The 517813-nt window shown below is 45.4% G+C and overlaps 2 protein-coding genes and 1 long non-coding RNA gene across 9 annotated transcripts; all 3 read left to right on the top strand.

Moving 5' to 3' along the window:
* Positions 1-27781: 27781 nt before the first annotated feature.
* AACS (acetoacetyl-CoA synthetase) lies at positions 27782-82757 on the top strand. Of its 3 annotated transcripts, none has more exons than XM_070769366.1 (18): positions 27782-28086; positions 35982-36085; positions 37410-37530; positions 39045-39158; positions 44181-44278; positions 53376-53490; positions 53701-53782; positions 57633-57780; positions 62085-62165; positions 63286-63410; positions 67961-68025; positions 68150-68272; positions 69933-70046; positions 70725-70850; positions 73531-73600; positions 74157-74215; positions 75015-75217; positions 82439-82757. In XM_070769366.1, exons 1-18 carry the CDS (start codon positions 27954-27956, stop codon positions 82520-82522), a joined length of 1965 nt encoding a protein of 654 aa, XP_070625467.1. In that variant the 5' UTR covers positions 27782-27953; the 3' UTR covers positions 82523-82757. The 3 variants fall into 3 exon arrangements, with proteins under 3 accessions (XP_070625467.1, XP_070625468.1, XP_019833497.2); XM_019977938.2 differs by lacking the exon at positions 82439-82757 and adding an exon at positions 79713-80949 and having other exon boundaries at positions 27784-28086; XM_070769367.1 differs by lacking the exons at positions 75015-75217; positions 82439-82757 and adding an exon at positions 79713-80949.
* A 31246-nt stretch (positions 82758-114003) lies between these two features.
* Positions 114004-495146, top strand: TMEM132B (transmembrane protein 132B). 5 transcript variants are annotated; one of them, XM_070769361.1, is made up of 9 exons: positions 114004-114315; positions 270019-270910; positions 324915-325061; positions 415387-415573; positions 455747-455890; positions 482573-482778; positions 485003-485273; positions 487932-488123; positions 489481-495146. In XM_070769361.1, the coding sequence occupies exons 1-9, from the start codon at positions 114249-114251 to the stop codon at positions 490627-490629; spliced, it is 3255 nt and encodes a 1084-aa protein (XP_070625462.1). In that variant the 5' UTR covers positions 114004-114248; the 3' UTR covers positions 490630-495146. The 5 variants fall into 5 exon arrangements, with proteins under 5 accessions (XP_070625462.1, XP_070625465.1, XP_070625463.1 ...); XM_070769364.1 differs by lacking the exon at positions 114004-114315 and adding an exon at positions 134408-134696; XM_070769362.1 differs by lacking the exon at positions 114004-114315 and adding an exon at positions 261839-261938.
* Positions 134691-163830, top strand: LOC139176722 (uncharacterized). Its single transcript, XR_011561140.1, has 2 exons — positions 134691-141951; positions 163659-163830. It is a non-coding gene; the product is annotated as an uncharacterized lncRNA (long non-coding RNA).
* Positions 495147-517813: the final 22667 nt, after the last annotated feature.

Raw genomic sequence — 517813 nt, 5'->3', positions numbered from 1 at the left:
AAACCAAAAAGTTTGAGACCTGCTGGCAAAGGTAAGTAATCAGGGACTTCCCTGGTGATGCAGTGGCTAACTCTTCTTGCTCTCAAAGCAGGGGGCCTGGGTTCCATCTCTGGTTAGGGAACTAGATCCCACGTGCTACAACTGAAGATCCCAAATGCCGAAACTAAGACCTGGTGTGCCCAAATAAATAAATAAAAATTTAAAATAATAATAAAATAAAAAATTTTTTAAAGATAAGTAATCACATAGTACACAGTTCAGAGGAACAGAAGGGGGTTGGGTGAACAATATCTAGTGGTCTTGCTCCCATGACCATCACATTCTCCTGCCCAAGGCAAACCTCTTCATCAGTTTCTCGTGACTCAGGCAAGGGAGAGCCAAGGACTACAGGAACATGTATGTGTGTACCATTATCTAACTAACAATAGCACATTATGTACACTTTCTGAACCTTTTGTTTTTTTGTACATATATCTCAGAGTTCTGTACCATTCTTTGGTGTATTTTTATGGATATACCACAGTGTATTTAACCATTCCTTTATTGATGGACATGAAGAATGTCAGTAAATTTGTTCTGATCAACAGAAGCTGCCCTTGTTTACTTGTTCACAACAATTAACTTATTGACCTTCAGTCCCCATACTAGGGACTTCCCTGGTGGTCCAGTGGCTAAGACTCCGAGATCCCAATGCAGGGGCCCTGGGTTCAATCCCTGATCAGGGAACTAGATCCCACATGCTATATCTAAAAGATCATGCATGCTGCAACTGACTTGATGCAGCCAAATAAATAAATATTTTTAAAAAGTCCCCATTCTGGCTAACTTCACTCTGTATAATAGGCTCCAGTTTCATCCACCTCATTAGAAATGATTCAAATGTATTCTTTTTAATGGCTGAGTAATACTCCATTGTGTATATGTACCACTGCTTTCTTATCCATTCATCTGCTGATGGACATCTAGGTTGCTTCCATGTCCTGGCTATTATAAACAGTGCTTCGATGAACATTGGGGTACACGTGTCTCTTTCCCTTCTGGTTTCCTCAGTGTGTATGCCCAGCAGTGGGATTGCTGGATCATAAGGCAGTTCTATTTCCAGTTTTTTAAGGAATCTCCACACTGTTCTCCATAGTGGCTGTACTAGTTTGCATTCCCACCAACAGTGTAAGAGGGTTCCCTTTTCTCCACACCCTCTCCAGCATTTATTATTTGTAGACTTTTGGATCGCAGCCATTCTGACTGGCGTGAAATGGTACCTCATAGTGGTTTTGATTTGCATTTCTCTGATAATGAGTGATGTTGAGCATCTTTTCATGTGTTTGTTAGCCATCTGTATGTCTTCTTTGGAGAACTGTCTATTTAGTTCTTTGGCCCATTTTTTGATTGGGTCATTTATTTTTCTGTATACACATACAGTATACTAACGCACATATATGGAATTTAGAAAGATGGTAACAATAACCCTGTGTATGAGACAGCAAAAGAGACAGTGATGTATAGAACAGTCTTATGGACTCTGTGGGAGAGGGAGAGGGTGGGAAGATTTGAGAGAATGGCATTGAAACATGTAAAATATCATGTATGAAACGAGATGCCAGTCCAGGTTCAATGCACGATACTGGATGTTTGGGGCTAGTGCACTGGGATGACCCAGAGGGATGGTATGGGGAGGGAGGAGGGAGGAGGGTTCAGGATGGGGAACACATGTATACCTGTGGTGGATTCATTTTGATATTTGGCAAAACTAATACAATTATGTAAAGTTTAAAAATTAAATAAAATTTAAAAAAAAAGAAAAAAAAAAGTCCCCATTGTGTTTCTATGACTTTTATGCAAGTGGTTGCACTTAGTGCAACTATACCACTTTGTAACATTAATATATAACACAACAAAATATTATTATATAATAGAATAGAATAGAAGGTCATTAAGTATTTGGTTCTGCCTATAGTCTTCTAGGAACCAGGCTGTTAATTTCATTTTACCCATCTTTCCCTTGCTGCAGAAAATTTGAAACCGATCTATGGAGATTGAATGAAAAGGTGCATTTACATCATTAGTCTAATGGATAAACTTGCTTCCCATTCCCCCCGTCCCCCCACACTTTATTTGTCCTACCTATGCCCATTGTGAGAAGGCAATGGCACCCCACTCCAGTACTCTTGCTTGGAAAATCCCATGGATGGAGGAGCCTGGTAGGCTGCAGTCCATGGGGTCACGAAGAGTCGTACACGACTGCTCGACTTCATTTCCACTTTTCACTTTCATGCATTGGAGAAGGAAATGGCAACCCACTCCAGTGTTCTTGCCTGGAGAATCCCAGGGACGGGGGAGCCTGGTGGGTTGCCGTCTATGGGGTCGCACAGAGTCGGACACGACTGAAGCGACTTAGCAGCAGTAGCAGCAGCATGCCCATTGTAATGCAATGAGGATAGCATTAGTAGCCAGAGTGAAATAAGAGCAGTAGTGTTTAATTCCAGGGATCCCTAAGGTGGGCCAAGTTCATTTGGGGCCCAGGTTACTGTTCAGTGGTGTAGGTGGAGTAGGATGTTATTTGTTGTGTGGCAGAGGTACGCATGCCCATATCCTGTCTCTGGTTGAGTGTTTGAACTGGATGTTGATTAAATCATAAAACGTCAGCAATGGAAAATGTAAATCATAGACCATGCAATAAAAAATGAACAGAATTAGCAAAAGAAACTGCTACAAGAAGCTATCTCATAAGAGAGCATGAAATCAGCATTTGTGTCAACCAACTGGAGTAAGAAAAGGGATCTAAAGAAAGGATGAAATGATCAAACCTGTTCAGGCCTAGATAAGGCCCCAGTCCTTTAGAAGACTGGCCTGAATCTTCAGAAAGGCCCCAGTCAGTCGGAAAAAGACTGTCCCCAACTCTATTTTGTGTTCAATCAGATTTCTGGGTAAAAATGCATCTGTGAATAAATAAATATTGAGTGTCTACAATTTGCCTGCATTATGACAATGGATTCTCTCCTCTCTTACATTTTGTTTCACAGTGTCAAAATTCTTCCGGGAGTGTTTTATCTCAATGATTGCAAGTCTCTGTTTATAAGACTGATTATAAAATAATACCATCATTAAAAAGGGCAGATTTTAGGACTTCTCTGGTAGTCCAGTGGTTAAGAATCCACCTGCCAATGCCAGGGTGTGTGTGTTCTCAGTTGCTCAGTCATGTCTGACTCTGTGACCCCATGGACTGTAGCACTGCCCGGCTCCTCTGTCCATGGGATTTCCCAGGCAAGAATACTGGAGTGGGTTGCCATTTCCTATTCCAGGGGATCTTCCCCACAAGGGACTGAACTCCCGTCTCTTATGTCTCTTGCATTGGCAGGTGGATTCTTTACCACTGTGCCAATTCTTTACCACAGGGAAGCCAATGCAGGGGACAGGAGTTCAATCCCTGGTCCTGAAAGATCCCACATGCCCTGGGACAACTAAGCCGGTGCCCCATTACTGCTAATCCTGCGCTCTAGAGCTTCTGCTCTGCAGCAAGAGAAGCTACAGCAAAAAGAAGCCTGAAACCAGAGGAAGTGCTCGTGTGGTAACGAAGACCTAGGGCCAAAATAAAGCCAAAAATAAAGAAATAATAAATTTTTTTTAAAGTGTTGATTTTAGTAATTGGAGAATTCAAATATAAGCTCTATGCAAATATTCTATAATCTATGTTTAGAAAATGTTTAAAAGAACAGAACTGGAGAAAGTAACAGAAAAGGAAACATCATTATGTAACCCCTACCAGAATTAGAACTATGAACTTAGGTTAGATTATCTTTTTATTTCTGGAGTTATATGATTGGAGTGTCATTTTCCTCCTTCTTCTACTTTAGTATTTTCAGTCATATTTATATATTTATTATAATTTGGCTCTGGCTCCCATCTTCACAAAATCCTAGAAGTAGCCTGTGTATTTATCTCTAAGAGTGATTATTTCTACAGTCACAGATTCACAAGGTTTTCTGTTTAAAGTTGCATTTTTATCATGCAACTTAATATACTCTCTTACAAGTACATATCGAATCAAAATCTTTAATCCCGAAAGTTTCCTCTAACACAAAACATTGCTCTGTGTACATATTCTAACATTGTCTGAGGACTTCTTTGGCAGTCGGTGGTTGGGACTTTGAGTTTTCCCTGCCAAGGGTGTGGATTCACTTGACTGTGGAACTAGGATCCCACACACCCTTCGGCACGCCAAAAAAAAAAAAAAAAAACCAAAATGAACAAAAATAATAACATTGTCTGAATTAAAATAATTAACATTAATTAAAAGCATTATCTTATTAAATATAAACATTTACATCATAACCCAATTTGAGAATTTCTTCACTTTTTTTCCTATACTAAAAAAAAAAAGTAAGTGGCTTGGTCCTTTTTCAGCTTCTGAGTTTGGGTTCAGTTCAGTTCACTCACTCAGTCGTGTCTGACTCTTTGCAACGCCATGAACCGCAGCACGCCAGGCCTCCATATCCATCACCAACTACCAGAGTCCACCCAAACCCATGTCTGAGTTGGTGATGCCATCCAACCATCTCATCTTCTGTTGTCCCCTTCTCCTCCTGCCCTCAATCCCTCCCAGCATCAGGGTCTTTTCAAATGAGTCAGCGCTTCACATCAGGTGGCCAAAGTGCTGGAGTTTCAGCTTCAACATCAATCCTTCCAATGAACACCCAGGACTGATCTCCTTTAGGATGGACTGGTTGGATCTCCTTGCAGTCCAAGGGACTCTCAAGAGTCTCCAACAGCACAGTTCAAAAGCATCAATTCTTCAGCACTCAGCTTTGTTGATAGTCCAACTCTCACATCCACACATGACCACTGGAAAAACCATAACCTTGACTAGATGGACCTTTGTTGGCAAAGTAATGTCTCTGCTTTTTATTTTTTTATTTTTATTTATTTATTTATTTTTGTCTCTGCTTTTTAATATGCTCTCTAGGTTGGTCAAAACTTTCCTTCCAAGGAGTAAGTGTTTTTTAATTTCATGGCTGCAATCACCATCTGCTGTGATTTTGGAGCCCAGAAAATAAAGTCAGCCACTGTTTCCACTGTTTCCCCATCTATTTACCATGAAGTGATGGGACCGGATGCCATGATCTTCGTTTTCTGAATGTTGAGCTTTAAGCTAACTTTTTTACTCTCTTCTTTCACTTTCATCAAGAGGCTCTTTAGTTCTTCTTCACTTTCTGCCATAAGAGTGGTGTCATCTGCATTTCTGAGGTTATTGATATTTCTCCTGGTAATCTTGATTCCAGCTTGTGCTTCCTCCAGCCCAGAGTTTCTCATGATGTACTCTGCATAGAAGTTAAATAAGCAGGGTGACAATATATAGTCTTGACATACTCCTTTTCTTATTTGGAACCAGTCTGTTGTTCCATGTCCAGTTCTAACTGTTGCTTCCTAACCTGCATACAGGTTTCTCAAGAGGCAGGTCAGGTGGTCTGGTATTCCCATCTCTTTCAAAATTTTCCACACTTTTGTGATCCACACAGTCAAAGGCTCTGGCATAGTCAATAAAGCAGAAATAGATGTTTTTCTGGAACTCTCTTGCTTCTTCAATGATCCAGCGGATGTTTGCAATTTGATCTCTGGTTCCTCTGCCTTTTCTAAAACCAGCTTAAACATCTGGAAGTTCATGGTTCATGTTTTGCCTGGCTTGGAGAATTTTAAGCATTACTTTACTAGCATGTGAGATGAGTGCAATTGTGCAGTAGTTTGAACATTCTTTGGCATTGCCTTTCTTTGGGATTGGAATGAAAACTGACCTTTTCCAGTCCTGTGGCCACTGCTGAGTTTTCCAAGTTTGCTGGCATATTGAGTGCAGCACTTTCACAGCATCATCTTTCAGGATTTGAAATAGCTCAACTGGAATTCCATCACCTCCACTAGCTTTGTTCGTAGTGATGCTTCCTAAGGCCCAATTGACTTCACATTCTAGGATATCTGGCTTTAGGTGAGTGATCACACTATCGTGATTTTCTGGGTCGTGAAGATCTTTTTTGTACAGTCTGTGTATTCTTGCCACCTCTTTTTAATACCCTCTGCTTCTGTTAGGTCCCTACCTTTTCTGTCCTTTATCGAGCCCATCTTTGCATGAAATGTTCCCTTGGTATCTCTAATTTTCCTGAAGAGATTTCTAGTCTTTCCCATTCTGTTATTTTCCTCTATTTCTTTGCATTGATCTCTGAGGAAGGCTTTCTTATCTCTCCTTGCTATTCTTTGGAACTCTGCATTCAGATGTTTATATCTTTCCTTTCCTCCTTTACTTTTCACTTCCCTTCTTTTCACAGCTATTTGTAAGGCCTCCCCAGACAGCCTTTTTTTTTTTTTTGCATTTCTTTTTCTTGGGGATGGTCTTGATTCCTGTCTCCTGTACAATGTCACGAACCTCCGTCCATAGTTCATCAGGCATTCTGTCTATCAGATCTAGTCCCTTAAATCTATTTCTCACTTCCATTGTATAATTATAAGGGATTTGATTTAAGTCATACTGAATGGTCTAGTGGTTTTCTCCACTTTCTTCAATTTCAGTCTGAATTTGGCAATAAGGAGTTCATGATCTGAGCCACAGTCAGCTCCCAGTCTTGTTTTTGCTGACTGTATAGAGCTTCTCCATCTTTGGCTGCAAAGAATATAATCAATGTGATTTCAGTGTCGACCATCTGGTGATGTCCATGTGTAGAGTCTTCTCTTGTGTTGTTGGAAGAGGGCGTTTGCTATGACCAGTGCATTCTCTTGGCAAAATTCTATTAGCCTTTGCCCTGCTTCATTCTGTACTCCAAGGCCAAATTTGCTTGTTACTCCAGGTGTTTCTTGACTTCCTACTTTTGCATTCCAGTCCCCTATAATGAAAAGGAAATCTTTTTTGGGTGTTAGTTCTAGAAGGTCTTGTAGGTCTTCATAGAACTGTTCAGCTTCTTCAGAATTACTGGTCGGGACATAGACTTGGATTACCGTGATATTGAATGTATTACTGAGTGTATTACTAAAGAAGAAATGCTCCATAAATGTTGAAATAATGAATTCCTGTAAGGTGAAGCAGGAATTCAATCATTTTTTTAAGGCGTTGTCCTGGGGGCTTTGTGGCATTCTGCAGTGAAGGTATGAAGTCTCCAACAAGACACAGCATTGGTTTGAATTGTTGTGTTTTGGGATCTGACCACAATCACCTTCGCAAGATCTCACAGATCCTCAGACCTCACCACAAGGCAGCACAACTTAAGAAATGGACTGGCCACACACATATCCTGGTCCTGCTCTGAAGAAACAAATTGATAGCTTCTCATAACCAAGTCTTCAGGAAGGGTAATGAGTCTGGTGGGACCAACTGAGGCAGTTGTTGTTCAGTCTCTCAATTGTGTCCGACTCTTTGTGACCCCATGGACTGCAGCATGCCAGGTTTCCCTGTCCTTCATCATCTCCCAGAGCTTGCTCAAACTCATGGCCATTGAGTCGGCCATGCCATCCAACCATCTCATCCTCTGTCATCACCTCCTTCTGCCCTCAATCCTTCCCAACATCAGGATCTTTTCTAATGAGTCGGCTCTTCACATCAGGTGGCCAGAGTATTGGAGCTTGAGCTTGAGCTTCAGCATCAGTCCTTCCAATGAATATTCAGGATTGATTTCCTTTAGGATTGACTGGTTTGATCTCCTTGCAGTCCAAGGGACTCTCAAGAGTCTTCAACACAACAGTTCAAAAGGATCAATTCTTCGGCGCTCAGCCTTCTTTATGGTCCAACTCTCACATCTAAACATTCAGTTCAGTTCAGTTCAGTTGAGTCGCTCAGTCGTGTCTGACTCTTTGCGACCCCATGAATCGCAGCACGCCAGGCCTCCCTGTCCATCACCAACTCCCGGAGTTCACTCAGACTCATGTCCATCAAGTCAGTGATGCCATCCAGCCATCTCATCCTCTGTTGTCCCCTTCTCCTCCTGCCCCCAATCCCTCCCAGCATCAGAGTCTTTTCCAATGAGTCAACTCTTCACATGAGGTGGCCAAAGTACTGGAGTTTCATCCATATATTACTATTGGTAAAACCATAGCCTTGACTAGACGGACCTTTGTCGGCAAAGTAATGTCTCTACTTTTTAATACGCTGAGTCAAGGAGACGTGAAATCTCCTTGTAGGCACCTGTGTTTGTGGAATCCAGCCTTCAGGTCCCATACCTGTGCTTGCCCCATAGCCAAGTAGAGGGGATGGTTGAAAAGGTGCCTCCTGGTAAAGATCACAAAGCTCCAATACTTTGGCCACCTGATGCGAAGAACTGACTCACTGGGAAAGACCCTGATACTGGGAAAGATTGAGGACAGGAGAAGATGACAGAGGATGAGATGTTTGGATGGCATCACTGACTGAAAGAAAATGAATTTGAGCAAGCTCCGGGAGATAGTGAAGGACAAAGAAGCCAGGGGAGCTGCAGTCCATGGGGTCGCAGAGTCAGACACGACTGAGCAATTGAACAACAAGGATCACAACTATAATTCTAAAGTATCCAAATGTTAACTCAGGCCATGTCCGCATCAAAAGTAGCCCCCTCCTCACCTCCGCCCTCAGCCACTCTCTGTTCTGTGACTTTATTATATTTGGACATTTCTCACTAACTTGAGTTACCTGATGAATTTGTTCACTTTCTTCCCTCCCGACCTGGTCGGGTTCCCTCTGATTCCCCAAGTGCATTGAGTCTCGCAAATATTAGGAGCCCTCTATAAGCATCTGCACGTCTCGTGAAAGAATAAGCGTGTCCCAGACAGTTTAGAAGCAAATCCTTCCTTTACTCGAGGCTGTGACTCAGTGAGGTTAACGTTGAATATTTCGGGACTGGGGGAGACAAACAGTTGGTGCAGGGTGACCGGCCTGAGACAGGTTGTCAAGGTGACAGCACTCCGCCTTAGCGGTCAAGATGACCCCGCCCCCCTGCCCAGCGCCAATTGGGCACGCCTTTTTCTGAATCCCTTTTACAATTGGCTGAGAGGCGTGGCCTCGATGCAACGGAACGCCTTGCGATTGGTTGGAGCTCAAGGCCCGCCTTTCTAAGTGAGGCCGACTGAGCTGATGTGAGACCAGCTCCCAGACAGCCAATCAGTGTGGGAGTTAAGTGTGGTTCGTACTTGCAGCTTGGATCCTTCCGCCGCCGCCTGGCGCGGGCTCCTGGAAGGGCGGGTCCTGCTGGCCCAGGGTTAGTGGAGGGTCACGGGGCGTTGAGGAGCATCTGGCGAGGTTATCCTGGAAGAAGCCTACACGAACGCAGTCGTGCCAAACGGAAAAAAAAGAGCAGAGCCGGACAGCTTTATCCGGAGTGTCCTTTCCCTCCTTCTAAGGAACCCCTCCATCAAACTCTTTCCTGGCATCCTAAAAAATTTAAAATCAAAACCAAAACAATCTTGACTACATAAGTAAAAAGATCGCTAATAAAAATAAATGAAAGATTTAGGTTGTCCGATATTGCCAAAAGAAATGCCCAATAAAGACATAATATAGACAGACAAATTCTGAACCCTCAATTCTGAATCTCTCCGTAAGTGTTTATTGAGCCGCTTCTTTCTTCCCAGAACCGATGGGCAAGAACCAAGTACTGCTCTGGAGCTTGCTGAAGGCACACCAAGGACTTCCTTTCACAATGTGATTAGCGCTGTGAGTGGGGAAAAAAACGGCCATGGGGTGGAGAATCTGGGCAGTATTTTGAATTGTAACCACCAACAAGGACATGGGGTAATGTGATGGGGGAAGGTTTTCAAGCAAAGGGCAGCCTCCTGGAGGCCTTTTACTGTGCTCACAGGAGACTGTATAAAAAAGGGAAGGGAAATCTGCGTGTGTGAAAATAAGATTGCTCTGCAAAAATAAAAAAAAATTTTAATATAAAAATAAATTTTAGAAGATTTCTCTCCATCTTTCACACCATCTAGCCCACTCCTTCAACATGTGCGGTGTTGAATACACTAGAGACTGTTTTTCATGAAATTTGGTCCTTTTCCTTGGAAGCCTGGTTTCTGAAGAATGAACTTTGCAAATACATAAGGAGCCAAATCAAGCCAGAAGGTGGAAAGTCACCTCATCTGGTCACCATTTCTTGCCCTGTTAAAAACAGTCTAGAAGGGAAACCATAGGAAATCTTGGATGACTTGTAGGGCTGGTCTAAATCTTGGGTTAAATGAGGCTTCTTGTCAGAATACCTCTTTCACCAGAAGCACTCAGCTAATAAGGATTAAGACTGTCTTAAAACCCTTGTAGACAGTGAATCTCCACATTGTGGATGGTGTTGAGTGACTGAATGTCGTACAGAAAGCACAAGAAAGTGGCCTGTGTCCTCTGTTTGCCGTGAGCCTACAGTGGTAGAGATCATTGAGCTGTAAGGGACATTTGTGTTCATGTGACACATTTCCTGAGTGCCTGCCATGTGCCAACACAAGGAGAAGACTCCCTGCTTTCAAGGAACCTCGTGGAAATGGGGGAAGACAGAAGATAAAAAAGTAAAAAAATTAATAATCAGAATAAGGGACTTCCCTGGTGGTCCAGTGGTTAAGAATCCACCTTGGATGGAATCCACCATCCATACAAGGGATGCAGTTTTATTCTTGATCAGGGAACTAAGATCCCACAGGCCTCAGAGCAACTAAGCCCCTGAGCCACAACTAGAGAGTCCATAACAAAAGATCCCTTATGATGCAACGAAGACCCATGTGCCACAACTGAGACCCAACACAGCCAAATAAATAAAGAAATACTTAAAAAATAAATCAGAATGGTTTTTTCTTAGACTATGAAGAAAGCAGAGTAAAATAATCTGTAGCTGGGCAAAGAGTGGGAGGAAGGTTTATTGAATTGTTGGCTGCCTGGGGAAGGCCTTTTGCAGGGAATGACATGTGAACTAATAACAAATGTCTATGTCAAGTGATCCCAGAAATGGTCTGATTCATCCAAAACCAATTTGCCAAAAACCAGTGTGCCAAATAAGCAGTTTATTGGATTTGCAGAAATGGGTATATGCACCAATTTATCAGAAAATTGGTGACTTTATGAAAAAGTCACTGATAAAATTTCATCCCATTCTCCTATTCACAATTTTTCTAACCAAATAAGCCTTGTATCTTCCTAGGCTTCAGTGCATGCCTCTTGGAAATTCCCTGGCGGTCCAGTGGTTGAGACTCCATGCTTCCAGTGCAGAGGGCACAGGTTTGATCCCTGGTCAGGAGAACTAGGATCCCACTAGCTGCATAGCGTGGCGTGGCAAAAAATAAAAACTTATCATCTTTGTTTACCCATCCATGATCTGGCTCCCCTTGAGAATGTCAGCTCCACAAGGTCACATCACAACAAATATCCACCCACCTTTCATTTCTTTTATATGTATTTGCCTTTCTTCGAGTCAGCTCAGTTTAGTTGCTCAGTCGTGTCCGACTCTTTGTGACCCCATGGACTGCTGCATGCCAGGCCTCCCTGTCCTTCACCAACTCCCGGAGCTTGCTCAAACTCATGTCCATTGAGACAGTGATGCCATCCAACCATCTCATCCTCTGTCGTCCCCTTCTCCTCCTGCCTTCAATCTTTCCCAGGATCAGGGTCTTCTCCACTGAGTCAGTTCTTCACATCAGGTGGCCAAAGTATAGGAGTTTCAGCTTCAGCATCAGCCTTTCCAATGAATATTCAAGACTGATTTCTTTTAGGATGGACTGGTTGGATCTCCTTGTAGTAGAAGGGACTCTCAAGAGTCTTTTCCAACACCACAGTTCAAAAGCATCAATTCTTCGCTGCTAAACTTTCTTTATAGTCCAAGTCTCACATCCATACATGCTGCTGCTGCTGCTGCTGCTAAGTCACTTCAGTCGTGTCGGACTCTGTGCGACCCCATAGACAGCAGCCCGCCAGGCTCCCCCGTCCTTGGGATTCTCCAGGCAAGAATACTGGAGTGGGTTGCCATTTCCTTCTCCAATGCATGAAAGTGAGAAGTGAAAGTGAAGTCGCTCAGTCGTGTCCGACTCTTAGCGACCCCATGGGCTGCAGCCCACCAGGCCCCTCCATCCATGGGATTTTCCAGGCAAGAGAACTGGAGTGGGGTGCCATTGCCTTCTCCGATCCATACATGACTACTGGAAAAACCATAGCCTTGACTAGATGGACCTTTGTTAGCAAAGTAATGTCTCTGCTTTTTAACATGCTGTCTAAGTTGGTCATAGCTTTTCTTCCAAAGAGCAAGCATCTTTTAATTTCATGGCTGCAGTCACCATCTGCAGTGATTTTGGAGCCCCCCAAAATAAAGTCTGACACTGTTTCCACTGTTTCCCCATCTATTTGCCATGAAGTGATGGGACCTGATGCCATGATCTTCGTTTTCTGAATGTTGAGTTTTAAGCCAGCTTTTTCACTCTCTTCTTTCACTTTCATCAAGAGGCTCTTTACTCTGTTTTCTGTCATAAGGGTGGTGTCATCTGCATATATGAGGTTATTGATATTTCTGAATCTTGATTCCAGCTTGTGCTTCATCCAGCCCAACATTTCACATGATGCACTCTGTGTATAAGTTAAATAGTTAGGGTGACAATATACAGCCTTGACATACTCCTTTCCCGATTCTGAACCAGTCTGTTGTTCCTTGTCCAGTTCTAACTGTTGCTTCTTGACCTGCATACAGATTTCTCAGGAGGCAGGTAAGGTGGTCTGGTATTCCCATCTCTTTCAGAATTTTCCACAGTTTGTTGTGATCCACACAGTAAAGGCTTTGGCGTAGTCAAAGCAGAAGTAGATGTTTTTCTGGAACTCCCTTGCTTTCTTGATAATCCAACAGATGTTGGCAATTTGATCTTTAGTTCCTCTGCTTTTTCTAAATCCAGCTTGAACATCTGAAAGTTCATGGTTCACATACTGTTGAAGCCTGGCTTGTAGAATTTTGGGCATTACTTTGCTAATGTGTGAGATGAATGCAATTGTGCAGTAGTTTGAGCATTCTTTGGCATTGCTTTTCTTTGGGATTGGAATGAAAACTGACCTTTTCCAGTCCTGTGGCCACTGCTGAGTTTTCCAAATTTGCTGGCATATTGAGTGCAGCACTTTCACAGCGTTATCTTTCAGGATTTGAAATAGCTCAACTGGAATTTCATCATCTCCAATAGCGTTGCTTGTAGTGATGCTTCCTAAGGCCCACTTGACTTTGCATTCCAGGATGCTCTAGGTGGGTGATCACACCATCGTGGTTATCTGGGTCACGAAGATATTTTTTTGTATAAGTTCTTCTGTGTATTCTTGCCACCTCTTTTTAATACCCTCTGCTTCTGTTAGGTCCGTACCATTTCTGTCCTTTATTGTGCCCATCTTCACATGAAATGTTCCTTTAGTATCTTGAATTTTCTTGAAGAGATCTCTAGTCTTTCCCATTCTATTGTTTTCTTCTATTTCTTTTCAAAATGTATGTCAAATTCAACGTCTCCATGAAAGCTTTCAGTTCTGAAGGAAATCATGAAAAAAGTGCTTACCTGGCAATTTTACATGAGGAAAATACTGCGAAATAATATTACCAATTTCTTAAAAATGTGTCCTTCATCTGATATTATTCACAGTTTCTGTGGTCACTTTCAGAATAGTGATTTAATCCAACCACAATGCAGTTTAATAAAAATATTTAGGAAAAAAATTTTTTTTAATTTAGGAATAGTTATGTAAGTTCCTAATAAATAGCAATGTATTATGTTTAAAATCAGTAATCATAGCAAATAATCATTCTTTGCATGCAGATTTAATTTTCTGCTAATGGAAAATTGCCATGAAAATTTGTAACCAATAAAAAGTAATCAAGATCTTAAAAAATCAAACAAACAGATTTTATGGCTTCATCTTCCTTTCCTAAAAAATACTTATTTATTTGGCTGCACTGGGCCTTAGTTGCAGCATGCAGGATCTTTAGTTGTGGCACATGGGATCTAGTATCCTGAGCAGGGATTGAATCTGGGTCCCCAGCACTGGGAGTGAGGAGTCTTAGCCACTGGACCACCAGGGAAGTCCTAGTCTTCATCTTCTTAAATTAGCTTCAGTGAGTAATATAGTCTTCTGATTTTTCCTTGAATATAGAAAATATGCTTCATAACATATTTTCATTCAGTCTATTGAGGAATATCCAGCCAGAGAAACTTGAGTGTTAGCCTTGAGGTTCCTCATCTAATTCTAGCCCCTGACTCTTGTGTCGGGGGGGCAGGGGTATGCTGTGATTGCCCTGTTCAGTCTCTTCGCTCCTGGCCCATCCCATTCTAGGCTTTTGTGTGGGTCAAAACCAGTTTGTAGAAGACCTAATTCCATGTCCAATTGTGCCAGTGGAAATCTTCCTTTCTAGGCTGTGGGAAAGAGAAGGCTTGAACTGGAGGGTTCTGCACATGGATGGACATTTGGAATGGACATTTACATACACTATGATCCTTCATGTATTTATTCTGTATATCTTTATGGAGCATCCTCAGGGTGCCAGGTTATGATACTGAATAAATCTGACAAAGACCCTGACCTTGTGGAGCGAAGATTCTCAAGGGGAGCCAGATCATGGATGGGTAAACAAAGATGGTAAGGCTTTGTTTCTTTTTTCTTTTTTTTTTTTTTTTGCCACATCACGCAGCATGTGGAATCCTAGTTCCCTGACCAGGGATCAAACACGTACCCCCTGCACTGAAAGTATGGAGTCTCAATCACCGGACTTCCAGGGAATTTCCAAAGATGATACATTTTAACACTGCAAGCAATAACTGAATACATTCTCCCTATTAAAAGAGGAATACAGGAAACAAGATTACAGCATCTTTCAACATCTCTTCTGTGGATCCCATCAGGTGACTTTCTCACTATTTACTTAGTCCTTTTCATGGTGAGAATCTTGGACTGTGGCCACATCTTCTTCTCTCCTCTCTCCTGGGTGCTGGAGAGGAGGTAGAGACGTTGAACTTTGGATGATCACTTAAGGCACATCTGGGTACCATTCACCTGATTTCCACAGACCCATGGGTGGGTGGGGATGGTTGAGGCAATCACGCCATGGAGGCCTGAACAAGAACTCCCTTGGCCTGGTAAACTCAGCAAACTTGGCTGAGTCCCCGTTTGGAATCACGCTTTCACCTCTTTTCTGGAGCAGCCTGAAGGACCTGCTTTGCAGTAGTCGCTGGAAATGGAAATGTGCCAGCCTCTCAGGCCAGAAGGTATTCTTTCTTCTTCTTTGAGTCTTACTTCATGACTCCTTTGGTTAGGACTTGGGGAAAATCAGTTTCCTGTTAGACAGCTTGTTTTCATTTTCTCTGGGCTCCAAGGACTGTGTTAAATTTTTTTTTTTAATCGGAATTAAAGCTCTTAATGAGACATATGGACCATCTTCTTTTATTTATTTATAGCCACTCCACACAGCATTTGGGATCTTAGTTCCCCAGCCAGGGATCGAACCTGCACCCCCTTGCATTGGAAGCACAGACTCTTAATCACTGGACCTGCAGGGAAGTTCCTAATCCAGCAACACATCCCCTTGGTTCTTCCAAAATAGCTCTATGCATATAGACATTTCAGTTCAGTTCAGTCACTCAGTTGTATTTGACTCTTTGTGACCCCAAGGACTGCAGCACGCCAGACCTCCCTGTCCATCATCAACTCCCAGAGTTTACTCAAACTCATGTCCTTTGAGTCTGTGATGCCATCCAACCATCTCATCCTCTGTCATCCCCTTCTCCTCCTGCCTTCAGTCTTTCCCAGCATCAGGGTCTTTTCAAATGAGTCAGTTCTTTGCATCAGGTGGCCAAAGTATTGGAGTTTCAGCTTCAGCATCAGTCTTTCCAATGAATATTCAAGACTGATTTCCTTTAGGATGGACCTGTTTGATCTCCTTGCTGTCCAAGGGATTCTCAAGAGTCTTCTCCAACACCACAGTTCAAAAGCATCAATTCTTTGGTGCTCAGCTTCCTTTATAGTCCAACCATCACATCCATACATGACTGCTGGAAAAACCATAGATTTGACTAGACGGATCTTTGTTGGCAAAGTAATGTCTCTGCTTTTTAATATTCTGTCTAGGTTAGTCATAACTTTTTTCCAAGGAGCAAGCATCTTTTAATTTCATGGCTGCAGTCACCATCTGCAGTGATTTTGGAGCCCCCAAAAAATAAAGTCTGACACTGTTTCCACTGTTTCCCCATCTTTTTGCCATGAAGTGATGGGACCAGATGCCATGATCTTAGTTTTCTGAATGTTGAGCTTTAAGCCAACTTTTTCACTCTCTTCTTCCACTTTCATCAAGAGGCTCTTTAGCTCTTCTTCTTTTTCTGCCATAAAGGTGGTATCATCTGCATATTGGAGGTTATTGATATTTCTCCAGACAGTCTTGATGCCAACTTGTGCTTCATCCAGCCCAGTATTTCTCATGATGTACTCTTCATAGAAGTTAAATAAACAGGGTGACAATAGACAGCCTTGCTGTACTCCTTTCCCTATTTGGAACCAGTCTGTTCTTTGTCCAGTTCTAACTGTTGCTTCCTGACCAGGATACAGATTTCTCAACTGGCAGGTCAGGTGGTCTGGTATTCACATCTCTTTAAGAATATAGACATGTAGGTGGTGCAGAATTCTCTCAGCTTTTGCTTGTCTGAAAAGCTTTTGATTTCTCCTTCATACTTGAATGAGATCCTTGCTGGGTACAATAATCTGGGCTGTAGGTTATTTTCTTTCATCATTTTAAGTATGTCTTACCATTCCCTCCTGGCTTGAAGAGTTTCTATTGAAAGATCAGCTGTTATCCTTATGGGAATTCCCTTGTGTGTTATTTGTTGTTTTTCCCTTGCTGCTTTTAATATTTGTTCTTTGTGTTTGATCTTTGTTAATTTGATTAATATGTATCTTGGGGTGTTTCTCCTTGGGTTTATCCTGTTTGGGACTCTCTGGGTTTCTTGGACTTGGGTGATTATTTCCTTCCCCATTTTAGGGAAGTTTTCCACTATTATCTCCTCAAGTATTTTCTCATGGTCTTTCTTTTTGTCTTCTTCTTCTGGAACCCCTATTATTCGAATGTTGTAGCGTTTAATATTGTCCTGGAGGTCTCTGAGATTGTCCTCATTTCTTTTAATTCGTTTTTCTTTTATCCTCTCTGATTCATTTATTTCTACCATTCTATCTTCTAATTCACTAATCCTATCTTCTGCCTCTGTTATTCTACTATTTGTTGCCTCCAGAGTGTTTTTAATTTCATTTATTGCATTATTCATTATATATTGACTCTTTTTTATTTCTTCTAGGTCCTTGTTAAACCTTTCTTGCATCTTCTCAATCCTTGTCTCCAGGCTATTTATCTGTGATTCCATTTTAGTTTCAAGATTTTGGATCAATTTCACTATAATTATTCGGAATTCTTTATCAGGTAGATTCCCTATGTCTTCCTCTTTTGTTTGGTTTGGTGGGCATTTATCCTGTTCCTTTATCTGCTGAGTATTCCTCTGTCTCTTCATCTTGTTTAAATTGCTGAGTTTGGGGTGTCCTTTCTGTATTCTGGCAGTTTGTGGAGTTCTCTTTATTGTGGCGTTTCCTCGCTGTGTGTGGGTTTGTACAGGTGGCTTGTCAAGGTTTCCTGGTTAGGGAAGCTTGTGTCGGTGTTCTGGTGGGTGGAGCTGTATTTCTTCTCTCTGGAGTGCAATGAAATGTCCAGTAGTGAGTTATGAGATGTCTATAGTTTTGGGGTGACTTTGGGCAGCCTGTATCTTGAAGCTCAGGGCTGTGTTCCTTTGTTGCTGGAGAATTTGCTTGGTATGTCTTGCCCTGGAACTTATTGGCCCTTGTGTGGTGCTCGGTTTCAGTGTCGGTATGGAGGCATTTGATGAGCTCCTGTCAATTAATGTTCCTTGGAGTCAGGAGTTCCCTGGAGTCAGGGTTTGGACTTAAGTCTCCTGCTTCCGGTTATCGGTCTTATTTTTACAGTAGTTTCAAAACTTCTCCTTCTATACAGCACCATTGATAAAACATCTACATTAAAGATGAAAAGTTTCTCTACGATGAGGGTCACTCAGAGAGGTTCACAGGGTTACATGGAGAAGAGAAGAGGGAGGAGGGAGTTAGAGGTGACCCAAATGGGATGAGGTGAATCAATAATGGAGAGAGTGGGGTAGCCAGTAGTCACTTCCTTATGTGCACTCCACAACTGGACCACTCAGAGATGTTCACGGAGTTATACAGAGAAGAAAAGAAGGAGGAAGGTGACAGAGGTGGCCAGAAGGATAAAAGGGGGGAATGAAAAGGAGGGAGACAGATCCAGCCAGTAATCAGTTCCCTAAGTGTTCTCCACCATCTGGAACACACAGAAATTCACGGAGTTGGGTAGAGTAGAGGGGTTAGGGAGGAGACACAGGCGACCTGGTGGAGAAAAAGGAGAGTCTAAAGGGAGACAGAGCAGTCAAGCCAGTATTCTTGCTCCCTAGTGAAAAATGGGTCCTGAAGATTGGGTTCTTAAAGGTACAAAATTGGTAACAAATACATAAAATCAGTGGAATAAAATAGAAAGCCCAGAGATAAATCCACGCACATATGGACACCTTATCTTTGACAAAGGAGGCAAGAATATACAATGGATTAAAGACAATCTCTTTAACAAGTGGTGCTGGGAAATCTGGTCAACCACGTGTAAAAGAATGAAACTAGACCACTTTCTAACACCATACACAAAAATAAACTCAAAATGGATTAAAGATCTAAACGTAAGACCAGAAACTATAAAACTCCTAGAGGAGAACATAGGCAAAACACTCTCTGACATACATCACAGCAGGATCCTCTATGACCCACCTCCCAGAATATTGGAAATAAAAGCAAAAATAAACAAATGGGACCTAATTAACCTTAAAAGCTTCTGCACATCAAAGGAAACTATTAGCAAGGTGAAAAGACAGCCTTCAGAATGGGAGAAAATAATAGCAAATGAAGCAACTGACAAACAACTAATCTCAAAAATATACAAGCAACTCCTACAGCTCAACTCCAGAAAAATAAATGACCCAATCAAAAAATGGGCCAAAGAACTAAATAGACAGTTCTCCAAAGAAGACATACAGATGGCTAACAAACACATGAAAAAGATGCTCAACATCACTCATTATCAGAGAAATGCAAATCAAAACCACTATGAGGTACCATTTCACACCAGTCAGAATGGCTTCGATCCAAAAGTCTACAAATAATAAATGCTGGAGAGGGTGTGGAGAAAAGGGAACCCTCTTACACTGTTGGTGGGAATGCAAACTAGTACAGCCACTATGGAGAACAGTGTGGAGATTCCTTAAAAAACTGGAAATAGAACTGCCTTATGATCCAGCAATCCCACTGCTGGGCATACACACTGAGGAAACCAGAAGGGAAAGAGACACGTGTACCCCAATGTTCATCGCAGCACTGTTTATAATAGCCAGGACATGGAAGCAACCTAGATGTCCATCAGCAGATGAATGGATAAGAAAGCAGTGGTACATACACACAATGGAGTATTACTCAGCCATTAAAAAGAATACATTTGAATCAGTTCTAATGAGGTGGATGAAACTGGAGCCTATTATACAGAGTGAAGTAAGCCAGAAGGAAAAACACCAATACAGTACACTAACACATATATATGGAATTTAGAAAGATGGTAACAATAACCTGGTGTACGAGACAGCAAAAGAGACACTGATGTATAGAACAGTCTTATGGACTCTGTGGGAGAGGGAGAGGGTGGGAAGATTTGGGAGAGTGACATTGAAACATGTAGAATATCATGTAAGAAACGAGTTGCCAGTCCAGGTTCGATGCGAGATACTGGATGCTTGGGGCTGGTGCACTGGGACGACCCAGAGGGATGGTGTGGGGAGGGAGGAGGGAGAAGGGTTCAGGATGGGGAACACATGTATGCCTGTGGCGGATTCATTTTGATATTTGGCAAAACTAATACAATTATGTAAAGTTTAAAAATAAAATAAAATTAAAAAAAAAGAATATAGACATGTAGGACACTTATTGAGTGACTTCACTTTCACTTTTCACTTTCATGCATTGGAGAAGGAAATGGCAACCCACTCCAGTATTCTTGCCTGGAGAATCCCAGGGACAGCGGAGCCCGGTGGGCTGCCGTCTGTGGGGACACACAGAGTTAGACACGACTGAAGTGACTTAGCAGCAGCAGCAGAGATGTATAGACATTTAGAGATGTATATCTACAGATTCTGATATTTATATAGAAGTATATAGACCTCCGGGACTTCCCTGGTGGCTCAGATGGTAAAGAATCTACCTGCAATGCGGGAGACTTGGGTTTAATCCCTGGGTTGGGAAGATCCCCTGGAGAAGGGAAAGGCATCCCACTCCATATATATATGGGCTTCCCAAGTGGCACTAGCGGTAATGGCACCATCTGCCAATGTAGAACACATAAGAGATCCAGGTTGTGGGTTCAATCCATGGGTCAGGAAAATCCCCTGGAGGAGGGCATGGCAACCCCCTCCAGTATTCTTGCCTGGAGAATCCCATGGACAGAAGAGCCTGGTAGACTATAGTCCATGGGGTCACGTAGAGTTGGGCATGACTGAAGTGAGTTATCAGGCATGCAGCACATACACACATATATATATGAATAGAGACAAGTAAATGACGAGATAGTCATCCAGTGGAATCCATGGAGGAGATGTCAAAAGATGCTGTAATCTTGTCTGCTGTGTTCCTATCCATGATATGTATATACAATCTCCCCTTTTTTCAGCAGCTCCATGTTTCCACCAATATCCGCCTAACAGGTTTCTCTGCTTGCACTCCATCCTGCCCTCCCAAACCCAACCCTATTCACGCTGTGACCACAGAACAGCTAGAATAATCCTTTGGAAATGTAGATCCCTATCCTACTCAGCACTTTCCAAGTGGCTTCTGATTGCACTTTGAATGAAATCTGAAGTCCTTACCCTAGAGCTTCCCAAGGCCCTATACGTATGGTCACTACCTTTTGACTGTGCCAAGCATGCCTCAGGCCTTTGCACTTGTTAAGCCCTCTGTCTGGGAGGTTCTTCCCGAACATCATCAGGTGAAGAATCTTCAGTTCTCGTCCTCTTTGTCCTTGTGGAATCCTGAGACACAGGAGCTGTGACAGAGGGTGTCCTGACTTGGGGATCTGACTTTCCTTAGTTATTGCTGATGGCTTCATATGGTCTAGACTAGGGGGCCCCCAACTTCTGGTGATCTGAGGTAGAACTTATGTAATAATAGAAATAAAGTACATAATATATGCAATGCGGTTGAATCATCCTATAGCCACTCCCCCGGCATTTCACCATCCATGGAAAAATGGTCTTCCATGAAACCGGTCCCTGGTGCCAAAAAGGTTGGGGTCCCCTGGTCTAGACTATCGCACATGGGTGATGGAAGTTCCAAAATGAACAGAAACCTTTCAGAGTGAAAAGTGAAAGTGTTAAGAGAAACATGAAATTCATGTTTCAAAAACATATGCACTTTCCTCTGATAATCTTGGCTCCTATGTCAAGTGTGGATGCCACTTCTCTTCCAGATCATCGGGGTTTTTGCAAATGCTCATGCCTTTCACATGAAACTGCTTTCAACATATTCCAGAGGACTCAACATAACTTATTCTATCGGTTAAAGGTCAAGCATTTAATAGTGAGAACTTTGAAACATGGAAAATCTACTTGAACACATTCCACAGTGGGAAAAATAAAAATGAACACAGGTGAAGTTAGGGAGAGACATAGGGAAAATTCCAAAGCAGTGACTGGAAGGTCAGCCTCTGATAATAAGATAAGTGCATTTCGTCTGGCAAATGTCTATATTCTTTCACTTTTTGTTTTTTTTTTTTGTTTGTTTGTTTTTGTTTTTGGAAGCAGCTAGACTAGTCTGGAGAAGCACAGGTCAGGACAGTGGTGTGTAAATAGTATCCATCTGAATCCTTAAATCAAACATAAGCAACTGATGGGACTTCCCTGGTGGTCCAGTGGTTAAGAACCCACCTGCCAATGCAGAGGACACGGGTTGGATTCCTGGCCCAGAAAACTAAGATTCTACATGCCACTGGGTAACTAAACCCACGTGCCACAACTACTGAGCCTGAGACCTAGAGTCTGTGTTCTGCAACAAGAGAAGCCACCGCAATGAGACGTCCTCGCACCACAACTGGAGAGAAGGCCCTGCTCACCCGAACTCGAGAGAGTCCGCACTTAGCAACCATGAGCCAGTGCAGCCAAAAAAGAAAAAAGAAAGCAACTGGTAAGATGGGGAAGATGGGAATTTCAGAGACCTAAGAGGGGTTACCCACAGAAAGTTTAAGATTCTTGGTAAAGGAAAGTCCTTCCAGCTCTGTTCCCATTTTATTTTTTAACTTAATTTTTATTTTACATTGAAGTATAGCTGGACTTACGATGTTGTGATTCAGCTAGTGGTTCAGTTACACATACATGCACATTCCTTCTTTTTCAGATTCTTTTCCCATATAGGTTGTTACAAATATTGAGCAGAGTTCCCTGGGCTCTATAGTAGGTCCTTGCTGATTTTCTATTTTCTATATAGTAGTGTGTATACGTTAATCCCAAATGCCTAATTTATCCCTCTCCTTGCTGTTCCCATTTTCGATGGGAAGAACTTTCTTGAATCTCTTCATTTCCCCCACTCCCTCCTAAGCTTGTTAAGAAGCTTCCCTGGCGGTTCAGTGGTTAAGACCCTGTGCTTCCAATGCAGGGGAGCAGGGTCGATCCCTGGTAGGTGAACTAATCCCACATACTACATGGTGTGGCCAAAAAATAAAAATATAAATAAATAAATTTTTAAAATTCAAAAAAGAAGACTATGAGGCAGCAAGGAGGGGCCTGAAAAGGCACAACCAAGGTGTGTCTGGGAGACAGTCAAGGGGTGAGGACAAATAGCCAGTTATTTTGACTGTAGCTTACTTCTCCCTTGGCTTCCCCTACAGGTCCTGTGCCTCTATGGGGGTGGGGGTGGGGGGCTCTGAGCTGAAAGAAATAAGAATGAACCAAGTAGCTGTCAGGTGTATCAAGCCAGCACCTCCTCTGGCTTCATGACAAATGGTCAACCTATGTGTTCAGTTCAGTTTAGTCGCTCAGTCGTGTCTGACTCTTTGCGACTCCATGAATCGCAGCACACCAGGCCTCCCTGTCCATCACCAACTCCCGGAGTTCACTCAGACTCACGTCCATTGAGTTGGTGATGCCATCCAGCCATCTCATCCTCTGTCGTCCCCTTCTCCTCCTGCCCCCAATCCCTCCCAGCATCAGAGTCTTTTCCAATGAGTCAACTCTTCGCATGAGGTGGCCAAAGTACTGGAGTTTTATCTTTAGCATCATTCCTTCCAAAGAAATCCCAGGGCTGATCTCCTTCAGAATGGACTGGTTGGATCTCCTTGCAGTCCAAGGGACTCTCAAGAGTCTTCTCCAACACCACAGTTCAAAAGCATCAATTCTTTGGCGCTCAGCTTTCTTCACAGTCCAACTCTCACATTCATACATGACCACAGGAAAAACCATAGCCTTGACTAGACGGACCTTTGTTGGCAAAATAATGTCTCTGCTTTTCAATATGCTAACTAGGTGGTCATAACTTTTCTTCCAAGGAGTAAGCATTGTTTAATTTCATGGCTGCAATCCATCTGCAGTGATTTTGGAGCCCCAAAAAATAAAGTCTGACACTGTTTCCACTGTTTCCCCATCTATTTGCCATGAAGTGATGGGACCTGATGCCATGATCTTAGTTTTCTGAATGTTGAGCTTTAAGCCAACTTTTTCACTCTCCTCTTTCACTTTCATCAGGAGGCTTTTTAGTTCCTCTTCACTTTCTGCCATAAGGGTGGTGTCATCTGCATATCTGAGGTTATTGATATTTCTCCTGGCAATCTTGATTCCAGCTTGTGCTTCTTCCAGCCCAGCGGTTTTCATGATGTACTCTGCATATAAGTTAAATAAGCAGGGAGACAATATACAGCCTTGACGTATTCCTTTTCCTATTTGGAACCAGTCTGTTGTTCCATGTCCAGTTCTAACTGTTGCTTCCTGACCTGAATATTGGTTTCTCAAGAGGCAGGTCAGGTGGTCTGGTGTTTCCATCTCTTTCAGAATTTTCCACAGTTTATTGTGATCCACACAGTCAAAGGATTTGGCATAGTCAATAAAGCCGAAATAAATGTTTTTCTGGAATTCTCTTGCTTTTTCCATGATCCAGTGGATGTTGGCAATTTGATCTCTGGTTCCTCTGCCTTTTCTAAAACCAGCTTGAACATCAGGAAGTTCACGGTTCATGTATTGCTGAAGCCTGGCTTGGAGAATTTTGAGCATTACTTTACTAGTGTGTGCTGCTGCTGCTGCTGCTGCTAAGTCGCTTCAGTCGTGTCTGACTCTGTTTGACCCTATAGACGGCAGCCCACCAGGCTCCCCCATCCCTGGGATTCTCCAGGCAAGGGCAAGAACACTGGAGTCGGTTGCCATTTCCTTCTCCAATGCACGAAAGTAAAAAAATAAAGTGAAGTTGCTCAGTCATGTCTGACTCCTAAGACCCCATGGACTGCAGCCCACCAGGCCCCTCTGTCCATGGGATTTTCCAGGCAAGAGTACCGGCGTGGGGTGCCATTGCCTTCTCCGTACTAGCATGTGAGATGAGTGCAATTGTGCGGTAGTTTGAGCATTCTTTGGCATTGCCTTTCTTTGGGATTGGAATGAAAACTGAACTTTTCCAGTCCTGTGGCCACTGCTGAGTTTTCCAAATTTGCTGGCATATTGAGTGCAGCACTTTCACAGCATCATCTTTCAGGATTTGAAATAGCTCAACTGGAATTCCATCACCTCCACTAGCTTTGTTCGTAGAGATGCTTTCTAAGGCCCACTTGACTTCACATTCCAGGATGTCTGGCTCTAGATGAGTGACCATACATCGTGATTATCTGGGTTGTGAAGATCTTTTTTGTACAGTTCTTCTGTGTATTCTTGTCACCTCTTCTTAATATCTTCTGCTTCTGTTAGATCCATATCATTTCTGTCCTTTATCGAGCCCATCTTTGCATGAAATGTTCCCTTGGTATCTCTAATTTTCTTGAAGAGATTTCTAGTCTTTCCCATTCTGTTGTTTTCCTCTATTTCTTTGCATTGATTGCTGAGGAAGGCTTTCTTATCTCTCCTTGCTATTCTTTGGAACTCTACATTCAGGTGTCTCTATCTTTCCTTTTCTCCTTTGCTTTTCGCTTCAACCTATGTGTAAAGCTCTGGAATTCCACTCCCCTAGAGGGCTGTGTGCATGCTAGATGGCTTCAGTCTTGTCTGACTCATTGTGATCCTATGGACTGTAGCCCACCAGGCTCCTTTGTCCACGGGATTCTCCAGGCAAGAATACTGGAGTGGGTAGCCATCTCCTACTCTAGGGGATCTTCCCAACCCAGGGATTGAACCTGCATCTCTCATGTCTCCTTCATTGTCGGGCAGATTCTTTACCACTAACACCATCTGGGAAACTCCCATAAGGGCTGCTGCTGCTGCTGCTAAGTCGAGTCAGTTGTGTCCAACTCTGTGTGACCCCATATACGGCAGCCCACCAGGCTCCTCCATCCTTGGGATTCTCCAGGCAAGAATACTGGAGTGGGTTGCCATTGCCTTCTCCACCCATAAGGGCTAGGTCTATGCTTTACACAGTGACCCCCAACCCTCTCCCTTGCTAGCCAACACCAGTTACTTGATGGACATTTCTGAATGAATGAATGAACATTTCTTAAGCTCCTACTATGGCTCAGGCTCTGGGGACCCTGTGGAGACCAGTTAGACAAGGAGTTTGCTCCCGTGGGATCTGCAGTCCAGTGTTAAAGAGATGAACATATAAACAAGAGTCCCTCCAAGATGAGCCTTCTGAGTTGAGATGGACTCCTACCCTTCTCTGGGCTTCCCTGGTAGCTCAGACGGTAAAGAATCCACCTGCAATATGGGAGACCTGGGTTCGATCCCTGGGTTGGGAAGATCCCCTGGAAAAGGGAATGGCAACCCACTCTAGTATTCTCACCTGGGAAATCCCCAGATAGAGGATCCTGGTGGGCTACAGTCTATAGGGTCACAAAGAGTTGGACATGACTCAGGTGACTTAGCACGGATGCAGCTGCTTTCACAAAGGAGGTGACTTGTGGACAGAGCTAGAATTGGCCCCAGAACTTGGAGGTCAGGGGAAGGGGAAATTCTGGAAGTTGTGTTAACATAGTAAGCACTCTGTTCTAAGCTAGCACCTCTGTTTATTTGTTGTGACTGGGAGATGGGAGCTATTTAAGATTAAGTGGTGGAGGGAAGGGGTTGCTTCCTAAAATGCCAGCACTGCAAAAAACTGTTACTTGGGAGAAGCTGACTGGGTTGCTGTCAGAATAAATAATGAGGAATATGGGAAGGTCCCCAGAACAGTGCCAAGGTGCAGTAAGAGTACAGCAAGTGAGACTTCAAAATAATTCCCATTGCAGGTTTCCCTGGTAGTCCAGTGGTTGAGGGCCTGCCTTGCAATGCAGGGGACATGAGTTCCAAAGCAGGTGGTGGTGGGAGGGCAGGATCCCATTGCAGGGCAAGTAGGCCTGCGCACCACAACTACTGAAGCCCACATGCCCTGCAGCCTGTGCTCCACAAGAGAAACCACTGAAATGAGAAGATGGCATGCTAGAGAGAGCCCACGGGCAGCAACAAAGGCCCAGTGCAGTAAAAAAAAAAAAAAAAGATCCTATGGCAGTTTCCTCTCCATCTCTATAGCAGTCATCATCTCTGGAAACATCACCTTAATCAGTCCTCCAGCTTATTCCCTTGCTTCCTGAAGACTATTCGCAATGCTGCAGCCAGAGTGACTCCTATGACAGTTATAGTCAGAGTATGTCCCTCAGCTGACAACCTTGCAGTGGTCTCGTGTCACGCAAGGTAAAAGCCAAAATCTTCACTGGTCTCCAGGAACCCACCTGAGCTTCCCCCTCTTCCTTCATTGACCTTGTCTTCTACTCTAGGTCTCAAGTGAAAAGATACTGGCCTCTCAGCTAGCTCAGTAACCACATCCAACACTCTCCTGCCTCAGGACCTTAGCACCTGCTGTTCCCTCTGCCTGGAAACTTTCCTCCAGGTTACTAAGTAGCTCACTCCTACCTCAAGTTATTGATATAATTACCTTTTTAATGGGACCTTCCCTGACAACCTTTTTCAAATAGAAACACTCCTCCCATGTTTTCTACCCTTCCCTGATTTTTCATAGCACCTATTACCTTTTATTACATGAATAATATTATATTACTCTTTTTTATGTATGATACTCATTGGTATACTGTTTTTTATTGTACGTATTATACTATGTATGACATTTATATAATGTATTTGTTGATTGACCCCGCTCCTCCCCACACCTGTCCCCTACCCCTTATCTCCTGTTGACTGAGGGCAGGAATTAACGCTTTGCTCGGTGATGTATCTGCAAAGCCTACACGGTGCCCGGTACCCAGGAGGTGCTCAGTAAATACGGGTAGGACCAAAACAAAAAAAAAAAAAGAAAAAAAAAATCAATCGTGAACGAAAGAATACATGAACGAGCCTGCGGTCTCTACCTCGACTCCCGGCCCTGGTTTAACCCCTTCGCGCTGCAGGTGAGGCTGGGGAGCCGAGCCCAACGCGCCTGCGCAGCACCACCGGGTGGGCGTGCGCAGGGTAGTCCCGGAGCAGCGGCAGCACTCCTTTTCGAGGCGCGGCGCCCGCGGAGGGTTACATTCGGGAGAGGCGGGGCCTTCGCAGGTCGGGGGATTTGGGGGGCGGGGCTCTCTGGGAGTTCGGGCGGGGCGGCTGCTCCGCGTGCAGTTGCTCCACGTCTGCCTCGCCGCTCGCCCGGGGTCCCGCTCCCGGCCTCTGCTGCCGCCCCCGGCTCGGTCCCCGGCCTGCTCCCGGTCCTCCGCGCAGCCCCGGCCTTCTCCGCCGCAGCCATGTCCAAGGAGCCACGGGCCGGGCGGGAGGAGATCCTGGAGTGCCAGGTGATGTGGGAGCCTGACAGCAAGAAGAACACGCAGATGGACCGCTTCCGGGCAGCAGTGGGCGCCGCCTGCGGCCTGGCACTGGGTGAGTGCGGGGTGAGCGTCCCGGGGGGCTCCCCGGCCACCTCTTGGCTGGACCAGGGGCTTTCAGAAATCGGGCTCCTCCCTTGGCCATCCGAGGGACATTATTCCTGGAGTCCCGGGAGCCCCTTTTTCCTGGACGTTGGCGTCAGGGCCCATCTTAGTTGTTGGAATGGTCTCCTGATTTTCATCTTCCCGCCTCTGGGGGTTGGAGGAGCCACTGGACAGGGGGGGGCCCGCCCTAGGGGGTGGGACATCTTCTGACTGTGGGGTTTTGCCCGCGTGTCTGTGCGGGGTGTCACTTCCTCTCTTTTCGGGGAGCCAGTCTCCTCTTCTCTGCAGTATCCATCTCTCTGGTAGGGTAGCCCCTCTGGTCTTGGCACCCCTGTGGACCGAGAGATCCCTTGTTAGCCATTCCTACCTGTGAGGAGTTCTCCCTGGAGTCTTGCCCTCACATCCCGGGGGCTTCTGTCTCTCTGACCCAGGTCTTCTTTGACCCTTAGCTCTTCCCTTCTATTGAGGGGTGGGTCACTTGGCAGCCACATTACCTGGTGCTGACCCCTCACTGCACCCCCCTCTCTCCCCCCGCCCCCCCGCAGGCTGACCCTGGTAGAGGCCAGCCTAGATTCTGGGCATCCAGGAGATGGATGATGCTCAGGCAGGAGGCTGTCTCTGGGATTGGGGTGGAATTCCTCCCCTTATGTGTTTACACTCCCAGCCCCAAACAGAACCTAGGCCAGTACCCCGCTTCCAGCTCCCTCCCTGTCCTCAGGAGCCACCTGGGTGCGATGGCCCTTTTCTGAGTGAGAAGCTTTCCCCCAGCTCTATCTGGCTGTCCACCTACTTCCTGCATCCTCCCTTCAGCGATTTTTCATCTCATTGTGACCCTTTCCCCCTCGTCTCGCCCCTCTGCCGGCTACAGGGACTCCTGTGGTTCTGTTGGTGGCATCACTGTCCTCAGGGAGCCCCACAGGAATGGAGACGGGTCGTCTGCCTTCCAGCATGGTCCCCGTTCCACCCCAGTGCCCGCATCTCCCAGGGGGCCCTGGTTTCCTCTTCCCTGAACACTGGCTGGTTTTCCTCCTTCCTGCTTCTCTTCTCTTTAGTACCTGCTGCCTGCGGGCTTTGCCTGAGCAGCCTTGAAGCGAAGGTCTGGTTGGTCACACCTGGGCTCTGAGACTCACAATGGCTCCTTGTTGACCGTGGATTTGCACATCCTGCCACCTGGCAGCTTGCATGTCCTCCACAGCACAGTGGGCATCATAGCTTCCACAGGTAGCCCCTTCCCTTGCTCACCCAGCTCCCTCCCTCTCCCGGCTGCCTGCTCCCTGGTGACAGGTGTGGCTTATTACTCCCTAGGCCTTTTTTTTAGGTAATAGTTGGTAAGTTAATGTGTGTTAGATTGGGGGACAGAGTTATTTCTTTTTGGTTACACCGCACGGCTTCTGGGATCTTAGTTCCCCCACCAGGGATTGAACCTGGGCCCTCGGCAGTGAGAGCACAGAGTTCCAACCACTGGACCACCAGGAAACTCCCTGGGGCACAGACTTGATTCCCACCAAGAGCCAGGAGTGGAACCACATCCTTCTTTTGTGTTTCCGTGCCTTGATTCCATGTCTCTTTTTCTTCTGCCAGCTGTTCTCCCTGACTCTTTACAAAATGATTTCACAGAAGGGCAGTCCTGCGAGACGCGTGAGGCTGAGCTATCACCTAACTGCCGGGATTCTGAACTGGCTCTGCCACTTACTAGCTGTGTGGTCAGAGGGAAGTCACTGGATCTCCCGAGCCTTGGTTTCCCTCATCTGTAAAATGGACATAATGAGAGGACTGACATCATTGGCTGGGCGTGAAGGCCATCAGGCTGAGCGCTCTGCCACACCTGGCCGGGGGTGGCTGAGCAGACACTGGCAGGCACCAGTAGCCCCCAGACTGTCTGTCCAACTTCTGTCTGCCCTTCAAGGCTGGGACTGGTGGCCTGCTGGCCAGGGTGAAGCTGCAGAATTAGTTTGGGCTTCTCACACTGAGTTGCAGTCTCCTTGAGAGACTGCATAGGAAAAGCAAGATTTCCAGCTTCTTTGGCAAACCCACCGGCCTGTGATGATGGGTTCATGTCCCCACAGGTGGCATCAGCTGAGCTGAGTATGGCTCCTCTCTTGGTCTGGGAGTGCTTTAGACCTTTTTTTTTTTTTTTCCTCTTCCTCCTCTTCTACTCCTGCTTCTCTTCTTTCCACAGGCCTGGCCCTGGACATCTTGGGCTTTGCTTTAGGAGCCAACTCAAATGCTGTCCTCTCTGATTATTCTCTTTACCGCTTTCTTTTCCTCTCTCTCCAATTGCATATAATTTGGACTTTTAACCTGTCTTGCCTTTTCGGTTAGTCGTGAGCATGTTTTTTTTATTGGCCTGTGAGGCATGTGGGATCTTTGTTTCCTGACTAGGGATTGAACCTGTGCCCCCTGCAGTGGAAGCATGGAGTCCTACCTACTGGACCATCAGGGAATCCCCTATTTAGCCTTCTTATTTGCTTAAACACAGCACTCTTGAACTTGTCTGTGCCATCAGCAATGGCTGGTGTGTGGCTGGTAGGCAGCACTGAGCAATGCTCTTGTCTGGATGTAGGGAGAGAGCAAGGGATGCGTCCTCACAGACTGGCTCAGCCCTACTGCAACCCTGAGATGGGACGAGTCGGGGGGCATTCTCCAGCCCCACCAAGACCACTGCCAGTGGGAGGATTCTATCCTTGTGTTTTGGAGGGGCAGGGCCTCCCTGGAACTATGCAGTCTCTTCCAGGACCAGAACCGTAGGTTGGTTGGCTTTTGTCATGGCTTCCAGCAGAGTTCGTCTGGGAATCCACAGCATGCCCATCTAGACCTTGGGGTCCTCTGGGTGCAGACCTTGGGGGCAGCCTGCAGCCCTGTGACACTTGGCCTTGTTTTCAAGGCCCCAGGGGGCATACTACATGCACCAGCTCTCGGTCATTAGGGGAGGCCACCAGCTTTATGGTACACGTTACTTTTTGCTTTTTATACACAGCCATTAAAAAGAATATATATATATATATATATATATATATATATATATATGACTGTGCTAGGTCTTTTAGCTGTAGTACATGGGGTCTTTGATCTGTGTTGCAGCATGTGGGATTTAGTTCCCTGACTAGGGGTCGAACCCTGCCCCCTTGCATTGGGAGCCCCGAGCCTTAGCCACTGGACCACCAGGGAAGTCCCAGTACATGCTGTTCTGGAGGACTGGGCCAAGTGTCTTTACATCACAAACTGCAACTCATCTCTGCATACCAGCATCTGGGGGAAAACTGGCCAACACAAAGAAGGCCTGGTCTCCATTCTCAAACAGCTCAAGTGTCCTTGTGGGGAGAAGGCTCTCACAAAGGTAGCAGCACTGAGCAGTGTGTGTAGGGGCGTGTGTTGCACACCTTCTGAGCTCCAAGGCTATTAGGATGCTGGTAAAGGGGGCTGACAGGACCTTGAGCTGAGATGTGAAAGGTGTAGGTGGGTCAGAATTCTCACAGGTGGGGAGGAAGAAGCCAGTGAAGCTGCAGGCGGGGCTTATAAACTCAGAGGCCTGCAGGGACCAGGCAGGTGATGAGATATTAATAACAGTGAATGTTTATTGAGCCCTTGCTACACGCCAGGCCTCATTTGGGAACTTTGCATGGATTAACTAACTTAATTCTTAGTAACCTGGCCAAATAGTTGGGGCTCTCATCAAGTTTCCCAGCTGAGAAACTGGAGGCTCAGAGTCTTGGCTAAGGTCTCATAGCTGTGACCAGTAGGGCTGGAGTCAGTGCCCTGAGCTGCGGTATCAGGTTGCCTCTGGCATGTGTGTGAAGGGCCAGGTGGGGCGGCTGTTACCTGCTTTAGCTGTTTGTCATCATGTGTGACTGCTGCCTGTTGCTTCATTGCGAATCACCCCAGGACTTAGTGACAGTAAACGACAGTAGACGTTTAGTATCTCTCAGTTTCCATGGGCCAGGCTTCTTGGGGGGCTTAGCTGGACAGTTCTAGCTTTGGGTCTCCCAAGGCTGCGTCTATCTGTTCTCATCTGAAGGCTGGACCGGGGCTGGCAGCCACACTATTCAGGGGCTGGCTCGCATGGCAGTGAGTCATTGCTGGTTGTGGGCAGGGGGCCTCCGCTACTTGCCACCTAGGACTGCTTGAGTGTCCTCCCAATGTGGTCACTGGCTTCTCGCAGAGCAGGTGATCATGACAGCAAGAACTGCAGTGCCCTTATGACCTTCTGACCCAGCCTCACAAGGCACTCAAGTTGTTTCTGTAACAGCTGGTTGGTTGGTTGGATCAGACTGGCTCAGCTGGGGGCAGGGAGGGGACACCTGTTGGCCAGCTCCCACAATCAAGACACCTGTCTTCTTGGGAGAAGCCAGAAATTCTGAATTTCATTCAGAAACCCAAATTTAGTATCAGCTGCTTCTGTTTCTTTCTGAGCATTGTGCAGACTGAATGAGACATGCCTGTGGTTGGTCACCCAGGTGTCCGGATCGTAGCCTCTGAGCCCAGGTTGGGGTGTATGTGTGTGAACAGAAGCCCTGGAGTCCCTGCTTGACTGGAGAGTTGTGGACGGTGGGAGAGTTTGGGCACAAACTCCACCCACTTCTCCATGGGTCATTGGGAAGTTGAGATGGCGTTGTGACCTCCACCTCTTGGGTCGGCAGGCTGGTTACATTCCTCCACCCTGCTAGATGCTGTTGGGGATGCAGTTTGTGATGGGCTATCAAGGTCTTCAGGGGAGGCCTGCATTTCAAGCTCCGGCTCCATCTCTTGTGTCAGCCTGGGCGGGGTTGGAGGGGTGGGTGGGTGGTTTGGTGCCAGAGCTCTTTGCAATTTGTGAGGATCAAGATGATTAAAAAAAAAAAAAAGCCTGGGAGAGGGAGGACCTGCAGGGCCTGTTTTTCTAGTGTGGTCTCCCCCAGGCTTCCCGGAGGCTCTGCTGCTGGAGAAGCGCCCTGGGCCTTTCACTGCCTCCCTTGACGGGGAACATGGCGGCAGGCTCCTGCTAACACGTGCTTTTTCATCCCTGTCTCCTTGTCTGAGCTCGTGTGGTGCGGCCAGGAGGCCTGTCGTGTGTCACGAGTGATGCTCAGGGTAACACTCTTGGTTGGGCCCTCCTCTCTGACAAGCACTGTTCTTAGTGCTTTCTGTGATTTGACTCACGCAGTCCTTGCAGTGACCCCACGATAAGTACCATTATCTTACTTGGAAGAGACGGAGGCCCAGAGAAGATTAATGACTTGGGTGACATCAGCCAGTTTAGAGAGTGGCAGGACTTGCACCCGGATGGTCGGCCCTGAAGCCAGTGTCTGAGCAGCGTGCTCTCTGCAGTTGTCCCCGTGTCACAGGTGAGGATGCTGAGGCTCAGAGAGGTGAAGCAGCCAGCCCAAGGTCCCTGTCTAGTAAGTGACAAGAGCTGAGGCTCAATGCCAGTCATCCAGCCTGGCCCTGGGGGACAGGTTAACCCTGCACTTTTATGGGAGGACCCGGGGCTGTCTCCAGCCAGTTTCCAGATGATACTCTAGAGAAACAGTCCCAGAGAGACAGCGTGGCCCACCTAAGGTCCCCAAGCACTGTGTCGAGAGTCAGGGCTGGCTCCAGGCTCCCAGATGCAACCATCCCCGGTGTCTTTCCCTGTGAGCTTGGTTGACCTGGGCTGTGGCCCCTGGCTTGAGTAGATATAGGGCAGGGCTTGGGGGAGGTTCTCTTGCAGGGTTTGGAGGACGGGCAGGCATCGTTGCTGGGACACCAGCTTTCTTTCTTGAACTCAGAGCCCTAAGGCCTCCCCTTCCCCTCATCACGGCTGTGCTGACTCTTCCTACTTTGCCCCGATCTGTGCTGTCATAGATGCCCCATGGCCTGGGCTCTTGGCCTCCTCCCTGGTCCTAGTCTCTTGCCCCTGCCGCCCTGGCTCTCAGCAATTGCTCTCTTCCTCCACCTCCCATGTCCGGCATGACTGAGAACAAATCCTGGATGCTGGAACTTCCCTGGTGGTCCTGTGGCTAGGACTGAGCTTCCAATGCAGGGGTCTCAAGTTCGATCCCTGGTCAGGGTACTAGATCCCACATGCCATAACTAAGATCCGGTGCAGCCAAAAAAAAAAAAAACTTAAAAAAAAAATTTACTGGATGCCACATGGAGGAGGGACACTGCTAAGGGCAGGGATCACTATGTCTCATTCTCTGGATACACCCCTGATGAGGACAATGAAAACTGTAGTTGAGTGATGCAATGAGAGAACATGACCTGTTGGTCAGCTTCCTGCTGAACTGTTATCATCCCTAGGGGCACCAGTGGATGAATTTTAAGTCCTGTTGAAAACATACTGAGATTAAAAAGGCCCAAAGAGGGGACAGGACTTGCCCGTGGTCCCAGGATTAGAACCTGCTGAGAAGAACATGCCTCCATTTGTGTAAAAGTGGGAGGCAGACGAATGTATTTGCTGACACATAAAATCTGCAAGGTCACACACAAAAAAATCTCTTTCACTGGTTACTTCTGGACCAGAAAAGTTAGAGGGTTGTGGGGGTAAGAGAGAAAGAGGCTTTTTTTTTCTTTAACCATGTAATCTTTTATTTACTTTGTAATTTTGAATCCTGTGAATGTAAGTAAGTAAGTAAGTGAAGTTGCTCAGTTGTGTCCGACTCTTTGTGACCCCATGGACTGTAGCCCACCAGGCTCCTCCATCCATGGAATTTTCTAGGCAAGAGTACTGGAGTGGGTTGCCATTTCCTTCTCCAGGGGATTGAACCTGGGTCTTCCGCATTGAGGGCAGACGCTTTACCATCTGAGCCACCAGGGAATCGCTATAGACACTGTAGAATAAGTTTGAATGTAGCCCTTACTCAAAAATCAAAATAAGTAAATAATACAAAAAAATCCCCATAGCATTGTCCTGGCATGAAGAGTCATTGGCAAGCTTCCAGTTTTGGACTGAATTTGCAAACCTATTTACATTTTCTGAGTTTATAGGGTCTAATAATGTGTTAAGTCACTTTGCTGCTGCTAAGTTGCTTCAGTCGTGTCCGACTCTGTGCGACCCCATAGATGGCAGCCCACCAGGCTCCCCCGTCCCTGGGATTCTCCAGGCAAGAATACTGGAGTGGGTTGTCATTTCCTTCTCCAATGCATGAAAGTGAAAAGTGAAAGTGAAGTCGCTGTGTCCGACTCTTATCGACCCCATGGACTGTAGCCCACCCGGCTCCTCCATCCATGGGATTTTCCAGGCGAGAGTACTAGAGTGGGGTGCCATTGTCTTCTCCTAAGTCACTTTAGTCCTGTCCAATTCTTTGTGACTCTACGGACTGTAGGCTGCCAGCTTCCTCTGTCCATGGGATTCTCCAGGCAGGAATACTGGAGTGTGTTGCCATGCCCTCCTCCAGGAAATCTTTCCGACCCAGGGATTGAATGTGCATCTCCAGCATTGGCAGATGGATTCTTTACCTCTGGGAAGCCCCTAAGTATTTTATACCTGGACTCATTGAAATCCTCATATTTGCCCTGTGAAGCAGGTTGTTATTAATCATTTCCATTTCACAGATGGGGAAACAGAAACATAGCACTTACAGAGCTTGCCTGAAGCCTCACAGCTAACAAATGGCCAAGCCAGGATTTGAACCCAGGCCTTCTGGGTCCAGAGTCCATGGTCTCAGGCATGCTGGTTAAGATAAAAAATCAGCTGTCTCATTGCTTTGGTTCTTTTTGGGGACTAGGAGTGGTGGGTTTGCTTCAACAAAGATTAAGGTGCCCTGCTCTCCCAAGATCCTTTCTCATCAGATGCCTTTGAAGCCTTCAGACACATGTGACTCCATCTTGTCATTGAACTAAGTTTCCTTCTAAGATTTATCTGAGCTATATGTCTTTTTTTTCCAGAAAATTATGATGACCTGTATCATTGGTCAGTTGAGTCGTATTCAGACTTCTGGGCAGAATTCTGGAAATTCAGTGGAATTGTCTTCTCACGCATGTATGATGAGGTAAATAGAGATTTCACTTACACATTCTTTTCTACGTAGCAAAATCATTAATTTGGGGGGATCGTGGTTATGATTCAAGACGAAGTGTTAATTTGGGGGAAGACTAAATCCCATCTTATTTTAAATCCTCACAACAGTGGGAAAAAGTCATTGCCTCAGAGAATTGTTGGGGGATTGTTTTGGGGTCAAGGACCTCATGGGTACTCTGCAGTCTTGGAGCCCCCCAGTGAGCATGGATCCCAGGCCCTGTCTTGCCATAAGAGTAGGGCATCACTTTGTTTTTATTTTAATAAAAATTGTTAGAGTTGTGGTAAAATACACATAACACAAAATTTACCATTTTATCCGCTTTAAAGTATACATCCAGTGATGCTACATGCATTCACATAATTGTTTTTAAAACTATCAGTTTTGTTGTTAACTTGGATTTTATTTTTGGCGGTGCAGCATGTGGGATCTTAGTTCCCTGACCAGGGATCAAACTCATGCCCCCTGCAGTAGAAGCTCAGTCTTAACCACTGGACCACCAGGGAAGTTCCTAACCTGGATTTCAGAGGAAAAATCCCAGCTCTTTATGCTCAATAAATATCCAGGGACTGGGAACTCTGTTATTCAAAGAATCCTTTGTTGTGTTGTTGGTTTCATTGTGAGATGAGCCATTCTGAAAGGTTCATCTGCAGGCACTTGGGGAAGAAAACCAAGGTTCCAGCCCCTGAGGACACAGGCAGGGATCCTGCTTTCTGAAAACTCTGGTGGGAGGGTCAGGTAGGCCCTGCACTTTGACCCCCTGGTTTCCATGCTCCTGGGCACACCTGGAACACTGGGCGGCTGCCATGTCTGTCTTATTTACTTTCTCTCATTAGCATCTTTCATAAAGTAGGGGCTTAATAGTTGTTGACAGAGTAAATTAACGGGGATGGTATTTTCCATTGGCATTAATTTTTTTTTTAACATTAGCGAGGAATAATCGCTATGTATAATTATGTATTTCAAGTGTACATGTGATGACTTAATATATATATACATATCTTGTGGAATGCTTACCAAGCTAATTGACACAGCCATCACCTCACACAGGTACCTTTTTTTCCCCCTTGGTTAGAATGCTTAAGATCTCTCAGCAGCTGTAAGGTACACAGTACCAGATTTGTTTCTATTTTCAGTTTCCAGACTTCTGGCCAGGTCAGCATTTAGTCCATAAAACGATCTAGTGTGGCTTTGGGCTGGTTGGTCAGTTGGCTTCCTGGGACGCGGAGCCACTTGTGCGCATCCTTGGTGTTACCCTCTCGTGCATGTGTGTCTTGGTTTGCTGTTGTCCCTCTAGGTCGTGGACACATCCAAAGGGATCGCCGACGTGCCTGAGTGGTTCAAAGGCAGTTGCCTCAACTACGCAGAAAACCTCCTGCAACACAAAGAAAACGACCGAGTGGCCCTTTATGTCGCACGTGAGTCCCAGCAACTGCTCGGGTTTTCCTCTCTTAGTGTGTATTTTTTGTTTTAATTTTTTGGCTGCACTAGGTGGCGTTCGAGATCTTAGTTCCTGGACCAGGGGTCGAACCCTGGCCCTCTGCCCTGGAAGTGTGGAGTTCTAACCACTGGACTGGCAGGGAAGTCCCGATTCTGAAGCATTCAGAATCTGATATCTTATTTCCAAACAATATCTTGGGACCTTTGGGTTTTGTGTGTGTGTGTGTGTGTGTGTGTGTGTGTACACGTGTGTGATGAGAACATAAAATAGTAACTTCACCATCTTAACCATTTTTTGAGTGTCCAATTCAGTGGTGTTAAGTATATTCACATTGCCATGCAGTAGATCTCTGGAACTTTCTCACTGAGACTCTGTACCCACTCAACATTGATTTCTCCTTTTCCTCCCCCAGCCCTTGGAAAGTTATATATATTTAAAAAATCACAACCAAATCAAAGAATTCTTCACTTTATAAAAGCATTGCCAATGGTAAAAAGAGAAAATTTTTAACGGCAGATTCTGAGTGTGTCTCAGAGGTGCCCTTTCCCATGGCTTTTCTTTTCCGTAACGTTGGGTAAATCTGTATCTTGCTTTGCATTCTCTGTATCTGTGTAACGTCTCCCAGGCATGTTTTCTAACCTGTATTTGTACAGGTGTGAGCTTCATCCATGTCTGTGACTCAGAATCTCTCTCTCTTTTTTGAAAAATTTACTTTGTTTTTTGGTTGTGTGGAGTGTGGGATCTTAGTTCCCTAACCAGGGATCAGCCCCAATCCCCCTGCAGTGGAAGCGTGGAGCCCTAACCAGTGGACCACCAGGGAATTCCCTAGAATCTTTTTTTTTTTTTTTTAAACTAAAAAAAAATTTTTTTTACCATGTCATGTTGGTTTCTGCAATACGACAACACAAATCAGCCATGATTCTACATGCATCCCCTTCCTCCCTCCCCTCCCCCCATCTCAGCCCTCCAGGTCATCACAGTGCAGACTGGCCTCCTGTGCTACACAGCCACTTCTCACCAGCTGTCTTACGCCTGATAGTGTATATGTGTTGATGTCTCCTTCTCCAATCGCCTCACGCTCTCGCTTCCCCAGTGTCTGCAAGTCCATTCTCTGCATCTGCATCTCCTTTCCTTCCTTGCCAATAGGTTCATCAATATCATTTTCCTAGATTCCATATATAGGTATTAATATAGTATATATTGTTTTCTTTTTCTGACTTATTTCACAATGTATAACAGGCTCTAGGTTCATCCACCTCACTGGAACTGACTCAAATTTGTTCTTTTTTATGGCAGAGTAATATTTCATTGTGTATACGTACCACGTCTTCTTTATACATTCACGAGTCGATGGACATCCAGCTTGCTTCCATGTCCTGGCTATTGTAAATGGGGCTGCTATGCACACTGGGGTGCGTGTGTCTTTTTCGAAGATCAGAGCCTCTCTTTATAGGACAGTCCGTGGATGACCTATCCCTTTGCTCTTCCCAGGGGAAGGCAAGGAGGAGATCGTGAAGGTGACTTTTGAAGAGTTGCGGCAACAGGTGGCTTTGTTTGCAGCAGCAATGAGGAAGATGGGCGTGAGGAGAGGAGACCGGGTCGTTGGTGGGTATTTCTGGCTCCTGTCACTGTGGGAAAAGGGGAGTGGCTGGGAAGAAACGTGGTGGAGTTGGGTCAGGTTGCCCACGGCCTTGTGTATACGTGTACCGCGCAAACTAGACCAGGAAGGACGATCCCTGAAAGTATGGCCTGGCGGGAGTGAGCTGGGCTGTGAGGGTCCTCGGCTCCCCGCCCCAGCGTGAGCGTGTCTTCATGCTGAGTGGGAGCCAGTGTTCACAGCTGTGTATTTTTTTTTTTAATGAAACATGGTCCTTTTTAAAAAAAAATTTTTTTTTAATTTATTTATGGGACTGTGCCCACTCTTAGTTGCGATGTGTAGGATCTTTAGTTGTGGCATATAAACTCTTACTTATGGCATTTGGAATCTAGTTCCCTAACCAGGGATTGAACCTGGGCCCCCTGCTTTGGGAGCACTGACTCTTAGCCACTGGACTGCCAGGGAGATTCCAAAATGTAGTCCTTAAATGAAACACAAGCCAGAGAGTTCATCAGTTGCATGCATGCTCAGTCATGTCTGACTCTCTGCAACCCCATGGACTGTAGCCCACCAGGCTCCTCTGTCCATGGGATTCTCCAGGCAAAAATTTTGGAGTAGGTTGCCATTTCCTCCTCCAGGGGAACTTCATGACTCAGGGATCGAACCTGAGTCTCATGTGTCTCCTTCGTTGGCAGTTGGGTTCTTTACCACTGACTCTCCCAAGGCCGGGAAAAGCTGGCTGCTGCATTTTCTGCGTCTGCCCACCTCCAATGCAATGGTTTCTGGAGGAATTTCAGAGGGTAGTTTCCATGCTGTGATTTCTGCTGCTTGTGTTGACATGGCTGTAGACTGATCCCAAAAACCCAGCAGAGGGAGTTTTATCAGTGGAAACTCACCTGACCGATTTCCTCCACCGCACAGCTGTCAGGGGTGGTGCCGCCAACCTGCTTGTTTCCCAGATGAAAAACCGAGGTCCAGGGGAGAAAATTCACCAATTCATTTTTTTTAAATGTGGAAAGAATTTCATTATAAAACACTGGGTGTTGATTTAAATGAGAGGGCTTCCCAGGTGGTGCTAGTGGTAAAGAACTCATCTGCCATTGTAGGAGATGCAAGAGACTCGGGTTTAATCCCTGGGAGAAGGAAACGGCAACCCACTCCAGTATTCTTGCCTGGAGAATCCCATGTACAGAGGGGCCTGGAGGGCTATATAGTCCATTAGGGTTGCAAAGAGTTGGACACAACTGAAGTGACTTAGCATGCATGCATGCAGACAGCTTCAGTTCACAAGGTTGTTAACATAAAGTATGTGAAAATACTTGGCCTCTGGAGATTATTTTAAATAAGGAGTTAACTTGTTATTTTTTTATTTTTGGGCCATGCTGCTTGTGGGTTCTTAGATCCCTGACCAGGGCTTGAACTTGGGCCCTCAGCAGCAAAAGAGTGGAGTCCTAACTGCTAGACCGCCATGGAAATCCTCAAGTTACTTAATAATGAGGCATGAAATTTCATGGCCAGGACACCTCATCACAGATCTGTTAAACAATCGATTGTAACTGTTTGGTGCTACAGTATAGGAGCAGGACCCCTGGGCTCTAGCTTCCCCATGCCAGGCTGGTGGCCACACTGTCCCTGGGGATCCCCACCAGGGTTTTCTCACTCAGTGTGGCTTCTCCCATGTAGTCCTTCCTGGTGAGAATTTGTTTAGCAGCTTCGAAGGTACCAGGCTCCCTGGAGTCAGGTGGCCTTCTTTCTGTACTTGGTGCTGCCTGTGGGCCTGTGGGTTTGAATGAGAACATCCTCCTCCCCTGGGCCTCGAGTTTTTTCATCTTTAAACAGGGTGGTAGAGAGCCTGACCTGACTGGTTGTACAGAGTGCCTCGTGGGTAGAGAAGTCAGGTGTGCCTTCTCAGTCCTGCCCATCCTCCAGCATCCCAGGCAGGGCCAGTAACGAGGAGGCGTCCAGGGACAATTTCCAGTCCACAGCCAGCTGGGGTTCTGTGTGCTTTTTGCTGTGACGCTGGGGTCAGCGTTTAAGTTGTTCCTTCCAGGATCAGACATCAGATCTCGTTCTTAAACCAGAAGAGAGAGCTTCTCTGTCCTCTGGCGACACGGCTTCGCTCGAGGCACCAACCCCTGTGGCATTGAAGGTGTCTGTCCCCTGCTCAGAAGCTCACTAGCTCCTGCTGCCCCCCAGGGGCAGGTCTGCACAGGCCTTGCATTCTTGCTTCCTTCCCCTGCCTCCTTACACCCTCACCTTTCCTCAGTCCTCCCCTGAATGCTGTCCTCCAAAGTGTCCAGCAGATCCTTTGTGGGGAGCCGGCCTCCTCCCACTGGCCTGTAACTTTACCCGCAAATAGTGTCACTCAGGGAAGCCCCTGGTTGCCCCCATTGGATCCTCTGTGGGCATCTCATCCTCTGTTTCAGAGAATCTGTCATTGGTATTGGGTTGGCCAAGCAGCGTACAGAAAAACGCGAACGAACTTTTTGGCCAACCCAAGTAATTTTCTGTTCGGTTTTTGTGATTATTTGATCATCGATCTCCTCTGTTTGGCTCTAAAGTCCATGAGGCCTGGGGGGTCCAGCTGTGAGGCTGCCCTCCCTTGCCCCCAGGGGTCATGGGACCAGGACCACAGGCCAGGGTGTCAGCAGGAGAAGCCACGGGCATGTTGGTATAACTGTTACCCATCTCCCCTCTCCCGGGGGTCTCACTGAAAGTTGGCGCTCGGTGTATGTTTGCAGAGAGGGTGGCCTTATCCTGGGGTAAGCCGTGTGACAGGGCTGGACCCTGACACTCCTCCTCAGATGATGGAGCCGGGTGTGCAGTGAGCACTCACTAAGTGTTAGCTGACTGGAAAGGAATCCGTAGGAAGGGCCATGACTGCCATGTTGCTGCCTGTCTCAGCCCTGGATGGCATGTTCCCCTGTAGATCCAAGGGTTCGCCCTGGTTCACTGAGGTCTCTGCTCAGAGGCCGGCCCTGCCATCCTGCGCAGAAATCCATTGCCACTCTCTCTGCACCTCATTTACATTTGTCGCCTTACTGGCTTCCTGAAATCACAGGATTATTTGTATGTGTGTGTGCACATGTCTGTCTGTCTGTCCTCCAGGACTAGAGGATGGGGCTTTGTCTTCCGTTCATGGCCCCACCTCAGTCCACGGGGGCCTGGCACACAGTAGGTGTAGAATGAGTATTTATTGGATGACTGCGTGAGAGTACTGGGTCAGAGCAGGCATTTTGTGGTTGAAACCACAATGTCTTGGGCTTTTCTTGGTCTAGTTTAATCTGCCTAGAAAAGGAACTCAAGAGGCTCTTCTACCCTCCAGTGATTTTTCTTCCCTCCTATTTTTATTAAAAAAAAAAAACAAAAAAAAAAACCTCCCTTTGAGGCAAACACTTCTGAGAAGGAGAACCAGAAAACAGGGTATATGGGGGCGCCTCTTGGCCATGCTTTTTTGGGGGATGCCTACTCCCGTGTTCTTGGCTCCTCAGCATCAGGCTGGTCCTGGGTGGCACCCCACCCCCCCAGCCACCTTGCTTCTTGAGTGTCGGAGTAGAGTATTGATTTGACCTGATGACAGTTACCAGGACTGGGGACTGTGCTTCCCAGAAGCGAGTGTGAGGAAGCCTCAGTGCAGAGGGGCTTGAATGGGGAAATGCTTGGAGAGCTTTGCGGATGAAGTTAGAGCTGCTCATGACTCTTCCTCATCTGTGGATTGGGTATCTCCTGGCCATGTGTCAGAGCCAGCAGGGTCACACAACCTCCCTGGGTGGTGAGTCTCGCCCTGCCTCAGGCAATGGCCTGGTGGAGACACTTCAGTTACATTCACAGCTAACTCTTTCCTCAGCAACAGATGTCTGTCAATGGGCCTACCATGTGCCAGGGCTGGGTGGAGCCTGGGTGCTGAGTGAGCGATGTAGGGCTCCTGTGTCCGGGACACCCAGCCTGGGAGATGAGGTGAACACATAGAAACGGAAGTTCCCACCACTGTTGTCAAATAGGCAGTTCAGAGCTGCGGGAGGAGGAGCAGGAGGAGAACTGTCCAGGGCGCCTGGGTTGCTGAAGCAGAGAGGGTTTTTGTGTAACCAGGGAGCCGTGCTCGGGGGAGGCCCTGGCCCTTCTACTCCTGGCTGCCTTGTGCACAGATCCTTTCCTCTGGAGCATTTAAGACAATCTGTTTAATCGATCATAGTCTCTTTGGCTATAAGGGTTCTCCGCCTTTATCACTGTAGAAGCCCAGCCTCCAGCTTGAAGACGGGCCTGAGCCCCTTTCAGGCTTGTATATGTCTCTGCTCTGTCTTCATTCCCATACAGCCTCTCCTCTCCTCTCCTCCCCTCCCTCCATCCAAACATCCACCCACCAGAGGGCCTTGATCTGCAGGGTGTGACAGAAGGCATTTGGTAAAGCAGAGAACAAGACAGTCAAAGTCCCAGCCCTCTCAAGAGAACCAGTTATAAGTTGCCAGTTATGATTTTCCTTAGGTGAATATTATGGTAAATCTGGTGAGGGAGAAATATGGCATGCTTTGTGGGTGACTGGCCAAGGCACCTGAGTTCATGGAGTGCCCTTGGAAAAGGCTTCCCTGACGGAGTTTCGTTTGCATTCAGCGCTGAAGGATGAGTGTGTGCCCAGTAGGGAAGGCTGGTGTGGGTGGGAGTGTCCAGACAGCTCATGCAGCCTGTGCAAAGGCCCTGAGGCAGCAGGAGCTTCAAACAACTGAAGAACTGAAGGCAGGCTATTGTGACTGAGCCCAGAGTCAGTGCCAGAGCAGAGGGAGAAGAGGCCAGACTGGATCTAGGTGGGGGCCACTGATCAGAGTGGGTTGGAGGGGGTGATGACAGGAAGCGGTCAGGCTGGCAGCAGGTGATTGCAGCATCTGAGCAGGAGCTGTCCAGGTGGGCCTGGCCCTACTCTGTGAACCTTTCACAGCCAGCCCCTCTCCCCACTCCCGCCCTGGCTCTGGGAGGTGCTTTTGAAAGTCTGCATCCTCGCACCTTGACCAAGCGTTCTCCCTGTGTCCTCTCCACAGGCTACTTGCCCAACAGCGCGCATGCTGTGGAGGCCATGCTGGCGGCTGCGAGCATTGGGGCCATCTGGAGTTCCACGTCCCCAGACTTTGGCGTGAATGTGAGTCGGGGTCCCCTCAAGTGCCCTGGGTGTGCTACCCCTGCAGGGAATCATTCCCTGTGATTTCTGCCTGATATATTGGGTCAAGGTGTGGGCAGCTGCAGGGTGGGACCAGCAAGATGGGAAGGAAAATGGCTTCACTATGACCTCCCGTCTCCCCAGCCAGTGACTTGTGATCCGTGGGAGAGAAGGAGCCAGAAGGAGCTTAATGTTTTTTTAAATTAATTAATTAACTTACTGGGTTAACCCGCACTGGGTCTTCATTGCTGCCCTTGAGCTTTCTCTAGCTGTGGCAAGCAGGGGCTGCTCCTCTATTGGCAGTGCCCAGGTTTCTCATTGCAATAGCTTCTCTTGTTGCAGAGTAAGGGCTCTAGGGTGTGTGGGCTCGATAGCTGAGGTGCATGAGCTAAGTTGCTCCGCAGCATGATGGATCTTCCTGGACCAGGGATTGAACCCGTGACCCCTGCATTAGCAGGAGAGTCCAGAGCCGAATCTTCTCTTAAGCCTACAAGTAAATGATTCTTCCTTCCTTTCTTTAATATTCCTCACGTCCAGCCATGTGTAATGGCTACATTAGTGTGTGTTACATGTGATGGGCAGTGTTCTGAGCATCCAGTAAGAAGTGCCTGACCGCTGCTCTGGTTACTTCATGCCCACATGAAGTTTTCTGATGTTTATCCTCTGCAGACTGTTTTCCAGATTTGCTCACAGAAGTTCCCCCAAGGCCTCCAACATTGCCATTTCTGATCTCTTTTTAAAAAGAATTTTAAAAATTATTTATTTGTGTTTGACTGCGCTGGGTCTTCATTGCTACGTGAGGGCTTTCTCTAGTTGCAGCGATTGGAGGCTCCTTTGTGGCTCTGAGCAGGCTTCTCATTTCGGTGGCTCCTCTTGTAGAGCATGGGCTCTAGGTGTGCAGGCTCAATAGTTGTGGCTCATGGGCTTTGTTGGTCTGTGGTGTGGGGGATTTTCCAGACCAGGGAGCAAATCGGTGTCCCCTGCGTTACGAGGCGGATTCTTAACCACTGGGCCACCAGGGAAGCCCTCATCTCTTACTTTGAGTCTGAGCTTTGCACCCTATGTGGGAGCGGGTTGAGCCTTTTTATTCCCTTAAACATGGAGGGTACCAGGGACCAAGGTGCACCAGCTGTAGAGTGACCCAGGCAGGGGCAGGAAGCTGAGCCCCACATGGGGAAGGAAGAAACAGTAAGCAGGACTTCTGGGACTCTCCACTTCCCAATCAGGGACCTCTCCTGGTTGCAGAGCCTTGGGGCTGAGGGACCCTCAGGAGCCATGAGCACAGTCCCCTGTTAGAGGACACAGTGGGTATCTTCCCAGACTGTTCTTCTTTTGCCCTGGGCGTGGCCCCCGCTCTGGGCATCCGTCAGAGCAGCCCAGGAGCTAAGGGCTGGCCTGGCTTTGCTGCCTGTGCATCTCTGGGTGAGTTGTTTATCCTCATGTGTGAGGCAGGGGCAGTGGAAAGAGAGTATCTCATGAAACAAGTGTAGACCGTGGGGGCCTGTGATCGGCGTGGAGGGTTGATGCACTTGGACTATAGATGCGGTGATGGCGCTTTTCCAGCCTCGCTCTGTGACCCATGTGCTGGTCCCTGGGCCAGGCATTTTGGGTGTGAGCTTGACACCGATGTCTGTCCTGAGGCTCGCTCTTCTGGAAAAGATTTCACAGTATTTCTTGTTTTCCCCTGCACCACGCAGAGGAGGGATAGACGTGGCTCTGTAACATGGAGGCCTGGAGCAGTGAAGTGATTGGCCGAGGCCAGTCCTGGCCCCATGGGGTGAGGACTGAGCCCTGCTGAGTTCAGGGAGAGGGTGGTCATCTCGGCCCTCATCACTGGTGGCCGTGATTGTGCCTCCTGGGGCTTTGCTGGGCCTCTGCCAGATTGCCTCCCGCCAGGACTGATTTGAGACTGAAGCTCCGGGGTGACTTCTTGATCCCCAAGGCCCGCTGTGAGGCCATGTGAGCTTGGGACCGGGCCATCCTTGTGGGCGCCAGTCCCTGGGCACTGTTGTCCTTGGATCCCTTAGCAGCCCTTGAGCTGTGTTGCCCGGAAGTGGTGAAGGTGCCTCGGGGTTGGAGAAGGCATGTGGCATGGAGGTTACTGGCAGACAGGCTCCTGCCTGGGTTTGAATCGGGCTCTGCTGCTTCTGGGTTCCCATTCCTGGGGGCACACTGCAGGAGGCTTGTGAGGACAGCAGCAGTGGTGCCCATCTAGGGTTGGGACAGTGCTGGACCCACGCCCGAGCTTAGTAAATGTCAGACATTCCTGATGTGGGATCTGGTTCCTTGACCAGGAATTGAACCCAGGCCCCCTGCATTGTGAGCACAGGGTCCTAGGCACCGGACCTTCAGGGAAGTCCAGAGGGGTGGGTCTTTTTGAGTGAATTGGAACCTGTAAGCAGTTGTAAAGATGTTGGCAGAGCTCTGTGTGGCAGGACGATGTGGCTGTGGCCTTCTAGAGCCTGACTGAAGCTTGTGCCTGAGGGGGTCACAAGCTTCAGAGAGTGGAGGTCCTGAGTTGGCCTCTGGTGGCAGGTCTCAGCCACCAGGTGCAGGGCGGGGTGGCATTAGGGGACAGGTTGCCTCCCACTTGTTTGTAGCGTCAGCAGCTGGCCCTGACCCTATGCCTGTTCTCATGAGTCTGTCCTGTGCGGAATGTCACCATCACAGGCCACTCTGGCCGACTCTGGTCCGAGGTCCTGTAGTGTAGAGGACGCAGCCCATGGGTGCTGCTGGAGGGCGTCCCAGGCATTCCTTCCCTGGGTTGAGGCTGGTTTGGGTCTTCTGATGTGGTGGCTGTCGTCAGACGCACGTGCGCACTAGATGGCAGCCTGGCTCTGCTCTGACCTCGACTTTCAGCACATTTGATTCAGGGAAATCTTCGCCGTGCAACGGCCTGAATCTGGGGAGAGCCCTCTGTTCCATCAGAAAATGACAGGGCCAAATATCTTTCTACTGAGATGCTTCACTTTGCCCTGAGTTCTGGGAGGTGGTCCTCATTTTGCTGAGCTCCTGGTGTAGAGCCAGAGGCAGATGGTCATGCGCACAGTCTTCAGGAGTGAGTGTTGAGCAGCTGACAGTTCATGTATCAGCCTGGTGACTTCAGGGTCCCCCGGCTGTTGGTACCACCTGTCAGCTCCCAAGGTTGACCCCTGTGTCCGGGAAGCCCTGGTCGAGTAACCTGGACCATAGCACTTGCTCATGTGGGCATTGATACCCATGGGCTTCCCTGATGGCTCAGATGGTAAAGAATCCGCCTGTAATGTGGGAGACCTGGGTTCGATCCCTGGATGGGTTAGGATGATCCCCTGGAGGAGGGCGTGGAGACCCACTCCAGTATTCTTGCCTGGAGAATCCCCATGGACAGAGGAGCCTGGTGGGTTACAGTCCATGGGATTGCACAGAGTCAGACAGGACTGAGCAACTAAACACAGCAAGGACCTGGTAGAAAGCAGTGACCCCAGAGCCTTAGGTATCTTCTCTGTCCTCTTCCACTAGCTAAACCTACAGGAAAGCACTGAGTCAAAGATGAGATGGGGCCTGGGGCGAGAAAGGGGAGTCCCATGGGCCTGCGACGGCCCTCTTCAGCAGTGTGCAAATATCTACTTAAAAAAGAGGCTCCTGGGGACTTCTCTGGTGGTCCAGTGGCTAAGACTGTGCTCCCAGGGCAGAGGGCCCGGGTTTGATCCCTGGGCAGGGAACTAGACCCCACATGCTGTAACTAAAGATCCTGCGTGTCTTAACTAAGACCCGGTGCAGCCAAATAAATAAAAAAGAGGCTGCTGCTGCTAAGTTGCCTCAGTCGTGTCCGACTCTGTGCAGCCCCATAGACGGCAGCCCACCAGGCTCCCCCATCCCTGGGATTCTCCAGGCAAGAACACTGGAGTGGGTTGCCATTTCCTCCTCCAATGCATGAAAGTGAAAAGTGAAAGTGAAGTTGCTCAGTCGTGTCCGACTGTTCACGACCCCATGGACTGCAGCCTACCAGGCTCCTCCATCCATGGGATTTGCCAGGCAAGAGTACTGGAGTGGGGTGCCATCGCCTTCTCCTAAAAAAGAGGCTACTGTTATCAATTTCTGGCATTGCCACATTTAGATGGTCCTCCCAGTGTCAGTAAAGGGTCCGTTTCTGAAATTTGCAGTGAAGTACAAATGTCTTTCCTTCTTTGATTCATTTTCTGTCGCAGATCACTGAAAATCCCTATAATAAAGGGAAAATTGCCACTCTCTTGCAAATGCTGATTTTAACTTTTTATTTTTGTGACGAAGTTACATTGTGAGTGACTGTGCAGTAGGTTCTAGTCCTGTGGCACAGGCATGGGGGATAGTTACTGGGCAGTTTACAGGTATGGGGGCAGGGTCTGCATACATGTGGACTCACCTGTCCACAGATGAATCCTCCTCGCCTAGCCAGGCTGGTGATGACAGGACCCCCTCTGTTGCCAAGCTGTGTGCCTGTCTGCGTGAGCTGTTCTGGGGCAGGGTGGGGATGCCGCTTTTGCTCAGGGATGCTGGGGGCCATTTCTCACTTCCCTTGACACCCTTTGGCTCTGGTCTGCCCTCCCCCTGCCCTTCACCTCACCTTTCCTCCCATCCTTTCCACTTCTCCCACCCTCTGTGCTTGGATACCCCCCACAGTGGGCTCAGGGACATCTCCAGGTGGGTGGGGTGCTTGTTCTTCAGGTCCGCAACCTTCCAGCCTCACCAAGACCTCCAGGTCCTGTGTGTGTTGACATTTGGTTTTTCCTTTGTGTCACTGTTTACCTTTGAATGGGTGGCTTTTTCAGAGACGCTGGGGTAGTCCAACCTTTGATATCCACGCATCCAAGAGCCAGGCCAGTAGCTTGTAGCCCTCCGTCTTACAGAATGCTTTTCAGGCTGCTGCGTGTGTGTATGTGTGTACCTGTGCACACACATACGTGCGTGAACATAAATAGGAGAGCTGTTCTCACTCTGGGTGGCTGTCCATGTGATCCAGCACTGGCCCGGCTGTTGGTTACAGCACTGGGTTGGTTGCTAAGCGCCCTATCAGGTCAGCTGCACGATCACAGGTGTGTTCGTTTCATTGTGATATGAGAGCAGTCACGACTGAGCAGCCCTCTTCTGGACTGGAATAGGCCAACAGCCAGTTTCTGATTCTCAGAGATCCCAGCTCGACCCACCAGGAACCTCACCACCATGTCATGGGGTCTCTGAGTCTGTCCATGGTGCCCTGTTCTGAGCCCTGGTTCTGAAACACTTGTTGTCTTTGCTATTTGCTCTCTCTCCCTGTGACCAAGGGTCACTTCCGTGATGTCTGAGCCCAAGATCACTGCTCTCTGGTCCTTCTACCTGTGTGGGCTAGTCCACCAGAAGGATGCTAGGTGTCATGGAGAAATTTCTGCCTCCTTCCAGGGCTCCTGTCTGGCCCCATCCTGCTCCTTCCTGGCCCCAGACTTTCTAGAAGTTCTTTCCCTTCCCTGGGCTGGCTCCCCATGCCTTGGGCCAGCTCCCCCCGCCCTGGGCTGGCTCCCCCTGCTCTGGGCTCTTCTCGTGGCACCCTCAGCTCAGAATGGCCGCTCCCCTTCCACCTGAATGCGAAGCCTGCTCCCCTGATGCCCCTGAGCGGAGGTGCTCTCTGGAGGCATCCTGGGATGCTCTGGCTGTGGTTCTTGCTTCCTCCCCCTATTCAGTCTGTGGGGACCCCAGCCCTGGCTCTCTGCTGCTGCCCAGTGGCTTTCCTGTCCTGAGGGTCAGTCTTTCCTTAGTAGGGGCAGTGCCGTGGTTAAGAGCACCAGCCCCCGTGGCAGATGGAGCAGGCTGCAACCCCAACTCTGCCGCTGGCAGGTTGTGAAGCTTTGGGCAAATGATGCTGGTCCTGCCTCAGCAAGGATGTGGAGCTGATCACAGCCCCAGCCCGCTGCTGGGGATGGGAAGTCAGATGCGTGAGTGCCTGCCACCAGCTGGAAAGGTGGATGTTGAATGCTCAGTGCATGGAGATGTTTTCATTGGCAAAAATTTTCTTCCCAGCTTAAGTGAGGACTCTCCGCCCCTCTTAAAATCCTGGGGTCCAGGAATACTGTTTATTTTGCTGTGTGGAGCTTACTGTTGTTTTCTCTCTCTGTTTTTTTTTTTTCCCATGCCTTGCTTGGCATGTGGAATCTTAGTTCCCGACCAGGGATTGAATCCCGTGCAGTAGAAGTGCAGGGTCTTAACCACTGGACCACCAGGGAGGTGCTGCTCTGTGGAGTTTGTACATGGCCACCTTGCCTAACCCAGTTCTGTTGGTTCGCCTGGTGGTTCTCACTGGCCTGTTTCAACATAGCCATTTCTGTCGTCTGCTGCTCGGCTCCTTTCTGCCAGCTCCTGGCTCCTAGCTTGGCTGGAACTCCAGGACACCGTGGCAGTCTGGGCACGGAAGCTGGTTTCTGCTTTTTGCCAGGATGCTTTTTTTTTTTTTTTGGCCACGCTGCGGCATTCTGGATCTTAGTTCCCAACCAGGGATTGACCCTGGGCCCCCTACAGTGGAAGTGCGGAGTCCTAAACTGGACAGCCTGGGATGTCCTACCGGGACTCTCCTCCATCAAGAGCAATGTATTTGCCATAGATTTCTGTGAGACACTGTTTGTCAGTGAGGAAGTGTCCAGTTTAGTAAAGCTTTTTGTGAGGAAAGCAAAAGCTTTTAAGATATTCACAAGCTTTCCTCCCTTTTAATCTGTTAGTGTAGTAAATTACATTGGTCTGTAGTCTCTTTCTGTCTGCTTGTTCTCTGTCATTTTCTGTCTTCTGAATGGTTTGTATAAAGGGAATGTTCTAGTGCCCGAGGCTGTGGCGACACGTGCCTGCAGTTCTGTCCCTCCCTGGTGTCTGGGTTAAGAGGTAGACCTTTGACTGCTTTTTCTCCCGTGGTTATTGGCTCTTCGGGTGTTCTACTGCTTCTTGGATCATTTTTGATAAATTTATGTCTTCTTGGGGAATCATCCACTTCATCTGGCTTTTGGCAATTTGTTAACAACACTGAACGTAGTGCTCTGTCATTGATTAATCTTTCTGTAGTAAAGTGTGATTTCTGACTTTGGGTGATTGTAGGCCTCAGTGTATCCATCTGTAATGTGGGGATAATAATACTGTGTCAGAGCACTGAATGAGTGAATATTAGTGAAGTGCCCAGGACAGTGTCTGATACGTGGTAAGTACCGTGTAAGTGTGAGCTAGAAATATTATCTGTCTTCTTGATCACATTTGTCAAGAGGCTTATTTTATTGATCTTCTTGGAAGAAAGATTTTGGTTTTATTGATCAAATCCATCACTAATTTTTCCTTATGTCTTTATTCCTTCCTTTCTTCTCTCTCTTTGTTTTCCTGGCTACCTAAAGGATGAGCTTAGTTCACTGAAAGCAATTGGAAATTAGAAACAGTAACATTTAATTGCTTCGCTACTTCTCCCCCAGTTAGATTGTATGTTCTAAGGACAAGGAGCTCTGCTTGCCTGGCACTGTGTCTTGAAAATGGATGACATTGAAAGTAGCATCTCAGTTCTTCACTCTGTAGTCCAGAGAGTCACAAATTTCATCATGCGTTAGAATCGTCTGAGGGGCTTGTGAAAGCCCAGATTGCCAGGCCACTTCCACACTGTTGTCACCAAGACCATTCCTAGGGGCCCTGGTTTCCCCTTGTCTTAAGCATGTGCTTTGCTGACTCCTGGGGAACTCTGAGAAGCAGCGCCTGGCCCACCCCAGGCCAGTTAATTAGTTATCTGGTGAGTTTAATCGTCCTGCCACAGGTGGCCTGTGTCCTGCAGCCAGGGTGGAGACCCTGTCCATCAGATCCTCACACAGAGGTTCTGACATCCCTGGAGTAGCCCCAGGCATTGACCTTGAGCTGCTACATTGGGCTTACATGCAAGGGACCAGGAATGCTGGTTCAGGAGTCCGGAGTCCGGTGATGCCTTCCCAAATGCTGTTTTTGTGAATGAAGGTGGCTCTGCCATAGTCTGAATTTGGCAGGCTGGAAGGGGAGCCGGAGGGGAGACTGTGAGAGCTTGTACCTGTCACCCTCAGGGCTGCATGCAGGTTGTCTCAGTGTGTCTCGAGGCTACACCTGTCAGTTTTGTGTGTGCACAAGAGGTGTGCCTTCTCTCAGTGAGAAGGATGTGCTTGAGGGGGATGGTGATTCATGTGTGGTATAAACACTGCTGGGTGTGGAGAGCCTGCTTTTTCAAATGGGCTGGTTTACGAGTGTACATGTTTATGGGTTTATCCATTTGCTTGGCAAAAAGTGTCATTTGGAGGACTCAGGTACCTCTGTCATTGAAGATCAAGGAGAACTGAACTTTGGGACTGCTTTGCATACAGAGCTTCCTTTTGGGGAGGTGAGCCTTCCCTTACATACGCCAGAAGAGCCGTGTTGGAAGGTTCTGTCTGTAAATGGGGGACCATTGTGGTCGTGCAAACACCATGCTGTTTTCCCATTTGATAGACTCAGTGTGTGTCTGTGAGTCCATCGGGTGTTTCTTTGCACTGATGCTTTCTGTGAAGTGATGATCCTGTCTCATGTGCGTGTCTGGTTTGCTTGGCCGTCTTTCTTGGCCTCCAGGTGACGGGAATGCAGGGACATGGCTGGTGTGGTGGTCATGCTCCGTTTTCTTTCCCTGAAGATATAGCGGTCCCATGGGCTACTGGGAGATTTTGCCTTTTGGATGAGCAACAACGATGTTTCCTTGAGCAATAATGATGTTTCTTTTTGCAGGGGTAGGGTGGGGTAGGGGTTGTGCTACGCAGACTCAGAAGTTGGAAGCGGGTGGTCTTAGCTGCCCTGAGGCAAGTGGGATCTTAGGTCATTAGTTCAGTTCAGTTCAGTCACTCAGTTGTGTCCGACTCTTTGTTACCCCATGGACTGCAGCACGCCAGGCCTCCCTGTCTATCACCAACTCCCGGAGTTCACTCAAACTCGTGTCCATTGAGTTGGTGATGCCATGCAACCGTCTCATCCTCTGTCGTCCTCTTCTCATAACCAGGAACCATATTCGCCTCTCCTGCATTGGAGGGTGGATTCTGAACCCCTGGACCTCTGTAACAATGGCTCTCTCCTTCTCCCCCAGGGCGTTCTGGACCGGTTTTCTCAGATCCAGCCGAAGCTCATCTTCTCTGTGGAGGCTGTTGTGTACAATGGCAAAGAGCACAGCCATATGGACAAGCTGCAGCGGGTCGTTAAGGGTGCGTGGGCTGGCGTGGAGGGGTGGCGGGGGGGGTGCGCAGGGGCAAGAGTCCCGCCCCCGGGCTCCCAAGAGCCCCTGGTAGCCGTGAGCTACAAAAACGGAGCAGTCCCAGCCCTGGGTTGTTTTACATTTCATAAAAAAGAGAAAGATCAGTGACTAAGTTTGTTGGGGTCTGTAAGCTTGTGTGTTCTTCTCCCCCTGCTTTTAGGACTACCAGACCTAAAAAAAGTGGTACTGATTCCTTACATCTCCTCCAGAGAGAAGATAGACATCTCCAAGATTCCAAATAGGTGAGCCAGCCACACGCTGATCACTAATTGCATATGGAACACAGTCAAGGACCCACCGGGCAGCAGGTTCTGTGACTCTTTCCAGTGGGAGTGGGAGCATCTTGGAGGCGCAGGGTATCTTTGTTAAATGTCGTTCCATAGGGACTTCTCTGGGGTCCAGGGGTTAAGAATCCACCCCGCAGTGCTGGGGACTTGGGGTCAGTCCCTGATCTGGAAACTAAGATCCCATATGCTGCAAAGCAACTAAGCCCACGAGCCAGAACTAGCGAGTCCGTGCACCACAAGGGAAGATCCCCAGTGCTGCAGCTGAGACCTGATGGAGCCAAAAAGTATCCTCATTCTGTAGATGGGCACCGGAGGGCCCAGAGCGAGTCCCTTGGGGCCACATGGTGACTTAGTGGCAGAACTGAATCTGTCCCAGGCATCCTCACCCTTCCTGTCTGTTGTCCCTCGGAAATGGTGGTGGGCTTGGATGGGGCCAGGCCATTTGGCCACAGCAGTTGTGAATAGTGTCTAAAGTGTATGCACATGTGCATACGTGTATGTATGTGTGTATGTGTTTACACACACGTGTGCACTTTTGTGTATATGTATATGGTGTCTGTGTATGTATATGTGTATGCACGTGTACATATATGCATACGCATATGTACAAAGCAATGGTGGTGTTGGTGTTAGTCGCTCAGTTGTGTCTGATTCTTTGGGACCCCATGGACCCCACCAGGCTCCTCTGTGCATGGGATTCTCAGGCAAGAATGCTGGAGTGAAAAAAAAAAAAAAGAATGCTGGAGTGGGTTGCCATTCGCATGCTTAATGTATTTTTTTCCATTTTAGAACCTGTTTTTTGTCCCCCTTGTTAATGGCATCTTCCTTTCCTCTTCTGACATTCATAAACTAATAGACTTCAGGCCTTGAGCACTGAATAAAATGGTGAGCACCTTAATTCTGACTAGGCATCAATAAAATGGATTATGATTTGCTCCAAGTAGAGGTTCTTCCTGGAGGTCTTATTGTCCACCTTTCATCTCTCTTAAAGAGATCACTGAAGAGAGGTAGGTTTTTTTGGGACACGCTTCTTGGCTTGTGGGATCTTAGTGCCAGGTCAGGGATCTAACCCTTCCCCTCTGCAGTAGAGGTGCAGAGTCCTAACCTTTGGGCTGCCAGGAAAGTCCTAAGGGGAGACTTCTGAGATCAGACGTGTTTACCTGCACAGGTAAACCTATCCATTTAGCCTTGTGTCTAGGTTGTGGGCAAGAATCTCTGAGCAGCCTCAGAGCCACAGGTGGGGTTCCTGTGTGTGCTATGTGCAGGGAGCGAGGGGATGTGGAGGCCTTGCTCTTGGGTGGACATGGCTGAGTGGTTCTATCCAGGCACCTCCTGGGGCACTGAGCAGGATAAAGCTCACGTGTTGTCCCCACGTTTACAGTCCAGCTCGGGGGTAAGGCACACCTGCAGGAAGGGTGAGCTGTGACCACGGATCCCAGTAGACACAGCCATGCTTGCTTAGTCGGGACAGGCAGGGCCCAGCAAGTGAGACATGAGCACGGTTGCTTCTTTGTGGGAGGGGGAGGCGACACCTGAAGTGACCTTGAGAGGTGGCCCAGAGCGGGGGACAGCTGCAGGTACCAGGATTCTAGAGGCTGGAAGGAGCTGCAGCAAAGTGACTATTCCCTGAAGGCTGTGGCTTCCAGCCAGACTGCTCTGGGTCGTATGTCAGCTGTGCGGCCCTGGGCTAGCGATCAACCTTGCTGTGCCTGGGTTTCCCCATCTGTAAAATGGGAATAATAGTACTTTCTTCTCAGGCTTGGCAGTGTGCACAAAGTGAGCTGTCAGTAATGTCTGTCATTAAGAGCAGGTGACAGCCCAGTCAGGAGTGAGCTGTGTCCTCTGGAGCACCCGGGTCAGGACGTATAGGTCCTTAACAGGCCAGCGCCGGGGCATGGGCTTGTCCCTAAGACTGTGGGAACCCTGCAGACCTTGATAAATTACACCCAGCCTTAGCTCCCTTTTAAACAAATTTATTTATTTTTAACTGAAGGATAATTGCTTTATGATATTGTGTTGGTTTCTGTTATACATCAACACGAGTCAGCCATAGATATGTGCCCTCCCTCTGAACCTCCCTCCCCTCCTTGGTTTTACTGATGGGGCCATAACGCACAGAGGCCAGGAGGAACACAGGATGGTTTGCTGGTCCCACAGTGGCCCGGCTTTTATTTTTCTGTATGTGTTTATTGGTGATTGATGTAAAATGAGAGCATCCAGGAGAATTAACATCCACCACTTCATTTGGCTCCAGTGTGGAGAGTCCCGCCTCCCCGCAGGTCCACCCTGGAACCGGGCCCTGTTGCTGTCCAGCTTTCAACTGCTGGGCGCCATGGATAAACTGAGAGCATGTCTGCGCCTGTGTGCAGACACCTGTAACAGGACCGCCCTTTTGGCTTCCATCTTTAGAAGAAACAACAAAAGTCATCACTATTTACTGTGATTTACAGACTAGTGGAAAGAAGAGGTTTTTCTCTGTGTGAAGCATCTGATTAGATTGGGCTTTTTATATAAATAGGGTTTGGATGGGAGGTGGGGGCTTTCATTGGCTGGAGGGTTCCACAGTGAATAGTTTTCCTGACACTCTGAAGAGGAGGACTCTGCTTATTTACTGCTCAGAATTGAGTTATTTGGGGTGCCCTTTTCAAATGGCCACGCCTCCGCCGGGAAACAGGCTCATCTTTAAGGACGCCTGCCCATGTGAGCCAGCACACTTCTTCACTCTAGTGTGCATGCTTGTAAATATTTCAGAGTAGTCATCGTTGGCAGTTTGTTGCCAGCCAAGTTGAACTGAGTTCTCCCATTTTCTTGAAAGCAAGTTCCATTTGTCAAATCGGTAGCTTTGTTTGTTTTCTTCTCTCTCTCCCTTCTAAACCAGTGGAGCAACAGGTCTGGGGTTCAGGGATTGATTTTTTCCTACTGATCTCAAAAGAGAGAAATCACCTGTCTCCCAACGTGGCTTTGTGGCTTCTGCTGTCCTGTTTCTGCTCAGGAAACAGCCCCTTCGGTGGCCCTTAATCACATGCAGTGAGGCTTTGACTCAGCTTTGGGGGCACAGTTGAGGACAGGCTGTTTAGGCCAGAGCCGACAGCTGGGCTGAATCTTCTTGTTCCTGGTCAGGTATTTGTATCTGGCCATTGTAAACCTCAGAATATAGGCAATCAGTGAGAACAGGATCATTGTCTGGCAGGATTTCTGTCATAGAAACTCTCGTGGGACCTTGATCCCACTTTCTTGCTGTGACCTTCACGAGTCAGAAGAGATCTCTAAACCTGTCGCCTCCTCCCCTCCCTTCTCCTGGGGGCTGGGGAGATGGGGGTGGGGGGACAGAAGGATTCAGGCCCACTTGGCTCTCACTTCCCCTTGGGGGCCCTGGGGAACAAGGCATTTGCTAATCAGATGGTGAGTAGTGAATGGGAGGCACCTGGGTTCTGAGGACTCCAGCATCAGTTCAGACCCCCTCCTCTGCAGAATTTGCACATAAACAGTGGGGTGTTAATTGCAAGCGATCCCCCTCCCCTGTGTTTAATATTAAAGCGCTTAGACTCTCAGGAGAAAAGCCCTCAGTCCCTGTCAGTGGCACTAATAAAGCAAAAATTTTACTGAGTTTTCTTCATTTCGCGTAGTCTGTGAGCCCTGACTCTCCCTTCCCTCACAAATCTTTCACACAAGGTGGGTCCCGGAGTCCAGGCTGTCATCTAGGTAGACATGGAGGGGAACGAATGGGAGGACTCGGCAGATTGCCCCCCACCCCCCAATGTTCTAGAACCTTCACCGTTGTTCTCCTGTGCCTTTCTGCCCACAGCGTGTTCCTGGAGGATTTCCTGGCCACCGGGCAAGGCGACCAAGCCCCCCAGCTGGAGTTCGAGCAGCTGCCCTTCAGCCACCCACTCTTCATTATGTTTTCGTCAGGCACGACAGGAGCACCCAAGTGCATGGTGCACTCGGCCGGGGTAGGTCTGCTCGGGGACTCCCTGGTGGTGAAGATGGCACTCCATCCCCGCTTTCCTGGTGGGGTGCCACACGGAGATCCATCCTCAAGTGAGACGAGGGAGGCATGCTGGCCTTGCTGCTGTGACCCCATCATGGGGTCAGGGGTTCTGCAGCGCCGCCCTGGTCCCTCTGCACACAGTGATCCCTGAGAGGACCATGAACCCAAGGGATGGGTCTTGCCACATTTTAGACAGAAGGAAACAGGATAGATGAGAACAGGAAATATCAGCACATCACAGGTCTTAGGAGGGGTTGGTGTGGTTTCTCCAAACTGTCATGTAAGTGCAGGTATGGATGGGCAGGTGCAGGGCAGCATCGTAAAACTTCTGTCTGACAGTGGGTTGGGGTCAAAAAGTTTGAAAGTCATGGGGTTGTTATCAAATCCGAGCTCGATCTGCTCACTGCATAACAATCCAGTAATCAGGAGACGAGACGATGAAGCAAGGAATAGCGACTTCATTCAGAGAGCCAGGCGTCCGAGCAGGCTAGGGCCCTAGAGCACCATGTTATCAGGATCTGGATGCCAGTTTCTTTTATAGAACAGAAGTGGGAGGAGATGAGGAAGTAAAGTAAAAATTAGGCTGAAAATCTTGCAAAATATTTCCTGGCTTAGCCAGCCCTGGGGAAGGGATGTGTTAATTTTTTCTTTCCTTTAGCCATTCCCAGGTAGACTAGGTCAGAATGTCATCCTGTGAGCTCAACAAATGCTCTTTGGTTTAACATTCAGGCAGAGGGGGCAGGTTCCCCAAGGCAGGCCATTATGTATGCTCACAGCTATAGACAGCATCTTTTTAGTGATTATAGTAACAAGCAATGGAGAGCAAACTTAAGTAAGAGAAACAGATCCATCATGGAGTTAGATTTTATTCTTCCCTGTTAACATGTTACATTACAAAGTACAACTAATTGAAGGATTTCCCAAGCTGCATTAGTCAAAAGTCCGTGCTAGCAAAATAGCATGGACCTGAGGGGCTTAAATGACAAAGATTTATTTCCTCCGTGTTCTGGAGGCTAGAACGTTCAAGATCGGGGTGTGGGCAGGGTGGCTTCCTTCTGAGCCTCTCTCCTTGGTTCACAGGTGGCCGCCTTCTCTCTGTGTCCTCACAGTGTCTTTCCTCTGTGCATATACATCCCTGATGGGTCTCTTTTAAAAATATTTATCATTTATTTATATGGCTGCAACAAGCCTTAGTTGTGGCATGTGGGATTGAAGCTGGGTCCCCTGCACTGGGGGCACAGCATCAGAGCAACTGTATCACGGGGGAAGTTGTTCCCCTGCCATCCCCAGTGTCTCTTGGGTGTCTGCATTTCCTCTTTCTGTAAAACATGAGTCACAGTGGATGATGGTCCACACTAACGGTCTAACTTCCTCCCCTCCTGGAGGCCCGAGGATTATCTGAGTGGAGAGACCTCACATTCTCAAACAGCTTTCTAGTTTTGCTTGGTCAGATGGTGGTATTTGAAGAGGAAATATAAAATTTCTCTTATCCTAGCTCATTTAGCTTTTACAGATGTTCTCTGCACCTAAAAGCTGTTTGAATCCCTGCCTTAGGAAGGAAACATTTACACTGGAATCACATTAACACCTTATACAGTTCTTTACACAGTGTTTTCATTAGAACATGGAAAGGAGTTAACACATAACACAGCTTTGTTATTACCTGGATTTGGATCCACGGACGGTCTGATGGCAGGTTATGCATTATAACCACCAGATGCACACAGCCTGTTCATATACAGCGAGCAACTTCCCAGAAGCCCTGGGGTGGGAGGGAGGGGATATCAGGGGCCAAAGGCTTGATTTCTGGAAGCAACACTGGCCAAGCCGAGTGGCCTCTAGGAGCGAGTTCTTCCTGTTGCTCAAACCATCCTGTTTCATCACACGGAGTCTGGAGTGCCCACTCTAAGGTGTGGCTGCTGGCATTGTGCTTCCCCTGGAGGGGGCGCCCCAGTCCACCTGGTCAGAAGCCTAATACCCAGCCAAAGAGATGAGGGTTTTTAGAAACCTTGCAGGCGAGGGCGGGGTGTATGTGGCAAAACAACACATCTTAGGAGAAACTGAAATGTCCAACTGTACTTTTATTTTTAGTGCTACTTGCCTAGTGAATGTCACTTTTTTAGGAGTGGAACATAAAAATATATTAGATCTAATGTAGTTGGCTCATAAAATCATCGTGCCTGGTATATTTAGAGTGTGGAAAAGTCAGGAAAAGTTATCTTAATTCTGGCTTCGCTGAGCTCTTGCACGTCCAGAGAAGTGACTAAGCATCCTGCCTGTTTTCAAGAGTGATCTGGAGAGGAAACTTGAAAACAGCAAGATGGGACTGCCAGCACTGACTGCCCCTGGGGTGTTAGGGGTGTGGCCCTGGTTTGCTGGTTTGTGTTTTCTAAGCCCATGAAAGAGCCAGAAAACAGCTTCCTTCTCTTCCCTTTTTAAAATGAGTCTTCTTGCCTGAGTTCCGGGAAACCATGTTGCTTGTATTTCCTGACCCTCAGGGAAAGTGTTCAGACTTGCCATAAATATTTAAAAATTAAGAGAAGAACTATTAATTTGACTCCTTAAGATTCATACTTTGGTCACCTAAGGCAAGGAGCTGACTCATTGGAAAACACCCTCATGCTGGGAAAGATTGAAGGCAGGAGAAGGGGATGAGATGGTTGGATGGCATCACTGACTCAATGGACATGAGTTTGAGCAAACTCTAGGAGATAGTGAAGGACAAGAAAACTGGCGTGCTGCATTCCACGGGGTTGCAAAGGGTCAGACCCAACTTAGTGACTGAAAAACAACAACAGCAAAACGTTCACACAGAGAGAAGCTAAGGACAGTTTTGTGCTGTCAACACGGCGAGGGTATGGGACTTCCCTGGAGAGCCAGCGGGTAAGAGTCCAAACTTCCACTGAAGGGGGCACAGGTTCAATTCCTGGTCAGGAAGCTAAGATACTACAAGCTGCATGGCACGGCCAAATACAAACAAAAAAAAATGGGGGTACTGAGCAAATGAACAACATGTGATGTGTTATGGATAGGCTGGGCTTATAAAGGCAGACCTTCCAGGCAGAGATAAAGCTTAGATGCTGATTTAAGTACAAAGGGAAATGGGAAGGGGATTTGCCTCAGGTTTGTCTGATCTGGGAGCTCTGAGTCCTTTCTGAGAATTTGCCGTGTGAACACTTGGCGTTCATCAGAAGAGTTCCCAAAATGTGTACTCACCCACTCTGAGTGAGAACAACGTGTACTGTGGGACTTTGCAAAGAAGCCTCTGACTGTCCTGGGTTGGGGCCCCTGAGCCCACGATGCACGTGCGGTACAGCTGAGGGATCTCAGCTCTTGTAGACCAAGGGTGGCCTTGAGGAACCCTCCCAGCAACCTTTCTACCGCCATCTACCCAACCCCCGTGGGGCCCATCCCTAGGCAGGTTGCCTTCACTGCGGGCCTGGTGACAGGGTGCTGTCCAGGACAGACTCTGGAATAGGGGCTCTGGCCTTGAGTTAGAGAATTTGCTGGGCAGGATTGTTTTTTTAAGTGAATTAATTTGTCTGCGTCAGGTCTTAGTTGTCACTGCAGGATCTCCGTCCTTCACGTGGGATCTTTTTGATGTGGTGCACGGACTCTAGTTGTGGCACGCAGATTCAGGAGTCACAGCACATGGGCTAGTTGCTCCAAGGCACGTGTGATCTTAGATCCCTGACCAGGAGTTGAACCCACGTCCCCTGCGTTGCAAAGCAGATGCTTTACCACTGGGCCACAAGGGAAGTCCCTTGTGGGTAGGATTGTTTGTGTTGTGCCTTCAAAGGGGTCATTTCCTAATGGCTTGTTTTTTTATTTGTCTTGGGTCCAATGAGGGTTGCAAGGCTCATTTTAATATGTGAGTCCCAAAGGTTCCTAAACATCCAGGACTATCATTGTTGTCAGCCAGCAGATGCTGTCTGTGGCCAGACTGAGTGCAGTGGTCCAGCCTTTTCAGGGGTTTTGGAGGGGCTGCGTCCCTGGTCTAGCTTTAGGATCTTGTGTGAGATCCCTGGGTGCCTGGTCACCTGGTGCTCAGAGCCTGCAGGTCAGCAGGAGAGGGTCAGGGTTTCCTCTCGTGTCCTCTGGGAGTCTCAGGGGTCACGTGGCAGAGCGGTGGGAGATTGCTCGTCACGGGAAGGCTGTCAGAGCTCTGCCTCTTCCTTGACCTCTCCTGCTCCGGGGCCCAGTGTCTATTCCACGCGTGCCTTTGTGCCCCGGAGGAAGCTGCTTGGCTCACTCGCTTCTCCCCAGGGGACGCTCATCCAGCACCTGAAGGAACACATTCTTCATGGCAACATGACCAGCAGTGACATCATCTTGTATTACACCACGGTGAGTGCCCTCCCAGGGCGGGCTCTGGTTTACTCAGGTAGGGGTCGTTTATCATTACTCTTCTTTTCACTTCTCCCCCATCGCATGTGTCAGTAGGCAGAAGTACAGCTCCAGCTGCAGGCTGCGTGCATGAGACCCCAGGCTGTGTGCAGCTGACCCCTGACTGTGTGCACAAGACCCCAGGCTGTGTGCAGCTGATCACAGACTGTGCACGAGACCCCAGGCTGTGTGCAGCTGACCACAGACTGTGCACAAGACCCCAGGCTGTGTGCAGTTGATCCCAGGGTGTGTGCAGCTGACTCCAGGCTGTGTCAGCTGACTCCAGGCTGCGTGCATCTGAGCCCAGGCTGTGTGCATGGACCCCAGGCTGTGTGCACAGACCCCAGGCTGCATGCAGAAGTGGCCTTTGCTGTGGGATCCTTCCCTGTCGATCTCCGTCTCTCCCTCTGCCACTGTCTTCTCCCCCCAGGTGGCTGCCTCCTTGAATTGGCACCAGGGTCCCTCCTTACCTTGGCCCGTCCTCCTGTGTTGACCTTGGTTGCCACTGGGGAATTCCAGAGAAACAAAGGAGACTGACTGTTAGTTCTTGAGCCTATAGAGGTGGGGAGGAGAGTCACGTGACTGAAATCTGTGGCTCAACCGCGGGCAGGGGGCAGGAACTTAGCAGAGACCGGCCATGAGGCTGGTCAGTCCTTAGCTCTGTGGAACATAGAGGGACTCTGACTCATTCAAACTGAAAAGGAACTTATTGGAGGTTGTAGGGTGCTGCAGGTGCCAGACACTGTTCCCCATGTCCGATGTGGATGGGCCACTCCAGCACCCAGTTCTTGGCTTGTGTGCACCATGTGACCACTCTCATCTCTGTGACCTTCAGTCCCTCTTGTCACCAGCGAGGCTGCAGATGTTTTCTGACATGTCTTCATGTACACGTGTATGTTGATCCATGCTGTCAACTCTTGATGGGCAGTTGCCGGTTCAGGACATCCCATTTGGACAGGCAGTTCTTGGCAACTTTGGCTCAGCATCGGATGGTTTCTAGGGATGTGAGAGGCTGAGTGACAGGGCCGAGAGGAGCCCGTCCAGCACTCAGTTGACACGTGTTCCTTTCTGTCCTCCCCAGGTTGGCTGGATGATGTGGAACTGGGTGGTGTCTGCTCTTGCCACGGGGGCCGCTGTGGTCCTGTATGACGGCTCCCCGCTGATTCCGACACCCAACGTGCTCTGGGATCTGGTCGACAGGATCGGGTAAGTACCCAGGATGTTCAGATGCGGGGTGGCTGCTGTGAGGGTCTGCTGCCATCTCTGGAATGCTTGACAACCCCCTCCCCAGATCTCACCCCTGTCTGTCCACGTTCCCCTCTTGGTGGGGGGCTGTGTGAGGACGTGTAGGTGCTGAGGGCAGGTGAAATCGTCAAGGAGGTGGGAAGGGGTGGGCACCCCAACAGGGACCGACCAGTCAGATCTGTGTAGTGAGGAGGGGGCTTCCGCCTCCCCGTAGTCCTGTTAACAGAGTGACAGGCAGACATCCTGACGACAGGGGCAGAGCCAGCTAAAGTGGAACATCAGGGGAAGGGCAAAGTGGCCCCATTTATCCCCCAACCCCCTCCCCATCTAGAAATTGTCAGAAGACCCTGTTTCATTAGCACTTTGTTGGCTGATGAATTAATTATCACCAGCTGATGCATTCTCGCCGCTGTGGTTGGTGGTCACTGTTGGCCTAATGGTCATGTTTCCAGGAATGAGAACACAGCAGCTGGCAGAGTTCCCGGGGCCCGGAAGTCAGCCACACTCTGAAACGGTCTAATTACGTTACATTTGAGTCTGCTTGCGCTGGGGAAACAGAATGAGCCACAAATGTTCTTAAATCCTTGGCCATTAATATTTTAAATATAACTTTGGCCTGGGTAATATTTAAATTCTGACATTTGGCTCACGATATGAGCAAGGAAGGTTATTTCCTAATGAGATTGTTTCCAGTAAAAGGTTAATCAAATCCCTGGAAACTTAGGCGACTTGAAGATTTTCGCCGTTAATATCTATAAGCCGGGTGCAGGTGGAGGCATTTCTGAAGTGTGTGTGTGGGTTACAGGAAGAGATTGGAGGGACAAATGTACCTCCACAGGGCTTAGAGCTGATGAAGTTGAAGGCTGAAGGACCCCGGGAGACCCAGCTTTGAGTGTGAGTAAGTGTATGGATGTGAAAGTTGGACTGTGAAGAAGGCTGAGTGCCGAAGAATTGATGCCTTTGAACTGTGGTGTTGGAGAAGACTCTTGAGAGTCCCTTGGACTGCAAGGAGATCCAACCAGTCCATTCTGAAGGAGATCAGCCCTGGGATTTCTTTGGAAGGAATGATGCTAAAGCTGAAACTCCAGTACTTTGGCCACCTCATGCGAAGAGTTGACTCATTGGAAAGGACTCTGATGCTGGGAGGGATTGGGGGCAGGAGGAGAAGGGGACGACAGAGGATGAGATGGCTGGATGGCATCACTGACTTGATGGACATGAGTCTGAGTGAACTCCGGGAGTTGGTGATGGACAGGGAGGCCTGGCGTGCTGCGATTCATGGGGTCGCAAAGAGTTGGACACGACTGAGCGACTGAACTGAACTGAACTGAACTGAAGTGTATGTTTGTGTGCACATGTGGATGAGGGAATGTGTATATGTGCAGAAGTGTGAGCATGTATGTGTTTAAGTATATGCAATTGTGTGTATATCTGTACAAGTGTTAGCATATATGTACTCGAGTGTAAAAGTATGTATATGCGCACAAGTGTGAGTCTCATGAGCTTGAGTGTGAAACTGTGTATATGTGCACAAGTGTGAACATATATGCACTTGAGTGTGACAGTGTGTGAGCATGCATGTCCGTGAATGAGTGAATGTGTGCATCTGATTTTGTGCAGGTATGCATGTGCGTGCCTGTGTATATGCATGTATGTGTACACATGTGCCTAGGTAAGTGGGAGTGGGAGAGCACACACATCTGTGAGCGAGTGTATATGTGCTGGCATGTGATCGTGTGCAGGTGTGCACACGCGAGTGTGCATGTGTTCATAGCCCCGTGGACTGTTAGTAAGCACATGCCGGGCCTCTGCCTTCCATCCTGGTTTGATATGTGCCCCGGACACTGGCTGAACTGTGGCCTCGGTGGTCCTCCGGGCCCCTCTGACCTGGCCTTTCTCCTGGCTGGGAGGGCTGACTTGCTGTGTTCAGCAAGGCAGGTGCCACCCGGCAACCTGTGAGGGGTGCGTGAAGGACACCCCAGTGCTCCGGCCGCCTACATGGGCGAGAGGGGAAGAAATAATGTCCGTACATTTAGAGACAAAATCTTGGTTGATTATCATCATGGCAGCTCACAGGCTTACTAACACGTTTCATAACTGAGCAATCATGTTGTAGATGTGAACAAGACTCTTAAAGGACGGATTGTCCTCTTTGGGGTGTTTCTAGGCTCCCTGAATCTAGCCCAAGGAACATTCTGATGGGGGTTAGGGTAGAATTCTGAAGTCTTTGTCCAAGTTTTTAACTGAGCAGGCAGTTCATGTTTAGGACTGGGAGACCCATGTTCCAGGCTGAGGGAACAGCAAGTGCCGAGACCCCGAGGCCAGAAAGAAGGGACCAAGATGGGGATGTTGGGGAGGCTGGAAGGAGGCCCTTGTGGTCCGGATATGGGAGGCAGGGCGGGAGGTGATGCACCGTGATGAGGGGTGATGAGAGGTGATGAGAGATGAGGGCGGGAGTCTGAGCCCCCAGGGCTTTCTGGGCTGTACCTGCAGGGTGGGTTTTTTCTGAGTGAAACGAGACACCACTGGGCACTTGAGTTGAGGGAGCTACATGATCTCCCCAAAAACCATGGAGTTGAGGGCACCTGAGAGGAGACAGGGCTCAGGCTGGTGGCACCTTGTCTGCGTATGGCTCCTTGCAGGGCTCTGGGGCTTGGATCCTGACCCTGCGAGCTGGGAGCTGCCTTGTTTTCTCGTGGGGTGATTTCCCAGCTTCACTAGCTAAAAATACAGTGTTGAGCACCCACGTAAGGGTGCCTGCGCTTTGTGAACTCTGTTTTTTAAGCTGTCTTATACAAGCCCTGGAGACAGATGGGGAGGCCTCACTGTTTCTTCAGACAAGCAGGCCTGTGGGCCGGCCCCGGGGACGCTGGGGACGCTGTCTCAGTCTCTATACATAACCAGGGTCGTGGTTTGCAGGGACTCCTGTGAATTAAACACCCTTCAGGACCACAGAGAGCCCTCAGTTTCTGGGCAGGGGGCAGATGGGGGATGAGCTGAAATCTATGTGTGGTTGGTGGTTGGAGATCTCTGTGCGTGTGGCTGGAGGTGGTCCCTGGTCTTCTGTTAAAATACAGATATTCCTGAAGTGGCTGAGACCTTAATCTTCAGAGGTGATCTGGAATTAGTCACACTATCTGAGTTTATGAAATTAGCTGGGGTGGGGGGCTGTGGAGGGGCTTGAGTATGTTTCCTGCGCCCCACAACCTCACAGCTTTCAAATTAGCCATCCTTAGGGTGCAGCGACCCAGGAGGCATCTGAGGTTTTAGTGGTGGCAGGGTGTCCCCGAGAAATGAAGAGAATAAGGGAGAGGAGGCATGAAAGACAGTAGCTCTGAGACCCTTCTCACCTCCTCCCGCCCCCGTGGATTCTGCACCTCCCAGCCCAGTGAGTCCTGAATCACCCAGCATTCTGTGTGTCTCTACCTCTGAACGTGAAACAGAGCATGGCTGTCTCCTTGGGATGAATCTTGCCAGCCAGGTGTAAAGGGATAGGTTTTACTGCCCAGAGAGGAGAGGTGAGACCTGGAGGTTTTTTTTTTTTGGCCACACCACATGGCATGTAGCATCTTAGTTCCCCTACCAGGGATCGAACCCTTGCCCCCTGTACTGGAAGCTGTGGAGTGTTAACCATTGGACTGTCAGGGAAGTCCTGGGACCTGGATTCTATGGCCTCCTTTGGCCCCCAGGAGAAAACATCCTTTACCTAGGAAGCTAGAGCTTTCATGTTGAGGGCTGCCTCGCTGGAAGGAAGCAGAACATTAAATAACAGTCTCTCCTAGAAAACACAATACTTAAACTCACACAATGTGTCATTCTCAGGGAAGAATAAAGGACTGTAGAATTGAAATGTTCAAAAAGAAGGGGAGCAGTTTTGTAAGTTTCATACGAACATGAGCTGATTTAAGGGAAGAAGATGGGTCAGCAATTCCAAGCATGGCACCTCTTCTAACGAAAGCTCCTGCAGCCCTCTCCATTTCCCTGGAAGATGATCTTGTGAGCTCAGAATTTGAGGGGTTTTGATTCTGTGACCTCCTTTGATCTCTGAAAGAGATCACCCTATGGTTAGGAAGATTGGGATTTTTTTTTCAGAGTCTTACAGCACCTAGGCTTCTCTTGTTGTGTAGTGCAGGCTTAGTTGCCCTGCAGCATGTGGGGTCTTAGTTCCCTGACCAGGGATTGAACTCTTGTCCCCTGCACTGGAAGGCAGATTCGTAACCACTAGACCACCAGGAAAGTGTCCCCAAAGATAGTGGGTTTATGTGCAAACAGTTGTTTTAGGTAGAGCCAGAGGTTAATGAGAGCCCGAGTGCTCTGTCACTGCTGGCCCCAGAGTAACACAGGTATTGTGACTTGCTTTCAACTAAATATTAAGTATAAGTTTAGTCCAGAAAAATGATGTGTCTTGGATTTTGCAGCCTTGTTCTAAAAGGGTCACTAATAGGAGAAAACTTTGGTTACCTGCAATATGAAAGAGCCTTGACGGGTTTCTGGTGTTTTCTTTCCGTCAGCATCACCATCCTTGGAACGGGTGCTAAGTGGCTCTCTGTGCTTGAAGAGAAAGACATGAGGCCAGGTAAGCATGCCTCCCTGCGCGTCTGTCCCTGGAAATGAAATCAGATCTGCTGTGTTACCCGTTTCCTGCAAGCCAGCACAGGGCATCGGATTTGGCTCTAATCTCTCGATGCTTCTGGCTCTAGTGGAAACCCACAGTCTCCAGACACTGCACACGATCCTGTCCACTGGCTCCCCACTGAAAGCCCAGAGCTACGACTACGTCTACAGGTGCATCAAGAGCAGCGTCCTGCTGGGCTCCATCTCAGGTACGAGTCCATCATGCACCTGTGCCATAGAGAGGGTTCTGGAAGGATCAGGGGACTTGGGGACCAGGCTTGGCCGCTCGGTGTGCTTACCCTCTGACCCAGCAAGCCCACCAGCTTGAATCTGTTGGGATAAACAGTCAGCAGGGTGTGCTCAGTTGATGTTGCTGATTCTCGATAGTTATGTTCCAGGGAGAAGCTGCAGACATGGAATTAGCAGTTCCTGAACCTTTGCCAGGGTGGGAAATATACACACGCACCTCACATCGGTTGTAACCTTAGATCCTAAACGACTGGTTCTGGTGGAGCCTATTTTCTTTACAAAAGAGAAAACGAAGTTCGGGCATGCTAAGTGACTGACCCAGGACCACCTGCTAGCAAGGGTACAGAGTAGGATTTTAAAAAAAGCGAAATGTATTAGTTTGGCTGTGCTGGGTGTTAGTTGCAGCGTATGCAGGATCTAGTTCCCTGGCCTGGATCGAACCTGGAGCCCCTGCACTGGGAGCACAATCTTAGCCACTGAACCACAGGGAAGTCCCAGTGTGGGATTCAGACCTGGTTCTGTTGTTCCAGAGCCAGAGTTTCCCCACCATCCCCATCTCATCCCCTGGTCCTCCCCAGATCCTGCCTGGTGGGCAGGGGTGTGGTGGTCGTGTGGGCACAGGGTCGTCTTCCCAGGCCAGCCCAGCCCATCTCAGGGCAGCACGCCTGTTAGGATCTCAGTTGGTCCTCCCACCCCTGTCCAGTGAACCCAGCTCTGATCCTGAAGCAGAGGAAGCAACACTTCTGCTCACGCCCTTGTGCCTCCTTGGGGCCCCGGGGGCTGGTCCAACCTTGCTGGTCACTGCAGTGAACACAATTTTCTGTTTTTGTGAGAAGCATCAGCCAGTGTCTGGATCGTCGAGTCTAGGAAGGGACAGAGTCATGGGCTCCTTGGGTGACCCCCTCTCACACCCTCCCCACTTTGCTCCCTGGGCTGCCATCTGCCTCCACTGTGCACCTGTGTGGGCCCCTTGCACGTCTCTGCCCTCAGGACATCCCGCCCTGCAGTCACGTGGGGCCCTGCCCTCCCCGGGTGCCCGCCCTAGGGGACAGTTGTCAAGGGGGTGGTTGTCCAGGTCTGGGGGTTAATGCCATTCCCTCCTGATGGCACCCGGAGTCTGACTCCTTTTCAAGCTCCTTTCTGAAATCAGAGTGTTTCCCATCCGGCACGTTGCCTCTCACGTGAGAGGCAATGCCCTCCTGGGACCGCAGGCTTTCTGCTTCTCGGGTGATTAAGTGAATGTGAGCTACAGCAAAGAGCCTTTGCACATGACCCATCTCCCGCGGCAGTGCCTGCGGGCGGATCTAACAGGCCACACTTCAATCTTCCAAGAACCTCAGTCTCAGATTTCAGTGTGACCACAGGAGGTCATTCACTGGTTTCTCCTCCAGCAGGAAGTCCAGGTCAAAAATAAATAAATAAATAAACCACCCAGACCCAGGAGGTTTGTGCCAGTTTCTGAATAACCTCCCTGTTCTTTCCCTGAAAAGAAGCTCAACTGTCTGGAGACAGAGTCGGAGAGGTTGTTCTGCAGGCTCTTTGCTCCTGGAGGGTTCACCAATGAAAAACGTGAGCAGTTGGTCTCGGTCTTGTAAATCCTGGACCTCCTTTTGCTGGCAGGTGGCACCGACATCGTCTCCTGCTTCATGGGCCAGAATCCATCCATTCCTGTGTACAAAGGGGAGATTCAGGCTCGGAACCTGGGCATGGCTGTGGAGGCATGGAATGAGCAAGGTGATGGCCCAAACCCTTTCTGTCTTTGTGACGAGGCGTGAGTGGTCACCCGGTGCACTTGGATGTATAGCTTTGCTGGGGGACAGTTCTCCAAAACTGCCCCCTCTGAGGGGCTGCCCCTCCCCACCAACACTTCCAGACTGCTGGCCTCCGAGCCTGGTTTAACCCCCACCGGCTCCCTATCTGCCTTCAGCCTGAAGCAGAGGAATAGGTGTTGGTTTGGAGCATAGACGGAGGACCAGGTGCTCGGCACGCAAGGTGGGCATCTGAGTTTTGGAAACACTGCTGAGGCTGCCCCACCATTGGCCTCACGTCCTGACCTTGATGAGGACACAGGGTCAGATGCAGGCGCAAGGGGCAGCGTGCCGCCATCCTTGCAGAGTTTGGAAACACACAAAATGACGTTATTCAGATGCACGTGGATGTAGTAAAAGTATTAATACACACAAGGGAATAATACAGTGTTCCAGAGAGAGAGATTTGGGAGAGTTGTGTGGGGCGGGATTAGCATGGCTTTCGGTGATGTCGGAGGGATGGGCAGGGGGTGGGACCAGCTCCGTAGCTTTGTGTGTGTCGGAAATACTGCGTAATAGCTTATAGTTTTAAAAAAGGAGAGAAAGAGCGCCGAGGTGTGGCCGTGGTGTGTGCTCAGTGTACCTGTCGCCCCTCCCCGACCAGGAAAGGCTGTGTGGGGCGAGAGTGGTGAGCTGGTGTGCACCAAGCCACTCCCCTGCCAGCCCACGCACTTCTGGAATGACGAGAATGGCAGCAAGTACCGGAAGGCGTACTTCTCCAAGTTCCCAGGTGGGTCGAGGATGCAGGCGGAGCTGCCCAGATTCCCGCCCGGGCTGGGCCTTCAGGGTCTAATTCTGGATGCACCCTCCCCCTGCCAGCCCTCTCCCTGCTGAAACCTGGTGAGGCCGCTCCTGGCTCCTTCCGCCAGAGGGGTGATGATGAATTTTTGATAAGTGTCTTGTCACTTTCATCTTGAAGCCATCATACGAAACTCTGATCTGGGTTTAGTGTACTCTTAACATCCTCCGTGCCCACAGCCACTTGGCCCTGAGCCCGGCACCTGGGAGCTGGCATGAGCCTCTTGTTTGCTTGTGTAGGGACAGGGCTGGGGGTGGGGGCAGTGATCGCTGCTCGCTTACCCAGACTTGTGTGCCTATTCAGGGAGAGATGCCTGTGCAATAGGTGTCTGGCTGGGGTCTCCATTGTCTCACACCCCATCATCCAGTCCTTATGGAGGATAATTAATTTCAGGCCCGTCACTCACTCAGGCTGCCCTCTTCGCTCATCTTTGGAGCGGCACCCTGCCCCTGAGCTGGGAAGTCTCTTTATTTAAAGCTCTGATCCCTGCCTCCTCCTCATCTTATTTCATAAGCAACCTTGAGTTATTGCTGCTATATAATTCATAATTTAGCAAGCTTTCTGCTCCAGAGTTATTTATACCAAGTACGTGCTCTCTTCAGTGTCTAGAAAGGTGATTCGATTTTGTATAAACCACATGTGGAGAATCAGAAAGTGGCAGGTGACTGTCAGGGATAGAATGTGCCACTGATCCCCCTTATTTCTGTGCTCAGCCTTGTGTGTCCCCATGTAACATCCCATCTGAAAGCTATTGTACCCAGCATAGCACCTCCCATGTGAATTAGCAGGAACATCCCCCACCCATGTGGCCTGGTCCTTACTGGATGCCTGCTGCATTTAAGCCCCACCTTGGATCCTACCAAGGTGTAGCTGTTGTGACATACTAAGGCAGAATAGAGAGGGAGGGGGAGGGAGAGAATGTTCCTTATGATCCTGAAGAGTCAAAGGCTCCTGTCTAAGGGAAGGAGTAGAACCTTAGCTTGAAGGCTCATCTAAGAAATGACATTTCTTCATCTTCTGCTCAGTACACTGCTCCCTGAAAACTGTCTTCACTGTCACTTTTTGTTACGTATACAAGGGTTTACATGATAGATGTCTCTTCAGGATTAATTTCATAAAAAGCCTTTTTTTTGTTTTTCTTTTGGCCATGCCACATGGTTTGTGGGATCTTAGTTCCCCAACCAGGGATGGAACCTGTTCCCCTTCCAGTGGAAGCACAGAGTTTTAACCACTGGGCAGCCAGGAAAGTCCCAGAAAAATCTTTATTTTTGAAGCACTGATATTCCTTCTTGGAGAAAATGAAGACCCTGTGACTTGTGATATTTCCATTTTTGCCTTGGCTGCCAGGAAGCTCAGAGCTGCCATCATTGCTTTGTTGGAGCCGTCCTCTCACCCCTGTGCAGTTTCGAATTCTTTCAATCATCCCATCATACAGTTGGTTTGATAGGTAGCTTCCTCAAATACTTTCTGGAAATAGGCGGGATATATGAATAAATATGAAGAAACAAGGGCAGATAAGATAATGAGATCTGAAGCTACAGGTCACGGTCAGGATGGACATAGGTTGAGCTTAAGTCATTTCATTCCAGTCTCGGGCTGATTGGGTTAGCGCTTAAGAGTCAAAAACTGTGCTAAGAATTGGGAGGGATGAGATGGTGTCCGTGAAGGCCCTGAGCCAGTTTTATCTGCTGTTTTCTCTTTGTGGATCACAGGAACTCTGGGGCTTATTTCAGGAGGCCAGGCTGCTGCTTGCAAGCTGTGCAGAGCCAGTGGGGCCATGCTCTCAGATACTCACACCTGGAGCGCCTCCTCTACTTGTGGGGCCGACCCTGGGCTGGCTGTGTTAGTCCAAGGAGGGAGGCCTCTTCCTGGCAGTTCCCACATGAGGCTTGGCTTCTCTTTGACCAGCCCCCTTGGGTCTGTTCTTTTGCTCTGCCCAGGACGAGGGCCTCTCCTTGAACATCACCAGCCCAGGGCCCAGGTGTACGCTGCCGGCCACACGGGGCGGCTCAGGGCACATGGTGTCAGTGTCCCCGATTCCTCCTCTTCCGCCCTCCGTGCACCCTGGGTTTTCCTGCAGGTTAAGTCTCTGTCCACGTGGCTGGTGCCTTGCTTCAGGCTTCCATTACTGGGACTGGAATAGTAGCCTCCCGCCCAGTCCTGCTGCTTCTCTTTATTCTGTTCCGAGATGGACCCTGACTCCTCCAGACCTGCTCCGTCAGCCGCCCCAGGCTACCCTCTCTTCCTACGCTGGGGCTTGTGCTTTCCCACCCTCTTCTCAGAGGCCCCCCTTGAAGCTTCACTGACCTGCTCAGTGTCCCCTTCACATTCTCACTGCTGGCGTTGGTCTCAGCCCGTCAGTTCCTCGCTGGTGCCTGCAGGAGGGGTGTTTCTCACGCACCGCTGCATCTCAGAACTGGGTGTAGGGTGGACCCCACTAGGAGGCGTGCCTTTGGGGGTGAGAACTGTTAGTTCAGTTCTGCCCCCAGCCCCACATCACACCTGTTTCTGGGCCTTGGCTCTGTCGGTAAGAGTTACATTTCTGTCATACGTACTTCAGACGTCTGTCCATGCCTCCCTCAGGGTGACCACCCCCTCTGCCTCCCCACAGGTGTCTGGGCACACGGTGACTACTGCAGGATAAATCCCAAGACCGGGGGAATCGTCATGCTGGGCCGAAGGTGAGGGGTCTGCAGACCTGGCTTCTGTCCCCTGCAGACCACCTAGGGAGTAGGGGGTGCTTCCTGCATCCTGGGCTCCACTGGCTCAGTCTGGGAGTGGGCTGACTGTACCCCATCTGGGCCCTTCCTGTGTCAGCTTCCAGAGGGCGGGTCTGGCCTGACCCGCATTTCTGAGCCCCAAAATGGTGGATTGGGGGGCTTTGCAGGGTGGGGGCGAGGGCTTTGGCAGATGAAAAGCTTGCATCTGTCTACAGTAGCTATGGCCCTTCCCAGAGTGGGAGTGTGGGGGTGCTGGGGCGTCCGCACCTGGGAGAGGGGTACTTGTACAGGTGTGAAGGGCAGGAGGTGGCGGATGCTCCCACACAAGGGGACCCCTTGATGTCTAGCTTTGAGTTTAGAGGGAGAAAGGTTGGTCAGGATCAGAAGCTGGGGAGGCAGCCGGCAAGGACGGGGTGGACATGGTGGTGTTGTGGGAAGGGGCCGACTGTCCGCCAGCCCCCACAACTGGCCTCACTCAGGAGCCACCGTGTGTTCATGACCTCGTCTTTCTTTGCAGTGATGGCACGCTCAACCCCAATGGAGTGCGATTCGGCAGCTCGGAAATCTATAACATTGGTGAGCATTTTCTTTTCTCCTGGAATAATTCTCAGGTCATCCAGGAGGGAAGGAAGGAGGGTCCTAGCAGGGAGCCTGCTCTCCAAAGATGGCACCTTTTGGCATAACTGGCCCATTTGCCTCTGGTTGTGAGAGTAGACATGTATGAGCTTGTCCTTCTTCCTAGAACATGCCTCATCCCACACTGCCTGTAGCTTGTAAAACCTCAAGATGGGCTTCTTAAGGTCCCATGGCCCGGCCCCATTCCATTATGTCTCAGCCTCATGGTGAGCTCTGTGGGGTTGGTCATTTGTGTCTACCCTTTATGGCTGAAGAAAGATGCACAGAGAGGTTGTTTGATTGTTGAAGGTCACACAGTACTATTCAGCACCAGATAAAGGCAGTGCACAATAGAGTTACCCATGGGCCTTCAAAATGCCCCCACCAAAGCCACGGAGTCAGCCTCCCAGGGAGGTGGCCTCATAGGGATGTCAGAGCCCCAAGGTCACTTCAGGGCTGTGCAGCCAGGATGGAATCTCGATCCCTGTGATTCCAGCCTTTCTTCCAGTGCTGGAGTCCCCACCAAGGTGCTTCCTTCCTTTTCTTTTTAAATTTGTAATTGAGGAAGTAAGCGTGCACGGCTCCCTGTAACACGTTAACCCTTCCAGCATGAGCTGCGGCTCTCTGCTGGTGATGGGTGTCCTTCCACCTGTTCCCCAAAAGCTCTTCCCCAGGGTGGGGGCTGGAGGAAGCGACGGCGGTCCCTGTCAAGGTGGGATGGTGTGAGAGCAAGGCCCCGTCCCTCGCCCTGTCTCCACAGTGGAAGCCTTCGAGGAGGTGCTGGACAGCCTCTGTGTCCCCCAGTACAACAAGGACGGGGAGGAGAGGGTGATCCTCTTCCTGAAGATGGCTTCCGGCCACACCTTCCGGCCTGACCTGGTGAAGCGGATCCGTGAGGCCATCCGCCTCGGCCTGTCTGCCCGGCACGTGCCCAGCCTCATTCTGGAGACGCAGGGCATCCCGGTAGGGCCCCCTAAGAGCTCCCCTGCTTCTGGAGCACTCAGCTAGACGCTTGCTCATGTTTTATATATAGTTGTTCCATGTTGCCTGGCAACCCCGTCCCCATCCTTTTTTCTTTTCTGCCATCCCTCTCTCTTTTTTTTAACCCCTCATAAATTGCACGTAAGGCAACTTCTGCTAAACACTGGTTTTCAGAGGGTAAGCAGGCCCAGCCCAGCCGGACCAGCTGGTTTTTCCCCAGTGTGGTTTTAGTGTGTTCTCAAATTATTAATGCGAAAATTAATTTTAACTTTTTAAAGAGCCGCTGGGGTGCTGTTGCTCTTGCCTTTTAATTTTTAGTTCTGGCCTGCAGAAATAAGATTTGAATCTATTTAGAGGCACATCTCCAGAAAGCGGCCCTCCTCCCTTGCCTTGTACTCTGTTTAGGCTCTCAGTGGGGGAGGAAATCAGATCACAGCTTTAACTTGCCTTGCTTACAAAACCAATGCCTCTGTCAGCACAGAGAGGAGACTGTCCTGTGTGTGTGCACACACCTGTGTGCGTGGGTACACACACAGTACATCAAGTGTACAGGTGAGCCAAGCTTGTAGTGTTCATGGGTGTTCATGGGTGTGGGCTGTGGGAGCAGGTTAACTGGGTCCCCAGGGGATGGAGAGTCTTCACGTTAGGAGTGGGGATGTGCTTGCCTGCTTGTGGGTGCTCAGTTGTGTCCAACCTTGTGAGACAACATGGATTATAGCCTGCCAGGCTCCTCTGTCCATGGGATTGTCCTGGCAAGAATACTGGAGTGGGTTGCCATTTCCTCCTCTAGGGGATCTTCCCACGTCTCCTGCATTGTAGGTGAATGGTTTACCCACTGAGCCATCCAGTGGGGATGTGAGGTACAGTTAGAACCAGGGCTTTTTATACCATCCACACATTTATTCTCCACTTTGGTTATGTGTAGAAAGGGCCCTATGACCTGGAAGTTCTCTGTTTCTCTCAGTGGGGTGACTCTTCTCTCCTTAATATTTATTTTTATTATTTATTTATTTGGCTGTACCAGGTCTTAGTTGCAGCATGTAAGATCTAATTCCTTGACCAGAGATCAGACCCAGGCCCCCTGCATTGGAAGCATGGAGCCTTAGCCACCGGACCACCAGGAAAGTCCCTCAGTGGGTGACTCTTGGTGACACAGTGGGGACAGTGGTTCTCAGGGAGAGAAGAGACTTCTTTTTTCTTGTCTTTGGTTGCACCTTACAGCATGTGGGATCTTAGTTCTCTGACTAGGGATCAAATCCTCACCCACTGCAACCTTGTACTGGAAGCACAGAGTCCTAACCACTGGACCGGTCAGGAAATGAGAAGGGACTTCTTGAGTCAGTGTCACTTACTGACTTTCCCTGGTGAGGGTCTCAGGTATCCCTTCAGTGGATCAGGTTCTGTCTGCATCCGAAACACTTTGGGGAACTAGACTATGATCGTCCCCTTGGCCTTTATTTTGTTGAGAATGAATAAAAGCTGTCAGAATGGTGAATTTGCTGTCACCATTGCTGTCAGAATGTTGACAGCTGTCAGAATGGTGAATTCCCATTCTGTATTTGCTCATGCAGCCTTTAACTGTGTGGATCACAACAAACTGGAAAATTCTTAAAGATACGGGAATACCAGACCACCTGACATGCCCCCTGAGAAATCTGTATACAGGTCAAGAAGCAACAGAACTGGACATGGAACAGACTGGTTCCAAATTGGGAAAAGAGTACGTCAAGGCTCCTTGATGTATATTGTCACCCTGCTTATTTAACTTATATGCAGAATACATCATGTGAAATGCCAGGCTGGATGAAGCACAAGCTGGAATCAAGATGGTAGGGAGAAATATTAATAACCTCAGATATGCAGATGACACCACCCTTATGGCAGAAAGCGGAGAACTAAAGAGCCTCTTGATGAAAGTGAAAGAGGAGAGTGGAAAAGTTGGCTTAAAACTCAACATTCAGAAAACTAAGATCATGGCATCTGGCCCCATCCCTTCATGGCAAATAGATGGAGACACAATGAAAACAGTGAGAGACTTTATTTTTGGGGGGCTCCAAAATCACTGCAGATGGTGACTGCAGCCACGAAATTAAAAGACACTTGCTCCTTGCAAGAAAAACTATGAGCAACCTAGACAGCATATTAAAAAATAGAGACATTATTACTTTGCCAACAAAGGTCTGTCTAGTCAAAGCTATGGTTTTTCTAGTAGTCATGTATGGATGTGAGAGTTGGACTATAAAGAAAGCTGAGAGCTGAAGAATTGATACTTTTGAACTGTGGTGTTGGAGAAGATCTTGAGAGTCCCTTGGACTGCAAGGAGATCCAACCAGTCCATCCTAAAGGAAGTCAGTCCTGAATATTCATTGAAAGGACTGATGCTGAAGCTGAAACTCCAATACTTTGGCCACCTGATGCTTAAAACTGACTAATTTGAAAAGACCCTGATGCTGGGAAAGATTGAAGACAGGAGGAGAAGGGGACGACAGAGGATGAGATGGTTGGATGGCATCACTGACTTGATGGACATGAGTTTGAGTAAACTCCAGGAGTTGACGATGGACAGGGAGGCCTGGCGTGCTGCAGTCCATGGGGTTGCAAAGAGTCGGACACAACTGAGCAATTGAACTGAACTGAACTGATCTGCTCATGAGACTAGGGGAGCGATTTATTGAAAATGGAGGAAGACCCCAGCCTATTTTTCCGTCCTCAGCCAGGCTCTTGTCCGCTTACTCTCAGGCACCCAGCTCAGCTCTCTCCTGTTCTGTCTTCCTGTGGGGTCATGACTCCTGGCCCATGAGGTCATGTCTTGGGTCCCTGGAGATTTTACAGGCACCCTCATATTCTCAGATCCCTGCGGTCCAAACTACTGAAGCACTTAGGAGAAGATTCACCCTGTGTCTCCGGGCTGGCATAGAGGATCTTGCTGGGCCATGGCGCTTGGGGCTGGCCATGGCCAAGGTCCAAGCTGGGGATCTGGTCGCACCTAGGGGAATGTAAATGGGCATCTGAAGCCCTGTCTGGCTGGAAGGCCCGGTGGCCACAACTGCCCTGGTCCCAGCAGGTCTTCATCCCTGGTCACGGCTGACGTACTGGCCCATCCTGACTGGAGGCTCTGACTTACCTCCTGGGTCGGGGAGAGGAGGGGTTCCAGCAGGAGCTGGGGGAACTTCTGCTTCCCCCCTGCCCTTCTCACCAGGAAGCAGGAGCGGAATTTCTTCTAAAACAACACCTTGTTTATTTTGTCAGCCGATGGAAGATGTAAGTCGTTAGCTCCCATGAGCCATTGTTGGGGCTTTAGTGCTTAGAAGCACAGAAAGCGCACGAGACGCTTGCATTTCTGGGTGAGAGGGATTGACGGCACCCCAGTGACAGGCAGTCCCTCGTAAGCCTGCACTCAGATCCGTAATTAGTTCACACGTTGACAGAGGTTTTCAGTGAATAAATTTTAATTACATCTCAGGTTAAAAAGAAGGAAAAGTGCCAGTGCAGGGAGAGATCAGAGCAGTGGCAGCTTTATTAAAGAACTGTATTTGTTCCAGAATATTCTTGGCCCCTAAACACGCCAGCATGGCTGCCAAATGCCCATTGGAGTTAAAGATGAAACACACATGCTATGAATTTCGGAGGGAGCTTTGAACATTTGGAGAGAGTCCGATTATAGGAAAAGCAGTGTCCCATTCATTCAGATGACGGTTCTGGGGGAAGATGGAAGTTTCTAGAGGCTCTTGGATGACGCTCACTTTTTAGCGATTAGGGATGGAATCACAGGAAGCCAGTCCAGTCCTGGAATAAGCTAGCCTTTCTATTATAATACAGTATAAGAAAGTAAATATAAATAATGAAAATGCAGTGTAATAGTCACACCCAAGAGCCGTGTGCGTGTTAACTCACAGACTTGGGCTGGGTGCTGTGGTCCCATTTTACATTTGAGGAGATAAACCTGGGTTAAGGAACTTGCCCAGTCACCCACTGAGAAAGACTTGCTCTCAGAGTCTCGGGTCATGGTTTTTTTGGCTTGGATGTACCCAGATATCAGAGCTAAGGAATTTTTTTTCCCTTTTGGGTTTTCTTTGTTTTTCCTTTGAGATTTTTGATGTGGAGCGTTTTTGAAGTCTTTATTGAATTTGTTACAATATTGCTTCTATTTGATATTTTGCTCTTTTGGGGGCCTGAGGCATGTGGGATCCTAGCTCCATGACTAGGGATTGAACCCACACACCTTGCATTGGAAGGTGAAGTCTTAACCAAGGATGTTCTGGGTTTTTTTTTTAATATTTATTTTTAATGATTGATTTATTCAGCTGTGTTGGGTCTTAGTTACGGTATGTGGGATCTAGTTCCCTGACCAGGGATCGAACCTGGGTCCCCTGCACTGGAAGTGCGGAGTCTTAGCCGCTGGACTGCCAAGGAAGTCCCTCCTCTTTGGGTCTAAACAGTCTTTCTGTTTGCTCCCCTGCCTACTCCCCACCGGCAGTACACCCTCAACGGCAAGAAGGTGGAAGTGGCTGTGAAGCAGATCATCGCTGGGAAGACGGTGGAGCACCGAGGGGCCTTCTCGAATCCCGAGACCCTGGATTTGTACCGGGACATCCCTCAGCTGCAGGACTTTTGAGCCGAGCTGGCTAGCATGTCCCTCAGCCACATGCGCCTGTACCGTCATTTTTGTACATTCAAGAAATTCCTTAGAAACCTACGGCTCTTTGGAAAGGGGTTCAAGCCAAGTCCGTAGGCCCAGGGAAGAACCATTCTCTGTCCTGCAGGTTCATTTTGTGGGTTCCCGAGTCTTCCCCCACCGTTGAGGGATCCTGACCTTCAGTGATCCTGGAGGGTGTGTGTTTTTGCATACTTGCAGGGATGACCTGGGGTCACCTGCGTGTGTGCCATTACGGCTGATGCCTGGTCCCCTGTCCAGGGCCGGTGGGCATCCTGTGTCAGCTCAGCTCTGGGGATCAACCAGCTTGCAGCCTTATGCTGTGGTCCATTTTGATCTCTTTCTCCCCTTGATCTTCTCCCAGCTCTGGCTGCCATCCTTCAGGGCCCGTCTGGCTACTGTGGTGTGTTGCCCATCAGGGGACCCATCCCAGGGTGACTTTACAGCATCTCACAGCAGATCGTCAGCACCTGGGCCAACCGCTGTCCCATCTGTGTGTCACAGATGGAATCCGGGCAGCTCCTGGGGCAGCCGTGTGTTACCCCAGCCCTGGCACCCCTCGGCAGACAAAGAGCTCCAGTTGCCTTTAGAGAATGACTGGGTTTCATGTTTTAATAGGATCTCTTTATTTCATGGATTTTTGAGTGGTTTAAATGTTTTTAATGTTAATTAAGTGTGTGGTATGTGGGCGTTTGAAGGTGTGGGTAATGTCCACCCCATGAGGGGTGTCACTCAGGAATGTGGGCAAGCTCCAGGTGGTGGGTCCTTGCCCACAGGACCCTGCCGAGGCAGAGCTGCTGGGCTTCGGGGGACATGGCTTTACTGCACAGCCCTGCCCAAGGGCCCAGGACCCGCACACCAGCAGCCAGATGTACTTTTGAATGTACTTGTCAGTTCGGCCTCTTAACACTTTCCTGTCATCATAATGTTCATTTTTGTATTTTTTAAAACTGAGCACAGTGGAAAACTTTCTTGAACCCTTTTTCTCTTGTGGATTATAAAAACAGGGCAGATTGCTACGAGGCATTTAATGCAATAAACATATATGTATATACGCACACACAGGCATGCTCGTGTGTTCTCTGCAGTGGGTGCTGGATCTGAGGGTGTCAAGCTGGTGTTGATGGGCCAGCAAGATGTTTGGTCCAGATGGTGGGAGCGTGTCCTGGGCCCCTGGTATGTAGCGGACCTGCCTGGTGATCAAATGGCCCCAGAGCCCTTCGCAACATGAGGTCACACCCCAGAAGGGAAGACATGCTCACCCTGGACTCTGCTGGAGCTCAGAGCCGCCGGGGTTCTGGTTGGCACTCCTTCACCTTTTCAAGACCACACGTGTGTCCCTTGGATGGTGTCTGGCTCTGTGTCATAGCATCCAGGCCGGGCCCAGCAGGGCTTATTTTTCTCACGTCATGGGAGGTTGAAAGCAGGCTGTTCTTGAGTGGGTGTAGGGGCTGAAGGGGCCCAGCTCCTCCATCTCCTGGGCTCCACCGTCCTCCCATGGGGCTGCCCACCTCCAGCCTCCCATCTGTGTCCCAGGCAAGATGAGGACTGAGTGAGAGGCAAAAAGCCTGTCCCTTTTCAGCTTTTATCATCAAAACAATGGTTTTTCTGGAAACCCCACCCAGTGCACATCTGCTTACGCCTCAGGGGCCAGAACTGGCTACAGGCTACTGCTTGCTGTGGGAGAGGCAGGTGTTGCACTGGGGAGGTGGGGTAGAGTCTGGAGAGCTGGTAGAGTTTTTAAGTGAGGCCTATTACATTTGTGTACAGACCTCTTTTTTTTTCAAGTTTTTTTTTTTTTTTTTTGAGATGGACCATTTTTAAACTATTAAACTTGTTACAATTTTGCTTCTGTTTTATGTTTTGTTTTTTTTTTTGGCCACAAGGCATGTGGGATCTTAGCTCCCTGTCGAACCCACACCCCCTGCATGGGAGGCGAAGTCCCAACCATTGGATCACCAGGGAAATCCCTGTAGACCTCCTTTTATTGTAAGCTGTTTTATTGTGCTTCGAAGATACTGTGTTTTTTTGTGTTTTTTTTTTTTTTTTTTTTTTTTTTAACAGATTGAAGGTTTGTGACAACCCTGCGCTGAGCAAATCTGTTGGTCCTGTTTGCTCACTTCGTGTCTCTGTGTCACGTTTTGGTAATTCTTCCAGGACTTCAGACCCTCCACCAGCAAAAGAGATGACAACTTGCTAAAGGCTCAGACAGTTAGCATTTTTTAGCCATAAGTATTTTTTAGTTAAGGTACATGGATTATTATTTAGACATAATGCTATCACACAGTTTAACAGACTACGATATAGTGAAAACAACCTTTGTTCGAGGGCTTCCCTGATGGTTCAGCCAGTAAAGAATCTGCCTGCGATGCAGGAGACACGGTTTGATCCCTGGGTCAGGAAGATCCCCTGGAGGAGGAAATGGCAACCCATTCCAGTATTCTTGCCTGGGCGGGCTACAGTCCATGGGATCACAAAGAGACACGACTGAGCATGAATCTTTATTCACGCTGGAAAATCAAAAGCTCATGTGACTCACTTTATTGCAGGGGTCTGGACAGAACTGGCCACATCTCCGAAGAATGCCTATTTTAGTTTGCTGTCGCTGTTGGAACAGATTACCACACACTTAAAATAGCACGAATTTATAGTTCTGGGGATCCAAGGCAGGTCTCACTGGGCTGAAATCAGTGTCAGCAGGCACTGTTCCTTCTGGAGGCATTAGGAGGCGCCCTTGCCTTCCAGCTTCTGGAGGTGCCTGCCTCCTGGGTCGGGGGCTCCTCATCCTCAAAGCCTGCAGTGTAGGACACCCCTGCCGCCCTCTTCCACTTCTGTGATGACACTGGGCTCACTTGAATAATCCATGATGCTCCCCCTATTTTAACATCTACTGATTGTTGTTTAGTCGCTAAGTCGTGTCCGACTCTTTTTCAACCCTATGGACTGTAGCCTGCCAGGCTCCTCTGTCCATGGGATTTCCCAGGCAAGAAAATCGGAGCTGGTTTTCATTTCCTTCTCTAGGGAATCTTTTCAACCCAGGGATTGAACCTGCCTCTCCTGCGTTGGCAGGCAGATTCTTTACTACTGAGCCACCTGGGAACCCCAACATCTACTGATTAGCAAGCTTAATTCCAGCTGAAGCCTTCAACGCCTGCTGGCCATGTAACTAATGTTTTCACAGGTTCTGGAGATTGGGATGTAGGCACCCTTTGCTGGGGGTAGGGGCCGGGGGAGGCAATTATTCTGCCTACCTGGCTTTGCAAACTCAGGGAGGGTGCTGTGGGGGAGGAAGGAGGGCGAGTGGTCATCAGGAAGGAAAACTATGGGCCCTGAGTTGGGAGAGTGAGCAGTCGGGACCCCTGGTTGCTGACCACCCCCATATGACCGGTCTGCCGGCCTGCCAGCCTCCCTCCCAGGGCTCAGGTAAGGCCTGGGACCCCTCAGCCCTCTCCTATGGCCCACTGCTTGGAACCCACTTCACACTGACTGTGTCTGAGGAGTTGTTAAAGCTTAATCACCACTCCCTTTAGTTCTAGCAAGACGTCCCAGGCTGGCTGAGCCCACGCGTCCTTATTAATAAGCCATGCCGGACAACTTCATTAACGAGAGACAGATGGTCTGGAACAACAGTCACTCCATCCCCTGCCGTGCCGGCTCTCCTGTGGAGAGCCTTGGCCCGAGCATCGCTCTTCAAAACCCCAGCTCCTGCCGGCCAGCTGCACTGAGCCGTCCTCCCGGCTCCTGTCCTTCCAGCTCCCAGCACACGTGTCCTGGCAGCAGCTCCAAGGGAGCGTTAGGACCTGCAGGGCAGCCTGGCAGGGCTGCCATGTTCTGTGCCCCTGGTCGTCTCCCACAAGTGACAGAAGAGAGGAGGGAAGGAGAAAATTGGCAAGCTGATTTCTGGAAAAGTCTTCCCTCCACCCAGCAACCTATCCCTACCACCCCTGCCAGGCGAGCCAAAGGAACTGCCCTCCCCCCGCCCCCCGCACCACCTTGTCACCCCAAGCATCACTCGTGCACAGATCACAAGAATGCTTTGGTTCATGAAGCAAATAGATGTTGAACACACAGCCAGGGTGATGGGGAGCCTGTCGGATTCAGCCAGGAAGCCTGAACTGCGTTGACGAGCCGAGGTTCTCTCTGAGCCACAACTGCCACGGACATCAGCATAAACTCGTTCTAAATGCCTGCTGCCATCTTGTCCCCAGACCTTGAAGGCTGTCACAAGCGGAAAAGCAAAAGCCCGTTTAGACGTTATTTAAAACACATTATGAGCTAAGCACTGGCTCCTTGTCACAGCTGATCATCTTGGAGCGCGCTCTTGGCCATCACAGCGGTAAGTGGATGGTCTCATAATTTCATTAGATGACTTCCAGGGGAGAAGCAGTTGTTAGTCAATTCATTATGCCCTGGAACAATTTCCAGACTTCTTCATCTCAGGACGCCCTCCCTGTGCTTCCTCCTACTCTCTCTTTCCTTAACTTGAACTGTAAATCACGAGTCAGGCTGGGTTTGGAGAGAGGCAAAGGCACAGCTTGGACCCAGTTTTTCATTTTTTGGGTTTTAAGCTTGCTGGTCTCATCATTCGTACTCACCACTTACCTGCTTAGTGCGGTCTCATTCTTTTTGGCATCCACTTGCTTTTTCAATCACAACTCAGGATTTTCCTGGCTACAAGTAACAGAAACTCCAGTTGAAACTGGCTGAAGTGCAAAAAGGGTATTATTGGCTCACAGTTCTGAAACCTCAAGTGCTGGGACTAGCTTCAGGTATGGCTGGATCCAGGGGCTCCATGATGTCATCAGTGTCCTCTGCCCGCATATCAGCCCTACCTTCCTCTGTATTGACCACATTCTCAGGTGGCTTCTCCTTTCACGGGGACAGATGAATACTTACAACTCCAGGCTTATGTCCTCACAGGGCTGAGAGAGGAGAAACATTTTTCCCCCCTGTAGTAGTTTGAAGGTGAATTCTTGTGTTGAAACTCATTGGACTATTTGGGTCACATGCCCAAACCTGAGCCAATCACTGTGGCCAGAAGGAGAAAATATGCTGATTGGTTAAGCCTGGGTCACATGACTAGCCAGCAGGTGTGGAACTAACTGCTCCCAGTTACTGGGACTGAGCGTGAGAGAGATGGGTCCTGAAGGAGCATGTGGCTTTCCTTTAAGAAGCAGAAGCAGCAGCAACCAGCCCTTCCGTTTCTTTTCATCTTTCCTCAGGGGCCAGTCCTTCCCTTTCTTCCCTGCTTCCTTCTTTCTCTAGGAGAGTCTCTCTAACCTCCCGTGTCTCTTTCCCTGTTCGTGGAGTCCTCCTCTGCACCACAGAATTTCAGGTTGCTCAGAAAACAAGTTGGGTCCTGGTGACATAGGTTTCCAGATTAAGAAAATGGGAGTGTGGTGGGCAGACATGTACTCTTTTTCCATAACATAAATTCTGCAAAGTAAAGCTCTGAAATCTAATGTTTGTTCTGGGAGATGCTGGATTGACATTTAGATGCTGCCACTCTGAGCCCTCTGCAGCCTGGGGGAGGCTGCAGCTATGTGGGAGGTGGGCTCAGCCCTCCTGGGGGGCTGGCACACTGCCACTCTTCCTCCAGCCCTCACCTGGGGCCCCTGCTCCCCTTCCCTCCCCTCCCGTCCTCTCTCTCCCATTCACCTCTTCCTCCTTCTCTCCTCACCCCCTCTGACCCCTTGACGTCACACCAGTCACTTCCCTGTTCTGCGCCTCAGTTTCCTCACCCAAGATGTGGGATGAAGAGAAGCAACCACCTGCCGTGGCTGGGGGAGGCAGGAGTGAGGCTGGAGACAGAAATCACGAAAGCGCCAGTGAACAAAGGCGCTAGAAGTGCTCAGGTCAAACCCTGTCTCCCTCCCTGAAGTTCTTCACTCCCCAAATGCCCACACCCCCTCTCCTTGGAAGCCTGTCCTGCTGTGCCAATCTGGACCCCCATCTGTAGTATACACGCCCTACAGTGACCCCGTAATTCAGCTGGGTCATGTGACCGCCCCTGCAGCTGGAGTGTGGAGCCAGCCCAACGGGGACCACCTGGGCTGAGAGTGGGGAAGGCGAGGTCCCTCCTGGGAGAATCAGGGTGCTGATGGTAGAGGGGACAGTGAGTATGGGTTCCTGATGATGCTAACGCCGCCACTCAGTGCAGTTACGGGGCATCTGTGAAGTGGCAGGATTCATGGTCAGAGAGAAGAGCTGTTGCTGGATTTCAAGCTTAGGGTCCTGCCTCATTCTCAGCTGAACGAGCCATGCCCGTGGCGATCATCTCACAGATGAAGGTGGGTGGACATGAAGGCATTGTTGTAGGAGGGCTAGAGAATTAAAGAATTACCTGGATCTTGGCTGGAAGAGTTCCCAAATAGACTTTCAATGAAAAAAAATTTGTTTCTCTGGTTCTGAATGTTTGTGTGTAATGAACACAAATGAGACTTATTTGTGCAGACGGCAAACACCAGAATTGGGTTTTGAGCATCAGCCAGATTTGAAGCGAGGCAGGTCACCTTTTGGGAGAGGCAACTCTGTCTGGGATAAATCCATCTTACGAAATTGCAGTATTCTTGGAGCCAGCATTTCCTTTAGGAAGAGAGGGGTCTCAGGAGTCGTGGTAGTTCAAGAAAAATGGCAGAATATTTTTTGACACTTCTCCCATGATGGTGGAGAAATCTGATGACCTCAAGGTCATCACGCCAGGGAAGCCATATGGAGGCGCTCTGGCCAAAAATTCCAGCAGAGTCCAGTGTTACTGCCATCCCTGCCAAGGCACCGGGCACATGAGTGGTGCCAGCCTTGACCTCTGGACCAGCCCTCTGCCACACGAATGTCATCAAGTGACCTCAGTTGACACCACATGAAACAGAAGAATCACCCAGTGAAGCCCTGCCTGAATTCCTGACCCGTGGAATCCATGATACATAGCAAAATTCGTTTTGTTCTACACTACTAAATTTTGGGTAATTATATAGCAGTAGTAATCAGAACTTGTTTATTTTTTTTAAATTTTTTTATTTATTTATTTGGCCACTCCAAGTCCTAGTTGTGGCATGTGAAATCCAGTTCCTTGACCAGGATGGAACATGGGCCCCTGCATTGGGAGCACAGAGTCTCAGCCACTGGAGCACCAGAGAAGTCCCCAGAGCTCCTTTGAAATAGGGTCAAAGCTGGTGATGGGAATGCAAGAAGAGGGTCGGATGTAGCCCGAGGGAAGCTGGGGACAGCAGGAGGCTGCTCTGTCTTATGGTGACAGCCATTAGTAGGAAGCACAGGCATAAAAGGACTGGCTCTGGAGCCAACTGTCTGTGTTCGAGTCCTGGCTGGGCCAGCTGGGTCATACTGGGAAAGCTTCTTGACCATCCTGGGCCTCAGCTTTTCCATCTGTAACATGAGACTATCGTTCTAAACTTGGCAATAAGGAACAGACATCTCCAGCCAATGGCCAAGGGCTCAGATCTAGGCTACAGATATGTCTTGTTTGACTCCCATGTTTTGTTTGGTTTTTTAATTAAAAAAAAAAATTGGCTGTGCTGGGTCTTCGCTGCTGTGTGTGGGCTTCTCTAGTTGCATCAAGGGGCCTTCTCTAGTTGCAGTGCATGGGTTTCTCATTGCAGTGGTTTCTCTTGTTACAGAGCATGGGCTCTGGGGCACATGGGCTCAGTAGTTGTGGTACATGGGCTTAGTCGCCCCACAGCATGTGGGATCTTCCTGGACCAGGGATCAAACCTGTGTCCCCTGCATTGGCAGGTATTCTTAACCACTGGATCACCAGGGAAGTCCCCATGTTTTATTCTTTATCTAATTTAGAAATTGGGAGATTTCCCAGCTTCTCTGGAAATCAAGTGGTCATACTGCTCACACAGATGAACCATCTAGCATGGACGGGTGGGACAGCATTCTAAGTGTTTGACATCCATTCATTTGACCCCAAGCAGCCCTCCAAGGTCTGTATCATCACCATCCCAGGCTCTACCAGAGGTGATCCAGGGAGCAAGGGAGCCACTTCAGCGTGTACCATGGTGGCAGGAGATGCTGCTGAGAAAATGTTCCCCTCTTCCCTTCCTGGGGCCAGACACACTCCTGCCCAGAGTTATGCATGACCCTGGAGAGAGAGGAGAACCCCCACATGTGACTGAGATTAACTTGATGTCCTTAGGGGTGTGGGGGTTCATGAAAGCAATTCATTTAGTTTATTGAGAACTAAACTAGATTTCTACAAACTCCAGCATGTACGCTGAACACTAAAAAAAAACACAAAAAACAAACAAATAAAAAAAGCACTCATACAACAAACCTTCTTTGCGTGCTTAGGTGATCAAAGTATCAGCTCCTTCAATCCGCACAACTACCCCATGAAGAAGATGTTTTTATGACCCCTGTTTCCTCAGGATGGAGAGTAAAGTACCAAGGTTAACTTGCCTGAGGTCATTAAGCTAATAGGGGATAGAATTGGGGTTTGACTCTAGGCAACTTGGCTGTAGCCTCCCTGAACAGTGTGCATCCAGAGCCCCTTTCCTGGCAATAGAAATATTGTCCCAGGAGAGCTGGGACAATGCCCTCTGTGACCCAGTCAGTGGTCCCCATGTAGGGCCTCAGCATGTAGTGATGCTTATGGGTCACTGGCGGTAACGGGGAACTGAGAAAAGGCATGCAGGAGGAGGTGGCTGGTGTTCATTTCCCACGCAGGCTGGGCTGGAAGGGGCTGATGAATGTCACACCGCATCAAGCAGACGGTGCGCCTGCAGCTTTGATAATGACCGCCCGGGGCCCCTCTGTGTACGGACGGCTGAACCAGGTACCAGTTGCCAAAGGCAATGAGCTTGTTTCTTATCAGTCTGGGCTGTCCTGGTGGCCAAGGGCTGTGACTCCTGCTGGGCGATCTGTCCCGCTGTCCTTCTACAATGGACAGGACTCAGGACCATGGCTTCAGGGGCTGGAGCCATTTGTCTGAGCCTTAGGCTGGCTGATGCTAATAACAGCCAGCATTGCTATGGTTCTTAGAATGTGCTGGGCATTGTTCCAAGGGCATGATCCTGACTATGAGCCTGGAAGGTCAACAGCATCATTATCCCCATTTTGCAGATGGGGAATAAAGCACCAAGTTCAAGGAACTTGCCCAAGGTCGCACAGGCAGACTGGCTTCCGATGCTGGTCCCTACCTTACGGCTGAGCCTTTTGGAAAGGACTCCCCAAAGAATAGGGAGAATCCCTCTTTTGATAAACAAAACCTCATTATGTGGTCCTTTTCTTGGGTAGTTCTTTTTTAGGGAGGGGTGGTTCCTGACTGTCTAGATTGATTGAAAAAAAAAAATCACACTCCAGTGAAAAAGATCAATTGCCATGTACAGTTCCAAGTCACTTTGACGCCATCACAAACCCTCTCATATGCTTGAGCCTCTAATTAGATTTGGAGGAGAATCAATTCATGTGTCATGAAATTTTAAAAGACAATGTTCTGTGAATGGTCCTTCCCATTATTCCAGCTTGATTGAAATTGTGGGTTTTTCAGAGGATGCTATATTTATACTCTTAAGACAATGGAGCTTTCAAAAGAATTCCGACTCTTAGGTCTTCATATGTGATTTCTGGAGAAGTGGAAATTTTCAAATTTTCTTAATGAATGTGTTTTTATGGCTTTTTTCCTGTTACTTCTTTCTTTAAAACAAACAAACAAAAAAACCCCAAAACTCTGACTCCACAGTGTCTCTCTCCCTCTGATGGGGACTTCTGGTTCTTGCCAAAGTATGTATCACATAATTGCTTTCATGTTCAGACCCGGCAAGAGCACGTTGTAAATGACTGCGACGCAGATGTGACAATTCTATTAGGCCTGGGTTCTTGCATGGTTGACCTTGCAAATTGAATTCGAGGAGGTCAGCCCTTATGCCTGGCTGCTAGATTTCACGTTTGCAGTTTGGGCAGAGAGGTCTGGGGAGGTGCGGGTGGCAATTTCCGTGCTGGGGCACGGACAGTCGGGCATCCGTTCCATCGTGTCCTGAATCCGATCTGTATTCCCCTTTGCGTCCCAGAGTCTTCCTCAGCTTCCCAGCGGAAGGCAGCAGCCCATGATCGATGGGCTTCTGCCTGCCATGGCGTTATTAGCCACTCTGTCAAGGTGACAGTGTCATTTTTAATATTCCATCTTCAGACCTGAGGTTTATTTTTAGGTTGGGAATCAGTCAGCCTTCCCAGAGAGCGAGTTTCGAGGACTTGAGGATATGGTTGTCAGCCCTGGCTACTGCAGAGCTTTTTACCAATACGCATGCCCACAAGGGTGGCCTCTGGGGCGCAGCAAATGTTCTGTGTCTTGATTTGTGTGGTTTTTACTTGAGTTTATCTATGTGTGTACAAAAATTGAGCTTTGGTGAGGATGTGGAAAAATCAGAACCCCATGCGTTGCTGTGGGAATATAAAATGGCCCTTGGAAAACTGTTTGGCATTTCCTTAAAAAGTTAAATAGAGTTACCATGTGAAAGTAAAAATATTGGTCACTCAGTCATGTCTGACTCTGCCACCCCATGGACTGTAGCCCACCAGGCTCCTCTGTCCATAGAATTCTCCAGGCAAGAATACTAGAGTGGGTTGCCATGCCCTTCTCCAAAGAATCTTCCTGACCCAGGGATCGAACCAGGGTCTCCTGAGTGACAGGCAGATTCTTTACCGTTTGAGCCACCTGGGAAGCCATAGAGTTACTGTATGACCCAGAAATTCTGCTCCTAGATATGTTCCCCAAAGAATTGAATGCAAAGACTCAAATGGGTATTTGTACACCAATGTTCATAGGAATATTTTTTTTAAGGAAGGATTTCTTTTTCCTTTTTAAAAAATTTATTTATTTTTGTTTATTTGGCTGCACTGGGTCTTAGCTGTGGCATGCAGGATCTAGTTCCCTGACCAGGGATTGAACCCAGGCCCGCTCGCTCATTGGGAGCACAGAGTCTTAGCCGCTGGACCACCAGGGAAGACCTGTTCATAGCAACGTTACTCCCAACAGCCAAAAGGTAGAAACGATCCAAATGTCCATCAGCAGATGACTGCAGGGAGTCCTCTGGTGGCCTAGTGGTTAGAATTCCCAGCTTTTGCTGCTGTGGCCTAGGTTCAACCCCTGATTAGGGAACTGAGATCCTGCAAGTGGAATGCTATAGCCAAAAAAACAAAAAAACCCACAGATGAATGGATAAACAAAATGTGGCCTATCCATGCAGTGGAATATTATTTAGCTATAAAAGGGAATACAATTCCGATACTTGCTACAACATGGATAAACAATGACATTGTTATACTGAGTGATCCCTTAGCTGAAGTGGGGGTCTGCCAGGGTTCTTCACTATTGAGTTCCCCACGAGGCCCCATAAGACACAGACGGTAGGAAAAAGAAGAATGAAATCACGCCATTGGCAGTGACATGGATGGACCTGGAGATGATCACACTAAGCCGAGTAAGTCAGACAGAGAACCGAAAATATATGATACCACTTGGATGTGGAATCTAGAATCTGGTACAAATGAAGTACTTTACAAAACAGAAACAGACTCACAGACTTAGAAAACAAACATCTGATTACCAAAGGGGAGAGGTGTGGGGAAGAGGGGTAAATGAGGAGGTCGGGATTGACATAGACATACTACTGTCTATAAAATAATCAACAAGGACCTACTATAAAGCCTAGGGTACTCTACTCAACATGCTGTCATAACCTATATGGGTGAAGAACCGGAGAAGAATAGATACATGTCTGTGTGTAACAGAATCATGTTGCTGTACACCTAAAACAAACAGAACATTGTAAATCAACTATACTCCAGAATAAAATAAAAATTGGGAAAAAAAACCCCATAGACAGCAAGAGATGACACTGTTTACCCTTCACTGACCTTCCTGCTAGAAGGATAGAAGGAACGAATATTTCTCATACACTTATTATGTGTCAAGCCTTGGGCTAGGCACTCATATCCACTATCTCATTTAAATTAGCCTCTCAATGTCAGACAATGATTTGGGGGCACTTTCTTCATTACAAACCAGAGAAAGCATCCATAGCTTTCTCCGATTTCTGAATCTGCCTCACCTCACTTGAGTACTGTTTTTTTTTTTTCTTAAGCATCTGAAATATTTTCCATATCAAGTGTTTCAAGGACCTAATTATGAACTTCATTATAATTGTTCATTAGTTATATTTTGTTCAATTACTTTAACAAGTTGCCAAATAGAACACAAAGCCGGCAAATAGCATTATGTAATTGTAATGAGATGCTCAAATTGGGTTAGAGAGCTTTGTCTTTGCTTGCATATTTTTTCCTCACAGGAAGACAAACAGAAGGTGGTGGTGGCCCCTTGGTCTGCTCACCGGCTCCCTCCAAGCCGTTGAGGGGTGGGGACCAGTCTTTGTTTCTGTACCAAGGTCTAATCTGGGAAAACGGAAACATTCAAGGGTGATGTTAAAAACATTTTAGAGGATGATGTTTATATGTAGCACTCATTACATGGCAGTCACTATCCTAGGCACGTTTACAGGCCGTAACTCTAACTTCCTGCCAGGTCCCTGGGGTGGATGCTATCATGTCCCCCATTTTACAGATGAAGAAATACAGGCACAAAGTCTAGGTGACTTGCCCAAGGTCATGCAGCCAGAAAGTGCTGGAGCTGAGCTCAAACCCAGCAGGGTGGTGCCTATGGCCCCTACTCTTGGCCACTACTTTCAATCGATTTATTGAATCTCAAAGAAAAATGTATACATATATATATATTTAAAAATCTATTGTTGGCTGTGCTGGGTTTTCGTTGCTGCGTGGGCTTCACTCTAGTTGTGGAGAGCACGGACTGCTCTCTACGCGTGATGCGAGGGCTTCTCATCGCAGTGGCTTCTCTTGTTGCAGAGCACAGGCTTTAGGGCCCGTGTGCTTCCAGTCCTTGCGCCTCCCAGGCTCCAGAGCACAGGCTCAATAGTTGTGGCACACGGGCTTAGTTGCTCCGTGGCATGTGGGATCTTCCTGATTCAGGGACTGAACCCGTGTCTCCTGCACTGGCAGGTGGATTCTTCACCACTGAGCCACTAGGGAAGCCCCAAACTGTACACTTTGAAAAATGTAATTATCCACTTCCTAATAAGAGACCATCAGTGAGGAAAAAAAAATTGGCATTGCATTTTAACCACTTGATTGTTAATTTCTGAAAATGTTTTGGAGATAGGAATGTGAATGCAATTTCCTAAAATTTGTAGAGCTCAATCATAACAGCCTCTGTGGCGATCCTTGACCCAATCACTAGGGCTGAGGGGATGGAACATGTTGACCCAACAGCTATGGTCTCCAGCTCAGACAGTTTGATCTGTGAAGATGTTTCAGTGGGATTCTGTTAACTAAGATATTCACTTGTTGAACTTAAAGAAGCTGACTTGACTAAGAATGTTAGTCTTGGAGTGCAAGGGACAGAACTCTGGCATATCTGAAAAGGGAAGACTTTATTGTTTACTGCAACTGAAAAGCCCAAGGATGGATTTCAAGTATGGCTGGATCCAGGAACTCAAACAATATTCTCAATGCTCTCCCTGCATCTCACCTAGGGTCTGCTTTCCTCTGCACTGGAGTCACTGTTGGGCAAGTCCACCCGCAGTTTCATGTGTCCCCACCAGGAGGCGTGCTATAGGTCTCCTTTCCAGGAGGAGTCTGCCATCAGCACCAGGAGTGCAGTTAGCTGACAGCCCCTAGACGTGGCTCCCTCAAGGTCTGCCCGAGTTTTTGAGGCCAGGCCTTGCCGATCCCAGGTGGTCCCAGCCAGTGGTGGTAAGGTTAGGGCTTAGTCATTTCTTCCCAGTGCTCATGCTGTTGCACTGTGTGGTCAGATCTCCACGATGGTCTGAAAGCTTCTTTCCACTCCTGCTTCCCATCACATCTGTCTTTCACAGGGGTCACTGCCAAGAAATCTCTTTCTCTCCTAACCTCATCTGAGCGTCTGCTTCCCAAACTACACAGCTAATACACCAGGGTTATTTTTTAACAGGTTGGACTTCCCAGGGGCAAGGAATACAACATTCCCAAAAGTTCCAGCAAAATTCCCAAGTCGGACTCCCATTGGTTGAAACTTCATGCTTATCCTGGAATCTTCCCTGTGAATCTGATTGGCCAGACTTGGGTCATGTGGCTACTTGTGGGCGGGGTGATCCATGTCTAAATATCTTGACCCAAAGAAGAGAGCTATAGTTTCCCAAAAGAAAATCTGGGTTCTCCTCTCAGAAGAGAAAGGGCATCATTACTGATCATGCATGCATGAGGAGGTCTACCTCAGAAGGCTATGAGATCAGAAGGCCTGGCCTTAAGCCAGCTTGTCACATCGCCCCTTTCATATCACCTCTTCTGGGACTCAGTGTCCACCTCTATGAAATGGGCAAATGGCAAGTGGATCCCACTTTGTTTCTCTTCCTCACCCTCTGTCTCTGTCTGTCACTTTGCTTCTCTTTCTCACTCTGTCGTTCCCTCCCTCTCAGCTGATCTCTGCTCACAACTCTCCTAACAAATCCATCTGGGCCCCATGCTGTTTGCAGAAGCCCCTTCCAGATGGTGGGATGGATTTGAGTCAATAGCTTGGTGTGCTAATGACAGAGCTAATTTTTAATAATGATGAAATGTTATTAAAAAAAAAAAAAAAACAACCTCATCTGGATCAGCTCAAGATACTGAGTCCAAACCATACTATCGTCTGCAGTCCTGGCCGCTGTCCCCAGAACAGGTGTGGTTATTCCATAGCCAGAGTTTACCTTGCAGCCTCGGTCTCTTCCTGGAATGGCCTCAGAGTTTGGAAAGCCAGGGCCATCTGAATCTGCAATGGGTGAGTCACAAAGACCAGAAATCTCCTTCAAAGAAGCTCAAGTCTGGAGGGAGCTTACTGTAAGTGTAGCAACCACAGAGCACAGGTGTGCATCAAACAAAGCCTTGCCAGTCAGGGTACCCGGATGTGAGCTGCAGAGACAGAGTCTAGCTGCTTCAGGCTGAAAAGGAATTTACTGAAACAATGCCAACGATGCTCACAGAGTTGTTGAGAAGCTGAAAAAATATACTCCCCAAATGAGTGAGGATGTTCAGACAGAGAGGAGTGTGCTGCAACATCAGCCTGATGAGGTCAGCACTGCTGGACTTTGGTGCTCTGGACACTGGCTGCTGCTGCCACCACCAGGAGAGCTTCTTCCTGTCTCTGCTTCTTCAGGTCCGGAGTTCTCAACTCAAAGTCTAGTTGGTCAAGGGACTTCCCTGGTGGTCCAGTGGTTAAGACCTTGCCTTCCAATGCAGGGGTTGTGGGTTCAGTCCCTGGTTGGGGAGCTAAGATCCCACAGGCCTTGCATGCCAAAAGCCAAAACATAAATCAGAAGCAATATCAAAACAAAACAAATTCAATAAAAACTTTAAAAGTGGTCCACATTAAAAAACAAAACAAAAAAACCTCACAAAGCCTAGTTGGTCAAGCTCTGTCACACTCTCACACCCTTGCTGGAAGGTAGGCAAGGCATTAAGCACAAAGGCTCTGGAGCCAGACTTGTTCAGTCACTCAGTTGTGTCCAACTCTTTGCCACCCCATGGACTGCAGCATACCAGGCTTCCCTGTCCTTCAACATTTCCCAGAGCTTGCTTAAATTCATGTCCATTGAGTCAGTGATGCCATCCAACCATCTCGTCCTCTATCATCCCCTTCTCCTCCTGACTTCTGTCTTTCCCAGCATCAGGGTCTTTTCCAATGAGTCCACTCTTCGCATCAGGTGGGCAATGTATTGGAGCTTCAGCTTCAGTCTTTCCAATGAATATTCAGGGTTGATTTACTTTAGGATTGATTGGTTTGATCTCCATGCTGTCCAAGGGACTCTCAAGAGTTTTCTCCAGCACCACACTTCGAAGGCATCAATTCTTTGGCTCTCAGTTTAAGTGGGTCCAAATCCAGGCTCTGTCACTTGTGATCTGTGCACTCCTGGGCACCATGTGTGCCTCAGTTCGCTCATCTGTAAAATGGGGATGATAATTGTGCCTGCTCCCCTAGAGGTGTGTGAATTAAATCACAGAATATATGTGTGTGTTGAAGAAATAACAAGCATTCAGAGTTTTAGTTTTAATTCTTTGAAAATTATCAATTGGCATTGATGAGGTGAGGTAGCTGCTGTTTCTTATGAAGACTCAGATTGTGGGAATTCCCCAAATGCAGAACGGAAGATCCAGGTGACAGGCATCTCCCACAGTAATTCCCTTTCTTTTCTCTACTGCTCAAATTTATTTCTATTTTGAGCCTTGATTCCCTTATGCTTTTCTGAAGTCTCAGTCAATCTGGGGACACACCTACCTGTTCCCCAGGATTGCTCCTTAACAATGAAATCTAGGGAGTTCCCTGGTAGTCCAATGGTTATGAATCCACCTGTCAATGCAGGGGACACAGGTTCAATCCCTGGCCTGGGAAGATCCCACATGCTGCTGGATAACTAAGCTATTCTATGAAGAGTAGCCCCTGCTTGCTGCAACTAGAGAAAGCCTGTGTGCAGCAACAGGGAGTCGCAAAGAATCAGACATGACTTACTGACTGAACAACAAAATGTGCAGCAACGAAGACTCAGAAAGCCAAAAATAAATAAATAATAAAATTAAAAAAACAATGAAACCTGAATGCCATTAAGCAAATCGTGACTCCTTCAGTTTACCACAGTCCCTACCACTCCCTACTGGCCTGCACCTGCCCTGTTTAACTCATTTATTTTACTTAGCTTGGTTCATGTGGGCATTTGAGTTTATGATCCTAGAACCAAAGAACTGGGAGTTTGGGAAGACAAAAAGATAAAACCTAAAGGCTTTTGTGTCTACTTTCATGGGAATCACATCCCTACCTGAAATAATGTCTGGATCTGTGATCTGCTTGCGAGGGGGAAAGGATAAAACAAGTACACAGCCCTAAATGTGTATATGGGCTTCTCTGGTCGCTCTGGTAAAGAATCCACCTGCCAGTTCAGGAGATGTGGGTTCAATCTCTGGGTCAGGAAGATCCCCTGGAGGAGGAAATGGCAACTCACTCCAGTATTCTTGCCTGGGAAATCCCATGGACAGAGGAGCCTGGCAGGCTACAGTCCATGGGTTCACAAAAGTCAGATTTGACTTCAGTTCAGTCGCTCAGTCGTGTCTGACTCTTTGTGACCCCATGAACCGCAGCATGCCAGGCCTCCCTGTCCATCACCAACTCCCGGAGTCCACCCAAACCCATGTCCATTGAGTCGGTGATGCCATCCAACCATCTCATCCTCTGTCGTCCCCTTCTCCTCCTGCCCCCAATCCCTTCCAGCATCAGAGTCTTTTCAAATGAGTCAGCTCTTCGCATCAGGTGGCCAAAGTACTGGAGTTTCAGACTTGACTTAGAGACTAAATAACAATATGGGTGTATATATTACACATTGCCAACATGTCCTGCAGTGCCCTCAACCCCAAGGACACGACCAACATAATCTCAGAAACCCATATTTCAGGGTCTGTGTCCTGGAATCATTCCCACAGCTAGTTCTATATCGACGTCCAACCAGAAAACAGAAATGTCATCAATAATTTGAACTGGGAATGTTGACTACAAAGAATCATTAACCAGGAAGAGGGGATTAACGAACTAAAGGGATAGAAGAAGGGACTTCCCTGGCAGTCCAGTGGTTAGGACTCTGCTTTCCCTACTAAGGATGTAAGTTCAATCCCTGGTTAGGGAACTAAGATCCTGCAAGCTGCGAGGTGTGGCCAAATTGAAAAAAAAAAAAAAAAAAAAAGAGGGGAAGTGATAATAGAAGACTCTAGGGGGTCCAGAAGTAGCAGGTACAAAGGAACAGAAGACGGAAAGGGGATAATGAAGGGATTACAGTTCCTGCCTCCTCCCAGGGGCTGATATTCTTAAAAGAGGGTCTGGCGCCCACAAGAACAGAGTCTGCTGGACTGAAGAGGTGTCAGAGGTGAAGGCTGTGGCTGGTCCATGTGTACAATCCCCCACTGCTGGAGGGTGTGAACTGCTCTCTGTAAATGACCCTCTGGGTGGGGAGAGTGTGGCCTGAGGGTGCGCACCCTTCAAGGCTGCCAGGCAAGGAGGACAGGACCCAGAGCACTGCTGACGCTGGTGTGAGAGCAGCTGGGCTTCTGCTCTGAATGAAAGAGTGGGACTGCCAACCTTCTGCCCTCTATGGACAGAGCCTAACGTCCTACCAGCTGTCAGAGGAGAATACTCATGGAGGGACTTCACCAACGGTCTAATGGTTAAGACTTCACCTTCCAATGCAGGGGGTGCAGGTTCAATCCTTGGTGGGGGAACTAAGATCCCTCGGGCTTCAGGGTGCAGCCAAAAGGTTAAAAAAAAAAAAGAAAGAAAGAAAAGAAATGTTCCTGGGGCCAGCTCCAGTGTCCTGAAGCAGGGCAGAGAAGGATGGATTTGGGGCTGAGAGATAATAAAGTAACAACTGGCTCAGGGAGAAAGACCTGGGAGTTTGGGAGAGGGTTCAGGAGAGTCTGAAGGAAGGAGAGGATGTGTGAAGGCGGAGGAACGTGGATCAGGAGGAAAAGAGAATTTTAAGAAATATTTTTGTGAACCATCCTTTATGGTAAAAGTAAATAAGGACCTTGGGACTTCCCTGATTAGTCCAGGGGTTAAGACTCCCCACTTCCACTGTAGGGGCATGGGTTCAGTCGCTAGTTGGGGAACTAAGATCCTGCATGTCGCATGGCATAGCACCCCCCTTCTTCTCACCTAAAAAAAGAGAGAGAGAGACCGGGAGGTTGTTATTAAAAAATAAATAAGGACCTTGAGTTATTTAGGAATTTCTTTATGATTGATGGACAGTGTTACTCTGACCACAATATAGTATCTGAGGGAAATTGGTTCCTGGAGCCGCTGCAGATACCAAAATCCTTGGATGCTCAAGTCTTGTATCTAAAATGACCTAGTAGAGTGAGTGAATACAGTCTGCCCTCAAATTCACGGGTTTTGCCTCCGTGGATTCATGATTGGTTGAATCTGGAGAGGAAAAACCTATGGATGTGGAGGGCTGACTGTAGTCTTCTGAGATTGGACCACTTGGGTCCTGGATTTCTAATTGGCTTATGACAGCTTTCTGTTGGTCTAAAGCCATCAAACAGAGATTTACAATGAATGTTTTCTTTTAAGGGATCCTTTTTTATATCGTAGGTTCTTGTCTTTCCATGTGTTGAACTAGGAATTTGGAAGTCCAAGTTGTAGTTCTGAGTCTCAAGTTTCAACACATAGCTGTGTGATGCTTGGCAAGTCACTTCACCCCTTTGAATCTCAGAGTTTTTATCTACCAGATGGGGAAATTAGAGTCTGCTCATCCAAACTCTAAGGAATGTTGTGATGATAAAATCAGAGCCTGGATATGAAACTGCTTAGACAAAAGACACAATTTTGTTCACTCACATGGATCTGTCTGTAACCACACAGCTGGTAAAATGGTAGGAAATGATTTTTGCTTGGAGCTAACAGAAAACCTCACTATTGTGGCTTAATAAGGGTTTACTTTTCTCATTTTTCAAGAATTCTAGAGGTACTCATCTTTGGATGATGATAAAGCTGCTCACTAATGTAAAGGTTAATCTCTGATTCTCTGGGCCTTCTCCTCATGGTCACAAGATGGCTGCTACAACTCCAGCCATCATGGTGACATTTAAAGCAGGAAGAAGGGCTACGGCCTGATCAGTAACCTCTGTTCCTATTTCTGGGAGGTGAAGGCATTCCCTGATTATCTTTAGATTTCTTCCATTTCATCTCACTAGACAGAAGTAGGTCTTCAAGACAGTCTGGGAAAATGACTATTTGACTTTCCCATCTTAGAGTGAGGAGGTCAGGGAGAAAGAAGTTGGGGCTGGGTGCTGGATTAGATAGCCAACAGTGTTTGGAATAGCTGGCAAGTTCTAGATGGCAAAAACTAAAATTGTTCTGTGATGGGGGGGAGTCAGCCACAGAAGGATTTTGATTTCCATCCTTGTGATTCCTGTTTGTTTGACTCCTTTCATGGGGCCTGGCTTCATTTGAATAGCTAACATTTTACTTTGGAGGTGGAATTATATTAAAAATCAGATGCTTGTCATTATGCAAATGACTGTCTCGCTATAGCTTAGGATTTTCATTTTTCCATGAATTATTCCTTTTTCAGTCCTTTCCCCACACCTCTTGGAAGGAATAAAAACAACCACTGACTAATCAGAGGAATTTTCCGATCTTTCAGTCAACGGGTATTTATTGAGTGTCTTCCATGCTCCAAGAGCTGTTCTAAACTCTTTGAGATAGAGGAAGACGTGGTTTCTGCAGCATTGGAGCTTAGAGTCCAGTGGAAAAGATAAGCAGCAAGTAAATGAGTAAATCAAATAAAATATGAGAATAATACATGCTATGAAGAGATTTTTAAAAAGGCAGATAAATAGATTTGTAGGGGGAGAAGCCTTTTAAAAATTTTTTCATTTGGCTGTACCTAGTCCTCATTGCAGCATGCAGGATTTTTTGATCTTTGTTGCAGCATGCAGGGTCTTTTTTTTTTTTTTTAATTGTGGCATGCGAGATCTTCTCATTGCAGCTTGGGCAATCTGGTGTCCTGACCAGGGATCGAACCCAGGCCCTCTGCAATGGGAGCTTGGAGTCCTAGCCACTGGACTACCAGGGAAGTCCCTGGTGAGGGCTTTTTTAGATGGGGTGGTTGGCAAAGGTATCAGAAAGGTGATATTTCAGGAGAAACTGGAAAGATGTGAAGAGACCAGGCATGTGAGGATCTGGGCCTGAGGAAACAGCAAGTGCAAAGGCCCTGAGGTGAGAAGCTTGGTGTGTTTGAGGATGAGAAGGAAAGCCAGGTGGCTACCACACAGAGAGAGAGGAAGAGAATGGCAGGGGATGAGGTTGGAGACTTCAAAGCCCATGAAGAACCTTTCTCACTTCAAATATCTGCCTTCAGGAAGAAGGCAGTTGCTCTTAACGGGTCACCTAAGATAATCTCCCTTTTTTTGGTTGTTGTTTTGGTCTCACTGTTTGGCATGGGGGAATCTTAATTCCCCAACTAGGGATTGAACCTAGGCCCCCTGCACTGGGAGTGAGGAGTCTTAACCACTGGACCACCAGGGAAGTCTCAAGCTCCCTTTCTTAAAATCAACTGTACCATATAACATAACCTAATCATAGGAATAGTCCAGGAGTCAAAGCCATCATATTCACAGTCCTGGAGACTATACAGGGCTGGAATCTTAGAATTCTGCTTACCCCCAAAATGCATGAATGAATCAACTCCCCCCACTCTCCATCTCTCATTCTTCCTCCCCTTCAGAAGTCATTTCCTAGTCCCTGCCAACCCAACCACATTAGCTTTTGTTTTCAGGTTGCTGGGAGTGATCATCTTCTGTCCATTGTGTCTGCAATGCTCCCAGTCTGGACTATGGGTCTCTATTTGCGCCTTTTTAATAGCAACACCATTCAACCCCAGGGCCTTTGCACTTCCAGTTCCCACTGACTGAAAGGCTCAGCCCTCAGCACTTATGTGGCTCAGTTTCTCACTCTTTTAAATATTTGCTCAAATGTCATCTTTGCAAGGAAGCTTTTTCTGACTCCCTTCCCTCCCACTCTAAAAATATTTTCTCTACTTGTTTTATTTCTCTTCTTTGTACTTATTTTCATCCGACCTGCTATATATTTTGCCAATCTATTTGGTTTATAGTCTCTCTCCCCACACTAGAATGTCAGCTTTCCCCACGCAGGGAATTTGGTCTGAATCTCTGTCACATCCCCAGCACCCACAACAGCACCTAGTGCAAAGTAGGGGCTCAATAAATATTTACGCAAAGAATGATTAAGGAGGACAGTTTTAACTTTCTTCATTTGTTTTTACTTTTTCTTTCTTTTCTTTTTGTTGCAAAATCTGAACAGGCACCAGGCTTCCTTCCCCAGGCAGCCTCGTTATATAATCAGAACCTTCGTTCAGCAAGAAGCTGTCAGCACTGCTTCAAGCGGTTATACTTAGCGTTTCCAGCCTCTCATTTCAGCTGCATGAGCTCTCCCGAGGAGCTCTGGAAATTAGGCCTCGCTTCTACAGGGAGAGAGGACTTCTGGCACCAGGCAAGGTGGCCCTGGAGGCTGATGGGGCACTTGTGGGTGGAGGTGGACTGGCAGCCCTGACCTCAAGATCAGCCCATGGCCGATGTCACGCTCAGAGCATCCACCTCTAGGGATGGAAGGCGAGTTCTGTCCTGTAAATCACACAGACATGAGAAACTCAGGGTGGGAGTAGAAAAGAGATTGATGGAGGTCAGATCTAAGCTCTGCCACTTGTTAGCGGTGTGTTCTTGAGTGCCCCCAAATATCCCAATGACAAACACAACATCTTCAACTCAAAACTCACTTGTGTTTCTGAAACCTGCAGCCAACATCAGCAAAAGCCAGGACACCAAACAGTGCTCATGGACCCGGCAGGAGCACCCACACCCTGCCTGGGGACCTGCCCAATAACAGTGGGAAAGCATCAGCCTCTCGAAGAGCTCTCTCAGCCACTGGCTCCATCCTCAAATCCCTAAGAGTCTAGGATTACCCTGGTGGTCCAGTGGCTAAGACTCCTTGCTCCCAAAGCAGGAGGCCTAGGTTTGATCCCTGGTCAGGGAACTAGATCCCACATGCCGCAACTAAAGATCCTGTGTGCCACAACTAAGATCTGGTGCAGCCAAATAAATGATATTAATTTAAAAAGCTAAGAAAATAGGATTTCCTCAAAATTACAAACTTAAAATCTCAAGAAGTCCTGTGCGTGAACGTTCCTTCCGTGGCCAGTTTATTTGAGGGTTACAAACTCAATCTGGTTTGTTTTATGTATTCATTTTTAATATATACTCTCTGTTTTATGCAATTAATAAAAGATTTCCACTTCAGGTTAGCTCATTATACATTATGAATTTGTAAATGTCAAGGAGATGATTGCCATGAGATTTAGATGGTGTGGTTCGAAAGATGTTGTACCCAGGGGGGACTTTCACTGCTGCATTTAATAAACTCGATCGCATCCCCTGCCCCCAAACAGGTGCTGGTTCTGCCCGGGGGCTGCCGTGGAGCTCAGCTCCATGGCATCTCTAAGGCATGTGAATTTTCTTGCCAGGTCCCTATTTTCCCAGCCAATCAGTTTTTGTAAAGTTCTGTCATCAGTCCTAATAGCTCAGGTTGCTATTTCCTGTTCAAGTTCAACGTGGTGGAAAAGTTAAGCAGCTCTCAATAGTTAACTGTATGACCATCCTATTGAGGCAGCTTTTTTTTTTTAAATCATCTTGGCCCCACCATTAGGCATGCAGGGATCTTAGTTCCCCTCCCAGGGATGGAACCCGCACACATTGCAGAGTCTTAAATGTTTCCTCCAGGGAAGTCCCCAGCTCTACATATTTTTTTTTAAAAATCGATTATTTACTGGGCTGCCTCTGGTCTTCGTTGCTGTGCGAGGGAATCTTTATTGTGTCACGTGGAACCTTTCATTATGGCCCATGGACTCTAGTTGTGGCGCACAGGCTCAGTAGCCCCACAGCATGAACCTGTATCCTCTGCATTGCAAGGCGAATTTTTAACCACTGGACCACGAGGGAAGTCCCCCCAGCTCTGCATCATGATACTCAGTTCAGTTCAGTCGCTCAGTTGTGTCCGACTCTTTGCAACCCCATGAATTGTAGCACGCCAGGCCTCCCTGTCCATCACCAACTCCCAGAGTTCACTCAAACTCACGTCCATCGAGTCAGTGATGCCATCCAGCCATCTCATCCTCTGGCGTACCCTTCTCCTCCTGCCTCCAATCCCTCCCAGCATCAGAGTCTTTTCCAATGAGTCAACTCTTCGCATGAGGTGGCCAAAGTACTGCAGTTTCAGCTTTAGCATCATTCGTTCCAATGAACACCCAGGGCTAATCTCCTTCAGAATGGACTGGTTGGATCTCCTTGCAGTCCAAGGGACTCTCAAGAGTCTTCTCCAACACCACAGTTCAAAAGTATCAGTTCTCCAGTGCTCAGCTTTCTTCACAGTCTAAGGAATAGCTTTCTGAGGAGACGGACTAAGAGCACTGTGGTGCCTAAGATAGGGCTTTGGGGACAGCTCTGCTTCTTGAATCGCCTGGAGCAAATTGATTAAATTTTGCAGACTCAATTTCCTTATCTGTAAATGGAGGTAAAAACCCCTCTCCGACTTACTGGGACAGTTAAATGGTTTGTTACATTGGAAGGTCTCAATAAACAGCAAGACAAAAACGATCATATTCAGCTTCTCAGATATTAAGGGGCACCCATATCTGGGCACCTGAGCTAATAGGGGCAGGTTTCCTCCTCTGGGGCAGGGAAGCCTAATGACGGGAACCGAACATGCTGATTCATTAATGATGCTCTGACTTGAGCTTTTCTCTACTTGTATGTTTAACCGAGACCTCCTGCCTTACTGCTAGCAGGTGTTGCTGTGAAAAACTGAGGTACTCCAGTTCTAGGGTTCAAAGCACAGGACTTACTCAACACAAATATTCTTAAGGAAATGCAACTATATTTAAAATTCCTTTTTTTTTTTTACACACTTAAAAACACGAGCATTGCCTTCACCTCTGTCTTTTGCCTGCTGAATGAATGGGTGTTTGGGAACTGTAAGAGTGAGACGGAAGCTCCCTCATCAACAGAGAAGTGTCCTTTTCACACAGAGGCTACTTGCAGTGCGCATCAGTCGTGTGATCTGCTATGTATCCGTCTTCTGAAAATAGCACTATGTATCTCCCAAGGAAACACACCTCTCCCCACCCACAGGGGGCGTGGTTTGGGCGGAGCTGATGTCCCTCCCAGCTCTTGGATTGGACTCAGGTCTGGTCAATTAGCATATCCAATCCCCTTGGGCACAGTGATTCGTCCAGCAATAGGCATGTGACCTCACTGTGGCAAATAATATTCCTTCCTTGTCATTCTGCTGATACAGAATGTTGAGAACGTTGGGCCCCTGGAACCAGACAGAATTGCCTGGATTCATGGACACTTTGATTATGTGAGCCAATAAATAACTTTGACTTAAGTTTTTGTCTTTAGAAAATGTAATCTGAATCCTATGGTACTAGACAACAAGAAATCTCTTGGCCCTATGCAGCCTAAATGTAGTGATTTGACAAGCCAAGAAATTTAAACTTGAGTTCTCCAAGACAGGAATGTATAGGACTACATCCATTAAGCACGTGTCTCCTTTTTTCCATCAACGCTTCCACAGTTGCACCCATCCCGTCCTGTGTTGAAGGACACAATTCCATCCTGTGTTGAGTCATTTCCTGTACCTCTGTGGAGCTTCCATGCTTTGAAAAATCCAGAGAAGATAATTAGCATTAATCCTGGCGTGGTTAAAAGCTCTCTAATTTTTCACGGGAAGCTCCCCTAAACAAAGACTAAAATATAAATATAATTAATTTGTGAGGGGAACAAAAAATATTTTAAAATGCACATGGGCTTAAGTGGTCAGGAGAAAGAACTACACAGACGGGACAAACCCAGATATTTTCCGGACACGGCACTATATCATCCTTCGCACTCAGATTTTATCACGGGGAGTGTTCTACAAATTATGATAATGAGTGATGATAACATTACAGTTAAGTTCAGTTCAGTTGCTCAGTTGTGTCTGACTGTGTGACCCCATGGACTGCAGCACGCCAGGTTTCCCTATCACCAACTCCTGGAGCTTACTCAAACTCATGTCCATGGAGTTGGTGATGCCATTCAACCATCTCATCTTCTGTTGTCCCCTTCTCCTCCCGCCTTCAATCTTTCCCTTCAATCTTCAGGGTCTTTTCCAGTGAGTCAGATCTTCACATCAGGTGGCCAAAGTATTGGAGTTTCAGCTTCAGCATCAGTCCTGCCGATGAATACTCAGGACTGATTTCCTTTAGGATCGACTGGTTGGATCTCCTTGCAGTCCAAGGGACTCTCAAGAGTCTTCTCCAACACCACAGTTCAAACACATCAATTCTTCGGCACTCAGCTTTCTTTATAGTCCAACTCTCGCATCCATACATGACTACTGGAAAAACCATAGGTTTGACTGGATGGACCTTTGTTGGCAAAGTAATGTCTCTACTTTTTAATATGCTGTCTAGGTTGGTCATAACTTTTCTTGCAAGGAACAAGTGTCTTTTAATTTCATGGCTGCAGTCATCATCTGCAGTGATTTTGAAACTCCCCAAAATAAAGTCTCTCACTGTTTCCATTGTTTTCCCATCTATTTGCCATGAAGTGATGGGGCCAGATGCCATGATCTTAGTTTTCTGAATGTGGAGTTTTAAGCCAACTTTTCCACTCTCACTTTCATCAAGAGACTCTTTAGTTCTTCTTTGTTTTCTGCCATAATGGTGGTGTCATCTGCATATCTGAGGTTATTGATATTTCTCCCGGCAATCTTGATTCCAGCTTGTGCTTCATCCAGCCCGGCATTTCACATGATGTACTCTGCATATAAGTTAAATAAGCAGGGGGACAATATACAGCCTTGATGTACTCCTTTCCCAATTTGGAGTGAGAATTTCACTAAATTTCTAAATTTCATAGTGACCATCTCCTGGATATTGACAAATTCATAATACACAAAAATCTAATCTGAAGGGAAAATCTGTCATTAATTGCATGAATCAGAGAATGTATATTAAAAAGAATTAAATAGGGACTTCCCTGATGGCCCAGTGGTTAAGAATCTACCTTCCAATGCAGGAGACGTGAGTTTATCCCTAGGTGGGGAACTAAGATCCCACACACCATGGGGGCACCTAAGCCCTCATACCACGATGAGAGAGCCCGTGCACCACAATGAAGACCCAATGTGTCCAAAGGAATAAAAAAAAATAAACAAGGTTGAATTTATAGACCTCAAATCCAGATTTGAGCAAAAGGACACTGCCATGCACTCACAGAAATTTAAACGGGTGCAACTTTCCCCAGAGGCATTTGATATGAAAATCCTCAACGGCACAGGTTTTCATTTGACAATTTGTTTTTTAGGATTACACCCTGTAGAGGTAATTAAGAGCCTGTATAAACGTGCAGGAATGAGACTGTTGCTTCTGAACACTGAAAAATTGTAAATGACAAATGAACATTTGTTCAGCCACATGAAAACTGGTTAAACAAAAGGTGGCATTTCCAATGATAAGATGGCACACATTAAAACTATCATACAGAAAAATGCTTAGATGGTGTGGAGAGATGTTCCTAATGTATAATTAAGTGCAAAGAGCAAGTTAGAACAATACATGCCATCTGAGTCCATTTTAAATAAGTCAGTGGGAAAAGCATTAAGATATTAGGAGTGGTTATCTCTGGTGGATGGGAGTTATGTTCTTTCAATATTTGTATCTTTGAGTTTCTGCCAGGAATACATAATTTGAAAAATAATTTAACCCTCACAAATTCAGCATAAAGGAAATACAATTTTCTGTATTTTTTTTCCTACCATTTGACTTGTTTTGTGAGTGGTTTGAGCTTTTCTTGCCTGTATCGATTAGACTGCTTTTGGCTGCAAGTAATGGATGTCCAAAAGGCAGTTTTTAATTGTTTTCATCTCAATGAACAGGAAGTTTGGAGGCACTACTTTTGGGGCTGACACCATGGCTCAAGGGTTGTCAGAAGCTCTCTGTCTTCCTGCTCTGCCATTGTAGTTGTGGGCATTGTGGTGCCTCAAGGTCAAAAGAGGCTGCCACAGTCCTTCTATCACACCTTCACTCTATAAAACGCCAAGAAGAAAGAGGGAAGAACAGAGCGAAAAGGGCCCTTTGCCTCTTTCATCTGATCAAGGAGAGCTATCTCCCCACAACTCTCCTTTACATCTTATTGGTCAACACTGGGTCATACGCCTCAATAAGAACAATCCCTGGTATGAGGTTTTGTGGTTGGTTTGGATGTGTGAGGATTCATCCCCCTGCTCCCAGGGCAGGACACACTGCCACTCAAACCAGTTGGGAATGTGTTGAGAAGAAAGATGGGGCTGCATCAAGTTTTTTGGGGGCCTGGGTGTGCAGAGGCAACAGTAGGTGGAGGAAGCAAAATCCATCCTTGGTGGCTAATGGATCCTGGAGTGAGACTGCCTGGGGTCAAATCTGATTCTGCCACTCTCTGCTGGCAGTGTGCCACTGCTGCTAAGTCGCTTCAGTCGTGTCTGACCTTGTGCGACCCCGTAGACGGCAGCCCACCAGGTTCCCCCATCCCTGGGATTCTCCAGGCAAGAACACTGGAGCGGGTTGCCATTTCCTTTTCCGGGGCATGAAAGTGAAAAGTGAAAGTGAAGTCGCTCAGTCATGTCCAACTCTTCGCGACCCCATGGACTGCAGCCTACCAGGCTCCTCCATCCATGGGATTTTCCAGGCAAAAGCACTGCAGTGGGGTGCCATTGCCTTCTCCGTGCAGTGTGACCATAGGCAAATCATTTAATCTCACTGTGCCTCGGTTTCTTCAGTCAGAAAACAGATGATTGTGAATTAAAACATATCAGCCCTAAAGAATGGACAATAAGCTGCAACAAAATCTTGGACACAAGTGTTTATACCAGCACTATTCATAACTGCCAAAAGGTGGAAACAACCCAAGTGTCCAATAACAACTGAATGGATAAACAAAGGTGTTGTATCCATACAATAGAATATTATTCAGCTAGAAAAATGAATGAAGTACTGGTCTATACTACAGTGGGGATGGACCTTGAAAACATTAAGTACCAGAAGCCAGACACAAAAGATCACATATTGTATGACACCACTTATATGAGATGTCTAGAATTGGTGAATCCATAGAGACACAGAGCAGGTGGTTGCCCCTGGTGCTGGGAAAGATGGAGGGCAGGAGGTGAAGCAGACAACAGAGGATGAGATGGTTGGATGGCACCACGGACTCGATGGACATGAGTTTGAGCAAACTCTGGGAGATGGTGAAGGACAGGGAAGCTTGGTGTGCTGCAGTCCATGGGGCCGGAAAGAGGCAGGCAGAACTGAGTGACTGAATAACAAAAGAGACTGGGGGTGCGGGGGACAGTAGTTAGGTACAGGGATTTTGTTCTGGGTGATAAAAAGTTCTGAAACTGGATATAAATGATGACTGCACAGCTTCGTGAATGTACTAAATACCACCAAATTGGACACTTTAAAAATGGTTAAAACGGGGACTTCCCTGGTGGTCCAGTGGTTAAGACTCCGGGCCCCTAATGAAGGGGGCCCAGGCTCAATCCCTGGTCAGGGAACTAGATCCCACGTGCTGCAGCTAAGAGTTAGCATGCTTGCAACTGAAAGATCCCAAATACTGCAATTAAAAAAAAAAGATCCCACGTGCTGTAGACCTGTATGCCTGTAGACCAGGCATAGCCAAATAAATAATTATTTAAAAAATCTTCTCAACTCTCCCATTAAAAAAATGGTTAAAATGGTATGTTATGTGCATTCTACCATAATTTAAAAAATCAAACCATAGAAAGCACTTGGAGCAGTGCCTGCCCAGCCTGTGTTAAATACCATCCCCTTGCTTCCAAAGATGAGTCATCGTTCAGCTCTACACCTTTAAACTTGCTCAAAAATCCCACCGCTCTGGTGTCTTTCTTCTAGGCTGCTTTCTCACACCCCCTCCCAGCACTTTGCCTGGGAATCCACGGAACTTTCTATTGCTTCCAGGCCACGCTGGAAGTTTCAGGAGGGCTGTTTCATGTGCTTTCTGCTTAAACACTCCAGGACCATGCTTCCCTGGGGTCTCTTCACCTTCTGGGGTGCTACCTGAAAGCAACTCAGGTTCCCTTCTATTCTTCATCTTCACAAGCTCATCAGGGCTTCTGCTGCCTAGGAAGGCTGTTGTTGTTTTTTAGTCCCTCAGTCATATCTGACTCTTTATGACCCCAGGGACTGTAGCTCGCCAGGCTCCCGGCTCAATCCTTAAGCTCTTGTCTTTTCATTCACTCATTCATTTGACCACTATTTATTAGAAATTTCCCTTGCCTTCAGAACTATTCTTGACACCAGCTGTTTGGTGAACAAGACAGATGCAATGGAAGAGACCAGAAGTCAAGAAGTTTCTTCCTTGAAGGAACATATGATGCTGGCAGTAACCGTTATACAGAAAAGTGGAGAAAGAGGACAGAGAGAGAGAGACGGGGTACTTGAGGTCCTAGGGCCCCAGAAAGTTTGTCAGAAACGGGCCCCCTTCCTTCCATCACTGGTCCATGTATCCTGGAACTGTATTATTCTTGTTTTCCTATATAAGTGAGTTCCACCGCTTTTTTGAGAGACTCCCCTTCCCCACCATTAACTGGGTGGCGCAGACCTGATTGAGTCGATTCTGTTCCCTGGAGAGAATGCCAGCGATGGTTCAGGTAACCTTGAGCATTTATTTGCATTGGAAAACGAAGACAATCCCTCTTGCAAAGAACATTTCAACGAGTGATTCCGGTGGGGGTCGCCGCCAGAGTGTCGGAAGCGTTGGCTGTGCAGAGGACACAGCGGTCTCTTCAAGCCTCTGTGAGTTGGGGGAGGTGGGGAAATCTCTCTGCCTGGTGCCCCCGCCTTTCCCCCTCCCCCGCGTCCTGTCCTCTCCGTGGTTTTTCTTCTGTTGCTCAGGCCAGACCCGCAGAGCCAAGAACAGCCACGAGATGGCAGTGTCGCTCTACGCTTGTAGCCGGACGGGCGCGTGGGTTGAGCAGAACTAGGGGCGGGGAAAGGCGCCAGGGGACCCGCGTAGGGGGTGGCTGCCAGGTGGGTGAGGGCTGGCGGGGCCTGGGGGTAGCCTAACCCGAAGGAGAGGGCTTCCGACTGGTAGTTCCACACTTGCAGAACGTGGGGAAGGGCTGTTCCTGGCCTCAGTTTCCCCATCTGCACAGAGAGAGAGTCTGGACTGTCATTCTTTTGATCCTGCCCCAAGCTCTGAGGCCAGCAGACTGGGCGTAAGATTCTGGGATTTGCTGGGTGGCGGGGAGATGCGGTGGGAGACCTGTGGTCTCCTAGATCATTGTTGCCAGTCCTTCCCGCCTTCCCTGAGGATCTTCAGAATTCAGGTAGACCATTTTTCCTGCTCAGAATAACCCTTGAAAATACCCCGTTAGGTAGAGACTCAGGGGCCTGGTTAATATGCAGAAGTTCTTATCCAGCTGCATCTTTGCTTACGTAAGAGCTCAGAGAGGGTTAGGTGCTGGTCCAAAATCACACAAAAGCCACCATCAGAGCCAGAGCCTTCTTCACAGCCTCTGGTTCCACCAGCAGCAGCATCGATCACGGCTTGGGGGAACCGTGTCTACTTTAGCTCCTGAATAGCAGCACTCAGAACAATACGTGAGGGGAGGGGGGCTACAGAGGGAGTGAGCTGTGTGGGGGTCTTTTTTTGATGGTGTGGTCTGGGAAGGCCTGTCTGAGGAGCTGAAATCTTAAGGGAGAGATCTTCCCGCTGCGGGAAGACCGGGGAAAGAAGTGCCCACAGGAGGAGTTCGCTCGAGTAAAGGCGCGGAGGTTGGAACAAGGGCGTGCCCAGGGACACCTGGAGGCCTGCGCGGCTAGGATGGGCTGGGTGGGAGTGGGGTTAGGGGTGGGACTGGGGTCGTAGAGGTGGGCAAAGGGAGGTGTCTGTGCCCCCAGCCTAGGCTCCGCCCTGGAGAAGCGGGGTGGCTCTGTGGGGTCCGCAGGGATGGTTCAGAGCTGGGGGAGGCAGGCAATCACTGTCTGCCATCATGGACCTCTGGGTCTGACAGCATACAGACCCTTGGCCTGGGGACTCGCTGGACCGGTTTATCCCCTTCCCCTGCACCCCTGCCAGAAAACAGCCTCTTATCTTTGGTCACAGCCCTCCAGCTCTGCTGCCTGGTCAAGATGCCTGGGGCATTTTAGCATAGACAACCCGGGTCACTCCTGTTTTGCGCTCCCTGCGGGGACTTCCCTCTGAGTCCCTTGAGTTTGGGTTGTCCCCTCTTCTGAGCTGGAGAACTCCCCACTGCCATCAACCCACACAGGTCTGGCACACAGTAGGTGCTCAGCTTAGCAAATACTTCTGAATTTGCTGGGGAAAGAGAAGCGGTAGCTGTGCACAGCCCGGCATGGAGGATCCCAATAAAGCCCTGGCAGCTTCTCGGGGATCATCCTCCTGCTCTGGGGAGACAGTCACAGACAGAGGGCTGATGGGCCCTGTGCAAGGCCATCCCAGACCCACAGCGACTGCCCATTGTCCAGCCTGTCGTGTGGCTCTCCTTGCATCCCAGGCTTCCAGCCCAAAGAGATCTCAGCGGGGGCAGGAGTTCCCTGCAAAAGGAGTCTATTAGCTGCATCGGAAGATCCCTTTATGTCTCGCAGTCAACCTGGGCCTGAGACTGGCCACCTGCCCCTGGCTCTTTCCTTCTTTTATCCAAGAAGAGCTGAGTGCTGCCGCTGCTAATGAGCTTGTCTGTACTAATGAAGCAGGTGCCCTGTCCCCCGACATCCCTCCTCGCCAGCTGGGAGGGGCGGAGGATTGTTCTGCTGCTGTGAGCTCTGGGCCCACAGAGGCAAATCAGATACGTAATGATAATGACCATCATGATGGGAATGATAATGTGCATAGCGGATCCCTTTAAATGAGCTCTTACTTCATAGGTCGGGGGCTTTATATACGTTGTCTGGGACACCAGGAGGACGCGGCAGTGGCTTCCATTTCTCAGATGGGAGAGATGGAGGCTGCGGAGGTTGAATGACTCCCTCCAGGGCCGCACAGCTAGAGTGGCAGAGCCAGGATTCTCTGCTTGGTCTCAAGGCCTCTTAAGTCTTCCCCAAATTTGTCTTTGCATCACCCCACCGCCGCCTTATTGACCGTTTCCGAGGAGTTTGACCCACTTTTTCAGGGAAGACCGAGATACTAGAGCCAGGGGCTGGTATGATGGGGGCTGGGGCAAAGACTCCAACGCAGGTGGATTTCCCCCTCGCCCCCTCCCGGCCCCACCCTTTACACTTCCGGCTCTGAAGCAACTTTCAGGGCATCTGAGGACCGCGGGCGGTACCCCCACATGCACCCAGCATGATTCATCCATTTCGTTTCGCCCCCCCTCCACCCCGCAACCCTCACGTCCCAGCCTAGCCTTGTTGCAGTTCCCAAGGAGGGGGCGGAAATCTAGGACTTCCGGAAAATGGGTACTGTGACCCCAGCGGAGGCCCTGCCCCGAGGCTGGAAGAATCCGACCACTCGATCCTCATCCCTGCCTCCGCTACACCCCCGCGCGGTCGCTGTCTGACCCTGCGCGGGGAACTCTTTCCGGGGACCTCTCTGGCCCGCGCCCCCTCCCTCCGCGCGCTCTTAGGGCCTGCGAGAAACGGGCAGGCGAGTCCTCTAGCTCGGGTAAAGAAGGGTCCCCCAAGGGTCCGCGCTTCTCACTAAGCGTGGGTAGCCATCCCTAAGACGCCTTCGATCTCTCTCAGGACCCCTGACCGCACCCAGCCAGCGCGTCCACGCCCCGATACTAGTGCGCTGAAGAAACTCCTCAGGTAGCCCCCGACTCCCGGAGGCCTCCCCTGCCTTCCCCTCCCCCACAGGCACCCCCCCCACCCCACCCCCCCACAAGCTGTGCCAGACCTATCCCAGGACCTCTGGTCTGCGCAGTCCCGCAGTCCCCGTCCCCCGCAGACACCTCCCTCCAGACTCGCTGCCCCGTTCCTAGGACCCTCCCCATCTCTCTGGTCCCGCGACCTTGGGAACTCTCGCCACTACGCCCCGAATGCGCCCGGATCTGTCCGCACTTCGCCCAGTAGGTCATCCCTCCGGCGGTCCCTGTCCCCGCCAACGCCTTGACCACCCCCGCGGGGCTTCCCAGGCCTTCTGCGGCCAGGCGCCCTCCCCCGGAGACGCCGGGGAGTGGCACGTCCCGCCGCCTATCGCCGGGCGGCCGCCTGGTGCCCGGTCTCCCGGCGGCGGGCCCCTCCCCCGGCCTCCCCGGCCCCTCCCTCCTCCCGCCTCGCCTCCCTCCTCCCTGGCTCTCGCGCGCTCGCTCACTCTCTCGCTGGCTCGAGGGGCGGCCGGCAGCTGGCGCGGGCAGAGGCGGCGGTGGTGGCAGCGGCGGCGGCGCGACCGGAATGGGACGGGCGCCGGGGCGCGGGAGTCGCGGCGGCGGCGGGGGCTGCGCAACTCGGGCCAAGTGCGGGGCGGCGGGCCAGGGCGCCGGGCGCTGAGCCCCCGCGGCCCCCTGCTCCCCGGCCGCGCACAGACGAACCCGGGAGAGCGCACTGAGGCGCAGCCAGGGAAGCGCCGCCAGCGTCGGCCGCCTGCGTCTGGGGAAGAGCGGCGCCCTGGGAGCTAGCCATGCCCGGCGCCCCAGCGTAGCCGCGGGGGCCGCTCCCGGGAGCCGCGGGCCGGGCCCACCGCGCGCCGAGGACCATGCCGCCCCCGGTCCGGGCGCCGCCGCTCGGGCTTCTGCTGGCGTTGATGGCCCTCCGGTGCCCAGGTAACGCGTTCCCAGTCCCCATCCCCGACCCCGGCCGCAGCGCACAAAGTTGGCTCCCGCACGGGGCAGCCACCTCTTTCTCAAGTCCCCGGCAGCTTGCGTCTCCCGAACTTGGACAGATCTAAGGAGACTCTGGGAACCCAGGGGTCCCCAGCACGTACCCCTTTGCCCAGCGCGAGAGCTTGCCCGCCTTCCTCCCCAAACCCCCAGCTTTCCTGCGTATCCTTTCAGCGCGCAAGAGGCAACTGACCGGGTGCGCTCAGCCTCACAAGGCGGGTGGGGGCGCGCCTCCAGGAATCGAATCGCCTCTTTGCCTTGCCTTGGGGCAATATCCCCTCCAGGACCCAGTTCCCGTGACGATTTTGCTGTGGCAGAGTCGGTGGGCCCCTTCTCTCCATTTCCTGATGCCCGCGGACGCACCGCCGGCTCCCCCAGGACACCTGCGGGGCCCCACCTTGAGGTCGCCTCGGTCGGAGCTGTCTGGCTGGTGCGCAGTCCCTCCCCAAGCCCCGCGGTACCCTCCTGCTTTTACATCCCCGCCGAAGGTGCCCCTTCCCCAGGTGATCTTCCCTTGGCTACGGCGCAGCCCGCTGTTAGCCCCCTGGAAACGCGGGCTGCCCCAGCGCCCTGACCCCAAGGCGGACAGGCAGTTCCGGGCGCGCAGAGGCGCCTGGAACGTGGTGATGCCTAGAGCCATTGCTTGGGTACCATGGAGCCGGGCTCCCCGCTGGCTTCGGCGCAGCTGTTGCCAAAACCTAGCGTGTGGGGAAAGGCAGTATAGTCAGGTATTTTGGGTCACCGCTGGAGTTTGAAAAGCTTTCTACCACCTTGGTGTGGTTACACGTTGGTTCCCGAGGACGCTTATCCTAAAATGCCAGTTCCTCCCCTCCTCCCACCCCAGGCAGCGAAGAATATCGTAAAGGCTTGAGGAACGGGGAACAGTCACCAACAGCATTCATATACATTTGGAGAGCTCGGTTCTCCAAACCTTTTAACATCAGGATCCGTGATTTGGGAGCAGGTAGCTTTTGCTTGAGACAATTTCTTCTCATCTTGTTGATAAACAAACCACACAGCCATCCAGAACGCAGCAGAAAAATACAAGTGTAACTTTTCAGCTTCAACTGTCTTGGAGGGTTGCAGTCAGGAGCCAACGTTGTTTGCCAACTTAATGTGTGATGTATTTGCATGGAAAAAGTAAATATTGTCTTGCTTTGAGATGCCTTTAAGTGACCGAAAATGTTAAATAAAACCTTCCACTCGGAGAAAGCCTTCTGTCAGAGATGTCCATCGGAGTTCAGCTTTGGCTCGATTTAGAGAGCGGTGTTGGGCTTAACTGTGGATGAATCTTCAATCTGCTTGGCTAATAAGCAGCTCTGATCTGTGTTCAGCTCTCCGTGGTCCTCTGTGGTACCAAAGAGAGGCTGTTTGCGGGGCTGAGGCTGTTTCCTCTTAGCCGAAGCCCTGGAGCCTGTTCTCCAAAGTGCACAGTCCCCTTGGACTTGAAAATTGCAGTTTTTGTCTCGATTTTGTTTCTGAACAGGGTGGAGGGGTGGGGGTGGTCAGAGTTTGCCTGGATGTGCTGCTAAGTGAAGATGAGAAATCTCCCAGAGAGGCTGCCTGCCTAATGCTTTGGAAGGGAACATGGTGAACCCTGGCTTCCCCCTCCACTAGCAACAGAAGAGCTGGTGCCTGTCTCTGGGGGGCCCCGTCCTGGCTGGGAAGGTATACCATCCCTGAAACCTGGTGCTGGCCCGGGTTCCGAGTCTGCCCCCAGGTCTCAGCTGGGCAGCTCATTCTGACAGGTGCTGCTACGGCAGAAACCCCACTGCTGCCACCAGGTCCTTGCAAGCACATATAAGCCTTTCTCTGATCCCCACCAGGGACATAAAGAGACAACAGTTGATAACTCTACATTTAGCACCAGTTAGGAGAGCTGGAAGGAAAAATAAAAAAAAAGAAACAAGGCTGAAATTCCTGAAAGATACTTAGCTGCCTATCGTTGGTTGAAAGGTTCGGAGGAATTAGCTAGAGCATCCTTCAGGGCTGATTGGATTTTCTGGTTAATTTCTGGCGTGGTTTCCCAACCCATTTGACTGAGGCTCCAGGAGAGGGGCTGGAAGAGTTCAGAGGCGAGGAAGGACACACTCTCTTCCCCCATCACAAACGGGCTGTCTGCTTTATGCCCCCCTCCCCCCTCCTGCGTGGGTCGCTGCCATGGTAAAGAGTGTGGTGGGTGTACTTCTTTGAGCCTTGCAAGCGCTTAAACATATGGGACTGTACTTGGTAAGAGTCAGCACAAGTCCCCCGGCTTAGCGACTAGGGGGCCCCCATTATTCAAGCCACTTTTGTGCACGCTATGGCTTTGCAAATTAGCGGCGCTGTTCCAGTGCCTGCTGGGGAAAATGGACGTGCCTTGCTCCATTGACCCATTGTGCTTGGGGTCTAATAAAATCAGGGTGGGTGGGGAACCCCCGACAGAGGGTCCTTGTGAGTGGCAGAGCCTGCTAGTCTGATGGGAGGGTGGGTGGGGGAGACTTTGGCTTCAAGGCAGAGATGCTCTTAGCCGTGCCTGGCACCTTGGCGTGGCATGTGGTATATTTCTTTCTCTTTACAATAGTGATTTTTGGGGGGGGGTTGCCTGTGTGTGGTGTTGCTCTTTGGAGAGGTGGCCTTGGGGATGACGGCGAGTGGTATGCCAGTGCTGTCGCGCCCCCCACCCCCTCCAGTGATTTAATGGCTGTACCGTGGAGGTTCCCAGAGTAAATCATTTCATTCTGCCTTCCTTACCCCCGCCTGCCACCGGATGCAGGGAACTTGGGAGGCATGAGGCTTCTGCATGAGCTGCGATGCTTGAAGCCAACAATGAGGGAAGTGGTTGCCATGGTCCAAAGGAGCACAAGAAACCCCTCGTTTGTTGACGTGAAATCTGAGAGGGTGGTCTCTGGGCCTGTAGAGCTCTTGCAGGGGCCTTGTGCCTGGATGTAAGCGCACTCTCCCCCACCCCCCATTGTGTGTGGCTGTGCACCTCCTTTTTTTTCTCCTGGCTCTAAAATTGAATGGGGATGGAGAGAGTGCATTTCCCTTTGAAGCTATGGGATTCAGCAGATGAATCACCTCCCATCACCATAGGGAGATGGAAGCACCCTGGCACCTGAGGCAGCAACATGGGGTGGTAGTGGTCCCACCAAGTCTTTCCAGAGTAAATGGTTGGACTTGGAGAGCAAGAAGTGTTCTGGAGCATCTCCTCCAACAACCCTCTCTGCAAATGGCAAAGGAGACTCAGGCATTGAAAGTGACTTGCTCAGGGTCACACAGTGAATTGGTGACAGATCGGGGCTCATGCCTCCTGTAATTTCTCTCTCTCTTTTTTTTAAACTCCTCGCCCAGGACTTTTCCACCCTACACAGAGGAGCCTTTCTGGTCAAGGAGTTCTACTTTCTGGTCCTTCAGAGGACTGTGACTCCATTTAAGGAGCCCAAGGTCATGAAAATGACAGCTGCTGGGGGTGGCCAAAATAGCAAATGTCAACTCAAAAGGCAGGTAGCAAATCATCACAGTGACAATGGTGATGGTGGTGGTGGTGGTGGTGATGTTGGTGATGATGATGGTAATGGTGGTGGGATGATGGGATGATGGTGATGGGATCATGATGACGGTGATGGTGATAATGGTGATGGGATGATGATGGTGGTGGTGATGGTGATGTTGGTGATGATGGTGATGATGACAGTGATGGTGATGATGGTGATGGGATGATGATGGTGGTGGTGATGGTGATGTTGGTGATGATAGTGATGGTGATGATGGTGATGGGATGATGGTGGTAGTGATGATGGTGATGGGATGATGATGGTGGTGGTGATGGTGATGTTGGTGATGATAGTGATGGTGATGATGGTGATGGGATGATGGTGATGATGTTGGTGATGATGGTGGTAATGGTGGTGGGATGATGGGATGATGACGGTGATGATAATGATGGTGATGGGATGATAATGATGGTGATGATGACTGTGATGGTGATGATGTTGGTGGTGATGTGATAATGGTGATGGTGATTGGTGATGATGGTAATGGTAATGATGATGGTGATGGTGATGGTAATGATGATGATGGTGATGGAATGATGTTGGTGATGATGACAGTGATGGCAATGATGGTGATGGGATGATAATGATGGTAGTGATGATGGTGATGATGGTGATGGGACGGTGATGGTGGTGATGGAGATGATGACGTTGGTGATGATGGTGATGATGACAGTGATGGCGATGGTGATGGGATGATAATGATGGTAATGATGATGGTGATGGTGATGATGGTGATGGCATGGTGATGGTGGTGATGGAGATGATGACATTGGTGATGATGGTGATGATGACAGTGATGGCGATGGTGATGGGATGATAATGATGGTAATGATGATGGTGATGGTGATGATGGTGATGGCATGGTGATGGTGGTGATGGAGATGATGACGTTGGTGATGATGGTGATGATGACAGTGATGGCAATGATGGTGATGGGATGATAATGATGGTAGTGATGATGGTGATGATGGTGATGGGATGGTGATGGTGGTGATGGAGATGATGACGTTGGTGATGATGGTGATGATGACAGTGATGGCGATGGTGATGGGATGATAATGATGGTAATGATGATGGTGATGGTGATGATGGTGATGGCATGGTGATGGTGGTGATGGAGATGATGACATTGGTAATGATGGTGATGATGACGTTGGTGATGATGGTGATGATGACAGTGATGGTGATGATGGTGATGGGATGATAATGATGGTAATGATGATGGTCATGGTGATGATGGGATGGTGATGGTGGTGATGGAGACGATGACATTGGTGATGATGGTGATGATGACAGTGATGGTGATGATGGTGATGGGATGATAATGATGGTGATGATGACGGTGATGGTGCTGATGTTGGTGATGACGGTGATGATGGTGATGGGATGGTAATGATGGTAATGATGGTCATGGTGATGATGGTGATGGCATGGTGATGGTGGTTATGGAGATGATGACATTGGTGATGATGGTGATGATGACCGTGATGGTGATGATGGTGATGGGATGAAAATGATGGTAATGGTGATGGTCATGGTGATGATGGTGATGGCATAGTGATGGTGGTGATGGAGATGATGACATTGGTGATGATGGTGATGATGACAGTGATGGCGATGATGGTGATGGGATGAAAATGATGGTAATGGTGATGGTCATGGTGATGATGGTGATGGCATGGTGATGGTGGTGATGGAGATGATGACATTGGTGATGATGGTGATGATGACAGTGATGGTGATGATGGTGATGGGATGATAATGATGGTGATGATGATGGTGATGGTGATGATGTTGGTGATAACGGTGATGGTGATTGGTGATGATGGTAATAGTAATGATGGTGGTGATGGAATGATGGGGTGATGATGGATTCACATGCTTCTGAAGTTGCTCCCTGTGTTGCAGGGACCATCTCAGACTTTTCCATATCTAAACAGGGTGAAGTACTGTAATACAGGGTAAATGAACACCCTCATTATTCATAGTTTACAGATGAGGATATATTGAGGTCCAGAGATGCCAAGTAACTTGCCTGAGGTCACACAGGGTCAGGATTCCAGCCCAGGCACTGGTTTGTGCTTTATCCACCTCCTCACACAGCCGGATTTGCCTCCACAACCTTGCACGGAACTGTATGGACAAACTCGACCCACATTCCAAGGTGGTGGGTGGTTATTTCACTTTTTTTCTGCTCTATCTCTGCAACAAATACACCTATTAATTCAAGCTAAGGTTTCCAGCCATAGAAATCAAACAGATTGGCATCAGCTCTGCAGGCAACTAGGAATCCTTTGAGTTCTGTGCCCTCAAGGGATTAGACAGTTACATTAAAGGGTGAGACTTTGGCAGACAGACACCCCCCACCTCTCCATTTTGTCTCCTGCCCTGGTTCTTCTAGTTCAGTGTAGCTGAGAATCAGAAACACTGCAACTAGCCCCGATCTACACTTACCGTGCATCCTAAGCCCTCTGCTGATTTTACTTCATCGAGTCCTCAGTGGCCCCCACGGGCTCAGGACTTGTGCTTGCCCACTTTACAGATGAGGAAATGAGGCCCAGAGAGGTGCCTTGACCTGTCAAGGTCACACAGCCACAAAAGGATGGGCCAAGGATGTGAAAGCTCAGTGTATCTGCCTCAGAGTCAGCGCTCTTAGCCACTACCTTCTCTGTGTTTGCAAACACTGAGTTTTGTGGGCAACTTATTGGATTTTGAGACTAATTTGGGCCCAGGGGATTCAGGGATGTGTTTTGAGTTGGAAACAGAGCTCAGTCTTTTTTGAGAAACCCATTTTTGGGGAATTCTGGTGCCTTTAAAGACAGCTCCCTTGCTTAGGAGCCGAGAGGGGTACATTGGCAAGGCAGGGTGTGGCACTTTTTTTCAGTCCCAAATACTGTTTTGAAAATACTTGATATTTTCTAGCATTTCTAGAATGTTTATTTTAAAACTGTTGTTGTTCAGTTGCTCAGTTGTGTCCAACTCTTTGTGACCCCGTGAACAGTAGCCCTCTGGGTTTCCCTGTCCTTCATCATCTCCCAGAGCTTGCCCAAACTCATGTCCATTGAGTCGGTGATGCTATCCACACATCTCATCCTCTGTCATTCCCTTCTCCTTCTAAACTCCTTTTTAAAGTAGTTTTGCACCTTATAATTTAACAGTACTTATTTTATTAAAACTAAAAATATTTTACTGAGGTATAGTTGATTTACAGTGCTGTGTTTTAGGCGTACAGCACAGTGATTTAGTTATACATATATATTCTTTTTCAGATTCTTCCCCTTATAGGTTATTAAAAAAATATTGTTCCCTGTGCTATACAAGAACCTGTAGGTCCTTGTTGGTTATCTATTTTATATATAGTAGTATGCATATATTAATTTCATACTCTTAATTTATCCTTCATCCCTTCCCCTTTGGTAACCATAAAGTTTGTTTTCTAAGTCTATAGGTCTATTTCTGTTTTGTAAATTAGTTCATTTCCATCATCTTTTTAGATTCCACAAGTAAGCTATATTATGTGATTTCTGTGTTTCTCTATCCGGATTACTCCACTTAGTATGACCATCTCTAGGTGCATCCAGGACTTGGTGTTTTGGTAAATTGAGCCCGTGTGGAAGGCTTCAGGCTGCCTTTGGGCCATGTCTGGCCTGTGGGCATCTCTTCTTAGTTGCCAACATAAAAAGTGGGAGATGTCAGTATCTCCATCCAGGTTTCTGGCTTCTTTCAAGAAATTGGGAGATCTGAATGTAGCCCCTTCTAGCCCCCTGACCTCTCCAAGACTCAGTTTCCCCATCTGTAGAATAAGCCCTGTCTTGGTCCATCCTGGCTGTGATAACAAAGTACCACTCCCTGGGTGGGTTATAAACAACAGATATTTATTTATAATTCTTGACAGTTCTGGAGGTTGGGAAGTCCAAGGTTATGACACCAGCATAATTACAGTCTGATGAGCACCCTCTTCCTGGTTCATAGATGCCCGTCTTCTCACTGTATCTTCACTTGGTAGAAGGGGCGAGGGAGCTCTCTGAGGTCTCTCTCTTTTAAAAATATATGATTTTTTTTTTTTTTTTTTTTTGCTGCATTGGGTCTTAGTTGCAGTACATGGGCTCTTTGTTGCCGTGTGCAGGGTTCTCCTGTTGTGGAGCATGGGCTCCACAGTCCATGAACTCAGTAGTCGTGGCATGCTGGCTTTCCAATTGTGGCGCTAAGACTTGGTTGCCCCATGGCATATGGGATCTTAGTTCCCCAACCAGGGATCGAACCCCTATCCCCTGCATTGTAATGTGGATTCTTAACCCCTGGACCACTAGGAAAGTCCCTGGGGTCTCTTGTAAAGGCACTAATCCCATCATGAGACTCCATCCTCATGACCTCATTCACCAAAGGCTCCCTTCCTACCGCTAGGAAAGTCCCTGGGGTCTCTTGTAAAGGCACTAATCCCATCATGAGACTCCATCCTCATGACCTCATTCACCAAAGGCTCCCTTCCTACCGTCATCACATTGGGGGTTGCATTTCCACATATGAAGTCTGGAGGGACACAAGCGTTCAGACTACAGCGGGCCTTGAACTCTCCTGCTGATCTTGGTACAAGGTTGGGAGACACTAACAGGGAGACTGATGGAGGGGTGTCCTTCAGGGGTGGGGGGAAGAGAGGCAGGAAGGGAGGGACTGATGGGCTCTTTGCTGCAACAGTCAAACCTGCGAAGAGAAAGGCTGCCTACCAAGTGGTTTCTCACTCCATGATTTCTCTGGATTCTTGGGCCTCCCTCCAGGGTTCAGGTGTATTCCCGGATGGGGAAGGGGCACCGAGACTCAGAGGAACTCAGAGACTCACTGAGGACCCCACAGCCTGTGAGTGGCAGGGTGGGGTCTCCTCCCCAAAGTGCCTGACTCCTGTCTCCCCTCTCCGTAAGGTACCTCCATGGCTTGGAGTTTTGCCTCAGTTTCCCCACCTTCAGGCTTAGGTGCCTGTGACCTCGGGGGCTTACATTCTAGGGCAGGTGTGGTGTGACTGAGCAAGGGACAAGAAGCCAGCAAATCCATAACCAGGAACGTCTCGGACGGTAATTTATGCTCCTTGTATTCAGTACAAAGCAATGCAATGTGGAGAGTATGGGTGGTCCAGGAAGACTTCTTGGAGAAGGTGGCATTTTTCTTATCTGAGACATAACGGACCGGAATGAGCCAACCTGGAGAATGGTGACAGAGGCAGGAGGAATTCGACTCTCTGAAAGGTTCTTTGTGCGGTGCCTGGCCCGCATCAAGTGACCAAGAAGGTCATTGACCACTTGAGCTCAATCATTCATTCAACAGACATTAATCGGTGCTCAGCACTGGGGACACAGCAGGGAGCAGAAAAGACACCCCCAGCCCCACTCTGAGAAGCCATCATTCAGGCAGAGTAAGACGATAATAAACAATGGACAGATACATAATTTAATGTCAGGTGGTGATAGCCCCACTGAGAGAAATAAAGCAGGGCCTCTCGTCACTTTTATTCTCCATCCAGGTGTGTGTTTGGCATCTTCCCGGCAACTCAGGGCAGGAGGGACCCCTGATGCTCACTCTCTGCCAAGGGAAAATGGGAAAGAAGCCCAGGTTCTTTGGAGTTGAATTCTGTCATCTTCTCTTGCTCAGCCTGCCTTGGGGCCACAGTTGGGTTGCACTGAACTCCCCTCCCTCACACCTGACTCCTGAACTGATCAATTCCCTCTCCTTATGTTTCGGCCCCAAAATAGTTACATTAAAAAAAAAAATCAATAGAGTCCAAGTGGATTGCTGTATTTTATTACTGAAGGTGATGGAGACTCTAGAATTGCCCAGCGCTTCTGAGCCCTGGCTGTTTTGCGGTGTTAACCTAAATTAATCTGTTGGGGGACCTCACTCATCATGGCTGTGCTTCAGAGCCCAGGATTCAGTGCCTAGGAAGGGTGACTCAGAAAATACCGCATCTCTAATGTCTGCCTGTGCTTGGAATGCCTCCCACCAGGGCTCTTAATGCACTGGAGCAAATGGACACATAAAAATACTGCTGTGGCTGCAGCCTTAAGCTTGCGGGGCTCACTCTGTGTGGCTGGCGGAGGGTCCTGGCTTTCTTTCTAGAACTCTGGAGTGGTGGAGGGGCCCTGCCTGTTCTCCAGGCTCTCGGAACCCGTGGCTCCCTTTGCCTGTTTCTCTCTGTGCTGTGCACTGTGGATGGATTTATATCTTTGGTTTGCTATGTTTCTCTCTGTAACTGTGCCATCTGCCTCTGCAAGCTCTCCTGGGTGAGCTGAGGGGGCCAGGTGAGCGGGGATGGGGGCACCTGGGCAGAGTGGTGAGGATGCTTTGGCAAAGGGGTGGAAGGGGTGGCCAGGTGGGAGGGGACTCTGCTCTCCCTGAGTCTGTTCCAAAGACCGTGCAGGAGGGAGCGGAAGGGGAGGGGCATGGTGTAGATGAAAAATGTTGTTTTCCCAAAAAAAGTTGTTTTTAGGGTGACATTGCAGTGGAACTTTTCCAGGCCAGTGGAGAGCCACTGGCTGCCTCTGGGCCGTATCTGGTCTGCAGGCTTCTCTTGTTCGTTACTGGCATTTAAAAAGTGGAAGATGTCAATATCCAGGTTTCTGGCTTCTCTCAAGAAATTGGAAGATCTGGGAGCACTGGTCTGGCTCCTTGACCTCTCTGAGTCTCAGTTTCCCTATCTGTAAAATGGACCTGTGTCCCCTGTGCTGATCTTCAAAACCTCACCCCAGTTCTCTTCCTTCCTCCATTCTGCCTTTGTTCATTGACACATGTTTTCCTGTGCACCTGCGCTGTGATAGGCCTTATACTTGGAGCTGGTGATATGGCAGGTACAAGGCAGGCAAAGGTCCCTATCCTCGTGGGGCTAGCATTAAGGCACAGGGAAATAGACACTGAAATAGCTAAATAACTACGATATGCTGTTTGTTAAATGGTTGTTAATGGTTTTGGAGAAACATGAAGTGAGGAAGTGGAGAGGGAGCGCTGGGGAGAGATGTTTTGTAATTTTAAATAGCAGGATTAGGAAGGTGACTTTGAGTAAAGACCTAAGGAGGTGAGGCACCCAAGTGTTCCAGGCAGAGGGAACAGCTGGTGCAAAGGCCCTGAGGTGGGAAGGTGCCTGGCAGGTTCAAGGACAGAAAGGAGGCCACTGAGGCTGGGCTGAGTAGTAGATGAGATTATAGGGACCAGAACCTGGTAAGGACTGTGGCTTTTGCCTTGAATGAGTGAGTCTGGAATTACTGGCAGGTTTGAGCAGAGGAGATGGTGCTCTGAGTCACAGGAACCAGAAGCAGGGAGAGCCCCGAGGGGCTGTTGTAATAGTCCAGAGATGTTGGTGGCTTGGATCAAAGTGGTAGCTAGAGAGGAGGTGAGAAGTGGTGAGATTTGGGGTGTAGTTTGAAACTTGCCCTATGGGATATGCTGATTGATAGACTCATTTATTGGGAGCCAATTATATACCTACCGCTGTACTTAGAATAGGGGCCAAATCAATATATATAATTTATTTGTGGCTGCACTGGATCTTTGTTGTGTGCATGGGCTTTCTCTAGTTGTGGTGTGCAGGCTTCTCCTTTTGGTGGCGTCTCTTGTGGAGCACAGGCTCCAGGGCACGATGACTTCCGTAGTTGTGGCACGTGGGCTTAGTTGCTCCATGGCCTGTGTGATCTTCCTGGACCAGGGATCGAACCGGTGCCCCCTGCATTGGCAGGTGGATTCTTAACCACTAGGCCACCAGAGAAGTCCCTCAAATCAATGTATGCTAACGGTGGACTTAACAAACCGAACTTAACATCTATCTGTAAGTTGGGTTTTTGTCTTTTATGCGTTCTTCCCAGCGGCCCTGGGGAGAAGGTTGGGATGGATGAGCCTGTGTTTCCGCATCTGTCAGAGAGACATAAAGACACATCATTAACAAGGATAAAGTTAAGAAGATCCTATGAGACGATAGATGAAAATGCTTCTTAGCAAGTGCCCAGCACATGCTAAGTGCTCAATAGCTAGGGGCAGTTATTAATAATGTTGGTAGGACAGTTGAGGAAACCAGTATTCAGATGTACTATTTGCCCCTGGAAATTGGAGGTGGAGGTCAGATTTGAGCTGTGAACCTCTCAGCTTTAGTGTGGGGTTCATTTTTCTTGCTGGAACCACTGATACTCTAAGAAAAAAGTCTCTCCTGTGTCCCTGATGTGATCGGCACAGTTTATTATTGTTCGTGTGCCACTGCAGGTGTGCTTGCTTTATTTAGTAGGTGTGTGGCTGAAAAGTTGTGTGTCAATCAAATTTTATTTTCTTCATCCAATTTCACAACAGTTGAGAGATGTGTAAATTCCATCTGACCCTGTGCTGGCCTTGGCTCCTATCTCATTGCTTGTGATTTTCTGTACCCATTAAACAAGGCATCACCAGGCTAGGATCCATAGACCAAATCTGGCCCTCAACCTGTTTATTGTGTAAATAAAGTTTTATTGCACCAAGCCTGTTTGTTTACTTACTATCTATGGTTGCTTTCTCACAACAAGGGCAGGGTTGAGTAGTTGTGACAGAGATCATATGGCTTGCAGAGCCTAAATAAATTGCCTATCTGGCCCTTTTAAAGACAAAGTTTGCCTTAAATGTTCAAGCAGGGAATGCTCTGTAAATGTGTGTTTATAGCACCCTATGGTCAAAACAAGTATCCCCTTTTAATATCTAAAAGATTATCCAGCTTGTTTGAAGAAGAAGAATTGTGGGTTTGGTATCTCTTGGTTAAAAAAGAAAAACATAATGATCGAAAGTTGCCATCAATTCAGTAATGCTTTTGAACGACTAGGTTTTGGTAATTACAGTAGCATTTATGTAACATTTTAAAAATAGTAGCACATGTGTGTGGGAGATATTTTTTACTCTGCAGGCAAAGCTTGATGGCTCATGGCTCAGAAGACCCCTTGTAGGGATGCTGCTGGAGGGAGCTAGTATTAAAGGAACCTGCTGCTGCTGCTAAGTCGCTTCAGTCGTGTCCGACTCTGTGCGACCCTATAGACGGCAGCCCACCAGGCTCCCCCGTCCCTGGAATTCTCCAGGCAAGAACACTGGAGTGGGTTGCCATTGCCTTCTCCAATGCATGAAAGTGAAAAGTGAAAGGGAAGTCACTCAGTCGTGTCCGACTCTTAGCGACCCCATGGACTGCAGCCCACCAGGCTCCTCCATCCATGGGATTTTCCAGGCAAGAGTACTGGAGTGGGGTGCCATTGCCTTCTCCGTAAAGGAACCTACTGGTTAGTTATTTTATACTCAGAATGACTCCGATCAATGGATCTCTTTTATGACCTTGTGTTTTTTCATATTTGGTTGTTTTAAAGATTAACATAGCCTTTTCTTTTTTATCTGTGACACCGAGGTCTGTGATATTTTAAGTTTTGAAATTTAAGATTTTAGGTGCACTCATGGAGATGATGTGTCAAATGCAGGAGTATGCCACTGTATTAAATCTGGATTATCATAGTTGCAAAGTCCAAAATTGGGAATTTTTATACTAGTCCCTGAAAGGAGGAAACAGCTTCAGGCATGGCTAGATCCAGGGGCTTAACACTCTGCTAATGAGAGCTTATGCTCTCCCTCTGTCTCTTGCTTCTCTCTTTCCCTGTGTTCATCTAATTCTTTGATGGCAAAGCTGACTATCGGCTTTCCTCCAACCAGCAAAAGTCAAATGTCTCTTTCTTAATTGTCCCAGCAAGAATCTCAGGACTGACTTTTACTGAACTAACATGGGTTGTGTGCTGACCTCTCAACCAGGAACTGTGGCTGTGGGGATGGAATCCTTCATCTGATGAGCCACCCTTAAGTCAGAAGCTTATCTCGGGAGCCAGAATTGGAAGGAACTTGCCAGAGACGTAGGCAGGGAATTGTTTCCCAAAAGAAAATCTGGGTGCTTTCACCAGAAGGAAGAAAATTTACTCTGACAGGCTACCAAGTGAGGTGGGGACATTCCCTCCCCACCCCCGGCCCGCATCCACCGCCCCGCCCTCCCCGCCCCGCCCCAGGTCGGGAGAGCGCTCTTGTTTGGATTGATACCTCTGGTGCTCTTCCCTCAAGGAGCCAGCACTTCCCCCTCCCGCCCTTTGTGGGCTCTCTTCTGGCTGCTCCTGAATCTCCTGGGGCTTCTGTTTTGTGCATGTGACCTCTGAAACCCCTGTCCAGTGATCTCACACATATCTTAGTTGCTTTGGTTGAAAACACAGACTATTTGGAATGTAACCTGCTAATATATATGAAAAGAGAACTTAATCTTTGACCCAGCAATCTCACTGCTGGGAAACCTATGCTTTCTAGAAATAAAAGCACTCCTGGTAAGATTGTATGCTCATGGATATTTATAGCAACATTGTCTGTAATGGTGAAATAGAGGAAAAAAAAAAACCTTGATTGTTCATCAATAAAGTAATTCTGGACTAAATAGTGGTATTTATGTGCTTGGACCACTATGTAGCTATTAAAAAGAATGGATTGGACCTCCCTTGTCCTGGAGGGATGACCAGGGCTTATTGTCAAGGAGAAAAGTGAACAGCAGGGTAACTTAGCCTGTGCATGCCATTTTAATAAAAACAACTGACCCAAAGCTTCCTGTGTGTATAAAATAGCTATATTTAGATGGTGCTTTCTATATGGCAGTCATAGTTCTAATATGTCTACATGTATCAACTCATATTCTCAACAAGCCGGGGAGATGTGTGGATATTATTATTATATACATTAAAAAATTATTTTTAATTGAAAGATAATTGCTTTACAATATTGTGTTGCTTTCTGCCATACATCAATATGAATATGCCATAGATATACATATGTCCCCTCCCTCTTGAACCTCCCTCTGACTTTCTACCCCATCCCACCCCTCTAGGCTGTCACATAGCCCCTGTTTGAGTCCCTTGAATCATATAGCAAATTCCCACTGGCTGTTTTACGTATGGTGGTATATATATATTTAATGCTACTCTCTCAGTTGGTCCCACCCTCTCCTGTCCCTGCTGTATCCGTAAGTCTGTTCTCTCATCTGAGTCTCTATTTGTTGTTGTTGTTGAGTCGCTAAGTCATGTCTGACTCTTGTGACCCCATGGACTGTAGCCTGTCAGCCTCTTCTGCCCATGGGATTTCCCAGGCAAGGGTACTGGAGTGGGTTGCCATTTCCTTCTCTAGTGGATCTTCCCGACCCAGGGATCAAACCCACATCTCCTGCATTGCAGGTGAATTCTTTACTGAGAAACCACTGGGGAAGCCCCCTCTCTATTCCTGCTCTGCAAATAGGTTCATCAGCACCATTTTGCTAGATTCCATGTATATGTGTTAGTGTATGATATTTGTTTTTCTCTAACTTACTTCGCTCTATAAAACAGGCTCTGGATTCATCCACCTCACTAGAAGACTCAAATTTGTTCCTTTTTATGGCTGAGTAATATTCGATTGTATATATATATACCACAACTTTTCCATTCATCTGTCAGTAGACATCTAGGTTGCTTCCATGTAAATAGCAGCCTGGCTCTTTTCTCTTAGGGGTTTCTGGGTCCCCACTGGGGCTGGTGAGATTGCCTTGTTTGGGACTTCCTGAAGTTGCTGCTCTGCTTTGCTGGTGCTGGGGGCTAAGTTGCATGGGACTCAGGCGACCCAGGAGGGATGCTGCTTGGTGTTTCACTGAGGAAATAAAGCTGGGCTGTGGCGTGATGGGTGCATTTATTGAAAATGGGCTCATCAGTGAGAGACAGAGAATTAAAATAGTGTGACATGAGAATTACCTGGCAGTCAGTGGTTAGGACTTGGTGTTTTCACTGCCAGGTCCCAGGTTTGCTCCCTGGTAGGGTAACTAAGAGCCCATAAGCTGTGTGGCTTGGTTAAAAAAAAAACAAGTGTTGGCTTAAAAAGTAAGAGTTTATTTCCCAAGTCAGATTCTGGAGCTTGGTAGCCCAGGACTGTAGGTTGGCTCTGTTCTGTGAAAGCCTTATGGACCCTTTCTCCTTCTACCATTTCAAGGTTGAGGTCTTTTCCCTCATGGCCCAAAATGGCAGCTACAGGTACAGCCATCTCATCTTCATTCCAGGCACCAGGATGGGGGTGCAGATAAAGAAAGGGTAAGGATTTGTATCAATTGTCTTTTACAGAAGAGTCCTAGAAGCAGCCCCAAGATGCTTCTACTTATATCCTGTTGGTTATGATGAGATTACATGGCCACATGTAGTTGTGAAGGAACCTAGGGAATGCAGTCTTCCTTTGAAGTTGCTGAAAATAAAGGTTCTGATACTCTGGCAAAGGAAAAGAATGGATATTGGGGGGATAATTAGTAGCTGGGGATGACTACTTCAGCAGGAATAGCAAAGCATTTGGAGAGAAGGTATAAACAATCAGGATCTTTTATAATTGCACTGCGTGTGTGTGTCTGTGTGCAGGTTTGTGTTTGAGATTTTATTCTTCCTCCTAGGATGGGAACCTGGGAGACAGTTTTTCTGGGTGAAAACAGTTTGGCGATTGCACAACACTGTCTCTGTCAAAGCTGTGAAAATGGTTTTAAAAAATGTGACAGATAGGCCCCAAGTCCCCTTTGTGTAATTTCCTTCCCAAAGGTAACTGCTCTGTTTATCAGTTTGTTGTATATTTTTCCCTGTAGGAATATATATAATTTCTTCCCCAGTATCCATGTATGTATAGAACTATTATTTTTTTTTCAATCGCTGCCTGCTATTTTATTTCATGTCAGGAAAATATCAAGGTATGTTTAGTGATTTTCTTCTGCCTCAGGGCTCCCCTGGTAGCTCAGATGGTAAAGAATCTGCCTGCAACGAGGGAGATCTGGGTTCGGAAGTTCTCCTGGAGGAGGGCATAGCAACCCACTCCAGTATTCTTGCCTGGAGAATTCCATGAATAGAGGAGACTGGCAGACTACAATCCATGGGATCACAAAGAGCTGGACACAACTGAGTGACTAAGCACACAGAAAATGGAGGATTCCCCAAACATCCAAAGGAGGTTTAGAAAGATATGCAGATGTCCATCCTATCCAGCAGAAACACTATGCAGAAATCAGCACCCAACCCGAATCTCCAGACATTTGAGGAAAGCCAGGCAGGGTGTGACTGAGTGATAGTTACTGAAAGAACTGACACCTGAAGAAGTGGAGTTAACAGAAAACCAGGAATGGTCAGGGGCTGGTTCTTAGAACCCAGGCCTCTTGCCAAGAGGTGCTTGCTTTTTGATGACAAGGACCTGACAGTGCTTCCCAAGGCTCCATTCCCAGTGGTTCCAGCGATGGATGGTCCCCGAAGGACTTAGAAATGCTAGTCCCTCTACTCGTGGCATTTCTCTAGATTCTGGGAGCTTCAATCTTAGAAGAGAGCCATCTTCTGTTCCCCAGCCTGTGCCTCCATAGCACTTAACCAGACACGTTCCTTTCTAATGCAACAAGTTCTCTAGAAAGCACCATGAATTTATGATGAATTTTTAATTTCCCTATGATATTTTTTTCTCCTTCCACCCACTCCCCCACCCCACGCCCAGCCCAGTTAAAGTGTTTTTCTCTTAAATTTATGGGCTGAGCTGTTAAAAAGGTCTGTATATTTCAGGAGAAAAAGTGCTGGAGAAGAGGGGGTCGGCCTCACCGGCTTGTACCAGCTTTGTACCAGCTTCACTTAAACAGGCTCCAGAGTGGCCTCCTCTTCCTACTTGATCAATTTGCCTGTCATCTCAGATTATTTTCTAAGGGCAACTAAATTCTGCTTCTCTTCATTACAGCATTGAGAACGATACGAGGGAGGAAGCTGCTGGAATTCCTTTTTCAAGCTTTGCCATCCTGTACGGTTTCCTACCTCTTATTCTCTTTCTTTGTGAAAGTTTTTAATAAGTGTTTGAATGAGAGGATGAACTTCTTTGGCACCTCCTGTCAGCTTTCTATCTCTTACTGCTTGATTATATAGTTTGTTCCTCCTTCGGCTGCTCTTACAAACTGTTTTCAAACAGATGACTGAAATTAAGATCATGAATTGAGGTGTCAGACTGCTTGGGTTTAAATCCCAATTCTGCCACTTGCTTGTTCTGTGACTTTGGGTGAATTACTTAACCTCTCTGTGTCACAGCATGTTCGTCTGTGAAAGGGGGAAAGTAGGAGCTCCTACTCTTAGGGATGTCAGGATTAAGGGAGATCTTGTGTAAGAATTCAACGTAGTGCTTGAATTCACATGGGTCTGTAATAAATGTTCAGTCGCTCAGTCGTGTCCGACTCTTTGTGACCCCATGAATCGTAGCACACCAGGCCTCCCTGTCCATCACCAACTCCCAGAGTTCACTCAAACTCACATCCATCGAGTCGGTGAGGCCATCCAGCCATCTCATCCTCTGTCATCCCCTTCTCCTCCTGCCCCCAATCCCTCCCAGCATCAGAGTCTTTTCCAATGAGTCAACTCTTCGCATGAGGTGGCCAAAGTACTGCAGTTTCAGCTTTAGCATCATTCCTTCCAAAGAACACCCAGGACTGATCTCCTTTAGAATGGATTGGTTGGATCTTCTTGCAGTCCAAGGGACTCTCAAGAGTCTTCTCCAACACCACAGTTCAAAATCATCAATTCTTCGGTGCTCAGCTTTCTTTACAGTCCAACTCTCACATCTATACATGACCACTGGAAAAACCATAGCCTTGACTAGACGTACCTTTGTTGGCAAAGTAATGTCTCTGCTTTTGAATATGCTATCTAGGTTGGTCATAACTTTCCTTCCAAGGAGTAGGTGTCTTTTAATTTCATGGCTGCAGTCATCATCTGCAGTGATTTTGGAGCCCCTAAAAATAAAGTCTGACACTGTTTCCAATGTTTCCCCATCTATTTGCCATGAAGTGATGGGACCAGATGCCAAGATCTTAGTTTTCTGAATGTTGAGCTTTAAGCCAACTTTTTCACTCTCCTCTTTCACTTTCATCAAGAGGCTTTTTAGTTCCTCTTCACTTTCTGCTATAAGGGTGATGTCATCTGCATATCTGAGGTTATTGATATTTCTCCCGGCAATCTTGATTCCAGCTTGTGCTTCTTCCAGCCCCAGCGTTTCTCATGATGTACTCTGCATATAAGTTAAATAAGCAGGATGACAGTATACAGCCTTGATGTACTCCTTTTCCTATTTGGAACCAGTCTGTTGTTCCATGTCCAGTTGTAACTGTTGCTTCCTGACCTGCGTATTATAGGTTTCTCAAGAGTAGCCCTGGTTTAATCTTCTTCTTCAGCCATTGAGTTTTTAATTGAACACTTGCTATGTGCCTGGGTGCTCGTTTTTGTGCTTTTTTTCCCTTATCTTTTCTTCCACATTACTTCATACTTCATTACTTATTGTATGATGGTGGTTGACTGCTATTTTGCCTTCCTCTGAGAGTAACACCCTGATTTTATTTTGGGAAGTCACTGCTTCCCAGCTTTGAGGTGAGGTTTGGTTATTGGTAACTTTCTCCTCCTACTCCTCCATGGGCGTGCTAATGACTCGTGCCTGACCAATCAGAACATCTCATCTCCTAGGCTTCATGGATTGGCTCGGGCTTGGGCACATGACCCAAGCTTGGCCAATGAGATCCAGATCTGGGATGTTTGTTGAAAGCACTGGGAGAGGGAAGCTTCCTTTTCAGTTGCAGTTGCTAAGCTGGGAGGGTGAGAGCCTAAATATATCCTGTTGCTATGTAACAAGTTTAAGGCACAAACTGATGGCTTAAAACAATCTGCATGTATCACTTCATGGTTTCTGTGGGTCAGGAATCCAGTGCAGGTTAGCTTCTGTTTCCAAATCTCTCACACGGCTGCCATTATGCTGTACGCCAGGGCTGAGCTCTCATCGGAAGGCTTGACCATGGAAGAGTCTGCTTCTGTGCTTACATGGTTGTTGGCAGGATTCAGTTTTTGTGGGTTCTTAGACTGAGAGCCTCAGGTTTTTGACACGTGGTCCTCTCCATATAGAAGAGAGTGGCTTCACCACAGTGACTAAGTGACAGTTTCTCTGAGCTAGTCACAGAAGTGATCTCCCTTCTACACTGAGGTATGACAGTGATCAGAAGAAATTTACTCAAGGGGAGGGGACCACACAAAAACCATAAATGCCATCAGGTGATGAATATTAGAGATCATCTTAGAAGCTACCTACCATTCTGGAACTGCCTGAAAAGGAAGCACCATGTGCAATAAAACACAGTTGAGTGCAGCTCTTAGCATGCAGGCTGTTGCTGTGGACAGTTACTTCCCCACCCTGTTACTAGACAATGGTTACCGCTGGATCGTTATTGGTCCTGCTCAGGCATTGGTCAGCACTGTAGTTGGCCTCACCCACAACTGACCAACTGTCAAGGAGTGAGTTAGTGGTCCTGCTTGGTCATTGGTCAGTGCCACAGTGGGCCCCTCCCCCAAGCAACCAACTCTCAAGGAGTGACAGTTAGAGATCTTGCTCAGCCATTGGTCAGTGCTGTAGTGGGCTCCACCCATAAGTGACCAACTGTCAAGGAATGACAGTTAATGGTCTTGCTCAGCCATTGGTCAGTACTATATTGGGCTCCACCCACAAGTGACCAACTGTCAAGGAGTGACTGTTAGTGGTCCTGTTCCGTCATTGGTCGGTGCCATAGTGGGGCCCTCCCCCAAGCAACCAACTGTCAAGGAGTGACCGTTAGTGGTCTTGCTCAGCCATTGATTGGGACCTCAGTAGGCCCAGCCCACAAGCAACCAACTGTCAAGGAGTGATCCTGAGTGAGGCAATTTGGTCTATGGTTGGAGTGGTAGTTGTCAGGTGGAAAGTGAGGTAAGAGGCAGAATCCTGGGCTCCTCCGGCTTACCCAGCCTCAGGCCAGTAGGTGAGCAGGGGAAGGAGGGGGACCCAGGGAACAGGCTGGGGGCTGTGTCCTGCAGAGCTCCAGAGCCCTCGTAAGGCCTCGCACAGCTTGGGTCCAGACCTTGAGGCAGAGGTGAGCTTCTCCCTCATCCCTGCAACCTAATGGCAGTGGCTGTCTGCATAGGATGAAGTTTGCGGGACCCGGCTCCCACCGTATGGGTGGCCTGAGGGCTGGCTTGGTCCTGGGTGCCCGCTTCCTCAGCGATGACAGCTGGACAGGGTCTGGGGACTTGGCCCTGAGGGAGCCGCCAACTGAGTTCTGCCTCCTCTTAGCCCGGCCTGGACCTCAGAGGGTGAAAGTTGTGCCTTGGGACCTTACCCTTTCTTGTCAAGACAGAGAATAACATTTGTTTGATGGAAGTTTACAGTGACATCCTTACCTGACCATGGCCTGACCTCAAGAACTGATCTGAAAGGATCTGACGCCAAGATGTTGGCAACAACAACCGTGTCCCTCCCTCCTCCTTCCTAGAAAAGGGCTTTGCTGAGAGCTTTTGGGGAGCTTGGGGCTTTTTCTAAAAGATAACTTAATTGATTGGAGAAGGCAATGGCACCCCACTCCAGTACTCTTGCCTGGAAAATCCCATGGACGGAGAAGCCTGGTAGGCTGCAGTCCGTGGGGTCGCTAAGAGTTGGACACGACTGAGCGACTTCACTTTCACTTTTCATGCATTGGAGAAGGAAATGGCAACCCACTCCAGTGTTCTTCCCTGGAGAATCCCAGGGACGGGGGAGCCTGGTGGGCTGCCGTTTATGGGGTCGCACAGAGTCAGACACGACTGAAGTGACTTAGCAGCAGCAGCAGCAACTTAATTGATTTGTTTTGTTTCAGCTGTGCTGGGTGTCTAGTTGCAGCAAGTGGGGGCAATTCTGTAGTTGTGGCGCTCGGACTTCTCACTGTGGTGGCTTCTCTTGCTGTGGAGCACGGGCTCTGGGGTGCATGGGCTTCAGTAGTTGCAGTACGTGGGCTCAGTAGTTGTGGCTCCCAGGCTCTAGAGCACAGGCTTGGTAGTTGTGGCTTAGTTGCTCTGCGGCATGTGGGATCTTCCTGGACCAGGGATTGAAACCTGCACACAAGGAAGCAAGTTTGAGAGTTTTAAGGCATGAGCCACCCAGCTCCTTTCAGGGTCCTGCAGTAAACCTTTCTCTGCTCCAAGCTCCCATGTTTTGGTATTTGGTCTCACTGTGCATCGAGCACACAGATTTGCATTTCAGGAACTCATGGGGGAAAACAAAGCCAAGAGATGGAGAGGGGAAGAGTTTTCTTGTGACCCTTTTGGAATCTCCAAAAGTAGCTGCTTCTGCCAACTTGATCTAGAACTTCCCCAGTTCAGGAACCAATACATTTTTCCTTAAGATACTTTGAGTTGGGTTTCTATCACTTTCAAGAGTCTTGATGACGTTTTGTTAAATTCTCAGATGCCCTTGCCTGGCAATGACTGCTCCTCCTTGGAAAGCCTTTACATTCTGTGTGCTTGACAAAATCTAGAAAGTGTCACATGCCTTACCTCTCCTTGAGTCTGAGCTCATGGAGGGCAGAATTGTGTGAATTTTTTTTTTAACCCCCTTTCTTGCTCTACTGCAGTGGATAGAATGCTGTCAGACACAGCAGATGCCATCTGTCAGTAATTACCAGTATGTGAGGCTCTTCCTTGTCCCCCCTCCTCCCCCTGCCAGTCGAAAGTGTCTCAGAAATGATCTCAATCTCCCTGCACCTGCCTTCGGGTTGGGACATTGGATGTCAAAGGCAAAAACATCTCTGATGCTACCCTCCAGAGGCAGTGCACATCTGCCCACAGAAATCGCAGTGAGACTGTGAATTTCATAGTGGGTGGGTTAACCTAACAGAAAGAACAAGTCACAAACAGTAGTGCTAATCAGAGGTAGTGCTTGGCCAATTCCTTAACATTTTAGGTTTTAACTGATGACTTTTATGATGACACTGTGCAAACATTTACTGATACCAACATTATTTTTTTTAATGAAAAACATTGAAAAATTGAAGTATTGTTGATTTACAATGTTTTGCCAATCTCTGCTGTGTGGCAAAGTGACTCAGTTTTATACATATAATACGTACATGCTTTACTCTTAATATTCTTTTCCATTATGGTTTATCCCAGGAGATTGGATATAGTTCCCTGTGCTGTACAGTAGGATCTTGTTGTTCATCCATCCTAGATGTAATAGTTTGCATCTGCTAACCGCCAAGTCCCAGGCCATCCCTCTCCCTCACCCCCTGCTCCTTGGCAACCACAAGTCTGATGTCTGTGTCTGTGAGTCTGTTACTCTTTTGCAGATTGGTTCCTTTGTGCCATATCTTAGATTCCACATACGAGTGATATCATATGGTATCTGTCTTCTCTTTCTGGCTTACTTCATTAGGATGATAATCTTTAGGTCCATCCATGTTGTGGCAAATGTCATTTCATTTTTTTTATGACTGAGTAACATTCCGTTGTATATGTATACCTGATCTGCTTTATCCATTCATCCGTTGATGGACATTTAGGTTGCTTCCATGTTTTGGCTATCGTGAGTAATGCTGTTACCAACATTTTTTGTGTATGTGTGTGTGTGATAGGATTTAAAAGTTTTTTTTCTAGGATCAGTAGAATTTTCTTGCATGTCAAGAAAGTATGATCTCCTCTCTGATACCAGTGTATTAAAAAAACATGCTTTTTCCACAGATGCATGTTAATATGCTTTTCATGAGTGAAGTCAGTCCATTGCAATGACCCGGCCTTGGAGGTCACTCAGGGTCACATCCAAATGCATTTTACTCACTGGAGGCCAGCCCATAATCAAGGGAAGGGGAAGCTGACTCCCTCTCATGATCAGAAGAGTGTCAAAGAATTTGCAGGCATATTTTAAAGCCATCACAAGTGCCTTGGAGAAAAATGGCTATAGGTAGAGGGGCCTCAGTAAGGATTAATCAGTGAATTGTCTAAGGGTCATGAACCTGCAGGATCTACATGCCAAATGACCTGAAGTGGAGCTGATGTAATAATGATAGAAATAAAGTACATAATAAATGTAACATCATTGAATCATCCTGAAACCATCTCCTACCCCAGTCCTTGGAAAAATAATCTTTCTCGAAACCAGTTCCTGGTGCCAAAAAGGTTGGGGACCGCTGGAAAGGACCTGTGGCCAATGACGGATGGCCAGAGGCCTTGGTCAGTGATGAGTCTGACCAGTGACGGAGTGATGGAGGGATCCAGGAAGCTTGTGCTCTGAGGGATGGGATGGAGGATGGAACTGTCCGAATCCCCAGCTGAAGGGCAGTGGACCTGGTCCCCTTTCCTCTTAGTTTTCTTGCTGTGATAATGTCCTGCCGGCCTTCCTCAGAGGTAGCAGATGTGCTGAGCCCTTTTCTGGTGATGTGCCTTGGGAGCCTATGATTTAAACGAGGCCCCTTACAGTCTCTGGACTTGTGTGTGGTCAGCAGGCTTGGTGAGGGGGCCAGCACCACAGGGCCACCAGTCACAGCCTTCTGTCTTATCCTGGCGTGGCTTTGGTTCCTAGATATGCTTCTCCACCTGCCCCCCTCTCCCTCTTTATTAATTTGCTCCTTCACTCCTTTCTAAGGGATTCATTGCGAGTTCTTTAGCATTCCAGGATGGTGCTGGTGGCTACCTTTCTCTGTGTGAGAGGCTTGAATTGGAATGTTAATTTCACCTGGGGCCCCCACATATTGTTTCTGTGCTGAGCACACATTTAAAAGGGGAAAAATGTAATTGGCTCTTTCTTCCTGGGCTTCTTCCAGGAACCCCTGGGGGAACGAATGGGGGGTTTTAGAGTTTCTGTGACCTGCTGATTTCTCCATGCAGCGTTCTGGAACTTCAGGTCCTGAGGCACACATGAAAGGAATCTTTGCTACCTCCTGATCCAGTGGTTATAAGCCAGCATCTCAGGGCCACAGACAGCCAAGGGGCCAATCTATTTGGCCAGCCTAGTGCTTTAATAATTTTTGAGCCAATATTCAAGAGCTGAAAGCTTTAGTATTAAAATGTGGGTTTTTGGCTTCTTTTTGGAGAGCAGCAGTACCGGCTGCACTGCGTCCACATTCCCAGAGAGTGACATGTGACTGCAGTGACATTCACCAATTCATCTGCCAGTCCAGTCACCACATGTTTAGCTGGGCATTTGGTGTGCCAGGCACTATGGTAGGTGCTGGCGATGTAGCCCCTACTGTCAAGGAGCTTCCATTCCATCCAGAAGGCACGGCTCTTGTATGTCACCTGTCTGAGCCCTCCAGACCAGCACTGTCTAATAGAATTTTCTATTAGATGGAAATGTTCTATATCTGTGCTGTCCAATATGGTAGCCACGAGCCACATGTCTCTGTGGAATACTTGAAATGTGGCCAACTAAGGAACTGAACTTATGATTCTGTTTCATTGGAATTCCTATATACTTAAATTTAAACAGTATTTGGCTACTGGCTGAAGTATTGGACAGTGTGGCTCTAGGGAATTAAATTTGCATCTCCCACTCATCAACTAACCCAACTCCTTCATTTAATAGTTGGGGAAACTGAGGTGCATGGGCTGTGCAAAGCCAGGATGGGAACTCAGATCTCCTTGATGGCTCACCTATGATGTCTGCTGCTGCTGCTGCTGCTAAGTCGCTTCAGTCGTGTCTGACTCTGTGTGACCCCATAGACGGCAGCCCACCAGGCTTCTCCGTCCCTGGGATTCTCCAGGCAAGAACACTGGAGTGGGTTGCCAAGTGTAACTGATACCGGTTAAGCAGTGAATGGGGGTGACATTAGATATAGTTGGAGAGGCAGATGGGGCAGAGGTTGTGCAGGACCCTGTAGACTAAGGGGAAGAATTTGGATTTTTAAAAAAATAATTTAATTTGATCACATACAAATTATTTTAACGTGTGCAGTTTAGCAACATTTTGTCCATTTACAGTGTTGGGTGACCATCACCTCTGTCTAGTTCCAAAACATTTTTATGACCTCAACAGAAAACCCATACCCTTTATTTTTATTTTTTGGCCTCACTTAGCAGCATGTGGGATCTTTGTTCCCCAATAAGGGGTTGAACCTGCACCCTTGGCAGTGAAAACACAGAGTCCTAACCACTGGACCTCCAGGGAATTCCCAGAAACCCCATACCCTTTAAGCAGCCACACCTCCTTCCGCCATCCCCCAGCACTGGCAGTCTACTTTCGGTCTCTATGAATCTACCTATTCTGGACATTTCAGAGATGCAGTCCTCAATGTGTGATCTTCTGTGTCTGGCTTCTCTCACTTAGCATGTTTTCAAGGTTCATCCATGCTGTAGCAGGTATCAATGCTTTGCTCCTTTTTGGCTTGAATCATAATCCACTGAGTGCAAATGAAATTTGTCTGAGAGTAGTGGGCAGCCACTCAGGGTCTCTGGCAGGGGGCTTCTTTCTAAGCATTGCTGGAAGGAAGTTCCATTCTGCAGCCTAGTGCTAGACTTGCTTTCCTTTCCTGGGTTTGCTGAAGCCAGTTTTCAGCTTTGCGTCTGGGGTCCGAGGTGCAGGGCTGTCCCAGCTGTCACTCCTGATCCTCACATGCCCCTCACCCTGTCACCACGAGAACCCTCCTAGGACCCCCTTCTGAATTAATTTGAGCTTTCGGGGGGCAGTCCCTTTCCACATGCTTCCTGCCACTTGGATGCCCACCAAGGCTCAGGTCAGTGATTTACCCGAGACAAATTATGTTTGGAAAATCGATTTGATTTGGGAAGGGAGCTTCCACACGGAGGAGAAGGGCTTGTGCTCCAAGTGGCCTTGCCTGGGAATCGGGGACCACGGACAAGAGGCTTGGGGGTTATTGTATTCTCATCAGTCTCTCCCTTTATGTCTGTTAGTATTTGTTTTCTGTATCTGGGTACTCCTATGTTGGGTATGTTGATGAGGGTAATAGACTATCCTTGTATTGATCCTTTTATCACTACATGGTGTCCCTCTTTTTCTCTCTTTATAGCCTTTGTTTTAAAGGCTATTTTGTCTGATAGGAGTATTGCAATTCCCTTTTTCCTGTCATTTTCATTTGCATGAAATATCTTTTCCCATCGCCTCACTTGCAATGTGTGTGAGACTTTGAGATTAAAGAGAGGAAAAAAAGGAAAATGAGACCCTCCGTCCAGTTCAGCCTGAACAAGCATGCGGGGCATCTTGTCTCTATAATTGAGCACTGGGCTGGGAAACAAACATACAGAACCTGGCCAGCCCAGCACAGCTAGCCAGCTCCAGGTGGGGCCCAGGCTCGTGGACCCACTCTTCCCGTAGGTGACCCAGTGGCCAGCTGGGTTTCCTTGTCCTGGACCTGGACAGCAAGCATTGGTGTGGCAGAGGAATGAGTATCCTAGCCACAGGGACAGTGCTCTCCTGGGGGCACGGGGCTGCCAGATTTCCAGTTTCCTTTGCTCCAGACCCCGACAGCAGGGCTAGGCGCAAGGACCCTTTTCTTCCCTTGGTGCCCTCTCCTCCTGCCCACCAAGGTGCTGGTCATGCCTCGAGTGCAGACACTTGTCTCCTGCTTGTCGAACACTGCCTGTCACCGGGCTGAGCCGCATGGTAGAGTTCACCGTCTCAGTGCCTCCTGTATTTTGTGGTGGTTCTTTTTTCCAGTAGTTTTCTCTTTGACACTATGCAATGCAATGACTATTGATTTTATTTAAAAACATAATGATAGCAAGTTGTATGTGTAAATTTTCTCCTAGTAGAAAATGAAAATGTTCCCCAATCCTGAAGGCACTCTTCCTTCCCTGGAGGTGGACTGCTCTTACAATTGCTTGTCTTTCCAGATGCTTTTCTGTGTCTCACCTATATCTTTTCATTTGTTTGGTTGCTGATTCTTTAGTTCAGCACGTAGTAATTTATTGAGTATTTACTCTCTGTGTCAAGCAGTGTTCTAGACTCTGCAGATGTAACAATGAGCAAGGCAGACAAAAATCTCAGCTCTGGTGTGGAGATTCTAGTGGGGGAAGTGAGTGCTATGGAGAAAAAGGAGGGAGTGGTTGGGGAGTCCTGGGTGGAGGGACCAGCTGGCCGTTGAGAGGGCAGTCAGGATCGGAGGAGAGCTGGCTGAGAAGATAATACTTGAGCAGAGGTCTCAACTCCATAACTGGGGGAAGGTTGCTCTTGCTGTGAGAGCAGCAAGTGCAAAGGCCCTGAGGTAGGAGATGCTGGGTGTGTTCTTGAAACAGTAAGGAGATGGGTGTGACCAGAGGGTCCATAGAGCAGAGACCAGTTTAGTGATGAGGCCGGATCACAAAGGGCTTAGCAGGCCCTTGCAGGACATTTGACTTTTACCCTGAATAGAATGGGACCCACTGGAGAGTTCAGGCAGCAGAGTGACCTGGACCAACTCCCACTGTAAAAAGCTCCCTCCGCTGTGGTGCAGGAACCAAACTGATGTGGGCTGGGCTTGGGTGGGGTGTCAGGCGGGAGACCCGGGGGGGAGGCTGCAGCAGGGCTGGGGGCTTGGACCAGGGGTAGCAGCGGAAGTAGGGAGCGGGGAGGGTCAGGGATGTCCCCAAGGTTCTGGCCTGAGCTCCTAGAAGAACTGATTTGAACCAAATTATCTGGTGGCAGTGGTTCTAGGCAGTGGTTGATTGGAGATGCCTGGTCCAAGCAGAGGTGTCAGGTGTACTGCCGGATTTGTGGGTCTGGTTTAAGATGTTTAACTGCCTCCCGCCCCAAATATTTGTCCCCCAACCAGTTCTGCCTTCCTCTCCCCTGCCCCTGCCTGGGGTCAGTCTCCAACTCTGCAGAGCACCTTGAGCACTGCCTCCCTTCCCCAACAGGAGCAGGGAGCAGGGGCCGCTCCCTGCAGACCTCCTCCCTCTGGCCAGAGGTGTGTCTAGGGCAGGGCAGATGGGAAACCAGGGCATCCAAACAAATAAATTAAAAAAAACTTCAGCCCATTTTGGGAGCCCTCACGTGGCTTTACCCTTCCTTCCCAACCACCCCATCCCTTCTTTGCACTCATTCTGGCTTTCTCTGTCACCAACAAGAACAGAAGTCTTGATTTCCTGACTCCTTGTTGGCAGGGGTGAGTGAGGAATGCCCTCTCTCTTTGCTGCTCTGTCGGCCACCCCCGATCCCCCATTTAACCGTTTCCTCCAGGGAATCTGAGCAAGCTGAGCTCCTGCCCACAAAGCCGAGTCCGGGGGCAAGGTGAGGAACAAGGTGGGGTGTAAACACCATTGTGAGATGCTCCCAGCTTCATTCACGGATGGGCTGTAATGAAGACATAAAAGAACCTGCAATGCCCTTGTTTGTTTCAACTGGGAACAGAATTTGTGATTTTGGTTATCTTTCTCTCTAACTCTTTAAGAACCCTGAGCTAACCGCTTCCATCTCCCCTGAAGGTTATTCAATCCTCCCTTCTCCATTCTAGGAGCTGACTGTTCTTGCTTTGGTCCTGATGTTTTTGGTAGGCTTCGTTTTGTTCTGGATGGCCAGGCTGCTTCCTAACTCAGAGCTGCGCTATTCTGCTGCCTTTAGAAATCTCAGCGGGGAGGGAGGGAGGGGGTTGCTTCCACTTACATGGCCCGGCACCTGCTGAATCTCTTTGAATGTGGCCTGGTTTAATGCTTTAATATTTGTGTGTGTGTGTGAGTGAACTAAAGTATCAATATCAATATAAAATTAAGGTTTAGGGAACTTACTGGCAACAGGTTATAAGTAGCTGGCTCCACTATTTTTCTCCATATTGAGGTGAAATTTACTTAACATAAAACTGTTTTAAAGTGTGTAACCAATTCAGTGGTTTTTAGTACATCCACAGTGTTGTGCAAGCACTGAATCAATCTGGTTTCAGACCGTTTTCATCACCCCCAAAAGGAAGCCCTGTACCCCTGAGCACCCACTCCCCATCCCAGACAGCCACCCATCTGCTTGCCGTCTCTGTGGAGTTACCTATTTTTGGTATTTCATGTAAATAGAATCATACACTGTGTGGCCTTTTTATGTCTGGCTCCTTTCACAAAGCATCTTGTTTTTTGAGGTCCAGCCGTTTTGTAGCCTGTATCACTGCTTCATTGCTTTTTAAGGGCTGAATTGTGTTCCGTTGTGGGGATGGACCACATTTTGTTCGTTCGTCTGTTGGTAGACATTCAGAGTGTTTCCAACTATTTTTTTCCCCTCTTTTTTCTCTTGTTTGGCTACACTGTGTGGCATGTGGGACCTCAGTTCTCCAACCAGGGATCAGACCCACACTCCCTGCAGTGGAAGCCTGGGTTCTTAACCAGTGGACTGCCAGGGATGTCCCTACCTGGGTTACTTTTTAAAAGCTCTGTTTATGATTTTAATGGGCAATCCATGTGAGAACCATTGGAACGACCTTTGGCCCCTGCCTTGGAGGGTGGGTGGGGGTAGGCCAGCATGGGGGTGGGGAGCTAGAATTGTGAGCCTGCCAAAAGACGCTTTTATTGTTAGACAAATGGCTTCTCAGTGGCCACTCTGTGGTTTCTTGTCCAGTGGTGCCTTCTCCAGCCCTGGCTGTCTCTTGTAAATAACCACCCTGTTTGATTTTTCTGCTTAGCACTTATCACCATCTGAATGAATCTCCCTTTGTTGCCTGGATGGATGGTTTACTTGTATACAATCTCAATTCTTTTGCTCTAGATGAGAGTGTGGTCTCCATGGGAATAGAGACCCACCTTGTTCACCCCTGTCTTCCCAGCACCTAAAGGGGTTCTTGGCGAACAATGTCAGGTTAGAATCTACTTTATCTATTTTCTGAAAATGTCGGAGGCTGGGCTGCTGCCAAACCTGCCTTTAGAATAACTCATGCAAAAAAAGAGAAAAAGAATAATTCATGCATTCATCAACCCATTCATCCGTCCGTTTAGTCATTTGACAAATATTTATTAATGCTCTCTCTGTGCCTGGCAGTGTATTTCAGTGCTGACAATGCCCCTTCTACCAACGAGCTCTCAGACTATTTGCAAGACAGACAGGTAAACAATCCCAATGTAGTTCAGGGAGTTAACACTGTGGAGGTGTGAAGTGCCAGTAGGAACCATTAAGGTTAGCTTTAGGAAGAGGTGTGTCAGGATTATCCTGGTTGCAAGTAACAGAAACCCAATTCAAGGTGATGTAACTAAAAGATAATTTTAAAAACTTATGTAACTGGAATGTCCTGTACAGGCTTCAGGTATGGCTTGATCAAGGGCCTCAACTGATGTCATCAGGACTCATTCTCTCTCTGTCTCTCAGCACTTATTTTTTCTCTGGTGGCTTTATTCTTAGGCAGGGTCTTTTCAAAGATGGACACTAAAATAGGGCTCTCATCCTACCAGCTTAGCAACCACACTGAGAAAATGACCATCTCTTTCCAATGGTTCTAGCAAAACCCCCAGATCTGATTTTTATTGACTGCAACTAGGTCGTGTGACAATCCTTGAGCCAATTGCTGTGACTTTATTAGCCTGACTTGGGTCATGGGCCTTCTCCTGGAGCCAGGGAGGGGGTAGAATTACTTCACCTGTACCATTTGGGCAGAGAGTGGAAGTAGAGGGATCCTGCAAAGAAAACTGGGGCATGGGCCAGAACCACAGATGCCTGCTCTGAAAGTCTGGCTTAAAAGAGCTAAGAAGAGGAAATTCCCTGGCAGTCCAGTGGTTAGGACTCCCCATTTTCACTGCCGAGGGTCGAGGGTTCGGTCACTGGTCGGGGAACTAAGATCCTACAAGCTGTGTGTGTGTGCCATGCGGCAAAAAAAAAAAAAAAAAAAAAAGGAGAGAGAGCGAGAGAGTTAAGAAGAGCTTATTGCACTCAGAAAGGATGTTCTGGACATTTGGTTCCCTCCACTCATATCTGTCCTGCACCCTCTTTGCCTTTCCCTGTGCCTGGGAAGCTGGCCCTCAGGGCTGCATCATCTGGCCCTCTTTGTCCTTCAGCTTCCAGTTGGATGTGGCCAGTGAGAGACCAGGCTGGAGCTCCCAGGCTGGGGCAGGAGAGAGTGGAGGCGGCTGTCCCGGGCTCCTCTTGCTTCACGGTGTCTCTGCCAGAGCTTCACCTCCTCCTGTTCCAGCAAGGAAGCCTCGCCTCCCAGATGTGGCTGTCACTGGTGTCAACCACGATGTGCTCCTTCCTGGTCCCTTAAAGCCTCGGGGAAGCAACAGTTTCCCGGTCCTGTCAACATCTCCATTTCTCACCGCCATCGCTACCTGCCAGTTGCTATCTGCTCGTGTCCTCTGACTGAAATCTCCCCATTCGACCCATCCTGGAGGTGAATTCTTCTTCCTGCCAGGGCCCTTCTGGACATGGAGACATTTGCCAGTGTGTTTGTTTCCTATTGCTGATGCTAGTTAGCACAAGCATAGTGGCTTAGAAGGACCCGAGTTTATTATCCTACAGTTTATTGTCAATCTTTTGGAGGTTGGAAGTCCAAGATGGGTCTTGCTGGGCTAAGATCAAGGTGTGAGCAGTGCTATTTTCCTTCCAGGGGCTCTAGGAAGATTCTTCAGGGGCGCTCTCCTGCTTCCTTGCCCTTCGTTTTTTGATTAAAAAAATAATTTTTTTTTAAATAAAAAAATTTTTTTTGGTGGGGGGGCAAGCCATGCGACTTGTGGTCTTAGTGCCCCCGACCAGGATGGAATCTGAGCCCCCTGTGTTGGAAGTGCAGAGTCCCAGTCACTGGACTGCCAGGAATCCCCAAACTCAGTTTTTAATACCTCCCCTCCCTAAGCTTCTTTCTCTAACTCTCAGCCTTGAAGGCTCTCTTTGTGTCTCTGTTGAGAAAAGAGCCAAGATCCCTTTTCAGTCTTGCCTCACCCTTGAAATTACTCTATTATCGCGGCCGGATTCTCTCTGCTCTGTGAGTGTGGGCAAATTGACAGGATGTTAAAGGATGTTTCAGAAAAGGTCACTGATAACAGGCCTTTGATTAGTTCCTGAGAAAAGGAGTCGGTGATTCCTTTCCTGGGCTGGAACAGGGGTGGGGGGTGGGGTCAGGTGGGGTGGGGGTGCAGCCCATGGCTGCACAGATGTCTGATCAGAAAGGGCCTGGCTGGGTCAGCCGCAGGCCGTGAGCTTGCGGGACGCATCACGCCTCATCCATCACTGGGGCCCTCCCCACGTGGAGGATGCCCGTGGCTGCTGGCTGTGATTCTGGTGTTTTGCAAGCTGGAGCCGTCGGGCCCCTGAGCCGCTAAGCTGCACAGATGCCTTCCCTGTACGCTCTGGTTTGTAATTAAAACACGACTTGCCACTCTGATTAGATTGAGCGGTTAAGTTCATCTGGAAGAGTTTTTCATCCGCATTGTGTAATTAGCAACATATGATGCTTGTATTAGCTCAATTAAAAGTTATGGTGATTAATATGGGTATCAGAGCAGAACCATAAATCAACAGATTCGGGGCACTTGGAGTCAGGGGCTGGAAGGCAGAGAGCCAACCACTGCCCAGCCCCCGGGGAAAGTAACTTAGGCGCAGCCTGGCTGTGCTCCTGGGTGGTGAATAAACAGAGGCTGGAGTCTGGTACCCAGCTGGGTTACTTCTGACATCGCTGAACCTCAGCTTCCCCATCTGGAAAATGGAGGTACCAACACTTGCCCCTCGAATTGTCCTGCAATGTGTTTTGCAAATGATCCTTTTTTTCCTGTCTTCACCCTTGATTCAAAAATGGGCTGACAGGCATTATCTGTCAGCATTAAAAACCATTTCTCCCTTCGAAACAGCCATCCCACGCTGAGATATTTATCATTCAGATACATTTCCGTGTGTGCAAAAATGTGGAAATTGTGCTAATAGTGATGGAAGTGATTGTTTGTCCTAGGAGAGATTTGGGAAGATCCTAAACTGATTAAAGAAATTATGATATATCCAAGCAAGGAAATACTTTGTAGATGTTATTAATTAAAAAAAGAATATAGCAGGTCCATTTATAGTGATACAGAACTGACTCTAAGATGTGCTGTGAGGGACTTCCCTAGTGGTCCAATGGGTAAGACTCGGTGCTTCTGATGCAGGGGGCCCCGGGTTCAGTTCCTGGTTGGGAACTAGAGCCTGCATGCTGCAGCTAAAGAGCCTGCATACTGCAAGGAAGATGGAAGATTCTGTGTGTTACAGCTAACACCTGGCACAGCCAAATAAATAGTTTTTAAAAAATGAAAACAAAATAAGATGTGCTGTTAGTGGATAAAGCAAGATGGAGAATGAGGGGGTAGAGTACGGCCTGCCGTGTGTGTGTGTGTGTGTGTGTGTGTGTGTGTGTGTGTGTGTGTGTAGTGTGTGTGTGTGTGTGTACAAAAGAATACATATGCAACTGTTTGCAAATATTCATTCCCTTGAAATTAGCAGCTCCTGGGAGGGGAAAGGGTTGTTTAGGGGATAGGGTAGGAGGTGACTTAATTCTTGTTGGTGTATCTTTTCAATTTTGTGCCATTATATATTTATTATTTACTATTTAATTAATTAAATTTAAAAATATTTTAGAAGAAAAATAAAAGAGGCAACCACTCAACCCACCTTCCCCCCAAAAACTGAGAAAAAAGGGCCCAGTCTAGTACTTCACATAGATTTTCTCGTTTAGTCCCTGTGACAGCTTACTGAGTGATTTTTCTTTGGTGTGGAATTTTGTATCTGGCTTCTAGATTTTTTAGTACAGAAATGAAATATAAAAATCTTAGACACCCACGCCATGACATTCTGGAGTGGGAGAGAAGAAACCTTTGCCTTGACCAGAGTCCTCCTTTTGCTTTGACCTAGATTTGGGCGTGGACCAAGGTTGTGACTATAGACACGTCACCATGAGCTGTTCCCATCAGCCCCTCCTGCTGGGCTGCCCAGGACCCCTTAATGAAGCTTGATGGCCCCATATGTTCCCTAATCTATGAGATGCTTAGGTTGGGTAGCAGAAAAGGGAAGCATATAATTCTTGTTGAAGCTTTTTTTTTTTTTAAAAAGAAAATCACCCAGCAATGCCACTTGTAGGTTATACCCCCCAAAATTGAAACCAGATCCTCAAACAAAATACTGTTCATACATGTTCACAGCAGCACTGTTTACAATGGCCAAAGGTGGACAAAATCCAAGTGTCCATCAACAGATGGGTGGACAAAGAAAACATGCAATAGTATTATTTAGCTATTTAATAAAGTACTGGTCCTTGTTATACCGTGGATGAACCTTGAAAATTCTGAGTTTTAAGAACTCAGACACAAAAGACCATATACTGCATGGTTCCGTTTATATGAAGTGTCCAGAACAGGCAAATCTTTAGAGAGAGAAAGCAGGTTGGTGGTTGCAGGGCGCTCAGGGGAGGAAGGAATGGAAAGTGACTGTTCAGTGGGTACCAGTTCACTTTGGTGGTGATGAGCATGTCCTGGAATTAGAGATGGTGATAATACAACGTGGTGAATGTACTAAATGCCACTGAATTGTTCATTTTAAAATGATTAATTTCATCTTACGTGAATTTCACCTCAATTAAAAAAAATTAGAGCCATCTGGAAGGGGAGAGGTCCTGACCCTCTGATTATTCCATCATTGCTCAAGAGATCAATATCTGGAATGTTGTGATAATTTGGACTTAAAAAAAACCTAGTCTGTTTAGTGAGGTTTCCAGCAGCACCTTAGGGACTTGTGATGGAGACGGAGGAATGCGTTACCAGAGTTTGGACCAATATTCTGGATGATGCTGACAGCGCATTATAGTTTTTGCTTTCCGTCGTATTACATAGCGGTGCTTGTTTTTTGTGTATCCTTTTGGAGTTTCTTTGTGTGCATCCAAGCAATTACTAATATACATTTTAATTTTTTTCTACTTTTCTCATAGGAAAAATAGCATCCTTTTGCATTGCTCTGTGGCATGCTTAGCAATACATCTTGATAAATGGAGGTTGTTTTGCATCAGGGGCTGGGGAAGGGACTCCTTCCTTTCTCCAATCACCATTTTTCAGAACTGAGGCCGTTCTTGCCCTAACCTGAGTCTGTGTGAAGAATCCTGGGGCCACCCAGCCTTGCTGCCTGGAGATCTGTAAGGATGGCTATGGGATCTTGTTCGGCTGCAAACCTTTAACAAGCCTACAAGATGATGCCATTTCATGGAGGCCCAGCCAGTCCTTAAACAAGTGCAGATTAAATCCCTGTGTATTCAGTATTGATTTGATCTGGGCGTCCTGCCAGTCTCGGAGGAAGCCAAGATGGTGATGCAGGCCCTTCTCTCTCGGCATCTCCAAGAGGCCCTTCTCTCTCGGCATCTCCAAGAGGTCTGGGATGACGACGCGGACTGGGCTCATGTTTTCTGGCAGCAGGTGGGGCCACCAGGCTCCTGGCTTTGATGTTTTCTTGGTTGAGCAGGCAATCAGCAGGTCCTGGAGGCTGCATAGCCGCCTAATGGGTCTCCCTGCTTATTTTCTTGTCTGTCTGTATCTGTTTTTCAGAATGTAACCAGAGTGAGCCTTTTAAGATGTTCAATCAGTTTGTGTCCCTCCTTTGCTCCAAGTCCCCTCCATGGCTCCCAGCTCACTCAGTGTAAAAATCCACAGTTCTGAGCAGGGCCCACAAGTCCCTGCACACTTCCTTGTTCTTCACCAGCCAGTGGCCTCATGAGAGATCCTGAGAAGCCAAGCACACTCCTACCTCAGGGCCTTTGCATGCACTGTTCCATCCGTCTGGAATGATCTTCCCTGACATTTGCATGGACCACGTGCTCAGTGCAACATAATTCTAGTCATATGTCATCATATCAAAGGGGCATTTTTTTTTTTTTTACCATCCTGCCTCCAATGTCACCCAAGCCTCTTGTTCTTATTTCTTGCTTTGTTTTCCCTCAGCGTTTATAGTCATTTGACATAGAATATAATGATCAGTTTATCTGTGTTTTGCATTAGAATGTAGCTTCATGAAAGCAGTGACCTCCTTTGTCTAGTTCACTAATGTACCCCTAGGACCTAGAATAGTGCCTGGCACATAGTAGGTGCTCATTGAATACTAATTGGAGGCATGTTCAATGAGCATTTTGTCATGTACTTGACACATGAGGGTTTAGTGAGAATAAGACATACTCCTTCTCTTTAAGAAGTTTAATGTCTAGTTGGAGAGGTGAATGTTATTGTTTTGTTCATTGGGTTCTATAGGCACAGTGCCTTGGGCTCACAAGTATATCTGGGATTAAACCTCAGTAAAGCTGGAAAAAAATATACAAAGCAGTTATAACAATCAAGTATGTATTTAAATCTTAAGCTTGTTATACATACCTTTTGTAATCTGCCCACATTAATTTTAATGAATCAGTGGACATTAGCTTGTTTCTAACATTTTGTTATTCTTCACACAGAGCTAGAAATAATTGTTTGGAAATAGAAGAAGAAACAGAAAATTTGAGACCTGAAAAAGTCATTGGTTCCAAAATATAGAAAGAAAATGGTATACAAAAAATAGTGTTCAGATAGCCAAAAAACATAAAGTTGACTGATCAATCGCAGTTTGCCTTGACTCATAAAATAATTTTATATAATCTGGGTTGCAGGAGAATTTCAATACATTTAGTCCAATGGAAGCCTTGAAAAGGAAGAAGCCTGGAAAAGTCCTAAAAATGCCTTGAAGATAAGTGGCCTGCCTGAAATAAAGTGATTAAACAGTGTGATTAAACCCTTGCAGGAACAGTAGAAATTTAGAGAAGGGAGAGTCAGGGGCCGTTCTGGGAAGGCTTCCTGGAGGAGGTGTGACTTGAGTTGAAAGTCTGGTAGAATTTGGATAACTTGTGGTGGAAGAGGAGACTGGAAAGAGGAGTAGGTTTCCCGACTACTTGGTGCCTGGGCCAAGCCAGTGAGCTCAACACAATGGCGCCCCCTCGTGGAGTGGTCTCCCTGCCAAGGACTGCCGCTCAGACTTGTGTGGCCAGGCAGTCTGTCTTTTGAGGTGAGAGCAACTGTCTTGACAGTTACCTCTGAACATCTGCATAAGGAAAAATTGGATTGCCTTCTGGGCCTCACGCTATTATTCTATAACTGCTGCTAAGTCGCTTCGGTCGTGTCCGACTCAGTGCGATCCCATAGACGGCAGCCCACCAGGCTCCCCTGTCCCTGGGATTCTCCAGGCAAGAACACTGGAGTGGGTTGCCATTTCCTTCTCCAATGCATGAAAGTGAAAAGTGAAAGTGAAGTCGCTCAGTCGTGTCCGACTCTAGCGACCCCATGGACTGCAGCCTACCAGGCTCCTCCATCCATGGGATTTTCCAGGCAAGAGTACTGGAGTGGGGTACCATTGCCTTCTCCGATTCTATAACTAGGCACATGCTATTTCAGAAGAGGGAGAAGAAACAACCCCACCCAGCCTTCACTGGAATGGGGGTAAAAGGAGCAATGGGTGTTTTGTGATTCAGAGAGAGGTATGTTTCTCTGCCCCCTTGACTTCATAGGGTGAGCTGCATGGTGTTTTTTTTTCCAAAAACTTTTTATTTTATATTGGAGTACAGCCAATTAACAATGTTGTGATAGTTTCAGGCCGACAGCAAAGGGCTTCAGCCATACATATACATGTATCTATTCTCCCCCAGACTGCTCTCCCATCCAGGCTGCCATGTAACATTGAGCTAAGTTCCCTGTGCTGTACAGTAGGACTCTGCTGGTTACCCATTCTAAACACAGCAGTGTATACATATTGATCCCAAACTCTCCAACCATCCCTTCCCCCATCCTCCCCCATCTCACCCCGGCATCCATAAGTTTGTTCTCTAAGTCTTGAGCTGCACGTTTTGTTCTTGCTTATTTATCACTACTTTCCTCCCTCATTGACTCAAGGCGGTGTACAGAAACGCATCAGTGTAATAAGATTAAAACACCGGGGGACTTCCTTGATGGTCCAGTGGTTAAGACTTTGTTCTTCCAATGCAGGGGGCACAGGTTTGATCCCTGGTTGGGGAACTAAGATCCCGTATGCTGTGTGGTGTGGCCGAAAAAAAGTAATGTTTATTCCCACCCATCCCACTAATCAATATCTTTGTTGAAGGATTGGGCAGGAACTGTAGATTCAATAAATTATAATGAACTGTAAATACAGTGCAGGTCATAAAGTGAAATCACAAGTCTTGCAAGAAATGTAGGATTTCAGGAAGTCAATGAAAGTGATGTTGGCAAATTGCCAGACCCACAGCAGAATCCGTAGGCTAATGAGGAACTCTCAGGACTGGAGCCGTGAGGGTTGGAGAATGTGAAGAAGAGGAAATCGACCGAACTGTTAATTTAACAGATGCTTCAAAATAGAATGATTTGAGTACCAAAGCAATAAGAGATGACCTTGGGGAAGTTGATGATGTCCTGAAATATTTTTGCAAAAACACGCATCTTTATGGTCATGTTAACGAAAGTCAAATGAGAAGAGAAGGACACTGCATCCTGCTCTTAACGATTTTGTTGGATAAATCAGATGATTACTCTCAACTATTTTACTCATGCCTTAGTCTAAGGATTGGCCAATGGTTGCATTTGTAATTTACATTTTGTAAACATAAAAAAGCAGTCTTATTTGCAAAAGTTTTATTTCATTTTTTTCTAAAGTGCTAGTCATACCTTTTTTTTTGGTAGTAAAGTTCACATAATATAAAATTCACCATTTAAGCCATTTTAAAGTGTACAATTAGGGAATTCCCTGGCAATCCAGTGGTTAAGACTCCAAACCTACTAAGGGTACAGGTTCCATCCCTGGTCAAGGAACTAAGATCCTGCAAGCTGCATGGTCAAAAAAAAAAAAAAAAAAGAAGTCTATATTACAGTGTGGCATTTAGTATATTTACAATGTTGTTAAAACCATCACTGCTATCTAGTTCCAGAACATTTTCATCACCTGAAAATAAAACCATATCCATTAACAGTCCTTCCCCATTTCTCCTTCCCTCCAGCCCCTGGCGACTACTGATCTACTTTCTGTCTTTATGAATTTGTGTTTTCTGGACATTTCATACAGTTGAAGTGATATAATATGTGGTCTTCTGTGTTGGGCTTCTCTCATTCAGCATAATGTCTTTAAGGTTTATCCGTGCTGAACTGCATGCGCCAGAGCTCCCTTTCTTTCATGAGTGAGTGATGTTCCGCTGAACGGATTTACCACACCATGTTTGTCATTCCTCCGTTGATGGACACTGGGGTTGTTTCCACCTTTGGGCTACTGTAATTAATGCTGTTGTGAAGATTCGTGTGCAAGGTTTTGTTTGAACATCTATTTTCATTTCTCTTGGGTGTATATCTAGGAGTGGAATTGCTGGGAGTTCCCCTGGTGGCTCAGATGGTAAACAATCTGCTGCAATGCGGGAGACCTGGGTTCAATCCCTGGGTTGGGAAGATTCCCCTGGAGAAGGGAATGGCAACCCACTCCAGTATTCTTGTGTGGGGAATTCCATGGGCTGAGGAGCCTGGTGGGCTACAGTCCATGGGGTTGCAAAGAGTCAGACACAACTGAGTGACTAACACTTTGAACATTTGATTGTTCTAAATGTCTTTTGAACATGGTAATTTGATGTTAATTATGTTCTATGCTAATCCTGTTAATTATGATACAGTAAGTCTGTGGTAATTCTGTCGTGCTTTTTTTAATGGTAAAGTTTCTGCTCTTAGCTTGCTATCAGTCCAAAAATCCCATTTTACCATGTGATGGATACTGGGGCTCTTTCCAGTCTTTGCTTTCTTTGAAAAAAATGTAACAGGCATCTCCTTCTATGTACATCTTTGTGTGCAAGTTCAAGTATACCTGTTTGGTTTTCCTTTTAATGCAGCAGGAACAATTCCCCATTCCATTTAGTAGCTTGCTCCCAGATATGGGTGTCAGAGTTGCATATCCCACAGAAATGTGTCAGACCAAATTAAGGGGCCCAAGCCTGGGAGTTAGCACCCTGGCTTCCAGAGTCAGTTCTACCACACACCAGGTACTTGACCTCTTTGACTTTAATGGGATTAATAATAATATTAACTGACATTTCTTGAGTACTTGCTATGTGCCAGGCACCCTTTTAAGCTCTTTACTTATACTGATATATTAAATCCTCACAACAACCTTCTGAGAAAGGTGTTGGTGTCTCCCATTTTGCAGATAAGGAAACTGAGGCACAGAAGATCAGCGAATTGCCTAAGATTGCATAGTTAATAAATGTGCTCCCTAACTAGTAGAGTGTTTGGGGAGAGGTTAATAAAAAGGTAATGGTAGAGAATGGAATCAGGTGTGTCCTTCCCTCAGTTTTCTCATCTGTAAAGTGGGAATAGGATTTACCTAGCAGGATTTATTGGATTGGTCATTCCTCCATTGATTCTTTTAGCCAGGATAAATGAAGCCCACCATAGAAGGTGATGGAAAGTTGTTACAAGGTCCCAGCTCCCATGGAGCCCTCCATCTAGAGGGAAGGTTCTTTAGCATTAAAGCAAAAGCATATTTAGTTAGTGACTGAACCCAGTACTTTGTAAACTCTTGGGAACTGGTAGTTATAATAATGGATAATCACGTGTGTCATAAACTGTTAAGTGCTGTGCCAGCGTCAGGTAGAAATGGTATTGAAAATTCTATTGTCTGTTAGAATTTGCATGGAGTGGTGATGAGAAAGATATGAGGGAGACCCACGTTCCTTGCTACTTAATATGCTTTACATTTGTTGAGGGCTGACTTTGTATCAGATCTGTAAGTGCTTTACATGTATTAACTCATATAATCCTCATAAAAACCCCACGGGGTTGGGGGGAGGGAACTTCCCTGGTGATCCAGTGGTTAAGAATCCACCTTCCAATTCAGGGGACATAGGTTCAATACCTAGTCAGGAAATTAAGATCCCATATGCCTCGGGGTAACTGAACTCGTGTGCCACGACTACTGAACCCTCATGCCACAACTAGAGAGAAGCCTGCGCACCATAATGAAGAGCTGGCATGCCACAACTAAGACTCCACACAGCCAAAAGTAAATATTAGGAAAAAAACCCCAAAGGGAAGGTACTATCATCCCCATTTTACAGATCAAGAAATTGAGGCACAGGTTGATGGAGTAATTCACTCAAGACCACCAGCTTGGCAGAGGTGGGGTTCAGATCCAGGCGGTCTGGCTCTAGAGTCTGAGATGGGAATCACTTTGCTCTGTGGGGCTGTTTTGATGGGTCTGGAGTACTGGGGTAGGGAGGAGGGGCCAGCCATGCCACAAGGGCAGACTCCTTCCAGGCCAAGAGAGGCGGCTTTGAGGACTGTAGGGATCCACCTGAGACGGCTTCCTCTTGATCCCAGGGGAGCCTTTCTCGCAGGATCATGCAGAATCAGCAGCTCAGAGACCAAGGCAAATTTGGCAAGCCAAGAAGAAACCGTGGTCCCTGGCCTCACCCCTTGCCACTACCATGCTGGTTCAGCATCCCACCACTGACACCCGTGGGTTTCCTCTGGCCATCAGAACCACTCTGCTTGTCAGATGTTCCAGGAAGTAATGAGTTCCAGAAGTCCAGTTCCTTGCTATAGGATAATGCTGAGTTTTTCCTGTACTTTCTCTTACAGCTGCCTGGCAGGATGGAGTCAATTGGTCACAGTGTTCATGCTGTAACCAGAGTGTTATAGCTTGTTAACTCTCTTTATTGACCTCTTCCCATCTCTGTTTCACTTCTGACTCTCTGCCTGATGTTTCCTGGGGTCACCCCTATCTGCATTCTAATTCTTATCTCAGATCTGCTTCAGGCGTTCCCCAGAGTTGCTGGGATCAGGCCCATCATCCTCTGGAGCCGCTGGCCTGAAGCCCACCTCCCGTTGCCCTTGGTTTCTGAGCCTTATAGCACAGACTCTGAAGCTTCATTGAGGTTGGACCGGCTGGAACTTGCATGGCCTCTCGTTCCCTGGCCAGCTGCCTTCATTAGCACCTCAGAGGCTCCTGAGACCTGAACACATGCGTGTGAACAACTGCAGATGGCGTGTGAGGAGGGATTTGGCCGTCTGGATCTTGATTAATGGAGAACTGTGGAGGTTGGCACCTTTGGACTGGGAAGGCAGCAACAACTCTCTTGGCTGCTGACCCTGAAAAGATTTTGGGGAAAAGTCAATTTGGGTCTTGATGCTCTCTGGATCTCAGCATTTCTGAAAACGCTGCTGTGTCCACCATGATTCCCTGGAAACCACCGAGAGCAGGCAACTCAGATGCTTTTGCAACAGGCCAAGTGGTCAGAGCTGAACTTTTTCAAGCTTGGAAGGCTCTCTTCTGTGGTTGTAAACCACATGTGTGCTTTGGAGGGGCTGGTGGTGTGCAGGGGGATTGCTAGAATATTCTCTACGGTAGACAACCCTGCAGGCCCATTGAATAGCCCTGTCGCTTCTCCTTTGCTGCTAGAATAATATTCATTCTAGAGACAATGGGTCTTTGTGAATCCTGATTGGTCTTAGCTATGTGTCAATCAGCTCCGTCTTTGCAGTGATTGGGCTAAAGCTGGCCATGTGACTAGGTTGTAGCCAATGAGATAGGCAAGCAGGTGTGCAGAAGGCTCTTTGAAAAATGCTCTCACTTGGAGACGGAGTATGCGGAGCGTTGGGGTTGGGGAAGTCCTACTTTACTGCCCACCTCCTTTCTGCTCGGGATGCAGTCCCATGAGGACGTGCTGACTAGCGTAGCCACCGTGCGGTGGCGGTGGTGAGGGGAGAGCTGGCCAGCATGCTGAGGAAGGCAGAGCAAAAAACTGGAAGCATGCCTGGGTCCCTAATGACGCCACTGAGCCTCTGAAGCAGTCCTGCAGCCGCCTACCTCTGAATTTCTCTGCTAAGTAAATAACACGTCCTTATGGCTTAAGCCACTTTTAGTTGGGGTTTCTGTTATTTCAGCCAAATGCATCGTGACGGGTTAAGGTCACCGTTTTCAAGAAGTCTTTTGGGGGATTCTTTAATATTTCATCACTTGATCCAGGATTTGTTTGTGAACTCTCAGCTCTTTACTGAATCAGGACTTACATATTTGCGCTGCAATGCAAGTGCACTGAATTCCAGCCCAAAAGGGTCACTGATGTCACTTGGTTCATTCCTTCTCAGGTTCTCAAGTCCCCACATCCTAGAAGACTGTATCGACATCTCTATTAGGAATCTTGGGGGTTGCTATGAAGAGAAACTCAACTCAAACTGTCTAAATAAATAATCTGTTTATCTATCTTTCCATCCGTTGAAAGAATTTATTGGCTCTGCAATGAAAATAAGACACAGAGTGTCTACTGTTTCAGCTTCAGGTATAGCTGTATCCAGGGGCTCAAATAGTGTCATCGGGAACTTTTTTTCCTGCTTCTGGCTTTTTTTTCTTTGTTGACTATGTTCCTGGGCAGATTTCCCTCATGAGGTGTCAGGATAGCTGCTGATACTTTCAGATTTGTATGCTCCCATCCTCCCAGTTCTGCAATCCCAGTGGAAAGAGAAACAGTCTTCCACAATAGTTTTATCATTTCTCCTAGAATTTCATCAAAGGGACCCAGCTAGGGCCCATCCTGGAACCAATCATTCTGCTTAGGAGGATGAAAGAGTGAAAATGAAAGCTGCTCAGTCCAACTCTTTGCGACCCCATGGATATACAGTCCATGGAATTCTCCAGGCCAGAATACTGGAGTGGGTAGCCTTTCCCTTCTCCAGAGGATCTTCCCAACCCTGGGATCAAACTCAGGTCTCCTGCATTGCAGGCAGATTCTTTACCAGCTGAGCCACCAGGGAAGCCGAAGAATACCGGAGTGGGTGGCCTATCCCTTCTGCAGAGGATCTTTCTGACCCAGGAATTGAACCAGGGTCTCCTGCATTGCTTCACCAACTGAGCTATCAGGAGGATAGAGAATGCCATTTGGCCTGGGTCACACGCTGGCTGGTATCAGTCTCCCTGAACCCCATGGGCTTGAAGTGGGGGAGGAGGGCTCCTGAAAGAAAGCTGGGAGGGATGAACAGAGGAAGGGGACTGGAGCTCAGGCAGGCAAAAACAACAGATGTCTCCTGTGCAGTCTAAGGTATTTTGGGAGGAGAGGAGACACTGCAGATTTCCTGTAGTTTCTTTTTTTAATTGCTAGTTGTAGAACCTTTTGTTTTTTTCAAAAATCTTACACGTGAGGCCAACATGTAAAGGAGAAGGATGTGGTACTTTTCAACCTGCAGCTTCAGGGAGGGGGTGGGGCAAGTTCTCATCTGTTTGAATCGGTAGCTCTGTGCTTCTTAAAGTGTGGTCCCTGGGCTGGCAACTTTAGCACCTGGAAACCCATTAGACATGCAGATTCATGGGCTTCTGCTCTGGACCCAGGCAACCAGAAGCTCTGTAGGTAGGGCCCACAGATCTGTGGGTTTCTGCCCCCCAACTTAAAAAAACTATTTTGACTGCACTGGGTCTTCATTGTGGTGTGCCGTCTTCTCCAACTGCTGCACGTGGCATGCACGATCTTAGTTCTGTGACTAGGGATGGACCCTGACTCCCCTGCGTTGGAAGGTGGATTCTCTTTTTAAAATCTTTTATACTGATATATTTTACTTCATATATTTTTAATTGGAGGATAATTGCTTTACAGTGTTCTATTGGTTTCTGCTGTCCAACGTCAATCAGCTATAAGTATACATGTGTCTTCTCCCTCTGGAGCCTCCCTCTCACCACCCAAGGTGAATCCTTAACCACTGGACCACCAGGGAAGTCCAGGAATCTGTGTTTTAACAAACGCTCCTGGTGAATCAGAATACGCTAAATCTTGAGAACTACTTAATATAGAGTACAGAGGTGGAGCCTCTTTTGGCTTGGTTGCTGGTTTGTGGCCTGGCCACGCTGCTGCTACCCTCTCTCTTCCTTTCGTGAGTTATGTTAGTTTCCTAGGTTAGGCCACGCTCCGTCCAAAGGCTCTGGTCCTTCCCGGTCTCTTGCAGCTTCTGGTGGTTGCCGGCATTCTTTAGCTTATAGACACATCATGCTAATCTCTACCTCTGTTGTCACCTGACCTCCTCCCGGTGTGTGTCTCTACCTTCTATTTTCTTAACACTTTTTGCTTTTATTTGTTTGGCTGCATTGGATCTTAGTTGTTTGTTGTGGCATGGGAACTCTTAGTTGTTGCACGTGGAATCTAGCTTCATGACCGGGGATCGAAGCTGGGCCCCCTGCATTGGGATCATGGAGTCTTGGCCACTGGACCACCAGGGATGTCCCTCTTCGTCTTATAAAAACACCACTTATTGGATTCAGAACCCACTCTAATCCAGTTATGACTGCATCTTACCTAATTACATCTGCCAAAACCGTATATCCAAATAAGGTCACATTCTGAGGTTCCAGGTGGGCAAGAATTTTGGGTGGGGCACAGTTCAACTGCATGAATTACTCAGTGAGCTCAAAAAAATGTGAAGTTTTATACCACATCCATCCCTGAGAATGGAGTAAACAGAGCCTTACTTTAAATCTAAGCAGGAAAATTGGGCATATTTTTCTCAATAAAAACAATATAAATAACCTTGCACATTTATATTGCCCTTGTCCGCATGGTTTTTGAAATGTATTTTTTAGTGGTGGAACTCTTTTATCCCTGCAAAAAATATTGTGCAGGAACGTAGGCTGTAAGACACAGCGGTTCTGACTCCAGCCAAGTTAGGAGCTCGGCACACTCTTTGCCCAAAAGTATTTTTTAAATTCTAGGATTCCAGAGAACAGAATTTGAAAGCAATTGCATATGCATTTTTTCTCAGAAAAAAGTAAAAAGACAAAAGTTTTGTAACTCTCATACCGATCCCCGTTAATACTTAAAAATATGCATATACAGGTTAAAACAGTTCAAATAGTACATAGTATATAAAGTTATAAAATGAAACTTCTTTTGTGTTCCTCTTCCCCCAAATTTAGTCTTTAAAGACACCATCTATGTGTCATTCCAGAAAAATCTTACATGCACGTGCAGTCTCTGTGTGTGTTCTGTATGCTTTTTTATCTATATGAAAGTAAGCAAAGTGTACATAGTTTTTTTTGGCTGCACCGCGTGGCTTACAGGATCTTAGTTCCCTGACCAGGGATCGAACCTGTGTCCCGTGCAGTGGAAGCCTGGAGTCCCAACCACTGGACCACTACTGTACTTTGATTTAAAAAATTCACTTATATTCTAGAGCTTTCCCCCCAAATGCACATGGTAGATCTAGCTTAACCCTTGTAATAGCTGTGTAATATTTCCACTGTCTGCATATATTATAATTTATTTAAAAAACCTCCCTGCTGATGGGTATCTACATTGTTTCCAATTTTTTTCCACATTGTACACAATGCTGGTGTGAACGTCTTGGTCTTCTCATGCATCTGCACTCTCTCACAGTTCCTCTGCTAAAATCCTGCCTTAATTCTTTTTAGAGCTTCTCCCCAAGAGTGTTTCCAACTTGAAGGAGATGGAAATTTGAAAGTGAGGCGGTCGCCTTACATTGCAGGCACTTGATTACTTAAATTTCCTCTCCCAAGAATTTCTTCTTAAAAGAAAAAAAATCAGCCTCCCACTTCTCTAACTTTAACCTACTTCTCTTTTCTAGACAAATGCATGCAATAGACAACCCTTGATCGTGGAATTTTCCTGATGAATTCCCAGCCAATAAACAAACATCTCCCGATTAGTTGAATTGTAAATTGGCTTTAGGAGAAAGTTTTAGGCACAAATATAGAATTGACACCTGCTTGCCAAGACAGACAGGGATGTTCTGTAAATATTGGGACAGGGTTAAATGTACAAAGTCATATTATGCATTTTTTCCCTCTCATAAATATATAAATAGCTCCCATGTTGTTCCTAAGGACCCAAGCTTGACTTCTTTGGGCAATTAATTAATTGAGGCGTTCAGGCAAGTTGTTTTGTTGTTCTTTTCTGTTTTTAGATTTGGCAAAAGTATTATTATGGACTCCTCTAGTGAATGAGTGGATCTTTTTGATGAGAGTTACTTTAGTATAAGGAGTCCCCAGCTTGGAGAAGTTGGGAAAATCTTTTTTTCTTCAGAAGGTCTCAGTTTCTTCATCTGTCAAATGGGTTGGTTATATCAGAGCTGACACAAGTTTTCCAGTTTGGCTGTTCCATAGGTCTTTGAGGGTCATACCGGCTTGTATGTAATGTCATTGTTGGCTGTGATGTTATTGTCTTTGGATGTTTTTGACTTAGGTGGATCAGTGTGTTAACCTTGGGAAAGGAGACTTATCCAGACCAGGAATAGGGTTATTAACTAAACCAAATGTCTGGTAAAAGTAGTTAGTAGGCCTTTAGTCATTTAGGACTAGCTTTGGCTGTCTAGAGCAGAGGAAATCAAAATAATAAGGACTTAAACATGGGAGAAATTAATTTTCATCTCTTCCCACTGGTGTAGTGACTCCATGTATCAAAAAGTCATGGATTCCTTCTACCCTTGGCTTTGTCATTCTCGGCCTGTGACTTTTATTCTCACGGTCACCTTGTGGTCCCAGGGGGCTCCGGCTATCACTTCCACCTTCTGGCCAGTGGCTGGAGGAGGCGGGTGTCCCTGCTAGCTGTTTCAGCTCTCTTTGAGCATACAGTCATCTCAGAAGTCCCACACTGAACTGATGAAGTTTTTTTGCTTAGGACTCTATTCATGGAAACATAAGCCTGTGTCTCCAAGTCAGGGGACCCACCTCACACAGCTACCTCCCTAAGAATCTGGTACAGTTTTGGACAATAGCAGCCATTTAGTAAGTACTTGTGGCTTGATAATTGGATTTTCTGCTAATTTAATAGTGCATTGGAATTTCTTTTACTGACATTATTATAGAATGATGTATAAGGGTCTCTCTCTCCCACAAGAGACCAATGGATCTTTGTAGTTGGGGATGCGGACACTTTCCCTGGCAGTCCCTTAGCACGGTTTCTGGTACATGGTAGTCCTTTGTACATGTTTATTGGGCATGGTCATCAGGCTGTTTTTTAAAACTTTTTATTTTATATTGGAGTATAGTTGATTAACTATGTTGTGTTAGTTTCAGGTGTATGGCAAAGTGATTCAGTTATATTTATGTATAGGCATTCTTTACAAATTCTTTTCTCATTTAGGTTATTACAGAATATTGAACAGAATTCCCTGTGCTGTATAGTAGGTCCTTGTTGATTATCTATTTTAAATATAGCAGTGTGCACAACCAATCCCTAACTTCCAGTCTATCCTTCTCGCCCGCTTCTCCCAGTAACCATAAGTTCATTCTTCAGATTTGTGGATAAAAAAGTTCATTTGTATTATTTTTTAAAGAGATTTTACATGTAAGTGATATCATATATTTCTCTTTTTCTGTCTGACTTCACTCAGTTTGACAGTCTCTAGGTCCCTCCATGTTGCTGCAAATGGTGTTATTTCATCTCTTTTAATGGATGGATATTATTCCATGTATATTCCCGTTGTAGCACCTCTTCTTTAATCCATTCCTCTGTCGGTGGGCATCTAGGTTGCTTCCATGTCTTAGCTGTTGTAAACAGTGCTGCAATGCACACTGGGGCTGTTTCTTAAACTAGCGCTGATCCTGTAGACTCCAGGATAAGAACATTTGTTGTTCTGTGACATCTATGATCAGGTGAGAACATTTCTTTCCTTTTGGCTTCAAGTTGGAATTATTTTCATGTTTCTCATACTGAATATGTAGATGGATGTGATGTTGGTCTTGCCTTATCTGCTGGTGCCGGATGTTGGGGCGGACCTCTTATCTGCTGTGGTTCTCAAGCTTTGCTGTGTAGCATCATCTCTTAAAAAATGTTAGTTGCTCAGTCGTGTTCAACTCTTTGTGACCCTGTGGACGGTAGCCCACCAGGCTTCTCTGTCCATGGAATTCTTCAGGCCAGAACACTGGAGTGGGTAGTTATTTCCTTCTCTAGGGGATCTTCCTGACCCAGGGATCAATCCCTGGTCCAGGAAGATTCCACTTGCCATGGGGCAACTCAACCCATGCTCTACAACTACTGATCCTGTGCTGCAGAGCCCACAAGTCACAACTACTGAAGCCCGTGTGCCCTAGAGCCTGTACGTCACAACCAGAGAAGCCAGTGCAATGAGAAGCCTGTGTACCACAAGGAAGAGTAGCCCCCACTCGCTGCAACTAGAGCTGAAGACCCAGTGCAACTGAAAATAAATAAATAATACAAAAAAAACCACACCACCTTATGCCTTCTGTCTGCTCCTGCCGTGTCCGCCTGGCCTTTCTGTTCTTTGGAAAGGCCAGCTGAGCTCTCTGCCTTTGGGACTTTCAGATAGACTTTTCCCCTGTCTGTAATTTTTTCATGGGTGCCTGAGTTTGGTCCCGAGACAAAGATTAGGATGCAGGTAGATCACTGGAGGGGTGATCACAGGCAGTGAGGGTGGAGACAGGGAAGAGAGCACAGGTAATCACAGGCGTGCCGATGGCCAGATCACAGGGCACCTGGGGCTCACTGCCCCTGGGTGACTGGCTATAACACACCTCCAAGCAGCCCCACGCAGCTGCAAAGGAACGGAGTTTTATCACCACCTCTCCACCCTTCCTGGCTGGCACTGCCCATATCAGGCTGAACATGCTCCAGGGGCCAGGAGAGCCTAGCCAGAGAGGTAGGTGTTCGAGGTTTAGTTCAGTTCAGTCCAGTCGCTCAGTCGTGTCCGACTCTTTGTGACCCCATGAATTGTAGCACACCAGGCCTCCCTGTCCATCACCCACTCCCGGAGTTCACTCAAACTCACGTCCATCCAGTTGGTGATGCCATCCAGCCATCTCATCCTCTGTCGTCCCCTTCTCCTCCTGCCCCCGATCCCTCCCAGCATCAGAGTCTTTTCCAATGAGTCAACTCTTTGCATGAGGTGGCCAAAGTACTGGTGTTTCAGCTTTAGCATCATTCCTTCCAAAGAACACCCAGGACTGATCTCCTTTAGAATATATATATATATATGTTCGAGGTATAAGTCACCAATGTCTGGGAGCTGCCCGTCAATGCCTCAGGTGACCTCCAGGGGGCGCCCTGGGAATGCGCCTTTGGTTTGATAATCCCCACTTCTAACAGGCTTTCTTGGGACCTCAGGTTACGTTCTTTATCCTGGGTATCCTGTTCAGTGTCTTTGTAGAACGTGATCTCAACTTATTAGTATAAGTAGGCGTGCTTACTTAAGTCAAGTTCGCCTCCTGGTTGGGGGCAGCTCTCTCCATTGCTGGTTGCGGTATTCTTTCTGCTTGGCGACAGTCTTGACACACAGCGTGGAAGCTTGGTGTATGTGGTCCGGTGAATCAGTCAGTGGTTCTAATGTCCGTTGATTTCCCCCCGAGTTGATCAGAAGGGCCATGGCTCCAGAAGCAGGTTTCCATGTGCCAACGGCCTAATCTTTTCACCTAAGAATGAACAAAAACCTGAGATGCCGGAAACACAGAGCAACTGCTCATATTTGTTTTTCAAAACCAGACTTGATTGTATTTGGATTTTATGCTCCTTGTTCTTTTCTTTTTCCTGAAAGGATTGGCTTCTTAGAGTAAAGACATTGGGGAATTTCTTGGAGGTTATTACATATTTTCTCTCACGTGGCTGCTCTGTTTGTCAAAACAATCTCAAATTCGAGCTTTGCTTTCTCTGCTTTATGCAGTTTGGTTTCTTCTCCTTGTTCCTTCTCCTTCAAGCTTCGGGCTGTTCTGCTGAAGTTAATTCCCAGGAGCGTGAAGTGTTGATTTTGTATTTGTTCATTTCTTCCAGTGCATTCAAAGAGTGATTTTTGTTAAGTCCAGTGGTTCTGTTTTCTGGGTTTGATTTTTGACAAAGATTTTGTTTGGAAAGTTTTAAAACTCAGAGAAATGTATGGAAGAAAAAGATGTGAAACGATGATTGAGATGGCTAAGATAAATGGAGGGTTGAGGTCACAGGAGAATTTTATAGTTTTGCAGATCACTGTTGATGTGTTTCCTCTGAAAACACTGGTTATCTATTTGTATTTAAAAGTGTTGAGAATAATTAGAAGGAAGAGAATCTGAGAGTTGATAAGAAAAGGGGGAGATAAGGCAAATAAATGGTAGACCTGAAGGAGATGAGTTCATTTCTTTGTTAAGAAAATATCAGTTGAACCCCATCCCATCCCAGTCTCTTATTTAGTGCTGGGAATAGAACATGAAAGATGCAGACCTTCATTCTCAAGAGAGTTTCATTCCCTAAAGGGAGACCAAGTTTCTGTCCAACGTGGAATTATGGTAGCACATGTCCAGAGAGAGGGTGGGAGGGCAGAACTGAGATGCCAGGCTTGGGAGGGTCAAGGAAGGCTTCCTGGAGGAGAGATGAATGGGCAATTCAGTCTTGTCCATTCAGGAGAGAGATAGGGGAGGGGGAGATGAGTTGAAGTCTCAGGCTTAAGAGTTGGAAGGGAGGAGGAGTGTAAGATTTGTAAGTGTGGATGATTCAGTCAGGCCAGGGGGTCCTGATGCGCTCTGGTGGTGGTGTTCCAGATGGCGCTAGTGGCAAAGAACCCACCTGCCAATGCAGGAGACCTAAGAGACGTGGGTGCAGTTCCTGGGTTGGGAAGATCCCCTGGAGGCATCTTCCAGTACCCTTCCAATATCCTTGCCTGGAGAAGCCCAGGGACAGAGGAGCCTGGTGGGCTACCGTCCATGGGGTCACAGAGAGTTGGACATGACTGAAGTGACTTAGCATGCATGCACTGATCTGTGTCCCCAAGGATAGACCTAAGGCTCTCTTGCTTGGGGGTTGAACTAGAGTCGCAGTCAGGATTCTTTTGGTTATAGAAAACAAAAACTCAAGTCAAACTGCTTAAGGAAAAAAAAAGTTAAAAAAAAAAAGTTTGAGTTCTGGCTTCAGGCATGGTTGGATCCAGGAACTGAGGCTGTTCCACTGGAGCTTGGTCTCTTTCTTTTAGTCTCTGGGCTATACTTTTTTCTGTGTTCATCTTACAGTGGCAGGGCAGCTGTGAGTAGCTGCAGCCCACATCCTTGCCTTTCTGTAGGCCCATTAGAACATCATACCTTTTCCTCAATGATGCTAACGTCCTGGAATTGAGTGTGAGTTGGCCCAGGTGCACACACCTGAGATTCGGAGGTGGAGGCGTGGGAGAGCTACCGTCCTTCTGTTTCTCTACGCAAGTGTCCTAGTGGAGGTGCCTGACTTTTCTGCGGGCAGTGTCAGCAAAACCAGTGACTGCTCCTGAAGGGGTGCAGAGGCAGGCGTGGGGACCAGTTTGGATGGGGTGGATTATAGTAGGCGTGGTGCCACAGCTGCAGCCTGTAAACTGTGACTTCTTTTGGACAGTAGTGGCTTCCTCGTGGTACTGGCTTCTGGATAGTGGCAGAGCTGGCGTGATTCTGGAGGTGGCAACTATGATGGTGACTTCCCAGTTCAGCTGGTGGCTTCTACATCATCCAGGGGACAGTAATTCTTCATGTCCTGGATCCTCCAGGTGGCTCGGAGGGTCCTTTCTGAGATATTAATCTATAGAGCCTACTTCTTCAACCTTCCCAATGATCCCTAAGCCCTTTGCTTCCCTCTAAGGAATCTCTCTGCTTCAGTTAATGGGAGTGGTTCTGTCATCTGCAACAGAACACTGACCAACATGTTTAGTGGCTGCAGCCGTCAGACTGGAGCTGAGGGAATGCGCTCCAAGTTGGTTTGGGAATAAGTCTCTGTCACTTCCTTGGCGTCAGTGTAGAATCAGCTTCCCAGAATTGCTATTATGACTAGTGGCACGTTTCTCTGCTGTCAGCTCCCTTTGACAGGACGTTATTTGAGCTGACATCTTCCCAAGGCTCACCTGCATATCTCCTGGGCCCTGCTGAACTATCTTGCAGGCACCCTCATTCCCAGACCTTAAGAAACCTTCACTTAAATGAAACGTCTGGCCCTGGATGGTCGAGGGTCAGAGAGTAGGCATGAGTCCTTGATACCTTCACTTGAGGTCCAGGGGGCCATTTTTTGGAGGTGGTTGCCTCACAGCTTTCGGGATTTTAGTTCCTCAATCAGGGATTGAACCTGGAACCCCAGCCCCAGCAGTGCAAGCACTGAGTCCAGTGGACCACCAGGGAATTCCCCAGGAGACCATTTTAAAAAGTACATGCACCCTAGCTCTATAAACACACTTTCCTGGGAAATTGAAAGCCCATCTTTTCTGTTCAGAGTCCACTTCCTGGGCCACTCAGCCCTCTTCCAGACCAGGTTAAGTTTCCACCTTGCATCTCCTTGACCCCTCTGTTCTTTGCTTTCATGCGCTCAGCTCATCGTACTTTGTGATTAGGGATTGTGTGGTGTGCTTACTTGGGAGACATCTGCTCCTCCCACTGGGCTGGAAGCTCTGAATGGCCAGGACCTTGACACTGACTTAATCTGGAGTATGGCCTGAGACACCTTTGCTGAATGAGTGATCCCGTGAGCAAGTGGAGGGGTATAACCATCTCCAGAGCTCCCAAAGTAGCCAACTGGTAGTGGGCTGGGATGGAGCAGTTTCCTTAAAAGCTGGGATTCTTGACCTATTTTGTACCTTGGGCCCCTTTGGTAGATAGGCAAAGCTGTCTCAGGAAAATGTTTTTAAATGCAAGGAGATCAAACCAGTCAATCAATCCTAAAGGAAATCAACCCTGAATATTCATTGGTAGGACTGATGCTAAAGCTGAAGCTCCAATACTTTGGCCACCTCATGTGAAGAACTGACTCATTGGAAAAGACCCTGATGCTGGGAAAGATTGAAGGCAGGAGGAGAAGGGGACGACAGAGGATGAGGTGGTTGGATGGCATCATTGATTCAATGGACATAAGTTTGAGCAAGCTCTGAAAGTTGGTGATGGATAAAGAAGCCTGGCGTGCTGCAGTCCATGGGGTTGCAAAGAGTCAGACTTGACCTAGCACCTGAACAACAGCAAGAAAAATTGAATCACAAAGGAAACCAATTTTATTGGAATCTAGATATCGAAATATGAGAAAAAAGCAATTTGGTACACTTACAATCTTGTGTAATCATTACTGCTGTCTGGTTCCAGAATTTTTCATCACCCTAAAGGAAACCCATATCCCTTAAGCTCTTCTTCCTCATCCCTCCCCTGTCCCCTTAGCAACCACTCATTTACCTTCCTTTTCTATGGACTTGCTTGTTTTGGACATTTCATATAAATGGGATCATACAACGTCTGGCTTCTTTCACTTAGCATCATGTTTTCCAGATTCATCTATGCTATAGTATGTGTCAGTACGCCATTCCTTTTTCCCTTCTTATAACAACAACCATATACCATTAGCAATAATGGAAAACCAGTGTCCCTTGAAATACTTCGAAGGCAACAACTAAAGTACTTTTGTTGGCTACTTTTGTTTTATTGGTTTTCATTTTTCCTTCCATTTTCATAGTTTCTTTTCAGAATCCTACTATAGAAGAGCCATGTTGAAAACCAAGACCCTGGAAAGAGGGTGTGAACCTTTCCTTGTTTCTGGGAGCTGAGCTGAGCCACGGCGCACTTATGGGGGAGGGTGGAGGGCTTGGTACTCTTGCCTCCACCCTGCCTGTCAGGGAAAGAACCCCACTGAGCAACCCTAGCCCTCCCCTTATCCCCCTGCACGTTGATCCGATCTTGGTCCCAGGAACCTATGGTAGACACTAGCATCCTTTGGGTTCTGACTCTTGAAGGCATGGCCAGGGCACAGTTGGCGGAGAGAGCTCATTGCCCTCCAGCTGGGGCCCCTAGTATCTTGTGGCCAGTGGGCTAGTTGCCAGGATGAGGGCCTTAGTGGGAACTGGTGCAGGTCATTACAGCCAGCCTTGGAGGGACAGCAGCCACTCCTTGAACCAAGAACCAACGTCAGATTGGAGCTGTTAGGTACTTAATGAATGCAAGCATCCTGGCTCCTTGCTTACCCAGAGTGTGTTGGGGACACGGCACTGGGCACAGGCCTCAATGTTGTGGGTTCTGCCAGTGTGCAGAGAGCCCAGGAGGTGGGTGTGGGGACAGGTGAGCAGGTGCTACAGACTCTCTCAGCCTCTGGCTTGCTCTGCATCGTGGCTTAGCAGGAGCCACACACCCATCCCACTGCCCTGCTCCCCAGCTGCTCCTCAAGATCCATGAACTCAGGATCTGCCTACTTTGGGGTGCTCGAGTCGACTGGCCCAGATGGTCTGATGCATGGGGGAGTCAGGAAAATGACTATCAAGGTGAGATATAAGCTAGGATGTTTGTGTGCTGCTCGCACATGGCAGGGCAGGCAGAGGCAGGCCACTGACCACAACAAGTAAGTGCATTCTGACTGCGGGCACTCTGGCCCTGGCAGTGACCAGTGGCAGCTCTCCTGTGATCTAATTGGCTTTCTGCTTGGTGACAAGTGATAGCTCAGTATCCAGTGGAAGTTGCTCTGCGCTGAATGGAATGTCAATCCTCTGAGATCATAAAACCCCCATCGCCCCCCATCGCTGTCAGTGTGAGCTTGGGGAATGCCCCTCCTCTCTCCCACCTTCCCCACCAACCGCTGAATGAGAGCTTATTTGGGGTTAGGGAGCAAGCCGATCAGTGTAAATAATGCATAGGATTATGAATATGAATGGAGCCCTCGTTAAATCCATGAGGAAGTCAGCTTCCTGGGCTGCATCTCTTGCCCTGTTTATTAACATGCCATCCCAACTCTGATGCCGTGTTTCGAAACAGCGTGCCAGTGTTATGATTGTGATTACTATTATTATTTGTGCGGCAGCATTTGGAAGCCCTTATTAAGTGATTCCCATTTGCTTTGGCATGAATGCACAGTATGCAAGACTTCAGGACAATTTCAGTGTCTTTAGCACACACACTGCCGTTTAAGGAGGAAGCTCTGGATACCAGGGATTGGCCTCTGTGTACAAACACTGATTTTTCCATTTCGGGCTCTTTTGTGAAATGTTAAAGTGCTTTGATTCTGTTAGAGCAGAGCGGAGCCGGCTCTCAGGCGCGTTTCCTCTCTCTTTGTTCCCCTGGATGGAAGTGATGGATTTTGCGGTCTGGAGGAATCCGTCATTTTGGCTCCATCTGCTTGTTAGGCATCTCCAGTTCTCTGCTGTGATGCTGTTTGGGGTTTTAGAATTTCATCATATCTTACACTGGGAGAGACTAGGTGAATGGAGGGGGCAGGGGACAGTATTTTGTACTTGTTTTAAGTTAATTACCATTCCCACCACAGGATGGATATTTTTAGGAGGCATTAAGTCAAGTGAAGGGAATCTGAGAGGTTCATTGCCCCTATGCAAGGACATGCCTTCAAATGCTGCTTAATTGCTGCCAATGACAAGATGCTCATTCCATCAAAGCTCAGATCTGATTGTCAAGCTTGTTGTTCTTCTTTCTGTGTGCCCGTAATCATCCACCCCTTTGAGCATCTATAGAGTAGCTCTGAAAAAGTCTAAGCATGCTTACCTATTTGACATTCTCTTCCTGCTGGTTTTAGGAAACAGCGTACCTGAAACGGTTTGATACAAAAGGCTCTATCTAGTCCAGAACCTCTCAGGAGATAGATTCTGGGGTATCCTTGGGGTTTCCCCAAGAGTCTGCTTGTTCACAGAAGATGAGATCTGAGCAAATCTATGCCTCAGCCAGCCCCCTCCTGTCTGCATTCTGCTGAAAGACGTTCCGTGAAGATTTTGCAATGTGACTGATTCCCCGCCCTCGTACTCTGCCCCCATCCTTGATTATCAATTTTGGTTCTGGGGCCGCGAATGTACCTTTAATCCCATGTGACCAATCAGAGATCACATTCTGGCCAATCAGAGTGGAGCCTCCTCCCGGCTAATCAGAGCAGAGCCTACCCCCAGCCACTGTCATTGGCTCTGGGATGGACCTGACCTGCTGGAGGAAATCTCAGAAGTTTTTCTGGGACAATGCAGGAATGTGGTACTATGGTTTCCCCCTCTGCCCTGCAGCACCCTTTCCCGCCCCCTCACAGAGGGCATGAAGTAGGACCTCCCTGTTGCTTTTTCATTTCCTTCAGCCAATAAACTCCCTTTTCCTCTTAAGCCAGCTTGAGTTGGTTTTCTGTGATTTTGCAGCTCAGAAATGTCCTGAGGCACTTAAGTGCTTCCGGGCACATCCTTCAGCGTTACTTTGGATTTGCACATTGATTCTGTGCAGCGGAAGACTTTAAAGAAAATCCCTACCAATATAATTTTTATTCCCAGAAGCAAATCTTAGAGATGGTGGTCAGGAAGGAGAGTCAGAAATACCACGCACAGGCTTGTTGATACGTATTGCTAGTAGTTTAAGCAAAGGTTCTGCAGTTCTGGGGCCCTTGTTTTGTCTTCCTTCAGGGGGAAAATTAGGAGCTGGTGGGAGACACATCTAAGAAAACAGAATCTCAGAAACACCCGAAGAAGCAGCTTTATGAGGGTAAACCAGATTAATTCCATCTTAATTCCATCTAACTGTATTTAAATATCTTAAAGCTTAAAATGGCTTTATCTCAGAGGAAAAAAAAAGAATGAAATCTCCGACTGGAGACTTCAGTTATTGCAATATTTTAGGTAGGTTATCAAGGGCCATCAATTATTAGTTGCCACTGGTCCTTTACTACACTAACTTTATTACCTTTATCTGGATTTATATAGGGTTTGATAGAGTTTATATGGCTAGATGCATAACAAATAGAATTTCAGTATGCTTATGGCTTTGTGTCTGAGTGTGCCCCGTGGAAGGGCTAATAAATTATAAATCAATGTATCTATTCCACTTAAAGGTATAAACCCAGTTGATTCAGGCTGTTTTATTTATGTTTTGGGTTGTACTTCAAGCTGGTGTCTTTTTGTGGGAAGGAGCCTCACGGGGGAAGGGACAGCGAAAGTGGGGGAGTGTCTGCCCAGAAGTTGTTAATCATCAGCTTGTACCAGGATTCTCCTTCTCCCTCTGTCCACTCCTGCTCCCTTTTCTTCCTTCCACAGGTGCTGTCCCAGGGATGCATGCCAATAACCACCCTTTACTCTTCCCTCCATCTTAGTCTTCTTCCTGGAGAACCTAACCTGTGACATCTCCCTTCTTCTAACCAGCTACCTGGCCCCCAGACTTCCTCCCTTGCCCCTCACCCTGAGGTTATGTAGCTCACAAAGGACTTAGTGACACGTAAGTCTCACCTTTGCCCTAATCAGTGGTTACCAGTCTGGGGGCCAGGCAGGCATTTAATCAGGAGGTGTCTTAGTCCGTTTGGGCTGTTGTAACAGGATACCATCGACTGGGCCGCTTAAACAAGATTTATTCCTTGCAGATCAAGAGGCTGGATGTCTGAGATCAGGGTGCTACTGTGGTTCTGGGTGTCCACTTCCTGGCTTACAGACAGCCCCTTCCTGTTGTATTCTCATATAATGGAGAGCAGAGCAACTTCTTAGAAGGGTACTAATCCTATTCATGGGGCTCTACCCTTGTGATCTGATAACACCCCAAGGCCCCATCTCTTAATATTATCAGACTAGGGGCTAGGACTTCAGCATATGAATTTCCGGGGGGACACAAACATTCAGTTATAATAGGAGGTATTGCAAGTTGGGCTCCCAGAGGTTAGAGTGCAGGGTGTCTAATGGGGAGTGTCCCCATTGGGCTGAGATGGTTGAACTTTCACAGCCCTGGCCTCCCTCTGTCACTAGCCGTAGGTCACCCTGGGAATGGGTGTGACCTTGGACTCTGTGACCTCAGGCCATGTGCAGCCCACACTCACAGCAGCTGGGGCCACAAGACCCTGGTGACAGTGGGATCTGAGCAGCATGTCCCTGTGCCCATCACAGGACGTGAGGCAGGATTGAGAGCCACGGATGAAGTCCCTGATAAACTAGTCCTGATATTTCAGGAGCCTGCAGAGAACTGGCTCATTTACCTGCAATAAATCCCTGTTGCATAAAGGGAATGTCAAGTTGTTTTGCTTTTGGCAGAAATAGTTACCTCGATGTTTTGTGTTGTGCTTGTCAGACCTTCTCTGGCTCCTTGGATGCCCTGGGCCTGGGCCTGCTGACCTCACACTCTTCTCGTGTCCCCTTCAGTTCTCCCCCGCCCCCCCGGTCTGGGGAACTCACTCAGTCTCTAGGCAGGAAGCTTCACTCTTGCTCATTACATATTCTATCAAATCTTTTGTCTAAACACAGGAGTACTGAGTGCGCCCCATGAGGCACCGGGTTTTGAAACTCAAAAGCTGAACATCCATTTTTCTTTTCTCAGCTCTCTTTGGGTCCCTCCTTCCCTGAGGCAGTGAACACAGAAGGCCCAAAAGACTGGATGGGAAAGGGGGGGCGGAGAGCAAGGGAGATGCACTGGGCCCAGCAAACAGTGATTTATATTTCAAAAATACAATCCCAACTTGTCCTAAGAATGTAGGTGTTGAGCCTGGTGGCGTGAAACTGGTGGGGCCACAGAAAGAAATGAGAATGATGCTTAGAAGGAAGAAGTTGATTATACTCACAGAGCATAGAGAGAGGGGGTCCCACATGCCAGGTAGGGCCATGGGGGAAGCACCAGGGGAGTCAGGAGGCAGAGAGGAGCAGGGAGAAAGCTGAGCGCCTTTACTGAGGTTTCTACGGGAAAGGCCAGGCAGGGCAGCGTAAACAGCTTGGTGTGGAGTAGTTGAAAGAGTTCCCATGGAACTGCAGGGCTGGTCTCTAGTGGCCTGCCACCTGGTTCTGGGTTAATTTAGGGCAGGGGAAATATTGGCTTGGTGTGAGAGTTACAAAAAGAGGTCATTGGGGTTGTGGACTTGGGATTGGTTGATGCTGGGTGAAAAGTGCGTTCATGGCAAGCTGTTACTATCTCTAAGAATCAGCTGGCCCTGGATGAGCAGACACTCTCTGGGTCTTTGAGGCTCCCAAATGTCAGAACATCAAAAATACAGAAAATAAGAAAATATAGTTAGTATAATTGGCTGTGTAATGCATGGGTGCCAAATAGAGAAATACAGACTCTAAGAAAACACAGTTAAACACAGCCACACTTGAGATCCTGAAGGGCGCCTCCCAAGGTCTGCTGGGGATAAGAAAACACAGGTAAACACAGCCACACTTGAGATCCTGAAGGGCGCCTCCCAAGGTCTGCTGGGGAAACCACCACAGCCGTCCTTGCCCTTTACTTCCTGGAAATCTGGGTTTCCATCTATTCACCTAAGAACCCCAGAACGACGTGCCAATAGCTCCCAAGGTGACGTTTCAGCATTTCCTGCTTTAATGCTTCCATCTCCTTATTTGATTTTGTAGTAGCATTTAATGAGGTTTCTTTGTCTACAAAGACAAGATCATTTCCAACAATTGCTAATTTAGCACTAAGTGCAATGCTCTGGAGCGATTGGGGTCTTCTTTAATTTCTTTATTTTCAAACTGCCAGTTTCAACAGCTTTCAGTAGGGCACAGGTATCTTCCTGGGGCTGGCCTGGGAGTTTGAGAATTGAGTGGCATGGAGGAGTGTCTTGCTGCTTAAGACATAGTGCGTTTGACTCAGAAAGTGAGACTGGTTTTTAGAATGTAAAAAGTATCTTAAATTTGGGCTGAATCCAGCTAGCTTTCTTAAAAAAATTATTTACTTATTTATTTGTTTGTGCCAAGTCTTAGCTGTTTCAGGCATGATTGTCAGTTGTGGCATATGAACTCTTAGTTGTGGTATGTGGGACCTAGTTCCCTACATAGGGATCCATCCCAGGCCCCCTGCATTGGGAGCACGGAGTCCCAGCCACTAGACCACCAGGGAAGTCCCGGAATCCAACTAGCTTTTAAATTCAGTATTAAATAATATGAAAAAGCATTTTAGCAAAGAAGAACTCTTTGGGAATGTAGTTTGTGAAGAGATTTTTCATTGAGGATGGGCTTTCATATATTGTTGTTCCTGGGTCCCTTGCTGAAAGCAGCTGTATGAGCCTTTAAACCAAGGGTTGCAAACTCAGAGATCTGCAGGGCTCAGGCAGGCATATAAGGGAGTGAATCAGGATGGGTGGAAGAGAGTTGCTGCTCTCCGCCTACATTTTGATTCTTCTTTGGATAGAGACTTGGGTGCAGAGGAATATTTCTCTACTCTAACAATACCGTAAGCTTGATGAAGCAACTGAAAACCCAGACTCTTGGTTGGTGGGACGTTAGGGAAGGGGGAGGATTGTGGACAAACTGGAGACCACGTGCTCCAGATGGTGGCAGCTCAGCTCTAGCTAATCGGCTCCACTTAGGAGCATGGGCCCAATGTTGTTAGAGCTGTTTTTTCCCCCAAAGACCACACACTTGGAGTTTTATGTGAAACCTTCCAATTTTGTAATAGTAACAATCAATTATGGGGACTTCCCTGGTGGCCCAGTGGTTAGGACTCTGTGCTCTTAACACAGGTTCAATCCCTGGTAAGGGAACTAGATCCTACAAGCTGAGACCAAGAGTTCACATGCTGTAACTACAAGGTCATGAGTGCCACAACTAAGACCTGACATAGCCAAATAAATAAATATTACAGAAATCACCCCAAACCCCCAATCAATTATGATAAACAATAGCGGATGGGCAAAAGCCAAACCAAAAGATAGCAGATCGGAATACACCTCTGTGCCACATCTGATCTATGACCTCAAGCTTCCTAGAATTTGCTGGAAGGATTTCTCCAGCAAATCCTTGGACTAAATTCCATCTCCTACTTAATTTAGGAGAGTTTTATGTTCTGCCTTCTTATGGACAGGCATATTCCTCTAGGATGCTGGTGTGCTCACTACCTAACAAGGTAGAATTCCCACTGTTAAGTGGCCAGAGTTGTAAGAAACTTTTTTGGTGCTATAGAACAGAAACCAAAGCAAGACAAAGCGGAGTCTTGTCAAGCCTCATGGCAGAATGCTGCGAGCGGGGCCTCAAGACGCTGGAGTCAGGAAATGGGAAGCCACCAGAACCCGCTGTCGCTTCGCCCTCCTCTCTGCACCTTGCTTTCCTTCTCTTCCCTCTCCAGGCCTGCTCTTCTCCTGTTTGCTCATCCCCATGGTGCAGTGAGGTTGCTCCACAGCTTCTTCCTTTAGGCTTCTGTTCCAGCCTCCCACTGGGTCCCATACTCCCTGTCTCTGGGTCTCAAGTTCACATGCCTGAGAAGGAGAATCTGATTGACTCCCCTAGAGTCAGGTGTCCAGATCCGGTCCAATCAACTACGGCCACAGGGGGCAAGGTCACGCAGGAGAAAGATGGCACCTCCACACAGAAGGCCAGCTGCTAGGGTGGATTGTTCTTGTGATGCCTGGAATGGCCAGAATGCCTTCAAGGCTCATTTAACTGCTTTGCAGAAAGGCTGGAAGCCCAGAGGGCATCTGTTCAATTCTTTTGAGCTAAACTTTGTTTCAGGGTGATCATCTTAGGGCCTCCTCCCAAAGAAGCACACGACACCCCTGTCTACCACTGGGGCCTCCTCTCCCTGAAACGTTTGCCTCCTGGCTTGATATTTGTAGTCCTTCTACGTGGTTTGAGAACAATGAGTCCCAAGGTCCTCTTCTGCCCTGGGTGCTCCCTCAGGAAAAGCTTTCATTGGTCAGCTTTTTCTTAAAATGTGCCGTCCTGATCCCATCTCAGCCTTCTGGGATAGTTACAAAAATACTGACATTCATAAGAACTCAGAAGGCTCACCAGATGATGAAACCAGCTTAGAAAAATCCGCTTGCTCTGGGTGTGGAGTCCTGTGGAGCTAGGTGAGAGCAGCCTGCCTCCCCTGTGAGATGCTGAGGTGGGGTTGTGAGCTGTCCAATTCTGAAATATCCATCTGTCATTGCTAAGGAGCTTGGCAGAGGAAATGACCCCCTGGGGGAGGCCGCCTCTGACCATCTCCTCCCTAGGTAGAATGAAACACTCTAGCCTTGTGTTTCTTTAGCACTGTGTCCATCTTCTCAGGATGTCTGTGTCCCTGTAGTAGCCTGGCCGTTCGTGGTGAAAATAATAAGAGTTCATGTTTATGGAGCTTTCACTATGTGTCTGGCACACAGTTAGGCCCCTCACAAGCTGTAGTTGATTACTTGTCCAACATGTGCTAAAATAATAATAATAATAGTAATAATGACCATTCATTGAGCAAGGCTTTAAGCACATAGCACATATCACTTCATTTTTGATCTTCATAATAATCTGTCCTGAGGGTCTACAATTACTACCTCCGTTCTAGAACCATAGAAAGATAATATAACACATTCAAGGTCATCCAGCCAAGAAGTGGTGGGACCAGGATTTGAACCTGGGTCTGACATTGGCGTTTGCGCTTGGCGTGGTTCTCTCCTACTCCTTGGTATTCATCCGTGTTTCTGTGGGTCTTAGCCCACACGGGGAGCTTGAAAGAAATAAGTGACAGGGAAGGAGCAAGAAACCAAAAATAACTTTGGGGAGAAGGGGAATGTTGAAACCTTGCAGGGTATCCCAAGGGACAGCTTGTTTTTGAAAATTCTGAGGTGAACTTGGACCAGGTTCTGTCCACTCTGCTCAATCAGGTTAGACCCAGAAGTAGCAGAAGACATTTGTAAGTAGTTAGTTTTGCCTGCCAGTTAAATGAGCTGATGCCTCTGCCAGGGGCATCTCCATACCTGTCATCCCCAAAGGACCTGGGGAGATTGTCCTTCATCTCTTCAGCGGCACCAGGATCAGAGATGGAATTATGGTTTTGGTTAACTGCATTTCCCTCTCCCCTGGGGCCTGGGAGTGTGCTTCCATGTCTCTTCCTACTTTTAAAAGGTGGCAGCTGTGACCAGGAAATGACAGGGAGCCCTCATCCTCTTTGATTAGAAGGAAGAACTGGAAGAAATTCGGGGAGCAGCCTGGAGCATGGGTTTGCATTTCAAGGGAAGTAGCTGAGTTCCATGACTCATCCCCCCATCCCTAGTTCGGAAACAAAATAGGGGCCGGGGAGGGGAGGGGTAGCAGCTCGCAGAGCAAGCTGTGTGTGAGAGTGTGTGTGTGTGTGTGCGCATGAGTGTGTGAGTGTGTATATGAGTGTGTGTGTTGGGGAGAGGGGTGTGCCCCCATGGGGGCGGCATGGCTGTGCTGTATGCTTTAGGCAATTATTAGTTCTCTCTCTAATTCTGTTCAAGGTGACTGTCAAAAATCCACAGAAGACTCTCCTAATGAAATGGAAAAGTGTGCAAATTTATCCTCCTGCATGCAGATGCCTTTTCTTTTTATCTCCTAATAATTGCTCCCTTGGGTTCAGCTTCATGGTATGAAAGGGTCTTTTCTTGTTCAACAGTTAGTCGAAATGGTCCACCCAGCATGCCTTCTGGAGTCTGGACCTTGGAGGATGAGATGCAGGGAGCCAGGGCCTGGGAGTGAGGTCTCTGCCCTTTCTCTTTCTTTCCCTTTTTACTTTTTAATTTCTATCTTACAGGCGTGGTTTGCATATGGGTGGAGTGAGATGTTCTTGAGAGTGGATATGTCTGAGGGAAAAATAACATCCTTCAACAAGTCAAGATGAAAAGGTGGCCCCAGAAGGACAGATTCTAGTTGAAGTTGTCACAGCGACTGATTGTGGGTTTGATGAAACTCGTGTCTAATGCGGGGGAACAATTAGCAGATTCACCTGGGTCCTGTTTTAGGCTGCCATTGTCAACCTTCATCACTGAGTTTTAAGTCGTCTGGTTGCGTGTGTTTTTCTTTAAACCTGGATGTTGCAGAAGCGATGCTGGGTCAGTTGATTCGTTCATGTCCTGGCCCCTGTCATCCAGCCCTGAAGATCTTGTGGAAGCCGAGGAGTGATTAGCTTCTCCTGCAAGGCTAGCTTCAGGAATCTGCTGCTCTGTTCTCTCTGACAGCCACGCCAGAAAACAGGAAGGTAGTTTGGAAATCACAAGAGCCTCTCCTTAAAAGAGGGAGTGTGTCAGTCCACGGGATTCATGTATTTTTAATACAGCCTTGCTGAAGGAGATGCAGAAGCATCAGCTGTGCTTTAAGGAAGGTCAGGCGTGTGGGAGGAGCTGCCAAGCTTGTTTTGAAGGTTTGATTGTCCATGAGGTTGGAAGGCAAAGGCTTGGACTTGGGGCTGAGGTTGGCAAACTGTGAACCTGTGAGCCTAATCCCGCTCCAGCCTGTTTTTGTAAATAAAGTTTTATGAGAACACAACCACACCCATTCATGTGCATGTTATTCACAGTTGCCTTTGGAGCTGCCAAGGCAGATGAGTCCCCCCTCCCCACCCCCCAGCTATTGCCCTGATACCCTTCCCAAAAGCAAGGATGAAATTCAAGGCAACTAGGGACTTCCCTGGTGATCCAGTGGCTGACTCTTCGCTCTCAACGCAGGGGGCCTGGGTTCCATCCCAGGGGACTAGATCTCACATGCCATAGGGAATTAGATCCTGCATGCTGCAAGATCCCAAATGCCACAACTAAAACCCTGTACAGCCAAATAAATAAATATTTTAAAAAAGAAATTCAAGGCAGCTAGACTGTGCAACTGGTTCATGGCTATTGAGGGCTGTTTATTTACCTTTATTTCACCTTTTTGGGGCAACCTTCTTGGGGGGGATTTCTGCATCTTGGCAGCAGTTCTGACAAGTGGGCTTTGGGGGCAGAAGTTAGAGATCTTTGTCCTCCTCAGGCCTGGGATTCATTAGGAACTGCAGTTTTTGTAGGTAGAAAAATGGTTAAATAGCAGGAATTTCACATGCTTCAATCTTGTGCTGGTGCACTTTATACACGGAAGCTCCCCATTTTTGTCCAAAGGTCAGTGGACGGAGAATAAATAGCCGAGCTGGCTTTTCTTTAATCTCTGCTCCTGCTTTTCTAAACATAAAGAGGTTCTGAATTTTCTGGGTTTGGCATCTGCCACAGGCGTAGTGCTGGCAGAACCCTGTGGGTGGAAACTGTGCGTGTGGGGGATGCTCCAGGGGGCCTGCTGTGTTGCCAGGAGCTGGATCTGCTTTCCTGGATGGTGTGCAAGGCTGAGCAATGCCCCCTCCCTTCGAAGATGATCCTAATTCCTGGAACCTGTGAATGTGACATTATATGCAGAAGAAGTTACAGATGTGATTATGTTGAAGCTCTTGAGATGGGAAGGTTGTCCTAGATTACCTGGGAGGGCCCCAAATGCTGTCTCAAATATCCTTAAATAGCGAGAGAGGCAGAGATTTGACAGAGAGAAGAGAAGGCCATGTGACCTCAGAGGCAGAGACTGGAGTGATGTGGCCGCAAGCCAAGGAAAGTCTTGCCCACCTGAAGTCAGAAGAAGCAGGGAACAGATTTTCCCCAAGGGTCCTGGGAGGAAGTGTGGCCCTGCTGACACTTTGATTTTGGCACAATGATGCTAATTTGGGCTTTGGCCTCCAGCATTATTTTAAGTGTTATTTTAAGCCGCCATTTGTTACAGCAGCCATAGGACACTAATACTGCAGTTTTCAAACTGTGCATGTTTTTGCCATTATTTCCCTTTTTAGTTGTTCAAGAAATACTTACTGAGAGCCTCTTGTATGCCAGGTAGTGTTCAAGGGGCTACAAAACAGGCATGGTTCCTGCGTAATGGAATGTTATGCTTCGTGGGTGAAGTGGAAATCAACAAGTAAAGAAGATGCTTTCATTTAGTGGTAAATGCTATGTTCCAGATGCTCTTGCTGCATAAGAAATTACCCCCAAACTTAATGCCTTACAACAACCATTTTATTATAGTCCTGGATTCTGCGGGTTGGAAATTTGACCAGAGCACGGTGGGGATAACTATTTCCGTACGCAGTGCCTGGAGCCTCAGCTGGGAAGTCTCGAAGGTTGGGGGTGGCTTGATGGCTGGGGGCGGGAATCACTCCCAGCTCCCTCACTCACACGTTTCCCCCCTCACCACCTCCCCCCACCCGTCATTCTGACTCTCCCGGCTGGAATGACGTGAAAATTAAGACTGCTGGTTTGAGTATCTGTATGCATGTAGCCCCTGCATACGATGGGGTTTCCTTACAACATGGTGGCCTCTGGGCTCCAAGTTTAAGGCAACCTGCATGGCCTTGGAGGACATTGCTTCCAAAGTCATACAGTATCATTTGTGCTGCACTTCACTGGCCAAAGCAGTCACAGCCCACCCAGACCGAAGAGGAGGGGACTTCCCATCTCTTGGTGGAAGGAATGACAAGATTACATTGTGGAAGGAGCGTGCCAGGTGGGAGATGTGTTGCCACCATCTTTGAGAGATACTGTGAAGATGATGAAACAGAATATTGGGAAAGAGAGTGACTGGGACGCAGGGGCTACCTTATATGCTCAGTCAAGGCCTTCCAGACAGGTGACACTGAACCTGAATTCTGAATGGGAAGAAGGAGTCAGCCTTGGCAAAATCCAAGGGGGAAGATTCATCCAGGCCAGAGGAGATATGTGCATCTTTTTTGAAAAAAATGTTTATTTTATTTTGGCAGCACCAGGTCTTGGTTGCTACACTCAGGATCTTCATTGAGGCTTGCAGAATCTTTTTAGTTGTGGCATGCAAACTGCTTACTTGCGACATGCACCTGAGATCTAGTTCCCTGAGCAGAGATGGCACCCAGGCCTCCTGCATTGGGAGCATGGAGTCTTATTCACTGGATCACCAGGGAAGTCCTGAGATATTTGTATCTTTACAAACATATGGTAGAGCATCGGGCAATCATCAAGAACACTGAGGCCATTTGGAACGGATTCCAAGGACAAGAATGAGTGTGCCTGTGATGTCTCAGCAGAGAGAAGACCCAGGGCAAAGTCCCTGGGATGGGGGTGAGCTTAGCTTCCCCATCCTTCTGTTTTAAGGGCTTCCCTGGTGGCTCAGACAGTAAATAATCTGCCTGCAAAGCAGGAGACTGGGGTTCGATCCCTGGGTCAGGAAGATCCCCTGGAGAAGGGAATGGCAACCCCCTCTAGTATTCTTGCCTGGAGAATCCCATGGACAGAGGAGCCTGGCAGGCTACAGTCCATGCGGTCATAAAGCCCCGTCATCCTACTGCACTTAGCTGTTTTCTGAAAGAATCTTACTTGTCCACTTGTTGATGCTTTATCTCACGCTCTATACTAGAGTGAGGATCTTGTCTGACTTGGAAACCTTCATTCTCTGTGTATCAGAGCCCCCAGCATACAATAAGTGTGTTGTAAAAATTGGTTAAGGGAACGATTGATTTCAGAGTGGGCCCATCTCCTGGCCACAGGACTGCCTAGCATAGAGTTTCTCCTTAATTTTGATCTGTGATGCTTTCAGTAATGGTCACCAGATTAAGTAATTAAAAGCAGAAAAATATTGTCAACTTCCCGGACACTGAAAATCTGTCACTGGGTCAAGCTGTAACCCAGGAATGATGCTATTCACATGGGCCATTGGTCTTTTAAATGAAATTCTCTTTCCTTGGTTTGAAAAATATGCTGAGAATGGGGAAGGAGAGGAGCCTAAGGAACCCCTCATCCATGGTTTCTGTAATGAATCCCCCGGGACTTGTCAGCAGAGGCATAGCACCCATTACTTACACACAGAAATAAAGATAAATGTGCCTGGATAATAGCCTTGGGAAGGTATAAATCTTGCTTGTTTATGGGGGAATGCAGCACACGAAGACTTGTCACTTTGATTCAGGTTCGTTTCGATTTATGAGGACACCCTTACCAGTAGGAGCTGAGATTTAGACGCAAAAGGTTACGAGAGAGGATGGGTGGGTCCAGGCAGGCATCCTTGTGGCTTCGGATCAAGCTCCCTGCGGCATCTTCCGGTCAGTTCTTGATGAATCCCTGTCGACCCAGGGGAGACCATCTCTTCACTCGGTTTTGCACCCATCAGCTGCTGTCCTGGAGAGGGCTTCTCCTAACCACAGAAATTACATTTTCCTTTTGAATGAACTGTGTTTACAGGCTATCTCGGCGGAAGCCACTGATAATCACAGAAGACATTGTGTCAACCAGGTTGGAGCTAGGACAGAGAGTCCAGAGTGGGTGTTGGTGTCCTGAGATGCGTTTCATTTGGTCACTTTACTCTCATGTTTTTACACGTTTTGTCAGTACTTTTTGAGCTCCAGTTGTGTGCAAGCCTTACGCTAGATTCTGCAGTTTCTTGGTCCCTGGAGTGTATCATGACTTGAATTAGTTCCAGCATTTCACAAGCTGCTGTTAACTTCCTAATGATCTTGTCACTATATACTAATGCTATTCTGACTTCTTCATATTTATCTTGAAATTGACCTACTTGTTTTCAAACTTAAGCATGAGGCTTAGCTCTGTCCCAAGTCGTAAATCTTAACCGCTTTGTTCATCCTGGTTTGTTGTGCTAGTTATATTTCTTTCTCACTCATATGAAAAGAAATATATGTGTTAAAAATTTCCCTTGTCCACCACTTAAAATAATGCCGTGTTCCACTCAGTCACCTACCCTACCATTGTGGTTTGCATACCTCATTTCAAGAAATAAAATGTTTGCTTTGGCTGAATGTCTTGTTTACTTTGGCAACTCTGTGAGGCTTTCAACTTCTACCCGTTGGCTCCTATGATGGCTAATTTCATGCGTCAGCTTAAATGGGGCTAAGGGATGCCCAGAGATAGTAAAATGTGATTTCTGGGTATGTTTCTGAGGGTGTTTCTGGAAGAGATTAACACTTGAATTGGTGAACAGAGTAAGGAAAATTGCCATCACCAGTGATGGTGGGCAGCACCACAGCTATTAATGGCCTGCATAGGACAAAGACAGAGGAAGGGTGATTGTGCTCTCTCGGCTTGAGTTGGAACGTCAGTCTCTTCCTGCCCTCAGACATTAGACGCTTGTGGTTCTTAGGACTGGAACTACACCATTAACTTTCCTGGGCCTCTAGCGTGCAGATGGCAGATTGTGATCTCCACAATCATGTGAGCCAATCCCTTAGAATAAATCTTTCTGGATATCTATTAATATATATCTTCTCTTGGTTCTGCTTCTCTGAAGAACCCTGACTAATACATCTGCTCTGCGAGAGGGTTCTGGCCTAATTGTTTTAGGGGGAACGGTAGATCCTATCTTAAATTCTGTGACAGTTTTGATTGCACAGTTTTTTCTTACTTTTCCTGCAAAATGATGTTGAAGAATGTTCTTAGATCACTATTGACTGACTTCCAAAAAAATCAGAATGTGACTCCTCAGAGTGACAGATCCTTTTTCATGGACCTGAAATGCACTATTGTATTCCTCTTGCTTCTGTTCTAGTGCCTAGAATGGGACTGTGTACCATTAGCTGCTCTAATATCATCTGACTTAAAGGTCTGGTCCATTAAATAGACTTCAGTGGTCAAATGAAGGATAGAGAGAAATGCTGCTTATTTCATTGGTTGGGAGACAAACTCATATATACTGTGACCATATTTACTTGACCCCAAAACTGGAAGTCTGAATTTTCTGAATTGATTAATATGCAATGCCTTACAAGTGTAGGGAAATAAAGTTTTTATTAGCTATGTGGTTAACCAATGACTTTCATTGAAAGAATGACATTGCATGAACATGCAATGATTTCAGAAGGTCTGGGTTGTACAGAAGCTGAATGTAAGCTTACTCAAACCAGACGAAGGCCAGGAAGGAGGGTTGTATGTTCTCCCAGACACTAGAATTTGCTTCTGTAATCCATGGCCCTTATTTCTCCTAAGCCAAAGATGCAAAATTATGCCTCTTTAGGCTGAATCTAGCCAACAGATATAGTTTGTTTTGCTTATGGAGTGTTTGAAAAAAGACTATCACCAACATAAAATAAGTAGATTATTGCTCATAAATATCTGAAGCTTTGGTCTGTCTTGAAACAGAGGAAGCTCTGAAAACACTGGCCTTGCAGTCCCCCTTGGATCCAGACCCCTGGAGTGGAGCTGAGTAGTCCACACCCCTTTGGACAAGGCATAGACTCACTACTTTGCCGCAGTCACCACCAGCCCCTCTTGTCTCTTGCACTGAGGTTGTAAGTTACCATTGATAATCCTCCTTGAACCATCGTTTGTCTTAAAGGATCCTTTTTTAAAATCATTTATCTGTTTCTCAGACTCTGTCAGAAACGAGAGGTAGTTCCAGAGAGCTGTGTGTTTCGAGAACAATAGGAGAGAACATTTTAGTAGAAGTGAAGATCATTCCTACGTACTTAATATGCAAGCAAGTGCATTGGCTGGTTCTGTTCATTCTCTGTCGCTGTCTGGTCCCTGCAGGCATTTGACTTTCTGACCCTTGGATTCAGCTAAGAGGTGAGGGAGGAACTCTACCACACAGATGGTTGGTTGGAAAGCCCCTTGCAGAGCCTGGTGCCCCCAGATGCAATAAACTGGCCTCCTGGGCCCCTTAGGGATGGAGTGGATTGGCGTCTGTTTCATCCTTAATGAATGAATTGAATAGCTCACAGCAGGGGAAGCTTTTACCCAGCAGTTTCCCACTTACAACTACCCTCTGCTTCTTTCTGCAACTAAACAACCGAGTTTGCTTTTGTGTTATTATTTTGTGGAATTGGGAGGTGGCGATTTTACATCTGTGCGGACACTGATCTCCTCCAGTTTGAGGTCAGATTTCCCTTATATCTTGTCTCTGTACCCTCCAGACATGGAAGGCAGCCCAGAGTGGAGTGAAAACTTGGTGTGAGTGGGTCTTTTCCTGCTGGATGGTGTGAAGTATGTCTGTCTCTTTGCGACCTCACGGACTATACAGTTCATGGGATTCTCCAGGCCAGAATACTAAAGTGGGTAGCCTTTCCCTTCTCCAGTGGCTCTTCCCAACCCAGGAATTGAACCAGGGTCTCCTGTTTTGCAGGTAGATTCTTTACCAGCTGAGCTACCAGGGAATCCAGGGAGGTGGATAAAAGTAAACTGCTTGTGACATGGTGCAAAGCCGTTTAACCTTTCTGGGCCTCAGTTTCCACATTTGTACAATAGGTCTAATAACAGCAACACTTATTCTCCTAAGTTGCTGTGATCAGTGACAAGCTCTTACTCATAAAGTACTTAGTGCCTGCCACGGAGTGAGGACCTTCTGTGTTTGTTCAGGGCCATATATTCCCAACACCCAAGAGTACTTCTGTTCCATGGTGTAACTTCAGCACCTACAACTGCTCCTGACCCTCAGTTGTTGGCCAATAAACAGATATTGCAAGAAAGAATGAATGGATGGTTTCAGGATGACTTGCAGTTGGTGTGTGCATCTGAGATATGGGTACAAAGACACAGTCTCCAAACCAGAAGCCAGACATGTGGTGTGACCAAGAATTTGGTGTCCCTTCCAGCTGCAGGGGGTGATCTGGGACATGTAATCTGGGTGTTAAATTTGGGTATTTGTAAATGTGTTAATGGTTTATGGTGAGATGGGACCAGACATGGAAAAGTCACAACCATCTCAGGGAGTTGTGGCCTAGGTTCCCCTGCTTGGCCCTGCGTGCTACTGTTGGGCTTGTGTTTTGGTTTCCTATAGGTGCTGTAACAAATTACTGCAAACTTAATGGACTAACATAACACAGATTCATTATCTTCTAGTCTGGAGGTCTCTTCTCCTTTTACCTTCACTCTTTCCCAGCATCAGGATCTTTTAAAGACAAAAGGAAAAGGAGGCAGCAGAAGATGAGATGGTTAGATACTATCACCGACCCAATGGACATGAACTTGGAGCAAACTCCGGGAAGTGGTGAAGGACAGGGAAGCCTGGAGCGCTGCAGTCCATGGGATCACAAAGAGTCGGACATGACTGAGTGACTGAACGACAACAGTCTGGAGGTCAGAAGTCTGAAATGGTCTGAAGGGTTGGAGTCAGCGCGTTGGCAGGACAGTGTTACTCCTGGAGGCTCCTGGGGAGAATCTGTTTCCTTGCCTCTTCCAGCTTCTAGAGGTACCCACGTTTTCTTTGGCTGTGATGCATTCCTTCACATCTTCCAAGTGTATCCCTCTGTCTTCTGCTTCTATTGTCGCATCTCCTCTACCTCTGACCCTCCTGCCTCTCTCTTCTTAGGACCCTTGAGATTGCATGGGGCCACATGGATAACTCAGGATGCTCTCTCTGTCTCAAAATCATGAACTTTACCACCTATGAAAGGTCACTTATGTCGTGTAAAGTGACATATTTACAGGTTCTGGGGATTGTGCCATGGGCTAAGTCACTTCACTCAGGTCTGACTCTCTGCAACCCCATGGACTGTAGCCCACGAGGCTCCTCTGTCCATGGGATTCTCCAGGCAGGAATACTGGAGTGGGTTGCCATGCCCTCCTCCAGGGGATCTTCCTGACCCAGGGATTGAACCTGCGTCTCTTACGTCTTCTGCATTGGCAGGCGGGTTCTCTACCACTAGTGCCACCTGGGGATTAGGACCAGGATGTTTTTTTGGGGGGGTCATTATTCTGTCTGCTTTAGCTAGGTAGGGCCCTGGGGTGTCAGAGAGGGTAGGATGCTCTGGGTGAAACTGCAGCCAGGAGCAGCCAGGCAAAGCGAAGGTGACAGCTGTGGCTCCAGGCCTGGGATCTGTGTCTGCCTTTACAGATGCTGGTGGCGGGTGTCATTTATTCCTGGTTCATTCTTTTTTTAAAAAATACTTTTATTTGTTTGTTTATTTTGTTTGCACCGCGTTTTCATTGCTGCATGGGCTCTTTTCTAGTCCTGGTGAGTGGGGCTACTCTCTAGTCGCGGTGCCTGGGTTTCTCACTGCCGTAGCTCCTCTTGTTGTGGAGCTCGGGCTCTAGGGCACTTGGGGCTTCAGCAGTCGAAGGCTCAGCAGTTGTGGTTTAGCTGCTCTGCGGCATGTGGGATCTTCCCCCGTCAGGGATTGAACCCATGTCTCCTGCATTTGCAGGCGGATTCTTTACCACTGAGCCGCCAGGGAAGCCCCGTGTCTGGTTCATTCATGATGCTCTAGAACAAAGGTTGTCAAGCTATGACCTGAAGGTTTTTCTGTTTTGACATAGATGGGGCTGAAGGTCAGGGTTGGGGTGTGGGCTTGAGCTGGGGCTAGGCCTTTTCATGTCCACAACTGTAGAAAAAAAGTCACTCAGGTTTTCTTCTGGTGCTTCTGTGATTTCTTTTTATTTGATATCTGGAATTTATTTTAGCATTAGGGTGAATTAGGGCTCTGTAGCCAAATCCCAATAGCTTATCAGTTGTCTCAACATAAATTATCAAATAATTCTGTCTTTTCTAAATGTTTTGAAGCTAAGTTGAAGTTGAATATGTTACATGGTACTTTGGGCTCCCCAGTGAGACACACACTGATAGAGAAATAAGGTACTTGACCTAGGGATGGGTGACCCCCAAACTCAGGGGTCTAGGGACCAGGCAGGCAATGTACATGGTGAAGCAGGTCAGGTATGTTCATGCTCAACATTTGGGAATATTCTTATTCACAGAGAAACATGCTTTCTTTCCATCTTGGATCAAGGAGAGGGGCTGAATCATGGAGATCCCAAATTCCGGTGACTCAAATGAAAGAGACATTTAAAAGTATTTATTTATTTGCTGTGCTGGGTCTTAGTTGCAGGAGGTTTAGTTGTGGCATGCAGGATCTAGTTCCCTAACCAGGGATTGAACCGGGCCCCCTTCATTTGGAGCATGAAGTCTTAGCCACTGGACTACTACCAGGCAATCCCAAGGTAGACCTTTTTTTTTTTTTTTTTTTTCTCATTTCACCATCCTGATATGGGCAGGAGGTCCCAGGTGGAAATTTGCCATGATTTCCGACATCATCCTGGGATCCAGGGGTTTTCTTTCTCTTTGTCCTGGCCCCACCTAGTGTGGTATCTCATGGTGGAGGTTGCCTTATCCCCATGGATCATCCCATGTTGGGAAGGGAAAAGAGATAGGAAGTGGATGGTGGGGCATTTCCTTTTCAAAGGATGTGACCTGCGAATTGGACGCATCACTTCAACTCAGTCCCAGAGCCTGGACCTAAGTCATGTGGGTACAGTTCGCTGCCACGGGGCATGGGGAAGGCAATATCTAGCTTTGGGCACAGCTCAAGCTTGGGGGATTCTATTACCAGGAGGAGAAAGGTGAGAAAGGACACTGGAATTAGCCATTTTCTGCCACAACAGCTGTCTTTTTTGCCCTTACTTTTGATATGCACATGGTTATAGAGAGCTGTTTCCCCACGGTAAGGAAAGTAACAATGCAGATGATAATCAGCTGTAACTGAAACTCATACTTATGGTTGGGAAGACAATAGGAAGTGACAGAGCTTGGGGATGCATCGTCAGCTTCATCAGTGGGGAAGTTGACACTTGACCTTATTTTTTGCCCACGTGCGGCACGTGAGATCTTTGTTCCCCGACCAGGGATTGAACCTGTGCCCCTGCATTGGGAGCACAGAGTCATAAACACTGGACCACCAGGGAAGTCCTGAGACTCAACTTTTATCTGCTGATGATGGCAATGCTGGTCCACTTCCTCTGGAGGGCAGTTTTGACATTGTCTATCAAAATTACAAATGCACACACTTTTTGACTCAGCCATTCCATTTCAGGGAACATATTCGGAGAGACTGAACACGTGCAAATTAACCTATACATGAGGTTGTTCACCGCAGCCCTGTAGTAGCCAAAGGCTGGAAGTAACCTAAATGTCCATCAAGAGTTGTTCTTGTCGTTGTTCAGACTGACTCTTTGCAACACTGTGGACTGCAGCAGGCCAGGCTCCCTTGTCCATTAAGAGGACCTGGTTAAATACATTTTGGTGCCCTCATACAATGGGGCAATATGCAGCCATAAAAAAAAAAAAAAGAATGAAAACACTCTAATGTTGGCCATAGTAACCTGAAGATACTGCTAAGTGAAAAAACAAAACAGGATGCAGAACACGGCATATAGTATGTAATTATTTATGTTAGAAAAAGGAAAAAGAATCGTGGTATATGGGTGTGTGTGTTTGGGGGGTGTGCATACGTGTGCTTTTGTATACATAAAATATTTCTGGAAGGTTCATAAGAAACTGATAACATGGGTTGCTTCTGAAGATTTGAATGGCTATAAAATGTTAGCAGAAGGGAGGTATTTACTTGAGAATCTTGTACCTTTTGAAGTTGAACCATGTAAATCATTTTCCAATAAACTACAGTTATAAAACAGGAAGGATCTGTGACGCTCAGAGAGGGCGAGCAGGTCCTGAGCATCACACAGCAGTTTGGAGCCTGTGACGCTCAGAGAGGGCGAGCAGTCCCTGAGTGTCACACAGCAGTTTGGGGCCAGAACCAGCATCCATTTCTGTACCTCCCGGCATCTCATTTTGTTTTCCTGGCAATCATCCCACGCTGCTGCTTTTTGCCTTTAGAGATGGTTCGGAAGAACCTCTCTACCTTATTAACTAGCAAGTTGGAATACATTTCACCAGCTGATATAATTAATTTGGTGCTTTGCCAGAGCTGTTGTTTTCCTCTGTCTTAATAATAACAGCCCTTAAGCAAGACCTCTTCTGCAGGATCTTGGGCTGTAAGATCGACCTCTGATTATATCTACAGTTACTTTGCAGTTCTCTGAGCACACCTGGGCCAGTTCCCCGGCATCGGCTTCATCACCTGAGCATTGGTAATCTTGGAAGCTGATGCAGGGGCCAGGGGACCTTATAGTAACTTGGAGGATCCTTGCTGCTTCACCTCTCTCCAGTGGCACCAGGGAAAATAATGATTTCTTGGCTGCAGAAGGAAGGGTGACAAATGTGGGACGTGTGTGGAGTGAGGCAGGCAGCCTTTCTGGTTCCCTGGCAGGGACGCCGTTTAAATGACATTTTTCTTGAAGATGAGAGAGATGTTCGGAGCCTCGTTGGGCCTGGAGTCTGGTAATTAGCTCTTTACCTGTGTCCTGAGGATTTCCAGCACAGTCACTTGTCAGGGGAGCTTGGAAGAGGATACACTGTGTTCTGACCCAAAGATGAATTAGAACTTTCTCCTTGTTGAAATAAAATGAGAAATCTGAGTGTCCGGAGTTCGTGCTCTCACTTTAAATCTCCTGTAGGATGTGGCATGGGATGTGACTGATCACTTAGATTGTGTGTGTTACGTATAGTATAGGTTCGCTGCTGATAAGTGAGGCCTTAAATAATAGCTTAAGGAAGATAGAGGTGTGTTTCTCTATCATCATCTAAAAAGGCATAAATAACCATCCAGATCTTGTACAGCAGCTCCACTGCCAAACCCTCAGGGTTCAACCTCCTTCCGGCTCACTGCCATTCCTAAGGGGTGGGTCCCTCTTCCTGGTGTAAGATGGAGCCCCAGCCATCCCTTCCAGGGTCCCGACAGCAGGAAGTGGCCAAGGGCAAAAAAGTACACGTCCTTGCTTCTTAAGTTGCTTTTTAAAAAAGGCACTTTATTTATGTACTTACGACTGCCCTAGGTCTTCCTTGCTTGGCTTGGGCTTTCTCTAGTTGTAGTGAGCGTGGGCTTCTCTTCATTGCAGAGCACGTGTTCTAGGCGTGTGGACTCCGTAGTTGTGGCACACGGGCTCAGTTGCTCCGCAGCATGTGGAATCTTCCTGGACCAGGGATTGAACCCGTGTCCCCTGCATCAGCAGGCAGATTCTTATCCACTGTACCACCAGGGAAGTCCCTTCAATTGACTTTTAAAGAAGCCGCCTGCAGGACTTCCCTGGTGTCAAGTGGCTAAGACTCCGAGCTCCCAATGCAGGGGGCCTGGGTTCAATATCTGTCAGGGAACTAGATCCCACATGCTGCAACTGAGAGTTCGCATGTCATAACTAAAGAAACTGCATGCCACAACTAAAGATCCCGCTTGCCGCAACCAAGACCCAGCACAGCCAAATAAATAAAGTAAATGTTGAAAAAAAGAAGTTGCTTGCAAAGCCTCCCTAATGTCCTACTTCCAGACTTCTCTCACCTACTTCTCTCACCCTGTCCTGCCCGCAGAACCTGATAAGCGCTTGTGTTCATTGTGTTACATTGACTAGGCTCTCCCACCACAGGGTCTCATGGCAAATAGTCTATCATTATTTTGTGACTGGATCCAAAGGAAGTGGCAATGGGCTAACGGGAGAGGAAGCAGGGAAGGAGAGAAAACCAACTCAAGGCTGCGTATTGAGCTGGTTACTGCCGTGGGCAACTGGGGTTCAGTCCAGGAGCACTGGGAAGGACACCTTGTGGTGCCCAAGATGGGGTAGAGGGAAGTATTTACCTACAGGCTGCAGTACCCCACAGTCGTGGTGGGGTGCTCTCCACTTGTTCATTTCCTTGTATTTGAATTATTTACACAAGCAGAATGGCTGGGAAGTATCTCTGCAGAGACTATGGTGTGCAGATCCTGTGGGTGCAATGATGGCCAGAACCAAAAGGATGGGTGGAAAGGATGTGAGAGGGAGCATTAGTTATATGACTTCACTCAGCTGCAAAGACATCTGGGAAATGTAGTTTTTATTGATGGTGGCCATGAGCCCTGCAAAAACAAACAAAACCCCAGGGTTTTGGGTTTGTTTTTTTTTTTTTTTTTTTGGTTATTGTTGAAAGGCTATTAGAACACAGCTGGTAGAATTCCGGCACACCAGAATTTTAATCGTCCCAAAATAAGGGATTTTGTCAGTGTCAGTGATCTGGAACTCAACTGAGGATATATATAAAAAGGCCTTGGAATGGCCAAGATAGCCATCAAAGTCCGTGCACTGAAGTATGTATTTAAGATCTCATCTGAGGCCTACTGACTCTTGCTTTGGATGACAATTCTAACAAGCAGAGTGATCTGTCTTCCCCACAGAAGCAGATGAACATGCAGGCATTGCTAAGGGTCTGTCTACAGATGGAAACCTAACTCTTTCTCCCAACTCCAGCCTGTCCTTTATAGACTTTCAGAGTGGCTCATACAAATGCAGAGGTCACCTCTTCCTTAGAAGTTTCTCAGTGCCCTTGGGAGCTTGTCCTTGCCTGTCCACCTGGGAACCACACTCCATGTACACTTTCACTCTTCCAATACCCTCTGTACATCATCCTTCGTCTTGTCTAGAGTCTCCCCCACCTTGTCCCTGGTCTGGCCACTCCTGGTCATCCTTCAGTTTTCTGCTGAACGTTACATTGACTAGGCTCTCCCACCACAGGGTCTGATGGCAAATAGTCTATCATTATTTCTTGTTCAGTGGTCTTTCCACTGTGTGACTGTGCTCTTGGTGGAGGTGGGATGGAGCTATGTCCATCTTGTTCATTGCTATGGTTTTAGGACCTGGCACCCAGTTGGTGCCAGTAAGTCTTTGTGGAATGGATAGGGATGGATGGATGGGAACACTCTTTCTCTGATCCCAGGTAGCGTCTTTCTAGCATGTACCCTTGGTTCTTGGGTGAGAAAGGTTATAGAGTTTTTGCCCAGCTTCTTCCACTGCTGGGGTGCAGTTTCAAGCTCAGGCCTTTTTGGAGTGGGGGTGGTGAAAGATCAGCAGGGTGGCTCTACTTCAGAACTACTCCTAATTGCTGCTACTTAAGGGTCATCAGACAGATCTCCAAGATAGCTCCTTGAATGAGTCAGTCATCCAGCAAGTCAGCCCTACTCAAAGTGGAACACTGCCTCCTGCTGGAATTTGAATGTATTTGAGGCTGAGGCACGTTGGCATTGGCAAATGCTGGGTATCTTTTCAATTCCTACTGCCACCCCTTTACTTTCTTTTTTTGGCATAAGAATATGCATTTTTAAACTTTTTAAAAAAGTAATTAATTTATTTTAGTTAGAGGATAATTACAATATTGTGATGGTTTTTGCCTTACATCAACATGAATCAGCCACAGGTATACATGTGTCCCCTGAACCCCCCTTCCACCTCCCTCCCCATCCTATCCCTCTGGGTTGTGCCAGAGCACTGGTTTTAGATGCCCTGCTTCATGCATCAAACTTGCACTGGTCATCTATTTTACATATGGTAATATATATGTTTCAGTGCTATTCTCGCAAATCATCCCACCCTCGCCTTCTCCCACACAGACTAAAAGTCTGTTCTTTACATCTGTGTCTCCTTTGCTGCCCTGAATGTAGGATCATCAGTACCATCTTTATAAATTCCGTATATATGCATTAATATATACAGTATTTATCTTTCTTTTTCTGACTTACTTCATTCTGTATAATAGGCTCTAGGTTCATCCACCTCATTAGAACTAACTCAAATGCGTTCCTTTTTATGGCTGAGTAATATTCCATTGTGTCTATGTACTGCAACTTCCTTATCCATTTATCTGCTGATGGACATCTAGGTTATTTCCATGTCCTAGCTATTGTAAATAGTGATGCAACGAACATTGGGGTACATGTGTCTCTTTCAGTTCTGGTTTCCTCAGGGTGTATGCTCAGCAGTGGGATTTCTGGGTTGTATGACTGCCACCCCTTTACTTTCAATTAAAAATATTCACAAATTTAAGTGCCTTCCTCAATATAAACCAAACTCAGTGGATATAAAACTATTAGTTCTCCTTAAAATGCTTAGAAAGAAGTCTTCCTCCCAACCTTGATTTTCAAACTAATATTGAAAATTTAGAGACTACAAAACAACATAAAGAATTAAAAACCATCTGGGAAAAGTTAGCAGTAATTTACTTTCTTCCAGTCTTTTTATGGTATATATTAACATGTTTGTAAACACATACACACACACACACACACATACCCCTGAAATCATTATCTTAAATGTAAATGTTTATAACTTGATTTTTTTCATTTTATATGAGCTTTTGAGCATGTTTCTAGGTCTTTAAATATTCTTCAGGGATTAATTTTGAAAATGGCATACCACTTCTATGCAAGGGCATACCTTTAAAATATTATCAACTCCTTATATTTTTGAGCAGTTAGATTGTTATGATTTTTCACTGCCACAGCTTTATTGCAAAAAATTGATTTTTCTTGTACTTCTGATTATTTTTCTTTTTTTGGAATTATTTCTTATAGAATCTTAGGAATACAATTCCTGGGTTAAGGGTGTGATTAGTTTTCAGTCTTTCAATTCATGTTGCCAAATTAATTTTTAGATAGATTATCTGTCGACATGCCACCAACAGTATCTGAGGGTTTTCTTTTTTTTTTTTTGGTTGATGATTTTTATTTTACTGAATCTTGAGCAATAATAATTATGATAATTTTAAAAAAGCCAATTTATTAGTTTCCAAATTACCTTCTAAACTTGCAGGATTGGATGGGTCATTGTGTAGCTCTGGCTGATGTGTGAATAAGGCAGTTTTCTTTCCTTATTTGGGTGTTTCTGTGTTCCCTGTTTCCAAAACAGGATGTGTGGTAGCCACAGGAAAAATAAAAAAATACAGCGTAATACTTAAAAACAACTTTCCTCACTTCACATTTTATTAAAACATTTTCATGTGTTAGAAATATTTGCGTACATCTTGCTGTTACGGGTGAGAATGCCACAGTTGATTGGTGATGTCTGCCACAGGTGTGTCTGTGGCGAGGCGGAAGATGTGCTGTTGAGAGCCTACTCTTCCTGACCATAGGGGGCTTGCAGCCACTTACAGATCAGCTTTGAACAAAAGAAGTTTACAAATTTGGTCAGAATAGAATGGTAAGAGGTTGCCCTGTAATTGGCACTCAGCTTATTCCAACCCCTGCTTTCTGCTGTCTCTGGTCCCCCTTTATGTTTTCAGTAGACTTGAACTGCAAACCTACTATGTGCACATCCAGCCCCTGAACAGGTAGAAAGGAGCAGAGAGTACTCCAAGGAGGCTGCATTCCCCAAACTTTAGTTTTAATGCATTCCCTTCACAGTTTTTTTTGAGGCCACCTCTGGTATATTCCTGTGCTATTTTCAATGTAATGTGTAATTTTAAAATCGATTCATTGGCTTTATCTAAATATGTTTATTTTAAAAGCAATCTCTATCACTCTTACAAACAAAAGCCAGCATCACTTGCCATAAATAGACAAAACCCTTCAAAATGAAGACAATAAAAACAAAACAATGGTCTTAAATTCCAGCTTGGAGACTGTTGCTTGCCAAAGGCTCTCAGACGGAGACCTGCTGTCTCTCTGTTAACAAGGTGATCAGCCAAGTGTTAGAGGCTCATTAGCACCAGAAGGAGGCTTTCTCTCTTTAGGAGGTTTGCAGGAAAATTAAGAAGAGACTAACTTTCCAATTGTGGAATTTCATCTTCCTGAAAACATTTGGTAAACGGCCCTTCACACTGGTGCAGGGACCCAGGCGAGGGCAGACTTAGGCAGGCATTGAATGCGAGGCAAAAGAGAATGGTGTCTTGGCAGAGTTCTTGTATGCTTTGGGGGATTATTCGAGGACACAGGAGTAGTTTGTTTCAATAGCAGAATTATTAATGAATGGGACTCCCCAGGTGGCTCAGTGGTGAAGAACCTACCTGATCATTGCATGAAACGCAAGAGACATGGATTTGATCCCTGGGTTATGAAGATCCCCTGGAGGAGGTCATGGCAACCCACCCCAGTATTCTTGCCTGGAGAATCCCATTGACAGAGGAGCCTGGTGGGCTGCAGTCCATGGGGTTGCAAAGAGTCGGACACGACTGAACGACTGAGCACACGTGCATGGCCCCCAAAGGGAGATTCCTATTTAGGTAAACAACCCCCCAGCCCCACTTTGTGCGGTTGTTAAGAGGCAACCTAGGACCTGATGGACCCACTTCTGTCTTCAAACAGTCACCAAAAAGCATCTCTTCCTCTGGAGGTGTCCTGTGTTGCTTGAGCTCCCGTGAGTTCTGGGCATGAAAAAAATAAAATCGAGTTGGCAGCACATCCAAGTGGCATGTGGCGCAGGCGTGTGCCGTTGGATTATTTTTATTTATGATAGCTGATTCACAATCGTCTCCATGGCGATGGGGGAGCTGAAGGCGGAGGAAAGAAGTGAGTTGTCGCGTTATTAAATGACCCAATGAGAGAAAAAAAGCTCTTAGACACATTAAGGATTAATTTAGTGTCATGGCCTTGCCTGGTGGGTCATTACCCATCTCTGCCACAGATGTTGGTATTTCCATTTCCAGAGTGTTCTGAATAGTGTGGCTCATCTGTTTGCATTTGAATGTCATTCTCAGCTCAGATGCAGCCAGATGCTGAGGGTCAGGAGGGCTGCTGGCAAACTCAAGGGGAGATGCTCCCTACCACAGAATGTTTGGGATATGCCATTTTGAATGCCAGTTTATACATAAATATACTTTTGGGTTTTTTTTATAAACTTGAATAAATGCAAAATCATCTATAAATTAAATGTAAGAAATCCAAGCATACAATGAACACCCAGGTACCTACCACATATGGTCAAAATGTGACAGGTAGAGGCTGGCAATGTGTCTTGATTTCCCAGCTTTGTCCTGTTGTTTTGGCAAAACCTTTAATAACATCCCTTTTCACTCTCAGAATAGGTTCGGGTTTGGGTAATAAATTTTGTCGACTCTGCTTTTAAGCCTTCTTTAAGTTCCCCACCCCAATCTTGCTCCCTCTTCCCTCACACAGAAACTCTTCTCTAAATTTTAGGTTTTCACTCCTTTGCTGTTCGATGTTCGCCTCCCGAAATGGTCTATTATTCTTTTATTATTTGGCCACACAGTAAGTGGGATCTTAATTTCCTAACCAGGGATCGAACCTTTGGGAACACAGAGTCTTAACCACTGGACTGTCAGGGAAGTCCCCAATGGTCTATTATTTTGGTTCGTCTCTTTGTGAACACTTGAGTTCACAAACTCTGCTCTGAGTTTTCTTTTATGTCATTTCTCTTCCAGCGAACGCTGTATTTCAGAGGTGCATCCTTGTTGCTAGAGGTAACAGTAATTCATCCTTCTCTACCTTTGTGTACTATTCCATGGTAAGAATGTGTCACAGTGTATCCATTTTACTGTAGGCAGACATTTAGGTGGTTTTCTGGTTTTCACTGTAATGAACAAAGGCTGATAGGAACATATTTCCGTGTGTATCTTTATGGAAGCTGCAGTGAACTCTCCAGGCTCTAGGTCTAGAATTGTTGGGTCATGTGTTAATTGCATTTCCAACTTCACCAGATGGTGCTGCACTGTTTTCCAAAGTGGTGGTACAGTTTTTTTGTTGTTGTTTGCTTTTTTTTCCCCCTTCTTTTGGCCATGCCATACAGCTCTCAAGACCTTAGTTTCCTGACCAGGGCTTGAACCTGGGCCCTTGGCAGTGAAAGTGTGGAGTCCTAACCACTGAACTGCCAGGGAATTCCCTGGTGGTACAGTTTTAAGGCCTTACTAGTAATGTGGAAGTGTTTTGGTTGCTCTGTGTCCTTGTTGTCACTTGCTGCCAGACTGTTCAATTGTTACAGGTCTGATAGGATCAGAATGGTATCTCATCATACCTTTATATCTCTAGGGCTGCCTGGGATTGTTGTGTAGCCAGTCTGCACAGCTCTGGGGCTCAGTATGAGGAGCCCAGCTTCCTGTAAATAGGCTCTATTCTCCAATATTAATTTTATAGTAATAAAGTTGATACTTGGCTGTATAGCAGCCTTTTTTTGTTTGTTTGTTTTAATTGGTTGAGAACTTAGATGGGAAACAGGGATGTCCCTTAAGGGTGTTGCAAAGGAAAAACTCTGTGTATCTTTGCTCTCACACTCTTCCCCCCAGAGCACTTCCACTCCAGTTGTAGGGAGTGGGGCATGCTTTCCCCCACACCACCCAGCTGTTCTCTGCAACACCAGCTGAGTGTCCTACAATTGACCTCACTTTGGACACTGTCTACCTGGAGACAGTATTAGATCCTTCAGGTCAAGGGCTCAGTTTCCCAATATCGCTCCCAACTTCAGATGCCAAGGGCAAGTCCAGGTTGTCACCTGTCCTCCTGACCGACAGGCTGTAAACTGGGGCTTCCCACAATTCCCTTTTCAGTTTCAACCATTTGCTAACATGACTCACAGGACTCAGGAAAACAGTGGGCTTACTAGATTACTAGTTATTATAAAAGGATACAACTTAGGAGCAGCCAGATGGAGGGATTCACAGGGCAAGTTTTGAAGGAGAGGACCGCGGAGCTTCCACGTCCTCTCTGGGTGCGTGACTCTCCCAGCACCTCTGCGCGTTCAAACCCAGAAACTCTCAGAACCTCCTTCTTTTGGGTTTATATGGAGGCTTCGTCACGTCAGAATGATAGATTAAATCAGGTCAGCCATTGGTGATCGATGCAACAACCTTCAGCCTCTCTTGCCTCCCTGGGGGTCAGGAGGTGAGGCTGAAAGTTCCAACCCTCTAGTCACATGGTGAGTTCCCTGGAAACCGTCCCCCCCGCAGCTGTCTTGGGGCTTTGCAAAAATCACCTCATTAATATAAACTGTGATGTGGTTGAAAGGGGCTTGTTATGGATAACAAAACACTCTCACCTTTTTTTTAAATAAAAAAGTTTTAAATTTATTTGGCTGTGCCAGATGTTAGTTGCAGCATGTGGGACCTTTAGTTCCCTGACCAGTGATAGAACCTGGACCCCCTGCATTAGGAGCTCGGAGTCTTAGCCGCTGGATCACCAGGGAAGTCCGACACTCTCACTTTTTGGCTCCATCACTTATGAAATTTCAAGAGTTTTTGAAACTCTGTGCCAGGAATAGGGATGAAGAACAAATATGTGTTTCTCATGACAAGTTGCCGCGTCACAGCTGTCCTGCAGAGCATCACACACACAGTCAGCAGTGCTGTCTCTTAGAACTTACATTTTCACGTGCCTCTCATTCACCTGTCCCAGGCCTTGCTAACCTGGCGCTTTCACCCCTCTCATGGAGCACCAGCTCAGGCTGGCTCACACAGCTAACTTGGCTCTCTGCATTCATAGGATTTGTTTGTGGATTTAGCCTTTTTCCTATTTAATCATACTCTGCTAACCTTTTTGTGGATGTAAGTCTTGCTTCCTTCATCTGAGATCTTCTGAAATTTTCCTCATCTTTATATGTCCCTCGGGGACTAATGTTGTCTAGGCTCATCCTTCCAGGAAATGTTTGGCAGATCTCATTATGTGCTAAGCCTGATGATAATGGCTAAGGTAGTCAAAGATAAAGAAACTGAATTACTTGCTCTTCTCAGGGACATGCTTTCCAGACAAAATGAAAGAAATAAATAAGAGTGACGTGATAAGACTTTGGATTGGAGGAATACCTTGATTATTAAAGAGACTTTCTTTGCCTGGAGAAGTTGGGTAAAGATTCCCAGATGAAAGGTAACCGTGAAGTGGATTTTAAAGGATGAGTAGGAGTTGTCAGTTCAGTTCAGTCGCTCAGTCCTGTCCGACTCTTTGCGACCCCATGAACTGCAGCATGCCAGGCCTCCCTGTCCATCACCAAGTCCCGGAGTCTACCCAAACCTATGTCCATTGAGTCGGTGATGCCATCCAGTCATCTCATCCTCTGTCGTCCCCTTCTCCTCCTGCCCTCAGTCTTTCCAGTTCCAGCATCAGGGTCTTTTCCAGTGAGTCAGCTCTTCGCATCAGGTGGCCAAAGTATTGGAGTTTCAGCTTCAACATCAGTCCTTCCAATGAACACCCAGGACTGATCTCCTTTAGGATGGACTGGTTGGATCTCCTTGCAGTCCAAGGGACTCTCAAGAGTCTTCTCCAACACTACAATTCAAAAGCATCAATTCTTCTGTGCTCAGCTTTCTTTATAGTCCAACTCTCACATCCATACAGGACCACTGGAAAAACCATAGCCTTGACTAGACGGACCTTTGTTGACAAAGTGATGTCTCTGCTTTTTAATATGCTGTCTAGGTTGGTCATAACTTTCTTTCCAAGGAGTAAGCGTCTTTTAATTTCATGGCTGCAGTCACCATCTGCAGTGATTTTGGAGCCCAGAAAAATAAAGTCAGCCACTGTTTCCCCATCTATTTCCCATGAAATGATGGGACCAGATGCCATGATCGTCGTTTTCTGAATATTGAGGTTTAAGCCAACTTTTTCACTCTCCTCTTTCACTTTCATCAAAAGGCTCTTTAGTTCTTCACTTTCTGCCATAAGGATGGTGTCATCTGCATATCTGAGGTGATTGATATTTCTCCCGGCAATCTTGATTCCAGCTTGTGTTTCTTCCAGTCCAGCGTTTCTCATGATGTACTCTGCATAGAAGTTAAATAAGCAGGGTGACAATATACAGCCTTGACGTACTCCTTTTCCTATTTGGAACCAGTCTGTTGTTCCATGTCCAGTTCTAACTGTTGCTTCCTGACCTGCATACAGGTTTCTCAAGAGGCAGGTCAGGTGGTTTAGTATTCCCATCTCTTTAAGAATTTTCCACAGTTTATTGTGATCCACACAGTCAAAGGCTTTGGCATAGTCAATAAAGCAGAATGTTCTTCTGGAACTCTCTTGCTTTTTCGATGATCTGGCGGATGTTGGTAATTTGATCTCTGGTTCCTCTGCCTTTTCTAAAACTAGCTTGAACATCTGGAAGTTCACTGGCCAAATAGCTATTATAAATCTGATTGGTAAATTAACTATGTCTTGTCTTCCTAGCTTTGGGGATTTATTGTAGCTTTGTTTTTTCCATCCTCAGAAACTTTTGGCTCCTTAATCTTCGTTCGTGTGTGTGTGTTGAGTCACTCAGTCACACCCAACTCTTTGCAACTCCTTGAACTGTAGCCTGCTAGGCTCCTCTGTCCAGGAGATTTTTCAGGCAAGAATGCTGTACTGGGTGCCATTTCCTTCTCCAAGGGATCTTCCCCACCTAAGGATCGAACCCGTCTCCTGCACTGGCAGGAGGATTCTTTACCTGCTGAGCTATTGGAGAAGCCCAAAGTCAATCTTTAAAAGGTAAATACTAATGAAAGATAGCCTTTCAGTGTCCACGGGATCTTGACTCTGGTCATTAATGTGTTAGAAATGAGGTAAGAAGTCCACGCCAGGGTGACTTTTATTCATTTATTCTTTTATTTGAATACATAGTTTGCATCTGTTGGATGTTTGAATAAAAGATAAAGGAAAATAGAATAAACTGCGTTCTTAGAACTGTGACTACCCTGGCTTCTCTTTCGACCTTGCTGGGGTCAGCCGACTCCAGCTGGTGGCAGCAGCTGTCACCACCGAGGTGTGTTCTCTGAGCATTTTTCAGCTGTTTGGCTCAGACTGTGGATCTGATCACAGTGGCCAGAATGACACAGAGTCATTGTGGGCATTTGGTTAATTACAATAAAGCCATCAGGTGAAATGAACTATCTATCGCTGACTGCATTCTAACCATCATTAGATGGATCTCTGATGAGCTGGCCCTGGGCTGTGCTTGATTCCGGGCATCTCAAGGCTGTTTGGAGTGTTAGTCAAGGCTGAATGGCTGGGCAGGGGTTGGGAATGAGATGCTTTTCTCAGTGGGGAAACCTTGAGAGACTGTTTGTATGGGTGTGAGGCCCTCATGCCTTTGGGGGCTGCCTGTCTGTTAAGCAATGCTTGCTTTGCCCTTGGCTTTGACCTGACCCCAGTGTAGCTGTCAGTCAAATAAACAGAAGCACTGGCATCTCCCCTGACAGCTGGTGTGGTGACGACTGTCAGGGTGCGGGGAAGTTGGCTTGCTTTCCAGAAGGTGCGTGTGTGATGTTTTAATCTGGAAAGGGGACTGGCCAAAGGGTTGGACTGGTGAAAGGCAGGCAGAGGAGTTCAGCCTCTCCTGAAAATCCCATTTGGGCAGGGTTTTGGGTTCTAATAAAGTTGTCTCTCATCACATCTGCTTAATGCATTAGATTTATTTTTTTTGGCCATGCTGTGTAGCATGTAGGATATGACTTCCCTGTCCAGGGATGGTATCCATGTGCCCTGCAGTGGAAGCGGAGTCCTAACCACTGGACTCTCAGGGAAGTCCCACTGCATTAGATTTTAAGGTAGAGGTTGCACACTGGAACACCTTGAGCTGGATGTGTGGGTGCCATGCGTTGAATTGTGTCCCCCCAAAAAGATGGATCCAAGTACTTGCTAATGTGACCTTATTTTGCAGATAGTCCTATGATCCTTAGGGCACTAATACAGTATGATTGATGTCCTTATAAGAAAAGGAGAAGGGCTCAGGAAGAAACTCACGTGAGGACTTTCCCCTGTACTTCTAGGGAAATTCATAGAGGCTGTGATTTAAAAACAGAGATTTCATAATAAAAACGGGGATTTCTGCATCTCTAGAAGCATCAGATTTGTCCACATAGGGCCAGCATTCTCTGATGGGAGTCATCTGGACCTCTTCACTTCACCCCAGTCATGGGGTCATGCTCCTTATGATCTGCTTCTCCCAGCTGCATTTCCCATCCAGCCCCCCAGGAATGCGAGACTGTGGCCCTTGCTCTTACAATAGGTCTGGGATGGAAGATTTGAGAAGGGGCCGGTCTCTGGCTTCTAGAGTGGGAGATGGCAAAGCACAGCATGTGGGTCAAACCCAGCCTGCTGCCCGTGTTGATAGATAAGGTTTTATTGGGACAGAGCCACGCCTACTTGTTTATCTGTTGTCTTCAGTTGCTTTCACACTGCCACTCTGCAGTGACAGACTTGAGTAACTGCAGCAGAGACCATCGGGCCTGTAAATCCTAAAATATTTCCTATCTGGCCTTTTATAGAGTTTGCCGACCCCCTTGTAGAGAATCAAGAAATCCAGATTTTTACATGGATTCTCTTTGTTTTTAAATGAGGGCAGGTAATTCATATTGGTTTTTAATGTCAGAAAACCTGTCAGTCAAAGACATCTTTCCATGACAATAAATGTGAATTTCATCATTAAAAAAAGATGTGGAGTACTATGACTTAACCATTCTTTTATTAATGGGTATGTAGGCAGTTATGTTTTAACTTTATATGTACTAGTCAGGACTGGCTAATGAACGCCACATTTGAGCATTGAATTTTTTTTTTTGGCAAGTCTTTTTTTTGGGGGACTGTATCATGCGGCTTATAGGATCTTAGTTCCCCGACCAGGCATTGAACCCGAGCCCTCAGCAGTGAAAGCATGGAGCCCTAATCACTGAACTACCAGGGAAGTCCTGAGATTCTTTTTTTAGGATGGGGAGGCCATGTGTGATTGGGTTATTTAATTCAGACTGTAGAGAGCCAGTAGACTATGTTATCACTCTTGTCAAATGTTCACATTTCATTTTTTAGGGCAAGATATTAAACACTGATTCTTGCTGTTCACAGAGGACTACATGAGAGAGAATGGAATTAACAGAGGAAAGAATTATTTTGGGTCTAGGGAGGAAGATTTTGTTACTCAAGGTGGTAAATCTTGGAAAGTATAGCAGAAGTCTCTGCAGATCTCGTAGGAAGCGACAGCTCTGCCCTGGTTGGATGTCACCCAGGCCTGGATGATCAGGTGACCCACTTCTGCACAGCCGACCTCTGCATCCTGTCTTGCTCACCAAGAAGGAGTGCCACATTGGGTAGAGCTGGGGCTCGTTGGTGCTGGGACTATTCATCGGGCAGCCATTCCTCCGCCATCCCTGGATTGGAGGGCACAGGCTGGCCTAGCTGATCCCGCGCCCTGCTCACCTCCAGTGTTTTTGTCTATGACCGTATGGTTCCATCCCTCTGTTCAAAGCCAGTTAGGTCCCCTCAAGGTGGTGTGGCTGCTTGGAGGGTATGGATGTGTGCAGGAAAGGGCTAACATAATGCGAGGCTGGTATCCTTAGAAAGGTCTACTTGACGGTTGGCTGGCCAACAGTCTGGGAACTTGGCACTTGAACTGTTCTCTAAGTGTGGTTCACTGTTCCCAGACTATACGAACCTTGTGGTTTACGATGAACACCTGCTTTCCTCCTGAGAGTCTGGAAGGTGGACACATGCTAAGCAGAGGGTGCCTACATCACCAGCTCCCAGTATAAACTGTGGGCACTGAGACTCGAATGGACTTCCCTGGGCAGAACGGCACATGCGTGTTGCTGTGTGTTTTAGAGAAGAGTGAGGTCTGTGTGACCGTGTGGGGAGGGAGTCAGTATAAGATAGCCTGTGCCTAACATTTCTATACACTCAGCCTGTGACTTTTCCTTTTGCTGATCAGGTTATGCAACAAACCTTAGCCATAAGGACAACTGAATACTGAGTTCCACGAGTGCGTCTAGTGAATCACTAAATGTATGGGTGGTCTTGGGAAACCCCAAAGCAGAATGATTTATTATAAATTAAAATCCAGCATTAAAGGAGATTCAGAGAGTGCATGCCTTGATGATAATGAGAAAAGTACCAGTGATTATATTAATAACTAATTTTTATTAATTTGGCAGTTGCTAATCTAATCTTCATAGATTAACTAATTTAACCATCCTCTTAGTGGTAGGTATTACTTTCATCCCATTTTACAGATGCAAAAACTGAGGCATGGAGCGGTTAAGTGACCTGCCCTTTATCAGTTAGCTCATAGTGACAGAGCTGAGAATGAAGTTCCCAGAAGCTTAAGATCCTCCTAAAACACAGGACTGTGTTCAGAATGATGACTGGGGCCAGTGCCTTCCGGGAAACTAGCTTTCAGTCTAAAGAGGCTAAACATTGTCTTTATCTTTTCAGATGGAGAGCAAATCAGCTGAAGTCAGCTCAAAATTTCAGTGGCCTAAAATAACCTTTATTCCTTGCCCAATCTGTGTGTTTATCCCAGGTTGGCTGGAGGCTTGGCTCTGTGTCATCCTCACTCAGGGACCCAGCCCTTAAGGGCTCCCAGATGCCCTGGCAGAAGGAGAGTCTTGCATCTGCACTTGGATGCTGCAGCCAGCAGGAACTTCCCTGATCTCATTGGTCGGAAATGTCCCATGACCCCTCCCACACACAAGGGAGTCAGGAAATGAGTGGCGTCTCTGACCCAGAAGGCAGAGAGTAGACTTCTCCCCTACCCTGCCTGCTGTGCTGTTCCTTCGCTGTTGTGTGGGCTTTTCTCTTGTTGCGGAGAGCTAGGGGTTGGGGTTGGGGGTGAGGTTTCTGGAGGGGATCTACTCTGTAGTTGTGTGCGGGCTTCTCATTGCCGTGACTTCTCTCGTTGAGGGGCATGGGCTCTAGGCATGAGGGCTCAGTAGCTGCAGCTCCCAGGCTCTGGAGCACAGGCTCAATAGCCATGGTGCACGGTCTTAGTTGCTCCGCTGTATGTGGGATCTTCCTGCACTGGGGATTGAACCATGTCTCCTTCCCTTGCAGGTGAATTCTTACCACTGAGCCACCAGGGAATTCCTGAGAGTAAACTCTTCAGTGAACAGTGCGTGGAGTACTACAGCAAGGATTGGAAAAGCAAGCACAAAACTTATTTTCCCTGACTCCAGATTTGGAGTAAGACTGCTCAAGGAAGGAAGAGCAGGCAGTTGAGAGCAGAGGGGTGGGAGGGAGCTGGTTATTGTCAAAGGCAGGAGTGAGAAATCAGGGGGGCCCCGGATAGTTCAGTCCTTTCAGAGCAAATGAAAGTGATTTCCATGACAACAATTCAATTAGCGAACGACGTGAAGTTCTCCTCTGTAAGGGAACACCAGGGAATGATTGCCAAAAGGAACCCGAGGTGAATTGGCCTTGGGGGTGGAGAGGGAGAGAGAAAGTGCCCCAGCGGGGTGCCCCCAGCAGTTCCAGGATGCGGACACACCCCTCTAATTGGGAGGCTCACCCCAGCACCTTGGAGGCCAGTGTCGAGGGAAAAAGGAGGTGTTTGAAGTGAGTGGGAGTGAGGCTAGGAATTTGGAGTGGGTAGGAAGGGGGAGGCACCTTTGTTTTGCTTTGGAGGTGTGGGGGCTTGGGATACAGGTTGACTGCTAGAATAGGTGTTGAAATGTTTCCACACAGACATAAAATTCTGACTTGGAGGAAAAGAGAATGAGGTCCCACGGTGTGGGGAAAGAAACTAGGCTTTGAAATAACACTCTGTGGCTTCAAATCAGTTTCTTTTTTGTTTTGTCTTCTGTGTTTGAACTTAAGATCCCTGAACCTTAATATATACATATATATGTACATATATAGTATATGTATATATACATATATATTTGCTTTAAATTTTTTATTTACTTATTTTTATTGGAGTATAATTGCTTTACAATGTTGCATTAGTTTCTGCTGTATAACAAAGTGAATCAGCTATATGTATACATATAGCTGCCATGGACTTCCCTTCCACCTCCCTATCCTACCTAGCTAGGTCATCACAGAGCACCAAGCTGAGCTCCCTGTGCTGTACAGCAGCCTCCCAGTAGCTATCAGGAATAGAGAGGCAGACTAGAGGATGGGCTTTGGCCACATGTGGGGGAGAAAGGGGAAGAGTGGGATGAATTGGGAGATGAGCCTTAATGTTCTTAACTAGGTATGCTATTAGCAGGATGATGGTGAGTAATAATACAGCCTTGTATTTGGCAGCACAGTAGGTCCTGTTTGTAAGGTGCCTGTATTTTCCTCTCTTTTCATACTGTTCACAGGGATCTCAAGGCAAGAAGACTGAAATGGCTTGCCATTCCCTTCCTCGGTGGATCACGTTTTGTCAGAACTCTCCGCCGTGATCCATCTGTCTTGGGTGGCATGGTTCATAGTTTCATTGAGTTAGACAAGCCTGTGATCCATGTGATCAGTTTGGTTAGTTTTCTGTGATGGTGGTTTTCATTCTGTGTGCCTTTTGATGGATAAGGATAAGAGGCTTGTGGAAGTATCCTAATGGTAGGGACTGGCTGTGGGGGAATCTGGGTCTTGTTCTGATGGGTGGGTACATTTTTAATGTGCTCAGTAAATTTTTAATCCAATTTTCTGTTGATGGGTGGGGCTGTATTCCCTCCCTGTAGTTTGGCATGAGGCCAAACTATGGTAGGGGTAATGGTGGTAACGGCGACCTCTTTCCTTATGCCAGCATGCTGCGGCTCCGAGGACTGCTGTATTCAGTGCAGAGATGTTACTTTGTCGACAAAGGTCTGTCTAGTCAAAGCTATGTAGTCACATATGGATGTGAGAGTTTGACCATAGAGAAAACTGAGCACGGAAGAATTGATGCTTTCAAACTGTGGTGTTGGAGAAGACTCTTGAGAGTCCCTTGGACTGCAAGGAGATCAAACCAGTCAATCCTAAAGGAAATCAGTCCTAAATATTCATTGGACGGACTGATGCTGAAGCTGAAGCTCCAATACTTTGGCTACCTGTTGCGAAGAACTGGCTCATTGGAAAAGACTCTGATGCTGGGAAAGATGGAAGGCAGGAGGAGAAGGGGATGACAGAGGATGAGATGGTTGTATGATATCACCAACTCAATGGACATGTGTTTGAGCATGCTCCAGGAGTTGCTGATGGACAAGGAAGGCTGGTGTGCTGCAGTCCATGGGGTCACAAAGAGTCGGACATGACTGAGCAACTGAACTCAACTGATTTTCCTCTCTTTAATTAGGGGATAATGGCAAAGAGACTCCATCTCAAACTGTTCAGAGTAATGGCTCCCTGGAGCCTATGTTAAGAAGGATTCTGAAACTCAGTGAGAGAGAACGGTGCAGTTGCTACTGATGTCTGTCCTGGACATGGGAGGTGCTGTATGTGTGCTACATATTTGCCGTCCTTGGTTTAACCTCTTTGCCTCTGAGCCTTTTTAAAAAGGCTTCTTGTTATTTTATTATTATTTAAAACAAATATTTATTTGGCTGCCCTGGGTCTTAGTTGCCACACACAGTATCTTTGATCTTCATTGCAGCCTGTGGGGTCTTTTAGTTGAGGCATGCAAACTCTTAGTTGCTGTGTGTGGGATCTCGTTCCCTGACCAAGGATTGAACTTGGGCCCCTCTGCATTGGTATCACAGAGTCTTAGCCACTAGATCATTGGGGAGGTCCCCACTTGAGCCTTATTTCTTACCACCCCTTGCTGCATCCTTCCTTCCACTTAAACTGATCAGGGGTCAGCTCATTGCCCCTCCCTGAGCATTCTCTGTGCCGTCTGCCTTCTCTCTGTCTCTCACTCCCAGCCCATCTAGATCTGTCCTGTCCTTCGTGGTTAGGAAGCTCTACTCACATGACCCCTGCCCTGGTCTTTTCAAGACCAAAGATGTTGTCATCTCTTTCTGAATTCCCGTAACACCTGCCACCTCTTGCATAGCTGTGACACACAGCCTCTAACAGCCTCTCATGTAGGCACTGGCGTCCTTTCCTTGCGCACACCGGCTGGCCTCTCTGGGCTGTCAGCTCCCCAAAGTACCCGTGTTGTCTGCTACCCCCGTTACCCCATACCCACTGACCTCAACCTTGACAGCCCTCTCCCTATGCAGGGAATGCGATTTGGGCGATTCGGTTTGCAGAGTATGGAAGTGCATTGTTTAGGGGTCCACCGGCGGCGATCAGAGGTTGTGGAACTGCTGTTTCAGGGTGGTGTGACCTTAACTAAGTCTCTTGACTTCTCTGAACCCTGTGCCCTATTCTTAGATGACCACCGCACTGTGGCTTTTTGCTAGGCTGGTCCTACAAGTATTGATTGTGTGGTAGTGGGCACTGAGCTGGTATAGTCTGAGTGTCTCAGAGTGCTGGGTGCAGGAGAAAAAAGATATCTATTCACTCATGGAAAAACCCCAAGTCCAGGGGAGCCCCCGGCACTATTAATAGTTCCTGCTTTAGGCAGCAACTATGTTCTCAAACAACTGTGTGCAATTCCAATTTGATTAGCTTCACCATGAGCTCCCCCTTTTAGAAGTCCCAGGGAACTTGCCAATTAGAGACCTTTTTGACAAATGCTTTTGTAAAATGCGGAGTCACCAAATTGTTCTGCTTTGTGATTTTGGATTCATATATATTAGGTTTTCTTAACATAGGTGCTATTCCAACAGCAAAACCTCCTTATAATATTCCAGCCAAGTTTTTGAGCTTTGGCAGTCAAAATTGGTATTTATTTCAACCTGTTGAATATGCATTATATTCCAGAACAGTATCTCCAACTCATGAAAATTAAGTGAGAAAACTAGAGTTACCTCGGTTGGTCTTTTGTACCCATTATGTGCTGGCTCTTGCTGGAGCATCACTAGCAGATGCTCTGTTGTCCTTGATAAAGGACCAGGAATGAAAAAAAACCAGGAAGATGCCACGAATGACTAATCTGGTCAAGGAAACACGTAATTACCACGAGTGTCAGTCTCCATAATGAAGCATCGATAGGGCCAAATCCAGAGCATAAATAACCAGAGAAGGAGGCGAGGTAATATGTCGAGTAAAATAATTTAGCCTCTGAGTAGCTCCCGGCAGCTGTCCTGTGATGCCCCGATTCAGGCCGAGACAAATGCTCCCACGTGGAAACCCAGTGCATGCCACCTCCCAGGGAGATGCGTGCTAATGGCTCCAGGGAGGGTGCCCAGGCTGCTGCTGCTCTGTCTGCCATGCTTTCCTGGGGGGATGCTAGATTTTCAGGACCGAGCTTGAGATCACTGCCCAACTCTCCCATTTAACAGGTGAGGAAACTGAGACCCAGCAAGGGCGGTGGGATTCCCAGAGTCTCCCAGTGACTCAGTAGCCATCGTTGGTCCCTGAACAGCCGTCTCATGACTTTGATTTGGCTTTCCTGCCCCCGCACCCCATCCAAGAATGCAGAGCAGAGACCAAGCATGGTTAACAACCCCATTTCCTAGGGGAGGTGGATTTCCAGAGAGAGACAAGAGATTTTTCCTTCTACGAATAGATGACATTTTGTCTTGTTATTTATTAACTTTTTAGAACAGATGTGCATGTACATGCTTCAAAATTCAAAAGGTTTAAGTTGAAAATGAAGTTTCCTTCCCTCCCATCCGTCCCCCTAGCCTTTCCGATCTCCTTCCCAGAGGCAACTGGTATCATCAGATATTTTGTGTATACTTTCTGAGACTTTCCCATACATATAGGAGCAGAATCTTGTTTGTTCATTCATTCATTCAGCAAGTTATAGAGAACATCCCGTGTGCTGGGCTCTGTTGTAGGTGCAGAGCTAAGCAGCAAGACAAGGATTGTTGCCATGGAGCTGACTTTAGACCTCACAATCCACTCCCCTTTCTCCTCACCTTTCTCTACAGTTGCTTACACGTAGTTCTGTGCTTGTATTAAACCTTAAACTTATATCTTTCAGACTCTTCCTACAAGTTCATAGGGAATTGCCTCTTTCTTTATAACTATTGTGTGGCATTTCATTGTGTGGATTAACCATAATTTATTTAGGTAGACCATATTTATTTACCTCATTGATAGATATTTAGGTGGATTTTTTTGGTGTTTTTTCCTTTTGCTATTATAAATGATGCTGCAAGGTCCTTGTACAAATGTCTCTATAGGCATACATGGGAGTCGATCTGGCCGTTTATTTAGCAATGTGTCTAAAATGTCCAGAGTTAGGTTTTCATCTCAAACCTATCCCTTGGAACTGATCTCTCAGTCCCAAGATGGCTTCATTCTCAGAATAAGAAGACTTATTCAGTCTTTATTCAGTATTATTAATTGCACTGGCAGTTGCATACCTGCAATGGGCTGGATGTTCTAGGTGCTGAGCACATATTGGAGAAGAAAACACACCCAAATCCTGGCCCTCCTGGAGCTGATATTCCCAAGATTCTGTATGCCTACCCAGTCAAAGGTTTATATTCTCCCAGGTTGGAGGAAAAAGAAACCTTCCTCCCAATAGTTACAAGTCTCCAGATTGAATCTTATTGGATCAGTTTGGTCATGTGACAGTCCCTGAACCAATCACTTTCGCTGGAGGCAGGAGTGCTTTAAGCTGGTTGGCCAGCCTGGGCCTGGGGCTAGCGGGTGGAGTTAATGTCATCAGAAACCACAAGGACTGAGGGTAGGTGAAGGGTTCCTGAAAGTAAAAGGGTTCTCTAGTGGGAGGGACGATAGTACATTGCTGGGCAGATACTGAGGATCACAGGCAAAGGACTCCAGGAAAGTGTGAGAAGAGGGAAGGGAGAGAGTGCCTGGGGCTGAGGAACAGCCTTTAATGGTAGCCTCAGGGAGGTGGCAGAGGCTGGGGATGGGCGTTATAAAGACTAGGGAAGATAAACATCCTTAAAAGGGAGTTTTGGGGGTGCATACTGCTCCTGAAAACCCTGTGCCTATAGTAAGAGCATTCCCCTCAACGCCTGTTTACTGAGTACCTGTCATGGGAAAAAAACATCATGCCAAACTCTACGTTAACCTGAGATTAATGATACCGAGGATATTCACTTGTTTTGAAGTCATTCTAGTGCCAGGTGCTTAACACAAATGAATTGATTTTATTAGTACAATGGCCTTCTGAAGTCAATATTGGTATGATCCTCACTTGGGGATGAGATAATAGAGGCACAGAGAGGTTAATTAACTTAATCAAGATCACACAGCCAGTAAGAGGCCAAGCCAGCATTTGAATCCGGCAGTCTGGCTGCAGAATCTGCTCTGCATACAGCCTTCTTTTGTCTGTGCCAGCGTATGTATCAGGAGGCGGAATGGAAGAGCAGGCCTGAGTACAAGTGCTGACTGTGACCCCAAGTAGCTGCCTGATCACTGGTGACAGTCATTTCTTAATTCTGTGCCTCGGTTCCCACGTATACAGTGTGGAGTACTGGCCGAGCCCAGAGTTCATTACGGATCAAATAAAGTATTTAGCAAAAAAAGAAAAGAAAAAACACCTTTTGTGGGAAAATAATATAAATGCTTTGGCACACTTATTAGTTTCTATTGCTACCGTAACAAATGATCTCAAAAGTCGTGGCTTCAAACAACACAAGTATAAAATGCAAACAAAACAAATAATTAAACCCCCCACAAGTGTTTTATTTTACAGTTCTGGAGTCAGAAGCTGGAAATCAGTCTCACAGGGATAAAATCAATGCCTCAGCGGGGCTGTGTTCCTTTTGGAGGCTCTGGGGAGAACTCATTTTCTTGCCTTTTCCAGGATCTGGAGGTTGCCTGCACTGCTTGGCCCATGGGCCCTTCCTCACTCTTCGAGACCAGCAGCGCAGCATCTTCATATCTGGCTTTCTCACTCCCCCTCTATCTCCCTCCTTTCCCTCCATCCTCTCTCCTCTTCCGTCATTACATCTCCTTCTCTGACTCTGACTCCCCTGCCTCCCTCTTACAGGGACCCTTGTGATTACATTGAACCCATGGGATAATCCCAGATAATCTTCTCATTTCAAAAATCCTTAATTGAGGACTTCCCTAGTGGCTCAGGTGGTAAAGCATCTGCCTACAACGCGGGAGACCCAGGTTCGATCCCTGGGTTAGAAAGATCCTCTGGAGAAGGAAATGGCAACCCACTCCAGGACTCTTGCCTGGAAAATCCCATGGACAGAGGAGCGTGTAGGCTACAGTCCATGGGGTTGCAGAGAGTCGGACACGACTGAGTGACTTCACTTTATTTTCACTAGTGGTCCAGTGGTTAAGACTCTGTGCTTTCAGTGCAAGGGGGCATGGGTTTGACTCTGAGTCAGAAAACTAAGACCCCACATGCTGTGCAGTGTTGCCAAAAAAAAAAAAAAAAAATTCTTAATTTAACACATCTGCAAAATTCCCTTTGCCATGTAAGGTTGCTTATTCTCAGGTTCTGGGGATTAGGATGTGGACATCTTTGGGGGAAGCATTTAATTTTTTCTACAGCGGCCCGCTTAAGATCATTTCACCTTATTTCATTACCTAGCACCTATGTAATTGTTTTTTCTAATGTACCATTGTTAGCCTTGTAAGACACGTGTAGATCGATACTTACAAGAAAACAAAAAAGGGCCTTAAGCTCCATGTCTGGATAACCCCAAGGGATAATTTTTCCTGTTTTGACATTTAAACAGAAAATGCAATATTAGTAGAAGGATATAGAGTGCAAAGTTACAGAGTGATACAAGATGGAAAATTAGAGCTGTCCTCTTCTCCCAGCATCTTTTCTCCTCCAAGGTAACCACTTTACAGTTTTAGAAGATTCCTTCCAGAAAAAAAGAAACCTGATGCGTAAAACAGAATAAATGCATCTATTTATACCTTCTCTTCTAAAAAATATGAGAGATCGTCTTCACACCATTATGCATCTTGCTTCTCCCCCCCCCCCCACATTATTCTCTATCTTGTAGATCTTTTGGTCCCAGTAGGTAGACATCACTTTTTCTTTTAAAAAGCTCCCAGCATTTCACTGGATTGCTGATGCTTCATTTATTATTGGGGCTTCCCTGGGTGGCTCAGACGGAAGAGTCTGCCTGCAACGCAGGAGATGCGAGTTCGATCCCTGGGTCGGAAAGATCCCCTGGAGAAGGACATGACAGCACTCTCCAGTATACTTGCCTGGAAGATCCAGGGGACCTTCCAGCAGGTTACAGTCTATGGGGTCACAAAACGTCAGACACGACTGAGCAACTTCACTTTCTTTCTTCATTTATTTTTGTAACTAGTCCCCTGTTGTTGGTTACTTTGGTGGTTCCCAGCTAGTGAATACAGAGAGAGCTACATGGGCATTGTCATATCAAAGACAATGACCGTGATTGTATTTTTAGCACTTTGGGCTTCTTAAGATTGGGGGCAGGATGATTCTCTGTTGCAGGGGCCATCCTGTTGTAGGATGTTGAGCTGCATCCTGGTCTCCACTCATGAGATGCCAATAGCATCCACTCCCTGAGTTGTGACAACCAAAAATGTCTCCTGACATCGCTCAATGTCCCGAGAGGAAATTACCCGCTTTGAGAGTCTCTGTTTCAGGGCCATCCTTACAGTGGAAAGGTGGAGTGGGGGTTCACTTGATGAACCTGCCCCAGGTGGCTGTTGGCGGGTGGCCAGGGCTATATAGGTACCGCATAGCTGTTCACACGTTCAGTCCTCAGAGCCGCCCTGTGAAGGGGGTCCTTTCATCACCCACACGTTGTGGACAGAGACCCAAGGCACAGAGAGATCCAGGAACTTGATTGAGGTCACACAGCTGAAGTGGCCAAGTGTGGACCCAATCCAAGAATTTCCAGGGTTCAGGGGTGCAGCCATCTGGCCACACTGCCTCTGGACACCTGAAACCAGGATTTCTAAGCCATGGTGGCCTCAGCCATTGTCACCTTGGGAATATCCCCCAGGCTTTTGGAGAATTTTTTATCCCCCTAGTTATCCTGGTGACATATCTGGACATTCTTCGACTCCCCAGTGATAGTCTATCATGCTTTACATCCCCCTTAAATCAAAGCCATATTCTCTTTGTAAGAGGAAGCCTGGAGATGCAATGTGTGTTTTTCTAGCTGGTGATTGTTTCCTCATTAGAAGCCATTGGTATGTTTATTGGTATGTTTTCAAATCCAAAACTGAAAATGAAAGCAGTTCGTGATTCTTAGCTGGTATTGGCCTGTAATTCATTCAAGTAGCTCATTATACATCAGAATTACCCACCTGCTGAAACTTCTCAACAGCAGGCAATTCTAGAGTTTCAGTTTCAACTTTCTCTTATTGATTTATGAAAGCTTACTACCTGGAAAATTATGAAATATTCCAGGCATCCAAGGAGATATAGAGAACATTTTCATGAACACCAAGGACCTACCATCCAACCAAAGAAATAAAACATGACGGTTACAATGATGCTTCTGTTTACTCCTTCCAGATATCGTTTCCCTTTCTCTTTCCCCAGAGGAATTCACTATTTGAATTTAGCACTTTTAAACTTGCTATTCTTGTAGGGAATCACGAACTGCATAAAGGTGTGTTTATAAACTATGTAAGTAGAATATTATTACACACATCCTCCTACAACTTGTTTCCCTAGCTGTGTTTGTTGGACTCGTTTTGCTGAGACACATGGCTGTAATTCATTTGCATTGCTTTATAGTATTCTATTGCAGGGCTATCTCACAGTAGATTCATCCATTCTCCTGTTGATGGGCATTTAGGCTGCTTGCTATTTCCCCACATGTTGTGTTTATCATATAATAAAAATCATATTTTTATTAGATGATAAGCAATGTTGCAGTGAGTGTTCTTGTACATCTCCTGTGTAAAAGCGCAAGAATTTCTCTGGAAAATATAGGTAAGATTGGAATTGCTGGGTTTTAGGGCATGCCTGGTAGACAAAATTGAAGATGTTTTCCGATGTTTCAGACTCCCTAATGTAGATGTTCTTGATGGTTCCTGGGACTGTAAATAGGAGGTATATCACTCTGGAGATTGGGGTACATGTTATGGTGCACTGTTTTTAAGAAAGGGAGATTATCCAAGTGGACCAGATCTAATCAGTCGACCCTTTACGGCAAGGTCTATGGGTTAGAGACCAAGAAGTTGAGAGACGTGAGGTGTTATGCAGATTTTTCATAAGGAAGAGTCACCATTGCTAGCTTTGAAGATGGAAGGGGCATGTGGTAAGGAACACAGCTGGCCTCTAAAAGCTGAGAGCAGGTCCCTTCCCACAGTCAGCAAGGAAACCTTAGTCCTATAACCACAAGGAACTTGACTCTGCCAACAAGCTGAGTGAGCTTGGGAAAGACTCTGGGCTTCAGGTAAGGACACAGCCTGTTGACATCCCTGTGAGAGTTTGAGCAGAGAACCTAGACACAGTATGTCCAGATTTCTGACCTATGCAAACTGTGGATTAAATTTGCACTGAAAAAAATTTTTTTTGGCCATGTTGCATGACATGTGGGATCCTAGGTCTGCAACCAGGAATTAAATCCAACCCTCCCTTCCCCAACTCTGTAGTGGAAATGTGGTGTCCAAAATACTGGGTTTGCATTTTTTACTGTGGTAAAATTAACCATTCTTTAGATGTACAGTTCAGTTGCATTAAGTACATTCACATGGCTATACAACCATCATCACAATTCATCTCCAGAACTTTTTCATCTTCCCCAAATGAAATGCTGTCCCCACTAAAACTAGCATTGTTTGAAGTTGCTGCATTTGTGGTAAATTATAAACAAAAAAAATATAAATAAAAAAAGCTGTAACTTTTTTACAGAAATTATTTCATCAGAATAATGTCATTCATTTGCCTATGCTGAGTATCACCATTCAAGTCTTTCCAGGGTGCCTTTATTACCAACTTATCAGAGAAGAATTAAAATAGCTCAACCTTTGTTTCATTCTCCTGTGGAGGTTTCACGCAGGTAGCAACTTCAGAAAGAAATGGAAATAGTTTCTAACTAGATTAAACCTGCTAATTCTCCTCCCCCTCCCCCATTACATATATAATTTGTTGCTTAGAAACACTTTTATTTTATTTTTTAAATTGCTGTGACAGAACACACGGGAGAGAGATGTTAGGTGTTAGCTTGAAAGGTTTTATGAACTGGAACAAATGTGAAATGTTTCTGTTTTTCCTGTTTCAGCAGTTTGCAGGTAAGGAAGATTTTGTTTTATTTTATTTTTTGGGTGAATGATGGGTATAAGAGCAAGGTCAAGGAAATGATGATGATGATGATGATGATGATGTAGTAGCTAGACATCTTGTTTACATGTGGCAGAAATTTGACACAAAACAGGCTTAAGGAAAGGAGAAGATTGGCTCACTAAACTGTCATGTCGGAGGAATAGCTTCAGGCATGGCTATATCCAGGACTTGGTCCCTCTTCCTGCCTTGGCTACTGGTCTCTTTCTCAGGCTGCCACTTCAAGGAGTAGCCTGTGGCAATCTTGGGTCATACCATCGTTATAGCTAGTGATGGAAAAGAGCTTCTCTTTCCTGGTTGTTTTAGCAGAAGTGACAAGATTGACTCTCACCAGATTTTCCTGCCTCTGAACTCATTACTGTTGCCAGAGGTTTGGACAGTACTGATTGGTCAGGTCTGGGTCACCTGCCAGACCAAACCAAATAAAAATTGAGATGTTGGAATGACCACGTTGGGGAATGGTTGCTTGGTGTGCGAAGACAATGGATATTTCATTCAGCCAGGAGTTTTTAAGCCGATGTCATCTGTTTGATTGGTTTGCAAGCTGGGCTGCTCTGTTCTGTGGCCTCCAGCTGGACCCCTGCTCAGGACTATGGAGAGAAAGTCGTGATGGTGGGAGGTTCAATCCAACCTTTCTCTCATTGTTGGCAAAATCTGCCAGACTCTGGTCACTTGTGACTGCTCATTATAGATAAGAGGTTGTGTTTTTGTTGCATTACTTTATCAAGCCAATTCATAGTAAAAGATATTGCAGCAATTTAAAAACCAGTCATACATTTTTTATATTCCTCCCAAGGAGCGATATGGGGTCTATGTCCCCTCCTCTTGAATCTAGGCTGACTTGTGACAGTGATGGTGAAAGTGATGCTGTGTGACTTCTGAGTCTAGGTCCTTAAAGGCCATGCAGCTTGGTTCTCCTGGAACTTCCCCTCTTGTGATAATTTGATCTCAGAGCCCAATCGCCATGCTGAGAGGAAGCCTAAGCCACACGCAGAGGCCATGGATAGGCCTCTGGTTGACAGCTGAGCCCAGCCTTCCAGCCGTCCAAGCTCATGCTCTGATGTATAAGTGCAAGAGCCTTCAGATGAACCAAGTCCAAGTCTTAGAGTCAACCCAGCCATTCAGGCCTCCCCAGCTGAGCCTGCCTCCTTTTTGAAATGGACATCCCATCTCCTCTGTGCTTGGTCTGACTTCCTAAACCTCAGATTTTGTGAGCTATAATAAAATGGTGTTGGTCTATACCATTAAATGTGGGATGGTTTTTTTATGCAGTAAACAATGGAACAGGCATGCTCGCATTGCTGGCAGTATCTGTTGGACAAAGCCAGAACTGGCAGAGATTTCAGTATTACCCGTACACTATTTGGTCAAGTATTTCTACTGCTGGAAATCTATCAAAAGGAAATAATCTCAAATGTGAAAAATGAATCAAGCATTACACACAGAAATGCTCTTTACAGTGCTATTCATAATAGTAAAACAACTTAGTTTTCCAATAAGGGGAGTATGATTCCTTGATCAAATAATTTGGCTGCCATTGAGTGCTTGGTGTGTGCCAGGCACTGTGGAAGGGCTGCCTGTATATCACTTTTTAATCCTTCCAACAACCTTTCAGGTAGGAATTACGATCCCAATTCACCCAGTCTAAGAATGTGGAAATTGAGGCTTAGAAAGCTTATCACTTGCTCAACGTTATAAGTATCTACCCTGCTGACTCCAAAGTCAGGCTATTCAAAATATTCATGATACTGATTTAAGGCAGGAGAATGATTTAGAAAATCTATGGTAAAACCATTCAGTGGCGTTATTAGGTATTCTTTATAAATGATGTGTATTAGGGATTTTTAATAATAGGAGAAAGTGTTTATGCTCAGTTAAGTAGGTGGAAAAATGCAGAATGAAAGCTGTATATTCAATAAGATACCAACTTGATTAAAACTATGCAGAGAAAAAGAGCAAGAAGTGTAGGATTGTGAGCAGAAGAGCCTCCCTAAGCCTTTCTGCATCTTAACTCTTCTACTATAAGCAAATGCTGCAGAAGACAAAAGCACAAAGAGGGTGTGATTGAAAGGTAACAATAGTCAAGCCTGATTAAACAGTGAAATGACAAAAGAGAGATACAGTTGCTTGTTAGTTTAAAATAAGCCCATTACTATGACAGTTGTGTTTTGCCTCTATTCTGTAAGTTGCATGGGGGAAATCTTTGTGTCTGGGCCAGGGTAGGAGGACCCCAGAGCCTTGGGTAGGGTTATTACCTCCAGTCATGGTTGCGGAAAGTAAGGTCTACCAGCAACTCCTGCAGGGACTGAGGGGGTGAGATCCAGCCCGCTGGGGCAGGAGCTGCAAGGGAACATGGGAGGGAAAGGATGGGAGAAAAACATGCATCACGGGCTGGAGAAGAGATTCTGGGAAGGTGCCGGTCACATGGGCTTTCTCGCCTTGAGCTTTGTGTGTGAGCTTCATGAATGCACATTTGTTCACATGTGTATGTTAGAAAGATGCAGACAGACTTGGGTGTCTGGGGCAGGCTGCTGTGCTGGGACCATGTCTGTGTCTGCTTAGACTTCTCTCTTGAATTAATTTCTAAAAGTGTGCACTAATTACAGAGGTGGCCCACAGCGTGCCATGCTTAAGGCTCTGATTTGAATTGGAGACTTGGTTCCACCTTGAATTAGTGCCTTGGCCTTGGGCAAGATAGGATAGAGCCTTAGTTTTGCCTTCTTTGAGATGGGAACAAGGCTGCTACCTTATTCACAGATTCATTTCCAGGATGAAATAAAGATGATGTATCAAGCAAATGAGAAGCACTGTTGCTTGTTGCAGATAGTAGCATGGAATGTAACCACATTATCTACGGTTGATGTCGGCTGCAGAGTCCACCCAGAGCTGACCTGTCCAACAGAAATACAATGTGAACCTCATGTGTCATTTAATGTTTTCCAATAGTCACATTTACAAAGTAAAAAGGAACAGGTGGGATTTTAATAATGTATTTTGTTTAACACAATCTATCCAAAATGTTATTTTTTGACATGTAATCCATATGAACAGACCATTAATGAGATATTTACATTCCTTTTTTATACTCAGTCTTTAAACTCTGCTGAGGATTTTATATTTATATCACCTCTCAATTTGGATGCCAACTTTTCACCAGAAATGCTTGAGCTCTGTTGAGGTTGCATAAAATGCATAGTTGAAAAAGCAGATTCATACTCAAGTTCTTCTAGTAACCAAATTGAATGTCGTTTTGTAGATTAAGTTCAGTTGCTTTACTCTTTGCAAATCTATGGGCTGCAGCATGCCAGGCTTCGCTGTCCATCACCAACTCCCAGAGGTTGCTGAAACATGTCCATCAAGTCAGTGATGTCATCCATCTCATCCTCTGTCGTCCCCTTCTCCTGCCTTCAATCTTTCCCAGCATCAGGGTCTTTTCCAGTGAGTCAGTTCTTTGCATCAGGTGGCCAAAGTATTGGAGCTTCAGCTTCAGCATCAGTCCTTCCAATGAATATTTAGGACTGATTTCCTTTAGGATTAACTGGTTTGACCTCCTTGCAGTCCAAGGGACTCTCAAGAGTCTTCTCCAACACCACAGTTCAAAAGCATCAATTCTTCGGTGCTCAGCTTTCTTTATAGTCCAACTCTCATATTCATACATGACTACTGGAAAAACTATAGCCTTGACTAGATGGACCTTTGTTGGCAAAGTAATGTCTCTGCTTTTTAATATGCTCTCTGGGTTGGTCATAGCTTCTCTTCCAAGGAGCAAGCATCTTTTAATTTCATGGCTGTAGTCACCATCTTCATTTATTTTGGAGCCCAAGAAAATAAAGTCTCTCACTGTTTCCACTGTTTCCCCATCTTTTTGCCATGAAGTAATGGGAGATGATCCCTGTGGACTCAAAATCTGGTCTGTCTTTAGTCAGTTCAGTCGCTCAGTCGTGTCCATCTCTTGTGACCCCATGGACTGCAGCACGCCATCCAGTCTTTACCATTTTCCAGCTCTGTGACCTTGGGTGAGTAACTTAACCTCTCTGAGCCTCTGTGTCTTATCTGCAAAATGGGGATAGTAATAGTAACATCCATTCCTAGAATTGTGAGAATGAATATGAAGCTCTAAGAATGGTACCAGATACACGTAAATGCTGCCTATTAGTTGTACAGCTCCAGTGCTTTGCAAAATATGTGTCAAACTGATTTTTAGCTTTGGTTTAGTTAAGTAGCCAAATGAGCCAATGCTAATAGAGCTATTGACAACAGCCACATCTAGAAGGCAGTGTAATATAGTGGCCAAGAGCACAGACCCTAGATCTAGCCTTCCAGTGTTCCAGGCTCTATTTTACTACATAGTAGCAGTGTGATCCAGGGAAGGTTATCTCTTTGCCTTGATTTTCTTCATTAGTAAAATGAGGTTAATTGGTTGTGCAAGATTTAAGCGATTGTATGTACCAGAACCTGGTACCCAGTAGGTGTTGCATATTGTACCATTACTTAAAATTTTTTTAAATCTTATATTAGTATATGGTTGATTAACAATGTTGTGTTAATTTCAGGTGTATAGTAAAGTGATTTGGTTATAAATACACATGGATCTATTCTTTTACATATTCTTTTCCCATTTCGGTTATTACAAAGTTCCCTCTGCTATATAGTAGGTCTTTGTTGGTTATCTGTTTTAATTAATAGCTGTGTGTACATCTCCCAAACTCCCAATCTATCCCTCTCTCTCCACCCTTCTCCCTTGGTAACTCTAAGTTTATTCTCTAAGTCTGTGAGTCTTTCTGTTTTGTAAATAAGTTTGTTATCTTTTTTTAGATTCTGCATATAAGTGATGTCATATGATATTTGTCATTCTCTGTCTGACTTAGTATGACAATCTCTAGGTCTATTTGTGTTGCTGCAAATGACATTATTTTGTTCTTTTTTAATGGCTGAGTAAAATTCCATTGTGTTTATGTACCACACCTTCTTTATCCATTTCCCTATTGATGGACATTTAGGTTGCTTCTGTGGCTTGACTATTATAAACAGCACTGCAATGAGCATTGGGGTGCATGTGTTGTTTTGAACCGTAGTTTTATCCAGAACCATTGCTTTACTTTTAATACTATTTGTTGATGTACTATTATAAAAAGTCATCTTTCAGTTCATTAATATTTGCTGATTCAGAGGTAAACCCCTTTCAGTTCAGTTCAGTTCAGTTCATTTCAGTCGCTCAGTCATGTTCGACTCTTTGTGACCCCATGAATCGCAGCATGCCAGGCCTCCCTGTCCATCACCAACTCCCGGAGTTCACTCAGACTCATGTCTATTGAGTCGGTGATGCCATACAGCCATCTCATTCTCTGTCGTCCCCTTCTCCTCCTGCCCCCAATCCTTCCCAGCATCAGAGTCTTTTCCAATGAGTCAACTCTTTGTATAAGGTGACCAAAGTATTGGAGCTTTAGCCTCAGCATCAGTCCTTCCAATGAACACCCAGGACTGATCTCCTTTAGGATGGACTGGTTGGATCTCCTTGCAGTCCAAGGGATTCTCAAGAGTCTTCTCCAACACCACAGTTCAAAAGCATCAATTCTTCGGCATTCAGCTTTCTTCACAGTCCAACTCTCACATCCATACATGACCACTGGAAAAACCATAGCCTTGACTAGACGGACCTTTGTTGGCAAAGTAATGTCTCTGCTTTTGAATATGCTATCTAGGTTGGTCATAACTTTCCTTCCAAGGAGTGTCTTTTAATTTCATGGCTGCAGTCACCATCTGCAGTGATTTTGGAGCCCCCCAAAATAAAGTCTGACACTGTTTCCATTGTTTCCCCATCTATTTCCCATGAAGTGATGGGACCAGATGCCATGATCTTAGTTTTCTGAATGTTGAGCTTTAAGCCAATTTTTTCACTCTCCTCTTTCACTTTCATCAAACCCCTTTAGAGCCATAAAAATTTTAGGAACCTTTAGAACAGAAGGTATAATGGGTAGGAGTGTGCCTAATCCTGCCTATGGATGTGTTTTGTTTGGCTTGCTTAATGTCTGGCCCACAGAGAATAAAAAAAGGAAGTTAGTTGCCAAACTTTAAAAATAGAGAGGATTCAAATAAAAATCCAGATTTCCACTTTTCTTGAAAAATCATAAGACTGAGCCATCCTGGACCAGTCTTCTCTGCTGGCTGTTCATCACTCTGATGAACAGTGTTAGTCCCTCAGCTGTGTTGGACTGTTTGTGATTCCGTGGACTGTAGCCCACCACCAGGCTCCTCTGTGCATGGAATTCTCCAGGCAAGAATACTGGAATGGGTTGCCATTCCCTACTCCAGCTGATCTTCCAGACTCAGGGATTGAACCTGGGTCTCTTGTATTGCAGGCAGATTCTTTACAATCTGAGCCACTAGAGAAACACTTGGCAATGGTGGGCTAGAGCTACAGAGCTGCCTTGAGATGGAGTGTGTTCTGTAGTTAACCACAGTCCTCATCACTCCCTTTTGCCTCTCCCCTGGTCTGCTTCATTCATTTACCTCCTCTGCCTGGCCACAGGCAGCATCTGGGCTGGAGGTCCTGGCGTCTATGTATAGATCTGAAGGTACATACAAAGGCCAATGTAAACTTCAATGTAAACGTGGTTGTCTGTTCACACTTGGCTTTTGCAAGGGGAACTTCGGGGCTTTAGAGTTGAAGCTGTGTGCCTGGGTCTGTGATGAAACCCGTGCCTGGGTCTGTGGTGAAACCTGTAGTTTTCTTCGTGACAGCACAGACTTCTTGGCCCACAGTCCTTCCCAGACATTCTCATCCCACTTGGTGCCAAATCTATCCTCCAAAACCCTGGAGTCATCCTCGGCTTTTCTTGATCTTTCATCCCACATCCTCTTGGCTGTACCTTCAAAATATGTCCAGAATCAGTTTATTTCTCTCCCCACCCTGACTGCCTCCTGTCTCTCTGCTTCCTCTCTTGCTTCTAGTCTATTCCCAACACAGTAGCCAGAGGGATCCTTTTTTTAATTAACAGACTATTTTTTTTAAGAGCAGTTTTATGTTTACAGAAAAATGAGCAGCAAGTACAAAGAGTTCTCATATACTCCCATGTACCCCAGTCTCCCCTATTATTAACATCTTGTATTAGCATGGAACATTTGTTAAAATTGATTAGCCAGTGGTGTGATACATCATTACTGACTGAAGACCATGGTTCACATTAGGGTTTGCTCTCTGTGCTGTGCATTCTGTGGCTTTTGACTGATGCAAAATGTCACGTGTCCACCATTACAATGTTATCCAGAAGAGTTGCACTGCTCTAAAAATCCTCTACCCTCCACCTGTTCACCTCTCCTTCTCACTGAAATGCTGGCAACCAATGATCTTACTGTCTCGGTAGTTCTGCATTTTCCAGAACGCTACAGTATGCAGCCTTTCTGGACTGGCTTATCTCACTTAGCAGTATGCATTTAATGTACCTCCCTGTCTTTTCATGACTTGATAGCTCACTTTTATTGATGAATAATTTCCCATTGTATGGCCATACCAGTTACTCTACCCATTCATTTATTGATGGACATCTTGGTTGTTTCCAAGTTTTGGTAATATCTACTGAATTTTTACTGTTTTCTACTTGTTGCCCTCATTCTTTCTTTGTTTTGGGTTCCATTTATTTTCTGCTTCTCTGGTTCTCATTGAACATTTTATATGACTCCAGTTTTTCTTCTCTCATATCAATTATACTTCTTTTTAAAAAACTTTATTTAGTGGTTGCCTTTGAGTTTGTAGTGTAATTCACAACTACTCCAAGACAGAGTGAGCTTTTAAAAGCCTAAGTTAGATCATGTCCTTCCTCTGCTCAGAACCTACAAAGACTCCATCTCACTCAAACAAAAGCCACATCCTCAAGGTGGTCTGACGTGATCTGACCTGGGGTGTTTCTGAGCCCACGTCCTCCTTGCCTTCTTGCTCCAGGCACACTGGCCTCCTTGCTTTTCTTCAAACCTGTGTGTACCTCCCGCCCCTAAGCCTTTGCTCCCTACCCCAAGAGTGCCCTTCCTGGATACCTGTTTGGCCACTTCCCTCACCTCCTTCCACTTTGCTCAGATTCCACCACCCATCATGGCTTTAGTGACCCCTTTCTTCATGCTGTCATACTACCTGACCCCCAAGCACACCAATCCTTCCTGGTCCTGCCCTGTGTTTCCATTGCTCGTGTCCCCTCTTCAGTCTATGTCATTCACCTGTTATGGGTGTAGTTCGTTGTTTGTTTCCTCCTGAGAGACTGTCCACCCTGTGAGGCAGGGGCCACGTGGGTCCTGAGTGCCTTGCCATGTCCCCTTAGCAAGTGCTCACAACTGTTTGTCCAATGAATGGGTGCGCACGTGAATGTTGGTTGCAAAGTGTCTTTTTAGACAAACTCTTTAGCATGGTACCAAGAATCACAGAATAAGGACCAGGTTGTTTGGAGGGCACTAAAGCTCATCAGGCTCCTTACACTTAAGTCTGGAATCAGAGTGAGAGGAGCCAAGGAAAGCTGTTAAGCCTGCAGCCTTGGCTGGATAATCTCTTAAAGGCGCTCAGTTGGTCTTGTAGATTTCCAGCTGCTGCTATGGAGGATGTGCATTTGTCCCTAATTGGTCTTTGAGAGCAGCCTGACTATTAATGAGCTTGTCTGGGGGTGGGGAGCAGTGCTCTAGGCCCATAGGAGAGTATCAAAGAGAGGGGGGCCGGGGCTATAAGTCACTGCGCTGGACACAGATCAGAACATTCTCGGTCTGCTCCCCGGTCCTGCCTGGGTCACTGCTGGCTTTTCCCACTTGGTGAAGTGAGCATCCTTACACCACCAGGGTGGATGGAAGGAGGAGGGACCCGCCACCCCTTGGAAGGGGATTGGCTCCTGTCCCCAGACAGGTGCATGAGCGGCACTGTCATTTCAGCCTTCCTGCCGCAGGTGAAGACCTGACGTGTGCCAAGCGGGTGAGCGGGTCCCTCCTCTGAGTACCTGCCTTGGCTCACTGTCACCAGATAGCCTCTTCGGGCAATCCTCTGCATGTAGAACCCGGGCAGGGGTTGGGGTGTGGGGATGGCCAGCCTTCTGGCTTAGTGCTGCCCCAACGCTGTCCATCCTTGACATTTTAGGAAACCAAATAGGACCCTTCGGCAGCTGCCCATGCTGGCCATTCATCTCATCAACGTTTATTAAACACCTACTGCGCATCTTACATTGTGCTCTATGCTGGGTTTACTAGATGGAGCAGTTGTAGCTTCTGTCCTCACTTAACTGCAACCAAGTAAATGGAATAAAGAATTGAGATGCTCAGTGAGGGGAGGGGTGTCCAAAATGTCAACCAGTTCAGCACCAGCGCTAGCCCATCACAGTGATGGTTCTCTAACCCACCAGTGTGATTTCCGGAACACGCGCCCTGGAAGGGATGGAGACAAGATCTTCCAGGGATGGGTGGACAAATCAAAGAGTGAGAAATCTGGCAAGGCTTAAACGTGTTGATCCCCATCTCCTCCCACCTACCTGATGACTCTCTTCATTAGCTCTTTCTCCTGTATTATAGGCCCCTGCTGTCTTCTGGCGGAGAAGGCAATGGCACCCCACTCCAGTACTCTTGCCTGGAAAATCCCATGGACGGAGGAGCCTGGTAGGCTGCAGTCCATGGGGTCGCTAAGGGTCGGACACGACTGAGCGACTTCAGTTTTACTTTTTATTTTCATGCACTGGAGAAGGAAATGGCAACCCAGTCCAGTGTTCTTGCCTGGAGAATCCCAGGGACAAAGGAGCCTGGTAGGCTGCCGTAGGTAGGGTAGGTAGGTAGAGTCGGACACGACTGAAGCGACTTAGCAGCAGCAGCAGCAGCTCTCTTCTGGACCATTCCCAACAGCAAACATGCTCCATCTTAGAGAAATACCCTTGACACCCCTCCTCCATCCTTCCCCACCAGCTACTACTTCCCTCATTTCTCTACCTAAAATAGGGATTGCCCCCTCCTCTTAGCCTGCTCTGTTTTATTTATATTCCTTGTCACAGTCTGCCATAGCCAGGAGCTGTGGGGAAGCTGAGTCAGCCCTCAGCTGGCATCAGCCAGCATCTCGACCCCCAAGTGTGGTCCAAAAGAAGTCATCCATCAGTGACATTAGCCCTCCCTCTCTACACCTTATGTGATGCAGAGACTCTGTCCAAAAAAGGGAAAAAAATCTCCATAATAATAACAACAACAACAACAACATCCACAGTAACTCCCATTTATGGAGTGACCGGTGGATACTAGGACCTGGTCCAAACACTTCGGGAGAATTAACTTGTTTTATCCTCACAGCAATTCTGTGAGATAGGAGGAGATAAAAATTAGCCTGTATTATGGACAGGACACGAAGACAGAGAGGTATATAACTTGCTCAAGTCAACTGGCAAGAGACTGCCTCAGCTTCTTTGTTCTTTGTGGAGAGAATGCCCCAGCTCCATGGAGTGTGTGGATATGCTCCCGAAGCCTTACAGAGACCACCCACCTGCTTTCCAGTCTGTCCTCCAACTTCCTCCAGGAGTTGCCATCAGTGTTCAGACATGGGTGGGAGTTTAGTTGGGTAGTTTCACTTCAGCTCTCAGAGGCTTGGGGGAGTGAATACCGCTAACATCTTTGAACTGCACACCTTCACGTGCTTTTGCGAGGCTGGGATTTGTCTTAGCCTTGCTGCATCAGCTGGAGCCCACACTTGAAGTTCTGACAGGAAGCAGGGGTCCAATTTTAATGACTTATCAGTGCTGCATGTGATGGCAGCCACATGTCCCAAAGCTGGGGGAAGCCTGTCTGTTAAAAGTTAATGATCTAAGAAGTCCTCACATAAAGTATAAAACCTTGAGTGAAATTCCATGGTGTTGCAGACAGTTAATTCTTTATTAGGTTTTCCTAAGACTGGGCTAAAAAGCATTTAATCTTTTTTAAGGTGTGCGTTAACACGTCATTGCATTTTATCGATGGATTGATCTTCATTTGGCTGATTTGGGGTGGGGAGTGGAAATTTTCTGTGCTGTGGTGTGGCAGACAACTAACTTCGTTACACATTACCGACCTGTAATTTTTGTTTTGGTGGGGATCTCGAGTTTGAAAGAGGAGGCAAATGAGAACCAGATGGGGCTGTTTGTGTTCATTCATGGCTGGCTGGTATTGAATCTCTTTCTCTGTTGCCGTGTGTGTTTAACAACTTCATACTCCACTGAAGTTAGAGATCATGTTAGTTTGTTTTGTCTGAGAGAGCCTCATAATGTGCTTTTTTGGAGGGAGGAGAAAAAGTTGAAAGTTCCGGGCTTCACTAGTTTTGTTGCTATAGCAGTTGTCAAAGTGGAGGTTCATTGTTTTTGGAGTCTGGTGCCAGGAACAGAAACTCAGACACCCCAGGGGCCAGGCAGGTGAGGTGATGGGTTGGTGTGGCCAGTTGGGGGCCACCATTGGCTGCCTGGTTTAATGAGAGCAGACGCTGCTCGTCTCCAGGCAGGAAGAGGGGTCCAGGGTTGCCAGATCTTCCAATTTTTCAAACCATGACTGGAAATCTGGACTTTTATGAGAAATGGGGGAAATAAATCTAAATTAAAAACAGTATTCAGGCTTCATAAAACACACCTGCCGCCCAATGTAGCTCTTGGAACCTAAGGTTTTAGCAGATGGTGCATGAGGCTTATTCGTCTTGTCTCCAACCAACTCCTTCCCTTGAGCCCTAGACTTCTCTGTCTGGTCTATGTGACATCTCTCCCTGGAGGTCTCAGGGTATCTTCTCCTTACCTGGTCTTTGCTCTGAACCCATTTCTCCTGCAGCCTTCTGTATTTCTGTTGATGACAACTCCATCCTTCTAGCTGCTCAGGTTGAAATGCCTGGAATCATCTTTGATTTCTCTTCTCTGTATCATATCCAAGACATTAGCAATTCTTGAGACTCTACCTTCTAATAAATATATCCAGAATCTGACCCTTTCTCCCTTCCCCCACCCCACTGCCTGGCCCTGCTCCCAGCCGCCATCATTGTTTGCCTGGACTGTTGCAGTAGTCTCATGCCTGGTCTCCCAGCTCCCTGGTCTCACTTCACCCCAATCCTTTCTCCTTCAGCAACTAGAGAAGCTCTGCTGCATGTTAATTGGACCACATCCCTCTTCTGCTCACAATGTTTCAAGGGCACTAGTCTCACTCCAAATAAAAGCCATTATCCTTAAAATGGACCAGAATATCCTAAGTGATCAGGCTTCTCCACTTGGTCTTCAGTTCTTACCTGTGTACTTGACCCGTGTGGGCACAGCAGCACCCTACTGTCTCTGGCATTTCCCAGGCATGTTCCTACCTCTGTCATCCTAGAGCCTCATTCATTCTCTTGCCCTTGCTTTCTCAGACCTTTCTGCCGGTGGCCCTTGCTAAGAGAAGGTTCTTGGCCATCCCATCTAGCACTGTGACCATCCTTCTCCCTTCTGTCAACATTCTTTATCCCCTTCTTGTCTTTATTTTTCTTCATGGCCCTTGAAATTGCTAATGTGCTATACATTTCATTTTTTAATATATTTTTATTTATTTGGTTGTGCTGGATCTTAGTTGCAGCATATGAACTCACATTGAGATGTGGGAGTTTAGTTTCCCAGCAAGGGTTTGAACCCAGGCTGTGTGCATTGGAATGCAGAGTCTTAGCCGCTGGACCATCAGGGAAGTCCTTAATTTTTTTTTTTTTTATTCTGTGGATGGTCTTTTCCCCACCAAAACGTCTGCCCCACAAGGTCTGGGATTTTTGTCTGGCACACGGAGAGGGCTCATTTTCAAACTAGTGAATGAATGGTGTAGATTCAGAAAGGTTTTGAGCATTATTAATACAAACCCATGGATTTATATGTAGTTATTATGTTTCAATCTGTCACAGTTGTTACTCTCTATGATTTGGGTAAGCTTCTTTGTGTTTTTTGGCTGCAATGCACAGCTTATTTGAATCTTGGTTCTCCAACTAGGGATTGAATCCTGGGCCACGGTAGTGAAATCACTGGACGACCAGGGAACTCCCAGGTCACCTTCTCAATCTCCCTGTGCCCTGGGATCCTTCACCCAACCTCACAGGGCTGTGCTTAGATCAAACGGATGAACGTATGTCAAGCAGTTAGAACAGCATCTGGCAAATAGGAAGCATCATCTTTGGGTTTGCATTATTATTATTACTGCTACTGTTATTTACCCATGTGAATATCAAAATGGTATGAATAAGCCTCACACTTATCATGATCAACATCACAAACCCCACTTCTCTATCCCCACTATCTCTTCAGAGGTAACCACAGTCATTATAGCTTTTTTTAAAAATTTCAGACTTTTTCTGTGCAGTTAAATATAAACATATATAGCTGTGGAAAAATACGGTACTTAAATGGGGACTTCCCTTATGGCACAGTGGTTAAGAATCTGCCTCGCAGTGCAAGGGACATGGCGGGTTTGATCCCTGGTTGGAGAACCAAGATCCCACGTGCCTCAGAGCAACTAAGCCCATGTGCCACAACTAGAGTCTGTGCACCACAATCAAAGATCCTACAGGATGGGACGAAGACCCTGCAGGACCCCACAGCTAAGACCCAGTGAAGCCAAATAAATATTTTCAAAAACAACAAACAAACGCTATACTTCACGTAAGTGTTTTTGCATCTTGCTTTCTTTCTCTTGACATTGGGGAGATGATTTCACACCAGTTCATAGATGTCTGTGTCACTCTTTGTCACTTCTAGATATTGTTCTAGAATATGGGACTGCTCCAGATTCTGTGGCTCTTTCCCACTGCTGGACATGTAAGCTGTTTCTAAGTTTCTGTTGCTACAAACAGTACTTAGCGTCCTGGCATCTGCCTGTGAGTGCTCATGCCTTTCTCCAAGGTCAACACTGAGGCATGAGATTGCCGTGTCCAAAGGTTGATGCATTTGCCATTATAATAAATTGCCCTCTAAAATGGTCTTGCCACTCACAGTCTCCCAGCAGAGTGTGAAAAGCCTTTACTTTATTATTTTTTTAAAACATAATTTTTATTTTGAGAAAGAAAATAATATGAAAAGTACAAAGAGTAACGTAACCAACATCAGTGTACTTAGCACCTAGAAATGTCAGCTGTTAATAGTTTGTCACATTTGCAACAAGTCTTTGATTATTTTATTAAAAAAAAACAACAACCTCGAATGTTACTGGGGAAGTTGATATTCTCTTCTGCACAATTTCATCACCCACCCCAGAAACAATCACAGCTATAAACTGATCATGCATCCTTGAAACCATTTTTATATTTTACTTACATGTAGAACCATGAACAATATATTATTCTTGTGCATTTAAACTTTTTATCTCAGTGTTGTATTGGCCATGGTATTCTGCAACTTGCTTTTCTTCAGTCAACAATGTATCTTGGAGACCTGTTCACATTAGCACATTTCGACTTCCCTCATGCTTTTTACCTGCTGTGTAATATTCCTTTGCACCATGGTTTATTTACTCTTTTCCAAATGATGGGCATTTAGGCTAACTCTAGTGATTCACTATTACAACCAGTCCTGAGATGAACATCCTAGTCAGGAAACATTCAGATTCTTTTTCTTTAAAAAAATACTTGCTAATATTTGGCTGTGCTGGGTGTTAGTTGCAGCATGTGTGGTCTTCTGTCTTCGTTGTGGCATGCGGGATCTTTAGTTGCAGCATGTAAACTCTGAGTTGTGGCGTGTGGGATCTAGTTTCCTGACCAGGGGTGGAACCCAGGCCCCCTACATTGGGAGCATAGAGCCTTAGTCACTGAAGCCCCAGAGAAGTCCCCAGATTCTTCATTGTGTATTTTTTTATGCTTTGTTTTTATGTACTATACAGAATAAGGCATCCTTTTTCTTTTCATAGACATAGAAACAGCTTTGAAAAGAAAAATAGCACTTCAGGTGTCTTCTTTTACCTGCCAGATGCTGATTCTTTCCATGCTAACCAGAACTGTATATTTCCAGCTTGCTTTTATTAATTTGGTTATTGTCATTACCAGTCCATTCTAAAGGAGATCAGTCCTGGGTGTTTTTTGGAAGGAATGATGCTAAAGCTGAAACTCCAGTACTTTGGCCACCTCATGCGAAGAGTTGACTCATTGGAAAAGACTCTGATGCTGGGAGGGATTGGGGGCAAGAGGAGAAGGGGATGACAGAGGATAACATGGTTGGATGGCATCACCGACTTGATGGACATGAGTTTGGGTGAACTCCGGGAGTTGGTGATGGACAGGGAGGCCTGGCGTGCTGCGATTCATGGGGTCGCAAAGAGTCGGACACGACTGAGTGACTGGACTGAACTGAACTGAATGGACATCAAGATGGAATGTTCCACACTCTAGGATCTTAATTATTTGAATCTTTTTATGTTGGATGTTCTCATTCATTCTGCCAGTATTCACTGAACACCTACTATGTGCCAGACTCTGTCCTAGGCAGGGAACTCTCAGATATAAATCCTTGTCATGGATTTCCATTCTTGGTGGAAATGGACAATGTAACAGGCATCAATCAGCACCTGCTCTTCCCCTTCTGGAATTCATTACTAAAGGGCTAATGGTGTTTCCTTGGCCAGGTCTATCCCCTGGTTGAACCCTCAGGAGATTTACGGATGGTGATCAGTTTGAGCTGTGTTCAAAATTAAAATTTCCAGAAGCTGTGTTCTGATCACATAATAAACCAACCCAAAACATAGTAGCTTAAAACAATGATGGCATTTGTTTTGCTTTCTAATTGATGATTTTGGCAGGGACAGCTGTCTCTGTAACATTTGCTATCCTCTGGGGCGCCTGGAAGGAATCATCTGAAGACTTGCTCACTCACGTGTCTGGTAGTTGATACTGAATTTCTGTGGGATCTCAGCTGTGCTGTGACTGGACCACGTCCACGAGGGCTTCCCCTGTGGCTGCCTGACTTCCTCACAGTACGGCGGCCGGTTACAGGGCTCAGCATCCCAGGAGGATCAGGAAGAGATGTATTGCCTTGTCACACAGAGTCACTTCTGTTGCAGCCATAGGCTAACCCCTACTCAAAAGGAGGGGACACTGGCCCATGAAGGTGTGTCCATATCAGTTGTAAGAAGAGCACGTGACATGGATGTACTGCTGCAGCCATGTCAGGAAAACACCACCCACCATAAGTAGGGCAAAGCCTTTCTTAGTCCTGTGTAGGTGTTGAACCAGATCTTCCAGGTGGCAGTGGCATGGCTTGTGGGAGACCAGGGTGGAGAGACCGTGTGGATGGTGGCTGGGATGATAGCAGAATCACTGAGCACTACCCACCACGTTGAGAACTTGTATTAACTCTTCACAATCCCCGTTGTCTCTCCCATTTTACAGATGAAGAAACTGAGGTTTAGAGCCCTTGTGTAAGCTCCACAGTCCACAGTTAATAAGCAGGGACGCTTGGGTCAGAACCCAGGCATACAAGTTAGATTCCTTTCCTCAAGTCAACATAACCACCCCCATCCTCCAGGGAGGCAGGACTTCTCCGTTCGCTCTCAGATCTTTCAGCCATGGGACTCCATGGGGCTGCCTCTCTGTGGCTACTAGGTCTGCTAGGCCTCTGGTTACCATGGCGACAGTGGCCAGCCACACAGAGAGTCACTTATGACCTTTCTCCCCTCTCCCTACTCAGTGGTTCTTCCTCTTACTGAGCAGAGAGAGGTTTCAGAAGGGCACCTCCTATCCATCTGCTAATAGGCTTGTTGATTTGAGAAATGGTCTTAGGTGTCTCCTTGACTCAAGGCAGGGACTGAGCAGTTATACAAATGAAATACGACGTCATGTCAGGCAGCCCATCACCGAGTTCTGGTGCCTGAGACTGTTCAATTATACACACCTGTTTCCAGGCTTCCAAACTCTTCTGTGAGAGACCTTTCAGGGTGGAATTTTTCCTGCTCGTTCCTCTGGGCTATTTTGGGAAGATGTTCACATATTCTTAGACATAATTGAGCATAACGAAAGGGGGATATGTGTCGGTGTTTGCTGAAGAATTCTGTAACCCGTGCCCTATCAAAGGGAAGTTCTCACTTAAGGATGTTCGCAGCTCTTTAGTGCTCACCCTGAGTGGCATCTCTGTTAGTCACAGGGGATCCGGGCCTAACTGTTACAAAAGCGAGACCATTTCAATCCTGGGTCAGGAGGGGAGGCAGCTGCCACTTCCAAATGGTGTTTTAAAATCAAAGTTAATTGGGATTTAAATGAATTGAAATAGACATGAACGTTTTACACACATGGCAGTTGATGGCACTTTGTCCTTTCTGGTTGGCTCAGGTGCGCAAGTCATATCATCCCCAGTGTCAAATATATTCAGGGTCTGACCTCATCTTTCTCCTCCTCCTGCTCCAAACCCCATTTCATCCTGCCTGGAATCTGCCACGACCCCTACCACATCTTCCTGCTTTCATGGTGGTCTCCTTACAGTCTGTTCTCATCAAGGAGCCAGAATAAACCTTTGTAAAATGTAAATCATATCATGGTGCCCCTCTGCTCAAAATCCCATACCAACAGGGCGGAGAGTGGGCAGTTCAAAGGGCAGCTGGTGAGGGCAGGAGGCGTGGATGAGGGATATATGATCCATCTTTTTTTCAGTATCTTGATATTGCCCTCCTGACTGCGTGAGATGCAGCCTACAGAAGCTGAAGTAGTATCTCCTTTGGCTGGTCAGGCCAGACCTGACTTTCAGTGATGAGGGATGTGTCTGATTGGAAGGACATTTCAGATCAAGGTGACAGGCTTGTGATATAAAGGAGTGAAGCAGGTGCTCCTATGGAAACCAAAGAGCTGTGGGGGTTCTATCTCCAGGTCAGGTAATAGGGAGTGGTGAGGACTGTGGCAAAGTAGAGACCACTTTGTGCTCAGCTTGTCAAGAGACTCCCCAGCCCTGGCCAGCTGTAGTCATATGGGAAAGTGGGTCTGATGCTGCCAGGTCTTCCAGCTTTTCAAGGGAAGCCAGACATCCAGCCTTGTGGATCCGCCGTGTTTTGGTTTTTGACAGTCATTGTGAGCTCAGGGATTTGAACATGCTCCATGTGTTTCAGCCACGGAGTTGCTCTTTGTTTGGATGCTCTAAATCGATCCAGCTTTTGCTGGCAAGTACTCCTTTCAGGCTGGCTCACGTGTCCTCTTGACACGTCCCCATCGCTTTTGGAACACTCACCCATTTCCTGGCCCAAGCTGTTTTAGGTTCATCTGGTATGTTTCCGGCTCCAGAATCAACCATTTCTTCAAGAAGTCTGGAGTTGAGCTCTTTTTTGAAAGGTTGACAGTAAACCTATGTTCAGAACGAAAGCTTGGCTGCAGGCAGATCTGCTCCTGGGGTGGCCCCTGGGGTCCCTGGGTAGATGCATCTGCACCGTTTAGAGAGCCCCAGGCCAAGTGCCACCATCTTCCAGGAGACCGGCCTCTGTTCCTGGGGCCTGTGGAGCTGATGAATGACACAGCTAACGCGTCTGGACAGCTGCATTCCACTGGGGCAGCCACCCAAGAAACATCTGATAGGCACGTTCCCCGAGAGCTGCTCCTAGAGGGTTCATCTCACAGACGTTTGTCGGGATTCAGGTGTGGATTTGGAAGTGATGAAGCATGCTCTATAGACCGTGTCAATGTCCCCAGCTCATTGTCTTGTCTGTCACTGTGGAGTTATGGGGGGACCTGTGATGGCGGCAGTGTCTGGAATGGGCCATCCCTAATGCAGACTGTAAACCCATGGAGAGGTCTCTCTCAACACCTTCTGCCTCTGCTGGCAGCCACTGCCCATGCCTCTGCCACGTAGGCCACCGGGTGCTGCCTGTGTCATTTAAAAGCCTGTTGGTGCTGAGGACACGGACTCTGTAATTTCTCTGTAACACCTCCAGTGTGAGCTTGGGCTCAGATCACCAGGGGTTGAATCCTGGCTTAGCTACAGACTGGATTTGGAACCTTGGGCAAACTACTTAATCAAGCTGTGCCTGAAACAGGCTCACAGACATAGAGAACTGACTTGTGGTTGCCAAGAGGGAGGGGAGGGCGAGGGACGCACTGGGAGTTTGGGGTTGGTAGATGCAAACTATTACATTTAGAATTGGATAGACAACAAGGTCCCAATGTATAGCACAGGGAGCTATATTCAATATCATGATAAACCATAATGGAAAGGAATATAAAAAAGAATGTCTGTATGTATGTAGCCGAAGCACTTTGTTGTACAGCAGAGATTGGCACAACATTGTAAATCAGTTATACTTCAATTAAAAATAAATAAATAGAATCAAAAGGGGAAAAAAGCACAAACTTGCCACTATAAAATATGTGTCGTGAGGTTGCAATGGAAAAAAGTAGAGACAGTAAAAACCTACCTCAGAGAATTGTTGTGACTAGTAAATGAGTTAATACATGTAAATCCCTTAGGACAGTGGCCAAAACACAGCAAGGCTCAACAAACATTGACATTTATGATTCTGTCAATCTCGGAGTCCAGGCAGGCATCAGCAATTCTGGGTTGTGAGTTGCATGGTCCAGTGTATTTCCTTTTTTTGTCTTTTCCTTTTTTCTTTGCTTTCCTCTCTCTCTCTCTCTCTTTTTTTTAAAGTTAACTTTATTGAAGTATCATTTTCATACAGTATAATATATCCATTTTAAGTGGATAGTATTTTGGTGAATGTTGACAATTTATATACGCATTTAATCTTTACCATAATTTAGCTCTGAACATTTTTATCACCTCTAAAATACTTTGTACCATTTCCCATACAGTACATCCCCTACTCCATTTAACCCTCTCCAGCCCCAGGTAACTTAACTGTTGTTATCTTTCTGCCACTCGGATTGGATTTGTCTTTTCTGGAGTTAAATATACATTTCCCTCTCTTTCTTGATTTCCCCTGACCTCTTTCTCTCTCTCCTTCCTTCCCTCCATTGATTTAAACTATTTTTCTGCCACATGCATCCTCAACTAGCTTTGTGGACATGTGACCTGTGCAGTTACACAGGGCACCACCCTTAGGAGGGTTCTATACTTTGTTTAATGCTTTGTTGTTGCCAGCTTGAGTTTTTTTTTTTTTTTGGCTGGGCTGTATCTTCATTGCGGCACCCAGGCTTCTGGGCTTAATTGCCCTGAGGCATGTGGGATCTTAGTTCCCTGACCCCGGATCGAACCCACGTCCCGTGCCTTGGAAGGCAGATTCTTAACCACTGGATCACCAGGGAAATTGCTGAAATTCTTAAAAAAAAATGTTAAACAAGGGCTCCTGCATCTTAGCTTTGCATGAAATCAAAGTTGGTGCCAGGCATCACCAAGCCATGGGGCATGTGTAGGGACATCTCTGTTTCTCTGTCTCCTGACCCACGAGGGGCTTTCAGTGTATGTACCAACTGAATGGAATTCCTGTCAGTGGGGCTAGGAATTCTTCTCTTCCCTCCATCCAGCATCTGCCTGGGCAGTGTGCGAGCTCGTATATAACTGTGTGCAGAACCCTTTGGCTCAGTGTGAGGAGGGAATTCCATGATGCTCTCTTTCTCTGAAAATCTCCATCCAATTTGTGGTCCAGCAGCCGGCTCAGCATTTGTCCTCTGGGAACCAGCGTCGATGTACCTTGTGGGCATCTGAGAATGTTTACAAGGTCTTGCCTTCTGCAGCAATGGCCCCTCCTTAGTAGTTGGAGGTTTCGGGGAAATTTGGCATCGACTTGACAGCAGGGGGCAGGCTCTCCCCTCTATCCTTCTCAGAACAGGTTCTCAAGAAGACACTGCCTTCTGCCATAGGTGGGGTGAGAGGATTAGGAGACAGGTGACAACCGGGCTCCCATGGGCTTCTTGCTTCTTGTTGAGTAGGCGCCTCCGCATTTGGGCTCACAAGAGGCTCAGCAGCTTCTTCCAGCACGAGACTGAGCCAGCGAGGGCCTGAACCCAGCAAATCCTCTTAAGCTGGGAACAGCTCAAGGTCACGAACCCTTGCGAGGGAGGCACAAAGATCTTTTCTTCCAGCGCAAATTAGCAACATTTCCGGGGCTGTTGTCATTTTCCGGCTGAGTCTCAGGGGTTAGAAGTGGAGATGGATTTGCCTTTGTTTGGCGCTCTTGACCCAGGCCGCCTGGTTGTTCTGTCATAGATCAGAATCAAGCTGAACTGAGACATGTCTTCTTTGTGCAAAGCACTGCCCTTGGCTGCCTGGGAGGCTGGGAGGCTGTGAACCTGGGTGGCTGGGCGAGGTGCTTGCAGGTGGAGTCGGGGCTGTTCTTGGGTTCCCTGGCCTGGCTTCTGCTGTTTTCCTCACTGAAGAGAGCATCCTTCTGGGCTTATCAACTTGATCAGTCCTGGAGACCAGGCAGGCATGCACCCAGAGGAGGTAGATTCAGGCTAGAAAAGGCAGAGAACAATTGCAAATCACAACCGGTCGATAATTTGTCTCGGTGAAGGTGCGATGTCTCCTACAGAGGCTACGCCGTGGGGCTCCTCCCAAGCCTCTCTCCATTTTCTTCTGCTTGCTCACTTCACTCTGGCACTACCTTTCTGGCCCAGCTTGTGCTTGTGTTTGTGGTGCCTGCCTTCTCGTTATTCTTGGTGTTTTCTTAAGGATGAGTTCCATAGGTGGCATTCAACCAGTAGGGGCTTCGAGTGGGCAACCTGCCACTACCCGGGTTCAGATTCTGCCTCCACCCCTGCTAGCTGTGTGACTGTGAGCAAGTGACTTCACCTCTCTGTGCTTTTGTTTCATCCCATGAAGGAGCGGACCATGGTACCTCTGCTTGTAGAGAAAGTAGAAATGGATTACTGCATGTCAAGTGCTTGGGATGGTCCCATCACACAGAGTGAGTGCTGTATAAATGTTAAATACTGTTATTTAAATTCCCTGAGAGCTTTTAAAAAATTTGTGTGTGTGTGTATATATATATATATATATATTTATATTTATTTATTTATGGCTATGATGGCAACCCACTCCAGCGTTCTTGCCTGGAGAATCCCAGGGACAGCGGAGCCTGGTGGGCTGCTGTCTGTGGGGTTGCACAGAGTCGGACATGACTGAAGTGACTTAGCAGTAGTAGTCGTAGTAGTAGTAGTAGTAGTAGTAGTATGCTGGGTCTTCACTGATGTGCAGACTTCCTCTAGTTTTGATGAGCAGGGGCTACTCTCTAGTTGTGGTGTGCGGGCTTCTCACTGTGGTGGCCTTTTTTGTCGTGGAGCACAGGCCCTAGGACATGTGGGCCTCAATGCTGTGGTGCACGGGCTTAGTTCCTCTGCGGCATGTGATCACCAGGGAAGTCCCAGTGAGAGCTTTTTGTGGCCTCATAGGCATCTGCATAGAAAGAGGCTCTCCTCCCCCCATAAGCAGTCCAAGTGCAGAAGCACCAGGACACTTGCATCCCTGGCTTGCCAGCCGGGCAGCACTGAGAAAGAGGTGATCTTCTCTCTCAGTCCCTGTCTTTGGCTTTTCTTGGGCCAGGAACAGGACGCTGGCTTTCGGTTCTAGTCCTTCCGTTTCCATGATGGGTGGCTGTTGGCAAATCACCCCGTCTGCTGTGCTTCTGCTCTGAGCCTTCACCTTTTGGGGATGCTCAGAGGGTGGGGTAGGCTTAACGGGAGGGACTCCAGAACTGCCTCTGCTACATCCAGAAAGCTGTTAGTGCTCATCTTTATCAGCTTCCCCATAAGAAAGTTGTGCTTTCCTGAAACAACTTGGAAACTCCACTGTAAATGGAAATGCAAATAAATGTAAACAAGGAGACACGTATGAGAATTGTTTCTTAAAACATTATATCTCATCACAGAAACTTGGAACCCCCCTCAATATCCAGCAAGAGAATGGATCCATATGGTATTTCCACACAATGGGATGTAATACAGTAGCGGAATGAGTGGGTGACAGCAATGTGTATCAATAGATGTGAATTTCACAAATACAATGTGTAGTGGAAAATGCAAATTGCAAAGGAATAGAGTATACTCCTATTTATACAATGTTTAAAACTCCAGAAACAATACAGTATATCATGGTGTAAGTAGACATCATATACTGTAGTCAAGGTAAAAGAAAATGCTATCATGAGGAACCCCAAGTTCAGAAAAGGGGTTCCTTTGGGGTCAGGAGGGGAATGTGATGGGGACTGAGCCCAGGGCCATCAGCTGATTTGTGATGGTTTATTTCTTCAGTGGTATGTGTGCATTTATTGTTTCAAACACTCTTTTGCAAATCTTAAATATCATATCATACATTTAAAAATAGTTTGAGCACCCCAATGTACAATAGCCAATACAACAGCCAATTGGAATGGAAGCTTTTCTAATACAATGGAAGCTAAATGTCCATCAACAGAGGAATGGATGAAGAAGATGTGGTATGTATATACAGTGGAATATTACTCAGCCATAAAAAGGAATGAAATAAAGTCATTTGTAGAGATGTGGATGGACCTAGAGATTGTCATACAGAATGGAGTAAGTCAGAAAGAGAAAAACAGATATTGTATAATATCTATTATCTGTGGAATCTAGAAGAATGGTACAGATGAACTTATATGCAAAGCAAAAATAGAAGCACAGGTATAGAGAACAAGTAAATGAATATCAAGGGGTTAAGTGGGGAGGGATAAATTGGAAGATTGGGATTGATATACATACACTCTTAGGCATAAAATAGATAACTAATGAGATCTTACTGTATAGCACAGGGAACTCTACTCAGTGCTTTGTGGTGACCTAAATGGGAAGGAAATCCAAAAAAGAGGGGATATATATGTGCATATGTGTATATATATATAACTATATAATTATATATAGTTATATATATATGTGTATATATATAAACTATATAATTAGTTTCTGTACAGCAGAAACTAATACAACATTGTAAAGCAACTATACTCCAATACAATTGATTAAAAAATAGTCTTAGCAAAAATATGTAGAGCTAAAAAAGAAAAGCCTGAAAGGCAATGGCCTGAAGGTCTTTGGCTTCCTCCCTGGCACTGACTGAGTGTTCCTAGAGGTCATCAGTGAGACCCTGGTTTCCCAGGTGAGTAGGGCAGAGAAGTGGTAAGAGAATCAGAAGAAGTGGCTGGACTGTCCCCTTGACCTTGGATTAGAGCTGAGTCTTCTCTGAGTGTCAGTTTCCTCACCTGTAGAGAGGGTAGAATTCAGCCCCTGTGACTGTACTCACAGAGTTGGTGCAGGAACTTCCTGCGGTGATGGAGCCCGTAGGGCATTTCACTCAGAGCTGGTGCCACGAGTGTGCGGGACGTAGTAGATGCTGCTAGTGATGACAGTGAACTCAAGGGTTACAGGTGGGACATGAGGGCAATCTGGTAGTGACATCTGTCACCCCACTAATCCCCAGGGTGGATTCGACTGATCTGGCTGGCTAAGCGGGTGTCCCCTTCCTCCTTCACCACTCCACGTCCATCCCTCCTGGAGCTGCATACTTTGTTGAAGAGGACCACCTTCCCTGGTAGAGGAGGACCACTCCCCTGCTAGAACCTCCGAACAAGCTCTTAAGAGTGACAGGTGGAGGGAAAGAGGGAAAGTGATGAGGACATGCACCACACCCCCCACCCCCCACCCCAGGAGAGGCCCTCTGCTCTTTCAGCTCCAAATGCTCCCCTGTCAATGGGCTCTACTGTCTCAAGTTCAAAGCCCCATGAGGACCAGTTGGTTTTGACTCATGCTGCTGCCCAGCCTTCTGTTCTGATTGCACACACTGCTTCTTTTCTCTTGGCCGCAGGCTGACCCTGACCCTGACCCTTCAAAGATCCCACGGCTAGTGGTGACCTCAGATTAACCTCCCCATGCCACTGGGGGGGGCACTAACTATGTGCTTCCCCTCGGGTATGGGCTGTCCTCCTTCTCGCTGACCCTGGGTGATGGGGGCAGCCTGTCCATCCTCTGCTTGTGGGTGGGCCTTTCTCTCTGACCCCCAGAGGACAGGGGTCTTCTCTGTTCAAATAGAGAGAGAGCAGAGAGGGGCTTGCTCTTCAGGGGATCAGTCAGATGCCCTAGGGCAAAGTCTGGCCAAGACAACAGCTCCTCTTTGTCACGAAAGCTGGATCCGTCTAGCTGGCCGCCTGTTGGGCACCAGGGTATAGGATGCATTCCACAAGGTCACAGGGATAGAGTTTATTGAGGATAGAGGAAACCTGCAAGCTAGAGAGGAGGAAGGGGAAGAAAAACCAAACCCCACCTTCCCATTGGCCCTTTGGAGGGATCTTTGAGGTCCTTGCCAGTCTGTTGGACTCATAGTGCAGGGTTTGCATTGCATGGAGGGACACTGCCCAGGCTCACCTACTTTTTGTTGGAAGTAGGCAGAAAGCAGCCTTGTTAGTGTGGGAATTTTCAGGGCTGTTTGATACCAGGCAGTGTGGGTGGATTCAAAGTGCCAGCTGTTTATCAAAATCATCTGGAAATGCCAACAGCACACACTTGGGAAACTCAGACCTGTCCCTCCTGGTGGAGATGAGAACTCTTGACCCTTCAGGAAACTGAGCTTGTCGTTCAGCTTGTTGAGCATACTTCCAAGTCCTAACTGGACGGCCGTGCTCCTGTAGCATCCCATGACGGTCCTGTTTGCCTGGGACCTAGATCTGAGCCATTATGTCTTTGTGGGTGAAATCCTGTCTTCTTTAGTCCTCTGAGGAATCAGACACCCTGTTTATTATCACAGAGGGCCTAGTTTAGTAATGGGCTCATTTTTCTATGAAATGCCAAGAAACAGTTATGCCTGTGAGGGCACGTTTGGTTTCAAGAGACAGAAAACATTAGACAAGGAAAAAAAGGAATGTATTGGCTCATAGAGTTTAAAAGCTTCAGGTATGGCTTGATCCAGCAGTTAAAATATTGTTATCAAGACCTAATATCTCTCCTCATCTTGGATTTCCCTTGAGGATTGGCTTATTCTATGCATCCGTATGGGGATAAGATGACCTCTCAGTAAAAGCCAGAGGGAATAAAGAGTTCTTGCCAAATATTTCAAATAGAAGTCCTGTGCCTCATTGTCACTGACCTGTGCTGAGTCTCTGACTGGCCAGACTTGGGTCAAGTACCCATTCCTGGAGATGAGAGTGGAATTGCAGCTACCTAAGATACCAAGAAGGGGAGGAGATTGTTCCCAAAGGAAAACTGGAATGCAGCTACCAGAAGGGGGTAAATAGTCATGCAGAGTGGTTAGCTAACCACACCATCCACAGGCATCCAGAAGGAGCTACCTGTTTCAGGCAGCACAGCTCATTGTTTCTGACAAAGACATGGCCTTCCTTTGCAATGTCTCCAAGTCCTGAACTAAGCCTGCAGCCTTTGTTTGGAGTGTTGGCTTGAATCCTGGCATTCCTCCCAGAGCCCCTTGTTGGAACCATATCAACAATGGCCCAGCCGGTGAGGTAGTCTAACCCAGCAGCCTCATTCATATGGGAACCAGAGAGGAAACAGGAGTGGAGAGAAATTGCTGGCCTGCATTAAATTTAGATTTATTTTGCTGGGGCTAATTGTAATCTTTATTTGGTCCCAAGTGATTCATTCTTATCGTTCGTATTATAGTGGAGAAAATTAATTTTTATTCTGCTGTAAAGGTGGCTGTAATAATCTGGGTTCAGAGAGGGGGATTATTTTAATAAGATTTGCCAGTAGGTTTTAAAACAGTCAGCTTTTGTGAGCGTGGAGCAGGCCTGTTGGTGGAGAGGATGCGAGGAGGGTCCAGGTGGGAAATCCTGGGTAAACCCAGCTAGGAGAAGGAACAGGTTTGTTTCCTTTGTAGAGAGTGCAGGCGTCCTTTCATTCTTTAAGTACAGGGGAGGTTCCGAGGGGGTGGGAATCTAAGCAGATCTCAGGGTCTTTGACTGACTTAAATGGGAGCAAATGCATGTACCCCAGTCCTGAGCCTGCTCACATGACAAAGGAAAATGCCCTCAGAAAATGTCCTGGTCCTCTATTTGGGGATCGCCAGCATTTGAAAGCACGCACCCTCCTGGTGCAGACTGCAGATGGTGACTGCAGCCATGAAATTAAAAGACGCTTGCTCCTCTGAAGAAAAGCTATGACCAATCTAGACAGCATATTAAAAAGCAGAGACATTGCTTTGCTAACAAAGGTCCATCTAGTCAAGGCTATGGTTTTTCCAGTAGTCATGTATGAATGTGAGAGTTGGACTATAAAGAAAGCTTAGCGCCGAAGAATTGATGCTTTTGAACTGTGGTGTTGGAGAAGACTCTTGAGAGTCCCTTGGACTGCAAGGAGATCCAACCAGTCCATCCTAAAGGAGATCAGCCCTGGGTGTTCATTGGAAGGACTGATGCTGAAGCTGAAACTCCAATACTTTGGCCACCTGATGTGAAGAGCTGACTCATTGGAAAAGATCCTGATGCTGGGAAAGATTGAGGGCAGGAGGAGAAGGGAACGACAGAGGATGAGATGGTTGGATGGCATCACTGACTCGATGGACATGAGTTTGAGTGAACTCTGGGAGTTGGTGATGGACAGGGAGGCCTGGCGTGCTGCGGTTCATGGGGTCACAAAGAGTTGGATATGACTGAGCGACTGAACTAAACTGAACTGACTGACCCTCCTGGTGCAAGGGAGCAGGTGTTACAGGGTCATCATCTTTCATGTGAAATTCCAAATCCTCAAAGCTCTGAAAACGGAAATGCTTTGGGTAAATTTTTAGCAGAGTCATTCGGTGGCAAAACCTCACCTGAGCTCATTTATGACTTATACCATGAGAATGAATGCCCCTATCTTTGACTTTGGAACCATTGTTGGTTTTCTTATTTTAAAAAATTTATTTGGCTGTGCCAGGTCCTAGTTGTGGGATGCGGGATCTAGTTCCCTGACCAGGGATTGAAGTCGGGCATTGGGAGCTCAGAGTCTTAACCACTGGACCATCAGGGAAGTCTGGGAACCATTGTTGGTTTGATGAAAGGATGCTGCTCCAGATCCCACTAAAGATATTACTATTATAATATGCAGTATATGCAATGGATTGCTTCCCTATGTCAGAAAAGTTAGAAAGCAAGATCTCTGGAAGAGAGGTGTTGGGTCTCCATGAATGTCAGATTTGCAGATTTTAGGGAGAGAAATCAGAGTTCCTGATTTTTATGTGAAATTCCTCAGTTTCTATAGAGTAGTTTCAGATTCAGGTTTTAAAATATGTTTTGAAGACAGAAAAAGATATTTGACGCTGTTAGTCATTAGGGAAATGTAGATTAAACTTGGAATGAGAGGGGCTTCCCTGGTGGTGCATGGTTGACTTTGCCTTCCAGTGCAGAGGGTGTGGATCTGATCCCTGGTGGAGGAGCTAAGATTCCACATATTTTGGGGCCAAAAAACCAAAACATAAAACAGAAGCAATACTGCAATAAATTCAGTAGAGACTTTAAAAATTGTCCACATCAAAAAATCTTTAAATCTATAATGAGAACAACAGGATGGCCAAAATACAAAAGGCTGATGATACCAAGTGTCGACAAGAATGTAGAGAAACTGGACTCCTGTTGATGGAAATGTAAAATGGTGTGGTTGCTTTGGGAAGTGGTTTGGCTGCTTCTTGGAAAGTGAAACGAAATGGACACCTATCCTATGACTCAGCAATGCCACCCTTAGGTATCTAACCTAATAGAAATGAAAGACTTGTTTTTCAGTGTTCCTAACAGCTTTATTCATCATTGCCTCAGCTGGAAATGGCTCAGATGTCCATCAACTAGTGAATGCATGAACACGCTGTGGCATATTCATACAACAGAGTAAAAAGGAATCACCCACTGATTCACGAAACAATGTGGGTGACTTTCAAATAATCATGCTGAGTAAAAGGACCCAGACCCACAAGTATGCATCTGGTATGACTACATACGCATGTGAATTTCTAGTAAAGGCAAAACTATAGAGTCAGACAGTAGATAAGTAGTTGCCTGGGGCCGTGGGTGGGGATGGGGGTCACCTACATACTAGCATGGGGAACTTTTCGGGGCAGTGGCTTGGTTTTAAAACTGGATCGTGGTGATGATTACACACCTGTACAGATTCACATTGAACTGTACATTTAAAATGGGCACATCTTATGGTATGTAAAGTGTACTTCAATAGGACTACTAAAATCTGTGAAGACAAAATAGATTCATATGCCTGAAGTTTCAAAAAGTATACAAATGATGATAATGAAAAAAAGTGACGATACTGTAATGAAAAAATTTTGACTGCCCAACAGCGATCCAGTTTTCTTTTGCACAGGCAACCAGGGTTATTCACTTCTCTGCAGTGTGTTCAGAGAGCTTCATGCGTGGAAAAGCACATAACTATATCTTTCCATATGTATATATAGTTTGTTTTCCCCTCTTGAATACTAGCAAACCACAAACACTGTTTTGCACCTAGCTGTTTTCACTTAACATGCAGTATGTCTTGGAGATCTTTCTCTAACATAAAAAGCTGCTTTTTTTCACGTCCTGTGATTTCACTTCATGGTATGGCTGTCACAGCACTGATGCAGCCACTCTTTTATCAATGAACACCTGACTGATTTCCAGGCTTTGGCCCCTTACAAAAATGCTTGGCCAAATTGCTTCACCTCATGGTGTCCCTCAGCTTCCTCATCTCTCATTGGAGCTCCTAGTCTCACCTGCTTACCTCCCAGAAGCGTGACGAGGAAATGAACTCATCTTTAGAAAGTGCTTAAACAGTACCTGGCCCACAGAAACTCGAGGTAAAGCGTTATAAAGATTGTTTCCAAGAGGGACCTTGCACGCCTGTCATTTCACCTGTGTGCAGGTGTATGAGGATAAATTCTGGGAAGGCCAGTTACTCAAAGGATATGTGCAGATGAATTTTGGATGAATTTTGTCAAATCAATTTTACACCTTCGAGTGATGAATGAGATTGTGTCCGCAGAGACTCACCAAACCACAGTAGATCTGATCTTTTGAATTTTTGTCAGCTGGAGATAAGAGGTGGCATCTCCCAGTTTGGGAAGGAAAAGACCCCAACATCAATGGGGTTTGATCAAAATTCCTCTGGCCCACTGGCATAGACAGTTATCTACTGTAAATACAAAACAAGAGAGCCCTTCCGGGAGTCTTTCCACTGACATAGTTAGGAAACGGGAGGACATCATAGCCTGTGACATCAACTCCATCACGTTTACGATTTTTGCACATTGAATAAGGAATGCAGATGACTTTTCAGGACACAGCTGCCATGTCCTGGGAAACACAAACACATCAAACTCAGAGAAAAGCGCAATATCCCAGCCGACAAGAAAGCATCTGAATTCTCATCAAAACATGACCGTTCTGAGGCACCGTAAAATGCGTGGCTATGTGAGAGGCATTCACAGTCCAGGCAGGAGGAGAATAACGTAGAACGCACACACTTTTTGGAGACTGGCGCAATTTTCCGGTTCAGACTGGCTTGTGTTGGCTCTGTTTGGAAGAAGTTGCCACATTGGAGAAATGACTGGAAAGTAATCTGTTGGTCAATGTATTTATTCATTAAACATTCAAAGAATGATTATTTGAATCTATGGATTATTGGCATTGGAAAGTCATTGATCAGAGATGTGACATTTTTGCCAAGAATTCCAGAAACACGGGGCCTCAGATATCTCATCGGAAGCTGGCTCATTTTTATGGTGCAAGGAGATGCTCACTTCCTGTGTGTTGTTTTTAAAAGGACTTTTTGTTTTCCGTTTCCAACTTTTTAGTTGGAACTTTCTAGCTGCCTGTCTCTGGTGGCAGTTTCTCCTCTTCCTACACAAGTCATGGAACCTCACAGGATGCCACAGATTCAAGATGTGTGTGCGTGCAAGGATTCCTCCAATGTGAGACAGAGACGTGACCCAGCAGCTCAGGGTCTCTAAGGACCAAGTTTCTGGCTGATTTTACCTGGAGCTCTGAGCTCCCTGCTCAGTGCAGAAACATCCGTCTGCAGCCCTGGGGCTCTTATCCTCACACCACACTGTTCCTGGGAACAGGGGAGGTCTCTCTGGGGAGCCTCTGCACAGGTCCAGAGAACTTGTATCTCTGCAGTTTATATCCCAATGGTCTGGTTTGGGTTACATGCCCATTGATGACCAAATCGCCAAAGTGTTTCCTCAAAGGGAGAGAAGAGAAACAGGTAGACTCCCAAGAGTCCAGCAGTTGGCTAGTCCCCCTACCTTTGGACTTCAGGAGACTCGATTTGGGATCTGGTCACTGCTTTGGGGAGAATGACTCTTTCTTTGAGTGATTGGTCTTGGGCTCAACAATCTTTATTTCAGTACTTGAGATTCTGCTGAAAAAGCTACCCACCCTCTTCATTGACCTGTTTTCAATAAAGAAGGCATGAGCTCAGGATGGAGCACACGCTGACATTCCGTTGTCATAGCAACCAGGGTGGTAAAGATCAGCTTACTGCTATTTAAAGTGGGGAGTGGTGATGGTAGGAATTAGGAACTGGGGGGCATTTGAGTAAAGCTGGAGATTTGGTACCCTAGTCCCAGCTCCAGATTCTACAGGAGATATTCAGGGGGATGTCTGGGCAGACAGCACTTCTGCATGTCTGACATCCAAAGGGCATGATGGGTTAGAGCTACCAGAAGATGCTTTCGGACCAGACTCAAGGGGAGGGACCTCTAACTCCTAGTCTGATCCTCCTTTTTCTGGCCACATTTCTCAAAAGAGTTGTCTGTTTTCAGTGCTTCCCTTCCTCGTGTTCTGCCTGCTCCTCACCTCCATCATTCTGCTTCTTGCCACTGCATCTCCACTGAAACTCTGCTGAGTTCATCCAAGCTGTTGTCAAATGCTCAGGTTCTTCTCAGGGAAGGATCCCTCCTTCTCAGAAGTCTTCCTAGCACTCCAATAGCTGTTCTTTTAAAAAATATTTATTTATATTTATTTATTTGGCTATGCTGGGTCTTATTTATGGCATGCAGGATCTAGTTCCCCCATCAGGGATTGAGCCCAGGCTTCCTGCATTGGGAGCTCAGAATCTTAGCCACTGGACCCCAGGGAAATACCCCAATGATGGCTTTTCTGATAACAAAAAACATCCATTTCTCTAGAAATCCATCTCTCCTCCGCCCCACATTGTGAGTGCCCCTTGGAGCCTTCTCTTCAAGGCTTCTTGCCACCTGCCAAAGCCCCCCACATTAGGGTGTCACTTCCCACTCTGTGGGTGTCTCTTTGGGCTGCTTCCCCAAGTGACTGCACTTGCCACCTCCTTTCTGGCAGCATCCACATCCTTCCCTCACTCAGAGTCCTTCTGAGCTGTGGCTGCAGTGTCTAATGCATGACTTCATGGGCATTTCTACTGGGTGGGCCCACTCATCTCTCAGACTCACTATGCCCCACATAGAGTGCATCCTCCTCCCCCAGGGATGCTCTCCCTGGTCTCCGTGACTGTCCCACCCTTTTGCCCGAGCCTCAGCCCAGCACAACTCTTAATTCTTTCTTTCCTCTCTAGCTCCCTTTCCCCTCCCACCATAGCTAGGTAATCCCCCAGTCCTCTCAAAATCTCTTGAACCTTTTCTCCATCCTACTGGCTCTTTCTGCAGTAGAGAGCATGGTGACTTTGAGGAAATTGGAGCTGATAAACCAAAAGGTATGACCATGAGATGACTGGAACCACGAGAGAGGCATCACTTTCCCTGGGGAGATGGGCAATAGCCAGGGGTAAGGAGGTGGGGCTCACGTGTCCAGAGCTCAGTGGGAGGTCAGGGAGCTCCAAAGGGCCATAACACCTAGGGATCTTTTATTGTCCAGGGTTCTTCTTATGGAAGGTAGCAGATGTTGAGTGCCTGGGATATGCAAAACAAGCAGAATCTAAATGGCTATAAAACCATGGTTATTTGGGCTACATTTAAAGCAATTGCATATGTAAAAAATTGAGTTTGGCATCAGCAGTCTTTGGGCTAATGGTCCTAGCTGAGTTCTCAAGAAATAAACAGCGTGGGGGTTGGTTAGCAGACAGGAGCCTTCTTTGGTCCATTTGTATAACGAGGTCACTACCCTTTAATGACTTGGACCTTTGTGTCTGTCTCTGTCTCGGTCATTCCTGCTTCCAGTCCATTCTCCATCATCCCAGGGCGATGGCTTACCAACCGCATGGTGTGGTGCCATGTTCCCGTGACGCCAGCCGCTGTAGAGGCTTCCCGTTACGCCTGGGATGAAGTCCAGGCACTATCAAGGGGCCCCCGCCTGGCGCTGCGTGACCTGGAGCTCCCCTCGCCCCCAGTCTGCCTGCTTCTCCCTCCTCCCCACACCTACTGCAGCAGTGCTCTGTGTCCCCATCTTTGGCCCTTCGCCTGTGCTGCTCTCCTCCTCCCAGACCCTCTTTCAACCCCTTGACCTGGTTCATTCCATTATTCTCTGTCCCCATCTTCATCCACATGGCTTCTCTGTGCGTGGAAATCCCGCTTCTTTCCCCTATAAACATACCACCCACTGGCTTTTATTCAGTATGCCCTAATCACATCTGCAAAGACCTTATTTTCAATGAAAGTCACTTTTAAAAGAAATATTTATTTGTATTTGGCTGTGTTGGGTCTTAGTTGTGCATGCAGGATCCTCACTGCATGATATGGGATCTTTTGCTGTGGCACATGGATTCTCTAGTTGTGTTGCTCAGGCTCCAGCAGACTTCAGTAGTTGCTCCGCGGCATGTGGGATCTTAGTTTTCCGATCAGGGATGGAACCCACATCTCCTGCACTGCAAGACGAATTCATAATCACTGGACCACCAGGGAAGTCTCTTAGTTCACATTTTGAGGTTCCAAGTGGACATGAGGTTTTGGTGGATACTGTTGAATCCACTGCAGGTCCCATCTGCATTGGTTCCATCAAGATTGCATTAGGGGACTTCCCTGGTGGTCCAGTGGTTAAGGCTTTACGTTTCAACGCAGGGAGTGTGAGTTCTATCCTTGCTTGGTGAGCTATGATCCCACATGCCTCGGGGCCCAAAAGCCAAGACATGAAACAGAAACAATATTGTAATAAATTCAATAAAGACTTTAAAAATAGTCTGCTCAAAAAAATCTTAAAACAATATTGCATTAGAAGCCCCTCTTCTGTCATGACTCTTGTTTTTCATTATGGGAATGACTTTTTTATGTTCATACCCCCAGACTAGACAAAGTTTCATGGGGCAGGGCTGCACTGGTTCATTGTCCCCCCTACCTTCAGTGCTTGGCACAGGACTGGCCCATGATAAGCACTGAGTGAATGCGTGATGGATGGGTGGTCATATGGACTGAATGTGATCGTATCAGGAGGTGAACTGTGGGCAGGTGATCAGTTTTAGCCGAGGTCACGAGGGTGAAGCCCCCGTGGTGGGATAAGTGCTCTTGAAAAGAGAGGAACGGAATTCCCTGGCAGTCTGGTTACTGGGACTCCATGCTGTCACTGCTAAGGGCTTTAGCTCAATCCCTGGTTGGAGAACTAAGATTCCACAGGCTGTGTGGCATGGCTGAAAAAAAAAATAAAAGAGAGGAAGAGACACCCACACTCCCTCTCTCTGCCATGTGGGGATACAGGGAGAGGCTAGCCATCTATAAGCAAGGGAGCAGGCTCTCACCAGAGATCAAATTGGCCAACACCTTGATTTTGGACCCCCCAGCTCCAGAACTCTGAGAAAATAAATGTCTCTGGTTTAAGCCACCCTATGGCATTTCATGATAGCAACACTGAGGTAGTGGGTATGCCTCATCCATCCCATCTGATGCCCACAAACTCCTACGATCATCCTCTTGTCTCCTTTTCTCCCATGTTCCTCCTGGGGGCTGGGGTGCTCACCACAGTGACCAGATGGTTGAAAAATGCACTGATTTTCCAGCCAAGGTCACTTGCTCTGGAGCCCAGGTTCCTTCCCTAGTCCTTGGCTTTGGTGGGGGGGAGCTTCAAGGAAGGCAGGAACGTGAGCAGGACCTGAGTGACCTCTGGTTGGATGTACAGCAGGTGATAGGCTGTGTTTTTTCCATGGGGACAGGTGGTCCTGTCCCCATGTCACCACGCAGGCTGAATTCATCAATGTTGTTTTCACATCTTCCCCTGCTCGGGTCTCTCAGCACTCAGGTGGTCACTGAGAGGGAAGAACATGGATAGTTTTTGAGTCAGAGGCTGGAGAGATTTCCTCCTGGAGCAAGTAGAACTGAGAAGGAGGGAAGAAAAGCCCTTTCATAAAACTGCCAGAATTTCCCTGGAAAGATGTGAATGATTCAGACAAAAATCATTTCTTTTCCTCTCTGTGATTTCTCAGGGTGAAACTAGTGGACAAAGACAGGGGAGAGAAAAGATCATGGGGTCAGCCTGGAGCTCTGCTCGGCTCGCTGTCTTTGTAGATCGCTGGTCTTGGGAGCCAGTTTGTGGCGGGGAAGCCGGCAGTGTCTCTGGGGGTCTGTGGTGCCTCCTCCCTCCTGGGTGTACTTCCGGGTCCTTCCAGAGCAAGGGACCCTAGCTGTGCTGGATGCTGCTCCCCTCCTGGGTGTACTTCCGGGTCCTTCCAGAGCAAGGGACCCTAGCTGTGCTGGATGCTGCTCCCCTCCTCTTAGCACTTTGCTGCCTGTGGTCCCCATTGTCCCAGGCTGAGGTCTGGGGCAGCGGCGACCCCCTTTCTCACTTAAGCCCAACAGAGTTGGGGTTTCTGTTGCCTGCCAACAAAGAATCTGGTCCCAGAGAGTCATCGTGCTTTGTCTAATAGTTTTCTACCAGAAAGCAGCAATGAGTCTTGTTTAAAGTCTCCAATCAAACCATATTGCCCATTTCAGCTATGGAAATGGGGAACCAACCACTTGCTTCTTGCAGCGTGGAACAGCCTCGGCCACTAGGTGGCAGTGTTGCAGCGCACGAGGCCCCTGTTGCTGCAGAGGCGACCTGTGGCAAGAGAGAGGAGCCCTGGGTCAGGGGCGGCCGGTGCGGGGCGGGGAACCCAGTGCCAGAACGGGGGTGTCCTGGATTGAGCGCAGGGAGCTACCTCCTCCTTCAGAAATGCTGTCTGTCCTCTGTGTTTCTTCATTTCCAGGATGACTGCCCAACACAGAATAAACTCAGAATTAAATTTGAGAAAAAAAGGATTGAGGGTTTTTTGGTTCTGTTTTTCCCAAGACTCCACAGGGTTGTTTTGGTTTTACCTATGACAGGGGTTCATGGCACAACCCCTGGGGCCAGTGTGGGGAGGAAGTTTCTTTCTTACTTTTTTAAAATGAAGACTTTATTTTTAAGAGCAGTATAGGTTCACAGTGAAGTTAAGAGGTATAGAGATTTCCCATACACTCCCCGTGGACCCCTCACCCCCGACCCCCGTTCCCCCCACCCTCACCGCCCCCCCCCCCCCCCCCCAACGCAGAGTCCCTCTGCACTCACTCCACTCACCACTCACCAGAGGAAGTTTCTATTTCTTTGTGTTCTTTGTGGGTTTTATCCTGGGTCATAGGATCAGTCAGAAGCAATAATGGAGCCCTTCTTTGCTTTGGTGAAGGGAGGTGACTGAGTCTGGGCATCAGCTGTCATGGGATCAAACAGAGGAGAAATGTTTTGGGAGCCAGTGGAGAATAGCAGTCAGAGCCTGGACTCTGGAGCCCAATCCTGGCTCCACCCCTCAAATGCCGTGTGACCTTAGGCATGTTTCTTGACCTCTCTGTGCCTTCATTTTTTCAATCAATAAAATGGACATAATACTATTACTTACATAATTATATAATAATAATGATAGCAATCAAAATAATATCCTATCTCATAGGATCAGGTAAAGAAATGATATAAATAAAGCAGAATGGCGACTGGCACATAGCAGGCACTTCCTAGTTCCTAGTTATCACTACTATTTTAAGAAGTATTTTATTTGTTTATTTATTTGACTGTGTTGTGTCTTGGTTGCTGATTGCAGGCTTCTCTTTAGATGTGGCCAGAGGGCTTAGTTGCCCCACAGCATCAAAGTCACGTCCCCTGAACTGGAAAGCACCAGGGAAGACCCTATAACTACTATTTTGTTCACTGGGTCCTACTGATGATAAGCTTGTGATAATTCCCAATAAATATTGATGTCTTCTTTCTCAAAGTTGGCGGCACACATAACTCATATCAGGCAAGTTAACAATACAGCTTTTACCTTCTTTTATTATCAGCTTTTCAAGTCTAGATATCTTCTCTTTTCAGTTATAATTTTTAGTTCCCCCAAAGCAGGCTGTGTCCTCTGCTTGTCTATTTTGGTCACAACTCTGCACTTCCTGCATCTTAGGGTACCTTGACTTACCTGATTAACTGGAGAAATTAATTCAGACAGAAAATACTCTTACTTTTTTATCCTTTTGGCTGTGCTGCGAAGCATGTGGGATCTTTATTAATAGTTTCCTGACCAGGCCCCTGTAGAGGGAGCACAGAGTCTTAACCACTGGACTGCCAGGGAAGTCCTGCTCTTACTTATTTTTGTGGTAGGCAAAAATAAATTTTCAAGCAGTTGAATAGCCTAAAGAATTGTAGCAGGGATGTTGAAGGCATCTGAGCTCATGCTGTTTAAACTCCTAAGCCTTAAACAACAGTCTTAAAGATTTCCTAAAGTAGATTTTCTAGGCAAGACTACAAAGACTACAGTAGTTGCCCAACTACAACCGAGCAATCTGTGTTTCCCTTCCTGTAGTTACTTCATGTGTTTCTTTTGGCATATAGCATTATGAGTTTTTGACAAATATATAGAGTCATGTAACCAATGCAACCGGAGAAGGCAATGGCACCCCGCTCCAGTACTCTTGCCTGGAGAATCCCATGGACGGAGGAGCCTGGTAGGCTGCAGTCCATGGGGTCGCGAAGAGTTGGACATGACTGAGTGACTTCACTTTCACTTTTCACTTTCCTGCATTGGAGAAGGAAATGGCAACCCACTCCAGTGTTCTTGCCTGGAGAATCCCAGGGATGGCGGAACCTGGTGGGCTGCCTTCTATGGGGTCACACAGAGTTGGACACGACTGAAGTGACTTAGCAGCAGCAGCAGCAACCAACGCAACAATCAGGATACAGAACGGTTCCATCACCCCATCCCTAATTCTTTGTTTTGAGTTTTTGTGGTGAAATAGTTAAAGCTCAGCCTCTGATCCCTGGCAATCACTGCTCTGTCCCTCATGCCTCCAGTTCTGATTTTACTAGACTGTCACACATATGGAATCATATGGTAGGTAGCTTTTTGAGGCTGCCTTCTTTTTGGCAGCAAAATGCATTTGAGATTTATTCATATTGTGTGAATATCCATCGTTTGCTTTATTGGATAGATGGAAACAACTATCCATCAAGTTGTTTCCCCTTCAATGGCTGCACCACCAGATATATATTTATCCCTTCACCAACTGAAGGATATTTGTGAAGTTGCATGTGGATGACATTGTTTAAATGCCGATTCCAGCCAGACCTGAAGGTAGCCTCTCTCTCCAACCACGACTGCCATTAAATGCCCATTTTATTCAGACTTGCGTGGTGTGGGTTTTCTCTGAATTGAAAGAATCACTTTTGTTATCAACAATGGCCAGAAGATGAGAAAGGCTAGTCTGAACTAGTGAGAAGTGCAAAGCAAGGACACTCCACATGTGACATTCTTAGTAATGCAGTCACACAATAACAAATCACGTTATTGGGTTCCCTCGAGGTGTGTCCCTGATGGGCAGCAGGAAGTGACACCTTCTTTGTAAAATGAATCTTGGGGGATGAAGTGACTTGTCTTGGTGCATAAATTGAGCTGATGGCAGACGTGGGACTCCTGCCCTGGTGTCTTCTGCCTTTTGTAAGCCTCAGCTGCCTCCCCTATCAGAGAGTGGCAGAGCTGTCAGGGTTACTTAGTGAATTTCCCTCTCTTATTTAAACAATCTCCAAGGTGTCCAATTTAGAATAAATATAAATGGAAATAAGAACAAGGTCATCAACATTTCCTACTGTTTTAACAGCTGACGGTGCCTATAGGAGGTCAAAATTACTGTCACTAAGATCTATATAATCCGTTTAATAACACTCTTTCTACATCTGGTGCCCCGTGGAAACCTCTCACGTTGGCTTAACAGCTCTTCGCTTTGTTTCTCTGACTGCCTGTATTTCCTCGCTAATGAAAGCACAGTTTACCTTAAGGAAGAAATGTGAAACTTTGTTCCAACTTTTGCCTATGGACAGGATCACAGCTGTCCAGGTTGTTAGCCTATACAGCGTCATATTAGTTAGATGTCACTAGCTGCTGTAATAAGTAAAACCCTAGCAGTGGTTTAACACATTGTAAGATTTGTTCTTGGTCCCATCCAATGTGGGCGCCATATTTGGCACGTGGCTCTCCTCCAGCTGGAGACTCAGGGGTCCAGGGTCCCTTCTAGCTTCTGGCTGCTCTGCCGTGACCTAGAGTCTCAGGATCCCCTGGTTCTCACTGGTTGAAGATAAAAGATACCAATTTTGTCTTCAAAGCAGGACAGGCTCTTATTTCATTGGTCAGAACTAGTCACATGGCCATGCCAGGGGGACAGGAGAGGCTGGGAAGTCCCTGACTGAGCAGCCATATGCAATACAATGGATAGAAAGTTTCTGCTGTTTTGTTTGTTTGATTGGCGTGAAGAATGGTAAATCCCTCCTTTATTTTAGGGCACACAGGATGGAACAAGTGCAGGGCACAGGGATGTGCTGCCTGGCAGTTGCCAGTGGCCTCGGACAGTTGTTTCTCGTGTTGTTTTTTGACGGGTAGCCATCCGTCTCTCCCACAGACGTGATGACTTATTGTCAACATTAAGGCCACTCTTCCTTTACCCCACACGCAAATGTCCGACATCTGTTCAATGCTGTCCTCCCCTGCTTGGCTAGTTTTGGCTTCTTGTAGACAAAGCCTACAGTCATGCATGCATTTGGGGAAAACAGAATGGCTCAGGATAACTTTCAAAGACCGGCAATCATTTTCCATCCCTCTGTATCTTTGATCTCTCTGTCTCTCTCTAAAGTCAGCCAGGTCCAGCCATTTCCGCTTGTAGTTCTGTTAGTTGTGCTTATTTCTGTCATTCTATTGGATTGGCCAACGTGTTTGAGTTTTTCTGTTAAACCCAAATGAACTTGGCCAACCCAATATGTACCCCATGCCTCTACTCCTTGAGTTAATCAAATTTCAACAGCAGCGGCTCACTCTATAAAAGATGAGAATTCAGCTGACACTCCTTACTTTCCTTTCTTACCAGTTAACATTGTATTTTGCTGAAAGTCACAGAAACCCCTGGTCTCCATAGCTTGTCAATGACCATCTTCCTTCTGTGTCTTCACGTGGTTGTCCCTCTGTGTGTTGTTGTTTAGTCACTACTAAGTTGTGTCTGACTCTTATGTGACTCCATGGACTGTAGCCCTCCAGGCTCCTCTGTCCATGGGATTTCCCAGGTGAGAATACTGGAGTGGGTTGCCATGCCCACCTCCAGCGGATCTTCCCGACTCAGGGATCGATCCTGGGTCTCCTGCATTGTGGGCAGACTCTACCATCTGAGCCACCAGGGAAGCTATACTTTTCCTATAATATTCTGTAGTGGAGTTTCTGTAGAGATGTGAAGAAATGAGTGTGCTTGGTCTGTCACTTAAAATCAAATTCCATATCTTTCTTTTCAAAGGGAAAAAAAATGTCAGTATTTCTCTTAGATTAAATAAGCAAGAAGATATGTTCATCCTAGAAAACTTGAAAACACATAAAAAAATGTGACAGAGTCTGGGTTTTGGGGCAATTGGACGCAATGAATCTAAAGTGAATCTAAAGATGAAAAATAGGTAAGACAAGCTGATAGAATTTTGATAAAGAAGAGTAATCTCTTGATATTAGTTTGCTTGATATTAGTATAACAAAGTACTACAGATTGCGTGACTTAAACAACTGAAGTTTATTCTCACGGGGCTAGAGGCGGGAGGGCCAAGATTCAGGTGCGGGTAGGGTTGCTGTCCCGAGGCCTCGCTCCTTGGTGTGTAGATGGCCATCTTCTCCCTATGTCCTCACGTGGTTGTCCCTCTGCGTGGGTCTGTGTCCTAATCTCTTCTTCTAAGAACCAGTCATAATAGATGAGGGCCCACCTTGACGACCTCATTTTAACTTAATTACCCCTTTAAAACCTCTATCCCTAAATGCAGTCATGTTATTTTTTCAACTAAAGAACCCCTAAACTGTGATTCAAATAAAATCCTTCTGGCTGATTCAGCATATGTTTGTTTCCAACTATGATCAGATCCTCATTTTACATTGGACCCCAAAAGAAACTTCAGACGGATTCAAGAATTCAATCTAATACTTAAAATTAGTAAGAGGGTAGATCTTAAATTTCCTCACCAACAAAAATATCAAGTGGATTCACATATGTCTGTGGGTCTGAGGCAATGGATATGGGCATTAGCTAGATTGTGGTGACTAGTTCACAGTGTAAGGCATCAAATTCTACACCTTGAATATATAAAACTTTCAACTGTCAAAAATACCTCATTAAAGAAAGAATTAAATGTGGGAGTTCCCTGGCAGTCCAGTGGTTAAGACTTTGCCTTCCAGTGTAAGGGGTTAGAGCTCCTGGTCAGAGAGCTAAGATCCCACATGACTCATGGCCAAAAAATCAAAACACAAAACAGAAGCAGAGTTGTAACAAATTCAATAAAGACCAAAATACTAAAAAAGAAAAAAAAATCTCATTATTAAAAAAAAAAAGCTTTTCAAAGAAGAATTAAATGTAAAAATGTAGACACATACATGTATCTACATGTACCCATCCATGGAAACAGTTGAAAGTACAGGTGAATATATGTTTGATACTGGGGTGCTGGGGAGGAATTTTTTTTTTTTTCTTCTGTCATAAAAGCAGTGGTGGGCATCATGAAAAAAAGATCCATATTCTTCATTATGTTTTAAAAAAATTATTTATTTTGGCTGCACTGAATCTTCACTGTTGCTCATGGGCTTTCTCTAGTTGTGGCGACAGGGGCTACTCTCTAGCTGTGGTGCTCGGGCTTCTCATTGAGGTGGCTTCTCTTATTGCAGAGCACTGGCTCTAGGGTGCACAGACTAGGGGTTGTGGCGCTCAGGCTTAGTTGCCCCGCGGCAGGCATGTGAGATCTTAGTTCCCGGGCCAGGGATCAAACCTGTGTCCTCTGCATTAGCAGGTGAATTCTTAACCACTGTACCCCCAGGGAAGTCCTTCATTATGTTTTAAGTCTTATACACTGGGCTTTGATGGTCTACGTAGAATATTTGAGCCCCCCGATCTTGCTAGAGAATATAGTCTTGAGACTTCTGCTATCCCTTGGCTGGTTTGGTAAGAAAGTAATTTCATGGAGGAGAGTTTGAAGGACAGTGTTCTCTAGGATCTCACTCTGGATTTTATTCTTCCTGTCAAGCTGGACCTTCTGAGAGGTATCAGCTGTCTTGGCTCACACTCCGTTGTCTTCTGAAGAATTGCCTTTGCCTGATGGCCCTTTGCTCTTACACCGCACCTCGTGTGCCCAGCACCAAAGGGAGCCTGCTAATAAGCTCACTGTTTGTAGGGATGCTGCTGTGTCCCTTGGGGTATTACCACTGGAGGGATTTCTCTCAGAGCCAGGAAAAGCTTTGCTTCTTGCTTTCATCTTATGAATGGTATCCAACTAGTGACTTCATCTTGTGTTTTGAAAGCTGGGCAATTCAGAGGCACATTTGCAGTCTCTTTAGTTATTGCCGAAGCTCTTACAATGTAGAGTTTGCTCGCTAAGCTTTCAGCTGGCAGCAGAACACAGTGGCTAAAGGCACAAACCCGACTCTCTGCCTGGAGCTTGAACAGCTTGGATCCAGTAACCCTCTCTGCCTCTTACTAGCTCTGGGATCTTAGGCAAGTCTCTTAACCTCCCCAAGCCTCAGTTTTCCCAACAGCAACTGAACTGCTGTTCAGTTGCTCAGTCGTGTTCGACTCTTTGCGACCCCGTGGACTGCAGCATGCCAGGCTTCCCTGTCCTTTACAGTCTCTTGGAGTTTGCTGAAATTCATGCCCATTGAGTCAGTGATGCTGTCCAACCATCTCATCCTCTGTTGTTCCCTTCTCCTCCTGCCTTCAATCTTTCCCAGCATCAGGGTCTTTCCTAATGAGTCAGCTCTTCTCATTGGCTGGCCAAAGTATTGGAGGAGCTTCAGCATCAGTCCTTCCAATGAATATTCAGGGTTGATTTCCTGTAGTATTGACTGGGTTGATTTCCTTGCTGTCCAAGAGACTCTCAAGAGTCTTCTCCAGCACCACAGTTTGAAGACATCAGTTCTTCAGCACTCAGCTTTTTTTTTATTGTTCAGCTCTCATATACATACATGACCACTGGAAAAATCATAGCTTTGACTATACGAATCTTTGTAGGCAAAGTAATGCTTTATAGGCAAAGTAATGTTTCCATCCATGAGTGGGACTAATAATAAAATCCTCATAATCAAAAGATTGTGAAGATGAAAAGTGTTAATATCCCTGAAATGCTTAGACTAGTGCTTGGTATATCATAAGGATTATACATAAATGTTGACTGTGATAATGGGTCTATTCTCATTACCCTTATTTCTCTATATTTTATTTTTTTATCATCACTGTAATATATGGTTATGCTGTGCTGTGCTGTGCTGTGCTCAGTTTCTCAGTTGTGTCTGACTCTGCAATCCCATGGACTGTAGCCCACCAGGCTCCTCTGTCCATGGAATTTTCCAGGCAAGAATACTGGAGCGAGTTGCCATTTCCTACTCTACGGGATCTTCCCGACCTAGGGATCAGACCCGTTTCTTGCACCTCCTGAATTGGTGGGCGGATTCTTGACCACTGTGCCACCCGGGAAGCCATATCTAATCCTTAATGGATTTGCTGGTGTATGACCCAAGACTTATATGACCCTCAAGGTGATGAATGACTATTCATTTTTGAGTACCAACACCCCTCTACTTTTTAAAAGTTCACTTTATGCCACTTCACTTTTATGAAAGACCTACATTAATATCATTTTTCACTGATCTGAAAGAAATCTAAAGAGGATTTTCCCTTTTACAAAAAAAGATGAAAAGAGTGATTATAGTGTTCAGTGTTGGTTTTGCAGGGAGGAAGGGTGGAGGGTGGCACACAGCCAGGTTCCTTCCCCGGAAACTACGCTCAGCAGCCAGGTTCCTTCCCCGGAAACTACGCTCAGCAGCCAGGTTCCTTCCCCGGAAACTACGCTCAGCAGCCAGGTTCCTTCCCCGGAAACTACGCTCAGCAGCCAGGTTCCTTCCCCGGAAACTACGCTCAGCAGCCAGGTTCCTTCCCTGGAAACTACGCTCAGCAGCCAGGTTCCTTCCCCGGAAACTACGCTCAGCAGCCAGGTTCCTTCTCCGGAAACTACACTCAGCATTTCGGCGTCAAGTAGGTCTCTGGTCTGTAATTCTGGGGCTGGAATCAGAAAACCATATTTCTCTTAGCCAGTTGTCTCCTGTTAGTCTCTGCTAATGCTGGCAGGGGAAGAGGTGTGGGGAGGCAGATTAGAGAAGACTTCAAGACTAGAGCTGGGAGAAGGGACCAACTCCTCCTGTCCACTTCCTGTCTACTTCATGTCTGCTTCCTGTTTCTCCTCTGCTTCTAGTCTGCTTTTTTTTTTTTAATGAAGGTTATTTATTTATTTTTGTTTTAGTTTTGGTTGTGTTGGGTCTTTTTGATGCAGTGCACAGGTTCTTCATTGCTGGGCATGGGCTTTCTCTAGTTCAGTGAGTGAGGGCTACTCTAGTGGCACCGTGCCTGCTTCTCTATGTGGTGGTTCCTACTGTTGTGGGGCATGGGCTCTAGAGTGCAGGTCCAATGGTTGTGGCCCACAGGCGTAGTTGCCCTGCGGCATGTGGGACCTTAGTTCCCCAACCAGGGCTTGAGCCTGTGTACCCTGCATTAGCAGGTAGGTTCTTAACCACTGGACCACCAGGCAAGTCCCTCTGGTCTGTTTTTTATCAGTGTCTTGCGCTTATGAATGACTCATGTTGGCCATTCAGGGCTCCCCAGCTTGAGATTTGAGAAGAATCTTGGGACGAAGGCAAGCATCCCTCCCTCCTGCCTGATGACCTGGTGTCCTCATACCTTTCTGTCTATATGGTCTCTCCTTCTCTTTCAGCCGTGTGAATTTTATCTGCTTGAGAGAGACAAACTCAAGTTTCCCCATCTTACTTTTATATGGGTGACTTTTGAATTGGATAGTTAAGTTTTTGCTACCTTTTCTGAGTTATGTGGACTGTGGCTCATGTTTCAGATGCAGAGGTGGGAAAGCATGTGGTCCCTGGGGTACAACCAGGGGATACAGTTGGCGGTGGCAGCAGACTGAGTGGGATGTATAATAAATTCCACCATGGCTGGGTGTTAATGACGAAATAAGCACATGCAATTCTGCTCCTTAATCTGAGAGCATTTGGTCTGACTTGCTGCATTGGCTCTTCCTCCTGAGGCTTCAGGTCATGTGACGTGGTTTACAGGTAGCAAGGCTCTGCCATATTTTTTGCTGCTGCTGCTAAGTCACTTCAGTCGTGTCCGACACTGTGCGACCCCATAGACATCAGCCCACCAGGCTCCCCCATCCCTGGGATTCTCCAGGCAAGAACACTGGAGTGGGTTGCCATTTCCTTCTCCAATGCATGAAAGTGAAGAGTGAAAGTGAAGTCGCTCAGTCGTGTCCGACTCTTAGCGACCCCATGGACCGAAGTCTACCAGGCTCCTCCGTCCATGGGATTTTCCAGGCAAGAGTACTGGAGTGGGATGCCATTGCCTTATTGCTACCATACCTTAAAGGTATGGATCACTGGGTGCTTTGCCAGCAGCTGCATTGTGATGCTCTGGGCGAACTGTATCTATATTCCTGCTCTACCTGGGAATCCAGGCTGATACCTGGGGTGGGAGACAATCACCTGTGACTGCAGAGTGATGAAAACCTCACTAAATCTGCAAAGATTTTGTTCATTAACTTGGCCCTGTGAGCCTTGAGCTCCAGCTCCTTCGCTGACCTTCCCATGGCTAACTCCTTGGCTTCATTGTAGAACCACCAGACCAGTTGGCCCTGGGGCAGTACAGAGAAGTGGAAAGTCTCTGAAATTGGACAGAACTGGTTTGAACCTTAACTTCGACCATGTTCAAACTGCTTAATTTCTGTGTGCCTCAGTTCCACCATTTTCCAAAAAGGACAAAGACTATTCATCTCACAACCATTGTGATAATCAATGGATGTAGCAGTTGTATATGCCCAGGTTAGCACATCGCCAGTGTTCTGTAAATGCTATTTCTCCTTTAAGTGATATTTTTTTCCCTCCATATGAAAATTGCAGCTCTTGACTTGGCAAACCTAGCAACCAGCTTAGTGACCACAGGGATGTGATATTTGAGAGGAAATGAATGGAATGATAATGTGATGGGCCAATGATTTGTTAATATTAATGGTATCTATTGACAACCCTGTGAGGAAGCCAAAGAAAGGCTCAGAAGAACACAGAGAGATTTAGTCTCTTAAGCATTAAGCCAAGGCACTCTTAATTGATGGACATGCTCTCAGCACATATTTGTTTAGTTTCTTCTGCTAGATCCTGGATATGCAGCCATAAATTGGGTGGCAAAGTCTCTATTCTCATAAGCTTGAATTTTAATAGAGAGACTTGATAGAAAATAAGTCAACAAGTAAAAACACAAAGGCTAATTTCAGATGGTGAGAGTGGCCTTGAAGAAATTTAACAGGATGGAGTGAATAGTGACTGAATATATTTGTCAGACTCAGGCTTCTGAGAAAACAGAAGCCACACTAGTTATTTCCACAGAGGGAATTTAATCAAGGGAATCAGTTAGTCATGTGATGAAAGATCTGTGAAATGAAGTCGGGCGTGGTAAATACCTTCTGGGAATGGTAAAGTAATCCAGAAATTAATTATAGCAGGAAGCTGTTACCAATTGGACTGAAGGGACAAAGTGGAGAAATTGGATTATCAGAACCCAGAAGCTGGAACCATCTAGTAAGTATTAGAACTACTGCCTAAGAGAGGTATATTCACGGTGGGAGCTCTGATGGGGCTGGACAGTCTCTGCCTGTAAATGCTGGGAGATAAGGGGGAGAAATACCTCCCATGCTCCATCTTCTACCAGAGCATCACATTGGCTGATCGCATCCAGAAGCCAGGGAGCAAAGGAGCTTGGGAAATGTAGTTCCCTATGATGCAGAGAAGAGCAGAGATAGGGCTGGAGTGCCTGCTCAGAGAAACCTTTCCTGAGCTGAGAAATCCTAGTGGGAAGGAGCCTGCTGTACTCATAGGTGGGTGATGGACTTCCCCAGCAGGTGCAGAAGTTCACGGAGAAAGACACACAAACATCATGGAGATAGAACGGAAGGCATGAGTATAAAAGATCTCCTATTTCTTTCCTCTGCCTCAGAAACAATATCCACTGCACTGTTCTGAACTGACATGAATGCTCCCAAAGGCTTCCTTGTAGCTCCTGGTCTCCATGACCATGGGGGCGGGGTACCCGGATGGTGGCAGTAAATTACCACCTATTCGTCAGGACTACCCTTCGACAGATCAGTGAGCAGTTTCACTTGCTGATGGTTTTCAAAGATGTGGCCCATCTGGTCCACTGCAAAGAGAACCTTTTATTTCTGGCTGTCCATGTTTTTTTGTGGGAATTAGAAGAGACTCAGCTACAGAAATGCCACAGGCCTTGACCCTCAGGTGGGTTATCAGGAACCACAGGACTGTTAATAAGCTTCCATGCAGGACTGGTGATGGTAGCGAAAAGGTTTGTGAGTCTGTGGGCTGCATTATCTTATGGCTATAGGTCCCTCCAGTCCTGACCAAGACACATGCCCAGGAGTATTTTTTGTGTGCCAAGCACAGCGGTGATGTCCAGCCACGCACTTTGGGTCACAGAGTCCCTACTGGGATTCCTAATATTGTGGGAGTTGCTTCATTCTGGATGTTGTTTCCACCCGAAGTTCTTTTTGGGACTTCCCCGGAGCCATCTGTGATTCAGAACATCCTTTAATCACAGAGTGTTTGTCTGGAGCACCTCGTGCTCTTGATGAACCTGGACTTGATTCTCTTTTTGGCTCTTAAGGAGGGCAGTGATGGAAAGTGCTTTGAAGTTGGGCCAAACCAAGACTTCCTCATTTTCTGCTCTCAGCACCCACCTCATTCAGTCGGGTGGTGAAAAGCCCTCTAGGAAATCAGCAGACTGAATAGGGTCTCATTTCACATCCAGACCTCCGGCCACATGGTCTGCCTGCCAATGGGAAGAAGAATGGGGCCACTATATGATGTTAGGGGACCGAACGGATGCATGTTAGCTTCTCAGATCCTGGATGTTTTTCTAAGGACACAGTCTCATGGCTCCATAAAATGCTCCTAAATTTGCATATCATATTTTGTTGCAATCTAGTTTGAGAACAAAAATGAGAATCTGGCAGCCAGTGTTTATGGTTTTCCATAGATGCCTTCAGACAAAATTTGTATTGCATTTTGCTTGAGTTATGGTGGGACAGGATTGTAAACTCACACTGCTATTTTGGATGAAATACAAGCTTTGGCCATAATAAAGAAGAGAGAAAGCACAGTTTTAAATTTCTTATAAATTGATTTTTGAGAGACAGGAAGTATCGATATAAATGATAATGAAAAAAACTAATCCACAATGGAAACAGATCATATTAAAATTTACATTTATTTTAATTTCCTTTTCCCTATCTATAAATAAGCCAGAATTTAAACCTTGCCTTAGGCTTCCCATAGATTTTATGGGAAGGTAAAATTGGAGTCTCTTTCCAAATCTGGTCAGCTGTGTGCCCACCCATATCTACTGAAGGATATTGTCAGGCTATGGAAGACAGATTTCCCTCATTGCCAGCTGATTTATGGGCAGATTCACCAAGAATTTAACTTCCTGGTTTGGAGTGGGGAAATAAACCAACCAAAAAATAATTTAAATTTCATCTGGGATGGTCTTTCTGCATTGCTTGTCATTGTCAAAATGCAAATTGCCCCTTGGTGGCGGCAACAGCTAAAACTTTCCTTTGGTTGAAGCTCATTCTTCAGAGTCATCTCTTCCTCCTCCATCTTTGATCCAAATCCCACCCAATTTATAGGATGCGTTCTGGAGGAAATCCAGGTCTGGGCAAATGCATCATATACATATTTATGCATGTCTATATGTTGTGTACATATAATATTTACTACTTAAAATATATTTTAACACAGATTTGGGATCATGTAAAACAAAATTTGATGACTGCTTTTTCACTGAAGATGTAACCATTTTCTCACGACACCGCATATTTGTTGAGACCGTGGTTTTGGTGATCTCTTAACATTTCATGTAGAGTCAGACTTTCATCATTTATATGATCACCACCCTCATGATGAGTTGTTAGGTTGTTTCCTGTGTGTTGCGGCTATAAATCATACTTGGGATGACGCTTGCACATGAATCTCCTTCTTGATCTCTTATTTCCTTCACATGAATTCCTAGGTAGAGAATTACTGGGATGGTCATTTTAAAGGGTCTGAATGTTCACTTATTTTTGGGGGCCATTCCACGAATTCTGTGGGATCTTAGTCCCCCGACTAGGGATTAAACTTGCGCACCTTGCATTGGAAGCATGGAGTCTTAGCCACTGGATCAGCAGCGAAGTCCTATTCACTTTTATAATTGCTTTGTGTAGGTTAGCCATGCTTTTCTCCAAAATCTGACCACTCCTTGGGGCAGAAACCGCATCTGTCTTGCTCCTGTGACTTCCATATAAGGGCTGGGAACATAGTAAGTGAGTAATAAATATATTTAGATAGGTAATTGGAGAAATGAATAAAAAATAACTCTTCTCCTCTAGTAATTAATCTGACCCAAGACTGGCCATATTGATGACACTTGAGAACTTACTTTCTTCTTTCTTTGTTCTTCTTTTATCCCCCCACAACTTTACTGAGATATCATTGAACTATACAAAGTATATTTAAGGTGTACAATTTGATGTTTTGATATATGTAAACATTGTGAAGTGATCACCATAATCAAACTAATTAACATATCTATTACCTCTACCTGATTATCATTCTCAGTGTGTTTTTGTGTGTATGGAAAAGATTTAATCTAAGATCCATTCTCATAGCAAATTACAATGTACAATACAGGATTGTTAACTATATCACATTGCTAACGCACATTAGCTCTCTAGAAGGCATTCATCCTGTTTAACTGAAACTTTGTACCCTTTAACCCCCATCCTGCCTCATTGCTCTCTCTCCCCAGCCTCTGGCAACCACCATCCTACTCTCTGCTTCTACAAATCAGACTATTTTAGATTCTGCATGTAAGTGAGATGGTGCAGAGAACTTGCCTTCTGAACACCTTCTTGGTGAAAGGATGCGTCAGCTCTGAAATGATTGTGTCTGCTTCACAATCTCCTAATTACAATTTTGTCATTCTCTTGGAAAGGAGAGCTCACCAAGGACAGCCCTGAAAAGGCCGCAAATTATTTCAGTCAATAGAAAGCTGTATTTTGTAGAATTTGTAACGGCTGCAGAAAAAAATGTTACCAGGAGTTGGAGTCAATGGAGTATTTATTTGCTTTTTATCCTCTGATGATGCTGCATTTTAAACACTGCTGCTTGCTTTATTTCTTCTTGCTCTGGTTGGAAGCTGGGCTCCAGGGGCAGAGGTTTGTTTCAGGACAAGGAAGAATCCCTGTCTGTTTGTGGCTTGATTTGCTGACCCTGGTTCCTGGTGGGCTGTCTTCACTTTGAAAAATCTTCTTGGGTCTTTGCTTTCTGTGTTTCACCATTTGAAAGAAACACACACACATATACATATATGCATGCACATGTATACATGTTTATGTATATTTATATGTATTTTAATTAACAAAGTAACACATGGTTATTGTGATAAATTTTAAGAAAAGAGAAACATTAGTGATAAAATTAAAAAATCCTTTTCAGATTCTATAGATACCATACATAAATATATGTACATTTACATATGTACCTGAAAATTACCCAAATAGAATCCTAAAAAGTTATCCAAATAGGATTATATGAGTTACGATTATAGCTGTTTATGTTTAATGACATATTGTGACTGTTTTTCAAATATACTGATATAGTTGTGCTCATTTTTCTTTTTTTAAATTTAACTTTATTATTATTAATTTTTTTTTTTACCACATGTGGGACCAGGGATCAAAACTGTGCCCCCTGCATTGGAAGCATGGAATATAAAACTGCTGGGCCGCCAGGGAAGTCCCACTGGGTTTCATTTTTCTTACAGCTGCCTGTTATCCCACTGTAAAAGTGTATAGTTTATCCAATGTCCTCTTAATAAACCTTTGGAATGGTTTAAACGGATAAATAATAATAATGGTAGCTGGTAAAGGTTGAGCATGTTTGTGAGTCAGCACTGTTCTAAGCTCTTCATATTTATTAACTCATTAATCCTTATTATAGTTTATATTTATATTCTACTTTATTTGAAGACATTTGAGGCACAGAGAGGTTAAGTAATTTGCCCCAAATTGCACAGTGAAGAAGTGACAGAGTTGGGATTTAGATCCAGCCTGCTTACCCCAGCTCATATGTTCTTTTTTTTTTTTTAAGTAGTTTTTTAAAAAATATATTTTTATTTATTTATTTGGCTGTGCTGGGTCTTCGTTGCTGCACACCAGATCTTCAGTCTTCATCGTAGCACGTCGAATCTTTAGTTGCTGCATGTGAACTCTTAGTTGCAGCGCATGGGATCTGGTTCCCTGATCAGGGATCGAACCTGGGCCCCTGCATTGGGAACACGAAATAACCACTGGACCACCAAGGAAGTCCCTCATATATTAACACATTCTTTAGTTTGTCTGCAATTCAAAAGGATGCTGTAGGGGACATCCTTGTAGATAAATAGATCTTCACGCAGTCTCATTCGTGTTTCAGAAGGAGAGATTTCTAGAAGCAGGAATGCTGAGCCATAGCTTCACCCTCATTTTGAAAAGAATTAGGAGATGTCTCAATGTACCTGCACACATCCCATCTAGGAGTGACAGGAAGAAGTGTAAATATCAAATAAAAGCATCAACACCTCATATACAGCAGTCCGATGCCTGGTCGTGTGGTGGGCTGGGTAGGCAGCCTACTCTCTGTAGGGTGATTACAACAGAGTCGACCATGATCCTCTGAGTTTGGAGATTTGCAAGAACAAGAGAGTGTGATGTTTTCCCTCTGGTGGTGTAATTCAGCCACAGGGCGATTGGGTCAGTCGTACCTGGGGCCTCCTTCCCACTCTGCCTTGGTTATTTTGGAAGATCCTTAGAACACACTTTATGTAATGCAAGGAATTCCACAGTTAGGAGACCTAGGGGACGTGGCCAGTGGGCAGTGTGCTGGGGGTGGGTGGGTGGAGCTTGCACTGCGTTAATTAAATCCGGACTCCGTTCTCAATCTTCCTTTCCTTTCTTGTGCAGTGATGGAGAGCCGAGCCATCGTGGACAGCCTGCAGAGGTTCTCCTCGCTCCCTGCTTACCTTCCCACAAGCTTCCACATCTCTAACGCAGAAGAGTCCTTCTTTCTTAAAGAGGCCAACCAGGACATCACACGGAACTCCAGTCTGCAGACCCGGGTGGAGTCATTCTTTATCTACCGAGCCAGGAGATCCCCAGTTGTCAATGCCAGCTATGGTCCATTTTCAGTGGAGAAGATGGTCCCCCGGGAGCTCATGCTGACTTCTACACCCTTTGGGCATGTGGGCCAGTTTCCCTTTAATTGGAAGGTGAAAGCCCACATCCTCGATAGCTCCATTTACTCCAACAGACCCAAAGTGCAGACCTTGTTTTACATCACGGGGATGGGCTGGGCTGATGATGACCCTGCAGAACAGCTACCCTGTGTCAAGATGTTTGCTTTCCCCGAGGCCAGGGAAGTGGCGGCCAGCTGTCGGCTGCAAGGGACCCCGGGGCTGTGTGTGGCCGAGCTGGAGCTGCTGCCCGAGTGGTTCAGCTCTGGGCTGGACCTCGAGCCTGAGGAGGAGATCCCGGCCCTGCTTGGTGGCACGGCCATGGAGCTCTTCTTTGCACTCTACCCGGCTGGTCCGGCCGGTCAGTGTCCCCTGGAAGAGGATGGCAAGTGGGAGAATAACATCCACTCGGGCCAGGACAGCCCCCCGCCGGCACCCCCAGCCCGGGAGAGGATCGGGAGTGTCATGGTCTACCCAACCCAAGATGATCTGCGGTGGTCCCTGCTGAACCTGGATGAGAACGTCGTCCTCTCTGTGCCGCTGAACCTCATCCGGGAAGGGGACACAGCCACCTTTTTGGTCTCCCTGACTAGTGGCTCTGTGGCAGACCACTTCACTCTTAGGTAAGAGGCTTTGCAGGGTTGGATGGGCTGGAAATCCACTCTTGATCGTCAGTGAATTGTTATTCTATCAAGTGGTTGTTGATTATAAGTTTCCTCCACCACAGTGAGGAAACTTACAATCATAAGACCAATGCAAGCCAGCAGACTAGACAGCCTCAAGGAGAGTATTTGGGGATGGGCTCTGGGCATCTCTGTTTTCCAAGCTCTCCCTAACTAATTCTGTTGTGAGGCCAGGATTAAAATATCTGCTTGGAAAGCAGTGATTCAGGCTGTGAGGTCCAAGTGCGTCCCTTTTAGGCTCTCACCTGACATTCTGAACCTCTCACTGCCCCCTTTGATGTGCCAGGTAGAATCCCAGAATGAATGCCCAGAAGTGGACACCTTGTAAATGAATTTCTAAATCCATAAAGGAGTTTTCTGAGACAGTGTCTCCTACCTCTCAGTTTTTTTTTTTTTTTAATTATTTATTTGGCTGTGCTGGGTCTTAGTTGCGACATGCAAACCCTTAGTTGCAGTGTGTGGAATCTAGTTCCCTGACCAGGGATCGAACCTGGGCCTCCTGCATTGGGAGCATGGAGTCTTAGTCATTGAACCACCGGGGAAGTCCCAGCCTTCCTCTTAGTTTTTAATCAGTAAGGAATCCTTTGTCAAAGCAAAGCAGCTGTCTATATATGATGAAGACTTGATTTTAGGATTGCAGAAAGTGGGGAACTTCTCTGTGCTAAAGGTACAAATCTATCTTTAGCTTATTTTGCTCACAAAGGTCCCTGGGTAGCAATAGAATGTATGGCTCTGCTACGCACCGGCTGTGTGCCCTGGGGCAAGTCACCCAACCTCTCTGGGCTTCAGCTTCCTCATGGGTGAGATGGGCATAATGACGGGATCTATTTCCTGGGGGTTGTTGTGAGGATTACACAAGTTAATCAAGTTCTTACAACAGTGCCTGGTGCATGGAGAGTCTTCACTGAATGTTAGGCTGTGGCTGTTTCCTCGTCCTCAGATGCTGAGCTGGTAGACCTCTAAACTGCAGTGCAGGTGGGGCTTTGAACTAATCTTGAGTCCAGTGTGGTCCTTCTGATTCTGACAGAGGCTGACGTCCCAGATCACACCTGTCTGGAGGTGTCCTTGTTCAGAACCCGCCAAGAGGATCCGAATACTCTGGTAGATCCCAAATGGGTTTAGTAGCCTGCAGGAAATAGGGTTCTTATTTGAAGCCCCTTGAGTTAGTCTTGGTGGTAAAATTGATTCAGAACTGGGTGTGGACCCAGCCCTGTGCTAGTCACTTCTGTGATAGGGCTGGTCTGGTCTAAAACTTAGCTCTTGCTCTGCAGAGATTCTTTCAATGCCAGGCAGTGCCAGCTGCTCACTATAGACCAAGAATGGCATAGGGGTGGCTTCTGCTCTCCTGCCACTCACTCTCCCGAGGCAGACATAATCAATCAACTGCAGCACCTGGTACTCCCTCTGCCATGGCAGACATTACTAATATACTGCCACATTGAGCCCAGGACTCCAGGCTGCTGCTGCTGCTGCTAAGTTGCTTCAGTTGTGTCCGACTCTGTGCGACCCTATAGACGGCAGCCCACCAGGGTCCTCCGTCCATGGGATTTTCCAGGCAAGAGTACTGGAGTGGGTTGCCATTGTCTTCTGCAGGCAGCCCCTACCAATTCATGTGAGGGAAGAGGGTATGACATTTCAGATTAAGCTTATTTGCCATCTCGGGTGTAGAGAGAATGTTTTTGAGTGAGAATTTCAAGGAAAGGGAGAGCAGTTGCCCTGGTGGTTGGGAAAGTCCAGGAACCTGGCTGAGAAACGCATTTCAGGCCAGCAGAATTGCGCACACAGTACTAGATAGCTTTCACTGAGAACTTAGAACGCTCCGGACCACATTCTAAGTGCTTTACATTCCTTCACTCACTGAATTTGACAACAAACAACTCGAGTAGGCACGTATCATCATCCCCATTTTTCTGAGGCACAGAGAAGTTAAGTAACTTGCCCAAGCTCATACAGCTAGGGAGTGGTGGGTGTGAACCTACTGGTGGGCAAGCTCTAGAGCCAGTGCCCTTCACCCCCACAGTCAACCGCCTTTCAAAGATAGGAGGAGGCAGCTGCCGCACCTCCTGACGGTGCGTGGCTCAGTCATGCCAGAGCTGAGGGTCAATTTAGGGAGAGAGAAGCTGCTGAGATTGGAGGAAGATCCAGAATGTAGAGGCTCCTGAAGTGGCATCTTGGTGCTAAGTAGAAACCCCTTAAGTTTTTTGTTGCACACAGAAGTTAATTTTAGAGCTGAAATGAACTCTTAATGTGCTGACTTTGCCCTGAAAGGTCAAATCATGAACTGTCAGCCTTCAGGAAATATTAATACTATCCAGGGGCCTTTAATTGTGGGGCCTTGAGACTGTTCCCAAAGGGGAAGCACTTAGTTTAAAGTTTGCAAACTGATGATCATAGCAAGTCTAACCCAGAGATGTGTGCTGTTTTTTTTTTTTTTTTTAATCTCATATGGCATTCCTTAAAATATTTAAAAGAGTTGACAACCTCTGACAATAGGGAGATCTCACATATCATTTTCTTGGAAGGTTTTGAAGATTTGGTAACTTGGCCTCAGTTGGCTGTAACTAAGAAGTGGCTTCCCGCTTTAGATGGATCACGCATTGCCTGGCTACTCAGTCTCCACCATGCCCGGCCCATTGCACTCACTTATCTGGTTATTGTGAGCATTTTGAAACTCCTGATAGAGTAAGGGGAAAGAAAAAGGGGAAAAGGGGAAAGCAGTGCTTAAAAGAGGGGCTAAATTCTAACCTCTGAAGGCAGACATCACCGACTCATTCACTGTGTGTGTCAGGGAGACAGAAGTGGTCATAGAGTGCATCATAGGAAATGAAACATCAGGGACTTCCCTGGTGGTCTGGTGGTTAAGACTCCGCGCTCCCAGTGCAGAGGGCCCAGGTTCCATCCCTGGTCAGGGAACCAGGTCCCGCATTCCGCAACTGAGGGTCCCTCATGCTGAAACTAAGACCTGGCACAGCCAACTAAATAAATGTTTTAAAAAAGGAAGTGAAACATTCCTCCATCATCACTGGTATTATTTAGTGAATTTAGTTGCTTCATGTAAAACAATTAGAAGAGTGCCTGGCACCCTGTAGGTGTTCAGTACGTGTTAATAGATACAATTATTTACATACTATAATTGATGCTATTATGATTAATTGATGCTTTTAAATAATTATGTGTACTGTGCCAGGCTCCAGTTGTGTCTCTCATATGATCACAGGCAGCATACAAAGTATTCATGTCCATCTTATGAATGTGGAAACTGAGACTCAGAGAGATTAGGTGTTACCTGTCTGAAGCCGTGCAATGGGAAAGTGGTGGGGTTGGCGTGTGGGTCTGCATGCAGGAGTTGAAAACACTCTTTTGGATGGTTCTACTTGTCCAGATGGAGACTGAGCTTTACCTTTCAGATCTTTCTGGGTCACCATCTAGAGTTTCTTGTCTTCATGCTTTCCTAGATATGACTATTGTTTCTGTTTGTTTGCTCACAGAAGCTTTATTCACATGTAAATTATATAGTGAACTTGATTTTAAAAACCAGTCTATCAATATCAATTGCATTCCTATATAGGGATAAAATTCTAATTTCTTTATTGAAGTATAGTTAATTTACAATGTTTTGTTAGTTTCAGGTGTACAGCAAAATGATTCAGTTATACATACATACCTAAATACATACACGGGGCTTCCCAGGTGGCACCAGGGGTAAAGAACCTGCCTGCCAGTTCAGGAGTCTTAAGAGTTGTGGGTTCAATCCCTGCATTGGGAAGATCCCCTGGAGAAGGGAATGGCAACCTGCTCCAGTATTCTTGCCTGGAGAATCCCATGGACAGAGGAGCCTGGCGGGCTATAGTCCATGGGGTTGCAAAGAGTCGGACAGGACTAAAGTGACTTAGCACACGTGCACGCACATACATACATATGTATGTACATGTTCTTTCTCAGCTTTTTCCATTATATGTTATTACAGGGTATTGAATGCACATGACTTATTTCTTTAAAAAAAAAAAACATTTATTTATGGCTGCACTGGATCTTCCTTGCTTCAGATGGGCTTTCTCTAGTCACGGCGAATGGGGGCTACTCTTTCTTCATTGTGGTGTGCATGGCAGTGGCGTCTCTTGTTGCAGAGTACAGGCTCTAGGCCTGGGAGCTCTGTAGCTGTGGCTTGCAGGCTCCAGAGTGTGGGCTCAGTGGTTTTTGGCACAGAGGCTTAGTTGTTCTGAAGCACATGGAATCCTTCCAGACCGGGGATTGAACCTGCATGCCCTGCATTGGTAGGTGGATTTTCTTCCACCGTACCACCAGGGAAGTCCGACTATTATTTCTTATGCTGAACTTTATGGCCAGAGAAGAGTGAAAGTGAAAGTCACTCAGTAGTGTCCGACTCTGTGACTGTGTAGTCCATGGAATTCTCCAGGCTAGAATACTGGAGTGGGTAGCCATTCCCTTCTCCAGGGGATCTTCTTAACCCAGGGATCGAACCCAGGTCTCCCGCACTGCAGGCAGATTCTTTACCAGCTGAGCCTCCAGGGAAGCCCCAGAGAAGAATGCACTAAAATTGTGGAAATAAATGAAGATTACCTAGATGAGAACACAGGTTATTTATTCAGAGCTTGATTTGGCAAGGGAGTCAGTCACCATCACTGACGTTTGGCAGAGACCCAAGGGCAGACAAGGAAGTGGGAAAGTTCTGCTCCGATTGTCAGTATGGGGAAGCTGCGGGGAGGGGGCTCCCAAGCAGTGAGCATCTTATGTGACTGGTCTGGGAAGCATATTTGGCTTTTTCTGGCTGACCTTGAATTGGAAGCAGAGGCTGTCAAAAGGGAAGCTGGCAGTCGTGGATCAACTTCAGACCTTTCTGGGCTGACTGTTGCTGAGGCTGTGGTTTGGCATTTTGGCTTGGTTGCTGCAAGGTTGTGGGTCAGACTTTTCTTATCATAGATGGTCTGGCTATTGTCTTTTTGTATATTCAGGCTCTTAAAAATAAAACACTGTTTTCAGGCTGTAGGGGATGTGTTATTTCCCCACATAACTGATTGTCTGTTTTAATCATGTCTTTTATGAATGAAATGTGACATATTTCATTCTGGCTCAGATGAAACCCCAGATCAAAGTGTGAATGTGCACAAGATTCACTGAGATAATTTCAGAATTGAAGACGTATGGACAGGGGACAGGTGTGTGCAATTTTCACGTGTTGCATTGCTGTTTCTGACTGCATATTGTATTGTGGCCAGTCTGAACAAAAGTTGAATTGGTTGTTCTCTAACACAGATAGACTCTGTTAAACGCCAATATCTAAAACTAACCGTATATTGAAAAGCCTTTTATTTATTTGTTATTTCAAATTTAAAGTTGCAGAGTTTTCTTTCTTTTTAAAAATATTAATTTATTTGGCTGCATTGTGTCTTAGTTGGGGCACACTGGCTCTTCGTTGCAGTGCCCGGGGGGCTCAGTGGTTGCCGTACATGGGCTTAGTTGCCCCACGGCATGTGGGATCTTAGTACCTTGACCAGAAATCGAACTGGTGTCCCCTGCATTGGAAGGTGGATTCTCAACCACAAGGGAAGTCCTTTTAGCAAAGGGTTAAAAAGTGGGGTTTGGAGGGTTTGGGGGCTGCTAAGCTGGATCCAGGGTAAGTCTTTCAAACCAAGAAAGGCTGACGTATTATGAAAGTTTTCCCACTCCATCTGTAATGTCTCCAAAGCCGAGAGTGATCCTGAGAAGCTTTATCCCTGATTTATGAAAATAGCTCTTTCTTGGCTTACACAGAGAACCTCCCAGGCTGACCTCTCATCCTGTGAGGCAGTGGAGCCCAGTGGTGAAGACTGTAGACTCCGGGCCCAGACAGCCTAGGTACCGAGTGCCAGCTGGGTGACCTTAGGCAGGTTACTTAACCTCTCTGTGTCACAATTTCCCCATTTGTAAACGGGGGCTGTTTATGCTTTAAGTGGCTGTTTACGAAGTGTCAGCTTTTGCTCAGCCAGATTCTTCCCTTTCATTTGTTGCCAGCACATCCTTCTGGTTGCTCAGGCCAAGTGTCTAATTACCAGATTGACTTTTGCCATTCTCTGATACATACCCCTCCATTTGAGCTGTCAGCAAATCCTGAGTTTTCTCTAGAAGTGATGAGCTCCCAATCATTAGAGGCATTCAACAAGAGAGGCTATCTACTGGGAGGGGCACTTCTGGGCAGGTTGACAGGCTCTTCCGCAATTCTTCTGGGTCATCCACACTTACATGTCTGGTAGGATTTTCCTATATAGTATCCAGAATTGAACTCCCTCCGTGTCAAGCCAGGATCCTCTCTTGGCCTCCTGACAGGTCTCCCAACCTCCACCTTTGCCTCTTGCTGTCTTGAGCAAAAACCAAAGTTCTCCTGTGGGCCCACAGGCCTGACATGATCTGACCTCCTCCTGTGGCCCCCTGCCCTGCTCTGATTTTTTGGACATACTTTATCATTTATATTAATGACATAATATATCATTATTTATGGCTCACCTCTTCCTGCTGAAATGTGAGGTCTCTGAGGGCGGGGACTTTTGCCTACTTTGTTCTTTGATGTGCACTAAGGACCCAGGGTACTGTCTGGCACAGACTAAGTGCTCAAGAAATATGTTTTGGGTGAATGAATGAGTGAATTTGGAAATGTTGTGAAGCATTGTTCCTGGATGAAGGGTGTGAATTGTCGAGACTGTATGAATTCATGGAATAAATAAATAGGAATTTCATAAATACTGAAGGTTGGGACACTTAGAGATCTACTTCTGGCAGTTTTGTCTTGGCTACAGTGTGAGAATGGATTAATCATTTTTTCTTTAAAAAATGTTTATATTTATTTATTTGGCTGTGCTGGGTCTTAGTTGCGGTACCTGGAGTCTTTAGTTGTGGCACGTGGGACTTCCCTGGTGGTCAAGAGTGGTCAAGACTCTGAGCTTCCAATGCAGGGGGTCCAGGTTCGATCCCTGGTCAGGTAACTAGATCCCACATGCCACAACTAAAAAATCTTCATGATGCAACTAAGGATTCATCATTTCTAATCAAACTGTAGGCAGTGCCAGTGTAGTCTGAACGTTGGTAATTCACACATCCCCTTTAGGATTTTTTTTTTTTTTTTTGTCATGTCAGATGCTGCCACATCCTACCATTGTAAGTTAAGTCATATCCACGTGCCTTCTTTGTGCAATTTTTATTTGCTCTTTTTCTTTAAATGAAATCACTTAAAACTTATATAAACACGTTTTAAAGGATACCTTACATCAGCCACCATAAATAGAAATCAGTATTACGTGTTTACATGCAAGAGTATTATAAAGATAAATTACAATAATAACAACAGGAAAGAACACAACACTGCTAAGTGCTAAGTACCTGTGGAAGCAACCTGAGGTTGGATTTCTGCTTGAAAGGAGGTTTAGCACATGCTGCAGAGAGGTGATGGCCACGGAAACTTTCTCCCGTACATCGTCACAGATCCTGGAGGGGGTGACTGTCTCCCTCTATGACTTCTTGCGGTTTGAGCCATGTCTGTGCGACACCAGGGCCACCTGCAGACCCAGGACCAGGCTTTGGGAAAACTGGCTGCTGAAGACTTTCTCATCCATGGGATCAAGGAGACACCAGGAAGCATCACCTCCTGGTCAGCCTCTGCTCCGCCATGGAGGTCCTTTCTCTCTCCCATGGACATCACTTCCTGTCCACACCACTTCCTCGGGGACTTCTTTTGTACCTGGTATTGCTAATATATGTTCCAGGTTGAGAATGTCAATTACCTCAAATCTTTCTAGATTCCCTGACTGCAGAGACCATCTTCCTTCATTTCAGCACTGGGCAGAAGGGAGATCAGAAGTGTCGGAGGTAGAAAATGTAGTTGGTGACTATGGGATGGGTGAGCCTGCAGGCTGAAATCTAGCTGTCACTGATGGAGCAAATGTTTTGTGATCACCTATTAGTTTGTCCACCTTTGGTTTGCTTTTCTTTTTTCCTTTTGAAAAAAACCACACATGCTCCCACCTCTCAAGCTCATATTTTCCAAGGAGGAAGGCAGTAACCAAGCAAATAAACTAAATTATACACAATTAAAACCCAAGCTAAGGGCCACGAAGGAAACAAACAAAATGCAGTATATTCAAACTTCATTTCATTTATTTTAATTTTTTAAAAGCTTTTTGTCTTGGGAGGATTTTAGATTTATAGGAAAGTTGCAGAAAACGCAGATTATCCCTAATGCAAACATTTTTTACATAGCCACAGTGTGAATATCACAATCAGGCAATTAGCATGGCTGTAATATTGTTAACTAACCTACAGACATTATGAAAAAGTGCCTGCTGTTCCCGTAACATCCTTTTTTGGTTCCAGGATCCCACATTGCCTAGAGTTGTTATAGCTCCTTAGTCTGATGAATTCTGATCTGTGGTCTGTGTTTTATTTTTGCATTTTCTCTCTTTCATGACCTTCATGTTTTTGATGAATACTGACCAGTTATTTATTTATTTTTTTGACCAGTTATTTTTGACAATGTTCCTCAATTTGGGTTTTTCTGGTATCTTCTCATGATTAAATTGAGGATGTGTGTATTTGGTAGGAATCTCAATGAAGTGCTTGTCCTTCTCCCTGTTGTATGGGAGGCATGTGATGTTGACATGTCTTATTACCACTGATATTTACCTAGGTTACCTTCTTAAAGTGATATCTTTTCAGTTCCTCTACTACAAGTATGATTTTCCCTTTTGTAATTAGTAATAATAATATCTGGGAAGATAACTTGTGACTATCAACATCTTTCATGTACTTTTTGCCCATGAATTTTAGCATCTGGTGATGATTCTTGCCTCAGTTCAGTTCAGTTCAGTTCAGTTGCTCAGTTGTGTCCGACTCTTTGTGACCCCATGAACCGCAGCACACCAGGCCTCCCTGTCCATCACCAACTCCCGGAGTCTACCCAAACCCATGTTCATCGAGTCAGTGATGCCATCCAACCATCTCATCCTCTGTTGTCCCCTTCTCCTCCTGCCCTCGATCTTTCCCAGATCATGGTCTTTTCAAATGAGTCAGCTCTTCGCAGTAATTTTTAAATAAATGAATCAGAAGTGACTATTCCAGGAGAATCTTGGCTCTTCTTGATCACTGCTTATTTGTATATTAAGAAGTGAGCCAGAAGCAATTAGTCGTTATAGAGGCCACTACACCTTTTCTGCTGAAATGAAAGAAGATGCTCTATGCACTTAGGTGGTCCAGAAGGTTTTAAGATGACTGCCATTCACGCTTCCCACTGCTGGGGGCCCAGGTTCAGTCCCTGGTTGGGGAACTAAGATCTCATTAGACGTGTGGCATGGCCAAAAAAAAGAAAGAAAAAGAAAAGTAAAAAAAAAAATTAATCTCAGTGCTCACTTTCACACTTAAAACAATAGCAACCTGAGAAGATTTCCCTGGTAGTCCAGTGGTTAAGACTCCACTTTCCACTGCAGGGAATGTGGATTCAATCCCTGATCAGGGAATTAAGATCCCACATGCCTCGCAGCCAAAAAACCAAAACATAAAGCAGAAACAATATTGTAACAAAAATTCAATAAAGACTTTAAAAAAGGTCCACGTTAAAAAAATCTTAAACCTTAAAAAAAGCCCAGTAGCTACCTGTTTGGTGAAATTACCTCATGTGGTGCCCCAAATTCAGGCTTTATTAATTTTTTTCCCCAAAGGAAACTCCGATTTCCCTTGAGGAAACTCTGCACAGATACAGATGCTCTGCATCCGGCAATGTCAAAGCACAGATTGAGCCTAGATTTCAGCAGAACTTAGAAAGAAGGTAGGCAATTATTTCCCAAATAAACCATAAGCTGCCCAGTGTTTAACTAGTTCCAAAAATCATCAGCTGAATTCAGTGAGTGTATTTCCATTGGTGCTCAGCCCCATCTCTACCTTGCTTTCCATCCCAAGTTCACTGGAGTCTGGGAGCTCCTATGGAGGCTGGTAGGGAGCAAGTATAAATGTCACAGGCTTGAGAAGTCTAGCTACAGAGGGGATTTTTTTTTTAATTGAAAGAAATATTCTTTAAATTCTATTCAGTTCAGTTCAGTCGCTCAGTCGTGTCTGACTCTTTGCGACCCCATGAACCACAGCATGCCAGGCCTCCCTGTCCATCACCAACTCCCGGAGTTCACTCAGACTCACGTCCATCGAGTCAGTAATGCCATCCAGCCATCTCATCCTCTGTCGTCCCCTTCTCCTCCTGCCCTCAATCTTTCCCAGCATCAGGGTCTTTTCCAGTGAGTCAGCTCTTCGCATGAGGTGGCCAAAGTATTGGAGTTTCAGCTTCAACATCAGTCCTTCCAGTGAACATCCAGGACTGGTCTCCTTTAGGATGGACTGGTTGGATCTCCTTGCAGTCCAAGGGACTCTCCCGAGTCTTCTCCAACACCACAGTTCAAAAACATCAATTCTTTGGTGCTCAGCTTTCTTTATAGTCCAACTCTCACATCCATACATGACTACTGGAAAAACCATAGCCTTGACTAGATGGACCTTTGTTGACAAAGTAATGTCTCTGCTTTTTAATGTGCTGTCTAGGTTGGTCATAACTTTCCTTCCAAGAAGTAAGTGTCTTTTAATTTCATGGCTGCAATCACCATCTGCAGTGACTTTGGAGCCCAAAAAAGTTAAGTCAGCCACTGTTTCCCCATCTATTTGCCATGAAGTGATGGGACTGGATGCCATGATCTTAGTTTTCTGGATGTTGAGCTTACAATTTTTAAAAGTTTCACACATCGGATTTCATGTAATAACCCTTTTCCCCTCTAAATGGCCCCTCCCCCATCCCTCTCCCCACTGGTAACCGCTAGCTTGTTCTCTGTATCTGTGAGTCTGCAGCCTTTTTTTGTTGTATATTCATTAGTTTGTTGTATGTTTTAGATTCCACATATAAGCGATATCATACAGTATGTGTCTTTCTCTTTTTGACTCATTTCACTTAGCATAGTGCCCTGTGAATCCATCCATGTTGCTGCAAATGGCAAAGCTTCGTTCTTTTTTATGGCTGAGTAGTATTCCACTGTGGATCTGCACCACGTTTTCTTTATCCAGTCATCTGTGGATGGACACTTAGCTTGCTCCCATACTTTGGCAATCATAAATAATGCTGTTATGAACACTAGGGTGCGTGTGTCTTTTCAAATTAGTGTTTTTGTTTTTTTCAGGTATGTATCCAGAAGTGGAATTGTTGGGTCACATTTTTAGTTTTATTTTTAGTTTTTTGAGAAACCTCCATACTGTTTTCATGGTGGCTGCATCAATTTACTTTCCCAACAACAGTGTGTGAAGGTTCAAAAGGGGATTTTTTTTAAATTTATTTTTTTCTGCTCACCACCAAAAACTTAGCTTCCATCCATACTTAAATAGATGGTCCTCTCTACCCATGTCCCCGTCCCTGCCCTCCTCCCCTCTGGTAACCACTACTCTGTTCTCTGTATCTATGTGTTTTCACTCATATGTGGAATATAAAAACAAACAACAAATGAAAAAAGCAAACAAAACAAAAACCAACAAAAGGAGATTTTGGCCTGTGTGGATTGCTTTATCTTAAGTTTGGAAAAACTGGAGTGTACCTAGATTAGGGTGGTGGCCGAAAAGTCGGTGTACACTTAGCTTGCGCCAAGCTACACTTAGAAGTTTTGTTGCTTTAACCTTGGCAGTCATGTTAGGAGGTTGAGGTGGTTATTTTCAAAGCTGCCTTATAGACTAGGAAACCCAGACTGCCCTCTCCTCTCTGGAACATACTCCTGCCTGTGGGCATAAGGAGGGTGGCAAGTGCCCCCAGTATCAGCCACTGCTCCCCTGCGCCAGGTATTTGTGGTGGGGCTGCTTGTCTGCAGGTGGCTGGTGCATGACCTTGAATGACCTCGGCATCCAGCCTCAAGACCTTCTTCTTGCTCAGGGTTGCCCTATTTCTGGGAATTGTCTTGCCGATCAAAATACTCACAGGGTGTAGCTCCATCACATCCAGGAATGTATTGTGCATATCATTCCCAGTTTGGCAGCTGAAACTTCACTGGTTAATAGTTTCTGTATGTGTGTGCATGCATATATGTCTCCATCATCTGGTTTGGTCTGCCCAATGGCAGGCCTTGAGCAGAATCTGGACAGCAAAAGAGAGAGATGGGGCAAGATATCTAGTCCCCCTCTTTGCCCTCTGGCCAGACTGTGGTTTGCTTACACCCCTTCATCTGTTGCTATAGTAACTGTTGGCAGTTCATCTCCTGTCATTCTGGATTTTATAAAGTAATCACTCTCTGCTTTCATCCCTTTAGACTAGGGGTAATAACGGTAGATACACAGATCTACCTTGTTCCAAACATAGAATTTCTGACAATTGAGTATCAGTTTTCAAATTTAAATTCATTAAAGTAAAATAAATTTAAGAATTCAATCTCAACTGAACAAGGGTCCCCACTGTTGCCAGCACTGCGGTAGTCCACCATCCCTAGGCATCCCCCTCTGCCCTGCCCACATGTCTGTGAATAGTCCCCTCCTGGGACTTGCTGGGCCTGTGCTGGGCACAGTGGAGAGTCAGCTGGTGGGGTCGTGATGAAGGAAGATCTCTGGATGCTCCTTAACTACCTTTGAAGGTTTGCCTGATGTGCTACCCTCAGTGAGAGTGAGGATCTGGTTGCCATGCTGTGAGGGTCACTCTCCTCTTCAGACATTTAACCCTGTGAGGAGAGCTAGGAGTTTTCATGCCTGATGGTGTTGATGGGGCCTGAGCCAAATGGGGTTGGCCATCACCCGGGGGCTGTCCCATTTTATGTTTCTGATTCTGAGTATCAGTACCTGTGTGTGTCAGGCAGACATTGTGCTAAGTGCGTCCCATTCATCCATCTTATTTTTTCTTCCTTTCCTCACTAAGGACCACCCCCACTTGTCACATGAAGAAGCTGAAGCTCAGGAAGTTACGTGACTTCCTCAAGGGACAGGAAGCCATGAAGTCAGGACTTGAACCCAGGTCATGCCATTCTGAGAATATGAGCCCCTTGCTGCTATGCTCAGAGAGGCCACATCTTGAGATGACATGGCAGAAACATCTATCAGAGGAGAATGGATAAATAATGGATAAATAAATAGCTAAATATTTATATAGAGAAATACTCTGCAAGTATGGAAATTAATTTATGTTATAATTGTTGAATAAATGTTTAAAATCTAAGGCTAAGGGGAAACGTTTTGCCAACTTAGACTTACAGTGGGATACAGTTTTAAAAACATGCAACGTGTTTCTGTTTGTTGTATATAAATACATTCATATGTAGTCTATGAATAAAATGTGTGTGTGTGTGTGTGCGTTAGTTGCTCAGTCGTGTCTGACTCTTTGCAACTCCGTGAACTGTAGCCTGCCAGGCTCCTTTGTCCATGGAGTTCTCCAGGCAAGAATACTGGAGTGGATTGCCGTTTCCTTCTCCAGGGGTACATAAAATAAACATGAACATAATAAGCACCAGCATCAAGAGAGGTGGGTTGAAGGCAGGCAGGGAACTTCGGCTTTATCTGTTTTATTTGTCAATATGGTTGGTGGGAGTTACGGGTGTTTTGTGTTCATTTTTTCTTTGTGGGCTTCCCTGGTGGCTCAGATGGTAAATAATCTGCCTGCAATGCAGGAGACTTGGGTTCGATCCCTGAGTTGCGAAAATCCCCTGGAGAAGAGAATGGCAACCCACTCCAGTATTCTTGCCTGGAGAATCCCATGGTCAGAGGAGCCTGGCGGGCTACAGTCCACGGGGTCACAAAGAGTCGGACACGACTGAAGGACTAACATTAACTTATTATTCTTCATACTCTTTTAGGTGTTGGAAATATTCCATAATTATGTTTTTGCTAATATTTTATATAAAAATTCAGACATATAACATAGTTGAAGGAAATTTAGAGAAAGAATCCACATGCCAACCACTTAGATTCTGCCATTACTGTTTTACTGTTTTTGCTTTGTCAGGTATTGGTCCATCTGTCAATCCCTCTGTCCATCCATGAATCCATCTTATTATTTGATGTATTGAAATGCAAACTGCAGGTATTTATTCACATCCCTCTAAATAGTTCAGTGTGTGCATCATTGGCTAGAGTTCAGTATTCATGTGATTTTGACTGGGATTGCGTTGCATCTATAGGTTGATTTATGGAGAACTGCCCTCTTAACAATATTGAACCTTTTGATACTTGACCATGATATATTCCCCCATTTGTTTACCGTCTTTAATTTTCTTCAGAAATACTTTATAATTTTTAGTGTACAGGTGTTATACATCTTTGGTAGCTTTATTCTTTAATATTTTATTTTTAATGGTATTATAAATGGAGTTGTTGACTTTATTTTCATTTTGACATTTTTTTTATTGCTAGTCTGTACAGATACAATTAACTTTAATGTATTGAACTCGTATTCTGCAACATTTGTGTTTTTATCCTTAAAATGTGTCTCCTGTGGACAGCATATAATTGTGTCTTGTATTTTTATTTATTTTGATGATCTCAGCCTTTTAAATACAGAGGCTGTTCTGTTAATATTTAATGTGATAACTGATGTGGTTAGATTTGAGGACCACCATTTTATTATTTCGGAGAAGGCAATGGCACCCCACTCTAGTACTTTTGCCTAGAAAATCCCATGGACGGAGGAGCCTGGTAGGCTGCAGTCCATGGGGTCGCTAGAGTCAGACACGACTAAGTGACTTCACTTTCACTTTTCACTTTCATGCACTGGAGAAGGCAATGGCAACCCACTCCAGTGTTCTTGCCTGGAGAATCCCAGGGACGGGGAAGCCTGGTGGGCTGCTGTCTATGGGGTCGCACAGAGTTGGACACGACTGAAGTGACTTAGCAGTAGCAGCATTTTATTATTTGTTTCTATTTGCTTCTCTTATTGTTCCTCTTTTTTTCTTTTTCTGTCTTTTTGGGGGATATTTGAATATTTTAATGAATTCTAGTTTGACTTTTCTATAGGGTAAACTCACTTGCATTATACTTTTAGTGATAACTTCAGGGATTGCGACATATACATAACTTTTCACAGTCTACTTTAAGTTCATGTATCATTTCCCATAAAATATAAGGGCTTCCCTGGTGGCTCAGTAAAGAATCTGCCTGTCTTGCTGGAGGTCTGGGTTCAGTAACTGTCCAGGAAGATCCTCTGGAGAAGAAAATGGCTACCCCTTCCAACATTCTTGCCTAGACAATTCCATGGACAGAGGAATCTGGCAGGCTATAGTTCATGGAATCGCAAAGAGTTGGACATGACTGAGTGACTAACACACCACACACACACACACACACACACACACACACACACCATTTCCCATAAAATATAGATAGATGATAGGTTCATTTAACCACCTGTGCCCTTAAAAGCTAGAGTTATTTTGAATAATTACATACAAATATGTTAAAAACTCTAGAAGACAGTATTATAATTTTTGCCCTAAATAATTTTGTGTATTATAAAAAATTGAGGAAAAAGCAAAATAGCTTTTGCACTTATCCAGATGTTTACTCTTTCTTATGCTCTTCATTCCCTTCTGGGGGTGTAAGTCTTTACTGGTGCCATTTCTATTCAGTATACAGGACTGCTCTTGGAAGTTTCTAGTAGTGCAAACCTTCCAGCAATGAATTCCTTTTATCTGAAAATGTCTGTATCTCATCCTCATTCTCAGAGTATTTTTTGCTATTTATAGAATTCTGGGTTAGCAGATTTATTTTTTTCCTTCAGCGCTTTAACAGTGTTTCACTCTTTTTTTGTCCTCCTTAGGTGGGGGTGGGAAGACAGCGTGCATGGCATTGTTTGGCTGTAGGGCGTGTGTTTTCCTTTTGCTGTTGTGTCTGCCTTTGAACTGACACCGTATGTTGGAGCTCAGCTGACAGTATGTTGAAGCATGACCTTCTCATGCTTGCCTTGCCTTGGGTTTGTTGTGTTCTTGAGTTTGTGCATTCGTGTCTTGCATCCACATTGAGAACTTTTCAGCTTTATTTAGTGAAATGACTTTTTCTTTCTCATTTTCTTACTCCTCTGCACATCAATTATGGGCTATAATTTAGATCATTTACTATTGTCTAAACAGTTGCTTGAGGCTCTATTAATTTTTTTTTTCTGTCTTTACTGTCTTTATTCTTGTTCTTTTCACATTGAGTAATGTCCCTTGACCTGTCTTCAAGTTCACTGAATGTTTCCTTTGTCATTTCTATTTGGCTATTAAATTTATCTAGTGAAATGTTATTTTCAGATATTGTAATTGGATGTTTGGATGGAGAGGTGGAAAGGGCAGTTAGAAATGTGAGTCTGAAAATCAAAATAGATGCCTCTACTGGAGATGGAAATTTAAGTCTCTGGGCAGTCAGATCATAATAATTGAAGCCTGGGGAAAATGAGATTTTCTCAGTAAAAATGATGAGAAGAAAAGAGGGCTGTGACTGAGTCCTGAAAGACTCCAACATTTGATAAATAACAGGAGAATCTTCAGAAGAGCAGCCAGAGAAACAGCAGAAAAATGTTAGAATGTGACATCACACAAGCCAAGAGAAGAGACAGAAAACAAGAGTCAATAGAGGTGAGTGCTGCTGAGAAATCAGACAAGGAAATGAAAATTACCCTTTGCATTTTATATCTGGAAGTTATTGGTGACTTTAATAAGATGATTATTGGACTCCTAGGGATAAAAGCTAGATTGAAGGGGCTTGGGGGTGTGATGCATATTAGTTAGAGATTCAAAAGGTATGTACATGTAGCAGAAACCTCAAAGAACACTGACCTCACCAAGACAGGAATAGATTCAGGGAAAGGCAAGAAATTCCATAGGTAGGTATCCATCTGGTGAATCAAGGATATCAGAGCATCAAGGATTGTATGATTCCCTTGGCCTTTCCCTCACCATCCCAGGATGATTGCTGCAGTGCTAGCCATCACATCTGCATTCCATGCAGAAGGAAGGAAGGGGAGAGAGAGGGGCAAAAAATCATGTGCACCTGTGTCTACCCCGCTTTAGGGACCTCTCCCAGAAGCATCAATCAATGCCTTTTGATTAATGTTCAATGGTCAAACTGTTCTCATGCTGAAATCCATCCATAGTGAGTAGGGAATTGTAGGTGTTTAACTGGGCATACTGCCGGTCTCCTCACCTCAAATCAGAGTTTTCTTCAAGAGGAAGAAATGGAAGATAGATACTGGGTAAGCAATTAGCAGCATCTGCCACCTGTGATTTGATGAATATAGGGGGACCTAGGGTATCAGGAGAATTCTTTTCCCTAAAGCTAAGGGAGCCTGTGTATGTCTAAATGCTGAAACAAAGCTCAAAGTCCTGGTGGTTTGATTTCCCAGGGCCTGAAAGAACTTCCTGTGTATCTTGTAGATTTCTGAGACACAATTGGGTGCCCTTCTTACCTTTACCACTCACTTTATTTGAATTTTTGTTTTGTTTCTAAAAATATTTTTTTATTTATTTGGCTGTGCTGGGTCTTAGTTGTACCATGCAGGATCTTTAGCTGTGGCATGTGGGATCTAGTTCCCCTACCAGGGATCAAACTTGGGGCCCTATCTCCTCCCACTCCACCCCACACTGGGAGCGCAGAGTCTCAGCCACTAGACCACCAGGGAAGTCTCCCACCACTCCCTTTAGGGTGGCTCAGAATTTTATTTAAAAAAATAAGTAATTGTGGGCACAGTTCATCTGACCCATGTGATTCGTTAATGTGAAGCTGGTTCAGTTTGCTCTTTCATCGTTTTGTAGTTGCCCTCCAATGACTTGGACAGTAAATAATTATAGAGAGATTGAAACGGGAGGTACTAAAGAGAGATGCAAACTGCACTGTATAATCCTTTCATGCTGTTTGGTGGAGTATTGTTTGGTGCCAACTTCATCGGATTCCCAATAAAAGTGAAGTGTGCTGTTCATCTCTCTGTTGCTTCAGTAAAAAATTAAAAGATAGTCTCTACTTCCATTATGGTAAGACTGACTACCATTCACTGTCATTTAGATACCTTTCATAAAGCCAGGATGGAGAAAGATAATGAATTATGTAATGGTATGACCTATAATCCACAATTTTAAGGTTAAATGGATGTTTAATTGCATTTCTTCCTATCTGAGCGGTCTAAATCCACAAAACGTTTTGCAGAAAGTTCACCAGACACTCCTCCAAGTTCTTGGAGTATTTTATTCACACTTCTGATCGAGACTTTATCCCAGAACATCGCAATTAACTGAATTTGTGTCAGTGTCTATGCTTATGCACTTCTGCGGTCAGGGACTGCTGATTTGGCAGTCTGTGTCTCTGGCAAGGAACGGCAGCCTGTTAGAGCTCATGAAATCTCCCTTGAGTCGAATTAAATTTGAAATTCAGAATAAGAAAACTTGCCACTTACCTCCAGGGTCCCAAGTAATGATTTTTCTTCACTGACGACAATGCAGTTGCACCTGCTACTTCATAAATCCATGGGCAGTTTCCCTATAAACGGGAAATCAAACATCTTTCCCAGGATGCTTACCCTGGTGGGTTTAGCTGAAGAAGCTTTCTGCATGCCCTTGAGGCTGGGATGTCAGGATCAATGTTCAGCGATGTTATTTCAGAAGGAAAAAATAGAAATAAAGATGCCCTTTTTGCATCAGTGAGGATCACAGTTGTAGATACTTTATCCACAGTACTTGAAATCCTGATTGGGTTAAATGGCAGGTGAAAAGTGAAATGGTACCTGTCCTGTTACAGATTTGCATTGATCTTGACTGTGACCCCCGGAAGCAGGAAAGAATATGAGGAGAGTGGACTGAGTGTTGATAAAGACCTGGTCCTCTTCTGTCTGCTCATCTCCCACCACGTTTCAACTGCCTGTACCTTCTCTTGGTTCCAGAAACCAGCATGTCTACTTCCAGTTCAGAGAATTTTAAAAAATAAAGTTAACCATTTTAATTTTTTAATATCTCTTTTTATTTATTTATTTATTCTGGCAGTGACATGTGGGATCTTAGTTCCCTAAACAGGGATTGAATCCCAGCCCCCTGCATTGGGAGCACGAAATCTTTTTTTTTTTTTTTTTTAGTTTAATTTTATTTTTTTAACTTTACAATATTGTATTGGTTTTGCCATATATCAAAATGAATCTGCCACAGGTATACATGTGTTCCCCATCCTGAACCCTCCTCCCTCCTCGCTCCCTGTACCATCCCTCTGGGTGGTCCCAGTGCACCAGCCCCAAGCATCCAGTATCGGGGAACATGAAATCTTAACCATTGGGCCACTAGGGAAGTCCCAGGGCATTTTCTTTGTTCACTATGCCTGGAATGTTTCCCCGTGGTGAACAGGACTGGCCCCTCCCCACCATCTTACTTCGAATATCCCTTTAAAAAATTTGTTTATTTTTTGGCCTCACCTCTTGACTTGCGGAATCTTAGTTCCCTGAGCAGGGTTGGAATCCATGCCCCTGCAGTGGAATCCTGGATTCTTAATCACTGGACCACAAGGGAAGTCCCAACGGTGCTCTGTTTTCCAGCCTCTTTTCTTCCTGGTGCTTATCATGTCGTGAAATAAGCCAAACTTATTTGTTCACTCATTTCTTGTCTGTTTCTCCCACACTGACATGTTGGCTTCATGTAGGACATGGGCCTGGCTTGTAGCTGGGGCTCAGTAAATGGGGAACAAACACACCTTGACATCCCAGATACAGCAGGTAGCTTATGAGGGTGGATACCTGTTACAGACCTGATTGTGTCCCCACCAAACTCACATGTCTTAGCCCCATCTGATTGTATTTAGAGACAGAGTCTTTCAATAGGTGAGGTGAGGTCATTAGCACAGACCCTAATCTGATATGACTGGTGTCTTTATGAGAGGAGGAGGTGAGGACACCAGACATACATAGAAGAAAAAGCCATGTGAGGACACAGAGAGAAGCTGGCCACTGACAGGATGAGAGGTCTCCAAAGAAATCATCCCAGGTGGCATCTAGATCTTGGACTTTGAAAGACCTAGATTTTCCAGAACTCTGAAAAATAAATTTCTGTTGTTTAACCCCCTAGTCTGACACTTTATTATGGCACCCCTAGAAAACGGGTTCAGTGCTCTGCAATGTGTGTGCTCAGTTGCTCATTTGTGTCTGACTCTTTGCGACCCTATGGGCTGTAGACCGCCAGGCTCATCTGTCCATGGAATTCTCCAGGCAAGAACACTGGAGAGGGTTGCCATTTTCTACTCCAGGGATCTGGAGAGGGTTCCATTTTCTACTCCAGGGATCTCCCCTTGCACTCCTGCTTCGGCAAGCAGATTCTTTACCACTGCACCACTTGGGAAGCCCCCGTGCTCTACAATGGAAAACAAATAACTTTTAATACAATTAGCTGGAGATTTAGAAGTTTCTCACATTCTCTGATTCTCATCCTCTCCTTCATGACTCTTGTGTTTTCCATTCTGTTTCATGATCATTTTGAGATCTCCAAGATCACAAATTTTTATCTTCGGGTTGGATTGATTTATTGAGGCTACTGCTTGATCCACCAGGATCTTGCTCTGAACTGTGGGTGTGAAGAACATTGTTAGGGCAAAAGAAAAGGTCTTAGCGAGACCTTCTTACTCCCCAAAGTCCTCTCCTTGGAGCCTCATCTTTCTTAGATCAGAGATGATGTTTCCATTTAAATTCTCCTGGGACACAGGAAATTCTTCAGGATTCTACAGGATTCTCATGAGAATTTGCAGAGAGGTGAAGCTCTCAGCCCACTCATAAACACATTTCTTTCCTTGTGTAGACGTAGAAGGTGGCTGGTTTTAACCAGTAAATTAGTCCCTTGAGTCCTAGATGTTTCCTGCCAGGGTTCAACTTGAAATAGGGAAACACGTGGAAGGAGACCTCCTTTGGGGTTTCTCTGGGGTTTCAGCCAAGCCTTTCTAATGCCTCTTCCATTCCGGAACCCCCCTCCCTTCCCCCCTGCTTCTCTTTCCTTCTGGCATGTCAGGGTGTCTTTACTCCTGCTTGGCAGTTGTGTGTGTTGGTCCATGTGTCTCCCTTTGCGCTCATTGGCTAATTGCAATTCCGTGCTGTTCAAGAAAATGGAGAGCAAAGAAGAGACCATTTGTGGCTCAAGTGAGAAATGAGAAAGAGTGGCTACTTCCAACTGCCTACAGGAAAAAAAAAAAAAAAAACAAACCCTTCAGTTTTGGTGGTTTCGTGTTGCATGTCGAGAGTTAAATTTCATTTTGTAGCAGGACTGGATTGCACAGCTGAACTCCATAAGATCAGATATAACATTTCCATCGCTGAGCAGGTTAATAAAGTCCCTAATAGGATTTGCTGACCATAAGAACGGCAGACCAAGTGGCAGAAAGGGTTTATTTATTTGCCATCTGTATGTAAATTTTGCTATTATGGAAATTGTGTCAGAAATTGGACTGCAACTGGATAGCACACAACGTACTGTAATATTTGAGCTAAGATACACAGAAAAGGCCACCTCTGTGTGGGTATGCACGCATGAATAATCCAGCTCATTGTTGCTTTCTCTAAGAAACTCAGTCTCAGACTCTGAATCTAATCTGTGATCACTGTGGACGTGCTTATTTAAATATGCAACAGTCACTCAAAGACTAGGAGATGGGGTGAGTTTTCACAGGAGAAGGAGTGCCCGTGCCTTGCCTTATTATTCAATCTCAGAATCCAGTGCCAATCCTTCTTTTTGTGACTCCCCAGGTGACTATAAAGAGACCATTTCACTGCTAGAGGACGAATATTTTTGGAGTTAATTATAGCTAGTCAAGGAAGAGAGGAACACTCTTTGCTTTTATCCTGAAAGAAACTCAACTGACATAAAGAAATTAAATTGGGACTCAGAAATGTGGATGTCAGCTATGTTACATAATTAGCGACCTGGGGCGGGGGGTGAGCAGGCAGTGGCTGCCTTTAAGGAGCATACATCACATTCTGTCACACCTGGTTTGAAAGTCTGACTGGCCAGTGCCTCTTGTTCCCATAGTAACGTTGGAGTCCAGAGAAAGTGGTTAGATTGGTTAGACTCACACATAAATTCACTCACCGTCCATGGTCCCATGAGTTCTTAATTTTGTTGTTTCACTTTCTCCAAAGTGACCAGATTTTAGAATGACTTTTCCCTATAAATTCATCTTAGATACCACCTAAAATCAGTCTGCATCTTATACTTTGGGAACCACAAATGCAGGGGAAAAATTATTTCAGGCTACTCGCTGAGATGAGTGTAGATTTTCGAGTACCAAACATAGGTGTTTGGTAACATTAAGTTTGGGCTTTCCTGGTGACTCAGTGATAAAGAATCTGCCTTCCAATGCAGGATATGCAAGAGACGTGGGTTCTATTCCTTGGTCAGGAAGATCCCCTGAAGGAGGAAATGGCAACCCACTCCAGTATTCTTGCCTGGAAAATCCTATGGACAAAGGAGCCTTATGGGCTACAGTCCATAGGGTCGCAAAGAATCAGACATGACTGAGTGAGCACAACGTTGAGTTTACCTGGTGAGAGTGGATTCCTTCTGCATCTTCTTTCTATCATGATTCAGTCAAGGAGAGAGTCTCTGTTTGATGCCCCAGAGTCCCTTGCATCCCTAACCACTTGCTCATCTCCTTGTTGGTTGACTTTGATTTTGTTTTGAACAGTGCGAGCCCACAGCCCAGGTTGGGAGTCTTCAGCAGGCACGCAGTGGCTGGCTAGAGTTCAATAATGTTGTTTTAATTGTATTTATTTTAGAGATTTCTTCTCTTTATGGAAAGTGATACTGTTTTTTTTTTTCAATTTAAGTGCTGATACCTTGCTTCTTTCCCAGATAAATTTGTGTAAAGGCAGTGAGAAGATTTAAAAAAAAATATTAAGTAAGAATTAATACAGATGGTACTTTAGCAAGAGAGTGTGGCATACTGTGGGGATGCCTGCAGACTGGGGAAGTTGGTTGATAACTTGTTTCTTTGTGAGTAACTGGGATGTAGCTGAGTTTTAACCAATAAATTAGTCTCTTGGGTCCTAGGTGTTTCCTGCTCGGGTTCAGTTTGAATAGGGAAACACGTGGAAGGAGATCTCCTCTGGGGCTTCTTGGGGGGTTTCAGCCAAGCCTTTCTAATGCCTTTCCCATTTCAGAAGCCCCTGGCTTCAGAAGTTGGCTCTGAGGTGGACATTTACATTCCCTTCACTTGGCAACTCTTCACCAGTGGCCAGCTGACTGGAATAGGGGCTATTTACACTCTTCCTATCCCAGCTCTCTCCCTTCTAAAATGGCAGGATGATACCACTTCTTATAGGCCGTGTGATGAGTCTGGAGGGAGTCACCTGCAGGGGAAAATTGCCCAGGGTGAGGGAGGTGTTCTAAGAGGGTAAATGTATCCCCTGCCCTTTCTGAGGGCTGAGACTGATCTGGAATGTCCATCACAGAGCAGGGAAGCTGAGTGGTCCACACAGAGAAATTAGGATCACTTGGCACAGGCCCTAGGGAGCTGAACCGATGCCTGCAATCACACCTATGCTTAAAATGTAGGTGTCAAAATCATCTGAAAGCAGAATTTATGTCAATAAGTGCCTTTCTGCTGTGGGGGAGGGGAGAATGAGACTGAGTGACCAGCTTTTTAAGTCATCAGAAAACCTCTCTCTTGAAATTTCTCCCAGTGTGCTCTGGGGCCCACTGGCAACAGAATGCCTTGGAGGAGGCTGCTAAAATGCAAGCCCTGGGCCACATGCAGACCCCCTGTGTGAGGATTATTACCAGTGGTGAAAGTGCTGCTGCCCACAAAATCTGACCTGCTCTCTGTGTGCCTCAGCTGGGAAGCTCCGGTGCAGGTGTGTAGGGGGGATGTGATGGTTGTCCTTCTGGAGGGCATGTGGACTTCAGACTGATGGGAGCACCCCTGACGGTACAGAATGAAAAGAGTTCTCAGAGGTGGGCTGACTCAGGAGGTGGCTTATCCTGGAGATCACGAGGCAACTGAAGCAAAGGGAGAGCCTCAGAGGAAGCCCAGCTCATAGGTCAAGAGAATTTAGGAGGTAGATTTGAGTTTGGGAGAAAGCAGAGGTAACATAGAGTTTGGGTAGGGAGATCACACTAAGAAGGCCCTGAGAACCAAGCAGGGAGTGAGGTCACTCCTCAGGTATACCCATGCCGTAGTTTCTCCTTCTATAAACTGAGGATAACACCTCCTTCACAAGACTACTGTGAGGAATAAATTAATATACAAAAATAGCTTGGAACAGGGTCTGACACATAGCTCTAATGATTATTTTTTCCTTGTTATAATTTTTTTCCACTTACATAGGCCCTAGTATATCTCAGGGGACATCATGAACATGCTTAAAGGATCCTCATTGACTTGGATAGACCCCTTAGGGATGTAGAAGGAATACTTTTCTCTAATGAGCATCTCTTCTGCACATGCCTGCAGTTCTAGCTCCTTGCTTTGGGTTCTGACTAACAACCATTCAGCAAGCACTTTCTAAGCTGGTGTTTTAGAAGTTACCAAGAGATCCTTGATGGGGTTCTCACCCACAAAGATCTCAAAATTCTTTGGGGGGTGAAATGCACACCTACAAACTGACAAAGCTGGATGTGACGGGTGTTTCAGGAATGTTTTGAAACATAGATGGTTAGGGAGTCTGGAAAAGGAGGTGTCACTTGATCTTGGCTGTTACAGTTTGGATAAGTGAGAGTACGAGGAGAGGAGGGGGAACAGTATTCTTGATCCAGTACAGATGACAACACTGAGTATGGAGTGGTGGGTAGCCCAGTTGGGAGCGATGTTGCTGTTGTGATCAGGAGACTGATGAGATTTATACTGATTAAGCAGTGGATATGAAGGTGAATGGACTGCAAGGAGAGATCAGTCCAACCTAGAGGAAATCAACCCCAAATATTCATTGGAAGGACTGATACTAAAGCTGAAGCTCCAATCCTTTGGCCACCTGATGTGAAGAGCTGATTCACTGGAAAAGACCCTGATGCTGGGAAAGACTGAAGACAGGAAGAGAAGGGGGCAACAGAGGATGAGATAGTTATATAGTATTGCCGACTCAATGGACATGAATTTGAGCAAACTCTGGGAGCTAGTGGATGACAGAGGAGCCTGGCATGCTGCAGTCCATGGGGTCACAGAGAGTTGGACACAACTTAGGGACTGAACAACATCAGAACATAAGGGTAGCTCCCTTCTTTCAGCTTTCACTCATTTCAGGAAGCCATGTGGTATCGTGGAGAAAGTGTGGACTAATAAGCAAGGAAGACTGGTTCAAATCCCTGTTTAGAAGAAATGCAGCCCTTGATCTTAGCTCATTTTGGGTTTTTGACTTCCAACATGATGAGATTTGTGTTGTTTCAAGCTACTAACTTTATGGCAATTTATTACAGCAGCAACTGGAAACTATTACAGTGCCTTAACCAATTAGTTAGGAAAGAGGTGGCAGGGACTTCTCTGATGGTCCAGTGGTTAAGACTGTGTTTCCAATGCAGGGTACCCGGGTTCCATCCCTGGTTGGGGAACTAGATCCCAAATGCTGCAACTTAAGATCCTGTGTGCCACAACTAAGACCTGGTGTAGCCAAATAAATTTAAAGAAAAAAGCAGGAGATGGCACATGGCTTTGTGAGTGAGCAGAGCCCATTATGAAAAGGGGGACGAATTGAGATTGAAGGATTGGTCACCATGTGAAGGAAAGACTCAACAGATGACTTTCCATTGTGAATGAAGCAAACGCACTCCCTAGGTGAAGCCATACTGAGAGAAACACGGGTAAGTTGGGGTTTTGAGTGATGAGGGTTTTCCAGGTCACAATATCATATAAAAGATAGAGGTTCTGCATGCCTGTTTTGTTCCTTATTTATTTATTTCCTGATTGAGGATTTACCTTCCACTTGTAAAGAAGCAATTGCCAGGGAACAGAAAAAAATGAAGCTGAAGATAGGTGGATGGGTGTATTTGTTGCCTAGGGCCGCCACAACCAAATCACTGCAAACTTGGTGGCTTAAACTAGTAGCAGGAATGTCTTCTCTCTCAGTTCTCAGGGCCGGAAGGCTGAAGTCAAGGTGCAGGCAGGGGTGCTTCCTTCTGGATGCTCGGGGGCGAGTCTGTTTCACACTTCTGGCTTTTGGTGGTGGCAGGCGATGCTAGGCGCTCCTTGGCTCGTGGCTACATGGGTTCAGTCTCTGCTTCTTCCCTTCTGTGGTCTTCCCTTCTGCAGCCTCTCTGGGTCTTCTCCTTCTCTGTCTCTGATAAGAACACGTGTCTTTGGGTTTAGGGCCCGACCTCATCCAGGATGATGTCGTCTCGAGATCCTCACCAAATTACCTTATCCAGATAAGATCACGTGCATAGCTTCTGTGGGTACTCATCTTTGGGGAGCCAGCCCTCCACTCACGACAGTGGGCGGGGAACTCAGCCTGCCCTTCCAGGTACCAGAGGGATCTGTGGGTTGATCCCCCAGCACAGTGATTGGAGGGCAGTTCCTGGCTCTTGCCCTCAGATCCAGTCTTGGATCTTCCTTTTCTCTGCCTGTATCACAGAAGGCTGACCCTGCGGGTCCCAGCTTCCCTTCAGCTGCCTGCAGCCAGCTGGGGGGCACTGGCTGAAGACTGGAGGGCTGAGGGAAAGGAGTAGCTGGGGTGTTCCACCCCCGTCCTCTCTGCTCTGGGCAGCTGTGGTATCTTTGGCAGCAGCTGCACTTCTGATTGATGAGCCCTCTGTGGTTCTATCATCTTCAAGTGACTCCTCTTGGCTTTGGGGCCTTGGTTTCTTCCTTCCGTCCTTCTAGCCTAGGGGACTATCAACTTCCTATTGCATTAATCTTTTTTTTTTTTTCATTTTTCATTTTATATTGGAGTAGCAATCACTTAAGTCTCTTAGTCATGTCCAACTCTTTGCGACTCCATGGACTGCAGCATGCCAGGCTTCCCTGTCCATCACCAACTCCCAAAGCTTGCTCAAACTCATGCCCATTGAGTCAGTGATGCCATCCAACCGTCTCATCCTCTGTTGTCCCCTTCTCCTTCTGCCTTCAATCTTTACCAGCATCAGGGTCTTTTCCAATGAGAAGATTCTTCACACCAGGTGGACTAAGTATTGGAGCTTCAGCTTTAGCATCAGTCCTTCCAATGAATATTTAGGACTGATTTCCTTTAGGATTGACTGGTTTGATCCCCTTGCAGTCCAAGGGACTCTCAAGAGTCTTCTCCAACACCACAGTTCAAAAGCATCAATTCTTTGGTGCTCAGCTTTGTTTATAGTCCAACTCTCACATCCATACTTGACTACTGGAAAAGCCATAGCTTTTAACTAGATGGACTTTTGTCAGCAAAGTAATGTCTCTGCTTTTTAATATGCTCTCTAGGTTGGTCATAGCTTTGCTTCCAAGGAGCAAGCGTCTTTTAATTTCATGGCTGCAATCACCATCTGCAGTGACTTTGGAGCCCAAGGAAATAAAGTCTCTCACTGTTTCCATTGTTTCCCCATCTATTTGCCGTGAAGTGATGGGACCAGATGCCATGATGTTAGTTTTTCGAATGTTGAGTTTTAAGCTAACTTTTTCAGTCTCCTCTTTCACTTTTATCAAGAGGCTCTGATTAACAATGTTGTGTCAGTTTCAAGTATATAGGAAAGTGTTTCGGTTACACATATACATGTATTTTTTTCAAATTCTTTTACCCATTTAGGTTATTACAAAGAATTGAGTAGAGTTTCCTGTTCTATACAGTAGATGCTTGTTGGTTATCTATTTTATTTATTTAAAAAAAGTTTTATTGGAGTATAGGTGATTTACCATGTCATGTTAATTTAAGGTGTACAGCAGAGTGAATAGGTTACACATATCCACATACCCACTCTTTTTACTTTTAGGCCATTACGGAGTACTCAGTGGAGTTCTCTGTGCTACACAGTAGGTACTTATTAGTTATCTATTTTATATATAGTGGTGTGTATATGGGCTTCCCTGGTGGCTCATTGGTAAAAGAATCTGCCTGGAATTGCAGGAGACATGGATTCGATCCCTGGGTCAAGAAGATCCTCTGGAGAAGGAAATGGCAACCCACTCCAGTATTCCTGCCTGGGAAATCCCATGGACGAGGAGCTGGAGGGGTATAGTCCATGGGGTTGCAAGAGTCAGACACGACTTAGTGACTCAACCACCACCAGCACCAGGGTGTATAGAGCGGTGTGTACATGCCAATCCCAAACTGTGCTGATCTTGATTGAACTTCTCAGATACATGTAAGGGAGTCACACCTTCCCTGAATTAAACTTCCGCTGTTTTTATGTATGGATGTGTGTCATATGTATGTAAGTCTTTGTTTCACTTGTTTAGTCTCCTATTCTTGCTTATGTGGCATTAAAGAAACATTTCCCCTTCCAGAAAAGAACTGTTACATAGAAAGCCATTTATAGCTAAGGTCCTGATTCTAGAGGCTAAAGAGATACAGTAGTTCACCCTTCCGTTGGTTCTATCTCAAAACTATAGTCTGAAATTGTCCACTTCTTTCCACCTCAAATTCCACTGCCCCCATGCATACCACTATGCCCTCTGATGTGGAGAGTATTGCAATACCCTGTCCTAACCAGCCTCCCAGTCTCCTCTCTTGCCCCACACATCTGTTTTCCCCATAGCAACCAGAGTGGCCTTCAACACGTGCCAGTCGTCTGCATCTTCTGCTTTGATGGCTTTGCACTGCACTGAGAATAAGCAAGCGGACCTGCAGGGCCTCATGTGATATGATGTGGCTGGTGTCCAGATGGCTGTGTCCACTGCTCCCTCCCACCTACATTTCCTCTGTTTTAAATGCTCTGGTCTCCTGACAAGATTCTTATTGGCTCAAGAGATATGGAGAGAGGGACTTCCCTGGTGGTCCAGTGGTTAAGACTTTGTCTTCCAATACAGGAAGTGTGGGTTTGATCCCTGGTTGGGAGCTAATATCCCTCATGCTCTGCAGCCAAAAAACCAAAACATACAACGGAAATAATATTGTAAAACAAATTCAATAAAGACTTTAAAAAAGTGGTCCACATAAAAACTTTTAAGAGAGAGAATCGGAGAGAGAAAGGGAGGTGCTGATTTTATGTGGCAGCCTGGCTGCTAAGCACAGGGTGTGTCCCAGACCAAAGTCGGCCTCAACTCTGTCCCAGCTCAGGGCAATCAGAGGTGGATCTGATAGGACAATAGGGGTTTATATTCCAACAACTTCCAACCTACTGCAAGTCCAAGGCCTACCCTCCTTCCATGAAGAACATTGCATGGTGCGTAAGTGAGCATGTAGGTCCTGAGCAGATCCTGAGATGAGGAATTGGAGCCCAGGTGGTTCACTTCTGGGAGGTGATGGCAGACACTGGAAATGTGAGGTGGTGATACTGGAGCAGTGAAGGAGGAAGGGGTGATAAAGATGCACTGAGGGGCCCCTAGGGACTTCATCCATCCTTGGAACTGTGCAGAAGTTGCCTCAGAATTGTCCCCCTGGAAGATGGGGTGGCTGGAGCACTTATCTGCTGGCTTCCATCCCAGCTGGTTAAATATTCCCCGGGGAGGTAACTGGGAGAAGACATCAAGAACAAGCTGGTGAAGGTTGTTCATGGGCAGGAGCACATGGAGCTGTCCACCACGGCTGTGCTGAAATTGGGCAGGCTGAGGGACAGGGTTGAGGAGGGGCGCTTCACACGTGTCTGCTCTGTTTGCATGTGCATATGTGAATATGTGTGCATGTACATGTGTGTGTGCATGTGCATGTGTGAGCGTTGGGTTGGGCACAGTGGTGGGTTCCTCCTGCTGGCTGGTCCACAGCTGGTGTGCGGGGATCTCCTGTGGAGGGAGATTCTCTCCGGACACCCATGGGAAGCGCAGTTACTACAGATCATGGGTTCCTGTTGGATGTTTGGTGCCAGCGGAAGTGGATGCTTGGGGTGGGGTCTGGTAATTCTGGTCAAATGGTCTCTGTAGTAGTCCTGCCAGCTCTTTGCCCTGGATCTGGGCCCATTTCTGGATTTGGACCTCCAGCCTTCTCCTTCATTCTATGAGATGCCCAGTCTTGCTCCTATAAATCTCTTTCTCATAAGCTGGCCAGATGGGGTTTCTGTTGCATGCAAACCAAGAACTCTACTTGCTCCCTTCCTTGAGTATTTGACTTTTTAGGTTAGTGTTTTATAGCAAACATAAATAATTTTCATTGTACCCCCAGTATCTTTAGATTCTTAAAACAGACAAAAGTAGGATAGGTTTAATCTGTTCTTCAAAAGCAAATGTAGTTTCTCAGTGCAGTTTAGTATCTTTATTTTTCTAGTTAATATCATCCATGCGTTCTCAGTTGCTCAGTTGTGTCTGGCTCTTTGCAACCCCATGGACTGTAGCCTGCAAGGCTCCTCTGTCCATGGGATTTTTCAGGCAAGAATACTGGAGTGGGTTGCCATTTCCTACTCTTGCATTTCCTGCATTGGCATGTGGGTTCTTTTACCACTGCACCACCAGGGAAGCCTCTAGTTGGGGTACATCTCAGTTGTTCTAATGACTTGATGGTTAAGAAACTGAAAGTCAGAAAAGTGAAGTGATCTGAGTAAGGACCTAAGAGCCAGGAACAGAACTCAGATGTCCAACTGCTATGTATCTTTTCTCTCAGCCATCTACTGTCATAGTTTATTGTTAATGAGAAGGTGGCAAGAATGCACCTTCTTCATCCTCTTACACCAAATGTCCTGTTAAGAATTATCATTCAATATCTTGGGATCATCTCTCAGAATGAAAAAGATAAAACCAAGTGATCTCAGGTAGGTTTTATCTTTTTCATTCCAAGAGATGGTCCCAGGATATTGGATAATAATTCTTAACAGGACATTTGGTGCAAGAGAATGAATAAGGTGCATTCTTGCTGCCTTCTTAATGACCCATGACATTGAATGGCAGAGAAAAAAGACGGCCAGCAGTTGGGTATCTGAGTTCTGGTCCTGGCTCTTCAGGTCCTTACTTAGATTACTTCACTTCTCCGACCCTCAGTTTCTTAATCATGAAGCCATTAGAGTGGCTTAGATGTTGTTCCCCTACATGGGTGGTAAGATGGCTGTAAATGGATGCCCAGAAATTCCATTAAGCCCAGTTTGATAATATTGTTTTTGAAATGTGTTTCAGATTTTTCTAGCTCAGTCTAAATTTGTGAAAGCTGTGGGTGTTTTGCTCTTGAAAAATCTGTTTTCTTTGCCTTGTCTTTGCTTGAAAATCCTTTCTGTTTGTGGCTTCCATTCTCAGCTGTTCGCTAGTGGTAGAGACAAGAGGAGACGTAGACAGGTGAAGGCAGGAGGCTGTGTGCTCCCCAGCGGAGTGCTTTGACAACTGAAGATAAACTCAGCTCCTTGTGAGCAGCTTGATTCCTCCTCCGGATATATTTCCTTCTTTCATCTGAGCTGTTGAGCAAACCCACCCTGGAGTGAAATTCTCAGATTCCTCTGCTCTCATCTTAGCTGAATTGAGCCAGACAGGGAGACCGCCTCTTGCGGTGGAAAATGGCTCTTTGATCTGCAGCTCGGAGACCCCTGGGTGCAGCTGCAGCATGGCCATGCAGGGTGTGAGGCTGCCTGTGAGAGCTGGTCCATGTCATCCCTGGAACTGGTGTTTCCCAGGATTCAGTTTTCCCATACTTACCCACCACCCCAAACTCTTTTTCCCTTAACGATTGTCATTTCAATTAATACCTATTGGGGGGAGGAAATAAATTTATCTGTAAAGAAAGTGTTATTTTGCTTCCTTAAGGCAGAAGGTCAATCTCTTGAGTTTCTGGCTTTATTCTGTTTTTCTAGTTCACATTAGACTAGACAGGTAGCTATGGCAGGAATGGGTTTATCACATAAACCCATCACCTCGGGAATCCTGACCAAAGAGACTGGGCAGTTGCATTGTCTTTTCCCCATCTGATGTCATTATTTCTTTCACTGTGTGTGTGTGTGGTGCTCAGTTGCCCAATTGTCTCTGACTCTTTTCGACCCCATGGACTGTAGCCCACCAGGCTCCTCTGTCCATGGGGTTTTTCAGGCAAGAATACTGCAGTGGGTTGCCATTTCCTACTCTAGGGGATCTTCTCTACCCAGGGATCTAACCCAAGTCTCTCGCATCACCCCCTTTGGCAGGTGAATTCTTTATCACTGTGCCTGCCTCCTGTGAAACCCTGTATAACAGCAGTACTGATGTTCAGTTCTTTAAATCAGCTCATGTTTTTACTAAATTGACCTAAAACAGAAGCTTTATATCTCTTCTATAAATGGAAAAACCAGTCTCTTTTGCTATAAATGGAAGACAACTATAATAATAATTATGCATGAAAGCCAGTGTTGTAACATTCAAGCTAGAAGGTGGCAGGCTCTAAAATGCCTTGATTTGGGGGGTCATTAGTTTTCTTTATTTAAAGGGAGAGATTTGCAAGTGTCAGAAAAGGTTAAAGACATTAAAACACTCAACTGGAACTTTCCACCGATTTAATCAAAATGGTTGATAAAGATTAGAAACTCTTTTTTTTCAACTTAATATCAAGTCCTTGTCCTATAACCTAAAATATTCTTATGTGTCCTCTCATGTAGAGGTGTTTGCCCCACATCCTAAAAGCATTGTTAAAAATAAACATTATTTTAATATTTAATTTCAGCCATTAAAACTGTATGAGGTATAAGAACTCTGTAATAAAATTTGGTGACATGAAAGCTTGGTCTTTATCTCTGTTCTTTCCTGACAACATTTGATGGGATAAAAACCTGTGTGTGGGCTTCCCTCGTGGCTCAGTGGTAAAGAATCCGCCTGCCAATGCAGGAGACACAGGTTCGATCCCCGATCCTGGAAGATCCCTCATGCCGCAGAGCAAGTAAGCCGTGAGCCACGACTACTGCGCCTGTGCTCTGGAGCCCAGGAACTGCAGCTACTGAAGGCCTCGCCCCAGAGCGTGTGCTCCATGAGGAGAGGAGCCCCCACAACCTGAAGTCTGCTCACGGCAGCCAGACAGCAGCCGCCGCTGCTGCAGTTAGAGAAAAGCTCCCGCAGCAGTAAAGACTCTGCACAGTCAGAAATAAAATAGTAAATAAATAAAATTAAAAAAAAGAAATTGAGTTTGAAGCCACCAATTAAGCTCTCCCCTTCGTCACTTAAAAAAAAATAAAACAAAACAAAATTGTCTGTGGCCTCTCGAGAGCTGAAAGACCAAGGGTAGTGGGGACCTGGTCCCCAGCTCTTTGCTTCCCTTCTCTGGACTCTCAAGAGAGGCCACCCTCCCCTGCCTGCCCCGAGCCCCTTGTTTCCCATCCTGCCAAGGGGCTTGGCAGCTGGAGGCTGCCTGGTGTATCCTTAAGGTGGTGGTAGTCAATGCCCCTTGCACTTTCTGTCCAGAAGGAGCCTTTTTACTAATGGGACAGAATGTTCCAGGGCACATGAGAGCAGATGCGGTTAAAATTTGTGTTCAACACAGACCTGATGTAACTCTCAGGCTACAGTTTCCCAGGGAAAAATGCTTTTATTATTGTGACTTTCCTGTACTTTAGAGTAGGTTTGGCAACTAAAGGAAATATGAGCAATTTATTTATTTATATTTTACCTCACCTTTATGAGCAATTTATTTAAACAAGGTTCCAACGAATCCCAACATCTTTTTAAAAAACTTTTTATTTTGTATTGGAATATAGCTGATTAACAATGCTGTGATGTTTCAGGTGGACAGCAAAGGGACTCAGCCATACATATACATGTATGAATGCCAAGGTCTTAATAATATATTTTTCATTTAACCCATGGGAGGCAAATCAGTGTCATATATTATTTCTCTTGTGTGAAATTCATTCGTTCATTATTTTTAAAATTATATTTATTTGGCTGCTCTGGGTCTTAGTTGCAGCATGCAGGATTTAGTTCCCTGACCAGTGGTCAAACCCAGGACCCCTGCATTGGGAGCTCGGAGTCTTAGCCAGTGGACAACAAGGGAAATCCCTCATTCATTTATTAATTCAACAGGTATTTGAGTGCTTTCCGTTTGCCCGGTACTGATATTGCAGTGACTCTATAGTAGGGGAGGATGTAGTTCTCTGACCTTGTGAAGCTGTATCCTCACAGGGGTGGCCCAGAGAAATTCTTGGTTTCTGGTGTTTATGGTGCTCCTATTTTCTGAGCCAACCCAAGTACTGGAGTACTTGAGGATTTTGAATGGAGCCAAGTTCAGATGGACCCATGGGGGAAGGGAGGGAAGGTCAGCTGACTGGTGAGGAGAAAGAATGTCTGGCCAAGAATAGTCTGGACATGGCTCAGCACTGGGGCTCTTGATATCTTCTGAATCGGGGAGTAGTGTATTAAAAGTGATTTTGCAGCACTGCTGGCTAATGAAAAAATGCCCATCACAAGAGCAAATGAGTAGATTCTGCTTGCTTTTGCCTGTTTGTTCCTAGTGCTTTGTTGCCTTTTGTTCTCTACTTAATGACCTGTTTGTTGCTGTTTGAAATGCCTGTGGACACTCGACAAGGTACATCAGTAAATGAAGAGGCTGAATTGAGTGAGACAGCGAGACATAAAGAGCCCCGGGAGAGTTGAGAGGGCACAGGCAGTGAGTGCCAGGCTCCAAGTTGGGAATAATCTTGGCTTTTAAGAGGACCAGAAAAGGGGAGAGTTTTCCCAGATCCAGTGCTATCTGATTGAGTTTTTGGTTTCGCAGAGATGAGAACAATTCCCCAGATGAACGTACCTTGGAAATGCAGTTTTGGTGTCATACCAAGCAGTGTCATGATTTAGCTAGTATCACATGGAGAACTGCTATCCAAGTTTGAGATAAATCTCCAGCTGTGACCTGGGACTTCTTCTCTTATATGCCTCTGGATCAGTAGTATTTTTTAAATTATAGTTGGTTTATAATGTGTTAGTTTCAGGTGTACAGCAAAGCAATTCATATATATGCATGTATATATACATATTATATTATTTTTCAGATTCCTTTCCATTATAGATTATTACAAAATATTGAGTTCCATTCCTTGTGCTATATAGTAAGTCTTGTTGGTTATCTATTTTTTATATAGTAGTGTGTATATTTTAATCCCAAATTCCTAATTTATCCCTCCTCCCATTCCTTTTTGGTAACCATAAGTTTGTTTTCAATGTCTGTTAGTTTATTTCTATTCTGTAAATAAGTTCATCTGTATCATGTTTTATTTTTTTTTATCAATTTATTTTATTCAAATATTATTTAACGATTAAAATATTATAGTGGATCTATAATACTAAATTCCCTGACCAGATAGATTTCCTACTATCACTCAGAAAGAAAAGAACTAACCCTTTCCCTTCCATCACTAGCATAGAAATGCATAAATCAATTGTCTTTCTGTTTCTGTCTTTCTGTCTTTCTCTACCATCTTTCTGTAATCAATGTAAATACTTTCTAGAAATTTCAGGCAGTCATGGTATTACAATAAAGTGTACAACGAATTGTGAAGGTACTTGACACCAATATCTTATCATCTTTCATTTCAAGTATCATGTTTTAGAATCCACATAGAAGTGACATATGACATTTGTGTTTCTTTGTTTGACTTCCTTCACTTAGTATGATAATCTCTAGGTCTATTCTATGGCAAAAATTTCATTCTTTTCTATGGCTGAGTAATACTCCATGTATAGGTGCACCATGTCTTCTTTATCCATTCCTCTGTTGATGGACACTTAGGCTGCTTCCATGTCCTGGCTGTTGTACATAGTGCTGCTGTGAACACTGGGGTGCATGTAACTTTTTGAATTAGAGCTTTCTCTGGATGTATGCCCAGGAGTGGGATTGCTGGATTATATGGTGGTTCTATTTTTAGTTTTTTAAGGAATGTCTATACTGTTCTCCATAGGGGTTGTGCCAATTTACGTTCCCACCAACAGTGTAGGAAGGTCCCCTTTTCTATACACCCTGGATGTGTCATATTTATAATCCATCTCTGAAGGATATTTCTGAAGAGATGGCAGAGTTAAGGAGCCTGTGGGATAGGGAAGACTTTGCCTAAGACAGTTCTGAACATCCTCGGCTATGTTATCCATGATTTTGAAAACCCCAGACAGAAATCTGATCTCTACAGCACTTGCTTTTCCCCATCAGGGTACATTCATGGGCCATGGCACAGAAAGTTTCATTTTCGAAAGGAAGATTAAGAAATATGGTTGCTTCTCACTTTTCTGTAACATTGTATCTTCTTTTACAAACACAGCTAGAAATACAGGAGCCTAGAAGACAGGGACCCAGCTGGGTTCTCTGTTGGTTCACTAAGGAGCAGATGTGCCTCTGGTCTGTGTGTAGAGGACAGAATTGTCCCTGGCAGGACGCCAAGCAAAACAGTGTCACCTGGAGTTTTGTCTCCCTGGTCTTTGATGCTCACGTAGTTACTGCTGAAGGTAACTGATGTGTTACCCTGCTTCCTTTGCATCTGTAGGATCTGAACTACTGGATCACTTTTTGTCACAGCAGGATTAAAACAAGGACTTGACTGCACAATAGTGTATGTGTGGGTGTATGTGTCTGACACCATGTCAGTGTGGTCTTGGTCTTGGGAGACTGTGTTCCTGAACTGAGTAAATGGAGAAACATTGTCCTGGGGTGGAGAGAAAGCAAAAACTCCTCTGGAAATGCTTCCCACAAAGCAGCCTCCAGGCTACAGATCCATTGCATTTCAATGGATACCAAGTTGTTACATATTGGGCACAATTGCCTGGATGGAAGGTCTTGTTCCTGGAGGTCGCCTTTGCAGAGCTGAAGACAGAGGTTCCTTATCAGTATCCCCTTAGGTTGGGGCAAGTGAGTTAGTCACCTGTTCACTGTAGCATCTACCTGCCCAGCTACTCACCTTCAAACCTGTCTGGTTCCTGGGGGCAATTGAGTTTACAACCATGGGTCAGAGTAGCTGGGACATGGGCAGCCTTCTGGAAGATTCCTAGGCCCAAGGCTGGCAGAGAAGTAGCTGAGCCACCCCTCTACCCCCCCACCTCTGACCCAAGGAGCGATGGGCGCCACCGTGTTGGATATCTCAGGGACAACAGGCAAAGGACAGAGGTTCTCATAGCCCTCTGCTCCCTCCCATCTTTGTCCATACACAGAATCCCATTCCTCCTCCATCCCTGGAGGGGAGGAGAAAATCTCAGGCAAGACTGCTTTCAGTGATTTTTTAAATTAATTAATTTTTTATTGATTTGGACACACTGGGTCTTAGTTGCGACATGTGGTAGGACCTAGTTCCCTGACCAGGGATCAGACCTGAGCACCTTGCATTGGAAATGTGGAATCTTAGCCACTGGACCACCAGGGAAGTCCCTCAGTTTTTATATTTTAAATCAGCCTGGCTACACAGAGAATCACAGTTAATTTGAGTCTTAGAAAGTAAAGAAAATAATGACTTTGTAGACTGATGTTCACACCCATTATGGGTCTTCCCTTCCATCCACGGACTGGGGGGGAGTGGAATGAAGTGGAATAAGATGTCCACCTTACCCTGAGGCTCACGGTTATCTTATGGGGACAGTCAAGCTGTTGATGGTTAGAAGGTACACAGAATGAGTGATTCATACTTGTTTGCTATAAGCCAGGTCAGGCATCTTACTGTGGATGTAAATGCACTCATGCAATTAGTACTCAAGGCTGCCCTCCAAGTGGACACTTTATCCCCGTTTTACAGACAGGAAACGGGTCTGAAGAGACTAAAATAATTAGCGTTAAGTTACATAGGTAGGAAGTGTCAACACTTGACTTTGGACCGGGGCACTGGGGTCTGGAGGTGTGCTCTCAACTCCACTGTGGTACTGGTCTTCCCATCAGTTTCCATCTGGATTAAAGAGGCCTGGGGAGGGGTTTGGAACACTTCACCTGACAAACAGCGCTGAGGATGCGGAGCCAGAAGGGGCGTCTGGCTGGCGTCCTTGCCGGAGGAGCTGTGTGGGCTGGGACCCGTGACCACAGGGGGCGGCCCCAGTTCTGTGTCCGCCCACTTGTGTGATTGTGGGTGTGTGATTCGTTCTCTGTAGCAGTTTCGCAGATTTTCATGAGGAACAAACAGGATAACGTGTGAAAGCCCTCAGCAGGCGTTTGGGGAGGGTAACCGAAAATGAGGCACCGTTTCAGCTGCTACTGTAAGTGCCAGGCGAGAGTGGGGTCACCCCTAGTCTCGAGGCCTTTAAATCCATGCCAGCTTCCCTACCCCTCAGCCAGCCTTGGTGGCCAAAGTTGCCACAGAGGCACCAGCATGAAGTTTGAGTAGAGAAGTTTCATAATCAGTAACCATCTTAGCATCTTGGCTTCCCTGGTGGCTCAGACAGTAGAGAATCTGCTTACAACGCAGGAGACCTGGGTTCGAGTCCTGTGTTGGGAAGATCCCCCGGAGAAGGGAATGGCAACCCACTCCAGTATGCTTGCCTGGAGAATCCCATGGACAGAGGAGCCTGGTGGGCTACAGTTCATGGGGTTGCAAAGTGTTGGACACGACTAACACTTTCACTTAGCAGCAGAGAGATTGCGGGCATAGGTCTCTTTTGGGCGCGTCTGCCTTAGGTTTAGAAGCAAAAGTGGCTTGGGCTGGACATCACTGCTTCGTTTCTTCCTGGGTGTAATGAAGCCCATCATTCCAATTGCAGGGACGGGCTACACTTCATTGTGTGATTGGTTAATTCGACAAGTGCACACTGAGTACCTAACGTGCGTGCAAAGCAGCTTAGGAAGTGGGGGATGTGATCACAACAAGCCTGATGTAGTCTCTGCTGGGGTGAGTCTTTGAGTCTGAAGACCATAATGTATATAGAAATGTACAGATAATTATTTAATATTAGCTGTGATAGGTGCTAGGAAGGGAAAAATCAAGGTGCAATAAAAGAAAAAAGGAATCCAGTCCTGTGTACCTGTGAAGGCTTCCCAGAGGAGGTGTCCGTTGAGAATTGAAGGATGGAAAGGAATGAACTGGATTGTTGGAGGTTGGCGATGGTGTGAGGAAAAAATTCAGCCATAACGAAGAGCTTTACAAAGGCCTGAAGCATTTGGCATCAGATGAGAAAGAGCTGGTAACCCAAAGGGAATTTCATGGGGGCTTTGACTAAGTGGGGATAGGGCCAAGGCAGTAACTGGCCCAAGAGGAGGGAAGGAATTGCAAGAACCCAGTGAGAGTGGAGGTTGTGGGACAGGGCTGGACCACAGGAGCCATGCTCACAGGGCAGGAAGCTCAGCCACCATCACCAGCAGGAAGAAGCCAGGGTATCAGTACCCCAACTTCTCTCCTCTCATCATCTAATCTGCTGTGCCTTCTATTGGTGGAACCCAGCTGGAAGCCAGAGGGAGGACAAGAGGGCCTCTAGAGATGCTGTGCCCAGCCATCGGCCTCTATCTGTACTGGATAAGAAGAGAAGGCTAGCAAAAGGGTCTGTGGGAGAAACAGAGACCAGTGAGTATAGCCATATGTGGGGAAAGTCTATGTCTTCCGAGGACAGAGCAGAATCCTAAAAAGAGAAAATTATACCTGCTAAGTGCTTAAAATTCAATCCTCCCATGACATGTATGAGATGGTTACTATGTTCCCATTTTACAGATGAGAAAACTGAGGCTCAGTCAGCTTAGTTGTTCACAGAGTAGATAAATGGTAGAGCCAGGATTTGAATCCAGGCAATTTGGTTCTGGGGTCTGTGCCTTTAGCCACAAAGCTATTAGCCTATCCACTGCCTCCTTTGGGCAGTTTGATGATCTCTCAATCATGGTTGAGATCATGCAGGGTCTTGGACTTTTTATAACAATGGTGGTAGCCAGTGCAGAGTTTTAGGCTTGGCATTTTGATGGCTTGGGATTTGGAGAGATCATCCTGCTTGCTCTGTGACTTCTAGCAGTGGTTGTAGAGTGGTGAGGACGATGGCAGGGGACTTGCTAATGGACCGGACATGAGAGCCCGTTATAGAAAGAAGGGTGTCAAGGTTGATCCCTGGGTTTCTGATTTGAGCAATTTGATGTATGCTGGTTGCTATGAGCTGAATTTTCACGTCCCCCTGCCTCCCCACTCTGCATGGATATGTGGGATTCCCAATGCCCAGTGTGATGGTATTTGGAGATAGGACCTTTGGGAGGTATTTAGTTCATGAGGGTGGAGTGGAGCTCGCAGATGAGATTAGTGCCCTTACAAGAGGAGACACGAGAGAGCTTTCTTCACCTCTCTGTTCCCTACCACATGAGGACACAGCAAGAAGGCAGCCATCTGCAAACCAGGAAGAGGGCTCTCAGGAGCTGAATCTGCCAGCACCTTGATCTTGGACTTTCTAGACTCCCAAAGTGTGAGAAATAAATTTCTGTTGTTTAAGCCACCCAGGATGTGGTATCTTGTTATAGCATCCTGCACTAAGAGAGTGGTCTTCTCTCAAAGTGGGCAAGAGGAATGAGGCGGCTTTTACTTTTATTTTTGGCTGAGTTGATTGTGAGTTCAGTTTTGGATGCACTGAGTTTGATTTCTTTTGAGACTTCTAAGAGGTGATTTCAGGTGTTCGCTTGGAACTTGGAAAGTTCTGTTTGTAAACAATTACTTTGTGGATCGTTATACTCTAGATGGTAGATGAAGTTGGGAAATGGATGTGTATGTATATATATGTGTGTGTATTTATTTCTCAGGAGCTGTAAATACCAAGTTACTGAAAATTAATGACAAGTCTTCATGGAGATGAAATATTCAATGTACCAGGTTGATCCCTTGATTGTGTCCAGGTTGGAGACAAAAAATTCATAGTGGCTCACAAAATGCTTTAAATTATTACAATGAAATGATTCTTTACTAGGCATTTGAAGATTTTTATCATCAAACATTCTAAAAAAGTAGCAGGCTTGACAGAAAGTGAGTTTAATTTCATAAAAGGTCAGGTTATTTTTGAGTTATGAACTGATTTTTATACCTTAGGTTTGTTTATTAATATTTATTCTGAAGTGATGGATATCACAAAGGGAGAGGATATCTGATTGTTTCTGTAGGTTCCCTTTGTTTAATATTTGCTTTCTGTGCTTACAATGATGGTTGAAATATTGAACATCCTTCCTCCATCTGTGGTGGTAACTTTGTGTATCATCTGTGAACTTTGGGAGGATTTTATTTGGTCCTCTGAGTGGTAGAAATGTCAGGTCCTGGCTGTTTTTGTCAGTGCACTTGCAAATGCAAATATTAATAGAAGAAATCCAACTCAAAGTGGCTTGAAGGGAATTTACTGACTCATGTAACTGAAAGACAGCCTCAGGTCTGACTGGATCCAGAAGCCATCTCTCTCCACCTATTGCCTTTGTTTTCCCCTGTTGGTTTTATTCTCAGGAAGGTGGTGGGCTCTTGGAACACTTATTGCTTAGTGAAAAGAGAGCTGGACTCAACACTCCCTGAAAATTTATGGTTGACATGTCCATTTGTGGGCCAATCAATTATGGCCAGGGGGATGAGACATCCTGATTTTTTGGGTTGAGTCACATGCTTCCGCCTTGGACCAATCACTGTCCAGGAGGACACAACGCTTTGATTGGCTACAGCATACCACCCCTTGAAGCCGAGGGTGGGATCAGCCTAGCCTGAGGCACCTGGACTGAGCTTAAGTGGATCCCAAGAGAAGTCTAGGTAGGTGCACTGCACCAGGAGAGGCAGTGAATGCTGGGTAGATTCTACTTGTATGCCTTCTGGTGTTCTGTGGATCAGATGGCCAGTATTGGGAGCTTGTTGGACAATTCTCACAACAGTTTTTCTACATTTCTCAGACTGTTTCTGAAGCATTTTACCACCAAGGGGATGATTCTTGGAAATGTCAGCATTTAGAGCTGAGTTGGCTTATGAAAGGGCCAACATCTGAATGTTCTTGTCACTACCACCAGCACCGTGAAGTCTGCATAGTCCTTATATGCCAAACTCTGTTCTAAGAATTTTGTATACACTGTCTCCATTTAATCCTTTCAAGGACCCTGTGAGGTATAGTAGTAATAATAGTCCCATTTTACAGATGAGGAAACTGAGGCACAAAGAGGTTAAATGACTTTCCCAAGGTCACAGAGCTGAAGTCCATTCCACACCCCCCCCAATATTTTTAGGATGTGTGTGTTATCTTAAGTGTCCTTTTTCTTTCTTGGAGTCAAAATTTTAAGTCAGAAAGTAGTCTTAACTTCATATTCCATCTGTCTGTTTCGTAGAACGGTGTATTTCTCCTGCACATAGTAGGTGGTTAATGCCTGACATGTAATAGATAAACAGTGTGTAGATTGTAAATTAAATCAAATACCTCCTGGCCACATTTGAATTCCAAAGCCCTGAGTCTGACTTATCTGCTTTCCCAGTTCCTTCATTGCAAAAGCATTTCTGGTTCTTAATTGCTGTACATTGACTAATCCTAGATTCCCATAAAACAATATTACTTTGCTAATTGGATCATGAGAAGCCGTTTGTTGAGCTCTGAGAAAATAATAACCTCCTTGCCCCCGCCACGTGCTGCTCATGGTGTGTGTGTGTGCACACACGTGTGTGTGTGTGTGTGTGTTTGTCTATTGTGTTTTGAACAGTTCTACTTCAGAGAGGCACACACTGTCTTTAACTTCACTCCATGGGACATGATCTGAGACAATGGTTGGGAATCTGAGGATAAAGCCTTCTGTGTTTCATCTTGTCAGATGTTTAAATGTGATCTGAAGGGGGACTGGTTTTCATGGTGGGAGCCAACAGTGGGGCTTTACAAAGAAGTGAAGTGGATGAACACACTATATTCCTCATGCTGCTGCTGCTAAGTCGCTTCAGTCGTGTCCCACTCTGTGGGACCCCATAGACGGCAGCCCACCAGGCTGCCCCGTCCCTGGGATTCTCCAGGCAAGAACACTGGAGTGGGGTGCCATTGCCTTCTCCGATATTCCTCACAGTGGGACAAAAATGGACTTGAAATTGTGGCAGGTACTGGCTTCACGGCTGTGACACAGCACATCCAGAGTTTGCAAGGGAGCTGCTTCCCCTTCTGTCCACTGATGCTGAAAAATAAGCATGTGCTTCACATGGGACCAAGGGCAGAGTAGTGAGGGAGTGTCTGGAGCTCAGCCTGGGGTCCAGTTTGCCAGGGAAAGATAATCCCAGGCATGTGTGCAGGTGGTGGTGGGCATATTATCTCTAGGAGGCTGAATATCAGGTGCCCACAGTGTTTTTTAGTGGGAGAACTATTGGATCTGGAGTGGGGCAGGGCTATTCTGTTCACGGCAGGGCATTTGGCATCCCTGGCCATACTCCTTGGAATCAGTGGTCCCCCACCTTTCTGGCACCAGGGACCAGTTTCGTGAAAAACAGTTTTTCCACAGACCAATGTGGTGGGGAGGATGGTTTCAGGATGATTCAAGCGCTCCAGTGACAATAAAGAATCTGCCTGCAGTGCAATGGCACCCCACTCCAGTACTCTTGCCTGGAAAATCCCATGAACGGAGCAGCCTGGTGGGCTGCAGTCCATGGGGTCGCTAAGAGTCCGGCACGACTGAGCGACTTCACTTTCACTCTTCACTTTCATGCATTGGAGATGGAAATGGCAACCCACTCCAGTGTTCTTGTCTGGAGAATCCCAGGGATGAGGGAGCCTGGTAGGCTTCTGTCTATGGGGTCACACAGAGTCGGACACGACTGAAGTGACTTAGCAGCTGCAGGGCAAGAGATGCGGCTTTGATCCCTGGGTCTGGAAGATCCCCTGGAGGAGGAAATGGCTACCCACTCCAGTATTCTTGCCTGGGAAATCCTGTGGACAAAGAAGCCTGGTCGGCTACAGTCCATGAGGTGGCAAAAGAGTTGGACACAACTGAGTGACTAAACAACAACCAGAATCTAATGCCACTGCTGATCTGGCAGGAGGTGGAGCTCAGGTGGTAATGAGAGCAGTGGGAAGTGGCTGTAAATACAGATGAGAGTCCCTGGATTGCTAGCTGTCTGCCACTCACCTCCTGCTGTGTGGCCCAGTTCCTAATTAATCCTAGGCTCCCATAGAACAAAACTGCCTAATGGCCTGATACTGGCCTGTGGCCTGGGAGTTGGGGATCCCAGCGTTAAACGCGAGCATTCTCATCTGAGGTTCAGCTGGGGAAGACTCTTCTTCCATACTCACTGGTGTGTCGGCAGAGTTTCTTTCCTTGCTGTTGTAGGACTTTGGGCCCCGGATGTTTACTGACTGTTGGGCCTCAGTTGCTAGAGACTCCCCAAGCTCCTTGCCACGTGGGTCTCCCAACATGGCTGCTTACTCCTTCGAAGACACCTGGGAGAGAGATTCTGCAGAGTCCACTAGCAGGATGGAGTCCTATAAAATGTAATGGAACCACGGAATGACATTTCATCACGTCTGTCATACTATTCTGATTAGTAGGAAGCACAGGCCCTCCCACACTCAAGGGGAAAGGATTCTAAAAGATGTGATCCCCTGGAGTCCCGGTTCATAGTGGACCACTCCATCATCTGTTGTACCTGGTATGGACCAGAAGTAAATAAGTAAGTGGCTAAGGAAGACATGCCCTAGGCTGGAGGCAGTCATTTTTGGCTGGTTTTGGGTGTCTGGGGGCCAAGGCAGAGTTTTGGATATACTTTTCTCAATGCCATAGGAAGGGTAAAAGAAGGGAGCAATTCGTCAAATTTCCGATTTGTCAAAAGCTATATATATAGTTTGATGAATTTTTAGCTTTCTTAGGTGAAAGGTTAAACAGTGAGATAAGAGGCGGGAGATAGCTCCTCAGGAATCAGCACGTGTTGCTTTGGGGAAGTTCTCACTGGAATTAAAACCCCACTTTGCGCGTGCCTGTCCTCAGAGCTGAAATCCATGCCTTCGAGGACTCTGCTCTGAAGGGTTTCCAGTACGGGTTGTTTGTTTGTCCTTCAAGTTGACTCCTGCTCTCTTTAGGACTGAGACCAAAAGTATCTATCCTTAGGGTCCAGGTTCAGCCACCTGGACAGGAGGGAGCCCCACCTGCTCTGCAGTCATGGGCATGGCAGGCTCCTTGCATTGACTCTTTCCCCTGTCCTGTAATCTCTCCCAGGTTTAAATCATGGTTTGCAACGAGCTCTCAGCAGAGCCTGCCTTTGCCAGTCTTCAGGTGCCTAGTGGGAGATTCATGCCTCTCTCTGTGGTTAATTTATCACAGAGAAAGTGGTTTGCTGGGAGGATCCAAATTAAAAGTATCTTTACAGTTTTGCCGAAGCTCATCCTGAAAGTGCTCCAGCGCCCAGGGCTGGGCTTATCTCAGAAAGCGAGTTGAACACCAGATGTTCCTTGGTGTTACTCTCCTTGACAGAATGTGATTGTCTGAAATATGTCCCAAGCACTGTTATCCAAGGATTGTTCTGGGGACCACCTGCATCAGAATGGCAGCCTGTTTAAAAACATAGCACTGCTGGGTTCCGGCCTAGACCTAGTGAGTCGCAGTCTTTGGAGGTGGAGTCCAGATAGCTGTAACTTGGCGATTCTGATGGCCTGAAAGTCTAAGAACCTCTGGTCCAGAATTCTCATGCCTGAACTCTGTCCCCTGCTCTTGATAGTTTTTATCTCTTACTGGGCATTTTTAGCCCTGAAGGTCTGATATTTATGGAGCACCCAGAGATAGATGGTTAGATAGAGACCTTTCATTCTACCAACAGTTATTAAGCACCTCCAATTTCCCTGGCGTGGCTCTCAGAACAATGGATAAAGCAGGAAACACAATATTAAAAAAAAAAATTCTACCCAGTCTCCTGGTGCTTCCATCCAGCGGGAGAGACAGAGAATAAACAACAGAAGCAAAGTCTGTGGGTACTAGATAGGGCTTTATTTTAGATTGGGTGGTTTGAGAAAGGCTCAAAGAGATATTTGCCGGAACCTGAAGGAGATGAGGGAGTGAGTCCTGTGGGTGTCAAGGGAGATCTTTTCAGGCGAGGGGAACAACATGAGCAAAGGTTTAAAGGCAGGAAGTCATGTGCTGTTTTAGGAGCTATGAGGAAGCCAGTTCCCCGCCAATAGAGAATGTTAGTATATTTCACATACGTAAAATATGCACTTTTAAGAGCATTGACATTTAAAACTACAAGTGTGTTATGGAAAGTTTTTCTTTAATTTGAGTATATCTGGCCAATGGAAACGAATCCACTGAAAATGGGAACATAAAATCATATAGAAAGTCATGAGAAAAACGAAACCTGATTGGGATTTTTCTTCTTCTTTGAGAAATGAAATAAAGATAAACAAGTAAACAAAATCCAGTAATTCCCTTTCGGTGCTGCTCAGAATGAAGAATGCATTCATTGCCTCTTGACAGTGTTTTGTTGTTATTTCCCTTCAATTTTATAGAACTGCACGGTGTTGCATTTTTCATTTCACACTTGATGTTGTCAGTAGGATCTCAAAAAGGGCCAGCTTAGAGGAAGTATTTCAAGGCTTCCCCAATTTCCCCAAGAGCTTCACTCTGCTTTGCTATGCAAGCCGCTCCTTTTGAAGCACTTATCTCTTTTCCCGTTGATTTCCCCTTCTTCACTTGTGAACCGTCAGTAAGTATCTCTTGAAAGGGGGTGGATCCTTTGCTGGATCCTTTTTCTCAGTAGCTTGGTTGGCATTTGTCAATCCTCCATATTCCAAGGTTGGCATTTACACTTTGCAATAGATTTGCATCGCACTGGCATTGTATTTATAGCTGACAATCAGCAGGGTCCGAGCCCACTTCCCAAAAGACAGAAGATGCTCAGTTGGTGCCACTGTCATTCAAACGCAAAGTGAGGGTGGGGATTGGTTTCCTGAAGGCTCTGTTCATCTAACAGTTTCTTAGCTTGCCGTGTTATTTTTGTCTATGTAATCACGTAACTTGGAGAACACAGATAACAAATAGTTATATGATGAAGACCCTATGGAAATATAATTATAAGTTTCTTTTGGTGAATGTCAGGAAATAGTTGTATACATGAACCAGAGGTGATCCCTGTAGGTTGGTCCTTGTCTTGTTTATTTCTTCACAGTAGACTAGGACCTGTTAGCTTAAAGAGTCAAACTCAATTTTTTACACATCTAGTTGTTTTAAATATACTGGAAATAAGCATGTTATATTAGACATTTGGAGCTCTCTTGCTTTGCATGCCCTGCAGAACGGTTCCCAACGTCTGTTAGCGATAGACCTTGTAGCTTTAAGACTCCAAGCTGCAGTGGTGCTTGGAGCTGTTTGACCTGGAGGTTTCCCACCGTTCGGCTCAGTGACATGGAAGTTCCCTCTCTGATTCTCCTCTCCCTGGGGCTCCCTGCCCTCCTTCCCTTCTGGCTAGTGGCCCCCATATAGTTTGGAGGATCTTAGGCTGTGAGGGAGAAGGAAATGGCAACCCACTCCAGCGTTCTTGCCTGGAGAATTCCAGGGACAGGGGAGCCTGGTGGGCTGCCGTCTATGGGGTCGCACAGAGTCGGACACGACTGAAGCAACTTAGCAGCAGCCATAGCAGTAGGCTGTGAGGGACTCCTACAGTAACACGCAAACCTATCGAATCTGTGCCCAGGTAAGGCTTTTGCGCGCCACTGCCACCTTGTGGTCGTATCTTTCCCTTGATCAGCCCCCAAATCCCTCAGACTCATCACAGTGCTGAGACCATTAATCGTTGTCACAAGGCTTAGATTATTGTAGTTTTTAAATAACAAGAGTCAAGAATATCACTAAGCCTAAAAATATTTCTCTAAAACAAACTTAATGAATATTCAAGGCATGGATTTTTCTGGGCTTAGATTGTTGTAACAAATAGGATCTAAAATTGGGAAAGGTTTGGACTGAGAACTAGGATTTAGGGACAATTTTATAACTTCCATGTAGGAGAGAGGCAGAACCTCAATAATTTAGCTTCAGGTTTGTGTTTTTGATTCCCACCGTCCATTTTTTTCTGTTGTAGCTCGAATTTCCTTTTGGCAGCCACTCCCCGCTAACCCCTCCCTGTGGTTCAGATGGGGTTAATTTTGCCTAGTGCAGGATGGTCACTGATGGGCCACACCACTGAGCATTGTGCTTTCCCCCACCTCGGCCTCAGTTATAGGTCCAAGGTTGAATACTCAGTCAAGTTCAACCATTGAAAACCTGGCTCCAGGATTTTGTTCTGGAGTCAAGAACAAAATCTTGAGAGAGTCTTACCTTTCCTTGGTTGATGAGGATGCGAGATCTGGAGCTATTGCACCCACACTGTGACCAATAGAGGAGAGCCTGTCACTGCACAAAACCCACACATGTGAGAGCTGAGCAGAGTCAAGTGCTAGGGAACTGGGGGCATCATGTAAACCTGGCCCTACTTCTAGACATTTAAGTAAATATGAACCAGAAGTGGATTATTTCTTTGGTCAACTACAATCACAGGAAATTTCAGAGAATTTGTCAGGTGTGCACTGATGTTCTTGTAACCCAAAGTATCAAAGGTTGAATGTTCTTTACAGTAACCTTTATATATATATATATATATATATATATATATATATATATATATAAGAATTTTCTGTGGCAAATGGAGAGTTTGCCCCATCTTGGGATATGAGAGGAATTTCCTGCCAAAGAAAAAGACTAAGATGAGAGAAATCATATTTGGAGAGGAGGTGGTTGGGGTCCTGCATGAAGACTTAGAGCAGTTTCACAGGACATCTCATAGGGAGGGGACCTGATGCCTAAGTGTATGATCTCTGGAGAGTATGCAGTAGTTCATGGTGAGAAAAATCCTAATGGTAACACTGATCCGTTTCTTTGTCCCAGGTGTTTTTCTGAGCACTTTATATTCAGTGATTCACTTAACCTTCATAATAACAACATTATAGGTAGACATTCTTATCACACACATTTTGTAGATGAGGAAACCAACTCACAGATGTTCAGTGATTTATCCAAACTCTTAAAACTGGTTTGTTGCCATCATCACTAACTCCATCATCTCCCTGACCTTTGTCTCTGGGAGCATCCAGCTTTCCTAGGCAGGCAGGAATGCCTGGTATTTCACAACCATCCAAAGCAAAGATAATTAGACTATATTTCTCTTGGGGAAGGATTTCCCTGGTGGCTCAGATGGTAAAGCCTCTGCCTACAATGCGGGAGACCCGGGTTCAATCCCTGGGTCGGGAAGATCCCCTGGAGAAGGAAATGGCACCCCACTCCAGTACTCTTGCCTGGAGAATCCCATGGACGGAGGAGCCTGGCAGGCTACAGTCCATGGGGTCGCACAGAGTTGGACATGACTGATTGACTTCATTTTCACTTCTCTTGGGGAAGAGTCAGGGGAAAGGAAAATTAGGGATTTTGGGATTAACATATACACATTGCTGTATTTAAAATGGATATCCAACAAGGACCTACTGTATAGCACAGGGAGCTCTGCTCCATATTATGTAACAACCTAAATTGGAAAATAATTGGAAAAGGCATACATACATGTATATGTATAAGTGAATCTCCTTGCTGTATGCCTGAAACTAACACAGCACTGTTAACCAACTATATTCCAATATAAAATAAAAAAAATTAAAAAGAATATACTGCTCTTTATTTTGTAAGTTTGTTTTATTAATGTGTCAGCGTCTGTTTACCCAGGCAACTGAGTTTCTTAATTTCCTCCTTTACTCACAGAAAGTAATATAATGTAATATATCCATGTATGTAGCACTTCCTCTATGCCAGCACTTTATATTGTATTATCTCTCTGCCTGTGTATCAGTGTTATGACATGGTCACTGTATTCATTTCCTAGGGCTGCCCCAACAAGCTGGGGGGCTTGAAACAATGCATGTATGCTATCTCACAGCTTAGGAGGCTGGAGGTCCGCAATCAAGGTGTCAGGAGTGTTGGTTCCCTCTGGAGGCTCTTAAGGAGAATCCATTCCCTGCCTCTCTCCTGGCTTCTGGTGGGTTGCCCACCATTCCTGGTTTTGTTGGCTTGTGGACAGATCACTCCAATCTCTCCCCTTGTCTTCAGATTGCCTTCTTTCCTGTATCTCTGTCTTCTCCTTTTTTTTCTCTTATAAAGACACCACTCATTGGTTCAGGCCCATCCTAAATCCAGGAGGGTGTCTTCTTGAGATCCTTTAACTAATTATATCAGTGAAGATGCTATTTTCAGATCAGGTCACATTTTGAGGTTCTGGGTGGACCTGAACGTTTGAGGGACCCTATTCAACCCACAACACCCATCCTTACTTTTTCCTCTCTTGAGAGAGGAGGAGCCTCAGCATGGCAGACAAAGTGAACAGCGGGGCTAGGACCCAACCTGGATTGCCTGGAGTGAACACTGGCTCTCGTGTCTCAGGTGTAGCTGCCAGAGGGGCAGACTGGATCCTGCTTCCATGATGGAATCGGCTTTCGATGTCAGTCCTTTTCTGTAGTCTTTCGGTGTCACAGATTTTCATTTGTGAACCTGAAATAACAATCCGCGTTCATAGTGCTCCTAGGAGATGAAACGTTCAGACAGGTGAAGCACAAGACACTTTAGGTAAAGCTCCTGGAAAAGGGTCTGACCCATGGGCGTGGCCTCAGGAAATCCTAGTTATTACAATTCAACAAAATTTCTGAGCAGTGTCAGGGTGCGTGCAGCTCCTAGTATTGTGCCTCCATCGGTATTTGGAGAGGAGGACAGTTTAAACAGGAAGACAGTATTGTCCGTAGACCATTTTGACTTCAAAGTTGCAGCCATTCATGCTTTTGAATGATCATTGGTTCAGTTTCCTCGTAAGCACTTTACTTGTTGTGAGTTGTTTGGTTAACTCTAACATTAGTAAGTGTGCTTTTCTAAATATTTTGGCTGGTGAGTTTCCAGTAACCAGAATGTATGCATCTTTTGTTGTCCAAATATTAATCTTCTTTATCTCCTAGGGCTAAGGCAGAATATGGCATTTCTCTATGCTGCCCACACCCACATAAATTTGCCTGTCTTGTGACAGCTCAAGTTCCTTGAATGGGAGAGTAAGTCCTACCCTCACACGTGGTATAGGAATTACATGCATTAATGATGAAAGGTATCAGACAGCTCAGCATATGGAAGGTGCCCAAGATATTTTGACATTTGTTAGTAAGTCTTTTTCTACAGTATGATGGGTCAGGTGGTAGATGAGCCGTTCCCTGGTCTGTACCAAAACCATTGAATACTCACTGGTCTGGACTAAGCTTTGTCCATCTTTGTATTTCCTGGTGCTTCATATATAGCAACAGGATCTCAAGACAGTCTCCTCAATATTAGAGGACTAGGTGGATAATCTGTGGTAGAAAATTGTTTCATGGCATTGATGATCTCAGAGTTCTCATTGCATGCCTTCCCAAGCAGACAGAGAGATTTGACTTACCCACAACCACAACTAGAGACACTCACTGAGGCTTTGATGTGCAGAGCTTGGTCATGCAGACATGGTTGAATGCCTAGTTGGTTGACCTTAGTCTCTAATCCCTCCAGAGGTTCAAGTTGATACCATACGACCCAGGGCTCCCAGGTAAACAAAGATACTCTAATCAGGTAGAACACCACAAGGGCTTAATGGTCACCTCCTAAGAGTTGAGGGTAAAGACTCATCTTTGGGCAAAGTTCATCTTTACTACACATCCACTGTGTGGACAACCAAACCATTAAAGTGGATGGCTTAAATACAAGACAGAAACACTTAGATGTGCTCACCGGGCAAGTTTTCTTCTGCCCTACAAGGTGGCAGATGCTGTGTGCTGGAGAGACCTAGAAGAATGAGATGGGGAGGCTGTGGGTCTCTGCCCTCTCTTGTCTCTGCTGGGTGGAGTCTGGCCTGCAGTCCAGGTGTCTTTCTTGCTTGTCCATAGCTGCTGGATTGTCACCTGTCATTGGTCCAACAGGGAGGAATGCTCATCTGGACTCCGAGGCTCTTCCCCATCATAGACAAGGTCAAAGTCTCAGGTTACACTGTGTCCTGGACACCTCGAGGGGTGGTGGAGGTTTGGGGGAAAAGCCCCTAGGTGTGTCCAGGGTGGCAATGTTCTAACTCATCTTGGGAACTCCCATTGAGCTTGGACAGTGGAGAAGTCACATCCAAGGGTGAAAGTTTTCCATAGCCTTGACTTGCATTCCTGTGACCAACATGAAGTCTGCTTGGTTTGTTTGGAACTTTATACTGAATGATTGAAAGTGAAAGTGTTAGTCACTCAGTCGTGTCCAACTCTTTGCGACCCCATGGACTGTAGCTCGCCAGGCTCCTCTGTCCATGGAATTCTCCAGGCAGGAATACTGGAGTGGGGTTGTCATTCTCTTCTCCGGGGGATCTTGCTGACCCAGGGATTGAACCTGGGTCTTCTGCATTGCAGGCAGATTCTTTACCAAATGAATGATTATGAGTGTACGTAAGAGTCCACATGGAACAAACAGAAAACTACATATGCGTGAGCACAGCTGGGTGCATTCTTACAACCTGTAGTGCAGTCAGCACCCAAAGAAGAGACAAACATTGTAGGTGCTCCAGAAGCCCCCCGGGGGAGCCCGTCCAGCTGTTGGCTCCAAAGGGTAACAGATGCTAACTTCAGCCTCACAGATGAGTTTAACTGTTTCAAAATTTCTATAAATGGGATTATACAGTGTGTGCTTTTTGACACCTGGCATCTGCCACTCAACCTCCAAATATAGGAGGTTCATCCATGTAGTTTTTAAAAAATTGATTTAAATTTGTTTTAATAAATATTAAATTGATATCTGTTTGGAGATGTCAGTTAGTATACACAGATTTATTCCTAAATTGTTCTCTCCACTGTTTTATTTTTACTTTTGATTGGGGTATAGTTGGTTTGTGGAATCTAAAAAAAAGGCTACAAATGAATGTATCTACAAAACAGAAATACAGATGTCAAAAATAAACTTATGGTTACAAGGGAGTAAAAGGTGGGGGAGATAAATTGGAAGACATACACATGTGTGCTAAGTCCCTTCAGTTGTGTCTGACTCCTTGCGACCCTATGAACTGTTGCCCTCCAGACCCCTCTGCCCATGGGATTCTCCAGGCCAGAATACTGGAGTGGGTTGCCATACCTTCCTCCAGGGGATCTTCCTGACCCAGGGATCAAACCCATGTCTCTTACGTTCCCTGCATTGGCAGGCAGGTTCTTTACCACTAGCGCCACCTAAGAAGCCCTAGCACATACTCACTACTGTATATAAAATAGATAACTAATAAGGACCTACAGTATGGCACAGGGAGCTGTACTCAGTACTCTGTAATGACATATATTGGAAAAGAATCTGATAAAAGGGGGGATATATGTATAACTGATTCACTTTGCTGTACATTTGAAACTAACTCAGCATCCAGTTTCGTGTGGTACTACACTGTTTATTCTTGGTATTTCTGTCTTATTCCATTGGGTGACTGTACATTTTATTAGTTCTGCTTTTGATGGACAATGCAGGCCGTTTCCCTACTGGGTTTCATATGACAGTGCTGCCGTGACCTTCCTTGTGCAGGTCTTTTGGGGAAACAAACGCCTGCATTTCTGTTGCTCATATGCCTACGAGTGAACATGCTGGGCTGTAGGGTCTACAGAAAGTCCTGGAGCACATAAGGAGGTGCCCTTGACAGTGGTGGGTGAGAAATGCCCAGTGAGACTCTGGCATTCTTTCCCACAGAACCTCTGCAGCTGGCACAGCCCCTGCAGCCTCTCAGACCCTTCTACTTCATGAGAACCCTTCCTCATCCACCCCCAGGGAAGAACCGGCCCCCAGATCCTATCCATGCCTGGCACACACGTCTGTTTTGTCTCCATCCTGCAGGGCCCCCGAAGAAGAAGGTGATCTGGTTCCTAACACACCGATCAAACAGAAAATTAACACATGTGGCAGAACGCTGCAGCTCCTACTTCGGGGCACTTGTAAAGATAACAAGACGCTTAGTTTTTGAAGGAAAGCCATTTACTGGCACTCTTTCTTGCATCTCCCAGAGGAAAGGGGAGATCGGTTCTAGCTCCCTGTTTTTACTCTCTGTTTTGAACTAAGATGGTCATATATATTTTTTTTTCTACCTGACAGAATTAAGGCAGCAGCTGGTGTGAAAATAACTGCAGTGAGAGTCAGCAGCGAGGACCAGTGGGCAGTCCAGGAAGAGATAGATAACGACAGCGTTCAGACCACAGCCACCCTCACGTGCGTGGGCCATCACCCGGATACACAGAGCAGGTAAGCCCTGGGATCCTCAAGGTACCTCGGCAGCCGTTTGTTGGGGATGGCTGCGGACGCTGATAGCAAAATAATGTGTGTATAAATAAAGCAATGCCTCTGCATTTAATGGGCGATGTGTTCTTTTGAGCTCATCAGCGCAGCTCCGTCCTGCAGCTTCTGAATGGCTCCATTATGGGATGTGATGCTGGCTGAAGGCTTTATCCTTTATGCTCTTTCTACATCAATGACCTGATTAGGTTGGCAATCTCAAAAATTACCTGCACTCACATCTGTCATGGTGCAGGGTTTGATAACCATTATTTTTAAATTTTATTATTGTTATTGTTGGCAGCGAAGAACTGAAGAATGAAATGGGTAAAATAGAAATGATTTAAGAGGCAAGGGGGAAAAGTACTTTTTTAATGAGCAAATGTAGGGTGGCTCTAAGCTGTCTAGTAATTGTTTCTTAGTGCTTAAATGTGGTTGTTTTGCAGATATCACACCTGGGTGTTGGCATATGGGCTAAGAATGTGAAGTTAGGTCAACTTCACATCGTTGGTGGATCTTCTCCAGCTCGGATACCACCCTTGGGTTTTATGGTGCTGAGCTCACCTGGGAGACAGAGGGAGGTCATTGCTAATAATATTGCATCCAGGCTCCCAACAGGCAGAATGAGCTCAGGCCTGTTGCAATAGCCTTTTTTATGATCTCTTTGCCTGTCTTCTCTTCCCTTTTGACTGACCAATGCTGGCTATGCCATACTCCCGTTTTTGTTTTTTTTTTAAATATTTATCTATTTTTGGCTGGATTATTTTGGCTTAGTTGCAGCCTGAGGGCTTCTCTCTAATTGTGGTGCACAGACTCAGTAGTTGCGATGTGCAGACTTAGTTGCCCTGCAGCATGTGGGATCTTAGTTCTCTGACCAGGTATTGAACCTGAGTCCCCTCCATTGCAAGGTGGATTCTGAACCACTGGACCACCAGGGAAGTCTTCCTACCGGTTTTAAAGCCATTAATAGGTCCGCCTTCAGCCAGGATGAGACTCAACTTCTCAGGTTGGCAATGAGCCCCTTTCTGATCTCTTACTTACCACCTTCTAGCATCATAACCTGTTTTCTTTATGTTCTTGTTTTTGGCTTTTTGGCTATACCGTGGGGCATGTGGGATCTTAGTTTCCTAACCAGGGATTGAACCCACGTGCCTTGCAGTGGAAGTGCAGAGTCTTAACCACAGGAGTGCCAGAGAAGTCTCTCTTTTCTTGTTTTTAAATGCTATGAGGTCCATGATATTGGGCACTGAAGGAGCACTTGGTGAATAAATGAGGGGGTTAGTGGTGGGAGCATGAGAAATGGAGAGATTGGGTGGAATTTGCCTTTTCCAATGGATCTCTAGGCTGAGTGCTGTCTCATCTTGGGTGACCTCAGCCAACATCAGCTAGAACTCTGTTCTGACTGCTTTTGAAGATTTCTTTCAAAAGGAAAGAGAAACTCAGGTTGAGTGACCAAAAAGCCTTCTATTAGGGGTATTGATCAGGGAATCTGGGTGCCTCTCACTCCCAAATCAACATTCTGGATATTGTCCTTTACATCCCTTGACAGAACTTCAGTCTGAGACCTCAGTTAACCCGTGATTTCCCTGGAAATCTCTACTTGCTATCTGAACACCCCCGAATCCTGCGCTGATACATGAAGAGAGCTTATGATTTACATATTTGGGCTCAGTTGCAAGTGCTAGAATTGCCACCTAAAATGGCTGCTATGGTAGGATTTTGTGATCTCATGTGACGAGATATTTGGAGGTGGCTGTTTCCGTGGTTGGTTCATCTGGCAGCACGGTTGTGCCACCGGGTGTGCGCTCTGTCTTTCCACTCTATCGTGCCCAGTTTGTTGGCTGTCCTTCTCCAGCTGGTTTTCTCATGGCTGCAAGATGGCTGCAGCAGTTCCAGACATCACAGACTTATCTAGTTGTATACAAAGACTGGAAGGGAGGGGGGCTTCTCCTCCTGTATCTTTTTTTTTTTTTTTTTGCCGGGAGAGAAGACCTTTCCAACTGGAAAGACAACTTTCCCTTCAAGTCTTCCTTTTAGATATCATCAGTAAGCAGTGGGTTCCATGCCCTTGCTCAAGAATTAGCACAGTCTGGGAAAGTGAATATTTGCTGTTATTTTCAGGCTTTGTACTGGGAGAAGGTCTTTGCTATCAGGGAAGAAGCGTGGTCAACTAGCAGTGTTTGGCACACTCTTTAAAAGTGGGACCTGTCAAGGATTGTGGTTTGATTTCTGCTTTGACTCTACTGGATTCCTCTTTATTGCTTCTTCTTTATTGCTGAGGTGTTTATCAGGTAGGCTTTGACTGATGCCCTTAGCTACTGCATGAATGAAGTCCAAGCAAAAAGGGCTCCTAGGAGCACGTGGAAAAGTTCAAGACGGGGACCGGCACCAAGAGTGTCTGGATGCAGTATCCCTAACAACCTTTCTCCTTGTCTTTCCTCTGGGTTGCTATCATCTCCAGCAGGCTCTCCCTCCTGGTGGCAAGTTGACCATCAGCAGCTCCCAACATCCATCCTGCTGGCTTGGTCTCTTCAGGGAGAACATGCTCTGTCCCATGGTGTCCAGCAAGTCTTGGGGCTGCTCATCACTGGCTCTGCTTGGAGTAACGTGGATCTTGTACTCACCCTGAACCAATCTCTGCAGCCAATTGTAAAAGTAGGGGATGGCTGGGCCCACCCAAATGACTTGGACTTCAAGTATGAGAGAGGGTTCTTGGGGCAAAACAGGAGGGTAGAAACAAGAAGTAGACCCTCCTGCTGTGCTGGAGCAGCCCCAGTGGGCTGCCTGGACGTGCACCCTCAGAAATTACTGTGTGGGTCTCAAATGGCCTTCTCCATGGTTTACACACATGGAATTGATTTGGTTGAAACACTGGACTGATCAAGAGCTGAGGTTTTAAATTGAAGGACAAGCACAGGCTGTGGTTATCACTTTTGGTTTTGAGAGAATCAATTCTGCACTCTCTTTAGAAGAGATTTATAAAGTTACAAGAGAAAAAAAGCCCTTACATAACCAGAGTTACATAATTATCAGGCATTCTGGCGTCCTCTTCTTCTCTTTCTTCACTTTCTGTTTTTGACCTCCCCGGGGATGTTAGAAGGACAAGGACTGTTGCTTTGGCATGACAATTTATGCTTATTTAATATCCTTCTAAAATCCATTCCATAATCTAAATAAATAATTGCTTCTTTTTATCCTTTTTTTTTTTTGTTGAATTGTGAGATCAAATGAGGTGTGAAATACAAGCTCATGGACCGTGTTTGCCGGGCTAGCAAAGTGAGTCTATGAATATATCCCTAAACGAAACATCCCACTGAAAGCTGCAATCTCTGAATTGTGACAACCTTGGGCGGAATAGGGTTTTTAACAGAATATAATGCACATACTGCCTGAAGTTCTGTGATAAGAATTAAAAATGTGTCATATGGGAAGATTCGATGGGCTCGATGAGGAAGACAGTAAAGGTCTTCATTTAAAATGTTTTAATGAATACTCATTGTGAGGAAATGTGAATAATAAAGATGAAAACCACAAGATAAACAGTTGCATTGCCCAAAGAGGAGAAAAGAGGTTAGAAAAATAAGCAAATTTGAAAGTGTTCAAACAGATGAAGCAAACCCAAGGGAAAGAAAAGCTGGATGAAGTGGACTCGAATGGAGACAATGTGCAACCAGCTAGGTTGAGGTGAGATTGTTCCTTCAATGGTTTCCATCAGACTGTTGGGACCCAAACATTGGAGAAAATAGGCTGCCACTTTTTGTATGGTCAGAAACCACATTGCAGAACTCATCTCCTCTGAAAGTTGGGACAGAGACAAGTTCTTGGGAGTGCACCATGGAAACAGGAGTCTCCGTAGGAAAGAAAAGCCAAACCCTAAAATAGATTTCTTGAAAGAAATAGACACACCTCACATGACTATAACCCAGTTGAAAGAGAAATCGACCTCAAAGGTAAATGTTTACCATGAAGTGTTACCATGTTTTAACATCTGGATCCAATATTTCAGGAGTTTTTCTTGACCTGCTCTAATCCAGAAATGATTATAACCAGTTGAGCAGAAGAAAGGATTATCCTTTTTACTAACTCAACTAACTCGTTGCTTTCATTGCTTGTTGTGAAACTGAACAGTGGAAACCTTAAGGAACAAACAGTGGTAAGAGGAAAAGTTATCTCTTATCACGTAAATGTCATGTGTCATTTTATGGCTCCATGGAACATGAACTGGGTTAAATCTTTTATTGTGCTTCAGTTCAGTTCAGTTCAGTTCAGTTGCTCAGTCCTGTCCAACTCTTTGCGACCCCATGAATCGCAGCACACCAGGCCTCCCTGTCCATCACCAACTCCTGGAGTTCACTCAGACTCACGTCCATCGAGTCAGTGATGCCATCCAGCCATCTCACCCTCTGTCGTCCCCTTCTCCTCCTGCCCCCAATCCCTCCCACCATCAGAGTCTTTTCCAATGAGTCAACTCTTCGCATGAGGTGGCCAAGTACTGGAGTTTCAGCTTTAGCATCATTCCTTCCAAAGAAATCCCAGGGCTGATCTCCTTCAGAATGGACTGGTTGGATCTCCTTGCAGTCTGTTATTCAAGTTGGAGAAGAAGGAGGAGGAGGAGGAGAAAGAGAGAAGGAGGGGAGGGGGGAATAGGAAGGAGAGGAAGAGGAAGAATGAAGAGGAGGAGGAAGAAGGGGAGGGGGAGGAGGGAAAAAGAGTACAGTGATGGTCACAGTTGCCTCGGTTTCTGAGTAGATTTTCCCACCAGATTTAGTTCATGTTGGTTACTTTCCTTCTGTAAAATATTTTACTGAAACGTAAACAACAGAACACATGGAACATTTTAAGTGTCTCTGAGGATAATTGTGTGTAGTTTTGTTGTCTGTTCTTTATTCATTTGAAAAAGTTCTTGAAAAACTACGTCATTCTCATTAGGTGCCCAGCACCACTGTAAGTCTTTGAGGGAACACACATGTTTAAAAATCAGAAATATTAGAGCCTTGGGAAGCTAAAAACTATTAAATTGAGATATAGTTTAAACGATTTCCCTAGGTCTCAGAACCAGTGAGTAGCCAATGCAGTTCGCACTTTGGGTCCCCACTCTTGTCCACGACCCTGGGCACTTCACAAGGCCTGGGGACGTACCCAGGCTGCACACACTCCTTCAGCTCTCTTGTCCCAAATGGACTGAAAACTCAGTAGAAAGCAGCACCCACAGCACTAGCAAGCCACCTGCAATGTGGAAGTATACACCATAGTGCATCGGAGGGTGGTCCCTCAATAGATGTTTCTACATCTGAATGCCCGGAACTTGTGAACTTGACCTTATTTGGAAAAAGGGTCTTTACAGAGGTAATTAAGGAATCTGAGATGAGGTCGTCATCTTGGAGTATCTGGGCAGGCCTTCAATCCAACGATGTGTCCTTCTAAGATCGACACACAGAGGAAAAGCTCATGTGAAGATGGAGGCAGATGTGAGAGGGATGTGGCCTCAAGTCAAGGAAGCCTGGGGCCACCAGGGGCTGGAGAAAGCAATGCATGGGTCCTCCCCCAGAGGCCCTGATGACAGCTTGGTTTTGGAGTTCTATCTTACAGAACTGTGATAGTTCCATTGCTTTGCTGCTGCTGCTGCTGCTGAGTCGCTACAGTCGTGTCCGACTCTGTGCGACCCCATAGACGGCAGCCCACCAGGCTCCGCTGTCCCTGGGATTCTCCAGGCAAGAACACTGGAGTGGGTTGCCATTTCCTTCTCCAATGCATGAAAGTGAAAAGTGAAAGTGAAGTCGCTCAGTCATGTCTGACTCTTCGCGACCCCATGGACTGCAGCCCACCGGGCTCCTCTGTCCATGGGATTTTCCAGGCAAGAGTACTGGAGTGGGGTGCCATTGCCTTCTCTATTGCTTTAGGCCATTACATTTGTGGTAATTTGTTGAAGCAGCCCTAGGAAACAAATACAGGGGTCTTAACGACTACTTGATGAATGAATCAATCAAGACGTGTCAGTCCTGGATGTGTATCTGAATAGCCTTGGAGTCTCTAAAAACACATGTTCTTAAACCTTAGCCCTAACTGGGTCACAGGCATTACTATTAAAACAAAAACAAAAACAAAAAGGCATGTGAACTCTTAGTTGCAGCGCGTGGAATCTAGCTCCCTGGCCAGAGATTGAACCCAGGTCCCCTGCATTGGAAGCATGGAGTGTTAGCCACCGGACCACTAGGGGAGTCCCAGAACCTGTAATTTTTAATGTAATATCTAAAAGCGGTATGGTATTCTATTGATATTATAGAAGTGTATTCTATTCATTTACCAAGTTTCATTTCTTTCCTCTTTAAAGCATTGCTGCTGGCCATTTTTGTTTTATTTTTCCCCCTTTTAAACATTCATTTTTTAAAAACACGAAGTTGTATATTCCTATAGGTAAGTCTTTGGGAGAGAAAGCTAGAAGTGAATGGGTAGGTTCAAAAGACATAACAGTGTTTCAAGTTTCTGAAGCTTTTGTGAAATTTTCCTGCCTGATCTATGTAAGTACGCCCAGCTCTCAATTCTTTTGCCAATGTTGGGCATTGCCTTAAAAAGAGAATTTGATAGTTGAAATATGGCTGTCTTCTTGTAGGCTTAATTTGCATTGACTGTTTCTGGTGAAATTTAACAATTTTTCTCATGTTTAACTGCACATGTTTTTCCCCACTTGTCGTCTTGAGTTTTTTAATTTTAGTTATTATGTTATGACTTTAGCAGCAATGTTGTTGGGTTTTGTGTTGTCGAATCTAGTCACCATTTTCTTTCAAGTCAAGTGCTCCCACTGGGAGGAGGGATGGTGTGGGGGTGAGCAGAACACTTAAAAGGCTTTGTTAAAGCCCACCCGTCAGCCTGGCTTCTGAAGTGTCAGAGAGAACCAGAACCGACTTTCCTCTGGTTAAAGAAAGAGACTGGTTGGAGAAAGACTTTATTCAGAAACATTTTCAGCAAGGGAAGAGAGACCCCAGGGTGGAATTGGGCTCCATTCCCAACGCAGTAAAGACAGCTGGGGATTTACAGCCAAGAAACAGTGGGCGTGGGGTCAGTAGATGGCAAACTGCTAGGAGACATTGACAGTAAGGGATTCTTAAGAGACTGACCAAACCAGGTTCTTGCTGAGGGCAGACCAGAGCGATCAAATGTCTAGCGTGGGCATGAGGAATTTGATTGGAGATGGAGGGTGATCAGATATCAAGGATAGGGTGGGATATTTCTAAACTGACTTAGGATTCTTGCTGTAATTAGGCTACACGGGTCGGGCAAGGATAAGTCCATGGTCCAGAGAAGGGAGGCTCAGAGATGCTGACTCAGGTTTAGTTAGGGAGAGTCTTTGTCAGTGATAGCAAGCAGAAGTGCCCCCTGCTGGCCTGTCAAAGACAGGTAGCATGAGTGGTAATTAAACCTTGGTTCTCTTAAGACATACCCGAGTTCAGTCCCTTGGTCAGAAAGATCTCCTGGAGAAGGATATGGCAACCCACTCCAGTACTCTTGCCTGGAAAATCCCATGGACGGAGGAGCCTGGTAGGCTACAGTCCATGGGGTCACAAAGAGTCGGACATGACTGAGCAACTTCACTTTCTCTTAAACCATAGAGAGTTTTTTTTTTTAATTGAAGTATAGTTGAATTGCAATATTGTATTAGTGTTAGATGTATAGCAAAGTGATTCATATATGTGTATGTGTATATATATTAAGATTGTTTACTATTATAGGTTATTACATGATATTGAATATAGTTCATCCTGCTATACAGTAAATCCTTATTGCTTTTCTATTTTACAGATATTAGTTTGTATTTGTTAATCTCAAACTCCTAGTTTATCCCTCTCTGCCCACGTTTCCCCTTTGGTCTGTTTTCTATGTCTGTGAATCTGTTTCTGTTTTGTGAATAAGTTCATCCCTGGCATATTTTAGATGCCATATATATGCTATGTCATATGACATTTTTCTTTCTCTGTCTCACTTCACTTAGCATGATAAACATGCATTCTTATTAACTAAGGTCCACAATATACATTAGGGTTCACTCTTCATATTGTAAGGGGACTTCCCAGATGGCACTAGTGGTAAAGAACCCGCCTGCCAATGCAGGAGACTTAAGAGACATGGGTTCAGTCCCTGGGTTGGGAAGATCCCCTGGAGGAGGGCACGGCAACCCACTCCAGTACTCTTGCCTGGAGAATCCCATGGACAGAGGAGCCTGGCGGGCTACAGTCCATAGCATCACAAAGAGTAGGACACGACTGAAGAGACAGCCCGCACTGTGTATTGTACATTCTCTGGATTTGGATAAATGAACAATGACAAGTATCCATCATTCTAGTATCACACAGAATAGTTTCATTACCAGAAAACGCCTTTGTGCTCTACCTATTCATCCTTCCCTTCCTCCCCCCAAACCCTGATAGCCACTGATTTTGCTCTTATCCTTCTAGTTTTTCCTTTTCCAGAATGTCATAAAGTTGAATAGCACAGAATGTAGACTTCTCAGGTTGACTTCTTTCACTGAGGAATATGCTTTTCAGGTTCCTCTATGTCTTTCTGTGGCTTGCTAGCTCCTTTCTTTTCAGAACTGAATGATATTCTGTTGTCTGAATGAACCACTGTTTATTTATCCATTTACCTACTGAAGGACATCTTGATTGCTTCCGAGTTCTGGCAACTGAGAATAAAGCTTCCATAAACATCTGTGTGTGTATTTTTTTTGTGGGCTTAAGTTTTCAGCTCCTTTGGGTAAACACCAAGGAGTGTGACTGCTGGATCTTATGGTAAGGGTACATCTGGTTTTGTATGAAACTGCCAAACTATCTTTGAAAGTGGCTGCACTGTTTTGCATCGCCACCAGCAATGAATAAGAACTCCTGTTGCTCTATATCCTCATGGGTATTTGGTTGTTAGTGCTTTGGATTTTACTCATAGAGGTGTGCAGTGGTTTCTCACTGTTTTAATTTGCAACTCCCTAAGAAGATATGATGTGGAACATCTTTTCATGTGCTTGCTTTCCTTTTGTATCTCTTCTTTGGTGAGGTGTCTAATCAGATCTGTAGCCCATTTTTAAAAAATTGGGCTGTTTTTTCTCCTTCTTGTGTGTTGAGAGTTCTTGGTATATCTTAGATACCAATTCTTTAACAGTTATGTGCTTTGTAAATATCTTCTCCTTCTCTGTGGCTTGTCTTCATTCTCTTAATCAAATATTCATTTTTCAGTAGTGATACCATGTAGGGAATAAGTTAATAGGTTTCAAAGTGGCTATATTTAAATGACTAAAGAAGTTTTCCTAATTCTCAGTATGCTGGCTTGGAACGGAAACATTAAAACATTTTTTAAATTAAAAAAAAAGTGTTTTTAGTCTGCAAGGCATGTGGGATCTTAGTTCCCCGACCAGGGATCAAACTCACACCCCTTGCTTTGGAAGTGCAGAGTCTTAACCACTGGAACACTAGGGATGTCCTAGAGTAGGAACTTTTATAGTTGGGTGTTCAGGTATGGTTGCTAAAAAAAATGTGTCTACTTTACGTCCCTGAGTCTTCCTGCTGACCAGGCTGGCATCACTGACTGAGGAATGTATTCCTGGTGGTATGCCGGCTCATTCCTAGAAATTCCCTGTGGCTGTCTCATGGCCTCTCTGACTGTGATCTCTCTCCACTAATCCATTCTGTTACCAGCTGCCAGAGTAATCTTAAAATACCGCTTTCATCACGACCTAGTGGCTCCCCATTGCCTGTCTCAGCAAGTCTAAACAATCGGCTTGACTTTTTACAGTCTTTTAGAAGCAAGGCTCTCTCTCCCACAAGATGCTGGGAACTCTGGTGCGAGAGACAGAGGCTAGGTCTGCAAACTCGGCCAGTAGGTGGCGCTCTGCACAGTTTTAGAACAAGTGCCCAAGTGCAGTAGAACAAAGAGGATTCAATGGAAGAAAAAGGCCTCTCAGAGGAAGTGACATTTGAATGGGCCCTTAAAGGATGAGTGGAAATTCAAATGTAAACATGTCTGGGAAGGCAGCTTATTAAACCATTCTTTATATGATACTAACACTGTATTGTATTCATTTTCAAGAATGTTTTTTTTAAAAAATTTTGTCCGAGTATTGTTGCTTTACAATGTTCTATTAGTTTCTACTGTACATCAAAGTGAATCAGCTATAGGTATACATACATCCCCTCTTTTTTGGATTTCCTTCCCATTTAGGTCACCACAGAGCACTGAGTAGAGTTTCCTGGTCTATACAGTCGATTCTCATTAGTTATTTATTTTATACATAGTAGCAATAGTATTTATACATCATTTCCAATCTCCCAGTTCATCCAAGTCCCTCCTTTTCCTCTTGGAATCCATATGTCTGTTCTGTTTGTATCTCTACTTCTGCTTTGCAAACAAGATCATCTATACTATTTTTCTAGATTCCACAAATATCTGTTAATATATGATATTTGTTTTTCTCTTCCTGACTTACTTCACTCTGTATGACCATCTCTAGATCCATCCAAATCTCTGCAAATGGCACAATTTCGTTCCTTTTGATGGCCGAGTAATATTCCATTGTATATAGGTACCCAGCAATCCCACTCCTGGGCATATACCTGGAGAATACCATAATTCAAAAAGATAGATGCACCCCAATGTTCATTGCAGCATTATTTACAATACATAGGACATGGAAGCAACCTAGATGTCCATCAACAGAGGAATGGATACATAATGTCCTTTAATGCAAAGTTTTATAGTGGTTGAATTGTCTGAGAATATGAAACATCTGTGGAGGATAGACCTGGCTGGGGCCACTTTGAATAATCCTGGAGAGGTGCCAATTTAGGAGGAGTTCTCAGGGGTATTGGAAGCAAATTCTATTAAATGCAACACTTACTGAGCTCCTACTGTGTGCTAGGTTCTATGCTGTATATTATCTCCATGAATTATCAAAATATCTCCTTGAAGAAAGTAGCACGACTAACCGCACTTACAGATGGAAAGAGTGAGGCTCAGAGATCTTAAGGGTCCACAGTCACAGAGCTAGGACTGGCAGAGCTGGGATATGAACCCAGACGTCAAGATCCTAGAACAGTGCCGGCCACATAGTAGGCACTCTGCAAATATATGCCAGATCATTCTAAGCCCAAGACTCCTAAGAGGGAGGTGCTGAAGAGAAATTCTGCCAAAGGTCAACAGTTGGGCGGGATTTTGGTGGCCTCCGCAAATCCCTAATGTAAGCGATGCTGTTCGAGGCTGCAGGAAGCTCAGCCTTGATTACTGCAGTGTCAGCTTCATACATGGTAGGTCCATTGTGAAACAGAGATCGAGAATAGAGTTTCTCTCAGACACTCAAGTATCATTGAAGTTTAGACGTGCCCTTTCTTACTGAGTGCAAAGTTTATTTCTGCTGTGGGATTTGACTTCTGTAGTTCCCTGATGCAGGCAGAGATTGAGTCAGAGGAAATGGGAGGCTTTCTTTCCAAAGGTCTGCCCACATGGTGATCTGAGATCAGAGCCTTTGCACCAAATTTCTGACAGGCAGTTGATGAAATTAACCGAGGGAAACCTGCAAAGTTCATGCTCTTGGAAATGACTCTTTGTTTGACTTTTCAGGCTGGTATTTGTTAGAAACCCCAGCTGCTCCATTAAATCATTTTTTATGTCTTTATTGTGATATATTTATTTACTTATTTTGACATATTTATTATGATGACATTACAGATGTCATTGACCAAACTGACCTTTGGAACCAGGAATCCTTCCTCAGATCTGGTGCAGGTCTTTGATAAAAGCAGTCAAATGAACCTTCAAGTGCTTCCCCGACTCCCTCATTGTTTCCTGGAGAAAATACTCTGTGATTCGAAAATATTCATTTAACACTGTCTCAACCAAGCATCAATTCCTTTATACCTACAGAAAAGGTAGTATGCCTGGTTTCCTTTCCTTTCCTGTATAAGAAGAAACCTCTGTGTCTTTTTTTCCCTCTGTTTTTTTGGTCATGAGGCATGTGGGCTCGTAGTTCCCTGACCAGGGGTTGCAGCCATGTCCCCGGCAGTGGAAGAGTGTCATTGGGACCACTGGACCACCCGGGAAGTCCTAGAAACCTTTTATTTTGTTTATTTATTTTTAAATTTTATTTTATTTTATTTTTAAACTTTACACCATTGTATTGGTTTTGCCAAATATCGAAATGAATCCGCCACAGGTATACATGTGTTCCCCATCCTGAACCCTTCTCCCTCCTTCCTCTCCGTAGAAACCTTTTAAAAGGATGTTTGATTTGGTTTTATCCAGCCCCATAGCCAGTGTCCTCTGTTGCTTTCCATGGGTACAGGTGCAACGTGGCTCCATATTCTGTCATCTGTATCTGCACGTAACTACTTAAGGCCGCTTGACGCTACATGCAGGAGGGACGTGCAGCCTCCCACTCAGGAATACGTTCCTCTGTCTTACCAGATGGTCCACCTTTTTTATTGGTAGACTTTCTTTTTTCTTTTTTCTTGTTTTTATTTTTGTTAGCTTTTTACTTTTTACTTTACATTCTATGTTTTGGATCAGTTTTAAATTTACAGAAAAATTGAGCTGATAGTAAAGAAGCTTCCTGTAGAAACTCCCCACCCTCTCCACACTCAGTTTCTTCTGTTATTAACACCTGGCATTAGGATGTTACATTTGGTATATTTAACGAGCCAATATCGATATGCTATTATTGAGTTGGCCAAAAGGTTAGTTAGTGTTTTTCCATAACATCTTAAAGAAAAGTCTGAACCGACTTTTTGACCAACCCAATGTTAACAAAGCTCCATACTTATTTCAGATTTTTAAAGGTTTTCACCTAATGTCCTTTCTCTATCCTGGGATCCCACCAGGACACCACATCACATTTAGTCATCTCGTCTCCTCAGCCATGACAGTTTCTCAGACGGTCCTTGTACTTGTTGACCTTGATGGTGTTGGGAGGAGTGTTGATCAGATATTTTGTGGATGTCCCCCTATTGCAATTTGCCTGGTTTCTCCACCTCATGGTTAGACTGGGATTATAAGTTTTGGGAGGCAGACTATAGAGGTGAAGTTTCAGTTTCATCACATCATACTGAGAGTACCCATGACCAACATCCTTCATCACTGTTGATATTGGTCACCTTGGTCACCGGTTGCAGCCAGTATTTGCTAGGTTTCTCTGCTGTGAAGCTACGCCATGCTCTTCTGTCTATACCGTCCTCTTTGGAAGAAGTTACAATGCAGCCCACACTTAAGGGTAGGAGTCATGGTCCCTTGCTGTGTCAGGGACTGTCTGCAAAATGTATTTGGAGTTCTTCTTGCTGCTACAGTTTTATACTTCTGACACTAATTGCACTTAATCCATAGGCTTCAGGACTATAGGACCTGTGTGTCTGTTCACATGGAGTCACTGCTGCCCAGAGCCATGCCTAGTGCATAGTAGGTGCTACTGCATGAATAAGGAAGGATGATCTAGTTAGGAACAGCTCATCTCCTGGACTTCCTGCCACCCCTTAACAGAGAGGGACCATAACTGTCCAGAGAGCAAGGAAGCTGACTGCTCTCTGCTCTCTAAGTGGACAAGTTGTTTTCCTTTACTTTTCTTTCTCTAAGAACAATTTCAAACCTATTTGAAAATATAGAGACTATTGTAACAAATATCTACCTATCTACTGCATAGCTTTGTCACACTTTGATATTTCCCCAAATTTGCTGTAGAGCTTAAAAAACAAAAACAAAGGGACTTCCCTGGAGGTTCAGTGGCTAGGGCTCTGTGGTTTCACTGCCCAGGGTGTGGGTTTGATTCCTGATTGGGAAGCTAAGATCTCTCAAGATGTATGCTGCTAAGTCGCTTCAGTTGTGTCCGACTCTGTGCAACCCCAGAGACGGCAGCCCACCAGGCTCCCCTGTCCCTGAGATTCTCCAGGCAAGAACACTGGAGTGGGTTGCCATTTCCTTCTCCAGAGCATGAAAGTGAAAAGTGAAAGTGAAGTCGCTCAGTCGTGTCCGACTCTAGCGACCCCATGGACTGTAGCCCACCAGGCTCCTCCGTCCATGGGATTTTCCAGGCAAGAGTACTGCAGTGGGGTGCCATTGCCTTCTCCCGTCAAAAAAACAAAACAAAAGGCAAACAAGCAAAAACAAATGACCAAACTATCTCTATTGTATTCCTCTTCTTTCCTCCTTAGATTTAACCACTATTTTGAATTACATGCTTATCCTTCTTATGAGTGTTCACTTAATTTATTCTGTAGATACTGCTATGGTTCAAATGTTTGTCTCCCCCGCATCCCACACACACCCTGCTTCTGCAATGTATTTGCTGGAATCCTAATCTCCAAGGTGATGGTATTAGAAGAAGCCTTTGGGAGACCCTTATCAGCGGAAGGATGGCACTTTCATGATGGGATTAGTGCCCTTATGAAAAAGACTCTAAGGACTTCCCCAGAGGTTCAGTGGTTAGGAGGACTTTCCAGGTGGCGCTAGTGGTAAAGAACTCACCTGCCAATGCAGGAGACTCGGGTTCAATCCCTGGGTTGGGAAGATCCCCTGGAGGAGAGCATGGCAATCCACTTCAGTAGTCTTACCTGGAGAATCCCAAGGACGGAGGAACCTGGCAGGCTACACAGTCCATAGGGTCACAAAGAGTTGGACATGATCGAAGCAACTGAACACACATGCATGCTGCTGTTAAGAGTCCACCTGGCAATGTGGGGGACACGGTTTGGGTCCCTGGTCTGGGAAGATCCCACATGGAGCCCTAACCATTGGATAGCCAGGGAATTTCTGGTACCTTGATCTTTGACTTCCAGTCTCCAGAACTGGGAGAAATAATTTTCTGTTGCTTATAAGCCTCCCAGTAGGTGGCATTTTTGTTAGAGTAGCCCAGATGGACCAAGACAGGTACAGTTCCCTAGAACTGTGTTTGTCATGTTTTAAAACTATGCACATGACATCATGCTATCAGGATCATCCCACAACTTGCCTCTTCTCCTCAGTGCAACATTTCCTAAATTAAATTTTTGCTCGTATAGATTTTAGTGCCCATTCTTGTGCATGCAATCTTAATGGTTTGCACCAGGTCCTCTGGGATAGTGGTTTTAAACTGAGGGTTGTGACTGTTAATGAGTAGTGACAAGTATATTTTAAAAAAGAGAAATTGAGTAGATTAGCACAGAATAGAAAATATGAGACTCCAAAGCAATTAATAAAGAAAAATATTATTTTGTGTAACTTTAGTGTCCTTCGTGTATGGTTTTTCTGAGTTGTAATTCAAAATTTATTCCTTTCTGGGGACCAGATTTTAAAAATGGGATGCCCAATCTCCAGGGTCTGTCCTAGCAATGGGATTGCAGTCTCCTTGGGTGTAAATATCTTCAACTTTCTTCAAGTCACCAAATGACTCTCCAAAGTGGTTGTACCAATTAGCAAGTTGTGTCTTGAGTTTAGAAATTTCTTAACTTTTGGAAATGAGAGGAGTTTTTCAGAAACTTGTCCCTATCTGTCTTATTTTGGGTTGATGCTCTTCTGGCTTAATTTTATGGATCTGCTGTTGGTGTTTGGTTGGGGAAACACTCATCTTAAAGTCTTGATATTTAATTTCTCTGCTGTCAAGAGGCAAGATGAAGTTATTCCTCTTTTTCAAAGAATGATTTAAGTAGGAAATAATGAATCCAAAATGCTGTAGTTAAACATCAGCAGATAAACTGATGGATCGGTTGTCACTTGGATCTTGCTATAAAGGGAAAGAAAGTGATATTTAATGATTTTCAAAAAATAAAAACAGCAGTGATGAATTCGATGCACTTTGATGCTTAGTGACTCATTAGGGTGCACTGTTATTTTCCAGTTAATAAAGGCCCCTTGTATCTTCCCTTTGATTAGACAGTTGCAAAGCAGTGTCTTTGTTTTCAAGAGTCCCACCAGGTCCCCTCAACTGCATAGACATATAAACTATTGCTACTTCGAATGGGGTCTATTGGAATCTCCTAAATACAGGTGGCAAATTGGTAGACCCTGAACCTATTTTGTGTGGCCTGCTGAATGTTTTATTTTTCCCTTCAGTTTGGGCCAATATTAAAAAAATGAGGAGATTTGGCTGCAAATACACATTTCTGGCTGCTCTGGGGAAGTTGGAAGTTCTGTTAACATGAAGTCAGGCTGATAGTGAGAGATCACAACTGCCCATGCTGCCTTGGCCATTCAGCTTACAGGGGGGCTCTGCTCTCTGGTTTGCCACAGTCCCCTCCATGCCCTGCTGTCTCCTCCAAACTGCATAAAAGTTCTGAACCCAACTCCAATGTATGTGTGTGTGTTAGGGGTGGGGAGTGGTTCCCACCACCACTGAGCAGTGCTCCCGCACCAACTGGGGGTCCTGTGATTCAACTGGATTCAGCCTCTGTCTACCTAGAGTCAGTGTGAGATCCCGCAAGACTGCCCTCTCTCCCCCCACTTAAGATGCCAATTCCAAGTCCAGGTTGTCACCTATGCTTCTGAGTCACTAGCTGTGGATCGAAGGTTCCGATGCCCTCCTCCTTGAATTTGATTGATTTGCTATAGTAGCTCACAGAACTTAGAGAAACATTTTACTTCCTAAATTACTTGTTGATTATAAAAGATATAACTCAGCAATAGCCAAACGGAAGAAATGCATAGGGGCAAGGTATGGGGCAGGGGGGCAGAGCTTTCATGCTCTTTCCAGGACACCACTCTCCCCAAATATCCATCAACCCAGATCTCTGAAGCCTGTCCTTTTGGGTTTTTATGGACGCTTCATTACATAGGCATGAATGATTAAAAATCATTGGTCATTGGCAAGTGATTCATCCTCCAGCTTCTCTCCCTTCCTAGGAGGTCAGGGTCGGGGGGCTGGACTAAAATTTCCAGCCCTCTGGTCACCAGTTGGTTGCCCTGGTAATCAACCATCCTCACCATCCCCAAGTGAGTTCCCAAAGTCATCTCACTAACAGAACAAAAGTCACCTTTATTATTTTCATCAGTTAGCAAGTTCCAAAGATTTTAGGAGCTCTGTGTCAGGAACAGAGAAGGAGACCAAATATATCTTTCTTACTATAAATTGCAGTATCACCCTGGGGTTGGCTGTTGGCATTTATTGTTAAGCACATGGTGATGTTCTTCTTTTAGGAAATGTTTCTTGATATTACCACTTATTAGATATATGACTGTAAACAAGTTATTTGAACTCCTGTGCCCTGATTTCCTCAACTTTAGAGAAAAATTTGTATCTACTGGTAGGAATATTGTAACATTAAATTATTTTATCTTTCTAAACCACTTACAACAGTTTGGCACAGAGCAAGTGACCTGTAGGTATTGCAGATTTAATATAATTATATTCACCTCTGTATCAAGATAGACATAGTGATTCCTGTATGCTTGCTATGAAAAAATAAGATTTCCAGGTAGAAAGAAACAATTTAAAACACCCATTAGAAATAAACCTTTGTACCACTGTGATACACAGAAGAGAGAGAGAAGGAAAGTATAATGAACTGATAAAAGGGTGGGGATTTCAACAGGGTTTCTTTCTAAATGCAAATAAGCTGAATGTTGGTTTGAGAATCACACTTGCGTGTTTCACCTGAGCAGGTCTCACCTGCTGAGGATACCTGCTGGCCCTTCTGGCCTTGAGATCCCCTGCACACCACCCACCATCCGGCTGTGGCAGAAGCAGCCCCCAGGGTGATCTGGAAAGAATCTCTCAGATCCAGAGAAAAGGGGGCTTTTTAGAGGCAGGTGTAGCCTGGGGTTTGAAAGCCGAGAACTGAGTTCCATCGTGGTTCCTCCATTTCTGATCAGCTGTGTGAATTGAGTCAGATGAGAAACTCTCTGAACCTCTTCTATGAAGTGGGAATTTCCTTATAGACTCACTGTGGGGATTAAAATAAAGTAAAATAGAAAGACCAGCCTAGCCTTTGTACATGCTCTCTTAACAGTTTCCTCCTTCCGCAGAAATCCACCCTAAAGAAGTTGGGATTAGCAGACACACATTACTACATATAAAATAGATAACCAGCAAGGACCTACTATGTAGCATATGGAACCATACTCAATATTTTGTAATAACTGATAAGGGAAAAGAATCTGAAAAAGAGTGTGTGTGTGTATATATGTGTGTGTGTGTGTATCACTTTGCTGTACACCCAAAGCTAACATAATACTGTAAATCAACTGTACTTCAATTTAAAAAATCCACCGTAAAAATTGGAATCCAAATGCAGTGTTTTTGAAGATTTTTTCCCCTCTAAAACTGATTTTCTTAACCCCAGATACACAATTAGGCAAATGAAATTGAATTGATCTTTAAAGAGAATTTCAAGGTATGTTCTGTTTTTCTCCCTAGAAACCCACTTGGATTCCACTTTTACTTGTTTCAAAGGCAACAGCAAATAAAGCAGGAGCTTTGCTAGGGGCCTGGATCATGATTTATCGAAAAGCAGAAAAGACTGGAGGTTTAGAAGGTATTTTGGGAGAGAAAATAGCTGTGAAATCTGGTATCTGTGTGCTGTTACTGCCTCTGGGAAAATCAAGCTGGTGATGTCTGAAATAGGGAAACAGCAGATAGCTGTTCGAATTTCATGGCAGCCAGTGTGCCTACGATTGGGAATCTGAATGTTACCTATGAACTGGGGGTGGTTTGGGGATTTGCCTGACTTGTCTGCAGGGAAGTAAATACTGCAGCCATTGAAAATGACAGTCTTTGGAGTCAGATCTGGGTTCAAATGCAGGCCCTGTCCTTTCCTAGCCCTGTGACCTCAGGCAGGTGACTCGATCTCTCTGTTCCTCAGTTTCTCATCTGTGACATTGAAAAGAGAATAGTGCTTACTGTGAGGTGTGCTGTGGGGACTATACGAGATAATTGTCTGAAGTCTTTTAAATAGAGCCAGGAACAGAGTAAGCCCTCAATAAATGATCTCCTTAAAAAGACAGAAGTTCTAATTAGGAACAAGGAGCAAATGCTCCTTAAGTAACTCCACCCAACCTGAGCTGAGATCACAAGAGGGGTGTTTCTCTGTAGCAACTTTTGATCATTGTTCGTAAAATCAGTCTATCCTGCAAGCAATATTGAATTTTGGACACAGACATACATCCCATTCTATGAAATCTCCAGACACTAAGTTAAGTTTTGACACATGTTGAGTGAGTGGGCCAATGAAGATGATCTGGGGGTCAAAGCTGGCCCCTGCTCTGCAGTCGCCAGCTCTCAGACTCTGAGAGATCCCTCTTAGTTGTGAGAAGTAGCCCAAGGGATGGGTCCGACTGTCTAGTTTCTCCTTATCTGGGGTTACATTCAGATTTTTATTTATAATTATGATCAGAACCAGGAGTCTCTGGAGCAGCTTCTCTGGGTGATGCTTCTCAGAGAAAGGCACTTTTATTATTTTTCTTCTCCGAGGTAGAGAGTGGGCTTCTGCTGGGTTTCCTTTACCCCATCCCTAGCAGGAGATCTAGGCTGTGGTGGATATTATCCCTTGCGGTTCTAGAGACATCCACCAGATACAACTGTGGTGGGAGAGCGGGCTGTTTGTAATGTTCAGGTCTATGAGAAAAACGTTTTTGAGCATCTGTGGCTGGAAACTTGCTTTATGTGATGCAGGGAGGCAGTGTTCTTGCCTGGAGAATCCCAGGGACGGGGAGCCCGGTGGGCTGCCGACTATGGGGTCGCACAGAGTCGGACACGACTGAAGCGACTTAGCAGCAGTAGCAGCAGCAGGGAGGGAGTGTAGCGTGATCTGTTTCTCCGTGAACTCCAGTGGAGCCAGAGAACTTTCTGAGGATGGAATGGGGGTGCTGATTTGATCTCCTCTGTGGTTACCTGTTGGTAACCTGCTGGGGAGGACTGACTGGATTTCTGCTTTAGAGTTTCAGAGGGACTGGGTAACAATCACGGCTGTGGATTTTTTCCCCCTGTTCTGTTTCCTTGGGAACAGTTCTTTCTTAAGATAGAAAGCGAATTTATCTTAAATTGAAATGGAAACATTATAATTAAACATTTACAACCAAAGGAGATTTATAGCTATGGTGGTTACATTTTTCATTGTCAACAGATGCCACTGAAACTAAATAACCCATTGGAACTGTAAGAAAGAAAATTTTGTTTGTTTGTTTTTTTTCAAAACGTCTGCTAACAATGGTAATCTTTATTCTATTTGTTTTCTGTGGTGCCTTAGTGACAAAATAGAAGGCAGTCGTGCACCATGAAATTGAGCTAAATTGGGAAGGGCAAGGCTGGTGAAAGTGTATTTTTTCCCTTGGTAATTTACTAAAGTTACTTTCACAGTGACTTGGGAAGGTAACTATGTCAGAAAAGGTCCTTTCTATTTGGGATCTCTGCTGGGTTGAGGAAAGTGTCATTTTTTTTCACTTTTGGTCTTCTCCCCTTTTTTTCTCTTGCAGATGAGAGTAGGTCATTGATTGACCTTATTTGCATACAAAAGACTTGGGGTCTGTAATAGGACAAAACACTCTTAATTACCAGAATGACATCTCTCTCTTTTACAGACATCTGTGGTTTGCATGGAACATTTTTCTTTATTTCACTCCAAGTAGTGTGAAAAGTAATGCAAGGTCATTGTCAGAAAACAGAGAAGCAGAAAGCATAAAGAATCACTGTTACCATTTTTTCATAGTTCCACTTGATGTTCTTATTCTCCAAATTTATTACATTCTGTAAAACAATTTTCTCTCCTGCATTTCTTGACTTAGTATTTCATCACAGGCATTTACAAATATAATTGTAAACTTTTTGTAAGCCTTTCAATAGCTCCTCATTGTTTCTTCAGACAAATATTGTATCATTTACTTAATTTCTCGAATGGGGCCAGTTAGGTTGTTTCTAAATAGCTTTCTCATCTAAGTAACGCTTTGTTTTTTAGCTTATTTTCTTAGGTTCATTTGCAGAAGTGACGGTACAGGATATTGATCTTTTAAAGGCTTAGTCAATGCTTTGGAAAATTGCTTCTCTGAAAGTATTAGCTAATACTTGTGATGATCAGTTTTATGCATTAACTTGGCTAGACTATAACTCCTGGTTGTTCAATCAAGCACTAATCTAGGTATTGCTATGAGGTATATTGTCAATGTGTTTGACCTTCATCATAGTTGACTTTAAGTAAAGGAGAAGATCCTGGATAATCTGATGGGCCTGATCTAATCAGTTGAAAAACTTTGGGATAACTTTTATTTGGCCTTTGTTAGTATTTTATTTAGTAATGTTTGCTCCACATAAATACTTTTTGTTGGTATTCAAATGCTCTTATCTTATTTTAATTCTGTAAGAATTATTTACTTGGTAGCAGAAATCTAAGTTGGCAGTTATTTTCTTTCAACACTTCGATTATATCCTTATATTGTCTTCTGGCTTACATTGTTAGTGTTGAGAAGTTACTGTCAGTCTAACTATTTTTACTTTCAAGGTAATCTTCCCTTTTTCTGTACCTGCTTTCTAAAAAATAAAAAATTCTTGAAGTATAATTTGGATACAATAAAGCACACCCACTTTAAATGTACATTTTGATGAGTTTTGACAAATTTATTCTCCTGACCAATAAGTACCACTAGCAAGATGTATAGCGTTGCCATGACAATGAAAGTTCTCCCTATTCCCTGCCCCTGTTCCTAGGCAGCCACTGACCTGGTTACCATCTCTATGGCTTAGATTGGCCTCTTCTACAGCATAATAGAGATGGAAAGATGTGTCTGGCATCTTTTGCTTAGCATCACGTTTTGAGATTTATTCATGATGTTGTATGTATTAATACGTCATTCCTTCTCCTCCCCCTGGGATAGATAGAATTTATTATCTATTTGCCTGTTCGTGGACATTTAGGTTGTCTCCTTCTTCCTGCTGTTATGAATAGAGCTCTCATAAACATCTGTATACAAATCTTTGTGTGGAAAAATGTTCACATTTCACATGGTTAAATACTCAGGATCACTGGATCATATAGTAGGTGTATATTTAATTTAATAAGGAACTGCCAAATTGTTTTTCAGAGTGATTGTATCATTTTATACTTCCAGGAGACCTATAGGAGAGTTTTAGTTGCTCCCACTCCTTGTCAACATTTGGCACTATCCATCTTTAATTTTAGCCATTCTAGTGAGTATATATAAGGGTATCTCATTGTGGTTTTATTTACATCCCCCTAATAGCTCTATATTTTGACCATCTTTTCCTGTGCTCATTTAGCATTCATTTATCATCTCTGTTGAAATGTTTGTCAAAATCCTTTATTAACTCTTTTCTAATTATTAACACTTTTCTATTTATTCTTTTCTAATAATTAACTCTATATAGTTAAAATAATAATTAACTCTAATAATTAACTCTTTCTAATAATTCTATTAACTATTTTCTAATTATTAAGTTGTTAGAGCTCTTTTTATATTCTGGACACTAGGGTTTTATTAGATGCACATTGGCAAAATTTTCTCCTGGCTTCTGTTCTGATTTCTCATTTTATTTTCTTACCAATGCCTTTTGAAGAACAAAAGCTTTAAAGTTGTAATGAAGTCCAATTTATCAATCTTTAATTTTATGGTTCATGGTCTTTGTGTCCTATCAATTTTACCGTAGAGTCGTAAGGACTGTGTACCTTATTTCCTGGCAGGAGTTTGATAGGTTTAGGTATGTAATTCATCAGAGCAGGAGGTAAAAGCCCTGCTTCCCTTGTTTTCCCTTTTATTTCTCTCTCCTGTTTGTCTCTCTCTGGATCTACTTCCCTCTTCCTCTCCAACTATCCCTTTCTCTGCTATGTTTTTGCCAATTTTCCCCGCAGCACATTTACTGAAAAAAATTCGTTCCCCATTGAAGTCCCTTGCTACTTTTGCTGAAAATTCATTTACTTTATATATTTGCAAGTCTGTGTCTGGACTGCCTATTATGTTCCTCATTGCTATATGTCCCTTTGCCCACATTATCTTGATTATTTTGAAACTAGGTAGTATAAACTCTTTCAACTTTCATTTTCTACTTCAAAATTGTTCTGCTAATCTAAGTCTTTTGAATTTGAGTATAGGTTTCTTTGAGATTGCAGTTTAATGTGTAGATTCCCTAGGCCTCTACCTTTCTGTGAACTCTGGGCTCCAGTATTTGCCCCAGCCCCGTGAGGCTGTCAAAACTCTCAGCCCCTCAGCTATCTCCTCCGATACTGACAAATGCCCACAGAGGAAATGACACCTCCAGGCCTAGGCTCATCTTCCTGGCCCTCTGTTCTCTCCTGGATTCTGGTGTAGTAATTCTTCATGATTTTGTTTGTTTCTCTGGTGCCTTCATTAAGTCATCCTTATATTAATAAATATTTTTTGTCTGTTGTGTTTTATTTTTACTATTAAGTATAGTTGCTTTACAATGTTGTGTTAGTTTATACCATACAGCAAAGTGACTATGCTGTCAGTCCAGTTCAGTCACTCAGTTGTGTCTGACTCTTGGCGACTACATGGACTGCAGCACACCAGGCTTCCCTGCCCATCACCAACTCCTGGAACTTGCTCAGATTCATGTCCGTTGAGTCCATTCAGTCGGTGATGCCATCCAGCCATCTCATCTTCTGTCATCTCCTTCTCCTCCTGCCTTCAATCTTTCCCAGCATCAGGGTCTTTTGTAAGGAGTCAGTTCTTCGTCAGATGGCCAAAGTATTGGAGTTTCAGCTTCAACATCAGTCCTTCCAGAGAATATTCAGGATTGATTTCCTTCAGGGTTGACTGGTTTGAACTCCTCGCAGTCCAAGAGACTCTCAAGAGTCTTCTCCAACACCACAGTTCAAGGGTATCAGTTCTTTGGCGCTCAGTTTTCTTTATACTCCAACTCTCACATCCATGCATGACTACTGGAAAGACCATAGCTTTGACTAGATGGATCTTTGTTGGCAGAGTAATGTCTCTGCTTTTTAATATGCTGTCTAGGTTGGTCATAGCTTAGGTACTATCAGCTGTGGTACACATGGTCAGCTATAGGTACACATAATCCCCTGTTTTTTGGATTCACTACCTGTTTAGGTAGAGCTGAGTAGAGTTCCCTGTGCTATATAGTATGTTCACATTAGTTAAGTACTTTTTACATAGTATTAATAATGTATATGAAGTCATTGTTAAATTTTGAGCAGCTTTGACTGTGTCCAGAGCTGGTTGGGATTATCCAGGCAACCATTATTGAAAGCAGTGGCTTCCCTGGTGGCTCAGACAGTAAAGAATCCTCCTGCCTTGCATGGGACCTGAGTTTGATCCCTGGGTCAGGAATTCCTCTGGAGAAGAGAATGGCTCTCCACTCCAGTATTCTTGCCTGGAGAATTCCATGGACAGAGGAGCCTGGTGGGCTACAGTCTATGGGTTTGCAAAGAGTCAGACACAACTGAGTGACCACACACACATATTATTGAAAGCAGGGGTCTTCTGGCATGATTCTGTTGTAAAAATTAAGATATAATTGACATGTAACATTATATGAGTTTAAAGTATATAGCCTAATGATTTGATATTTGTATTATTGCAGAATGATCATCATCATAATCTAGTTAACATCATCACCAACACAGTTACAAACTTTTTTTCTTGTCATGAGAATTATTAAGATCTACTTTCTTACCAACCTTCAGATATACAATGCAATATTATTAACAATAGTCTCTGTGTTGTATATTATATACCTATGACATGCATTTTATAACTGGAAGTTTATACCTTTTTATCCCCTTCATTCATTTTGCCTACCCCACCCCTACCTCTGACAACTGCTAATCTGTTCTCTGTGCACTATGAGCTTGTTTTTGTTGTTTGTTTTTTAGATTCCAAATATAAGTGATATTATAACATGATGCCCTCAAGGTTCATCTGTGTTGTTGCAGCTGGCAAGATTTTCTTCTTTTTTATGGCTGAATCATATTCCATTGTATATATGTGTACACCACATCTTCTTTATCCACTTATCCATCAATGGGTACTTAGGTTGCCTCCATGTCTTGGCTACTGTGAATAACACTGCAATGTATATGGGATACATGTATCTTTGACTTGCTTCTGCTACAAAAGAGTCAATAATTGGGATATATCGTGGCTTATTTAACCATTCCTGCAGTGGTGAATGTTTAGTTTGTTTGCAGATCTTCTCTCTTTCCCATGTGGTCTAGTTGCTAAGTCATGTCTGACCCTTGAAACCTCATGAGCTGTAGCCTGCCTGGCTCCTCTGTCCATGGGATTTCCTAGGCAAGAATACTGGAGTGGGTTGCGATTTCCTTCTCCAAGGGATCTTCCCGACCCAGGAAGTGAACCTGTGTCTCCTGCATGGCAGGTGGCTTCTTTACTGCCGAGCCACCAGTAATGGTGGGTTAATTGTATTTGCACACGTCTCACTATGAACATATGTTAAGTACTTTTCTGGAAAAAGTTCCAGGAGATATAAATGCTAAATCTAAGGGATTGCATGCTTTTAATATTTTGAAGCAGCCAATTATTTTCCCAAATTGCCGTGCTAGTGGGTCCTCTCCCAGCAATGAATGAGGGTTCTCATTTCCCTCCTCTTTCCTCGGTGCTTGGTATTATATAGTCTTTTAAATAATGTCAGTTTGATGAGTGACAATATCTTCTTATTGTTATGGTTTTCATTTCAGTGACTGCTAGCAAAGTTGAACATCTTTTCATATGTTTATTGGTCATTTACACTTCCATTTCTGGGAAATCTCTTTTCATATCATTTGGCTATGAGTTGATTTTTCTTTACTGATTTATAGGTGCTCATTCTGTAAGTTGGATATTAATTTTTTATTTATGTACCCAATATTGTCTTTAGTTTGTCCTGTCCCTTCACTTTCTATGGAGTCTTCTGTCTTGCATATGTTTAAAATTTTATGGTAGTCAAATTACCAATCTTATGATTTATGACTTGGGATTTTACCCTTACACCAAAATCTTAAAGCTTGTTGCCCATAATTTTCCTAATAATCCTGCTAATGTTTTTGCATTTCAACACTTTACATAGATATACAATCCAACATTAAATTTATGTTGTTGTTGTTGAGTCACATATTGTGAGCTTTTGCTGCTTGTATTTCACTTTCAGATTTTGTGGTATGAATTTTAAATAAGAGCATTTGGTAACCTTTTTGTAGGCTGCAAAAGAAGTTGCTCTTCCCATCACATCTCCTTCTTTCTGGTTTTCCCCTCTAATGATGACAAGAAGCTGTAGCATAAAACAATTACAGAACCTTGGGTTGAGCATCAGGGAAAACATTGGAATCTTGGCTACCACCCAGCTTGCTGTGTGTCCATCCATACACCAACATTTGAGCATCAATTTCCCCTAACTTAAAAGCGAACAGTAGTCTGCAATCTTGAAATTTTTTTCCAGCTCTCCTATTTTTATAACACTAGCAGGATGAAGTTAATTTCTTTTAAAAGATCTGTATCAGTGTTGCTTAAGACCTTTGGCCTGAAAGTAAATTACCCATTGAAAACCAAGGAAATAAAGTAAAGTGAAACAAACATAGAAAACCTTCTCTGGCATAGTTATTTCCCAAAGGCCACATACAGTAGATGAGTCTGTTTAGAGATAGTCCATGAAACATTCGGGATACATTGGGAAAATGCGTTGAGAAAATGCCTCCTATTGTATTCTCTATTCATATGCTACTCTTGGAGATTCCAAATGCACATTAGCTTCATAAACTGCCAGTCAGTTGGGGCAGGTGACTGTCACCAAACCCCAGACAACGCAGGAATTCTCAGCCTGGTGTGTGCAGACCTCGCTTGCTTCAGCCAGTCACACTGCCCTTTGGGGTTGTCCCTGTCTTGTTAATTACTGTTTGGGCAGCTTGTCCTAATCCCCTTCCCCCGGAACAGGGCCAGACCTGACAGAAAACATCTCTTGTCCTCGCTGAATTTACTGTTGTTTGGCTTCTGCACATGGCTCTGGAGAGCTGAATGGAGCTTTCAAGTAGGGCTTGTTTGAACAGAGATTTCTGGGTTCTGGCTTGGACCCTACCTAGGCTGATGGTGCCCTGTTGAGAATGCCAAATTTGCATTTTCAGAAACAGGCAGTGGAGTTCTTAAGATGACAGCTTTACAGTAAAGAGGCGCCGCATTCTAACTTTGATGTGGCATCTAAAATAAAATAATAGGTGTCAGATAGGATCCTGGCATTTTTTTTGCAGGCTCAATTTTCCATCATAAACCTATTCAAGGCAGCAGTTGTTCAGAAAAATGGCAACAGGAGGTTTTCTGCATAAAACAGTGTGTGTGTGTGTGTGATGTTTCTGGTCATTCCCAGCACCCCATGGGATGTGGGGGACTGGGTGAGTACCCCCTCTGTTTTGAAGCCAAGTGCCAGCAGATAACTTGGCCTCTTCAGGAATTTCAGGGTTTTTGTATAGGCATTTGCAAAGATACAGCTGAGAAGGCAAACATGTTGCCTAAAACTTAGAAGAAAAAACATTTCTGTCATCCAAAAATCTGCTTATTTATCTCTTAGGAAAACATTTATAAATACAGTTGTAAGGAGACAGAAACCATTCCATTCTGGGTGATCTTGTTAAACTCCTCAGTTTGTTGACTCTGCATTTGAATACTTGGCTATCTCCTTTGCTGTTTTTCTTGTTAAGTGGATATGGTGTCTTCTTTGATGCTTATTTTTGATCCCAATGGAAACTCTGAAATATCTCTAGGTTAAGAAGTGAAATTTTAAATGCCAGGCTCTGATACTTTCCCCCTGCCCTCCATGAAGCTAATAAGAGAACTTTAAATGTAGATCTTAAAATGAGTCTACACTGAATTGGACTCATTAAAAACTGAAAAGACACCTCACCATCCAAGGCCCTCCAGCAGTTTGAACAGAAGGTGCTCTATGTATTAAAAGAAGAAATAAGCAGTTTGAGTTGAAGAGACTGCAACAAACAGCCATTGATGATTCAAGGGAATTCTGGAGTGATTCCTAATTGGGGGGTCGGGAGGGAGAGTCTGGAGTGGTGATGAGGCAAGTACACATTTCAGGAGTGGGGACAGTGGGGTGGAAGGAAATTGGAAGGATGGAAGGAGAGAGAATAAAGACCCGGCTGGGAGACAGAACAGGAGGGGAGGAAAAGAAAGTTGAGAGCCGTAAGTGCTGGTGGTAAACGTTGTCTTGGGAACAGGGGGCTTAGTTCAGAGGCAAGAACAGAGTGCTGACAAGGATAAAGCCTGTCACTTAGGGACCTTTGTGGTGATCACAGCTTGCACTTAGTGACTAAAGGAAATCAGATTTGAAATTGTGCCCAGTTCAGGAAGGCAATGAAGACTCTCCGAAAAGGCTTGAGAGAAATTTGCAAGGATATGCGAGTGCCAGGAGGTTTGAATATGAAAAAAATTCTAATCAGAGAAAGGTGTGTGTTTCTGTGATTTTTTTTTTTTTTGAAGGGGTGTTCTTATTCTTGCTTGACCTGTCTTCTGTGTTTCCTGAAAAGGCCATTGGGCCAGATTATTTCCATACATGGTTTTTGCCTGAGATAGATTGTTTTCTAGGGTTTGTGGAATTCTTTTTATTTTCAAGTTGTTTTTTTTTTTTTTTTTTTTGAAGTGGACCATTTTTAAAAATCTTCCTTGAATTTGGTACAGTGTTGCTTCTGTTTTATGTTTCGGGTTTTTGGCAGCAAGGTATGTGGGATCTGAGCTTCCTGACCAGGGACTGAACCTGAACCCCTGCATTAGAAGGCGAAGTCTTCACCGCTGGACTGCCAGGGAAGTCCCTGGAATTCTCTATTTTTGAAAAAGGAATCTGAAGGAGTATAGTATGTGGTCACTCCTGTAGTTCATCAGGAATTTGATTGCACCTCCAGCCTCTGTGATGGGGTAGAGCCATGTGGCATTTCTGAGTGGAGTTGTGTGTAATTCACATGTAATTTCATGCAAGAGAATTTATTTACTGCTGCAGAAATTTCTGGAACTCTTCCCCAGGTGATTGGTCCTGGAGTCAAATGACAGGCAGTAGTCCAGGGATCAACACCGTTTTTCTATAAAGATGTGTGTGCATGCTCACAGTCTGACTCTTTGTGACCCCTTGGACTGTAGTCTGCCAGGCTCCTCCATCCATGAGATTCTCCAGGCAAGAATACTGGAGTGGAGGGCATCTTCCCAACCCAGGGATCGAACTTGTGTCTGCTGCATTGCAGGCGGATTCTTTATCGCCGAGCCACCAGGGAAGCCCTTTCTATAAAGGACCAGATAGTAAATATTTTTCACTTCACACAGTCTGCCGAGAAGCAGTAAACAAATGAGCACGCCGTGTTCTGATCGCTCTTCAGTTGCAAAGGCGGGAGTCTGGCTGAATTTGGCCTGTGGGCTGCAGTTAGCTGATCTGCAGAGTCGAGCACCCGGCCAGCCCCTGCCAGACTTGTCACATGAGAAATAAACTATTTTTTCCAGCAACTCTCAGCTTTGGGGTGGTTTATGGCCTCAGCATACCTAGGTGATAGAACATGAATTGGAGTCAATTTCTGATTTATAAAGGTGAAGTGGCTTTCCTAGGAAGATGATCAGGATGAATCCCCAGATCACATCAGTTAAATCTGCATTTATTTTTTAAAAATACTTATTTATTTGACTGTGCTGGGTCTAAGTTGTGGCATGCAGGATCTACTAATTCCCTGACCAGGGATAGAACCCGGGCCCCCAGCGTTGGGAGCATGGAGTCTTAGTCAGTGGACCACCAGGGAAGTCCCTAAATCTGCATTTATCAATTGCCAGCTGTGTGCTCCTAATTGTACTTTTCTGATGTCCCTAAAACTGTTCCCAGGGAGCAGTCAAAAAATGTGTCCTTGTGAAAATGATCCGAGAGTGGGGGATGCTGACAGGGCTGCGGGGATGTTAGAGGAAAAGGTTTTCACTTGTTTTCCAGTCTCCTTGCTAACACCCTCTCCTGTGAGCTCCTCCTGTGTCTCGTGTCTGTTTCAGCCACGCCATCCATCACGCTGCATCCTCTTGTGTTTATTCTCGTGCCTCTCCCCTGCAATCTCTCCGTGCTCCTCCAAGGAGAGGATGGTGGCTTATTCATCTCTGTGTCCTCAGAGGCTATCACTTCAGAAATTCCCGTGGACCCTCAAATCCATGTCTGAGAATTTTATTTATAATTTCTGAAGCAAAATACACACTTTTAAATCCCTCCTTAAAAATCTCTGCTCCCTTGGCTCAAGAACATTTCTCCTAGGCCCACCCCACTCCAGTTCCTTGATAAAGGAACACCTCAGAGATACACCATCAGCCCATGCTGCCCCCTCCCCTCCACCTGCTGGCAGGTCTGGCTGGGACGTGCCCTTGGTCGGCTTTGCCCTGGTGCTGCCCGTGCTAAGGAAGTTCATGCTTGTTTTGCAGCTCAGAGGAGACTTATTTGTTCTCTTGCTTGATAACACAGCTGCATGTGCATGGTGACAAGAGGCTGAAAGACAGGAGGAGCTGCCGGGAAATAGGCCCTCCACTCCCACCCTCTCCTCCTGCTCTTCTCAGGGATTCATCCATCTCTACCCCCATGACTGTCTTTTTCCTCCTGATTTCACTTGGCTCGAACATTTTCTTTCAAACTCGGCTTTGCCGTTATAATTCTACCACTCTGGGTCCTGCGTGGGGTACAGGATGAATGGTCCCCCGTGCTCAGAGCTGGAATTGGGGTCTGCGTTCCGGGGTGCCCTAGTGTCTCTATCAATCACAGTCGGCTTCTGCTACTTGTCAGGGTTTGATTCAGTTCAGCTGGAATGTGAGTATGTAGCGTGGGTGGGACGCTTGCAGGAGCAGGGGAATTAAGAAATAACATGCAGTTCCCTCTCTCCAAAGCGTTTGCGATCCTGAGAGAAGAGGCAGGTGGCCCTCCACCCGCTAGGCGTCATGGAGGCCGTGTGATGTACGCAAGGGAAGAGTCAGAGAGAGAGGAGGGGACGGTCGATTTGACGTTGGGGAGGATTGTAGAGGTGATGGTGAAGCTGCTGGGGGATTACGAAGGGCAAGGCTGGAAGAGAGCGTTCTGGGGCAGGCGGAGGGGCGAGCAGAGGCCCACAGGGGTGTGGGTCCAGGTGAGCATGTTCACAGGCCCACAGGTGTGCGGGTCCATGTGAGCACGGTTCACAGGCCCGCAGGTGTGCAGGTCCATGTGAGCATGGTTCAAAGGTGCTCAGGTGTGCAGATCCACGTGAGCATGGTTCAAAGACCCACAGGTGTGCACGTCCAGGTGAGCATGTTCAAAGCCCTGCAGGTGTGCATGCCCAGGTGAGCATGGTGTGCAGGTCCAGGTGAGCATGGTTCACAGGCCTGCAGGTGTGCATGTCCAGGTGAGCATGTTCAAAGGCCCACAGGTGTGCGTGTCCAGGTGAGCATGGTTCACAGGCCTGCAGGTGTGCATGTCCAGGTGAGCATGTTCAAAGGCCCACAGGTGTGCACAGGCAGGCACAAGCAATGGGAGGAGCAGGAACTGGGTCTAGACAGGCAGGTGGGGAAGAGATGACCGGTATGTCCTCCTAATGGAGAGCAAGGTTGACTGTGAGCTGGGGTGGGGTTTGAACACAGCAGTAGTGTGGCAGGAGTATCTTAGGACGATGCTTGTGGGAAGCGGAGACAAGACTGGGAGGCAGAGGCCTGCTGAGAGACTACTTCAGTGAGGCTGGATGAGTGGGAGGGAGGAGGGCAGAGATTTCAGAGAGGAATCTGCCTGCCAGGATCCACAGGACTTGAGACAGATTCCATGTGGGAGACCACAATGGGGGCATTAAAATGTGGGCCGTGGGGTGAGGCTGGGGAGGAACACCCTGGTTCACATGTATTTTTTATTTAAATATTGTTTATTATTTTAGGTGTAATCCCATAGAATGACCTATTGATAGAAATCAGGATTTTTTTTTCATTCAGGATCCTAATTCCATGATGAGGGATCAAACCCATGGCCCCTGCAGTGGGAGTGTGGTCAACCACTGGGCTACCAGGGAAGTCCCACATGTGTGTTTATTTTAAAGGGTAGCACGAAGCTTGTGACCTTGTGGTGTTACTGGCTGCACTTGCCCTCCCTCTGCAAACAGTTGAAACGTGGACAAAATGCATGAAATGACTGTGTTCAGACATTAAACCAGCAGCACACACCTGTGATCCATGAGGGCAGGAACCCCCAGGAAGCCAAGGAGGCCAGCCAGGGTCACTTGGTTTGCATGGGACCTTGCAGAGACTGGGGAGCTGTGAGCTGTGTAATTCCTGAAGATTCTCCAGAGCTGAGGGACAGTCAAGTTTGGAGTAGCTGAGTGGAAATCCTGACATGGACTGTGTCAGGAGCATGCCCCTATGGAGGTGCATATGTTCAAAGCATCAGCTGTCTGGGATACCTACCTCTAAGAGTGGCTGAACTGGGGATCCTGATGAAGAAGAGTTCTGCCCTGAGTTGCTGTCACACTGGGTAGCATCACTGGGGTGACCTGTGTGGATGCTGGGAAGGCGAGGACCAACAGGAAGAGGCAGGTAAGTTCAGTTCAGTTCAGTCGCTCAGTAATGTCCAACTCTTTGTGACCCCATGAACCATAGCATGCCAGGCATTCCTGTCCATCATCAACTCCTGGAATCCACCCAAACCCATGTCCATTGAGTCGGTGATGCCATCCAACCATCTCATCCTCTGTCATCCCCTTCTCCTCCTGCCCTCAATCTTTCCCAGCACAAGGGTCTTTTCCAATGAGTCAGCTCTTCATATCAGGTGGCCAAAGTATTGGAGTTTCAGCTTCAAAATCAGTCCTACCAATGAACACCCAGGACTGATCTCCTTTAGGATGGACGAGTTGGATCTCCTTGCAGTCCAAGGGACTTGCAAGAGTCTTCTCTAACACCACAGTTCAAAAGCATCAATTCTTCAGTGCTCAGCTTTCTTTATGGTCCAACTCTCACATCCATACATGACCACTGGAAAAACCATAGCCTTGACTAGACGGACCTTTGTTGACAAAGTAATGTCTCTGCTTTTTAATATTCTGTCTAGGTTGGTCATAACTTTCCTTCCAAGGAGTAAATCTCCTTTAATTTCATGGCTGCAATCACCATCTGCAGTGATTTTGAGGCCCAGAAAAATAAAGTCAGCCACTGTTTCCCCATCTATTTGCCATTCCAGTGGTCATGTATGAATGTGAGATTTGGACTATGAAGAAAGCTGAATGCCAAAGAACTGATGCTTTTGAACTGTGGTGTTGGAGAAGACTCTTGAGAGTCCCTTAGACTGCAGGGAGATCCAACCAGTCCATTCTGAAGGAGATCAGCCCTGGGATTTCTTTGGAAGGAATGATGTTAAAGCTGCAACTCCAGTACTTTGTCCACCTCATGCGAAGAGTTGACTCATTGGAAAAGACTCTGATGCTGGGAGGGATTGGGGGCAGGAGGAGAAGGGGACGACAGAGGATGAGATGGCTGGATGGCGTCACTGACTCGATGGACGTGAGTCTCAGTGAACTCCGGGAGTTGGTGATGGATAGGGAGGCCTGGCGTGCGACGATTCATGGGGTCACAAACAGTCGGACACGACTGAGTGACTGAACTGAACTAAACTGATGGGACCAGATGCCATGATCTTCGTTTTCTGAATGTTGAGCTTTAAGCCAACTTTTTCACTCTCCTCTTTCACTTTCATCAAGAGGCTTTTTAGTTCCTCTTCACTTTCTGCCATGAGGGTGGTGTCATCTGCATATCTGAGGTTATTGATATTTCTCCTGGCAATCTTGATTCCAGCTTGTGCTTCTTCCAGCCCAGCGTTTCTCATGATGTACTCTGCATATAAGTTAAATAAGCAGGGTGACAATATACAACCTTGATGTACTCCTTTTCCTATTTGGAACCAGTCTGTTGTTCCATGCCCAGTTCTAACTGTTGCTTCCTGACCTGCATATAGGTTTCTCAAGAGGCAGGTCAGGTGGCCTGGTATTCCCATCTCTTTCAGAATTTTCCACAGTTTATTGTGATCCATACAGTCAAAGGCTTTGGCATAGTCAATAAAGCAGAAATACATATTTTTCTGGAACTCTGTTGCTTTTTCCATGATCCAGCAGATGTTGGCAATTTGGTCTCGTTTCCTCTGCCTTTTCTAAAACCAGCTTGAACATCTGGAAATTCATGATTCACGTATTGCTGAAGCCTGGCTTGGAGAATTTTGAGCATTACTTTACTAGCGTGTGAGATGAGTGCAATTATGCAGCAGTTTGAGCATTCTTTGGCATTGCCTTTCTTTGGGATTGGAATGAAAACTGGGCTTTTCGAGTCCTGTGGCCACTGCTGAGTTTTCCAAGTTTGCTGGCATATTGATGCAGCACTTTCACAGCATCATCTTTCAGGATTTGAAAGAGCTCAACTGGAATTCCATCAGCTCCACTAGCTTTGTTCATAGTGATGCTTCCTAAGGCCCACTTGACTTCACATTCCATGATGTCTGGTTCTAGGTGAGTGATCACACCATTGTGATTATCTGGGTTGTGAAGATCTTTTTTGTATAGTTCTGTGCATTCTTGCCACCTCTTCTTAATATCGTCTGCTTCTGTTAGGTCCATACCATTTCTGTCCTTTATTGAGCCCATCTTTGCATGAAATGTTCCCTTGGTATCTCTAATTTTCTTGAAGAGATCTCTAATTGTTCCCACTCTATTGTTTTCCTCTATTTCTTTGCATTGATCACTGAGGAAGGCTTTCTTATCTCTCCTTGCTATTCTTTGGAACTCTGCATTCAAGTGGTTATTTTTTTCCTTTTCTCCTTTGCTTTTCGCTTTTCACAGCTATTTGTAAGGCTTCCTCAGACAGCCATTTTGCTTTTTTTTTGCATTTCTTTCCCATGGGGATCGTCTTGATTCCTGTCTCCTGTTAGTACAATGTCACGAACCTCCATCCATAGATCATCAAGCACTCTGTCTGTCAGATCTAGTCCCTTAAATCTATTCCTCACTTCCACTATATAATCATAAGGGATTTGTTTTAGGTCATACCTGAATGGTCTAGTGGTTTTCCCCACTTTTTTCAATTTCAGTCTGAATTTGGCAATAAGGAGTTCATGATCTGAGCCACAGTCAGCTCCTGGTCTTGTTTTTGTTGGCTGTATATAGCTTCTCCATCTTTGGCTGCACAGAATATAATCAGTCTGATTTTGGTGTTGACCATTTGGTGATGTCCATGTGTAGAGTCTTCTCTTGTGTTGTTATAAGAGGGTGTTTGCTATGACCAGTTGGTCCTCTTGGCAAAACTATTAGCCTTTGCCCTGCTTCATTCCGTACTCTAAGGCCAAATTTGCCTGTTATTCCAGGTGTTTCTTGACTTCCTACTTTGCGTTCCAGTCCCGTATAATGAAAAAGACATCTTTTGGGGGTATTTGTTCTAGAAGGTCTTGTGGGTCTTCATAGAACTGTTCAACTTCAGCCTCTTCACTGTTACTGGTTGGGGCATAGACTTGGATTACTGTGATACTGAATGATTTGCCTTGGAAATGAACAGAGATCATTCAGTCGTTTTTGAGACTGCATCCAAGTACTGCATTTTGGACTCTTTTGTTGACTATGATGGCTACTCCATTTCTTCTAAGGGATTCCTGCCCACAATAGTAGATATAATGGTCATCTGAGTTAAATTCACCCATTCCAGTCCTTCTTACTTCGCTGATTCTTAGAATGTTGATGTTCACTCCTGCCATCTCCTGTTTGACCACTTTCAATTTGCCTTGATTCATGGACCTAACATTCCAGGTTCCTATGCAATATTGCTCTTTATAGAATCAGACCTTGTTTCTATCATCAGTCCCGTCCACAACTGGGTGTTGTTTTTACTTTGGCTGCATCCTTCATTCTTTCTGGAGTTATTTCTCCACTGATCACCAGTAGTATATTGGGCACTTATCGACCTGGGGAGTTCATCTTTTAGTGTCCTATCTTTTTGCCTTTTCATGCTGTTCACTTCAGTATTCTTGCCCTGAGAGGCAGGTAAAGTCCTGTTCAAATTGCCAACATTCGCTGGATCATAGAGAAAGCAAGGGAATTTCAGTAAAACATCTACCTCTGTTTCATCGACTACAACAAAGCCTTTGACTGTATGGAACATAATAAACTGTGGAAAGCTCTTAAAAAATGGGAATACCAAACCATCTTACCTGTCTCCTGAGAAACCTGTATGTGGGTCAAGAGGCAACAGTTAGAACCCTGATGGAACGACTGGTTAGTTCAGGATTGAGAAAGGAGTACAACAGGGCTGTCTGCTGTTTCCCTGTTTATTTAACCTATATGCTGAGCACCATGTCATGAGAAATGCTGGGCTGGATGAGTTACAAGCTGGAATCAAGATAGGCGGGAGAAACATCAACAACCTCAGATACGTGGGTGATACCACTGTAATGGCAGAAAGCAAAGAGGAACTAAAGAGCCTCTTGATGAGGGTGAAGGAGGAGAGTGAAAGAGCCAGCTTAAAACTAAATACTAAAAAAACTAAAATGATGACATCCTGCCCTATCACTTCATGGCAAATAGAAGGGGAAAAGGTAGAAGCTGTGACAGATTTCCTCTTCTGGGGCTCTAAAATCACTGCAGATGGTGACTTCAGCCATGAAATCAGAAGACGATGGCTTCTCGGCACTAAAGCTATGACAAACCTAGACAGTGTGCTGAAAAGCAGAGACATTACTCTGCTGACAAAGGTCCATATAGTCAAAGCTATGGTCTTCCTCATGGTCACTTACGGTTGTGAGAGCTGGACTGTAAAGAAGGCAGAGTGCCAAAGAACTGATGCCTTCAAACTATGGAGCTCCTGAAAGTCCTCCTGAAAGACTCCTGAAAGTCCCTTGAACAGCAAGGAGATCAAACCAATCAATCGTAAGGGAAATCAACCCTGAATACTCATTGAAGAATGATGCTGAGGCTGAAGCTCCAGTATTTTGGTCACCTGATGCGAACAGTCGACTCACGGGAAAAGTCCCTGTTGCTGGGAAAGATTGAAGGCAGAAGGAGAGAAGGGCATCAGAGGATGAGATGGCTGGATGGCATCACCGATGCAATGGACATGAACTTCGGCAAACTTTGGGAGATGGTGAAGGACAGGGAGGTCTGGCGTGCAGAGGGTCACAAAGAGCTGGACACGACTGGGCAACTGAACAACAGCAACGAAGTCCTGTTCACAAAGCTGCCCAGCAGGAGGATCTTTGCTCAGCAGGTTATTTTCATCTTCTTTCTTCACTGTAACACCTCCAACATACAGAGAAGGCTACGTGCAGTCATGAATGTTTACATTATCTGCACACTCAAAGGTCACATCAGCCATTGATGTACTGAGGATGTTGCCTTACAGCCTGGTCTGGGTGTGATCCCAGCATCTTCTCAGGACCTCAGCATTGGTCCGCTGCACAGGCCCTTTCAGAACACCCGTTAATCTTGTGCCTATGTGGAGCCAGCTAGATACCCTCAGGCTCATACTAGTTACTACTCTCCACAGAGTCATGCAAATTAACATGAGGAGGGGGCCTAAGACTGAGGCTGCCTGGAAGATTGCCTCTTAGTTCTGGTAGAGGGACCCTCTTCTGCACTTGAAGAAATGCCCACTGTGTTCTAGGTTCAAGTCACCTTGGAGGTTGTGGTAGGGTCAGTTCTCAGCAATCGCTGACTCTGTTATCTCATATACTGGTCCAGGGGTCTTGCTGACCAAGGCACATCTTTCTAAACCTACTGGGAATGCATCTTAATTTTTCTCCTTGAACCAAACACATCATCTCTACTCCAGTTGAATCTATTTCTCTTTGAACCATTGGGGTATCACATTGTTTCTTTTTGAGTCAGGGGCCATTCCTCTGTTCTCAAGCCATAGCCCAGAGTCAAATGATGAAGTAAAACTGAGTTCATCCGAGACCACAGGCACTAGGATCTTTGGTGCATGTCATTGGCACTGGATTTGAAGGGAAATCACCTTTTTTTTTCTGTCAGTTGCGACACATGTCATGTGGGAGCTCGTTCCCTGACCAGGGTTGAACCTGAATACCCTGCATTGGAAGCTCAGACTCTTAACCACTGGACCTCCAGGGAAATACCTCTTCTTCCCAGGCAAGAAGCTGGAAAATTTTCATGAAAACTAATCTTGGCCCTTCTTTGTCATCTTTTAATGCTACTCTTTCTGAAGATGATGGACCATCATGCTTGTTGCTTTTCATTTTAGAAGTTTTTAAGAAGCTTTTTAAAATTCAGCTCCTCCCAGAAAGTTATTTTTGTCTTTTTATTTTCCTACATCTCCTGTGTTTTTCATTAATGAAGCAAAGGGAAGGGGCGTGGGTCTCTCCCCAGTGGAACTATCTGAGTTATGAGACTGTTTATTGCAAAGGGCTTCCTTAATCATTTGAATGATAAAGGCCATCAGGAAGCTGATCTTAGTGAGAAATAATATCAAAATGACTTCAGCACATTCACCGGGAGGAGGTCCTGACTACACCCAAGACAGAAAAGCTGGGAGGTGCTTGAAACTTCGGGGCGTCTCCTATTGATTGTTTCAAGAGAAGATACACATCTGGATTTGATGTGAAGCATCTCAATTTTCAAATGATGACACTATTTTATTTTATTTTTTATGGCCACGATGCACAGCTTGCAGGCTTTTGATTCCCCAAGCAGAGATTGAATCTGACTCCAGCGGTGAAAGCATGAAGTCCTATCCACTGGACACCAGGGAATTCCTGAAATGATGTCACTTTAAAATATTATGAAAGGGACTTGCCTGGTGGTCCAGTTGTTAAGAATCTACCTGCCAATGCAGGGGACATGGGTTTGATCCCTGGTCCAGAAAGATCCCACATGCAGCAGAGCAACTAAGCCTGTGCATGACAACTACAGAGCCCATGACCTAGAGCCCATGCTCTGCAACAGGAAGAGCCACCGCAGTGAAAGTCCACACACCACAACGAAGATCCAGCACAGCTAAAAATAAATAAGTTAATAAAAATTTAAAATGCTCCATGATGGGCAGCACATCTTCAGACCTGTTCATGAACTTTGTGCAAGTGGCCCTCTTCCACTGTCTGCTGAAGGTGCTTTTAACTTTATGTGTTTATTTTTTTCTCTCCAGACCTCAAAATTCAGCCTAAACCTCACATCCAGACAGATTCCTGTCGAGTCTGCCCACTGTGCCACGCCACATCTCACCAAGTCAGGGAAGCCCCTCCCCTGCCTGTTCCTTACACCTGGATCCCGCTCCCTTCCTCTGTGCACTTCTTTGGACCTCCAGCAGGTCCTCCTCTTCTTTCTGTCCTTCCGAACCTCCTCCACTCTTCAAGGGCCAGACCAGTTCCAACATCATCTTCTGAGAAACCCTCTTCAACTGGATTTTGAATTCATTTTGCTCTGATTCTGTGCATGAGGTGGTTTGATGGAAAATATACCAACCTCAGAGTCCTTAGCTTCATTCGTATTTTACTTGAGGCTCTCCTCAAGTAACAGAAACCCACCTCTTAATGCATAAAGAAAAGAAATTAGCTCACGTGATAAGAAAATCCAAGGGGATGGAAAATCCAAGGGGATGTCTCACATCAGGCACAGCTGGATCTTTGTTGTTGTTGTTCAACTGCTCAGTCTTGTCCGACTCTTTGTGACCCCACGGACTGCAGCACGCCAGGCTTTCCTGTCCTTCACTCTCTCCTGGAATTTGCTCAAACTCATGTCCATTGAGTCGGTGATGCCATCCAACCATCTCATCCTCTGTCGTCCCCTTCTCCTCCTGCCCTCAATCTTTCCCAGCATCAGGGTCTTTTCCATGAGTCAGCTCTTCGCATCAGGTGGCCAAAGTATTGGAGCTTCAGCCTCAGCATCAGTCCTTCCAGTGAATATTCAGGGTGATTTCCTTTAGGATTGATTGCCTTTGGACTTTGTGTAGGTTTTGTTCACTTCCATCGGGGTGACAAGACGGCCTGCAGCAACTCCAGGCTTTCACCCTCTCAGTAGTGCAATCTTTTCACCATAAGTACTTCTCTTTTCCAGTGGTTCCAACAAAAATGTCAGCATATATTTCATTGGCCCAGCTTGAGTCATGTATCCTTCTCTGAACCAATCAATCACTGTGACAAATGAAATTGAACACACTGATTATCCTAGCCTGGGTCACATACAACCCCTGGAACTTCAGATGAGCTGAGGGCCGTCTGAGTTATCTGGTCTAAACATGTGGCCTCAACTACTGAAGTCCACGTGTCCTATAACCTGTTCTCTAGGGCATATGCTCAGCATGCTCAGTCACCCAGTCATGTCTGACTCTTTGTGACCCCACCAGGCTCCTCTGTCCATGGGATTTCCCAGGCAAGAGTATTGGGTCACCATTTCCTCCTCCAGGGGATCTTTCTGACCCAGGGATCGAATGCCAGTCTCCTGCATTGCAGGCAGATTCTTTACTGTCTAAGCTACCAGAGAAGCCCTGGCTAAAATCTTACACGTCTACTACACTTGGATCTCCAACAAAATTAGAAAATTTAGAATTTGTAAACCAAGATTCTTAACCAGTTTTATCCCTAAGTAGATAGTAATTCATTTCTTAATTGAAATAAATAAATACGTAAATGTTTTTGTTTTCATTCACTGGATTATGTGCTGAGTTGTGTCCATCTATGCTGAACAAGCAGAAAGGGACAGCTTCTGACAAGCCTGGCAGTGAAGCGGGACTCTCAAGAATTACACAGGTAATTAAGAATAATTATGAGAAATGACCTTGAAGGAAAAATATTAGAACTTTGAGAGTGTAAAACCGAGAAGTCTGATAGAGTTTAGGAGGTCAGAGATGGCTTTCTTCCTTTTTTTTCCTTACTGTAATTTCTGTGACTTTCTTTTTTAAATTTTATTGGCTTATAGTTGATTTACAATATTGTGTTAGTTTCAGGTGTACAACAAAGTGATTCAGTTATACGTACACACATATTCATTCTTCTTCAGATTCTTTTTTCATATAGGTTATCATAGAATATTGAGTAGAGTTCCCCATGCAGTAGTGTGTATATGTTCATCCCAAGCTCCTGATTTATCCCCCCCACATTTCTCCTTTGGTAACCATAAGTTTGTTTTTGATATCTGTAAGTCTGTTTCTGTTTTATAAATAAATTGTTTTGTATCATTTTTAAAAATTAGATCCCACATATGATAGGTATCAAATGATACTTGTTTTTCTCTGTCTGACTCGCTTCCCTTAGTATGATCATCTCTAGCTCCATTCATCTTGCTGCAAAGGGCATCATTTCATTCTTCTTTATGGCTGAGTAATATCAATAACCTCAGATATGCAGATGACACCACCCTCACGGCAGAAAGTGAAGAGGAACTAAAAAGCCTCTTGATGAAAGTGAAAGAGGAGAGTGAAAAAGTTGGCTTAAAGCTCAACATTCAGAAAATGAAGATCATGGTGTCTGGTCCCACCACTTCATGGGAAATAGATGGGGAAACAGTAGAAAGTGTCAGACTTTATTTTTTGGGACTCCAAAATCCCTGCAGATGGTGATTGCAGCCATGAAATTAAAAGACATTTACTCCTTGGAAGGAAAGTTATGACCAACCTAGATAGCATATTGAAAAGCAGAGACATTACTTTGCCAACAAAGGTTCGTCTAGTCAAGGCTATGGTTTTTCCAGTGGTCATGTATGGATGTGAGAGTTGGACTATGAAGAAAGCTGAGCGCTGAAGAATTGATGCTTTTGAACTGTGGTGTTGGAGAATACTCTTGAGAGTCCTTTGGACTGCAAGGAGATCCAATCAGTCCATTCTGAAGTAGATCAGTCCTGGATGTTCATTTGAAGGACTGATGCTGAAGCTGAAACTCCAATACTTTGGCCACCTCATGCGAAGAGTTGACTCATTGGAAAAGACCTTGGTGCTGGGAGGGGTTGGGGGCAGGAGGAGAAGGGGCCGACAGAGGATGAGATGGCTGGATGGCATCACTGACTCCATGGACATGAGTTTGAGTGGACTCCGTGAGTTGGTGATCGACAGGGAGGCCTGGCGTGCTGTGATTCATGGAGTCGCAAGGAGTCAGACATGACTGAGCAACTGAACTGAACTGAACTGAACTGAATATTCCGTTGTATGCATGTACTACATCTTCTTTATCCATTCCTCTGTTGATGCACATTTAGGTTGCTTCCATATCTTGGCTATTGTAAATAGCTCTGCAGTGAATAATGGGGTGCATGTATCTTTTCAAATTATGGTTTTCTCCAGGTATATGCCCAGGAGTGGGTCATATGGTAGTTCTATCTTTAGTTTTTTAAGGAACTTCCATACTGTTCTCCATAATGATTATACCAGTTAACATTCCCACCAACCATGTAGGAGACGTCCCTTTCAGAGATGGCTTTCTTGAAGAGGGGACATCAAACTGAGACCTGAACAATAAGTTGGTGTCACCCAAGGAAAGAGTACATGGGTTGGGGGACGGGTATTGTTTCCAAATGCTCATTAAACCCAGAGTGGATATTGACATGTCGAGCATGGGTGAAATTTCTCTAAAGACTTCTTTAAAAAAAAAAAATTATTTATTTTGGGTGCACTGTGTCTCCGTTGCTGCTCATGGGCTTTCTCTAGTTGCGGTGAGTGGAGTCTGCTCTTCGTTTCAGAACATGGGCTTCTCATTGTGGTGGCTTCGCTTGCTGCAGAGCACAGGCTCTAGGGTGCTCAAGCTTCAGTAGTTGTGGTGCACCAGCTTAGTTGCTCCAAGGCATGTGGAATCTTCCTGGACCAGGGATCAAACCCATATCCCCTGCATTGGCAGGCAGATTCTTATCCACTTTCCCATCAGGGAAGTCTAAGACTTCTTAATGAAAAAGATTTATTTGACTTTCCTAAGGATGATTATCACCTAAAAAACTGATTGTCAACTTGGCTAATGCCCAGTCAAGACCCTGAGGACTTTGGGTCTATATTATTATGTTGGTATTTTTGCTGTTGTTGAACCATCCATGGAGCCTCTTGCCCAAGGCCCACAAGCCCAAGTTAATGAGTTGATTAGCTGTGCTTAGGGATGGCATTTGGCCCCAAGAATGAAGTTTCCCTCTAGAAAGCTCACTGGTCCCCATAACATTAAAGCTTTCAGCCTTAGTCTTGAAATTCTTGTGATCCAATGATTCCAACTTAAAGTTTTCAGGGTCAGAATTGATCTCCCAAATATTAATTACACTGAAAGCATTGAATGTCTTCTGAGCTAAATAAAACTTCCACTTGACAACATTTCCAATCCTCTTCTGACCCAGACAACTTAATTCAAATCTTACCTGTGAGCAAAAGGGTTTTCATTAGTGACAGGTTATTTTTAAGGTGCAATATTCATAGTCCTCTGTTAGCTGAGTCTCACTGGAGTGGGAGCTTGCCCTGTGGTCCGAGTTGCTACATCCTTGGTGCTAAAAATATTGCCACAATAGATTGGATGGTAATGGGGTGGGCTCAGAGTGTGATGTGCATTTCAGGGTCAAATTCTTCTTTCTTTACTAAGATAAACACTCTGTTAGTTGTTTATAGAATTTGCCCTCTTAGTACTGACAGCTTCTCACATCTTTGATGTATAACATCCATTTTATTTCTGTTGCATTTTCTCTATCTACGATTATGATTGCCTGCACTGATTGTCCTTGGAAACCCATGAGTGTGCACTTGAAGAAAATGAACAAGAGAAACAGCCAGTCACTTTATAGCAGGGTCCTTGCAATCTAATCCCTTCCTGGTTTGAAAGGAAGTTCAGGATCCATAGCTCACCTCAAAGCCTCTCTCTGCTGGAAGGGAATGTTAGAAGGATGCTGAATGGAGGGGGGGTGGGTTTCCTTTCCTCTCTGGTCCAGGAAATCCACTGTTAATACCTGTCCATCTGAAAGACTGACTTAGTGCTAATGGTAAAAAAAAAAAAAAAAAAATTAACTGGTGAATTCCTTCTCTGCCAGAGGTCACCTCTGCTGGGAGATACAGGACATCAGTGAGCCTTGGGCAGCTGTGAGGTGAAAGGTGACCTTTGGACTCTGGGCTGTTCTCTGATTCAGTCCAGAATATCAGATGTCTGCCTGGGGCTGGCTCCCTTTCCTCCCTGGCTTTGGTGTCGGGGGATGGGAAGAAAGTAACCATCGCTTCTGATCTGCAGAATTAAAGCCAGTCGGAACAGGCACCAGCCATCATTGCATTGTGTGGGCTGAGGGGCACCGGGCACCTTTGGTCTGTGTGGTAATTGGGTGTGCAAGTTACTCAGTCACCCTGCACCTGAGTTCTGAAATGGATTTCAGAACTCAATGAGAGAGCCTTAGCCCAAGGCTGAGCTTAGCAATGAGCCTCAGGGGCATGCGGTAATTATTTATTTTGCTTAATAACACAGACAACGCTCTGGCATAATTACAGTGGTTTTACTGGGAAAAAGAAGGGTGGTGTTTCTCCATGTCACCATGTCTCATTAATGAGACGTTGCTCACTTTTATTGGCAAGACTCGGCCATACCCTTTGGTTTGAAATGATTTTCTAATGTGCCCGTGTCATTTATGAAAGAGTAACATTTTCAAACTATCTTTTGGACATGAAATCATTGTATTTTGGAAACACCTGAATGTTATCTCTTCCTGGGTTTCAAGACTTGACTGTGTAAAAGCAGATCATCTTTGTTGTTCTTGTTCAGTTGCTAATTTGTGTTCAACTCTTTGTGACCTCATCGACTGCAGCGTGCCCGGCTTCCCTGTCCTTCACCAACTCCTGGAGCTTGCTCAGACTCATGTGCATTGAGTCAGTGATGCCAGCCAGCCATCTCATCCTCTGTTGTCCCCTTCTCCTCCTGCCTTTAGTCTTTGCCAGCATCAGGGTCTTTTCCAATGAATTGGCTCTTTCCATCAGGTGGCCAAAGTATTGGAGCCTCAAGCATCTGTCCTTCCAATGAATAATCAGGGTTGAATTCTTTTAGGATTGACTGGGTTTATCTCCTTGCAGTCCAAGGGACTCTCAAGAGTCTTCTCCAACACCACAGTTCGAAGGCATCAGTTCTTTGGGGCTCAGCCTTTTTTATTATCCAACTCTCACATCCATACATGACTACTGGAAAATCTATAGCTTCGACTATAATACAAACCTTTGTTGGCAAAGTAATGTCTCTGCTTTATAATATGCTATCTAGGTTTGTCATTGCTTTTCTTCCAAGGAGCAAGCATCTTTTAATTTCATGGCTGCAGTCACTGTCCACAGTGATTTTGGAGCCCAAGAAAATAAAATCTGTCACTGTTTCCATTGTTTCCCCATCTATTTGCCATGAAGTAATGGGACTGGATGCCATGATCTTTGTTTTTTTTTAATGTTGAGTTTTAAGCCAGCTTTTTCACTCTCACTTTCATCAAGAGGCTCTTTAGTTCTTCACTTTCTGCTATAAGGTTGGTGTCACCTGCATATCTGAGGTTATTGGTATTTCTCCCGACAATCTTGATTCCAGCTTGTGCTTCATCTAGCCCAGCATTTCACATGATGTACTCTACATATAAGTTAAATAAACAGGGTGATGATATACAGCCTTGACATACTCCTTTCCCAATTTTGAACCAGTCCATTGTTCCATGTCATCTCTACCATCTTTGTATGTCTCCATGTCATCAGGATGATTTAATCCCAGCATTAAGTGTCATGTGGATGGACCCAGAGTCTGTCATACAGAGTGAAGTAAGTCAGAAAGAGAAAAACAAACATCATATGTTAATGCACATATGTGGAATCTAGAAAAATGATACTGATGAGCCTATTTCCAGGGCAGGAATAGTGATGCAGATGTGGAGAAGAGACATGTGGACGCAGAGGGGGAGAGAGAGGGTGGGGCAAATTGTGAGAGGAGCAATGCGTGTGTTACCACGTGTAAAGCAGAGAGCAGTGGGAAGCTGCTGTATAGCCTGGTGAGCTCAGCTCAGTGCTCTGATGACCTAGATGAGTGGCTGGGGGTGAGGCTCAGAAGGGAGAGGATATATTTATGGGTATGGCTGATTGTTCACATTGTTGTACAGCAGAAAGTAACAAAACATTGTAAAGCAATTATACTCCAATCCCAAGTGTCAGGGCTGTTTCCAGGAGTCGTAAAGATTGACCCACTGACAATCAAGGGTCCTGGATCTGAGTCTCAGCTCTGGACCTGGGTCATTGGGTGAAAGTGAAAAAGTGAAAGTGTTAGTCACTCAGTCGTGTCCGACACTTTGTGACCCCATGGACTGTAGCCCTCCAGGCTCCTCTGTCCATGGGATTCTCCAGGCCAGAATACCACAGTGGGTTGCCATTCCCTTTTCCAAGGGATCTCCCCAACCCAAGGTCACACTTTTCAATTCTATGAAGGCTGAGAGAGGTGAAAGTTGCAGAGGAAGAGTTTAAAGTTGGCAGAGGATGGTTCAGGAGGTGTAAGGGGAGAGGCCATGTCTCCATAATAAAGTGCAAAAGGAAGCTACAAGTGCTGATCAGAACCTGCTGATGTAGCCAGAAGATCTAGCTAAGATAACCCATGAAAGTGGCTACGCTAGACAACAGATATTCATTGTAGATGAAGGAAACTTCTTTTGGAAGAGGATGCAATCTAAGACGTTCATAGCTAGAGAAGTCAATGCCTGGCTTCAAAGCTTCAGAGGACAGGCTGACACGTTAGGGGCTAATGCAGCTGGTGACCTGAAGTTGAAGCTGGTGCTCATTTCCCATTCCAAAAATCCTAGGGCCCGTAAGAATTATCCCAATCTACACTGCCTCTGGTCTACAAATGGAACAACAAAGCAGCACAACTGCCTACAACATGGTTTACTGAGCATTTTTATTAGTTTGCAAAGATATTTATTTACTTGCTTATTTGGCTGTGCCAGGTCTTAGTAACAGCCTGTGGGCTCTTTTAGCTATGGCATGCAGGATCTAGTTCCATAACCAGGGATTAAAACCTGCACACCCCGTATTGGGAGCATGGAGTCTTAGCCACTGGACCACCAGGGAAGTCCCATTACTGAACATTTTAAACTCACCGTTGAGAACAACTGCTCAGAAAAAGATTTCTTTCAAAATATTACTTCTCAGTGACAATGCACCTGATCACCCAAGAGCTCTGATGGAGATATACGACGAGATCAGTGTGTTTTCATGCCTGCTAACGCAGCATCCTTCTGCAGCCCACGGATCAAGGAGTAATTGCAACTTTCAAGTCTTATTCACTAAGAAATACACTAAGTCTATTGCTGCCATAGAGAGACTCTGATGGATCTGGGCAAAGTGAATTGAAAACCTTCTGGAAAGGATTCACCACTCTAGATGCCAGTAAAAACATTTGTGATTCATGGGAAGAGGTGAAAATATCGACATAAACGGGAGCTTGGAAGAATGTGATTCCAACCTTCCTGAATGACTGAGGGGTTCGAGACTTCAGCGAAGGAAGCAACTGCAGATGTGATGGAAACGGCAAGAACGCTAGAAGTAGACATGGAGCCTAAAGAGGTGTATGAATTGCTGGAATCTCTTGATAAAACTTTAACAGATAAGGACTTGGTTTATTATGGATGAGTGAAGAAGTGGTATCTTTTTTCTTTCTTCTTTTTTTTTTTGAGAAATGATGGAATCAGTGACAATTCCATTTAAAAAATTTGTGGTTGTGTTGCATGGCATGTGGGATCTTAGTTCCTCTAACAGGGATTGAACTTGTACCCCCTGCACAAGTCTTGTATTGGTAATACACAGTATTAAACACTGGACCACCAGGGAGGTCCTGAAGAAGTGGTTTCTTGAGATGGAATCTACTCCTGGTGACGGTGCTGTGAAGACTGTCGAAATGACAACGAGGGACTTAGAATATTGCATAAACTTAGTGGATAATGTAGCGGCAGGATTTGGAAGGATTGACTCCAGTTCTGAAAGAAGTGCTGCTGTGGGTAAAGCGCTATCAAACAGCACTACGTGCAACAGAGACACCATTTGTGAAGAGGTGATCAGTGGGCAAACTTTGCTGCTGTTTTATTTTAAGAAATTGCCACAGCCACCCCTGACTTCCAGCAACCACCATCCTGATGGGTCAGCAGCCAGAAACACTGAGGCAAGACCCCCTACCAGCGAAAAGATTTTGACTCACTGAGGCTCAGGTGATGGTTAACATTTTTTAGCAATAAAATGTTTTTACATTAAGGTATGTATATTTTTTAAGTTATAATGCTACTGCACACTGAATAGATTATTGTATAGTGTAAGCATAACTTTTATTGCTTTTAAAAATATTTATTTGCAGTGGGGGCTTGCAGGGTCTTTATTTCTGGCCTGTGGGATCTAATTCCTTGACAAGGGTCAACCTGGACCCCCTGCATTCGAAACATGGAGTCTTGGGCACTGGACCACCCGGGAAGTCCCATAAACATAACTTTTAGATGCACTGGGAAACCAGTGAATTCACGTGACTCCATTTATTGTGGTCTGGAACAAAACACACAGTGTCTCTGAGGCATGCCTGTCCTGGCCCCTTGACATGAATGTGGCAAAGAAACACAAAAATCCTTCTGCAGAAACCTCTTTTAGATTCACGTTCTCCCCTGCTCTCCCAATGATCAGAAATTGCCTGAAAAATAATTTGCAATTTAAGATTGTAATTCATCTATTATTTCCAGCAAGGTCCAATGATGAAAAGTGCTGGCACTTCTAACTAATGTTGATATTATCCTAACTGATGAAGTCGATTAAGAGAACAAGGCAGCGACTAAATAATTAATGTCTTCAGCCAGCATGACACTGATTCTTCCTATGAGTACATTATGCCTTTGTGTGTCTTTACCTGGTATCTAGAAATGAACTACTCACGGACAATGTCGTTTGCCTCTCAATACACTGATAAAGAGTTAGTAGTCTTAGAGTCTGGTTCATAGCCTTTCAGGAAGGCCTGGACCTGGCTTCCAGCCACCTTAGGACCTGCTGACCCAGGGAGTCCCACCTGGATGGATAGATTCTGTCTCTTAACCCCATTTCCAGTGAATACTACTCTTCATATATTACCGTCAGTTTGTCAGGTCAACTGCTCAGTGGTCTGTTGGTTCATCTAACTTGAAGGGGCATCTGGTCAACCGGCTACTCCCACTGTTTGTCAAGGTGAGGTTAGGTTCCACCTCGGTCGGTAGACATACCCACTGCAGCCAGGGTGAAGCTGAGTGCCCAGCTCAGCACTTAATGAACGGAGTGCCCAATGGTGTATTTTGTGAAAATCTGTGTGGTGAGAGAGCAGCCCGCAGTATGAGGAAAGTCACTCTGTTCATCATTAGTGGGGAAGGGATAACAGAATACAGTCTTTTATGAGTAGATCTCACCAGGGTAACTGGAGCCCCCTCTGTGGGGCTTCCCTTCCTGTTTTGAGCATCACTGCTGTGCTCTCCGGAGCAACTTACATGATTTACACAATACAGCCTCCTCTGTGCCCAGACTAGGGGAGTTCTGAGAATCTCAGAGGCTAGTAGGCAGAAGTAGAAAAAGAGGTTCTTTGTCATTGAGGAGAAAGGAAGAATGTGCTGGACTATGAAATTCTGAGAACAGAGGCTATACTACCTGGAGCTGCAAACTGTCTCCATCCTGGCTCTGTGCAGGGGCTGAACCTTCCACAGGGATCTCTGACAGCTTTCCACGAAACACCAACTTGTTTGTGTATTTCTGTGACAATGAGTCATCAGTCTGGACCTGGCCTAGGAAAGTGATGGGTGGGGGACATGTCCCTGCCTTTTAGGTTCTGATGAAGGACACACACATAAACAAACGAAGATGCTGTGCTAAAACAGAGGTACAGGGATCGTCTAAGCAGCTACTAACAAACTTTCCCGGTGGGTCAAAGGAAACATCTCAGAGGCTACTCCTGTGTCTGCCCACAGTGAGGACGCGGGGCTGGGCTTATGATTGAGCTCTGCCCAACACCAGGACCAAGAGTTTTTAGAAATATATTACTGACTTATTTAAATGCACCAGGTCTTAGTTGCAGCACACAGGATCTTCACGGTGGCATGCGGGATCTTTAGCTGTGGCATGTGAACTCTTAGTTGTATCGTGTGAGATCTAGTTCCCTGACCAGGGATTGAACCTGCATTGGGAGCATGGAGTCTTAGCCACTGAACCACCAGGGAAGTCCCAGAACCAAGGCTTTTATTTTACTGTGAGGAAAGCAAACATCTCTCTTTCTCTATTAGAATCCTGCTGTGTCGATATATCTTTTCATTTCTCTCAGTGTCTGTCTAGGGGTGGGATGACTGGGTTTTATGGTAATTCTATGGTACCTTTTGGAGAAACTACCAAATTGTGTTCCTATGCAGCTGTACCATTTCACGTTTCCCAGCAGCCATGTGTGAGGGTTGCAATTTCTTCCCTTTCTCCCCAGCACATGTTATTTTCTTTTTTTGAATGAAAGCCATCCTAGTGGGTATGAATGTCTATTTGTTTTGTGTTAGACTATTTTAACTTTGTTATCTGTGTCTTGCCCAGAAGAGTTTTACTTGATGCATTTTGGAAGGATGACTTTGACTTGCGGTGATGGTAGGAAAAATAAGTTCTGATCAAAGGAACTGCATGGGATGAAGCATGGAGGTGGAAAAGCCCAAAGGATGTTCCAGGAGTTGTTTGTTGGGAATATGGTGCATGAAAGGCCAAAAGGCCATGGTGAAGGCTTATGTTTCAGGGAATTTTGTCTGTCAGACTGAAGAGCTTCTGCGATTTTCATGAGCAGATGGATTTGGTTCATTAAGCAGTTAGTTTCTAACACCTTTTCTAAGTGAATTTTTTTTTGTAGTTATTGTATATGTATCAAGAAAGCTAACACCTTAGGGTTTTGTTGTGTTTTCTTTTTGGGGGGAGTTTTGTATTTTTTGGAATGATTTTTTAATTTTATCAAAGTTTGCAGCTTATACTTCAACACAATAAGGGTATAACTGCAGACAAGCTGGAGAAATATTGTTTTAAAACTTTTTTTGTTGGCTAGCTAATGAAATGAACAAAGAAACACAAACTAAGAACTATGATAAGCAGCATGGGAAGATTTACTTGTCTCTTAGGGGTTTAAGTTCTCCCACATTTGCTGGAGAGCAGTGTGCATCCTGGATATTGTTTTGTTCTTTTTTTATGATTAAGTGATTTCTCTTTTGTTATATAACAGTACAATGAAGCTAAACAAATGAATAACACAGAAGAAATAGACCTATACTCCAGTCTTTCTAAACAGTACAATCAGTGTCTTACTCTCTCATGTTCTTAAAATGAGTGAGTGTACAGAACACAGCTTGCATAATACCTGGTGCACAGTAGGTAGGCTGGAGACATAATTGGACCATCTCTACCAGTTCACACCTGTGCACACAAGCATTTTCACCTAAAGTGGTGCACTTTTTTAGGAGTTTGGGATTAACATATACACACTCCTGTATATAAAGTAGATAATCACCAAGGACCTACTGGGTAGCACAGGAAACTCTACTCAGTTTTCTGTAATAACCTAAATGGGAAAAGAATTTGAAAAAGAATAGGTACATATTTAATGGAAACTAACACAACATTGTAAATCAACTATACTCCAATATAAAATAAAAATTAAAACAATAAAATGATGCACTTTAAAATTTTTACTTATTTAATTAATTGATTGATTTTTAATTGGAGGATAATTGCTTTACAATTTTGTGTTAGTTTCTGCTATAAATATTCATGTATCCCCTCCCTTTTGAGCCTCCCTTCCACCCACCTAGGTTATCACAGAGCGCTGAGCCGAGCTCCACGTGCTATATAACAGCTTCCTACTAGCTATATGTTTTACACGTGGTAGTGTATATATGCCAATCCCAGTCTCCCGTTTCATCCCAGCCTCCCTCCTCTCTCCTTCCTTCTGTGTCCACATGTCTCTTCTCGATGTCTGTGCAGGAATAGAATCACTTACCATTCATTCTGTCAGAAGAACTTTTGGTGTTATACTGTTCATAAATACCTCTGCAGTGTTGCAGATATCTGTCCAAGGAGTACCATAATTTTACTGCTTTTCCTCTGTTGGATGTTCATAGTTGAGGGGAACCATGACAGCTTTCGTCTTGTCCAGCATCTCCTCTTCATTTTTCTGGCAAGTGCACCCCTACTGGGTCATGGGAGCCACCCTTCCCACTCAGTCTGGGTTGTTCAGGGTGGGGCTCATGCCTTTCCCTGTTCCCAGTGTGGCCACATATCCTGGGCTTGGCCCCTCCAGTGATTTCAGCCCTCGAGACATGTGATCAAGGCTTGGGTATGTCACCCAAGTCTCGCCAATGAGACTCCATTCATGGACTTTTGTGTGAAGAGTTTGGAAAAAGAGGTTCTCTTCCCGTTGAGCTTGTCAGAGAAGGATGATGGAATCCGGACTCCTAAACACCCACTCCTGAACCTGGAGTCAACATGAAGCAGTAGAGAGCGACTGTCCTGATGATGTTATTTGAGCGCAACATCCAGTCTGCTCACTTTGGAATATTCTGTCATAGGAGCCGATGCATTTTCTTTAGTTCTAGTTTTTTATCGTGGTAAAAAAAATTCATACCCTAAAATTGACCATCTTAGCCATTTAAAAATCTACGGCACAGTAGTGTTAACTGTATGTACTTTGTGTGACAGATTTCTAGAAGTTTTTCATCTTGCAAATCTAAAACTCGATATCCAGTGGACAGCAACTCCCTCTTTCCTCTCCCTCCAGACTCTGGCAACCACCATGCTATGTTGTTCCTGAGAGTTTGACTATTTAAATACCCATATAAGTAGAACCATGCAGTATTTGCCTTTTTATGTGACTGGCTTATTTCACTTAGTGTCATGCCCTAAAGCTTCATCCATGTTGTAGCATATGACAGGATTTCCTTCTTTTTAAAGACTGAATTCCATTGTACATGTATACCATATTTTCTTTACCATCCATCCATCAGTGGTGGACATCTGGATTACTTCCATCTCTTGGCTGTTGTGAATAAGGCTGCAATGAACACAGGGATGCAGCTATCTGTTCAAGATTCTGTTTTCAGTTATTTTGGCAATATATCCAGAAGTGAGCTTGCTGGGTGATATTGTAATTCTATTTTTTAAGTACCAAGGATCTTTATTCTCTCTCTTTTTTTTTTTTTTAAAGTGAAGTCGCTCAGTTGTGTCCGACTCTTTGTGACCCCGTGGACTGTAGCTTGCCAGGCTCCTCTGTCCATGGGATTCTCCAGGCAAGAGTACTGGAGTGGGTTGCCATTTCCTTCTCCAGGGGATCTTCCCAACCCAGGGATCGAACCCAGGTCTCCTGCATTGCAGATGCTTTATCCTCTGAGCCACCATTTCTTGAGGGTACTTTTTTTTTAAAGTACCTTTTAAAAAAATTTAGAAACCTCTGTACTCTTTTCCATAGGGACTTCACCATTTTATTTTATTTTTAAATTTTATTTTTATTATTTAACTTTACAATATTGTATTGGTTTTGCCATATATCTACATGAATCCACCACAGGTATACACATGTTCCCCATCCTGAACCCTCCTCCCTCCTCCCTCCCCGTACCATCCCTCTGGGTCGTCCCAGTGCACCAGTCCCAAGCATCCAGTATCGTGCATTGAAACTGGACTGGTGACTCGTTTCATATACAATATTATACATGTTTCAATGCCATTCTCCCAAATCATCCCACCCTCTCCCTCTCCCACAGAGTCCAAAAGACTGTTCTATACATCAGTGTCTCTTTTGCTGTCTCGTATACAGGGTTATTGTTACCATCATTCTAAATTCCATATATATATGCGTTAGTATACTGTATTGGTGTTTTTCTTTCTGGCTTACTTCACTCTGTACCATTTTACATCCAACCAACAGTTTAAATGGAGAGGGTTCCCATTTTCCCACATGCTTGCTATTGTTATTTCCTTTTTTTTTTTTAATTCTAATACGAGTAAGGTGGTATCTCATTGTGGTTTTGATTTGCCTTTGCCTGATGATTATTGATGTTGAACATCTTTTCATATGCTTATTGGTCATTTGTGTACTTTCTTTGGAGAAATGTCTATTCAAGTCCTGCGCTCATTTAAAAAACCAAATTATTATCTTTTTCTCATTGTTGAATTATAGGAGTCTTTTATTTACTCTGGAAACCGTTCATCGGATGTATGGTTTGCAAATATTTTCTGCTGTTCCATAGGCTGCTTTTTCACTCTGTGGATTGTTTCATTGGCTGTGCAGAAGTTTTTCAGGATGCTAGACAGGTAGTCGCCACTTGGCCCCAGGTTTCCCATCACCCAGTGTAGAGTCTTTTTCTCCTGAAATGGTGAGCCGCTGAGTTTTATTTGTGGCATTTCAGGAGAAATCCTTCAAAGGCAACTGGTTTTTGAAACGGCTGCCTGCTAGCTGGGGCGTGTGTTTAGCTATAAAAGAAAAGTAGTCTTTCTCATATCTACATGAGGGAATTGTGTGCAGGATGCTGGAAGCAAGATGAAAACCTTGTTCCCCAGACCTTCGTGCATGAGCCTCCAAACCACATCCTTCAAGAGTTTCTCCTGTGTATTGTGAGAACACAGAAGAAAATATCCAAGAGCAGCCATATTCAAGGCAGGGAGGCTGTGTAAGTCCTCCACATTAAAATACCATTTATTTTGCTTTCCAGTGACCACTGTCGAAAGGCACGAGCAGGTTGAACATTGCGTTTGTTGGGGTCACCAGGGCAGAGCTAGACGCCCACGTTGTGGATTGTACACCTGGCTCTGTGACCGTGCAGTGGGGCTGCTCCATCTCTCTTCAGGAAAGACTTGCTCTTTTTTATAAAAAATGGTTTTTTTTCTACTGTGGTAAAAGTCTCATAATATAAACACACTATTTTAACCACATTTAACCGTACAGTTCAGTGGCACTAACGATAGTCACACTGTTGCACAAATCTCACCATCATCCATCTCCCAACTTTTTCACCTTCCTAAACTGAAACTCTGTCCCCATTAAACACGAAGTCCCCATTCCCCCTCCCCACCCCTCCCCCTGGCTCCTGGCCATCTACCAGTGTACTCTGGATCTAGTGAATTTGACCATTCTAGGTATCCTTGTATAAGTGGAATCTAACAGTGTTTAGGAAAGGCTTGCCCTTCGCTGCAAGGAACACAATGTGTGACAGCCCTCAGGATTCTTCTGGGCTGCAGAGCTGAGTTGAGGCTGCTCTCTCCCCAGGCAGCTCCCAGCCATCAGCTGTGAACCACAGGAATTCTGGGCTCTGGTCATCCTTGCCCAAGGCTGGACTTGCCTCCCAGGGACCTTTGCTCCAGAGCTAAACATTTGGTTCACTTCAGTTCAGTCGCTTAGTTGTATCCTACTCTTTGCGACCCCGTGGACTACAGCATGCCAGGTTTCCTGGGACTTGCTCAAACTCATGTCCATCAAATTGGTGATGCCATCCAACCATCTCATCCTCTGTCATCCCCTTCTCCTTCTGCATTCAATTTTCCCCAGCATCAGGGTCTTTTCTAAACATTGGGTTAGATGAGCCTTTTTCAGATCTGCTCTGCAGTCTGGAGCCTCTCCCTGCTCCATCCTGTTCCCTCCTCCTTCTCTCTCTCCCAGATTATTGTGGTGGGCTATAACAAGAAAAAGAATTAACTCAAGGGTCCAAGATTACAAACATTAAAGCTACTACTTATACCAATTATATTAATCAATACACTGCCAGGGACACAGCAGGTAAGGGATATGGAAACTTAGCAGCAAACATTGGCCCAACAAGTGAAAAACCCTTCACCAATACAATTTCTAATCAATCTTTTAACTGCTCAAAGGAATCTGTATTCAGACAATTTAGAACATCTCATTCCTCTCACAGTTGGGAGGCTCTGAACAATCACATGTGGCTGGAAAAACCTATTCAGGCAGGCTAGAGGACTTCCAAAGGAGTTTGTAGGTTGAAACACTGTCACACCCAGGAATTATTAACTGGAGCTCTAAGTTAACTCTTTTTTCAGAGAGAGGTAGTGGGGGACAGCCCCCCGTAAAGTCAGAGGTGTAAGTGAGAGCACAAAGCAGAAAGTAGGCAGACTCTGGTTTTGGGGGTAGATGCTCGAGAATTTCCAGGGGGACTCCTGAGGCTCAATCCCACCTTTGCGTATTGCCGAGCCTCCTTCCTCATGACCTTTGCCAGGGGCGGAGCTCCTGCTCCCGGCAGGTTATCACCCTCAACTTCCTCACTCCCGGCTCCATTTTAGCACCTGCCTCTTGGAGCATCTAAATAATCCAGGGTTCAAATACTTTCTTCTTTATGTCCCTCATGGTTTCTGTTCCTAAACCATTGAACTCTTTATGAGCCATATGTCAGTGGCATCATTGGCTGGTCTTTAAGAGTAGAGCTCAGGAGAAGAAATTGCAAAGTTCCAAGTTCATGTCACTTTGGGAAAGAGGATGTGCTTAGTCACTCAGTTGTGTCTGACTCTTTGCAACCCCATGGACTGTAGCCCACCAGGTTCCTCTTGCCCATAGGATTTTCCAGGCAAGAATACTGGAGTGGGTTGCCATTTCCTCTTCTAAGGGATTTTCCCAACCCAGGAATTGAACCCACGTCTCTTGTGTCTCTTGTATTGTAGGCAGATTCTTTATCACTGAGCAATCAGGGAAGCCCCTTGGAAATGACGGTGGGGAGCCAATCCAGATACCCGGGTCATGAGTGGAGAGGCTGGGTCCCCAACAGGGATTGCTTATTTGTTCATGTGTCAGAGTAAGGAAACAATTTGGATACCTGGCTATGTTTTGAGGCAACATCTTTCTCTGGGAGTCATTTTCTCTCACCTAAACCAGGCTAAGAGGAGGAAGACCATCTTGGTCCACTTTGCTGAGATGATGTAGGCACCCTCCCTCTCCCTGCCAGTTCTAGTTAATGCTGAGGTTGCACAGGACAGGTCTGGTTTCAGGCACGGCTGCATCAGGAGGGACCCAGGTTGCCATCAGGACACAATCTTTGCCAGCCTCTGGGTGCTGTGGATCCTGAGATGGTGCCACCCTGAGGCGGGCTTTCCTCTGGGTATGGTAGAGGGCATCCATCAGTTCTGGGCTTACTTCCTGGCCTTGGACAACTTCCCTAGGAAAGATGTTTGTTCTCACAACTCCAAGTCAAGTCCTGGAAGTTGGTTCTGACTGGCCACATCTGGATGAAGCAAGGGGTGGAATCAGACCCACCTGAACCAGTGTGGACAGAGCAAGGGAGAAGTGGGTCCTTAAGAAGCTCTGGTGTGTGACAGATAGATGTCACCTCATCTGGGTGACAGTTTGAAAAAAAAGTTTGGAAGGAAAGTTTGAAAAAAAATGAGGTACATATGGGGCCATCTGGCAAGCAATTCATCATTGGAAGTTATCATTTAGGGTGGTATGACTGGCTTTTTTACCACCATCATTATTATGGTGTTATTATTTTATTATTTTATATACCAAAATGTATCAAGATGCATATTCCCTTAAAATAGGTGCAGAACTAGCACTGTTTGCAATAGCTAGGACATGGAAGCAATGTCCATTGGCAGATGAATGGATAAGGAAGTTGTGATATATATACACAATGGAATATCATTCAGCTATAAAAAAGAATGCATTTGAGTCAGTTCTAATGAGGTGGATGAAACTGGAGCCTATTATACAGAGTGAAGTAAGTCAGAAAGAGAAACACCAATACAGTATATTAACGCATATATATGGAATTTAGAAAGACAGTAGTGATGATCCTATATGCAAGGCAGCAAATGAGACACAGATGCAAAGAACAGACTTTTGGACTCTGGGAGAAAGTGAGGGTAGGATGATTTCAAAGAATAGCATTGAAACATGTATATTACCATATGTATAATAGATAACCAGTACAAGTTCGATGCATGAAGCAGGGCACTCAAAGTGGGGCCTCTGGGACAGCCTAGAGGGATGGGGTGGGGAGAGTGTGGGAGGGGGGTTCAGGATGGAGGACACAAGTGCACCTGTGGCTGATTCATGTCGATGTACAGCAAAAACCACCGCAATATTGTAATTATCTTCCCATTAAAATAAATTAATTTAAAAAATAGCTGCAGGTCCAAGAGGCAAGGCAGAGGAAATAAGTGAATTCTCCCTATACCTTTCTTTGTGATGGTGAGACGTACGTGATCACATTTCCTCTTTCTAGAACATTAAAGAAGCATTTGAAACATCAATTAAGCTTTTCTGTTGTGTAAAGATTGCTATTACCAATCTTGAGTATAAAAGTGACTGTGGAATTTATCTCTGGTTTTTATGTTGACATTAATTAGATATGTAGCCTTGTCACCTACTTTTGTGCCTTGTAATTAAAACACAATGTGTTTGAGTTAATGTCTGGGGAGTAGGGGGAGGTCAAAAAGTGTTTAAGGAAGACAAGTTTGATAGTATGAGCCTATGTATTTTTAAAATGGGCAGGATTGACTTTTTTGGTAAATTGTTATTCTCTTTCATTTCATTATGTTAAGAAATTCACATAACATAAAGTTAGCCATTTCACAGTGAACCGCTTCCCTGGTATTCTAGTGGTGAAGAATCCACCTTGCAACACAGGGGAAACCAGTTCAATCCCTCTTTGGGGAAGATTCCACAGGCCGAAGGGCAGCTAAGCCCACATGCCACCACTACTGAAGCCCACACACCCTAGAGCCTGGGCTTTGCAACAAGAGAACCCATGGCAATGAGAAGCTGTGCACTGCAACTAGAGAGTGGCCCCCATTCTCTGCAACTAGAGAAAGCCTGCATGCTGCAACGAAGACCCAGTGCAGCACGTAAATAAAATAAAGAAATAAATAAAAATAAAGTGAACAACTCAGTGGCATTTAGCACATTGCAAGATTGTGTCACCAGCTTCTCTATTTAGTTACGAACCATCTTAAGTAGCTGCTTCCCAATTTCCCCCCCATGCCCTTGGGAATCACTGAGGTGTTTTCCATCTCTTGCGGGTTTGCCTTTTCTGGATGCTTCATATAAATGGCTCTGTACACAATATGTGACCTTTGTGTGTGGCTTCTTTCGCTTCACAGTGTTTTTGAGATTCATTCACACTGTAGCGTGGATGAGGATGTCATTCTTTTTATGGCTGAATAGTAGTCTGCTGAGTGGACACACCACAGTTTGTTCATCTAGTCATTAGTCAGTGGACTTTGAGGCTGTCTCTGCCTCATGGCTATCGGGAGTAATGCTGCTGTAAACATCTGTGCGGGGGACTTCCCTGGCAGTCCAGTGGCTAAGACTCCACACTTCCGATGCAGGGAGAGTGGCTTCGATCCCTGGCAGTCCAGTGGCTAAGACTCCACACTTCCGATGCAGGGAGAGTGGCTTCGATCCCTGGCAGTCCGGTGGCTAAGACTCCGCACTTCCATTGCAGGGAGAGTGGCTTCAATCCCTGGTCAGGGAACTGAGATCCCACATGCCACACTGTGTGGCCACAAGAAAATAAATAAATAAAAATAAAACATCTGTGTGCTAGTATTTTCTTGAGTCCCTGCTTTCTTTTTCAGGGGGTGGTATGTATACTTAGGAGAAGAGTTGCTGGTTCATATGGTAATTCTATATTTAACATTAAAAAATTTTTTTTAATTTTTAGTTGGAGGATAATTGCTTTATAATGTTGTGTTGGTTTCTGCTGTACAACAATGTGTATATTTAATTTTTTGAGAAGATACCAGCCTGTTTCCAGGATGGCCTTTTAAAAATGATTGTAGTACTAGTGCTAGTCACTTAGTCATGTCCAACTCCTTGTGACACGTGGACTATAGCCCTCCAGGCTCCTCTGTTCATGGGCTTCTCCAGGCAAGAATACTGGAGTGGGTAGCCATTTCCTCCTCCAAGGGATCTTTCTGACCCAGGGATTGAACCTGGGTCTCCTACATTGCAGGCAGATTCTTTACTGCCTTAGCCACCAGGGAAGCCCCATAATAATCATGATAATAATATCTACCTAATTCTTGGGCTTGAATGCCAGCTGGGACAGGTCTTCCTAGAAGTAGAGTGGATCTTTCTCACAGACATGCAGCTCCATGGGAGATTGGAACAGAGTCTGAGGCTCATTTGCATTGTTGAGGCTCATTTGCATTGTTGAGGCTCAAAGGGTGAGCAACGATTTGCAAAAAATATCATAAAGCAGAATCTTCCTTTCTAGCCAAATCTGTTGTTATTGGATGACAACCTGTTATATATGGAGTGCTGAGTATACTTCAGCAAAATATGCCGGGATACTTGTAATCAGGTGCAGAGCAGCATTACTGCAATCCTGATTTAAGACCAGCTCTGTTAGAACTGGGCTCTCATCAGCTCCACGCAACTGATAATTTCTGTCTTCATCGACTGCACACTTTACTTCTCACTGGGTTTGGAATCAAACCTGGGTGTGTGTGTGTGTGTGTGTGTGTGTGTATATGCATATATATATATATCTTTTTTAAAGAACAATATATTTCACTTTCATGTAAAGGCAAACGAATGGATTATGAAAAGATTCAAACTCAAAACTGATCTTATAAAAAAAAAACTGATCTTATCATATTTTAAAAATTTATCTGGAGAAAAGTGAGCCACATGGATAGCCAAGTAATGCTTGATTTATGGTACAAATTTTCTCTCTTGTGCTCAATCCACTCCTTTCCTTATGGGGACGAATTCTGAAGAGCTTTAAGCTAAGTTAATTAACTCTTCCTTCACCTATGGGCTTCCCTAATGGTTCAAGCAGTAAAGAATCCTGCAATTCAGGAAACACAGGAGATATGTGTTAGATCCCTGGGTCAGGAAGATCCCCTGGAGGAGGAAATGGCAACCCACTCCAGTATTCTTGCCTGGAAAATCCCATGGACAAAGGAGTCTGGTGGGCTACAGCCCAGGGGATCACAAAGAGTCGGACACGACTGGGCAAGCTTTCATCTGTTTTTTTTTTTCTCTTAAGAAAGTCCCTTTATTTTTTCCCCCAAGAACCTAAATTTTTTCTCTTCCAATTCAGACAAAAATTTATATATTTTTTGGTATTGAGACTCTTCTATTCTGACTTTAGTTAATCTTGACCAATTATTGAGGTTCTGAGGGGGTAAAGATTAAACATTTCTATCTGGGTATTTTAGATTTTTATTTTGCTTCCTTTTAAAGCACAGATAAAAGCATTTTTGTTCTGTTAATTGGTTGTTAGTTTTTTGTTTGTTTGTTTTGGCAAAAAGAAACATCAGGTACTTTGGTATCTGTCTTTTTATTAGCTGAGGTCTGGGTGAAAATTTTTACTTTGGACTAGACAGGAGTCATTGTTTTGGGAAGAATAGAAAGCCAGGCATGAGTAAAAAAGAAATTATAATTTGTTGGAAAGATACTAGGTTAGTGCATGAAATTCAGAGATCCACCAAAGGACTGAGCTTCAGGAAGGCCAGTGTGTTAGTCGCTCAGTCATGTCTGACTCTCTGTGATCCCATATGTAGCCTGCCAGGCTCCTCTGTCCATGGAATTCTCCAGGCAAGAATACTGGAGTGGGTTGCCATTCCCTTCTCTAGGGGATCTTCCTGACCCAGGGATTGAACTTGAGCCTCCTGCACTGCAGGCAGATGCTTTACCATCTGAGCCACCAGGGAAGCCCCAGGAAGGCCAGAGACAAAGGTATTTCTAAAGACCTCAGAAGAGGGCATTCCAAGAAATTCACTTTTAGGTTCTGTTCTCAATATAGTCTCATCTCTCAACCTTATTCTTTAATTAATTAATTTAGGCTTCACCTCATGGCTTGTGGGATCTTAGTTCCTGGACCAGATTATACCCGAGCCCCGAAACTGGAAGTGTGGAGTTCTAGCCACTGGACCACCAGGGAAGTCCTTCAACCTTATTCTTTAAAGTGATCGGGCAACTGGATCCCACAAGCCACAACTAAGAATTCACATGCCATTACTGAAGATCCTGTGTGCTGCAACTAAGACCCAGAGCAGCCAAATAAATAATGTTTTAAATGCTAGGATCAGAGGGTAAAGAATGCCAGATGCCACCCCACTTAGACTTCCTACTATACAGTGCAATTTTATATTGTAGCTGATATGGAAGAAAGAAGTTTTGCTTAAAAAAGATCATCAGCATTGTTTTAAAAGATAAGTAGCAGGGTACTGCCTTTGATTCAACTATTTTTCAATTTGCTTTCTCAAACTAAATCACTTATCTGTGGAATCTAAAGCAAACAGTGCAAATGAACCTATTTACAAAACAGAAACAGACTCATGGACTTCAAAAACAAGCTTACAGTTACCATTGGGGAAATGTGGGTGGAGGGGAGGGATAAGTTAGGAATTGGGGATGAACATATACACCTGAAGTGACTTCACTTCACTCGCTTATATACACACTGAAAGTGTTAGTAGCTCAGTCATGTCAACTCTTTGGGACCCTATGGACTGTAGCCTGCCAGGCTCCTTTGTTCCTGGAATTCTCCAGGCAAGAATACTGGGTCGGGGGTGCCATTTCCTTCTCCAGGGGATCTTCCCAACCCAGGGATGGAACTCAGGTCTCCTGCTTGGTAGGCAGATTCTTTACTGTCTGAGCCACCAGGCAGTATGTAGTGTGTAAATATACACAGTACTATATATAAAATAGATGATCAACAAAGACCTACTGTGTAGCACAGGGAACTCTACTCAATATTTTGTAATAACCTATATGGGGAAAGAATCTGAAAAAGAATGGATATATGTATACACATAACTGAATCGCTTTGCTGTACACCTGAAACCAACACAACATTGTAAATCAACTCAACTCCAATATAAAATAAAATTTAAGCTAAAAAAAAGTTAAGGGGCTGGAGTGGGAACTGAACAATCTGAAGTTTCCCAAAGACTGTGTGCATCCCTGAGCGGCCTTGTCTGTTCCTCCTTCTAGTATTATTGTCTTGAGATTATGTGGAAAGCATAGGAGGTCTGAGTTCCATCACCTGGGCTGCTGACTCCCCAGTCTGCTTGGGAACAGACAGCCTCAGTCTGTTTTCTACCTCTTCTTTTGAAATACTATTTAGCGTATCCTTCATGACCTCATTGTTCAGCAGCCTTGGTGGAAGTAAACTTATCACAGCAGGTACTCTCTTCCTCACAGGAAAATCAATAAGATTCTTTCTTCCTCAGCTCCAAAAATGAAGGCTGCCTTTAAAAATGGAAGCTGAGGGCTAGAATTGCAGGCCAGTGGCCTAGCACAGAGTGGCTAGTCTCTGAGGAATTCAGTGGGATAGTCCAGTTATTGGGTTCTTTGAACACTGCTCATCATAGCTTTTTGTATTCGTTAGGATAATTGATGCTAGCTGCTGTAACGAATAACCCTGTATCTCAGTGGCATAACAGTCCAACAGGGCTTAGATGGAGTTTCTGAGCTACATCCAGGTAGCAATACCCAAGTCCAAGCAGTGGTCAGGGACTGCTTCTGTCCTATGCTATGCCATCTGGAAACTGTGCATGTTGCCATGCCATCTTTAGAAGTTTCCATGGAAACCCTGGAACATCTCACTGGGTGTTTTCAAAGGCCAGGTTTGGAAGTAGCTTATGTTACCTCTCCCCATATTTCACGGGTCAGTAGGCAGAGACAGGGCTTCCAGGGAGGCTGGCAAGTGTAGCCTTTCTACGTGCCCAGGAAGAAAAGCCAGCGAGGTCAGTGTGTGGTACTGCCTTAATGCACTTGTCAAGTATATTTTGCCATTTTCCAGCCTTATGTGTCTTCATCTCATGGAATTGCTTGTTTTCTTTCTTCCTTTCTTTCTTGCCTTCTTTCTTTCTCCCTCCCTCCATCTCCCTTCCTTCCTTCGTCTCTTTCTTCTTGTCTTTTTTTCTCCTGCCTTCCTTCCTTTTGTTTTGAACATCAACCTCTCATTCTTCTCTGAACTTCTGTTGAACCTGACCTCATATCTTTCTTATTCATCATTTGACTATAGCTATTGTGTGTCTTATTCTTTAATCATTTTCCGTGTCTCAGTCTTGTCTCTGCCATCATAAGCTTTTCAATATGTTCCCAAAGTGGTCTGCCCGGAAGAAGTTTTCCATTTGTCTGGAAGGGGCTGCGGCTCAGTGCCTACAGAATGAGAGCAGTGTCTATTTTAGCTCTTAATTTATGCAGAAACTCTTAGCCAAGTAGAAATAGAAAGGAACTTTCTTGATAGATAGTATCTTTCAGAACTCTACCATAAACATGATGTGTAATAGGAAATCAGAGTTAGAACAAAAGAAGAGGAAGTGCCTTAGTATCAGGGCTGACAGTGTACTAAGTGTCTAGCCAAGAAAATAACACATGGAGAAGAAACAAATTATAAAGATTATGTATCAGTTTTTGCTGCAAAACAAATCGCCCTAAAATGAAACTGTCAAAGATGACAGCCATTTACTGAGTGTGTAATTACGAGTGTCTGCGACGTTGGTCGGGCTCAACTAGACAGTTCTTTTTATGGACTTCGGACTTCGCTCTTGTACTGGTGGCCAGCTGCTGGGTCTTTGGTCCTTGTTGTAGCCACTAAGTTTGGGATGTTTCACTTCACAGAGAAATCTAGCTGATACAATTAGAAGAAAGGGGACAACGCTCTCAGTGTCCGTGGATAATATTCTAGTCTACTCAGTAGATCTTAGTGTGAAGAACAAGACTGCATTGAAGAAATTGTTATCACATTTACGCATATGTATACCAATCAGCATTTTTTGGCCAGATGTTGGTCCTGAGAGACTTTTTTTTCCTCAAGAAATACATTTGCAATCATCATTTGCATATGGAACCATCCCTTAATTGTCTCTGGGTTTGTCTGCAAAAGCTTTCTTGTTATCCAATCTCAGATATCATCCAGAGACAAATTCAGAGAAGCCGGCGATGGTTAGCGGTTGACAGACATTAGAAATCAGGTATTCAGTACCTTCATTTATGGCTTAGAAAATTGAGACTAAGAGAGGTTAAGAGACTTGCCCATGGTCACACAGCTGGAATAGAGCAAAAGTATGTGCTATCAGTAGAAATATTAGTGTCACATTAGAAACTTGGCTTCTTGATGCCTAGATCAATCCATGCTCCTATAATATCATAGTCATGGTTTTCTGATTTATTTCCACTTAAAAAAGGCAGCCAATAGGAATTGTCCTAGATGGAAGAGGATAAAAGTATAAACTTTAATTGATTCTGGCATCTTTTGAAGGCAGAATCTACCTATAAACCTTCATGAAATTTGGACATTGGTTTTGTCCTAGTACAATACGACTCAGAATGTCTTGGAGACATCAGCAACTTTATATCATGTTGTTATTTGTAGGATGCTGAAAACTTAGGAGTTATACATTTAAACAAATAATTGTCTATTATTTAACTATATAATCCCATCTATGATAAAATCAATGCAGACAGTGACTGTAGCCATGAAATTAAAAGACACTTGCTCCTTGGAAGAGTAGCTATGACAAACTTAGTGTATTAAAAAGCAGAGACATCGCTTTACTGACAAAGGTCTGTATAGTCAAAGCTATGGTTTTTCCAGTAGTCATGTATGGATGTGAGAGTTGGACCATAAAGAAAGCTGAATGCCGAAGAATTGATGCTTTTGAACTGTGGTGGAGAAGACTTGAGGGTCCCTTGGACTGCAAGGAGATCAAACCAGTCAATCCTAAAGGAAATTAACCCTGAATGTGCATTGGAAGGTTTGATGCTGATGCTGAAGCTGAAGCTCCAGTACTTTGGCCACCTGATGCAAAGAGCCAACTCATTGGGAAAGACCTTGATGCTGGGAAAGATTGAGGGCAAGAGGAGAAGGGGGCAACAGAGGGTGAGATGGTCGGATGGCATCACTGACTCGATAGACATGAGTTTGAGCAAACTCAGGGAGATTGTGATGGACAGATAAGCCTACATGCTGAAGTTCATGGGGGTGCAAGGAGTCAGACATGACTTAGGGACTGAACAACAGCAATAAAATGATATATTAGTGACCTTGATGGGGTAGTGTTGCACCAGAGATTAACATGCAAAAAAAAATGCCAAATTGTTTTTCTTTACTGTTAATACTAGTTAAAATATTAATAAAATGAATTGAATTCTTGCTGTATGCCAGCCACAGTCTTGAACACTTTACACCTAGTTAAATTCTCACAATAACTAGACAATACAGGTGTTGTTATCCTCATTTACAGATGAGGAGCCTGCAGTATGATGGAGTTAAACCAAAGGTAACCATGATGAAAGGAAAATTCAATCCTGAGTCTGTCTTGCCTCTTAAGTTCCAAGTTCAACTCTTATTGATGTTTGCTCAGTAGGCTTGTGGTAGTTTTAAAATAGGTATATACATTCTTTTAAAAATATTTATTTATTTTGTTTTTGGCTTCACTGAGTCTTTGTTGCAGTGCTTGGGTTTCTCACTGTGGTGGCTTCCCTTGTGGAGTACAGACTGTAGGGCTTGTGGGCTTCAGCAGTTGTGGCACACAGACTTAGTTGCTCCCAGGTATGTGGGATTTTCCCAGACTAGGGATCAAACCATGTCCTCTGCATTGGCAGGTGGACTCTTAACCATTGTACCGTCAGGGAAGTCTGGTACACACATTCTCATGACATTCCTTCCTTTAAGAGGTGGAGCTTAATCTCTCTCCCCTTGAGTGTGGGCAGGACTTAGTGACTCTCTTCTAAAGAGTGCAATATGGTGGGAGTGATGCTGTGTGACTTCCGAGACCAGGTGGTAGAAGGCCTTCCTCCTTGTTCTTTCTTGGATCTCGCATCCTGGGAAAGCTAGTCACCATGTGATGAAGACACCCAAGCAGCTCTTTGGAGAGGTCTGTGTGGTGATGAACTGAAGCCAACAGCCGTGTGAGGGTGCCATCTTGGAAGTGGCTCCTCCAGCCCCAGTCAAGCCTTCAGATGATGTGGCCCTGCCCAGCATCCTCCCTGCAATCTCATGAGTGGCCCTGGAACTCTGCTCTATGGTATGGAACAGCCTAAATGGGAAAGGATTTGAAAGAGAATAGATACATGTATGCATATAATTGAATCACTTTGCTGTACATCTGAAACTAACATGACACTGGTGATCAACTATACTCCAGTATAAAATTAAAAAGCTTTTAAAAAAAGAATCACCTCAACTGCTCCTTAATATCTGACCCACAGGAACTGTGAAATAATAAGTGTTTATTGTTTTAATCTGCTAAAATTTGGGTTAATTTGTTATGTGGCAGTAAATAACTAAATACAAGGCCTTCCAAGGCAAACATGAACCTAGGTAGGCTTGTCTGAGTGAACACAATTCCTGAGCTTGTAAGGACTGCATTGGTCAAGTTGCCCTCAAATCCTTGGCTTACTGAGGGTAGTTTGGTTTTCCCTCTTTGTCATTATATTCTCTGCACATTTAGGCAATGCTCGCTGTGAGCCGTTCATACACAGGTTTCAGATGGTACCTCTTCAAGAATCGTGAACTGTATACCTAGCCTTTCACCTTCTGCATCGTGGCTGCCTATAACACCTATGAACCCGTAGGAGAACAGGGTGTTCTGTTGTGAGTGGCCACAACCCATGTGGGCCCCACTGAACTTACCCATTGTCCAGGTGCCATGTGACCAACTGACTCAGTGGATCAATATACCTTTGCTTGTTTGACTGAACTGCAGGGCCTGACATGGGCAGAAAATGAAACCTGTTTTCTCAGTGCCTCAAAGACTGAGAAATTTCTTTTCTGTTTTTATCTGAGGCCTCCTTGGAAGACATAGCACAATATTTAAAACAGATCACTTTTTTAAAAATATACATGTATATTTTTCAAATTCTTTTCTCATTTAGATTGTTACAGAACATCAAGCAGAGATCCCTGTGCTCTAAAGTAGGTCCTTGTTGGTTATCTATTTTAAATATAGCAGTATGCACATGTCAATCCCAAACTCCCTAACTATCCAGAACCCTGCTCTTCCCCACTGGTAACCATAAGTTCATTCTCTAGGTCTGTGCGTCTAAAACAGATTACTTTTAATGAGCAGGAATGGAAAAGTCAATCTCTTTCTCTGGGAAACAGGGTTGGGGTAAAAAGGAGTCTGCAAAGCTAGGTATCAGATTGACAGTTAAACCAAATCAATAGGTTGGATTTTCAGGAAAATTCCTGGAAATGGGGAACATTTCATCAAGGAGGCCCAATAACCCTTTCAAGTAGAAGTGGTTCACGGTCATGAGGACACGAGTTTCTGAGGGTTTATGAGAGGACCCTGCTCCATCTCCCTCCTTATCTCACATTCAGTACAGTTCAGTTCAGTCACTCAGTTGTGTCCAACTCTTTGCGACCCCATGAATCGTAGCACGCCAGGCCTCCCTGTCCATCACCAACTCCCGGAGTTCACTCAAACTCGTCTATTGAGTTGGTGATGCCATCCAGCCATCTCATCCTCTGTCATCCCCTTCTCCTCCTGCCCCCAATCCCTCCCAGCATCAGAGTCTTTTCCAATGAGTCAACTCTTCGCATGAGGTGGCCAAAGTATTGGAGTTTCAGCTTCAACATCAGTCCTTCCAATGAACACCCAGGACCCATCTCCTTTAGAATGGACTGGTTGGATCTCCTTGCAGTCCAAGGGACTCTCAAGAGTCTTCTCCAACACCACAGTTCAAAAGCATCAATTCTTTGGTGCTCAGCTTTCTTCACAGTCCAACTCTCACATCCATACATGACTACTGGAAAAACCATAGCCTTGACTAGATGGACCTTTGTTCGCAAAGTAATGTCTCTGCTTTTTAATATGCTATCTAGGTTGGTCATAACTTTCCTTCTAAGGAGTAAGCGTCTTTTAATTTCATGGCTGCAATCACCATCTGCAGTGATTTTGGAGCCCCAAAAAATAAAGTCTGACACTGTTTCCACTGTTTCCCCATCTATTTGCCATGAAGTGATGGGACCGGATGCCATGATCTTAGTTTTATGAATGTTGAGCTTTAAGCCAACTTTTTCACTCTCCTCTTTCACTTTCATCAAGAGGCTTTTTAGTTCCTCTTCACTTTCTGCCATAAGGGTGGTGTCATCTGCATATCTGAGGTTATTGATATTTCTCCTGGCAATCTTGATTCCAGCTTGTGCTTCTTCCAGCCCAGCGCATCTCATATGACTGGGGAACAGATGGGGCCTTTGGTCATCTGTGAAAACTGTTCTATGTTCGGTTCAAATCTGAGGCTCTGGCAGCATTGGTATGAATGTGGGATGCTATTTTGCCTACTTCCTGTTACTGGGTATCATGTGTCCTCACATCCCTCAAGGCCTTTCCAAATCCATCTCCCATCATCCCTTGCAGTTTCTTGACATTGAGAGGACCTGCAGCCAGAACTTTATGGATGCAGGTCAGGCTTGCAAGTGATGCTCTGGGCAAGTGTTGGGGTCCTTGGGATCCTGGAGGCAGCGGGAACTCTCCTAGAGGCACAGAAGGGCTGACATGATCCCGCCGTCAGCATCCCTGCTTCCCTTGCTCAGCCGGCCTCGATGGATGGGGCCGCAGTTGGAGAAAATTAGGGGGCACAGGTTTCTCTGGCCCCCATTTGTCCTTCACTCAGTCGTGCAAAGATTTCACTTAGCTCCTGAGAGTTGCTGACACTGTGTGCCCCAGAAACATGATGTCAATAAAAAGAACACAGTTCCCCTCTTCTGAAGCTTACATTCAAGTGAGGGAGACAAGCATAAACCTGTAAGGTCCATAAAAACCCAATTTAAGATGGCAGGAGGCTCTGTGAATGAGAGTACAGTGAGCTCTGAGAGACAGTAAAAGGGAGGAGACCTGTATCAGGGACAGAGAAGTCCCGTCTCTGCAGATGGAAATCAGCGATCATGACAATAATTACGTGCAGAGCAGTTTACTCCTTTGCAAGGACCTTGACCAGACTGCTTGAAGCATTCTAGAATGAGGCATTTAAGACATCTTAGGTCTGTTGGCTCAAACTAAGGTATGAAAGACATCTGGGAAGATGTTTGGAATGTGTAAAACTTGCAGTGGATCAATATTTCTATATGCCCTCCAGCATCCCCTGGAATCTGTCTCGTGGTCCTGCATAATTGGAAATAGAAATGGGAGTGCTGGAGATAAATTCAGCTTCTGCAGAGCTGGCACCATAACAGGCATCTGGAGGGGGACACTTCTGGAGGATCGTGGGTACCACCAGACAGAACCTTGAATGACAAGCTCTCCACTTATTGTCTCTTGGCCCTCAAGCAGTCCATCTTCCACTCTTTCTGCTGTGTAATTTGGGAGTTCATGCCAACAGATTGTGTCACCTGGGCTCCCTTGCTGCTGGCTCCTGGCCAGACTCAGCCAGTGGGAGGCATTAGTGGGAGACCAGAGGGCAGGAAGAAAAAGTCCTTCTTGCATGGTCCCATCCACTCCCAGGGCTACAGCTCCTGCTAGGTGGCCTTCCATCCATGACTCCAGCTCTCATGGGGCTCCAGTAACACTATTCTCTTCCCTCCCCCATATCCCTTCAAACTCGGGAGGTGACAACTTATTGCTCTCTCTCACTTCTTCTGTCTTTTTCAGCATCCCTTGTTATTGCTCATATCCTTGCTTATTCCTCTTCAAATAATCCCTTCATCCTACACTAGTCCATTAAACCAGTATGAATGGAACCCTGCTTCCTGCTGGGACCACTCCAAGTGCACCAGGCGACAGCCCTGAGACATCATCGTGTGGGCAGTGGGCAGAGTGCCTGGGCTTGCTGACGTCTTGCTGAGGACACTGGGCGGATTGGACGTGCACTGAGGTTACTGCGTTTTGAATAATATTGGGGCTGGAAGGATGTTGGGCTTTCCTTACAAGCATATTCTAGTCATGACCTTGGAGCCAGATATTGGTTTGGATCCTGGGTTCTACGACTTCCTAACTGTGACACTGTGGGAAAGTCACTTACTTGTCTGAGACTGTCCCATCACATGTGAGTTGGCAACAATAGAGCCTCTCTCAGAGGGCCACGGTGAGACTTCCTAAAGATTATTTATTTATCATTTATTTTTGGCTGTGCTGGGTCTTCACTGCTGCACACAGGCTTTCTCTAGTTTTGGAGAGTGGGGACTACTCTCTAATGTGGTGTACGGCCTTCTCATTGTGGTGGCTTCTCTTGTGGAGCACAGGCTCTGGGGCACGTGTGCTCAGGAGTTGTGGCTCTCAGGCTGTAGAGCACAGGCTCAGTACTTGAGGTGCACAGGCTTAGTTGCCCTGCAGCATGTGGGATCTTCTTGGATAAGGAGTTGAACCCATGTCCCCTGCATTGAAGGTGAATTGAAGGCGAACCACTGAGTCACAAGGCAAGTCCATATTGTGAGACTTACATGATTAAGGTCCTGGCATAGTGCTTGGCATGTACCAGGTACCCAGCAGGGCACTGCCATGAAGCACCCAGGCTCAGGACTTTGACTCAGAGAGAAAATTAACCCCTCTGTGGAACCGGAGCGTCCCTTGCTTCTCTGGTTATCTCAGTGGTCAGAATTTTTTCTTTTACTATGTGCTGATAGAGAACTATGGATGGGATTAAGTCTCTGTAGCCAGAGGTGGGGTCCACATTTGCAACTGGTTTCTGGAAAGACCCATCCCTTGATGGGATGTGTGAGGTTTTATGAAAAGGGCCTGTATCACCGCTGACTTGCTCTCAGGGCTGAAGGCTGGTCCATGACAGTGTCAGCAGATGGACCACAGGCCAGTGGCAGTGTGTGTGCTCAACTGTGTCTGACTCTCTGCGACCCCATGGACTGTAGCCTGTCAAGTTCCTCTGTCCATGGGGTTTTCCAGGCAAGAATACTGGAGTGGGTGGCCATTTCCTACTCCAGAGGATCTTCCCCACCCAGGGATTGAAACTGCATCTCCTGCATTGTCAGGCAGATTCTTTGTCACTGGGAAGCCTGTTTACCCTCTGCTTCCTGCTCGTCAGTCCCTCCGTGAGTGTGTCGGTGTTTGTGCGTGTGTGCAGCTGAGTACCTGTGTGTGTGCAGGACATGCGTGCTTGTACAAGGCAAACTTACTAACAACTCAGAGCCTTTGCCCCTGTGTCCCCCTTGTCTGCAACACTGATCTATGTCCTCCATCACCAAAATCTCGTCTCAAATATCTCATGACTCTATCCAAATGATCCCTCTCCTCACTTGATTGCATGCTCTTTTCATCTCTTCATCAGCCAGGATGGGCTGGATGATGCAGTGATACAAGTCACCCCTAAATCTCAGTGGTTTAAAACAATAAAGGTTTGGGGCTTCCCTGGCGGTCCAGTGGGTAAGACTCTGTTCTTCCATTTCAAGGGGCACAGGTTCCCTTCTTGGTCAGGGAACTAAGATCCCACATGCCACACAGCATGGCTTAAAAAATAAAAGAAAGTTATATGTAAAAACCAACAAAGATTTATTTCTCACTCATGCTATGAGCTCTGGGGACTTTGACCATCATAGTCTCAAAGGCAGCCAAAATAGCACCTCATCTTGAAATAGAAGCTTGTACTGTTGATCAAATACTTGCCCAGAAGGGAGACACACAGGCTCCATCCAACCTCAAGTGGGCCAGAAGTATAATCTTCTCTCCTGTGTCCAGAAAATGGGGAACCCCAAAAGTGTTTAAAGCAGCTCACTAATGACTATCAAATTCAGTATTTAATACTGGTGTTATTTAATTTCATATTTGCTTTGTAATTAGTTCCTTCTACCAGAATAAAAACTCCTGGAAAGCAGGAGCCTCAACTGTTTTTCTCCCATTGATCCAGGGCTGGGAATAGAGCTTGGCTTCCAGGAGATGCTCAAACACATTTTATCAAATGCTTGAATGAATGAGTTACAGTCCAGAAGTTGAGACCCAGCCAAAGAGCATAAGTTTGCAAAACTCTGGTGGAATTAGAAACTGAGTACAGACCTCTTTTTATTTCTTCCTAGGCGCGTTGATCTTGATATTCCGGGACAGTCCTAACTTCAGATGTTTGCTTCCCATTAGAGACTCACAAAACTCCAATAACATGCTCTCACTCTGTGTTCAGAAAGCGTGGTCCCCAGACTCCTAGCGTCTCTCAGGAGAGTGAAATCACTCAGTGTACACAGAGAGCAAACCGTGGCTTTATGACTGGATGGAGTTTTCAAAGAAACTGACTTTACAGACACCGACCTTGAAGCTTCCGAGGCAAAGTGGAAGGAGTTTCTCTTTGCTTGCTTGCTGGGCCTGATTCCCAAAGCTACCGTTTCACCCAGCGGTGCTCTGCCTCCCAGCACGGCTGTACCCTCCTCCGGTGGTGGACGGCGCACAGGGACATACACAGGACGCCAGAGGTCAGCTGGCTGAATGGCCATCACGCGGCTGCAGAGCAGCTCATTAGTGCAGCCTGGCTCAGCCACCGAAACAGATGTCACCCTTCATCCCACGGTCTCAGGCCAATTAGTGGTTGTCTTCCTCTGAGGGTCTGACCTGTGGTGACCCTCATCGGATCTCATCATTATCTGGAATAGTTTTCAATCCATGAGAACATGCAGAGGTGGGAAATGAGATTGATGTAGTGTGAGCACTGGGCAAGATCAAGGTGCTGGTACGTGAATCCACGTGAACTCAAAGTCCTCATCCCTGGAACCCGTACCTGGAGGTCTTTCCTCGTCCCAGACCATCTTATTTTTGTATTCTGTAATGGGTTATGAGGCTTCCCACGTGGTGCACTGGTAAAGAACCTGCCTGCCAATGCAGGAGACACAAAAGACTTGGGTTCGATCCCTGGGTCAGGAAGATCCCCTGGAGGAGGAAATGGCAGCCCACTCCAGTATTCTTGCCTGGAAAATCCCATGGACAGAGGAGCCTGGAGGGCTACATTCCATGGGGTCACAAAGAGTCTGACACGACTGAGCATGCATGCGTAACAGGTATACAAGCATCCTTGGGAGACCAAAAAATAAAAATTTTCAACTTTTAACCACTTTTTTCTTTTACTTCATGCAGGATTCTGGTTCATACTGGCTCTTCCGGACCAAGTTAGTCTTTCTTAAAATACAACAGGATAGGATCAATTCTATGTAAAGAATTTCAAGAGTGCTTGAATACATATATTCATTAAAGGAGAAGTGGAAGAAATTACATGCACATAATCCTTTCTAATTGTGGTTGACTTAAGAGCTAATTACTATAGAGTAATTGGCCTATAAGAAAGATTTTTGAGGCTGTTGTAATTAATACAATGGGCCAAGTAGGAGATGTGATGGGATCATTGGGTTTTAATTAATCGGCAACAGGAGAATTCTTGTTTCCTGAAGGAGAGCACCTCGCTTACGGAGATTTACACACCGTGGGAATTACAGGGGCCTGCAGATCACTTCCATTGGATTTCTGCCCAGCTGACATTTATTGAAAAGCTGCCAGGTAAATTGAAGGTTACAGGAATTCTAATCTGATTTTTGACCCAAATGGCATTCAGAATTTCAGTCTATTTGTAGAATTCTCTTAACTCTACTCAGTTTCAAAGTTAATGAGGGTAGAGATTCTGTTTGGGTTTGTTTTTGAACACCCCAGAGTGTCTGTTTGTCTGTCTGTCTGGCTTGGCTTTTTTTATTTAATTTGGCTGCTTTCAGTCTTAGTTATGGGATGCAGGCTCTTAGTTATGGCACGTGGGATATAGTTTCCTGACCAGAGACTGATCCCAGACCCCCTGCATTGGGAGTTCAGTGTCTTAACCACTGGGCCACCAGGGAAGTCCCTGTCTTTAATTTTTTGGTTTGCTCTCGTGATTTTGAAATAATTTCAGGTGATTTGGAGCTGTCATTTGCCTTGAGAATGCTAGAACCAAAGGTAAATATTTTACCTTCTTAGATGAAACTGGCAATCAGTATCATTTATGGTGCTCCTTGGAAACGTGGTCCTTATGATCCTTACATATTATTAAGTCCATTGTAACAGTACCTGCCTTCAAAACATTTGCATCAGATGCAAGGTGAGTAAGTTCTAGAGTTCTGCTATACAGCATCGCCCATAGTTAACAATACTGTGTTGTACAGATAAAGTTTGTGATGAAGGTAGATTCAGGTTAAATGTTCTTACCACAATGAAAAAAAAAAGTAACACTGGTGATTCCACGTCCAGTCATGGCTAAGGAGTTGGCATCACACTAATAACCTCACAGTTGACACCTATAAGCTGTGCAGAAAGTACCCAGCTACCTGAAGAATATAGGGAGTGACCAAAAGAAGCAAGCACTTGGTGACAGAGAGCAACGCTGTGTGAATTTCCTATTTTATGACTTATAGACTGATGGAAGGCCCCAGTCAGGGAAGCTGAAACTCAGAAAATCCAGTCTTTCTTGATGCTGTTATGAAGATGCCCAAGATGAATGTGTATATTGGAAGAAAGTAAGAATGAGTGATACATGGATGGACCCAGCCAGGGATGGACCGGAAGGCCTCCCACACAAGCATCCAGATTTTTAAAAATATTTGTTTATTTATTTGGTTCTTTGTTGTGGCGCACGGGCTTAGTTGCCCAAGGCATATGGAATCTTAGTTCCTCGACCTGCATTGTCTGCATTGAAAGGCAGATTCTTAGCCACAGGAACCACCAGGGAAGTTCCCAAAGATCCAGATATTACATTCTGAGGAAACCAAAGAAGTGTGCGGTTGAAGCATGGACTCTGAGGGTCACAGTTCATTCATTCATTCATTCATATTTATGGAGTACCTCTGGGCCAGGGACTTTCTTAGGTATTGCAGGAAACATGGAGAAAAATCCCTGCACCCACTGAGGCTACAATCTAAGAGACAGAGACAGTCCACAGCAAAAGTATGTAAATAGAGTATGTTTGATGGTGAGAAACAGCAGGGGAGGGGGAGAGGGCTGGCCTGTATAGGACATGGGTCTTTCATCGGGGTCCCCTAAAAGGCAGCTCTGAGGCAAGATCCGAAGGTGAGGGGTAAGCTCTACAGACGTCACAGGGGCGAGGGTCCAGTAGAAGGCACAGGCAGAGGGAAGACCTCGAGGCAGCAGCATGTCTAGTGCTGGAGGAACACTGAGGAACCAGTGTGGCTCGGACAGAGTGACTGAGGGTGATGGTGGCAGAGAGACTCAGGAGGATAATGGGCACTGGGGCTGGGGAGCCGGGTTGTGTAAAGCTTTATAGATGCTTGCAAGGAAATGGGCTTTTATGCAACTGAGATGAGAATTCCTTAAGGATTTTTAATAGGATGGTGAATGTATCTGACTTCTGGTTTAACTGCTGCTATGTAGAGAGAACAGAGTGGAGGGCTTGGGGTGAGGGAGGGAGCAAATCATTTAGGAGGCGATGACAATAACCAGGCAACAGGGGACAATGGCCTGGGCCATTGTGGGTATAGTTGGCATGATAAAGTGAAGGTATTTTAAAAATATATTTGCCGGATAGAAGTGACAGGCTCTCTGAACAGCCCAGATTGGGCTACCAAGGAAGGGGGAGTGCTTGGGATGACCAAGGTTTTGACCTGAGTAACTGGAAGGAGGGATGGCCTTGTCTTTGATGGGGAAGAGCATATGGTGGGGGTGGTTTGGTCTTGGGAGGGCAGAAGTTCAGCATCAAGTTTGAGATGCTTTTTAGATCCCTTGAAGCTGCTGAAAGGGGGTTCAATATGAGTCTGGAATTTGGGAGACAAGTCCAAGCTGTAGGTTTGATTCTTTTTTAAAAACTTACTTCAATGAAGTATAGTTGACTTACAATGTATTAATTTCTGCTTATAACAAAGCGATTCAGTAATACATATATATATTCTTTTTCATTATGGTTTATTACAGGATATTTTTAAACTTTTTTTTTGTGGTAAAAGCCACACGATATAAGACATACTATTTTGACCATATTTAACTGTACGGTTCAGTGGCACTAACTACATTCACATCAGTGTACAACTCTTACCATCATCCATCTCCCAAATTTTTCACCGTCCTAATCTGAAACTCTGTCATCTTTAAACACCATCTCCCCATTCCCCCTCCCTACCCGCTAGCCCCTGGCCCCTGACATCTACCAGTGTACTTTCTGACGGCATGAATTTGGCTCTTCTAGGTATTTCATATAAGTGGAGTCAAATAGTATTTGTCTGCACCTAATGTGTATCGGAACATCTTTCTAAGGTTAACTTAATACACGTGCTGCAGGTCGTACCTTCCTTTTCCCCCACATGCTATACAGTAGGCTCTCGTTAGTTTATTTGATACATAGCAGTGTATATACGTCAATCCCAATCTCCCAGTTCATCCCCCTCCCCCTCTTCCCCCCTCGGTGTCCATGCGTTTGTCCTCTGTGTTGTCACAGGATATTGAATGTAGTTCCCTGTGCTACACAGTAGGATCTTATTGTGTATATAACAGTTTGCATCTGGTAGTCCCCCCAGTCCATCCCTCCCCACCCTCCTCCCCCACCCCCCGCCTGTTGGCAGCCGCCAGTCTGTTCTCTCTGTGTGTAAACCTCATGATTCTTGTGCCTTCTGACTCCACCCCTTTGAGAGATGTGAGTCCCCCTAGTATTTACAGTCAATGTCTGTGGTCTCTAAGTGATGCTGTGGGTGGAATGTGAGCTTTCTTCTGATCTAGCGTTCTGCAGGCAGCTTGTCTCTGGCCTGATCTTTGCTGGCTTGGCCACGAACACATCTCCAATCATCTGACTGTCACAGTCGCCTTCACGGGGAGCCCAGTGTCATCCTCTGGGCAGGATGCTGTTCCGTTTCTCAGCAGGGAATACACCAAGACTGGGGATAAATTAGCACTGATTGCAGCTGTCAGCTGGCCTCTGGTGACCAGGGTGGCCTGCAGTGTGCTGGACTTACGGGTGTCCTCCACAGCCACCTGGAGGAGCCCAGCTCACCAGCAAGCACCACATGCAACCCAGGGACCCTGGCCTCATTAGCAGCTGCTCTCCTTGGAGGAGCCAACCTGCCCCTTAGGCAGCAGAAGATTCTGCTTTTAATGAGGCCCTTTCCAGTTTAGGTGCAGAGAAATCCGGTGCCACATGACAGGAGAAAGGCTTTCACTGAGAAGCAGACTCTTTGAAAGATAATTAGAGTTTTGTGTGGGACTCTGCTTGTATATGCCACTGAGCCTGGCGCAGAGTCAGGGACATGGTCCTCTTCATTAACGTACCAGCATGAATGAATGAGGGAATGTGATGTTTGCGACCCCTGGGATCAGACTCCTGGTGGATTCCGGAGGCTCTATCTGTACCTGCTGACCACCCTCAGCCAGGGCTGCCCTGTTCCTGAGTCTTGAACGTAGCTTACTCTTTCCCCTCTGTACTCACCGGAGGATGGTTCTTGATGATGCCCACGATCAGACGGGACTGTGGGACTGCTTCCAAACTCACTTCCTTGAGTGAGTGCTTCATTGTCAGGGAGAGAATGACCAGAGCCCTCCTTCCTGTGGGTCAGAGATCAAATGTTCTAGAGGCAGAACAGAGGGCAAAAAGTGCTCTGTTGATGTAAAAATGAGGCAAGGAGTCATTCATGTTCAGCCTCACAGATGCCCACACTATCTCCCTGGAGGACCAGTGAGGGAACAAATAACTTTGTGCCATTGGCAGAAACATGGATGGACTTGGAGATGATCATGCTAAGGGAAGTCAGTCAGACAGAGAAGGACAAATGCTTATGATGGTGCTTATGTGTGGGATCCGAAAACAAACACATAGTTACCGAAGGGGAAAGATGGGGGGAGAGGGATAAATCAGCAGTTTGAATTTGACATGTACACACTACTTTATTTAAAATGATAACCAACAAGGTCCTCCTGTACAGCACAGGGAACTCTACTCAATATTCTGCAACAGCCTAAATGGGAAAAGATTTTGAAACAGAATAGATACATGTATTTGTGAAACTGAATCACTTTGCTGTACACCTGCAGGTAACTCAGCATTGTTAATCAACTCTACTCCTGTATAAAATAAAAATTGGGAAAAAACCAGACAGCACTGGATTCCGCAAGTCATTGTACATGACAAGAATGTTGCTCAAAGTTGGTGACAGGAAGAAACAGAGAGAGGACTCTCAGGAGCTGTATTTGGGGAGTCGGTGGGAGATGATTTCTGGGCTGTCTCTTCCTGCAAGGGTTTTTGGGATGTTGTCAGAAGGACAGAGGCAGAGGGGGACAAATTAATTGTGGCAATTGTCTTTGCTGTCTCCGGGCTTGTCACAGTGATGCTGATAAAATCAAATAAGCTGGAAGTGAGGGTGAGTTGTTAGTGTGAGAAATGGTCCAGGATCTGGCAGCTGAGAGAGTGGAGGTGCCTGCGCTGTTTGCTCATTATCAAGATTTATTGTTTTCCACTCTGGGAAATTGTTGGTAAGCAAAAATAAGGTCACTTACACCACTCTGTGAGGTACTTTGAAATATTTAAAAATGGAAAAAACAAGAGGAATTTAATATCATTTTTTTTCTGTGTTTGGAAAGTAGGGCAGTGGGTTGGTGGACTGATCATGAGCTGGTTTGAGTTAGATAAAGAGTTTCTGGGAGTATTTACTGCAGAAAAATGAATTGGAGATTTAACAGAAGGAGAATAAGCCAAGCAAGGGAGAGTTGACAATGGTGGCTTTCTTTTTTTTTTTTTTTAATTGAAGTTTAGTTGATTTACGATATTGTATTAATTTCAGGTATGTAACAAAGTGATTCAGACATTCTCACACACACACATTTCATATCATTTTCTAGATAAGCAACAACAATTTACTGTACAGCACAGGGAATTATATTCAGTATTTTGGGATAAACGATAATGGAAAAGAATCTGAAAAAATAGGATTGCTGAACTGAACTGCTTTGCTATAAATCTGAAACTAACACAATATTGTGAATTAGTTATACTTCAATTAAAAAATAATGCTACATACCCTGGTGATTCAGTTGATCATTTTCTTCTTCCTTTTACGTAGCTCCGTTATTTTATTTGTGTGTCTGTGAGCACACATGCACCTTTGTGTTTAACCTACACAGTTAAGTAGTTCGAATTTTAGAGCTGTAGACTGAGGGGGGCGTATGGACAGAATTGCTGGTATGCTTCACGTATATTCTCACCAGTTTTAAAGAACTAGCTTGCAACCTGTGAGAGCAGAAAGATTAGATAAATATATACTTTAAAAGAGAGGCTGCAGGTATAGAAAATGCAAATATTTTTTCCCTGCTGTCTGGAAAACTCCTCTCAATTCCTTCAGTAGATCTGAGTTCAAAAAGAACAAGTTCCTTAAATCCCTTAGTCTGGTTAATGTCTTTTGTTAGATGCTCCTTTCTTCTTAACACTTATCTGAATTCATAGGAAGAGTTGAACAAAATTCATAAGACCTGTGGGGGAAACTATATTATTTGGTTTGTACCATGGCCCCGCCAGTGATCAGAAGCCAGCACTGTGCTTAGAACGTTTATTAGAGGCTCATTAATGTATGTTGAAATCATATTCAAATGAAAAAATAATCCATAGCTAATGGTACAATCTGGCCTAGTGTTGAAATTTGCTCATCATAGAAGAGAGAGACAAAGACACTGAGAGAAGACGCAAGAGAGGAACGCTCTGCTCCGTGATGCCGAATGAAGTATTCCCTGACATTAAACTATAAGAAGAAAACCTACTGTGGAGAGAAGTGAAGTCAACTTTGGTATTAATTTTGCAACTTTTGTGTTTCTGAAGGGCATTATGGCTCAGACTGCCTTACCTGCAAGAAGGATAAAGAGAAAGGGAAAAGAATGAGAAAGAGAGGAAAAGAAGGAAGACACAAGAGGAGTGGGGGCAGAAAGCAAAGGGACAGTCCAGGTTGATAAGTACGGAAAATGCTTCTCTTTCTTGGTGACTAGCTGATCTCTGCTGACCTTATCAAGGGTTGCTGAGTGGAGTGGCCCCTTCAGCAACAGGAGCAGAAATGACTCAAGATTGTTAATGATAGCATCCTCCTCATGGCATTGCTGTGAGGTTTGAATGATGTACTGAAGTTCAAGTTCCTAGCATAGTTCCTGGAATGTAGAAAACCCACAGTAAGACAGCTCTCTGAAAGACAGTTCATGTTTAGCTAATTGAGGACTTTGGAGCTTTTCCACGATAAATGTTGGATATCATTATCAAAATTAGTGCTACAATCAACATTTGTGCAAAATTAAAGAAAAAAATTATTTATCTATTTTTGGCTGTGCTGGGTCTTTGTTGCTGTGTGAGGGCTTTCTCTAGTTGCAGTGAGGAGGGGACTAGTCTGCAGTTGCGGTGCACACGCTTCTCATTGCGGTGGCTTCTCTCGTTGCAGAGTGCGGGCTCTAGGCACACAGGCTTCAGGAACTGCAGCTCACAGGCTCAGTAGTTTTGGCACACGGACTTTAGTTGCTCCGAGGCAAATGGGATTTTCCTGGGTCAGGGATCTAACCCGTGTCTCCTGCACTGGCAGATTCTTTACCACTGAGCCAACCAGGGACACCTTGTGTACAACTTTTTATGTGAAAGCATGTTTTCACTTCTCTTGCATATATTTATATATATACCTAGGAGTGAACTTGCCAGGGCATGTGGTAATGCTATGTTTAATTTTTTGAGGAACTGCAAAGATATTTTTCAAATCAGCTGTACCATTTTATATTTTCTCCAGCAATGCATGTGGTTTACAATTTCTTCACATTCTTGCCCACATATTTTTTTCTTCTTTAAAAAATTTTTTATTGGGTTATAATTGATTTACAGTGGTGTCAGTTTCAGGTATACAGCAAAGCGAATTAATTATACATAAACATTTTCCCTCTTTTAGATTCTTTTATAGGCTATTACAGAGTGTTGAGTAGAGTTTTTTGTGTTATACAGTAAGTCTTTATTAATAATCTATTTTATATATAGTAGTGTGTGTATGTCAATCCCAGTCTCCCAATTTATCCCTCCTCACTTGTCTGCCTTTTATTTTTTTAAAGACTGCAGCCATCCTAATAGTTTAAAGTGGGATTTCACTGTGGTTTTGATCTGCAGTTCCTTAATGGATAATGATATCGAGCATCTTTTCATGTGCTTATTGGCCATTTTATATCTTCTTTGGAAAAATGTCTATTCAAATACTTTGCCTCATTTTAATTGCTGCTGTTATTGCTTTTTAAATTGTTGAGTTGTAAAATCTCTTTATATATTCTGGATAATTCTGGATAACGATTGTTTATTAGATATTGATTTGCAAATATTTCCTCCATTCTATACAGTGTCTTGATTTTACTGATAGAATTTGAAGCACTAAAGTTTTAAATTATTTCTTATTCTGTGTTTGGGTTGTTTTATCTGAGAAACCACTGCCTCAACCAAAGTCACGGAGATTATTGCCTATGTTTTCTCCTAAGACTTTTTATAAATTTAGCTCTTAGGTCTTTGATCCACTTTGTGTGAACAGCATCTTGCTGTTCTAGCTGATTATTGCCACATGGGAATGTGCAACAATGTTGTCTCTGCTTCCAAGAAACCAGAGATACCAGTTCTTTGGTGTGAATATTCTGCCTTGAAAAACATTAGCAACCAAGTCAGATTTCATGAAAACACAACAGTGGAGGTGGTCAAGTATGGCCCTGGCCACATGCACCCAGGGGCCACATTGCAACCTCTGGGTTTCCTATTTAACTTTCCTAGTCAGCTAGAAATGTAATAAAAGGACCCCTGTTCTTGGTCTATTCCTGGGTGACACAGTCTTAGGGTTTTTTCAAGATTCTAGATAGCAGTGTAAGGAGAAGTTTTGAAATTAAACCAATGAGGAGAGAAGGTTTTGATTCTAAAAGTCCCTGCTCTAAATGAGGGGCTTTTAAATATTTTTAGACGTTGGCCTGCTAGCTACCCTGATTTGTCAACCTGAAACATTTTTTCCACAGCAAGTTCTTTGGAGACAGAAATGTGGGGGCAATGCCTGAATTTTGTGAAAGTGCAGAAAGAAATGATTTATTCATGCTAGATTCTGAGAGCCAACCATGAGGTCACGATGAAAAGGGCTGAGTGACAGGCAGAGAGATGAACTAAAGACCCTCTGCCCTGTTGATGGATTTGGTGAGCAGGGATTTGCCCCCTTCCTCTCTGGGAGGACTGATGTTGGGGGAGGGGGAGTCACGGAGTGGGAAGGAAGTCTGGAGGGAAAAGAGGGTGTGATGAGGGACCCTGAGCAGTGGGCTGTAGCAGTTGCCTGTTGTTTGAGCCTATTCTTCAAATATTGGCCTGAGTCAATATTTGAAGAGGCTACCTCTACCAGGAAGCCTTCCCTGACCTGTCAATGTCTCTCCTCCAAAGACCATACCACAGCCTCTCTGGTTTTCCTAAGCACACTTTCTTCTCTGAAGTCTTGCTCAAACTGGTGTTTGATATTCAGAGATTCCATCAACAGATATTTAATGAGCACCAAGTATGACCCAGCGTTCCCCAATGGCTGGCTCAATGGATAAAGAATCTGCCTGCATTGCAGAAGACACAGGAGATTCAGGTTCAATCCCTGGGTCAAGAAGATTCCCCCCAAAGGAGGAAAATGGCAACCTGCTCCAGTATTCTTGCCTGAAAAATCCCATGGGCAGAGGAGCCTGAAAGGCTAACAGTCCAAAGGGGTCCAAAGGGGTCCAAAGAGTTGAATATGACTGAGCGACTAAGCACACACCACTGTGCCCCAGGCTGTGTTCTAAGGGCTGGCGACGCAGTAGTGAGAAAAACAGGCAGAAATCCCTGCTTTCCTGTTGCTTGCATTCGTGTGTGTGTGTGTGTGTGTGTGTGAGAGAGAGAGAGAGAGAGAGAGAGAGAGAGAAGCAACAAATGAATAACTTACAGGTTATAAAGTGAAAGCTGTGGGAAACTTAGAGCAGGATAATGGGATCAAAATTGCAGGAAAGGAGGATGATATTTTTAGTGGGGTTGTCAGAAGAGTCTTTGGGTTGTATTTGATTGGCCAGAAAATTTCTACTGGTTCTTCCATAATCTGTTACAGAAAAATCTGAATATTTGAACAAAGGCTTGAAGGAGGCTCTTTTTCAGTTAGCACCTTGTGTTCATTCTGATGATTCTGGGATAAATGTTTCCCATGATTTTTTTTTAAAGCTTAAAATAGATTTATTCATTTATTCAGCAAACATTTGCTAAAGATCTGTTAAGCATCCTTAAGGTTTCAGCTCAAATGTCAGCTCCTTACAGAGGCATTCCCTGAACACACTTTTCATTTTCTTCTGTTTTAATTTATATTCTATTTTAAAATGAAAACTTTTTATTTTTTAAATGAAGTTTGTTGATGCACAATATGTTACAGGTATTCAGTAAAGTGATTCCCAATGTCTGAAGGTTATACTTCATTTATAGTTACTATAAATATTGGCTATATTCCCTATTCAGTTCAGTTCAGTTCAGTTCAGTTGCTCAGTTGTGTCCAACTCTTTGTGACCCCATGAATCGCAGCACGCCAGGCCTCCCTGTCCATCACCAACTCCCAGAGCTTACCCAGACTCAGGTCCATCGAGTCAGTGATGCCATCCAGCCATCTCATCCTCTGTCGTCCCCTTCTCCTCCTGCCCCCAATCCCTCCCAGCATCAGAGTCTTTTCCAATGAGTCAACTCTTTGCATGAGGTGGCCAAAGTACTGGAGTTTCAGCTTTAGCATCATTCCTTCCAAAGAAACCCCAGGGCTCATCTCCTTCAGAATGGACTGCTTGGATCTCCTTGCAGTCCAATAGTCTTCAGTAAGTTCGTATAACTTATTTTGTACCTAGTAGTTTGTCCCTCTTCCCCTTCTACCGTATGTTGCCCCTCCCCTGCCCTCTTCCCCCTGGTACCCACTAGTTTGTTCTCTAGATCCACGAGTCTATTTCTTTTTTATTATATTCACTAGTTTGTTGTGTTTTTTAGATTCCAGATGTAAGTGATGGCGTATGTTTGCCTTTCTCTGTCTGAATTACTTCACTTGGTATGATGATCTCTAGGTCCATTCATGTTGCTGCGAATGGCAGCGGTTTCATTCTTTTTATGGCTGAGTAGTATTCTATTTTGTATCTCTCTTTTATCCAGTCATCTATTGATGGTACTTAGGTTGCTTTCATATCAGCGATTGTAAATAATGCTGCTCTGAGCATTGTGGTGCATGTATCTTTCTGAATTAGTGTTTTTGTTTCTTTGGGGTATACACCAAAAGTAGAATTGCTGGGTCATGTGGTATAAATGTAATGTTTTTGAAATGGAAAAATAAGTATTTAACTTTTTAAGAAGAAACTTCATTCTCCTATTTTATTTTTAGGATGGCATTTATCATGACATGGGCTTACCTTATTTGTTTATATACCTGACTGTTAAGAGAGGAATCTCATCTATTTTGTCTATCAGTGAATTTTCCATGGCTGACACATATTCAGTGCTTAATAAATGTCATTGAATAAATGAAAATGCCAGGGATTGTAGTGACCATGGTGTAATGATAGGTTTTGACCTTTGAGAACTTATGTTTAGAAAATTTAGCAGTTGTGCTCCTTGGTATTTACCTAAAGGTATTAAAAACGTATGCCTACACAAAAACCTGTACATGGATATTTATAGCAGCTTTGTTCTAAAAAATTAGAAGCAACCAAGATGTCCTTCAGTGGGTGGATTGATAAATAAACTGTGGTCCATCCACATAATGGGGTATTATGATATTATTCAGTGCTGAAATGAGCTATCAAGTCTTGAAAAAACAGGGAAGAACCTTACATGCATATTATTCAGTGAAAGAAGCCAATCTGAAGTGGCTACAATCTATATGATTCCAAGTCTGTGACGTTCTGGAAAAGGCACAACTGTGAAGACAAAGAAAAGATCAGTGGTGACCAGGGTTTGGGGAGGGAGTGATAATAGGCAGAGATCAAAGGATGTTTAGACCAGTGAAAATACTCTGTATGAGACCATAAGATGAACACTTCTCATTATACATTTGTTCAAACCCGTAGAATATACAAAACCAGGAGAGGACTGTGATGTAAACTGTGCACTTTGGGTGGTAATGATGTGTCTGTGTAGATTCACTGATTGTAACAAATGTACCATCTGATGGGGGATGCTGATAATGGAGGAGGCTGCGTGTATAGGGGGAGGAAGTAGATGGGGAAAACTTTTATACCTCCGCCTCAATTTTGCTGTGAACCTAAAATTGCTCTAAAAATTAAAGTCTTTTTTTTTTTTTTTTTTTTAAGATTACATTCTGGTAGTGGAGACAGATAGATCTTCTCAAGGCAGAGTATATAAATATACTTACTGGGCAGGCAGGAACATGCGTCTCAGAACCCAGCTGACTGGTAGCTTTAGAATGCAAATTAACCCCCCCCCCGCCCCAATTTACAGGGTGTCCTCCTGGGTCTTCTGAGTGTGTTCAGAGAATTAAACACATGTGTTGGGAACTCCTACCATTTTCCAGGCGCCATGCCCGCTGCCATAGTCAGAACAGCAGAGTACAGGTGCACTGTTGTGCAGGTGGCGTGAACAGTCAAGGCAGGAAGTCAGGGTTCAGTCTCGCATTCACACTGAATAACCAGCAGGCTTATTCTGGGGCATTTGTTCAATGTGATCATTGTTCAGTATTTGCCTTGCTTTTTTGGTCATCTTTTAAAATAATGCCTAGAAATAGACTCATAAGAAAACACAGAAGCCCTGAGACCAGAGACAGCCTTTTGCTCCATTTCTAGAAAAAACTCATGTGGCAAAAGCATTTCAGCCTGGTAGCTCAGAATTATCTAGAAATGTGTAGGGAGAAAAATAATTTAGGTAAATGGTCCAACGTGCTGGAGAACAGTTCAAGCTTTCAAACACTCTTTCCTTCTTTTCTTCTTTCTTTCTCTTTCTCTCTCTTTCCCTCCCTGTCCCCTCATCGCCTCCCCCACTCCCACCTCCTTCTGCAAAACAACAATCATTGTCATCACAAGGGATCTGCTGAGACAGGGCTGGATGTGGTTCCTGGGGACCAGCTGCTGCTCTGGGTCCCGTCTCTCCTCCCCTTCCTTCTTGCTGGCACGGCTGAGCTGCAGCCATACTGTGCACTTAAAAGGTGTCTCAGCTTCACCCCAGGGGTCCCATGGTCCCATGGAGGAGGTTAAACTTATATTAAAGGACAAGTTTCCAAGGGAAATAGAACTTCTGCGAAGCCAGTCCTTTTGGGAGGAGGCTGTGTGTTCTAGCTAGAGGGGAGAAGCAGCCAAGCAGTGTTCCTGCCTGACTCCTCCAAACACACATATACACACACACACAACACACACACACACACACACACCTCCACCCCAGAGAAAAGAAAAATATCTAATGAATATTTTACTGATCCCAATTCCTTAAAGGCAGTGGGTAATTATTAAATTGAGAGACTCATGGAGCACTTTTCTAAATGGAAAGGCTTATCAACAATAGATCAGGAGCAGGTAAAATTAATAGTTATAAACCCATTTCCATAAAAATGGACTTATTACCAGGCATGCCAGCTGCCTGAAAGTAAAAGACCCTTTTCCTCTGATTTCAGGGAAATGACTTAAAAATCTGTGCATAAAATGACTGACTGGATTGTTAATCCATTCATGTTAACCTGGACTTGGGCGGGTTCCTGTAGCTGGTCCACAGGGGGACAGCACAGTTAAGGGGGGCAGCCCTCCCATACAGACCCTGCCCCCTTTGCCCAAAGACTGGCTACTTTGGCACCCCAAAGCCAGAGTGTGGATTTAGCAGGATTAAACTGCTGGTAACAGACTTACGTTCATTTTCTTCTAGTGCTGGATTTTCGCTTTCTTGGCAGTAGTTTTTCTGAGGTTTACAGAATGATGAGACTCAGGAGGCATTAGAAGCAGCTCCTTAGATCTGGTTACAAGCACGGAGGAGCCCAAAGAGAAATCAAAGGTCTGATCTGATAAGGCCGAGCATCTTTTGCAGGAGGAGACTTGACCGATAAGTGGAGCATCCCGGTGATCAGAGAGGTGACTTTAGGCTGGAGAATGGTGGCTGGGAAAGGGCGGTGACTGAAGCCAAGAACTGAGTGCCCAAGTCCCTTAGATTCTGTAGTCACTCTGGCAGTACCCTGGTAAAAAGGGGGTCTCCTGTTAGGGGGTTTCCATGTGAGCCCACTCCCATCCTCTCCTGAGACCAGTCCTTTGTCCAACACATATTCCATTCCCCATGGAAACTTGTGCAATATAGATACTTGGGCAAATAGATACTTGATGATTTACCCACAACGCCAGCTGGGACTACCTGGCAGTGTAACTTTAATTCATTATGTGTGTGTGTTAGTTGCTCAGTTGTGTTCGACTCTTTGCGACCCCGTGGACTGTAGCCTGCCAGGCTCCTCTAACCATGGGACTCTCCAGGCAAGAATACTGGAGTGGGTAGCCATCCCCTCCTCCAGGGGATCTTCCTGACTCAGGGGTTGAACCTGGCCGAGTCACCTTCATTGCAGGCAGTTTCTTTACTGTATGAGCCACCAGGAAAGCCCTAATACATTTATGGTTCAATTTAAATGGCCACTCTATCGGACACAGTGACCAGAGAGTTTCTTAAAACCTTGGCTAAGTAGAAAAAATGTTGGGCATGACTAATTCTAATGTAGTGCTATTTGGGGTAGAATTCCATATCAGACAGGTCAGTGTAACATATATCCACTTTTTTAAAAGTTTTAATGGTGCTTCAGTTTAATTCTAAGTGTAATTGTGTAAGTAAGTCAGGTTATAGACATTACTTAACTTTTATTTCCCCCCATTTAAAAAATTTTCCACAATTAAAAAACTTTTATTGGGATATAGTTGATTTATTGGGATATGGCTGACTCATTGTAAAAGACCCTGATGAAAAGACCCCAAGGGCTCGAGAGGAGAAGGGGGCGACAGAGAATGAGATGATTGAGTGATGGCATCACCAACTCCATGGACATGAGTTTGAGCCAACTCCGGGATGCAGTGAAGGACAGGGAACCCTGGAGTGCTGCAGTCCATAGGGTTGCAAAGAGTCAGACATAGTGACTGAACATCAAAATCATTGATTTACAATGTTGTGTTATTAATAGTTTCAGGTATACAGCAAAGAGAATCTGTTACACACATATCTGCTGTTTTATAGATTGTTTTCCCACACAGGTCATTACAGAGTACTGAGTGAAGTTCCCTGTGCCGTACAGTAGGTTCTTATTAGTTATCCATTTTATATATAATAGTATGTGTATGTCAGTCCCAACCACCCAATTTAATCCTCCTCTCCTCTCCCTTTTTCCCATGGTAACCATAAGATTGTTTTCTATTATGTATCCATGACTCTATTTCTGTTTTTGTAAATAAGTTCATTTTTACCATTTTTTTTAGATTCCATGTATAACAATTCCATATGATATTTGTCTTTCTTACAAGGAGCTAGATGGAAGATTTAAAGGACAAATTTACGATAGCCATTTTGTCAATACTATGGTTTTTCCCCCTAAAGTTTTCAGTGGGAGGGAGCTGTCCGTGGTAGGAGATTCTGCTGGGCAAGAATCTTTACACCTGAGTGACTGAAGGTTTAGGAGCTATGAATCTGTCACACTTGCTGTTAACATTCCCTGGATCCAGGTACAGCTAGATTTAGGATGATAGACATAGATGTATGGACGAGAAGTCATTCACGAATTGCATGCTGGGTGGCTTTTTAACTCTCTCTTCAGTAACTTCTCCTGTCAGTACAAGAGTCATCCTATAGTTTATAAGTTCATGTCAGCGATGAGAGGCTCTCCCTGTGCAGAAAGGTGCTCAGAATGGCGCTTGTCCTTTTCACTTTTGTGCGCCCTGTCCGCTTTCTTCTCCCTCCTCCAGATACGTGTACCATGTTGTTACTCCATGAATGAAGGCAGGTGGGGACTTCTTACATTACCTCCCATCCCATCCCATTTCAGGTGGACATGAAGCATCCACCATGGTATCTTATTGTGTGGCTTATAGTTGATGTCATGAACTATGCATGCTGTGGGGTCCTTTACCATGATTGGTCTCATGATGCTCCCGCAGGTCCATGTAGTCACCGATGTTCTTCCCAAATTCTAAAGCTCAGAGTTTGAACCATGGGTCCACAGACACACAGGTAAGTAGCAATAGAAACAGCCAGATCCAGGCTACGTCTCAAGACTGGAGTGACGGTGGCCCTAGATGAAGGGTTTGGCCACGTCCTGTGTGTGGCGCTTGGATCATGATGTAGGCAGATGCGGAGCTGGGGAGGACAGAGCTGTGACAGTGCCCAGAGATGCGGTGCGGTCTGAGCTGCTCACTCGGGGAAGGACGGTCTACTTTCTGCAGAGCCCTGAAGATAGATGGTCCGTCCGCTCTGAGGTGTGGGTCATCTATGGCAGCCTGTGAATCAGGCTCTATCGACACTGCCGTGTGACTTGTTGAACTTGGTGATCCTTCGGTTTGACAAAGAGGAATGTGGCAATTCATCTCATGCTTGACATTCTGCTGAATCGCAGTTTTAAACTGCACTTTGCCGTGTGTGTTTGTTTTCCAGAACAAATGGCTCCTTCTACGAGATCTTGCAAGTGGACTTTGGAGTGGACAACAGCAGTGGCCTGGCTGGTGCCCAGCAGATCACCTGGCAGGTGGAGTACCCCGTGGAGGACGCCCCGAGGGAGCTGGTCATGTCCGAGATCTTCATCAGCCAGACCTCCTTTGTGGGCATCGTCCCACTTGCAATGGTGAGATGTCAGGCTTCAGAATCAGTGTCGCAAAGATGTTTTCTTTGAGGTCTTTTTTTTTGGCCTTGCCATGTAATTTGTGGGATCTTAGTTCCCCCACCAGGGATCAAACCCAGCAGTGGCATCCCAGCAGTGAAAGCCCCAAATCTTAACAACTGAACTGCCAGGGAATTCCCTGAGTACTTTTAATATTAAAAAAAAATGAGCATTTTGTAATCTGCTGTTTTCTATCCACCAGATGAAGCTGTTTGAACAAGGGAAATGCACTTAAATTATATTTTATTTACCTGCTTTCCGTAATGCCTCCCTAAAAACTATTCAAGGTTTGCTGCGTAAATCCCTTTTCTTTGTGGATGTTGTTGAACTGTGTCCTGGAGAACCTGTGTTTCTTTTTTTCTTTTTTTGTCTCATCCTATATCCAACTCAGGACCAAGTACTCCTGAGAGAACATGGTTGCATTGAAATCCATCAGGCGTGTGTGATGGGAACAGCCGCTCTGAGTCTATGCTGAGTGACCAGTTGACAGTGGCTGGTCAATTGCCTTGAGAGTTCCCACGTAGCTTAGGGATTGGCAAACTCTAAAATGTATATGGACAGAAAACCTTGTTGGAAACTGACCAGCTGAACCTGGATAGGGTCCCAGAGTCCATGAAACCATGTATGTTTCTGTTTCTGGCCTGGGGGTGACCAGCTTTCTCCTCTGAGCTTGGCCAAAGCTCAATTCATAACCAGGCTCAGGGGCTACATCTGAGAACAAGGTCATGGACAAGGTTCCAGAACCTTAAGAGATGGTGCTGGTGTGTCCCAGGGAATAAACGCCAGGAGCGCCATATTCCCAATACCCTTCCCCACACTGGAAATGTTCAAATGCATTCTGCACTGCTTTGACATTCCTGTCTAGAACCGAAGAGAGAGGCTCCACACTCAGTGATTTCAGGACATTCTGGGGGTGCTTCTGTCATCCATACTCAAGTTGGGTACCAGGGGTGAGATCCTTGCAGATAAAACCCTCTATCCTACAGTTAACTCTGCAACTCCCATATCTGTGTTCTTGACTCTTTTCTTTCCTCCAACACATGCTTGCCCCCATCTCCCCACATCCAATTCCTTCTCTTCCGTTCAACTGATAGAGAGATACCATCCCCAACCACAGTGACCAACTGGCTCTCCATCCCCTTGCTCATCACCCTCTGTCCACATCCTCACCCTCATCTATCTTCTTCATGGATATTACCAGTGTTTGAGATTTAGGATTCATCGTCTATCTTCCTCCCCAGAAGGAGAAATCCATGACGGTAGGCTTCTGGTCAGTTTTGTCCACAGCTGGGTCCCCAGTACCTAGAACAATGCCTGCGACACTTACTATTTGTTGAATGAAGGACTGAATCCCATGCTGTAATCTGAGCTACTGGGATCATCTAGTTCTTAAAGGCTAGATAGATGGGGATGATCTGCATCAGCCGTGATCTGCATTTTGTTGGAGGGCAGTCACCTGGGGAAATGCTAACTGTGCCTCTTTCCCTTCCCTTCTGCTTCCCTACCCTGCCTGCCTCCGCTTTCCCTTCCCTTCTCTTCTTTTCTTTATGAAAGCATGAATTTTTTCTTTTCTCCCCCATCCCCCACTCCCCACCATGTCTCTCACTCTCTTTCACTTCTCTCTGGTTTTCTGTCCAATTACCTAGCTTTGACCTTAGAGATTTCTTTTCAGGGGTGGCTTGGAGTTTAGGGCTGCAGCCCACCATTCCACTACAGTTCTTAAAACTAAAAAGCCCAGCTCTACTCATGCAGATAAAAAAAAAAGTTATCTTTCAAAAAGGTTGGAATTAAAAATGAACACACTTGATGAGTTTCTAGGCAACTGGACACACAGGTTCAGCCTAGGAAAAAGCAAGAGATAATCAGACTCCTTTTTAGCCAAATTGACCTGAAACTTTATGCCAAGGCTTGGGCACAAATACTTCTTTATTTCAAACAATATTCATGTGTCTACTTTGTGTTCTGGTGAATGGTGATGAACAGATACACACAGTCTCAGCTCTCCGGGTCCTTGCATTCTAGGAGAGGAGAGTTCAGAGTACAAAAAACAAGTGCATTTGACCACTGCAGACAATGATGTATGCTATGGAGAAATTTATGCTGGGTCATAGAATAAAGAGACAGGGATGGGAGTGGGCAGTGTCAAGTGGTCAAGAAGACGTCTGTCTAAGGATCTGATGCTTGCTCTGAGAACTAACCAACAAGAGGAACCAGCTATAGAAGGCTGTGGAGGAAGAGCATTGCAGGCAGAGGGAACAGTGCGCATCTTCACATGGAAATAAGCTTGTTTAACTTGAGGGACTCAAAGAAAGGCCAAGCCATGGGATACAGACAGCTGGGGAAAGGCACAGGAAAGAGATGAGCTTGGAGAGGAAGCCCGGGGCAGCTTTTCCAGGCCTTGGAAGTAACAGGTGACATTTCATGGGTCTTCCAGTGTCTAGTTCTCTGTGTCTATATTAGTCTCCTCTTGCTGCTATAGCAAATTACCATTAACAGACTGGCTTTGTGTGCATGTATGCCAAGTCGTTTCAATCCTGTGTGACTCTGCGACCCCATGGACTGTAACCTGCCAGGCTCCTCTGTCCATGGAATTTCCCAGGGAAGAATACTGGAGCGGGTTGCTGAACCCTCCTCCAGGGATGTTCCCCACTCAGGGATTAAACCCACATCTCTTACGTCTCCTGCGCTGGCAGTCGGGTTCTTTACTACTAGAGCCACCTGGAAAGCCCAGAGTGCTTTGAACAACACAAATGTATCTTACAATTCTGGAGGTCAGAAGTCTGAGATGGGTCTGCAGGACAAAATCAAGGTGTCAGCAGAGCTGCATTATTTTGGAAGCTCTAAGAATCTGTTCTTTGCCCTTTCCAGCTTTTGGAGGTGCTCACGGTACTTAGCCCACATCACTCTGAGCTCTGCTTCCATCATACATCTCTTTCTCTGACTCAGACCCTGCTGCCTCCCTCTTCTAAGGGCTGATTACATGGGGCCACCTGGACAATGCAGGACTCTCTCCCCATCTCAGGATCCTTACGTCAATGGCATCTTCAAAGCCCCTTCGTCATGTAAGGTCACATATTCACAGGTTCTGGGATCAGGACGCAGACATATTTGCGGGGAAAGGTATTGACCTATTAGATGCATTAATTCATTAGACAGCAACCTTATAAGAAATGTGCTATTATCCCATCGTGTGGATAAGGACACTGAGGAACAGTAATAATAAATAAGTTGCCACAGGTGCGCACCTAGTTGTGCTGTGGAGCTGGGTTTGTGTGTTGGTGTGTATTTGTGGCACATCTTTGAAAAGACTCCCCAGGCTCCATGCCCATCTTGGACTTGGACCAGGAAGATATCGATGATGGTCATAATGGGCAGGGGGTTGGGCTCCTTTTCGTCAGCGACAACGCAGACTTCCTAATCCCTGTTGCACAGGCGACAGAGTTTCAAATTGATCTGAGTGGATGGCACGCTCGGTTACCTGAGGGCCACTCAGTGTCAAGCAATGCAGTGGTTAGAACACAGCCTCTGGATCTGGGTTCAGATCCTGCCTCTGACACTTAGCAACCACGTGACCTCGGGAGAATGACTTAAGTGTTCTGTGGCGACTCGGTTTCCCCATCAGGAACCTGGCCCAGGATTGTGGTGATGTCACATGTGGGAATTTCTCAGAATAGAGCCTGGTGTCATATTAGTCATCAGAAATAGAAGTGGTGGCAGTTAGCTTAGAAGAGTAGCTCGCACAGTGGAGGACGGAAGGGATTTCTGGCCCCTGGTATTTTGAGGTCATTGGATTAGATAGAACACCAGTGTGATGTGTAGAGATTAGTTATCATAATGGGAGAGGGTAGAGTGGCGGGGCGGGGGGGCATGTCAGGGGAAGCCCAGGCTGGTGAACATTTTGACTGCAGCTTGCCCATGGGAAGCTACATTTCTGAAAGATATGCTTTTCTTTCTTTTTTTCCTGATTCTTGCTCACCAACCCCCTGCCCCCACTGCCACACACACACACACACACACACACACACACACACTCACACACAGGACAGAGGCATGTGAAACCATTTTAATATATGATTTGTTGGCACTCTGCTCCCTTGACATCAGGGTTCAGGCTGCTGCTCCAATGACTGCAGTTCACTCCACTTGCCTTGTTGAAACTCCAAGGACTCCGTACGCCCTTATTTTCCTGGGATGACTGTCCTGAAGGCACCAACCACTTGGAGACTTTAATCCCCTGAAGCTCCTGCTTTCTCTCATGGAGTGTCTCTTGCCCTCCCTCTGCAGCTGTTTTTCTCCTTTGCTCATTTGCTTGCATGTGGCCTAGGGTTCAGAGGGGACAGCCTTTGTCTTGGGAGTTTCCAGCCCTGAGCCAGCTCTAAGGAGAGATGGTTCACCCCAGGGAAGGTCCAGCAGGCATCTTTGGGGCTCTTGGGGTCCCAGGCCTCCTGCCAGGGGGCCTTAAGTAGTTAAGTCATGAGCGTAACTCAGAAAGCTTTGAAGGCTTATCAATAAGGTTTTTTCTGGTCCCTTGTCTTGTTTTATTTAAAACTTAAAAGGAAAATCTAAAGAGGGCTTGAATGCATCCTCCTAAAACCTTACAGATAAGGCCACAATTCCAACCCTCTTCCCTGAATGAACTATGTTTTATCATTTTATTTTTCTCATTCAAGACTTTGTATCTACCTTCGTACACAGATACCTGGCTGCAGAAAGCAAATGATTTTTTTTTTTTTAGCATGGCTATGTTGGAAAACAAAGGGCATTGCATTGAGTATCACATTCTTTACAGCCAACAATATGTCTTGGAGGCTTTTTTGTACCCAGATGAATAGAGCTGCCTCATTCATTTAAAAAAAATTACTCTATAATATTCTGCTGTGGGCTTATCCATAGTCTATTTCCCTACTGGTAAATATTTAGGTGGTTTCTATTTCTTTCTTTCTCTCTCTCTCATGTTTTTTTTTTTTTTTTTGCGGGGGCGGGGGGTGGTGGCGAGAGGAGGTTACCACCATGCCTCTTGTAAAAATTCCATCTGGTTTGGAGGTAGAAGGTGGGTTTTATATCATGTGCCAAATGGCAGTGGCTGTTAGAAGCAGGAATGAGGATGGTGATCAGTCAGTAGTGTGTTTTGCAAGCTACATTAGTTTTCTGAGGCTGCCATGAAGAATTACCACCAACTGGATGGCTTAAAACAACAGGGATGGATTCTCTCATAGTTCTGGAGGCCAGAGCCCCAAACCCAAGTTGTCAGCCGGGCCCGGCTACCTCTGATGGCTTGAAGATTCTTGGTTCTTCCTGGCCTTCCAGCTTTAGGCGTTCCTTAGCTTGGGGCCGCATCACTCCCTTCTCAGCCTCTGTGTGTGTGTCAGCATCTCTGCATGTCCCTTCCTTATAAGGACCCCAGTCATGGCATTTGAGTCCACCCTCAACCAGTATACCAGGCTTCCTGGGTAGCTTAGCTGGTAAAGAGTCTGCCTGCAATGCGGGAGACCCTGGTTCAATTCCTTGGTTGGGAAGATCTGCTGGAGAAGGGATAGGCTACCCACTCCAATAGTCTTGGGCTTCCCTGGTGGCGCAGATGGTAAAGAATCCACCTGCAGTGTGGGAGACCTGGGTTCGATCCCTGGGTTGGGAAGATCCCCTGGAGAAGGGAACGGCTACCCACTCCAGTATTCTGGCCTAGAGAATTACATAGACTGTATAGTCCATGGGGTCGCAAAGAGTCAGACATGACTGAGCGACTTTCACCACTTTCATCCAGTATAACCTCATCTAACTAATTATATCTGCACAGACCTTCTTTCCAAATAAGGTCACAGTCTGAGATTTCAGTGGACATGAATTGGGGGCAGGGGGCACTATTTAGCCCACTATGGGGCAGGAAGAGGGAGGGGTGCATATATGCCACGGACTTGTCCACTAAGATCTGGATGGGATTTGGGGCAGCTTTGTCCTATACCTTCAACATCTTCAGTGAGATTGGACGTTCTGGATAATAACTCTAAAAGCTATCAGGTCCTTAGTCATTAACTCAGCCACAAAGTGTTCACATTCAATAGTGTTGATTAGACTTCATTTCCCAGGACTAGAAAGAGAGTCCAGTACCTTTGAAAGGTATTTTTGTGGAAGCCTGACTTCAAAAGTCCATCCAGAAGACCGGAGTCCCCCTTCTTCCACCAAAACAAATCTGTCAGTATAATTACTTGTTGGAGATTGCATAGAACACCTTGCTATGGGAATCCAGAATAAACCTGACTCAGCTCTGTCTTTGAGCCTTTCTGATATATAAGAAAGAACAGGATGGTTGGGAAACAGCCATTCCTGGTTATATAGACACAGTTTCACCTGACTGATCCAACATGTTCACAGCTGAAAGGTTTGTCCAGTGGATGTACTTTACAAATGACCAGAAATAACCATCTCGGTCGGATAAGACTGAAGCCACTCACTTTGTAAGTGCCGCCATATGCATCTGTCTAAACTGTGGGATGCAGGTCAACTCCCCACAGCCAAGCATGTGATGCCAATGAGCCTGTTCAGAGAACCTATCTCCGAAATGGCCCCATAGCTGGATGGAGATGTTCTACCATTTCCTAACTGACTTAAAAAATAACAATATAAAAAGATTTGTTCTTGAAGAATGATAAGGAGTCAGCAAACTGGAAAAGGAGAAGGAAGAAACCCATTAAGATATTTGGTTCCTTTGACCTGTGTCTTTTTTGGCGGAACTTTGCTGCCATACACTACCTGAAGATGAACAGGAGAAACAGACCCAAGAAGTAAGTCCAGGAAAGAAACTGGTGACTGTCAGTTGAAGGAACAAAGTGATAGAAGTCTGGGTGTTTCTGTTGCAGAAATGTGACATGACAAATTTCTAAGGCTGCATCAATACCATGAATATTTATGACCTATCTCACCAAAAACGTCTGTCGGCCACGGCCAGCGCATTCATCAAAGATTCTTGCTTGGGAATTGTTCTGTTTTGTTGGGTAACGAGCCCTGAATGACAAAATTGAGAGCGATTAAGTGAAGGGTTTGTGCTTCTGTTTTACATGCCCTTAGAGGTGGTAAAATCATCAAAAGGCTGTATTCTGAAGAAGTAAATTTCTTTTGGAAAAAACTTCTTTTCCTGTTGGTGGATGAACTGGATTATTTATCAAAATGTGGGGTTGGGGATATGCAGGCATTTGTGGGTACTGACTTCCAGGGGCCACCTCTGAGGCTCTTGTTTGGAAATGACAAACCAGAATCCTTACAAACCAAAAGACTTTGCCTGCCTCTGTCCTGGTCAGTGAAGGGACAGCCCCTTCTCCGCAGCTGGGGAAATGTGTAGGCGTGAATACTTTGGCCACCTGATGTGAAGACCTGACTCATTTGAAAAGATCCTGATGCTGGGAAAGATTGAAGGCAGTTGAAGAAGGGGACGACAGAGGATGAGATAGTTGGATGGCATCACTGACTCGATGGACATGAGTTGGGTAAACTCTGGGAGTTGGTGGTGGACAGGGAGGCCTGGTGTGCTGCAGTCCATGGGGTCACAAAGAGTCAGACACTACTGAGTGACTGAACTGAACTGTGTGCTTGAGAGACGTCCAAGTGCCACAACTAAAATCTAACCTGCCATTTACTTAAGCTTTGTGACCTCAGCCTGCCTTTGGCACCTCAGTCATTCTGTCTGTAAGATCAGATCAGATCAGATCAGTCGCTCAGTCGTGTCCGACTCTTTGCGACCCCATGAATCGAAGCATGCCAGGCCTCCCTGTCCATCACCAACTCCTGGAGTTCACTCCGACTCATGTCCATCGAGTCAGTGATGCCATCCAGCCATCTCATCCTCTGTCGTCACCTTCTCCTCCTGCCCCCAATCCCTCCCAGCATCAGAGTCTTTTCCAATGAGTCAACTCTTCTCATGACTGTAAAAGGGGTACTAAAACTCTCACTAGGGCAACCTCAACAGGTTACTTTGAGGATTCAATAAGGCAACATTATATTCAGTTTTTATTACAAAGTAAGAATATGATAGATGTCATCAGCTTCTTTTCATTAGAATTCCATCGTGCTTAAACAGGAGACACTTAAGAATAGTGATGAAATTAAAATATTTCCTAACAGGGTGGCACTAACCACTGCCCCATGGGCATGGATGCAGCCTCTAAGTAATTGTTGTAGCCTTTCCCCTCCCCGCAGGGCACCAGCTGTACATAAAGTCTTCCTGAGAGAAAGGGCAAGTTAAAGTTGCCGTTTTGCATAGTTTACTGCAGAGTCCAGCACACCTTTTCCTAAATCGCTTTATTTTTGCAAACCGCCAAGATGGCGTTTTTGATTGACTTGAATTTTTTTCCGAGGAGAGGGGATCACGGGCGGCAGTCCCCGGGGTGCCCACTAGATGGAGCTCACAGACCAACCAGCTCGTGACCACTCAAGCCCTGCGCTCCCCTCCCCCAGGCTCCCTGAACCCCTGCCCCTCTGGCCCAGTGTTCACCCCTGTCAGACGACGGCTTCATCCGGCCGTTTGTTCACCTCGGAGCCCCGGTTGGCTTCAACTGTGAGAAATGTAGGTCCCCACTTCGGCCCTACCCAGCGCTCAGCACCGCACCTGGTGCACACCTGGTCCACAGCATCCGGCCTCTTGGAAAGGTGCCGCCTCCCCGCCAGCACCACTGCCTGCCCTGCGGCTGAATGAAGCCTGCGTGTGACTTCTTTTTATGAGAGGTTTTACCATTTTACTTTTAAATAATATATATTCAATAAGTGTTAAAACAGAAAAAAGGGCAAATCCCAGCGCCCCCTGTATGACATCAGTGATATTAGAGAATCATCATTCCAGACAGGTCACATCCACGAATCCACAGCCAGAGGAATGGCTGGCGGATAAACAGTGATTGGACCCCATATTTTATAACAACAAAATCCTACTCTAGGCTGTAGTTTATTTGTGAAAGTGTTAAATTCCTTTTTATTTATAGATGCAAGAAGACAAAGCAGTAGACTCCTTGTATTTCATAAAACAAACAAGAAAAAAAAATTAGCTGACAAGAAATTTTTATTTTTAAAATACCTTGGTAATTTAAGAAAGGTTTGTAGAAGAAAACATATCAAGGCTTGGAACTATTATTATCATTATTAATAGTATTACTAAAAATGCTACTTGTCATCTCCACCATCATCACCACACCACCTCTGTTTCTTCCACAACACAATTTTAGCCAGTGTTGTTAACTCTTTAATTGGAAAGTAGAAGGAATAACTCTCTGAGATTTCTTGCCATTTCCCCATCTGGATATTATTGGTTTTGTAAGTTTTACATTGTTAACGTCTGTAACGGTGATAACCTTTGTGAAGCCTGGTTCCTGTTTGTCTCCTTTGTTAATTCTGATGCTGGGAAGCCAGTCTTGCTTGCTTCATCTTTTACCCCAGCCATCTGCTTCTTTCCATCCTCAGAGATGGTGCGGGTCCATTATCTGCTGATGGCCTTTTTCTGTTGTTGCTGTGGACTGCAATGTTTTATTCCTTTATTCCCATTTTAATGCGATCTAGAGGATAAATCTAGTCTGATGGTCCGCCCACCATAATCCCAACATTCTTTAGAAACTGTAGGACGCGGTTCAGATTTAAGGGGTAGGTTGTCAGTCATTCCTTCACACACCTGCCAGAGTCCTGTGTGCCAGGCACTGGGGAGGGAGCTGGGACGGATAAGGGAGACAGTTCTTAGCACTGGTAATGTCAGCAAAGGCTTTCTGGCCAAGAACAGAAACGTGTGTGTTTGTGTGAAATTGCTTTAACAAAAGACAAAATATTCTATCCTGCAATGAAAGACCAAGTTAAAATCCTGACATCCTCGGGTGGGGTAATTGTGCTTTTATTGATTTAGACTCAGCAGGAGAAGCTGGTGGTTCTTTTCTGAGAAAAGGAGCGTGGCATTGAGAGAAGACCAGGGGATGGGGCGCTGTGGACCTCAGGCCACCAATCCCTCTGACCCCCTCTTCCATTTTTCCAGAACAAGCATTGACTCTGGGAGATGCCCACCCTTGGCTGGTGAAGGTTATGAGGTCCTGCTCTCTCTGCAGGAGGGGAGCTCGCTGATGGAGGCAGCCTCAGGGACTGTCCTATCCAGAGAAATCGGACTGGATGGAAGGCAGTCTAGTTTGGAGAGGGCTGCACTCCACCTGGGATTCATGTCCATCTCCGAGCTCCCTGTGGTCCCCTAGGGCTACCCAGAGATCCCATCAGAGAGACAGCTGTGCGGGGAGTTGGGGGTGTCCACACAGGACGAGCTGCCCTGCTTCTGCCTCCATGTGGTGTGCTGGCCCCCGACCTTCTGTTCCTCTGGCCCTGGAGGAGAGAAGAAACAGGAACTCGAGGTGGGGCTGACGCTGCCACGTCTTCCTTGGGGTGGTGATGGGCCGCCACCCGGGTGGTTACATGTCAGAGCCAAAGAGAAGTGGCTGGTAATGAAAAGACATTGTCCCCAGGGAGAAGGCCTTCAGTCTGCATCTCCCAGATGAATGGGGACAGGGAAAGAGCAAGAGTCACGGCCAGGAACTCGCCCAGGCCCAGGCTCCACGGGCTCTTTGGGATCATCAGCCTCCTGAGGACAGGCGCACAGTCACACGTTTATAAAACTCCACGGTACCTGCAACAGTGCTTCCGATGCCACAGGTCAGGGAGCTTGACATCAGTTCCTGCAGGACTGTGTTCACACGTGAATGGATGGGCAGTGGGTGTGAGAGCAAAGAGGGGGATGGGGACAGGAGAACGGGGCTCATTCCTCCCATCTCCCTCACCCTAATCCCCAAAGTGCAGTGGGATTGGGCTTGAACCAGTTGGATTATGATCTTTACATCTGAAGGAAAGACCCTGATATCAGTAGACTAGGCGTTAGTGATAAAACCCAGAGGGGAAAAATTGAAACAAGGCAAACAGAAACAAAGAACAGGATCTCAGAAAGAAGCCTGCACTCTCATGTACACTGTGGCACTGTTCACAGTATCCAAGACTGGAAACAAATGTCTCTTGACAGATGAATGGATAAAGTGGTGTACACGTGCAATGGAATATTTTTTAATAGCCTTAAAAAAGAAGGAAATTTTGTCATATGCAATGACAAGGATGAATCAGGAGGACATGATGTGAAGTAAAATAAGCTGTTCACAGACAGACAAATAATGCATGATCCTGCTTAGATGAGAAATCTATAATAGCCAACCTCTTAGACACGGGGAGTAGAATGGTAGTTGCCAGGGGCTGGAGGGAGGAGGAAATGGGATATTACTACTTAAGGGGCTTCTGAAGTGGCTCAGTGGCTCCACCTGCCAATGCAAGAGACTCAGGAGAGTTTGATCTCTGGGTTGGGAAGATCCCCTGGAGTAGGAAATGGCAACCCACTGGAAAATTCCATGGACAGAAGAGCCTACATGGGCTACAGCCCATGTGGTCAAAAAGAGTTGGACAGAACTAAGCATGCATGCATGCAGGCAGGCAGTTAACAGATATAAAGTTTAGTTACTCAAAATGAACAAGTTCTGAAGATCTGCTGTGCAGTTATTGCAGAGGTGTAGGCCGGATGGAATGGGGCATACACCAGGAACAGTGCTGAGACATTATCAAGGAGCGGAATTGCAACTGTCCTTTTTGTTGGGGAGCCCTCAAGCTAATTCCTTCTGTTGCCCTGCGAGAAAACAGTTTGAGGACTCTGGAATTCCTCACGAGTTAGGAATAAAGAATGGACAAGCAGCTACATTTGTCATTACCCAACATCCCCTTTAAAGTTGCCTCTACATAATGGGAAATGGTTAGTCCCAGGGAAGTTTCTCAGAAGACATGATTGGGTATCAGCTATATTTGAAAACATCATTGCATTAAGACTTTGTCTGCTGCTGTGATGTATTGTTTATCATCGTGGAGATTAATTATGCTTGTTGTGACAATAAGCAATGTGTTGAAACAGCTGTCAGGTGTTTTCTGGGTTAATCTCTGGAATTAATGAGGGCTATTGACTCTCAGCGAATCTGCCTCCTGGCTCTGTGGACCCCCCTACACTCTTAGGTTTCAGCCTGCCTTTCAGGTCCCACTTCTGTGCGAGTCAAACAGTTCTTGGAGAGCTTTCTTGTACATGGCACAGGCGTCATAGATAGGAGCTAATTGTGCTTGTTCCTGCTCACTGAGGTGAGAAGGTGGGAAACAGGTCAGCAACAGCCCTCCTTGACAATGGGTTTCTGCCCTGTGCTCAATGGGGACATGGCCCAGAGCTTTCTATAATCCCTCAGGAACACTTGGTCACTCTATTATGCTGATCTAAAGATCCCAGAGACGATGGAAGGTCTTCAGCACTGGCCTGGGAGACACATTTTACTTTTTAGTTCATTCCTATTTTGCTGTGTGATGTTAAGCACATTCCTTAACATCTCTGTTTTCATCTCCTTTCTTAAAAATTCAGATTCTGCTGAAATGAACTAGTGTAACCATTTAGGAAACCTTTTCCGATAGGTCCGTTTCACTCATCATAGACTCTTTTAACAATTTTTATTGGAGTGTAGTTGCTTTGCAATGTTCTGTTAGTTTCTGCTGTACAGCAAAGTGAATCAGCTATACATATACACACATTCCCTCTTTTTTGGATTTTCTTCCCATTTAGGTCACCACAGGGCATTGAGTAGAGTTCTCTGGGTTCTCATGAGTTATCTGTTTTATACAGTGTATATATGTCAATCCCAATCTTCTAATTTTCCCTTCCTCCTTTAGCACCTTGGTATCCACACAGTTGTTCTCTACCTCTGTGTCTCTATTTCTGCTTTGCAAACAGATTCATCTGTACCATTTTTCTAGACTCCACATATATGTCTTACTATATGATATTTGTTTTTATAGTTCTGACTTACTTCACTCTACATGACAGTATCTAGGTCTATCCACATCTCTGCAAATGGCACAATTTTGTTCCTTTCAATGGCTGAGTAGTATTCTATTGTATATATGTACCACATCCTTTTTATCCATTAATCTATTGAGGGACATTTAGGTTGCCTCCATATCCTGGCTATTGTAAGTAGTGCTACAGTGCACATTGGGGTGCACATATCTTTTGGAATTATAGTTTTCTCTGAGAATATGCCCAGGAGTGATCATAGATTTAGAACACCCAGAATAGGGAAAGTTAACATCATAAATGGTATCATATTGTTATATTAAGAGATAAAGGGAAATTCAGAGTACAAAGGCTCCTGAACCTTCAAGAACATTTAGCAAGCCCTATGCCAGTTTTCATTTTGTTGCCCATCAGCTCCTACTCTGACCTTCTCTGCCTGCTTTGGCCTCTTGGAGCTGGACTGTGCAAACATTTTTGCCTTTGTCAGATGGTGTAATATTGGGCTTTTCCAGAAGTGGCCACTGGAGAGACAGGGCAAGATGTACCAGGGGACAGGGCTTTCTAACTATGATATGGTCTTGTTTCCATCCCCTGGTACAGCTCCCAGCATCATGCAAAGACCCTGCGATGCTCACTGTCCAGGGAGTTTCACTGACTCACAGGGGGGTGATTTCCTGCTCACCTACTGGGGTGACCTTACCCATGGCACTCAGTACAGTCTCCACCGGCCAGTGGGCTGCAGCACACCCTCTGCAGTGTCTGAATCTCAGCCTCGGAGACTTGGGGAGGGGGTGCTCTTCATGTTTTACCCTTTCTTGGACACCCTCCCTGAGATCTAGAGCTGGTCTCTAGGGCTGACATCTGCCTTCTTATATTCTCTAGAGTTCTTTTTTTTTAGTTACCCACCTTTCGTTAGTTAGAAATCCCCATTGGGAGGGAAATTTGAAGAATAGATACAAGTGTTTGTATGGCTGAGTCCCCTTGCTGTCCGCTTGAAACCATCACAACATTGTTAACAGGCTATGCGCAGGCGTGCTAAGTCGCTTCAGTTGTGTTCGACTCTTTCCAACCCCATGGACTGTAGCCAGCCAGGGTCCTCTCCCCCTGGGGATTCTCCAGGCAAGAATACTGGGGTGGGTTGCCATGCCCTCCTCCAGGGGTCTTCCCGACCCAGGGATCAAACTCACGTCTCTTATGTCTCCTGCAATGGCAGAGGGTTCTTTACCACTAGCACCATTGGGAAACACCCTAACAGGCTTTTCCATCTTAAATTTCTCCTGATCAAATGACTGATGTTTCTGTCTCCTGACTGGACTCTGATTGATATATTACCATATATGGTTAGGTGTTAACATCAGGGTTTCTCAGGTGGCTCAGTGGGGAAGAATCCGCCTGCCACTTCAGGAAACATGGGTTCAGTCCCTAGGTTGGAAAGATCCCCTGGAAGAGGACACGGCAACCCACTCCACTATTCTTGCCTGGGAATTCCCTTGGACAGAGGAGCCTGGCGGGCTACAGTCCATGGGGTCGCAAAGAGTTGGGTATAGTTGCTGACTAAACAGCAACAACATTAACACCAAGAGACATTAATTTTTATTTCCCATAACCAATTCTTATTTGATTGATCATGTTTAAATATGTTTCCACAGGATCCTTTTAGGCTACCTTTTCAGTGAATGAAAGCCTGATTATCTTTAAGCTTTACTAGAGTATAACATAAACCAAAAACTAATCACACCATTTCTTTTTCATATACTTAATGATTTAGACTGAAGATTCTTACTCTTTTAGTTTTGAAATCACATGGGGAGCTAGTTTTTTAAGTTATTTATTTGTATGTGTGTTCTCAGTTGCTTCAGTCATGTTCAACTCTTTGCAATCCCTATGAACTGTAGCCCACCATGCTCCTCTGTCCATGGGATTCTCCAGGCAAGAATACTGGAGTGGGTAGCCATGCCCTTCTCCAGGGGATCTTCCCGACCCAGGGATTGAACCCACGTCTCTTACGTCACTTGTATTGACAGGCGGATTCTTTACCACTAACGCCACCTGGAAAACCCCCCAAATTTTTTATTGAAGTTTTTTTTTTGCTGCGCTGGGTCTTTGTTGCTGCGTGAGGGCTTCTCTTATTGCAGAGCACAGGCTGTAGGGGACACGGGCTCAGTAGTTGTAACGCACAAGCTTAGTTGCCGTGGTACGTGAAATCTTTCTGGGCCAGCGATCGAACCTGTGCCCCTGCATTGGCATGTGGATTGTTAACCACTGGACCACCAGGGAAGCCCAGGGAGCTACTTTAAAATGTGGATTCTTAGGCCTCACACCTAGAGGCTGAGTTACTCTGATTTATCATTATATGGCCTTTCTGTGTACATTTTCCACCCTTAATCCTTAAAACCATCCTGTTAAATGCCTTGATCTCATTTTACTGCTTTATGGCTCAGAGATGTATATTGTAGCAGATGAAGGGTTGGGTTGGGGTCAGAAACCAACCCCTGGGTTTTTGATCCAAGAGCGTATTTCCTTTCCACTAAACTGCTTTTCTAGCACAGAATGAAACCTCTTTTCTGTGTCTTTCATATAAGTGATGAGGGAATTGAGTCAGGCAAATAATTTCACTTTTCACAATATTTTTTCTCATCGAAGAGAATTCATGAAACAGAGACACTTATAAAGAAGAAAATAAAATCATCTTTTTTCCCTATTGCCTAGAGGCGTGTTGTGACACATCTAATTCTAGTTTCTTTTCTGTGTATCTATGTAGTCTTTAACAAGAGATGATCATATTTTACTTTTTACCCTTTCCATTTAAAAAAAAAAAATTTTATAGTTGGACTGGTTTGCTGCTGTTGTGTAATAAAGTTCCCTAGAATTTAGTGGCTTAAAACCACAGTCATTTAGGGTCACTCATATAGTGGCTGAACAGCTGTGGTGATTGGCCTTGGGGGGGATAGTTCAGCTGGGGTGGTTTCAGGGGGTACCTCTGGGCCATGTGTCTCATCCTTCTCCTGGGACCAGCCTGAAGTGAAGTGAAGTGAAGTGAAGTTGCTCAGTCGTGTCCGACTCTTTGCGACCCCATGGACTGTAGCCTACCAGGCTCCTCCATCCCTGGGATTCTCCAGGCAGGAATACTGGAGTGGGTTGCCATTTCCTTCTCCAGGAGATCTTCCCAACCCAGGGATCGAACCTGCGTCTCCCGTATTGCAGGCAGACGCTCTACCATCTGAGCCACCAGGGAAGTCTAGCTCTAGGGACCAGCCTAGCTCTGTTCTATTCATGGCCACAATGGACACAGGAGGGCAAGCAGACTTAGCCATAAAGAAAGAGTGCCGTTTGCTGCAACAGGCATGGACTTAGAGATTACCGTACTAAGTGAAGTAAATCAGACAAAAGACAAATAAGATGTTGCTTCTTTGTGCAATCTAAAATACGACATAAATGAACTTACCTACAAAGCAGAAACGGACGCACAGTCTTCAAAAACACACTTGGGTTGCAAAGGGGGAGGAGTGGGGGGGAGGGATAGATTGGGAGTTTGGGATTAGCGGATGCAAATTGGTACATAGAGGATGGATGAAAAACTAGGTCCTACTGTGTGGCACAGGGAACTATATCCAGTATCCTGTGATAAAGCATAGTGGAGAAGAGTATGAAAAGGAATGTATAAATGTAAGACTGAACCACTTTGCTGTACAGCAGAAATTAACACAAAGTTGTAAATCAACTATATTTCAATAAAATCATAATAAAATAGAGGACAAGCAGAAATAAATGCAGTGCCTTGCAGCCTGGCTGAGAACCGGAACATTGTTTCTTCTGCCTCCTTGCCACAGAAGGACAAATGATTTTCTTTTCTGCCTCTCGCGCCAGTCTCCTACATGCGAAGGAGAAATAACCTCTCAATTTCTCATGAATTCCTCTCAGTAATAGCTCCTGTCACTTTGCATTATCTATGTATACTCAAGCTCATTTAAAACACCATCTGATAAAATAACCTGTATAATTTTCTTCACAGATGACTATGAGCAAAAAAATAATGAGTCCTTTATTAGATCATAGTACTCTATTTGATGCAGGCTCTAAGCTCCCGATGAAAATGTTGAATAGCTTCAACTTCCCACAGAAATGGAAATGAAGAGAAGAATCCAGTCTGGGTTAAAGCCAGTGACTGGACTCTGGAGGTTCAGTGGTCTCCTAGGTGGACTGGATTTTTTTTCTCAGCAGAGATGGAGAGAGGGGTCATTTAGACTGAGATTTGATGAGGGTAAATGTGGCCCCACCTTTTGTCTGGCTCCTTTAAAAAAAAAAGTATTTAGTTTAGTTGGCTGTGCTAGACCCTAGTAGTGACATGTGGGATCTTTGATCTTCGTGAGGCATCCAGGAGTTTGAGCTGCAGCATGTAAACTCTTGGTTGCGGCATGTGGGATCTAGTTCCCTGGCCAGGGATCAAACCCAGGCCCCTTGCATTGGGAGCTCAGAGTCTTAGCCACTGGACCACCAGGAAAGTCCTTGGCTCCTTTTTTAAAAAATATCTTCATGTTGTCAGTGTATTTCTGAGCTCTAGTCCCAAGAGAGCAGGGCCCCTGAGACTCCTGCTGTGATGTAATCTCATTGTAAGAAAACTAAAAGTAACACGTCCAAAAACCGCCTCATCATGCTCCCAGGCCCTTCCTTGTGCTTGTAGAGACCCCACCAGATGGGCCTCCTTCCTTTTTCTCAGCTTCCTTTTCTTGAAATGGCACTACTTTATTTCTCTATAAGGTTCTCTGTATCTGTTTCTTGGACAATGGTTTAACCTCAGATTGTAGATAAGCTTCTGGATCAGTGGCTTTGTTGCTTCGTTTCATTTCATGCTATTTGAAATCCTTTTCTGTGGTTTTAGAGTCTGAAATGTATCAGTTGATGGAAATAACTGGATTTCCTGGGGTGTGATGGGCACACTCTTCTGTGAGAGGTTGGGAGAGGGGCATGTGGTGATCCAGTCTGCAGAAGAGGATTCAGGCTCCGCTCCTGCCAAGTGGCTTCCCAGCCTGAGCATGCTCAGGACTGCAAGTAAGGTTGTCCAGGTTGCTTACTGCTCAAGGGCACGGCCACAGCCATGTCATCCACACCCCAGACATTGCAGAGTTGGGAATTAAGTAGGACAGTTGTATAGCAGATGGCAGTAAAGTGCCTCATTCTAACAAAATCGGTATATTATAATTTTCTGAGGAATGGATGAGGTACCATCTTTTAATTTGCATCAGGCTCTCTGTGGATTAACAATAGCTTTTCTGCAGTAATTGTTTTTTTAGGGAATGTAATATTTCCTGCAGTTATTCAGACTCATCATTCATTAACACTTGTTTCTCAGTTGTGTCCTATTCTTTGTGACTGAGTGGACTGTAGCCCACCAGGATCCTCTGTCCATGGGGATTCTCCAGGCAAGAATACTGGATTGGATTGCCATGTGCTTCTCCAGGGGATCTTCCCAACCCAGGGATCGAACCCAGGTCTCCTGCATTGCAGGCAGATTCTTTACAGCCTGAGCCACCAGGGAAGCCCATGAATACTGGAGTGGGTAGCCTTTCCCTTCTCCAGGGGAACTTCCTGACCCAGGAATCGAACCAGGGTCTCCTGCATTGCAGGTGGATTCTTTACCAGCTGAGCTACTAGGGAAGCCCGTCAACATTTACCAAATATTAAATGAGCACCTATTATATGTCAGCCTCAGGGCAAGGCCTGTGGGATGCAATGAAGAGTGAAAGGAGCAAAAAGCACTGTCCTTCCATCCTAACCAGGAAGTCACTTGTGAAACAACCAAGGACATACTTGGTTATGTGATCACAGTTGTGGCAGGTGCTGTAACAGGCAAGTCTAGGCTGTTGTTACAAGAGCATATAATGGATGGGGGTGAGCAGATCTGCTGAGGGCCCCGGGGAGGCTCTGAAGGTTGATGAGGACCATGGTGGCAGGGGAGATTGGACAGTGTTGGGGAGGGGAGGGTCTGTAGAAGGGAAGGTGAAGGCTGAAGGCTTCCTAGAGACACATCCCGACAAGTAAGGTGAGTGTACACAGGGCATGAACAGCATGTTAAATAAAACCGAATAACATAAGGAGAAAATGATTTCCTTTCAGTTCTCTTTCAACCTTTGATTAGGTCAAGAACCAAGTCTCACTTGGATTCTACTATTTTTTAACAATTCTTTAGGAACTTGCTCATTTTTACTAGGAAAACAGTGAGTCTTTTGCCAAAGCCCTGGACAGGCAACAGTATCCAAATGTCATTTAATAGTAGTGTTTTGTTTTAATTACAGGTAGCCCTGGCTTTTCATGGTGGTGTCAGACCACGTCAATGACCCAGCAGACTGAAACCGTGCAAAGCAATCTTACTAATCAATGGGCGAAATTGTGTTTGCTTTGTGACCTTTAAAAAGTTTTGTCAGAACATTAAAAACACTCTCACCGTTGATTAGAAAGTATATAGGGAAGTGAAAAAAGACAGTAAAAGTAATATTGATTTGGTACATTGGTAATTTAAAGCAGTAGCAACATTGAGAAAGTGTTTTATTTCTTTGTATAAAACTTATCAAGAGCAGTTTGAGCAGCGTTTATCTTCTCATTGTTCAACTTAGGATTTGAAGAGAGCATCTTTTCCATGCTTTGACAGATTGTCACACTCATTAGGTCTTGAATCAGCTTCTCACATTTTATCCTTTGCACTTTCAATGCTTTGAAAGATCTCTGAGATTTCTTTAACGTGAGGTTGGTTAGCTGGTGTCATTTCTTCTGTGGCATCTTTGATCTCTTTGTTACAACTGCTTTTTTCATTTATGTTGATATTCACCTTTATTAAGCTCCTCTAACTGCATAGCTCTAGTTTCTTGACTCTGATAGTGTCAACATTGCCCGCATCACCCAGCTATTTCTTCTATGATTCCATCCACATTTTATTTTCATTTTACTGTCAGCATCAATGCTTTTCATTTGTGTGTTGCACTTTGATCTCTGTTGACCCATCCCACCTTTTGATGATCCATTTTGGCAGTGGGTCTTATCACTGAGAGACGAGGCAACAGCACACTTTCATACTTCGCTGTCTGGGTATGAACCGAATAACAGATGCACGGTTATCAGTCACCAACAGACTGTGAAGTAATTGATGTAATTGGTCACTCATCATGATATCCATCTGTTTGTTTATGTAGTGATTTGTGAGCTGAAGAGCTGGCAAATTTAAAGAGCTGGTTAGAAGTTTGTACGTGGTACATTTACTCGGGTGAATAGAGGAGATCTTGGTAACTGAAAAATGAACCGTGTTTTAGGGGAGATTCAGGTTATTTGACTAAACTATGGTAACTGACATCTGTGCATAATGGAACTTTGCAAAGCGAGGACTAGCTGTTTTTTAGGTTTGTGGTACAGTGGGTGTACAATATTATGTAAGTTTCAGGTGTACAACATAGCAATTCACAATTTTAAAGGTTATACTCCAGCTCTGAATATTTAGTTTTGTTTCTTTTTACCTGTGGCATGTAATGCTGACCCTTTCCATTTATGTTACAAAAAACATCTTTTTAAAAAAATTCCATGATATCACTCATATTTGGAATCTAAAATATGACACAAACGAACTAATCTACAAAACAGAAACATTCACAGGCGTAGCAAACAGACTTGTGGGCAAGGGAGGTGAGGGAGGGCTGGACTGAGAGTTTGGGATTAGCAGATGCAAACTATTATATGTAGGATGGGTAAACACAGGGTCCTACTGTATAGCACAGGGAACTGTATTCAGTAGCCTGTGACTAAGCACAATGGAGAAATATGAAAAAGAATGCAGGTATATATGTGAATTGCTTTGCTGTACACCAGAAACTAACACACATTGGTTGTAAATCAACTATACTTCAATCAAATAAATATAAAAAGAAAACACCTTTTAAAAATATGATTAAGTAAAAATCCTATAAAATGTGAATTGAATCAAAGAAATATTGACTACAGCGCATGATGATGTCAAACATTTAAGGGCTGTGCATGAAGGACCATAGTTTGGGGAATGCTGCATGGATACCAGTGGCTGAACACGGGAGTGGCTGTGGTCCCCAAGGCAATGTCTCAGGGAATACAGATGACTTTCTCTACTCTTTTCCCCAGATAACCACCTACAGGGCTGCCCTGGGCAGATCTAGAAACTGGTTCCTACTGTCCCTTCCTACAAATGACAAGATATAAGAATAAAGCTACAAAGAAACAGAATTATTCTATACATCTTTCTGTGTAATATCATGGTTTATCCTTAGGCCAATTTATAGAGACCCCAAACACTTTTCCTCCTTAATAGCCACATCATATTTCATAGGATGGGCATCATTTATTTAATCAATCTTCTTGTGTTAGACATTTAGGTTGTTTTCCTTTCCTTCCACTCCCCCCTCCTTTTCTCTCTCTCCCTCTCTTTCCTTCTTCCTTCCTTCCTTCCTTTCTTTCTTGCCTTACATTTTTGCACTACAAGCAGTAGTGCAACAAATAACTTTATACAGATCCTTATTACTGGGATTGCTGAATCAAAGAACCATGGATTGCTAATTATAAATGATATTTCCAGGCTCATATCCCCATCAACAGCATATGAAAGGGTCTGTTGTGTCTCTTCTTTGCCAACACCGTATATTTTCATTCTTGACAATGTTGGCAACATGATTGGGGAGTGGAAGAGCTAATTTCTTAGGTATCTAGCAAGTTCAGTGTTCTGTGGTTTCCACACTGGAAAATTCAGACGTCTACATGTCAAAATGGGGTTGATTGTTTACCATTACAGAAAGTTTCTTTCCTTTGAAAAAGGATTTGGGCTTTGTTCCTTAAAAAGCCATTGTTTTGATGTTGTCAAACATTTGTCAACACATGCTTTGAAGCATTTAACTTAAGTGTCTGTGAAGAAAAAAGGAGTGCTTGAGAAGATAATTGTGAAGATATAAGACATTGAGTCAAATTGTTATCCATCTCAGTCTTTTTGGATGAGCGGAATCATTCCTGTTACAATTTGGAACTTCCCCTTTGAGCAATTCCATGGACAAAGTCTCAGGGGAAGGAGGCATGATAGTCAATTTCATTATGACAAAAAGATGCATGCAGCAGTTGAGGAAAATAAGCATTTGAGATCCCTATCTGCAACCTTTATCTATATCATCCTGCTGAGGTTATGGAGTCCAGTCTTCATATTTGGAATCCTCTTTATTTTAAAGCCTGTAGGCACTCAGTAACGAAGCTTCAAAATACATAAAGCAAAACCTTTTATAACCGAGAGGATAAATAAATCTACAATTATAGTTGGAGGTTTTAACCCTTCTCCCTCAGTAATTGCTAGAACCAGTAGGCAGATATTCAGTAAATGGGATCTTGAGAAAATAAATCATTTATCCAAGTCCATTCAGGAAGTCCAGGATTCCAGATCAAGAAAGAGAGGTAGTATTCTATCACAGTATTCTCTTAACTACAGTGCTACACTGCAAATATACCCATTCCCTTACTGAAATAAGTAATCACAAAAGTGCCCCAGTAGAAATATCACCCCAAAAGAGAGGGCATAGGTTCCTGTTCTGGGAAGATTTCCTAACCAGTTCTGAGACCTTGGGCAGGCCAGGTGCCCTCTTGGAGACTCAGTTTCCTCCTCTTTATGATGGAAATGGTCCTAACTTCCCTGCTTACCTCCCAGGGAAGCTGTGAATCTCTTGACGTAAAGGTGGTGTGAATGCCGTGGGTGCTATGGAAGTGAAGTCACAATTACTTTCAGGGGAGGGAAATGTCAAGGGTAACTAGGAGGAAACATTGATTAGAGCCCACCATGCGGTAGCCCCAGGGCTCTGTTATGCATGAGAGTGCTGGTTTGATCTCTAATTGAGACTGATGTCCTAAGTGAGGATCCCTTTCTTAATTAGGCAGTAACTGTATTTAGACCAGTACTGACTACATTGTTTCAGAGTCTACCTGCAAATAAGAGAGGGGAGCATGTGGTTGGCTCCATTTGTGAGAAGCCACTGAAAAGAACTTCATTTCCTGCCACCTTCTTACACACAACACAAGGAAGTCACTCTCAATTCAGAGGCATGAAATGAAGTTTACAACACAGTCTGTAAAGGCTTTGGATCAGCCAGGAGACTACTGTTTACTAGTTATAGAAGCCTGATATGATTGGACCAGCCAGGGATCATGTGCCAGTCCTTGAACCAATGGTTGGGGCAGGAGAAATGCCAGATGCTGATTGGCTGTAGACCTGGGTCCCAGGATGCACTTCTGGAAGGAGAGGTCCATCAGTCCTGTGGGAAGATTAGAAGCTGAGAGGAGTCAGTGGTCAAGTTCCTAGGATGGAAGAGAATCAGAGCTCACTTGGGGACCAGTGCTATGGCATGGCCAGTATCCCTCTTCCTGGAATAATAAGTCACTCTCTTCTGTCTCTCTTTGGGGTTTCAGTGGCACTTCAAAGATAATTTCCAAAATCCATTATGACATATCAATGTAGGAATTAGATTACCTCTGGGCTTCAGTGAACATTGCATGTTCTAAATTACTGGGTTCAGTAACTGTCTCTTTGCTTAAGTCATGCTTCACCCACCTTCCCAATATCAAAAACAGCTCCTTAATTGAAGTGTCAAGTAAAGGCATGGAGTTTTTTTCTTTGTCTAGTAATAGGATAAGCTCAAACCAATACTGAAAACTGCTTGTCTAGGGAACCCCTTTCAAAAGGAATTGAGAAGAATTGATATGCACAAGCAAGTCTGAAGGAAATTGCTCCCTTTTGAACAACTAAACAACAAAACAAACAAAAATTCATGACTATGCTTATTTTTCTTTTCTGGAGGAGACAGGCAGAGCCACCAGCCACCTCATCATTCACATGGTTTGATCACTTTCTGCTCATGCATAGCCTTAGCACGGTGTTGGACAACAGCATCTCAGAACTTCCATCCGCCTAGACCTTGTGTCCCAGCCAGCGAAGTGTGCACTGACATCACGGGTGTGTAAAGCAGCTTGCTTTCTTTTTCTATTTATTTATCTATTAGGTGACATCGGATCTTAGGTGTGGCCCATGAGATCTTCGTTGCCTCACGTGGGGTCTTGAACTGCCACACACCAGGCTCTCTAGCTGTGCTTGGCCTCAGTGGTTGTGGCACGTGGGCCTGGCTGCCCTGCAGCATGTGAAATCTTAGTTCCCTGATCAGGGATGGAACCTGAGTCCCCTGCACCGCAAGGTGGAAAGTGGGTTTCTGGGGACCACTGAGTTAATACTGCTTCTCTCTCTTAGAAATGTCCCAGCATTGTTTTCTGATCCTTTGAAAGCAAAAATGAAACTTTTTGATCTTCTAGGGTATGTGTACCAAATATGATGATTCCTGCTTAGAGGTAAGGGGGTGTAGGCAATAGACAATTGCTTGTTTTGCAATTTGAATTTATTATGAAATTGGGGAAAAAACCCACCCTACTGGTTTTCCCAAAGTAGTAAGGGATTTGTTTGTTAAAGAATGAGAAAGTTTGAGCTTTTCTCAATACAGATGAGGGCCAGAGTTTTGCCACTGTTTTCCTTGTAACATAAAGGTTGGGGCCTGTCACCTTATTTTCTACACTCAACAGTGCAACAAGAGAGAAACCAGGTAGTGGATTGAACAGTATCTCCCAAAAAGATATGTCCAGGTTCTGACCCCTCCCCATATCTGTTATTGCGACCTTATTTGGAAATAGGATTTTTGCATATGTAATTAAATCAAGCATCTCAAGAAGAGATTATCTTGGCTGGTAAATTCAGAAACCAATGTTCTTATGGGAAAAAAAAGAGCAAGATTTAAGGCACACAGATCCAGAGAAGAAACACAGAACACTTGGCCATGTGAAGGTGGAGGCAGAGATTAGAGTGATGCTACCACAAGCCAAGGGGTGCCTAGAGCTGCCCAGAGCTGGAAGAGGTAAGGAAGAGTCCTGCCCAAGGGCCTTGGAGGGAGTGTAGCCCTGCCAAAATGTTGAGTTCGGACTTCTGATTGACAGGTCTGTGAGAGAATTAATTTCTGCTATTTTAAGTTATCAGGTTTGTGGTAATTTGTTATGGCAGCACTAGAAAACAAATACAAGCCCAGTATGGTCTTAAAGATTCAGGCAAAGAGACGAGGCAGCTGGATTTGATATAACGGAGCTAGGAAAGCAAAGATAGGTTTGCAGCCAGCAGTTCCATTAATTTGAGTCCTGGGGCACTAATTCGTAAATGCTGAGGCAACACTTCAGAGTGACTTTGAATTTTAATATAGTAAGCTGCTTGTTTTACACGTTAATCTTAATACATTTACATAGGGAAAGATGGTGAATAATTTATCAAATAGATTGAAAGAATGGCTTCTATCCTGACATCACACATTTCCTCTTGTCAGGTTCAATGTGGAAAATACAGAGAATGGGATGTAATTTTCATTGAGTTCTTTCAGCCTTTAGAAATTCTAAAATGCTTTGAGAAAAAAATGTGGGTTTTGGGGTCATGTTTGCCTATGATGACATGTGGCTTCTCTTCTTTACAGACAGAGTTCATGAAAATTTCTTAGATAAGTTCTTCCAAAGTGAGTTTTCATTCTTGATAGGAGGACTCAGGGTTAAAGTGCCGATAAAACTATTCAGATTTTGTCTTTCCAAGGAGGTGACTTTCTGCTTTACACTTCCCCCAAGTCATCCTGTGTAGCCTAGAGTCCCAGTAAATACTAAATAAATTGGTATTTATTAAGTTTGTTCAAACATCTGTAATGACTTTAGGCTGATGCCAGACTCTGCACATTCAAAACACACACAAAAGCACATCCAAGAGACAGCCATGTGACCTAGGAAACTGCATGAAGAGGAGGCATTTATAAGGCTCTATTGGGAGGCCTGGCGTGCTGTAACTCATGGGGTCACAAAGAGTCGGACACGACTGAGCAACTGAACTGAACTGAACTGGGACATATTTGAGGAAACAGTTAATTTTTACAGGGAACTGTCATCTGGGGAGGCTTTGCATAGGAGAAAACTCTGTTGTTATTCAGTCACTAAGTCATGTCTGACTCTTTGCAGCCCCATGGACTGTAGCACATCAGGCATCCCTGTCCTTCACTGTCTCCTGGAGTTTGCTCACACTCATGTCCATTGAGTCAACGATGCCATCCAAGCATCTCATCCTCTTTCAACCTCTTCTCCTCCTGCCTTCAATCTTTCCCAGCATCAGGGTCTTTTCCAATGAGTTGGCTCTTCATATTAGGTGGCCAAATTATTGGAGCGTCAGCTTTAGCATCAGTCCTTCCAGTGAATATTCAGGATTTTTCTAGGGAGTCTTCTCCAGCATCAAGAGGATACATTTATAAGGCACTACTGGGACATGTTTGAGGAGTCAGCATTTTTTTTTACATGGAACTGTTGCCTGGGGAGGCTTTGCATAGGAAACAACTCTTTGGTAGGGTATTGAAGGAAGAGTGAAGTTTCTCCATGAAAAAAAAAAAAAAAGATGGAAGTAATAAAACCAATAACTAGGCTTCACTGAGCAGCTACCAAGGGCCAAGCAGTGTTCCAAGAGTTTTAAATGTGTTACATTAATTAAGCCTCATGGCTACTTCCTGAGGCATAGGTACAGTTATTGACCACCTATTACAGATAGGGAAACTGAGTCTGAGTGAGTTTCAGTGACTTTCCCAAGGGACATAGGTCAGATGGGGAGCAGGGGGTTTGGCTCCCCAGCCTAGCTTGGAACCATTATGCCACACTGGGTAGAAGGGGGAAATGTGGGAAAAGGGGAAGTTGGTAACCCCATGTGTGAGCTGTTAAGAGAGTGTATGAGTTTTATCCACCTAAGGACAGTATGTGACACGTGACCAGCTGCTGCAGTGTGGGGAACTTCCTGGACCTTGGACTTTGATTCTTTCACACAGTAGGGTCAGCAGTGGACTGACCATTGGAAAATGGACCCAAATGAATCCTTTCTCATTCCTTCCCTTTTCTTCTAACAACTGTTTATTGCATAACAATAAATACCAGGGATGCAGCAATGAGCAATCAGAAAATGAAATCTAGTTTTTTGCTATGTTTCTTGAGGGATAAAGTGTTTGTTCAGTAAAACTCATTTTATAATTTGGTAGGTTTTAGGAGTAACTCGGAGAAGGCAACGGCACCCCACTCCAGTACTCTTGCCTGGAAAATCCCATGGATGGAGGAGCCTGGTGGGCTGCAGTCCATGGGGTCGTGAAGAATCGGACACGACTGGCGACTTCACTTTCACTTTTCACTTTCATGCATTGGAGAAGGAAATGGTAGCCCACTCCAGTGTTCTTGCCTGGAGAATCCGAGGGACAGGGGAGCCTGGTGGGCTGCCATCTATGGGGTTGCACAGAGTCGGACATGACTGAAGCGACTTAGCAGCAGCAGCAGCAGCAGCAGCAGGAGTAAATAGGTCACCACCATCGCAATGAAGAGATGGGACATTTCCATCAGCCCCCAACGTTCCTTCTTGTCTTTCTGTAACCGATTTTTTCCCTACCACGTCTTTGGTGACTGCTGATCTACCTTCTATCACTATAATTTTGCCTTTTGTTTTCCCCCAGAGTTTTAAGTTAGTCGAGTTATACAGTATATATGACTTCTTTTATTGTTTTGCAGTTCATCCACATTTTCACGTGTATCAGTGGTTTGTTGCCGAATGTTATTCCATCATATATGCCATGATCTGTTTATCCATTCCCCAGTTAATGGATATGTGACTTGTTTCTGGCTTTTGGCTCTTATGAATAAATCTTCTATGTTGATGTAGGGTATAAGTTTTCATTTACCTTGGGTAAGCACTCAATTGTCATTCCATTGTCTTTTAACTTTAATATTTTCTGTGTATAATGCCCCCACTCCATAACTCCATCATTGTCACAATTTCTGAGTCTTTTGTTTTCATTGATTTTCCTCCTGGTTAGCTGATACATCTTAAAAATATTTTTTTATTGATTTTTGGCTGCACTGGGTCTTCACTGCTGCACACGGGCTTTCTCTGGTTGCAGTGAGTGGGAGCTACTCCTCATTGCTGTGTGCAGGCTTCTCGTTGCGGCTTCCCTTGTTGGGGAGCACACATTCTGGGTGCAAGGGCTTCAGGAGTTGCAGCTTGTGGGCTCTGGAGGGCAGGCTCCATAGTTGTGGTACATGCGCATGCGGAATCTTCCTGAGCCAGGGATCAAGCCTATGTCCCCTGCATTGGTGGACGGAATCTTACCCACTGCCCCACCAGGGAAGTCCTACTTGATACCTTTTGATTCCCTTTCATACCTGGTGCCTTCTACCTTGTTGAATGCTGGGTCTTGCTACGTTCGTTTAAATGGTGCTGACTTTGTTCTGGCATGTGGTTAAGTTTCTTTAAAAAAAATAAATAACTTGGGAAACATGGCTCTATTTTAAAATGCTATTTATTTATTAATTTTTGACTGTGCTGGCTCTTCGTTGCTGTGCGAGCGTTTCTCTAGCTGTGGTGCACGGGTTTCTCACTGCAATAGCCTCTCTTGTTTTGGGGCACGAGCTCTAGGACACATGGGCTCAGTAGTTGTGGCTCCTGGGCTCCAGAGCACAGGCTTAACAGTTGTGGCGCACAGGCCTAGTTGCTCCAAGGCATGTGGGATCTTCCTGGATTAGGGATCAAACCCATTTCTTCTGCATTGACAGGTGGGTTCTTTACCACTGAGCCACCAGGGAAATCCAGTTAAGTTTCTTGCAGATAAATTTGATTCATTTGAGGCTGCCTTTAAGCTTTCTTAGGGAAGGTCAAGAGCAGCCTTTACCTGGGTGCTTTAGCCCTGCTATCTTGCTTGACCCTTCTGAGCATTCTGTCTAGTGCCTCTTATACCGCAAGCTCTCCAGTCTGGCTGGTGGAGATGTGGACTCTTTTCAGCTCCATGTGAGTTCTGAAATTGTTCAGTTTACTGCTTTCTGAAATTTTCTCCTTGGCCTTGCATGCACAGATGAGTACAATCAGCCTTCTATATTTGCAGGTTCCATTTCCCTGGATTCAACCAACCTCAAATGGAAAATACTTGAAAAAAAATTCCGGAAATTTCCAGAAAGCAAAACTTGAATTTGCTGCACATCAGCAGCTGTTTACATAGCACTTACATTGTAATGAGTATTATAAGTAATCTGGAGATGATTTAACGTCCATGAGAAGATGTTGATAGGCAAAGACTCTGCTATTTTATATGAAACTTGAGCATCCACAAATTTAGGTGTCCTGGGGAGGGGAGATGCTGGAACCAATCCCCTATGGATCCTAAGGATGATATAGTGAGTCAGAGACCCCAGGGCGGCACCCCCCTTGCCCCCGCAGATCTCAAGGATTCTTTCTCTGTACAGCAGCCCCTTCTCTCTGATAGCCTGCCTCACAAATTCTAGTTGCTTCAACCTCTCTGAACTCTAATTTCTGTTTTCTCAGCTCAATGAAACTGTAGAGTTTTATTTGAATTTATCTCCCTATGATAATCAAGGGACTCACCTTATTTTTTTTTTAAAGAAAATTTCTGCCCACTTTCTAATTGACAGTTGTTTTATGTATTTTATCTGATTTTCTAGTTTCAGCAGATGGAGCAATTCTAAGTCATAAGTGGAAACAGAAGCCCAGGAATTAAGCTTTAATGAATGAGGTTGATCATAAGCAAGTAAAGGAGTTTAAAAAATTTCCAATTTGTGGTACTTTCTATAAAATAAAATAATAGAAACAGTGTCAGACTTTATTTTTGGGGGCTCCAAAGTCACTGCAGATGGTGACTGCAGCCATGAAATTAAAAGATGCTTACTCCTTGGAAGAAAAGTTATGACTAACCTAGACAGCATGTTGAAAAGCAGAGACATTACTTTGCCAACAAAGGTCCGTCTAGTCAAGGCTATGGTTTTTCCAGTGGTCATGTATGGATGTGAGAGTTGGACTGTGAAGAAAGCTGAGCGCCGAAGAATTGATGCTTTTGAACTGTGGTGTTGGAGAAGACTCTTGAGAGTCCCTTGGACTGCAAGGAGATCCAACCAGTCCATTCTAATAGAGAACAGCCCTGGGTGTTCTTTGGAAGGAATGATGCTAAAGCTGAAACTCCAGTACTTTGACCACCTCATGTGAAGAGTTGACTCCTTGGAAAAGACTCTGATGCTGGGAGGGATTGAGGGCAGGAGGGAAAGGGGACAACAGAGGATGAGATGGCTGGATGGCATCACCGACTCGATGGATGTGAGTTTAAGTGAACTCCGGGAGATGGTGATGGACAGGGAGGCCTGGCGTGCTGCAATTCATGGGGTTGCAAAGAACTGGACACGACTGAGTGACTGAACTGACCTGAAGTGAACTGAATAGTGCAGGGGAGAGAAGAGTCAAAAAAAACCCCCTCCCTCTGAGTATTAGTGAGACAGGACATGTGAAGTGCTCAGCATTCTACTGACATGGGGTGTTTTATGATTTTCATATTGCTATGATTCTATTTTTATGGTTCATCTTAAAATTTATGTGTTTACTTATTTTTATTTTTAATTAATGTATATATATTTTGTGTTGTTAGTTCAGATGTACAGCACAGTGATTCAGTTTACTTATATACAAACAGGTTTTTTGGGTTTTTTTTTTTGCCTTATAGATCTCTCCCTGTTCTATGTATTGGGTCCTTGCTGTAGATATTATTCTTACTAAGTAAATAACACAGTGGATAAGGGTGCAGACTTGAGAGGCTTTTTGGGGTTTAGTAGTATAATCTCTATAGTATAATGAGATGCTTACTCTATTAGTCAAAAATGTAGTAATAGAAATTCAAGTGTATTATTTTTGTGCATTTGCATTTTGATCTGTGAAATGGAGATGAGAGTTCCTTCTCACAGATTTGCTCTGTGAATTAAACTAGCAGAAACATGTAAGGTACACATGTTACCAAGTCCAAGCTCATACTGCTCGCCATATGACAGGTCAATAAGTAGAGAGATGAGTTGTTGGGGCAAAGCATAGAGACTTTATTCACAAAGTCTGCAGAGTGAGAAGATGGTGACTGAGAGTCCTGAAGAACCAAATTACCCGAGTTAAAATTCAGACTTCTATTATACTAAAAAGGGAGGAGGTGTGGTTGGTCTTCACAAATTTCTTGGTGTCAGAATCTTTTGGAGTTTTTGTTTTTGGCCATACCATGAAGCATGTGGGATCTTAGTTCCCTGATTAGGGATTGAACCCATGCCCCCTGCATTGGGAGTATGGAGTCATAACCACTAGACTACCAGGAAAGCCCTAGCACTAAGCTTTATTTCGGGAACAGTTTTTCTCACTGGTGCCATCAGATCTGGTTTCAATTTTAATTGAATAGATGTCATTTACTTGCTGGGTTTCTGGCAAATGGAAGTTGTGTTAAATTTTAATGTAGCTCAAGTTGGATGAGAAGGTCCCCCAGCCTCCATGCCCCAGACAACAAAGAAACACTATTTACACGTTACAGTTATAATTAAGGAAGTGCTAATAGTTAAGTAGAGGAATGAATTGGAGAAAACACATATAATTACTATTCAGTGTTGGGGCTGAGAGGTGTGAATAAACAGGACCCAGCTCAATCGGGGGAAGCAGAAGAGCCTGAGCGTGGGACTCAGCCTCTTTGCCCTGTCTGTCTCCCTGGCCACCTCTCGCATTCTCTATATGACTGTCTCTGTGTCTCCAAGCTGCGCGTGTGCTGTCGCACCCTGTCTGTCTGGCTTTCTTCAGACTTAGGTGTTTTCTTTGTCTTCTCTCTCTTTCTTACTCTCTGTTTTGCTCTTTTCCAAAGCTGTGTATTCTCTCTTTGACTTTCACATCTTTGGAAGGTTTCAGCTACATTTGCAATCTTACAGCACCCCAGGCAGTGCAGGGAGTCATAGGAAGAAAAGAAACCTGCTCCCCATCCCATGGAATTTTGTCTCTTCCTGTCTTTAATGGACTCAGTCCCCATTCCTTGTAGAACCCCCTCCTTACACGAAGATGTAGGGATCCCCCCACTGATATCCTGTTGTGTCAGACCTGACGATGAACATGACTATGAGACCCACTGCACAAACCATCTTCCCTGTATGTGGCCCCTGATCATGTACATTAAGTAGCATTTTCCACATCATGCTCTCGGTTGCCTAGTGTAATGAGGTTGCCCTGACCATTGGGTGATGCCTGATAGAAGCTCCTTCCAAATAGTTTTGGCCTCTTCCCTCAAAGCTCCCACCCAGGAGATGCCTGGAGAGTGTTTTCACAGACACACATTTTATTGACCCTCTCTGAGTGTTATCCCGTTTGAGATAACTATCCTCGTATTATTCAGGGATTCACAAAGAGCTGGGTTTTGAAATCACTTACTGCTTTCTGGGTAATAAATGATCAGAATCCAAAAATAGCCATCAAGAGGGGAAGAACGGGGCTGATTTCAGAGTTTTGTAATACAACAGTGGGATAGAAAACCATCCTTTCAGTTGGAGCCAACATCTTGCTTGTCTCAGCGAAGTTTACACCTGTCTTGCCATTTTAGGTGTCAGCAGTTGAGGTGTCTGAACACAGAATAGGGTCAGAGTCCTGTTTAGAGACTGGCATCCCTGTGCCAGGGACCAGAGGTTGCAAGAGTGTGACTCAGAACCTTACAAGCTGGGGGAGAGGCTGGAATGGAACATACCAGAAGCCACACATGGTCATTGCTTGGGGCTTTGGGGCTACTTGGCTGTTTCTATTAAAATGTAATCTTCACATTTGTATAACATCTTTTGATAAGTTTTAAAATCAAAGCCTTTACAAATCCATCTTATATCCTAAAGCTTTTGAGTGAAGCCAAAAAATGGATTGTTAGCTCCATCCCACAGGTGAGGGGCTGGGAGGAGAGCTGAGAAGGCAGCCTGGGCAGCAGGCTTTGGTTCACATCCCCAGCTGCTCAGCAGAAGAGTGATTCTGGCCAAATTGAGGAACACTTTCCAGTAGTCATGTATGGATGTGAGAGTTGGACTATAAAGAAAGCTGAGTGCTGAAGAACTGATGCTTTTGAACTGTGGTGCTGGAGAAGACTCTTGAGAGTCCTTTGGACTGCAAGGAGATCCAACCAGTCCATCCTAAAAGAAATCAGTCCTAAATATTCATTAGAAGGACTGATGCTGAAACTGAAACTCCAATACTTTGGCCACCTGATGCGAAGAGCTGACTCATTGGAAAAGACCCTGATGCTCGGAAAGATTGAGGGCAGGAGGAGAAGGGGACGACAGAGGATGAGATGGCTGAATGGCATCACCAACTCAATGGACATGAGTTTGAGTAGACTCCAGGAGTTGGTGATGGACAGGGAGGCCTGATGTGCTGCAGTCCGTGGGGTCACAGAGTTGGACATGACTGAGTGACTGAACTGAACTGAACTGAACTTCTAGCTTTCGTTTCCCTGTTTGTAAAATGAGAATGAAAATAGTAATCCTTCAATAGGGATATTTGAGGATTAAATGAGATTAGTAAGAACAATTAATACTTATCAAATGTTTATGATGTACCAGATACTACTCTGTACTGCTGTTTTGTTATTAGATGCTAATTCATATTATACTATGTTTAATCAATTATACTATGTTTAATCAATTTCATCGATTGTCCCACCAACACTTATTAAAGTAAAATAAACGTATTTTTTTCTGTTTGGGGATCTGATCTAGGATCACATATACCTTTGTTTTGTCTCTTATTTTCCTTTAATATGGAAGTTTCTCAGTCTTTGTTTTTCAGGCTATGATATACTTGAAATATACAGACCAGCTATTTTGTAGAATGCTCCATAATTTGGATTTGTCTGCTCTTTCTTCATTATTAGAGTCACTTTTTTTGTGGAGAGGAGAACAGGAAATGTTGCTTCCTCTTCAGGACATATGATGTCTCTTCATCTCATTAGTAGTGATGTTATCTTTGATCACGTGGATAATGTGATGTATCTAACTTTCAGTACACAAAGTTACTGTTTTTCTCTTTGAAATGAATAAGTCTCTTGCGCAGAGGTACGTTTACACTCTACAAATATCCTCTCTCTTATCATACTTTTAATCATCAGTAGCATCAATAGTGATTCCTACAATCATAGTAATAAATGGTGGTTGCCCGATGGTATATTCTAATTTCATCATTCTTTTTTGCATGTACTAGTTGGAATTTTACCTTATGGGTGATGTTTTCTTTCTTCTCTGTGTGTTTATATCAGTATGGATTCAATAGCTTATTACATATTACACATAAGTTATATTATTATGATTTGCAATTACAATTATTTATAGTGTTATAAAATTGTTCCAGGTTGGACACTGGAGGCCTTTCAAGCTGTCTCCCTGGGTCCTTTGATATTTGTTTTATCACTTTATTACCTTCTGGGTGGATAATATATTCTAGGCTCATTGTCTGGGTACTTTCTGACCCTCAGTCCTAGAATCACCCATTTCTCTAAGGAGCTGTTTTCTTTCTTGAATGATGTTTAGAACTAAAATCTGGGTCTCAGTTCAATTCAGCGGCTCAGTCATGTCTGACTCTTGGTGACCCCATGAACCGCAGCACGCTAGGCCTCCCTGTCCATCACACACTCCCGGAGTTCTCCCGAGCCCATGTCCATCGAGTCGGTGATGCCATCCAACCATCTCATCCTCTGTCGTCCCCTTCTCCTCCTGCCCTCAATCTTTCCCAGCATCAAGGTCTTTTCCAATGAGTCAGCTCTTTGCATCAGGTGGCCAAAGTATTGGAGTTTCAGCTTCAACATCAGTCCTTCCAATCAACACCCAGGACTGATCTCCTTTAGGATGGACTAGTTGGATCTCCTTGCAGTCCAAGGGACTCTCAAGAGTCTTCTCCAACACCACAGTTCAAGAGCATCAATCCTTCTGTGCTCAGCTTTCTTTATAGTCCAACTCTCACATCCAAACATGACCACTGGAAAATCCATAGCCTTGACTAGACGGACCTTTGTTGGCAAAGTAATGTCTCTGCTTTTCAATATACTATCTAGGTTGGTCATAACTTTCCTTCCAAGGAGTAAGTGTCTTTTAATTTCATGGCTGCAATCACCATCTGCAGTGATTGTGGAGCCCATAAAAATAAAGTCAGCTACTGTTTCCACTGTTTCCCCATCTATTTGCCATGAAGTGATGGGACCGGATGCCACGATCTTAGTTTTCTGAATGTTGAGCTTTAAGCCAACTTTTTCACTCTCCTCTTTCACTTTCATCAAGAGGCTATTTAGTTCTTCACTTTCTGCCATAAGGGTGGTGTCATCTGCATATCTGAGGTTACTGATATTTCTCCCAGCAATCTTGATTCCAGCTTGTGCTTCCTCCAGCCCAGCGTTTCTCATGATGTACTCTGCATGTAAGTCAAATAAGCAGGGTGACAATATACAGCCTTGACGAACTCCTTTTCCTACTTGGAACCAGTCTGTTGTTCCAGTTCTAACTGTTGCTTCCTGACGCGCATACAGATTTCTCAAGAGGCAGGTCAGGTGGTCTGATATTCCCATCTCTTTCAGAATTTTCCACAGGTTATTGTGATCCATACAGTCAAAGGCTTTGGCATAGTCAATAAAGCAGAAATAGACGTTTTTCTGAAACTCTTGCTTTTTCGATGATCCAGCAGATGTTGGCAGTTTGATCTCTGGTTCCTCCCTCTGCCTTTTCTAAAACCAGCTTGAACATCTGGAAGTTCACAGTTCACGTATTGCTGAAGCCTGGCTTGGAGAATTTTAAGCATCACTTTACTAGGTGTGCTGATTGTTAAGCCATCATTGTCTGTATCTAAGTTCTCTCAGCGAATGGAACTAGAAAAACCATATACATACACATACCTACATTTATACACATATAAATGTACCTACACCTGCATTCCCCCAGGAGTTCATGCTGGTGTTTCTAATTCTGACTCATGACCACACAGTTCACTCTTCTTTCCATTTTTAAACTCAACTTCTCTAGCAATGAGAAACCTGGCTCTCATTATCCAAGATACATTATTTGCTCCATCCTAGAGTACACTAAAGTAGTTTTGGAACTGCTGAACCATACTGCTGTGGAAAACAAACCTAACTAGAATTCAGTATGTGTTTACAGTTATTCTTATCATTAGTCTGAGAGTATATAGTCAGAATAATGTGCTGAAAAGTTATATACAACTCCTAGATTTTCATAGCTGAAAACAATGGAGTTTTATTCTTAAAAAAAAAAAAAAAGTGAGATGAGAAGCTTTCAGAAAGCATTAGATGTTTTCGTAAGCCCATCAACTTTCCCTTGAGATTTACACAAAAATTCTGTTTCAATATGTATATATGTGTCAGGGGAGTGTGTGTGTAATTTCCTTGATTCTGTCTCGTCACAACAAAAATTTGAAGCGATGGACCAGCGTTAAAGCCCTCGGACAGGCCGCATCACAGCTCTTGGGCAGGTCAGTGTTACAGCTCCGTGTTGCAGCTCAGTTTTATTTAGAAAATAAAGGAAAATACATCCTTGAGGCATGAGGGCATGCCGACCCAAAAGACACAGAGAGAAGAGAGAGACCCCTGGCCTTTTGGCTCCTCTTTTTATGTTTTTTTCTCCTTCCCCTGAGCCTGCCCTATGTAAACTGGGCTAACCAGGAGTACTGTTTGTTCCACCTGAGGTCCTCACTCAGGTCCTCGGACCTTCCTTTGTTCTGTTTTCGCAGACTTTACCCTTCCTTGTCTTTTAGCCACTGCCATTCTGGACTCCTTTTTCCTATTCTAACTACCTAACATATGGATAAGAAAATTTTTTTATTGAAGTATGATTGATTTACAATATTATGTTCATTTCAGATGTTTAGCAAAGTGATTCAACTATACATATATATTTTCAGATTTTTTCCATTATAGGTTGTTATAATACAAGATACTGAATATATGTGACCTCACATGGTATTTGTCTTTCTCTCTCTGACCTCACTGTGTATGACAATCTCCAGGTCCATCTATGTGCTGCCACCCTTCCCTAGGTTTGTTATAGTTGTTGTGTGTAGTAGTTGTTTAGTGACTTTTGTGAACAAATTATGTAAAGTTTCTATTTTTTGTTGCCTGTGGCCACTGAATTCTTTGTTTGGTTAGCTTGGTGGTCAGCCAGTGATTGGGCAGAGATTTCCCTAGGCATCTGGAATCAAAGTATCACAATCTTTACCAAGGGCCTCTTTTAAAAAATTTTTGTTTTATGATTTTTGGTCACACCGCATGGCATGTGGGCTCTTAATTCCCTAGCAAGAATTGATCTTACACCCCCTGCATTGGAAGGCAGAGTCTTAACCACTGGATCACCAGGGAAACCCCACAAGGGTCTCTTTGAATGTGTTGGGACACACATTGAATCCTCAGTCAGGCATTAGACAGCTCTGCCTTAGCTTTCACTTCTTGCTTCTCTATAATGGCAAAATCAACCAGGGACAAGAGCTGAGGGCCTTCTCAGGTCTTCCTGGGCATGCACACAGCCCTATGTATAAGCATGGTCTTACAGATTCCCCAGAATATGTGTTAGCATTTCAGAGACCCTCTGGAAATTCTGTTCCTCATCTTTTCTTATTAAACTTATTGACGAATCTATTGTTTGTCACAACTGTTATGCACTGCTTCAGGCAGCTAGCTATGAAATTAACTAATTGCCTGTAATTGCTTTAAACAAATACCTTTAGTAAAAAGCTTTTCACAGGGAATGAACTCAGAGTCAGGTCAGATACAAAAAGCTTTGCAAATGAAATTTTCTAGGAAATACCAGACAAGTCAGGTAATGGCAATTCTTTGGGAATGAAGTTTTGAAAGATCTCCGTCCCTAATCTGCTCTCTTCCATGGTTTTCAGATAGTGGTATTTTTCTGTGAAAGTGGGTTGTCATTTTTCAAAGCTACTACTGAGCTGGACAGTAGGGAATGGGAGTAAATCAAGTTAAAATGCCACAAAATTCTGTTTTTACCAAGATTCAGCCATTTTTCTTGAATAAATGCTCTCTTGGCTGCACAAGCCTTTGTTTTATTTCCAGAGTTCTGAAAAGGTGGATTTTTACTCTTTTGGCCAATTTTTAAATTTCTTTCACAGAGGACTTTTCACATGTCCTTACTTTGCCATTTTTATAGACGCCACACTAATGTGCCACATTAATGGAAACTTACCTTCATAAAGGAATATAAATATGCTCTCAAGACATAAAACCTAGAGCTGGCACAAATGGGAACAGAATGAAAGAGTTGCATTTTGATAGATGGTGAATTTTTAGCAATCTCTGGCACCAGGGGATGATTTAAATGTAATATTTAACAAGACAAATTACTTTATCATTGTGCCAGAGGCAGGTAGACACTGCCTTTGGGATTTTTGAAAGGCTGTTTCTTGGTGGACACTGGAAAACACGGTTGCAAACATTTCAGCCACACACGAGAAAGCTAAAGAAGGAACTGTGGTTGCAAATGTATTTGAAATAAAAGCAACAAGCTCTGAAGATTGGTTGTGATTTGTTATGAAACATAAAGTCACCTACCTTGAAACTCAGTTTGGGAAAATTATTATAATGTCTTTAAAGGCTGTGAGCTTCTTCAGTGTAGAGACTGATATTTATTTTTGTCTTGTCTCTTTTGTCTTTCCCTAGAGCCCAACATGGTGTCTAATCTCGTGTGTTATTAGTCAAGACTTTCAGTTGTAAGTGATAAAAACCCAATTAAAACTGGCTTAAATAAAACAGTTTATTTTGTATCTCTAAATTTCCAAAGATAACAGACCCAGATGTAGCTGGATTCAGGAACCCAGAAATCTTTCCCAGGAATCTGTTTCTTTTCCTTTCTGTTGTCTCTGATTTCCTTTGGGTTTCGATCTTAAAGCAGTCTTTGTGGACATGGGGCTAGAATACCTTGATGGACCACATTTGGTTCATCTGCTCATTTGTGAAGCCTGATTTAACGGTGTGGGTCAGCACCTTCCAAGTCACATTCATTGATAGGAGAGCGGGACCCTTGGGGAGTTCACAACTTAATGAGTAGCCAGAGATTAAAACGTAAACACAAAATAAATATATAATGACAGCTGTGGTTATTACGTTGCAGGAAGGCTAGATGCTACGACAGATGATAATACAGTGCTAACTCACATTGTAGCAGGCAGAAAAGCCCCATTTCTCCAAAGAAGTGGACATATATGCTGAGATCTGAAGGATGGAAGCAACAGTGAGGTGTGTTTGGGGTTGGAGAGCTCTGCGTATGTAAGGGCAGAAGGCATGAATGGGGTTTACTCTTGGAAGAACAGAAAAGACCTCTGTGAGGCTTGACTGTGATGACGGACAGCAGGAAGGGGGCAAGAGGGAGCTAGGGAGGCGGACGAGGGTCAGGTCCCTACACATCCGTGAGTTTGGACTTCATCTTAAGAACCCTAAGATGCTTTCAAAGAGTTTTAATCTAGGAGAGAAATAATCTGAATTCTATTAAAACTTAAAAAAAAATATTATCACCGACTGCTGTGAAGACTGTGGACACAGGAAGGTCAGTTAGGGGCCAGTGGCAGTTGACTGAGTAGGGGGATTCTCCTTCCATGGAGGAACTGATTCTGGGGTTGACAGGATATTGACAGATGGTGGGGGCTTCCCTGGTGGTCCAGTGATTGAGAATCTGCCTGCTAATGCAGAGGACAAGTTGGATCCTGGCTGGGGAACTAAGATCCCATGTGAGGCTGGGCAACTAAAACTCCCGTCCACCACAGTTACTGAGCCTGAGTGCTCCACAACTAGAGAAGCCCCCTCACCACCCAGTGCCGCCACAATTTAAAAAAGGAAAAAAAAAAAAAGAATTTGACAGATGGGAGACAAGTTAGGAAGACAGAACCTACAAAACTTTGAGTGATGTCAGAGGAGGAGAGAAATTAACATGGTGTTGGTTTCACGATACCTGAGCTTGGCTGGGAAATTTCTGGGGGTGCTTAGTGGTTTGAGGAAAGACGGTGTTGGTGATCAGCTCAGGAGTGTGGAGGCTTACAATCTGCTTCCAGTTCTCTTCTGCTCTGTGTGCTGCTGTCTTTCCTGATTTGAAACTAAAATGAAGGCTGTGTTCACTATGTGAATAAGCTCTGAAAATATGGCATCGTTTACCAAAGATTTGGCCAGTATCAAAAAGGATGCTTGCGCTGTGTGTGAGGGGTGTCTGGAGGGCACAGACAGTTTTTTAAACTGTAGAGCAACTACTAAGGTCGGAGGTGGCTTGATGGTCACTTCTGCTGGGACTCACAGGCGTGCCTGCGGCTGACACGAGTTCTCTTCTCTCTCTCGCAGGACTCGGAGGTTCTGAACACGGCCATTCTCACTGGAAAGGCTGTTTCAGTTCCCGTCAAGGTGGTGGCGGTTCAAGAGGATGGTTCGGTGGTGGATGTGTCAGAGGCTGTGGAATGCAGGTCTGCGGATGAAGACGTCATCAAGGTACAGTGGGTTTTACTTCCAGATGCCCAGGCATTTGGGCCTTTCCTTCCCGTTCTGTCACGGCTGCTCTGAACATCCCAGGCTCCCAAGGGCAGAACCTGGATGAGGGTGCTGATGGGGAGCAATAGGGAAGCTGAGGGGGTAGTGATGGGGATGCTGATGGGGAGTGAGGGGGGTGCTGATGGGGATGATGGGGGTGCTGAGGATGGAGTGGTAAGGGTGCTGAGGAGGGAGTGAGTGATGACAGGGACTTGCCTGGGATCTGTTTCCCTCCCCGGGATGGAGGAGGGGGCCCCTTTTCTCCTTCTGTTTCTCATAGGACAGTATTTTCCGAAGTTTAGCAATCTACCTGCCATCTTCTCAATTTTTGCCAACTTCCTGTGCCAAATAATGTAATTTACTCAACATGTTGTCTTTAAATGCCTTACTTTTTCAACATTAAATATCTTAAATGTCTCATTAGAAGACAATAAAATCCATTGTAAAACCCATTAGCTTGATGTACTAATTTTTCCTTAATATACATGAAAATAAATGACGATTAACTTTTTAAAAAGTCCATCCATGTGCCCCCAATTTCACGGGGGTATCAGTGGGACATAGCTCACCATTTGGAGAATCTGGTCATGGATTATTTCTGCTGCATTTTCCATCCAATTAGCTGGATTTATGGCTCCAAATTCAGCCAGGAACCAGCCCATGATTTTTTTCTCCATATTCTTTGCAGGGGTCTGTTTGAATCACTGAATTCAGAGTTTCTGCCAATTTTTTCTTGGCTCACTGGTTGGCAGTTTCCTTTTGCAGCTCAGAACCCCAGGAGAAAGGACTTCCGTCTTTAGAGCGATCCTGTCTCCTTTAAGCTGCTAAGATAGCTCCTAGGTCCTGTGTCTTCATTAATTAAAAAAAATACAGTAATGCTGAATTCTGCCTTCTTTCCATTCTACTGGCTGATGTTCAGAGGTTGAATGAAACTTGGTCTCCATCTGAAGAACTTTGAGGTAGACAGAAAATCCTGCAAGGGTTTCCCTGTGGTGGACAAGATCTGGGAGGGCTTGATTCTTTCTCACGGTGACCTGCAGGAAGCTGTGCCTTATGCCAGAGATGGCTTTTTTGATAAGGAAGAATTGATGTGAGTTCTAATTAAAATTAAGAAAAAATTAATCTTTAATCCTGGCAGGTCTTGGACTCCATGGGCAGGTTTGATTAAACAAATCTGAAGCCTTCTATATTCAGAATCCAGAAAGATCTGAGCCAAGTCATACAAATTCATCTGCAGAGAATGAAAAATACTGATTCATTGTCCTTGGTTGCCTTTGACAACGCATGTTATTTACCATCCCCCTCCTCATCATTCCAGAAGGGAGACATTAGTGATGGCGCCTGGAGATGGCATCTGTGTGATTATGCCACCATGGGCTCAAACGGATGGCTCAGCTCTGTAGTCCCCTCAGCCACATCCCTTCCTGAGAGCCTGGTGTAGAGCCCCCCAAAGCAGGACCCTCACTCTCCTGTCCTGGAGAGCTCTACCCTACATGCTGCTAAGTCGCTTCAGTCGTGTCCGACTCTGTGCGACCCCATAGATGGCAGCCCATCAGGCTCCCCCATCCCTGGGATTCTCCAGGCAAAAATACTGGAGTGGGTTGCCATTTCCTTCTCTGATGCATGAAAGTGAAAAGTGAAAGTGAAGTTGCTCAGTCGTGTCCGACTCTTAGCGACCCCATGGACTGCAGCCTACCAGGCTCCTCTGTCCATGGGATTTTCCAGGCAAGAGTACTGGAGTGGGGTGCCATTGCCTTCTCCTACCCTACATAGGCAAGGCCAAGTTCGTGGTTCCCGTTGTTGCCTTATACTTGGTTATTTCCCCCTCCCAGAAATATACTAAAAGTATCCTCTGTCCTCCCTGATAGAGGAATTGCTCTGGGAGGCAGTAGTTTTTGGTTCAACTATCACTTTCGTGGCCACATGAAGATGGGGCTTTCTTCTAGCAAATTGTGGCCTGGTCTTGGCAAACCAGAGGGTGCACGTCACGAAGCTCAGGGCTGCCGTAAGACTTTTTTGTGTGTGGGAGCCCGGGCTCTGTTGCAGATTCCAGGGCCTGGGGCAGTGGAGGGGGATGCATTCAGCGGCCTTGATGCGCTGGTCACAGCTCTCGTGTCCACATTTGTCACACATTCTGTCACAGCACTAAGGTTACAGTGTCAGCCTCAGAGCTGTCCTCTGGCCTCAGCACCACCAGGGACACCCAACGAGGTGGATGCACCTTAACCCCCTGGGGAGAGACACCCTTGGTCTGTGGAGGTCACCGTGTCACTTCTTCACGGTCCAGGAGACTCTGTGTGACTCCCCAGGGAGAGTTGTGCAGGTTTCACCAAAGATCGTCATGTGATAGAAATTCTGAGCGTTGGGATGGTGACTTCGGTAAGGGAGAAAAAATGAATTTAGAAAGATGTAAATTGAGGTGATGTCCAAATTGGCTTCTTTGACTTGGGACTTTGGGGGAACTGAATCTGAGAACATAAAGGATTTTGAAGGGCTGGAACCTTGGCAAGATTGGAAGGGATCAATGTCACATTGTAAGCTGACAACTCCTTCCATGTTAAAAAAAATAGAAGATGCATATTAATTGTGTGTGTATGTGTGTGTGTGTGTACAAGAAACCGTGGCGCTTTTGTTCACAGTGAGATCTGATGAACCAACTGTATTTTTAATGGAAGTATAGTTGGTTTGCAATATGATATTAGTTTCAGGTGTGCTGCTGCTGCTGCTAAGTTGCTTCAGTCGTGTCCGACTCTGTGCGACCCCGTAGATGGCAGCCCACCAGGCTCCCCCGTCCCTGGGATTCTCCAGGCAAGAATACTGGAGCGGGTTGCCATTTCCTTCTCCAAGTTTCAGGTGTACAGCATGGTAATTCAGCATTTTTACAGATTAACCTCCATTGAAACGAGTCGCCAGTCCAGGTTCAATGCACGATACTGGATGCTTGGGGCTGGTGCACTGGGACGACCCAGAGGGATGGTATGGGGAGGGAGGAGGGAGGAGGGAGGAGGGTTCAGGATGGGGAACACATGTATACCTGTGGCGGATTCATTTCGATATTTGGCAAAACTAATACAATATTGTAAAGTTTAAAAATAAAATAAAATTTAAAAAAAGTAAAAAAAAAGTAACTTAAAAAAAAAAAAAAGGTATTACAAGGTCATAGCTCTAATTCCCTGTGGAACCACCTGTCTGAAGAGACTGCCACAGGTTGATATAATTTTTGTTGGCATTAATGGGTGTGTGACCCCAGAACAGAGGTCCCAGGTGGGCAGACTGGAGGCTGTATCTGATTCAGGGGTGTGCATGTGCTTATTTAATTTTCTGCCACCCTGTAAAACTTGGCTAATTGTATAGACATCTGGATTTCCAATTTCTTATGAAATTCACAAGGTCAGATAGCCCTGGGCCCACACTACTCCCTGTGACCCTTGACCTGGAAGTGACCAATGGACGCCCCTGTGTGTAAGTCCCTGCACCCAAATCACCACAGTCTCCACCCCTTCCTCTCGTCTCCCTGCCGGAGGTGGACGGACGTCTGTGATTTCTCACCACACTTGTACTGTTGGTTTTCTGATAGTAGGTTTCAGAGGAAAGGGAGCTACTTCTTGTCCCCTGGTCTCTATAAGTCACGGATGATAGATGTCATTTGTCACTCTGATAGAGAAGTCCATGTCTTTCTAGGCATAAGAGGAAAGCTGGAAATTGGATTGTGTTCTGTCAAACAGTGTCTGAGGGGCTGAGAATCCTTGAGATCAAACCGCAGGAGAAATGATTGAAGGAGCATGAGTGTTGAGCCCTGTGATGAGAAGAAAAGGCCCTGGGAGAGGTGAAGAGGAGGACGTGACAGCTCTTTTGAAGTCTTTTGAGGACCATCCTCTGGAATACGGAGGAGATTTGTGCTTTTTAGGTTCCAAGAGTGGAAGTCAAAAGGGAACTACTTGGGCTCAACATAAATAAAAATAATGCAGAGTGAGTGAGTTCGGGGGGTTGGTAAGCTTTCAGACAGGTGATGTCAGTTCAGATGCTAACTCCGTGGGGAGCACCTTTATGAGCTAGTAGCAAAATATCATTCGAAGTATCATTCCTATGGCTTTCCCATCATGAAGTCAGTTGATAATTGACTTTTTCTGAATTTGAAAGACTTATTTCCATCCTAATAACCTGGAAGACCTATGTATCCATTTCCTCTTGGTGCTGTAACAAATCAACATGAACTTAGTAGCTTTAAACAAAACACATTTATTATCTGATAGGATGGGAGGTCAGGACCCTAAAATGGGTTGCTTGGCAGGGCTGCCTTGCTTCTGAAAGCTCTAGCAGAAAATCTGTTTGCCTTTTCCAGCTTCTGGAGGCTGCCTGCATTTCCCGACTATGGCCCCCTCTTCCAAGTCAACACTGTAGCATCTTCAAATCTCTCTCCCTCTGACCACTGGTTCCATCATCACCTCTGTTTCTCTGACTCTGACCCTCCTGCCTGTCTCTAATAAGGACCTTTAGGCTCACCTGGATAACCCAGCTTAGGGCTCCCCGCCTCTGGGTCCCAGAACCGGTACCTCCTATCAGATCAGCAGCAACATTAGATTAGAAATACAGTGCACAATAAATGTAATACACCTGAATCATCCGAAACCACCCCATCCACTCCTGGTCCATGGAAAAATTGTCTCCCACGAAGTCGGACCCTGGCGGCAATAAGGTTGGAGACGGTGGACCCAGATACTCCTTTCATCCCAAGGTTCTTTTCTCAGTTACATCTGCAGTCTCTTTGGCACATGTGTTAGTTTTCTGTAGCTCCCATAATAGGTTCCCACAAACTCAGTGGCTTGAACAACATAAATTTGTTGTCTTACAGTTCTGGAGGCCGGAAGTCTGAAATCAAAGTGTGGTCAGCTCCTCCCTTCCTCCAGAAGCTCTGGGGCAGAGTCCTTCCTGGCCTCGTCCAGCCTCTGGTGGCTCCAAGTGTTCCTGGGCTTGTACCGGTATCCTTGCAGTCTCTGCCTCTGTCTTCACATGTCTTGCCCTTGTGTCTCCGTGTGACCTTATTCTCCTGTAAGGGCACTAGTCATTGGATTTAGGGCCATCGTAATTTAGAGTGATCTCATCTCAAGATCCTTAGGTTAATTATGTCTGCCAAAACCCTGTTTCCAGGAACTTTCCTGGTGGTTCAGTGGCTAATACTCCAAGCGCCCAATACAAGGGGCCCCAGACTCGCTTCCCAGTTGGGGAACTAGGTCTGGTATGCTGCAATGAATATCAAAGCTCCCAGGTGCCTCAGCTAAGACCTGGCACATCCAATAAAATAAATAGTAAATAAGTATGTTTAAAAGACCCTGTTTCCAAATAAGGTCACATTCATGGTGCCGGGGGCTAGAACATGGATGTATCATTTTGGGGTCACAATTCCAACCCCCATGTAAAGTGACATATTCTGAAAATTAAGATCCAGACAGCTCTGGGGGTCTTTATGCTGCCAGAAAGACTTCCCAGATGGTGCATTGGTAAAGAATCCACCTGCCAATGTAGGAGATGCAAGATACACGGGTTCAATCCCTGGGTCGGGAAGGTCTTCTGGAGGAGGAAATGGCAACCCATTCCAGTATTCTTGCCTGGGAAATCCCATGGACAGAGGAGCCTGGCAGGTTACAGTCCATGGGGTTGCAAAGAGTCGGATATGACTGAGCAACTGAGCAGCAGCAACATGCTTTCAGAAACAACACATTTTCTGTTCTTTGCTAAGTTTCTTTAAAAGTCTTCAGAGGAAGGAAGAAAAATGCGATTTCCACGTTGTAATTATGATTTAATCTTTGAACGTCTATCTTCCTGACTAAGTGATGGCCTCCTGTTTTCATGTGTCAGTAGCTGTATTGTTTGTCAGCGAGCTGTGGTCTCCAGAACCACAGAAGCCTGGCATACGTCACCAGCAGGCGATGAACTCATTCACGCTTGGAGAGAAATCAATGTAAACTCACGCTGATCTTGAAGAGAGTACCCTCCAACTTTTGGCTGCCATAATTAAGTTTCCAGCCTTCTGATATCAGCTGGACTTGCAATAATGAGATGCTAAAGGCCTCATAAAAGGGAATTAACATTTTAAAGCCTTCTCTGCCCCAGGGAAGGTCTTTATTTCCAAACTTGGTTTGCAAAGGGCAAGGGTAGGCAGCGGATGTGCTGTCGAAAAGAAAACATAAAGTTTTCTGCTGCTGGTGTGGGGTCACTAACCAGAGCCCAATGTCACCTTTGGAGAATGCAGGAAGCTTTGAGAGAGCAGCTGCATTCCTTAGGTTATAATGTAGCCCCTGCAAAATGCTGTGTGACCTGGTTTTCTTAAGTGGTTGGATTCACAGAGACATGAGGTGGCAAGGTGGGCATGTCCTGAACATGTTCCTTAGAGACGTGGTGTGCATTGATGCCACTGAGCCAGAGACATAACGATTCAGGTGGAGAGGATTGGACAGGTGTGGTAGGTAGTGGGATCTGCAGGCCAGGGATGAAATTCTGCGTTGGTGAGCTTTGCTTTGTTTTGGTTGCAAGTAACAGAAATTCAGGGCTTCCCAATGCAGAAGACCCAGAAGACTCGGGTTCAATCCCTGGGTCGGGAAGATCCCCTGGAGGGGTAAATGGCAACCCTCTCCAGTTATTCTTGCCTGGAGAATCCCATGGACAGAGGAGCCTGGCGGGCTACAATCCATGGGTTTGCAAAGGGTTGGGCGTGACTGAGCTACTAAACAACAACAACAGTAGAAATGCAAATCCAACCATCTTAAGCCAAAGGGAGAAATATTAATACACCGATGTGCAACCAAAGGAGCCATGATGACTTCAGGTGAAGGTGTATCCAGAGAAACATATAGACTTAATCTCTCCCCTTCTCTCATTTCTGCCTTCCTCTGTGTGGTTTTGTGCATCTTTTCCCGTGCTCATGCTGCCTCCTGGGCCCAGCAACCCTCCGCCACTGCCTGTACCTGGAGAAAGCTCGGTTGTCTTCTGGATTTGGGTCAGGTGCACCTGCTCTGTGCTTCCACCTTCTTCCTGCTGTTCTGCATCTCCAATCCACGCCCCCCCGCCCGCCACCGCTGCAGTCCTCACCTTTGTGCTTCTGTCCCCCATGTAGACGTGTGTATTAGGGACTCAGTGCACTGTGCGTCCTTGTGCAGGTGGCAGGTTTGCCCCTTGAAGGCAGGTCCATGTCTTACTTCTCTTCCTGCCCCGAAGGGTCTGTTAGAAGGAGCAGTGACACCCACCACAGCCCATGGTGACACTAGGCCAGACTCTGTTCCCCTGATTTTAAACACATTACAGCCTGCAATGTACCTAGCAGCCCCACAGAGTAGGTCCCAGTATTATCCCATTTTACAGCCCAGAAAACTGAGGCTGGAGAAGTTTAAGTGTCTAGGTTGTGCATAAATATTAGTCCATTTCGTGTCCAAATTTATGGTGCAGAAAAGTAGATAAACAGTCCCTTCCTACTTCTTCTCATTTAAAGACAGATGTTTCTGAAAATCTAGATTTTTATGCAAGATTTTTGACTTTTCAATGTTGGCACATCATCCAGTGGAAAGAGATGTGCAAATGCCCGGGGTCTGTCGTTCTCACCTCTGTGTGTCCTGTGCTGTAGGAGCAGGTTCACTAATGAAAGATGGGGCCCCGTCACAGGTGAGAGTGAGATTGAGGACCTTGTGGGGACCCCACGATGTTGATGAAGTGGGTTCAGAACAGTCTCTGCACTGACTTACCTTGAAAGGGTCCTTGTCTGCCGTGGGCTCCTACAAGCTTCCAGAGAAACCCTCAGATGGATCCTAATTTTATCAGAAGGAGATGGAGAGAAATCCTAGAGTAGTTTAAGCCCATTTCTCTCTCTTTCAGCGATGCTTGGCAAACGTTCCTCCAGAAAACACTGTTCTTCTATTTCTGGGCATGAATTTCCTTCCCTTCACCCATCACCAGGAGCCAGGCAGCTAAGAATAAGTCGTCAGGCAGCTTGGATGTTATTGCCTAATTTTGTCCTTCTTTATGCTGGTAATTTGGACTTTTATTGTTCCATTCTGATGGGAGATGTGTCATATATTTCCTGTTGGCCAGAGGATAGCTATTGCTGCATCCCCAACCTTTTGTTCCATCAGCATCACTCTGATTTCAATATTAATTAGATCTTTTGTTCCTTTCTGTCTTTAGCATCTCTAATGAAGAACTAACATTCTGGAATTGTTTTGGCGTCATGTGGAGAAACCCTGGAATGAGCCAGGGTAGGTCTGCGAGCCTACTGGCTTCCCTCCCTCAGTAAACACGCCCGCACTCTTCCTTCTCCTCTGCTGGCCACCTCTCACATCTCCTCTCCATCAGGCCCTGCTCAGGGCAAGGTCCTGGGGGTTCACTGGGGTCTTGGGTCTGTGACTGTATCATCAGTATCAAGTAGGATCAACTATGGCTATAGTGCCTCTGTCTCCTGGCACATTTATCCTTGATGTTTTGGAGCTTGGTTTACAATTTCAGCTCCTACCAGGAGTTTTGATGGTGGGCAGAATGTATCAGCTTTATATTCAAATTCATTGAGTTTCCTGGAGAAGCTCAAATCATTTAATGCAATTTATTAAAAAATTTTTTTTTTAATTTATACAATTTTAAAAAGTTACTTTCCATTTACAAAACATTGGCTATATTCTCTGTGTGGTACAATACAGCCTTGTGCCTATCTTTTTTAAAAAATTTATTTATTTATTTAACTGTGCCAGGTCTTAGTTGGGGCACAAGGGAGCTTCCATCTTCATTGCAGTACACTGGATCTTTTAGCAGCAGCATTGCAAACTCTTAGTTGTGGCATGTGGAATCTAGTTCCCTAACCAGGGGTTGAATCCATGCCCCTGCACTGGGAGTGCGGAGTCTTAGCCACTGGACCACCAGGGAGGTCTGGAGCCTGTCTTATACGCAATAGTTTGTACCTCCCACTCCACAGCCCTAGATGTCCCTCCTCACCCATTTAAATAAACTTTAGAAGTTACCCATCTAAGAAAAATGATGCATGGGGCATTTAATTATTGTTGCAGAAATGAGGGTCACCCAGTTGGTAAGTGCCAGGGCTGGGGTTTGACTTTGGGCAGCTTGACTCTGAGTCTGGGCTCTCAGCTTCGGCTTTACAGACAGCTTCCCAATTTCACAGGGAACTTAGCCCCATTGGAGTGGTTAGGGTGCTTATTTCAGGGGCAAGGTTCTCCCCTCTACTTTGAGATTATCTGCACATTGACTTATTTTATGCATATCATGAGGTTAAAATTATCTTCCAAAGATTAAACTGTAGCCTCTTTTTCTACATTTCAAATGTATACAGGGAAATTTCCTCATGTCGGAAACTGGTGAACATAAAAAGAAATCCATGGACTTTCCTGATGATCCAGTGGCTAAGATTTTGTGCTCCCAATGCAGGGGGCCCAGGTTCGATCCCTGGTCAGGGAACTAGATCCCATATGCCACATGCTGCAATAAAGATGGAAGATCTCACATGCAGCAATTAAGACTTGGTACAGCCAAATAAATACATAAATGTTTATTTAAAGAGAAAATCCAACCAGAAAGAGCTAGAACTGACTTCCTCAGCCAAAAACGACTAGTACAGCACAGACTTGATGGGCACGAATGAGAAAAAACTTCGGAGAGTCCCCTGAATATGCAGGGGTCTTGCATGAGCAGTTTATTCCTGCTTTGTTGGTACTTATCCCTAGTCCGATATGTATTTTGGGAAAGTAACTCTGCCGTTCGTTAGCAGTTGGTGGAAATACAAATTCTGTCTTAGCCAGAAACAATGGAATGGGGTTTTCCTGGGACTGGATGATCTGGATTACATGTGTGTGCACACCTGCTCAGTTGCTCAGTCATGTCTAACTCTCTGTGACCCCCATGGCCTGTAGCCTGCCAGGCTCCGCTGTCCATGGGATTTCCCAGGCAAGAATTCCGGAGCGGTTTGCCATTTCCTGCTTGAGATCTTCCCGACTGAGGGATTGAACCCACATCTCTTGCACCTCCTGCATTGGCAGGCGGATTCTTTACCACTGCACCACTTGGGAAACCACTGGATTATGTAGCCGCCTATTAAACAAATGGAGTCTTATCTCTTCTAATCCATTTTCAAGAGCAGTGGGCTTCCAGCAGGAAACGATCATTTATATTCTTATACTCAGTGTATTCCTTCTACACTGCTCTTGGATTAATTTGCCAAGGAAACATTTCAGGTTTAACTTGAAATGTTAAGAGACAATCTCAGATTTCAAAGCTCTGCTTTTGACTCCTATTTCTCCCTGCAGAGTTGCCTTAACCTTCTTAAAGGGCCCCTCTTCAAATGTTTCAGATATTTTTGACCACTTCTAAAGCTCAGTTTAACGGGCTCTTTTTAAAATGAAAGGCCCCAGCCCAAAGCGATTGCCCTAATGTAGTTATCTTTTAATGCTCCGGACGCGAAAGCAGTTTCCATCATCAAGGATTTCGGCCATGTCACTCCTCAAGGGATGTGTTCAGAGAGGTGAATGTATCATGACTTCCTAACATCCTTTGTGTCTGACACTTGATAACTATTCGGGTTACACTCTGATGACTTCTTTTCCTACGTGCACAGTTGTAGGAAGAGTAGTCCGCAGCCGTGTGCTGAGACTGGCTGTGTGTCTGAAGCCCACTCGTGTGGATGGTGGATTTCCATATGGCTTTTTTTAAAAAGAACTTTTTAATTTTGATTTTATTTGGCTACATCAGGTCTTAGCTGTGGGCCAGGGATCAAACCCGCATCCTCTGGTTTAGAAGGCGACGTCTTAACTACTGGGTCACCAGGGAAGTCCCTCCATGTGCTTCTGACAGCCTTCTTGAGTGACGGGATAGTGGCGAGAATCTTGAAGGATTTTCCACTTTGATACCAGTACTTGCATTCTGGCCCAGGTTGAGACAGAAGGGACTTTGGTCAAGGACGTTGGGCCAAAGGATTTTGGTTTCACAAATAGGATGCAAATAATATAGAATAAATAAAACATGTAGTAGGACCCTACTCCCTAGCATGCACCACTCCAGACATCACTAATCCATCCCAGCACTCCTTCCTTCTACAGCCCCGACTTCTTCTTGAGCAGAGGTCCCTTGAGCAGCCACTGTGGAGTGATTTGAATTGGCAAGTGAGACAAGCCTATTTCCTATTTCTGATAAAGCCTGTGGGGGAACTAGCAAATGTTTTCATAAGAATTGAGGAGCATGATGCTAATGAGGCCATGATATGGACCGTAAAATCTGATATATTGGAGGAAAAAGAAGCAAAACACAGTATTTCTGTGCCATTGCACTACATCTTATTGATTTCGGGGAGACATAGCAGTAAGTAGCAGCTGGAAGCAAAACCTTAGCTCCCTGATTGGGAATTGAACCCTGGTCGTCTGGGTGGAAACCAGGAATCCTAACTGCTAAATGACAGGGGCCAGAGACTAGAATCTAAGTCGCAATCCTAGTCTACCCTGAAAGGAGAATCAGACAAGAAGACAGAAGGCATAGAGGAAAGTATATTATGTATTAGAAAAGCAGAGTACATGTGGAAATATCCATGGGTAAACTCAGCATGAGAGTTGCTTGAGTTGAGACTTTGGGAAGTTAAAATCCTTTCTAAGAGGAGGAATCTTCTTCTTGCTGAGTCGTCTTCTTTGCATGCATGTATGCTAAGTCGCTTCAGATGTGTCCAACTCTTTGTGACCCCATAGACTGTAGCCCACCAGGCTCTTCTGTCCATGGGATTCTCCAGGCAAGAATACTGGAGTGGGTTGCCATGCCCTCCTCCAGGGGATCTTCCTGACCCAGGGATCAAACCTGTGTCTCTCATGTCTCCTGCTTTGGCAGGTGGGTTCTTTCGCTAGTGCCATCTGGAAAGCCCCATCTTCCTTGACTCTCTGGCTGGTTTGTCTCAGGACCCTCCCCTGGGTGTGCTCATACACCTCTTAGTCAAGATGGATTTCATTGCAAAGGCATATAGGAGGAAAATAGCAAGACTTAGTATGGTCTGGCATCCCCTGCCTTTTTGACCCTGGGAAGACTTTTTCACGTGTGTAGCATCTCCCTTGCCCCAAGCATGGAAAATGTATTACCTCTTGATCTCCTAATAGGGTCTGGCTCCTCTTTTTTGCATCCAATGTCTGATTATCCACCCTATTCCTGTTGTCGTTTCTTGTATAGAAGTACAGATCTTGAAATGTAGACAAGAGTCCAGCCACAAATAGGTAACCCGGAGCCCATCTGTCTCTTACCTCAAGAAATGTAAATAGGGGACTGGTAGTGAGTGTCCAACCTGGAGCCCATCTTTTCCTCACCCCAGGAGGTGTGAACAGGAGGCCAGTTGTAAGTATCTAGCCGAGGGCTTACCTGTCTCCTGTCTCACTATCATCTGTATCAGGATGTCCTTAGACCAAAGGTCATAAGGTGATAGTGCTTGCGTGCTCAGTCAGTGTCTGACTGTGACCCCATGGAGCCCGCCAGGCTCCTCTGTCCATGGGATTCTCGCAGGCAAGAATACTGGAGTGGGTTGCCATTTCCTTCTCCAGGGGATCTTCCCAACCCAGAGACCGAACCTGAGTCTCCAGCATTGACAGGTGGATTCTTTAGCACTGAGCTACCTGGGAATCCCATAAAATGATAGGCTTTGAGGCAAATACAGTCCCTAAGACAAGCCCCCACACAGAGCAAAGTACTTTTAAAATGTATTCTTAGATGTCAACATTCAAACATGAGTAAATTTCACTGAACCCTGGATCTTCCATTTCTCTTGCAAAGTCAGAAGGTCTCTGCACACAACCCTGACGTTCCCGCGAGGCAGCGGAGGGCTCGGGGGAGTGGGAGGCTAACCCCTTTGAGCAGGGCTTGGGGTGCTCCCTCGAGTTTTTCATAATCCCTGAGTTTTCTGTCTTTCAGAGAAGACCTCTTTTCTTCATTTATGTCACCTCCCTGGGCCCAGAGGGATTGGATTGTTGCCTCAACCCCCATCAGCCTCCACAGAAGCTCCATCATCCCAGGCTAGTCGTGCTGAAAAAAAAAGGGGGGGATGAATTATATGGGTAAACTGAATTCTATTACAAATATCTTAGATAAATAAGTTGTATTAAGTGAGATGTATTAGACCAATGTATTAGATGCAATTATTGTAATTTATTGCTCACACAGGTAGAGGTTTTCGTGAGGCAGAGTCATTTAAGAACAGCTGTAATTTCACCATGGGGCTACTTCTGTGTTTTCTTACCAGTCTGGAAATTTTTATATCCAGGATTTTAATCAGCCCATGTCACACTGGCAAGGACTCCAAGTTGATCAAGGGGATGAATTCCAGGGACTCCTGTGCTACCGAGGCATTGCTGCGCTTCACCCCTCCCTCTGTGACTGGCTCAGCCTGGCTAGGCTCTGAGTCGCCGGTCCCTCTCAGAGAATCTCCTCTGAGAAGTCTGGATACCCAGCCTTTCCTTGGCAGCGCTGAGCCAACCCTGTCTTTGCCAGATCTTAGGCTGGGCCTTTCATCCTCCGTCTTTTCCACATTCAGATTTTGGAGGAATTGGTGATGAGGTCATTGTTGGCATTTTCTTTTTCCCTTCCCCTGGAGTCTCAGAGACTTTAAACAAAACAAAACAAAACAAAAACCCTCTCAACTACTTTTTATACCTTGAGTCCCCAATTCACAGCATGCTTTGATACAAAAGTTTCTCAGGGAAATTTTCAGAAGTACTTTCAAAATCAGCTTGGAAAACACAAACCCTGCAGATTTCTCATTCCCCTGAGAATATGCTTATCCTGCCAAAATGCCTTTCTTTTATATGACTAATTGCTGTGCAAACCCTGGACACCTAAGCTTGTGACTCCAGCCTGTGTGCCAGCGGAACCTCATTCAGAGTGCTTCTCTCCACCAGGTTCAGTGTCTGCTGTCCGAGCTGGTTCAGGAGGCTGAGCAGCACCATATGCTGGGCTCTTACCAGATAAACAGCTCTTCATCCCTCCCGGGCCACCGTTTGATGCATAGGAAGTGCTTGGATCTTTTCCTAAACTCACAAGTGTTGGTGGTGCTGTGAAAAATCTCCCAATGTCGAGGGCTACAAAGCTAAAATGAAAACATTCCCCAGAGAAGCGTATGCTGAATTTTCAACAAACCGTAATCTTGGGCCTAATTTGTTGGTGTGGTTTTGACAAGGGGCACAATTTTGGAAGCACTTGTCTGTTGAGGTAGAATCAAACCTTGTTGAATATGCTTCAGATGGGGATTTTTTTCTCCTAGTGGAAAAGAGCCAGAATGTTGTTATTTCTTCATGCAAGCGGGCTGACTAGCAGAATGCAGTCATTGAGTGGTGATGCTTGACTGACAAGGGGGAAGATGAAGTTGGATGGAAGCGAGTGTCAGCTTTAAAAAAATGCATGAAGTAAAAAGTCCCAAGTTAAGTTTTATTTGGGGCAAAATGAGGACTGTAGCCCAGGAGACAGCACCTCAGACAGCTCTGAGAAACTGCTCCAAAGAGGCGGGGTGCAAGGGGAGGTCAAAATCACCAGTGTGATTTTGGTGAAGGGGGTACACATGCAATCAAACACACATTTTTTTTAGAAGGTTGTACCTAGTCATGAGGAACAGTCATCACCATGAAAGATTCTAGTGCTTTTCTAGATATGAGGAGGTACAAGAATTGGGCTCATAAAATTGGCTCCTGAAAAACATCTAACTATCAGACCTGTCCTGCCAGTTTTTCCCCAAAATACAGAGTGCCTCATTTCTGCTCTCCACCCTGAACTCCTTTCAGGGGTGTTGAATATTGGCAACAGCACGATTTAATACTTGTAGAGGTGGATGGGGGGCTTCCCAGGTGACGCTGGTGGTGAAAGAACCTGCCTGCCAATGCAGGAGACACGAGAGACTCGGGTTTGATCCCAGAATCAGGAAGATCCCCTGGAGGGGGGCATGGCAACCCGCTCCAGTATTCTTGCCTGGAGAATCCCGTGGACAGAGGAGCCTGGCAGGCTACAGTCCATAGGGTCGCAGAGAGTCGGACATGACTGAAGCAACTTAGCAAGCACACACAGAGGTGGATGGCACGTGCTGTTGGCAAGTACCAATTTGTAGTTGACAGGGCATCAATGGGTCTGCAGGGGAGGGGTGTCCCAGGCATCTCGGATGAAGGTGACCTGAAGGTTGGTGAACCTGAGGCAACCAGCGATGTCTGAGCATCTTGTAAACAAATCTTACTGTCCTAACAGTCACTGCTGTTGACAGTGTTTTGCACAGGCATCTCCCTTCTCCACTCGTGCCTTCTCAAGGGCAAGGACTCTTGGGTTTGCTTTGTGTCCTCAGAGCCCTGCTTGGACCTCAGTGCGTATCATCACTGAGTTTTAACCTCAGACTTGCTGCGAGCTCTCTGTGCCTTTGAGATGGATCCTCATCCTCCCCAGGCTGCAGAGTTGCATTCTCTGAGGTCTTTGTAGCACCAAGACTTTAAGATTCTGTAAGGAGGAGTGTGTTTCGGATGAGCTGGGAAGGGAAACAAGTGAAATGGTCTCCATTCTGCTCACACTGGCTCCGAGATCTGCCCTTGCTGGGAGGACCGGATAATCCGTCAGTTCTGGGCTGGGCGCTGGGCACATTGCTTTGGAAGGATGAAGAACTGACACGTCCCAGCCGTGATCTGACTAGGAAGATGAGATTGATCTGCATGAAAAGAGGATTAACAAGAATAAATGAGTCTGACAGCAAAGCCTCATGATCAGAACTTGACAGTGAATGAGGGAGTCTCCTTAGAGTGGAGGCTTTCAGTGTGGTGCTGGACATGATGGATGGATGGGGAGAGGCTCACAAGACCTGCCTGTTACTGTTGTATGATATGAGCAGATCTGAGCAGAGCACTTCATCTCTCATTTATTCTGCACAGTTCCTGTACATCTACAAGGTACTGGGCCCTGTGCCGTGAGCCTGGGCTGCAGAGAATTAAGTAAGACAGCATGCTTGTCCTCAAAAGACTTGCCTTATGATCTCAGAGGCAGAGAAGTAAGCATTCATATATTAACTCATAGTCTATGAATGTACATATGTGGACATACAGAAGGTTGCTTGAGTCAGGATCCATGGACTTGTCTCCTGGAAATCTTCGTGAGAATAATTTGACTTTGCATATTCATTTTTTAGGCTCTAGTGGTAAAGAAGGCGTCTGCCAATGCAGGAGACATAAGAGATGTGGGTTCGATTTTTGGGTCAGGAAGATCCCTTGGAAAAGGAAATGGAAATCCAATCCAGTATTCTTGCCTGGAGCATCGCATTTACAAGGGAGCCTGGCAGGCTATATAGTCCATAGTGTCGCAAAGAGTCAGACATGACTGAAGCGCCTTAGCACCCTTTCATTTTTTTATAATATGAACTCCTGAGAATTCAATTTCATGTTGAAATTCTCCAGGCAAGAATAGTGGAGTGGGTTGCCATTCCTTTCTCCAGCGGATCTTCCCGACCCAGGGACTGAACCAGGGTCTCCTGCATCACAGGCAGATTCTTTACCGTCTGAGCCACTGGGGAAGCCCCACAGTTATATGCATTTGGCCCCAAGTAACATCGTGTGCTTACCTTCACATGTATCCATATACACATATATGGGTAGAAATTGTGCATCTTCTAATCTGATTACCTTTGTTACTCTGCCTGGTCATGTATTCATCAGTATATATTGGCATAACCTGTGGGGCACACGAGCACAATGGTAAGGGTCTCCACATCTTCCAGAGATGTGTGATGCCTTCTTCTGGTGGCTAAGCAAATCAGTGGTGATGGTGTCATTGACCTCTGGCCTTCAGGAAGACATTAGAGACTGAATTATGACCCCTGAGAAGCCCTTGGCTAATAAAATGTTATAAGAACTGGAAGATACATTTACAAAAAGTGTAGGTGATAATAGTACACAGAGAGAACCAACACACTATAAATTGCTCAAGGGTTCTGGGCACAGAGTTAAATATGCATATACTGCCCATCTGTGCAATTATATGTGTGTATATATATATACACACACACGTGTGTGTGTATCTCATATGCATACATGTTACTGTGCATATTCTTTATATTAAAAATCTTAAATTCTGTGCCTAGTGAATGAAATGGAGAAGGCAGTGGCACCCCACTCCAGTACTCTTGCCTAGGAAATCCCATGGATGGAGGAGCCCGGTGGGCTGCAGTCCATGGGGTTGCTGAGGGTTGGACACGACTGAGCGACTTCACTTTCACTTTTCACTTTCATGCATTGGAGAAGGAAATGGCAACCCACTCCAGTGTTCTTTCCTGGAAATTTCCATGGACAGAGGAGCCCGGTGGGCTACAATCCACGGGGTCACAAAGAGTTGGACTCAACCAAGCACAAGCATGACGTTCCCCAACCAGGGACTGGACCTGGGCCCCCAGCAATGAGAGCGTGATGTTCCAACCATTGGACTGTGTGGGAATTCCCTGTTCTAGAGCATCTTATTGTATAAATCTTATTGGATAAACTTTAATGAGGTAACTTAGTCGTCACAAGCACATAGCTCTTTGCAAGAGTCATGATGCAGGCCTCTTTTTAATAAAACAGCTTAAATTTAACTCAAACTGATTACTTTAGATATAACAGAATCCCCTAAAGGCTTGGAATGGCAGTTTTTATTACACTTTGGCCTGAAGACTGAGACTTTTGCCTTGTAGAGGAAACAGAGGATATGGGAGTGTGTAAAGTTTCCTCAGTGGCTGCTGTTCCCCTCCTGAGCCAACGACACAAGAGATGCCCCGGGGCCACTGCTGGCTCTTCCCTAAGTAGCTGATGGAATTCACTGAGCAAGCCAGTGGGTACAAGCTCCCGTGTATTTACAGGCTATAAAAGCTCAACCCTCTCACAGGAGCCCCTACCGGGCCTTTCTTAAGTCAGTACAATTTGTCACTTGGATTCTTTTTTCTAGCTTACATGGCTTCTAGCAGAGTCTGCCCTGGGGAAGCAAACACTTCATTTCTCTTTCTCCCTGTGGGCACGTGTCTTTCTCTAGATTCCAGGTTAGTTTGTAGCCCTGCCTCAGCAGTTCTCTGATGTGTTTGAGAAAAGTTTTTATTTTTTATACTTCTTTTTTTTCGATGTGGACCATTTTTAAAGTCTTTATTGAATTTGTTGCAAAACTGTTTCTGTTTTATGTTCTAGTTTTTTGGCCCAGAGGCATGTAGAGTCTTAGCTCCCTGACCAGAGATGGAACCCGTACCACCTGCATTGGAAGGCATAGTTTTAACCACCAACGGCCAGGGAAGTGCCAAGAAAAGTTTTTAATTTGCAGTTTGGTAAGGGTGGGAGAAGTGCTCTTTTTAGCTGACTACATCTCTGAACTGAAACTGGAATGTGGCTGACATGATTTTGTTTTTGATTTTTATCAAGCAGAGGATAAGCCAGGCTCCTTATTCTCGATTTTATAAGTAATGCTTTAAGTGAAAGCTAAGAATGAACTGAATATAGAGAGGGCATCAGTGGTTACTATAGGAACTGTTTGACCAAAAGAAAAGGACAGCGTCAGGTCAGAACATGTTGCTTGGGACCCTGGCCCTCCATTACTGGCTAGATGACCTAACTGAGGTTTAGTCTCCTCATCTGTAAAATGGGTAGAGGATCACTTTCCCACAATACCCAAGTGCAGGATTTTTTTCAGATTAAGGGTCAATGTTTTTGGGATCTCACTAGCATTTTATGAAAAGTGAAGGAATAGAATGGACTGGAATGAAATGGCACAGGGCAAAGTGCAGTGAACTAGAATGGGATGGGATGGAACAGAACAGGAAATTCTAACTGGGCTGTCGTCACTGTTTTTCTTTTTGTAACATTTATGTTTATTTAGTTATTTATTTGGCTGTGCCAGGTCTTGGCTGCGGATATTGGATCTTCGATCTTCATTGCAGCACGCAGAATCTTCAGTTGCGGCATGTTGTATCTAGTGCCCTGTCCAGGGATCAAACCCAGGCCCCCTGCCTTGCGAACAATGAGTCTTAGCCCTTGGACCACCAGGAAGTCCTGTCATCACTGTTTTCTTGTCTTGTTTGATTTTCCTTCTAAGTCCATCTTGCTATCTGATTTTGAGTATAATCTTGCTAGCATGTGAAAAGAGTGCAATTGTATGATAGTTTGAGCATTGTTTGGCATTACCTTTTTTGGGGATTGAAATGTAAACTGACCTTTTCCAGTCCTGTGGCCACTGCTGAGTTTTCCAAATTTGCCGGCATAGTGAGTGCAGCACTTTAAGAGCTTCATCTTTTAGGATTTGAAATAGCTCAGCTGGAATCCCATCACCTCCACTAGCTTTGCTCATAGTAATGCTTCCTAAGGCCCACTTGACTTCACTCTCCAGGATGTCTGGCTCTAGGTGAGTGATCACACCATCGTGGTTATCTGGATCACTAAGACTTTTACTGTATTTATTCTGTTTATACTTCTGTTTATTCTTGACACCTCTTCTTAATCTCTTCTACTTCTGTTAGGTCCTTGCTTTTTCTGTCCTTTATTGTGCCCATATTTGCACCAAATGTTCCCTTGGTATCTCCAAGTTTCTTGAAGAGCTCTCTAGTATTGCATTTATATCCACGTGTGTTAAGTTTGTCTGTCTCCTCCACTGGGTGGTCAGCTCCACAAGAGTAGGGACTGTGTTTTTATCACTCTATCCTCAGTGCCTGGGTCTTCATTGACATTAAACACATATTTATCAAACGAATGAATGATTTATCCTTATTTTACAGATGAGAGAGAAAAGCTATGTCAAACTACACTGGGTCTCCATCCTCCATTGATAGGACGGGAGGGTGTGCGAGCTGGAAACTTCAAGTACCCTCGAGTTTACCAATGGGGCATCTGAGCCTGGAGATGGAGAGTGACTTATTCAGTGTCATGAGGGGAAGAGTTGGATGAGGACCCAGGTTACTGGCTTTCAGTCTGAGGCACCGAGCTGCTGCTTCCAGCTCCCTCACCCTGGACTTGAGCACTAACTATCAAGCTAGTCTGAACTAATCCATACCTCCTGCTTAATGCCACATCACTGGCGGCTTGGGGCCAGCGTGGAGGGAGTGATGGGCCCAAAAGGGGCACCAGGGATCCTTTGGGATGGTGCAAGTATTCTGTGTCTGGGTGTGGCAGTGGTTTCATGGTGCACGCACCACCCAACTCATCCAGCTGTACCCTCCAAATGGACTGTGCATTGAACTTAAATTACACCTCGGTGAGGGTCATAAAAAAGTCCCAGTGTGTGTATTTAGGTCTCGTCTTTCCCAATCAGGCCCTCCTTCTGTGGGCTGTATGACGAGGCTAACACACAATGTGAGGAGCCCACTGCCCCCATTCAGAGGACCTCTGCCCCGTCACCAGGTGTGATCCCTGCAGGAGGTGCCTGTCCTGGGCCTGACTTTCCCCATCTATAATGTAGGGACAAAACACTTAATGAACAGGGTATTCAGAGGAATCAATGGCTATCGTCCTATGTAAAGTTCTAAAAAAGAAAAAATGCATGATGCTAGTAAGCATTCAATACATGATAGCTATTGGTTTTCTTTTTTTGTATTTCTTGGAGATGTAAACCCTCAAGGTCAAATAAATATTTTTTGAGTACCCTCTGCTCCTCAGACATAATGCATTTGCTCAACTTGGTAATAAATACAAAATGTTTGATTTGATGAAAATTGAATTGAAAAATGTTTTTTCTTTTCTTTTTTTTGTGTGTAATAAAGTTTTATTAAAGTATAAAGGAGATAGAGAAAGCTTCTGACATAGGCATCAGAAGGGGGCAGAAAGAGTACCCCCTTGCTAGTGTTAGCAATGAAGTTATATACTCTCCAATGAATCCAAAGAATGTCTGGAGGTTGTAAAGACCTCACCAGATCTACTCCCATAATTTACATTTTAAGATAACAGAATTAGCCAGAAGGTTTAATCCAGAGACTGTCCTTAATCCAGAGACTGTCCTCAGGCAGGATACATTATTGTTATATAATCCTAAGGAATGTAGAGAAGGAAAAAAAGGTTTGTCCTTTCTTCCTCCTTGAGAATTCCAGACCCCTCTCTCCTGGGGGACTCCTAGACTCCCTATCAACCTGCCTAGGAAATGACTTTCTCATTCCCCCCTTTTCTTTTAGAAGAACTATGTTGCCTAGGGAAAAGGGGTGTCATTCTCGTTCCATAACTGCTTCCGAGCTGACAAGGGGCGTTGTCCCTAAATTGGTGAGGCAACATATTCTCCTAATCCTCATATTGAGGATATCTGATCCAGGGGCCCCAAATAGTAGTTGGAGGAAGCTACAGCAGGAGCAGGAGTTTGAGCAACCATTTGTAACTTAAAAGCTTTCATGAGGCTAGAAACAAACCCAGTTATACACTTACAGATGCAGGGAGCAAACAGCAAAAACTCAACATTCAGAATCAAAATTTAAAGTCACATTATGTCCATAGTTAAAGTGCAAAGTGTTGCACCAGTCCATTTTAGGGTTGGTAGATGTCATCAGATGAAGAAGAGGCATCGCATGTGATTGTTGTCGAAGGTATTCACAGACTTGGAGAAAGTCTTTTCCTTGAAGTGGAGATGTCCACCTCTGGAAGCCTTCCACTGATGAAGAGGGGAGCGCTCCGCAGACCCAGCAGTTAGACTGATTGTGGAATGCAGCGTAGGAGTGAGCCCAGGACAGGAAGGCATTGTCTTGAGGATCAAACGGCAGACTCAGGATTTTTGGAGTCAGCAGAAGTAGACTCACATAGGTTATCAGGCCCATCCGCTGCCCTTTGCTTAACTCTAGAGCTCGGGTCAGAGCCACGAGCTCCGCCAACTGAGCACTGGTTCCCTGGGGGAGAGATTTTGCTTCCAAAACCTGTTCAGCAGTCACCACGGCGTAACCTGCTTTACACTTGCCATCCCGAACAAAAGAACTGCCATCTGTAAATATTTCCATGTCAGGATTGTCTAATGGGGTATCCTTTAGATCCTCCCGAGCTGCATAGTTTAAAGTTATCTTCATATGGAATTCAGCATTTATTATGATTTGTGAAATATATTTTTTTATTATATAGCTTTCCCCCCATTATTCAAATCTTTTTATTCTTCAGTAATGCACACACATAACATATATTTATAAAATTAGAATGAGTGTGTCCATATAATTTTAACTCCATCATTTTTCACTAAATATTATTTCCTGATTATATTTCCCTTTCTTTAAATTTTATTTAAATTTATTTTATGATTCCTGGTGTTTCATTTGTGTGCACTGTTATATATTGAACTAGGCATTTCATACAGAATATTTTTATTTTCATTATAAACAGCACTGCAGAAGGCACCCTTTATTTTATTCAGCTTAAACAAACACCATTTACGCTTCTTAAACTGCTCTTGCCAAGTTGTCGAGGAAGTAGACTGCAGCCATTACTCTTGACTGTGTGACTTTTTTTTCTTTCTAACTCATTTCTCCAGGTGGGGGGAGAGGTCAGGAGGGAAGCCTTATAAAGCCTCTATGGTGTAGACACAGATACATCAACAGTGTGGCAGACTCAGGGGGAGGGTGCTGATACACAGACTCAGTTCTTGCTTCTTTTCCAAATAGAAAACGAAGCCAATGGTGTATCTTACAAGATACCCAAAGGAAAACTATTTACACTAGGAGACCCCTGTTTGCCCCTTTTACTCTAAAGTACTGTAACTGCAGAAGTGTAATTTGACAGTAGAGCAATGAACCTCTAGAGGCAGCCTTCCTGTGATGACATTGACAAGCCGTCTGGCCCATGCTCACAGATTAACATGGCATGAACTGCTGTTTTCAGTCTGCACATTCCCGTCCTCAGCTCTTCTTACATTAGAATACACAGCGTTTGGTGTTGCTTCAGGGCCTCAGAGAGCCCTGGGGGTATCCTTACGATGAGCGGTAGGAACCTGACTCTGATCTTTGCCTTGCAGTGTCCGTCTGTCTGCTTCCCCAACACACATGCCTCTACAATGTGACATGACACAGAGATCTCCCTTTCAGTTCCTAGCCCAAAGGCCAAATTCATCACTGGAAATCCAGATTTATCAGATTTTTTACCTCAACCTCCTGAGCGTTTGGACTAGGTTTCTTCTCCTTGTCTGTCTCCTCTCATGATATCCTTAATGTGATAACCTGGTGTGCACCACCTCGCCCCCCTTCCTACCCAGATTCAGGCTACTCATGGAGCAGAGGAATGAAGGGGCCCAGAGGAAGCTGGTGACATAGTCACGTTGAACACCTAGTTATTGAACACTTTCTAAATGTCATCTCTGTGCTAGAAGTATGAGAAGAGACGGGTCCATGGCCTCAAGCAGGTTACTTTCAGGTGGAGAACAGAGATAAAAAACAAGTAAAAAATAGCCAGGAGCATTCAGAGAGTGATAAATATTGAAAAGCACATTATAAAACACAACCCAGAGCAATCCATAGTAACTAACATAGTGCGGTACTCAGTCGCTCAGTCATGTTCAGCTCTGCGACCCCATGGGCTCCTCTGTCATGGGGTTTTTCAGGCAAGAACACTGTAGTGGATTGCCATTTCCTTTTGCAGGAGATCTTCCTGACCCAAGGATAGAACCCACATCTCCTGTTGCGTCTCCTGCTTTGTCAGGTGGGTTTTGACCACTGAGCCACCAAGGAAGCCCTGTTCTTATGACTGGTTGGACAGAAAAGAAGAAGATATGTATGTGTGTGTGTGTGTGTGTGTGTGTGATAGGGCAGGGGTGCTGGTGTGTGACTGGGTGGCCCAAGACAACAGTTATATCTGCCTCAGACATGAATGACAAACAGATCTCAGTCATTCAGTCATGGGAAGGTGGTGGCAAGGTGTTCAGTTGGGAATAAGTTCAGGAGAGGTCCAGGGAGAGAAGACCCATGACCCACGAGGGAAGAGCCTGTGCAGGGGACAGGGAGAGGAGTGCAAAGGGAGCCTGCAGAAGTTGGCAGTACCATGTGCTTAGGTCTTGTAAGCTGTAATCAAGATTTTGGACTTTGTCCTGTGTAGCAAGGGAAGTCTCTAGAGGGAACTGGCGTGAGCAGGCAGAGGAAAAAGCAGGTGTCAGCAGCCCTGAGGGCTGGCTGGCATCGTTACACACATAGGCAAAGCCCTGGGAAGTGATGTTCCCTTTCTTGACACTGGGTTCAGTCTCGGTGCAAAGAGGGTCATGGTGCCTGCCACACGCAATTATTGTGGGGATTAATGCTTCCAGGGAAGAGGAGGAACCTCACAGGCAGTGAGTTCCTATACCCGTAAGAGATCCCTACTGTAATTGATTCTCGTTATTTACACTAGTTATGTCCTATAAAGTCCCTGCAAACACCGAATTAACAAATACTAAACCATTCCTTCTAGAGGAAACACACACACATACATGCATCTCACATAGGTTATAATAATCCTGTAGATTCAGGAGAGTTGAGGTCTGTACTGGAGGGAGGGAGGTTGAGGAAAGTTCTGGCAATGGGTGAGGCCCACTTGAACTGGGAGAAGGTGAGGGCAGAACCGTAACGCATCCATCGCGGCGTTCTTGTTGGTGAGGAACCCTGTTCTCTTGAGAGAGGTCTGCTATTGCCACTGAGTCCAGGGATGTTTAGGGGTCTTATCGCATGTCTCCCGCTGCAGTGCTCTAGAGGGAAGGCAGAATTTTCTCTAAAACAGGTCTGCTGCCCAAGGAAGGGCAGTTGGCTCGGCACTGTGTCGGCCTCACAGGATTTTGAAATAAAAACACAGCTCTCCACTCGTTTTTCTGCTTTAATTGAAAATCTTACTCTGGTTGCTCGCTTTACAATCCTAGGCACAACAATACAGATTTATGTCCCACAAACATGCCTTAAAAGACAGCTGACTTGCTTGGTTCATCATTTTTGTTCTCTCCTTTAGGAGGTAAAGCAGACAGAGAGAGATAGGCAAAGTGGATTCTTTTACACTTTGAAAAGTGATGGAAATGTCTTTTCCGACTCCCACTGGAATTTCAGGGGGAGGGACACATTAGCTGCCACTTTCCACTGCCATTTGGGGGCAGAATTTTTGCTGCTCAGAGTAGTGGAGCCTGGAGGTCAGGGGACCCTGGAGGGCTAAGCTCTGACAGGGTGGGAAAGCGTTCCCCGAATGAACTCAGCCTGATGCGTGGTTACCCATCAGTACCCCTGTTTATTGCTTTGTAACCCACGGTTGTCAGGTTAGTGTCACTGTGGTTTCATCCCATCTTCCTATTACTGGCCTTGCTTAATTCTGCGTAAAGATTCCCAGAGATATCAGTGACATGGTGAGGTGGCAATGACAGGGGCCTGTGTCTGTGATTCTGATGTAAGGATGTAAGCATCATTTTAGTTATTTTCTCCTCAGTCTTTGATTCCACTCCACCGTGAACCAGGCTCATCTTTTCCTTCATGTGGAAGCAAATACACATTGATGTCCTTTTTCTAGGGGGAGAGGACAGGTGGTGATAATTCATCGCAAACAACGTGGAGGTTTGCTCTTAGAGTTTGCACCTTGACACTGCTGGCATTGCTCTGGCCGTTCACCTGGTCACGTGGAGGAAGTAGCTGGATGTGTGCCCTGGGGCTAGGAAGGGAGGCTGGGTCGCAGGTACTGATTCAGGTGAGGAAGAGAAGGTCATGAGTGAGCCTTCATTTGTGGCTTGGGAAACAGGCCTCTTGGGGGCATTCCAGGTGAGCTGGGGACCACTGCCAGCAGGCCAGTATCCCTAAAAGTGGTGTGTGACCTTGAGCCAGTGGCGCATCACGTGGCTGGCCTCAGGTTCTTCATCTGTAAAATGAAGGTTGCAGGCCCCTGGAAGTTGTGTGATTCTGTGCTAAACTGATTGTTGCTTGTGTGTCTTCTGCCCATAAAGTGATCTCCTCCCCCTCCCCACCCAGATACGTAAAAGACATTCATTCTTCTGATGGTCTAGGAGTGAAAGCCATCAACATTTCCCTTGCTTCCCTGGAAGATGTGAAGTGCCGCGGGGCCTTACCTTGTCTGATACCTAACCTGCGATGCATCGTGTTAAAAGGGTGCCTGCCCCACGTGCTGAGTCAAAAGTCCATAGCAGAATGCCACATCCTTATCTCCATCCCGTAAAATTAATGCAAAATGTAATGGGGCAAAAATAGTTGTATCCACATTTCTGATGCATTTCATGAGTGTGTTTCTACAAGGGTCTTAATCTATACAAAGCTCTCTAGGTTTTTTCAGAAAAAAAAAAATCCCTTTTAGGGCTCAAATGAAGTGTTGTTTTAGTAACATATGGATACCTTTTAAACATCTTCAGATACCACACACTAGTGAAATATGCTGCACCTGGGGTTTGATTAGTGGTGGTTTGAGTACATAAAAGAAGTGAGGAGAAGGGAAAAAACACACAGAAAAGGCAGCAAAGGTTATGGAACGCCGTTAAATTATGTTTATGGTTTTACTTGTCAGTAGTCTGTAATACAGAATGGTTTTCCTGGAGTCTATTTATCAGCATTGCCACCAATTAGTGCCTACAAATTACCTTTTGTTCAAGCCACGTTCTCCTGGTTGTCTCGGGGCCTCACAGATCAGAGCTGTTGCGGTTCATGAACTTTTACTGTCGGGTTGCACATGCGCTTTTTCTGCTGACGCATCTGGCGATTCTGTCCCCTCCCCCAAGGTCTCCAACGGCTGTGACTCGGTCTTTGTGAATGGGAAGGAGATGAAGAGCAAAGTGGACACGATCGTGAACTTCACCCACCAGCACTTCACCTCCCAGTTAGAGGTCACGGTCTGGGTGCCCAGACTCCCCCTGCAGGTTGAGATCTCGGACACGGAGCTGAGCCAGATCAAAGGATGGAGGATCCCCGTGGCCTCCAATCGAAGGTGAGGAACTAAGCGTGAGGGGGTGACCCTCAGAGGGAGCTGTGGATCTGAGGCTCCTGGGGCTCAGCTCTGAGGCAAAACGTCCTCGGGGACTGAGGCTCCAGCAAAACTGCATCTACAGTGGGTAGTAACGGGAACAGAGTTAAGATGGGTCTGACTGGGTCCTTACTCTGACAGGAGGAAATTATAATGGAGATAGTAAGCCCTCTACATACGAACCCTCCTGTCGTGAACTGTCACAGATGCCAATGCATGTTCGATAGTCCAGTCCCATAAAGTAGTTCACGTGTCTGGCAGCGTTGTCACACGGGCACATCTACAAGTGGCTGTGCTTTTGTGTACTGTATAGAGTACAGTAGTACAGGGTCTTTGTTTGAAGCCCAGGATGTCCGGAAGTGAGCATAAAAGCGGTGGTGACGTAGCTGATATTGTTAACGCGTGCCAGCTGTTACTTTGCACTACTGTACTTTTCAAGGTCCTATGCTATAAGATTAAACATATTTTCTTTATTTTCTATGTTTGTTTTTATGAGTTATTTGCATGAAAAGTGTTATAAACCTCTTACAGTAAGCTACCCTAAAGCCCATTGTCTCAGTCGTGTACCTAGGCTAACATAGTTGGACTTAACAAACGAATTGAACTTAAACGAATGCACTCTTGGAACGGAACTCATTCGTATGTAGTGGGTTTACTGTCATATTATCTACCTCATAGAATAGTTGCTGCTGCTGCTGCTAAGTCACTTCAGTCGTGTCCAACTCTGTGTGACCCCCCATAGATGGTGCCCACCAGGCTCCCCCGTCCCTGGGATCCTCCAGGCAAGAATACTGGAGTGGGTTGCCATTTCCTTCTCCAATGCATGAAAGTGAAAAGTGAAAGTGAAGTCGCTCAGTCGTGCCTGACTTTTAGCGACCCCATGGACTGCAGCCCACCAGGCTCCTCCGTCCATGGGATTTTCAAGGCAAGAGTACTGGAGTGGGGTGCCATTGCCTTCTCCGAGAACAGTTGCTAGGATTCAATAAAATGATGCAACACATAAGAAGCACACAGCACAAGGCCTGGCATTTAGGGAAGAGCTCTATTCCCCCTGCCCTAGTGTTCTTTCCTGCATTATCCATTCTCTGCTTCCTGCTTGAAAATGTCACCCATCCTTAGTGGAGCACAGTGCAGTGGCTAAGCTGTGAACTCTGGTATAAGGTCACTGAGTTTTCACTCTGGCTTTTCTGCTTTTGGGTTTCTCTGGTGGCTCAGATGGTAAAGAATCTGCCTGTAATGTGGAGGCCCTGGGCTTGATCCCTAGGTTGGGAAGATCCCCTGGAGAAGGGAATGGCTACCCACTCCAGTGTTCTTGCCTGGAGAGTTCCATGGACAGAGGAGCCTGGCAGGCTACAGCCAGCCCATGGGGTTGCAAAGAGTCAGACACAACGGAGCGACTTTCACTTTCACTTTCCCGTGTATAGCTGTACAACCTTGGACAAGTTACGTAACTTCTCTCTTCCTGTTTCTTCATCTACAAGTTGGAAATGACAGTAGAGTGACTGAATAGAGTTGTTCCAAGAATTCAGTGAAATGATACACCCTGCAGTAGTCAGAGCTCTAAAGATAGCATTTATTCACTTTATAGGAGCAGGTAAGGCAGGACCCGGCACATATTCTAACTCAGGACATATGAGTCTCTGCCCCTCTCTGTGTCAGATCCACCGAGGGCCCCGCACACCAGTCAGCAGCCACCAAGCCAGGTCCTCTCATAAGGGACGCCAGACAGGTTCATCTCGAGGGGAAGTTTGTGGAGTAGCGAAGCCAGAGAGGGTTTCTCAGGGTAGGTCATGGGCAGGCAAGTGGAGCAGAACTTGTGTCAGGACAGGGAGAAGGGCCAGGGCACTGAGGAAGGAGAAGTCAGGATGTGCGTGTCAGACGTGTTTCAGTTATGTTAGCAGCTCGGCCTGGGCGGCGCTGATCCCCCAGCCCTGGGCGGGTGAGATGGGGCCGTGCTGGGTTTCTGTGTTCCGAGCCTGTGGCAGCACGTGTGACGCTCAGTGACCACCGCACAGGGTCCGGGAGTGAAAGAAGCAGCAGATGGTGGGTGACCGCTGGTGAGCACCTCTGGCAGAAAGAAAATCCAGTTCACACGAAACATCACAGTCATGCGGAATCTCGACAAGGAGGTAGGGGAGACCCTTCTTCACCAGGATGACGTTGGCTCTGCTGTGTGTGTGTGTCCCAGGCCCACCCGAGACAGTGAAGACGAGGAGGATGAGGAGAAGAAGGGGAGAGGGTGCTCGCTGCAGTACCAGCACGCCCTCGTGCGCGTCCTCACCCAGTTCGTGGCCGAGTCCCCTGACTCGGGTCAGCTGAGCTACATGCTGGGCCCTGACTGGCAGTTTGACATCACCAACCTCGTGATGGATTTCATGAAGGTGGAAGAGCCGAGAATCGCTCAGATACAGGATGGCAGGACCCTGGTGGGCCGGGAGCCAGGCATCACCACCGTGCAGGTATGGGCACCCAGCACTCGCCACCTCCCCCAGCCCTGGTCTGTGTTGATAAGTGTCCAGGCAGATGCTGGAGGATAGCGTGTGTGTGTGTGCATCAGAGACTTATGGGCAGTGACAGAGGGTTAGTCAATTCTAACAGTTCAAACTCAAATTAAATTTTGTGTTACATTTTTTTTTAAAGAGACTTCCCTTATAGTCCAGTGGTTAAGAATCTACCTTGCAGTTCAAGAAACATGGATTTGATTCGTGGTCAGGGAACTGGAATTCCAATAGAATTGGAACAACTAAGCCTGTGGGCTTCAGAGTCCGCTAGCCACAACTAGAGAGTCCTTGTGCCCCAACGAAAGATCCCACATGATGCAACTAAGACCCTGTGCAACTAACTAAATAAATGAATATTTTTATAATAGACAACAGAATTCACAAAAATTCACAGAACAATTGAAAAATATAAAGTAAAGATAATAAAATTATATTGTATTTCTCCCCAAAGAAGGTCAAAGTCATTTTCAAATCTTATTGTCTAGAGTAGCAAATAAAAACCTCGAAGAATAATCAAAGAAAAATGTTTGCCTTTTAGAGAGTTGAGAAAAAATATCTCATTTCTTTTATCAAAGCTAAATTTAACACACAGTCTAAGCAATTTTCCCCCTAATGTGATCCTTTACTTTTTATATGTCACTAACAGAAGACAATAGAACCTATGAAAGCTAGTTTTATTTTCCTCAACTTGAGCATTAACCATTTAGCTATGTTTTACCTTGAACAGTAGACACACAAAAAATTTTAAGACATATTGCACTAAAAATAATAAAAACCACTCTCCACTTTACTATAGTAACAGTAAAACCATTTTCTAGCCAGTGGACAGGATCATTCTGCAGAAAGAAGGTAGCATATTTTTTAATAACAAATTAAAAAGTTACTGCTCACAGTTACGATCATTCTTTCTTTCTTTTTTTTTAAACTTTAAAAAAATTTTAAGTCCTCTATTACTCCTTTAATTTTCACTTCTATAACAAAATCAGATTTTTAGGTGTTGCCCAAGTCAGTTTTTGACAAAGCTGGATTCAGTGTTACGCTCTGTATCACTCTCCTGTTGCCGTGTAACAAAGCAATCGAACATCTCCCAGCATGAAGCACTGCTAATTTTTTAACTCAGAGTTCTGAATGTTGGCAGTCCAGTTGAGCTTGGGGTACCAAGTTCAGGGTACTGCAAGGCTGTAATCAAAGTATGGGTCTGGCTGGGCTTATGTGGGGCTTTGAAGAAATGTTTGCTTCCTGGCTTAGGTTGCTGGAAGAATGCGGTTCCTTGTGGTGCAAGATTGAGGACTCTGTTTTCTTGTGGACTATCAGCCAGAGGTCATTTTCTGCTCCTAGAGGTCACCTGCATCCCTCCTTATGGAACAGATCCACCACCAGATTCTCCCTCTTTGAATCTGACTTTCTCTTCTACCAGTCAGGGAGAAAGTGCTCTGATTTTAAAGGCTTGTGTGATTCCATGAGACCCCTGTGGCTAACCCAGTATGGTCTCCCTATTTTAAGGCCAACTGTGCCATATCCTATAACATAGTTGGGAGGGTGATTTCTCATCATATTCACAAGAGAGATTTTTGAGAGATTAGACAGAACGTTTTTGGGGGGATAGGTCTAGAAATTCTATCCACTAGATATGCCTCTTCATTTGATTTCACCCCTGACTGCAAGGGCTTCCCTGATGCCTCAGTGGTAAAGAATCTGTCTGCCAATGCAAGAGACTAAGGTTCGGTCCCTGGATTGGAAAGATCCCCTGAAGAAGGAAATGGCAACCCACTCCAGTATTCTTACTTGGGAAATCTCATGGACAGAGGAGCCTGGTGGGCTACAGTCCATGCGGTCACAAGAGTTGGACACGACTTAGCGGCTAAACCACCACCACTACCTGCTTGCAAGCTAGATGGTAAATTAAGAAAAGTGGTTTCTTAGGAGAGTAAGATTCTCTTTCCCGCTTTGCTCACCTGGTTTATCCAGTGATGACACGGCAGCCCACACAATGGTGATCAGTGGTCCATGTGTGTGTGTGTTAGTCACTCAGTCGTGTCCGACTCTTTGGGACTGCATGGACTTAGAGCCCACCAGACTCCTCTGTCCATGGAATTCTCCAGGCAAGAATACTGCAGTGGGTTGCCATTCCCTTCTCCAGGGGTGAGTGGTCCATAGTGAACATCTAATGCTCACTGGAAGGAGTAGGAGTAGGAAGAGACGGCTGAGCACCAACCTTTTAAACAGCTTTTACTACAATTCTGCCATTCTCACAACTAAATATTATTTGTTGGAAAAATGTCAGTCTTTGGTGCCTAGTACCAAGGTAGGCAATTTTTAGTTATTGCCTCTAAATTAAATCAAGTTTAAAAAAATACAGTACTGTTATCATGATATGAATCAAAGGAAAGAAAATGGGCCAAGATGATATTTGTACTTAAAACCCCTTCACTTGGAGAGTGTAATTGAACAGGATCAGGACTTAGCACGCACACACTCATGACTTGCTCACATACACGATTTCGCTACATACACTCACGTCACAGGACACTAGGAGAGCACTTCGGTGGGAACGCCAGTTCAGGAGTTGTGAATGGTGTGAGGAGCAGACACTGAGGTTTCCCACTGACTCTGCAGGTCCTGTCGCCTCTCTCTGACTCCATTCTGGCTGAAAAGACCGTGACCGTCCTGGATGACCGGGTCACTATCGCGGACCTGGGTGTGCAGCTGGTGGCCGGCTTGTCTCTCTCCCTGCAGCCTCACAGGTTGGACAAAAGAGCCATTGTCTCAACAGCAGCTGCCCAGGATGTTCTGCAAGCCCCACAGCAGGTGAGATTCCAGAGTCCTTTTGTCGCTGGATGATTGGGACCACTTATTTCTCTGTCACATCTTGCAAAGGAGATAAATAGAGCACTCATAACTGGAACTGGTGATTCTTGAAGCTGCTTCCTATTTCTTATCCAATCTGTCCTATCTCTGAGAAAAGTACTCAATGTCTTAGACCCATTTTCCTCATATGTTCTTCTTGCTTTAGAGCAGCTTTACCTGTTTTAGACACAGTTTGCTGCCAGACCACCACAGGCTCCCATATTCTTACTTTTGCCCAAGAAGGTGCCTATTGACACTTGGAAATTTCATTTCAGCTACTTGAACAAGCATAGCATCCAATCGCCACTGTTGACAATGATTGCCAACTCTCAAACTCTCCGCCTCTTTAAACTTTGACATGTCACTGATAAAGATCCTAGGGCACTGTGCCCTTCAAGCAAACTGGTTTTATGATGCATCCTTCCATAAGCATGTCCAGCCAGCGCATGTTTTGCTTCATCAGCATTGGCTTCCGAATAAGGAAAGTTCAAAGCAATATTCTCTTGAGCAGGCGCCTGATTAGTTGCACCTGAATTTGATTCAGATAAATTGTTTGATCTTTCAGAATGTTTTTAGAAGGGTCAAAGTCAAATTCTGTTGTCTGGCATGAGGTAAATTACAGTAAGTCCCGTACATATGAACCAGTTCCATTCTGAGAGTGTGTTCGTAAGTCCAGTTTGTTCCTAAGTTCAACAAAATTAGCCTAGGTACCCAACTAACACAATCGGCTATATAGTACTGTAAGGCAGTCATTTTATAATACTTTTCACACAAATAATACGTAAAAAACAAGCAAAAAGTAAAGAAAACATTTTTAATCATATAGTACGGTACCAGCTACATCACTGCCGCTGCTTTTATACACTTGCTTTCAGACATCCTGGACTTGCATAAAGATGCTGTACCACTGTACTCTATACAGTGCTGCGCAGGGAAGTGCACAGAAGCACAGCCGCGTGTAGAGGAGGCACGCACGTGACAGTATACGCCAGATACAAGGACTAACTTGGGTGACCGGACATGCGAACACGTTTGCATCTTTGAAAGCTCACAACTTGAAAGTTCATATGCAGGGGACTTACTGTAAAATACACTTTAATGCATTTGCTAAAGCATATTGTCTATTTCTTACATTAGTAGAGCTGTGGCTTATGGCTCATGCCAGTTCCAGGCAAGCCAAGAGCTGTTCACAATGATAAAACATAGACATTAATTCTCAGTGTGTATGTTTAAATAATATTACTTAGAAAATCATATTTACATTTGCAGGTTTTGAAGGAACCCGATTATAACAATGCTTTGGTTTCATTTCTCTTAGGAAGCCATCGTCAGTTCTTGGATTTTGTTCAGCGATGGTTCAGTGACACCTTTAGACATTTACGATCCCAAGGATTTTTCAGTTACTGTCTCATCTTTGGATGAAATGGTGGTATCTGTCCAGGCAAGCCTTCAGTCCAAATGGCCAGTTGTGGTTGCAGAGGGGGAAGGGCAAGGGCCCTTGATTAAACTGGAAATGATGATCAGTGAGCCCTGTCAGAAGACCAAGAGGAAGAGCATTCTTGCCGTGGGGAAAGGGAACGTCAAGGTCAAATTTGAGCCCAGTATTGATGAGCACCAAGGAGGCACCAACGACATTGAGGGCATAAACCGGGAATATAAAGACCACCTCAGTAACACCATAGATCGTGAGGGAAACCAGGAGAGGGCAGTTCAGGAGTGGTTCCAGCATGGTGCCTCTGTTGGCCATGAGGAACATACCAACAAAAGCACAACCCCACAGTCTCCCATGGAAGGAAAAGATAAGAAGATGCTCAAGAGCGGTGGTCCAGATGCCTTCACAAGCTTCCCCGCTCAAGGGAAGTCACCGGAACCCCATAATCCTAGTGACCTCACGGTGACCTCCAGGGGGCTTACTGACTTGGAGATCGGCATGTACGCCCTGCTCTGCGTCTTCTGCCTAGCCATCTTGGTCTTCTTGATCAACTGTGTGGCATTTGCTTGGAAATACAGACACAAAAGATTCGCCGTGAGCGAGCAAGGCAACATCCCCCATTCCCATGACTGGGTCTGGCTGGGGAACGACGTGGAGCTTCTAGAGAACCCGGTGGACGTGACCCTCCCATCGGAGGAGTGCACCACCATGATTGACAGGGGGCTGCAGTTCGAGGAGAGGAACTTCCTTCTGAATGGCGGTTCCCAGAAGACTTTCCATAGTCAGCTGCTCAGACCTTCTGACTACGTCTATGAGAAAGACATGAAAAACGACCCTCTGAGTTCCACAGGCCCCAAGAGGAAGAGGGTCAAGTTTACTTCCTACACAACCATCCTCCCAGAGGACGGCGGCCCCTACACCAACTCCATCCTGTTTGACAGTGATGACAACATCCAGTGGGTCTGCCCAGATATGGGGCTGGGGGAGTCCCAGGGCTTCAGAGACTACATGGAGAGGCTGCAGGACCAGATGTGAACTCCTTTCTCATGCTTGTATTCACCTTTATGCCTTCTGTTTTTTGAATGGTGGAGCCGTGCGTCTGATCAGCAATAGGGGATGATTTAACAGAGCTTCATTTGTGGCGGTCTGGCGGGATCCCTTTCTAAGCAGGTATCAGAGAGAGCAAAGGCAGCTGGGTTTGAAGCTAGGCAGTGTCTCTGAGTCGGCCACGTGCGGGTCCTAGAGAAATTCTAAGACAATGATTTTATCTGCTGCCTGGTACTAGCTCAGTTCCAGTAGAATAAACCTGACCCCACAGACATTGTTAATCATCTCGTGGCAAAACAGCCGTGTGGAATTAGAAAAGACTTGGGTTTGATTTTTCTACTCCTAGACCTTTTAAAGCACAGTGGACTTTTCTTGCCCTTGGCCTGAGATTGGACATACCTGAAAGATGCTGAATGTAGCCGCCCATATTTGTTACGAGCATTGCTCATTATTTTTATATATCTTTGCATTCGCACCTGGTTCCTTTGACCTCTGCAGTTCTTTTTGAAACATGAAGACAAGAGATGCCATTCTTTTCTCTGAGGTCTGTTTGATTTACATATGAGTTTTAGCCCCACGATTTGCCACGTCCTATTATTTCCTGGGTGTCTGTGCGGGAGTTTAGGGTCTTTCCAGTTTTCCACACTTTATCACTTAGGGGCAATAGCTAAGAAGCTAATCCTCACACTGTCTTTCCTTTTTTTGTGGTTGAACTTTGTTGTCTCAGATAGGGACGTGGGATTTTACTTAAAATGTTGATGTACTGTGAGGGGGGCCATCTTCTTTACAGTTTTCTACATGATGCTTAAAAACTTTGGAGAAAAATTATGAACTGTGAACCTTTTATCTTCTGCTTGCAGGAGTCATGAGGACCTCCTTCTTGGAGTGCATTTCCGAGGGCAAAGCAGTCCTCAAAGTAGTTGTGTTGATACTAATGCTTTGTGGTCGACACTGTTTGTTATCCAAACTGAAATCAAGGTCTAGAAATGATACGCACAGAAAGGAAATTGCATAGAAAGTACCTTCAGACCAAACTTTTCTTTAACCAGAGCAAAACTTTATTAGAACAGTAAGTGGAATGATGTTTCAACTTAGTAACACATAGAAATATACCCATTCAATGATTTCCACCCCACCACCAAAAAAGCTCATATATAAACATATATATCTATATCCCTAGTCATGACTCTGGCAGAGGTAAAACCTATACAGGGTGTACATTAATCAAGAAAAGCAATGTTTTTTTTTTTTTTTGTCCACCCCAAAATTCATAAAATAAATCACTATTCCAGAAGCTTGAGAAGCAGTTGTGATGAAAAACCATAGCTATTGGGAAATTGAAATGGCAAGTGAGAGAGAGAAAAAAAGCATGATTCCTGCATAATTTTTAAATAATGTTTTTCAAAGAACAGCATGCCTGGTCTCAAGCAGAGCAAGAAGTTCAGATTAGGGAACTATGACAACATTCTGTTAGGATGTGATAGCTGGAAAAACAGACTCTGGATGAGTATGCCTCATTCCAAGCTTTCTTGAACCATTTGCATCTCAGAGAAGTAGAATTTTAAAGACCCAACATGGCCAGGACCTGCAGGAGGTGTTGAAACAGTTCCTTGACTCTCGATGGCTGCTGACTGGACTGTTTATAAGGGTGTGATTCAGTGGTTCTCTTATAGGGTTCCATGGACAGGAACATGACAACTAGCCTCCTCCAGCCATGACATGGCAGACATAGCATTCTCCCTGTGTCTCTTGCCCACAGGACTACAGTACGTTTATAAACCACGCCTAAGTTATCAGTGATGCACTGCCTGACCTCTGGGGGCTGGTGTTCAGTTGCTCTTGTGTTTAAAATGGGGATTAGGAACTGAAGCTGGTAAGGTTGCCCAAATCTTCCAGTTTGATTGGGAAATGAAGTCAGGAGACCCAAGTATTGGCTTCCAAAGGAGTTTGGAAAGAGATGGCTGACACCTTGTAGGAAGAGCTGCTCTGGTAGCCAAAGGAAGCTGCCTCTGCTTTTCAAAGGACTTGGTGGGGAGGTTGCTCAAAACTGACTGTGTAGGGCTGGAGAGAAATTCACATGCTAATGGAAACAGAGCTGTCCATATGAATACTGCTCCCCCTATAAGATATTTTCACTTTTCTTTCCCTTTGACAGTCCAGACATAATAGGGGTTTCATTTCTAAAACTGAGGAACCTCAACTGATGCACAGAGTGAGTCTCACACACACAGCAGGCTGGCTCACACTGGTAAAATGAGAGTTTCCACGGGAAGAATTCAGGAGAAGAGGAACCTACCATTGTCACGAGGAGCCTTATTTAGGCCACCTTCTATGGCCTGAGTGCTTGATGTGATTCAAAGAACACACTGAGGAGAATTAGAAGGAACCCTTGGTTTATAGCTCAGTTGGTAAAGAATCTGCCTACAATGAGGGAGACCTGGGTTTGATCCCTGGGTTGGGAAGATCCCCTGGAGAAATGAAAGGATATACATTCCAGTATTCTGGCCTGGAGAATTCCATGGACTGTATAGTCCATGGGGTCGCAAAGAGTCCGATACGACTGAGCAACTTTGACTTTCGCTTGATTTCTCAACAGGGCTGGGAGCTGACCGTGGTCCTGAAGTTGTCCCCTGTGGGTAAGCTAGCGTCCCCCAGAGTGATGCAGGCTGCATAAACCACCTTTGCTGGCTTATGCTGAGATTCAGTCAGCTCAAAATAAAGATCAAATGGAAGGTTTTGGGGGGAGGGTCCCTTTTACCACACAACACACACTTCCCTATACTCACACATACATACTTATACCCATGTGTATGTGTGTGTGTGTGTGTGTGTGTGTGTGAATAGTGAAGAGCCAGAAATTCAGTTATTTGTGGAAATCAACACTGTCAGTTGTCCTCAGATTGGGCATGGACAACTACTCAGCTAAACAGAATTTCACTGAAGCTCCTTCTGCTCTAAATACTTCCTACTGACTAGAATCCATGTGCTATATCTGCTTGATTTCCAACCTGGTTAATTTAAAACAAATAGGAACTATACTTCCAAAATATTTAAACTAGAATAGGGGGAATGATGTAAATTAAGTAAGTCTTGAAATAGGATTCTCTGGGAGGGGGGAGGCATGCATTTGCCTGGATTTTCCAGGTTTTTAATGGCTGTGACATGCAAAAGATTGGTGTCAATAGCCTGAAATAAATGATGTAGATAGAATCCCTTTCTCTCCCATAAAAACGGGATGCTCAGGCTCCCCCCGAGGCAGACACCAGCAGCCTCTAATGGGGACAGCAGGCTGTGAGCTCTGTGAATCACACGAGGGGCAATTCAGATGCCATGTGAGGACCAGGTAACCTACAACCATGGAGGATGTGAAACTGCTGCCTCCAGGCCAGCGTACAGCTTTCAAGGAGCAGCTGCCACACAAAATTACTGGAGTTTAAACCTGCAGTGTTACATTTGAGAGAAAACAAAAAGAAAAGATAAAGTTTTCCCAGAAACTTTCCTCAAAGAACTCACAAGGTAGCTGACCTCAGAATACTCCGTGTGAACTAAGAGAGAATCATTGACCCCTGGTGGTTTTCTGTTGCACACTGGCCAGCATGCATTCCCAGACTGTAATCATGCTTAGACTGTAGGCAGAGAGCTTTTTATTTATAAAAAATTAATGCAGGGAAAAAATGGATTAACTTTTGTCCCATTGCCACATCCGTGGAAGAAGTATTTTGTACCTGGGTAATTTTAAGTTTTAGGAATTGTGCATGTTGATCAGCTGTCTCATCTCACTCTTTTAGAAAAATGTCTTCCCAATGTTGGGACGTTGGGACCACAATAAAGTTTCTGTCAGGGAAGACCACTCATTCCAACCCTACTGACCACAGAGAGTGGTTCCGTCTGAATCCTTCTTTCATCACCTTTCTGCTCTCATCAACAGCCTCAGATCTCCATTCTAGTCTCTGCAAATGACAAGATAGGTGGTCTATAAACCCAGCAACCATCTTCTCCCTCAAAATTGTACTATGTGTAATGTATCGCGTGTCACCTGTTATGTAAAGGAACAGTATGGGTGGTGGAAAAGTTATGCTCAAATATGGATAGCAGATATTTTTGTATGTAATATAGGCAATATACTGAAACACTGAAAGGTGTGTTGGAATAAATACCTTTTCAAATAAAAGCATGCAAAGCTGTAGCTTTTAAATGTACAGACATCCCGCTCAGAAATATCTAAACTGATGGTGGGAAACATCAGAACCTGACATCGTGAAATGCACTGAATTAAAGATGCAGCCTTTAGAGGGCATGGCTTCTGTTGGGACTGTGGATGGAATCTGCCAGAACATTTTGATCTTACTCTTCCTTACTTTTGGATTTCTTTTTCCTTTTTTCTTTCTTTTTTTTTCCCCAGAACTATTTCAGAAATAAAGTGACTTTGTTTTTCAGCATAAAGGTATATTCTAACCACAGGGTAACTCATCCTTTTTAACATGAAAATAAACATTTAAACATTCTCCAGTGGTTGCATTATTTTATCCACATTTTTCTCTTTTAATTGCAGCAGCTGTATGATTTGACTATATTTATTTATTTTTTTTTTAGCCAGAGATATTAATACCTTTGATGCAGCAATAAATGGAAACCTAAAGAAAATGTTTCTTGAAAGTTGCAAATAGGGGGACACCTCTTCCTGGATGTCTCAGAAGGAGGACTCCTATTTCTCAGGTCCCTGTCCAGTGTCAAACCACGTTGGATTCGGTGCTGACATGTAGTGCATGTCCCTGCTGTCTTCCTCCTTTTGGTCTTTATTTGTGACCCACTCATGTGTCCATACTTGGGGCAGGGGTTTGGGGTGCTGAGGGCCTAGAACTGGCAGAGCTCTGGACCCATTAAAAAAAAAAAAAACAAGAGAGTCTGGGATTCTTCCTGGAAGGTTGATGATGTCTGCTGAAAGGCTGACGGGTGCATTGACAAGTCCCTATGGCTCTCTGTGGTGAGTGTACCCATTCTGACAATGCCAGCATCATCTGTGGCATTTTGGCAAATGTCACTCCTTGTTATCAGGATGAAAAGGGGTGTCTCTATGGCAGTAACAACATGTCCTAAAAACATGCCCCACCCAAGCATGATCTTTCAGTGGGCCCTACAGACATCATTGGAGGAACGAAGCGTCAACCTGGGAATTGGAAATCAATTTGGAAATTGATTTGGAATCAAATTGATTGGAAATCAGTCAGGAAATCAAATCTGCAGAATGGCAGGTTTCAAAAATGAGCCTGAACACTCTCTCAGATGTCCATTCCCCGCCCCGATCCCGACTCCCATCACACTTAGGGTAGTTGTTTCCCACTAACAGCACACTCATCTTCCCGGAATGAGGAGGAAGGAACCACAGCCCCCAAAGCCTCTTCTCAGATCTTAATATGCATGTATGTGGTTTAGTAAAGTCAGTTTCTGAAAGAGAATGAAAAATAAAAGTTTGAAATGAGGGCTAGTAAAAGAATAAACCCTTTAGATTTAGATTTCTGTGTGTGCAAAATGCAAACATTGTATTTGCAACATTTGATATGGAAATGCTTAATACCTGTTAGTTTATCATTTGATACAGCTGAAATCAGTTACTAGGTGATTTCTTTATGGTTTGATACAATTTAGATCAATTACAGAGGTAGTTTCTTTATGGTTTGATATGATTTAGATCAGTTACAGAGGTGTTTTGTGTTTGCTTTAAACATTTTTTTTTCCTAAACTCAAAAAATGTGCAGACATTCTAACCCAGTTGCAGTGTTTATAGCCTCATCTAAGAGTCAAGATGATCAGGACATTATCCCCTTTTCCAAGTGGCAAGTAACAATTCCAGTCTGATAGGGTAATTATCCTCCTTGTAAGAAAGCAATGATGTCATCAACTGACAAACTGGACATCTTCACATTACATATTATTGTTGCTCAGTTGCTAAGTCATGTCTGACTATTTGAGACCCCATGGACTGCAGCACATTAGGCTTCCTTGTCCTTCACCATCTCCTGGAGATTGCTCAAATTCATGTCCATTGAGTTGGTGATGCTATCCAACCATTTCATCTTCTGCCACCCCTTTCTCCTCCTGCCTTCAATTTTCCCTAGCACCAGGGTCTTTTCCAGTGAGTCTGCTCTTCGCATCAGTTGGCTAGAGTATTGGAGGTCAGTTGTTCCAATGAAACCTTTTATCTTGAGGACTATGATCTCTTTAGGTGTTGCAGAAACTGAGGTCAGTTTATACATCTATGCTGCCCATTGGAAGAAAGCACTTTACAGAGAGATGGGTGTTGCTTTGGGATTCAGGGTCCATGTGATGTTGACCTTTACACCCCCTTGATAGCATTACTTCTCTAAGATGCTTTGAGTCACTTGTGACCTGATACTTCTTTCTTTACCTCCAAAGAGCATGGACAGCGTTTTATTTTTCCATGATAAGGTTGGAGCTGAAATAATCTATTTTATAGTTACTTCCTTTAGAGGAATCTGAGTCACCAAATGAAATAACCCAAAATGCCAGGGTAGACACTTCCCATATGATGCCATTTCTTCACATAGAGATGCTTCCCTGAAGAATATGCCTTTTTTTCTCCTTGCTGTAATCACTGTAGTATCTTCATTTTACCCTTATATTCCCACATAGTGTGAGCATGCTTTATTCCCATAAATATTTTAGGCTGGCAAGGGTCACATGCCTCCAGGTTCTTAACAATTTAATTTGCCATTCTGGTTGGTTTAATTTACTATTCCCCTGGGCGAATCTGTAAATTTGCATTGGATCTGCTATCTATCATACCAGCTACTCTGAAGCAGGGTGTTGTTCAGCACCACCAGCCCATGTACTGTAAGATGCCAGGACTGGCAGACAGAGGGATCCAAGTGCTTCCTCTGGTCACAGACCACTGAGTGGGGGATTCCCTTTCTGTAGTTGACTTCCACTGGGAGAATTTTTCTGGACTTCTAGCAAGGACATTAATTTAAAACCCAACCCATTGCTCGGCCCCCATGACAGTCCATGTTCTAAACACATCATTGAGGGTCGAAGCAAACAACCAAACTAAGAAAGATAAAGGCCGAGAGTGGAGCATGAAATAGGAAGTGATCAAAGCCAGGAAAAGAGAAGTAGCTCTAAGACACTGTGAAAGACAGTCCCTTGCACATGAGTATTATACAGCAGATCCATCCTCTTGGAGGGACCCACATGAGTCTCCTGCGGCAAACCATTTTTTCATTGCTGCTTATCTATTACTTGTGTCTAGAGGGCATGCTGTTTGCTCACCACTTATGGTGTTGTGTTTTGTTTTCTGCAACATGTGGCATGTGGAATCTTAGTTCCCCAACCAAGGATTCAACCCACATCCCCTGCAGTGGAATCGTGGAGTCTTAACCACTGGGCCACCAGGGAGGTTCTTGCTCATGATTTAAATCCTCAGCCATCTGGTCCCAGCCCCGGATTCTTCTTGGGTGGGTCCGATCTGAGCTGCAGAACACAGGCAAGAGGCCAAACCCACACCACCCAGCCAGTTCTGCACTTTTGGGTGGCTTCAAGGCATTTGGGGAAAAAAAGTGTAATCTTCTATTTCCCATTTTTCTAAGTTGGATTCTTGTTTCCTGGTATACATCAGCTGTTATAAACAGAGCATGCCATTACAACGCTGCATCTCTATACCTTTTCCATTGTGTAATGAACCTGTCTCACAGTACCCACGGCTTCCAGAATGATCTGTTGTATCTGTTCCACAGTGTATTTAATGTACCTGTAAAGGCACTTCCGAACTGTTTGAAAATGAAGAAATAAAACATTCTGGATGATTCCTTGTCATAGTAAAACAGTCCATTGGTAGGCTCCAAGAAATTATCCCATCCTCAAATAGTTGTTCAAAAGAAGATGTTAAGAACTCTTTATGTTCTGCAGCAGTCTTCAAGGTCTTGAGGACAGTCATTGGCTGAGAATTTCAGAATTAGAGACAAGCATGGCAAATTTATTTTTTCTTTATTTTTTGGCTGCACCGTGTGTCATGTGGGATATTCCCCAACCAGGGATCAAACCCCCACCTGCTGTGCTTAAAGGTGAAGTCTTAACCACTGGACCACCAGGGAAGTCCCAGATAGTTTTGTTTTAAGTGGCAAGATTAGCAACATTATTGAAGTTGATACTTCCTAATAGTTTTATTTTTTCATAAAACACAGGGAGAGATTGTATTTTTTTCTACTTTTTAGTTTACCAGAATTTTAAGACCATCTTTGACCTAGGAACTTTGTCTCTTTCAGCAAGAATCAGAAAGTAATTTGTATGGTACAGGTTGTGGAGTCTGTCAGTTGGATGAATAACATCTCTTTCTGCGTGCATTGGGAAGGTGATCAGAGAGGCAAGGAATGGAACATAATTATTGTCACTGTTACTCCACATGGGTCAGATCTGCCCAGGGGAGAGATTCCTTCCTGTTTAATTGGGAATTGCTAGCCCTTGAAGTTCATTTGAGGAATACGAGCTTTACTAAACTGAAGGATCCTAATACCCTAATACACTAATGAGGTCTTCCGTCCTAACATTGGTCTGCTTCTCAGAGAGGCTCCAAACTTCCTGTCCAAAATGCAAGGATCAGAAGTCCAGATATGACCTCAGGCGACCCGCCCCGGCCCTAGGGCAGTCCTAATCCCCATACCCAGACTCTCAAGTACAAAGAGGAAATTACCAAACCCAAAATGACTATTCAGTTCAGTTCAGTCGCTCAGTCGTGTCCGACTCTTTGCGACCCCATGAACTGCAGCACGCCAGGCCTCCCTGTCCATCATCAACCCCCAGAGTTTACTCAAACTCATGTCCATCGAGTTGGCAGTGCCATCCATCCATCTTATCCTCTGTCGTCCCCTTCTCCTCCTGCCCCCAATCCCTCCCAGCATCAGAGTCTTTTCCAATGAGTCAACTCTTCGCATGAGGTGGCCAAAGTATTGGAATTTCAGCTTCAGCATCAGTCCTTCCAATGAACACCCAGGACTGATCTCCTTTAAGATGGACTGGTTGGACCTCCTTGCAGTCCATGGGACTCTCAAGAGTCTTCTCCAACACCACAGTTCAAAAGCACCAATTCTTCAGCGCTCAGCTTTCTTCACAGTCCAACTCTCACATCCATACATGACCACTGGAAAAACCATAGCCTTGACTAGACGGACCTTTGTTGGCAAAGTAATGTTTCTGCTTTTCAATATGCTATCTAGGTTGGTCATAACTTTCCTTCCAAGGAGTAAGCGTCTTTTAATTTCATGGCTGCAATCACCATCTGCAGTGATTTTGGAGCCCAAAAAAATAAAGTCTGACACTGTTTCCCTGTCTATTTGCCATGAAGTGATGGGACCAGATGCCATGACCTTAGTTTTCTGAATGTTGAGCTTTAAGCCAACTTTTCCACTCTCCTCTTTCACTTTCATCAAGAGGCTTTTGAGTTCCTCTTCACTTTCTGCCATAAGGGTGGTGTCATCTGCATATCTGAGGTGATTGATATTTCTCCCGGCAATCTTGATTCCAGCTTGTGCTTCCTCCAGCCCAGTGTTTCTCATGATGTACTCTGCATATAAGTTAAATAAGCAGGGTGACAATATACAGCCTTGACGTACTCCTTTTCCTATTTGGAACCAGTCTGTTGTTCCATGTCCAGTTCTAACTGTTGCTTCCTGACCTGCATATAGGTTTCTCAAGAGGCAGGTCAGGTGGTCTTGTATTCCAATCTCTTTCAGAATTTTTCCATAGTTTATTGTGATACATGCAGTCAAAGGCTTTGGCATAGTCAATAAAGCAGAAATAGATGTTTTTCTGGAACTCTCTTGCTTTTTTGACAATCCAGCAGATGTTGGCAATTTGATCTCTGGTTCCTCTGCCTTTTCTAAAACCAGCTTAAACATCTGGAAGTTCACGGTTCACGTATTGCTGAAGCCTGGCTTGGAGAATTTTGAACATTACTAGCATGAGAGATGAGTGCAATTGTGCAGGAGTTTGAGCATTCTTTGGCATTGCCTTTCTTTGGGATTGGAATGAAAACTGGGCTTTTCCAGTCCTGTGGCCACTGCTGAGTTGTCCAAGTTTGCTGGCATATTGAGTGCAGCACTTTCACAGCATCATCTTTCAGGATTTGAAATAGCTCAACTGGAATTCCACCACCTCCACTAGCTTTGTTCATAGTGATGCTTCCTAAGGCCCACTTGACTTCACATTCCAGGATGTCTGGCTCTATGTGAGTGATCACACCATTGTGATTATCTGGGTTGTGAAGATCTTTTCTGCACAGATCTTCTATGTATTCTTGCCACCTCTTCTTAATATCTTCTGCTTCTGTTAGTTCCATACCTTTTCTGTCCGTTATTGAGCCCATCTTTGCATGAAATGTTCCCCTGGTATCTCTAATTTTCTTGAAGAGATCTCTAGTCTTTCCCATTCTGTTGTTTTCCTCTATTTCTTTGCATTGATCACTGAGGAAGGCTTTCTTATCTCTTCTTGCTATTCTTTGGAACTCTGCATTCAGATGCTTATATCTTTCCTTTTCTCCTTTGCTTTTCACTTCTCTTCTTCTAACAGCTATTTGTAAGGCCATGGGGATGGTCTTGATCCCTGCCTCCTGTACAATGTCACAAACCTCCATCCATAGTTCATCAGGCACTCTATCAGATCTAGTCCCTTAAATCTATTTCTCACTTCCACTGTATAATCATAAGGGATTTGATTTAGATCATACCTGAATAGTCTAGTGGTTTTCCCTACTTTATTCAATATAAGTCTGAATTTGGCAATAAGGAGTTCATGATCTGAGCCATAGTCAGCTCCCAGTCTTTTTTTTTGCTGACTGTATAGAGCTTCTCCATCTTTGGCTGCAAAGAATATAATCAATCTGATTTTGATGTTGGCCATCTGGTGCTGTCCATGTGTAGAGTCTTCTCTTGTGTTGTTGGAAGAGGGTGCTTGCTATGACCAGTGCATTTTCTTGGCAAAACTCTATTAGCCTTTGCCCTGCTTCATTCTGTACTCCAAGGCCAAATTTGCCTGTTACTCCAGGTGTTTCTTGACTTCCTACTTTTGCATTCCAGTCCCCTATAATGAAAAGGACATCTTTTTTTGGGTGTTAGTTCTAAAAGGTTTTGTAGGTCTTCATAGCACCATTCAACTTCAGCTTCTTCAGTGTTACTGGTTGGGGCATAGTGGATTACCATGGTATTCCACGGTATTCCATGGTATTCCTTGGATTACTGTGATATTGAATGGTTTGCCTTGGAAACAAACCGAGATCATTCTTTCATTTTTGAGATTGTATCCAGTACTGCATTTCAGACTCTTGTTGACCATGATGGCTACTCTATTTCTTCTAAGGGATTCTTGCCCACAGTAGTAGATATAATGGTCATCTGAGTTAAATTCACCCATTCCAGTTCATTTTATTTCGCTGATTCCTAGAATGTTGACGTTCACTCTTGCCATCTCCTGTTTGACCACTTCCAATTTGCCTTGATTCATGGACCTGACATTCCAGGTTCCTATGCAATACTGCTCTTTACAGCACAGACCTTGCTTCTATCACCAGTCACATCCACAACTGGATATTGTTTTTGCTTTGGCTCCATCCCTTCATTCTTTCTGGAGTTATTTCTCCACTGATCTCCAGTAGCATATTGGGCACCTACCAACCCGGGGAGTTCTCCTTTCAGTATCCTATCATTTTGCCTTTTCATACTGTTCATGGGGTTCTCAAGGCAAGAATACTGAAGTGGTTTGCCATTCCCTTCTCCAGTAGACCACATTCTGTCAGACCTCTCCACCATGACCCATCTGTCTTGGGTGGCCCTACACGGCATGGCTTAGTTTCATTGAGTTAGACAAGGCTGTGGTCCATGTCATCAGATTGGCTAGTTTTCTGTGATTATGGTTTCAGTGTGTCTGCCCTCTGATGCCCTCTCACAACATCTACCATCTTACTTGGGTTTCTCTTACCTTGGACGTGGGGCATCTCTTCAGGGCTGTGCCAGCAAAGTACAGCTGCTGCTCCTTACCTTGGATGAGGGGTATCTCCTCATGGCCGCCCCTCCTGACCTTGAATGTGGAGTAGCTCCTCTCGGCCCTCCTGCACCCGCTCAGCCACTACTCTTTGGATGTGGGGTTGCTCCTCTCGGCCACCTCCCCTGACCTTGGGCATGGGGTAGCTCCTCTCGGCCGCACTTCTGCAAGCTCCGTCGCAGCCGGCAGGCTTCTGCACAGTCTGTCGCAGCCGGACTACCAGTTCAGTTCAGTTCATTTCAGTCGCTCAGTTGTGTCCAACTCTTTGCGACCCCATGAATTGCAGCACGCCAGGCCTCCCTGTCCATCACCAACTCCCGGAGTTCACTCAAACTCATGTCCATCGAGTTGGCGATGCCATCCAGCCATCTCATCCTGTGTTGTCCCCTTCTCCTCATGCACCCAATCCCTCCCAGCATCAGAGTCTTTTCCAAGGAGTCAACTCTTCGCATGAGGTGGCCAAAGTACTGCAGTTTCAGCTTTAGCATCACTCCTTCCAAAGAACACCCAGGACTGATCTCCTTTAGAATGGACTGGTTGGATCTCCTTGCAGTCCAAAGGACTCTCAAGAGTTTTCTCCAACACCACATTTCAAAAGCATCAATTCTTCAGCGCTCAGCTTTCTTCACAGTCCAATTCTCATATCCATACATGACCACTGGGAAAACCATAGCCTTGACTAGACGGACCTTTGTTGGCAAAGTAATGTTTCTGCTTTTCAATATGCTATCTAGGTTGGTCATAACTTTCCTTCCAAGGAGTAAGCGTCTTTTAATTTCATGGCTGCAATCACCATCTGCAATGATTTTGGAGCCCCCAAAAATAAAGTCTGACACTGTTTCCACTGTTTCCCATTATAGACACATTTAAATGCCTGCAAGACAATATTATGCTAGCTTCATTGAGAAGTTTAGAACCCATAAAATTTTCATGACTTTTGAAAACAATTCACGAGTGAGATAACTTTCCGAGAATTTCTGAAGGTGGGACGGTGATCACCAAGAAATATAGCCAGTTGTAAATGATGAGTTGCTTAAAGCTAATATTTTCAGAGGTGAAATAATAATTTTATCAAAGAATCACAGGTCACATTCACACATGATTTTATCATAAATGTTCACGATGACTTGGAATGAAACCTCTAGATGGAAGTACTTTGGTGATGGTCGGGGTGAGGAGGTGGGTGGCACAGGAGGTGTCTACTGAACCCTTGAGAGAACCCTATTTCCAGGAATCAACCATCTGGAATATTCTCTTCCTGATGATGAGGTTTGGGTTCAGAGAAGACACAAGCCTTAAGAGACCAATCAGTAAATTTGAAACTAAGAATACATTGTATCACTTCACATTTTATCTGACTACATGTAATAATGAATCTGTAGTTGGAAAATTATTAAATACTCTTTTAAAAACCTATGTTACCTTAGCCTGCAATATTCTAGATATTAAAATCACCAATATGCTTTACTTTATAGTAACATAAAATTATAGGACAAAACAAGAAAACTCCAGATTGTTTTCCACATCAAGGGCAATATTTCCACTCATATGAAATGACCCATGAAAAGCCAAAGTAACTACCCACTTGACTAACATAACAGTAAAGGATCATAATGTTAACTTTGTTACTGGGTCATGGAGACAGTAAAGAAGGACTAAAACTCCATGTCTACAGGTTCCTGATACTTTCCAGAACAGAGGGAGCTGGTAGTAGTGGTTTGGGGCGGGGTCCTTACGGGCAGGTAAAACTGAAATTGTGTACCAGGTTGAGGGAACACAACATGCCAAGGCAGGAAGATCCATGTGCTTGGACCCTCAGGGTCAAGGGACCCTGGTTGGTTGGGGAGCTTCATGGCCAAGCATAGACGCTGAATGACGATTCTTGCAAAGCAGATAAGAGATGCGACCTAGTTGTTGTTGTTGTTATTTTTTAAATAAACCTGAGGGGTGGCTAAGGGGGCTTCCCGATAACTCAGTTGGTAAAGAATTTGCCTGCCAATGCAGGAGACCCTGGTTTGATTCCTGGGTCAGGAAGATCCCCTGGAGAAGGGATAGGCTATCCACTCCAGTATTCTAGGGTTTCTCTTGTGGCTTACCTGGTTAAGAATCTGCCAGCAATGTGGGAGACCTGGGTTCAATCCCTGGGTTGGGAAGATCCCCTGAAGAAGGGAAAGGCTACCTACTCCAATATTCTGGCCTGGAGAATTCCACGGACTGTATAGTCCATGGGGTCGCAAAGAGTTGGACACAACTGACCGACTTTCACTTTACTTCCAGTGGCTAAGACTCTAAGCTCCCGATGCAGGGGACCTGGGTTTGATCCCTGGTTGGGGAACTAGATCCTTCTTCATGCTGCAACTGAGACCAGGCACAGCCAAATAACTAAATAAATAATTAAAATATATAAATGTTTTTTTAAAAAACAAGCTTAAGACATACCAGGTACACACAGGGCTCTAGGTTTGGGTCTGGCATGCTAGGATATTTCTTTCTCTAAACTGTTCATAGACTTCTAAAGATGGGAAATCTGGGCATAAGCTGCCCAAATTCTGGACAGTTCTAAATGAAAAAAAGTATTGTTGGGCTAGGGCTTCCCTGGTGGCTCAGATGGTAAAGAATCCACCTGCAATGTGGGAGACCTGGATACAATCCCTGGGTTGAAAAGAACCTCTGAAGGAGGAAATGGCAACCCACTCCAGTATTCTTGCCTGGGGAATTCCATGGACAGAGGAGCTTGGTGGGCTATAGTCCATGGGGGTCACAAAAGAGTCAGACACGACTAAGCAGCTAACACACACACACAATCAACAAGACAAGTTTGGGTTGTAAGGCAGTAACCTCTTAATGCAGCATTTCTTAAGTGTGTTGCAATAAAGAAACTTGGCAAGATCAGATGGTGGGGAAAAGGGAAACAAATTTAAAAACTTGAACACATATACAAACATACACAAAAAATCATTCCAGGAACATATCCTACCATGAGAAATGCTTTTTAATCCTCCCCCTTGAAAATTTTCAGACTACATTTAAGGTTTTGAGAAGTCTGCTTATAAAGAAACATTTCACGTATTTCAAGTATTCCTCAACCTCGTTTTCCATAAGTCACTCACTTTAATTTTATTTTTTCCATTTTAATAAGTTATTCATTAATTTGATTATTTGCTTAGTTTTGCCTAAAACCTATTAAAACTCTAATGGATTGCACTGTACACTTTGAAAGACCCTTCTTTGGAGCAATCTAGCAATACTGTTAATGCAGATTCTATGTCGTTTTTATGTTGCCAGTGTTCTCAGGAAATACAGGTAGTGATGCGCTAAGAGGCTAGGGCAACTGTGGAGGTGAGTGCTGAGTGATTTTAGAACAGCTGCTTCCCTTTTGAGCTGACTCACTCCTTGCTGTGTTTAAAATACAGATCTGTAATCAGTGAAGCTTTGGGACCTGAGACATATCACAACATCCATCTGTAAGTGACGGATCTCTAGGGGTTACTGAGCCCAGGAAACTTTGAGTCCTGCTCAAGCTAAGCAAGATAAGGAAGGTAAATTCTTTCATAAAAATTCGTTTTTTAAAGATTTTTTTGATGAGAATCATTTTAAAAGTCCTTATTAAATTTGTTACAATATTGCTTCTGTTTTGCGTTTTGGTTTTTTGGCACAAGGCATGTAGGATCTTAACTCCCTGACTAGGGATCAAACCAGCAGCCCCTGCATTGGAAGGCGAAGTCTTAAACCCCTAGATGGCCAGGGAAGTTCCTAAAAATACACTTTATAAGAACGAATCTGTCTCATATGGACCCAAACACTAAGATGACATTCGCATTAGAAAACTGAAATCAGCTGCTTTTACTTGTTCTTTGATGTTTGTTTATAACAACTGTATTGAGATATAATTTACCTCCCGTACCATTAATTCATTTAAAGCGTACTGTTCAGTAACTTTTAGTATATTCACACTTTCACCAAAATCAATCTTAGAATATACTCACCAGGCATAAAAGAAACCCCATACCCACCACCAGGTCACTTCCCAAGTTCTCCAACCTACAGGCCCAGGAAACCACTAATCTACTTTTGAGTGTATATAGTTCTGGTTTTCTGTACATTTCATGGGAATGGGATCATACAATATGGGGTTTTGTGACTGACCTCTATCACTCAGAATAATGCATTCAGGGAATTCCCTTGTGGTCCAGTGGTTAGGACTCTGGGTTCTTAATACCAAGCACCTGGGTTTAATCCCTGGTCAGGGAACTAAGATCCTGTAAGCCACAGCCAGGCCAAAAAGAAAAAAAAGAAAAGAAAAGACTACTGCTTTCAAGGTTGAGCTGTACCTAAACCTTGATACATCTAAAATACATCTCAATACACCCTGATAGACCTAAATATAAAAACTAGAATTTGCAACTTCTCAAAGAAAACATAGGAGAATATTTTTCTGTCAATCTTGGGGTCAGTAAAGCGTTCTTAATCAAGTCACAAGATCATTTAGTGTAAGCGAAATGTCAATGATTGACTTCATCAAAACTAAAAAACCTGCTTTTCAAAAGACATCATTATGAAAATAAACAGGCAATCCAGAGAGTGGGAGAAAACATTCTCAAAGCAGGAGACTTATATTCAGAATATACAAAGAATGCCCGAAGCTCCATAAAAAGACAAATAGCACTGTTGAAAATGGGTCAAAACTTTGAACAGAAATTTCCCAAAGGAAGATCTGTGACAGGCACAAGAATGAGTAACTTTTCCCATTTGTCATCAGGGAAATGTCAGTTTCAACGATCATGAAATGCACGTGCATGACATCTATCATGGGCTTCCCTGGTGGCTCAGTGATAAAGAACCTGCCTGCCAATGCAGGAGACCAGGGTTCTATCCCTGGTCCAGGAACACCCCCTGGAGAAGGAAATGGCAACCCACTCTTGTATTCTTGCCTGGGAAGTCCCATGGACAGGGGAGCCTGGCAGGCCTCAGTCCTTGGGGTTGCAAAGAGTCAGACATGGCTTAGCAACTGAGTATGCTGAGCATTCACCATCTATTGCTGCTGCTGCTAAGTCGCTTCAGTCGTGTCCGACTCTGTGTGACCCCATAGACTGCAGCCCTCCAGGCTCCCCTGTTCCTGGGATTCTCCAGGCAAGAACACTGGAGTGGGTTGCCATTTCCTTCTCCAATGCATGAAAGTGAAAAATAAGTGAAGTCGCTCAGCTGTGTCTGACTCTTAGCAACCCCATGGACTGCAGCCTACCAGCCTCCTCGGTCCATGGGATTTTCCAGGCAAGAGTACTGGAGTGGGGTGCCATTGCCTTCTCCGTCACCGTCTATTATGGCTGATATTAAAAAGAATGAAACAGCTGTTGTTGGCAAAGATGTGGGGGAAATTTTTCTGGCGTTGTCGGTAGGGACTGAGAAATACTATCACCACTTTGGGAAACATCTTGTCAGCTTCCGATTAAGTTAAACATCTACTTAACATATTAGCTAAGAAGAGCCTTCTTTGGTATTTATCCAAGAGCAATAAAAACATATTTCACAGGAAGACATGTTCAGAGCAGTTTTATTCATAATGCACAAAAAATAGAAACAACCCAAACTGCCATCCACAGGAGAATGGATAAACACTGTATCTTTTTCAGACAGGGGATGCTACTCAAAATAGGAACATGCTTCCGATTTATGCAGCTTCATGGACTTAACCAAATGAAAGAAGCAAAACCTAGGAGTACTGACTGTATGATTCCGTTTACATGAAATTCAAGAACAGGTTAAAAAAGAAAAGGTCTCTGGGGATAGAAATCAGAGCAGTTTTTTTTCCTTTATTGGGGTATGTGTTGACTAACTGAACTAGGGTGAACCTGGCGACCCATTGGTTAAGTATCTGCCTACCAATGCGGGGAACATGGGTTCCATCCCTGGTCCGGGAAGGTCCCACAGGCCACAGGGCAACTAAGCCCGTGCACCCCAGCTACTAAAGCCCGTGCTCCTCAGCAAGAGAAGCCACCGCATGGGAAGCCCGTGCACCCCAACTAGAGAGTAGCCCCCACTCTCTGCAACTAGAGAAAGCCTGAGTGTAGCAATAAAGACCCAGGGCAGGCAAAAATGAAAAATCAATAAAAACTTAAAAATTTACCAAACTATATTATACACCCAAGACCTGCCCATTTAATTATATGCAAATTATACTCAAAATAATGTTATATTCAAAATAATGTGAAAATAATCTTTAAGAAATACGAAGTGAGCAAACCACAAATATCCTTCATGAGGCCCCTTTTGCTTCTGTCCTTACACTTGTGGCCAGATTTCTCCCAGTCTCAGCGTTGCTCTGCTCCACCCTCTTCCATCCCTGCCCCTCCCTCTGCCCAAAAAGCCAAAGAACACGAAACAAGGAAACTTGGAGATTTCTGTGAGCTTTGTTGGCAGGACCAGGTTTTGTAGCTGCTGGAGGAAGAGTTGAAATGAAGAAAGGAAGGAGCCGGGGAAGGTGTACACGATGTCATAGCTTAGGACAGTGACACGCCACACACATGGTCCCCTGCAGAGGTTCCCACCTTGACACCCTGAGCCACGGGTGCAGAGGGTGGCAGACTGACGTCATTTGGGTATTCTTGGTTTCCTGTGGGACCTTCACGAGCTGATCACCTCTGGCTTCAAGCATCCTTATTCATTTCCACTTTTTTCATCATGCGTGTGGCACATGTGTTGGCAGAGAAAGGTCAGACCATGACCACACTTTTTCTTTTTTTTAATTTTTTGGCAGTGCCACTAGGCATGTAGGATCTTTATTCCTTGACCAAGGATTGAACCCTCACCCCTGCACTGGAAGCATGGAGTCTTAACCACTGGACTGCCAGGGAAGACCCAAGACCACACTTCTTAATGGCACCACTGGCTTCCTCTCAGCCTCATGGATGGTCCTCCCTCATGGTCAGGCTTTTGATTAGGGTCCAAAAGGACTATTCCGTGGGGTTCCATGTGGTCTGCTGTGGCCCAGCAGGGGACTGGCCATCAAAAGTCCCTTCAGCACTGACCACCATACTCTGTTGCTCATAATGTACTGGAGAAGTTGAGCAGGTTGCTGTGATGTTGTCTGAGGGCTTAGACAGACCCAAGTTGGGGTTTTCTTGGGAGATGGTGGCAAATACTACTGACTGCTTTGATTATATTAATACCTCATTTTAAGGAAGGAAAAAAATGGTAGCATGAAGATTTTCTGTATGAGATAAAGCATATCATAGAATTCTGGGACAAGCTTAGCTCGATTATAGTTTATGGAGACCTTAAGTTGCCTTCAAGTGCGGTTACCTCTTTGAACAAGTAGCTCAGTTGGTAAAGAATCTGCCTACAATGCAGGAAACTCCAGTTTGATTCCTGGGTCAGGAAGACCCCCTGGAGAAGGGATAGGCTACCCACTCCAGTATTCTGGCTTGGAGAATTCCATGGACAGAGGAGCCTGGCAGACTATAGTCCATGGGGTTGCAAAGAGTCGGACACAATTGAGCAACTTTCACTTTCTCCAAACAAGTTAGAGATGGTTAAATCAGCAGCAAGTGATCCAAACATGAACAAGTTCATATCTGAGGATAAAATAGTCCTTCTCAAAGAACAAGACCTGGAGCCTACTAACCTTTCATTTCAATTGTTTATAGGTCATATTCAAGGACAGCTATTGTCCCTAAAAGCAGATCATCTCCAGTCTCAAGAGGCTGAAAGCAAAATATCTCAAGCAGTTAAACCCTTTTGGATGCGTGGCAACAGCTTCTGATATCATCAATGGATGATTCAGATGAAAATGCTGAGCCTCAGGAAAGTCTAGCCGGCTCTAACAGGAAGCAGAAGGCGGGGGGAATAAGAGAGAAGGATTGGATTGAACAGAACAATACTCAAGCAACTCTATGCATGTAGAGAATTTTAAGAGTGAGGGTCAGCTCATCTCTGATGGAAACCTGCCCAAAATGGGGGATCCACCTGCTGTCTAAGAAACTCCACGAGAAGTGGCAACCTGGATACAAAAAATGAATCAGAAAACGGTTCATTATATCAAAGCTGCTTTGTAGAAACCACGCTTCATGCAGCTAAGTTACTGCAAGGAAAGGTTAGGAAATATACATGCTACCAGGAGGAAATCAAATCAGCAAAGCCCTCAGCATTCAATTACACTCTCCCAACAGCAACTAGCATTTCTGTAGTCAGAGAGCGTGGTCTGAAAGGGAAAAATTTTAACTTTGATGGAAAATGAAAATGCAGCTTGAATTATACCAACAGCATGTGTTGAAACTGCACAGAAAATTACAGGAGGAGATGAACGCGGGGATAGAGAAGAAACTTAAAAGGCATGAAAAAAAATGCAGCCACACCTCTCAGAAGATGAAGAATCAGGAGGAAAGAACAGTGTCTTCTATTGAAGTCCATTTATTTAAGAGTTTAGAAATTTCAGAGAATTGGCTGATGGCTCTTGTGAACCAAGAGAAAGCACAGAGACGCAGGGAGAAACAAACATACACACCAGAAGTGAATTTTATCTGGAGGGGCTTAAATGAGCGCTTTCATCAAAAGGTTCTTGCGTTCCCGCTGTTCCAGTGCAGAACCTGGTAGAAGCCCGAGGAATGAACAGTGATGGAGAACTGGGTATTTAAACTGCTAGATTTATTTCCTCTCTCTACTGCCCTAGTATAAAAAAATATTTTATTTAATGAAAGTAATTTATAGACATATCATTTTATGCCTTTTCTTTTGGCCGCACTGCAAGGCATGTGGAAATTATATACCTGACTCTGGATCAAGCCTGCAACACCTGCATTGGGAGCATAGAGTCCCAGCCACTGGACCACCGGGGAAGTCCCTATGCTTTTTAGATGTGATGTTGGGATTGGGGCAGGAAATTAAACATGTAAGAGTAAGGGGTTTACCTGAATTTATATATTATCTAAGCATTTTGCAGCTCTCTCTCCAACTAGGCTCTTAGAAATTGAAACAGGCAAATGGTTCATGGAGGATGATATACCCAAGCTGTCTGTGACATGCCCAGAGTCTCACGAATATAGAATTAATCACTTCCACAGGTTTGCTTTGGGTATATCCTCTCTCTCTGGATTGCAGGTCCAAAAGCAGAGACCAGTGCCTGATACAGAAGAGTACTTGAGGACTGTTTGATGAATGAGTGGTTGAATGGATGAGTTCTATAATTGTCAGGATTCTTTTGATTGATAGTAACTGAGATCTATCAAGCAAGCAAAACAAACAAACAAAACCCCCAAAGAGTCAGCAAGGAATTTACTGGCACTCATGAGTGAAAAGTCAAGGATGTGATTTCAGGTACAGTTTGATCCAGCTCCTCAATCAATATTCTTAGGACTCTGAATCCCACCCTCTCTCTTTCTTCATCTCTTAGATATATTTTCTTCTGCACTGACCTAATTTTCAGACAAGATCTCCAGTCAAGGACTGATGCTGAAACTCCAATGCTTTGGCCACCTGATGCAAAAAGCCAACTCATTAGAAAAGACCCTGATGCTGGGAAAGATTGAGGACAGGAAGGAGAAGGGGGCAACAGAGGATGAGATGGCTGGGCAGCATCACCAACTCAATAAACATGAGTTTGAGCAAAGTATGGGAGATAGTGGAGGATAGGGAATCCTGGTGTGCTGCAGTCCATGGTCACAGAGAGTCAGACAAGGCTGAGCAGCTGAACCATAGCAACAATGCTGGTCACAGATAAGGACCCATGTTGATCTAGAATTACCTTCTGCCAGCTCAGGCCCTGTAAACACACTTGGAAAAAGAGATATAAATGAGGATGCTCCTGTGCCTGGGGGTTGATGGCAGCCATTCTGTGATCATGAGGTGGATGTGACTAGGATGTAGCTGGAAGTGTGGAGAAGAAACACAAGAGACAGAAGCACACCAGAGCCATGGGAATACTGTTGAACTGCTGGACAGAGCTGCTCTGAGGTGCATTGTGTATCTTTATGTGAATGAACAAATTGTCTTTATTTTTAAATTATTTCAAGCCCAGTTTTCTCTTATTTGCAGTGGAGATATTTCCTATTGACAGGGATGAGTAATTTCCAACTGACAGGCATGTTTTTGTGTATAGCCAAGAGGCACTTTAAAGGATTTTAAAAACATTTATTTGTGATGGAGAATAAGTGGAAACCAAACTTAAAAGTTATTTTCAGAAGCTATGTAATTAGTCTCCTGCTTAATATCTCCATTTTTCAATCCAGTGGTGAAAACACCCACTCCCACCTCCTCATTCTAAATTCAAAACAAGAAACAAATCAAAGCATCTACTAGTGGATTTAATTTCATGTTGGTTGTTGGTAATGTTGCAAAGATGGATTAGGTACTGGCCTTACTGTTGAGAATGGGGTCACAATTGCAGTATAAGTTGAGGATGTAACACACAGCCCTGTGGACAGAGTGGTTGCATACTCTGCAGGTGGGATTTAAAAAAAGAGATAAAAGTATCAAGGTAATAAAATAGTAAGATTTTTCTTGTGGTTTTTCTCTCAACTTATGGTGTTCGTTATTTGCTCTTTAGTGCTATTCTAAGTAAACAGACATCGTGAAGGATGGAAACAAATTTTGTCATTAATCTTTATACTGTGTAAGACCAGTTCTAAATGTAAATACCAGTGCATTTAACTTGTATGCAAAGGCACTGAAATTGAAAAGATCTGTATCTTATAGATTTTAAGTGCACATGTATTTTGTTCTTGCCAGCACAGTGTAAGTGTTGCACAAGATCGGCTTGACTGTTATTATTTCACATTTTGAGGTGCACATATTCTAGGAACAATCCCTCCCTTCAGCTTGCTGATGAGTAAAGGAGGGATGGAAAGAAAAGGACTGCCACATTGGCCTATTTTTCTCCTTTCTTCTGGGTCATCCTTTCGAGGATCAGTGGGTGGTTAATGTAGGAGAGTAACATGAGTCGGCAAGTCCACAATGGGGTTCTCTGACCATTTGTGTTTCTCAGCACGCTGCTTCTTTTTGCCTTCAAAGCAAGTTCAGGTTCAAAAGGAAAGTGAGGGAGAGGGTCGGTCAGCGCCCTTGCTTGCCAGTTGAAGATGGATCTTCCAGTATTCTGGTATCATGGGTGTAATATGTGGCAGGGAACAGCAGGCACGCAAGTTACATGTATATTCTCTGCTCTCACAAGTGGCCTGATGCTCCATCTGACTTCCTTTACAAACACAAATTTAAAGGTAAAATTGTTAAGAATTTCAAGATGGTGACACCAGGGCATTAAACCAACCATGGGACCCTTCTGAGCCCCGGGTCACATGTACCTGTGCAGGTCAGACACCTGTGAAAACTGTCTCTGCCTGCAGGGCATCAGAGGAAGGAAGATTGCTGAGATGTCATCAAAGTGGTGGCTTCTGAGACAGTGAATGAACATGAGGTTGGTTATTCTTGGGAATCAACTGGGGAAGGACTTAATAGGATGAAGGACAGTCTAGTGCCCTGGGTCTGAATATTCCAAACCCAGGAGAGGATAAGCCAGTGGTGGGAATGGGTTTTGAGGCACCTTGGACCGTGGCATCAGAAAACCATGGCTGTGAATCCAGACGTGGTCACATGGATGGTGCAGAACATTGGATGTGACTTGCCCTCCCTGATCTGTTTCTCCATCTGTAAATGGAGAGAGATATCCCTCTCTTGTAGGGTTATGGTTGAGCACTAATGGGCTGAGACAAGATGGTTGATACTTAATTCACCCTGGTCCGTATTAATTCACCTCATTCTCCTTCTGTGTACACACCGTGTCTAGCAACAGCTGGACTCAGCACGTAACTGTCATGACTAAAACCATCCAGTCCTGGATGAGCGCCTGCACGTGGCCTTTAGCAACCCCGCTGGTCCCTTGGTGGAACGCTGGGGCCAGGTCAGGGCATCTGAACAGCCCTCAACATCACACTCCGTGCTGGCTGTCTCATCTCACTGCATGTTTGGGGGATATTTCAAGCCTTGTCTGAACATTTGAAGGAAGAAGAACATTCAGAATACTTATATTAATAATGATGCAAGCTGCCAGATGTTAACTTAATCCTCCCTGATAACTTAGATCCTATTTACCTCTGAGTTTTACAATTGAGAAAATTGAGGCTTAGACATTAAAACAGACCAACAGAGGCAGGTGACAAATCTGAAATTTAAGACCAGGCATCCAGACCGTGCAGCCCATTATTCCCCGCCTCAGTGTGGGGGGAAACCCATAGGTCACAAAGTGTATCAGAGAGTGGAGGTGACACTTTGCAGAGAGGCTCATCTTACAATTTCACCAGGACATTTCAGAATGGAGGTTTGATTATGCAAAGTGAATTTCTTAAAGGTTGAGAAGAGACACTTCAAGCTGAGTTGTCTTCAAGTGTCTCCATCACTTGAAGGCCAAGGAGAGTGAAAATAAGATAACTGGAAAGTCCAAGTGATGTCTGTCAGAAAATGTGGCAATTTGGCGATTTCCAGGCAAGCTGCTTTGGAGAATCCCACCTCTGTTTTGTAAAGTGAAGACCATATCTACCTTTGGGTCTTGGTTTCTTCCATTAAAAATGGATGTCCCAGGACTTCCCTGGAGGTCCAAGGTGTTCCCTGATAAAAACCCACAATCAAGAGAATGAAAGAAGTAACAGCAATTCCAGCCTGAGAATTTTGCAGTCAGGTCCAACGCTCCTGCTGTGACTGGGGTTGAACTTTGGGGAATTCTGAAGGGACTTCTATTCTAGTGGCTGACTTGGGAGCAGAAGGAGTTATCAAACCACACAGAGATCAAGAATGTATCACAAGTGATGGATGTGACATGCTCACCTTGTCCGGCTGTCCTTTCAACCCCCATGTTGTATTTTTCTCCAACACTGAACAAGCTTTGATGCAAACACACATTATCCCATGACTTTCCTGATGCTCAGATCTAGAAATCAAACCAACAGCCATTTCTGCCACAGAGAAACAATGATGATGGATTCGTTACACATGCAAATATATTCTGTGCGATGCTTGAGATGTATAATGATAAGACAGTAGAAGATAATGAAATTAGTATTGCAAATACCATGCCCTATTTAAATGACAGTTAAGCTTTGGGGTGGATCGGGAGTCATCACAGAGTTGCGTTCTTCTGGGTAAATATTCAGGCTATGGTGACATTCTGTAATTTCTTAGGGCCTGGGGGGTGGGGAACGGGGAATTAGATTTCCTTTGCCACCTGTCGCTTTAGCTCCTGGTGTCCTTGAGGTTAACGGGGAGGCACCCTTCACCACACCGGTCTCCTGCTGCTGCCAGGTAAGCTGTCAGAGCTGCAGAGAACGACTCCTCTTAGCTCAGGGTTAAAGTCTAATTCTAAACCCGGAAAATTGGATTAATGGCCAGATCTAATCATGAACAAATAATGGGCTGAGGTTCAGGCTGATTAGCTGTGCAGAGTCAGTATTTGGTTTAAGGGAAAGTACACATTTCTCTTCATGAGCCGAATCTATCTCAAAGCAGAGTGGGCGCTCACGTGCGTGTTGCATATGCGTGTTCCATATGCGTGTTCCAGATGCCCTGCTACTTGGTCGCTCTAGTGGCTCAGGGTCTCATTTAAATCTCGCCCCAACTGTGCCATCTGGGCGTGGTCACTATTCCCACTGGAGGGAACTGAGGTTCAGAGAGGTGGATTCCTTGTCCAGTCTCACATGGCTATGGGAAGAGCTGAGGTTCTAAACCAGGAGCACCTGCCTCTGAGACATCAAGAGAGACGATTTTACAAAGGTCACTGAGCTCACTGCAACGCTCCCTCTAGCTTCCCCAAAGCATATGGTGCCCTCGGGATTCGGACGAGGTGGGGTCTCTCCGCCTTGGTCCACAGGGAAAACCTCCCTCCTTCCCGGTCCACCAGCCCCAGGGCCGCGCAGCCTCCCTCCACCCGGAAGATGTCCTGGCTTCCCCTGTCCCGGTTAGGCTCCCTCTGGCCCTATAACAGCGCCCCCTATCGCCGGCATGGAGCGTCTCCGGGGTCCGCGAGCGGGCTTGCGTGGGCGCGCCCTCTAGCGTCGATGGGAAGGAATGCACGGCGTGGGGCCAGGTCCTGCTAGTGAGCGCGCACCAGGGTCTGCAATACCGGAGATGAATTCCCTTCTAATCTCACAGAGCAGCCTACCCCGCTTCTTACGTGTCCTTGTCCTTTCCCTCTTTTTTCCTCTCCCTCTGTCTTTCTTTTTCTTTATTTTATGTTCTACCCTTTCTCACCACTTCTAATAATGAATTCTCTCTATAGTTTAATATATCTAACCAGTCCATTCTGAAGGAGATCAGCCCTGGGATTTCTTTGGAAGGAATGATGCTAAAGCTGAAACTCCAGTACTTTGGCCACCTCATGCGAAGAGTTGACTCATTGGAAAAGACTCTGATACTGGGAGGGATTGGGGGCAGGAGGAGAAGGGGATGACAGAGGATGAGATGGCTGGATGGCATCACGGACTCAATGGACGTGAGTCTGGGTGAACTCCGGGAGCTGGTGATGGACAGGGAGGCCTGGTGTGCTGCAATTCATGGGGTCGCAAAGAGTCGGACACGATTGAGCGACTGAACTGAACTGAATGCTATAATTTATATAATATATTAATTATAATAATCAAATGATGAACCTCCTGCTCAAGGACCCAGAATTCAGCTTGAAATTTTAACTTTTGGTAAATCACAGGCCCGTTTCCAAGGTTATTGACAAGAGTCTTGGCCACATCAGGGCCTCTGATTTAAAAGCGGTGGTGGTGGTTTAGTCGCTCAGTCGTGTCCAACTCTTTGTGACCCTGTGCACTGTAACCCACCAGGCTCCTCCGTCCATGGGATTCTCCAGGCAAGAATACTGGAGTGGGTTGCCATTTCCTCCTCCAGGGGATCTTCCCAACCCAGGAATCAAACCCAGATTTAAAGAGAGGACAGGCTAATTAAATTTCTTTCTTCCCCCTGCCCCCAGATTTCTTTGCTTAATACAATTAAAGCCTACATGGAATTTCCAAATATGTGGTATGTTTTCAGTGTTCACATTTGAATAAGCAAATGCTTTTTAAATTGCAAAAGGTATAATACAAAATGCACAAGACACTTTGAGGATTTGGGAACATCATTCCCAGCACAGTCCAGGAAATGCAGA

Source organism: Bos indicus, chromosome 17 (assembly GCF_029378745.1).
Source record: "Bos indicus isolate NIAB-ARS_2022 breed Sahiwal x Tharparkar chromosome 17, NIAB-ARS_B.indTharparkar_mat_pri_1.0, whole genome shotgun sequence".
NCBI classification, from domain to species: domain Eukaryota; kingdom Metazoa; phylum Chordata; class Mammalia; order Artiodactyla; family Bovidae; genus Bos; species Bos indicus.
This window is presented reverse-complemented; position numbering and strand designations above follow the sequence as displayed.

What these genes read in the sequence shown, in the direction of transcription:
- TMEM132B (XM_070769361.1), top strand. Translation starts at nt 114,249, where the DNA reads ATGCCGCCCCCGGTCCGGGCGCCGCCGCTCGGGCTTCTGCTGGCGTTG. An exon ending in GCAGACCACTTCACTCTTAG is followed by an intron (nt 270,911 to 324,914) that starts GTAAGAGGCTTT and finishes TCTACCTGACAG; the next exon opens with AATTAAGGCAGCAGCTGGTG. An exon ending in CGGATGAAGACGTCATCAAG is followed by an intron (nt 455,891 to 482,572) that starts GTACAGTGGGTT and finishes CCCTCCCCCAAG; the next exon opens with GTCTCCAACGGCTGTGACTC.
- AACS (XM_019977938.2), top strand. Translation starts at nt 27,954, where the DNA reads ATGTCCAAGGAGCCACGGGCCGGGCGGGAGGAGATCCTGGAGTGCCAG. An exon ending in ATCTCCAAGATTCCAAATAG is followed by an intron (nt 53,783 to 57,632) that starts GTGAGCCAGCCA and finishes TTCTGCCCACAG; the next exon opens with CGTGTTCCTGGAGGATTTCC. An exon ending in CCTGCTGGGCTCCATCTCAG is followed by an intron (nt 68,273 to 69,932) that starts GTACGAGTCCAT and finishes TTTTGCTGGCAG; the next exon opens with GTGGCACCGACATCGTCTCC.